A 576,716-nucleotide genomic window follows, 5' to 3' on the forward strand; every position below is an offset into this window, starting at 1 on the left:
CACTTTTCCTGGTCCACGCCATTTATGACTATCTGGTCTTTTATAATAAACTCGATCTCCTGTTGTGAAATTAAAAGAAGATTGTCTGGTTTGTTTTCGAAGTGCTCTCTGAATTCTATCAGAAGACTCACAGGCAATAAATGCTCGTCTTGCAGCATTAAGAGCTGATATATGTTGACCAACTTCCAAGCTTTCAGTTTTTCTTTTCAATGCAGGCAAATCATCCACTAAAACTGATGGAAGATTGATGTTCTGACCAAAAACAAGTTGAGCCGGACTGAATCCTTTAATATTTACCAAGGGATTTTTTGCACTTACAGCCCATGCAATAGAGACTCCCCAATCAGTACGCACATCGTTTCTAATCTTGTGAAGCATATTTGTCAATACTTGGTTATGTCGTTCACAAACTCCGTTACTCCAAAGAGAGTATGCGGGTGAAGTATTGACATTAATATTAAAATTATCACACATGTCCAAACAGTCGTGATTATTGAATTCTCTTCCATTATCAGTAAACACCTTTCGCGGAGATCCAAAAATACTTATCCAATGAAGCATAAACTTGTTTGCAATTATGGATGAGAATTTAGACCTTACAATAACAGCATTGCTAAATCTGGTGAATTCATCGACCATGTGCATGTACCAAAGATTCGATTCTAATTGATGCAAATCAATTGCTACAGATTCATTAAATCTTGATGCTCTTGGTAAACATTTTTTTGCTACTTCTTGTACAATATCAGATAATTTGTCATTCATAATATTTGCGTTTTTAAGCAATCTCTTCATGTTTTCTTCAGACGCATGACCGAATTGTTTATGAAGCTTTTGGATAGCAACTTTCTGATCACTATTTGTCATATCTTTGAGTACAAGTACACTTTCATCAGAAGTCTTGCACATCTTATGTGGTGTTATTTCTATGCAATAATGTCCACTTTCAGTAAATTGAAGATTGACTGGAATACCAAAGATTGTAAACACATCATTTTCCATGTCAAGAATTGTTCCTGCTCGTTTAAGTGATGACTTACTTAGTAGCAAGGGTATATTGTCCTCAACAACTTCTGTTCGAATTTAACAATTTTTTCCAGCAACTCTAGCAGGAATTATTACACTTTGAGTCGACATGACTCTTCTTCCATCACCAAATTTGAATCCTTGGGAAAACTTGACAGTCCTTCTCAGATTTTCAGGTAACCTGGCAATGTAGTTATTCAACCACTTCTGTCCACATACAGTTCTAGTACACGCTGTGTCAAATATTGCTGATCCAACTGTTTCACAAATCAAAGCTTTGCAATCAGAACTTTTTGTCATAAAAACAAAATTAAAACGTCATCTTCTGTTTCTTCGTCACTGAAACTTCCAATTTCAGCTTCTGCCATATTAACTTTGTTTGTGTTATGTGGGCATTTATTAGCCCAATGCATCTTTGAATCACATATGGCACACCTTGAAATCTGTCCAAATTTATTCAAGGGATTTGATGTATTTCTTCTACCTTGGTGCCCTTGAGTAGATTTTCTTTGACGAAAATGTGTCAATTTTGAAACAAAGGCTTCTTCTTTAACGGTAGCAGGTACACTACCATCTGAAGATTTTGTGAAAATCCGTTTCAAAGCTGCAGGAGCTAATTGTCTTTCTGATTGAGATAGATTTGCACTATCTAATATTTTGAATGTTAATATAGCATCAGGTAGTTTCATATCAAATTCGGACATTTTATGATACAGGTGTTCAAATTCTATAATATAGTCTTTCATATCCATATCGAAAGATTTATTGAACGAGTTGAAAACAGTATAAGCATTGTAAGCTTCATTTACTTTATCAGATTTAAAAATTCTGTCCAAACTCTCTAACAAGGTTGTCATACCATCATTGCTATGAAGCTGACCAGCTGTCAACGCAGATGCAGCCTATTCGGCTCTTTGATTTCTTCCAAGAGCAGTTAGGACAACTACAATAGCTTGCTCTTTCTTATCAATAGGTGTGACCACTTTCCACATTTCAACTTTATTTCTCCATGCACTATAAGGTATATCATCTTTAAATATAGGAGGGTTTCGTCTTGTTACTGATGAAGCCATCTCAAAGAGCAGTAACCATCCTCTGCTACCATGAAAAGTTTATTTGCCCTCAAGGCAGATACACATATACAGGTCCTTTATCTAGGCCTGTTACAAACTATGATGCACCATCACCAAAGTAACACCCTCACATCAACATGTAAACAAGTAATAATTACTAAGTAACAACAAGTAATGGCACAATGATTACAAGTGTCTGGAAAAGTAAACAGACCAAAACATTCACAATGAGAATCGGAATATAGAAATCAGGTTCTTATTTTATTGAACTCACTAACAACAGGTTAGCTCATGAGTGTGCAACCGTTAATACAAAAAGGCCAGATAGAAATAACTGGTTGAAACTGCGAGCCACACGATTATTTAACATAGGCTTCTTAGTGGTAGCAAGCACACAATTTAGGTTATTGATCTTATGACATGCGTTGTTCGCTTCGCACCAGCTAGCTGTTAGGATACTGTAACGTCATAGGCATAGATAATAAAATATTGGACTCAGGTATAGGCTCTACAACGCCAAGGGATTGGAATTACTCTCACGTACCAGATTAAACCAATTTAAATAACCGTTTCGCGGGCCGCACACCATTCAAGATTGGCACTTCTCCGCGGCCCGCACAATTTTTCGTTGTGGCCCCGCGGGCAGCAGGTTGAAAAATATAGATTGACTAGATTGTTCGGCCGGGATCCTGTCACGTGTCACTAGTGAATAGTTTGTTTTCAACTCTTTATTCCAGGCGGAGGGGTCCAAATTTAGGAAGTGGTAGATATTTTGTTATTAGTAATAAAAGTATTTGTAACTTATAAAAGTGTGCTATGTATTTGAATGATGATCTACATCAGCACATGAGCCACGTTCTGAATATTCAAATACAATTTTATTCACGATAAGAATTAAAGTATGCTGTCACACCTAAAAAGTAGGGGGGGGAGAGGGGGCGGAATTTTAGGGTGTTCACCCAGTATAGCGAGTGTGGGGAAATCAATGCTTGTGGATGTTGAGCATGGATGCTCAGACAAACACGTTTTCAACTAACGGATCATGTCCATTTCATCATCCAGGTTATGATAAATTTAGTTGACAATGTTAAATCATGAAGATTTCAGTTCTTGCAAAATATAATACTCCCCTCGCTAGCAGTGACGGTTTGTACAGACATTTATTTAGAAAGCCGCAATGGCGGCGCGTCAATAGGGCCAACCGGGGCAATGCCCCGGTTGTTTTTTCGGTTTAATAAAAAAGCTTCGAAAAATACCTTAATATCGGTTGCACAGACTGTCTACACTAGCCATATTCTCCCGACGTGGTTCATTTTTCGCTCGCAAAGCCTTCGCCGAACGTCGACGGGGCGACGCCGATTTTGCCCTTGGTTGCTCATTGTAAATCGTATTCTCTCTTTTATCTTCCACTCGCCGCGTTTGTCTCGTTTGTTTTCTGTTTCTTTTACTAAATCATCGGGGCTAGCCCCGAAATTATGACGACACAATGCCGACGTTTCTTACAACAACGTGTTGACATAATCACGCATTCCTTCTCGTTCGTTGGTTGCTTGAAGAGTTGATAGTTTCCTCGCCTTTGTTTTTGTCGCTTGTTTCGCTATTTGAATCAGTTAAAGACCTTTAGTCCATTTGCTTTCGATTTTCCACATTCCTTTTGAGCTCCTCACTTCTTTCCGGCTTCGCATTTCTTAGCCTTAGACCACATAATGAATAAGGTTGATACACTACTTCGCACTCCGTTTTCGCAGCTGCCGCTGGAACAAAAATTAGAGGTACAACGTCTTGGGCCTTATCAACCAAAAAATTGTTCACTGGAACAATCCCATGACGAAGGAAAGCGTCGGCGTACATTCTGCGCAGAAACTTGGTATAAAAAACACGAATGGTTGTGTTACAGCGAGGACAAAAATGCACTTTTTTGTTCTTATTGCCTACTTTTTGCTACCGCCCGTGACCCACGTTGGTGTAAATTTGGTTTTAGAGATCTTAAACATCTTTCCGAGCGTGCCAGGGATCATCAATCTTTTATGGAGCATCTGGACAATGCAGTAAAATACCGAACATTCGGAAATGTTGATATTGCAGCACAGTTGGATGAAGGACGCGCGGTTTCTATTCGTCGGCACAACCAAAACGTCGAGAAAAACCGCCATGTTTTCGGTCGATTGACAGATGTTTTGAAGTTCATTGGTTGTCACGAGCTGTCCCTCCGTGGGCACGATGAACGGGCTGGCTCTTCTAATAGAGGGGTATTTTTGGATATGGTGGAATACACCGCATCCCTAGATACAGTATTGAGAGATCATCTGGATGCCGCAACTGTTTCGAAAGGGACATCTAAGGATATCCAAAATGATTTGCTCGACTCAATGTATAACATTTATTTACAACATTTGGCTCTGGAAATTGAGAATTGCCAGTTCCTTTCGATTCAATCTGACGAGACAACTGACATCACGTGCGTTTCCCAACTGGCTGTGATTTTTCGGTTTGTGAAAGATGGTAAACCTACCGAGAGATTTCACAGCTTTGTACCAATCGTTGATCGCACGGCTTGCGGGATATCGGCTGTACTGAAAGAAGTGTTACAGCCTTACAACGCGAAGTCAAAATTGATAGCTCAAACTTATGACGGCGCGGCAGTCATGAGTGGGTCGAAACATGGTGTTCAAGTTTATATAAAAGAGGATTTTCCTCATGCGCATTTTTTACATTGTTATGCACACCAATTTAACCTCGTAGTTAAAAATACGTGTCTTGATACCCCTCTCGTCCGTCTATTTTTTGCAAATGTTCCGGGGTTTTCTTCATTTTTTTCCGTTTCGCCGAAGCGCTCTGACCTCCTTCGCCAGATATGTAGCCGCCGTCTCCCAGCTTGTGCACCAACACGTTGGAACTTCCAATCACGCGTGGTGCAGGGCGTGTCCGAAATTAGGTCTGAGCTCATTGAGTGTTTCAATGGCATTCAGAGCTCTCCGGTTTGGGACGAACGCTCTGTGAGGGAGGCGGCAGGTCTAAAGCGTCTGCTAGAAGATGGCGAGTTTTCATTTTTTCTCGCTTTTTCTCCACGATATTCTATCACGTGGATGTATTATACGGCGCATTGCAGTCAAGGCTAATGGATGGAGCGTCTGTGCAGTCGTGTATTTCAGACTTCTGCGATGCTATATCTCGTATCCGGGAAACAATAAAATACGACGACACATGGAGTGCTTCTTTACGCCGCGGGCAAACAACGCAGCGTTTGATTTTGTCTGCAAAGGAATGCTGTGACATTCTGGTGAATCAAATAGGCGATCGTCTGCGCACTGAACACCTTGCCGCGTTCTCTTTGATGAACCCCAAAAATTTTTCAAAATTTGCACGTCAATTTACCATCCATTTGTTGGCTACTGTCTCCAAATTTTACCCCATGATAAACGTGGGTAAATTGGAAAATGAATTGCGATGTATATACACCAATCAAACTTTTTTGAACATCACATCAACTTGCGCGCTCCATGGGTTCCTCATAGATAACACTCTAGTAACTACCTTTGCGGCGTCTGCAAAATTTCTGGACATCATTTTGACGACGCCTATTTCTTCCGCCGACGCAGAGCGAACATTCAGCACGCTGAAGCGTATTAAAACGTATCTCAGAAACACAATGAAGCAAGATAGATTAAATTCTTTGGCTGTTTTATCCATTCACAGAGACGTTATTTCTGGGATGCATGACTTTAATCAGCGCGTTATTGAGCATTTTGCTTCCAAGAAACCGCGGCGTGTTACATATATGTTCAAGCAGTAGAAGTCTAGCAGCATAAGCAACACAATGAAGCAAGATAGATTAAATTCTTTGGCTGTTTTATCCATTCACAGAGACGTTATTTCTGGGATGCATGACTTTAATCAGCGCGTTATTGAGCATTTTGCTTCCAAGAAACCGCGGCGTGTTGCATATATGTTCAAGCAGTAGAAGTCTAGCAGCATATATATCTATGAGTGAGCGACGCATGTCCTTATCTTTGCATTAGCTTTCCTTTCTTCATAGTAACGTTTTAAACCTTATTTTAGGTTTGTCTGCTTTCCCGAAGTTTCTGTTAATATGTCATTGTATTTATCTGGGTAAATATTGCCTTTCCTTTTGAAAGAGGTTTCAAAATAAACTATGTCTATATTTATTAATCCCTTGACTTGGACCGGTTTTAAAGACACTTTCTTATCGTTAAAAATTGTCGCTTTGCCGATTGGTTGTTACCGATGGAATGGTTTTTATACTCATAAAATGATGGGAGAACTTACAGCGCTCATCCTGTCCCCGTAGATGGGGGTGACTTGGTCCCGCAGTAGCTTGCCCCGGTTGTCAAAATGACCACGCGCCGCCACTGCCTGCTATGTCATTTTTTTTCAGCCGAATTGCCAAGATATACATTGAGTGAAATCAAAAAGTGCAAGAAAAAGTGTGAGGGACCACTGCAATGTTGAATCTATTGGATGGTTTCCACCTATTTGAAGAGATGAAATGTACTATTTTGCTGGCGGAGACAATCACTTCTCGAGTGTATTTGATACTATTTCGTTGGTGATATTTAATCACATATTTTATTAAAAGTGATTTTTTTTCGATTGTATTTCATTTCTTCAAGTCGTGGCATGAGAGTTAATTGTGGTTGAGAGTTACTTTGCGGATGTTGTTTAGTTTTACAACTTCTTCTCGTAGTTAAGGTTAGCATCGCTATTGCTGTAAAAATTGGAGACATCCAACCCATTGCTTTTACCAATAGCATTGCAAAGCTTACCTAATTCATGAATTATGTGTGAATGAAATCATATCAAAAGTCTACTTTCCAAATCCGAGTTTAACACCTCATAAATATTTTTGTTTATACAGAGCCAAATTCAGAAAGCATAGCTCAGGATGGTCCAACCCCAGGCCCGCGGGACAAATGTGGCCCGCCGCCTCATCATCTGTGGCCCGCGTCACATTCGGAGAGTAATCAAAAAATCGCATTTCGTGTTGTATCGTAATAAAATTATTCAGAAAGCTTTTTAGACATATTGTTACATCACTAATGTTACTAAATTGACTAGTGGTATTGCTAGCTGAGGCAACTAGCGAAGTTGAATGATGTGCTTTGCAGTATAAATTATTACCTGGCATTTCATCGTTTTGGTCGGCAATATATGCTTACAATATAGGAATCATAGAAAACTAAAAATAGAATGCAGATTCTATTAGCCTGGGATGTATCTGTCTGATAACCATGTGTTTGCACGATAAAAGTGTTTGTTTTAGCACGGGTTACCTATACAATTGTGGCCCGCGAACAATGCAAAAATAATTTTTTGGCCCGAGGAGCCGGCAACCTTGGACCATCCTGGCATAGGTAAAGAGAACACACTTGTAATTCCCGTAGTTGCTTGTACAGAGCCTATTTCAAAACGAGTGTGTGAGCGGAGACCTTCTGTCGGCTTTACCGGACTGTAGCCATTTTCAAGACACCTCTTAGCGACTTACGGTAAGTTGAAAAATCATTTCAGAGAGGAGCTTGTCGCCCGGCACAGCGAATTGGTTGGTACTCTGCATCACGTGCTTCCTCGAGCTATGCGACGCCTGACTGTCCACAGTACGACTCATAATTTCGAATCCCAAAATTATCAGCTGAGTGAATATTGTGGTCGACAGTCAAGCAGTTGACGACAGCTAGTTGCAGCCCAAACCTAATTGCGTTTCAAAATTACACATCTTCGACATTATGAAAGTCATAGTCGCTGGATTGCCAAAACCGGAACAAAAACGTTGAATGAGGCGCTAACAGTACTTGGATACAAGATCTACGAATATTTCGAAAATGCTCATGATTTGGCTGACAAATGGAGAAATATTTCACGAAGGTTGGTTGGTCTACTAATGATTTTAAGCAAATGTACAAGGATGCAGATGTTGTTACTTCTGGGAGGGAATTTACAAAGCATTCCCCGATGCAAAGGTAAGAAGTATGGATTCTAATCTTTTGCTTTTTGACCTGCACTTCCAGCTCAAGCATTTGCGAGTCTGATACATGTTAGTGGGAATATATAGTACATTACTCATGAACGACACTCACAGTCAATGGGTAAGACTTGTCTGCTGACATGTATTGTAGTCAGAAGACTCAGACTCCGGATTTGTGGTTTATTATGAGGCAACTTCACAGTAAAAACATTTAAAACAGAGAACTCGTCCGACCCAGCCGAGCGAAGAAGAGAATGAAGCTCTTTTTTCTCACAACTCGATGGTGGTCGGAATCTCACAGTAACCGGACCCGGATGAAGTATATCCAAATCAATGGTCCTTGCAAAGCACATCGGCAAATATAAAAGACCAACTGAACTGAAATACACGGATAATAAAATCCGTGACAATTGTAGTTTCGCAGCACGTTAATTCTGTGCTATGTGAAAACTTGAAAAAAATAGAAAATATTTTTGTTGGTAGTTTCGATTCTACTGTATAAGAATTGGTAATTTCACAGATAAAAATAAATGCTGTAATGTCTTTTTATCTTATAACTTTTATTTCATCGAATCTTTATGAATACAGAGAGCACCGCCTGATAAACTTCTAGTTTACAAAGTCACGGAAGGTTGGAAACATGAAACAACAATTTTTTTGTCGCGCTGCTAGATATATTTTCAAACTTTCCCAAAGTTAAAAAACAACAACGTAAAATCGCATAAACAAACAACTTTTTTAATAGTTTTTATAAAAAGCATAATTTGTATTTTTCAGATTTAGTCAGATATTGTCATGTTTGTCTTACAGCTTAGCAACGTTAAGATTGATTAGGTACTCTTACTTTTGATCACAGAAATAGGAGTTAGTTTTATGTAAAACTATTAGAAGACTTAAAAGTGTAGTATTTTCGCGAGACACTCTATTTAGAAATTAGCTATTCTAGCAATGTCCGAGAAGTCCGGTTGCTAGTCCAGGTAGAACGAAGTGATAGTTGACTATTCAGTTAATTTTTGACTCGAGGACTACTTTTAACTTCATTTGGTGATATCTATCTAGAAAAATTATTTCCGGACGCAAATAAAGTTTAAAAATAAAATGAATTCTGAGTAATAATAAAACAAAAACGGAAAAATAGAAACAGAAACTCATTACGGTCAATAAATTTATCTAGAATTTTGTTTTATGATAATTTTTATCATAAAAGTTTTCTAGTTGGTTTAAATGAGAAATAACTTTTTAAACTTAAAAATCCCATAATATTTAGAGGTTACTGATAATGGGCCATCATCTATGACAATATTTCCCATTTATATCTCTGTGGTATTGTAGTGTTATTTTGATTGTTAGATTCCAGAACCCGTTATGTTTAAAGAATTTATGCCCAACAAAGTGAAAACACCCATCAAATGGATATTTAAACTAACCAAATCGCAAACAATTTAATACTAATTCATTCATTCAGAAACAAATTAGGTTAAAATAATAAATTTAAACTTTCTTGAACACATCTGAGAAATATAATAATAATGGCATATTGAATAGAAATATAACAAACAAAATTCATGAAATGCATACGCGATAAAGCCCAAAAGATGGCTCAGTAGGCTTACTTTACGGTCCCGATTTAGCCTTGGCAGTCCCGATTTTAGCAATATGTCTCGCCGGTAGACGTAAACGTCCCGGTTATGCAGTATGACAGCCATAAATATATTTTTTAGTTGATATATATTCATATAATTTTGTCAACTGATATATCCGATTCCCCACTGATTTGAAACTCACTTCACTAGTTCAGATATAGAGAGAAATCGACGCAATTGAGAATTATTTGCGGCAAAAACCAATGAAGGAGATTTTACCAAAATGTACAGCTAGTTTTGATGCCCGTAATCTAACCACAATGGTTTGAAAATTGTTAAACTAGTACTAAGTCTCGGTAATCGAATCAAGGTCGGCTTGCCAAATCTGCGCTGTCCCGGTTTTTCCTCCTTCAGATATATGGTAAGCCTACTCATTTGCATAAGTGAACATGATCCCCATAGGTTCAGCTTATAGGATGGAATTAAAATGAATTAATTGTGTGGAGCAAAGGAATACGGAAACATGGACACCGATTTATAAGCTTGTCTCTTTCCAGCATAAATTTTGAATCTTATCCCGAATGCCACGCGTACATTTTACTGGGCTTACCATATAAAACTTAAAACCGAGACAGCGCGGATTTGTCAAACCTTGGTTCTATTCTTAAGCTTAGTCATCAAACTCTATGAAAACAAACACTTTCTTTTCTACATTTTAAATATTTCAATGTTGGATGTTAAATTGACGTAATACCATACAGGGTGTCCATTTTTAAAATTGCAAAGGGTGTTTATCGAAACCATATATTGTTTTGGTTCTCACAGATGTATTGAATGGAGTAAAAATACTTAAACAATTACTCATTAAAAACCAACAAAGCTGGTTAAGATATTTTGAGAACTGACTTCATAATAAAATTGAAATTGTAGAGGGACTTTATGGACAACCAGTATAATAATCACCATCAATATAGTAGTTATCTCTTTCTCACTGAATTAGTGAAGTGAGTTAGAAATCAATGATAAATGGCCTGCCTACATTAACAATAAAAATAAATTTTGTTTTAATATTAAATAGAAAAAATATTTATGACTGCCATATTTAATGATTGGAACATGTAAGTCTGCTGGGCGGAACACCAGGGCAGCTTGGCAAAACCGGAACTGTCCCGGTAAGCCTACATATAACTTCCAACATGCTTATCGTGATCTATGTATTTCTGAGTTGTCAAGGCGGGTGTGTTTTTGGTTTCAAAACTGTTTAACCAGTACGGAAAACATGGTACTCCCGAAGTACACTCCCAAAATTTAGGAAAATTAGAATAAAATTGTGGCCTAACCCTAACCTGGTACACATACTACATTCCGGTGTCCGCCATTTTGTTTCACATACTACGAAGTACCCATTATTTGTAGTTGTCTAACACGCCATCTGTATCGTATGCCCAAGTTAGAGTTTCGATCAAGCTATAAATGTGGACAACAGTCATTTGAAATATTTTTCTTTGAGTGAACATTCGATGTCTTAAGTTAGAAATGATTTTCACAGATTGCTCCGTGATGTGGCCAGGAAGGATAGGTATTGCGAATTCCTACATTGTACGATTGGTTTTGAAAGACACGTACAGCAACAGCTGTTCTCGATGTATAGGGGGGTTTCGGGAAGCTAGCTTCCCATGCTTCATTGAACAGAGACATAACTTGATCATTCACCGAATAAAGTGTGCGGTTCTGTTAAAATAAAATATCTATTTTGAGAAATATATCAATACCAGGTTTGCAATTTGTGAATATATTTAAAATACAGTTGATATAAACTAGTAGGCTAGTTCAATGCACACAAAAAGGAGTTGTAGTTTGATGTTATTTTTGGAGTCGGAGTCAATATTTTTACATTACCCGGAACATATTTAAGTAGAGACGCAAGTGTTGTTTTATATTATTGACCCAACTGAGAATCTCTGACACAAGCAATTCATACAATTTTGGATTCCCTTTTACCTGTAGTTTTCACTTTTAAAATTTACTTGAGAATAAAAGGCGGTTACAATATTTCTCATATTGATTTTGTTGTGAATTCCATATTTTAACGTAAGACCACATTAGCAACGCAATTCTTCAGACTTGATAATATACTGATTCACCTTGTAACTCATTCCAGTACGAACTACAATCCATTTTCGCCCATCAGGAATCATTGGGCGTAAATAATCTTTCAGTAGGTTGAGGTGTGTGACGTCATAAATATTAGCCAGCTTGTTTTTGCAAAGAGATTTGGCAACGCCCAAAGTGACGTTCCTTTTGTCAGTAACAATCACTCGAAAACATTTCGACTTGTAAGAAACGTCGCACTTTTCTGAAAACAGAAAATCACAGTTAACAGAGTTTCAAGGCAGATGTTCAGAAGACAATTACTAAGATGTATCATTTATTTTTGTTTCTTTCCCAAGAAATGTAAAAATCATTTTTTTCCTTATTTTTTGTATGATTTTTGTCTTACTAGTTTGGAAAAGTGAACTTGTGTTGACTTGACCACGTTCTAATACGGCCTTCCAAATAAATATCTGCACAAACCGTCACTGCTAGACAAAGTAATATTATATTCTGTAAGTTTAAATAAGTAATATTTTCTGCACAAGGACAGGAATCTTCCGGATTTAGCATCGACCACCCAGTTTATGACCATGATGATGAAGTGATATGAAACCTAGATGTATAAACTCGTTAGTTAAAACATGCTATATTATAGCATCCCATGTTCAACATTCACCAGTAACACGTGTCATAATTTGGCCAAACAATCCATTCTAGTAAGTTTTCGTTATTTTTTGTTGTTGTGTTTTTTACGGCTTTCATTCGAACAAGGCTATTCTAACCAGCCACTGTTAGGTAGGGATATGCTAAATGTTGAAAGTTCCGGAACCTTGGCATTCCCCTTCATTTTGTAACCGCCTGAGTGAGGTGGTGTAGACGCGGTTTGACCCTGAGACAGGTAAACTGACATGTAGTACTGATCGTGACAGATTTTATGATGCTAGGTAGACAATCGTTTAAGCTTCCTTTTTTTAAATAATAACAAAAAATCTTAGTCTCACCTGTGTTCGCAGTCAAAGTCGACTCCTGAAGCGATTGAGTGGAAGCAATAAAAGTGATCGAGCGAGTTGTGAACACATTTTCAAGAACAGTTGTTGTTGTGACGTCACGAAATTCCGTAGTATTTCTTGATGCAAGGGACGTAACGGCCTTAGTGATGTCATTATCATTTGTAGTGGAAACAAGAGTCGTGTCATCCAGTCCATTCGGAGTTGTTGCGTCAAACTTGGTGACTTGGGTTGAATGAATCTTGTTGCCATGATAAACTTCGGTTGTTATGGTAACTTCATCTATCTGTTTGTCCAGCAACGCATTTTCCAGCGTTTTAGCCAATTTCTCTCTCAATTCTGCGCAAAACCAAAATTTTTAATTTCTACTTTTATATTGCGTATATCGGACTCCAGTTGATAAAATATTGACTCCAACGCCAGTTTTCGAATACAGGCAAAGACAAAATCCTAATCCTAGACTAATGAAATCAGGTTTCCTCAACTATTTATTGTTGGGGTCACTTCCACATGGGTCCATTTATTGCGGTCATCAAAGTTTTTACCAAGTTTAAATAACCAATCAAGTTCTGATTCAGGTAAAAATGAACGTAATACATAAAAAAGCTTCTTTTTTACTATAAATCAATCAAATAAAAAATTACACTCAATGAGTTGATTCGAATGTCGAACCAAATATTAAAAACATTCGAATTACATTTACTAATCAAACAAGAGATTTACGTCGCTATACTAGACGTGCCTTGTCGTGTCTTGGGCTCAAAAAAAAGTGAAGACAAAAGCTTTCGCGCTTACAAGTTGTGTTTTATTTAAAAAATCGAATATCAAAAAAGATTTGAATCTTGAAACCCAGAAATTTGACACAAAGCTGCCCTTAACCAAATTCATGGTATTAAATGAAAGAGCGTGAAAAGTTAACCCTAATCTCACCATGCTCATTCTTTGCCTGAAAAATAAAACAATATAGTTGAGTCAGTTACAAAAGAGTTAATAATCATCAAAAAAAAACATAATATGATCCATAATTACTCACCGTGATCGTTTCCTCATGACGGTATGACGTCATCACAGCACTGCCTCTGAATTCCACTTTCACAGAAATATCGACTGGTAATGGGAGAAAAAACATTTTGAGTTATTTATTTTTTAGGGAAAACAAACAAAATTTTTACAGTGCATAAATGGCGCTGTAACAAAGATGGTCTAGTGCAGTGGTTCCCAAACTTTTTTGGTCTTTTTTGAAATTTGTCAGGTCTCGCGCCCCATCTTAAAAATACCTAGCTAACAATAAGCTACAAGTAACAGATAGTAAAGCAAAGGAATGTTTTATTCAAAAAACACTTTAAAAATACCTGGATGGAATGTAAATAAGGAAAGAAATGTAAAGATCTGGCAAGATCATATCTAACAAATATTTTATTTTCAATCAGCTTCACGCCCCTTCATGGGGCGAGCCCCATCGTTTAAAATCTGTTCTAGTTGGGTAGAAACGGGAAGATTCCTAAACAAGCCGGAAGGCGCCCAGTTGGATCTCCGTCATTGCTTGAGGCTCGCATCATTTCAGTTTACTAACGGATAATAGGAGACACTACTAAAAACGCCAGTTCATTTTGTACGCTGCTTGTTCCGCTGAGTTCATTTCGAACGCTGCGCGTTTCGTAGTCTTACTCGCGTGACTGGTATATTGTGGCTGAAGATATTCTTCACTCAAATCCGTAAGGCTACTCCAGTTTGTGGAGTATCGAGACCAAAGATAACTTATTGAAAAGAGTATTTTGCTATGCGCAAGGTAGAGTTCTTAGAATTTCAATTTTCGACTTGGATGCCGAGAAAACAGCGATACATTGTGAAAATATTGAAAATTGAATAACGATGGGCGCGTTTTTTCGTTGTTGCCATGGAAACGAAACTTTAATCTGGACTTTCCATAAAACGCACATTAAAAGGGTGACAGGATAACACGCGTGTGGAATTTCAACTAGATCGGCCCAGCCGTTAAGACGCCAGAGCTGTCACACAGGCAACCAGACAGAGAGAACGATCGATAATAAGGGTCTCCGCTAAAGGAGCTTTGTTACATGTCAGTCGGTTCTTGCATTACCTTGCTCAGTTCGTGAATCATACAAGAAACAACAAAACAGTTTGCGCAATACTAGAAGAATAATTGATACGGAAACTTGCTTTGTATTGACGAATTGACAAAATCCTGAACACCTGTCTCCGAATATAAAATAAAAATAGGACTCCGAATCCGCGAAAAATTTAAAACAAGATTCCGAATCCGGAGATTTTTATTATACGACTCTGATTCCGGAAATTTCAAAACTAGGATTCGACTCCGAAGAATTCGAAAATATGACTCCGGAGATTTTGAAAATACGACTCCGACTACGGAGATTTTAAGAGACGTCCAGTCATATTTCTTGAGCATTCTGGAGAATAAATTATCAATATTAAAACGAAATCACCTGTTGTGGCGAATCCAATGAACACGAACAACGGCTTCAAAACCTCCATTGCAGATTAATTTTATTCCGAGCACAAAATCCTCCCCAGTGACCGCATGCAATTGTTCTATCAATACTATTTCTACACTTAGTTGATCATTCTATATGAGCAAACATGTATTATGAAATTTATAATCAGACTAACTCCATAACATTGCGGCATAAATGAGCAAAATTAACAAAGGAAGTCCTGGTGACGCTTTCTAATTTCACACTGTCAAAAAGTTTGCAATTTTCAATGTAATTTCCGTGTTAGTCTTTGGCGTGGATTGTCGTCATAAAGCTCGGTTTTTGATGAATTATATATAGCCAAGCATAATTCCATCCAAGTTTGCGTAGGTACTTTATTTCGTCATAGACCCTAATTTGTAAAATGGTGTGACATCATAGGTCATTATAAAGCGCTTCCGCGTGTTGATTGCAACTGGTATAAAATTATCATTGTTATGAGAAATACACGATATGATACATACCACATGTAATATAACAATATAGATACAAGCCGGTAGCCGCCCAGGATCTCTGTTGATTGTTCAGGCTCAAACTTTCGAGATTTTCTATTCACCAATTAGAAAACCGATTGCAATTCTGAGCTCTCAGAGATTAGCAAATGGATGGATTCCAACTAGCTAACTGTGAATCCCCAGAAGACTAAATACATTGTAATTTCTAAGAATAATCATGCAAGCGTTAATGTTTATCTTAATGGTTTTAAGCTGGAAAGAGTAAAAACAGCTTCTTACTTGGGACTTAAAATTGATTGTTGCTTGAACTGAAGAAGTCACATTGAACTACTATCAATAAAGCTAGTACGAGCCGTTGGAACTCTAAGCTACACGGATTGGTCTCACAAAAAACTCTTTTACGCATTTACTAGTCTCTTTTATTCACATATGCTTTATGAAATAATAATATGGGGTTGTTCGGCAAAACAGTATTTGAAAAAGCTCAGTGTACTGCAAAACAGAGCAATTTGCATAATTTCCAATAGCAATTACAACGAACATACAACACAGTACTAATATAAACTTAAACTCAATTTAAATGACTTGTATCGTTAGGAAGTTGCAAAATTGATGTACCATACGAAACAAAACTGTTCTCAAAATGCTTTTATGAATTATTTCCAAAACATAAGTTTAATCCACGATCATGGCAAAATATATTCACAGCACAACTTATTTGTTCCAAGGTCAGACTCTTCGATTTTACAAAAATCCATATTGTTCATTTGCTTATGAAACTTGCTGCTTTCATCAAGTTCTCAACTATTAGTAAATATTTTAAATGACTAAAGAATGTTTTTGTTTTTCCAAATTGAATAAAATTAGATTTCTGATCTGAGATTTACTTAAAGTTGACTGTACTATAATTTTGAAATATGTATCTATCTTTGTCATTCCTTTTAATTCAAATAGGCCCTATTTCAACGATTGTGAGGTAATAGCTAACTTGTTAAATAATCCCTCGCCTTATATTACAATATCTTTGGAACTGTTATATGTAATTCATCAAATAAAAGTTGTAATTAATTAGGGTAAGAATCTATACGCAGCCTTTTTTTTCTCATGACTCCTTTCTCATGTTTTGCCCCAATAGGAATTTTTGTATTTTAGGGTCGGTCGACATAATTGACCTTGTAGTCTTGCCTGCCCTCTCCCGATTATATTCTATAATTGTTTTTTCCCTTTATTGTCGTTTTACATTTGATATATTTGGAAAATAAATCACTATCTCTCCCGCTGTTAATAGGAGGGTAAAACTACTGGGTTTTAACATATTCGATTTTTTTTCCTTCTGTGTTAATTTATGTTCAGTGTGTGTTCTTTAGCTCAATTTCGTTGACAAAATGGTAATTTTATATTTTTTAAAGGCTGGGACTGACCCGATGACCTAACGTTCGCTTCGTTACAGCCTCGTCACAATGCCTTGGAATTAATTTTGAAATGTTGCAGGTAAACTATTTGACATGGTTGACGAAATAAAATACTTCTCAAACAACTGGTTACCTTCCATAGAAAATTGCGAATCTATAACGGCAGCGTGATCAAGTGAGCGGGTTACCAAAACTGGAAACTGCTAGTTCATTCAAGCGCTGCACGTTTCGTAGACATTCTTGCGTGAGTGATATACTGAAGCTAATAAATAAAATGATGTTCACTAAAATCCCTAAGGCTTCCCCAGTTTACGGAGTATCGAACCGGAAGACGACTTGTCCTTAAGAGTATTTATTCTTCTGGGGAAGGTATCGTTCTTGGAATTACAATATTCGTCTTGGTTGACGAGAAAACGGCCATAAATTGTACAAAAATTGGCAATTACAGATCGATCGGCGGTTTTTTCGTTGTTGCCATGGAAACGAAACTTTAATCCGGACTTCCTATGAAACGCACAACACTAAGACAGCATAACCTACATGGAGAATTTCCTACAGATCATTTCAGTCGTTAAAACGCTACAGCTTCGACACACAGACAGAACGACGGAGAATAGGGGGCTCCTAGAGCGAATATCCAACAAGAGAAGGGAGGTCTCCGAAAGCGGATATCCAATATAAATCGTAGGATACTCCAATAGTATGTGAACCAAGAGGGCGGACACCGGAACGTTGTATGTGTACCAGGTTAAGATTAGGCTATAATTTCAGGTACAAATACTACGGGAGTCACTTGCCTAGTCTCCGAACTCGTAATAGAGGTAAAAATAGGGAAATTGGAATCAAACCCTAACTAACTTGGTACGCATACTTAAAGAAATTGATAACGGCACATTATCACTCACCATCAACGAAGTGCTGTCCGAAAACAGTGAAACACAAGCGAGATGACTTCTGGACTTGGACACTAAGCAGTCCTGCCAATAGATGATATCCACATTGCGCGACGTTCCGGATCTTTTGAAAACAATGGAATATAACTGAAAATATACTTCGTTTTCTATACTATACGTACAGCCAACGGCACAATACAACATACCCATTTTCAACAGCCAAGCAAAACGGAAACGTATCATCCGACTTGCAACTGACAGGAGCGAGCTGGACGTTTTTGTTTTTTACCGTCCAGTAGACAAAGTCACGTGACCCGCAAGTCCTCTATAGCAGGGGTGTCAAACTCGTGGGTTTTCAAGGGCCGCATTGCATTTTGGGAATTGTGCAAAGGGCCGCAAACAGCTTTTGATATATTTTGATAATGTATACTTAATAGCATATTCTTAGATATGTGTAGTTTGCGACATATATTGTGATGCAATTAAATAGACGAATAAAGTTTTGTTATTTTCTGAAATTTCAAATGGCATTTACATATTAATTTCTTGGTATTTCACATATATTGCAAGTTTATTTATTACAAAAATCAAATCTTTTTTACAACTATCCAAAACATTTTTGAACAAAGATTTGATAAAAGAATAATACATAATAAAAATGACCTAATCTAAATATATACCCCTAAAATACTAACGAATAAACTCAATGTTTTGAGTTGACGTTTGGCATCTCTTTTGTGCCACCAGCTTACTAACATTGGGCTGAAATGATTTTACAGTACCAACTCTAATTAACGAGGTCACATGATTATCGGTTATACTGGATCGTTGAGAATGTTTGATTAATTTCAGTAATGCAAAAATATAACATTCATCATTTCATGTATAGATCAGTTAACAAATGTAATGACCGACTTTTCGGACCATACATTTCCCGCCACATTGCCTACTAGGCTTGCACGTAATTTACAGATTTACGGAATTGTTTCGAGTTACGGAAGGGAAGTTACGAATTACGTAAAGTCGTAATTATTGGTCGAGCACTTTCGCGATTGAAACGAGCTCTTTTTAAAGCAGTCAATTTCGTCAATTGTGAAAAGTGAAAGTTTAAAAAGTAGAAGGAGTTAGAGAGCTTCGGTATTTGCAGCCGTTTTTCCCACTTTTCTCTCTCTTGCCAATACGTCACCGTGATAATTAATGTCGCTCTTATCGAACAGGAATATGACGACGAAAAAGAAATTGCGTAATGAACCAGCGCAACTTCGTCTTTTCGGCATCGGTAAAGCGATTAAGACGACAGAGAAACAACAATATGACGGGATTTCCCGCGATCCGGTAAAAATCCTTTGCGGACCGTTGACGGTCCGCGGACCGGCGGTTGGGAACCACTGTTTTAGAATACTTAAATCAAATCCAGAATCCTTTTCTATTTTTATAGTTACCCGTATTTAAATAGTGGGATTTCTCCACCACAATGCATGATTAAAATTAAAAAAAAAAGTTAAATTGTAGCCTAAATGTTTAATGTATAACTATCTTTGTGCAGTATTTGATTGAAAATGTCCTGATCATTGTATTATATTTAACCAAGGCAACGAGATTTAAGAATTTCGACGATCGTTTTTTTGTTTTTAACAGTTCAATATTCTCAATTTGACTACTATCAAATATCAAGTATGAGCCAGTGTGTTTATTCAGTGCGAGAACCATTTTCAATTACAAAACCTTGAAGTTCTGTTACCGGTTTTATCGTTTTATATCAGTCCGGACTTGTCCTTGCTCAATATATTTTCCACAATGCCTCGCAATATTTCGGCCAAATATGATTAACTGTCTTTACCAAATGCGCCAATTTATTTTGATTCTTGAAAACCACCGACACTCGACCAAATTTGTGTCAATCTTGGCCGATAGGATCGTCGACTTGAGTTAGAAAAATAAGTTAATTTTTTCGTGAGTGCAAAATAAATGTCACAATATGCATTTTTTGCGATATAACTTTGTATTTTCGGAAAAGCCATATCATATAATTAGACATTTAAATTATGCGCAAATAATTAATGTTTGATCTAAATTTGTTGCAAATAATGTTACAACATTTAGGCCGCGAAATGATTTAATGTAAACTGAAGCATGGTAATCGGAATAACGTCAATAAGTCGGCATCAATAATTATTATAAAATGCTGACTAGGTAGTAAAGTCGAATATTTTTTAAAAACGGTGCTATGACAAGTCTTCGTCGCGAGGCAAGCGCAAGTATAATCAAACGAGAGAATACGCTCGTCGTGGCATTGATAAATTGGAAACCCGACATTTTTTTTAATACGATTCTAAAAAAGTCAACTATCGTTTCATAAATATCCGTATACCAGTGTCGGTAATGATAAAATTGATCGCATAAAATTGGGACGGTTAATTTGCGAAGGTGATAAAGGAAATCAAAGCTAGTACAAAAGATAAAAATCAGAAGAAAATTAATTTGAATTCACTCTTGTCTTAACATCTGTCGCCGGCGTGTAGTATTGCCAGGAATATGAAAACCCAAACTCGATGTCCCAATCGAAAATGAAGTGGATTCAATTGGTTGTTATGATAGGTTTAAATGTGTGAAAAAATATCGCAATTACGGGGTCATTACGTAATCGATTTGGCCGTAATTACGGAATTGATTTTTGTCAATTACGTGCAAGCCTATTGCCTACCATTGGCACCACGTGACATATGACCGCTGGGTTATGATTTATATATATTGATTTTTAGTAACTAGGTACTGTAGTTGTATAATTATAATACTATACAAACACATAAAAATATTCTATTCGAAGTTGATCTTCAAATGTGTCCTATTGACTGCTGAGCTTATTCTGATAATGTCTACCTATATTGTATTCTTTTATTGTGCTGATAGAAATGTGCCAAATTAAACAATGTGCTTTAGAATTTCAATAAATATTGCAACCCCATTTTTTTCGAAAATGCCACTTTTTTCGTGTACTTTGCGTTTCATTTAGTTCCTGAAGTATTTTTTTTTCAACCATTTTTTTTGCTAGCTAGTGTATTCATAATTGGGTCAAATTGAAAACAAACAGAAAAATTAATTTTTTAAAACTACTTTCTGTAAATTGTCTTTTTTTATGTAAATAATCAATTAGATGAAAAAAAAAACAAAATATTACAATTATTGTTAAGCGTTCGAGGGCCGCATTGGAAGTTATCTGGGGCCGCATGAGGCCCGCGGGCCGCATGTTTGACACCCCTGCTCTATAGGACATTGTATTTTCGATTGTGTATGGCGCATGGCTACAGTATATAATTATATTTATGACATAACAATACGCAGCAGTTCTCTCTTTCTCACTCTCATTGAACTAGTGAAGTGAGTTAGGAATCAGCGATAAATGGCCTGCCTCCTTTAACAATTTGTATGATTATTAATGAATAGAAAAAAACATGGTGTTTGGTAAACTGTTCAACAAGTACAAAAAATATCGGTAAAGTAACCGTTGTATACGCATGATTTGTAGTTGTCCTACATATCTACAACGTATGCCGAAGTTGCAGTTTGATTAGCCTAATTATGTGAGCAACAAATACTTTTAAACTGAAGTCATTCGGAAGGCAAAGGAGAACGAAGCCACGATTCAGTTGGGTAAGATTTAACTTGACCTGTCGTTGAAAACAGCTGACCGTCCTATTAAAAAATAACATATTTAGTAGTTTTCACATCAAAGTAAATAAAATTCATTGGTAATCAAAATGCGGTAACAATATTTCTCATATTTTGTTAAGAATTTCATGTTTGTATGTAATGCAACACTAGAAACGCGATTCAGACTTATTATTATACTGATTCACCTTGCAACTCATTCCAGTACGAACTCCAATCCATTCTCGCCCATCAGGAATCATTGGGCGTAAATAATCTTTCAGTAGGTTGAGGTGTGTGACGTTATAAATATTAGCCAGCTTGTTTTTGCAAAGAGATTTGGTGACGCTCAATGTGACGTTCTCTTTGTCATAAACAATCGATCGGAAACATTTTGAATTGTAAGTAACGTCGCACTTTTCTGAAAACAAAAATTACAGTTAACAGAGTTTCAAAGCAGATGTTCAGAAGTCAATTACTAAGATGTGACATTTATTTTGGTTTTTTGTTCTACGTTCATATACGGCTTCCCAGTGGCGCGCGTGGTCATTTTGACAACCGGGGCAAGCTACTGCGGGACCAAGTCACCCCCATCTACGGGGACAGGATGAGCGCTGTAAGTTCTCCCATCATTTTATGAGTATAAAAACCATTCCATCGGTAACAACAAATCGTCAAAAGCGACAATTTTTAACGATAAGAAAGTGTCTTTAAAACCGGTCCAATTCAAGGGATTAATAAATATAGACATAGTTTATTTTGAAACCTCTTTTAAAAGGAAAGGCAATATTTACCCAGATAAATACAATGACATATTAACAGAAACTTCGGGAAAGCAGACAAAACCTAAAATAAGGTTTAAAACGTTACTATGAAGAAAGGAAAGCTAATGCAAAGATAAGGACATGCGTCGCTCACTCATAGATATATATGCTGCTAGACGTCTACTGCTTGAACATATATGCAACACGCCGCGGTTTCTTGGAAGCAAAATGCTCAATCACGCGCTGATTAAAGTCATGCATCCCAAAAACAACGTCTCTGTGAATGGATAAAACAGCCAAGGAATTTAATCTATCTTGCTTCATTGTGTTTCTGAGATACGTTTTAATACGCTTCAGCGTGCTGAATGTTCGCTCTGCGTCGGCGGAAGAAATAGACGTCGTCAAAATGATGTCCAGAAATTTTGCAGACGCCGCAAAGGTAGTTTACTAGAGTGTTATCTATGTTGTGATATTTAAAAAAGTTTGATTGGTGTATATACATCGCAATTCATTTTCCAATTTACCCACGTTTATCATGGGGTAAAATTTGGAGACAGTAGCCAACAAATGGATGGGAAATTGACGTGCAAATTTTGAAAAATTTTTGGGGTTCATCAAAGAGAACGCGGCAAGGTGTTCAGTGCGCAGACGATCGCCTATTTGATTCACCAGAATGTCACAGCATTCCTTTGCAGACAAAATCAAACGCTGCGTTGTTTGCCCGCGGCGTAAAGAAGCACTCCATGTGGCGTCGTATTTTATTGTTTCCCGGATACGAGATACAGCATCGCAGAAGTCTGAAATACACGACAGCACAGACGCTCCATCCATTAGCCTTGACTGCAATGCGCCGTATAATACATCCACGTGATAGAATATTGTGGAGAAAAAAGCGAGAAAAATGAAAACTCACCATCTTCTAGCAGACGCTTTATACCTGCCGCCTCCTTCACAGAGCGTTCGTCCCAAACCGGAGAGCTCTGAATGCCATTGAAACACTCAATGAGCTCAAACCTAATTTCGGACACGGCCTGCACCACGCGTGATTGGAAGTTCCAACGTGTTGGTGCACAAGCTGGGAGACGGCGGCTACATATCTGGCGAAGGAGGTCAGAGCGCTTCGGCGAAACGGAAAAAATGAAGAAAACCCCGAAACATTTGCAAAAAATATACGGACGAGAGGGGTATCAAGACACATATTTTTAATAACGAGGTTAAATTGGTGTGCATAACAATGTAAAAAATGCGCATGAGGAAAATCTTCTTTTATATAAACTTGAACACCATGTTTCGACCCACTCATGACTGCCGCGCCGTCATAAGTTTGAGCTATCAATTTTGACTTCGCGTTGTAAGGCTGTAACACTTCTTTCCACAATTAATGCTGTAGGGTTACGTACTGTTACTGTCGTGCTCATTTGTTAATGTTTATTTCAGTGTTCTGCAGTTACATAAAAGCTTCGATATATTGTTGACCTTGGCTAAAAACAGTCGGTAAGCGATATAATTTGATTGCATGTTGGTTATTTATGCGGCAAATTCATAGTATTTATAGTGTATTTGTTTTCTTTAGAAAACCCCTCTATCTCATTTCTAAATGTATTCGTCATCTGTTTCCGTAATCTATTTGGCTCCATCTGACATCTCGATTATATATTTTGTGCTGAGCTAGTGCTTGATAATTTCACGACACATTACAATTCTCCTGTGTTTAAAGTTGCGTATTGTGGACTTTAGTTTGCTTATCTCAGTTATGAGACGGGATAATTTGGAGAGGATTGTCTGGACCGAACATAGACAAATATTGCTGTATTGGGATAGACTAGAGCACGGTTCAGCGCCCTTCGTCTTTGTGTAGCAAGCAGGGTGCATAAGGTCACACCCCGTCAGGCTTCTACATAAAAAGTTTTCGACTTTCGCCTTTTTGCTGGAGGCAATAAGTTTCGACTTTGCCTTTTTGCTGGATGCGAAAAGTTTTCGACTATTGCCTTTTTGCTGAAGGCAAAAAGTTTTCGACTCATTCATTGTGTCTTGCTGCAAGTTATAAACTATCTTGCAACAATTCGTCGATAAACAACAAGATACTATTCAAAGTTGCAGGATTTTCATTGTTCAAGCTATAATGGAATCCAGGGCAAAGCAGCAGATGGACATTCTGCGATCTGCTTTGCAGGAAAAGTATTTGATAGCTGAACGTTTGATGCTTCAACGTGAAAACGCTGAAAAGTTGTCAGTGGTAAGGCAAGAAGTTGATGAAGTGTTCAGATATTCTCAGACTCCATTGAGAAGAGATGATAATGCTGTTCCAAATAGAACTGGAAATGGTCAAAGCTATAGCCTGTGAATCGTGCGATGGCCCAGGTTTGCCCATTTGCGGCCGAACCAGATGGAATGGCTGGCCGTGAACACCATCACGTTTTCCGGATAAATGAAAGTAGTGTCAATGAGTTAACAGATGTGCAGACTCGTGGATATAGGACACTTCGGGAAAATCGTGAGTCGGTTAATGATTATGTTTATGAATCTGGGCCACAATATTATTCACAGCGGAGAACAAGAGAATCATATCCAGTTATACAGTATCACCATTATCATGAACGAGAAGAATTCATCTTCCAGAAACCTAAGTTACCTGTGTTCAATGGAGATCCTTTGAAGTATATGTCTTTCATAACAAATTTTGACATCCACCTGGCACCGAAACTAGAAACAAATAGCCAGAAGTTTGTGTTTTTGTTGCAATATTGTGAAGAGAGAATTCGTGCACAATTAGAATATTTCACAAAGAAGCCTGAGAATGGATACAAGCTTGTTAGGCAGAGGCTGTTTGAAGAATATGGTCAGCCTCATATTATCGCTGGTGCATGTGAAAAAGTTCTAAAGGAGTTTCCAAGTGTGCGTGATGACAAGCCGAGCAGCTATTGTAAATATCACAAGTAATGGAGCGATGCCTGGGAACGCTAGAACAGGGGTGCACAACACGTGGCACGCGTGCCAAATTTGGCACGCCATGCGCTCCGACGTGGCACGCGTGCCAAATTTGGCACGCCATGCGCTCCGACGTGGCACGCTAACGGTTTTGTGAAAAAAAATAATTAGTTATGACAAACATTGAAATAACACGTTTATATCGAAAGAAACTTGAATGATCATGTTTATCCACACATTGCTAGATCGTTGCCCTCTATTCAAAAGGTAGTTGCTGAAAATTAGTAATTAGACTGGCCTAGAGTAGCGAGCAGATAGGTACCGGTAGGTGAAACGTGACTTTTCCACGCATCGCTGATGGCAATGAGGTGTGTTTATGTCGTAATAATCTATATCGGCATATTCATTTCCACCAAAGCGACTACCGTATGACTTGACTATATTATATTCACTTTGCACTTCGATTTACGTGTTCAAAGTGACTTTTATCCAAGTGAGGACATGCATTGGTAACGTTGTAAGCGCTCGTGTGACGTCACACCAGCCATTTTGTGTCCAGAATTCTATCGCTGTATAAGTGATTTAAATCTGCGATTGTTAAACAGCTGAATAAAAAAAGACGATGCTCAATAATTTGGACCAAATTTTCGCAGCGGCAAAACGAATGAACATTCTTCTGAAAAATTAATTATTCGCAGATGTTTCTCGGATAACTCGGCTCGGCGGTATGGTCAGCATATACGAAGTTAAGGTTAAAATCAACCAAATGAGACCTAAATATTAAACAAAAGATACACATTTTATTATAAAATTTCTGATGTACGTATCGCTACTTGCACAAAACCTATTTCAACAAACTGACAGAACTACAATACGAATTTACTACAGAACTATTTTTGCGGTACATGTCATAATATTAAAATATGCGTCAACAAGGTGTACATTGTCAAAATAATATTAAGAAAATATACTACATGCATGGAATGAAGGATAACGGCGTATATCGAGTTCACAAGAACATCTAATAATCTGGAGTGTATAAAATAATATATTATCTGTTTGACTTGAGCTCTTGCAGCAAGTCTACTAGCACAGTACTTCCCAACCTTTTTACCCTGGCGGACCAATAAAATTAAATTAAATGTGTTGGCGGACCAGCAAAAAATTGAGATAACCGGAACAGAAACATATATATTTCTGAATAACATATATTTGCGTAATCTAATGCAATGTCGGGCACCCAATATATGCTTCTAGGTGTGCAAAAATGCACACCTAAAAAAAACGGAGAAAAACTAACACAGTAACTGGTTGAAAATACGGACAGTTTGATTGCTCGATTATTAAGCGATGGGTATTCGTTATCAAGTAATATCTAAAATTGTTTCAAGTAATTCTGTTTTAAATCTGGACTGTAAAGTTGAATCACAATTTTAATCAAGCTCTTTCGTTGGGTTTATCATATTAATCCCTCTACAGTTGATTGACGCCTTGAACGAATGAATTTACATTACAATGATATAGTCGTTGATGACTTGGCACGAAGCTCAATATCCTACGGTGTCTGCTCAAAATACTGGAAAAGATCTCTGCGGCCCATGCTTTTTTGCGCGTCTCGTGGCCACCTGTAGGGTCGCAAGTTCATACATCACTGGAAAACTATACTGTTTTTGACTGTTTTCTGGTTTAAAAAGAAAGAAATATGCATAACGTATGATATGGATGGGTATATTAATCAGGAAAAGCACGCAGAAGAGCAAAGCACGCGTGCCGTTTTTTAGGTTTCTGAATCTTGCCAGATTTCATAGAGCGCGTTCGCGATGAATCGGAGCCGAAAAAGCAAAAAGTGTGATTGGTCGGCGCCAAGATGTCGCGAAAGACGTCGCAATAGGACGGCGGAAAACAACGAAATTTTCTCGCGGACCGGCGGTTGGGAACCACTGTAACTACCATACCGTTTTCAATAATTTTATTTATCTCCTCTTTCGCGTGAATATTCAACCTCAAATTGAGAAAAGTTTTGACAGCGATATTGTGGCAAGCTGGGAAATATATTTCAAGCAACTTAACTGTCAGAAAAGTAACAGGTGATGAAAGGCATATAATTATGAAATATAGTTTATGCTTCGCGCAAAAATTCGATTGCTTTTTTGGATGGGTGGCATAAATATTGGGTAAAACTATCAATTTTCAAATATTTATCATGTGTGTAAGACCTAAAAAGAGTAAGTAAAGATTGTGGGCATTCATCGGGATTGACACTTTCCATAGAAACAAACAAACAATTTGAACCCCGTGTCTTTATAGGGTTCCCCCGGAAACATCAAGGCTAATTTTTCACTGTTGGATATCGATAAAATTACAATTAAGTTTTATCAACAAGAACGTAGAAGACATGATGGCGTCGCTAGATCACCTAGTAAATATTTTACATTTTCCGACGCAAAAGAATCGAAATATCCTGCCAATAATAAATTGATAAGACCTGCAACGCCAGTCGCGGCGGCTGGTTTTTGAATTTTGTACCTTATAATGTACATGCTTCGATGAAATTCATGAGTTCGCACAATGTGCTAGCCATGAGATCAGATCGTCTACATTCTATAATTTTTGAAGAAACTGTTGCAACAGCTCGTTAAATTAAGAAAAATTTTAACGAGAAAATTTATTTCATCAGTTTCTGGAATGATTAATGTAAAACACAGGCTCCAAACTTTCGGCATCATAAACAGGTATCATAATACCAGTTCAAATAGTACCTGATTTAAACGTATGCACTAGGTTAATGACGTTTCACGCTTGCGAAGGAAAGAGATATGTGTTTTTCATACGGAACGTTAGTACGTTACTACGTAATTGTGTAACGAAGTAATTAGGAAACGTTGTTCTTTAACTCAAGCTGGCGCAGTGGACATGTCAAGAATTGGAGAACATTGAATGAAATAACTTATACAATTTTACTGGTGCACGATAAATTCTATCTAATGTTTAAAGCTATCTTTAACCTCTGCAAATGTGTCGATGTCAACAAATCGAAGTTTTTGTTATTTAATTTAAAAGCTTTTCAAAAAAAATTCACGCTTTTCAATTTTGCCGATTTTTGTATGATAATGGCTACATTTTATCTCCATCTCATAATTAAATTTAGTCTCCTAGATTGTCTCTCAAACAATATAAATCTTATCTGCATATAATATAAGGTTCGTGAGATATGAGGTTTCAAAGTTGCATAACTCACACGGGATGATAAGATAACTATCGCAACTTTCACGAAACCGCACGATACCAGTTTGATTCCACGAGGCAAATAGCACAGAAAAAATAATGAAATTACCCGAATAAAATGCAAACAGTAAAAAATCTTTAAACAAATTGACGAACGAGACCTTCTGACGAAGCTAAAACAAACCGACGCTACCGCGGTACCTCCATTCGCTGGGCACAAAATGACGTACGATATGCACCATTGCACTCGGTGTCTCCACTTGGTTTATCGTCACTTTGCGTGTACCTAGCTCTTAGTTCTATCAGAAGCAGAAACTAGTAGGGTTAGTGGTTGGTTTGACGACATATATTAATTCCATTGTATTCTTGTGTTGCCAGCAGCTTACCATTAGCTTTCTTGACAATACCAATACTAACACCTTAATTCGCACTGATTGCAGCAATGAGCAAAACCATTCGCTGCAAAAGAAAAGGAGATAACTCGTGAATTTAAGGACAAGTGACTTTATCGAATGGAAGCAGAAGCCTTTACGCTTGGTTTGTGGCACAACTCTTTCTATTTCGAAAGCTTTCAATGTGAAAAGACACTATAATGCCCAACATCAACACAAATATGATAAAACTGTCGGAAGACTGAGAGAAAATTTGGTGGCGAAACTAAAAAATGCCCTTGACGCGCAACAGAACGTATATAAAAAGCCCATCGGGGAAAATGAAAACGCCATCGCCGCATCTTATGTTGTAGCAGAAAAGTTGTTCGCTATTCGAGGCCATTCACAGATGGCGAGTTTGCTCGAGAATGCATTCAAGACGTGGCAGAGTTGATAGTTCCTAAGCAAGCACATCTTTTTTAAAAAATCAGCTCTTCGAGGACTACCATTGCTAGAAGAATTGAAGAAATTGGCGAAAATCTAAATGAGCAACTACAATCGAAAGTAGATTCCTTCGAATATTTTTCACTGGCTTTTGATGAAAGCTGTGATATGAGTGATACTGCGCAATTATCAGTTTTTATCCGCACTGTAGCAAAAGACCTATCTGTTTATGAAGATCTTGTCGGACTTATTCCTCTTTATGACACAACACGCGGGGTAGATATAAAAGAAGCTGTGTTAAATGCGATTCACTATAAAATTCCAAATTTACCAAACTAGTTGGATTGACGACAGATGGTGCAGCTTCTATGACTGGAAAAAAAAATGACACGGTGGGGCTATTGAAAAAGTACTTGCAAGAATCTGATTTCACCCAGGATATTATTACTCTTCACTGCTTCATTCAGTCTCTTTGTGCTCAAAGTATAAAGATGACCCATGTTATGGACGTTGTTGTAAAATGTGTGAATGAAATTCTGTCGAAAGAATTCAAGCACCGCCAATTTCGAGCATTCTTGTTGGAGATGAATACACAATACAAAGACTTGGTATATCATTCCCAAGTTCGCTGGTTAAGTCGAGGAAACGTTTTGCAGCGCTTTATTAGTCTTTTTGAAGAAATTAAAATATTTTTACAGGAAAATAGTCCAACACTGAAGACTAAAAGTGGTGCAGATGTTATGACGTTCTTGTGTGACAATACTTGGTTGCTGGATCTTACTTTTTTGGTAGATTCCACACAGCATATCAACAACCTATGTATCAGAATGCAAGGACGTAACCAACTACTTCCGGAGTCATTAAATGCTGTCGATGCTTTTCAAAGTGAACTGGAACTGTTTCAGAAGCAACTATCAACTGGCAACATGATCCAGTTTAAAAGTATGTCTTTGTTTTTGGAAACAAGAGAGCTATGCTCAAATATATGGACACGTAGAGTCACATAATTTTGATGACGTCATAGCGAAAAAAAAAGTAATAGCCTTCTGGAGAAAATTTTTATCTTTAACCACTAAAAATTTCAAAGCAATTGGTCCAGTATTCGAAGAGAAAAGCGACTTTTTAAAAACGTGTCAAGCGGTACTGAGCTAGCAGTCAGGCAGCATCTTACCTGTACACTGTAGGCCATATACGGTAATTGATCACAGAACAATTCTTCCCTTTCAAATTTTATGTTGTTTCCAGTAGACTCTCATCAAAATAAACAAATATAGTAGGCTACAAGTGCTACAACGCTTGCATTACTGCACTGGTAGGACCGTGAAAGAATAAGTTACGGTAATTTCATTGTGGTAAGACACCAGTACCAGTATCGTACTTAGGTACTGAGCTACCAGTACCGGTACCGAACCTGTAGGTCTGATATTCCGTTCCGCATACGATAGGCTATAAAACTTGCATTGCAGCATTAGTAATACCGCGGAAGGAATAAGTCAATTTCACTGCGTTACGGTACCTGTATGGCAACTTACCAGTACCGACCTACAGTAGCTGTAGTACTGAGCAAGACAATCGATCGCGAAACCGCTTGAAATAAGTGTAAAACAGTGTTCCCATGAGTAAAAATAAATACCGCGAAATTTTGTATGAAATATCATATCTCATAGGATTCATATAAAATTTAAGAATAAACAAAAGTAATAGCCTTCTAGCGAAAAAATTAATCTTTAACCACTGAAAATTTCAAAGCAATTGGTCCAGTATTCGAAGAGAAAAGCGACTTTTTAAAAACGTGTCAAAGAACAACAAGAACAAGAACAAGAACAACAACAACATAATATTGAAACGATCGTTATGTCCACTACGTGTCCAAAAAGAAAGGCAGACTTGGTTCCTGACTTTGAGAAGTATGCCGTAATGTGCGGCGACTTTCGTCAAAACTTTTTAAAAAGCTTCCAAGATCTTAATGACCGGAAGCCGCAAATGGACTTATTTCAAAGACCATTTAGTGTGGATGTTAAATATATTGAAGACGCTGACGCTCAACTGGAACTTCTGGATTTAAGGTCAAATCAAGCTTTGCAGGATGTTTTTCAGGAAAATTCATTACTTGAGTTCTACTCTCGCCTTGAAGAAGAGAATTATCCAGTTTTGTTGAGAAATGCAAAAATATGGATTTGTCAATTTGCAAGCACGTACAGTTGTGAACAGGCATTCTCAATCATGAGAATAAACATATCCCAACTACGGACTCGTTTACTAGATGAACATCTAGATCAGGGGTCACCAACCTTTTCGGAGCCGAGGGCTACTTTCTGGGTACAGTTTGAGCCGAGGGCTACCAGTTCAATCCACACTTCCAAAAAGTCAATTTGCTCGATTAAACTTCAATTATTGAGAATTACTGGTATTTAGTAAGATAAAAACACTGATAAACTTGAGAATTCTTCAGAAAATCAAACGATTATCACAACGTAGCAAATAAATCACTATCCATGGCACTTCCATTTTCAAACTGATTGTTTTGAAAAATGTTGATTCATGTTAGCTCGAACCAAACACTGGTCTCGTAAAATAGAATTGCTGTTTGATTTAAAAGGCTAGCTTTTTCTGCCCTTACTGCGCTGACCAATGGATAGTAACAAGATGTGAAATATCTCTCCGCTTTGTCGTTACTATAATCGCCCCGCAAATTAGACATACGTAAGGTGGTAAAGGGGAATTCATCCCCCACTCATCGTGGAAATGGTAGGTTTTCTTTCGTTTTTCAGTCATTTTTCTTCAAAATTAATAACTGTTTTATTGCTGCTCCACAAATCAACGGACAAGAAAAAACGCAGGTTCGTGGAAGTGACATCAGTGTGATGACATAATTGGGAGAGTATTGAATGACCATCACATTACTGTGGTCAAATACTAATCAGAATGATCGTTACAATAATAATTAACATAGTGTCAGTTACCACGTACAGACAAAAGTGCGATTTATACAAGAGTCGTATGACAAAAATTGATTGATGTAGCTTACTTATGAGCGCCGTTATTATGCTTATTTCGGAACAGACATGCGGGCGACTTATATGGTCTTCACGGGCGACTTGGTGCCCTCGGGCAACGGGTTGGAGACCCCTGATCTAGATTCAGTCATGCGCATCGCTATTTCTCCCTTGAAGCCCAACATTTCAAATTTAGTGCATAAAAAACATCTTCAAATCAGCAGTTTTTCAGGACATTAAATTGGTACAATAAATATATATTCGTTATTATGTATTATTATTAAAATTTATTTGATGTGTGTTTTACGGGAGTTTGATTACAATACCAACGGTTGTGCGTGTCACGCAACAAGATTATTTCGAAAAGTTTGGCACGTATCCTCATTCGAGTTGTGCACCCCTGCTCTAGAAGACATTGATGAATTTGCAAATGTAAACACCCTGGACACTATGGGAATGCTGATGGCTAAACTTCCTGAAGATGTTCAGGATGGATGGCCACATGAAGCGCTCAGGATTCAAAGAAAGACTGGTCGTCAGGCAAAATATTGTCACCTGGTCGATTATGTTTGTAATTGGGCTGATGTGAAAAATTCAATGTATGGGAAAAAGCTTAGTGAGATTCGTCCCTAATGAGTCCTGTGAGGAGAAACAGAGCTGCAACCTATAATATTGATGCTGAGGCCAGAAGGGAACTCATTGAACAAAAACGGGATTTGACATGTGTACGTTGTCTTAAACCGCACAATTTGTGGAACTGCCCGGACTTCAAGAGTAAATCGCATGAAGAAAAGGTCAGTCTTTTGAAGGAGCAGAAATTGTGTTTTAAGTGTCTGTCTCCTGGTCACCTGGCTCGTAATTGAAAGAAGCCCAGCCAGTGCAAAGTACATGAATGTAAAGGAAATCGACATCACACGCTGCTTCATAGATTTATTGAAATTCTTGAGAAATCGAAAAGGCCTGAAGAGAAACCCGCTGTATATTCATTGGCGAATTCATCAAAGTTCAAGGGAAAAAGTATCGGGCAAGATGTTTATTTGGGTGTGGTACCGGTCAATGTTCACAATGGTGAAAACACCGCTCAAACATCCGGCATCTACAGTTACTCTGTATAGTGAACGTTTGATGGAATATCTCGAAGTAACAGGAAATACAAGAGATATCACACTACGCACAATTGGACAGAGGCCAATACAATACAAGGGTATATCTGGCAGTTTAGTTGTATCGCCGCTACATGGTGGTGCTGAACATGAAATCACAGATGTGATCTCGGTTGAAAAAATTCCTGCTAAGCCGAATAAAGCGCCCGACCAAAGGTTCCTCAAAATGATGCCGCAACTTCAAGATGTAAGATTGCCTATCTTGGAAGGAGGAACAGTGAATCTTCTAATTGGTGCTGACGATGCGGAACTCTTCTGTTTCCAATATGTTCGAAATGGACCGAGGAAAGCACCTAAGGCAGTGAAGACTGTTCTTGGCTGGTCGCTGTTCGAACCCAGATTTGAGTCGCTATCAGGTATCAGAGAAGTTCATTTTGCATCTGATCATTATGTCAATTTTGTCAAGTGTAATGATTTGGAAACACAAAAGAAAATTGAAACTTTGTCGACAACAGATTTTGGCAATGAAACTTCAGTGCTTGATATTCCAAATTCTCGAGAAGATCAAGCAGTATATGAAATTATGCAGAATTCGGTGAAACATATTGGTGGTCATTTTCAACTTCCTTTGCCATGGAGAACCGGGATGCAGAATCTACCGGATAACAAAGAGATGGCAAAGAAAAGACTTCGTAGCCTCAAAAATAGACTGATGAGAGATTCCGATTTTCATAAAAGGTATGTCGAAGTTATTCAAGGATATATCAAGGCAGAATATGCCAAAATTTTCCATATGCCGAAATTGATACGTCTAATACAGTTTGGTATCTTCCTCATTTTCCTGTCATGAACCAGCATAAGCCGGGAAAGATTCGTGTAGTGTTTGATGCTGCAGCCAAATATGGAAATGTGTCTCTGAATGATTGCTTAATGTCCGGACCAGATTTGGTATCGAATTTTAGGATTTCGCAGGGGACGAGTTGCATTGGTGGCCGATGTGGAAGCAATGTTCCACCAGGTTAGAGTGGCACCTCAGGACACGGATGCACTAAGGTTTTTATGGTGGGATGACGGGGACATTTCAAAGGAACCCGTTCCACATTGTATGCAAGTTCATATATTTGGGGCTGCATCGAGTCCGTCTTGTGCTGCATATTGTTTGAAACAGACGGCGATGAAATTTGGAAATGAACACAAACCTAGAATTTCAGAAATTGTTAATGAAGATTTCTATGTCGATGACTGCTTGACAACTGCTGAATCAGTCGATGAAGGCATAGAGATTGTCAAGAAATTGACACAATTGATGTCAAAAGGTGGATTCAACTTGACTAAATGGCTCACCAATAATGATGAATTACTATCTATGATCCCAGAGGAAAAGAGAGCTAAATGTGTTCAAAATCAGTTCATTGATGGCAATGTCAAAGAAAGAGTTCTTGGTATTCAGTGGAATGTGGCAAATGATGAGTTCGGATTCAAGGTTAATATTGCTGACAAGCCAAATACCAGGGGAGGTATACTTTCAATTGTAGCATCTGTTTTTGACCCACTTGGTATAGCGGCTCCAATAACGCTACTTGCCAAGTTATTGTTGCAAGAACTTTGCAAGCAAAATTTGGGATGGGATCAAGAAATTGCAGATGATGATGCTGTTAAATGACGAAACTGGCTACATCAACTGCAACGCTTAGAACAGGGGAAGATACAGCGATGCTATCAGTCATTTGATTTTGGAAAAGTTGTTTCCTATGAAGTACATCACTTTGCTGATGGATCAGAATTAGCATATGGAGCTGTTTCATATCTACGAATAATCGATGAAAATGGCCAAATTCATGTGGCATTTTTGGTTGGTAAGGCAAGACTTGCTCCATGTTCTCGTGTAACTATACCTAGACTTGAATTAACAGCTGCAGTTCTCGCTGTAAAGTTGAATCTTGTCCTAAGGAAAGAACTGAAGATGAATGGATGCAGTTCAACTTTCTGGACTGATTCCACAGCCGTACTTCAAAGTATAAAAAATTCGAAGAAACGATTCTCCACATTTGTCGCTAATCGTTTAGCAAAAATTGATAGAGATACTGATGTATCACAGTGGCGCCATGTTCCAACGAAGATGAATCCAGCTGATGATGCTTCGCGTGGTCTTAGAGTTGATTCATATTTAAAGTCAGGACAATAGATCAATGGGCCTGAGTTTTTGCATCTCTCTGAAGACAAGTGGCCAAAGATGCCGGACTGTTTTCCTGATCCACCGTCTGAATTTTTTCCAAGGCCAGTTGCTGAAACAAAGTTGGCATTTGTAATAAAGAAAGAGTCTTTTGTCATGGACAGGTTCAGAGGATTCTTTTCTACATTCTACCGTTTGAAGAAAGCAATTTGTTGGCTCATACGATTCAAGAAATATTTGTGTTCTCCCAAGAAGTCAATAGACAAGCTCACTGAATTGCCATCAAGACCGACCGTGCAGGAACTGAGTTATGCTGAAAGAGATATTATTGAATATGTTCAAAGACAAAGATTTCGTGGAGAAATGAAAGGTTAATTGAATGGTAAAGTTATCAGTAAAAGTGATTGCTCTCGCCGGATGTTGAAACTTGGCTTTGTCTCTTGCGACACTATATTACTCACTGATAATAACATGCCTAAACCGCGCATTCCAGCAGTGAAACAGAGCAATGCTGGTAATGTAGGTAATCAGCAAAGCAACTTTTTTCTTGAAGACAGTATCAAGTTACTTGTACAAAAACTGGATGAGATTATGAGATATGTTAAACCGCGCACCAACAATCGCAATTTTGATGGTGTACCACGCAACCCGTGTCCTCGTTGTGGTAAACATGATCATTGGGGCAGGGATTGCAAGGCATGTTTTAATTGCAAGCAGACTGGTCATCTCAAAGGGAATTGTCCACATCTTCAGAATTCCGCTGATCCTGCAACAGCTGCTTCTTCTTAGACCGCAAATTTAAACGTCACTCAGCGGACTTGAGGTCCTCAGTGTCCGCTGAATTATTACTTGATGACGAACCAGAATATAGACCTGAATATTTGTTCCTTGCAATATGACAATAGTTAGCATGCGAAGGTACTTATAAACAATCGACTGTTCAATTTTCTTGTAGATAGTGGTGCTATGACTACTCAGATCGACATTTCCATCTTTAAGGCTATAGGTTGGGAGGAAGCACAATTGGCACCGCTCGAGGAATCTCTTGTTGCAGTGGGTGGACATGATTTATCACCTCTGAGTACATTGGAGGTTGATTTGTCAATTGATTTTGTTTTTGCATCACGACGCACTATGATTGTTGCCAACCTAGGCATGTCTAATGGTATTTTGGGCATGGATTATCTCCGAAAACATGATGGCGTTTTCTACTTATCATCTGGACACATGATGATAGAGGGTCATACAATCAAATTGTTTACTGAAAAGTCTGTACCATGTTGTCGTGTAACTGTTCGAGAAGATATTACGATACCGCCATATTCTAAGGTTGTTATCCCTGCACAACTTAGTCACCCATGGCCGAAAAGCATTGTGTCTGATGTCGCTGCTCTTGTTGAACCGCTGAATTCTTCTTTCCTTGCTGATGGCATTCAACTGATCTCTTCACTGGTGGACCCTGGAAAGTCCATTGTTCCCATTCTGGCGATCAACCAGAAAGGTAGACAACTTAAGATCAGGGCTGGATCTTTGCTTGGTATTGCACACACTCAACTTGTAACACAGATTCAAGTTGACGAATCCGATAATCGGGTTAGAGCTTCTGAATTACCAGAACATCTACATGACATGGTCAATTCCATTGAGGATCTAACCCCGAGTCAACGTGAACAGTTTGTCAATTTGATTTGTGAATTCCATGATGTATTTGTAAGTCCAGATGCTTAACTTGGCCGTACTTCAGCAGTGAATCATAGGATCATCACAACAACACCACAGCCAATTCGGCAGGCTCCTCGCCGAATGGGTTGGACGCGTAGGAAGATAGCCAAAGAAGCTGTTGATATTATGCTGGCTCAGGGTGTCATAGAACCAAGTGATTCCCCATATTCTTCTCCCATTGTCCTAGTTCCTAAAAAGGATGGTTCTACCAGGTTTTGCGTGGATTTCAGATTGCTAAATGACGTCACGTACAAAGATGCATATCCCTTGCCGGGTATTGAGGATATCATTGAGTCCGGTGCACAATGGTTCTCAACCCTTGACCTCGCAAGCGGGTATTGGCAAGTGGAGGTTGACCCTGCAGACCGTGAAAAAACAGCATTCAGCATTCCTGGACGTGGACATTTTCACTTTGTAGTGATGCCATTTTGGTTAGCAAATGCTTCCGCAACATTCGAACGGATGATGGACAATTATCCTCGATGATCTCCTGTGAAATGGGTGTTTCAATTTTCTTGATGATGTTTTGGCTCATGGTAGTGATTTCTCAATGGCACTCTCCAATTGTCGGTAAGGTTTTATAAGACTTCGTCGTGCCGGTTTACGATTGAAGCCCTCGAAATGTAAACTTTTCCGTCGAAGCACCTCCTATTTTGGTTATCTTATTCCGTGTGAAAACGTCAAATTCTGTCAGCGATATTCGCAGTTTTCTAGGCACAGCGAACTACTACCGGAAGTTTGTTCAAGATTACTCAACAATTGCTGGACCTCTTATTCGATTGACCAGGAAGAATATTCCTTTTGTATGGAGTACTGTATGTCAAAAGGAATTTGATACTCTGAAACACTGTCTGACATCAACTCCAATCTTTGTTTTCCTCGAAAATCGGTGAATTCGTATTAGGTACTGATGCCAGTGGTTTTGGAATTGGTGCGGTGTTATCTCAAGTGCAGGACGAGCATGAACGTGTACTTTCTTATGCCAGTGAGACTATGTCCAAGTCTTAACGTAGATACTGTGCTACACATCGAGAATTATTAGCCGTGGTGTGGACTGTTCGTTACTTCAGTCATTTTCTTCTCGGCAGATCGTTCAGAATTCGCACAGATCATGCTGCTCTGAAATGATCGATCAATTTTCGTGAACCTCAAGGAATGTTGTCAAGATGGATATTAACACTTGGCGCTTATGACGTCAAGATTGAACACAGACCTGGCGTGAAACATGGAAATGCGGACGGATTGTCACGCCAAGTTCGCAAATGCAAACGAGAAGATTGTTCTGATTGTGGTACTAATGGAGATGTAATTGTGAGTAATCTTATTGTAAGTGCAATCTCAAAACAGCCCAGTCAATCATCTTCAGACAGTTCCGATTGTAATTGGCTAGATACATACACAGATGAGCGAATTAAATCTGGCAAAGTGAAGATCCGGATCTTTCTGCTGTTTTGAAATGGAAACAACTTACTGCTCAGAAACCTGACATTCAAGAATACATGCCTGAATCAACAGTGACCAAACGCTAAATGTCGCAATGGGATTTGATTTTGGTAGATAATGGACTTCTCTATCGTCGTTGGATTCCTGATTGCAAATTAAAGGAATCGCATATCCAATTGATTGCTCCATCAAATTTGAGGCAGGATTTGTTTCATAAGCTCCATTCTTTACGCACTGCTTGTCATTTGGGTGCGAATCGAACTTTCAAGATTATAAGGCGCAGATTTTATTGGCCCGGTTTCAAAAGGGACACTCTAAAATGGTGCATATTTTGTAAGTCTTGTGCTTCAACAAAGATGCTTTACGGAAGAAGCCAAGGAGATCTCAAACAACTTATATCTGGAGCTCCTATGGAAAGGATTGCCAATGATTTTCTTGGACCATTGCCAGTGACTGAAAATGGCAACAAACACATTTTGGTTCTGTCGGACTATTTTTCTAAACGTATAGAATGTTTTGCTTTACCAAATCAGCGGGCGGACACCACTGCTGATGCATTGGTTACCCAATTCTTTTCAAGAATTGGGGTACCAAGAATTCCTCATTCAGATCAAGGAAGAGACTTTGAATCCAAATTGTTTTCAGAAATGTGCCAATTGTACGGTATTCAAAAGACTCGAACAACTTCATATCATCCACGTTCAGATGGACAAGTTGAACGTTTCAACAGGACTATACAACAAATGTTGAAAGCTTTTGTAAATGAGAATCAAAATGATTGAGACGATAATCTCCCATATCTTTGCATGGCATATCGCTCCACTGTACAGAGTATTCACCGAACAAGGAATTGCTTAGACAATTACAGTTTCTTACCATTTTTATGGATTTTCAATTTTGAAGATAGAAAATTCCTTTGTAATTTCCCATTTGAATAAGGGCGGAGTAATGAGACGACCACGACTCTAACTCTGTTTTATTCTGTATGTCCATATTTATTCTCACCACTTGAGGGAGCAGCTAAGTATTTAACGTTTCCGTAACTAGTCTACTTTCCTAGGTAAATTTCTGTGTGATATCCGTATTTTTATGCGTATTACCATGTATATTACGTGTTTGTCGATAAGATATGATTTGTGCTGTATTTTCAGTGTCATACCAATACTAGTTATTTCTAGGTATGTTTTGCCTGGTTTTTGTATATTTCATTACAGGTCAATAGTTCATGATTGTGACGTCATATACCAATTCCTATTTTGTGTTCCTTATGTATCTATATGGTATCTTGTACTGTATTTTTATTTGTTTATTGTATTTCTTATTGGAGTATTTGGTTGTATTAAGTTCTTACATGTGTATAATTAATCTAGTTAGTTAACCTAGTTACTCTGCTGTATTTGGAACCGCAAGATTTGTGATCGACATCTATTACAACCTCAGTGTCCGATAAGCTGGCAGAAAGAACCTGAGTGGTGATATCCAACCCCGTGCAACTAACTTGTCTCATTATGGCGTCATATGGACGCCATTTTCGATTATTCGGCTCGAGTAGTGTAACGCAAACAAGCCTAATTTTAGTAGTTTCAAATAACTATTGGGGCAGATTTAAATCAGTAGTTATATTCCGAGGGCGCAGAAATCCAATAGGTTGTCTCAATCAGTATCGAACCCAATACGGGGCACTCACATTAGGAACCCACGCCGCTCGGTAACAAACATAATATAGACGCAACGCACGGTTAGTAAAGTTTAATTCGATTTTCCGTAACACTAAAACAAATATATAGACAATGCAAGTCAACACACACACATATAGCCTACGGAAAATCGGGAAAGTAGGCAAAATCTAAAACTATTCAAGACCTGCTGATGCTAGGGCTACCAACCGTCCCGGAATTGACGTCTGGCGTCCCGGTAGTCCGGAATTTACTGACAATCAAGGCGTCCTGATGGCGCAACAAAACCTCCATGTTGATTTTTCCATCAGGATAGTAGACACACACAGTTTCACACTACAACAGGCCTAAATGAACTAAATTTTTCGACAGTAAAGGGGACATCAATTAGGACTGCAGCTAGTAGTATTGATGTCAATGTTACATTAGAAATTCGCCCTTTTTAGACACTCCCAGCTGCATAATTGAATTGTACACGTCTTTACCAATGGCAGTACGACGAGAAAGAGAGATTTTATTATTTTGTCAACCAATAAATACAGTCATCAATAAAATATTACTAACAGTTGAGGTTGTGTGAACTTAACTACCTTTCCTTGCTCTCTATGCCTTTGCGCAGGTGGATCCGTATGCGTATTACGCAAGGATGCTGTAGCAAGGGTTCCATTACATTTGAACCCACACACATTTGAACCCACGACGATTGCACCGGCATACTATTGCACCTATGAAAATTTTTGTTTGTTTACGGATATTTGAACCCATACTAACCCTAACCCATGGGTTTTAGCACCCGCATATAGATTGAACCCGCGAATATACACATGGGTTCAAATGTACGGTCACCTGTAGCAAGAGTGTAAATGACTATTCAATTCAAGGACTTGCTGCACACGAACACAAATATATTTCTGTAACGTTTCGTCTGACCGAGGTCAGACTTCTTTAGACAAGCATTTTACAACTATAACAAGAAACGCAATTGCATGCATATATACCCTCATAGGAATGGTAAACATTTTTATTTAAATCTTTGGTGTTACAGTATGATTCATGAAACCATTCCAAGCAAACCGATAGTTCAGAGCAATTTGGAAATAATTTAATTGCCCAAAAGAAAGGAAATGATACTCATCAAATAACAAAGACATGAGAAATGGACCATTTAATTGATCAAGAATAGCATGTAAATACCTTAATATGAAAGACGTGGAAAGAAAGTGTCATTCGATTGACCAACAATAGAAATTTTAACAATTAAATAACAAAGACATGAAAAAGGGACTATAATTGAAACTCCAGCAGTATGTGTACCAAGTGACGGTTAGGCCCATATTTTATTCCGACCTTCCTCATCTTAGTTCCATCACGAGCTCTGGATCGCTCATGTCAGCCAAGCGATTGTGACTACATATGGGTGAATGATTAAAAACGCAAAAAAATAGCACACCTGTATTATAATGAAAGTTTTATGTTGTTTCCTATCGCAAAAAAAAACGATTAAAGGGAAATCCCTCCTCCAATTTAAAAAAAATCGAAATTAATGCGATTTTTCTTTAGTTTTGCTGTGTAACTGTTCATCAGAAAATAATAATCAGAAGCCGGTTACAAAATGTGTGTTACAGCGTAAATAAATACTAATACGATTACACAGTGTAATTAATGTGGTTCTGGGCGCATGCACCACTCCACTCACTATGCGCAAAGTAGTAATCATCAGATTGCGTCCTCAAAGCAGTCTCACAATTTTGTGCTGTATATGACCCAACATTATGTGTTTCTGACACAACTGGTTTGTCCTGGAGTCGAATGTTTCAATCAAACCTAAAAAGTTAGAGAAATGATTTACAAGACATTCAAACTGGGAATTAGAGATTACTTTGGCATTTACAACTTACTATAGAGCCTATTGTTATTTTGTGAAATTTCATCTCAGTCAATATTTTAGTTAATACAGGTCTTGATGATTTGAATTTTTTGGTGGATTTGGCACATCGAATATTGTCATTCCCTTTTATTTTGATTTTTTTCAATGATCCGTACTCTTCGGATCAAATTGGTATTCTTCAAAATTGAGTCTGAAAAAGGAATGAGTTGTAGGTTACACAATGAACGTACTTTCGAAATAACAAGCGTTCAGCATCCCATTTTTACCACAAAATATAATTAACAGTGACTTAACCAAACACGCATTCAGTTCAGAAATTCATTATTTCCACTAAGCTCCGAATTGTCTACACATATTGCTGCTAATTACTATAAATGGTTGTTACCGCAGTGCTTTAAACAATCGTGACAATGAATCTGATACACTCAATGCACTGAGGACTGCCTTTGCATTACTTTGGAAGATTTGAAAACAGTTTCCCTAACCTGACACCTGAAGCCAGCGTTTAGAAAATATTAGTAATCTAACTTAATTTTTCTGGAATCAGAGCTAACTTAAATGAGTCGAATCGGCAACGTGACATAAATAATTAAATATGATATCATCCTAAAACTGTGTACAACCTATTATTCTTGGTGTTAGTTTGACATTAGGCCATTCGTTTGACTAACCTCACACAAGGAACTGCCTGGGCCAGATTTCCAGCCTCTACGTCGCCTACAATTATTTTCCATGTCCTCCTTCTCTGCATCTGCAGATAGCTTCATTAGTTGCACGGTTTTGCTATTCCCGCTGCGATTGGGAGCCGAACAGCCTATAATTCTATAGCAGAAGGCACCAGCGTAGCCGCGGATCACGCAGAACCGCCGTAACCTAGCAGTCGATGTTGATCGTAAATGGCGGCCAATTTCCATTGTTATGCAACTAAGGTATATATAGGCTTTGGTGATACCAATACCGGTACGCCACAATTGTATGACTTGTGCCTCATGACGCAAAGCCAAATTCGTATCAGTTTGGGACCAAATTCGTCGCACCAATGTATTTTTCATTGGCATGCATTTTGCTGATAATATGTGGAAGACTGTCTTCTGAACTCTATGTTTTCGATTACTACCAAGTGGACTTATTTTAATATACCCGCGAGATAGATGTTTTCAGTACAGCCTTTTTTGTATGTTACGTATAATTCATTGTATATTTAACAACCGTATGTTTGTTTTATGATTATGCAACAGTATATGTAATTTTACATCGTAAAAGCGGTGAAATTACAACACGATGATGTAAGAATACGTATTAATAATTGCTCGTCCAAAATACTGCCAACCAGTCGTATTTTTTTACAAAGAAATGGCTGTAAAATTACAAAATTTTCTACAGTGTGGATAATCCCGGTCCTTCCAAATGACAATAGCCCCTTAAATATCGTTAGATATCAATGACTGCTTGCACAGGGCTTTATTCAGAGCGAAAGTCCCGAACAAGCTTAGTATAATATATATTAAGCTGAACTTTTTACAGGCTAGGCCATTGATGCTGAGGTCAATCATCCGGAAATAGCTGTGACAAAGACAACTCTAACAGTGAGTTGTGTGGTATATTTACTTTTTTTTGTTAACAGCTATCATGCGTCAAAGTGAGAATAAGGTTTAAATATTGTTTATGGTAATTACTCAATAATGAATCAGGCAATGATCACACACACGTGAACTAGAAATATAAGTGAATATGCAACTTTTCCGTTCATTCTTACACAAACTTTTTTTCTATATTTTTGGTTATTCGTCGTATGTCCGAAATATCGCAACGTCATTTGGTACTCCGATTGCAAATTCGATTGGATGACGTATTGAACACGCAAACAATATTTTTGTGGGAAATCTACCTTGTGAAGGAATTACAAGGGAGAATCTAACCCGAATCCCACTATATCACTTTATAGCAGCGGTTATTACCTATTTGGCACTTTACTTAGATTACTAGGTTTACCCCCAATGCACCCAATAAGGTTCATTTACTGGAAAAAGAAATAACAATTATTCATTCAATGTGACGGCTGCCTTTATTTATTGGCATTTAGCTGTTCAATTTATGATTGAGCGCAGTGATTTTCCACACCAGAACCACAGGGGGTGAAAAGCACCCTGAAATTCCAAAAATCCCGGCAAGTGTTGGGTCCTATTTGCCGCAGAATATAACTTAATTCCAATTATGTTAGGTTTTTATAGTATTTTGACTTTCAAATCCTTCCTCCATTTCCCCTGCTATGAAGGGAGCCCAGAGGCACGGACTTTCAATTTCACCTTTTATTTACCCCTGCAATAAAATATTGCTTATAAGCATTTTAAGTCGTAGAAAGTGTGAATCGGGATAAAATTGGCGCGATAATTCTTGCACGATAAAGATTTCTCACAAAAATGTATGGCCACGCCTACTTTATTCGTCTCAAAGCCAATTTAATTTAAAATCATAGTACCAAAATTATGCGGCAATTTTTCGGCTAAATATTTAAAAAAAAATGGGAGTGGGGTGCAGAAAAAGGACTCCTTGCATAACACAGCAATAATCATTAATATTTCTAATTCCCGAGTGTGTGAGCGTTGCGTGGTTCAACAGTACGTAACCGACATAAACACTCTTTTACCTTTATTCCAATTCATTACAGCCCATCGCGTGATAATTATGATCAACAAATTTAAACTATCATCATACGATTTACGTCAATGACCCATTAGATTCCGGGAAACGAGCGTTTGAAACGTTTGCCGTTTTGAAACAACATAACCCTGATATCAGATTTTTCGCAGTCTAAACATTGCAAACAAAATACCAATGCAAGAAATAATCAGAAATCTAACTTGCTTTTGTCTGTTGTTATCAAATCAAATCTCCGCACCAGTTCGTTCATTTCAACCTTTATTCTCCAATTTTCTCTTCACAAATTTCAGGATAAAATCCCCCCCAATAACCCAATTATTGGCCGACGAAACAGGCCTAGGAGAAGGAATTTTAACTTAGCATTGTGCAGATGTCCAAATTGATTGCACTGAGTTCCCATACCTACCTGAGTTCCCTGAGTTGAACTACACAGCAATGCTAATTTCTCATTTATTGCGATGGCCGAGTGGTTAAAGCGTTGTTTCACATTTAGGGTTCAAATTTCATACCCACATTCTAACCCAGGGTGTGATAAATTGGGGAGGCAATGTCGAGCAGGAAAAATTTCGGTGTTTTCGAATAAAGTAACTCTTTACATGCCGTTAGATATCAGTGGTATCTCATACAAAGCCCTCTTCATAGCCATAAGTGTTCCATATATAAAAATAGTAAACAGACGTTCAAATTATTGTTTTTTGAGATTTAGTAGGGAGTTTTGAATCATTTTATTGTCATTGAGTTGTGTGGTAAATTTCCTTTTTTTGTTAACAGCCCTCATGCGTTGGGAGCATGGATTCTAAAAGTGGGAATAAAGTTTAAATAGTGTTTATGGTAATTACTCAATAATGAATCAGGCCATTATCACACACACGGGAACGAGAAACATGAGTATTTATGCAACTTTTCCGTCCATACTCAGACAAACTTTTTTCTATATTTTTGGATATTTGTGGTATGTCAGAAATATCGCAACGCCATCCGGTACCGGTATTTGAAACTTGATTGAATAAGATCGGTGTCATTATTACGTTATTTTCATCGATATTTCCAACGAAAATTTATATTTCACGTGATATAACGAAAACCGTGCAAATTTTCAAAGGAGCAAAATTCAACGTGTTTTATGTCCATGAATCGCGGTATTTCAATGCATTTTTATGTCTGATATGTTAGTTTTTGGTAATGTAATAAGGGCTTTGATTAAAATTATAATCAGAATATCTTACTGATATATTCAGTGAGAAATTTGCGTTGCTCTGTTTGAACAGCAAGTAAATGATTGACGTGAACTTCCGCGATTTTTTTAAACGATATTAATCACCTATAAGCATGAATGTTTTGGAAATGCGATACTTCGAAATCATGGTGTCACCTATGAACAATACAGCGGAAATTTAGTTCAACGATAGCTGGAATTGCACAGGAAGTTTTGATAATATTGTCTGGTTTTCAGCGCCATAAGCTATACTATATCTACACCGGCCTATTTAATAAATGTTATCTAATGCCAGGCCTAGACCAAAGCTCTATACATCATTTGGAAGCCGATATAATTTAATTATCTTAGTTCAACTGTGGCCCAAACATAAGTTCAGCGCACTAACACATGGCCTTGGAATGTTGTGATCAACTGAACAGACATATGCGATTTCTATCGCTTGTCTATCTATGAAATAAACGCATGTAACACAGAATAAGTTCATGTGACATCTGCTACTCTACATTGATATATGGCATCCCAAAATTACCGTATTTTAAGGACCATAGGGTGCCCCGTCAATGAATTGATTAGATTTGGGTTTTGTAAATACATAAGGCGATCCGGGGTTATAAGGCACAACCGGTACTGGTAATGGTTTTGACTAGGCCAGCGGTTATCAACCTTTTTTCTTCCGTGGCCCACTTTCGTTGCTTAAAAATTTTGTGGTCTACTAACTTTCTTATGCAAGGGAAAAACTACAAGAAAACAACTCTTTTTCAAAAAAATAAATACTTACACTTTAATATTTAGAATGAAAAGCAGCAGCATCATTCATTGCTACTACAATAAAAGTTTGACTATAATGACACAAATGAAACTAAACTTTTAAATAATCATAGTAATTTTTAATAGGCTCGTGGCCCACTTGAAAATGTCTCTATGGCCCAGTTGAGAACCAGTGGACAAGGCAATAAGGCATAAAGCACTACCTAAATCAGGGGTCTCCAACACGCATGCGACCCGCCAGCCAATTTTTTGCGGCCCGCGTCATGGTTGGGATTTTTCCACAAAAAACTAAATTAGTACAATGTCAACTTTTAGTAGGTTTTATCGTGCCATTTATCATCAAGAGTCCGGTCCGACAAACTGTAAAAAGTAAAGCAAAATTCCCCCCTGTTGTCCACGTTCATGTTTCATTATATTTTTATTTCATTTCGCATGTTCATTGTGACAAAATAAACGAGTTTTGGTCAGTCCATTGTGTCCGAAAAAGATTTGCGAAGCTAATTGCACATTCAATTTGCATACCTGCGATTTTTGGCAGTTCTTATTTTTGCGAACAGTTTTTTTCGACTATAAAAGTTAGCAAGTCAGTCCTCCGCACACGACTAACGGACGAGTATTTGCATGTTGTCTTGAGACTAGCACGCCAACGCAAAATAAGGCCAAACATCGATACCAAATACCCAGCACAAGTGAATGATGTTTTCATGTCTCGTTTGCTGTAAGATTCAAGTGTAATTTTAACACAATACATTTAGATACCCATTTTTGTACCTCATTTCTCGGTTTGCGGCCCGCGTGGACAATAAATTTCAAAAAGTGGCCCGCGACATGTTTTAAGTTGGAGACCCCTGACCTAAATCCTATATTTGACGTCCGAAATCCTGTATTCGATGTCCGAAATCCTATATTCGATGTCCGAAACCCTATATTAGACGTCCGAAATTCTACATTCGTCATCCGAAATCCTATATTCGATGTCCGAAATCCTATATTAGATGTCCGAAATCTTTTATTGGACGTCCGAAATCATATATATGATGTCCGAACTCCTATATTGAACGTCCAAAATCCTTACGTTAGGGTGAGGGCTAGGAATGCAGATTGCGCTGAAAATTCAAATGTTCAAAACCTATCCATAAATTCCTAATTTTCAGTTAATATAATTATATCTACCCTGACTGAGCCAGCGAAATCCGTTTCGCCAAGAGCCCCGCAATAATTAAAGCCGACAAGACATGTTTGGCCTTTATTTTCTATTATTAGGCTTCCCGCTGCTTGTCAGCAGGGAACCTATTGTATTCCTGTGTTTTATTATTATTTATTTTTATTATTTTTTTTTCAAATTGGTCCTACAAACTTGAAATTCACCTCAAATGTGCAGAAGTTTTCAGCTAGCAATAAAATGCAAATTTTATGCATGACTGACCACGCTTTCACGCTCCAGTGAGCAAAACGCGTTTTCAGTTTTTTTGCGATTTCTCAAAATTGATACATGCTATTGGGTTGCGATTCATAACAATAATTAATGGACATGTTCCGGATACGATATGTCAAGGATACGCATGAGTGACCTCGGAGATACGCTCCAGTGAGCAATATAAGATTTTACATTTTCATCTTCTTCTCGAGAACGACACTATTTAGAGCAGTAGTTCTTAGACTTTTTCGAGCGCGACCCAAATCTCAGTTTTATGAATACTCGCGACCCAATCCTAAACAACGCAAAATGTGTTTTTAATGTTAGTACAGTTTGACTCAAATACAGACAACTATTTATTGGAAACAGTCCATTGACTCAGTGAGATTGATGAAACTGAAATTTCCTTTTCATTATATCTTCAATACACAGCTCCATTTTACTTAACGAAATACGCAAGTTGTCACGGGTATCGAGGCGATTGCGAGCTTAGTTTTGATAACCGCCAGTGCCAAATATCCTCGCTCGCACAAGTGCTTTGTCGCGAATTGTAGCAGAAAAGGCCTCCGCTGTCCGTCGCAAACACGACATCCTGGCTGGCTTTCGGTATCTCTCGCAATATATACAACTTTTTACTCATCAAATGTGCACACCCTGCTTCGTTCGCGGTAAATGGTGCCTCAAGATGAAGTCACATTTTCTCTAGATATTTAATAATCTAATGTCGAGAAGCGAGCTTTTTCATTGCGTCGTCTATTACATTACCAAAAAGACACCCATTTTTAGTTATTTTAATCCACTAAGACGACATTCCACGCGGTCAACACAACGACAAGCGACGTGCATGGTTACCGATACCATAAAAGTAATACACGTGACTGGCATATCAGAATTGTGATGTAACAATGAGCTCAAGACAGTTCTTTCCGTGAATGAAATTTGATATTTCATTATTTTTAAATACCAGAGTTTAGAAGCTAAATTGAAACATTGGGAAAGCTGAAAATTCTTCCTTCTCCTCTTAGATTGCCCTTGCATTGACGACCTTGTCGCGACCCATTTTTAAATCTTCCGCGACCCATGTTTGGGTCGCGACCCATACTTTAAGAACCACTGATTTAGAGACTTGAAATTTACATCACATGCAGATAATAAGTCCCCCATCATAAATTGCAAATTTTATGCATGACTGACCAAGCTTTCACGCTCGAGTGAGCAAAACGCGTTTTCAGTTTTTTTGCGATTTCTCAAAATTGATACATGCAATTGGGTTGAAATTCATAACAATGATTAATGGACATGTTCCGGATTCGATATGTCAAGGATGCGCATGAGTGACCTCGGCGATACGCTCCAGTGAGCAATATAGGATTTTACATTTTCATCTTCTTCTCGAGAACGACACTACTTAGAGACTTGAAATTTACATCACATGCAGATAATAAGTCTCCCATCATAAATTGCAAATTTTATGCATGACTGACCACGCTTTCACGCTCCAGTGAGCAAAACGCGTCTTCAGTTTTTTTACGCGGGAAGCCTGTTAAAGCTGCACGCAGCTCTAGTTTTAAATTAGAATTCATGGTGGCGGTTGATATTGTATCAGAATTTCATCAAATATTACTCTACACAGGCGTGGTAATGACGCCGTCGTTTCATAAAGATAGAAAGAGCAGCATTTACCAAACTATCTTTATGTGACGCAACACGTATTCTAAAATTTAAAAGAGAGAAAACAATTTCTCTTTCTGCTCTAGAGTAGTGAGTAAGCTTGCATAGGATACATTCCGATGCGAATAGACTGAAGCTTCATTCTAGCCTACGCTGTTCGTGAATCGACTTTCATTGAAGCAAAGTTGACGAAATTCTTGGATTCGAAATGAAGATTCCGATTCGCCACAGTTTCATCGGACTAATACTGATGGTGGATGCGTATTTATTGCTTAAAGGTCAGTATAACCGTGCATGCTTTGTTGGACTTGCTTGTTTGTCTGGGTTTTGTTTTTTGTTGGCGCACTATAGAATAATTAATTTTGTTCGGATATTTGATACTTGGTGAGGTAATCCTTACTTTACGTAAAACTTTTGTCTCAGTAAATCAGGCAGAATAATTGAGCTGCTCTAAATGAAGCTGAAAATTGTATGATTGTGATTTTTGTGCTAAAATTCCATAGTGTAAGCGCTGTTTTTTAATCGGCTATTATTAATTGCTGGTTTCACTAAAGCAAAAAATAAAATAAATATTTGAAAACCTCCCAAACGATTTTCAAATATGAAAAATATTGGTTTGTACAAAAGGGTAAATATTTAGAAATTGTATAAAGCAGGGGTGTGCAACCTTTAACACAGGAAGGCCAAATACAAATAACTGGGTGAAACCGCGTTGTTCGCTTTGAACAAGCTGGATGTCACGGGCATAGATAATAAATTGATTGGACTCGGGTATACCATTTGCAACGCAAAAGGATTGGAATTACGCCCGCATGCCAGATTTAATTACCGGTAAATTAAAAATTCATTTCTAGGCTGCACAGTGAACATTCAAATTCAAAATTAGCACTTTTATGCGGGTCGCACAATTTTTCCTTGTGGGCCGCATATGGCCCGCGGGCCGCAGGCTGTACACCCCTGATATAAAGAATCTCCCAAAATCGGCCATTGATATTTAAACAGCATAAACGCTTTATAGTCTTCATAGTATAGAACCCAAAAATCTAACGTAACCGTGAATTGAAACAGTTCTTTTGACATATTTCAAATCTGTTTTCTCGCGTCACTACTGCCATATTTGTATCAGAAGAAATATTTATTTATTGCGGCGTAAGGGAAGCCGGTATGATGGTGTAATTAAATGGCGAACCTCGGTCTCTCGATGAGGACCGACATTTGAATATGAAAAATACAGGTTTTTCATATGCTACGCTTTTTCCTCGAATACCTCGTTTATTGTGTCCCGTATTGCTGTACCGTAAACAGGGTCGGATTTACCAGACAAAGTAAACTAGAGGTTATGAGCAAATCTTAGGGGCCTCGGCATCCAGTTTGGAACTGTTATTCAATTTTAAGCCGTTTTAAATTGTAAAAGATTGTTCTAGAATAAAAACGGTTTAGAATTTCTTAAAGCTAATATTTCTCAAATAAATTCACGTCATAAGTATTCATCGTTTTGAAAATTGAAAACAGTGAAATAATGAATTTGTATACATTTGAGAAACTGTACTTTGGTGCCATGGCGTTTTGTTATGGTCGGAGTTTCTTAATCTACTTAGGCGATTAGCGACGTAATTTGCCACGCAATTTATTTATGACGCCATAATGTTTTTATGACGTCATTATTTAAGAGGAGCCTCACAAACGGCGCAGTCTAGGGCATCTCATTGTATTTAAAACGTTTTTGTTTTTAAACTTAAAAAAATTGCTCATAGATTAGCGGGCGTGATGACTCATTGTTAAAGCATTTGACTCGGATATTCTGGCATCTCGGGGTAAAATCTCCTCCATTTTATGCCCAACTATCTCACCCAGAATGTTGTATACTGAATAAGCAATGCCGATTCAACAAGATTGCCGCTCATCCAAAATATAGCAGCTAATTGCGTATCAGTGGCGGCTCGTTTTTTTTCACTTCTGGACATTTCAGTGTAAATGTCGATATTTTAAATTTAAGTTTAGAAAAACGTTTCAAATGAGGTGATCTTCTCATCGGCTTCTCGCACGTGTAAATAAAATATTATATATATATATATAATGAATACCTATACATAAAGGCCGCAAACTATGAGAATTCAACTTTCCCGAGTTCATTGTTCACCAGAAAAAATTGAAACGCTACTCAGAAACCAGAAATTGAATCGGCTGTATGGATCAGATCTTTAGCCCATGCCCGCACGACCGCTAAACATTATTAGATTCCCCAATGGCGGGCATAATAATTCAAATTTGATTCGACCAATCATTATCGTTAGTGCTTTCGCATGACGTGGGTAGCTGTATGAAATTAAATATGGAATGAGCGAATGCGCGCCATAAGGAAATAGGTCTCGCTATAAAAAAAAGTTTAGTAACATAACTTTCGTTTGTCTGTTATAAATCATTTTAAAATGAACAATTCGCTCGATTTCTAATTTTAATATTTTTCCAACAGGAGAGGAATGCTGGATTCCTATGGTTTGCGATGATCAACTTACTTGGAGTGAACTTACGGTGAGAGCTTTAGTAATAGTTTCATATTGGTGGTATTTCACTTTAATCCATGGGAACACTTTTTCGCGGCGAACACCTGCTAAGCTAAGGCCTTACTTAAGCAATGTTCAGCATTCATGCCCATATATTCAAACATTTTCTTTCTTGTTCTATTTCAGGAGGAACAGTGCACAAAAGAAGAAGAGAAAGCTTTGGAAGGTTTGTGTCCACAATATAATTTCTCTGAAATACGTTTTCTATGTTTTCAATTTTCAATTATTTGCCAAATGATCTGATAGCAAACAATCGTTTAGGTACTCCTGAAGTATGCGAACCAAGATGGCGGACACTTGAACGTAGTATGTGTACCAGGTTAGGGTTATGTTATAATTTTAGGTACAAATACTAGGGTCACTTAGCTAGTCCCAAAACTCGTAATAGAACTAAAATAAGGAAAATTAGAATAAAATTATGGCCTAACCCTAATCTGTTCACATATTAAGTTCCGGTGTTCGCCATCTTGGTACGCATACTTTAGGAGTACCATTGTTTTATTAGCAAATTTCAATCATTTTATATTTTCAATGCGCCCCACTATTAACAATCAAAACATGGCGTATAGTATAGCAATTCCCATCTCACGTTCATATCTTCTGACAAAAAATTCACTGGATACGGATTGTAAAACTGATGGTTCAATTTAAATTCTGTTTTTATTTATGTTTCGCAGTTTTAACGGAACAATTAGACGGGATGAAAAGTGAGCTCAATCAATTAAAAAAGGTGATGGAAACATCAGAGACGAACTCAGTGCCGCCCTCTGTTGTAGGTGTTAAAGAAACGACCACGCCCTCTGTTGTAGGTGTTAGAGAAATGACCACTCCCTGGGGTATGAAAATCTATGTCTTTTGATATCGCATGCACTAAAATAGATAATAAGAAAGTTTCTTTCAGTCATAGTAATCGGTAATAAGGCGAATATACGAAAAGATTGAAAAAGAAGATTTTTGAAATATATTCTCATTGCCATTCAGTGTCTCATTCATACCTTGAAGTAACCAAAACTATAAATATTGCTATGAACTTGTAATATAAACTCACTTTTTCTTCACAAAGGATTCAAAGACGAGAAAACTTCTTCGGGCCGTACTTCAACCGTCCCTGCTACAACCCCGTGGTCAACTAGGGAAGCCTTTCAATCTACTGTGCGCCCACAAACTACAAAAGTCGAACAGAGTACAGGTTGGTGTGCCCTTCTCTTTCTCGTTTTTCACTCCGAACATATTTCTCTCCCAAACGCACCCTCTTTTGAAATGTAGAAAACATAAAAGCATCTTTCTGTGTCATATACACAACTTTAAACGCTTTTCAAAACTTCAAGAATCATGAAAACACAAGTTTTCCGGCGTTCGGCCGGGCCCGCTAGCTGTTTCGATCTAACCTGGCAAATTGAAATTTCAGAACCCCCCTTTTAAACTTACTGCCGACGCCCCTAGCCCACATGACTATCGATGGTCTGACTACGGTCACTACGCCATACAAAAATCCAAGTGACGTAATAAGGACAGCATTTAAAATATACGGACCGTGGCCCTAAATGTGTATACGATCGGCCGAAATCGAGCATAATGCGTCGTATCAAAAGCCATACTCTCTCTTTCGTTTTCTTGTCGTTCAATCATTTCGTAAACCTCGAAATGTGCAAATTAGGCTTCTGTTCATTTTGAGCTCTACGATATGATCAAACCATGAGATCAAAACATTGAAAAAGAAGATTTTTGAAATATATTCTCATTGCCATTCAGTGTCTCATTCATACCTTGAAGTAACCAAAACTATAAATATTGCTATGAACTTGTAATATAAACTCACTTTTTCACAAAGGATTCAAAGACGAGAAAACTTCTTCGGCCCGTATTTTTACCGTCCCTGCTACAACCCCGTGGTCAACTAAGGAATCCTTCCTCTCTACTTTTCACCCACAAACTACAAAAGTCGAACAGAGTACAGGCTGGTGGGGCATTCTCTTTCTGGTTTTTCACTCGGAAAATATTTCTCCCCTAAACGCGTTTTGGTACGCGTCAAATATCTTAATTGGGAATTCCCCAGATCTGAGGTCCAGAATAAGAAAAATTGCGACACTTCCAAGAAAGTAGATCCTTATGCAATAGTAATTGTTTTGTTTAGGGCCTTGTTTGGAGTGAGATTTGAAAACGAATCACAAAAACACTAAATGTGTTTGCTTAATAATAAGATATCAACGTGTTCGCCTAAGATTATTCTTGAAATAATGATTTTCTTCATCCCCGCAAGGCGCCCTAATATATATAGGACAAAACAAAATTGCCTCAAGGTGGCGTCCATAATCTGATCGTTGCCTCGCTTTATGCCATTAGATATTTGCTGTCGTTTCACCTTGTGACTCGAGAAATCGGGGTCTGGTATAGTTTTAGTACCACAAGTACTTCTAGTGGGCGTAGCATAGGGAGGTGGTCCCCCCCCCCCCCCCCCCCCACCGCCTTTTGAAATGTAGAAAATATAACAGCATCTTTCTGTATCATATACACAGCTTTAAACGCTTTTCAAAACCTCAAGACTCATGAAAACACAAGTTTTCCGGCGTTCGGCCGGGCCCGCTAGCTGTTTCGATCCAACCTGACAAATCGAAATTCTCTTTTCCTCTTTCAAACTTTCTGTCTACTCCCCTAGCCCACATGACTATCGATAGTCTGACTACGGTCACTACGCCATACAAAAATCCCAGTGACGTAATAAGGACAGCATTTAAAATATACGGACGGTGGTCCTAAACGTGTATACGATCAGCCGAAATCGAGCAAACTACGTCGTATCAAAAGCCATACTCTCTTTTACGTTTTCTTGTCGTTCAATCATTTCGTAAACCTCGAAATTGTCAAATTAGGCTTTTGTTCATTTTGAGCTCTACGATATGATCAAACCATGAGAATGACTTTGTATACGGCGGTGAAGTTTAGGGCGCGCTCCCGTAATATTTGTTCCAAGATGGCGCACAACCTGTTAACCCTAACCTGGTACACATACTATGTTCGGGTTGTGCGCCATCTTGGTACGAATACTATGGGAGCACCCGTATAGTTTAGTATCACATGCACTTCTAGTTGGCCTGGCTTTATAATTTTTGCATATGTCTTTTATTACCCCCCACCTGACTACGTCACCGAAAAATTGCGTCATTACGACGTCCTAGTAACACAATAAAGCCCTCCAAAGTGTACGAATAGTCGTCCAAACCGCGCAGGCGATCAACCGAAATAGAGCAAAGTATTTTTCTCGTTTTCTCATCACAACGATCTCGATATGAGAGAGATGAGTTAATAGTTCAGTGAATGGCATTATCATCGAATTACGTCATACCTTCCCCTGCCTTCGTAACAAGAGAGAGAAAAGTGAAAAAAACGGTCAAGATTACCAGAATCTCCTGTATATTTTCCCTTTTTCTTTTTTGAGTGACGTATAGATAAGTCAATGGCACTGAACGATATGTGCCAAATGACGTATATATACGTCCTTGGCACTGAAAGTGTTAATGGGCCAAAATGCAATTGGTATTTGTTACTTACAGGAGAAATTTTTATCCATAAAAACTATAGTTGGAGTTTCAGCAGGCACAAGTGGGCCGGATGAAACACTTCAGTGGGCCAGATCCGGCCAGCGGGCATTAATTCGCCCGCGCCTGCTTTGCGATGTCCTAATACGCATACCAACTACTATCATGTTAGCATAGCAGTTTGGGCATTCACAGTTTAACTGTGTCAGCCCTGTTATCCTCCCCTTAACCCAGCACATCAATAATGAAGTAGGAGTAGCCTCCACCTAACCCAGTGTGTCATAAAATAAGTTGGCTAGGTCAAACCTTGAAAATTCGAGTCATTACGGAACATGGTAGCAGTGTGGATGATTGTGAAGAGCTTTGTTTTGAGTGAGAGTCTATAAAATAAATAAATAAGAAGCTTTTTGATAATTTTCTCCGGATTACTAATTCTAATAAATAGAATTTTGTTTTCAGAAAACTGTGGCTTCACCTACAAGACGAAATGTTTCCGAGCGATTGTTTATGACACGAGGAACGTCACATTAAGCGCCGCTGAATCTCTTTGTGGAAACAAGCTGGCTAATATTTATGACGTCACACACCTCAACCTACTGAAAGATTATTTACGCCCAATGATTCCTGATTGGCTGTCATCGATTGGAGTTCATACTGGAATGAGTTACAAGGTGAATCAGAATCAGTATATTATCAAGTCTGAAGAATCGCGTTGCTAATGAGGTCTTACGTGAAAATATGGAATTCACAACAAAATCAATATGAGAAATATTGCGACCGCATTTATTCTCCAATTAAATTTATAAGGTGAAAACTACAGGTAAAAGAGAATCGAAAATTGTATGAATTGTGTCAGCGATTCTCAGTTGGGTCAATAATATAAAACAACACTTCCGTCTCTAGTTAACTATGTTCCGGGTAATGTAAAAAGTATGACTTCGACTCCAACAATAACATCAAACTACAACTTCTTTTTGAGTGCATTTGAATAGCTTACTAGTTTATATCCAATCAACCCTATTTGAAATATATTCACAAATTGTAAATTTGTTTATGTTATATTTCTCAAAATATATACTTTATTTTAACAGAACCGCACACTTTATTCGGTGAATGGTCAAGTTATGACTCTGTCGAATGAAACGTGGGAAGCTGGCTTACCGCTACCCCCCTATGAATTGAAAACAGCTGTTGCTGTACGTGTCTTTCAAAACCAATCGTACCATGGAGGAATTCGAAATGGGTACACTAACTGGCTACGTTACGGAGCCATCTGTGAAAACGATTTCTAACGTGAGACATAGAATGTTCACTCAACGAAAAATAATTCAAATAACTGTTGTCCACATATATAGCCCAATCAAAACTCTAACTCGGGGATACGATACAGATGGAGTTAGGGCCAACTACAAAACACGTGTATGCAACGTTTACTTCACTGATATTTTTGTGTTTTGTACTTGTTGAACAGTTTTAAAACCAAAAAATCTTTCTTTCTCGTCTTTTATAACCTCCTGGTAGCAGTCAGAAATAAATAGATCACGATAGGCATGTTGCAAGTTATATGTAGGCTTGCCGGGACAGTTCCGGTTTTGACAAGCTGCCCTGGTGCCCCGCCCGGTAGACTTAATATTTCTAATCATGCAATATGACAGTCATAAATATTTTTTCATTGAATATCGATACAAAAAATTTTTTGTTAATGAAGGGAGGCCATTTATTACTGATTTTCAATTTACTTCACTAGTTTAGTGAGAGAGAGAGGACTACTATATTGTTACGTCATGATTATTATACAGGGTGTCCATAAAGTCTCTTTACAATTTTAAGATTGTTATCAAGTCAATTCTCAATATATCTTAACCAGATTTGTTGTCTTTTAATCAGTATTTGTTCAAGTTTTTTTACATCATTTAATACGTCTGTGAGGGCCAAAACAGTATATGGTATCGATAAATTCCCTTTGCAATTTAAAAAGAGACTTTATGGACACACTATATGTTATTACGTCAATTAAACATCCAACGTTAAATTATTCAAAATGTATAAAAAAAGTGTTGTTTTCATATGATTTGAATATTACTAAACTTAGGAATCGAACAAAGGACTGTCCAATCCGCACTGTCCGGTTTTTTCTGTTTCATTTATATGATAAGCCATTTATAATTTTAAGTTGAGAAGAAAGAAACTGATATATCCTTTCTCCACGCAATTAATTCAACTGAATTCTCTTCAATAAGCTTATAAGCTGAAACAATGTACTTGTATCCATTTTTTTGGGTTTATCGCATGTGCATTTCATGAATTTTGTTTGTTATATTACTATTCAATATGCTATTTTTATTGTATTCCTTGGATGTGTTTACTTAAAGAAAGTTTAACTAAAAGAATTATAAAGCAGATCTATAGCGAAACAAACAACCTCTACAACCATGAAAACTCTTAATTAATTATTTTAACCTGATTTGTTCCTGAGTGAATGTTAAATAGCTATTTACTAAATAGTTTGCGGGGGCTATTTAAACATAAACTGTGGGATTAGGATTTTGCGCTTGGTTTCTATTTGAGAAAATTTTGAAAGATTTCACTAAGTTTTATTTAACAAATATTAAATGTTGAATAAGATATAAATTGCATTTTGAGTTCTATTATTTTCATTATGCAACTTGATGGGACATTTGAATGGAATACACGAAGTTCTTGTCAGTGATGGGCATAAGTTATTATTGTCTTTTGTGTTTATAATATATATGAAATAAATTGCATTTTGAATTCTATAGTTTTGATCATACAACTTGATGAGACATTTGTATTGAAGGCCTGATGTTACTGTCAGTGATGGGTACAAGTTATTGTTGTCTTCTGGGTTTAGACGACACAAAACTCTTATTAACAATATTTTTGCAATACTTATGCGGCGAAGGGAGCCTTATGTTAACCACACTACGACAGTGAGATTTGCAGCAGGGACTTGGCCAGGAATTTCCAAATTGAGGGGGGGGGGGTTAAATATCTAGTTGTCATAGTCTACTATACCAGCTAGCTAGTGTATGAGGGAATAAAGTGTTTTTAATTTCTTTTTCAAAAGGGGGGGGGGGGGGGGGGTTCAGAGCTCCAACCTCAAAGACTACGCGCCTATATTCCAGCAATCCTATCGCAACTGAATATACTCACGATATTGAAACCTGAAACGTACAAGGTTAATCTTCATTTGAAATGATATGCTGGTTCCTAGCGCTTAGCACGTCCGTTGACCCCGTTTCGGGTTCATATGTTATATGTTCAGAATTAATAACAAGACAAATGCGCCACCCAGTGGACTAGATCAGTTCCTCCCAACCAATGAGATGTTAGGACATACAGTTTTCAATTAAATTGTGACATTATCATTACGTAACAATTATGAAACACTGTCAAAATTAGAATTATGCGTCATTATCAGACTTGATCTGATAATATCCAATATGCAAAATCAAGTTTGGCATTGATAGTAAATTGCACCGGGATACATTGTTTCTTTTCTCATATATTAACATTTCATGGCAAGTTGCACAAAAAAAATGGTCAGTGTGACGCGAACTGACTGAGGTCGGGATGAACTGTACTAGATTGCTCAAGTTCATCCGGCTTTTCCTTTGTTTAATTTGAGGATGATATCGCATTGAGTACTTTACAAATAGACCCTGAACTCTAGAACTTTAAACTACCACGCCAAAATACTTTTAGCCAGCGAGGGGATTTAAAATTTTAGGAACTGTTTTTTTATTCAATCAAACTTGCTAACAACAGGGTTCATCACCTGCACATGTATTTCAGAAAACCGCACCAAAATCATAGCTTTAAAAACAAACCCCCTAAATGTCACCACTGGTTCTAACAGCATTTCAAGCACGCATATAATGTATATGCAGGGTTGCCATATGCAGAAGTTCGTGACGTCACAACAGCAACTGTGCTTGAAAACGTGTTCCCAACTCGATCGATCACTTCTATTGCTTCTACTCAATCGTTCCAGAAGTCCACTGCGACTGCGAAAACAAGTTAGAACAAGATATTTTGTTGTTCTGGTTGTAATTACACTGGATAAGCCCTTACTATAATGTTTGATCAAAATCATTCTGCTAGGTCATGTCAAGATAATATGTAATAAGTCAGATAATATATTTTGATAATGTGCAGTTTACAAGGGTTTCATACGCCACCGATTTGGGTGGGCAATGCCGAACAGTAAAGATACCGTAGTCTAGTCACTGTGTGTGTTTTAGCACGGGTGTGTGCAGTTTACACATATTGGAATTCATACCTTGCGTCCATCCCTACTCCAAATGTGACAATGCCAAATGTGCAATGAGCCGGTATAGAATTTTCTCATCTAAGAAACATTTCATAAACAGTTTCAGAAACAGTTTTACCGCATCCAAATGTCCCATCAAGTTGCATAATGAAAATGATAGAACTCAAAATGCAATTTATATCTTATTCAACATTTAATATTTGCTAAATAAAACATAGTAAATTCTTTCAAAATTTTCTCATATAGAACAGAGTGACCTATCAAAATAGAATAAAAATAGATAAACAAAAGTAGGATGGCTCAATGATAAACTTCAGTCATTTTAAACCAGGGGTGTGCAATTGGCGGCCCGCGGGCCACAGACATTTATTGTGGCCCTTTTCCTTATCAAGCGCAAAATCCTAATCCCACAGTTTATGTTTAAATAGCCCCCCATGTAGATAGAAAATGCTCAATAATTCTTGCTCTTGTCTCTGCATTAAATCTTTCGCAGTTTTGCCCGCTAAAAATTTAAGCTATCCTGGCAATGTCCATGATATTTTACTATTCCATTAATTTCCGTCTCGGGGACTACTTTAAACTTCATTTGGTGATAACGTTCTAGGAAATTATTTCGGTACGTCAAAAAAGTTTAAAAAGATAAAATATTATAAATAATAAAACAATGAGGAAAAATATTACGGTCTAAAATGTTTTAAAAATAATTGAGTTTTCTAGAATTTTGAAGTAACAAACATTATTTAATTTCTTGAAATTACTTTGACATGAAATGAATATTTAAACAAACCAAATCGCAAACTATTTAACAAATAACTATTCATCATTCACTCAGGACCCAATTAGGGTAATATAATAAATTCAGAGTTTTTATGGTTGTAGAGGTTGTTTCTTTCGCTATAGATCTGCTTTCTAATTCTTTTAGTTAAACTTTCTTGAACACATCCAAGGAATACAATGAAAATAGCATATCGAATAGATATATAACAAACAAAATTCATGAAATGCATACCCAATTAAGCCCAAAAGATGGCTCACTTGTAGACTTACTTTACGGTCCCGATTTAGCCTTGGCAGTCCTGATTTTAGCAAGTTGTCTCGCCGTCTTGCCCGAGATACCTAAATTTCCCGGTTATGCAGTATGACAGCCATAAATATACTTTTATTTGATATTGATATAATTTTTCCATCGGATGCAGCCGATTCACCACTGATTTGGACCTCACTTCACTTGTATAGATAGAAAAAGAAACTGAAGCAATTGAGAATTATTTGTGGCAAAAATCAATGAAGGATATTTTAATAAGATTTGCAGCTAATTTTGATGCCTGTAATCAACCCACAATGGTATGAGAAATGTTTAATTATCACTAAGCTTCGGTAAACGAACCAAGGTCACGGCTTGTCGAATTTACACTGTCCCGTTTTTTTGCTTCAGATATATTGTAAGCTTATACTTTCGTATGTTACGCGATAACTCAAATTTTGCATGTGCAATCATCATCATATCTTGGACCAGAAGCCTACTGATTTTGGATGAATTATGTGGTACAATTTTCGAGTTAATAATTAATTAGTGATTGGACACGCGGTGTCGCTATTGAGTCAGAGCGAAAGAATCGAAACCGCAGATCGATAAGTCGGCGGTCCGCGATCGCTATCTAGTTTGTATAAGTGAACATGATTCTAGTCACATCGTTTAAGCTTATAAGCTTATTGAAGAGAATTCAGTTAAATTAATTGCGTGGAGAAAGGGAATATGAAAACATGGTCACTGATTCATCAGCTTGTCTCTTCTCAACATAAATTTTGAATCTTATTCCAAATGTCAAGCGTACATATAACTAGGCTTATCATATATATGAAACGATAACCAGGACAATGCGGATTTGACCAACCTTGGTTCAATTCCATAGGCTTAGTAATATAATCTTCAAATCATATGAAAACAGACCCTTTCCTTTTTTCATTTGAATTGACGCAGTAACATATAGGGTGTCCATAAAGTCCCAAATTTTTTTTAATTGTGAAGGGAATTTATTGATACCATATATTGCTTTGTCCCACACAGATGTATTAAATGAAGTAAAAATACTTGAACAATTACTGATTAAAATACAACAAGTATATATTGAGAATTGACTTCATAAGAAAAATTGAAATTGAAAAGGGACTTTATGGACACCCTGTATAATAATAATGACGTAACAATATAGTAGTTCTCTCTTTCTCACTGAATTTAGTGAAGTGAGTGGCAAATCAGTAATTAATGGACTGCCTTTATTAACAAAAATCAATTTTGTATTGATAATAAATAGAAAAAAATTTAAGACTGCCATATTGCATGATTAGGACATTTAAGTCTACCGGGCGGAACACCTGGTGACTTGTCAAAACCGGAACTGCCCATGTATGCCTACATACAATCTTCTATCATGCCTATCGTTATCTATGTATTTCTATTTGAGCCGATGGCGTTCTAGAAGACAAGACGAAAAGGTTTTAGTTATAAAACTGTTCAATAAATTCGAAAAACTAACGTATTAGTAAAGTAACCATTGCATACACGTGATTTGTAGTTGTCCTACATTATATCCCAGGGCTTCTCAACTAATCTTAAGCAAGATGCTTGAACAAATTTTCAAAGTTACTGGAATTCAGTCTTTCCAAAAATTATATCTGTACATTTTAAACGCGCACTTCCTCAGCTGGCTAATAATTATTCGCTATTCAATATAGAGCCAGTGGCATTGTATGGCGTTATATAGTCATATATAGTTAGATATGATCGATACATGCGATCAAATATTGAATAACCGTTAGAACTATAAATGTCATTTTATAAAAGAAAACGTTCACATATTCAAAGTGAGCCTAAATAAAGAATTAGGTGCGGTCCGAATCAATTAATCGGAAGGTCCGGATTCGGATCGCGGTCCTCTAGTTGAGATTGTCTACTATCTTTAGCCTATGCCCGAGTTGGAGTTTCGATTGAACTAAATATGCGGGCAACAATTACTTTTAAATTTAAGTCATCATTCAGTGTCCAAAGTTACAAATCATCTTCACAGATGACTCCGTGATACGGCCAAGAAGAAGGAACATTACGAATTCCTTCCTCGTATGTTGAGTTACGATAGACATTTACAATAACAGCATTTTGCAAAGGATCGGATCGAGGATAGGAAGCGTTCCATGCAGCAGCTGGCAAAGACACAATTTGATTTTTTGTTGAATAAAGCTGATCGTTCTGTTAAATTATAAAACAGTTATTAAATTTCTCTCTCATATAAAATGATCTTACGGAATAAATTTTAAAACAAAAGTATTGAATTTCCAGTATGAAACTCACTAAAGCGTGACACTATCACGTGATTATTATTATCCGACACACTTCAGTGATTAGCGTAAATGAGAATGAAATACAGTCAATGCGCACAAATTTGGGCTGATATATGGGAATAGGTGTTATTGGAATTGAAACCGGAGTTGGAACGGGAGTCCAATTCAGTTTTTGAGGGACATGAAGACATGATTGATTAGAGACGGAAGTAAAATTATTGAACGAACTGAGGAACGTTAACAGAAGCAATTTTCGTAGTCCGTATTCGAATTTCGATTCGGGAATAGTAATTTGAATGGAACTTCTTAACTGGGGTTTTTACCTCAATATAGGTAAAATTTATTGGTAAATAAAATGCGGTAAAACTGCTTCTCATATTACTTTAGGAGTACCATTGTTTTATTAGCAAATTTCAATCATTTTATATTTTCAATGCGCCCCACTATTAACAATCAAAACATGGCGTATAGTATAGCAATTCCCATCTCACGTTCATATCTTCTGACAAAAAATTCACTGGATACGGATTGTAAAACTGATGGTTCAATTTAAATTCTGTTTTTATTTATGTTTCGCAGTTTTAACGGAACAATTAGACGGGATGAAAAGTGAGCTCAATCAATTAAAAAAGGTGATGGAAACATCAGAGACGAACTCAGTGCCGCCCTCTGTTGTAGGTGTTAAAGAAACGACCACGCCCTCTGTTGTAGGTGTTAGAGAAATGACCACTCCCTGGGGTATGAAAATCTATGTCTTTTGATATCGCATGCACTAAAATAGATAATAAGAAAGTTTCTTTCAGTCATAGTAATCGGTAATAAGGCGAATATACGAAAAGATTGAAAAAGAAGATTTTTGAAATATATTCTCATTGCCATTCAGTGTCTCATTCATACCTTGAAGTAACCAAAACTATAAATATTGCTATGAACTTGTAATATAAACTCACTTTTTCTTCACAAAGGATTCAAAGACGAGAAAACTTCTTCGGGCCGTACTTCAACCGTCCCTGCTACAACCCCGTGGTCAACTAGGGAAGCCTTTCAATCTACTGTGCGCCCACAAACTACAAAAGTCGAACAGAGTACAGGTTGGTGTGCCCTTCTCTTTCTCGTTTTTCACTCCGAACATATTTCTCTCCCAAACGCACCCTCTTTTGAAATGTAGAAAACATAAAAGCATCTTTCTGTGTCATATACACAACTTTAAACGCTTTTCAAAACTTCAAGAATCATGAAAACACAAGTTTTCCGGCGTTCGGCCGGGCCCGCTAGCTGTTTCGATCTAACCTGGCAAATTGAAATTTCAGAACCCCCCTTTTAAACTTACTGCCGACGCCCCTAGCCCACATGACTATCGATGGTCTGACTACGGTCACTACGCCATACAAAAATCCAAGTGACGTAATAAGGACAGCATTTAAAATATACGGACCGTGGCCCTAAATGTGTATACGATCGGCCGAAATCGAGCATAATGCGTCGTATCAAAAGCCATACTCTCTCTTTCGTTTTCTTGTCGTTCAATCATTTCGTAAACCTCGAAATGTGCAAATTAGGCTTCTGTTCATTTTGAGCTCTACGATATGATCAAACCATGAGATCAAAACATTGAAAAAGAAGATTTTTGAAATATATTCTCATTGCCATTCAGTGTCTCATTCATACCTTGAAGTAACCAAAACTATAAATATTGCTATGAACTTGTAATATAAACTCACTTTTTCACAAAGGATTCAAAGACGAGAAAACTTCTTCGGCCCGTATTTTTACCGTCCCTGCTACAACCCCGTGGTCAACTAAGGAATCCTTCCTCTCTACTTTTCACCCACAAACTACAAAAGTCGAACAGAGTACAGGCTGGTGGGGCATTCTCTTTCTGGTTTTTCACTCGGAAAATATTTCTCCCCTAAACGCGTTTTGGTACGCGTCAAATATCTTAATTGGGAATTCCCCAGATCTGAGGTCCAGAATAAGAAAAATTGCGACACTTCCAAGAAAGTAGATCCTTATGCAATAGTAATTGTTTTGTTTAGGGCCTTGTTTGGAGTGAGATTTGAAAACGAATCACAAAAACACTAAATGTGTTTGCTTAATAATAAGATATCAACGTGTTCGCCTAAGATTATTCTTGAAATAATGATTTTCTTCATCCCCGCAAGGCGCCCTAATATATATAGGACAAAACAAAATTGCCTCAAGGTGGCGTCCATAATCTGATCGTTGCCTCGCTTTATGCCATTAGATATTTGCTGTCGTTTCACCTTGTGACTCGAGAAATCGGGGTCTGGTATAGTTTTAGTACCACAAGTACTTCTAGTGGGCGTAGCATAGGGAGGTGGTCCCCCCCCCCCCCCCACCGCCTTTTGAAATGTAGAAAATATAACAGCATCTTTCTGTATCATATACACAGCTTTAAACGCTTTTCAAAACCTCAAGACTCATGAAAACACAAGTTTTCCGGCGTTCGGCCGGGCCCGCTAGCTGTTTCGATCCAACCTGACAAATCGAAATTCTCTTTTCCTCTTTCAAACTTTCTGTCTACTCCCCTAGCCCACATGACTATCGATAGTCTGACTACGGTCACTACGCCATACAAAAATCCCAGTGACGTAATAAGGACAGCATTTAAAATATACGGACGGTGGTCCTAAACGTGTATACGATCAGCCGAAATCGAGCAAACTACGTCGTATCAAAAGCCATACTCTCTTTTACGTTTTCTTGTCGTTCAATCATTTCGTAAACCTCGAAATTGTCAAATTAGGCTTTTGTTCATTTTGAGCTCTACGATATGATCAAACCATGAGAATGACTTTGTATACGGCGGTGAAGTTTAGGGCGCGCTCCCGTAATATTTGTTCCAAGATGGCGCACAACCTGTTAACCCTAACCTGGTACACATACTATGTTCGGGTTGTGCGCCATCTTGGTACGAATACTATGGGAGCACCCGTATAGTTTAGTATCACATGCACTTCTAGTTGGCCTGGCTTTATAATTTTTGCATATGTCTTTTATTACCCCCCACCTGACTACGTCACCGAAAAATTGCGTCATTACGACGTCCTAGTAACACAATAAAGCCCTCCAAAGTGTACGAATAGTCGTCCAAACCGCGCAGGCGATCAACCGAAATAGAGCAAAGTATTTTTCTCGTTTTCTCATCACAACGATCTCGATATGAGAGAGATGAGTTAATAGTTCAGTGAATGGCATTATCATCGAATTACGTCATACCTTCCCCTGCCTTCGTAACAAGAGAGAGAAAAGTGAAAAAAACGGTCAAGATTACCAGAATCTCCTGTATATTTTCCCTTTTTCTTTTTTGAGTGACGTATAGATAAGTCAATGGCACTGAACGATATGTGCCAAATGACGTATATATACGTCCTTGGCACTGAAAGTGTTAATGGGCCAAAATGCAATTGGTATTTGTTACTTACAGGAGAAATTTTTATCCATAAAAACTATAGTTGGAGTTTCAGCAGGCACAAGTGGGCCGGATGAAACACTTCAGTGGGCCAGATCCGGCCAGCGGGCATTAATTCGCCCGCGCCTGCTTTGCGATGTCCTAATACGCATACCAACTACTATCATGTTAGCATAGCAGTTTGGGCATTCACAGTTTAACTGTGTCAGCCCTGTTATCCTCCCCTTAACCCAGCACATCAATAATGAAGTAGGAGTAGCCTCCACCTAACCCAGTGTGTCATAAAATAAGTTGGCTAGGTCAAACCTTGAAAATTCGAGTCATTACGGAACATGGTAGCAGTGTGGATGATTGTGAAGAGCTTTGTTTTGAGTGAGAGTCTATAAAATAAATAAATAAGAAGCTTTTTGATAATTTTCTCCGGATTACTAATTCTAATAAATAGAATTTTGTTTTCAGAAAACTGTGGCTTCACCTACAAGACGAAATGTTTCCGAGCGATTGTTTATGACACGAGGAACGTCACATTAAGCGCCGCTGAATCTCTTTGTGGAAACAAGCTGGCTAATATTTATGACGTCACACACCTCAACCTACTGAAAGATTATTTACGCCCAATGATTCCTGATTGGCTGTCATCGATTGGAGTTCATACTGGAATGAGTTACAAGGTGAATCAGAATCAGTATATTATCAAGTCTGAAGAATCGCGTTGCTAATGAGGTCTTACGTGAAAATATGGAATTCACAACAAAATCAATATGAGAAATATTGCGACCGCATTTATTCTCCAATTAAATTTATAAGGTGAAAACTACAGGTAAAAGAGAATCGAAAATTGTATGAATTGTGTCAGCGATTCTCAGTTGGGTCAATAATATAAAACAACACTTCCGTCTCTAGTTAACTATGTTCCGGGTAATGTAAAAAGTATGACTTCGACTCCAACAATAACATCAAACTACAACTTCTTTTTGAGTGCATTTGAATAGCTTACTAGTTTATATCCAATCAACCCTATTTGAAATATATTCACAAATTGTAAATTTGTTTATGTTATATTTCTCAAAATATATACTTTATTTTAACAGAACCGCACACTTTATTCGGTGAATGGTCAAGTTATGACTCTGTCGAATGAAACGTGGGAAGCTGGCTTACCGCTACCCCCCTATGAATTGAAAACAGCTGTTGCTGTACGTGTCTTTCAAAACCAATCGTACCATGGAGGAATTCGAAATGGGTACACTAACTGGCTACGTTACGGAGCCATCTGTGAAAACGATTTCTAACGTGAGACATAGAATGTTCACTCAACGAAAAATAATTCAAATAACTGTTGTCCACATATATAGCCCAATCAAAACTCTAACTCGGGGATACGATACAGATGGAGTTAGGGCCAACTACAAAACACGTGTATGCAACGTTTACTTCACTGATATTTTTGTGTTTTGTACTTGTTGAACAGTTTTAAAACCAAAAAATCTTTCTTTCTCGTCTTTTATAACCTCCTGGTAGCAGTCAGAAATAAATAGATCACGATAGGCATGTTGCAAGTTATATGTAGGCTTGCCGGGACAGTTCCGGTTTTGACAAGCTGCCCTGGTGCCCCGCCCGGTAGACTTAATATTTCTAATCATGCAATATGACAGTCATAAATATTTTTTCATTGAATATCGATACAAAAAATTTTTTGTTAATGAAGGGAGGCCATTTATTACTGATTTTCAATTTACTTCACTAGTTTAGTGAGAGAGAGAGGACTACTATATTGTTACGTCATGATTATTATACAGGGTGTCCATAAAGTCTCTTTACAATTTTAAGATTGTTATCAAGTCAATTCTCAATATATCTTAACCAGATTTGTTGTCTTTTAATCAGTATTTGTTCAAGTTTTTTTACATCATTTAATACGTCTGTGAGGGCCAAAACAGTATATGGTATCGATAAATTCCCTTTGCAATTTAAAAAGAGACTTTATGGACACACTATATGTTATTACGTCAATTAAACATCCAACGTTAAATTATTCAAAATGTATAAAAAAAGTGTTGTTTTCATATGATTTGAATATTACTAAACTTAGGAATCGAACAAAGGACTGTCCAATCCGCACTGTCCGGTTTTTTCTGTTTCATTTATATGATAAGCCATTTATAATTTTAAGTTGAGAAGAAAGAAACTGATATATCCTTTCTCCACGCAATTAATTCAACTGAATTCTCTTCAATAAGCTTATAAGCTGAAACAATGTACTTGTATCCATTTTTTTGGGTTTATCGCATGTGCATTTCATGAATTTTGTTTGTTATATTACTATTCAATATGCTATTTTTATTGTATTCCTTGGATGTGTTTACTTAAAGAAAGTTTAACTAAAAGAATTATAAAGCAGATCTATAGCGAAACAAACAACCTCTACAACCATGAAAACTCTTAATTAATTATTTTAACCTGATTTGTTCCTGAGTGAATGTTAAATAGCTATTTACTAAATAGTTTGCGGGGGCTATTTAAACATAAACTGTGGGATTAGGATTTTGCGCTTGGTTTCTATTTGAGAAAATTTTGAAAGATTTCACTAAGTTTTATTTAACAAATATTAAATGTTGAATAAGATATAAATTGCATTTTGAGTTCTATTATTTTCATTATGCAACTTGATGGGACATTTGAATGGAATACACGAAGTTCTTGTCAGTGATGGGCATAAGTTATTATTGTCTTTTGTGTTTATAATATATATGAAATAAATTGCATTTTGAGTTCTATAATTTTAATCATACAACTTGATGAGACATTTGTATGGAAGGCATGATGTTACTGTCAGTGATGGGTACAAGTTATTGTTGTCTTCTGGGTTTATACGACACAAAACTCTTTTTAAAAATATTTTCGCATCACTTAGGCGGCGAAGGGAGCCTTATGTTAACCACACTACGACAGTGAGATTTTCAGCAGGGACTTGGGCAGGAATTTCCAAATTGAAGGGGGGGGGGGGGGCGCTTCCTGGTTGTCATAGTCCACCATAGTGTATGATGGAATAAAGTGTTTTTAATTTTTATTTTCAAAAGGGCGGTTCTGAGCCTCAATCCCAAAGGCTACGCGCCTAGATTCCAGCAATCCTATCGCAACTGAATATCCTCACGATATTGAAACCTGAAACGTACAAGGTCAGTCACCGTTTGAAATGATATGCTGGTTCCTAGCGCTTAGCACGTCCGTTGACCCAGTTTCAGGTTTATATATTCAGAATTAATACCCAGACAAATGCGGCACCCAGTGGACTAGATCAGTTCCTCCCAACCAGTGGGAAGTATTTCCAAATGTTAGGACATACAGTTTTCGATTAAATTGTGACATTATCATTACGTAACAATTATGAAACACTGTCAAAATCAGAATTATGCATCGTTATCAGACTCGATCTGATAATATCCAATATGCAAGATCAAGTTTCGCATTAATTGTAAATTGCATGGGGATAAATTGTTTCTTTTCTCATATATTAACATTTCATGGCAAGTTGCACAAAAAAAATGGACAGTGTGACGCGAACTGACTAAGGTCGGGATGAACTGTACTAGATTGCTCAAGTTCATCCGGCTTTACCTTTGTTTATTTTGAGGATGATATTGCATTGAGTACTTTACAAATAGACCCTGAAATCTAGAACTTTAAACTACCACGCCCAAATACTTTTAGCCAGTGAGGGGATTTAAAATTTTAGAAACTAGTTTTTTATTCCATCAAACTTGCTAACAACAGGGTTCATTACCTGCACATGCATTTCAGAAAACCGCGCCAAGATCATAGCTTCAAAAACAAGAACTATTTTGCTGATTATCGTGACATTTCAAGTGTGTTTGTGCAAACCCCCTAAATGTCACCACTGGTTTTAACAGCATTTCAAGTACGCCTATGATATATATGCAGGGCTGCCATAACGTCTTTATTTCTAAGATCTGTCCTTATTTTGAAGATCTCGGACTTTAAAAATATTTTTGTCCTCATTTCTAAGAAATGTTCTAATTTTGAAATGTGTCCTTATATTTATTTTCTTTTAGGAATAGAGGTTTTTATACCTGAAGCCCAGAAATTAAACCTGCCATTCCAAAACCCTAGGGTTTTGGCCAGTAAAGAAATTTAAAATTTTTGGATTGGGTACCCTTTTGCAATGAACTAACTAATAACAGGTTCCATAATGTCACAAAACAATGCCAAAATAATAGCTCCAAAAACAATAACTATTCCGCCGATTATTGCGACATTTCAAGAAAATCGTGCGCCCTCTGAATGTCACCACATTTCAATCATATTTACGCTTTATATCGAAAGTACCGTATATTGTTTTATCATAAGTTAGAGCAGTGCTCCGCAACCTTTTTTAACTTGCAGCACACTTATAAATCTAGCCAAATTCGACGGTACACCACAACAACCGAAAAAAAAACAAAGCGTAACTTTGTTTTATGTTCATATTTCAATGAGAGATTTGTGGTTGTTTTAATGAGCACAATACGTGAAAGAGCAACTCAAAGTTCGCCGTCAACATTTTTATGCAGGATCGTTAATCGTTTTTCACCATTTTACATGATGCCTAAAATAAAATATACTTCTACTCGATATAATATCAAGTACAATATTAAGATTTTTTCTATCGTGAGCTATAAATTCTATGTCGCGATGACATACAAAGCCGCATGTTTACGTAGCACTGTGAGACGACCACGTCTATAACTCTGTTTTATTCTGTATGGCAATATTTATTCTCACCACTTGAGTCACTAGGGAGCAGCTTAGTATCTTTCCTTTTTAGTTGGTTTGTCAGAGTGCCGGCAGTGTGGAATTCCCTCTGTGTATTAGGTTATTATTATAGTTTTTTTATTGCCGTTGATCTGTTTAATTCTTGTCGTAAACTATTAGTAGTACTACAGGTTAACTGTTCTCCCAGTTTGGCACAGCTCTGTTCATTAGTTATCGTGTATTTAACGTTTCCGTAACTAGTCTACTTTCGTAGGTAAATTTCTGTGTGATATCCGTATTTTTAAGCGTTTTACCATGTATATTAGGTGTTTGTCGATAAGATATGAGTTGTGCTGTATTTTCAGTGTCATACCGTTACTAGTTATTTCTAGGTATATTTTGCCTGGTTTTTGTATATTCCCTTACAGGTCAATAGTTCATGATTGTGACGTCATATACCAATTCCTATTTTGTGTTCCTTATGTATCTGTATGGTATCTTGTACTGTATTTTTATTTGTTTATTGTATTTCATTGGAGTATTTAGTTGTATTAAGTTATTAGAGGTGTATAATTATTCTAGTTAGTTAACTTAGTTACTCTGCTGTATTTGGAACCGCAAGAAGATTATTTTGTGATCGATTACAACTTCAGTGTCCGATAAGCTGGCAGAAAGAACCTGAGTGGTGATATCAATTTTGGTACGCCACATATACGAATTTTTGGCGAGCACACGCCAGGATATATTATTCGAAACAGGGACTATTAGGACTAAGCCGATTAGGTAGGCTAGTCTGTGACGAATAATATTTGGAAATATTGGACATTTGAGGTTGCCGAATTTTTTTTAATTGCGGTTGCCCGATATTTAGGAAAAATGGTTAAGAGAATGAATGAATGTAACGGCACCGAAGGAAGCATAAGAGAATAAACTTTTGCATCTGCAAATACAGATATTGATAGCAAAACATCAAGAAATGCAAGAGGAAATGGACAGCCGTTTGCAACTGATAGACAGTCGCATGTAACAGATGGACGGTTGTGTACAACATATTGAAAGTCAACTAGAATCAATTGAACTCCAAAATGCAAAAATGGGCTCGTCTTTTGAGCGGATGTACAACATTCTGCAAGATATTTCTGGCAAGATAGAACCAGGAAAAGCTGCTGATACTGAGGAAACCCAGCCCATGTCACATGACCCATATGTCAGCCTGATCACTTCAACACCAGCAACAGTTGTTCTAAAAGCAGCGCCTGTTCTCAAGCATGGTGAAATTTCTGATTTGGGATCAGAAGATGGACTGCCAGAAGGGAAGAGGAACGCGTTCTATTAGACATTAGAAGTGAAATATTTGAAGAATTGGTCATGTGAGTAACCTTGCACCTACAATTACTTTTTTGAATGATAGTGGTAATGAGGGCACAAATGTCAGAAGGCAACTTCGTACTAGGCCGAAAATGATTACAGTGGCTACACAATCAGTTCCTCCAGTGAGCGTTAGCAGTTTCCTGAATGCCAATGTTAGCCGTAGTGATCTCACTAACACAGCTAATGCTACGATGATGGCAAGGAATGCCATAAAGTCAATGTATTTTGATGGGTCAACAGTCATGTCGTGGCCAAGTTATTTATGCCATTTTGAATTGGTTACCAGTTATAATCAGTGGGATGATGATACTGCAGGATTAGAATTGGCTACTTGCATTACAGGGCAGACTTTCAATGTATTGAAAGATTTACCCGATATCAAACGTACTAGCTATCGTGATATTGTGGCTTATTTTAATCATTATTTCAAACCTGCCGGAAATGTGAGCTTATATCGTACTACATTTCACTGTCGTAGAATTAAACCAAATGAAGCGTCACGGGATTACGGTAATACATTAAAAGAGCTTGTTGTTCTTGCTTACTCAAATCTTGATATTATTGGTCAAGATGTTATTTTGAAATCGCATTTTTTTGCCGGTCTAACTGATGAAAGCATGATCAAGCATGTTACCATGCAACAGCTTGATACTTTTGAAAAGGCTTTGTCTCTTGCGACACTGTATTACTCTGTTGATAATAACCACTCTGAGGGAAAGAACATGCCTAAACCGCGCATTTCAGGAGTGAAACAGAGCAATACTGGTAATGTAGTTAATCAGCAAAGCGACTTATCTCTTGAAGACAGTATCAAGTTACTTGTACAGAAACTGGATTAGATTATGAGATAAGTTAAACCGCGCACCAACATTCGCAATTTTGATGGTGTGCCACGCAACCCGTGTCCGCGTTGTGGTAAACATGATCATTGGGGCAGGGATTGCAAGCAGACTGGTCATCTCAAACGGGATTGTCCACATCTTCAGAATTCCGCTCATCCTGCAACAGCTGCTTCTTCTTCGACCGCAAATTTAAACGTCACTCAGCGAACTTGAGGACCTCAGTGTCCGCTGAATTATTACTTGATGACGGACCAACGAACCAGAATATAGACCTTAATATTTGTTTTGAATATTTGCTTTGTATGGAGTACTGAATGTCAACAGGCTTTTGAAACTTTGAAGCATTGTCTGACATCTGCCCCAATTCTTAGCTTTCCTCGAACAATCGGCGAATTTGTATTGGATACTGAAGCCAGTGGTTTTGAAATTGGTGCAGTGTTATCTCAAGTGCAGGACGAGAATGAACTTGTACTTTCTTATGCTAGCAAGACATGTCCAAGTCTCAACGTAGATACTGTGCTACAAACCGTGAGCTATTAGCCGTGATGTGGGCTGTTCGTCACTTCAGTCATTTTCTTCTCGGGAGACCGTTCAGAATTCGCACAGACGATGCTGCTCTGATATGGTTGATCAATTTTCGTGAATCTCAAGGAATGTTGTCAAGATGGATATATTAACACTTGGTGCTTAAGACTTCAAGATTGAACACAGACCTGGCGTGAAACATGGCAATGCTGACGGATTGTCACGACAAGTTCGCAAATGCAAACGAGAAGATTGTTCTGATTGTGGGATCAATGGTGATGTAATCTTGAGTAATCATATTGTATGTGCAATTTCAAAACAGTCAAGTCAATCATCATCAGACTGTTCCGATTGTAATTGGCTATATACCTACTCAGATGAGCAAATTAAATCTTGGCAAAGTGAAGATCCGGATATTTCTGCTGTTTTGAAATGGAAACAACTTCATGCTCAGAAACCTGACATTCAAGAATACATGCCTGAATCAACAGTGACCAAACGTTTAATGTCGCAGTGGGACTTGATTTTTGTATATAATGGAATTCACTATCATCGTTGGATTCATGATTGTAAATCGGAGGAATCGCATATCCAATTGATTGTTCCATCAAATTTGAGGCAGGATTTGTTTCATAAGCTCCATTCTTTGCGCACTGCAGGTCATCTTGGTGCTAATCGAACTTTCAAATGTATAAGGCGCCTGCAAAATTTCTGGACATCATTTCGACGACGCCTATTTCTTTCGCCGACGCAGAGCGAACATTCAGCACGCTGAAGCGTATTAAAACGTATCTCAGAAACACAATGAAGCAAGATAGATTGAATTCCTTGGCTGTTTTATCCATTCACAGAGACGTTATTTCTGGGATGCATGACTTTAATCAGCGCGTTATTGAGCATTTTGCTTCCAAGAAACCGCGGCGTGTTGCATATATGTTCAAGCAGTAGAAGTCTAGCAGCATATATATCTATGAGTGAGCGACGCATGTCCTTATCTTTGCATTAACTTTCCTTTCTTTATAGTAACGTTTTAAACCTTATTTTAGGTTTTGTCTGCTTTCCCGAAGTTTCTGTTAATATGTCATTGTATTATCTGGGTAAATATTGCCTTTCCTTTTGAAAGAGATTTCAAAATAAACTATGTCTATATTTATTAATCCCTTGAATTAAAGACACTTTCTTATCGTTAAAAATTGTCGCTTTTGCCGATTGGTTGTTACCGATGGAATGGTTTTTATACTCATAAATTGATGGGAGAACTTACAGCGCTCATCCTGTCCCCGTAGATGGGGGTGACTTGGTCCCGCAGTAGCTTGCCCCGGTTGTCAAAATGACCACGCGCCGCCACTGGTGTTATATCACATTGAAGGTATTATATCATGTATTGTCATATTACTGCGCGTTCAACAGTTGCATTTCAAATGCGGAAGCGTTTTGGTGGCCTATGATGTCATACAATCATACACATTAGGATCTATGATGAAATAAGGTATTCACGCAAACTTCGATACATTTATGTCTGGTCATATATGATTCATTAATAAACGGGCTTTATGACGACATTCCACGCCAGAGACTAACACGGAAATTATATTGAAAATTGCAAACTTTTTGACAGTATGAAATTAGAAAACGTCACCAGGACTTCCTTTGTTATTTTTGATCATTTAGGCCGCAATGTTATGGAGTTAGTCTGATTATAAATTTTATAATACATGTTTGCTCATATAAAATGATCAACTAAGTGTAGAAATAGTATTGATAGAACAATTGCATGCAGTCACTGGGGAGGATTTTGTGCTCGGAATAAAATTAATCTGCAATGGAGGTTTTGAAGCTGTTGTTCGTGCTCATTGGATTCGCCACAACAGGTGATTTCGTTTTAATATTGATAATTTATTCTCCAGAATGCTCAAGAAATATGACTGGACGTCTCTTAAAATCTCAGGAGTTGAAATTTTTATTTTTAATTGTCGGAGTCGTATTTTCAAAATCTCCGGAGTCGGAGTCGTATTTTCAAAATCTCCGGAGTCGTATTTTCGAATTCTTCGGAGTCGAATCCTAGTTTTGAAATTTCCGGAATCAGAGTCGTATATTAAAAATCTCCGGATTCGGAATCTTGTTTTAAATTTTCGCGGATTCGGAGTCCTATTTTTATTTTATATTCGGAGACAGGTGTTCAGGATTTTGTCAATTCGTCAATACAAAGCAAGTTTCCGTATCAATTATTCTTCTAGTATTGCGCAAACTGATTTTTTTGTTCTTTCTTGTATGATTCACGAACTGAGCAAGGTAATGCAAGAACCGACTGACATGTAACAAAGCTCCTTTATTGGGTCTCCGCTCTAGGAGACCCTTATTATCGATCGTTCTCTCTGTCTGGTTGCCTGTGTGACAGCTCTGGCGTCTTAACGGCTGGGCCGATCTAGTTGAAATTTCACACGCGTGTTATTCTGTCACCCTAGTAATGTGCGTTTTATGGAAAGTCCAGATTAAAGTTTCGTTTCCATGGCAACAACAAAAAAACGCGCCCATCGTTATTCAATTTCCAATATTTTCACAATGTATCGCTGTTTTCTCGGCATCCTAGTCGAAAATTGAAATTCTAAGAACTCTACCTTGCGCATAGCAAAATACTCTTTTCAATAAGTTATATTTGGTCTCGATACTCCACAAACTGGAGTAGCCTTACGGATTTGTGTGAAGAATATCTTCAGCCACAATATACCAGTCACGCGAGTAAGACTACGAAACGCGCAGCGTTTGAAATGAACTCAGCGGAACAAGCAGCGTACAAATGAACTGGCGTTTTTAGTAGTGTCTCCTATTATCCGTTAGTAAACTGAAATGATGCGAGCCTCAAGCAATGACGGAGATCCAACTGGGCGCCTTCCGGCTTGTTTAGGAATCTTCCCGGTTCAGCATTGCCTACCCAACTAGACCAGATCTCAAATGATGGGGCTCGCCCCATGAAGGGGCGTGAAGCTGATTAAAAATAAAATATTTGTTAGATATGATCTTGCCAGATCTTTACATTTCTTTCCTTATTTACATTTTATCCAGGTATTTTTAAAGTGTTTTATGAATAAAACATTCCTTTGCTTTACTATCTGTTACTTGTAGCTTATTGTTAGCTAGTTATTTTCAAGATAGGGCGCGAGACCTGACAAATTTCAAAAAAGGCTTAAAAAGTTTGAGAACCACTGCACTAGACCATCTTTGTTACAGCGCCATTTATGCAATGTAAAAATTTTGTTTTTTTTCCTTAAAAAATAAATAACTCAGAATGTTTTTTCTCCCATTCCCAGTCGATATCTCTGTGAAAGTGGAATTCAGAGGCAGTGCTGTGGTGACGTCATACCGTCATGAGGAAAAGATCACGGTGAGTAATTATGGATTATATTATGCTTATTTTGATGATTATTAACTCTTTTGTAACTGACTCAACTATATTGTTTTATTTTTCAGGCAAAGAATGAGCATGGTGAGATTTGGGTTAACTTTTCACGCTATTTCATTTAATAACATGAATTTAGTTAAGGCCAACTTCGTGGCAAATTTCTGGGTTTCAGGATTCAAATCTTTTTTAATATTCGATTTTTTAAATAAAACACAACTTGTAAACGCGAAAGCTTTTGTCTTCATTTTTTTTTTTGCGCCCAAGACACGACAAGGCACGTCTAGTATAGTGACGTAAATATTTTGTTTGATTAGTAAATGTAATTCGAATGTTTTTAATATTTGGTTCGACATTCGAATCAACTCATTGAGTGTAATTTTTTATTTGATTGATCTATAGTAAAAAAAGAAGCTTTTTTATGTAGTACGTTCATTTTTACCTGAATCAGAACTTGATTGGTTATTTAAACTTGGTGAAAACTTTGATGACCGCAATAAATGGACCCATGTGAAGTGACCCCAACAATAAATAGTTGAGGAAACCTGATTTCATTAGTCTAGGATTAGGATTTTGTCTTTGCCTGTATTCGAAAACTGGCGTTGGAGTCAATATTTTATCAACTGGAGTTCGATATACGCAATATAAAAGTAGAAATTAAAAATTTTGGTTTTGCGCAGAATTGAGAGAGAAATTGGCTAAAACGCTGGAAAATGCGTTGCTGGACAAACAGATAGATGAAGTCACCATAACAACCGAAGTTTACCATGGCAACAAGGTTCATTCAACCCAAGTCACCAAGTTTGACGCAACAACTCCGAATGGACTGGATGACACGACTCTTGTTTCCACTACAAATGATAATGACATCACTAAGGCCGTTACGTCCCTTGCATCAAGAAATACTACGGAATTTCGTGACGTCACAACAACAACTGTTCTTGAAAATGTGTTCACAACTCGATCGATCACTTCTATTGCTTCCACTCAATCGTTTCAAGAGTCGACTTTGACTGCGAACACAGGTGAGACTAAGATTTTTTGTAATTATTTAAAAAAAGGAAGCTTAAACGATTGTCTACCTAGCATCATAAAATCTGTCACGATCAGTACTACAAGTCAGTTTACCTGTCTCAGGGTCAAACCCCGTCTACACCACCTCACTCAGGCGGTTACAAAATGAGGGGAGAATGCCAAGGTTCCGGTACTTTCAACATATAGCATATCTCTACCTAACAGTGGCTGGTTAGAATAGCCTTGTTCGAATGAAAGCCGTAAAAAACACAATAACAAAAATACCGAAAACTTACTAGAATGGATTGTTTGGCCAAATTATGACACGTGTTACTGGTGAATGTTGAACATGGGATGCTATAAGATAGCATGTTTTAACTAACGAGTTTATACATCTAGATTTCATATCACCTCATCATCATGGTCATAAATTGGGTGGTCGATTTTAAATCCGGAAGACTCCTGTCCTTGTGCAGAACATATTACTTATTTAGACTTACAGAATAGAATATTACTTTGTCTAGCAGTGACGGTTTGTGCAGATATTTATTTGGAAGGCCGTATTAGAACGTGGTCAAGTCAACACAAGTTCACTTTTCCAAACTAGTAAGGCAAAAATTATACAAAAAATAAGGAAAAAAAATGATTTTTACATTACTTGGAAATGAAACAAAAATAAATGAAACATCTTAGCAATTGTCTTCTGAACATCTGCCTTAAAACTCTATTAACTGTGATTTTCTGTTTTCAGAAAAGTGCGACGTTTCTTACAAGTCGAAATGTTTTCGAGTGATTGTTAATGACAAAGCGAACGTCACTTTGGGCGTTGCCAAATCTCTTTGCAAAAACAAGCTGGCTAATATTTATGACGTCACACACCTCAATCTACTGAAAGATTATTTACGCCCAATGATTCCTGATGGGCTGTCATGGATTGTAGTTCGTACTGGAATGAGTTACAAGGTGAATCAGTATATTATCAAGTCTGAAGAATTGCGTTGCTAATGTGGTCGTTACGTTAAAATATGGAATTCACAACAAAATCAATAAGAGAAATCTTGTAACCGCATTTATTCTCCAATAAAATTTAAAAGTGAAAAGTACAGGTAAAAGAGAATCCAAAATTGCATGAATTGCTTGTGTCAGAGATTCTCAGTTGAGTCAATAATATAAAACAACACTTCCGTCTCTACTCAACTATGTTCCGGGTAATGTAAAAATAATGACTCCGACTCCAACAATAACATCAAACTACAATTCCCTTTTGTGTGCTTTGAATTTTAATAGTCTACTAGTTTATATCGAATCAACCATATTTGAAATATATTCACAAATTGCGAACTTGTTTATGTTATGTTTCTCAAAATATATATTTTATTTTAACAGAACCGCACACTTTATTCCGTGAATGATCAAATTATGTCTCTGTACAATGAGGCGTGGGAAGCTAGCTTTCCGCAACACCGCTATACATCGAGAACAGCTGTTGCTTTACGTGTCTTTCAAAACCAATCGTACAATGGAGGAATTCGCAATACCTATCCTTCCTGGCCACATCACGGAGCCATCTGTGAAAATGATTTCTAACGTAAGACATTGAATGTTCACTCAACGAAAAATAATTCAAATAAATGTTGTCCACATATATAACCTAATCAAAACTCTAACTCGGGCATACGATACAGATGGCGTGTTAGACAACTACAAATAATGGGTACTTCGTAGTATGTGAACCAAAATGGCGTACTCCGGACAGTGGTATGTGTACCAGGTTAGGGTTAGGCCACGATTTTATTCCAATTTTCCTTATTTTAGTTATATTACCGAGTTCGGGGACTAGCCAAGTGATTCCCGTAGTATTTGTACCTGAAGTTATGGCCTAACCCTAACCTGATACTACGTTCCGGAGTCCGCCATCTTGGTTCACATACTTCGGGAGTACCAAATACCGTATATGCGACGGTTATTTCATCGATATTCTTGTTTTTCGTACTTGTTAAACAGTTTTGAAACCAAAAACACACTCGCCTTGACTACTTAGAAATACATAGATCACGATAAGCATGTTGGAAGTTATGTGTAGGCTTACCGGGACAGTTCCGGTTTTGCCAAGCTGCCCTGGTGTTCCGTCCAGCAGACTTACATGTTCCAATCATTAAATATGGCAGTCATAAATATTTTTTCTATTTAATATTAAAACAAAATTTATTTTTATTGTTAATGTAGGCAGGCCATTTATCATTGATTTCTAACTCACTTCACTAATTCAGTGCGAAAGAGATAACTACTATATTGATAGTGATTATTATACTGGTTGTCCATAAAGTCCCTTTACAATTTCAATTTTATTATGAAGTCAGTTCTCAAAATATCTTAACCAGCTTTGTTGGTTTTTAATGAGTAATTGTTTAAGTATTTTTACTTCATTCAATACATCTGTGAGGACCAAAATCATATGTGGTTTCGATAAACTCCTTTTGCAATTTTAAAAATGGACACCCTATATGTTATTACATCAATTCAACATCCAGCGTTAAACTATTCAAAATGTAGAAAAGAAAGTGTTTGTTTTTATGTGATTTGATTACAACTAAGATTAGAAATTGAACCAAGGTTTGACAAATCCGTACTGTCCCGGTTTTTAGTTTCATATATATGGTAGGCCTAAGCGTAGTTAAATGTACGCGTGGCATTTGTAATAAGATTCAAAATTTATGCTGAGAAGAGACAAGCTAATAAATCGGTGACCATGTTTCCGTATTACTTTGCTCCACACAATTAATTCATCTTAATTCCATCCTATAAGCTGATCCGATGGGGATCATGTTCACTTATGCAAATGAGTAGGCTTACGATATATCTGGAGTAGGAAAAACCGGGACAGCGCAGATTTGGCAAGCCGACCTTGATTCGATTACCGAGACTTAGTAACAGTTTAACAATTTTCAAACCATTGTGGTTAGATTACGGGCATCAAAACTAGCTGTAAATTTTGTTAAAATCTCCTTCATTGGTTTTTGTCGCAAATAATTCTCAATTGCGTCGATTTCTCTCTATATCTGAACTAGTGAAGTGAGTTTCAAATCAGTGGGGAATCGGATGTATCAGTTGACAAAATTATATGAATATATATCAAATAAAAAATATATTTATGGCTGTCATACTGCATAACCGGGACATTTAGATCTACCGGCGAGACGGCGTGACAACTTGCTAAAATCGGGACTGCCAAGGCTAAATCGGGACCGTAAAGTAAGCCTACAAGTGAGCCATCTTTTGGGCTTAATCGCGTATGCATTTCATTAATTTTGTTTGTTATATTTCTATTCAATATGCCATTATTAATATATTTCTCAGATGTGTTCAAGAAAGTTTAAATTTATTATTTTAACCTAATTTGTTTCTGAATGAATGAATTAGTATTAAATTGTTTGCGATTTGGCTAGTTTATATATCCATTTGATGGGTGTTTTCACTTTGTTGGGCATAAATTCTTTAAACATAACGGGTTCTGGAATCTAACAATCAAAATAACACTATAATACCACAGAGATATAAATGGGAAATATTGTCATAGATGATGGCCCATTATCAGTAACCTCTAAATATTATGGGATTTTTTAGTTTAAAAAGTTATTTCTCATTTAAACCAACTAGAAAACTTTTATGATAAAAATTATCATAAAATAAAATTCTAGAAAACTCAATAATTTTTGAAGCGTCTTTGACCGTAATGAGTGTCTGTTTCTATATTTTGTTTTATTATTACTCAGAATTTCTTTTTTTCTTTTAAACTTTTTTGGCGTCCGGAGATGATTTTCTATAACGTTATAACCAAATGAAGTTAAAAGTTGTTCTCGAGTCGGACATTAACCCTCTTTTTCCGCTGGTTACAATCGACTTTTTGTACCATTTTATAATATGTAATGACTAGTCAACCAAACGTGCCAGGAACACCCCCAATATCTCTTTGAAAAGCTTATTTTCGCGTCTTCCTACTAAAACGCGCCCAGATGACGTACCCGCAAACTGTTCGACCTTACGCCGGTAAGAAGAGAGAAATTTCAAAAAATTTTGAGAGAACATTTCACACTCTCATCGCTCCGATGAACACGTGTTACAAAGAAACAAGATTTAAGCGCTCTGCTCAAAGAGCATTACGTCACCTTTGCAGAAAAACCAGACTCAGCTTCGCAAGCGAAGCGAAACGCGAAATATTCAATGATATGTAAGAGCATGTTCACGATAGTTGTCTGGAATCTTTGTTTGTTTATTATGTGCGCGAAATTGTTTCCCGCTCGTTCAAATGACTTATCTTTGAAGTAATGACAAATACTTTCGTGTATCTCTAAGCTTTGAAATACCTACACAAATAAAATTCACCTAGTAGTAGAATAAAAAATTTACAAAAAAAAAAATGTTGACGGATCAAGCACGGATCATAGTTGGAAGCCTAAAATGATTTTAGTTAGTGCGGGAATACTTCACAAAACATGAACATAAACGTAAAATAGTCCGAAAATAACTATTATTGTCATATTATGACCAAGGATGGTAGTACGAATATATATATCATTAGGAAAAAGAGAGAATCAAATAGTCAACTATTTCTTAGTTATACCTGGACTAGTAGGCTAGCCGGAACTCCCGTACATTGCTAGAATAGCCAAATTCTAAATTGTGTGCCTCGGAAAAATACCACGCCTTCAAGTCTTTAAATTGTTTCACAGAAAATTAGCCCGTATTTATGCAAATCAATCTCAACTTTGCTAAGCTGTACGACAAATAAGACAATATTTGACTAGATCTGAAAAATGCAATTTATGCTTTTTATAAAACCTATTATTTAAAAATTTTTGTTCATGCGATTTTACGTTTTTTTTACGTTTGGGAAGGATTTAAAACAGGGGTGTGAAATACTTTTTGTCGGTGGACCATATAACCAACTTCAGACATTTAGCTGGTTTTCGATGTACACAACGAGTTAAAAAATAGGCGGCAACCAGAACGCCGCAGGGAAAGGCAAGAGAAGAGAATGTGGCTATCGCTTACCCTTCCAGTAATGAAGGAACCGAACAAAACGGCGAAAGATTTAACGCAACGACAAAAGCAAAAAAAAAAACATTATATATTTTTACCCATGAGAGCGCCATTTTTAAACATAAACTGTCGGATTAAGAATTTATTTTTAATAGGAAAAATCTACGGGTTGGGTTGTGGCCCGCGCCCCGTGTTGCACACCCCTGGTTCAAAATGACTGAAATTTATCAATTAGACTACATTCGTTTATCTATTTTTTCTTTTTCGATTGATCACTCTGATCTATTTGTGAAATTTTGAAGGATTTCGCTCTGTTTTATTCAGCAAATATTACATGTTGAATAATCAAAATGATACAAATTGCTTTTTGAGTTCTCTATAATATTTTGGTATACAATTTGACGGAACGTTTGTATGGATGACATGACGTTGCTGTCAGTGATGGGCACGAGTTATTGTTTTCTTTTGGGTTTAGACGTCTTAAAACTGTTAATACTAATATTTTTGCATTACTTGGGCGGCGAAGGAAGCGGATATGAATCAGACTTGATTTGAGGATGATATCGTATTGAATACTTTACAATAAACCCGGAACCTCAGAAATACAAACTACAACGCCAAAATACTAGGGTTTGTGTCAGTAATGGGATTTCATATTTTAGGGTATAAAAATATCGCACCATAGCTTTAAAAAAAGAACTATTTCGCCAATTACTTTTTACTTATGGTTGTTAACCGGAGGATTGCAGCAAACATTTGTAGTTTACTAGATTGCCTAATTTTGAATTGACTTTCAGTTCGATTTCAATATCAAATCACACTGAGTGTTTTATAAATGACGCCTCATCCAGAAGACTTTAATCTGTTACGCAAAATACCAAGGTTTTCCCCGGTGATGAGTGAAAAGTTTATTTGTCCTCAAGGCAGATACACATATACAGGTCCTTTATCCAGGCCTATTACAAGCTATAATGCACCATCACCAAGGTAACACCCTCACATCAACATGTAAACAAGTAATAATTACTAAGTAACAACAAGTAATGGCACAATGATTACAAGTGTCTGGAAAAGTAAACAGACCAAAACATTCACAATGAGAATCGGAATATAGAAATCAGGTTCTTATTTTATTGAACTCACTAACAACAGGTTAGCTCATGAGTGTGCAACCGTTAATACAAAAAGGCCAGATAGAAATAACTGGTTGAAACTGCGAGCCACACGATTATTTAACATAGGCTTCTTAGTGGTAGCAAGCACACAATTTAGGTTATTGATCTTATGACATGCGTTGTTCGCTTCGCACCAGCTAGCTGTTAGGATACTGTAACGTCATAGGCATAGATAATAAAATATTGGACTCAGGTATAGGCTCTACAACGCCAAGGGATTAGAATTACTCTCACGTACCAGATTAAACCAATTTAAATAACCGTTTCGCGGGCCGCACACCATTCAAGATTGGCATTTCTCCGCGGCCCGCACAATTTTTCGTTGTGGCCCCGCGGGCAGCAGGTTGAAAAATATAGATTGACTAGATTGTTCGGCCGGGATCCTGTCACGTGTCACTAGTGAATAGTTTGTTCTTCAACTCTTTATTCCAGGCGGAGGGGTCCAAATTTAGGAAGTGGTAGATATTTTGTTATTAGTAATAAAAGTATTTGTAACTTATAAAAGTGTGCTATGTATTTGAATGATGATCTACATCAGCACATGAGCCACGTTCTGAATATTCAAATACAATTTTATTCACGATAAGAATTAAAGTATGCTGTCACACCTAAAAAGTAGGGGGGGGGGGGAGAGGGGGCGGAATTTTAGGGTGTTCACCCGGTATAGCGAGTGTGGGGAAATCAATGCTTGTGGATGTTGAGCATGGATGCTCAGACAAACACGTTTTCAACTAACGGATCATGTCCATTTCATCCATCCAGGTTATGATAAATTTAGTTGACAATGTTAAATCATGAAGATTTCAGTTCTTGCAAAATATAATATCCCCCTCCCTACCAGTGACGGTTTGTAGAGACATTTATTTAGAAAGCCGCAATGGCGGCGCTTCAATAGGGCCAACCGGGGCAACGCCCCGGTTGTTTTTTCGGTTTAATAAAAAAGCTTCGAAAAATACCTTAATATCGGTTGCACAGACTGTCTACACTAGCCATTTTCTCCCGACATGGTTCATTTTTCGCTTGCAAAGCCTTCGCCGAACGTCGACGGGGCGACGCCGATTTTGCCCTTGGTTGCTCATTGTAAATCGTATTCTCTCTTTTATCTTCCACTCGCCGCGTTTGTCTCGTTTGTTTTCTGTTTCTTTTACTAAATCATCGGGGCTAGCCCCGAAATTATGACGACACAATGCCGACGTTTCTTACAACAACTTGTTGACATATTCACGCATTCCTTCTCGTTCGTTGGTTGCTTGAAGAGTTGATAGTTTCCTCGCCTTTGTTTTTGTCGCTTGTTTCGCTATTTGAATCAGTTAGAGACCTTTAGTCCATTTGCTCTCGATTTTCCACATTCCTTTTGAGCTCCTCACTTCTTTCCGGCTTCGCATTTCTTAGCCTTAGACCACATAATGAATAAGGTTGATACACTACTTCGCACTCCGTTTTCGCAGCTGCCGCTGGAACAAAAATTAGAGGTACAACGTCTTGGGCCTTATCAACCAAAAAATTGTTCACTGGAACAATCCCATGACGAAGGAAAGCGTCGGCGTACATTCTGCGCAGAAACTTGGTATAAAAAACACGAATGGTTGTGTTACAGCGAGGACAAAAATGCACTTTTTTGTTTTTATTGCCTACTTTTTGCTACCGCCCGTGACCCACGTTGGTGTAAATTTGGTTTTAGAGATCTTAAACATCTTTCCGAGCGTGCCAGGGATCATCAATCTTTTATGGAGCATCTGGACAATGCAGTAAAATACCGAACATTCGGAAATGTTGATATTGCAGCACAGTTGGATGAAGGACGCGCGGTTTCTATTCGTCGGCACAACCAAAACGTCGAGAAAAACCGCCATGTTTTCGGTCGATTGATAGATGTTTTGAAGTTCATTGGTTGTCACGAGCTGTCCTTCCGTGGGCACGATGAACGGGCTGGCTCTTCTAATAGAGGGGTATTTTTGGATATGGTGGAATACACCGCATCCCTAGATACAGTATTGAGAGATCATCTTGATGCCGCAACTGTTTCGAAAGGGACATCTAAGGATATCCAAAATGATTTGCTCGACTCAATGTATAACATTTATTTACAACATTTGGCTCTGGAAATTGAGAATTGCCAGTTCCTTTCGATTCAGTCTGACGAGACAACTGACATCACGTGCGTTTCCCAACTGGCTGTGATTTTTCGGTTTGTGAAAGATGGTAAACCTACCGAGAGATTTCACAGCTTTGTACCAATCGTTGATCGCACGGCTTGCGGGATATCGGCTGTACTGAAAGAAGTGTTACAGCCTTACAACGCGAAGTCAAAATTGATAGCTCAAACTTATGACGGCGCGGCAGTCATGAGTGGGTCGAAACATGGTGTTCGAGTTTATATAAAAGAAGATTTTCCTCATGCGCGGGACGAACGCTCTGTGAGGGAGGCGGCAGGTCTAAAGCGTCTGCTAGAAGATGGCGAGTTTTCAATTTTTCTCGCTTTTTCTCCACAATATTCTATCACGTGGATGTATTATACGGCGCATTGCAGTCAAGGCTAATGGATGGAGCGTCTGTGCAGTCGTGTATTTCAGACTTCTGCGATGCTATATCTCGTATCCGGGAAACAATAAAATACGACGACACATGGAGTGCTTCTTTACGCCGCGGGCAAAAACGCAGCGTTTGATTTTGTCTGCAAAGGAATGCTGTGACATTCTGGTGAATCAAATAGGCGATCGTCTGCGCACTGAACACCTTGCCGCGTTCTCTTTGATGAACCCCAAAAATTTTTCAAAATTTGCACGTCAATTTACCATCCATTTGTTGGCTACTGTCTCTAAATTTTACCCCATGATAAACGTGGGTAAATTGGAAAATGAATTGCGATGTATATACACCAATCAAACTTTTTTGAACATCACATCAACTTGCGCGCTCCATGGGTTCCTCATAGATAACACTCTAGTAACTACCTATGCGGCGTCTGCAAAATTTCTGGACATCATTTTGACGACGCCTATTTCTTCCGCCGACGCAGAGCGAACATTCAGCACGCTGAAGCGTATTAAAACGTATCTCAGAAACACAATGAAGCAAGATAGATTAAATTCTTTGGCTGTTTTATCCATTCACAGAGACGTTATTTCTGGGATGCATGACTTTAATCAGCGCGTTATTGAGCATTTTGCTTCCAAGAAACCGCGGCGTGTTGCATATATGTTCAAGCAGTAGAAGTCTAGCAGCATATATATCTATGAGTGAGCGACGCATGTCCTTATCTTTGCATTAGCTTTCCTTTCTTCATAGTAACGTTTTAAACCTTATTTTAGGTTTGTCTGCTTTCCCGAAGTTTCTGTTAATATGTCATTGTATTTATCTGGGTAAATATTGCCTTTCCTTTTGAAAGAGGTTTCAAAATAAACTATGTCTATATTTATTAATCCCTTGACTTGGACCGGTTTTAAAGACACTTTCTTATCGTTAAAAATTGTCGCTTTGCCGATTGGTTGTTACCGATGGAATGGTTTTTATACTCATAAAATGATGGGAGAACTTACAGCGCTCATCCTGTCCCCGTAGATGGGGGTGACTTGGTCCCGCAGTAGCTTGCCCCGGTTGTCAAAATGACCACGCGCCGCCACTGCCTGCTATGTCATTTTTTTTTTCAGCCGAATTGCCAAGATATACATTGAGTGAAATCAAAAAGTGTGAGGGACCACTGCAATGTTGAATCTATTGGATGGTTTCCACCTATTTGAAGAGATGAAATGTACTATTTTGCTGGCGGAGACAATCACTTCTCGAGTGTATTTGATACTATTTCGTTGGTGATATTTAATCACATATTTTATTAAAAGTGATTTTTTTTCGATTGTATTTCATTTCTTCAAGTCGTGGCATGAGAGTTAATTGTGGTTGAGAGTTACTTTGCGGATGTTGTTTAGTTTTACAACTTCTTCTCGTAGTTAAGGTTAGCATCGCTATTGCTGTAAAAATTGGAGACATCCAACCCATTGCTTTTACCAATAGCATTGCAAAGCTTACCTAATTCATGAATTATGTGTGAATGAAATCATATCAAAAGTCTACTTTCCAAATCCGAGTTTAACACCTCATAAATATTTTTGTTTATACAGAGCCCAATTCAGAAAGCATAGCTCAGGATGGTCCAACCCCAGTTCCGCGGGACAAATGTGGCCCGCCGCCTCATCATCTGTGGCCCGCGTCACATTCAGAGAGTAATCAAAAAATGGCATTTCGTGTTGTATCGTAATAAAATTATTCAGAAAGCTTTTTAGACATATTGTTACATCGCTAATGTTACTAAATTGACTAGTGGTATTGCTAGCTGAGGCAACTAGCGAAGTTGAATGATGTGCTTTGCAGTATAAATTATTACCTGGCATTTCATCGTTTTGGTCGGGAATATATGCTTACAATATAGGAATCATAGAAAACTAAAAATAGAATGCAGATTCTATTAGCCTGGGATGTATCTGTCTGATAACCATGTGTTTGCACGATAAAAGTGTTTGTTTTAGCACGGGTTACCTATACAATTGTGGCCCGCGAACAATGCAAAAATAATTTTTTGGCCCGAGGAGCCGGCAACCTTGGACCATCCTGGCATAGGTAAAGAGAACACACTTGTAATTCCCGTAGTTGCTTGTACAGAGCCTATTTCAGAACGAGTGTGTGAGCGGAGACCTTCTGTCGGCTTTACCGGACTGTAGCCATTTTCAAGACACCTCTTAGCGACTTACGGTAAGTTGAAAAATCATTTCAGAGAGGAGCTTGTCGCCCGGCACAGCGAATTGGTTGGTACTCTGCATCACGTGCTTCCTCGAGCTATGCGACGCCTGACTGTCCACAGTACGACTCATAATTTCGAATCCCAAAATTATCAGCTGAGTGAATATTGTGGTCGACAGTCAAGCAGTTGACGACAGCTAGTTGCAGCCCAAACCTAATTGCGTTTCAAAATTACACATCTTCGACATTATGAAAGTCATAGTCGCTGGATTGCCAAAACCGGAACAAAAACGTTGAATGAGGCGCTAACAGTACTTGGATACAAGATCTACGAATATTTCGAAAATGCTCATGATTTGGCTGACAAATGGAGAAAATATTTCACGAAGGTTGGTTGGTCTACTAATGATTTTAAGCAAATGTACAAGGATGCAGATGTTGTTACTTCTGGGAGGGAATTTACAAAGCATTCCCCGATGCAAAGGTAAGAAGTATGGATTCTAATCTTTTGCTTTTTGACCTGCACTTCCAGCTCAAGCATTTGCGAGTCTGATACATGTTAGTGGGAATATATAGTACATTACTCATGAACGACACTCACAGTCAATGGGTAAGACTTGTCTGCGAACATGTATTGTAGTCAGAAGACTCAGACTCCGGATTTGTGGTTTATTATGAGGCAACTTCACAGTAAAAACATTTAAAACAGAGAACTCGTCCGACCCAGCCGAGCGAAGAAGAGAATGAAGCTCTTTTTTCTCACAACTCGATGGTGGTCGGAATCTCACAGTAACCGGACCCGGATGAAGTATATCCAAATCAATGGTCCTTGCAAAGCACATCGGCAAATATAAAAGACCAACTGAACTAAAATACACGGATAATAAAATCCGTGACAATTGTAGTTTCGCAGCACGTTAATTCTGTGCTATGTAAAAACTTGAAAAAAATAGAAAATATTTTTGTTGGTAGTTTCGATTCTACTGTATAAGAATTGGTAATTTCACAGATAAAAATAAATGCTGTAATGTCTTTTTATCTTATAACTTTTATTTCATCGAATCTTTATGAATACAGAGGAGCACCGCCTGATCAACTTCTAGTTTACAAAGTCACGGAAGGTTGGAAACATGAAACAACAATTTTTTTGTCGCACAGCTAGATATATTTTCAAACTTTCCCAAAGTTAAAAAACAACAACGTAAAATCGCATAAACAAACAATTTTTTTAATAGTTTTTATAAAAAGCATAAATTGTATTTTTCAGATTTAGTCAGATATTGTCTTGTTTGTCTTACAGCTTAGCAACGTTAAGATTGATTTGGTACTCTTACTTTTGATCACAGAAATAGGAGTTAGTTTTATGTAAAACTATTAGAAGACTTAAAAGTGTAGTATTTTCGCGAGACACTCTATTTAGAAATTAGCTATTCTAGCAATGTCCGAGAAGTCCGGTTGCTAGTCCAGGTAGAACGAAGTGATAGTTGACTATTCAGTTAATTTTTGACTCGAGGACTACTTTTAACTTCATTTGGTGATATCTATCTAGAAAAATTATTTCCGGACGCAAATAAAGTTTAAAAATAAAATGAATTCTGAGTAATAATAAAACAAAAACGGAAAAATAGAAACAGAAACTCATTACGGTCAATAAATTTATCTAGAATTTTGTTTTATGATAATTTTTATCATAAAAGTTTTCTAGTTGGTTTAAATGAGAAATAACTTTTTAAACTTAAAAATCCCATAATATTTAGAGGTTACTGATAATGGGCCATCATCTATGACAATATTTCCCATTTATATCTCTGTGGTATTGTAGTGTTATTTTGATTGTTAGATTCCAGAACCCGTTATGTTTAAAGAATTTATGCCCAACAAAGTGAAAACACCCATCAAATGGATATTTAAACTAACCAAATCGCAAACAATTTAATACTAATTCATTCATTCAGAAACAAATTAGGTTAAAATAATAAATTTAAACTTTCTTGAACACATCTGAGAAATATAATAATAATGGCATATTGAATAGAAATATAACAAACAAAATTCATGAAATGCATACGCGATAAAGCCCAAAAGATGGCTCAGTAGGCTTACTTTACGGTCCCGATTTAGCCTTGGCAGTCCCGATTTTAGCAATATGTCTCGCCGGTAGACGTAAACGTCCCGGTTATGCAGTATGACAGCCATAAATATATTTTTTAGTTGATATATATACATATAATTTTGTCAACTGATATATCCGATTCCCCACTGATTTGAAACTCACTTCACTAGTTCAGATATAGAGAGAAATCGACGCAATTGAGAATTATTTGCGGCAAAAACCAATGAAGGAGATTTTACCAAAATGTACAGCTAGTTTTGATGCCCGTAATCTAACCACAATGGTTTGAAAATTGTTAAACTAGTACTAAGTCTCGGTAATCGAATCAAGGTCGGCTTGCCAAATCTGCGCTGTCCCGGTTTTTCCTCCTTCAGATATATGGTAAGCCTACTCATTTGCATAAGTGAACATGATCCCCATAGGTTCAGCTTATAGGATGGAATTAAAATGAATTAATTGTGTGGAGCAAAGGAATACGGAAACATGGACACCGATTTATAAGCTTGTCTCTTTCCAGCATAAATTTTGAATCTTATCCCGAATGCCACGCGTACATTTTACTGGGCTTACCATATAAAACTTAAAACCGAGACAGCGCGGATTTGTCAAACCTTGGTTCTATTCTTAAGCTTAGTCATCAAACTCTATGAAAACAAACACTTTCTTTTCTACATTTTAAATATTTCAATGTTGGATGTTAAATTGACGTAATACCATACAGGGTGTCCATTTTTAAAATTGCAAAGGGTGTTTATCGAAACCATATATTGTTTTGGTTCTCACAGATGTATTGAATGGAGTAAAAATACTTAAACAATTACTCATTAAAAACCAACAAAGCTGGTTAAGATATTTTGAGAACTGACTTCATAATAAAATTGAAATTGTAGAGGGACTTTATGGACAACCAGTATAATAATCACCATCAATATAGTAGTTATCTCTTTCTCACTGAATTAGTGAAGTGAGTTAGAAATCAATGATAAATGGCCTGCCTACATTAACAATAAAAATAAATTTTGTTTTAATATTAAATAGAAAAAATATTTATGACTGCCATATTTAATGATTGGAACATGTAAGTCTGCTGGGCGGAACACCAGGGCAGCTTGGCAAAACCGGAACTGTCCCGGTAAGCCTACATATAACTTCCAACATGCTTATCGTGATCTATGTATTTCTGAGTTGTCAAGGCGGGTGTGTTTTTGGTTTCAAAACTGTTTAACCAGTACGGAAAACATGGTACTCCCGAAGTACACTCCCAAAATTTAGGAAAATTAGAATAAAATTGTGGCCTAACCCTAACCTGGTACACATACTACATTCCGGTGTCCGCCATTTTGTTTCACATACTACGAAGTACCCATTATTTGTAGTTGTCTAACACGCCATCTGTATCGTATGCCCAAGTTAGAGTTTCGATCAAGCTATAAATGTGGACAACAGTCATTTGAAATATTTTTCTTTGAGTGAACATTCGATGTCTTAAGTTAGAAATGATTTTCACAGATTGCTCCGTGATGTGGCCAGGAAGGATAGGTATTGCGAATTCCTACATTGTACGATTGGTTTTGAAAGACACGTACAGCAACAGCTGTTCTCGATGTATAGGGGGGTTTCGGGAAGCTAGCTTCCCATGCTTCATTGAACAGAGACATAACTTGATCATTCACCGAATAAAGTGTGCGGTTCTGTTAAAATAAAATATCTATTTTGAGAAATATATCAATACCAGGTTTGCAATTTGTGAATATATTTAAAATACAGTTGATATAAACTAGTAGGCTAGTTCAATGCACACAAAAAGGAGTTGTAGTTTGATGTTATTTTTGGAGTCGGAGTCAATATTTTTACATTACCCGGAACATATTTAAGTAGAGACGCAAGTGTTGTTTTATATTATTGACCCAACTGAGAATCTCTGACACAAGCAATTCATACAATTTTGGATTCCCTTTTACCTGTAGTTTTCACTTTTAAAATTTACTTGAGAATAAAAGGCGGTTACAATATTTCTCATATTGATTTTGTTGTGAATTCCATATTTTAACGTAAGACCACATTAGCAACGCAATTCTTCAGACTTGATAATATACTGATTCACCTTGTAACTCATTCCAGTACGAACTACAATCCATTTTCGCCCATCAGGAATCATTGGGCGTAAATAATCTTTCAGTAGGTTGAGGTGTGTGACGTCATAAATATTAGCCAGCTTGTTTTTGCAAAGAGATTTGGCAACGCCCAAAGTGACGTTCCTTTTGTCAGTAACAATCACTCGAAAACATTTCGACTTGTAAGAAACGTCGCACTTTTCTGAAAACAGAAAATCACAGTTAACAGAGTTTCAAGGCAGATGTTCAGAAGACAATTACTAAGATGTATCATTTATTTTTGTTTCTTTCCCAAGAAATGTAAAAATCATTTTTTTCCTTATTTTTTGTATGATTTTTGTCTTACTAGTTTGGAAAAGTGAACTTGTGTTGACTTGACCACGTTCTAATACGGCCTTCCAAATAAATATCTGCACAAACCGTCACTGCTAGACAAAGTAATATTATATTCTGTAAGTTTAAATAAGTAATATTTTCTGCACAAGGACAGGAATCTTCCGGATTTAGCATCGACCACCCAGTTTATGACCATGATGATGAAGTGATATGAAACCTAGATGTATAAACTCGTTAGTTAAAACATGCTATATTATAGCATCCCATGTTCAACATTCACCAGTAACACGTGTCATAATTTGGCCAAACAATCCATTCTAGTAAGTTTTCGTTATTTTTTGTTGTTGTGTTTTTTACGGCTTTCATTCGAACAAGGCTATTCTAACCAGCCACTGTTAGGTAGGGATATGCTAAATGTTGAAAGTTCCGGAACCTTGGCATTCCCCTTCATTTTGTAACCGCCTGAGTGAGGTGGTGTAGACGCGGTTTGACCCTGAGACAGGTAAACTGACATGTAGTACTGATCGTGACAGATTTTATGATGCTAGGTAGACAATCGTTTAAGCTTCCTTTTTTTAAATAATAACAAAAAATCTTAGTCTCACCTGTGTTCGCAGTCAAAGTCGACTCCTGAAGCGATTGAGTGGAAGCAATAAAAGTGATCGAGCGAGTTGTGAACACATTTTCAAGAACAGTTGTTGTTGTGACGTCACGAAATTCCGTAGTATTTCTTGATGCAAGGGACGTAACGGCCTTAGTGATGTCATTATCATTTGTAGTGGAAACAAGAGTCGTGTCATCCAGTCCATTCGGAGTTGTTGCGTCAAACTTGGTGACTTGGGTTGAATGAATCTTGTTGCCATGATAAACTTCGGTTGTTATGGTAACTTCATCTATCTGTTTGTCCAGCAACGCATTTTCCAGCGTTTTAGCCAATTTCTCTCTCAATTCTGCGCAAAACCAAAATTTTTAATTTCTACTTTTATATTGCGTATATCGGACTCCAGTTGATAAAATATTGACTCCAACGCCAGTTTTCGAATACAGGCAAAGACAAAATCCTAATCCTAGACTAATGAAATCAGGTTTCCTCAACTATTTATTGTTGGGGTCACTTCCACATGGGTCCATTTATTGCGGTCATCAAAGTTTTTACCAAGTTTAAATAACCAATCAAGTTCTGATTCAGGTAAAAATGAACGTAATACATAAAAAAGCTTCTTTTTTACTATAAATCAATCAAATAAAAAATTACACTCAATGAGTTGATTCGAATGTCGAACCAAATATTAAAAACATTCGAATTACATTTACTAATCAAACAAGAGATTTACGTCGCTATACTAGACGTGCCTTGTCGTGTCTTGGGCTCAAAAAAAAGTTAAGACAAAAGCTTTCGCGCTTACAAGTTGTGTTTTATTTAAAAAATCGAATATCAAAAAAGATTTGAATCTTGAAACCCAGAAATTTGACACAAAGCTGCCCTTAACCAAATTCATGGTATTAAATGAAAGAGCGTGAAAAGTTAACCCTAATCTCACCATGCTCATTCTTTGCCTGAAAAATAAAACAATATAGTTGAGTCAGTTACAAAAGAGTTAATAATCATCAAAAAAAACATAATATGATCCATAATTACTCACCGTGATCGTTTCCTCATGACGGTATGACGTCATCACAGCACTGCCTCTGAATTCCACTTTCACAGAAATATCGACTGGTAATGGGAGAAAAAACATTTTGAGTTATTTATTTTTTAGGGAAAACAAACAAAATTTTTACAGTGCATAAATGGCGCTGTAACAAAGATGGTCTAGTGCAGTGGTTCCCAAACTTTTTTGGTCTTTTTTGAAATTTGTCAGGTCTCGCGCCCCATCTTAAAAATACCTAGCTAACAATAAGCTACAAGTAACAGATAGTAAAGCAAAGGAATGTTTTATTCAAAAAACACTTTAAAAATACCTGGATGGAATGTAAATAAGGAAAGAAATGTAAAGATCTGGCAAGATCATATCTAACAAATATTTTATTTTCAATCAGCTTCACGCCCCTTCATGGGGCGAGCCCCATCGTTTAAAATCTGTTCTAGTTGGGTAGAAACGGGAAGATTCCTAAACAAGCCGGAAGGCGCCCAGTTGGATCTCCGTCATTGCTTGAGGCTCGCATCATTTCAGTTTACTAACGGATAATAGGAGACACTACTAAAAACGCCAGTTCATTTTGTACGCTGCTTGTTCCGCTGAGTTCATTTCGAACGCTGCGCGTTTCGTAGTCTTACTCGCGTGACTGGTATATTGTGGCTGAAGATATTCTTCACTCAAATCCGTAAGGCTACTCCAGTTTGTGGAGTATCGAGACCAAAGATAACTTATTGAAAAGAGTATTTTGCTATGCGCAAGGTAGAGTTCTTAGAATTTCAATTTTCGACTTGGATGCCGAGAAAACAGCGATACATTGTGAAAATATTGAAAATTGAATAACGATGGGCGCGTTTTTTCGTTGTTGCCATGGAAACGAAACTTTAATCTGGACTTTCCATAAAACGCACATTAAAAGGGTGACAGGATAACACGCGTGTGGAATTTCAACTAGATCGGCCCAGCCGTTAAGACGCCAGAGCTGTCACACAGGCAACCAGACAGAGAGAACGATCGATAATAAGGGTCTCCGCTAAAGGAGCTTTGTTACATGTCAGTCGGTTCTTGCATTACCTTGCTCAGTTCGTGAATCATACAAGAAACAACAAAACAGTTTGCGCAATACTAGAAGAATAATTGATACGGAAACTTGCTTTGTATTGACGAATTGACAAAATCCTGAACACCTGTCTCCGAATATAAAATAAAAATAGGACTCCGAATCCGCGAAAAATTTAAAACAAGATTCCGAATCCGGAGATTTTTATTATACGACTCTGATTCCGGAAATTTCAAAACTAGGATTCGACTCCGAAGAATTCGAAAATATGACTCCGGAGATTTTGAAAATACGACTCCGACTACGGAGATTTTAAGAGACGTCCAGTCATATTTCTTGAGCATTCTGGAGAATAAATTATCAATATTAAAACGAAATCACCTGTTGTGGCGAATCCAATGAACACGAACAACGGCTTCAAAACCTCCATTGCAGATTAATTTTATTCCGAGCACAAAATCCTCCCCAGTGACCGCATGCAATTGTTCTATCAATACTATTTCTACACTTAGTTGATCATTCTATATGAGCAAACATGTATTATGAAATTTATAATCAGACTAACTCCATAACATTGCGGCATAAATGAGCAAAATTAACAAAGGAAGTCCTGGTGACGCTTTCTAATTTCACACTGTCAAAAAGTTTGCAATTTTCAATGTAATTTCCGTGTTAGTCTTTGGCGTGGATTGTCGTCATAAAGCTCGGTTTTTGATGAATTATATATAGCCAAGCATAATTCCATCCAAGTTTGCGTAGGTACTTTATTTCGTCATAGACCCTAATTTGTAAAATGGTGTGACATCATAGGTCATTATAAAGCGCTTCCGCGTGTTGATTGCAACTGGTATAAAATTATCATTGTTATGAGAAATACACGATATGATACATACCACATGTAATATAACAATATAGATACAAGCCGGTAGCCGCCCAGGATCTCTGTTGATTGTTCAGGCTCAAACTTTCGAGATTTTCTATTCACCAATTAGAAAACCGATTGCAATTCTGAGCTCTCAGAGATTAGCAAATGGATGGATTCCAACTAGCTAACTGTGAATCCCCAGAAGACTAAATACATTGTAATTTCTAAGAATAATCATGCAAGCGTTAATGTTTATCTTAATGGTTTTAAGCTGGAAAGAGTAAAAACAGCTTCTTACTTGGGACTTAAAATTGATTGTTGCTTGAACTGAAGAAGTCACATTGAACTACTATCAATAAAGCTAGTACGAGCCGTTGGAACTCTAAGCTACACGGATTGGTCTCACAAAAAACTCTTTTACGCATTTACTAGTCTCTTTTATTCACATATGCTTTATGAAATAATAATATGGGGTTGTTCGGCAAAACAGTATTTGAAAAAGCTCAGTGTACTGCAAAACAGAGCAATTTGCATAATTTCCAATAGCAATTACAACGAACATACAACACAGTACTAATATAAACTTAAACTCAATTTAAATGACTTGTATCGTTAGGAAGTTGCAAAATTGATGTACCATACGAAACAAAACTGTTCTCAAAATGCTTTTATGAATTATTTCCAAAACATAAGTTTAATCCACGATCATGGCAAAATATATTCACAGCACAACTTATTTGTTCCAAGGTCAGACTCTTCGATTTTACAAAAATCCATATTGTTCATTTGCTTATGAAACTTGCTGCTTTCATCAAGTTCTCAACTATTAGTAAATATTTTAAATGACTAAAGAATGTTTTTGTTTTTCCAAATTGAATAAAATTAGATTTCTGATCTGAGATTTACTTAAAGTTGACTGTACTATAATTTTGAAATATGTATCTATCTTTGTCATTCCTTTTAATTCAAATAGGCCCTATTTCAACGATTGTGAGATAATAGCTAACTTGTTAAATAATCCCTCGCCTTATATTACAATATCTTTGGAACTGTTATATGTAATTCATCAAATAAGAGTTGTAATTAATTAGGGTAAGAATCTATACGCAGCCTTTTTTTTCTCATGATTCCTTTCTCATGTCTTGCCCCAATAGGAATTTTTCTATTTTAGGGGTCGGTCGACATAATTGACCTTGTAGTCTTGCCTGCCCTCTCCCGATTATATTCTATAATTGTTTTTTCCCTTTATTGTCGTTTTACATTTGATATATTTGGAAAATAAATCACTATCTCTCTCGCTGTTAACAGGAGGGAAAGAAACTACTGGGTTTTAACATATTCGATTTTTTTTCCTTCTGTGTTAATTTATGTTCAGTGTGTGTTACTTTAGCTCAATTTCGTTGACAAAATGGTAATTTTATATTTTTTAAATGCTGGGACTGACCCGATGACCTAACGGTCGCTTCGTTACAGCCTCGTCACAATGCCTTGAAATTAATTTTGAAATGTTGCAGGTAAACTATTTGACATGGTTGACGAAATAAAATACTTCTCAAACAACTGGTTACCATCCATAGAAAATTGCGAATCTATAACGGCAGCGTGATCAAGTGAGCGGGTTACCGAAACTGGAAACTGCCAGTTCATTCAAGCGCTGCACGTTTCGTAGACATTCTTGCGTGAGTGATATACTGAAGCTAATAAATAAAATGATGTTCACTAAAATCCCTAAGACTTCCCCAGTTTACGGAGTATCGAGCTGGAAGACGACTTGTCCGTAAGAGTATTTATTCTTCTGTGGAAGGTATCGTTCTTGGAATTCCAATATTCGTCTTGGTTGACGAGAAAACGGCCATAAATTGTACAAAAATTGGCAATTACAGATCGATCGGCGGTTTTTTCGTTGTTGCCATGGAAACGAAACTTTAATCCGGACTTCCTATGAAACGCACAACACTAAGACAGCATAACCTACATAGAGAATTTTCTACAGATCATTCTAGCCGTTAAAACGCTACAGCTTCGACACACAGACAGAACGACTGAGAATAAGGGTCTCCTAGAGCGAATATCCAACAAGAGAAGGAAGGTCTCCGAAAGCCGATATCCAATATAAATCATAGGATACTCCAATAGTATGTGAACCAAGAGGGCGGACACCGGAACGTTGTATGTGTACCAGGTTAGGATTAGGCTATAATTTCAGGTACAAATACTACGGGAGTCACTTGCCTAGTCTCCGAACTCGTAATAGAGCTAAAAATAGGGAAATTGGAATCAAATCCTAACTAACCTGGTACGCATACTCAAAGAAATTGATAACGGCACATTATCACTCACCATCAACGAAGTGCTGTCCGAAAACAGTGAAACACAAGCGAGATTCTGTTTCTTCTTCTAAATCATCGGGGCTAGCCCCGAAATTATGACGACACAATGCCGACGTTTCTTACAACAACGTGTTGACATATTCACGCATTCCTTCTCGTTCGTTGGTTGCTTGAAGAGTTGATAGTTTTCTCGCCTTCGTTTTTGTCGCTTGTTTCGCTATTTGAATCAGTTAGAGACCTTTAGTCCATTTGCTTTCGATTTTCCACATTCCTTTTGAGCTCCTCACTTCTTTCCGGCTTCGCATTTCTAAGCCTTAGACCTCATAATGAATAAGGTTGATGCACTACTTCGCACTCCGTTTTCGCAGCTGCCGCTGGAACAAAAATTAGAGGTACAACGTCTTGGGCCTTATCAACCAAAAAATTGTTCACTGGAACAATCCCATGACGGAGGAAAGCGTCGGCGTACATTCTGCGCAGAAACTTGGTATAAAAAACACGAATGGTTGTGTTACAGCGAGGACAAAAATGCACTTTTTTGTTTTTATTGCCTACTTTTTGCTACCGCCAGTGACTCACGTTGGTGTAAATTTGGTTTTAGAGATCTTAAACAACTTTCCGAGCGTGCCAGGGATCATCAATCTTCTATGGAGCATCTGGACAATGCAGTAAAATACCGAACATTCGGAAATGTTAATATTGCTGCACAGTTGGATGAAGGACGCGCGGTTTCTATTCGTCAGCACAACCAAAACGTCGAGAAAAACCGCCATGTTCTCGGTCGATTGATAGATGTTTTGAAGTTCATTGGTTGTCACGAGCTGTCCCTCCGTGGGCACGATGAACGGGCTGGCTCTTCCAATAGAGGGGTATTTTTGGATATGGTGGAATACACCGCATCCCTAGATACAGTATTGAGAGATCATCTTGATGCTGCAACTGTTTCGAACGGAACATCTAAGGATATCCAAAATGATTTGCTCGACTCAATGTATAAAATTTATTTACAACATTGGCTCTGGAAATTGAGAATTGCCAGTTCCTTTCGATTCAGTCTGACGCGACAACTGACATCACGTGCGTTTCCCAACTGGCTGTGATTTTTCGGTTTGTGAAAGACGGTAAACCTACCGAGAGATTTCACAGCTTTGTACCAATCGTTGATCGCACGGCTTGCGGGATATCGGCTGTATTGAAAGAAGTGTTACAGCCTTACAACGCGAAGTCAAAATTGATAGCTCAAACTTATGACGGCGCGGCAGTCATGAGTGGGTCGAAACATGGTGTTCAAGTTTATATTAAAGAAGATTTTCCTCATGCGCATTTTTTACATTGTTATGCACACCAATTTAACCTCGTTATTAAAAATATGTGTCTTGTTCTCTTTGTCATAAACAATCGATCGGAAACATTTTGAATTGTAAGTAACCTCCCACTATTCTGAAAACAAAAATTACAGTTAACAGAGTTTCAAAGCAGATGTTCAGAAGTCAATTACTAAGATGTGACATTTATTTTGGTTTTTTGTTCTACGTTCATATACGGCTTTCCAGTGGCGCGCGTGGTCATTTTGACAACCGGGGCAAGCTACTGCGGGACCAAGTCACCCCCATCTACGGGGACAGGATGAGCGCTGTAAGTTCTCCCATCATTTTATGAGTATAAAAACCATTCCATCGGTAACAACCAATCGGCAAAAGCGACAATTTTTAACGATAAGAAAGTGTCTTTAAAACCGGTCCAAGTCAAGGGATTAATAAATATAGACATAGTTTATTTTGAAACCTCTTTCAAAAGGAAAGGCAATATTTACCCAGATAAATACAACGACATTTTAACAGAAACTTCGGGAAAGCAGACAAAACCTAAAATAAGGTTTAAAACGTTACTATGAAGAAAGGAAAGTTAATGCAAAGATAAAGACATGCGTCGCTCACTCATAGATATATATGGTGCTAGACTTCTACTGCTTGAACATATATGCAACACGCCGCGGTTTCTTGGAAGCAAAATGCTCAATAACGCGCTGATTAAAGTCATGCATCCCAGAAATAACGTCTCGGTGAATGGATAAAACAGCCAAGGAATTTAATCTATCTGGCTTCATTGTGTTTCTGAGACACGTTTTAATACGCTTCAGCGTGCTGAATGTTCGCTCTGCGTCGGCTGAAGAAATAGGCGTCGTCAAAATGATGTCCAAAAATTTTGCAGATGCCGCAAAGGTAGTTACTAGAGTGTTATCTATGAGGAACCCATAGAGCGCGCAAGTTGATGTGATGTTCAAAAAAGTTTGATTGGTGTATATACATCGCAATTCATTTTCCAATTTACCCACGTTTATCATGGGGTAAAATTTGGAGACAGTAGCCAACAAATGGATGGGAAATTGACGTGCAAATTTTGAAAAATTTTTGGGGTTCATCAAAGAGAAAGCGGCAAGGTGTTTAGTGCGCAGACGATCGCCTATTTGATTCACCAGAATGTCACAGCATTCCTTTGCAGACAAAATCAAACGCTGCGTTGTTTGCCCGCGGCGTAAAGAAGCACTCCATGTGTCGTCATATTTTATTGTTTCCCGGATACGAGATACAGCATCGCAGAAGTCTGAAATACACGACTGCACAGACGCTCCATCCATTAGCCTTGACTGCAATGCGCCGTATAATACATCCATGTGATAAAATATTGTGGAGAAAAAAGCGAGAAAAAATGAAAACTCACCATCTTCTAGCAGACGCTTTAGACCTGCCGCCTCCCTCACAGAGCGTTCGTCCCAAACCGGAGAGCTCTGAATGCCATTGAAACACTCAATGAGCTCAGACCTAATTTCGGACACGCCCTGCACCACGCGTGATTGGAAGTTCCAACGTGTTGGTGCACAAGCTGGGAGACGGCGGCTACATATCTGGCGAAGGAGGTCAGAGCGCTTCGGCGAAACGGAAAAAAAAGAAGAAAACCCCGAAACATTTGCAAAAAATATACGGACGAGAGGGGTATCAAGACACATATTTTTAATAACGAGGTTAAATTGGTGTGCATAACAATGTAAAAAATGCGCATGAGGAAAATCTTCTTTTATATAAACTTGAACACCATGTTTCGACCCACTCATGACTGCCGCGCCGTCATAAGTTTGAGCTATCAATTTTGACTTCGCGTTGTAAGGCTGTAACACTTCTTTCAGTACAGCCGATATCCCGCAAGCCGTGCGATCAACGATTGGTACAAAGCTGTGAAATCTCTCGGTAGGTTTACCATCTTTCACAAACCGAAAAATCACAGCCAGTTGGGAAACGCACGTGATGTCAGTTGTCTCGTCAGACTGAATCGAAAGGAACTGGCAATTCTCAATTTCCAGAGCCAAATGTTGTAAATAAATTTTATACATTGAGTCGAGCAAGTCATTTTGGATATCCTTAGATGTCCCTTTCGAAACAGTTGCGGCATCAAGATGATATCTCAATACTGTATCTAGGGATGCGGTGTATTCCATCATATCCAAAAATACCCCTCTATTAGAAGAGCCAGCGCGTTCATCGTGCCCACGGAGGGACAGCTCGTGACAACCAATGAACTTCAAAACATCTATCAATCGACCGAGAACATGGCGGTTTTTCTCGACGTTTTGGTTGTGCCGACGAATAGAAACCGCGCGTCCTTCATCCAACTGTGCTGCAATATTAACATATCCGAATGTTCGGTATTTTACTGCATTGTCCAGATGCTCCATAGAAGATTGATGATCCCTGGCACGCTCGGAAAGATGTTTAAGATCTCTAAAACCAAATTTACACCAACGTGAGTCACTGGCGGTAGCAAAAAGTAGGCAATAAAAACAAAAAAGTGCATTTTTGTCCTCGCAGTAACACAACCATTCGTGTTTTTTATACCAAGTTTCTGCGCAGAATGTACGCCGACGCTTTCCTCCGTCATGGGATTGTTCCAGTGAACAATTTTTTGGTTGATAAGGCCCAAGACGTTGTACCTCTAATTTTTGTTCCAGCGGCAGCTGCGAAAACGGAGTGCGAAGTAGTGCATCAACCTCATTCATTATGAGGTCTAAGGCTTAGAAATGCGAAGCCGGGAAGAAGTGAGGAGCTCAAAAGGAATGTGGAAAATCGAAAGCAAATGGACTAAAGGTCTCTAACTGATTCAAATAGCGAAACAAGCGACAAAAACGAAGGCGAGAAAACTATCAACTCTTCAAGCAACCAACGAACGAGAAGGAATGCGTGAATATGTCAACACGTTGTTGTAAGAAACGTCGGCATTGTGTCGTCATAATTTCGGGGCTAGCCCCGATGATTTAGAAGAAGAAACAGAAAACAAACGAAACAAACGCGGCGAGTGGAAGATAAAAGAGAGAATACGATATACAATGAGCAACCGAGGCAAAATCGGCGTCGCCTCGTCGACGTTCGGCGAAGGCTTTGCGGGCGAAAAATGAACCATGTCGGGAGAATATGGCTAGTGTAGACAGTCTGTGCAACCGATATTGAGGTATTTTTCGAATATTTTTTATTATACCGAAAAAACAACCGGGGCATTGCCCCGGTTGGCCCTATTGACGCGCCGCCACTGACGTATACTATAGAAAACGAAGTATATTTTCAGTTATATTCCATTGTTTTCAAAAGATCCGGAACGTCGCGCAATGTGGATATCATCTAGGACTGCTTAGTGTCCAAGTCCAGAAGTCATCTCGCTTGTGTTTCACTGTTTTCGGACAGCACTTCGTTGATGGTGAGTGATAATGTGCCGTTATCAATTTCTTTGAGTATGCGTACCAGGTTAGTTAGGGTTTGATTCCAATTTCCCTATTTTTAGCTCTATTACGAGTTCGGAGACTAGGCAAGTGACTCCCGTAGTATTTGTACCTGAAATTATAGCCTAATCCTAACCTGGTACACATACAACGTTCCGGTGTCCGCCCTCTTGGTTCACATACTATTGGAGTATCCTACGATTTATATTGGATATCGGCTTTTGGAGACCTTCCTTCTCTTGTTGGATATTCGCTCTAGGAGACCCTTATTCTCAGTCGTTCTGTCTGTGTGTCGAAGCTGTAGCGTTTTAACGGCTGGAATGATCTGTAGGAAATTCTCCATGTAGGTTATGCTGTCTTAGTGTTGTGCGTTTCATAGGAAGTCCGGATTAAAATTTCGTTTCCATGGCAACAACGAAAAAACCGCCGATAGATCTGTAATTGCCAATTTTTGTACAATTTATGGCCGTTTTCTCGTCAACCAAGACGAATATTGGAATTCCAAGAACGATACCTTCCACAGAAGAATAAATACCCTTACGGACAAGTCGTCTTCCGGCTCGATACTCCGTAAACTGGGGAAGTCTTAGGGATTTTAGTGAACATCATTTTATTTATTAGCTTCAGTATATCACTCACGCAAGAATGTCTACGAAACGTGCAGCGCTTGAATGAACTGGCAGTTTCCAGTTTCGGTAACCCGCTCACTTGATCACGCTGCCGTTATAGATTCGCAATTTTCTATGGATGGTAACCAGTGGTTTGAGAAGTATTTTATTTCGTCAACCATGTCAAATAGTTTACCTGCAACATTTCAAAATTAATTTCAAGGCATTGTGACGAGGCTGTAACGAAGCGACCGTTAGATCATCGGGTCAGTCCCAGCATTTAAGAAATATAAAATTACCATTTTGTCAACGAAATTGAGCTAAAGTAACACACACTGAACATAAATTAACACAGAAGGAAAAAAAATCGAATATGTTAAAACCCAGTAGTTTCTTTCCCTCCTGTTAACAGCGAGAGAGATAGTGATTTATTTTCCAAATATATCAAATGTAAAACGACAATAAAGGGAAAAAACAATTATAGAATATAATCGGGAGAGGGCAGGCAAGACTACAAGGTCAATTATGTCGACCGACCCCTAAAATAGAAAAATTCCTATTGGGGCAAGACATGAGAAAGGAGTCATGAGAAAAAAAAGGCTGCGTATAGATTCTTACCCTAATTAATTACAACTTTTATTTGATGAATTACATATAACAGTTCCAAAGATATTGTAATATAAGGCGAGGGATTATTTAACAAGTTAGCTATTATCTCACAATCGTTGAAATAGGGCCTATTTGAATTAAAAGGAATGACAAAGATAGATACATATTTCAAAATTATAGTACAGTCAACTTTAAGTAAATCTCAGATCAGAAATCTAATTTTATTCAATTTGGAAAAACAAAAACATTCTTTAGTCATTTAAAATATTTCCTGATAGTTGGGAACTCGATGAAAACAGCAAGTTTCATAAGCAAATGTAGTTGATGGATATACATAAGTAAAACTGAGATTAGTGTTTTTCATTATCAGATATTGAACATTAACAAGCAATAACATAGTTTTAATATTCAGTCGACTAAAAATATGTTTAAAATTCTCAGTTACAAGTTATTACATGGCTCGTTAGGTATGCAGTTAGGTGATTCCATCAAAAGCACAGTTACCACATTTCTATGTGTATAGCACGCACTTCTGAGGCATATTATTGCCTATAGCACGCACTTCTGAGGCATATTATTGCCACCAGAATAAGGGGTGCGTTTTGTACATTGGTTTAAAAAATACTAAGGAAAACTATCAATATTTTACGCTAAACGGTCTAATAATATCACATATATTACTCAAGAAAGTTTTTAATTGAAGTTTATTGATATAAGAACACATGCGCTTTATCTACTGCTAAGTCTCATGTACGGAGAATATGGTAAATTTTATGTCATGGGTATTATAGTGAAAAAAAATTGTATTTTAAGCCTGGTTAAAAGGCTTTATTAAATCACTTGCTCAAAAAAATATTATTGGCAAGGAAAAAGAATATCACATGAAAATTTACAAGAAACAGTTATGCATGAGAAAAATAATAAGATGGGCTTAAAAATAATTATAAAATTCCCAATATATGCTTACATCATGTTAGACAAATAGTCGATCAATCATCAGAAGAAGGCAATTTATATGAATAGGTGAAAAAAGCTACATATCACACGTCAAAAAGTATACAGGAAAATCTAATATCATCTTCAATAATTTTCTAGCTATGAAATGATGAATTCAAATCAATTGTAAGGATTTGATAGCATACACTGACATTTGCTCATCATTGTTCCACATATTCTGCTAATAAATGTTGTTTCAATTTGCGATTGAACTATTTTAGGCTTTGCCAGATGGTGTGTGTCACTTGTAGCTATCAATATATTTTTTAAAAAGTTTGCGGCGAAGCATGCATAACTGTAGTCTTTTATTTCCTGACTAATTTCATTCCAAATACCCGGACATTGGAACAATATGGATTTTTGTAAAATCGAAGAGTCTGACCTTGGAACAAATAAGTTGTGCTGTGAATATATTTTGCCATGATCGTGGATGAAACTTATGTTTTGGAAATAATTCATAAAAGCATTTGGAGAACAGTTTTGTTTCGTATGGTACATCAATTTTGCAACTTCATAACGATACAAGTCATTTAAATTGACAAGTTTAAGTTTACATTAGTACTGTGTTGTATGTTCGTTGTAATTGCTATTGGAAATTATGCGAATTGCTCTGTTTTGCAATACACTGAGCTTTTTTAGATGCTGTTTTGCCGAACAACCCCATATTATTATTTCATAAAACATATGTGAATAAAAGAGACTAGTAAATGTGTAAAAGAGTTTTTTGTGAGACCAATCCGTGTAGCTTAGAGTTCCAACGGCTAGTACTAGCTTTTTTGATAGTAGTTCAATGTGACTTCTTCAGTTCAAGCAACAATCAATTTTAAGTCCCAAGTAAGAAGCTGTTTTTACTCTTTCCAGCTTAAAACCATCAAGATATAGATTAACGCTTGCATGATTATTCTTAGAAACAAGAGAGCTATGCTCAAATATATGGACACGTAGAGTCACATAATTTTGATGACGTCATAGCGAAAAAAAAGTAATAGCCTTCTGGAGAAAATTTTTATCTTTAACCACTAAAAATTTCAAAGCAATTGGTCCAGTATTCGAAGAGAAAAGCGACTTTTAAAAACGTGTCAAGCGGTACTGAGTTAGCAGTCAGGCAGCATCTTACCTGTACACTGTAGGCCATATACGGTAATTGATCACAGAACAGTTGTTCCCTTGCAAATTTTATGTTGTTTACACTTTAGGACAGATAATTGATCACAGAACAATTCTTCCCTTTCAAATTTTATGTTGTTTCCAGTAGACTCTCATCAAAATAAACAAATATAGTAGGCTACAAGTGCTACAACGCTTGCATTACTGCACTGGTAGGACCGTGAAAGAATAAGTTACGGTAATTTCATTGTGGTAAGACACCGGTACCGGCACCAGTATCGTACTTACGTACTGAGCTACCAGTACCGGTTAGCAGTCAGCCAGCATCTTACCTGTACATTGTAGGCCATATACGGTACCGTAATTGATCACAGAACAGTTGTTCCCTTGCAAATTTTATGTTGTTTACACTTTAGGACAGATAATTGATCACAGAACAATTCTTCCCTTTCAAATTTTATGTTGTTTCCAGTAGACTCTCGTCAAAATAAACAAATATAGTAGGCTACAAGTGCTACAACGCTTGCATTACTGCACTGGTAGGACCGTGAAAGAATAAGTTACGGTAATTTCATTGTGGTAAGACACCAGTACCAGTATCGTACTTACGTACTGAGCTACCAGTACCGGTACCGAACCTGTAGGTCTGATATTCCGTTCCGCATACGATAGGCTATAAAACTTGCATTGCAGCATTAGTAATACCGCGGAAGGAATAAGTCAATTTCACTGCGTTACGGTACCTGTATGGCAACTTACCAGTACCGACCTACAGTAGCTGTAGTACTGAGCAAGACAATCGATCGCGAAACCGCTTGAAATAAGTGTAAAACAGTGTTCCCATGAGTAAAAATAAATACCGCGAAATTTTGTATGAAATATCATATCTCATAGGATTCATATAAAATTTAAGAATAAACAAAAGTAATAGCCTTCTAGCGAAAAAATTAATCTTTAACCACTGAAAATTTCAAAGCAATTGGTCCAGTATTCGAAGAGAAAAGCGACTTTTTAAAAACGTGTCAAAGAACAACAAGAACAAGAACAACAACAACATAATATTGAAACGATCGTTATGTCCACTACGTGTCCAATTACAATGTATTTAGTCTTCTGGGGATTCACAGTTAGCTAGTTGGAATCCATCCATTTGCTAATCTCTGAGAGCTCAGAATTGCAATCGGTTTTCTAATTGGTGAATAGAAAATCTCGAAAGTTTGAGCCTGAACAATCAACGGAGATCCTGGGCGGCTACCGGCTTGTTGTATCTATATTGTTATATTACATGTGGTCAATGTTCCCTCTAATTTTTTGTAGTATGTGTGCGCAGAAATTTTGGTGTGTGCGCACTTTTTTGGAAATGACTAATATTTGTGCAAAAAAAACAATGAAGAAATTTTGGCGCTTTAACCGGGTAATAAGTGGGCTTATTAAGCTTAATAAGTTTTTTTATAGACTGTAAATGCTTTAGTGAAGGCTATATGTTATCATACATGGAAAATAACAAATGAAATTGATTGTAAAAGATGGTTTTATTTGAATTCAAATAAAGAGTGAAAAAAGAACAAAAGAAAACGAAACAATTGGAGAAATGTTTTTCAAAAAGAAACGTTAGCTCTATCTCGTGTCAGGGGACAATATGCTATAAAGAGTCGAGGACCTATGTTTTACAGTATTTCTTTACTTTCATTGACCAACTTTCTCACGTCTATCCTTATTGCTGACCCATTCTTCATAAACCTTCACCTTGTCTATAACACATCCATCTCGCTGATAAGACTTGATCCTCATTATCATGTCCAAATGCCTTTCTCCCAGTCTGTTCCTTAGCTTGGTTTTGATGGAATTCATCAAACTAAACCCGCGCTCACATTCAACGCTGGATGCAAGAAAAGTCCCACCGATATCTACAAGCTTTGCCAATTCTCTAAACTGTTCATGCTGAAACATAAAGTTTATCAAATCAGCAAAAGTGCTAACAACTCCAGCCTTAATTTTTTCAGCTATTGCGTATTTAAAATCTGTGTATTGATCAATAATTATACTTCGTTCTGGCAAAACAAACTCATATTTAGAACACAGAGCTTTAATTTCGGTGATACCAAAAGTATAGCAAGGGGATTTCAATGCAGCACAATCAAAAGCTACCCAGTCTTGTACCTCTCCTTCTGGGAATCTTTCTATCAGATGATCACATAAAAGCCTTATAAAATCCAGCAGTCCTTCAGAGTCAAAAGTGGCAATTTCTTCTTCCGATATTCTAGCTAACAAATTATCCACTCTTTCACCCCAAAATGTTGTGTCACCAAGATACTTCTGCCGTAGTTTATTTATTTTTGCATGTGCAAAATTCTGTGCATCAATCGGTGTCAATCCTTGTCTTTGGAAAATTTTACACAAAGCAGCTAGTTGCTCAAAAACCGCATTTAAAACTTCCAAAGCTATACGAACTCCATTATTTTTTAATTTTTTAAAACAATATTTAGAAATTGGGTCATTAGATTTCATCTCTTCAAAATATGCAATCAAGCTATCATAGTTTCTAATGATGGCCTGCAGAGCAAAGTGACGTGACAACCATCGAACTTCATTAAGTGGTTTAAAAGCAATCGCTTCGTTTTCACAAGCTGCAGCAATATCTTGAAATTTACAGCGGTTGATTGTAGAACGAGAAAACATGGAATAAATAGTTCGCATTAACGTTTCGATATCTTGCAATAGCTTCACTTCTTTCCATGTATCAGCTATGCCCAAATCTTCCCGATGTGCAACGCAGTGTTGTTGTACTAAATGTGGTATACGCTCTTTGAGCTTCGCCGCCACACTATTTCTTCTACCTAGCATTACTGCTGCACCATCGGATGTAAACATAACCATTTTATCCAGCTCCAGTCTATATTTTTTGTAAAACTCTTCAATTGCAGTGACAATAGATGAAGCATCACACGACTTTAGTTGTATGATTCCACCAAATCTAGTTTTATATTCAAAAGAGACTCTGTATTTAAAATATAAAATCAGACATTTGCTTACGGATATATCTGTACTTCCATCTACAGTTAGAGTGTGAAAATCGGCAGAAGCTATTTCTTCCATTATTTCCTGGCTAATAACTACATCAATAGATTCCAAAAATTCAAAAGCGTAATTTTTGCTTCGCCAACTTTCAGGTATTCGAACATACTTAGCCATGTGGTCGTTGATATCTTGTACAGAAAGTAACGAACTGTTCATCTTTACTGCCAATAGAATGTTGTCAATAAGAATTACAATCTCTTCCTTACATGCACGCTTCCGATTACGTTCCTCTGGGGTTTCACTTAGCATTTTTAATATTCCATGGGCTGGTAATAAAGGGTTCTTGTTTCTGAGCTTTTGTACACCATATAGGTGGGTCTTACTTTTCAAATGCCGTTTTAAAAAGTCAAGCTTACATACATTATTGTACCACTTTTTGCCATTTGAAAATTCACCAGAAACCATGGCATCCTGACAATAAAGACATGTAATAATGCCTTCATTTTCATCATATACAAATACATCACGTAAATATACACGTTGATCATCAGGAGCCGTGGGAGTTGCCGTTATCACTGCTTCATCCAACCAATCTTTTTTGAACGAGTTAGCAGTCCTTTTACGTTTTGGTTCGGCTGACATACAGAGCAGAAAAGTTAGTCTTTACAGCTACAGGATAATACTTTATCAGTATGTTGAGCCATGAAACAAAAAGTAATATTCTGTGAAAATGATTCAGATATGACAGTTTTTTATTGGCTTCGTTGATCTAAGTATTCAATTGAATGAATAGAAAAACATCTCACAGGTTTCTTTAATCAAAGTTGACATTTTGCTTAAAGTAATGCAATGTGTAGAGTACAGCACAATCGCATCAGTTCCCAAAAAGCATAAGCGAGGCTCAGAACTGTTTACTTAGCCTCTTTTAAACGTAAACTGGTTTTTTCTAGCCTATTCTGTTGCAGGGTTCACGGTAACTAACAGCCTAATAAAACTAACCTGGTTGAAAAATGGCTCAATGAGTAACGGACAAATTAACGGATTACAATGTAGCCTACAACCTCAGGCTACTTAACAATACAATTAGTAGTAACAGTTCTGTTAGTAGGCTATCTTAAGCTTATTTCAACTACAGCATAAGTGGACAAACATGCAATAGATACAGCAGCTAGGTTATGGCAGCTATTGATTATGTTACTATAACGGCTCAGAACCATACGATGGCGACGTGCTCGTTAGGGCGACTGGAATAAATAGTTGTACAGGCACTTTATTTTTGATGACGCGGTTCTATCTGAGTTTCTTTCAAAGTCTCGAAATGATTGTCCAAATACGTTTATTGCTGAGTTAAAAGTTGGTGAAATATGAGTCAAATAATGATGAAATAGTTGTCAAACAAAAATCCGGTAAAATACAGTGCTATTACACAGGAGGGACCAATAATAACTATACAAAATAGGAAAAACAGAATTATATGATGTAAATTTCAACGACGCCTAATTAATAATGCTAAAACCCCTCCGATTGAATAGGATACAAATTTATACGTCCTACCTCCAAGCGACTCACGCCGAAAGAGATTCCGCCAATGCCAAAATGGTCAAGGTTCAATGACCCCATGATATCGTTGCCAGTTAAGTTACTATAACAGCGGTCAATGCTTATGATGATGGCCGCTACAGTTACTGCTGGTACCTTCTTCGCACATGATGCCATCTTAACTTTCAAAGAAATGCATCCTTTTAGCAAATCCAATAACAAACTTTCTCAACCTGCCAACCGAGAACATTGATAGATTACATCGAAATACGTCTGTGCGCAGTAAATCTATGCGTGTGCGCGGCCTCTGAAAGCTGTGTGCGCGCGCACACGCGCACACCTTAGAGGGAACACTGCATGTGGTATGTATCATATCGTGTATTTCTCATAACAATGATAATTTTATACCAGTTGCAATCAACACGCGGAAGCGCTTTATAATGACCTATGATGTCACACCATTTTACAAATTAGGGTCTATGACGAAATAAAGTACCTAAGCGAACTTGGATGGAATTATGCTTGGTTATACATAATTCATCAAAAACCGAGCTTTATGAAGCCAATCCACGCCAAAGACTAACACGGAAATTACATTGAAAATTGCAAACTTTTTGACAGTGTGAAATTAGAAAGCGTCACCAGGACTTCCTTTGTTATTTTTGCTCATTTAGGCCGCAATGTTATGGAGTTAGTCTGATTATAAATTTTATATTACATGTTTGCTCATATAAAATGATCAACTAAGTGTAGAAAGAGTATTGATAGAACAATTGCATGCGGTCACTGGGGAGGATTTTGTGCTCGGAATAAAATTAATCTGCAATGGAGGTTTTGAAGCTGTTGTTCATGTTCATTGGATTCGCCACAACAGGTGATTTCGTTTTAATATTGATAATTTATTCTCCAGAATGCTCAAGAAATATGACTGGACGTCTCTTAAAATCTCCGGAGTTGGAATTTTTATTTTTAATTGTCGGAGTCGTATTTTCAAAATCTCCGGAGTCGGAGTCGTATTTTCAAAATCTCCGGAGTCGTATTTTCGAATTCTTCGGAGTCGAAGTCCTAGTTTTGAAATTTCCGGAATCAGAGTCGTATATTAAAAATCTCCGGATTCGGAATCTTGTTTTAAATTTTCGCGGATTCGGAGTCCTATTTTTATTTTATATTCGGAGACAGGTGTTCAGGATTTTGTCAATTCGTCAATACAAACCAAGTTTCCGTATCAATTATTCTTCCAGTATTGCGCAAACTGATTTTTTTTGTTCTTTCTTGTATGATTCACGAACTGAGCAAGGTAATGCAAGAACCGACTGACATGTAACAAAGCTCCTTTATTGGGTCTCCGCTCTAGGAGACCCTTATTATCGATCGTTCTCTCTGTCTGGCTGCCTGTGTGACAGCTCTGGCGTCTTAACGGCTGAGCCGATCTAGTTGAAATTTCACACGCGTCTTATCCTGTCACCCTAGTAATGTGCGTTTTATGGAAAGTCCAGATAAAAGTTTCGTTTCCATGGCAACAACGAAAAAACGCGCCCATTGTTATTCAATTTCCAATATTTTCACAATGTATCGCTGTTTTCTCGGCATCCAAGTCGAAAATTGAAATTCTAAGAACTCTACCTTGCGCATAGCAAAATACTCTTTTCAATAAGTTATCTTTGGTCTCGATACTCCACAAACTGGAGTAGCCTTACGGATTTGAGTGATATCTTCAGACACAATATACCAGTCACGCGAGTAAGACTACGAAACGCGCAGCGTTTGAAATGAACTCAGCGGAACAAGCAGCGTATAAATGAACAGGCGTTTTTAGTAGTGTCTCCTGTTATCCGTTAGTAAACTGAAATGATGCGAGCCTCAAGCAATGATGGAGATCCAACTGGGCGCCTTCCGGCTTGTTTAGGAATCTTCCCGGTTCAGCATTGTCTACCCAACTAGACCAGATCTTAAACGGTGGGGCTCGCCCCATGAAGGGACGTGAAGCTGATTAAAAATAAAATATTTGTTAGATATGATCTTTCCAGATCTTTACATTTCTTTCCTTATTTACATTCCATCCAGGTATTTTTAAAGTGTTTTATGAATAAAACATTCCTTTGCTTTACTATCTGTTACTTGTAGCTTATTGTTAGCTAGTTATTTTTAAGATAGGGCGCGAGACCTGACAAATTTCAAAAAAGACTTAAATAGTTAGAGTACCACTGTACTAGACCATCTTTGTTACAGCGCCATTTATGCAATGTAAAAATTTTGTTTGTTTTCCCTAAAAAATAAATAACTCAGAATGTTTTTTCTCCCATTCCCAGTCGATATCTCTGTGAAAGTGGAATTCAGAGGCAGTGCTGTGATGACGTCATACCGTCATGAAGAAACGATCACGGTGAGTAATTATGGATCATATTATGTTTTTTTTTGATGATTATTAACTCTTTTGTAACTGACTCAACTATATTGTTTTATTTTTCAGGCAAAGAATGAGCATGGTGAGATTTGGGTTAATTTTTCACGCTATTTCATTTAATAACATGAATTTGGTTAAGGGCAACTTTGTGGCAAATTTCTAGGTTTTAGGCTTCAAATTTTTTTTGATATCCGATTTTTTAAATAAAACACAACTTGTAAACGCGAAAGCTTTTGTCTTCATTTTTTTTGCGCCAAAGACACGACAAGGCACGTCTAGTATAGTGACGTAATTCTCTTGTTTGAATAGTAAATGTCATTCAAATGATTTAATATTTGGTTCGACATTCGAATCGACTCATTGAGTGTAATTTTTCATTTGATTGATTTATGGTAAAAAGGAAGCTTTTTTACGTGTTACGTAAATGTTTACCTGAATCAGAACTTGATTGGTTATTTAAACTTGGTAAAAACTTTTATGACCGCAATAAACGGCCCCATGTGAAAGTGACCCCAACAATAAATAGTTGAGAAAACCTGATTTCATTAGTCTAGGATTAGGATTTTGTCTTTGCCTGTATTCGAAAACTGGCGTTGGAGTCAATATTTTATCAACTGGAGTTCGATATACGCAATATAAAAGTATAAATTAAAAATTTTGGTTTTGCGCAGAATTGAGAGAGAAATTGGCTAAAACGCTGGAAAATGCGTTGCTGGACAAACAGATAGATGAAGTCACCATAACAACCGAAGTTTACCATGGCAACAAGGTTCATTCAACCCAAGTCATCAAGTTTGACGCAACAACTCCGAATGGACTGGATGGCACGACTCTTGTTTCCACTACAAATGAGAATGACATCACTAAGGCCGTTACGTCCCTTGCGTCAAGAAATAATACGGAATTTCGTGACGTCACAACAACAACTGTTCTTGAAAATGTGTTCACAACTCGATCGATCACTTCTATTGCTTCCACTCAATCGTTTCAGGAGTCGACTTTGACTGCGAACACAGGTGAGACTAAGATTTTTTGTAATTATTTAAAAAAAAAAGAAGCTCAGACGATTGTCTAACTAGCATCATAAATTCTGTCACGATCAGTACTACAAGTCAGTTTACCTGTCTAAGAGTCAAATCCCGTCTACACCACCTCACTCAGGCGGTTACAAAATGAGGGGGGAATGCCAAGGTTTCGGTACTTTCAACATATAGCATATCCCTACCTAACAGTGGCTGGTTAGAATAGCCTTGTTCGAATGAAAGCCGTAAAAAACACAATAACAAAAATAACGAAAACTTACTAGAATGGATTGTTTGGCCAAATTATGACACGTGTTACTGGTGAATGTTGAACATGGGATGCTATAAGACAACATGTTTTAACTAACGAGTTTATACATCTAGATTTCATATCACCTCATCATCCTGGTTATCATAAATTGGGTGGGCAATGCTAAATCCGGAAGATTCCTGTCCTTGTGCAGAGAATATTACTTATTTGGACAAAATATAATATTCCCTTGTCTAACAGCGACGGTTTGTGCAGATATTTATTTGGAAGGCCGTATTAGAACGTGGTCAAGTCAACACAAGTTAGTTTACTTTTCCAAACTAGTAAGACAAAAATCATACAAAAAAAAGAAAAAAAAATATGATTTTTACATTACTTGGGAAAGAAACAAAAATAAATGATACATCTTAGCAATTGTCTTCTGAACATCTGCCTTGAAACTCTGTTAACTGTAATTTTCTGTTTTCAGAAAAGTGCGACGTTTCTTACAAGTCAAAATGTTTTTGAGTGATTGTTAATGATAAAGGGAACGTCACTTTGGGCGTTGCCAAATCTCTTTGCAAAAACAATCTGGCTAATATTTATGACGTCACACACCTCAACCTACTGAAAGATTACTTACGCACAAAGGTTCTTGATGGGCGTTCAACGATCACAGTTCGTACTGGAATGAGTTACAAGGTGAATCAGTATATTATCAAGTCTGAAGAATTGCGTTGATAATGTGGTCTTACGTTAAAATATGGAATTCACAACAAATTCAATATGAGAAATATTGTAACCGCCTTTTATTCTCCAATAAATTTTAAAAGTGAAAACTACAGGTAAAAGAGAATCGAAAATTGTATGAATGTCAGCGTGTGAGTGTCAGCGATTCTCAGTTGGGTCAATAATATAAAACAAAACTTCCGTCTCTACTCAACTATGTTCTGGGTAATGTAAAAATATTGACTCCGACTCCAACAATAACATCAAACTACAACTCCCTTTTGTGTGCTTTGAATTTTAATAGCCTACTAGTTAATATCGAATCAACCATGTTTGAAATATATTCACAAATTGCGAACTTGTTTATGTTATATTTCTCAAAATATATATTTTATTTTAACAGAACCACACACTTTATTTGGCAAATGGTCAAGTTATGTCTCTGTCACATGAGGCGTGGGAAGCTAGCTTTCCGCAATCCCTCCATGCATCGAGAACAGCTATTGCTGTACGTGTCTTTCAAAACCAATCGTACAATGGAGGAATTCGCAATACCTATCCTTCCTGGCCACACCACGGAGCCATCTGTGAAAATGATTTCTAACGTAAGACATTGAATGTTCAAAATAATTCAAATAACTGTTGTCCACATATATAACCTAATCGAAACTCTAACTCGGCATACGATACAGATGGCGTGTTAGACAACTACACATAATGAGTACTTCGTAGTATGTGAACCAAAATAGCGGACACTGGAACGTAGTATGTGTACCAGGTTAAGGTTAGGCCACGATTTTATTCCAATTTTCCTTATTTTAGTTATATTACGAGTTTGGGGTCTAGCCAAGTGACTCCCGTAGTATTTGTACCTGAAGTTATGGCCTAACCCTAACCTGAAACTACATTCGGGAGTCCGCCATCTTGGTTCACATACTTCGGGAGTACCAAATAAAGTATATGCGACAGTTATTGCATCGATATTCTTGTTTTTCGTACTTGTTAAACAGTTTTGAAACCAAAAACACATCCGCCTTGACAACTCAGAAATACATAGATAACGATAAGCATGTTGGAAGTTATATGCAGGCTTACCGGGACAGTTCCGGTTTTGCCAAGCTGCCCTGGTGTTCCGCCCAGCAGACTTACATGTTCCAATCATTAAATATGGCAGTCATAAATATTTTTTCTATTTAATATTAATACAAAATTTATTTTTATTGTTAATGTAGGCAGGCCATTTATCATTGATTTCCAACTCACTTCACTAATTCATTGATAAAGAGATAACTACTATATTGATGATGATTATTATACTGGGTGTCCATAAAGTCCCTTTACAATTTCAATTTTATTATGAAGTCAGTTCTCAAAATATCCTAACCAGCTTTGTTGGTTTTCAATGAGTAATTGTTTAAATATTTTTACTTCATTCAATACATCTGTGAGGACCAAAACCATATATGGTTTCGATAAACTCCCTTCGCAATTTTAAAAATGGACACCCTATATGGTATTACGTCAATTCAACATCCAACGTTAAACTATTCAAAATGTAGAGAAGAAAGTGTTTGTTTTCATATGATTCGATGACTAAGCTTAGGAATTGAACCAAGGTTTGACAAATCCGCGCTGTCTCGGTTTTTAGTTTTATATACATAGTAAGCCTAGTTAAATGTGCGCGTGGCATTTGGAATAAGATTCAAAATTTATGCTGAGAAGAGACAAGCTAATAAATCGGTGACCATGTTTCCGTATTAAATTGCTCCACACAATTTATTCATCTCAATTCCATCCTATAAGCTGATCCGATGGGGATCATGTTCACTTATGCAAATGAGTAGGCTTACCATATATCTAAAGTAGGAAAAACCGGGACAGCGCAGATTTGGCAAGCCTTGGTTCAATTCTTAAGCTTAGTCATCTTGTTGTGACCTTGATTCGATTACCGAGACTTAGTAACAGTTTAACAATTTTCAAACCATTGTGGTTAGATTAAGGGCATCAAAACTAGCTGTAAACTTTGTTAAAATCTCCTTCATTGGTTTTTGTCGCAAATAATTCTCAATTGCGTCGATTTCTCTCTATATCTGAACTAGTGAAGTGAGTTTTCAAATCAGTGGGAAATCGGATGTATCAGTTGACAAAATTATGAATATATATCAAATAAAAAACATATTTATGGCTGTCATACTGCATAACCGGGACATTTAGGTCTACCGGCGAGACAACTTGCTAAAATCGGGACTGCCAAGGCTGAATCGGGACCGTAAAGTAAGCCTACAGGTGAGCTATCATTTGGGCTTTATCGCGTATGCATTTCATGAATTTTGTTTGGTATATTTCTATACAATATGCCATTATTAATGTAGTTTAAATTTATTATTTTAACCTAATTTGTTCCTGAGTGAATGATGAATGAATTATTATTAAATTGTTTGCGATTTGGCTAGTTTAAATATCCATTTGATGGGTGTTTTCACTTTGTTGGGCATGAATTCTTTGAACATAACGGGTTTGGAATTTGACAATTAAAATAACACTACAATATCACAGAGATATAAAAGGGAAATACTGTCATAGATGATGGCTTATTATCAGTAACCTCTAAATATTATGGGATTTTTAAGTTTAAAAAGTTATTTCTCATTTAAACCAACTAGAAAACTTTTATGATAAAAATTATCATAAAACAAAATTCTAGATAAATTTAATTACTTTGGAAACATTATTGACCGTAATGAGTTTCTGTTTCTATTTTTCCTTTTTTGTTTTATTATTACTCAGAATTCATTTTATTTTCAAACTTTATTTGCGTCCGGAAATAATTTTTCTAGATAGATATCACCAAATGAAGTTAAAAGTAGTCCTCGAGTCAAAAATTTATTAAATAGTCAACTATCACTTCGTTCTACCTGGACTAGCAACCGGAATTCTCGGACATTGCTAGAATAGCTAATTTCTAAATAGAGTGTCTCGCGAAAATACTACACTTTTAAGTCTTCTAATAGTTTTACATAAAACTAACTCCTATTTCTGTGATCAAAAGTAAGAGTACCTAATCAATCTTAACGTTGCTAAGCTGTAAGACAAACAAGACAATATCTGACTAAATCTGAAAAATACAATTTATGCTTTTTATAAAAACTAATAAAAAAATTGTTTGTTTATGCGATTTTACGTTGTTGTTTTTTTACTTTGGGAAAGTTTGAAAATATATCTAGCTGTGCGACAAAAAAATTGTTGTTTCATGTTTCCAACCTTCCGTGACTTTGTAAACTAGAAGTTTATCAGGCGGTGCTCTCTGTATTCATAAAGATTCGATGAAATAAAAGGTATAAGATAAAAAGACATTACAGCATTTATTTTTATCTGTGAAATTACCAATTCTTATACAGTAGAATCGAAACTACCAACAAAAATATTTTCTATTTTTTCTAAGTTTTTACATAGCACAGAATTAACGTGCTGCGAAACTACAATTGTCACGGATTTTATTATCCGTGTATTTTAGTTCAGTTGGTCTTTTATATTTTCCGATGTGCTTTGCAAGGACCATTGATTTGGATATACTTCATCCGGGTCCGGTTACTGTGAGATTCCGACCACCATCGAGTTGTGAGAGAAAAGAGCTACATTCTCTTCTTCGCTCGGCTGGGTCGGACGTGTTCTCTGTTTTAAATGTTTTCACTGTGAAGTTGCCTCATAATAAACCACAAATCCGGAGTCTGAGTCTTCTGACTATAATTCATGTCCGCAGACAAGTCTTACCCATTGACTGTGAGTGTCGTTCATGAGTAATGTACTATATATTCCCACTAACATGTATCAGACTCGCAAATGCTTGAGCTGGAAGTGCAGGTCAAAAAGCAAAAGATTAGAATCCATACTTCTTACCTTTGCATCGGGGAATGCTTTGTAAATTCCCTCCCAGAAGTAACAACATCTGCATCCTTGTACATTTGCTTAAAGTCATTAGTAGACCAACCAACCTTCGTGAAATATTTTCTCCATTTGTCAGCCAAATCATGAGCATTTTCGAAATATTCGTAGATCTTGTATCCAAGTACTGTTAGCGCCTCATTCAACGTTTTTGTTCCGGTTTTGGCAATCCAGCGACTATGACTTTCATAATGTCGAAGATGTGTAATTTTGAAACGCAATTAGGTTTGGGCTGCAACTAGCTGTCGTCAACTGCTTGACTGTCGACCAGAATATTCACTCAGCTGATAATTTTGGGATTCGAAATTATGAGTCGTACTGTGGACAGTCAGGCGTGGCATAGCTCGAGGAAGCACGTGATGCAGAGTACCAACCAATTCGCTGTGCCGGGCAACAAGCTCCTCTCTGAAATGATTTTTCAACTTACCGTAAGTCGCTAAGAGGTGTCTTGAAAATGGCTACAGTCCGGTAAAGCCGACAGAAGATCTCCGCTCACACACTCGTTCTGAAATAGGCTCTGTACAAGCAACTACGGGAATTACAAGTGTGTTCTCTTTACCTATGCCAGGATGGTCCAAGGTTGCCGCCTCCGCGGGCCAAAAAATTATTTTTGCATTGTTCGCGGGCCACAATTGTATAGGTAAACCGTGCTAAAACAAACACTTTTATCGTGCAAACACATGGTTATCAGACAGATACATCCCAGGCTAATAGAATCTGCATTCTATTTTTAGTTTTCTATGATTCCTATATTGTAAGCATATATTCCCGACCAAAACGATGAAATGCCAGGTAATAATTTATACTGCAAAGCCCATCATTCAACTTCGCTAGTTGCCTCAGCTAGCAATACCACTAGTCAATTTAGTAACATTAGTGATGTAACAATATGTCTAAAAAGCTTTCTGATTAATTTTTTTACGATACAACACGAAATGCGATTTTTTGATTACTCTCCGAATGTGACGCGGGCCACAGATGATGAGGCGGCGGGCCACATTTGTCCCGCGGGCCTGGGGTTGGACCATCCTGAGCTATGCTTTCTGAATTAGGCTCTGTATAAACAAAAATATTTATGAGGTGTTAAACTCGGATTTGGAAAGTAGACTTTTGATATGATTTCATCCACACATAATTCATGAACTAGGTAAGCTTTGCATAGGTAAAAGCAATGGGTTGGATGTCTCCAATTTTTACAGCAATAGCGATGCTAACCTTAACTACGAGAAGAAGTTGTAAAACTAAACAACATCCGCAAAGTAACTCAATTAACTCTCATGCCACGACTTGAAGAAATGAAATACAATAAAAAAAAAGCACTTTTAATAAAATATGTGATTAAATATCACCAACGAAATAGTATCAAATACACTCGAGAAGTGATTGTTTTTTCATCTCTTCAAATAGGTGGAAACCATCCAATAGATTCAACATTGCAGTGGTCCCTCGCACTTTTTCTTGCACTTTTTGATTTCACTCACTGTATATCTTGGCAATTCGGCTGAAAAAATGACATAGCAGGCAGTGGCGGCGCGTGGTCATTTTGACAACCGGGGAAAGCTACTGCGGGACCAAGTCACCCCCATCTACGGGGACAGGATGAGCGCTGTAAGTTCTCCCATCATTTTATGAGTATAAAAACCATTCCATCGGTAACAACCAATCGGCAAAGCGACAATTTTTAACGATAAGAAAGTGTCTTTAAAACCGGTCCAAGTCAAGGGATTAATAAATATAGACATAGTTTATTTTGAAACCTCTTTCAAAAGGAAAGGCAATATTTACCCAGATAAATACAATGACATATTAACAGAAACTTCGGGAAAGCAGACAAAACCTAAAATAAGGTTTAAAACGTTACTATGAAGAAAGGAAAGCTAATGCAAAGATAAGGACATGCGTCGCTCACTCATAGATATATATGCTGCTAGACTTCTACTGCTTGAACATATATGCAACACGCCGCGGTTTCTTGGAAGCAAAATGCTCAATAACGCGCTGATTAAAGTCATGCATCCCAGAAATACCGTCTCTGTGAATGGATAAAACAGCCAAAGAATTTAATCTATCTTGCTTCATTGTGTTTCTGAGATACGTTTTAATACGCTTCAGCGTGCTGAATGTTCGCTCTGCGTCGGCGGAAGAAATAGGCGTCGTCAAAATGATGTCCAGAAATTTTGCAGACGCCGCAAAGGTAGTTACTAGAGTGTTATCTATGAGGAACCCATGGAGCGCGCAAGTTGATGTGATGTTCAAAAGAGTTTGATTGGTGTATATATATCGCAATTCATTTTCCAATTTACCCACGTTTATCATGGGGTAAAATTTGGAGACAGTAGCCAACAAATGGATGGTAAATTGACGTGCAAATTTTGAAAAATTTTTGGGGTTCATCAAAGAGAACGCGGCAAGGTGTTCAGTGCGCAGACGATCGCCTATTTGATTCACCAGAATGTCACAGCATTCAGACGCTGCGTTTTTGCCCGCGGCGTAAAGAAGCACTCCATGTGTCGTCGTATTTTATTGTTTCCCGGATACGAGATATAGCATCGCAGAAGTCTGAAACACGACTGCACAGACGCTCCATCCATTAGCCTTGACTGCAATGCGCCGTATAATACATCCACGTGATAGAATATTGTGGAGAAAAAAGCGAGAAAAAATGAAAACTCGCCATCTTCTAGCAGACGCTTTAGACCTGCCGCCTCCCTCACAGAGCGTTCGTCCCAAACCAGAGAGCTCTGAATGCCATTGAAACACTCAATGAGCTCAGACCTAATTTCGGACACGCCCTGCATCACGCGTGATTGGAAGTTCCAACGTGTTGGTGCACAAGCTGGGAGACGGAGGCTACATATCTGGCGAAGGAGGTCAGAGCGCTTCGGCGAAACGGAAAAAAATGAAGAAAACCCCGGAACATTTGCAAAAAATATACGGACGAGAGGGGTATCAAGACACATATTTTTAATAACGAGGTTAAATTGGTGTGCATAACAATGTAAAAAATGCGCATGAGGAAATTCTTCTTTTATATAAACTTGAACACCATGTTTCGACACACTCATGACTGCCGCACCGTCATAAGTTTGAGCTATCAATTTTGACTTCGCGTTGTAAGGCTGTAACACTTCTTTCAGTACAGCCGATATCCCGCAAGCCGTGCGATCAACGATTGGTACAAAGCTGTGAAATCTCTCGGTAGGTTTACCATCTTTCACAAACCGAAAAATCACAGCCAGTTGGGAAACGCACGTGTTGTCAGTTGTCTCGTCAGACTGAATCGAAAGGAACTGGCAATTCTCAATTTCCAGAGCCAAATGTTGTAAATAAATTTTATACATTGAGTCGAGCAAATCATTTCGGATATTCTTAGATGTCCCTTTCGAAACAGATGCTGCATCAAGATGATCTCTCAATACTGTATCTAGGGATGCGGTGTATTCCACCATATCCAAAAATACCCCTCTATTAGAAGAGCCAGCTCGTTCATCGTGCCCACGGAGGGACAGCTCGTGACAACCAATGAACTTCAAAACATCTATCAATCGACCGAGAGCATGGCGGTTTTTCTCGACGTTTTGGTTGTGCCGACAAATAGAAACCGCGCGTCCTTCATCCAACTGTGCTGCAATATTAACATTTCCGAATGTTTGGTATTTTACTGCATTGTCCAGATGCTCCATAGAAGATTGATGATCCCTGGCATGCTCGGAAAGATGTTTAGGATCTCTAAAACCAAATTTACACCAACGTTAGTCACGAGCGGTAGCAAAAAGTAGGCAATAAAAACAAAAATGTGCATTTTTGTCCTCTTTTTTTTATACCAAGTTTCTGCGCAGAATGTACGCCGACGCTTTCCTCCGTCATGGGATTGTTCCAGTGAACAATTTTTTGGATGATAAGGCCCAAGACGTTGTACCTCTAATTTTTGTTCCAGCGGCAGCTGCGAAAACGGAGTGCGAAGTAGTGCATCAACCTTATTCATTATGAGGTCTAAGGCTAAGAAATGCGAAGCCGGAAAGAAGTGAGGAGCTCAAAAGGAATGTGGAAAATCGAAAGCAAATGGACTAAAGGTCTCTAACTGATTCAAATAGCGAAATAAGCGACAAAAACGAAGGCGAGGAAACTATCAACACGTTGTTGTAAGAAATGTCGGCATTGTGTCGTCATAATTTCGAGGCTAGCTCCGATGATTTAGTACAAGAAACAGAAAACAAACGAGACAAACGCGGCGAGTGGAATATAAAAGAGAGAATACGATATACAATGAGCAACCGGGGCAAAATCGGCGTCGCCCCGTCGACGTTCGGCGAAGGCTTTGCGAGCGAAAAATGAACCATGTCGGGAGAATATGGCTAGTGTAGACAGTCTGTGCAACCGATATTGAGGTATTTTTCGAATATTTTTTATTATACCGAATGGCCCTATTGACGCCGCCACTGATAGCAGGTATAAAATGCAAACAAGTAGTTGAGTGAGAAGTCATATTTAAATAAGAACATATATGTTATAACTTGATCTGCTGGGGTAAAATGATTCGATTAGCAAAGTGGTAGATTCATATTGTATTCAATGCTCAGAAAAAGTTAAATTTATTATAGATCCTTTCTGAAGCTTGCAATTATATCATTATTTTTCAAAAAATGAAAATTGTTATATAAAAAGACAAACAACTATGTTTGAATTTATTTGCCTATTCATTGCATAAATATCAACTTAGTGCAAGGAGGCTCACTATATACAGCAATATAAAATGCTCATATTTATAAGCAAGGCTTTGATTTATTAAACAGTTAAGTCCATGTTATTGACATCGAAGAAAGAACACCCATAGGCTACCAGTTTCTCACCTTTACAGAAACTCGTTTATGGTGTTGATACGATGACAGACTTGATAAAGGCCAAATGCGGATGCCCCAGAGGTAAAATGGCAGGATATGTTTTTTCCACTTTCGAACTGAAAAGAATCAGCAGATTGAACATGTATGAAAATGATATAGGCATGAAAAATTCATGACTGTCTACTGCAGTAGCTACTCTTGCAGTTTTGCTAGAGATGTCTTTCCAAAGGCATTTTATTGTAGATTAGGCTAGTCCAAATCTCGCAGTCATCGCAGGGTAACTGAAATTACAATTTTACCAGTCTGCCAGTAGGCTATTGTAGCCTAAATCCTTTTCTGCTTTTCAAGGATTAGGTTAACATTATCAGAATTGTCTGAAATTTTGCTTTTTGGAAAATACAAAAAATCAGAAACTTTTCTGAATTGGTGTATAGTCTACCTCGGTTTAGAACTCCAATAAATAGAATACCGATAACAAAGATTGAACATAAGCAATTAAAAGTAAAATAACAGACTATGGGCTACGGTCGGCCTACAATAGCTCATTGTCTAAATGCAGAGATGTTATAGCTCATCTAGTACGGCAATGCTGTAGTTAACAGTTAACATCCAATTAATGCAAAATTGATTCATAATGACAGATGTGGCATAAATTACCTCACCGTGCAAAAACTGAAGATCTTACTTCCCGGTAGTCTACAGCACCAGTAGTCCAGAGTTTACAACCTACGTAACAGTATTTCTTTCTCCAAACTCTCTGTTTAACAACATTCAGGCGCCATAGTGTAAATTATACAGATTTACACTTTCAAACTAGGCTGCTTCAATTGTTTGAGAGTCGAACCAAGCCAAGCTGCTTCCTAGCGAAACGGGAATCCGCACTAAACAGCCATTTTGGCGGGAAAGTACGTCAGGCTTTGACGGAGTCAGAAATTCAAATTCATAAGTCGCATTTGTTGCGATCTGAGATATTTTTAAAACTTTAAGCAAATAGTTAAATTAAAAAAATATGCAACTCAATTCAAAATTATATTAACCGAAACATTTGCATTGCTTTGGTCCGATAAAAGATACAGCGTAAAACTACAAGATTCACCAGTAGTTGGAGTCGTGACTGCAAGTACTCCTGTCCGTTTGAGAATGAGTGCTGTCAGTTTATTCACCAGTTTACATGATGCCTAAAATAAAATAACCTTCCACTCGATATAATAAGAGGTGAGAAATTGTTAGATCTGCAGCGCCATTAGTGTTTATTTCTTTATTGCTGACACGTATTGCACCTTTTCGTTTGTCAACGTTGCAAACGTCTCATTTCATTACTCGCATTTGATGTGTTTCTTTATTATCTGTAGACCGAGCCGAGAAGGTTTCTGTCTACGGCAATTTGCGTGTTTACATCGTTATTGTATCGCCTCGCGTTAGGGCCGAAATTGTAAATGTGCACAGCTAGTTTGCTGTTGCAATGCGTTACTTCTATGGCGATTTAGCATTATGAAAAGCTGTATCATATTAAATATATTGGGCTAATTATGGTTTCCTTTGTTTCATGCTTATTCAACTTGCTAATAGTTTAAAATTTGCTGCATTGAACTCTGGATTATTGAACTGCAATTTGTGAATCTGTCCTGCGTTTTGATTGTTTTGTGAAATATTCTTGGTGAGTTTTCTTCAGCGGAGAACAAGAGAATCATATCCAGTTATACAGTATCACCATTATCATGGACGAGAAGAATTCTTCTTTCAGAAACCTGAAGTTACCTGTGTTCAATGGAGATCCTTTGAAGTATATGTCTTTCTTAACAAATTTTGACATCCACTGGCACCGAAACTAGAAACAAGCAAACTTGTGTGTTTGTTGCAATATTGTGAAGAGAGAAGTCGTGCACTATTAGAATACTTCACAAAGAAGCCTGAGAATGGATACAAGCTTGTTAGGCAGTGGCTGTTTGAAGAATATGGTCAGCCTCATATTATCGCTGGTGCATGTGAAAAAGTTCTAAAGGAGTTTCCAAGTGTGCGTGATGACAAGCCAGAGCAGCTATTGTAAATATCGCAAGTAATGGAGCGATGCCTGGGAACGCTAGAACAGGGGTGCACAACACGTGGCACGCGTGCCAAATTTGGCACGCCATGCGCTCCGACGTGGCACGCTAACGGTTTTGTGAAAAAAAATAATTAGTTATGACAAACATTGAAATAACACGTTTATATCGAAAGAAACTTGAATGATCACGTTTATCCACACATTGCTAGCTCGTTGCCCTCTATTCAGAAGGTAGTTGCTTCAAATTAGTAATTAGACTGGCCTAGAGTAGCGAGCAGTTAGGTACCGGTAGGTGAAACGTGACTTTTCCACGCATCGCTGATGGCAATGAGGTGTGTTTATGTCGTAATAATCTATATCGGCATATTCATTTCCACCAAAGCGACTACCGTATGACTTGACTATATTATATTCACTTTGCACTTCGATTCACGTGTACCCAAAGTGACTTTTATCCAAGTGAGGACATGCATTGGTAACGTTGTAAGCGCTCGTGTGACGTCACACCAGCCATTTTGTGTCCAGAATTCTATCGCTGTATAAGTGATTTAAATCTGCGATTGTTAAACAGCTGAATAAAAAAAGACGATGCTCAATAATTTGGACCAAACTTTCGCAGCGGCAAAACGAATGAACATTCTTCTGAAAAATTAATTATTCGCAGATGTTTCTCGGATAACTCGGCTCGGCGGTATGGTCAGCATATACGAAGTTAAGGTTAAAATCAACCAAATGAGACCTAAATATTAAACAAAAGATACACATTTTATTATAAAATTTCTGATGTACGTATCGCTACTTGCACAAAACCTATTTCAACAAACTGACAGAACTACAATACAAATTTACTACAGAACTATTTTTGCGGTACATGTCATGATATTAAAATATGCGTTAACAAGGTGTACATTGTCAAAATAATATTAGGAAAATATACTACATGCATGGAATGAAGGATAACGGCGTATATCGAGTTCACAAGAACATCTAATAATCTGGAGTGTATAAAATAATATATTATCTGTTTGACTTGAGCTCTTGCAGCAAGTCTACTAGCACAGTACTTCCCAACCTTTTTACCCTGGCGGACCGATAAAATTAAATTAAATGTGTTGGCGGACCAGCAAAAAATTGAGATAACCGGAACAGAAACATATATATTTCTGAATAACATATATTTGCGTAATATAATGCAATGTCGGGCACCCAATATATGCTTCTAGGTGTGCAAAAATGCACACCTAAAAAAAACGGAGAAAAACTAACACAGTAACTGGTTGAAAATACGGACAACAGTTTGATTGCTCGATTATTAAGCAATGGGTATTCGTTATCAAGTAATATCTAAAATTGTTTCAAGTAATTCTGTTTTAAATCTGGACTGTAAAAATGAATCACAATTTTAATCAAGCTTTTTCGTTGGGTTTATCATATTAATCCCTCTACAGTTGATTGACGCCTTGAACGAATGAATTTACATTACAATGATAAAGTCGTTGATGACTTGGCACGAAGCTCAAAATCCTACGGTGTCTGCTCAAAATACTGAAAAAGATCTCTGCGGCCCATGCTTTTTTGCGCGTCTCGTGGCCACCTGTAGGGTCGCAAGTTCATACATCACTGGAAAACTATACTGTTTTTGACTGTTTTCTGGTTTAAAAAGAGAGAATTATGCATAACGTATGATATGGATGGTTATATTAATCAGGAAAAGCACGTAGAACAGCAAAGCACGCGTGCCGTGTTTTAGGTTTCTGAATCTTGCCAGATTTCATAGAGCGCATTCGCGATGAATCGGAGCCGAAAAAGCGAAAAGTGTGATTGCTCGGCGCCAAGATGTCTCGAAAGACGTCGCAATATGACGGCGGAAAACAACGAAATTTCTCGCGGACCGGCATTGGTCCGCGGACCGGCGGTTGGGAACCACTGTACTACCATACCGTTTTTCAAAAATTTTATTTATCTCCTCTTTCGCGTGAATATTCAACCTCAAATTGAGAAAACGTTTCAAAGTTTTAAAAGCGATATTGTGGTAAGTTGGGAAATATATTTCAAGCAACTTAACTGTCAGAAAAGTAACAGGCGAACATATCTTATGAAAGGCATATAATTATGAAATATAGTTTATGCTTCGCGCAAAAATACGATTGCTTTTTTGGATGGGTGGCATAAATATTGGGTAAAACTATCAATTTTCAAATATTTATCATGTGTGTAAGACTTAAAAAGAGTAAGTAACGATTGTGGGCATTCATCGGGATTGACACTTTCCATAGAAACAAACAAACAATTTGAACCCATTGTCCTCATAGGGTTCCCAGGAAACACCAAGGCTAATTTTTCACTGTTGGATATCGATAAAATTACAATGAAGTTCTATCAACGAGAACGTAGAAGACATGATGGAGTCGCTAGATCACCTAGTAAATATTTTACATTTTCCGACGCAAAAGAATCGAAATATCCTGCCAATAATAAGTTGATAAGACCTGCAACACCAGTCGCGGCGGCTGGTTTTTAAATTTTGTACCTTATAATGTGCATGCTTCGATGAAATTCATGAGGTCGCACAATGTGCTAGCCATGAGATCGTCTACATTCTATAATTTTTGGAGGAACTATTGCAACAGCTCGTTAAATTAAGAAAAATTTTACCGAGAAAATTCATTTCATCAGTTTCTGGAATGATTAATGTAAAACACGGGCTCCAAACTTTCGGCATGGTGTGAACAGATATCATAATACCAGTTCAAATAGTACCTGATTTAAACGTATGCACTAGGTTAATGACGTTTCACACTTGCGAAGGAAAGAGATATGTGTTTTTCATACGGAACGTTGATACGTAATTGTGTAACGAAGTAATTAGGGAACGTTGTTGTTTAACTCAAGCTGGCGCAGTGGTCATGTCAAGAATTGGAGAACATTGAATGAAATAACTTATACAATTTGACTGGTGCACGATAAATTCTATCTAATGTTTAAAGCTATCTTCAACCTCTGCAAATGTGTCGATGTCATATTAGGTTAAAACAAGGACAAATCGAAGTTTTTGTTATTTAATTCAAAAGCTTTCAAAAAAAATCCACGCTTTTCAATTTTGGCGATTTTTGTATGATAATGGCTACATTTTATCTCCATCTCATAATTATATTTAGTCTCCTAGATTGTCTCTCACACAATATAAATCTTATCTGCATATAATAAAAGGTTCGTGAGATATGAGGTTTCAAAGTTGCATAACTCACACGGAATGATAAGATAACTATCGCAACTTTCACGAAACCGCACGATACCAGTTTGATTCCACGAGGCAAATAGCAAAGAAAAAAGATTGAAATTACCCGAATAAAATGCAAACAGTGAAAAATCTTCAAACAAATTGACGAACGAGACCTTCTGACGAAGCTAAAACAAACCGACGCTGCCGCGTTACCTTGATTCGCTGGGCACAAAATGACGTCCGATATGCATCATTGCACTCGGTGTCTCCACTTGGTTTATAGTCACTTTGCGTGTACCTAGCTCTTAGTTCTATCAGAAGCAGAAACTAGTAGGGTTAGTGGTTGGTTTGACGACATATATTAATTCCATTGTATTCTTGTGTTGCCAGCAGCTTACCATTAGCTTTCTTGACGATACCAATACTAACACCTTAATTCGCACTGATTGCAGCAATGAGCAAAACCATTCGCTGCAAAAGAAAAGGAGATGACTCGTGAATTTAAGGACAAGTGATTTTATTGAATGGAAGCAGAAGCCCTTATGCTTGGTTTGTGGCACAACTCTTTCTATTTCGAAAGCCTTCAATGTGAAGAGACACTATAACGCCCAACATCAACACAAATGTGATAAAACTTTCGGACAACTGAGAGAAAATTTGGTGGCGAAACTAAAAAATCTAAATGAGCAACTGCAATCGAAAGTAGATTTCTTCGAATACTTTTCACTGACTTTTGATGAAAGCTGTGATATGAGTGATACTGCGCAATTATCAGTTTTTATCCGCACTGTAGCAAAAGACCTATCTGTTTATGAAGATCTTGTCGGACTTATTCCTCTTTATGACACAACACGCGGGGTAGATATAAAAGAAGCTGTGTTAAATGCGCTTCACTATAAAATTCCAAATTTACCAAACTAGTTGGATTGACGACAGATGGTGCAGCTTCTATGACTGGTAAAAAAAATGGCGCGGTGGCGCTATTGAAAAAGTACTTGCAAGAATCTGATTTCACCCAGGACATTATTACTCTCCACTGCTTCATTCACCAAGAGTCCCTTTGTGCTCAAAGTATAAAGATGACCCATGTTATGGACGTTGTTGTAAAATGTGTGAATGAAATTCTGTCGAAAGGATTAAATCACCGCCAATTTCGAGCATTCTTGTTGGAGAAGAATACACAATACAAAGACTTGGTATATCATTCCCAAGTTCGCTGGTTAAGTCGAGGAAACGTTTTGCAGCGCTTCCTTAGTCTTTTTGAAAAAATTAAAATATTTTTACAGGAAAATAGTCCAACACTGAAGACTAAAAGTGGTGCAGATGTTATGACGTTCTTGTGTGACAATACTTGGTTGCTAGATCTCACTTTTTTGGTAGATTTCACACAGCATATGAACAACCTATGTATCAGAATGCAAGGACGTAACCAACTACTTCCGGAGTCATTAAATGCTGTCGATGCTTTTCAAAGTAAACTGGAACTGTTTCAGAAGCAACAATCAACTGGCAACATAATCCAGTTTAAAAGTATGTCTTTGTTTTTGGAAAAAAGAAAGGCAGACTTGGTTCCTGACTTTGAGAAGTATGCCGTAATGTGCGGCGATCTTCGTCAAAACTTTTTAAAACGCTTTCAAGATCTTAATGACCGGAAGCCGCAAATGGACTTATTTCAAAGACCATTTAGTGTGGATGTTGAATATATTGAAGACGCTGACGCTCAACTGGAACTTCTGGATTTGAGGTAAAATCAAGTTTTGCAGGATGTTTTTCAAGAAAATTCATTACTTGAGTTCTACTCTCGCCTCGAAGAAGAGAATTATCCAGTTTTGTTGAGAAATGCAAAAATATGGATTTGTCAATTTGCAAGCACGTACAGTTGTGAACAGGCATTCTCAATCATGAAAATAAACAAATTCCAGCTACGGACTCGTTTACTAGATGAACATCTAGATTCAGTGATGCGCATCGCTACTTCTCCCTTGAAGCCCAACATTTCAAATTTAGTCCATAAAAAACATCTTCAAATCAGCAGTTTTTCAGGACATTAAATTGGTACAATAAATAGATGGATATTCGTTATTATGTATTAATATTAAAATTTATTTGATGTGTGTTCTACGGGAGTTTGATTACAATACCAACGATTGTGCGTGTCACGCGACAAGATTATTTTAAAAAATTTGGCACGTATCCTCATTTGAGTTGTGCACCCCTGCTCTGGAAGTCATTGATGAATTTGCAAATGTAAACACCCTGGACACTATGGGAATGCTGATGGCTAAACTTCCTGAAGATGTTTAGGATGATGGCCACATGAAGCGCTCAGGATTCAAAGAAAGACTGGTCGTCAGGCAAAATATTGTCATCTGGTTGATTATGTTTGTAATTGGGCTGATGTGAAAAATTTTATGTATGGGAAAAAGCTGAATGAGATTCGTCCTTAATGAGTCCTGTGAGGAGAAACAGAGCTGCAACCTATAATATTGATGCTGAGGCCAGAAGGGAACCCATTGAACAAAAACGGGATTTGACATGTGTATGTTGTCTTAAACCGCACAATTTGTGGAACTGCCCGGACTTCAAGAGTAAATCGAATGAAGAAAAGGTCAGTCTCTTGAAGGAGCAGAAATTGTGTTTCAAGTGTCTGTCTCTTGGTCACCTGGCTCGTAATTGCAAGAAGCCCAGCCGGTGCAAAGTACATGGATGTAAAGGAAATCGACATCACACGCTGCTTCATAGATTTATTGAAATTCTTGAAAAATCGAAAAGGCCAGAAGAGTGACCCGCTGCATATTCATTGGAGAATTCATCAAAGTTCAAGGGAAAAAGTGTCCGGCAAGATGTTTATTTGTGTGTGGTACCGGTCAATGTTCGCAATGGTGAAAAGACATACGCCTTGCTGGATCCGGCATCTACAGTTACTCTGTGTAGTGAACGTTTGATGGAATATCTCGAAGTAACAGGAAATACAAGAGATATCACACTACGCACAATTGGACAGAGGCCAATACAATACAAGGGTATATCTGGCAGTTTAGTTGTATCGCCGCTAGATGGTGGTGCTGAACATGGAATCACAGATGTGATCTCGGTTGAAAAAATTCCTGCTAAGCCTAATAAATCGCCCGACCAAAGGTTCCTCAAAATGATGCCGCAACTTCAAGATGTAAGATTGCCTATCTTGGAAGGAGGAACAGTGAATCTTCTAATTGGTGCTGACAATGCGGAACTCGTCTGTTTCCAAGATGTTCGAAATGGACCGAGGAAAGCACCTAAGGCAGTGAGGACTGTTCTTGGCTGGTCGCTGTTCGGGCCCAGATTTGAGTCGCCATCAGGTATCAGAGAAGTTCATTTTGCATCTGATCATTATGTCAATTTTGTCAAGTGTAATGATTTGGAAACACAAAAGGAAATTGAAACTTTGTCGACAACAGATTTTGGCAATGAAACTTCAGTGCTTGATATTCCAAATTCTCGAGAAGATCGAGCAGTATATGAAATTATGCAGAATTCGGTGAAACATATTGATGGTCATTTTCAACTTCCTTTGCCATGGAGAACATCTACCGGATAACAAAGAGATGTCAAAGAAAAGACTTCGTAGCCTCAAAAATAGACTGATGAGAGATTCCGATTTGCATAAAAGGTATGTCGAAGTTATTCAAGGATATATCAAGGCAGAATATGCCAAAAGAATTCCATATGCCGAAATTGATACGTCTAATACAGTTTGGTATCTTCATCATTTTCCTGTCATGAACCAGAATAAGCCGGGAAAGGTTCGTGTAGTGTTTGATGCTGCAGCCAAATATGGAAATGTGTCTCTGAATGATTGCTTAATGTCCGGACCAGATTTGGTATCGTCACTCCTGGGTTTCCAAGATTTTGCAGGGGACAAGTTGCATTGGTGGCCGATGTGGAAGCAATGTTCCACCAGGTTAGAGTGGCACCTCAGGACACGGGTGCACTAAGGTTTTTATGGTGGGATGACGGGGACATTTTAAAGGAACCTGTTCAACATCGTATGCAAGTTCACATATTTGGGGCTGCATCGAGTCCGTCTTGTGCTGCATTTTGCTTGAAACAGACGGCGATGAAATTTGGAAATAAACACAAACCTAGAATTTCAGAAATTGTTAATGAAGATTTCTATGTCGATGACTGCTTGACAACTGCTGAATCAGTCGATGAAGGCATAGAGACTGTCAGAAAATTGACACAATTGATGTCAAAAGGAGGATTCAACTTGACTAAATGGCTCACCAATAATGATGAATTACTGTCTATGATCCCAAAAGAAAAGAGAGCTAAATGTGTTCAAAATCATGTCATTGATGGCAATGCCAAAGAAAGAGTTCTTGGTATTCAGTGGAATGTGGCAAATGATGAGTTCGGATTCAAGGTTGATATTGCTGACAAACCAAATACCAGGGGAGGTATACTTTCAATTGTAGCATCTGTTTTTGACCCACTTGGTATAGCGGCTCCAATAACGCTACTTGCCAAGTTATTGTTGCAAGAACTTTGCAAGCAAAATGTGGGATGGGATCAAGAAATTGCAGATGATGATGCTGTTAAATGGCGAAACTGGCTACATCAACTGCAAAGCTTAGAACAGGTGAAGATACAGCGATGCTATCAGCCATTTGATTTTGGAAAAGTTGTTTCCTATGAAGTACATCACTTTTCTGATGGATCAGAATTAGCATATGGAGCTGTTTCATATCTACGAATAATCGATAAAAATGGCCAAATTCATGTGGCATTTTTGGATGGAAAGGCAAGACTTGCTCCATGTTCTCGTGCAACTATACCCAGACTTGAATTAACGGCTGCAGTTCTCGCTGTAACGTTAAATCTTGTCCTAAGGAAAGAATTGAAGATGAATGAATGCATTTCAACTTTCTGGACTGATTCCACAGCCGTACTTCAAAGTATAAGAAATTCGAAGAAACAATTCTCCACATTTGTTGCTAATCGTTTAGCAAAAATTGATAGAGATACTGATGTATCACAGTGGCGCCATGTTCCAACGAAGATGAATCCAGCTGGTGATGCTTCGCGTGGTCTTAGAGTTGATTCATAAGTCAGGACGACAGATCAATGGGCCTGAATTTTTGCATCTCTCTGAAGACAAGTGGCCAAAGAGGCCGGACTGTTTTCCTGATCCACCGTCTGAATTTTGTCCAAAGCCAGTTGCAGAAACAAAGTTGGCATTTGTAATAAAGGAAGAGTCTTCTGTCATGGACAGGTTCATAGGATACTTTTCTACATTCTACCGTTTGAAGAAAGCAACTTGTTGGCTCATACGATTCAAGAAATATTTGTGTTCTCTTATGAAGTCAATAGACAAGCTCACTGAATTGCCATCAAGACTAACCGTGCAGGAACTGAGCTATGCTGAAAGAGATATTATTGAATATGTTCAAAGACAAAGCTTTCGTGGAGAAATGAAATGTTTATTGAATGGTAAAGTTATCAGTAAATGTGATTGCTTTCGCCGGATGTTGAAACTTAATCCTGTTCTAGAAGATGGTTTGATTAAAGTAGGAGGACGCTTGGAAAATGCACCAATTATGCATTCATCAAAGCATCCCATCATATTGCCTCATATATCACATCTTACGGATCTAGTCATCAGGGATCATCACAACAAAGTTGGTCATTCGGGTATGGGTCATACAAGGACATCATTAAGAGAAAAGTACTGGATAATCAAAGGTGGAGTTGCAGTAAGAAGGGTCATCGGAAATTGTGTTTCTTGTCGAAAGCGAAATGCCCGCCCTAGAAAGCAATTTATGGCAGATCTACCTTCCTGTCGACTGAAATCAGACGAACCAGTGTTCAGTCATGTTGGTGTTGACCTATTTGGACATTTTCTTGTTCGACAGAGAAGAAGTGATGTGAAAAGATGGGGTTGTGTATTCTCGTGTATGACAACTCGTGCTGTTTACATTGAGGTGGTAAATAGTTTGTCTGCTGATTCTTTCATATCTGCACTCCGACAATTTATTGCTCGAAGGGGTCAGTGTACTTATATATATTGTGACAATGCTGGGAATTTTGTATTGGCAGAGAAAATACTTGAAAATTCCTTGAAGATGTGGAATGATTCTCAAATTCATGGATACTTACGTCAAAAGAGGATAACATGGCATAAATCACCGCCTACAGGTTCAAATCATGGATGTGCATGGGAACGAAAGATTCGGTCAATTCGTCGAATTTTCAATGCTGTTACTCAGGGTCAAACTATGACAGATGAAGTTTTTAGGACCGCCTTGGTCGAGTGTGAATCATGCTTGAACAGTCGTCCAATAATTCCTGTAACATTTGACCCACAGGATAAAGAGCCTTTAACGCCGAATCACTTGTTATTGCTTCGGTCAAATCAAAATATGCCTCCTGGAGTTTTTGACAAGAATGATTGCTATGTTAAACGTCGATGGGCACAATCTCAATAACTTGCAAATGAATTTTGGAGAAGATGGATTCGAGAGTATCTGCCTACGATTATTGAGCGACACAAGTGGTTCCAGAAAGAGAGAAATTTCAAGAAAGAAGATGTTGTCCTGGTGATGGACAATTCTCAATCTCGATCAAAATGGGCTATGGGAAGAATCATAGATGTGTATCCAGACGAGAAGGGACTGATACGAACACTCGAACAGTGCTTGTTAAAACTCGTAATAGCTTGGTAAAGCGTCCCATCACAAAACTCGTTTTTGTTGTTGAAGGCACTATATGACTATTGAGGCTTGGAGATCATATTGTGTGTTTTGAAACTTATTTCCTATGTACATGAATTTGTGGAGGGGAATGTTAGATCTCCAGCGCCAATAGTGTTTATTCCTTTATTGCTGACACGTATTGCATCTTTTCGTTTGTCAACGTTGCAAACGTCTCATTTCATTACTCGCATTTGATGTCTTTCTTTATTATCTGTAGACCGAGCCAAGAAGGTTTCTGTCTACTGCAATTTGCGTGTTTACATCGTTATTGTATCGCCTCACGTTAGGGCCGAAATTGTAAATGTGCACAGCTAGTTTGCTGTTGCAATGCGTTACTTCTATGGCGATTTAGCATTATGAAAAGCTGTATCATATTAATTATAGTGTGCTTATTATGGTTTCCTTTGTTTCATGCTTATGTAACTTGCTAGTAGTTTAAAATTTACTGCATTGAACTCTGGATTATTGAATTGCAATTTGTGAATCTGTCCTGCGTTTTGATTGTTTTGTGAAATATTCTTGGTGAGTTTTCTGTATTTCCTTGCATTTGGCTTGTTATGTAGTAGTCTTATTTGGATGAAATACGGTTGGTATTATATTTATTGCCACAATCAATGCTGTAGGGTTAAGTACTGTTACTGTAGTGCTCATTTGTTAATGTTTATTTCAGTGTTCTGCAGTTACATAAAAGCTTCGATATATTGTTGCCCTTGGCTAAAAACAGTCGGTAAGCGATATAATTTGATTGCATGTTGGTTATTTATGCGGCAAATTCATAGTATTTATGGTGTATTTGTTTTCTTTATAAAACCTCTCTATCTAATCTCTAAATGTATTCGTCATCTGTTTCCGTAATCTATTTGGCTCCATCTGACATCTCGATTATATATTTTGTGCTGAGCAAGATAATTTCACGACACATTACAATTCTCCTGTGTTTAAAGTTGCGTATTGTGGGCTTGTGGACTTTAGTTTGCTTATCTCAGTTATGAGACGGGATAATTTGGAGAGGATTGTCTGGACCGAACATAGACAAATATTGCTGTATTGGGATAGACTAGAGCGTTTAGACTGGAAAACATCGGCGCATGGTTCAGCGCCCTTGGTGTTTGTGTAGCAAGCAGGGTGCATAAGGTCACACCCCGTCAAGCTTCTACAAATATTAAGATTTTTTTTATCGTGAGCTATAAATTCTATGTCGAGATGACATACGAAGCCCCATGTTTACGTAGCACTGTGAGACGACCACGTCTATAACTTTGTTTTATTCTGTATGCCCATATTTATTCTCACCACTTGAGTCACTAGGGAGCAGCTGAGTATCTTGCCTTTTTAGCTGGTTTGTCAGAGTGCCGGCAGTGTGGAATTTCCTCTGTGTATTAGGTTATTATTATTATAGTGTTTTATTGCCGTTAATCTGTGTAATTCTTGTTGTAAACTGTTAGTAGTACTACAGGTTAACTGTTCTCCCAGTTTGGCATAGCTCTGTTGATTAGTTATCGTGTATTTAACGTTTCCGCAACTAGTCTACTTTCGGGACTTGGATATTGTGTATTGAACTGCAGGTCCTTTCTCTTTGTTTACTTTCTACTTCGGATCCGTATGTGGTACTCACCACAAGGATGCTTGAACGAGATAGTATTAGAGTGATAAGTAAAAATAACATGATCTCTTTCAACGAAATAGTAAGTTTATTTGTGAGCTTTCGTTAGATCATGGTCTAACTTCTTCAAACAATACAAGATATAACTGTAAATATAAAGATCACAAGAATTTAATTTATTTTAAAATTAAGTTTTCTATAACTGATTTAGATGCTATGGTAATTTAATCCATATCATCTCCGAACTGTCGGTCTAACTGATGTGGTTGGGTTGAAGTTCATCTATTTGTGTGGTTTCTTTTGTTTGCTTTTGAACCATGTTTGTTTGTGTTGTTGCTGTTTTTTTGATAGTACTGTTTGTCTTTTGGTTGTGTATTTGCGTTGAAGTCCCTCTCCGGTTGAGTTTTATTCTTTTCTATTGATTCCATGTGGTTGCCGAGTCTATATTTTGTTAATCCAGAAATGTTCTTTGTTTTTCCTGTAAAGTTCGTCGTGGGTTAGTGAGCCAATGCCCAGGATATTAAAATCGTCTATATTGTGCCCTTCTCTGTTGAAGTGGTTGGCAACTGGTGTTGGAGTCCCTTTTCGAATATCCCTAAGGTGGTCTGACGTACGAGACTTTAATTTTCTTCCGGTTTCTCCTATGTACTGTTGTTGGCATTTTTTGCAGGTGATTAGGTGAATAACATTTTTTGTGTTGCAGTTGATTCGTTTGAAAATTTGAAACTGTTTCCCGGTCGATGTACTTCTGAATATTGAGATTTCGGATGAATGTTGACAGGTCGTGCATCCTTTTCTGTTGCATATTTCAAATCCTTTTTGTTCGGTTACTTTGTGCTCTACTTTCAATTCTGCTCGTACTAATAAATCCCTTAGTGTTGGACATTTTCTGTAGCCTATAATGGGGGGGGGGGGGGGATATTTTCTGAAGTCGGGCGTCGCGGTGTAGGATGTATTGGTACTTTTGAAATATTTTTCTGATTGGTGGGAGGAGTGGGTGGTACGTCGTGACCAGAGGTGTGTCTGCTTTTCGTTTTGTCGGCTTTTTTGGTTTCAGTATCGTGGTTCTATCCGTATTTCTTGCTCGCTCTATGGCTTTGTTTAACGAGTGCTCGGGTTAATTCCTCTTTTTTAGATGCTGCTTGAGGATGTCACTGTGTTTGTTGAAAAATTCGGTAGTTGAACATATTCTTCTAATTCTTATTGCTAATCCATGGGGTATATTCCGGTGTACATGTCTTGGGTGGCAGGATGACGGTAATAGATATTGGTGGGTGTCTGTTGGTTTGGAGTAGGGTTCCGTTTCTAGTCTATTATAAAATAATGGACCATTGTGTCTAAGAACGGTAATTTGGTTTGGGAATGTACAAATGTGAACTTGATTGATGGGTGGTATGAGTTCGCGAATTTGATAAATTTTTCTAGGTTTTCTAATGTAGAGGTCCAAATTAATTTGCAGTCATCTATAAATCTCAAATAAGTTAAGGGTTTGAATGGTGATTTTCCACCACCCAAAATGTCCAACACTAAGGGATTTATTAGTACGAGCAAAATTGAAAGTAAAGCACAAAGTAACCGAACAAAAAGGATGCACGACCTGTCAACATTCATCCGAAATTTCAATATTCAGAAGTACATCGACCGGGAAACAGTTTCAAATTTTCAATAGAGTCAACTGCAACACAAAAAATGTCATATACCTAATCACCTGCAAAAAATGCCAAAAACAGTACATAGGAGAAACCGGAAGAAAATTAAAGTCTCGTACGTCAGACCACCTTAGGGATATTCGAAAAGGGACTCCAACACCAGTTGCCAACCACTTCAACAGGAGAGGGCACAATATAGACGATTTCAATACCTGGGCATTGACTCACTAACCCACGACGAACTTTACAGGAAAAACAAAGAACATTTCTGGATTAACAAAAAATAGACTCGGCAACCACATGGAATCAATAGAAAAGATTAAAACTCAAACGGAGATGGACTTCAACGCAAATACAAAACCAAAAGACAAACAGTACTATCAAAAAAACAGCAACAACACAAACAAACATGGTTTAAAAGCAAACAAAGGAAACCACACAAATAGATGAACTTCAACCCAACCACATCAGTTAGACCGACAGTTCGGAGATGATATGGATTAAATTACCATAGCATCTAAATCAGTTATAGAAACTTAATTTAAAAAAAAATTAAATTTTTGTGATCTTTATATTCAGTTATATCTTGTATTGTTTGAAGAAGTTAGACCATGATCTATCGAAAGCTCACAAATATACTTACTATTTCGTTGAAAGAGATCATGTTATTTGGGGCTCCCGAAGTATGCGAACCAAGATGGCGGACATCGGAATGTAACATGTGTACTAGGTTAGGGTTAGGCCATAATTTTAGGTATAAATACTACGGGAGGCTCTTGGCTAGTCTTCGAACTGATAATAGGACTAAAATAAAGAAAATTGGAAAGAAATTATCGCCTAACCCTAACCTGTTACCCATGTTACGTTCCGTTGTCCGCCATCTGGGTTCGCATACTTCGGGAGCACCTGTTATTTTTACGTATAAATAGTTGCTCGTCCAAAATGCTGTTGACCGGTCGTATTTTTTACAAAGAAATGGCTGTGAAATTACAAAAATTTTCACAGTGTGGATAATCCCGAGCCTTCCAAATGACAATGGCCCCTTAAATATCGTTAGATATCAATGACTTCTTGCACAGGGCTTTAATCAGAGCGAAAGACCAGAACAAGCTTAGTATAAATAATATATATTAAGCCGAACTTTTTAACCGCCAGGCCATTGATGCTGATGTTAATCATCCGGAAATAGCTGTGACAAAGACAACTCTAACAGTGAGTTGTGTGGTATATTTACCTTTTTTGTTAACAGCTATCATGCGTCAAAGTGAGAATAAAGTTTAAATAGTGTTTATGGTAATTACTCAATAATGAATCAGGCAATGATCACACACACGTGAACTAGAAATATAAGTGAATATGAAACTATTCCGTTCATTCTCACACAAACTTTTTTTTCTATATTTTTGATTATTCGTCGTATGTCCGAAACATCGCAACGTCATTTGGTACCCCGATTGCAAATTCGATTGGATGACGTATTGAACACGCAAACAATATTTTTGTGGGAAATCTACCTTGTGAAGGAATTACAAGGAAGAATCTAACTCGAGTTCCACTATATCACTTTATAGCAGCGGTTATTACCTATTTGGCACTTTACTTAGATTACTAGGTTTACCCCCAATGTACCCAATAGGGGTCATTTACTGGAAAAAGGAATAAAAATTATTCATTATATTCATTTAATGTGATGGCTGCCTTTATTTATTGGCAACTAGCTGTTCAATTTCTGATTGAGCGCAGTGATTTTCCACACCAGTACCATAGGGGGTGAAAAGCCCCCTAAAATTCCAAAAACTCGGACAAGTGTTGGGTCATATTTGCCGCAGAATATAACTTAATTCCAATTATGTTAGATTTTTATAATATTTTGACTTTTGAATCATACTTCTATTTCCCCTGCTATGAAGGGAGCCCAGAGGAACGGACTTTCAATTTCACCTTTTATTTACCCCTGCTACAAAAGATCGCTTATAAGCATTTTAAGTCGTAGAAAGTGTGAATCGGGATGAAATTGACGCGATAATTCCTGCACAAAGAGATTTCTCACAAAAATGTATGGCCACGCCTACTTTATTCGTCACAAAGCCAATTTAATTTAAAATCATAGTACCAAAATTATGCGGCAATTTTTCGGCTAAATATTTAAAAAAAAAATGGGAGTGGGGTGCAGGAATTGGACTCGTTGCATAGCACAGCAATAATCACTAATATTTCTAACTCCCGAGTGTGTGAGCGTTGCGTGGTTCAACAGTACGTAACCGACATAAACACTCTTTTACCTTTATTCCAATTCATTACAGCCCATCGCGTGATAATTATGATTTAAAAAATTTAAAATATTATCATACGATTTACGTCAATAACCCATTAAATTTCAGGAAACGATCGTTTGAAACGTTCGCCTTTTTGAAACAACATAACCCTGATATCAGATCTTTCGCAATCTAAACATTGCAAACAAAATAGCAATGCAAGAAATGATCAGAAATCTAACTTGCTTTTGTCTGTTGTTATCAAATCAAATCTCCGCACCAATTCGTTCATTTCAACCTTTATTCTACAATTTTCTCTTCACAAATTTCAGGATAAAATCCCCCCCAATAACCCAATTATGTCGAGCAGGAAAAGTTTCGGTGTTTTCGAATAATAGTAACTCTTTACATGCCGTTAGATATCAGTGGTATCTCATACAAAGCCCTTTTCATAGCCATAAGTGTCTCATATATAAAAATAGTAAACAGACGGTCAAATTATTGTTTTTTGAGATTTAGTAGGAAGTTTTGAATCGTTTTATCGCCATTGAGTTGTGTGGTCAATTTCCTTTTTTTGTTAACAGCCATCATGCGTTGGGAGCATGGATTCTAAAAGTGGGAATAAAGTTTAATTAGTGTTTATGGTAATTACTCAATAATGAATCAGGCAATGATCACACACACGGGAGCTAGAAACATAAGTGATTATGCAACTTTTCCGTCCATACTCAGACAAACTTTTTTCTATATTTTTGGATATTTGTGGTATGTCAGAAATATCGCAACGCCATCCGGTACCGGTATTTGAATCTTGATTGAATAAGATCGGGGTCATTATTACGTTATTTTCATCGATATTTCCAACGAAAATTTATATTTATAAGAACTATACAATTCCGTTGGAGTTACAAATCACGTGATATAGCGTAAACCGTGCAAATTTTCAAAGGAGCAAAATTCAACGTGTTTTATGTCCATGAATCGCGGTATTTCAATGCATTTTTATGTCTGATATGTTAGTTTTTGGTAATGTAATAAGGGTTTTGATTAAAATTATAATCAGAATATCTCACTGATATATTCAGTGTGTAATTTGCGAAATTTGAACAGGAAGTAAATGATTGACGTGAACTTCCGTGATTTTTTTAAACGATATTAATCACCTATAACAGTGGTTCTTAAAGTATGGGTCGCGGAAGGTTTAAAAATGGGTCGCGACAAGGTCGTCAATGCAAGGGCAATATAAGAGGAGAAGGAAGAATTTTCAGCGTTCCCAATGTTTCAATTTAGCTTCTAAACTCTGGTATTTAAAAATGATGAAATATAAAATTTCATTCACGGAAAGAACTGTCTTGAGCTCATTGTTACATCACAATTCTGATATGCCAGTCACGTGTATTATTTTTATGGTATCGGTAACCATGCACGTCGCTTGTCGTTGTGTTGACCGCGTGGAATGTCGTCTTAGTGTATTAAAATAACCAAAAATGGGTGTCTTTTTGGTAATGTAAATTGTAATAGACGACGGAATGAAAAAGCTCGCTTCTCGACATTAGATTATTCAATATCTAGAGAAAATGTGACTTCATCTCGAGGCACCATTTACCGCGAACGAAGCAGTGTGTGCACATTTGATGAGTAAAAAGTTGTATATTGCGAGATACCGAAGGCCAGCTAGGATGTCGTGTTTGCGACGGACAGCGGACGCCTTTTCTGCTACAATTCGTGGAGCGAGGATATTTGGCACTGACGGTTATCAAAACTAAGCTCGCAATCGCCTCGATACCCGTGACAACTTGCGTATTGCGTTAAGTAAAATAGAGCCGTCAGCTGTGTATTGAAGATATAATGAAAAGGAAATTTCAGTTTCATCAATCTCACCGAGTCAATGGACTGTTTCTAATAAATAGTTGTCTGTATTTGAGTCAAACTGTACTAACATTAAAAACACATTTTGCGTTATTTAGGATTGGGTCGCGAGTATTCATAAAACTCAGATTTGGGTCGCGCTCGAAAAAGTTTAAGAACCACTGACCTATAAGCATGAATGTTTTGGAAATGCGATACTTCGAAATCATGGTGTCACCTATGAACAATACAGCGGAAATTTAGTTCAACGATAGCTGGAATTGCACAGGAAGTTTTGATAATATTGTCTGGTTTTCAGCGCCATATGCTATACCGTACTATATCTACACCGGCCTAATTAATAAATGTTATCTAATGCCAGGCCTAGACCAAAGCTCTATACATCATTTGGAAGCCAATCTAATTCAATTATCGCAGATCAACTGTGGCCCAAACATAAGTTCAGCGCACTAACACATGGCCTTGGAATGTTGTGATCAACTGAACAGACATATGCGACTTATATCGCTTGTCTATCTATGAAATCAACGCATGTAACATCGAATAAGTTCATGTGACATCTGCTACTCTACATTGATGTATGGCATCCCAAAATTACCGTATTTTAAGGAACATAGGGTGCACCGTAAATGAATTGATTAGATTTGGGTTTTGTAACTACATAAGGCGATCCGGGGTTATAACGCACAACAGGTACTGGTTTTGACAAGAACAGTGGTTCTTAACCTTTTTTCTTTTGTGGCCCACTTTCGTCGCTTAAAAATTCTGTGGCTCACTAACTTTCTTATGCAAGGGAAAAACTACAAGAAAACAACTCTTTTTCAAAAAAATAAATACTTACACTTTAATATTTAGAATGAAAAGCAGCAGCATCATTCATTGCTACTACAATAAAAGTTTGACTATAATGACACAAATGAAACTGAACTTTTAAATAATCATAGTAATTTTTAATAGGCTCGTGGCCCACTTGAAAATGTCTCTATGGCCCAGTTGAGAACCAGTGGACAAGGCAATAAGGCATAAAGCACTACCTAAATCAGGGGTCTCCAACACGCATGCGACCCGCCAGCCAATTTTTTGCGGCCCGCGTCATGGTTGGGATTTTTCCACAAAAAACTAAATTAGTACAATGTCAACTTTTAGTAGGTTTTATCGTGCCATTTATCATCAAGAGTCCGGTCCGACAAACTGTAAAAAGTGAAGCAAAATTCCCCCCTGTTGTCCACGTTCATGTTTCATTATATTTTTATTTCATTTCGCATGTTCATTGTGACGAAATAAACGAGTTTCGGTCAGTCCATTGTGCCCGAAAAAGGTTTGCGAAGCTAATTGAACATTCAATTTGCATACCTGCGATTTTTGGCAGTTCTTATTTTTGCGAACAGCTTTTTTCGACCATGAAAGTTAGCAAGTCAGTCCTCCGCACACGACTAACGGACGAGCATTTGCATGTTGTCTTGAGACTAGCACACCAACGCAAAATAAGGCCAAACATCAAGACCAAATAACCAGCACAAGTGAATGAATATGTTTCATGTCTCGTTTGCTGTAAGATTCAAGTGTAATTTTAACACAATACATTTAGATACCCATTTTTGTACCTAATTTCTCGGTTTGCGGCCCGCGTGGACAATAAATTTCAAAAAGTGGCCCGCGACATGTTTTGAGTTGGAGACCCCTGACCTAAATCCTATATTTGACGTCCGAAATCCTATATTCGATGTCCGAAATCCTATATTCGATTTCCGAAATCCTATATTAGACGTCCGAAATTCTATATTAGACGTCCGAAATCCTATATTAGATGTCCGAAATCTTTTATTGGACGTCCGAAATCATATATATGATGTCCGAACTCCTATATTGAACGTCCAAAATCCTTACGTTAGGGTGAGGGCTAGGAATGCAGATTGCGCTGAAAATTCAAATCCTAACCATAAATTCCTAATTTTCAGTTAATATAATTATATCTACCCTGACTGAGCCAGCGAAATCCGTTTCGCCAAGAGCCCCGCAATATTTAAAGCCGACAAGACATGTTTGGCCTTTATTTTCTATTATTTTAAAATAGAATTCATGGTGGCGGTTAATATTGTATCAGAGTTCCATCAAATATTACTCTACACAGGCGTGGTAATGACGCCGTCGTTTCATAAAGATAGAAAGATAAGCATTTACCAAACTATCTTTACGTGACGCAACACGTATTCTAAAATTTAAAAGAGAGAAAACAATTTCTCTTTCTGCTCTAGAGTAGTGAGTAAGCTTGCATAGGATATATTCCGATGCGAATAGACTGAAGCTTCATTCTAGCCTACGCTGTTCGTGAATCGACTTTCATTGAAGCAAAGTTGACGAAATTCTTGGATTCGAAATGAAGATTCCGATTCGCCACAGTTTCATCGGACTAATACTGTTGGTGGAGGCGTATTTATTGATTAAAGGTCAGTATAACCGTGCATGCTTTGTTGGACTTGCTTGTTTGCCTGGGTTTTGTGTTTTGTTGGCGCACTATAGAATAATTAATTTTGTTCGGATATTTGATACTTGATGAGGTAATCCTTACTTTACGTAAAACTTTTGCCTCAGTAAATCAGGCAGAATAATTGAGCTGCTCTAAATGAAGCTGAAAATACAAATACAAATAACTGGGTGAAACCGCGTTGTTCGCTTTGAACAAGCTGGATGTCACGGGCATAGATAATAAATTGATTGGACTCAGGAAGACCATTTGCAACGCAAAGGGATTGGAATTACGCCCACGTGTCATATTTAATTACCGGTAGATTTAAAAATTCATTTTCTGAGCTGCACAGTGAACATTCAAATTCAAAATTAGCACTTCGCCGTGGGTCGCACAATTTTTCCTTGTGGGCCGCATATGGCCCGCGGGCCGCAGGTTGTACACCCCTGATATAAAGAATTTTCCAAAACCGACCATTGATATTTAAACAGCATGAACGCTTTATAGTCTTCATAGTATAGAACCCAAAAATCTAAAGTAACGGTGAAGTGAAACAGTTCTTTTGACTAATTTCAAATCTGTTTTCTCGCGTCACTGCTGCCATATTTGTATCAGAAGAAATATTTATTCATTGCGGCGTAAGGGAAGCCGGTATGATGGTGTAATTGAATGGCGAACCTCGGTCTCTCAATGAGGACCGACATTTGAATATGTAAAATAAAGTTTTTTTATATGCTATGCTTTTTCCTCGAATACCTCGTTTATTGTGTCACGTATTGCTGTACCGTAAACAGGGCCGGATTTACCAGACAATGTAAACTAAAGGTTATGAGCAAATCTTAGGGGCCTCGGCATCCAGTTTGGAACTGTTATTCAGTTTTAAGCCGTTTTAAATTGTAAAAGATTGTTCTAGAATAAAAACGGTTTAGAATTTCATAAAGCTAATATTTATCAAATAAATTCACGTCCCAAGTATTCATCGTTTTGAAAATTAAAAACAGTGAAATAATGAATTTGTATACATTTGAGAAACTGTACTCTGGTGCCATGGCGTTTTGTTATGGTCGGAGTTTCTTAATCTACTTAGGCGATTATCGACGTATTTTGCCGCGCAATTTATTTATGACGTCATAATGTTTTTATGACGTCTTTATTTAAGAGGAGCCTCACAAACGGCGCAGTCTAGGGCATCTCATTGTATTTCAAACGTTTTGGTTTTTAAACTTAAAAAAATCGCTCATAGATTAGCGGGCGTGATGACTCATTGTTAAGGCATTTGACTCGGATATTCTGGCATCTCGGGGTAAAATCTCATCCATTTTATACCCAATCACCTCACCCAGAATGTTGTAAACTGAATAAGCAATGCCGATTCAACAAGATTGCTGCCCATCCAAAATATAGCAGCTAATTACGTATCAGTGGCGGCTCGTTTTTTTTCACTTCTGGACATTTCAGTGTAAATGTCGATATTTTGAACTTAAGTTTAAAAAAACGTTTCAAATGAGGTGATCTTCTCATCGGCTTCTCGCACGTATAAATAAAATAATATATATATATAATAAATACGTATACATAAAGGCCGCAAACTATGAGAATTCAACTTTCCCGAGTTCATTGTTCACCAGAAAAATTGAAACGCTACTCAGAAACCAGAAATTGAATCGGCGGTATGGATCAGATCTTTAGCCCATGCCCGCACGACCGCTAAACATTATTAGATTCCCCAATGGCAGGCATAATAATTCAAATTTGATTTGACCAATCATTATCGTTAGTGCTTTCGCATGACGTGGGTAGCTGTATAAAATTAAATATGGAATGAGCGAATGCGCGCCATAAGGATATAGGTACTGAATTAGTCTCGCTATAAAAAAAACTTTAGTAACATAACTTTCGTTTATCTGTTATAAATCATTTTAAAATGAACAATTCGCTCGATTTCTAATTTTAATATTTTTCCAACAGGAGAGGAATGCTGGATTCCTATGGTTTGCGATGATCAACTTACTTGGAGTGAACTTTCGGTGAGAGCTTTAGTAATAGTTTCATATTGGTGGTATTTCACTTTAATCCATGGGAACACTTTTCGCTGGGAACACCTGCTAAGCTAAGGCCTTACTTTAGCAATGTTCAGCATTCATGCCCATATATTCAAACATTTCTTTCTTGTTCTATTTTAGGAGGAACAGTGCACAAAAGAAGAAGAGAAAGTTCTGGAAGGTTTGTGTCCACAATATAATTTCTCTGAAATACGTTTTCTATGTTTTCAATTTTCAATTATTTGCCAAATGATCTGATAGCAAACAATCGTTTTGGTACTCCTGAAGTATGAGTACCAAGATGGCGGACACTGGAACGTAGTATGTGTACCAGGTTAGGGTTATGTCATAATTTTAGGTACAAATACTAGGGTCACTTAGCTAGTCCCAAAACTCGTAATAGAACTAAAATAGGGAAAATTAGAATAAAATTATGGCCTAACCCTAATCTGTTCACATATTACGTTCCGGTGTTCGCCATCTTGGTACGCATACTTTAGGTGTACCATTGTTTTATTAGCAAATTTCAATCATTTTATATTTTCAATGCGCCCTTATTAACAATCAAAACATGGCGTATAGTATAGCAATTCCCATCTCATGTTCATATCTTCTGACAAAAAATTCACTGGATACGGATTGTAAAACTGATGGCTCAATTTAAATTCTGTTTTTATTCATGTTTTGCAGTTTTAACGGAACGATTAGACGGGATGAAAAGTGAGCTCAATCAATTAAAAAGGTGATGGGAACATCAGAGACGAACTCAGTGCCGCCCTCTGTTGTAGGTGTTAAAGAAACGACCACGCCCTCTGTTGTAGGTGTTAGAGAAACGACCACTCCCTGGGGTATGAAAATCTATGCCTTTTGATATCGCATGCACTAAAATAGATAATAAGAAAGTTCCTTTCAGTCATAGTAATCGGTAATAAGGCGATTATACGAAAACATTGAAAAAGAAGATTTTTGAAATATATTCTCATTGCCATTCAGTGTCTCATTCATACCTTGAAGTAACCAAAACTATAAATATTGTTATGAACTTGTAGTATAAACTCACTTTTTCACAAAGGATTCAAAGACGAAAAAACTTCTTCGGCCCGTATTTCAACCGTCCCTGCTACAACCCCGTGGTCAACTAAGGAATCCTTCCTCTCTACTTTTCACCCACAAACTACAAAAGTCGAACAGAGTACAGGTTGGTGGGGCATTCTCTTTCTGGTTTTTCACTCGGAAAATATTTCTTTCCTAAACGCGTTTTGGTACGCGTCAAATATCTTAATTGGGAATTCCCCAGACCTGAGGTCCAGAATAAGAAAAATTGCGACACTTCCAAGAAAAGTAGATCCTTATGTATAAGTAATTGTTTTGTCTAGCGCCTTGTTTGGAGTGAGATTTGAAAACGAATCACAAAAACACTAAATGTGTTTGGCTTAATTATAAGATATCAACGTGTTCGCTTAAGATTATTATTGAAAAAATGGTTTTCTTTATCCCCGCAAGGCGCCTTAATATATATAGGACGGAACAAAATTGCCTCAAGGTGGCGTCCATCGTCTGATCGCTGCCTCGCTTTATGTCATTAGATAGATGCTGTCGTTTCGCCTTGTGACTCGAGAAATCGGGGTCTGGTATAGTTTTAGTACCACAAGTACTTCTAGTGGGCGTAGCATAGGGAGGCGGTCCCCCCAACCCCTTTTGAAATGTAGTAAATATAAAAGCATCTTTCTGTATCATATACACAGCTTTAAACGCTTTTCAAACCCTCAAGACTCGTGAAAACACAAGTTTTCCGGGCCCGCTAGCTGTTTCGATCCAACTTGGCAAATTGAAATTTCAGAATCCCTCTTTTAAACTCACTGCCTACGTCCCTAGCCCACATGACTATCGATAGTCTGACTACGGTCACTACGCCATACAAAAATCCCAGTGACGTAATAAGGACAGCATTTAACATATACGGACGGTGGTTCCAAACGTGTATACGATCAGCCGAAATCGAGCATAACACGTCGTATCAAAAGCCATACTCTCTCTTTCGTTTTCTTGTCGTTCAATCATTTCGTAAACCTCGAAATTGTCAAATTAGGCTTTTGTTCATTTTTTGAGCTCTACGATATGATCAAACCATGAGAATGACTTTGTATACGGCGGTAAATTTTTTTTTGCAAATTTAATGGTGGTTGATATTGTTTATATCTTTGAATTAAGTTTGAAAACAAATTAAATTTCTGTGTGTAGTTTGGGATATGGTATACCGTATAGAGGGCTCCCGTAATATTTGTTCCAAGATGGCGCACAACCTGCTAACTCCAACCTGGACCAGATACTATGTTCAGGTTGTGCGCCATCTTGGTACGAATACTATGGGAGCACCCGTATAGTTTAGTACCACATGCACTTCTAGTTGGCCTGGCTTAATAATTTTTGCATATGTCATTTCTAAACCCCCCCCCGCTGACTACGTCACCAAGAAATTGCGTGACTACGACGTCCTAGTATCACAATAAAGCCCTCCCAAAGTGTACGAATGGTCGTCCAGACCGCGCAGGCGATCACCCGAAATCGAGCAAGCTATTTCTCTCGTTTTCTCATCGCAACGATCTCGATATGAGAGAGATGAATTGATAGTTCAGTGCATGGCATTATCATTGAATTACGTCATACCTCTCCCCGCCTTCGTAACAAGAGAAAAGTGAAAAAAACGGTCCCGAATACCTGAACATGAACCTCCTCTATATTTACTCTTTTATTTTTGAGTGACGTATAGATAAGTCAATGGCACTGAAAGTGTTAATGGGCTGAATGGGCCAAAATGCAATTGGTATTTGTTACTTGCAAGAGAAATTTTTATCCAAAAAGACTATAGTTGTAGTTTCAGCAGGCACGAATGGGCGAATGAAACACATCAGTGGGCATTAATTCGCCCGCGCCTGCTTTGCGATGTCCTAATACGCATACCAACTACTATCATGTTAGCATAGGTAACATGGTAGCAGTGTGGATGATTGTAAAGAGCTTGGTTTTGAGTGAGAGTCTATAAAACAAATAAATAAAAAACTTCTCGATAATTTTCTTCAGACTACTAATTCTATTATTTGGAATTTTGTTTTCAGAAAAGTGCGACGTTACCTACAATTCGAAATGTTTTCGAGTGATTGTTTATGACAAAGGGAACGTCACCTTGCGCGTCGCCAAATCTCTTTGCAAAAACAAGCTGGCTAATATTTATGACGTCACACACCTCAACCTACTGAAAGATTATTTACGCCCAATGATTCCTGATTGGCTGTCATCGATTAGAGTTCGTACTGGAATGAGTTACAAGGTTAATCAGTATATTATCAAGTCTGAAGAATTGCGTTGCTAATGTGGTCTTACGTTAAAATATGGAATTCACAACAAAATCAATATGAGAAATATTGTAACCGCATTTTATTCTCGAGTAAATTTTGAAAGTGAAAACCACAGGTAAAAGGGAATCGAAAATTGTATGAATTGCTTATGACAGAGATTCTCAGTTGGGTCAATAATATAAAACAACACTTCCGTCTCTACTTAACTATGTTCCGGGTAATGTAAAAATAATGACTCAGACTCCAACAATAACATCAAACTACATTCCCTTTTGTGTGCTTTGAATTTTAATAGCCTACTAGTTTATATCGAATCAACCATATTTGAAATATATTCACAAATTGCAAACTTGTTATTGTTATATTTCTCAAAATATATATTTTATTTTAACAGAACGGCACACTTTATTCGGTGAATGGTCAAGTTATGTCTCTGTCTAATGAGGCGTGGGAAGCTAGCTTTCCGAAACCCCCCTATGAAGTGAGAACAGCTGTTGCTGTACGTGTCTTTCAAAACCAATCGTACAATGGAGGAATTCGCAATACCTATCCTTACTTGCCACTTTACGGAGCCATTTGTGAAAATGATTTCTAACTTAAGACATTGAATGTTCACTCAACGAAAATAATTCAAATAACTGTTGTCCACACATATAGCCCAATCAAAACTCTAACTCGGGGATACGATACAGATGGAGTTTGGAACAACTACAAAACACGTGTATGCAACGTTTACTTCACTGATATTTTTGTGTTTTATACTTGTTGAACAGTTTTAAAACCAAAAAATCTTTCTTTCTCGTCTTTTATAACCTCCTGGTAGCAATCAGAAATAAATAGATCACGATAGGCATGTTGGAAGTTATATGTAGGCTTAGCGGGACAGTTCCGGTTTTGACAAGCTGCCCTGGTGCCCCGCCCGGTGAACTTAATATTCCTAATCATGCAATATGACAGTCATAAATATTTTTTCATTGAATATCGATACAAAAATTTTGTCAATGGAGGGAGGCCATTTATTACTGATTTTCAATTTACTTCTCTAGTTTAGTGAGAGAGAGAGAGGACTACTATATTGTTACGTCATGATTATTATAGAGGGTATCCATAAAGTCTCTTTACAATTTTAAGTTTGTTATCAAGTCAATTCTCAATATATCTTAACCAGATTTGTTGTCTTTTATCAGTATTTGTTCAAGTTTTTTTTACATCATTTAATACGTCTGTGAGGGCCAAAACAGTATATGGTATCGATAAATTCCCTTTGCAATTTAAAAAGAGACTTTATGGACACACTATATGTTATTACGTCAATTTAACATCCAACGTTGAATTATTCAAAATGTAGAAAAGAATGTTGCTTTCATATGATTTGAATATTACTAAGCTTAAGAATCGAACCAAGGACTGTTCAATCCGCACTGTCCCGTTTTTTTTTGTTTCATTTATATGATAAGCCATTTATAATTTCAAGTTGAAAAGAAAGAAACTGATATATCGGTGACCATGTTTCCCTATTCCCTTTCTCCACGCAATTAATTCAACTGAATTCACTTCAATAAGCTTATAAGCTGAAACAATGTACTTGTATCCATTTTTTTGGGCTTTATTGCATATGCATTTCATGAATTTTGTTTGTTTTATTACTATTCAATATGCTATTTTTATTGTATTCCTTGGATGTGTTTAACTAAAGAAAGTTTAACTAAAAGAATTAGAAAGCATATCTAAAGCGAAACAAACAACCTCTACAACCATGAAAACTCTAAATTTATTATTTTAACCTAATTTGTTCCTGAGTGAATGATAAATAGGTATTTATTAAATAGTTTGCGATTCAGTTTGTCTTAATATTCATTTGTTTTTTACTTCAACATTCTAGAAAACTCAATTATTTCCAAAACAATTTAGACCGTAATGAATTACTCTATCAATTTTTCTTTATTGTTTTATTATTTATAATATTTTATTTTTTCAAAATTTTTTGACGTTCGGAAATGATTTTCTAGAACGTTATCACTAAATGAAGTTTAAAGTAGTCCCCGAGACGGAAATTAATGGAATAGTAAAATATCATGGACATTGCCAGAATAGCTTAATTCTTAATTGGGTGTCTCGCGAAAATACCATGCCTTCATGTCTTTAAATCGTTCCACAGAAAATTAGCCTTTATTTAGGCAAATCAATCTTAACTTTGCTAAGCTGTAAGGCCAAAAAGACAATATTTGAGTAGATCTGAAAAATGCAATTCATGCTTCTTATAAAACCTAATATTATATATTGTTTGTTTATGCGACTTTACGTATTTTTTTTTACGTTTGGGAAGGGTTCAAAATAGGGGTGTGCAACCTTTTTTGTCGAGTGGCCATATAATCAACTTCAGGCATCTTGCTGGGCCACAAAAAATTAGTTTTATCATGTACACAACACAATGTATTAAAGCATTAGCGGCAACCAGAGCGCCGCAGGAAAAGCAAAAGAAGAAAATGCGGCTATCGCTTAACATTCCAGTGATAAAGGTACAGGGCAAAACGGCGAAAGATTTAACGCAGAGACAAGAGCAAGAATTATTGAGTATTTTTATCTACATAGGGGGCTATTTAAAAATAGACTGTGAGACTAGGATTTTGCGCTTGATACGGAAAAGGGCCACACTAAATGTCTGTGGCCCGCGGGCCGCCAATTGCACACCCCTGGTTTAAAATGACTGAAGTTTATCATTGAGCCATCCTACTTTTGTTTATCTATTTTTATTCTATTTTGATAGGTCACTCTGTTCTATTTGAGAAAATTTTGAAAGATTTTTCTATGTTTTATTTAGCAAATATTAAATGTTGAATAAGATATAAATTGCATTTTGAGTTCTATCATTTTCATTATGCAACTTGATGGGACATTTGAATGGAATACACGAAGTTCTTGTCAGTGATGGGCATAATTTATTATTGTCTTTTGTGTTTATAATAGATATGAAATAAATTGCATTCTGAGTTCTATAATTTTAATCATCTAACTTGATAAGACATTTGTATGAAAGGCATGATGTTACTGTCAGTGATGAGTACAAGTTATTGTTGTCTTCTGGGTTTAGACGACACAAAACTCTTATTAACAATATTTTCGCAATACTTAGGCGCCGAAGGGAGCCTTATGTTAACCACACTACGACAGTGAGATTTGCAGCAGGGACTTGGCCAGGAATTTCCAAATTGAGGGGGGGGGGGTTAAATATCTAGTTGTCATAGTCTACCATAACAGTTAGCTAGTGTATGAGGGAATAAAGTGTTTTTAATTTCTTTTTCAAAAGGGGGGGGGGGGGGGTTCAGAGCTCCAACCTCAAAGACTACGCGCCTATATTCCAGCAATCCTATCGCAATTGAATATCCTCACGATATTGAAACCTGAAACGTACAAGGTTAATCACCGTTTGAAATGATATGCTGGTTCCTAGCGCTTAGCACGTCCGTTGACCCCGTTTCGAGTTTATATGTTCAGAATTAATACCCAGACAAATGCGCCACCAAGTGGACTAGATCAGTTCCTCCCAACCAGTGAGAAGTATTTCCAAATGTTAGGACATACAGTTTTCGATTAAATTGTGACATTATCATTACGTAACAATTATGAAAGGAGAATATCGGTCAGAGACCGAAGACTTATCGATCGAAAGTTAGGGCGCTCTCACTCCAAAGTGACACCTTGTGTCCCATCACTTATTGATTAATAACTCACTAATTATACGACATAATTCATCCAAAATCAACAAGCTTCTGGTATCACATATGATGAATGCACATGCCAAATCTGGAGCAGATTCAATCTCGCTTTCGTGAGATATCGCGTGCATCCATAACAGACAAACAAACAGACAGACAGAAAAATACCTATCAACATACTTACCGATTAAAATCGATAAGTAACAATGTAAAAATTAGAATTTAGCGTCATTATCAGACTTGATCTGATAATATCCAATATGCAAGATCAAGTTTCACATTAATAGTAAATTGCATGGGGATATATTGTTTCTTTTCTCATATATTAACATTTCATGGATGAACTGTACTAGATTGCTCAAGTTCATTCGGCTTTTCCTTTATTTAATTTGAGGATGATATCGCATTGAGTACTTTACAAATAGACCCTGAACTCTAGAACTTTAAACTACCACGCCAAAATACTTTTAGCCAGTGAGGGGATTTAAAATTTTAGGAACTAGTTTTTTATTCCATCAAACTTGCTAACAACAGGGTTCATTACCTGCACATGCATTTCAGAAAACCGCGCCAAGATCATAGCTTTAAAAACAAGAACTATTTTGCTGATTATCGTGACATTTCAAGTGTGTTTGTGCAAACCCCCTAAATGTCACCACTGGTTTTAACAGCATTTCAAGTACGTCTATGATATATATGCAGGCCTGCCATAACGTCCTTATTTCTAAGATTTGTCCTTTTTTTGAAGATCTCGGTCTTTAAAGATATTTTTGTAATCATTTCTAAGAAATGTCCTTATTTTGAAATGTGTCCTTATATTTATTTTCTTTTAGGAATAGAGGTTTTTATACCTGAACTCCAAAAGTTTAACCCTAGGGTTTTAGCAAGTAAAGAAATTTAAAATATTAGGAACGGGTTCCCTTTCGCAATAAACTGACTAACAACAGGTTCCATAATTTCACAAAACAATGCCAAAATTATAGCTTCAAAATCAATAACTATTTCGCCTATTATCGCGACATTTCAAAAAAGATCGTGCGCCCTCTGAGTGTCACCACATTCCAATCATATTTACGCTTTATATCGCAAGTACCGTATATTGTTTTATCATAAGTTAGAGCATAGGTTCTCAAAGTGCTCCAGGGCTCTGCGAGATAAACCCAGGGGCTCCGCGAGCTATTTTATTACTTTTTAAAATACCGACTTGGCTAATTTAAAACTATTCCTAGAGGCAGTAACAGCTTTAATAAAATTTGACAACAATATAGCCTAGAAATATGGCAAAGTGGCGGAATTAAAAAATGACATTATTTATAAGCAGGAGCGCAGCCAGGATTCTTAAGAGGGAGGAGGTTAAAAATTGGAATCGGAAATTTACGCGTAACATTCTTGGCGATTCAAAAAAAACGGATAACGAGATTTCTGTTGCGTAAAATATTCAATTCATGTCCGATGCGAGCATTTGAAGTATCTTATCGTAATAATTTAATTGTGCTCATCGTTACTCACGTTCGATTCGAGATTACCATTAGGATTACTAAAATGAAAGAATACTATTCTAAAATAACATAAACTGCCAACTACAAATAAATTGGAGTCGTATTTTTGCGATCTTGGGATTTGTTAAACTTGATTTTTTCTTTCGCACTCGATATTATTTTTAAGCAAGATATCGCCGTTTGAAAAATCACAAGGTCTTGGAAAAATACGAACGATTGAAATTTATTTTAGCGCATGCGGCTCCGTCGGTAGTTTCAGAATGGAAAAATGGTACATCGCGCGCATAATTAATTGACTGTGTTTCAATTTCGCAGTTACTACGATGCATAACCGAAGAAAACCTAACATAACACCAAATTTTGTGATTTACAATGTCTATAAAAGCGTTTTTTTCTCACGTGAGTCTGCTGAAACAAAACTTATAGTGCTATCTTCCATTTTGAGTTTGGTTCTAATATTTTAGAATGCCGCTTTTTAATCAAGAAATTTGAATTGCCGATTTACCTCTTTATTAACTATTATTTTTAGCATTTGGTCGGCGATGATTATAATATGGTAACATGTTTTTCACATTGAACTCATTCCCCACGAGAACGAAAAAGCAATTATCGTCGTCATTGTGGAACAATACATGTATATGACGAAGGAAATTTTGATTCAGGGAGAATAAACACCTGCGTAAAGATGTTTGAGGTTTAAGTCTTTTAAGTCTTCCAAAAATGTCAAGAGGGGAAAAGATTCAACCCCTAATTTATTAATATCAATTTTAACATTATTCTGGGGCTCCGTGAATAATAGTCAACCTTTTTAAAGGCTCCGCAACACCAAAAGTTTGAGAACCCCTGAGTTAGAGGTATCAAATAGTATGTTCTCATAGGCGGAAGCGGTTTGATTGCCTATGATGTCATACATTTAACAAATTAAGGTCTATGACGAAATAGAGCACCCAATTAAACTTGAATAGAATTATGCTTGGCCATACATAATTCACCAATAAACGAGCTCAATGACGACATTTCACGCCAAACAATTACACATAAATGCCATTGAAAATTGCAAACTTTTTGATAGTGTGAAATTGAAAAGCGTCAGCAGGTTTTCGTTTGTTAGTTATGCTCATTCGGGCCGCAATGTTATGGAGTTAGTCTGGTTAAAATTTATTTAATACATGTTGCTAATATAAAGTGCTTAACCAAGATTTTAAATAGTATTGGTAGATGTATTTTATGCGCCCACTGGGGAGGACTTTGTGCTTAGATTAAAATCAGTCTGCAATAGAAGCTTTCAAGCTGCTGTTCATGTGCATTGGACTCTCCACGACAGGTGATTTAGTTCAGAATTATTAATTTATTTGACAGAATACTCAAGAAATATGACAGGTCGGTTGGGTTGGATATTTTTAGATCGGAGTCTTATTTTCAAATTCTCTGGATTCTCCTGCAAAAATATTCTGAAAATATTGGCTGGGCATTAGTTGCATTCAGATGGATGTTTTCCGGAGTCGGAGTCATTTTTAACTTTCCGGAGTCGGAGTCTTGATTTCATATACGGGTCGCGGTTGACAAAATATTTTCAATTCGGAGACTGGAGTCCAAGTTTATGTCAATCTGTCAATATAAGTTTTTGTATGAATTATTGGGTACTGCTGAAGTATGCGCACCAAGATGTCGCACAACCTGAACCCTAACCTGGTACACAACCTGATTTCAGGTTGTGCGCTATCTTGGTGCGCATACTTCAGGAGTTCCAATTATTGAGTGGCACGAAACAGACCTATGGTCGTTTGTTATTATTATGTTGCTGTTGTTCTTGTTGTTAGTGTTTTGTATCTTATTGTTATGAAAAAAATCGCTTTCATCTTTAACTGCTGGACCAATTGCTTTGAAATTTTCAGTGGTCAAAAGATTGTATTTTTCTCCAGAAGGCTATTACTTTTTCGTGTCCATATATTCGGTCATAGCTCTATTGTTTTTATACAATACCTATCCACGCATCGAACAAGGCATATCGACTGATAAATATATAACAATATGTGAGAGCAACTGTTATTGGGAATGTTACGCAATGTTCACCCAATTTATTATATCCTGGATGAAGTGAGAGAGTTTGTACCCGATACATTTGGCGGCCTGAGGGATGATGACCCAATAATGGCCGTATACGACTCCGGAGTCGTATTTTCAAAAGCTACGGAGTCGGAGTCGTATCTTCAAAATGTGCAGAGACAGAGTCGTCTTTTCAAAATCTCCGGATCCGGAATCGTATTTTCAAATTCTCCAGAGTCGGAGTTGTATTTTCAAATTTTCCGGAGTCGAAGTTTCATTTTCAAATTTCTTATCCCCGATAAATCCGAGGTGTAAAATCTGCGGTACCAACAAAGTCAAGTATACCGCTTCACCCACTGTGACCAGAACATCTTTGTTATGACGCCTAATAAGCAATGTTAAAAATTAATTTGTTATTCCCGATAAATAAATAACTCAAAATTTCTTTCTTCATTCCCAGTCGATATCTCTGTGAAAGTTCAATTCAGAGGCAGTGTGATGCCGTCATACCGCCATGAGGAAACGATCACGGTGAGTAATTGTGGATCGTATTACGCTTATTTTAATGTTTATTAGCCCTTTTATAACTTAATCAGCTTTATTGTTTTACTTTGCAGGCAAAGAATGAGCATGGTGAGATATGGGTGAACCTTTCACGTTATTTCATTTTATAAACTGAATTAGAGTAGGGGGCAACTTTGTAGACAATTTCTGGGTTTTGTAATTTGAATCTTTTTTGATATTGAACTCGTAAACGCAACAGCCTTTGTTTTCAAATTCGACGTGGCGCGTCCAGTGAAGTGACGTTTTCGCATCCTTGTTTGAATAGTAAATGTAATTCGAATGTTTTAATATAAATATCCACCTTCGAATGAACTCATATGGGTAATTTTTTATTTGATTGATTTTCAGTAGGAAATTAGCTTTTTCATGTATTACGTAAATTTTTACCTCAATCAGAGCTTCCTGAAAACTTTTCTGACCGCAGTAAATTTTCTCATGTGAAAGTGACCCCGACACTAAATGGTTGGGCAAGCCTGATCTAAAGAGTCGAAAGTTAGGTTTTGTTTTTGAAAGCTGTTGTTGGAGTCGATAATTTATCAAACGGAGTCTGATATACCCAACATCAAAGACGAAATTAAAAAATATTGTTCTATTTTGCACAGAATTGAGAGAGAAATTGGCTAAAACTCTGGAAAACGCGTTACTGGATAAGCAGATAGATGAAGTCACCATAACAACCGAAATTTGCCATGGCAACAAGATTCATTCAACCCATGTCACCAAATTTGACGCAACAACTCCAAATGGGCTGGATGAGGCGACTCTTGTTACCACTGCTAAAGATAATGACATCACTAAAGCCGTTACGCCATCTGCAACAAGAAGTACTACAGAAGTTCATGACGTCACAACAACAACTGTGCTTGAAAACGTGTTCACAACTCGATCGATCACTTCGATTGCTTCCACTCAATCGTTCCAGAAGTCGACTTCAATTGTGAAAACAGGTTGGGTTAACATTTTTTGTAATTATTTTATATAAAAATGAATCTTGGAAGATGGTCTCACGAGTATCATGAAAATCGGTTACCATTCAGGACCACACCTCGATATCGAGTTTATCATAACTTTGGTGAATATAAAAATAAAAAAAAAATGATAAAAACAATACTCATTAATAATTGTCTCCTGAACATCTGACTTGAAACTTTGTTGACTGTGATTTTTGTTTTCAGGAAAGTGCGACGTTACTTACAATTCGAAATGTTTTCGAGTGATTGTTTATGACAAGCTCAACGTCACATTAAACGTTGCTAAATCTCTTTGTGAAAACAAACTAGCTAATATTTATGACCTCACACACCTAAATCTGTTGAAGGATTATTTACGCCCATTGATTCCTGATGAACGATCATGGTTCGGAGTTTGTACTGGAATGTCTTACAAGGTGAATCAGAATATTATTATTTAGTCTGAATAGCGTTGCTTTGCTTTTAAAAATATAGAATTCCAGATGAAGTATGAAAAATAGTGTCACCGCATTTTATTTGCCAATAAATTTTAACTCTCTTCAGGTGAAAACTTCGGACGGTAGATAAATTCCATTCAAATTGCGACTCCCGATTCGCAAATTGAATAAATAGCTTTTGTCAGCGTTTTTGGTTCGGTCAATAATTTCAATCAGAACTTTGGTCTCTACTTAACTATTTTACGGGTAGTTTCAATTTTGACTTTGTATGCGACTCCAATACCAGCAAAAACATCAATCTTTCGACTTCATCTCCTTTTTGTGCATTTAATTTGAAAGTGTTAACTATTTAATATATATTCCCAGAAGCCATATTCGTTATTGCTATATTTCTCAAAACCCTAGAAATATATATTTTATTGTAACAGAACGGCACACTTTATTCGGCGAATGATCAAGTTATGTCTCTGTCGAATAGGACGTGGGCAGATAGTTTTCCGAATTCCGATGTTTCGAGAACAACTGTTTCTGTTCGTGTCTATAACGACGCTGGGAAGAATGAAGGAATTTTTAATTATCGCCCTGACTGGCGAAATTTCGGAGCAATCTGTGAAAACGATGAATAATAACTTTGAAAAAATGTGAATAAACTAGAATGACTCTAATCAAAAGTTTAACTTTGGAAACTACTAATCAAGTGTAAAACTGCAAGCCCCAAGAGCTAGTATTGCCTATATTTTGATTTATACCGGTATATATATATATATATTTTGATAGAAATCCCCGCAAATTCGCGCTTGGAAGTTCGCGAAATTTCAAATCTTTCAAATTTGATTCCAAAATGCACACATTTTATTAGGAGTTCACATTTTCCTGGCTGCCTCAAAATGAGAAGCAAATTTCATGCATTTCATGACTGTGCATTTCGAGGTCCTGCTGCACAGTGCAAGAGAGGGTAGGGAGTCTCGCGTAACCGCTCCTGGTAGTTACAAATTTAATATGTTTTACATTTGATACCACTTTTTCTTTATATTTGCTCTATATTTTTCCATGTGTTACACATATGTGAATCTTATAACTTTTTTGGCAAATATTTTTGTCGGAATTAAATTAGTTTACAAGAATATCATTTCGTATTGTGTAGTTTAAAGATCTAAATGAAAACTAGGCATAAGACAACAAAAACGAGTTCGAATCTATGGTTATCTTAGTAGATGAGTTACAAGGACAATCATTATTAAACAATTACTCGACCAACTCGCAATTCTGATTTTGACGATAAACAACAAATAAAACATTTTAATTTTAAGATACGATGCTTACATAACTGTATTCCAAATAGTAATATTACAACTTGAAATCGTGATGAAAATCCGACAGATACTTCACCCAAAACCGATTCGACTCCAGTTACTTCAGCCAAGCATCTGGTTTTGCTAGTCATTCCGGGTTTTGTTTTGCAATTTTAAGCAAGGATTTGCTGTTTTGAATCGTGTAATTCTTGGGTTTTGTGGAAGTCGGACTATGGCTGCGTCGTTGGATATCAAGCTTAAAAGACTTTCCAAGATTTATCACCAAGGGGTATGTTTAAAAACATTAAAATAAATATCTGAATCATTGTTTTTTTTTATTCGGTACCGGTACGGTACCGTAAGTCAGTGAATAGGAACGTGTACGGAACCGCTATCGTACCGGTACCAGTATCAGCACGTTCTGAACCAGTGAACTGAACTTTTGCACACTGTTCTGATTTTTCAATCAATCAATTTTATTTGTTCACTGTGATAGAAACAAAACACAAAACAACAACAAACAAAATACACAGGACCTAGAAGACGGGCATACGATAACTTAATGAAAAAGTTAAAAACGTACAAGTACGTGCCCATCCACCAAAAACAGTCAAAATAACACAATATAAAATCGGGCAATACTTTTTAAATTAAACTTAAAACAGTAAAATGTGAGACGTGTATCTGTAACACAACTGTGCTATTCCTACAAAACTATGGAATAAAAAACACTCGCTGACTTAAAATGGTGATGCTGTAGTTCAATTTCATTGCAAAAATAACACAGCGAAAAAAAATTTTTACTAAAAAAACAAGCTCGGTAAATAGATTGAATGTTCCATAGCAGTCTATGCACAAACTGACAAATCATGAATTGGGTTATCGGCTTCTTCTGTCGTTTTCGATTAGGTCAATTTAAAATCTTTGTCTCCGTTCCAATGCTTCCAACATTATTAATATCGAATTTCCACGAACGACCACCATTCCAACAGGTGCAGTGGTCCCATCTTTTCTGTGCTCTGTTCCATCATCCACAACTAGATTCTTAAAAGGATCTAAACCTTGCAATATACTCGTAACAGATCGTCCACCATTTAACTTTAAATCCAACCTTTTATCCAATAACTTATTTAATTCCGGTGGATGGGCTTTGTTCATGTAGATATAACGTGATACAAATACCAGAATACCGAAACATACAGTGCGTAGCATTTTCTAGTCTTTACAAGCAGAAAGTCCGCATCCGACGACGCCTGGAATCGAAGTGTTTTCGCATGGTACCGTACAGCCGTATGTTTGTTTGTGTTGCCTTGTAATTTGTATGCTGTATCTTTGTTTGGTTATAACTAAAAATCTAAATATAGTTACAATAGGCTGCTTCAGTTCTGTGTGTTTCTCTGTCTTTAGTTAGTTATTGCTGTGTTACCGTACAACATTATGGTCCATATCAAATAACACAAACAAATCATTAAACAGCAAAATAGCACAGTCAGGCAGTAAATATAGTCAAATATCACAGTAAAATACCGGTACTGAAATACCACAATATCAGTAAAATAACAGCTAATATGAATTTAATCTGTAATATCCCAATGTACCCAATACAGCAATAATTGGATAAAAACAGCACATTGCCGGCCCGACCCATGGGACCAAAAAAATTGTTTTTCGTAGCCCATAATTCTACCTCATGGAAATAAAAATCAAAAAAGAAATTCACTATTTTAACAGGAGACTGTCTCTGGTGTAGTCATTGTTCAATCTAAAGATTCTCTTCCCCATCAAGGTATCATGATGTTCGTTGAAGGTGTCGCAACTCTTACACTAAGTTCGAAAAGTGTCGGAAGATTGGAGGCGATGTATAGCTCAGTGAAACCGTTGAATGTATTTTCACATACATTGGAAATTGCAAAACCGGGAAAGTATGTGTTTTTACTGTATTTTATGCAGATGTTCTCTGTGATATAAGTTCAGTCAAGAATAGGGGCTCCCGAAGTATGCGAACCAAGATGGCAGACATTGGAATGTAATATGTGTACTAGGTTAGGGTTAGGCCATAATTTTAGGTATAAATACTACGGGAGGCTCTTGGCTAGTCTTCCAAGTGATAATAGGACTAAAATAAAGAAAATTGGAAAAAAATTATCGCCTAACCCTAACCTGTCACCCATGTTACGTTCCGATGTCCGCCATCTTGGTTCTCATACTTCGGGAGCATCGGTTGGGCACCCCTGGGCTAAAGCGTCGTTTCCTAACCTATGTGGAATTCCTCCCAAAGAGGGATTTAAATGCCTTTGGGGAAGAATTTTACTTTCTTTACTTTACTGTTCGAAGTATTACTAATATCTTTTACTCATTAGTATAAGCGTAATGCATGTATGCATAAATTATAAACTACTAAAAATATACAAAAGCAAGTGTACAAGTTGTGTGAACCGCAAGAAAACTTTTCGTGTAAGATCGAATAGCAGATGCAAATAAAGTTTATGCATGGGGGGGGGGGGGGAATAAGGAGCTTATAAAATAGGTTTAAGGCCGGAATGCGGATTTAAATGCCTTTGGGGAAGAATTTTACTTTCTTTACTTTACTGTTCAAAGTATTACTAATATCTTTTACTCATTAGTATAAGCGTAATGCATGTTTACATAAATTATAAACTACTGAAAATGTACAAAAGCAAGTGTACAAGTTGTGTGAATCGCAAGAAAACTTCTCGTGTAAGATCAAATAGCAGATGCAAATAAAGTTTATGCATGGGGGGGGGGAATAAGGAGCTTATAAAATAGGTTTAAGGCCGGAATGCGTCAATAAAGATCAGAGACCACTGGTCTTATAAATATCATGGGCTACCCAATAGCTAGGATCAGTACACAAATTATCATCGTTTTTTAACTAGGAAGAAATTCTTCACTATGGGGGAATTTTGCCATTGATGGGTAGGAATTTTGCTTGGTATTCACTGTACTAAGTACCTATAGCACCCTTTGAAAGTGCTGCCTTAGTAGACTAGTCAAGTTTACTTTGGGAATGTAATCTTAAAATGTATCTGTAGACATTACAACTCCAGTCCTAATTCCAATAATATAAGGTGGCACTCTATTTTTACTAATATTTAACTATAATTGTTTTTCCATATTTTGTCAGGTTTATGCCTGGAAGAATGGAAATTGCATTTGAATTCCCATTGCAAGCAAAAGGAAATAAAGTTCTTTATGAGACCTACCATGGAGTGTATGTGAACATACAGGTAGGATATGGTTTTTATATTTGTACAGGGGGAGAGAAAGCGAAAAAGGCCAAAAAATCATATTACGAATCACAGTCTCGTGCATGGTACCTGACTTATCATGGAGTGTATGTAAATATACAGGTAGAATTTTGTTTGCATCGTTGAGGGGGAAGGAAAGTCGATAACACTACTTATCCATATGTGGAACCTTGGTAAACCAGTAGCCTGCCTGCCTATTCATGTTGTAAACAAGTATAAATTTTTTGTCCCATAAACTGGAATCTTTTACCTGAGGCTACAGCTCAAGTGGTTCCCAAACTTTTAGTCAAATTATCAGGAAAAAAGCTCAAGCTGCACTTGCACAAAAAAAATTGCTGCCTTCAAATAAAACTCCATTTGGTGATATTTAATGTGTACTTTATGCCTTCTAATACTAATTTATGCTAACTAAAATCACTCATGTTTGCAGTGCGCAGGGGGCATAAGGTTTGGGAACAGCTGTACTACGGAATTGAAACTGTTTTATTTTTCCAGTACAAGATTCAATGCAATATGAAGCGGCCTCTTCTAAACAAAGACTTGTCGAAAGAATGTGAAATATTACTGGAATATAAAACAGGAGAGAACGCAATTACGAAGCCTCTGTCGTTCACTATAACACCGGGATCACTACAGAATATCAAAGATGTAAGAATATTCTGATTTCCTGTTGTGGAATGTTTTGAGTGTGAAGTAGGATTTACATATTTATCTGGAAGGAGAGTAGAACCGATAAGGCGGCTTAATCATATGACCAACGACGGCCTCTCGTTTGATTACCAGTCCATGTCGGGTATGGCATTAGTTAGCCAGTTATTTGTTTTCAGAAGCATGGACTTGATGCTGGAGAATGCCGTAATCGACCAGCGGTTACGTGAACTACCCTATGACAGCGAGGAGTCTAGCAATCTTCTCACACATAATTAACTGCCCCACGGCAGCAAGGAGTTCAGCAATACTCTTGCACATAATTTTCCCCCATAGTATTCCAAATCCCAAAATTTTATACTTTTTCTTTCTTATTTCTAATTATTCAGTTTTTTTAATTTCCACAGAAAACTAAAGTCCCACGTTTCACAGTCAGAGGAAAGCTAGATAGTTCTATGTGCTGCATCACGAAGCCGTTCACAGGAGAAATAGTTGTCGAAAGATCAGAAGCTGTTATCAGATCAATTGAATTGCAACTTCTAAGAGTGGAGACTGTGGGCTCTGCAGAGGGATTTTCTCAAGAAGGTAATTTACTTATTTGAATTGTCATTCAGGGTTCGGTGTCTATATATGACTGGAGAATAGGAAAGATGACCTAGAATGTCATGCTACATCATTGGTTTTCAAGTAGGGGTTCTGCCAACTTCAACAGAGTGCAACCTGTGGGCTCTGCAGAGGGATTTTCACAAGAAGGTTTAAAAATAATTATTATTTTGCGTGTTTATACACTTTCTGCAGTACTCCCGTAGCAGGTGTACCAGGTTAGGGTTAGGCCATCATTTTATTCCAATTTTCCTTATTTTATTTCTATTACATGTTTGGGGACTGTCTGTGTTAGCCAAGTGAATATACCCCCTGTCCATTGGTTTCAGTCCCTTCACACAACTTGATGAAATAGGCGAACAAAACTAGTTACCTTCATATAGGTGCTCATACTTTTGAAGCACCCTTTTTGGTGCGTACAAGGCTATTTACCTCAGCGGAAGGATTTATTCAAATTTGTACGCTTTGAGCCTTACTTAAGATTTCGTTTACTTCCTTGATTCTGTAATTAGTTGTATTTGTTTGTTTTATCAATAATTTTATAACCTGTTACACTGATCATAGCAGTGGCAACTTCTTTGTGAGCCCCTTTTGAAGACTCAACATATGCAGCCCTACACTTCTACTACTTCAATTAAAGTTTGTAGTTTTTCATGCCCTGCCATCAGTTATTTTATGCAGTATGTTTAATAATGAAAGGCCAACAAACAAAATAAAAGAATTATTGCATTACAGTTAAAAAGAATGGCTGTCCAGTGAAGACATTGGGTACTCCCATAGTATGTGTACCAGGTTAGGGTTAAGCTATAATTTTAGTCTGATTTTCCTTATTTTAGTTCCATTACGAGTTCGGTTAGTTACTGCCATATTGGTACACATACTTCTGAAGCGCCATTTTGTTTGTGGCCTCCAGGAAACGACTCCCTTGAGAGGCCAAAAGCTAAGGTTGAGAAACCCTGATTGACAGAGTCGAAATGAACTTATATTTAATAAACTAATACACAATTTCTTTATTTATTGCAGCTACCGAGATCCAGAACATAGAAATTGGCACTGGTGACGTTTGCCACGGTCTTACCATACCAATCTACATGGTGTTCCCCCGGTTATTTGCTTGCCCTACAATAGAGGCAACTAACTTCAAAATTGAGTTTGAAGTGAACATTGTCGTGGTCTTTGAAGATGATCAATTAATTATGGAGAAATTTCCAATTAAACTTACCAGATTTTGAACAGTATGTTTGCGTAGACCTCAAGTTCTTGACATTTCATCGACGGAGCATTCATATCTTTGCTCAGAGATGAGTCATCTTTACTTCTGTTTGAGTGATTGTAATTCACTATTCTATACAGCAGTGGTTCCAAACCTTTTATAGCTTGTGGCACCATTCCGGAGACTTGCAACACTCATGGCCCCGTTTTATATTCTGGTGGTGTTTATAGTGTTATTTTGATTAGGGTTTTCTTATGGTTTTAATCAAGACATGTCCGATGATTCTAATCAATGGAAATTTCACACGCTTGTAACAATTTCAGAATTTACTGTAGCGAGTCTTTAAAATGTGCTTCAGAAAGACTCTAGTAAAGCCCATTACAGGGTCATTCCTGGTCTGGTGTTTGACACATCTCCATTATGACAGTCCCCTTATTGGTCTCAAATTCACTCACAGAGACACTCCCAGGGGATACAAGTCAAGTCAATGCTGTTTTGCGTCAAAATCAGTCCGCTTCATAGTGGGCTTTCCAAAAAAAGCAGTGAAATGTATTAATATGGGTCGCATTTACATTGGGACTTTAACTCTCATCTTCTAGTAAACAACCAATTCTTTTAAGCAGCATTCAACTAAAATCTACTGTCAGTTGAATTGATTCAATTATTGCTCAAGTCCGACTGAGAGAAATGTTTTGGTGCTTTCTCTGGTTACTTATGATTTTCTTTTACTGATTTATCGCAGTAATGTATCAAGTGCAATATTTAAAATAAAATCAGTGTAAACGAATTTTTGTTTATAATTTTGAATGGGGATAGATTTTTATGTACTATTGCGTACACGTGTAGACTGTACCTCCCTGAGGCCAACTAATAGGCGAAATAGGGTTGTAAGTAAGGAGAGTGTCATATTCCTGTGTAGAGTAAACATGTTACTTTGCAGTAGGTGCCATTTACGTAGATACGCCACTGATGGAGTGCGATTTGCGCTTCACACTGGCTAGTGTTCCATTAAAAAAGATTGAACAAATCTAACATGTTCGTGTCGAAGATGTTCCATTACATTTGAACCCACGACAATTGCACCTGCATACTGTTGCACCTATGAAATTTTTTTTGTTTTACTCATGTTTGAACTCATACTAACCCCAACCCATGGGTTTTAGCACCCGCATATAGATTGAACTCGCGGATATAGACATGGGTTCAAATGTACGGTCACCGTCGACGATAGCCGTGAATGTTGGAAGCGCTGGGCCGACTGGCGTCACGATGTGGGAAAATCGACCTTAATCAACTCTTCCCATAGTATGATTTTTTATTTGTTATTATATATTTTATAAATACCGCTTTTGCGCCCTGCTTCGCAAGGGATGCCGGGGTTACTTTCAAAAGCTCCTAAAACAAAAATGATTAAATTGTGTCTGAGCGGCGGCATAAATTGCAATTGTTGCGTCATTGTTAACTTATTGCTGATTTGTAATTGTTGTTAGTTAAACGAGGAAGTCCTCTGGAATGTCATGGCAGACATGGGATTCCCTGTACACATAATCGATTTAATCAGAAACTTGTATAAGTCCCAGAAAGCATCAATAAGGACGACACACGGAATGACAGACTTTTTTGAAATTGGCCAGGGTGTTAGGCAAGGATGCATATTGTCACCCCACCTTTTTAATATATATGCAGAGCAAGTAATGCGTGAAGCACTCGAACATATCCCAACAGGAATCCAAATTGGCGGAAGAGTAATCAACAACTTGAGATACGCTGATGATGTAGTCCTGATTGCACCAAGTATGCAGGAACTACAAGATTTAACCAACAAGGTAAAGGCTGCCAGCGAAACAGCAGGACTCTTTCTCAACGTCAGCAAAACAAAGGTAATGAAAATAACACAGGCACCAAATGATATAAACTTAATTGTGGACAACCAAACTGTTGAAAATGTACAAAATTTCAACTATCTGGGTACAGTTTTTACAAACAAAGTGGATGACACCAAAGAAATAAGACGTCGTATTGCAATGGCGAAGTCAACGATGATTGCGCTGACCAATATTTGGAAAGACAGATCCATTTCACAACGCACAAAAAAACAACTTCTACGAACATTGATATTCTCAATAGCAACATATGGAGCAGAGTGTTGGGTACTCAAGAAAGTCGACAAAAGGAAAATTGCTGCTTTTGAATTGTGGTGCTACCGAAGACTTCTGCGCGTAAGCTGGATGGACAAACGTACAAATGAATGGGTCATGGAGAAGATTGGACCGTGCCAAACACTGCTGGACAACATCAATGACAGGAAATTGCGATTTTTGGGGCATGTCGCCAGAACAGAAGGCCTAACAAAAGACTTGCTCTTTGGTAAAACCCCTGGCAAAAGAAGACGTGGGAGACCAAAAACAAGAATGTCAGACAACGTGAAGGACATCGCAGACATAAGCATGCTTGAGTTACTCAGAATGGCACAAAACCGGAAACAATGGCGGCGATTCGTGAAGAGTGCCACGGCTGGTCAGTGATGACCATCCCGTCAAAGAGAGAGAAACGAGGAAATCGATTCTCGGGGAAACATCCATAAGCGAAGTTTTCAAACCTCTTTTGGAATGGTAGCCTTTACGGTGGCCGCGTATACGAAGCCTTGTCAGGAAGCGGCATAAAGGTTAACGAAAAACGAGTTACAATTTACAGTTTTGAAAAAAAAGACAGGGGTCCGCTAAAATGGCATAATATATAATTTAAATTTGGCCAGTCCGAGTTGGCAAAGTTTAAAAAAATTCCGACATGTGGCGCTGAAGAATCATTTCTAAAACAGGAGGCGATATTGTTGAAACGCGCGCCATACATCCATTAAACAATAACGCAACAAACATTTTGATTCAAAACCACCGCCGCAGAACGAGTAACTATGGAAACGTTTAAATTGTTCTCGATTGTGTGAAAACAATTGAAACAAAGAAGTATTGTAGCGTAATATTCACAAGTGGGATTTAAAGATACCGATGCCGTCTTCGACGCTAAACTGTTGTCTTCGAAGTTACGCTAAGAGCTACTCCTTCAGAAAACGTAAATATCATTAAGTTTTAAGTTATTGGTAGTATTAGGTCCTGAAATTAGTGAACTCATTTTAATGTGTATTTTTGAGGGCTAGGTCGCATGTAGCAATACTTTTCATAAAGTTTTTTCAAAGCAATGATGTCAAATAAAATACGATAAATCACTGATGTAGGGCGTCATAAGCACGCTAGAAGCGTACATTAGCGATACATTAATGGCAGTTGTTCATGGTGCCAGAGCAAATTACTTGGAGGAAAGGAATATTTCACGTTTGCCTATGCTTAGTATAGAGAGAGATTTATTGTTTCGTCCACCAAAAACAAGCAATGCAACAAGAAAAATAGACAAAGCAATTAGCGTAAATGTCATTATTTTTGAATAAATGTAGTAGTTTGATGATAAAACAGGGATTTACGCAACCCCTTATGGGCCTAAAAATAGAACACAGTGTACATTTATCGTGGCATAGAACGTGGAAAGTCAATGTGGTCGATGTTTCCGTAACCCCAAACACTTTTTCTCCTTGTTTTCGTCCGTAACAGTGACCAATTAGTAATAAATCAACGGGCACGTGTATTGTGTAAACCAGTTTGCACGACCAGTTATCAACTCGTAAAAACACTGTAAAAAGATGGGCGCTCCAGAAGTATGTGCACCAAGATGACACACAGCCTGGACCCTAACCTGGTACACGAACCCATACTATGTTCAGGTTGTGCGCCATCTTGGTGCACAGACTGCGGGAGTGCTAAATTTTGTAATGGTAATATATGAGAATCATATTTCTAAAATCATGGGTATCGGTCGGAGAGCTCACTGGCAGCCAGAGCTGTCGTGGCGGGTATCTAGCATTCGGCTTCACTACGTATTTCTTTTTGACGTATTTTGAAGTCGGTATCGGTTTTCAAAAACTAAGGTATTTTCAGCCGCTACGTGACGTTTGTATTTCTGAATGTTTCTTTTATAATTAAATACTGGATATACTAATGCAAGAACAGAATACAAGAAATATTTAGTCAAATGTAGTTGAATTGTCGATAGGAGTCTGACAAAACCTCTCTTACTCGTCAAAGTTGCAAGTACAGAATACATGGGAAAGTCAGAATATATGCCAGAGCTTAGCAATCCGAATAGAATACTAAGTTATCTAATTCGAATCAAGCAGATTTTACTAAACAGTCTCGATCGAATCTCTGGCAGACGGCCGTCTTTTGTCTTGTTCTTCTTGTTGTTCTCATTGCCAATCAGCAACCAAAATAAAAATAAAGTGACGTAAATAATGTAATTGACAAATTAATCACTGGATATAACTACTTGACCAAGTCTGGCGCCAATGGAAATTTACTGACGCGTTATGCACCACCTTTATTCTACGTAGATTAAGTAGATCTTTTCACTTACATTTTTTTGCTCGTATCTTTGAAAAGAGATTGGTCTACCAAGTACTTCTCAGTAAGTGCACGTAATCCGACTGTGAGAAATTCGCATAGGCTGCCCTGCCCATAGGCTTCAGTCTCTTTAAACAACTTGATGTAAAGTAGGCGAACAAAATCAGTTACCTCCACATCGGTACACATACTTCTGGAGCGCCAGAATTTTAATAAGTCGGAATTGTTGATATCTACAATCTAAATCGGCTCGCGTTTGGTGTCATTTATTATACATCCTTCCAGCCCGTTTAAATCTTTGAAATATTTCCTTTCAACAGAAAAGGATTGTCGCTCGTAAATTATAACAACACCACTGTGTAATGAATTAAGATCTTTTGTACAGAGCTCGCGCAAAAAAGCACCACCGCCAATGCTCAAAACGAGAATATCGGTCAGAGACCGAAGACTTATCGATCGAAAGTTAGGGTATCCCCCAAAACAGCGCTCTCACTCCATAGTGACATCTTGTGTCCATCACTAATTAATTAATAACTCGCTAAATATACGACATAATCCATTCAAAATCAATAGGCTTCTGGTCCGACATATGATGAATGCACATGCAAAATCTGGAGCAGATTCAATCTCGCTTTCGTGAGATATCGCGTGCATTTAACAGACAGACAGACAAACAGACAAATACCTATCAACATACTTACCGATTAAAATCGATAAGTAATAAGAAATTGAGTAATTACACAGTTCGAGTTGGGTTTGGAATGCAGATTGCGCTGGAAATACGTGTTTTCAAATAATTTCTAACCCTAACCCTAAACTGGATAATTACTAATTTGTAATTTTAAAACGTGTCGGGGTACGTGCTTTGTACACAAGATTCATGAATCTCTATATATTGTGTAATTTGTGTTTGAACAAAATAGAATTGTCGCTCGTAAATTATCTATAACAATACCGATGTGTTATAGATTGGCCCGACGTCGCCATAAATTATGTGTATCTATCGGAATTACCGCCGGGCCATACATGACAATAGATTCTATTATGTTGGTATTCGGTTCTGTTTAGCTCATGTTAGGTTAGCTTACCAACGAATGCGGATCCTTTGTATAAAGCCCACGCCACTAATGCAAAAATGTGAAATTTGGGAAAATCAACCCCCGCCACGTGTCAAATAACAAATTAGTAGTTATCCAGTTGTGGTTAGGAATGATTTGATTTTCGAGCGCAATCTGCATTCCTAACCCAAACCCTAACTGAATAAATACTAATTTCTTATTTTAAGCGCCGCGGGTGTTTTTTAAATGGGACTTCGTACAAAAGATTCGTTAATTTTACACCCGCGTTGCATAAGGTGTGGAATAATGAATCAGGGCGTGTTAAATGGTAACTTAGTCCATAATGCGTTTATGTAAAGACAGTTACAGTTCCTGACAATGACAGGATTGCTCCATAACTAATTTTTTAATCTGTTTTTTTTTGTTCATGTCTACTGCTAGAATAGGTGAGTTTTTTGCTCAAAGTTCTAATTTTCCCAACGTAAGATGACAGATCAGAATAAATAGTGAGGCATTAATAGTACGCATTGCCAAATTTATCCAATCTATGACCCATTTATTATTGGACGCTCCAGAAGTGTGTGTACCAATATGGAGGTAACTGATTTTGTTCGCCTACTTTACATCAAGTTGTGTAAAGAGACTGAAACCTATGGGCAGGGGGTATATTCACTGGGCTGACACAGACAGTCCCCGAACACGTGATAAAACTAAAATAAGATGAATCGGAAAAAAAAATTATGGCCTAACCCGGAACACACACTACGGGAATACCCACTATTGGGCATTAGACGTATATATACTGGAACAAGTTATATTATTGTCCCGCCTTATAGCCAATCCCAAAAAATACGGGAAATCAGTGGGACCATATCAGGATACTACCAGCGATGTATTGTATTTGCTTCCGCGGTTGCAAATATAAATCATATCAGCATTACTGTGCGCCAAATTAGTCCAACGCTTCCACAAATTATGCGCATTTCCTGATAATGAACGTGCCATGGACAGGCGACATTTGAAAATGTCTACTACCTGATATTGCATTGCCACTAATTTTATGACATATTTTCTTTTTGATTGTTTTTATATTTGTTCACGTTGGGGTAGGTTAGAATATGGGCCGATACCATATCAGAAAATTAGCGGTGGGGTCATAACAATACTTTCCTCGCGAGATATGTACAGAATTATATTTAGATTGAGTTAGGTAATCTAAACTGTTACTAATTGTTATATGATAGCAATACTAATGTGTGATAAATTACCTGAATGCTTCGTTATGAGTTGGAAAAACTTAGCAATGTGTGCGATTCTGATATTTCTCCGTCACCAATGTTCTAACCAGCTTTCATTGGGAGGTTTTGCTCCGCCTTCTAATTTATCAAAACCTAAGATAAAGGAAGAGATTTGGTTTCTGCGAGACTAACTACTCATCCTTCTTCTATGCTTTTGTGCCGGTGGATCCGTATGCATATAATGCAAGGATGCTGTAGCAAGAGTAGAGATAACAATCCCAAGTGATTCAAGAGTCTTGCTGCACACTAACACAAATATATTTCTGTAACGTTTCGTCTGACCAAGGTCAGACTTCTTCAGACATACATAGTTCAACTATCTATAGTTTGTATTTATCGGAATTACGCACGGGCCACACATGGTAACAGATTACATATCTGTTCATAGTTCAACTAACTATAGTTGAACTATGTATGTCTGGAGAAGTCTTAACTTGGTCATACGAAACGTTATAGAAATATATTTGTGTTAGTGTGCAGCAAGACTCTTGAATCATAAATGAAGGGAGATCTACAAATAATTGGTGGGGCGATATCAGGATACTTTTATACGATGTATGTATAGAACAATATACAGTTTGAGTTAGGAAAGCTAATCTGTTACCGATTGTTGACAGAGTCACCAAAGACTAACACACACTTAAGGTTTTGTTAATAGCGACTTAAGAGGATTTCAAGTGGCATGATTTCACAAAGGGTAGAGTATACTTTACAATGCTAAAAATAGTCGGTAAAATTTACGTTTTTAGTGTTGTTATTTGAATTAGAAAATGGGCATCAAATACGTATTGAGTACTGGATGTCGTTAATTAATTAATTATCCAAATGTAATAATAAGTGCAATAGCGGGTTTGCATTCCTATCTTGATTATTATTCACTGATTTCGTTTGTCTGGGTTTATTCTGCCATGCCTATTGTAAAACGAAGAGGCATTTACATACAATTCACATTAATTATACTCATTTTTACTAAATTATAGATAAATAAGGCTTCCATCATGGCTATCCAAGCTTGGGGAAGTTATACTTTGCGATTTAAACTCAATTCTAAGCTTGAACTAGGGATGGAATAACCCATTTTTATCTGATGGATTTTAAATGTTCCAAATCCCCTTAGCAACTTACGTAAGTGCGTATTGACTTTTGGGGTCAGATTGTTTTGTTTTTAGTTTTAGTGTGAGAGATTTAGTAGCAAAATAATTCTCTGTATCAGGAACGTCCAACTCGTTAGCCATGTCCAGTCGATAGTATTTTTTTCATATACCGAAAATACGAAAGTTTACAAACAGTGATTTAAAATAAAAATAATGTATTTGAGCGTGAAGGCAGACGCAATACACCAGAAATGGTTATCGAGAAGCGTCACATATGAGGGAGTTTAACATTGAATTATACAACGATGAAAAAAAAGATGAACGATATTTACTAACCGAAACCGGTCTTTTTAAGTGAGCTTGGACTTAGGTGATCTGGTGTTTCCAGTATCGCTCGTGGTGATGGTATGGAGTCGGCGTTTCAGAAATCAGGATGTACTTTTAAATTTTGATTGTTTTGAATTAATCAGATCCATGAACGTCTATATACCAGGTGGTCGCTAGGTAGGTCAGATGAGATCACGAATAAAATACGGTCATACTTATTACTTTTTCGATAAGTTTTTATTTCAGGTTCTAGTTTTCATTGGGTTGATACCTTTAGGTTATATTTGATTTCTATACATGTTATTACTTATCGATTTTAATCGATAAGTATGTTGATAGGTATTTGTCTGTCTGTCTGTTAGATGCACGCGATTTCTCACGAAAGCGAGATTGAATCTGCTCCAGATTTTGCATGTGCCTTCATCATATCTTGGACCTAAAGCCTATTGGTTTTGGGCGAATTATGTCGTATAATTAGCGAGTTATTGACTAATTAGTGATTGAACACAAGGTGTCAGTATGGAGTAAGAGCGCTGTTTTGGGGTATCCCCTAACTTTCAATCGATAAGTCTTCGGTCTCTGACCGATATTCTCGTTTCTTTTTCGATAAGTTTTTATTTTGTTTCAGGTTCTAGTTTTCTTTAGGTTGTTACCTTTAGGTTATATTTGATTTCTATATATGTAATATTAGATATTAATCCCGAAAGTGTGGAGCTGTCATTGCCCGAAGGAGAGCAATCAATTATGTAATAATTAATCGTATTATATCGTTATAAACGTTTTCAATAATTTCTACTGTATTGGGTTCGGGAGGAGGGCGGAACTTGTTCGTTCGTGAGTAGATAGATATAAACCAATTCTAATTAAAAATTAGAGTTTTAATTGAATCGTGACATTTCGCTACACCCAAAGAGTAGGCTTCTTCTATTGGTCGGCTACTTATTAACGTGAAGTCCGTGATCAAAGGCTCAATCGAAAGCGACAAAATTTTACGTCGCCCTATAGGAAGATTCATTTTTATTGTACGTATATCAGTAGATAGCGATTGACACCTGACTTGAAACAATTCTTGTCTGGGGGAAACGGATTTTAAAACGTGAATTCCAAAAAACGAAAGTTTTATCATTTTTCTTATAGTCTAAGACCACTTTTCGAAATGCTCAGATTTTTTCATTATCAACACAAACATTTTAAGACAGAAATTGATAGAAGTGCAGGACAGAAACCTTGTAACACCCTGAGAGCACTTCCCGTAGTAGTCGGTTTCTTAATATCAAGTCAATGATCAGAGAAGCTTAATCAACGCAACAGATGTCTAAGTGTCCTTGAGACATTGACTTTCAAGTTCGGGATTTATTTTTCGCAGTCAGAGTGAAAATTGCGCGTATCATTAACTAATTACCCCTTCATGAAAAACGAACAATAACAGAATTTGTATGCATTGTGGAGATAATCGATAGTTTCGAAATAGGAATATAGAGAGAACAAGCAAACAGGAGCGTAGCCAGGAATCTGCAAAAGAGAGGGGGGGGGGGGAATTTGTAGGTTAGACCGTGGCAGCAGGTCGGAAACGTGCGTTTTTACTAGTCTACGTCTCAATCTATGAAAAATTGCTATTTATGATACAGAAAAATGCTTTTTCCTACACAAGAAATATGGAATTCCGTGGGCAGGACAGACACAATGTTAAACCCTAAGAGCCTTCCCGTAATGGTAGGTTTTTTAATATCAAGTCAATGATCAGATAACCTAAATAAAAAATGACAAAATCTCACATCAAGGCAACAGATGTAGAAGAGCCCTTGATAGTATACAAGAACATAGATTGAACTTCAAGGTCGGAACTTTATTGTCTTCTAATGGCGAAGGTAGTTAATGAAATTACGTCATGGTACTTGAAAAATGAACTCATCGATAAGATACTGAGATCTTCAGCGAATTGTGTACCAGGTTAGGTTTAGGGCATAAGTTTATTCCTATTTTCCCTATTTTAGTTATATTACGAGTTCGGAGACTATCTGTGTTAGCCAAATGAATATACCCTCTGCCAATAGGTTTTAGTTCTTTTACACATCTTGATTTAAAAATAGGCGAACAAAATTATTTACCTCCATATTGGTACACACACTTCTGGAGGGCCCGTGGTCCAGTTATTGAATCTTTTGTGCAAAGCTCCCGTCACTGATGCAAAAATGTGAGATTAAAGAATAACACCCGCGCCACGTTTAAACCTAATTAGTGATTATCTACTTAAGGTTAGATTTAGGAAGGTTTTGAATTTCCAACGCAATTGGCATTGCTAGCTCTAACTGGATAATTAGGCTACTATTTTTCTTATTTTGAGAGTTGACATGGTATCTTTATCGTGACCTTGTACAAAAGATCCCAATTAATAACTGTCCTTTTCTTTTCTTTTTCGGGTAAAAAAAGGTTAGACGCATTCAAAAATGAAGGATAATCAAATCTGAGCAAATTTACTGGAAACCACTCAAATGCCAAGAGCGAATGTAACAAGTCTAATACCGCTCGTCATTTACGGACACGTATTGCACCGCCATAAACCCATATATTTTTAGTAACCCATGTCATATCAGTGGTACCTCGTAACATTCCCCATATGCCATATAGCATTCACATAACCACTGTCTCCCAATCAATATGGCGTCAGCAGCCCTGCCAGCAACTTCCGGGTTACTTCCTGGTTCAAGGTCATGATATCTCGAAACTTTTTCGGATAAGAGTTTCCTCAATTTTTATCAGACATCCCTGCCAGCAACTTCTGGGTTACTTCCTGGTTCAGGTCATGATATCTCGAAACTTTTTCGAATAAGAGTCCCCTCTTAAAATATGACGAACAACGATCTCTCGAGTGAAAAACGGGGCGAGCGTACTTTTAACTCTTAGCGTATTGCGATGACGTTTCATAAATATTTTCTATGAAATTGGCTTCTTTTTCACAGTTCCTTCATATAGACCAGGGGTCCCCAAACCAGGGGTCGCGACCCCAAATTGGGTGGGAGTGATAAGTAGGTTGGGGTCGCAAACAGATCATGGGGTCGGTGAGTTATGGTCGAGGATGGATGTACAAAACATCTAATATTTGACAAACCATTTTAATTTAGCAGTTTGCACCATGGCTTACTGTAAAACAGGCCCATAGGCATTGCTCTATACTTATGCTATAGAAAATGTAGGTGATTATTGTGACATCACCGTTTGGTTCTGTCTTACTTTACTTAATACCACCACATGACCAATCTCGAAAGCCCAGGTAAAGAAGCTCTAAAGTTCCATGAATATATATGACCTGGGGTCGCACTGAACACTTGAAAGTTGTCTTTGGGGTCGTCCTGAAGAAAGCTTGGGAACCCCTGATATAGACTTACAATAGGCAACAAATATAGCATTATGTTTCATTCTAGCTCTTGGTATTTCTGTCGCAGCCCGTGATATTCTACACACACGAAGTTCGGAGCGAGGGCGCGTGTTGTTGTTTTGAACAAATTCGTTTCTCGCGTGTTTGGAAAATTCGTCGTAGGAAATCTCGCCGCGGGAAATTTCGGCGCACAGGAAAAATCGCAAAAGCATTTTGCTGTAAAACAAGTATTTGAGATTAAAACAGTTAGTTTAATAGGGTTGGGGTATGCTCTTAAAAAAGGGATCTTTTTCAAATAATGCCATTTTTCTTATGGCGATTTTTTCTATGCGGCGAAATTTCCGACGGCGAGATTCCTTGCGGCGAATTTTCCTACATCCGTTTCTCGAGCGTGTCTACAACTGTTAGCGTAATGTGGTAATCTTTTGTAAATTATTGGACACGTTTAGTGGCCATAACGATCGTTTCAAAATTTTGTTGTTATTGTTATTATTGTTATTTGTCTCCGTCTCCATTTTTAAAAAATCGCTTTTCTCTTCGAATACTGGACCAATTGCTTTGATATTTTCAGTGGTTAAAGATAAAATTTTTCTCCAGAAGGCTATTACTTTTTTTTTCGCTATGACGTCATCAAAATTATTGCCACTGGGTGGCGCTACGTGTCCATATATTTGAGCATAGCTCTCTTGTTCACTATATAATTCTATTTATTACTTTCAGTTCCTTCATATAGGCTACAATAGGTAGCATTATAACTCATATTATCATAAATCTACAACTAATGGATATAGCATTCACATAACCACTGCCCTCCAATCAACATGGCGTCTGCAACCCTGCCAGCAACTTCCGGGTCACTTCCTGGTTCGAGGTCAAGTACTAGGTCACGGCACAGGCGCAGTGCAACACTGCCTACTCGACTGCCTTCTATAGTTCCAAAGTCAACGTTGGTAGCTCCGAAGCTGCACGATATCGAGCCGACTAAAAGGTAAGAAATGCGTAAATATCACAAGCATTTCATAGTAATTCCATTTTTCTGTTAAAATAATACGAAACCATAATGTAATAGTCTCGTGCGAATTTTTAATTGGTTTTCCACGACTTCTCTCCAAACGAAGCTCGGCACGGACGCCATTTAATGTCTAATGAGCTACTTTTTGGAGATGACCAAAATTTTTCAGGGTCGCCATTTCGGTACTCCCGTAGCAGGTGATCCAAGATGGCGGACACCGGAACGTAGTATGTGTACCAGATTCCAATTTTCCGCATTTTAGTTTTATTACGAGTTCGGGACTAGCCTAAAATAATGGCCTAACCCTAACCTGATCTGGTCGTATCACTCCTTCCTGCTGTCTATACCAAATTGATTTACTTAATATTATTTTTTTTTTATTATTACGATGACTGTTATTAAATATTGGTTGACGAAAAAATAAATTTCTCTTTCTCTATCTGCACAGGATTGATGTTCTCCATCCTCCCACAGTTCCAAGACGTACAGTATTTCTTGAAACATTCGACTCCCATGACCACATGAGACAGCGATGCCAGTTAATGCAACGACAACAATGGTACAGATATCACGGCGAATGGCAGAAACCATTATATGGAACGCCGGCTGTTCGAGAATCTTATAGGTATAGAAAATGTTACAAATTAGGTAGGAAGTGTGGCAGACCCTTTTATTCATTCCGGCCCGCCTGATGCTGTCTGCCTGCTTTTAGCCAATTATGCATGCCCTACATAGTTGTTGGTATTTCAAAGCTGTATGGTGCAATAGGCTTGTTAGATTATGATCGTAATTTTAAGTTTCAATTTAGTGTCGACAAAGTTTTTTTAACGTCCCCATAACGCTCTCTCAACGTTCTTTTTGTTCTTAGCTTATGCATTCTTGCCAATCTGTTCATAAATGTAAATTTTTACCATTTATTTTAACCTTTTGTAAATTGACTTAATACGACGATTACCCGTGTATTTTTCTCTGATAAGAGCAGTCACTGATACTTAACAATATCTTGGAGTATCTTTATTATTATCAGAAAATATCTATGGACTCCGTTTTCGTCAGAAAAAAAAAATGTCAAAATGCTTTTATCAATCTCTACAAAACACATAAATACTTTGAAATCAGGGTATTAATTAAATCCCGGAAAGATAATACACTTATCATCGTGTAATGGCCACTCCCTTCACAAACCTTTCTGAAGCCCAGCAAAAGTCATAATTTTACTTGAATGCTCAATATTAATATAGGTTCGGGTTCGCGCTCGTTTATTTCAGCAGCAGAAAAACAACAGAATTTTAAAATTGCAAAAAGATTTTGAAATAAATCTCATGTCATGTGATACTTTTGAATTATTAAATTAGTTTGTTATTGGTCATTTCCTTTTAAAGTAATTGGCCGCTGACCCGGAGACTGTCACTATCATTCGCGATTGCAATGAATTTTTGACGTTATTTCTTATGTGTATATTTACATTTTTTAATGTCGTTATACACTTTTGCCTCTTTTGCTGGTGCTTCCTATAGTATGTGTGCCAGGTTAGGGTTGGGTCATAAGTTTAAGCCGATTCTCTTTATTTTAATTCTATTACGAGTTCGGGGACTGTCTGTGTTAGCCAAGTGAATAATATCCCCTTGACATAGGTTTCAGTATCTTCACACACCTTGATGTTAAGTAACCGAACAAAATTTGTTACCTCCATATTGGTAGACATACTCTCTTTTTCTTTTACGATAAAAATTAATATCTGAATCTGTCATAATAATTTCAGGTCAGATATAAGGAGTGTGCTGAAGACACAAATGGAAGATCGACAAACTAGAAGAAAAAGGGATTGGGATAACGCCTTGTATGAAAGTATACAGGTGGGCATCTACCTATAACTATGTATATCTTTGCATATAAGCTGACCCTTTATAACGCAACTAAACGATAAATTTATAACAAAAAAACGCAAAAAGCCGACCTTATACAAATCGTAACACGCCGTAAGCACCTATAACAAAAAATGGCTACAGAAGAGAATTAATGAAAATGACAAGCATTATTGGTATGTTATGTGTAGTGGAACCATACGAGGAAAACTCATTTAGACTGTTTTCTAGGCTTTTATTAACTTAAAGATTACTACTATACTAAAACAAGAAAAAGAACAAGTTACAAGATGTAGCAACCTTGACGCACGCTATCCAAATAAAACCCAACTTTGCCACGCGACTATTAACATTTCAGATTGCTCGGCGATGGTGCCACGTTGGCCACATTAGGTGGCGCTAATTCAATTTCATCACATTATGCGCCGACCCCTTAGTTTGGTAACTCTTTTAAACCTTTTTGGAAAGAATTTTAAACTCAGCTCAAGTGCGAGAATATATAGTTAGTAATAGAGGCCGATTCACAGATTTTTTCTTATCTTACCTCATTGGCTGCTCGACCCAGAGTCGTTCTCAAAGCGGAAGGGTCGAAGCAAATCTTAAAAACTTTCAGTTTTGTCATACATTATCGTATTTTACGGACCACAATGAGCACCGGGTTATAAGGTACACGGTTAAATAATCGCTTTTTGTCCTTACATAAGTTGTATCGGACTATAACCTGGTACTGGTAACTTGGTTTGAGTGTTGGCAATAGAGCACTACCTGATCCATACATCAGCCGAACCGTGTTGTAAGACACACGATCGAGTTTTGAAAATTTAAAAAGAATTTAAAGTGCACCTTATGGTATTCGTACCAAGATGACGCACAACCTGAACAACCCTGACCTGGTACACATACTATGTTTAGGTTGTGCGCCATCTAGGCACTAATACTTTGGAAGCACCCTTATGGTCCGTATAATAGGGTAGTTTGGTTTATTACCTTTCCCCATCCCTGAAATAGCCGAGGCACGGTTACGTCTTCCTTTACTATATATATTCGATCATTCGATGAACACTTTACTAGTTTCTATTCTATTTCTACCAAAACCTAAATCGGTGAACAGGCGAGAGGCAGTGTTTGGCCGCCATATGATTATGCCGTCTTATTGAATATCATTCATTTTACGCAAAGTAAATTTGAAAATCGTATTCCGGTGTCGCTGAATTAATTTTTGAACAATCAACAAATAAAAAGCAAATTCTAGGGTGCTTCCGGACTATTCGTACCAAGATGGCGCACAACCTGAAAATAGTATGTATGTGCGTCATCTTAGGATGAATACTTCCGGAGCGCCAATTCTGAGGCGCTTACCACTCCATGGCAGCTCCTGCCACGAACGAACCGAGGCAGCTCTTGCCATGGCTTTATAGCGCTATTCAGTATTCAGAAATCAGTATTAACGGTATATTCACAAATAAATGTACCCGATTTCAATTAATCATGCGGAATATATCTACTCAAACCCTAAACCTAACTCTAAATCTATCAAAACTGTATCCATAAGAAAAACGTCCCAACTCACCTAATATTTATCACCATAAGGGACAGCCCTGTCTTTACGGCCCACCTGCCGTGGTTACGGCAGCAAAATTTTACCTGCCATTGGTAACGGCAGTTCTTCGTTGGTTTGTGGCAGCTAATAAGTCAGTCGCCATAGGTTTGGCCGTAGCGGTCATGGTATGGAAATACCGCCATGGTTTTGCGGCATCTGCAGACGCCACGGAATACTTAAAACTGCACTTGCCAATTCTTGTACTAGCCCCTGTTTAAGTCCGCATTGTTTACACTATAGATATTGTTCCAATCTGTTTCCAGTAATTTCTAGAACACTAGCTTCTTACGTTTGAGTGGCTTCTTGAGTCTGGTTCGGAGTGATAGAGTGTGATAAAAAAAAAACTCTTTTTTTTTTCAGGCGACAAATCGGGACAGAATGGAGGCAGAAATGGACATGGAGAAACGAAGAAATAAAATGAGACATTTAAATACTTTTACGCGGGAAAATAAAAGAGTGAGTTGTTTGTATTTTGATATGAATTGAGAGTTACTTCTGGAAAGGATATCATTTTTGTAAGGGCTGTAAACTTTTGCCTGGAACTTATGAAGTATTTCACAATGGCTGAAGTGGCGGGTATAAAGTATGTGGCTGGGGTTGTAAGCTTGCCACGTAGTTGCGTTCGGCGCTCTAATCAAACTAAATATTAGGTGAAATGAAATTGAATTTTGGGTACCTATAGTTTAGCGACTTTACGCCGAAAACGCGAGAAAAGTATGCAATTTTTTCAAGCAAAGTTTAACGTATACATGTAAGAGAGAAGCTTTTTTTGTTTCTTACCCTCTACTATTGTCTAGTTCAGTGGTTCTCACGTGGATGGAAAGTAAACATCCAAAATAAAGAAATGTCCAAAATAAGGCAGGCAAAATCTAATCTAACAAAGATTTTCATTCCTAATTAGCTTCACGTTCCTTCAAAAAATTGTCTACATCGCCTTCATGGAGCAAGCCCCTCCGTTTCAGTTGTTAGGATTAAAATATAAACCAATCTAAACCGATTTTAAACTAATTATCAACTTATTCTCAGATTATGGAAGAAAAATGGCAAGAACGAACCAGACTTCGAACAGTTGAGAATAAGAAAGATCTCGAACAATTGCAATACAATCCTATAAATTGGAGCCACACACTCAAATAAGCTACCATTTATGGTGGTCGGATTCATGCGCACGTTTGGACAATTTGAACAAAATCCCCACCGCCAAAGCGTATTCGTTAAAATGCCCGCACACATACATATAAACAAATTTAGTTAAAATGTTCACACGCTACCACACATACACATTAGTTAATATTTATGGCTGATAACTATTGGTGGATATAAGTTCTGATAACTAGAAACATATTTTTGGCCGCTGCATGTTTATAGACACACCCAAAAAAAGTTATATTTTGTGGTTATATACAGCAGGGTGTCCATAAAGTTCCTTTACAATTTCAAATTTATTATGAAGTCAGTTCTCTCAGTATCTTAAACCAGTTTTTTTAAATGTCCAAGTATTTTTACTTCATCTAATACATCTGTGAGGGCCAAAACAATATATGGTATCGATAAATTCTTTTTGCAATTTAAAAAAGTAAAGACTTTATGGATACCATATATTTCGACAATTCAAGTTGTGACTAGAAACTGATCAATTACTCGGAATTAGCTACCCATATAGCTGGAAAAGCTTTGGTGAAGAATTACAAAATTCTACTATTCAGTTAATTTGCAATTTTTTTCATTTCCCAAAGAAAGCACTAAAGAACACACGCTGGAAATAGCCTGCTACGGGAACATTGCCCGCAACACTACCATTCTTTCCATTGTTGTAAAACGATCTGTATGTAGCTTTATAAATGCCAGCACACAGAATATACCTTGGTAATTAATTGATATTCCGTTTTACTTTACGTTTTTTATATGCCAGTATAAATATTGTGGTATAATGATACTAAAAAATTTAAATCCCCCAAAATACTTGCCTCTCAAGCCCTCGTGAAAATTTCCTATATGGAATATTTACTGAATTTAACCCTTACCTATAGCACTATCAAGAGTCCCTGCATTAATAATTTCTATAATGCCAATTTTTTGTCTCGCTGGCGGTTAATCACGAGTGTTCGAGTCATGCTGTTCAGATGACTCGAATTCAACTCGAGTCGAGTCAAAGATTCAAGCAACCACTGGTGATAAATAATCGAAAAGTCCATTTTTGACCATTTTCTGCCAATAATTTATAACTGTGCTTTTTTTACCAAAATTAGACAATTTTTTTAATCTTTGCATCACTGTTGAATTTTTTACTATAATAAAATAGATAAAAATAATGAATTGAAAATTTGAAATTATGTCTGTCTTTAGGTCTATTGAGGTTTGTGTTGTTTTTAAGGGTAAAATTGGGAAAGCGAATTGTCGAAGCAATAGTTTCCCTTGAATGAGGAATGCCCAGTAAGCGCGTAAGTCGTCGACTTGTGTTTATTATGTCTCGCACTTTGTACCTACCTCCCGTCGCTACTACCGATTGAATGGTTTAGTGCAGGGCTACTCAACTGGCGGATCGCGGTCCGAATCCTGACCTTTCGGGTATTCGATTCGGACCTCACCTAATTCTTTATTTTGGATTATTAGCCCCACTTTTGAAGTTTCCTTTTATAAAATCACTTTTATAGATTTAATTATATATAGAAAACACTATAACGCCATAATAAACAATCTTGATTATCTAATAATCATTAGTCGACCGAGGAAGCGCGTGTTTAATGATGTCGAAATATAATTTCTGGAAAGACCGGACCCAATATTTTTAAAGTTTCGTATGCGGATCTTTGGTAAAAATAGTTGAGTAGCCCTGGTTAGTGTACCTATCATATCAGTACAGAAACGCTAATCTGTGCCATGAGTTGAATTTACGTTGGATCATCTACTGGCTTATTCCTCTTCTATGATTTTAAACTGACGGATCTGTATGCGTATAATGCAGGGAAGGGCAAATTATGGCCGCGGGTCGGGTCCGGCCAACCGGTGTGTTTCATCAGGCCCACTTGTGTCTGCTACAATTAAGACTAATGTTTTTATAGAAATCCGCTGACAATTACGTTAATAATGACCCTGATGGTCACATTGTGTTTATTATTATTATATAAACGTTAGCCTGGCTCATAGTTTACAATATTGAGCCGCTAATCACAACCAGCTTTTTATATGGCATTCTATCAGCCCTCTTCAAGGAAGGCTATTTAAATTATAATTGTGAACTATATGCGTCCGTATTCCTAATCCGATTTTTATATTTATTAGACCGCCATGGGAAAGGCCTTTAAAATAGTGGGGCCATATATCTGTCCTAACGGTGCACAACCTGCGCCGTTGTGAAAAAATAATGCCGCCGTCCACACACAAAATTCTACGAAAAAAAAGGAAAAAAAAAGTTCAAAATATAGGATTTGGCGGCTATGCTTTGCAAACTTTTATAGAATGATTTCATTAAAATATTTGACATTTTATTATACTTTTAAAGACAAGAAAATGGAAGTGACCGCCCCTTCCCCGACTTTCGATTTTTTCAAAATTGTGTAACCATTATCCAACCTGCTGCAAAATATCTGCTCAAGAATAGATTCATGGAAAAGAAAAATCTGTTTAAAATGCGAATATTAAACTTCCAAGTAGTCATACATACTTCATATTGGGCAGACTGCACTTCGCATGGGTAAAATACGCGGTTATGACATCATAAAAGCCAAAAATTCAACCCCCTTGGGGCCGTATTGAACACAAATGAATGCGATGTAGCCGCCAATGGCAAAAAGGTTGTGCACCACTGATTTATCCTTATTCGTAACTCGCTTTTTATATGACAGCCCAACTTCTTCAGAGGGAGCCATTGAAAGGGAGATTGCGCCATACTTCAATTTCTATTCCTAACCCGTTTTTATTCGACAGATCAATAGCCTTAAGAGAAGGTCATTTAAAATTTAAGCGGAGGTTGTGACCATTTATCCATTCCTGTTCTTAACCCGCTGCCTATACGACAACCCAATGCCGATTTAAATGGCGATCGTGAAAAATATATGGCCTTCGGAGAAGGCCATTTAAAATTTAAAAGGATATTGTGACCGTATACTCATCCACATATCAAACTACCATTCTTCCCATTGTTGTAAAACAATCTGTATGTAGCTTTATAAATGCCAGCACACAGAATATACCTTGGTAATTAATTGATATTCCGTTCTACTTTACGTTTTTCATATGCCAGTATAAATATTGTGGTATGAAGATACTAGAAAATTTAACCCCCCAAAATACTTGCCTCTCAAGCCCTCGTGAAAATTTCCTATATGGAATATTTACTAAATTTAACCCTTACCTATAGCACTATCAAGAGTCCCTGCATTAATAATTTCTATAATGCCAATTTTTTGTCTCGCTGGCGGTTAATCACGAGTGTTCGAGTCATGCTGTTCAGATGACTCGAATACAACTCGAGTCGAGTCAAAGACTCAAGCAACCACTGGTGATAACTAATCGAAAAGTCCCTTTTTGACCATTTTCTGCCAATAATTTATAACTGTGCTTTTTTTACCAAAATTAGACAATTTTTCTAATTCTTTGCATCACTGTTGAAATTTTTACTATATATAATAAAATAGATAAAAATAAAGAATTGAAAATTTGAAATTATGTCTGTCTTTAGGTCTATTGAGGTTTGTGTTGTTTTTAAGGGTAAAATTGGGAAAGCGAATTGTCGAAGCAATAGTTTCCCTTGAATGAGGAATGCCCAGTAAGCGCGTAAGTCGTCGACTTGTGTTTATTATGTCTCGCACTTTGTACCTACCGCCCGTCGCTACTACCGATTGAATGGTTTAGTGCAGGGCTACTCAACTGACGGACCGCGGTCCGAATCCGGACCTTTCGGGTATTCGATTCGGACCGCGCCTAATTCTTTATTTTGAATTATTAGTCCCACTTTTGAAGTTTTCTTCCATAAAATCACTTTTATAGATTTGAATACTGTATATATGTAAAGAACTATAACGCCATAATAAACAATCTTAATTAGCTAATTTTCCCTAGCCGACCGAGGAAGCGCGTGTTTAAGGATGCCGAAATATAATTTCTGGAAAGACCGAACCCAATATTTTTGAAGTTTCGTATGCGGCTCTTTGGTAAAAATAGTTGAGAAGCCCTGGTTTAGTGTACCTATTATATCAGTACAGAAACGCTAATCTGTGCCATGAGTTGAATTTCCGTTGGATCATCTACTGGCTTATTCCTCTTCTATGACTTTCAGCTGACGGATCTGTATGCGTATAATGTAGGGAAGGGCAAATTACGGCCGCGGTCGGGTCCAGCCCATCGGAGTGTTTCATCTGGCCCGCTTTTGACCACACTACTATTAAGACTATATCCGTCCTTATTTCCAATCCGATTTTTATATGGCAGTCCATTAGCCCTCTTTGGAGAAAGTCATTCAAAGGGTGATGGAAACCGAATATCCATCCCTATTCATAACCTGTTGTCTATATGGCAGATCAATAGACGCTAAAGGGGACGCCATTCAAATAGTTTTTGGCACCGTATATCCACCCTTATTCCTACCCCGCTTTTTATATGACAGCCAACCTCTCCAGAGAGGGCCATTGAAATGAAGATTGGGGCCATACTGCAATTTCTATTCCTAACCAGTTGTATTCGACAGATCAATAGCTTTAAGAGAAGGTCATTTAAAATTTAAGCGAAGGTTGTGACCATTTATCCATCCCTGTTCTTGACCCGCTGTCTATATGCCAACCCAATGCCGATTTAAATAGCGATTGGAAAAAATATATGGCCCTTCGGAGAAGGCCATTTAAAATTTAAGGATATTGTGACCGTATACTCATCTACATATCAAACTTTTCAACGTGTTTTCTCGAGGTTCTTTCACAAAAACCCGGATAACGATTTCGAAATTTTTAGAATGATTGATGAGACTTTTACACTTTTATTACCAAACAGAATCTTTGGTTTAATTTTGACCCAAAACCGCGTCAAACACGATGTTATAGATTTTCCAAACCGCATTGTTTATTTTTGAAATTGGATTCCATTGTCTGATCTTATCCCACTTATGACAAAACAATGGGCAACGCTTACACATTGATATGAACCATTTAAACGAAACAATGGTTCAAAAACAATCGAAAAGGGAGGGTTCCTGGGACGAACTATTCAAAGAACAGCGCACCGAGCATGGCCCTTAGATGGAAACTAACCGAACAAGCTTAGAAAGACCAAAACCTGGCTGAAAAGCCTACCAATATGAGTTTTCATTTGGTACAAAAACGTACAGTATTTCTTGTAATGCATTGTTTAAATCTCTGTAATCTAAGCGTCACAAAGCTTGTTGAAACAAAAAGAAAACATGTCAGGTCGGGACATTGTTTTGTCACAAAACACAGGGCGTCCTCCCCAAGGTGAAACTTTTATTATCATACTCAATGACGTCACAAAAAGTGCCAAGAAAGCGAACGCCTACGGAATATTATTTTGCAATAATTAAGCCCGCCCATAACGACACTGTCTGTTAATGCGATTTTTGTTTTGTTCGATCCATATATTCGACCCAAGTTAGTCGCGATTTTTTTATTAACTGATTTATTTGCTCTGAACAAGTCTTGCAATCATACATAGCACCTGTTCCCAACTGGTGGCCACGTAGCAGTTGGAGGTGGCCACAATGCTTGGCGCGAAACTGATTTTACTCTTCACTTAGCTAGTAAACTCCCCATTTTTCTCTAATTTTTATCGCCTGATAAGGTTATTTCACAGGGTGTTTTCACTTTGTTGATCATGAATATTTGAACAATATGTGATTTGGAATCTCCCAATCAAAATAACACTATTAGTATAACTGGAATGATAAACAGGGGGGCCACGAATGCTAAAAGCCTCCAAAGAAGGGCCGCGACTCCTAAAAGGTTGGGAACCACTGCTATATAGGATAACCGCTGTTCCTCGTTAATATATCAGCGGCGTGTGTTATTGGGATTTTTGTAATAGTGTATTCATAGGTCCCTGGACGAGATGCCACGGATACAAAGTAAGTTATCAATACCATAAAGAAGCGTCGCGAGCACTAACAACTTTTTTGTATTTTGAAGAAAATCCAAGGAGAGATGAGAAGAAGAATCGACCTCTTGGCTTTATTCCTTAGGCCTACATGTTTACAAACTTCGAAAGGCATAAAGTAGACTACACATTGACGATCGCAAAATTGACTTTCATTTAAAAGCAACATTTATTCTTGTGAGTGTGCCTTGAGTTTTTTCTCTGATAATTTGGCGCCGCACGAACAAAAAGTTTGGGAACCGCTGCCTTAATAGGTTTCTTGTTAAAGGTTGTGGCTATAATTACACAGCACAGCGGTTAAAATTAACAGGAAGTATTTCTAGACAGGACACGTCAATAGGACCGTTTTGTCAAATCTCAATAAAGAAAAAAACAAAACAAGATGGCGACGATTTGAAATTTTTGTCTGAACCGATTCGGATAATTTACTATTAGATTCGAAACGCACAGCCCTGCGTATAAAGCTGATTTAACGCACACGTATGACGCCTGCTAGCGGTCGGATTAATAACAATAAAATTACGTAAATGAATCTAACCATCCAAGCCTTCCCTAGGTATAGAAAATATTACATGGAGACGAGCTTTATTTCTGCGAACATTATAAATTGTTGTTGTAAAGGTATGTTGTTGTTGTCTCTAAGTTTGTCATATATTATCTATACGTCCGCGTATTGCTTTGCGCTGCAGGTTAAAATCAAACCTATATCCACTACCTCGCCAAGAGTGTAAAGAAATTTGATGGGTTGCATGGCTTATTGTAATTTTCGATCGCATTGAAGATCATCCTATACGCATAAAAAAACTTAAAATAATAAATTCGTATATTTTAAATTAGGATGTGCAACATTTTTTGTCGGTGACCATATAATCAACTTCAGGCAGCTATCTGCGCCAAACAGAAATGCGGAATGCAGCTATCACTTAGCTCACAGTAAAGAAGGCAAGGACAAAACGGCGAAAGATTTTTCACGCAACGACAAGAGCAAAAAACATTGCTTATTTCTACCCATGTGAGCGCATTTCCAACCATGAACTGTCGGATTAGGATTTTATGCTCGATGGGAAAAATTTGAGTGTTGACAAGGGTCACACCGAATGACTTTAGTAGGCCGTGCTGTGTTCCCCTGTTGCACACCTTTTAGATAAATTTGGAAAATCGTCGATGTTTTATTAGCTTATTTCAAACTCACATCTTTGCAAACATTTCATAGAAATTTTCGTTGTCCAATAACCTTATTTGTCACCATCGGCCTTGTTTGGTCAAGCGGGTCTAGTTACTGTGATACGGCTAATATGTGTAATAAATGCTGAATCATTCTGAATGAACATCAAAAGATCTGACAATTGCCGATTCGAGCATGTTGAAGAGTCGCCATTGAGTGGGAACGGCTAACTTAAAAGTGGAGCCTACAGTTCATACAGATCAGAGATATGTTGCCGGGCTTAAGTGAAAGAGATATGTTAGCTCAGTGTTTTTCTTTCAGAGAAGAATCCATCTATAAGTAAGAATTTTATTGGGATCTTTTGTTCAAATCTCAACTAAATAATTACTAATTTGTTATTTGAAAACGTGGCCTGGGTGTTTTCCTCAAATTCCACAATTTTGTATTTGCGGCGGGTGCTTTTGTACAAAAGATCGTTTTTTTTTACCTTCGGGAGGATTTTTTTGTGCAATATTACTAATATTTCTCACTTATTTAGTATTATTGTATATAAATGCACATATTGTGAACTATACCAAACACCAAAGTGCGGGTTGCACTTATCACAAGCAAATAAAAGACGAATGAACATCGAAGAATAAAGAGTTGCAAATGCATGGGCTGAAATTTCTAATTGTCAAGTTAGACCGTGTCACCTAGCGGGGGTTCAAGAGGCTTGAGGGTTTAAAGAGCGTTTCGCGCTACAAAAAAGTTGCTATGTATGATACATAAAAAAAAAATTCAAAAGGGCTACGCCCGTGGTTTATTCAATCCAACAACTCTTTTGTAATATAGTTTTCCCGCCTGCGTATTTGGGATTAAACATTAATGAATAGTTCGATTACCTATTTATAGACAGCGATCGGTGGTACAAATCGACCACAAAATTTCCATCGGTATTTGCACAGTACACACAAAGGTTTATTTATTTATCAAGCGACCAAGAGCGGGGTAGTAGCAGAGCGTTTGTGGATTTACTGTCCATGCATGGCTCATGTTTTGTTACATTTCGGCAAACGACACGTGTAGACCCGGAAAAATCACTGTTTCTCTCGAGAGGTTAAAGATTTAAAACGAGTTAATATTTTAAGCCGTTAACGTGTTCAGTGATCGCCACGTGTACTGGAAAGCACCGATTTTTAGCATAGATGAGATCATTTATTTTAAAATCCGCAATGGTAAGCGATAATATTTATATTAAAAATTCATATTATAAAAATCAATTTCTAAAAATAAAGTTGATAATATGAGACTTAACATATTCTGCACAGGCATTTCACTTCGTTAGCAGAGACATAGAATAAGTAAGTAAGTTCATTTCGATTTTCCGTTACAACACAACAAGGAAGCAATACATGGCAAAACAAACAAATATGCGGAAAATTAGTAGTAGGCAAACTCTAAAATAGATTTAGGACGTGCTGATGCACTTACCTGAGTTGAATAGATAGAATAGACAGATGGAAGCTAAAAACGATCCGGTACTTCATAATTTGGCTTCACGCTTTCAAAGAGTTGAGTAATGGCTGTAATGCGGCAATGCTTGCTGAGTTTTCATCGTCTGCAACGCGTTATCAGGGCGATAAGGTCGTTGAGTTTATCTCGCCAACGATTATTTTTATTTATTTTTTGATAGTGTGAATCTGTGTGATTACATATGCAGCTATAGATAGGAATAATTATCGGGAATTGCAGCAGCTTGACTGAGCAGTAGTACGGAATGAATTACTAAGGCAGTTGGTTAGATAGATAGATAGTTTATTTTGAATCTCCATACAGCTGTACAGCCATAATCAGATAATAAACACAAATTAGAAATGGAGAATTCTGGAATTCATTGAAAAAACGAAGTGAGAACATCGGTTATTCGGCCAGATATTTTACAATTGAATTCAACGTTGGCACATTCCAGCATTCAGACATTGCAGCATTGTACAGTTGTATGATGCAGTAACAGTGTCTGTATACTTAGCATTCGTTTTCAAATGGCAAACATTTATTGAACAGATTCCAAATTTTAATTTCTTCAAGTTGACAACTTCTGAACTTTGTGCCTGTCTTTTGTAACTTTTAGTTTGGGTATGGTATAGAAGTAGAAGACCATATTTTCAGTTTGTGTGATTGTTTTGGAAAGTTTTTTTGGCAGAATGGGACCAAATTATAAAAAATTCTAAATTTTCGATTGCAGCAGATATACACATATTATATTCCATTACGGTACTGTGTTACTTATTTATCCCGGGCGAGAGAAAGCTGATAAAACGGGGCTTAAACATATGGGGAACCACGACCTATCGTCCAGTTCACACTCTGCCCGCTGTCTGATCATACAAGTATATTAGTTTATATAACCATTGCGATTACACAGTCAAGGATATCTCTCTGCTGGCAAATGAGACACACTTATTTCTGAATGTTTTTATTTTTAGATTTTTCGAGCTACTGTATTCTGGTATTGTATTGGTAGAAAGGAATCCACTGTAGACTAAATCATATTATTAATCATGGGCAAACTGGAACTTGGTTACTGGAACATCAGAGGTTTGGCACAAGCTGCGAGATTGCTGCTGGAATATGGCGGTGTGGAGTATGAAGATAAAAGGTGATTTGATATTTTAGCTTATTTTTACTGAAATGAAGATGACTGTTTGCCACAAGTTTACTAGTTGCCATTCCCTTAAAAATAATATTGCGGGTGCCATGTAATGCGAACAGGACGTTCACAAAAACAAAGTAAACACTATTATAAACAAAATATAATAATGAAAATATTTTAGGAGTCTCCCCCTTCCTCTCCCCCGAGATAAATATGTGAATCCTATCCTAATAACAGTGATTGAATGATTATGCGAAGGACCTGTGCCTAGGGAGCTGATTAGAATCTGGAAACACTAAAAACACTACCAGAAATTGTCTTGCCTATTGATAATTAATAAACTAACGATGACTTACACAGTGCAGTGGTGGGTTGTGAACATGTCCCGACTATTCTGTGTGATTCAAAAGTCTTCTGCTGCACAATAACAATATATTAGAGATCGAAATATGCGCAGCTGAAGAACACTGCTATTATTCTTCGCTGCTCTGGTCTTCGTAGCCCGTAGCCATAACTTCACTCATGAAGTTTTCTTCTTGTTTTTATGAAAAATCGCTTTCCTCTTTAACTACTGGACCAATTCTGTGAGAAATAATTAATGCGAGAGGATTGGTGGATGCTGTCCGGTTACATCTTCTTCCATGATCGAGTCCGTGAATCTGAAAACAAAATAACTGGCTAAATAATCCCATACCCAACGTAAACTGGATGAGAGGCTGTGGTTCGCCATATGATTAGGCCGTATCATGGGCTTTCCTCTTCCTCACGATAATATGTAAATCTTATCCTATCCTAAAATTCATTTTTAATTCACAGATATCAATGTGATATGGAACCACCTTACGGCAGAAGCAAATGGCTGGATGTTAAATTCACTCTCGGACTCGACTTCCCTAACTTGCCTTACATGATAGATGGCGATCTGAAGATTACTGAGAGCTGGGCAATTTACCGTTATATTGCTCGTAAGATTGGGATGACCTTCGACACTCCGAAACAGGAAGCAGAAGCTCACATGCTGGAAGGTGAGTTTCTTATGTTAGTGGGATAGTATTAGGGATGGGCCGGGATTCGGATCCGGACTCGGATTCGAGTCGAATCCAGGCATTTTTTGGACTCGGATTCGATTTCGAGTCCACGTCGTTTTTACCGAGTCTATAATTAATTCTGTTTTTACTAATTTACGCCTATGTTTGTACTTTTACACCTATAAATCTCACTACATACACTAACTAGTTGAAATTAAGGTTAAATAGGTAACAATATCACTCAAACTATCTATTCTTTTGGTATACATGGGGTACACAATAAAATATGTGTTAGCGCAATATTTTTGAGTTTTCGATTTGCGTAAATAAATATGAAACATGGGCAGGATCAGTCCAAGGAGTAATCTCATCAATACCTCTTTTAAATCCAGTTTAGTACGTGCAATCCTTTCTCTAAAAGAGAGCAATGAAAATCATGGAGAGTTTTAGAACGTTTACATGAATTACTAAATTGCAAGCATTGTATTGACGACGAGTGGCATCTCTCTACCATTTGCGCACGCGACATAGTAAATTTAAGGCTAGAAATATCTGGAATTATGGGAAAGCATTGTAGTCAAAAACTTTTTATTTTTCATATTGCCATGTACGAATTTTTAATTAGCCGCCCAAAATTGACGCAAGGAAACTGGAAATCCAGTTCACAGCCAAGGCGCACATTGACCCACGTTTACGTTTATATTGTGGCCGCCAAAAAAGAAGAAAAATATATTTTCAAATTGATTCAACAGCTATCTGCGGAATCATTAGGGAAAAATATGAGCTACAGCTTATGTTTGTGAGCGCGCGATACTGTAGTATGGCCAAAAACGTGTTTTTCTACTTTTATATTGTGACGTCACGGACTCGGAGGATTCGATTCGAGTCCTTGACCTATTACTCGGATTCGTCGAATCTTTGTAATGCCGGACTCGTCCCATCTCTAGATAGTATATCCATGGACTTGATGGTGGAGAAAGCCTTAGTAAGGGACGAACGAGTATTTGAACCACCGTACGACAACATGGGTCACGATCCCCTCGTTAATTCACCCATATTGTTCAAAAAATGTAACTTTTTTATCACACTTACATGGCCCGCCAGTATGGATAAGCAAACATTTTTGGTCCCTGTCCAGTGAACCTTGCTCACCCCTGCTATAACCACCAAGCCTCAATATTCGTAATTTCAATTTTTCACATTTCCCAGGTATCATCAACACTCTTAGGCAAGGATTTACACATGTCTGTTACAATCCTCAATTTGAAGAGAAAAAAGATGGAATGAAGGAATCACAACTTGGGAAACTACAAGGGTTTGAAAAGTTCTTAGAGGGAAAAAAATATCTGACTGGTAAGACTCACTCAGCATCAGCACAGCATCAATCATAAACAATCAACATCAACCCGAACCCTAGGAATTAGATGTTATTTCCCTTGTCCTCTGCCTGACTATTAGATTTTAAAAATCCTCACTCAAAGGAAGACTCAACTGCCATTCAGTAACCCCTGGAAATCATCCCGTGAACCCCTGGGGGTTCCAAACTCCCGATTATAACCCCCTTGCGTAAGAGACTCAATGCATTGTGCTGAATGTTTCAATCAGTTGTTCAAAATCTTTGTTTTGTGACCCCCCCTTCAATAGATGCTCAACATTCCATGGCTCCATGCATTCAAATGAAAAAACTAGTTTTGTATTCAATTTGTTTCTTTTAACTATATTATTTGGATCTGCTTTTCTCAGGGCACAGAAACCAGAGCGAAATTCCCATGTTTTTATCATTATCGGAGTCTGAATCGAAATTTTTTCAAACATGAGCAGAAACCAGACCCGTTTTATGTTGCTCAGAGTTTGGGATGTGTTGCCAGTTTTCCCGACTTCACAACCCTGGCTTCAATGTCGCTCATAGCATTGACTTATTCTTTGAATAACAAAATTTTGATTATGAAAACAGCATTTTTTTGTGGTGTGCTCAAAATTTTGATTAAAAATACTGCAATCTTGTAGAGAATTTTGTGGTGTTTTGCTATTCGATACCTGACCTGGACTGGAAACAGTCATGTTTCCTCACATATTGCCAGTCTGCACTTGTCTGACCACTCAATTATAGTCATTTTGATGCTTGCTACATTATTACTTATCGATTTTAATTTAAGGTATTTGTCTGTCTGTATGTCTGTTTGTCTGTTAGATGCACGCGATATCTCACGAAAGCGAGATTGAATCTGCTTCAGATTTTGCATGTGCATTTATCTTATCTCGGACCAGAAGCCTATTGATTTTGGGCGAATTATGTCGTATAATTAGCGAGGTATTAATTAATTAGTGATGGGACACAAGGTGTCACTATGGAGTGAGAGCGCTGTTTTGGGGGATCCCCTAACTTTCGATCGATAAGTCTTCGGTCTCTGACCGATATTCTCGTTATTGCAGTTAGCGCAACGTTTATTTTACTGTTATTTTTTTTGCAGGAGATAAGATTAGTCACGTTGATTTCGCTTTCTATGAGACACTTGCTCATCACCAAATTATGTTCCCTGATATTTTCTCAAAGTTTTCCAACATCCAATGCTTCTACAAAAGATTTGAGGAAAACGAGAAGATAGCAGCGTACTTGAAATCAAGCCGATTCCAGAAGTTCCCAATCAATAACCCCGTGGCTAAATGGGGAGGAAAATTTCAACAAGATTAATTTGAAAAGCTGGTAACAAATTCGTTGCTTGAATTTCAACTGGAAGTGCATATACCGAATTTCCACATACTTATCACACAATATTCACATTCATTCATTCAGGTTATTTCAACGTTCCAGTTAATAGGTTGTTCAAAATGATTGCCGCTACCCTTTTACAGCTAAAATTACCCCTTTGTTATTAAGAATAGTTAATTATGTGAGTATGATTCTACCTGAAACGAACATGACCTGGTTTTAACCTAATCATATAAAATTATGAGCGCATATTTGTACTTAACCAACAGAGAAGCGATTTTTCTGCCCAGCCGTATTGGAGGGCTATTAAAAAAAACTCTCTTCTAGTGCTAAAATAGGCTTCGTCTTATTTGCCGGGTAGACTTATTAGCCAGAAAATATGGTAGGTGGAATGCTTTAATAACCACTGTTCTCATTCATAAGCATAACATAAGTATTGACTGATTGAATTTCATTTCTTTGATTTTATCTTGATATTTTCAACATTGGTGCTAGCTCTTGGTTTTAGAAATTTATGGTTTTAATACTACCATCTATAATACTACCAGTATGTTCCCCACTGTTAACTTTTTAGTGAGAAGGTGTTTCCAAATTTAGGGGGTGATAGATATTTTGTTATTCACATTTAGAATTAAAGTGGGTGTCACACCTCAATTTCAGGAGGGTGTTTGAAATTTATTTGGGTGTTCACCCCTCATATGGAAATGACTTAATATCACATGTAGTTGAACCATTCGAGGAAAACTCATTTAGACCGTTTTCTAGGCTTTTATTAACTCAAACATTACTGCTACACGAAAACAAGAACAATTTACAAGATGTAGCAATCTTGTCGCACGCTAACCAAATAATACCCTCGCTTTGCCACACAACTATCAACATCTATTGCTACTTTGACAACATTAGGTGGCACTAATCTATCCTCATCACACCACGTACACACAAGGTTCATTTATAGCTAATTCGAAGCAAAAACTTATTGATCAGCTTGCTTAATTTTTTGTTCTCTATCTGTTTTTCGAATTTTTATCAGAAAAAAATATGTTTTAGATTATATCTGACAACCATTTTGATAGTGCTTACCGTATTACCCATATATAAGTATCCTTGTCATAAAACTTTCATGCGCTATTGCTAGCTAACCTTGTTTTGAGATGTTTAGAATTTCACTATTTTAAATACGGTAGTGTAATTCTGCCACTGGCAAACTATGTATAATAGTGGTTCCATTTTATGGCTTGTGGCACCTTTTTGGAGGATTTTAGCACTGATAACTAAAAAAAATTAATCGCTGAATAAAGTATTTTTGGTACTCCTGAAGTATGCACACCAAGATGTCGCACAACCTGAACCCTAATCTTGTACACAACCTGAGTTCAGGTTGTGCGTCATCTTAATGCGCATACTTCAGGAGGTCTGTATTTCTTCATGATTTTCTGCTCTCCCTCTTTTTTAGCTAGAGATACATCAACCTCATAATTATGAGGATTATTTAGTGCTTAATTGTATTTAGAATTTCTCACACTAATTTTATATATGCTTCCTGCGATTTTAAATGATTACTCTAATCTCCAAAAGTTCCCTTGTCAGAGTTCAATTTAGTTTTATCTTCAATTTTTGCAATCAATAATCCTCCATTGTGTTGTTTTAAATTTATGATAGTGCATTGAATAATATGATATGTACCGGAGTTTCAGTTATCCCCTTTCTAGCACATTGATCCATGGCAATTAAAGAAACCTCAAGATAACATCAATCAATCATCTCACAGGGGCGTTACCTATAAGCCCAAACTTGGAATATTCCTCCTGCTAATTACCGTTCATAAATTCGAGTGCTCAATACTAATTTCTGTAATTCTCAGAGTTCTTCGTTGATAGACGTGTAATTTAAGTTCAATTTCGTTTAATATTTCAATTCGTTTATGACCACAAGTTCTTTGTTTTTATATTTGAATAGTCTGGAATTTGGAAAAATTGTTACGCCATCAATTTCAAATTATGCCAAACTGCCAACACAGGCGGAGAAAGCACTAAAATGAGGATTTCGTATAAAAGTATATTCAATTGTGCAAATATTTTGATATAACTAAATTTCAATTCTCCAGGCAAACTTAAAGTGTAATTATTACTAAAGTTACCAGTTCAAGATGTTTCTGTTATTTGATTATTAAGGAACTGCTACTCACTGATCTTGCGTATGCTATCGAACAATTTTTGGGGTGCTATCGAACAATTTTTGGGGTGCTATCGAGCAATTTTTAAAATGCTATCGAGCAATTTTGGCATGTGCTATCGAACAATTTTTGCCTAATACTAGCAGCAATATATAATGAGCAATTGAATGTGGAGGTATTTTTTCTTTGGAAAAAAGAGTGACATTTTAAAAGGTGACAGAACTTGTGAAGGTGTCAATACGATATTTTCTAAGGTTAGAAGAAATTTTTCATCTGAATGTGCTCTGTCGATGCTAAAGACTTTGTGAGTTGAGATATTTTTGTCTGATTCAATTTTTCTCGAACTTCGCTCTGATTGACAGGCTTGGAATATGGTAGGATTTCTATATTTATCCCGGAGGAGAGCAAAGTTGATAATATGGCCTAATCAGATGGCGAACTCCGATTACCAGTCCACGTCGGGTATGGGATTAGTTAGCCAGTTATTATTTGCTCCAGATGAATGAATGCAGGTGACTCAACCTCTTTCCCAATAGGCATGCTGTTTCTAATGACTAGATGTCGTAATTTTTTGAATGCACCAACAAACAAACACCACTATTGAATTAATAATATAAGCATTTTTTTTAAAGATGTAACAACAATGCTGTGACACCATCTCTAAGATAAACACAGAAAGCTGGGGGAAAAACCTAGCCAGAATTCAAAGAAAACCAAATATAATAATAGTCGGGGCTCCCGAAGTATGCGAACCAAGATGGCGGGCATCGGAATGTAATATGTGTACTAGGTTAGGGTTAGGCCATAATTTTAGGTATAAATACTACGGGAGGCTCTTGGCTAGTCTTCGAACTGATAATAGGACTAAAATAAGGAAAATTGGAAAAAAATTATCGCCTAATCCTAACCAGTTACCCATGTTACGTTCCGATGTCCGCCATCTTGGTTCGCATACTTCGGGAGCCCCTAATAGTCTTTTATCAGTTTTTCATAGTCACATTGGCGACAGGAAAGTGGATAACACAGCCTAATCAAAAAGTGTAACAGCATCCCGTTCGGTTAGATTAATTTACCAGTTAATATCTGCTTAGGATGAATGAACGCAATCAGAAAATCAGTCCTAAGATTACATATTCACCTTCAGCGCCTGAAATCAGATAAGTCGGCTTGATCATATGACCAATCACGACCTCTCATTTGTGTTGGTTTCAGATGCATGGACTTGATGTTGTTATAAATATTATCCACGAATTCAATGTTCTCAACCATGATAATCTCATGGAAGGTTATGATGCCAAAGTCTTGAATTGCATTGATTAGAATACTCTAGACCAGGGGTTCTCAAACGGGGTTATTTCACTCAAAAGGGTGATTTGACATTTTTGGGGGGCAATTCAGGCGTTCAATATCTCGACAATTTATCGTTTGATAACGCAGAAACAGTTCCACCCTTCTTACTGAGATTAAATCTGGACATTGTTCTTGTTTTCATGGATTCTCATGTTCTTGTTATTGAATTTGACAAATTGCGCACTGATAATTTTATTTCTATAAAAGGGGTAATTGAGATTATGTTAATTCAATTTAGGGGCGACGATATTATATATTCCACTTCTCCGACAAACACTTTCTAAAAAGAACATTAGCTTCCAACTAAGCTATCGGTTTGGTTTCTGTGGGACTACTAACTACCTATTGGACACGTCAGTGTACATAACGATCGTTTCAATATTATGTTGTTGTTCTTGTTGGTAGTATTCTTTTCTTTCGCCATGAGGAAATCACTTTTCACTTCGAATACTGAACCAATTGCTTTGAAATTTTCAGTGGTTAAAGATTGATTTTTTTGCCAGAAGGATATTACTTTTACTCATGTCAAAAATTTCTGTGGACTTCAAGAGATTCGTTTTTTATGTGTCAGAATATCCAATAGTCTTGCTGCACACCAACACAAATATATTTTTGTAACGTTTGTAACATAATTATGATTTCCACGGACTGCAGCAATTTTTCATAATCAGGAATAGCGATTCCATGATAAAAGAGTCATGCTGCATACTAACACAACTATAAACTTTCAACGTACCAAAATCAGACAAACATTCGATCACTGGATGTTTGTTATGTTATCTCAGAAGTGTCTGAATTCAATATACCTAACCAATAATGTTTGATAAAAAGTTGAAGCACCAAAATTTCTGTTGAAAAATTGTATTTAATTGGCAGTATTAAAATGCAGTATACGCAGATTGTAAAGTTACCAAAACAAAATTGACATAACACCAGCGAAGCTATTAAAGGTCGCAAAGTCTTGTGGGATTATCATTAGGTAACAACAATTATGAAACAATGTAACAAGGAGATAGCGACCAGACATCGCCGACTCACGATCTATCGGCGTGCATTTTAATCACGGCGCAGACGATGTCAAAGTGCCAAGAGGGATATGGACATTGCTTAAAGAGTGATCACGAGATACGATCGAGCGGCCTATAACTTGCGTCTCCAAAATCTCTCGATTTGCAAAACTTATTCTCTTAATTGTTACATTATCATTATGTAACAATTATGAAACAATGTAACAATTAGATTCAAGCGTCATTATCAGTCTTGATCAAATTTCGCATTAATAGTAAATTGCATGGGGATACATTGTTTATTTTCTCATATATTAACAACACATTTTGAGTCGCACACGAAAAATGGCAATAAAAGTGGGTCGCAAACTGAAAAGGCTGGGAAGCACTGATATGAACAAAGTCGACAGGATTTCATCACAATGTTACCCATCTAAAGTGTATTTAAAAGCAGTTTGGAAAAAATTCACGAAAAGAAATTAATTATTGAGTACATAAGATATAATTCAACAAAAATTGATGTTGATGTAAATTTACTCCAAACTAGGAAATGGGAACTCATCTAAAAACAAAATATATTAGTGATAAAGGAGTTTGAATCAATTACTGACTTTCTTATTAAAGATACACATGGACCCACTGGCGCTATACTGATCCTGAACATGAGGTTTTCCCAGTCAAGGAAATTCAATTCCACAAAATAGAAGATGCTATTTATGCAATAGCATATTACCTCATTAAATAAGTTATGCGTAGCTTGGAAAACTATTCGGTGGCGCACAGCCTGATCATGGTATGTGTACCAGATTAGGATTCAGGTTGTGCGCCATCTTGGAGCATATACTACTGGAGTGCCAATAATTCTATGAATAAGGAAATTATTGGGTTCATAGAATCCAGTTAAAATATTTCAATATTTTTGATGCAAATTTATTCCAAGTGTTACTTATTTTGAAGCAAATATATTACTGACAGGGGAGACTCAAAAAACTGCAGACTGGCCTATGAGCCGCCCAGCCGATTTTCAAGAAAAAGCGATTCGCAAAGTGCGTCTTATGGTCCGCGAAATACAGTGAATTGGCTTGATTTTTGACTTCCAGATAGTTTAAGCCAGCTGATGGTCGAAGTCAACAATATCAGTGGAAGAGGCTGAAGTACTGGTTCTCAACCAGTGCGCCATGACCCACTGCTGGGCCGCGGAAAGATTTTAAGGTGAGCCCCAGAACTAATAAAATTGCTAGTTTTCTTTGTATCACTATCCATAATTTTGATTGTAGTACCAATGATTGATGATGCTGTTTCTTGCTACTGAATGGTCATCTTCATTCCAAATATTGAAAGGAAAGTGTTCGTTTTCACAGAAAGATTCTAACTTTTCTTGTAGTTTTTCCCTCGCAATAAAAATTTGAAAGGGCCACGGAAATTTTCTTGCCACAAAAAAAAAGGTTGAGAACCACAGGGCTAGAGTGAATGGGCGCAAAATGTCGATGGATATTCAGTATGGCCAATAATGACTTTGTCAGTTCAATCATATGGCAGTTCGGTGAGACTGCTTCTTTCAAGAAAGTGGTTATAAATAAAATCAATTGACACAAGAATTGAAGTACTCCAATTATTGCCTAAGAAGATTCATAAGAAAATTATATTAAAATAGAAAGAAATTCTATCAGTCAGAATAATCATATTTTAGTTAAAACATGCAAATGCTGGCAGTTCACGCTTCACCGATTTCATTAAAAACTTCTGCCAGTCAGAATAATTGTATATCGGTGTGGGCATGCTATAGCCAGGGTGTAAAAAAAATCATTTTTCTGTATTATTCATAGCTGTTTTCATGGTGCTCCCGAAGTATGCGAACCAAGATGGCGGACATCGGAACGTAACATGGGTTAGGCGATAATTTTTTTACAATTTTCCCTATTTTAGTCCTATTATCAGTTCGACGACTAGCCAAGAGTCTCCCGTAGTATTTATACCTAAAATTATGGCCTAACCCTAACCTAGTCCACATATTACATTCCGATGTCCGCCATCTTGGTTCGCATACTTCGGGAGCCCCGTTTTCATAGCTTGAAACGCATTTTAGGCCTTCAAGACTATTTGAAAACTAACGTTACCCAGTAGCTGTTACTAACTCGAATTACTTGATAATCTGAAAATTCAGACCATGCCATTTCAAATATTCTGCTGCCAGGTCACACTGACCGAAATGTTACTGCAATTTGTACTCGGTAATAAACAAGACCCAATTTCAATCTCTTTGGTTCAATATTCAATTTAGCCATTTAATCTACCTCCATTTGTACTTCATCGTCAGATTTTTTTTCTGTACCACTAGGTGGATCAACTGACGTGCCAATGTCTTTATCTGCATTCTCAGTATTGTCTGTATTTCCTGGTTCAAGGGTCAAAGTTTGAGTTGGGGGAATGTTTTGGTCTACATTAGTTTCTGGCAACCCTGAACTGACAGTTTTTGAGGAGTCATCTTTTTCAGTTTCTGCTGAGTCAGTGATTGATTCACTAGATTCCATTTTTGTTGAGTCGCCGGTAGTCGTTTCTGTTGAGTCATCTTTAGTGACTAGTTCACTGGATTCTATTTTTGCGGAGTCATGTGATTCTGAATCAGCACTTTTACTGTCTTCACCAGCAGTACTCTGAACTTGTTCCAATACCGTATCAGACTTCAATTTTTTGGTGGGGCTTTCTGCGATCTGTGTGTCCGTTATACCTTTGTCCGTTTTGGTGGTACTCTCATCATTAGCATCCTCGATTTTTCGTTTTATGTTCACAGTCTTTGGGGGTGAGGAGGAAATTATGGTTGCAGAGACGTTGGGTTTCTGAAATTTAATAATAATAAACTATAACAGCGGTTCCCAACCTGGGGCCCGTGGCCCATCAAGGGGGCCAAAGTGCAGCTTGCAGGGGAGGCACGAAACTGATTTTTACTTTTCCATTAACAAGAAACTCCCTGTTCCCCATAGTTTAATTGCTTGATAAAGTTATTTCACAGGGTGTTTTCACTTTGTTGAGCATTAACTGTTTTATCCTAATGGGATTTTTTGAATTGACCAGTCAAAACGACACTCTGAATGATAAACAGGGGGCCATGAGTGCTGAAAGCCTCTGGAATAGAGCCACGAGCCATAATAGGTTGAGAACCACTGAATAAGAACTGCCAAATTGTCATCATGCAAGACATGGCAGCCTGCAGAAAAAAGGGACCTCCTGAAGTATGCGCACCAAGATGGCGCACAACCTAAACTCAGGTTGTGTACCAGGTTAGGGTTCAGGTTGTGCGACATCTTGGTGCGCATACTTCAGGAGTACCGAAAAAAGTTCTCACAGCAAGAATAGATGGTAGAAGAGTGAGAGGAAGACCCAGATGTCAGTGGTACGACGATATCGAAAAACGGACTGGCAACCAGCTATACACCAATGTCAAACTGACGTGGGTGTGCATTTAATTTAGGTTCTGACACTATAAAATTAGAAAGCCAATCAAGGCGACTTTTGTACTGCTAAAATGATCAAAGGAAATTTATCTATTAGGCAAAACCCAACTTGATAAAATACATACAATTATTCAATATTCCATATTCAAAAATTATTTTTTAAATTGTATTTAAAATAGTTTAACAACCAAAATATTAATTTTTCGAACCCAATGTATGTTTCTCCGACCCTTGACCCCAGAAAAATTCTCCCCATACTTTACCGTTCAAAAACATTTTGGATGCTTATTCTGAGAGTGTTTTGGAGAGTTGGCACTACGCTCAAAACGCATGCAAAAATTGCAATTGTTACGTCATTGCTGACTTTTTACTAATTGGCCATTGTTATGGTAATAAACAAGGAAATCGATGCTCATGAAACATCCATAGTTGGGTATGCTTTGATTACTGTGATTCTTTTCCAGAGCAGACAAACTGGACATCTTACCTGTGTGTTCTCAGTTTCTTCTGTTACCATTTCAGGTGTTGTTTCAGTTTGTTCAGTCCTTTCCTCAGAAGCGGGGGTTTCAGAAACTGCTGTCTTTGTCTCTGCTGAATAGAATAAGATTTTCATATTCATATTATGAGAGAGGGAGGTCAATAAGTCTTAAACTGTGGTTCTTAATCGATTGGGTGCGACCCACGACTAATAGAAAATTTTTTGAGGAGGCTTGAAGCTAATTAAAAAGAAAAATTTAAATATTTTTCAGATTTGATTTTGTCAGTCTTATTTTGGATATTTACATCTCTTTATTTTGGATATTTACATTCCATCCACATATTTTTAACATGTTTTTTAAATAAAACATACTTTTGATTACTATCTGTTTTCGTAGCCTATAATTGTTAACTAGTTATTCCTGAGTTGAGTCGGGAGACTTCTAAAAAAGGGGCGCGGCCTAAACGATTTGAGAACCACTGGTCATATGGAAAATAAATAAACAAGTCCATGCTTGAAAGAGAAATGAAATTAAATTCATTAGATTCGCTTCGCACTTGAACTACGAATAATTATCTAGATAGCCAGCAACTGATAAGCAAGGATCCAATCATATTTGAAAGAAATGGAATTATTTTACTTTGGCATTGTCCCCATGGGTGTACAACAGGTGGCCCGGCCCGCGAGTCACAACCCGGCCCGTCAGGCCTTTTGTAAGGCCCTTATCAACACTAATATTCTTAAATCTTATGACGATTTGCCCGGTGCATTTATTACTGTAAGGCCAGGGAATAGCAGCATTCTCTTCTTTTGTCCCAGCTGAATGTTTGAAGTTGGTTATATGGCCCACCGACAAAAAATGTTGCACACCCCAAAATCTTCATGCGACCCCATGAGGGGGCGCCACCCCAGTTTGGGAACCACAGACCTATTCTATACATACCATCTTCAATAGTAGACTCTCCTGTTTCTCCAGTAGTGATTTCCAGCTTTGGCAAAGTAACTGCTGTAAAATCTGGAACTCCCGGTATCTTAGGTGGGGTAGTGCTGATTGGTGATGGTGGCAAATTAGACCAATGAGGTTTGAATCTAAAGTTTGAACAGGAAAAAAATAGGCAATTAGCTAAAAAACACGAGTCTAAAACAAAAGTTAAATGTCTAACTAATAGGGCAACCATTGTACCAAACGACATATGAAAGTTTACCCATGAACTAAAAAAAACAGTCAAATTTGGGACAAAAGGATAAAATCTGATATAAATGTAATAGTGAGTGAAAAAATTCACACAGTAATTCGATGGTCACTGGTTCGACCACTAGAAAAGAAGAAGTTCGTCTATATTCAAAATTTGTTCAAAGCAAGCCTCAATGCAATGTAACACTCACTAAATTAAACAATCAAACGAGACATATCTCTGAGCATAGTCACAGGTGAACACACTCACTCACACATTCATTACACCCACCTATCGCTTCCAGGAGTGTATCCATTGCCCGGCATCGAGTCCACACCATTCACCATCATGTTGTTGTCATTGCTATCTGAGAGAGTCCTGTGAAATTGTTTGTTCATTACAAGTAGGGGTGAAAAAAACAATAGAATATTCATAGTCACAATGGTATTGTGGGTAAAATGATAGACAAAGTTGCGTTGGCATCCAAAAATAGTGGTTTTCATATATCAATAAATACAGTTGCTGCTCATTTAAAAATTACCTGAGCACAAAGGCCTATCAATATAATTAATTAAATTTTTGACAAGGTCAAATTTTTATTTTCAAAATTGATTTTTATTTGAAAAAAGGTCTTACCTTGGTAGATTACTCCATGAGCTGACAACCATTAGATTTTTCTCAATTCCTCTCATAAATTTATCACATTTTGTGTAATTCTTCCTCGGTTCTGCAAGAAGTTCACAAAGTCTTTGGATTGTGAAAGGCGGACTGTAAAAGAAAGATTCAACTAATTTTTCCTATCATTTCTCACAGTATTATAAGTTAAATGGGAGCTGGGAAGAGCTGCGGAGTCTGAAAAAAATAATACCAAGCAATGCCATAGAGCCAACAGAAATTTGCTCAAAGTATTGTAACTGATTAAATTTATTTTCATCAGAATGCGACCACTATGGATGTTTCCCCAAGCATCAATCAGCATGCCTCACGAGAACATTTAGATGAGTTGCAATAATTAAAAATCGATACTGCAAATGCTGCGATAGACTATTATAAAATTAGCTATAAGTATCTGTAAGCGGCACGCAGTTTTGCGTTTTAATAAAAATGAGTTTTGAACATGTGAGCCAGTTTGTATGAGCTAATTCCCCAAAACACTCTCGAAATGAGCGTTTAAAATTTTGCAATGGTTAAGTATAGGGAGATTTTTTTGGGGGTCAAGGGTCGAGGAAACTTCCACTGGCCCAAACTATTGAATCAAGAAACATAGTAACACACCTGTCAAACTCTTCCGTCAACTGCAACAATCTTTTTTTCATTTCATCAAAATCATCGTTGGTCGCATTTGCGTTGATTTTCCCAACTTTATAAGGAGCCATATTGTAAAATTCATCTAACACTGACGTCAATTTCTTCATGAAAACTTTCTGTACTTTCTCCCATGGCCCCCTAGTGGAGAAGAATATATTAAACTTCAACAAGGAATACAAAATTTTGCTTATTTGCAAGACAAGAATAATAGCTTAAATAGCTAAGTAATTGTGAAAAATCAAGAACTCCATCAAATTGGTCAAAACTCAGGGATGACCAAAACCGGAAAATGTTCCACATGCATTCTCAATAGCTGGGAAGGATGATTTTTGTAATGTAGCTATTCTAGATATTTTTCACTGATCAAGAATTTAACACACCAAATATTCGATACAATTTGGACATCTTTGAGTATTTGGGTCTAGTATAGTTTAGTACCACAGGTACTTCCAGTGGGCGTAGCATAACGAATTTTGCACATGTTATTCCTAACCCCCACCTGACTATGCAATCCAAAAACTACGTCACTACGACGTCGCCATCACGTCATAGGTCTTGCCAAAGTATAATTACGATCGCCCAAAATGACATCTGCGCCGCCGATAACAAACCCGCTAAAGCCAGCGATCTCTCTCCTATCGTGATCGTTGTGACGAGAAAACAAGAGAGATAGCTTGCTCGATTTCGGGTGCTCGTCTGCGCGTTTTGGACGACCTTTCACGTACTTTGGTGGCCATTATTACGCCACTGTGACGTCGAAATGACGTAATTTTTGGGTGACGTAGTCAGGTAAGGGTTAGGATTGACATATGCAAAAATTGTTGAGCCAGGCCAACTAGAAGTGCATGTGGTACTAAACTATATCAGACCCGAGTATTTTTAGGGCTGTGTTTCTCAAAAAGTGTCAATACCACAAAACTTAACACAGAACCCAGCCAACAACCCAGAAACAAAACTTACAAGATATCTCCGGTCCTTGCAATGTAAGTTATAAACCGATCAAGTTCTTCTGACAGGGGATCTTGTTTTTCTTCATAGCCTAAAAAATAAAATAAAAATGTATGAGAGATAACAATGTCCAGACATCTCCCAAAGGAGGGGTGTCTGATCATATGGAAAATGGTTTCTCTGAAACGGGACAAAGTCACCCGATTTGTATAGTGTGCCGTACTGTAATATCAAGATTTAGAATTCACAGACTCCATCATTGTTTGCCCTACCAATTCTACAATCAGTTTTATTTCTTTTGTTTTTATCAATTATTTTATCGCCTATTATGCTGATTATTGAGTCGAAAAAAACTCATAACGTTACTCATACTTGATAAATGAAATATTGAAAAATACAATTTCAAACAAAAAACTCACCCTCGATGGCCTGAATAAAAATGTTTGTGTCTTCCATTGTTCAAATATTTCACAAAAATCCTATATTCTACAACTTTAATCCATCTTTCGCACTAAACATTCAACAATTACAAACTACTTATTTCAGTCTTTCAGAAAGGACGTCGAGCATTATTCAGATTTATCAATTCGACAAGATTTAGAATTGAGCTAAAATTCTTAATGCCATATTTTTTTTAAATATTTTTGTGTGAGCGAACACATACTTTTCCATCTAAATTCTGTACATTTCAAACCTTACTCGAGGTTTTGTTTGCTCTCCCGATTCTATAATCAGGTATTTTTTTGTCTTCATTTAATATTTTATCGTCTACTGCTGATTATGAATAATACCGGTAAACTTATACCGGTACTTAAATTAAGTAAATAATAAATTCCAATTTACCATTTAGTTTGAAATAATTAAAATTATACTGAACTAAATTTCAATAATTTTTATAATATTATATATTTAACAGAATAATAATTGGTTAACTTTCTAAATCTATTTTCTGAATAAGTATATAGAAACGAGTACGGTACATTTAGTTGGCAATTCGTACGACGACTAGACGTCAACATTATTCTGCTCTCGGTCGCCGAATGTGTTTTCTTTCGCTCAATTAGTTTGAGTTTTTTTATCTGATTGAATATACCATAAATAATCTTCAACCGCATTTTATTAATATAATTTTAATATTAATATTAATTCTTATATACTAATTACCTCATTACTTTTATAAGAATATATAATCCAGTATCAGCTGTTTACACGCTAGGATAATTTTTGTAATCACTGAGGCGCGACAACGAACACCAACAGAAAATTTTACAAAATCGTTGGCGGAAAAACGAAAACCAAGTGAGTTGTAGTAATTTTTTGGACGGGAGTAAATATGGGGGAAGGTATAAGGATTAATTGATGTTCAAAAAAGTTCAAACCAAATTAGAATTAATGTTGACTAATTATTGTTAGTGGTATGTGCTGTTGTATATTTTTATTATTGTTGCAATGCTCATTTCATTGTTTGTGGAAATAAATCTCTCTCTCTCTCTCTGCTCTGTTTTCAGGTTGGCGAAATCTCTCTCACTCTGTTAAATGTAAACCTGTAGTTGCTAATGGAAAACATTTACAAATACAGAAATATTCTTTTTTGCCTTTGTCAGTGTTGGTCTTTTAGTGAACAGCTAACACATGTATTCCACAAGTTTGCTGGATGTGATTAGTTTATTTTTTAAAGCTTTTCCGAATGCCCATATAAATTGTAACAAAAATTGTTGTGATTTATGGTAATGATTAAATAGGGCACAGTATTCTGATTTCAATATGTCCCGACATTTGGTTCAATAAAACAACATTATATTGTCTCTGAAACGAGGACGTCTGTTACGATGACATATTCTTTCTTTGCTAAAAACTCTGAATGCTACAACAGAAAATATTTTTTTAATCTTGTAAACTCGATTATCTTTTTCAAGGAATTCAATAGTAATGTTTTTGAATTGCACTTCCGTTTGGTTTATCTGCAGTGCCGGTTTGTGTTTTGAGGCGATATGGAGCCCCCAGACTTTTTGGGTCTCGTGTAGTTTCGTACCTAACGTACTTCTAGTGGGCGTAGCATAACAATTTTTTGATATGTCAATCCTAACCCCCATCTGACTACGCCATCCAAAAAAATTAAATCACTACGACATCACAATCACGGCATAGAGCTTGCCAAATATACGCACGATCGACCGAAACGGCATTGGCGCCGGCGATAAAAAACTGACTGACGTTATCGGTCTCTCTCCTATTGGAATCGTTGCGACGAGAGAACTGTTCGATTTCGGGTGCTCGTTTGCGCGTCTTGGATGGCAGTTCGTATAGTTTGAAGGGCTCTATTACGTCACTGTGACGTCGTAATGACGTAATTTTTGGATGGTGTAGTCAGGTGGGGGTTAGGATTGATACTTGAAAAAAATTTCATGCTACGCCCACTAGAAGTGTGTTAGGTAAGAAACTACATGAGACCTGACTTTTTCGTAAAGGGGGGCCTCGCACTCACTGTTATAATTAATGTCTTTTTTATGTGGGTTTTTTTTTTTAATAGGAGAATTGTGCTGTAGAGATCTAATTTACTGGAAGGAAAAAAATTTTGAAAGCATTTGAGAGTTTATAGCAAAAAAACAGAATTTTGGTCACGTGATGGCAGAGTGTTTTTTTTATGTGCCCAAATGTCGGGACATATGGGAGTCAGATAACTATAGCCTACTGTCTTCATGGTTTTTTGTTGCAATGATTCTGTTTCTATGTTTTTTTAAGACTGATTCATAAAATTATGTAGCCTATCCCAACATACTGACCTAATAATTTTCATCCAAATTAAAATGCACAAGTTTTTTTTAATTCAACAGGATTGCGTAAATTATTTTTCTATATTGTCCTTTACAGGATAACACATATTAGCAGCACATAATTATGGACACTACAATATGGGAAGGTATGCAGAAGCAACAATTAGATGGTGGATTACTACTGACATCATGTGGTGCTGAACTGCAAGAATTAATGCGGCAAATTGACATCATGGTCCGACATAAGAAAATGGAATGGGAAGGGGAACTAGCAGCTGTACAGGTAACTATTTCTGTATTCTTCGATAAGATAGTAATTTTTTTTTGCTTTCAGCTTCACTCATGCCTTTTGCTTCAAACAAGGCTAGACAAAAGCTGTTATTAAGCCATTTCTAACTAGATCCCAAATAAACACTCTACAAACTCACTTCGCTGTCGGGAGTTATCCAAGCTATAATAAAGGATTGTTGGTAGTAAGCCAAGAAACGTTGAGTTTCAGTGTATTGTTCAAGAATAGAGCAAAATGGTATTGAAAAGCCGCAAAATTGATGTCTGACTGCGATCCCTGGAAAGTGCATTACAAAAAAATATTGAATTTTTTTGGGGGAGGGGGGAGGCATGGCGTATGTTTTTTGAGTATTTATGAGAGTCAAGTGGGAGGCATGAGATTTATCTATACTAAGACTTTTAAACTCGGCCTATATGCAAGGATATAAGGCACTTCGTAAATAATCTCTTCTCACTATTGCAGGACAAACTCGAAGTTCGTGAACAAGAACTCGGTCACACTAAATCTATGTTAAATCAAAAACATCAGGAAGTAGGAATGTTGAAACACAAATTAGATGGGTTTGACGGTAGCCAACGAAACGTGGTAAAACAATACGAATCCCAGTTATCGTATCTTCGCAACGAATTACTACAATTGAAATCGACGTACTCAAAAATGCAGAAACATTATGCAAAACAAGGTGATTATTTAATCAAATAATTTAAAATACTATATAACATTTATTTTACAAAAAATTACTTCGAATTGAGACAGCCATGCTCATACAATTCCTAAGAACACTCCATTACCAGATATTAAGTAATCTATAAAATCAACTAGAAAATAATATCAATAACTTTCAAGTTTATTGATGAAATAACAGGCGACCCAAAAAGATTTTTCATGCAACGCAGTTTTGGGTCGCGACGCAAAGGTTGAGAAACACTGCACTAAGCCATCACACCTACTAATATAACGCAAACAATTTTGTTTTTACCAATTATTCATATCTTCCATTATTTTCCAAATAGAGTATCGACCCTGGCCTTGATCGTAGACTGAAAATATTTGAAATTTCAGATTCGATAGAAGTACTTTATTTTACCTACCCTAGCTGTTATCTTTCAACAGGAAAGATAAGTGAGCGAGAGCACACACTTCAAAAAGAACTTGAAAAAACTCGTGCTGAACTTGACTCAAAAGTTCAACAAGAGACAGAGTTTGTGAAAGAGAAAGGAGCATTTGAAGTTAAACTGCGAGCATTGCAACACCAAATCGAATGCCTAGAAGCACAAAGGAAATCATTTGCTGAAAAGAGTGAGAGAATTCAACAGCAGGTCAGTGCTAGAGAGTGTTCTTAAGCTACAAATATTTTGCGTCCAATTCCAGATGCCAGATTAGTTTTGGACTGCCCTATAGTGATGTCATTTTGTCATTTACACAAAATATGATCAGTTTACATGAAACAAATCTTTTATTGCAGGGACGTAGCCAGGAGTGAGATTTGGGGGTCGGAGCCCTCTACTTTTGAAAAAAGAATTATTTTCTGTATCATACATAACATTTTTTTTGGGGCTCCATATGTATGTGTACTAATTATATTATGTAGCTCACTAATTTTGTTTGCCTACTTTACATCAAGTTGTGTAAAGGAACTGAAATCTATGGGGGAATATTCACTTGGCTAACACAGACAGTCCCCGAACTTGTAATAGAACTAAAATAAGGAAAATCAGAATTATGCTCTCACCTTAACCAGGTACACACGCTACGGGAGTCCCCAAAAATGATCTATCATTAGGATTTTTATAATTTATTTTAATTATACGATTTATTATGTTCAGGTTTATACGTACCAAGCCCGTTTGAAGCGTAGCAATCAAATGATCGAGGAGGTCGAGTCTACGAGTCAAAATCTGGTTAAGAAACTTGAATCCGAACTGATCAATGATAAAGAATTGATCCAAACTCAAGAAAATTTGATCAAAGAATTGCAGAATAAAACAAGAGAACTGGATGATTTAAGGAAGGGAACAGTGAAAGAGAAATACATGTTACAGGTGGGGCATGTCATAGCATTGGTTCCTTTACATTTGAACCCACGTACATTTGAACCCATGACAATTGCACCTGTATGCTATTGCACCTATGGAATTTTTTTTGTTTCATGGATAGTTAAACCCATACTAACCCTAACCCATGGGTTTTAGCACCCGCATATAGATTGAACCCGTGGATATACGCATGGGTTCAAATGTACATGGGTTCAAATGTACGGTCACCCATAGCATTGAGTTGCTTTTCAAAAATATTCACTAATTTCACTAATTTGAGTGACATACAGTGATTTATGACTGTGATATTTTGCTGATTGGGCGGAGCAAGAAAAACGACCAAGAGGAGACATTGGCAGCAGCTAACGGATGTACAGCGTGTTATTCACCCTCGTTTCCAATGCTTGAGTTGATGAATTGTTTAGGACTCTTGTTAGCTTTATGGATGTTACACCAGGCATCGATTGCCTTGTATTGTTTCTGTAACAATCGGATTTTCAAGAGTCTTTGAGGGTCTAAAAAGTGTTTCAAGCAGAATTTTTTTTTTTTAATTTCAGAAGAGGTAAGTTACAATTCTCATCCACCACCCTGTCCCCTGGCTATGCCTTTTATGTCAAATATCTCACAAACGGTAAAATAAATAAGCAATGCAGAACCGAAAGAATTCCAGTTTTTCCAAAAATGATAGCTCTTCACAATTCAGTGACTGCCTATACATAGCCTTATTCAGAGTGAAAGACATGAAGGAGCATTGAATATAAAAATTGTTTATTGAAGATTCAATTTTATCTCTTTTAGGAGGAACTCGATAAAGCGACCTGTCGAGCCAGAGTTTTCGAAGATGAGGGCCGAGAATTAACATCGACTTTAAAAGCAAGAGAATCAGTCATGCGTGACTCTGAAATAGAAATCGCAGAGCTCAAAAATAGAGTTTCAGATCTCGAGAACATGCTCAGAACGAAACAAAAACTCATTGAATCATTGCAGACAAGATCGCCACTAAAAAGTCGAGAGGATGAAATGCAACGTAACGTCGCACATTTGGAATCTCTCGTCTCGACTTACAGGAACTCAGAATCTAGTCTAAGGTATTTCACTATTTCTGTGTTTTGAATACTTTTACTAAGCAGGGAGAGGAAGGTGATGAAATTTACTCTCACTTGAAATTACCAGCTTTTTACACAGTGCAGCTCTTCTTGGCTAATTTATTTCACTCTTTTGCAGTGAGTAGGGCTGGGCATTTTCGAATACCTTTTGATTTCAGAATCGAATCGAATAATTTTTTCGAATCGAATCGAATCTCGAATACTTGAAAATATATAATTGTAAGCGACTTTATTATAGTAATTGGTCCTCTCAAAAATATGAATTACTGAAGACATAGAATAAATCACTCAGATAGATTACTGAGCGTTCACACAGAATAACAAACACGTTTTATCAATAACTCACTACTGAGAATAGTCATATGTTAGGATTCCGTTGAAAAAAAATATGACTCAAATAAAAAAAAAATTGGGGAATTCACCTCGACCATTAGCGGAAAGATAAAAACAAGATGGCGCCTGGCGGCGATTCGAAATTTAGCTCTGAACCGATTCGAATAATTTACTATTCGATTCGAATATTCGATTCGAAATGCCCAGCCCTAGCAGTGAGAATGGGACATTTAACATTTGTCACCAACAAACCCTTATGTACAACCATATAACCACTAGGTCGTCTATGAGTAAGGTGGCAGGGAAAGATATTTAACATGTCACGGCAACATAATTAGGCCAGTGGTTTATTAATTAACCTTTTATCTTTTGTGACTCATTTTCGTTACAAAAAAATTCTGTGGCACAATAACCTTTTTCATGCCAGTGATAAACTACAAAAAACAAAAAATACTTTCTGAAAAAATAGACTTCAATAATTATTAGGAGAAAATTATCACCATGTAACAAAAAACAGCATTGTTCATTGCTACTACCATCAAATTTAACTAATTTATCAACAGCTATAACACTTTTCAATAGGTCTTTGGGCAACCTGATCATTTTTATTTGGCCCACCAGTGCGTCATGGCCCTTGGTTGATAACCGGTACACTAGGCCACCATGCCAATTCTCAATGATTAATAATAAATTTAATATTTAAAAAATAACAATTAATTTGTTGAAGTTTTTCGATTCTCCTTTGGTTTATAGTAATAGATTTTTTATATTCCAAGGGAGGAAAACCGCAACCTACAGAAAGAAGTTGAAAATTCACGACAAGAGATCCATAATTTAACAGATGCTTTGAAAAATACAGAAGAGGCAAAAGTGAGGCAATTTATTAAGAAATTTTACTAACAAGTGAATCTCTTTACACAGTTATGAGCAACAATTGAAATGGCAAGAGCTAGAGAACTATGGTGTTTCATTAAACGTTAGTGAACGTCCATCCAAATCAAATCGTTTTTCATTGGCCATTCAGGCAAACGGGAACAATTAAACAAAGCAAAATTAAAAATAACCACAAAATGATTACTATACTTGTCGGCGACTACTTTGCAGATAACTTGAAACACCTCAAGCCTTGTGTTGTCAGAGAAAGAGCTATAAGGATATGTATTCTACCTAGATAATTTCTGGAAAGATGTTCCATCAATATTCTCTAGGACAGGACTGTTGATCCAGAGAAAAACTTTAACACTCAGACTTACTCTAGACTCTCAGAATAACATAACCCCTTTTTTTGAAACAGCATCTGTAAGCTTTTGTTAGATTGCAGGCTTAATTCTTCAGACAAAACAAGATATAACCTAATCAAACAGCAGATAATCCACACTTTAATAGTATCTCGTTCAAGCATCCTTGTGGCAACTATCCATACGGATCCAGGATAGGAAGTATACAAAAAGAAAGGACTTACAGTTCAATACAAAATATACTTTGTCTCAACTCTAGCTTGATAAATGTGCTGACAAAAATTTCATTCTAATCAATAACTAAACGAGAATATCGGTCAGAGACAGAAGACTTATTGATCGAAAGTTAGGGGATCCCCCAGAACAGCGCTCTTACTCCATAGTGACACCTTGTGTCCCATCACTAATTAATTAATAACTCGCTAATTATACGAAATAATTCATCCAAAATCAATAGGCTCTTGGTCCGACATATGATGAATGCACATGCAAAATCTGGAGCAGAATCAATCTCACTTTTGTGAGGTGAGATATCGCGTGCATCTAACAGACAACCGAACAGACAGGCAAATATCTATCAACATACTTACCAATTAAAATCGATAAGTAATTACAGTAGCAGATAATAAAAACATTGCAAAGTTTATTATGTAAAAATATGCCGAATACAAACTAATATTTTTGTGTTTCTTCCCCCTAAAAAATTTTCTCTACCTGGAGGAGGTCTTTCCTGTTGCGGAATGCTGAGATTGAGGCAATCCTGGGCTTTCTCTTTATTTCATTTGTCACGTTTTCCAGGTCACTAATCTGAACGTCGAAATTCGTCGCTTGCGGAATAAAGTCGAGGAGATGGAAGCGTCACACTCCACTAAGCTTTGCAGTATGAAAGCAGAGGTCACAACCATAGCATCTCATTTGCATAATCGAGACGTAAATATTGCTCAGCTCGGACAAACGTGTGGCGATATGGAAAAGCAGCTACGAGAAGAATGTCAAAGACGAGACCAACTTGCAACGGAGTTACAAATGACTGCGGCTCAATTAGAAAATTTGAGAGATCAGCAGACCGTGACGTCACAAATTGTGAGAGAAAAGAAAGCTACGGATCAGTCGCTCGTTGAAGCGGAAATTGATCTCACATCTTTGAAAGAAAATTACACAAAAGCTGTCGGGAAACTGGAAGAGGAAAATATAATGCTGCAGAAAAAGGTACGATTTTGGTTCTCAGTTTCAAGTCCCATTTTTTTTATGAAAATATTATTTGGCCATGACAGACTAGAGATAAGATCGGGCCCGAAAATTCTAGCCCGGCCCGACCCGGGCCTGTGGGTGTTGGGCCCGATCAGAGCCCGACTAATTAGCTAGATTTGCAGGCCCGAACCCGAAGCAAACCTGAATTTTCATATTTTGTTTAGGAGTTCCTTTATTTCCTCACATAGTTTTAGTATATATTTTTTATAAACATATATTTATTTAAAAAAAAAATTAGCGATTGAATTGGATGGGCTCAGGCTTCAGATCTTAGCTCTATAACAGACTAATAGTTTGATAATTAATTTTGATATCGGATTTACGCTTCAAGAGACCCTTAGTCATTGTGTTTATCTGTAGTTTCTGAAGGGCTTGGCCGATATGGATGAAATTTCTAACATGGTTATGCTTTCACTCTAGTTATCTGCATTTCACCAAAAGTTCAGATTGATGTTATGTTCTGCAAAAAATGCAAATTTGCGTGGATGATAACGATTTACTGAAGTGCGGGCTACCTCGTGTATCAGCAAAGATCCTGGGCGCCTATTGGCTTGTTTATTGATGATATCTACCAACTTCGTACCAAAGTATTCAGTCAATAACATAGATACATATCCCCTTATAGCTTTTAATTAGACCTATTAATTTCTTATTTCAGGTTTCTAGTCTCAAAGACCAAATGCTAGTTAAGGAGCAAATGGGCCAGGATGAATATTCCTCTGCTCTCTCTCATACTAGGGATGTTATCAACGGCATACGAGGGCAGGAGGACGATAGGATTAAGAAGATCTGCGATGATTATGAAAAGAAAATTGAGAGTTTGAATTCTAGGTTAGGAAAATTTGATATTCTAAAATATTTGTTTTATGACTCTTATTCAAGAATTTTGACCCAAACAAGCATCTGCTCATACGTAATGATATGTGAAGTGGTACTATTTCTCGAAAGAACCAAATCTTTCCGTTTGAATCAAGAAATTCTACGAAGATATGAACGGATGATTGAGACTTTACATTCTATGTTTGAAAATTTGATATAAATTCACAAACTTTGCAATAGAATCAGATTTTGCCAATCTCCTATGCCAAGTCTTTTAAAAATAAGATTTCCACCCTTGGGACGACCTTGTTGTTGTCAGTTAAAAAAGCAAATAAAACAAATAATGCTTTCTGATTTCCGCCAGAAATATTAACTTTAAATAAAAAGGATGAAATTCCGGCTCCTGTCACAGATAATTCCAAAATACAACTTAGACAATTAAAACATGCCAAATTCCAACTGCACATCTCTGCGGATCAGTGGTTGCTTGTACAGAGCCTAGTTCAAAGTGAATGTGCTTCTATTCTATCTCTTCTCTTTCTATCTTGTTTTAATGAAGTTCTCTCTTTTACAGGCTGCAAGAGATGTCATCAAAAACTTCTGGCAAGAATCATTCTGTGGTAACTGATGGAGTTCTGAGTGACCCTGCTGATGATAATGTAAGTATATTGGTTAAGAGTGGCAACAGAACAGAATCTCAATCTTAGCACGTATAGATTATTTATGCCACTCCTTTCGCTCTGAGCCCTGTGGCAGTGGTTCTCAACCTGTGGCCCCTACGGGAACTTTTCAAGTGGTACGTGAGCAGCTTTGATTTATTGCAACAGTTAACTTCTAAGTCTAAATTATGCCAGCAACGTTTTCTCTTTATTTTTTATACTGTATGTATTCGCTAAACGGCATTTATAGTGCTACCGGTCTTTGTGTTTACAGATCCAAGTTTATTTGTCAGAGGTTCGCGATAATTCAGTAGTGGCAGTAGTTTTTATCTACTAAAAATTTTGAAATGATCGGTGGTTACGGGAAAAGCCCCAAATGTTTGTCGCAATGACAACAATTTAGCAAATGACCCTATGAATTCAGTTTTTGTCTAAAATGGGTGGGCAAGGTGTTTGGGCCAGGGGCCAAAATTATTTTGCCCACCTAGACTGGCAGGCCGTGTAAGTGTGACGTAAAAAATTTTACATTTTATGAACAATATTTACAGAGTTACAACAGCAAACGTGTAAAACGATAAGCCCCGTGCCAAAACAATTTAATAGCAATCTCAACAAATTCCTAAAGCATCGGGCAGGCCAAACTGAATTACTCAACAGGACAGATTTGACCCGTGGGCCGTAGTTTGCTCATATCAAGTCTAAAACCATTTTATTCATCTTTTTAGATACCCAGTCTTCAAATCAAGATTTCTGCAACATCTAACGGCACAAGTCAACCTAGCACAGTCGTTCCACCATCAGTTTCATCTTCAAAATCTAGCAACAGTGAAGCTGTGAAAGACTTCTTGGAAGAAGTAGGGTCACTGAGGTCACGAACTCCGACCCCTACACGACAATTCTTAAAATCAATTGGAATTGCTCCTTCTACAGTAACCGAAACGTCGCCGAATAATTCAATTTTTTCAACTCATATGGACGATAGTATTGATGAAAGAGAATTGAATGCGATACTTGGTCTACAGCAAGAAGATATTGGCAACAATAATAAAATGTCCAAAAATGACGGTTTACAGGTATTTTTTTCAAACAATCTTGCTTTGATAAACCTTATATTGGAAATAGATAGCTCATGAAAGATTTGATAGCAACCAATTGTTGTTCATAAGAAACAGAATTTTAGGAGCAGTGTTCCCTCTAAGGTGTGCGCGCGCACACAGCTTTCAGAGGCTGCGCACACGCATAGATTTACTGCGCACAGGCATATTTCGATGTAATGTAACAATGTGCTCGGTTGGCAGGTTGAGAAAGTTTGTTGTTGGCCCACTTATTACCCGGTTAGAACGCCAAAATTTCTTCATTGGTTTTTGCACAAATATTAGTCATTTCCAAAAAAGTGCGCACACTAAAATTTCTGCGCACACATACTACAAAAAATTAGAGGGAACATTGTTTAGGAGTATAGGATTTTTCAAATTTGATTTGGGGGAAAGGGAATCCTATGCGATGGTCAACCAAAGCCCCTCGTCCCATTAGGGCCATTACCAATCCGTGTCGGATAGATGTTTGTTTCAGATCTATGGACTTGACGGAGGAAGCTGTTACGGGCCTAACCGCACGAGACTTTCTCCTCGTAATATTTATAGTTAATAGTTTTAATCAGCTTTTACCTTAATTGCTCTTCTAGGATTTCCTGAAAGATGAAGAACTGCGATCCAAAGAATTGGAATCAAGAATTGATAAACACATTGAAAATATGAAAGAGGCGATGGCAGCCACAGTGAACAAATACCTAGCTCCGGTTTAAATTGAGAGAGAGAGAGAGAGAGATGTTGTTTCCACAAGCACTTTCAACATTGAAAAATAGTATAAAACAATATTGAAATTAGTAAATTCTCAAAATTTATCAGATTTTAGTGGCTGCTTGAGCTTGCTTGACCTTCAAAGGTCATCGGCGCTCCTGACAAATTCGTTTTCACAATATAAATATAAAAAATATTGAAAAATAAGAAAATGACTTCGCTGGCATACCTAATGTACAGGGTGTCCATAAAGTCTCATCACAATGTTGGTATAATGTCAGTTCTCAAAATATCTTAATTAACCAGGTTTGTTGTTTTTTAAATTAGTAGTTGTTTAGGTATTTTTACTTCATTTAATACATCTGTGAGGGCCAAAACAATATATGGTATCGATAAACTCCCTTTAGGATTTAAAAATTTTTTAGGAACTCATGGACACCCTATAATACATCCCTTCATGGGATTTTGCCTAAGATTGGGAATCATGCCAACACAACTAAGTGTTGGTAGCCCTTGGTATTACAGTAGGTTTCCAATATGGGAGGCTCAACTTTTAATGCGCACAAAAACTTTAAATGTTCTATAATACTGCAATACTTAATATCTCAATATATCACAGCGTGCATTTGGTAATGCTCACTTCAGGCATTGGTTTATCACCTCTTCTATCCATTCATTCATAAGAACGCTTTACGAAAAAATATTTTTCCATAATTTCTGTTAGTAATTTTTGGGAGGAAATGTGTGAAGAGACTGAGAGAGGTTCTGAAGTTACTTTTTGTCTATTTAAGCTGCTTCCATGTTTTTGAACTTGAAGATTTATTATGCTTTTGTTGCTATGATTTCAAAAACCTATTTACTGGCTTCTATATTTTTCTATTTTGAGATAAATATCTTTATTTATGGATGCCAGTTTTTGTTTTTCTGTTAGTCAGGTGAAGGTATTTAGATCCAGCTCAGAGGATAAAATTTCGGAGCTCCCGAAGTATGTGCACCAAGATGGCGCACAGCCTGAACATAGTATGTGTATTGGGTTAGAGTTCAGGTTGTGCGCCATCTTGGTGCACATACTTCGGGAGCGCCAAAATTTCAGCGAACGGATTTTAGTACTTGGTAGATTCTTATTATGGTTGCCAATAGTTAGTTAGGGGGAAGACCCATCTATACGGTTATTAACATGGTGCTCTTATAGCTTCCAAATTGTATGGATGATTTCCTGACCCGAAAACGGCAAATGTCTGTAATCTTGCATACCTGTCTGGGTGATCTGATAATTTGTTATGAGTGATTATTTCATGAATGTAGAAAGTAGGATATATTGAAAAGACTGGTGATTTATTCCGGATTATAAGCTCAGTGATTGGCGCATCGGGCCAAGAGAGAGATGAGAAGATATCATCGCGCCTTTAATTACCCGGCGTGTGTTTGAATCCTGTGAGGACCAATTATGCGTGAGAGGATAGTTGGACTCCTCATCATCATCATAGGGTGGTTAGTGAAAGTGTTGTTCCATTTTCTCATCATCATAGGGCGGTTAGAAAAAGAGTCGTTCCATGGTTGTTTGCGAGCGCGTTCTTAACACTCAGCACGATGCGCTAGGCGTCGTGTCGTATGGATTCCGATATTTATTTTCGTCATGTATGGGCCAGAGCATCTGTGATTTTATCAGTCTTGCATAGTGTCCGAAAAAACAATGATGAATCAATTAGAATTAATTTATTTCTTGATTTTAATGCAATGGTCCTTTCCCCGACCTTTAACCCCTGGAAAATTCTTCCCATACTTTACCATTACAAAATTATCGGGGCTATTTTAAGAGTGCTTTTGCAAGTTGGCGTCTGTAAAATGGGGTATATGTTTCAAACCATCATTGTGATTTATTGCATACAACAATCTGTTTTTTAAAGGTACCGGTAAAGAATTTCAGGCTAATCTATCACAGCTATATCTACACTAATTTTTCTTACAGCAATTAAATTAAAACTCCTAGAAAGACAGAGTGATCATTGAATTATCTGATTTATATTTAAGTTTCCAAAACACAACTAAAAACTAATGAATAAAGTTCAAAAAAGCGAAAACGATGTAATGTTCACAACCTCGCTTGAAAATCTGTCTGAGTGAAAAAAGTGTCTGAGTGGATGCGAAAAGAAGGCATTGTTACTTCACTTTTTGCATTTTACTGATTGGCCAATGTCACGAAGTAAACAAGGAAGTCGATGCTCGAGGAAAGGTGTCGACTTTGATTGTAGAAATGAAAACTCTACCGACACCTAACGGATGTTTTGATTACCGGCTTATTAGACTGGAACCACCTTACATAATTTGGAGAAAATCCCTCCGTAGTTTTGTAATTTTTTGCGGGTTTTCTTCGTTTTTTCTGAGCGTTATATAAAGAGTTATGTAACATAAGTCACGGAAGAGAGACATTGAATAATAAAATATATGAACGATTTTCAAGAGCACAGAAAGTGGAAATTTACTGAATACTTAGGCTACATATTGAAGCAACGGTTTCGATTTAAAAAACAGCTGTCTCTTCTCAATCTTGCAATACTGCAATATGGGATCTAGAGAAAAATTAATCAAAGAATTTGTGAGCATTACAGGTACGGTTGTATTTGGTATTCTTCTTTGGGCCGACTAGGCACATTTTTACATAACGTTATCGTATTTATTTTGATGGGAATAGCCGATAACACTGTAAGAAGAATGGAAGAAGACAGGCGAACATACTGCAGCACTAACTATGTGCTCTGATTTCAAGAATAGCCCCCACATTAAAATATATCAATTATGACAGTGAGTGCGAACCTCTACCTATTTAACGAGCCATTATATCAGTATATCGACTAAAAACGACAAGTCGGCATTGCGCAATAAACTGAAAGGAGGTGCAATCTAAAAACGTCGCCATCCTGCCATTGACAGAATGGATTTCTCGGAGAAAAAAAATAATAAAATTTACAGAAGGAATTAAAATTTTACAGTAGTAGTTTTCAACAAAAATCGCAATTTGGTCATGTGACGGCCAGCGCACTTTGCGATTGATTTAAATTATTACCGAGACAAGCTTGGTACGATTTGATGCCTGGTGGCGTTCTACTGCTTGGGTCAACTGGTGGATATGGGCCATGCTAACATGGTTAGCTTCACTGTCTGTACTAACTATTAGCGCTCAAAATTTTCTTTTTTTACAGGCACAGACAAAGGAACAGCGAAACATTTTCTCGATGCTTGCTCGGACAATCTTGAAACTGCAGTCGCCATGTTCTTGGATGATAAGACTCCAGGCACAACAGGTAAAATTTGTCGATTTCTATATTGTTTGATGCAGCACAAACACTTTCTTGTCTATGAGTTTAATATTTAGTAGCGTGGTTCCCAATCTTTTATGGCTCGTGACTCTCTTCTAGAGGCTTTCAGCACTCATGGCCCCCTTATTTATTATTCCAATGGTATTTTTAGCAATATTTTGATTGGTAGATTCCAAATCTACTTATGCTCAAACAATTCAACAAAGTGAGTACATCCTGTGAAATAACTTTATCAAGCAATGAAACTAGGAAGAACGGGTGGTTTTATTGTAAAGCAGGGGTCTCAAACTCGCGGCCCGTGGGCCAATTGCGGCCCGCAGGACGATAATTTGCGGCCCCCGCCTTGGTATGAAAGTTTGATGTTAGTGCGGCCCGTAAGTCACTCACCTCAGTTAGAATGATTGATGCATTTAATATATGATCAAGACAAGTAGAGCAAAACAAAATATTTTATAATCTATCCCCCGAAAGGAATATGCGGCACGGTAATCTACTAGTACACTAGGGTATTCGATGGACCTTTGACCCCAAAGAAGATTTTTCTTATACTTTACCATTGCTAATTCTTGGTGCTTATTTTAGAGGTGGCTTTGCGAGTTGAAGCCTATAAACTGGGGTATGTTTCACGTCATCATTTTGATTCAAAACATTCAACAACTTGTTTTTTAACAGTACCGGTAGAGAAGTTTAGCCTAGTCTATCACAGTTATTTCTAGACCTATTTTTGATTACGGCAATTAAGCTACGACGCCCAAGCAATCAGAATGATCATTGAGTTCTTTGATTCATACTTGAATTTCTGAAACACAAGCCAAAACTAACAAATAGCATGCAAAAACGAGGTAATGTTTCAAACATGCCTGAAAGTGTCTGAGCGTCTATTGTTTATTGTTACGTCGCTTTTGCGTCTTGCTGATTAGCCAATGTTACGGAATAAACAAGGAAGTAGATGCTTGGGGAAAGGTCCATCGCGGAATTACTTACATTTATGTTTTTGACATGTTTGCGTATAGAAAAACAGAGGAAAAGATTTAACTTTTTAAGTTTAATGCTTTTATTGTGAAAAAACTGATGCGGCCCCGGACTCACTGAGGCTCCGTCTCGGCGGCCCTCAAGTAAATTGAGTCTGAGACCCCTGTTGTAAAGTGAATGGTAAAATAAGTTATGAACCTAGCATTGTGGCCTCCTTCAACTGCTCTATGGCCCTCTTGAGGGCCCCGGGCCGCTGGTTGGAAATCCCTGAAGGAGTGTCATGTTGAGCATGACGGTATCGTACATATCGAGTGCCATACCCAAACGATGCCCATTCGGTCAGTGGCGTATCTACGTAAAATTGCGCCCATGGCAAAGTTGAAAAATGCGCCCCCTTGATAGTTGGTTAACGATTTATAATGACTGTTATTGAAATGCTATACCTGTGCGTTATTATTCAAGTATAAATGCGAGATTTAGTTGTCTCCAATTTGAAATAATTTATTGAAACCTATACGATCAGAACTTTTCGCTGTTTTTGCGCCCCTGTCTAAGCATCGCCTATGGCATAGGTTCTCAAAGTGCTCCGTACGGAGCCCCAGGGCTCCGAGAGAGAAGCCTAGGGGCTCCGCGAGCTATTTGATTACTTTTCAAAGGACTGACTTGGCTAATTTTGTGACTTTTCAAAGAAGCAATAACAGCTTTGATAAAATTTGACAACAGTATAGCCTCGAAATATGGCAAAGAGGCGGAATTCAAAAATGACAATATTTATAAGCACGTGCGCAGCCAGGATTCTTAAGAGGGAGGGGGGATCAAAGTTGGAATCGGAATTGTTCGCGCAACATTCTTCGCGCTTAAGAAAAAAACTTTTTCAGTGGATAACGAGATTTCTGTTGCGTGAAATATTCAATCCATGACTGATGCGAGCATTTAAAATGTCCTGTCATAATAATTTAATTGTGTTCATCGTTACTCATGTTTGATTCAAGATTACTATGAGGATTACTTAAATAAAAAATTACTATTCTAAAATAACATAAAATACGTGATAAACTATAAATGAATTGGAATCGTATTTTTGCAATCTTGGGATTTTTCAAACTTGATTTGTTCCTTCGCACTCGAGATTATTTTTAAGCAAGATATCGCAGTTACAAAAATCCTGAGGTCGACGTTAAAACTCAATGTTCTGGTGGGGAATTATGAGTTTAATGTAAAAAACATGTTAATTAAAAATATAATCATCGACGAAGTGCTAAAAATAATTAATGAAGAATCAGCGGTGAATATACAATATACAATTGTGCAATACATGACCGATGCGGGCATACTTAAAATGACTTGTTTATTGGGTTAATTGTGTTCAATGTAACCTGTGGTTGTGTCGACTCACCATAAATATCATTACTTCTCAAATTACCATGGCAATCCGCGGATATGAAATGAGAAACAATGAAACAAAGTTAAGTGAACGAAGTTCTTGTGGACTACGGTATATCCTGAACAACGCTGTTATAATGAGATATTAGAAACAAAGTCATATTGCCCACAAAAGAATATATATACCTACTAGCTACTACCGGTGCCAGAAGTTTGATAAGATATTTGTGCCTGTCCCGATCAAATCATAATCGTAATTATGACTACCGATTGCGTGGCAGTGTGGTAGATTATAGCGATTTAGCGAATTCGACAAATTTGAGCCCTTCTTGCAACACTGATATCACCCTCTCGCAGGTCTACCACTCAGGTTCTTTGCAAGATATCACCGTTTAAAAAATCACAAGGTCGGGGCAAAATACGAACGATTGTAATTTGTGTTATTGCATGCGGCTCCGTTGGTAGTTTCAGAATGGATAAAAGGTACTTCGCGCGCACAATTGTGACTGTGTATCGATTTCAGTTACCACGATGAATAACCAAAAAAAAAACCTAACATAACACCAAATATTGCCATTTACAATGTCTAAAAAAGCGTTTTAAATCTGTCGTGAGTCTGCTGTAACAAAACTTATAGTGTTATCTTCCGTTTTGAGTTTTAGTTTTAATATTTCATAATGCCGCTTTTCAATCAAGAAATTTGAGTTGCGGATTCACCACCGATTCTTTATTAATTATTTCTAGCATCTCGTCGCAGATGATTATATTTTAATTAATTTGTTTTTTACATTGAACTCATAATTCCCCACGAGAACAAAAAAGCAATTATTGTCGTCATTGTAGAACAATACATGTATATGCCGAAGGAAATTTTTGATTTAGGGAGAATAAACACCGACGTAAAGATGTTTAAGGTTTGACGTTTCACGCTGACGAAAACAGTCGGCGATTGTAACAAAATGCAGTCGCGCAGCGACCTTTTAAGTCTTACAAAAATACCAAAAGGAAAAAGATTCGACCCCTAATTTATTGATATGTTTGTACTTTCAACTTACCCCTAATTTATTGATATGTTTGTAAAGTACTTTCAACTTACTCATGAATATTAATCGGCAAGTAACAATTTTAAAATTTATTTTAGGGCTCCGTGAATAATAGTCAAGCTCTTCACGGGCTCCGCAACACCAAGAGTTTGAGAACCCCTATGGGCCTACGGGCCTATGGCACGGGGCATGCCTGCCACACCCTAGATACGCCACTGCTTTCGGTCAACAATCTGCCATTATGAGCATTATGATATAGCTCTTCTCCCTAAAAGGGCGAAATCAATTCTTATTCAACTTAGCAATTTTACTTTTTTTTCTCTTTCTCAGAGAATACAGATACGTCAGCTCCAGCCATTCCAGTAGAAGAAGAAATCAGAGCACCAATTCCACAAACTTCAGGTTATTACCACAAATGGTAGTTTAGTTGAGATATAGATATAGAAAATGGTTAAGTTTACCATTTGGACGATGATGATCATTTGCTACTTCTGATGTATTTGATGTTAAATATCTCCTCTAAGAAGTACTGAGTCCATTTTGATTGCTAAAGTATCTAAATTAAAAAAATTAATAAGGTCTTGTCAAAATTTGCTGGGGGCGCTTTTAGAAGCTGAAGCTTAATTGAGAAATGATGATTGCATGCCAGAAATATCCTGATTTATCCAAATTATACCAACTCCTTATTTCCACATTTCCAAGGTGGCACAAAATTGGTCAATTGGCTCGTTTTGGTTGCTTAAATATCTAATCTTTACAAGGTCGTTTTTTATTTATATTTATTAAGTACTGGAGGTAGATCTCGCTCTCATGAAGAACACTGACTCAAAAAAAAAAATTGTATTCACTGTGCACTTGAAAATTCCAGTTTTTCCTAATTATTTTACCTCGTCATCGAGCTATATATCTTTTATATGGTTTTGTTTGGAGAGGAAGACATATAAAAATGTTGAATAAAATGAAACCTAAAAAAAGTTTATAGAACAAAATTTATTTGGCTTCATTCCGGCCTAAAAGAAATTTAAATTGCTAATTTAGGACTGACCCTCGGACCAGGGAAATTTGAAAACTCTTCTCTAATATCAGTCAATCATTATTAAACTCTTGATTCTGCAGCCCTGGTTATCTCTGGTAATAAAATAACTTTTTTTCAGGCGTACTTGTGGATGATCCACACTACATAACTACCTCAAGAGAAAGATGTTTTTCTAGGCGTCGTCCGAGATCGGTGTTTGATGGATTCAGGGATTTTAAAGCAGAAATATGTGAGTTGGCATTCATATTTTTTTTTAGATGCATCTATTTATTTGAGGTGTTGATTTCTGTACATGTATTTTATTATTATTTTATTCAGAATTGCTAGGAATTAGACTGTTTCATTGATTCAGAGATATTTAGATATTTTTTTATTTTAGTTTTGCAAATAAGAGATTTTGTTATATCTTGTGTCAAATCTGACTGACACTTCTGCTGAAATCTTAGGATTTCTAAATCGAATGATTTCTAAATCAAATGATTATTATAAATATGAATTCTTCGTAAAATTCCAATTTCCAATTTCGTAAATTCCAAAGAATTTTAGTGATAATAGTTTTATAATGAATTCTAATTTTACATTCCAGCACAGCAAGAAGCATTATTTTCATCCGATCCAACCACAAATCGACGTTTGAAGCGACTCGAAGATCTCTTCCGCCCTCCACTGGAATTAATGCACAAAGGAACATTAGAAACTGTGAGCCTTTTTCATTTTGAATGAATGCTGGATTGGTATTTTAAATTATATCTTCAAACTTGGCTTTGTGTGAGCATTTATTCTAGTTAGCAACTTATATTATTTTGAGCTGATTACTGGGTAATTACTTTATTATTCTAAATAAGGCCTCATACAAGCAATTATTCTAAAATTTCATCTCTGTGAAATTAAAATTAGGACTTTGACTCTGGGGTATTGAAGAATATGACTGTTTTGGGTCATAGGTAAATATCTGCCTAGATTTTAGAAAGTTGAGCGATCTATCCATTCGCAGTCACAGGTTCATTTTCCCAGTCTGAGTCTCAGAAAATTCCAAGCAAGCTCGAATCCTATGTCAAGTCTAGTAAAAATTTTGGTACTCCCGTAGTGTGTTTACCAGGTTAGGCCATAATTTTATTCTGATTTTCCTTATTTTAGTTCTTTTACGAGTTCGGGGTCTGTCTGTGTTAGCCAAGTGAATATACCCCGGCTCATAAGTTTCTGTGAGTTCCCTTTACACAACTCGATGTAAAGTAGGCGAACAAAATTGGTTACCTCCATATTGGTACACACACTTCTGGAGCGCCAAAGTTTTATTTCATATTGACCTTTGAACTTTATTCCAGGCACGGGAAGCAGGAAGTCACCTACATAAATGGTTGATGGTCAACGTTCAAAATAATCAAGAATTCGCTTGCCAGGTTCTCAACAGGGATGTTTGGAGCAGAACGAATGTTCAGACTTTGATAAAGAAACATTTTATATTTTGGCAGGTAAGAGCGGGATGCTCACTGGTGATTTTTTTTGCTCCACGTTCCAAAAAATTATGATGCTTGTGAGTCTCGTGCGGTATTTTTTATTAGATTTAGTTTGGCAGGTGAGGAAGTACCTTGTACTTTACGCTTAAAGAATTGCAATGCTTAGAGTTAGAAGTCTTGGAGTATTATTGATAGCGTCCTACATCCAGTAGTTCTCAAATGGTGAGGCGTGCCCCACAAGGGTGCATAGACAATTTTTGGGGCTCCCGAAGTATGCGAACCAAGATGGCGGACATCGGAATGTAATATGTGTACTAGGTTAGGGTTAGGCCATAATTTTAGGTATAAATACTACGGGAAGCTCTTGGCTAGTCTTCGAACTGATAATAGGACTAAAATAAGGAAAATTGGAAAAAAACTATCGCCTAACCCTAACCTGTCACCCATGTTACGTTCCGATGTCCGCCATCTTGGTTCGCATACTTCGGGAGCACCCAATTTTTTTAGGGCACCTGAAGCTAATTGAAAATGAAAACATTCGTTAGGACGGCTCAAGAAGTTTAGAACCACTGTCCTATATCTATTGAGCTATTGTCAACTATATTTACTAAGGTCGCTAATAATAGTGGCCTCTACTATTGTGACATGATAAGGGTAATGTCACAGACTTTTATGAGTGATTTTTGAACCGTTTTCCGCTTTTGCTTCGAAAAAGAGTCTAGCGAGTTTTCGGGGTGATTTTATAATAACTCCCTGATACCAATTTCAGATAATCCGGGTGATATTACTAATAATGCAAGGCTTTCACATAGCAAGGCAAGAAGAAAAGATATTTTATTAATGATTGTTTCAGCTGTTTCCACCTCTTCTATACAATTACGATGTTCAAAAGTCTATGGCTGTTTTTATTAGCTCCTCATACCTACTGCCAATTGTATTGGTAATATTGCGGATAACGATGCTTCTTAGGCAAGGGTGGGGTGAACTGGAGTTGATTTCATAACTGTGACTGTGATCCTTTTGCCATGCAGTAATGATTGTTCCAGCTGATTTGCTCTATACAATCATGTTCAAAAGTCTGAGGCTGTTTTTTCTTAGCTCCTGATACCTATTGCCAATTGTATTGGTAATATCACAGATAACAGTATTTCTCTGGCAAGATTGCTGTAGACTGAAGTTGACTTCATAACTGTGATCGCGATTCTTTTGCCATACATTATAATACAGTTCATTCCATTCAACTTTCTGTTGTTTTCAAGGTTTATAGTGACAGCACAGAAGGCGAGAGGTTTACTACGTTTTACCCTGTCACTAGGTGGCCACATGTGTCTATTTTGGACCCGAGAACGGGGGAACAGCTTGCGGTATGGAATGATATTGACAGCAACAACATAGAAGGCAAAGGTATGTTACTATCATATAGAATAACGTTATGTGTGTGTGTTGCCTAGGGCAGGGGTTCCCAAACCGCGGCCCGCGGGCCAAATCCGGCCCGCGTAACAATTTAAAATGGCCCGCCAAGCTTGAGTGAAATAGTGTGCAACAGATTTTGTTTCACCTTTTTGCATTCTAGATAGCGCCAAGTGTTACGCCGTTATCACAGCTTAAGCACGTGTTTATCGTAACAATTTAATTAAAGCGTTATCTCAGTTATTTGTACTGGTATGATGATTACATAGGGCAGTAATTTAGTTATGAACCACAAGAGCTTAGACATGTCACGCACTTTCAGGCGCTACATTCTTCCGGCCCGCGAACATGCCTCCGGTTCAAATTTTGGCCCGTGGCAAATGAAGTTTGGAACCCCTGTCCTAGGGCGTTTGATCCCAAACGTTTTAATATTGTTACTAAATTGAATTACCAAAAGCTCCCTATTCATACAATTAAAGTGGTCATAATGTTATCAATTTTTGGCTGACCAGAAATGGCCTAATAAATTTGCGGTAACTCAGCATTTTAGCCTACAATCTGTGAGGGTAATATTGTTAATATGCCTCTCTGAAGTGTGTGATTATATCACTGACTAGATTTGAAAATTTGCTTCTCCACAGATTAGTCAAAAGTATAGGGATTGCATAAAAATTGCTCTGGATTATCCTCCCCCCCCCAAATTGTCAAATTACCCCCAGTTTGAGAACCACTGGCTTGGGGTAATGTTTCTTAAAATTTCCTGATCAATATCTCCGTTACGAATAGTCTTCAATACTCTTGGAGACGTGGTCTGCTGCTTTAAAAAAAATTCAACCCATCTCCATCAGTACAGTACATTGTATTCCACGGCTTCCCCCTCAAATGTATTTCGTCATATACAATTTATGGCGCTCCGGAAGTATTCATACCAAGATGACGCACAACCTGAAAAACCCTAACCTGGTACACATACTCTATTCAGATTGTGCACCATCTTGGTACGAATACTTCGGGAGCACCCAATTTATTGTAAATCTTATGTCATGAGTGCATTTTAAAAAAAAAATACGGATTACTGAAAGAATAAATGCATTATAGTCAAATCAAAGTCAATTTACTATAATATATTATTGCAGAAAGCCTTTGCCAATGGTCCCTCAGAAAATCATTTTTCTTCCCACTAAGACGACCAATGGCTCAGTTTGTGTAGCCCTGTTTTAAACCAATTTTGTTTTTAATTATAGTTGAAGAGTTCCTTGCTGATCATGGCTCCATTGCTGATGAAGTGGACAGCGGACCTCCAAATAAAAAAGTTAAGGTATGACTGTATACTGATGCATAGATAAGTTTTTATTTGATTGTTGCTATTTTTGTGTGAAATATTGCAAAAATCTTATTGAGATTGGGCTCATTTCACCTTCGTGTTAATTAATCCCAGAGGGTTGAAGCCCCTTTTTGAAATGTTAAAAAAAGAAAATTTTTATGTATGATGCATGCATGGTACCTGTAAAAGTTTTACCCCCGAGAACCTGTCTTTGTGCAAAAGCTTGGAAGAATGTTACCATGATTGTGATTAGGATTGTATACTGATGCATAGATAAGTTTTTGATTTGATTGTTGTTTTACCTGAGCTCTCCGTAAAGCTCTAAGCAGGTATTCACCAATAACTTGATTTGCGAAACAGAATTATTTCAGTTCGATCATACAGCTTCCCTAAAATATTTTTCAGGAGTTTAGAGGGTCGAAAAAGTGTTTCAATCTAAGAAAAATACAATTTATTTTTACATTTTTAAAGGGGGGTTCGACCCTGATCTGAGTGCCTATTTTACATGAGGCGGAAATACTGGGTCTGGCAATAGTTGACCAGTTAACGGTTTGAATTGTCAGTAATAGATACTTCATTTAACATTTTTTTTCCTATTTTCACAGCGCGATCATTCCGTCGTTGATGATACAGAAGACAAGCAATTGGCTGCAGCAATTGCAGCATCTTTGGCAGAAAATAAAGCTCCTGCCACCACCCAATCAGACTCCGACATTGACAATAATGACGATTTCCTAATTTCGAACGAGAGTAGCGACAATGTCAGTGAATTTGACGCTTCTTCCGATGAGGATATTTCTGACATACACAAGGGGGCGACAAAGGGGTCTAAAACAGCCAAAAAATGCAACGAAAATGGCAAAATTTCAATTGAAGACACTGAAATTGATGACGAATATTTTTCTATTAAAAACGGTGAAAAGACTACGAGTGAAAGCAAAAAGTTTTCAGAAAATGGGGCCAAAAACTATAAAAATCGTGAAAATTCGAACGATTTATCAACAAATACTGAAACGTCAAAAATCTCGAAGCAAAAAACATATAAAAAGGTCAATTCAAGGTTAAAGGTTGGGTCAATCGAAAACGGGAAAGACTTGAGTAAACTCACAAATGATATTTACGGTTGCGAAACATCAAATACTTCAAACGTTCCCCAAAATACTAATAACGCAGCAGAGAAATCACAATCGAAAGAAGACAAAACAAATAATTCCGAAGACAAACTTAATGAAATGTGTCGAATTATGGTTCGCTTCCCTGATGGCTCGAGAGAGGAAATCAAACTTGCGTCTGATTTAACTGTCAAGGTAAATTTTTTAAGCTGAGAAAGGGGGGGTAGTCAGGAATTTTCAGTAGTATGGTGCGTATTGGTGGCAGGGTGTACAGAGCTTTGTTCGAAATTGTCATAAAATTTGCTTTGCTTGAAAAAAAACTTCTAAAAATGCACTTAAGATTATTTATACAATGTTTATTGGTATTTTTCACTCTGAACAAGGCCCTGTCTAAGCGTGTGGTGTGTGGGATTTGAATCCGAGATGTGTAATCTGCGATGCCATCACAATTCAGTCTCACGATTTAACCACTCGGCCACCACGCCATCATAAATAGGATTTATGTAACAATTTCACATAACTGATATATTTGACTTTATTATAAAATAATGTTATGTAATGAAATTTAGGTATATTATATAACACAGTTACATAAACTAGAAAATACTTTATACTCGGTGGTTCTCAACCTTTTTTCATTTGTTGCAGAAAAAATCTTTGGCTCATTAATATTCTTATGCAATGGAAAAACTATGAGAAAAACCAAAAATTCATTTCTCAAATATTCTAATATTTTTTACAGTTTTGATGGTAATATTACTCTATGTCCCCCGTGAAAGAGACTAAATTTTTCCCTGGTTGATAAATGCTGGGCCATCGTACCCAGCGCCTAAATTAATGAGAAACAGTAAAAATCTCATATCAATTCCTTATTTCTCCAGGACTTATCATCAGAGTTACGAACACGAGGATACCCACCTGAAGATTACGACGTTGTGACTCATTTTCCACGCAAAAGTATTTTTTCATCTGGGGAAGAGTGTTCTTTAAAAGAAGCCGGATTGTTCCCGCGAGCGGCTGTCTTTGTACAAGAGATTGATAGCTGAGTCTTGTTTCAAAAAGGGGTGCTCCCATAGTATTTGTACCAAGATGGAGCACAACCTGAACATAGTATGTGTACCAGGTTAGAGTTGCTACCGAGATTGGGATTATGATTGCTACTTCCACATTTATGTTAATTTATCTCAGTGGCCATGGGTTGAAGTCCCCCCCTCTTTTGAAATTTTTGAATAAATGATTTTTAAGTATGATGCATAGTGCTTGTACTTGCCTGAATACTTTACGCCCGAAAATTTTTCGTTTTGCAAAATATTTCAAAATTCGTATCAAGATTGTGATTAAGATAAACTGCATTTCAAAAAACGAAATTTATATGGTTGGCAACCCTAACCCAAACGTAACTACTGCTCCCCTTCACCCTGTCTTTGTGTTAGTTCAGGGGTGTGCAAAGTGCGGCCCGCGGGCCAAATGCGGCCCACAAGGGAAATTTGTGCCGCCCGCCGAGGCAACTGGAGAGCAGTTTAAAAAAACGCTAAAAGATACAAAAGCTAAATAAGTTTTGGTTTCAGCGCATCAATTGATTTTGTCTAAATCTAACCTAGAATAGGATTTGACAGCAAATTATTTGGAAACTAATCATGGCGTATTTTACTGAAAACATCTCAACCAAGATAACTATCCACATTTGAAAAAAAAGTCATGGCACTTTTCAGTAACATATTTTTTTCTAAAGTGGGCGTCATATCGATTTGCTAGCACTTCCATAATAACAAAAAGACACCATTTTGTGCCTGCAACTAATAGAAAGCCTGTGTGAAATGTAGGTGCGGCCCGCGGTTTCACCCTGTTATTGATATTTGGCCCACCTGCGAAAAAGGTTGCACAGCTCTGTATTAGTTAATCCCAGAGGCGTACCCATGGGTTGAAAGTCGGACCACTCCCTCGCTTTTTTTAATGCAAAAAAACAAGACATAGTAATTTTTTGTACCTTTAAACGCCGATTATATCCTCAATACTCTTGAAAACCTGTTCGCCCATTTTGCAATGTGAAAAAGTAAATTTTTGTAGGGTACATACAATTTCTCGTAGTTTGAAACACGTTTTAGACACACACGACTCTCGAAAACCGATGTTTTTCAGCCATGAGCTAGACCTGCTAGCTGTTACAGTCTAACTTGGTCGTTACAAATTCAGATCCCCCTCCCCCTTTTGAAAGTTTCTCGTTACGCCCCTGAGAAGATCCATATTCACTGACTGGAATAACTGTAGGAATACTGTAGCAAAAATCGAAACGATTTTATATTGATGAGTTTAATCAATTTTTGCTGCGGGACCCGCCCTGGTCCACCTGTTTACATAGCAAGGCCTGTTTGATGCCAATTGGTAAACAAATTTACAACCAACATTCGCCGGAGTACGGCCGAGATCGCCATGGCGACCAATTTATTCACAATATGATTCCTGTTCTGTTCTTTGAAGAAGCTCGCGGAACGCTGTTTTAGAAATGCTGGGTTTGTGGGTTCATCTGCATTTGCAAATATCTTTCCGCAGACTTTCTCAAATTTTTTTCTGTAATGTTTCAAATAGTCAAAGTCGGAATTCTACAGACAAGCAATTTAGAACAATGATGAGCAATCCTTTACATTACTTCTTAATGCAAATTTTGCAAAATAATGATAAATGATTAGGCTTACCATATGAACATAAAAACGGGACAGTACGAATTAGACAGACCATGCTTGATATCGAGGCTTGTTAATATCAACTCGTATGAATATTAGCAATCACTGGAAAGTGTGCATTTTATTTTTGAATAATTTAGCAACAGTACATCTAACATTAGATGTTAAATTGGTGTATTAAACATGTAAATGTTATGACATAACAATATAGTAGTTCTCTCTCTCTGAACTTGTCAGGTGTGTCGTAAATCAGTGATAACTGGACTGTATAACTTAAATTATATTTATCCCAAACCAGAAATCCGACTTCATAAGCTTATTTGGCTGAAGTTTTATATGTATATCTTATCCAGAACATAACAGTTCATATGCTTACTCTGTCCTTTTTCCAAAATAGACTTCATATCAAGTCCATGCATCTGAAAACAAATAACTGACCAACTAATCCCATACCCACCATGTACCGGTAACAGGATGAGAGGCCATGGTTCGCCATACGATTGAGCCATCCTATCAGCTTTCTTCTCCCTCTAGATCATGGGGGTCCAAACCCAGGCCTCGCGGGTCACATGTGGCCCGCCACTTCATTATTTATGGCCAGCGTCGCATTCGGTGAGGAATCAAAAAATCGCATTGTTGTTTCGTCATGAAATTAACCAAAAAATCTTTTGACATATTGTTGCATCACTAATGTCACTGAATTGACTAGTGTTATGGCTTGATGAGGCAACTAGCGAAGTTCTTGGCACTATTGTGGCCCGCGAACAATGCAAAAGTAATTTTGTGGCCCGCGGAGCTGCCAATCTTGGACCACCCTGCTCTAGATAAATATGTAAATCCTATCCGAAATATGCCCGCCTAGAGTGCCATATTTCAAAGCCCAGAGCATACCATTGAATCCTATTTATCTACGGGCCCTATGGTTTCAATTCAGCTCATTGTGGCTCAAATGCACAGAACCTATGAATTTTGTAGTTAATTTTATGGTCGAGTCTTTAAAAATCATTGAACTTGCTCATCAAATCATATCATAGTGTTTGGTCATATTAGGCCAAGTTTTGTCACTTTCCCACATATAAGCCGACCCCCCAAAAACGACCCTAATACATAAAATTTTTTAAAGTTGCGGTTAACGGTGCCGACCCTACGAATCGTAACACGTTGTACATACCAAATGGTTGCAGATGAAGATGATAACTAGAGTTATGTGTGTACAAGCTGACCCCTTAGTTTGGCAAATTTTTTTGGCTTAGCACTCAGCCTATATGTGGGAACATAGTCTATTTGTATAAGTTAACAAATAGTTTGGCAATTTTCTTTTTTTTTGAGTTTTGCACTGGGCTTAAAAGCCGACAAACAGTTTGGCAAATATTTTTTCTGAGTTTTGCACTCAGCTTATATGCGATGATATATGACTGAGGAATTGTATTTCCAATGATATATTGCAAATGATTTATACTGAATATTTGTTAAAATTGTGTTTCTGTGATGATGTGATAAAGGTGCGGATTCCTAGCAGTTAAAATGAAAGATTCACTATGACGACAGCACATGTTGAAATCTCTCGATAAAATACATGCTTACATAGAGGTAGCCAGAGGCGTAGCCTTCACCCCTCCATATTGTTTTTTAAAATGCAATTTTGTGTCATTTGCAGTGAAACAAAAATTCTTACCCTATTTTCAAAGCCATTTCGATCTATTCTTGAATGATTTACTGAAAACCCAACGTTTCCTGGCTTACTTACTATCAATGAATCCTTCCTCCGAATGAACCAACTAAGATAGATGAAAATGCGCGCTCATATAGCTCGGATAACTTTGACAGTGAAGTAAGTCTGTAGAGAGATTGTTTAAGATATTGTTTGATTTCAGTGGCTGCTTTTATCTGACTTTGATCCGGGCAAAAGGATAGGACAGGATTTACATATTTATCCCGGGGGAGAGGAAAGACGATAAGACGGCTTATCCATATGACGAACCACGGCCTCTCGTCCGGTTACCATTCCAAGTCGGGTATGGGATTAGTTTTACTGTATTGTTTGTTTTCGGAAGCATGGACTTGGTGGTGGAGGAAGCCGTAACCGACCAGCGGTTACGTGAACCACCCAACGACGGCGAGGAGTCCAGCAATCCTCTTGCACATACCCATCCCTGCATGGGATTCGAACCTGCGAACCCACACAGAGAAATTAGAGGTGCGGTGGCGAGCGTATTCCTAACGCTTAGCCCGTTGAGCCACACCGCCGACACGGTTAAGCGTCGTATACGTCATCAATATACAAAAATGCAATATCGCAACGCCAAAAAAAAATAAAAAGGAACAAATTTAGCTTTGAAACACTATGAAAGTTGGCCAATAATGAAAAATGAGATTTAAATACTTTGGAAAAAATTGGCGCCAAACTACCAACATAAACACCATCTATTTCAAATTCATTCAACATTCGCCATTTTGTCTTGACCCATCTCAATGTTATCCTGACTATGAGGCCGCATCATGTAAGACTTATCACATTTCCTCTCCCTGAAATAAGATCTCTGCAGTGGTTATACCCAACGTGAATTGATAACCGAATGGATGGCTGTAGTCTAGGGTTGCCATACCTTCCGGACATGTCCGGAATTTAGGGTTAAATTTTGCGTCCGGGAAGAATTTAAAAAATCCTTAAATGTCCGGAATCCGGAATTTTACTGCATCTGCAATCGTACTGTGCACACTGCTAAAAAAGAACATTGTTATTTCGTACCGTGCGCATGTTGTTTACTACAAGGTCATGAAAAAGTCATGAACTGTCCGGAATTTTGCTTTTTCAAATATGGTGACCCTACTGTAGTCAACCATGTGGGTAAAAGGTCTCATCGAATTCCCCTATTCCGAAACAACATCCTGGTTACTAGGACCTAGTACCTTCAATGAAACAGAACGCAATGTTACATGTATTCCCTTTAATACTCATGAAGTAGATTGACGCATGGCAGTTTCCAACATAAAAATGACGATACAACAACACTGACAACAGACTGGTAAAGTGGACTGTAATTTTAAACGTAAGGTCCAGATTGGGGGAGCTGATAACGGGTACACAGACTTCATGTCATTAGAACAATTTAAGTTTAGTTTGATTTTTAATCGACTTTGGAGTTGTTTAAAAAAATATAATATACAAATAAATTTGTGTTAGTGTGCAGCAAGACTTTTGAATCGAATAGTATGGTCATCTTTATCCTTGCCACAGCATCCTGGTGTAACACGCATACGGATCCACTTCCACAAAGGCATAGAGCAAGAAAAGGTTATTTTTGCGCAACCCCAGCTGGTACAAATACGTGTTGTGAATTTATAGGAGATTCGAGTCACAATAAGGTTTCGGGCTGTGCAAGTGCCGACAGATTACTGTTAAAATTCGTGGGGCGAAAAGTCCGTAAATCTTGGCGAGAGCCGTCAGCCAATTTTTGTAAATCCTCGAGTCTAACTTTTCCTGCCAGTAAAGAAATCAACTTGCGAGAAAATGATAATCACACCGTTTTACTGGGAAAGTGAAACTGCGGAAAACCAAAACTGGTTATCGAAAAGCGATACAGGGTTCTAATATTCAACTTGAAAAATTGAGAATTTCAGAGATCCGAAACTACTGTACACCAGAACGGTGATAAGACGAGAAGAATCATAGAATAACTTGAAATCGGGTGACTTATGGAATGTAGATTTTATAGCAGAAAACATACCGTTACTAGACATCGCCATATGAGAGCCAAATAAGATGATGTCACGTTTCCAGAAATATCAACTTTCAGTACTGTACGGCCAAACCTAAAAATGTTGATAAGTAGCTACGTAGCAAAAATCCAAACTAAAACAGGTTCAGAGCTTTGAAATCCGAACCAATAGATAGCCCCCTGGTCCATAATGGCAAAAATTCTTGAAAATAGGCTACGACATAAGGCATTACCTAAAATCAGAACTAAAACAGATACAGCTTAGGAACCCGGACCAACAGATGGCCCTGTTCCACAATGCAGAAGATAAAACAGACCATTTCAGAACAATGTGACATAGGATACTTTTGTTTTACTGTTGCGAATACATAAAGATTTTACATAAAGTGGGGCGCAGGCGCTCGTAAATAATATTGAAATGAACACATAAATAGCAATATGTACAAAAGATGTGATATCGCCTTAGAGTCGGGGTCTAAACAGAAATCCCAGGGTTTTTATCTTTTCCGACTATCCTTATAGTAATGTGCAGTGGCATGTCCAGGGTGTGAAACTCATCATGGACGGAGCCAGGGTTGAAGGTCGGAGCCACCTTTTAAGTGTGAAAAAAAAGCATTTTCCTGTATCATACATAGCTGTTTTTTGAAGATTGAAACGCTTTTTAAACCCTAGGAACACTTGACAACCCACGTTTTCCGACCGTTAGGTTAGTTGATGCGGTCTGATTGAGAAATTTTAAATTTTAACCCCCACACATCTTCGAAAATTCTTGGCTACGCCGATGGCAGCCATGGACGCCGTTTGATGGCGCAAAAGGTTTTGATCGTAAAATGTTTCAATTGAATAATTTCAAATTGGGAATAACTGGAACTTGTATTTTTACTCAAATAATAATGTACATTTCAATGCCATTCATTATAAATTGTCAATCAAATATCAAAGAGTGCGCAATTTCAAACTTTTCCATTCCATATTACGTAGATTCGCCACTGGAAATGAGACTCCAAATTTTCAAGCGATAAAAGGCTTGCAAATACCATGGCTTTGATTGAAATAATTTTACCATTACCAAAAATATTCCGATCAGGACTATTTGACAAAACCAATTCTGACAGCAAACAATACTGGTTGTGCGTCATTTATTAGCTTAGGTTGAAAATAGACAACTCATTTCAAAAGGTGGAAGGAGATTAGGGTTCCGACCTTCAACACAACCCTCTCACCCTGGCTACGCCATTGAACAGAAAACAAAAAAGAAAAGAAAAAAAAGACAAGCACGAGGGACTGATAAAGGAAATAGTGAAAACCTAATGAAAGTCATATTTTTCGGCCGGTTCTGTTACATGTTATTTTTTTTTAATGCTAACCGGTTCGCTGATCTCATAAAATTCGATGAGACGGTTCTATAGAACCGGTGCGAACCGGCTGAATCCCACCACCACTGATTAGGAGCATACGAATTCACAGGTATCAAAGCATAGAAGGATAAATAGCTTGTTCCACAAAATCCAAGTGATAGCAGAAAGAATATTCATAATTGCCATTTTCAATTGGAATGAAGTTAAACGAGTTTAAATTATTTTGTGTACTACCGTGTTTCCCCGAAAATCAGACCTAGCCTGCGTAAATGAGTAAGTAATAAGTAAATGGATATCGGTCTTAATATTTTGTATATTTGAAAATATCGTAATTCTCTGATTGTAATTTTATTTTTGGGGCTCCCGAAGTATGCGAACCCTGATGGCGGACATCGGAATGTAATATGTGTACTAGGTTAGGGATAGGCCATAATTTTAGGTATAAATACTACGGGAGGCTCTTGGCTAGTCTTCGAACTGATAATAGGACTAAAACAAGGAAAATTGGAAAAAAATTATCGCCTAACCCTAACCTGATACCCATGTTACGTTCCGATGTCCGCCATCTTGGTTCGCATATTTCGGGAGCACCTTATTTTTAATAAATGAAAATGAAAGACATCCCCCAAAAATAATCCATATTGTTATTTTTCGATAGAAAATTGAAATAAGACCCTGTCTTATTTTCGGGGAAACACAGTATTCAACCAATCTTCTCCAAAATAGTCCCGAAACAGTCAGTTAAAACAATGACTAAACGAAACACAATATTTACAAACTACTTTTGAAACATTAGTTTATATAGAAACAGATTTTCTGTAACTTCGATTGATTCTTCAAACTGTGTCCGTGTCTGTGAAAATGTAATAAAAGAGCGTGAACCCGACTTTTTATTTATTACAAGAATGATTGCGGTTGAGATGTACCTGATAGGGCAGGCAGGATAGGATAAGGTTTCTATTTTTAATTCGGATGAGAGAAAAGTCGATAAGATGGCTCGAACGGTTCTAGGAAAATTCGCCGCAGGAAATATCGCCATAGGAATTTCGCCGCATAGGAAAATCGCCTTATTTTAAAAAAAATTATTCGTCATTTAAGAGCATACTCTATAAACCGTTTTAACCACAATTACTTGTTTTACATCAAAATGTTTTTGCGAATTTTCCTATGCGGCGAAATTTCATGTGGAGAGATTTTCTACAGCAAATTTTCCGGATAGGGGATGCGAATTTCGGATCGAATATTTGAATCGAATAGTAAATTATTCGAATCGGTTCATACAAAAATTTCGAATTGCCACCATCTTGATTTTGTTTTCTTTTTTCTATCAGCCAAAGGTCGAGGTGAATTCCACAATTTTTTTAATTTAAGTCATACTTTTACAATGCAGTTGGGAGAGATTCTATGCTTTACGTAATTTAGGTGTATGGACGACCCAATACAAAAAAGTCACATATAATTAATAAAGTGTTCAATTCAAAATGGGTACTCCCGTAGTGTGTGTACCAGGTTAGGCTGATGCCATAATTTTATTCCGATTTCCCTTATTTTAGTTCGTTTATGAGTTCGGGGACTTTTTGTGTAAGCCAAGTGAACATACCCCCTGTTCATAGGTTTCAGTCCCTTTACACAACTTGATGTAAAATAGGTGAACAAAATTAGTTACCTTCATATTGGTATACATACTTCTGAAGCGCCCAAGCAAAATATTCAATTCGATTCTGAAATCATCAGGTAGCCGAAGATACCCAGCCTAATTACCATCTCTCATCAAAGTACTAGTTCATGTCGGGTATGGGACAGTGGCGTAGCAAGACTCTCGTGGGACTCCCCGCAAAAATATTTCGTGGAAATGACCCTAAAAACTCTCGGACATAAGCTAAAACAACGCCTTTTTTATTTCGTCAAAAAGCATAACATGTCGCTATTAAATAGCATGGGTAACCTAAAATTTGCTGTTCATCTTGGTTACTTTAATTTTTCTCATACGTGCTTCCTCTTCTGCCCTTTTTCTGCGTTTTTGTGCGCCACTGAGAGGTTTTGCTTTCGACATCATTCTGACAGCCTTCGTAATTTTGCCGAGGCGATCAAACCACAAGACGCCGAAATTCGACGACTCCCTGGCATTGTTACGTAACAAACAGATTTGAGCAAAACTAACATCAACGTTATAAGATGTGTATAACTGGTTTTGCAATGCAGCTTTTGGTTTTGCGGCTTAAATTTCTAAATTCTAACCGCTTGGGCCCCTTTGCGCTGTGGGCCCTCCCGCGACCCCGAGGGTTGCAGGGGTGGATGCTACGCCACTGGTATGGGATTAGTTAACCAGTTATTTGTTTCAGATTCATGGGCGTAAAAGTATGTAGACAATTATTGGAATTATCTTACAATGTGACATCACAATACTTACAATAACGCTTGATAAACATTTTTGCTCCAGTGTAGAGAATTTTAGCTGTAACAGGAAAATAGGAATTTAATTGGTAAGAATTATTGTTTGATTAAACACAAAAAACAAACACTTCAATTATAACTACAAGCAACATAATATAATCCCAAACATGTCGCCAAGGTACTGAATGACCTCCGGAGACCAGTATGACACTCATCTGGACAAAAGGTAAAGGAGATTAGGAAGGGAACCCCTCCCTTTGAAATGTAAATAAAAATGTATAGTATCTTCATACGCTAACAAGTCAAAAATACTATCGCATTTATTGTTACCAAATATTTTCTTAAGTCCCTGTACATCCAGCGTCTGTAGAAGGATCACATATTTATCTCGGGGGAAAAGAAAGTCTATAGGAAGGCTTAATGAAATGGCGAACTACGGCCTTTCGTCCGATTACCATTCCATGTCGGTGTGGGATTTGTTAGCCAGGTATATGTTTCAGATGCATGGGCTTGATGGTGGACGAGCCGTAGTATCCAACCCAATTAAAATACAACATTGATCAATTAAAATAAACATTATTCATTTTGGTAAGTGTTTAAGTTATTATTAAATACAGAACATATACACAATAACTGTAATTAAACAGAACAAGGGAACATTCATGGATGGGAAAAGCTTTGCTGTTCAACCGCCAATTATCTGGCTAGCCATACTCCTTTGAATATTAGCGGATTGATACTGCTCCTCGTCCAGTTGCCATCGGACATGGGAATAGTTAACCAGTTATTTGTCTGAAATGCATAGACTTGATGGGGAGGAAGCGTAACCAATCAGCGGATACGTGAACCACCCTACGGCGGCGAGGAGTCAAGCAATTCTTTCCCACATACTTATCCCTTGAGATTCGAACCGCTTACCGGTGTCGGTTATAGAAAAGGTTATCTGTTTGCTTATTTCGGATGCATGTACTCGGTCGGATACGGCTTCCTACACTATCAAGTCTATATATCTGAAACAAATCTCTTGTCCTGGTCAACTATTTCCAAACTAAACATTGATGGGAATTGGGGATTCTTCTTCAAAAAGACGAGGTAATCTCTTTTGATAATAGGTATATCTTTTATATTTGTTAGAGAATTCGTACAAAACTCGCCGTCAATAATAGTATTTTTGAAATTCCCCCCAAAAAATTCCCTCTCATTTTTAATTGGATATTATTGGATGACGCCACTCAAAGAACAGATTTTATACTCCGCGAATATCCTTCCCTAGTTAAAGTTGTGTGCTTACTTTTGTCTCACAATTTAAGTATGATTGTTTTCTTGTCCACTGGTTGGAAAAAATAAAGACCAAAGACAATGACTAGAAATACTACGAAACCGTCTTATCGAATTTCCTCTCTCCCGGGATAAATATGAAATCCCTGTTCTAATGTTGAATGTACCATTGAACTCAATCGGTGCTCGGCGATGTGACGCATCATGCTAAGCGTTAGGAATCCGCTCGCCAACGCACCTCCGATTACTCTGCGTGAGTTCGCATGTTCGAATCCTATTCGGGATAGTTATGTGCGAGAAGATTGCTAAACTACTCGCTGCCGCAGGGTGGTTCACGTAACCTCTGGTTGGTTACGGCCTCCTCCACCATGAAGTCCATGCTTTCGAAAACAAATATCTGGCTAACTAATTCCATACCCGACATGAACTGGCAACAGGACGATAGGCTGTGGTTCAACATATGATAAAACCGTCTTATCGGCTTTCCTCGTTCCCTGAATAAATAAGTAACTTCAATCCTATCCTAAATGCTTACTTGGACCTGCAGTTATTCCGTCGACCTTACCAACCGCTGCCATAGTATCAGCGTAACGTTTTCCCGTAAGCTTCACTTTATAGCACGCGTGATTCGTACCACCTGGTGCAAATTTGTACCTGAAAATCCGTCAATAATATTTTTAGGGATAATATAAGACAGTCGTTCCCAACCGGGGCACGTAGCCCACCAAATGGGCCACAAAGCAGTTGGGGGGGGGGGCCATCATGCTAGACGAAAAATTTATTTCCCCTTACAAGAAAAATCGCCCGTTCTCCCTAGTTTCATTGTTTGATAAGATTATTTCACAGGGTATAAATCTGGGTGTTTTTTTCTTGTTGAGCATGAATTGTTTAACATAATGAGATTCGGAATCTACCAATCAAAATAACACTCTGAATACCATTGGACTGATAAACAAAGGAGCATAGGTGGAGAACCCCTGATAAGACGTCAATTCACGCAAGATATATTTTTTCATTTCAAGGGTGTTAAGGGTTAGGGAGGGGGGGGGGGGGGTATTCAAGTTCAATTATATTTAAGTATCAAGGGAGAGGGGAGTAGAAATTTTAGAGGGGACGGCTGGTAGTACTTGATTTGCTATTAGCAATTAAACTATTTGTAAAAATGACTGTCTTATCTACACTGGTTTTTAGGATATTCAAATACAAATATATTTAGTATATTCAAGGTAAGAGGAGGGGGGGGGGGGGGGCAAATTTCAACACAGGGGGGGGGGGGGGGAATTTCAAGACAGGGAGGGGGTATTACGGCTAGTAGTACCTACCACCATCCCCCTCCTCCCTGTAAAGCACAACTCTTCCGTGCCCCTTCGTCCTTGGCGGAAAACTGTGCGCCATCATGTGAACTGAAATCACCGTTCGGTATCTGGAAAAAAATCATTATTGGACACAAAATGGACGCATTATGCTGGCGTTTTGAACATGTACTTTATATGAAGTCATTTTATTTTAGGCTACTCAGGAACATTGTTCGGTAAACAAACGATGTTGTTTTTCGTTTTTATTTGATAAATTATTTGTGGGGCTTCATAAATAATAGGCAATCTCGCCACGGGCTCCGTAACACCAAATGTTTGAGAACCCTGTTCGGTCTATTATCTTAGAATTTTAAAATTTTAAAACGCTTCAGACAAAAATTTTGAATCGCGGCCATCTTGTTTTATATTTCAGCCAACACGAATTCACGTTATGTTTTGGATTAGGATAAGCTTCAAATATTCTGCCACAACCAACTTGCCACATCGCAATTTTTTTGCGACACTCAGGAACTTGCATATTTTAGCACAAAAGATAGAATCTTAACTGTATTTCGGGGATGGTGGGTCTCAGTACTGGTTCCAAAACCTTCAAATTTAATAGATATTTCGTTTGAAGCAGGTTGTAAGTTAGTGTTGAAAAGACTATACCGCGACCCCCATCAAGCCATATTGCGACCCACGGGTGGTGAGCATTTCTAATCGATTATTAAAATACTCGAATCGTCTCACAGCTAAATTTCGAATCGCCGCCATCTTGTTTTTTTTCTACTCCGCCAATGGTCTTTTTTCATTGAGGCCTTATTTTTCAACGCAATTCTGACATATGACTATTTTCTGTAGTTAGTTATTGATAAACCGTGTTTCTTATTGTGAGTGAACGCTCCGCAATCTGTCTCAGTGATGTATTATATGTTTTTAGTAATTTATTTGTTAATGGAACCAATTACAATAAAAAAAAGTCGCATACAATTACATATCTCCCATTGATTCCCAAGTATTCGAGATTCGATTCGATTTGAAAAAAAATATTCGATTCGATTCTGAAATCATCAGGTATTTGAAAACGTTCAGGACTGAGCATTTCGAACTAAATTATTCGAATCGGTTCAGACAAAAATTTCGAATCGCCGCCATCTTCTTTTTTTTTTTTTTCCGCCAACACGGATTCACGTTATGTTTTTGGTTAGGCTTCGAATTTTTTCTATCACGACCCACTCAGCACGAGAAAATTTTTTCCCTCAAGAACTTTAATGTGACCGATGCGCTTGCATTTTTTTTGCACAAAAGATCGAATCTTAGTTCTATTTTGGTGATGGTGTGTCTAATGTACTGATTACAAATCTTTCAAAGTTGATCGATATTTTATAAAAGTTAGTGTTTGGAAAGACTTTACCGCCACCTATATTAAGCCCTATTGCGACCCATGGGGACCGAGGCTCCCATATTAAAGTGAACAAGTTTATACAACGAAGAAGATATGTACCAGTTTGTCAGACTCCTCGGCAATAAAGGAACCGATGCTCAGCTTGTATCCACTGTTTCGGTCTCCAACCTTAAATGATCTAAATACATGGATTAACAAGATTTTTCGCTAGAGAATTTCATGGAAATACCATTGAAAATTGCAAACTTATTGACAGTGTGGAATAGAAAGCGACTCCATGGATCAGTGGTGTATCTACGTAAAAGGGCAAACACGGCAAGTTTAAAAATGCGCCCCCTTGATCGTTGGCTGACAAATTTTTAACGACTGTGTTTTGAGATTGAATACTTGTACGTTTTTATTTGAGTAAAAAAAAGGGTTCCAATTATTCCCAGTTCGAAATGATCCAAAAACCAAAGCTAATATAGGTCATTCACAATTCAGAGCAAGATCATGTAGAATAAAAAGGGTGGTCAGTTGACGCCTACTCGTGGCTTATCGTGCTAAGCGTTAGGAATACGCTCGCCGCCGCACCTCTGATTACTCTGAGTGAGTTGCAGGTTTGAATTCCATGCATCAATGATAATGTGCAAGATGCTTGCTGGACCCCTCGCCACCGTGGGGTGGTTCACGTAACGGCTGGTCGGTATGGATCTCAGTATGCTCTAAGAATGCTAGCTCCTAGTATGTGAAGCAAGATGGCGGACGCCGAAACGTAGTATATGTACCGGGTCAGAGCATTGTTGACTTAACAAGGCAAGGTATCAATGATTAGAGTTAAACCTTAATTTCAGGTGCAAATACTACGGGTGTCACTTGGCTAGTGCTCGAAATAGAACTAAAATAAGGAGTACCTATAAAACTTCAGTGCGTTATATCATCTTCGAGCCGTGTTAGAACGGCGTCCATGACACTCACTGTTCATGTCTCCTAACCCTAACCTAGTACACATACTACCGGAGTGCGGTCGAAACTAGTACCTGTGTCCATTGCGTCTTATGTGCGCATTAGGTATGATAGGTTAGATTTTATTTCTGGCAGTTATACTCGAAAATAGGCTAATGTCAGGAATGCCCAAAACACTTCAGATATTGGAATACATTTGAAAGATATTACCTATCTCAGAGTGGCCCAAGGTTGTCCGCTTCGCGGGCCACCAAATATTATTACATTGTTTGCGGGCCACTATAGTGCTAAGATTAGGTTAACAGTACAATACAAAGCGAACACTTTTATTGTGCATACATACACATTGATCATTATTTGTCATTTATCATGCTAAAACAAACAAAAACCACCGAAAAACTCGCTGATGCCTTTATTGTTAGCATATATTCCCGACCAAGAAGATAGGAAATCAGTTAACAATTTAGACTAGCCGAGCACATCATTCAACTTCGACAGTCATAACATTAGTCAATATTAGTGATGTAACAATATGTCAAACAATTTTTCTGGCTATTTTTAGGACAAAACAACACCTAATGTGGTTTTCCATTACCCTTTAGCAAGACCTCCGTGGGCCACATATAATGGTGCGGGAGGCCACATGTGGCTCGCGGGCCTGAGTTTGGACAACCCTGACCTATATTGTCGCAACTATCCACCACAGGATTCGAACCTGTGAACCCAAGCACGGCAATCAGAGATCCGATCGCAATCGTATTCCTAATGCTTAGCACGATGTACCAATCGTCAGACTAGTGAGAAAAAAAGAACTTTGTGAGACTTACTTATAGGTTTGTACAATGGTTCCAGCTTCAAAATCATTCAATTCGATTCTCAATTTAAAGGTTCCTGTAGACGTCCATCTGTGCATGTTTTCCAGTCCTGTGAAATAAATGTCGCGTAACCTTCGCTATCATTGAGTGACCGAATCAAAATGTAGTGACATAGGAAGGCCACGGCATCTACTTTTGTGCAGTGGTTGCCAAACTGTGGGTCGCGACCCAATTGTGAGCCACCGAGCTTTTTATAGTGAGGCTCCAATAAATTTCAATTATGGCAGTGATACATAAAAAAGGGTACTTCCGAAGTATGTGAGCCAAGATGGCGGATATCGAAACGTAGTACCAGGTTAGAGTTAGGCCATAATTTTATTTCAATTTTCCTTATTTTTGTTCTATTACGAGTTCGAGGACTAGCAAAGTGACTCACGAAGTATTTGTACCTGAAAATATGGCCTAACCCCAACCTGGTACTAAGTTTCGATGTCCGCCATCTTGGTTCACATACTTCGAGAGTACCTCTAAAAGTTCTATAAACCCAACAGTACATAGACACGTTTTTTTTCAAATGATTTTGTTTATATATTGAAAGAACATTACCTTTGTTTCAATTATAGTACGGAATTGCAATTATTCTGTTATGTTTATACTTCCGTATTCGATTATTTTACTGCTTCAATCAAATTGCGCAAGCTAACGACGCGTACCTCTACGCTCGGTTGTTCAATTTTTTGTACCGCTCCTTTATTACGTGGTTAAATTTAAAATTTCCAATAAAATTGTTTTGGCTTTGAGACCTTTTCCATTTTAAATCTAATTCTAATTGGGCTACACTTAAGAAGCTTTCCGGCCACTGTCCTAGTGTTTTAATAAAAGAGCCACATACATTTAAATATCTTCCAAATATTCGTGATTTAATTCGAAAAAAAAAAATATGGTTCGAATCTGAAATCTTCAGGTATTCGTGAATGCACAGCCCTATGAACAATATAATTAATTTTCTTAGAATTGTTCATTACTTATTTTTTAAGACAGGTTTATTTAATGGGTGTTTCTACTGACCTGCCCAAAAATTTTCAGATGTTGTACCATATCCACTAACGTAATCTGAGAATGAGCGATCTGCATGCGATACCATGCTCGAAGCATCTTTAAAAATCATGAGAACCTAAAAACAACGGACCAATTTTAAACCTACTGATGGCTTAACGGTTAAGACGTTAGACATTGCTGTTTGGCATTGAAGATTAAACCTGGAATTCAAATCCCATTCAAGCCACAGTCACCCCTTCTAAACCCAGTCATCTGGGATTCATATTTAGGGTTCAAATCCCATTCAAGCCACAGTCACTTCTTCTAAACCCAATCATATGGTGTTCATATTTAGGGTTCAAATCCAAGCAAACCGTAGTCACTCCTTCTAAACCAGGGGTCTCCAACTAAAAACATGTCGCGGGCCACTTTTCGCGGGCTAGTCTTAGGACAGCATGCAAATTCTCGTCCGTTGGTTATGTGCGGAGGGCTTACTTTCATAGTTGCAAAAAAATGCTCGCAAATATAAGATCTGCCAAACATCGCAGGTATGCCACGTGAATGTGCAATTAGCTTTGCAAACTTTCTCGGGCACAATGGATTGACCGAAACTCGTTTATTTCGTCATAATGAACATGCGGAATGAAATTATTGTATTTATAAATGAATTAACAATTGTTGTATTTATAACATTAACAATAAAATAAAACATGAAGGTGGTGAAGTGAAATAACAGGGGGAAATTTTTGCTCCACTCTCCACAGTTTGTCGAACCGGACTTTTGATGATAAATGACACTATAAAACCCACAAATAGTTGACACCGTACTATTTTAGTTTTTTTTGGAAAAATCCCAACCATGACACGGGCCGCAAAAAAATGCCTGACGGGCCGTATGGGTCCGCGCGCCGCGTGTTGGAGACCCCTGTTCTAAACCTAACCACCCATTCATGTCATATTCACCCTAATCAAGACATAGTCAGCCCATTCAAACCCAAATTTCCCTCGCGTCATAATCACTATTCAGCCCTACATAACTTCGCCACTAGGGCTTGGCATTGCAAACTAAATATTTGAATAGAACAGTAAATATTTCGAATCAGATCAGACAAAAATTTTAAATCGTTTTTTTAATTGAAGCCATATTTTTGCAATGCAACTCTGACATGTGACTCTTTCTTTCTCGCAATTCATTTAAAAAGATGTTGCTTATTGTGTATGGCTACTCAGCGGAATATCTGAGTGATAGATGTAATGCTTTTAGCAATTCAAATGTCTGGAGGGCCCATCAAATTAGAAAGATCCAAATTGCTAAGATGGCGCACAACCTGAACACAATATGTGTACCAACCAGGTTAGGGTTCAGGTTGTGCGCCATCTTGGTGCACATAATACCGGAGCGCCTAAAAAATATTCGATTTGATTCTGAAATCATCAGTAAAGTCAAGTTTATTTTCTCCAACCAGTATATAAAAAAACAATGGAACGACAAAAAAAAAAGAGAAAAGTAAACAGTTTTACTAGGGAAGGGAGGTCGCGGTGAACCATAGTTGGTTATCAAGCAGGCGGCACACATGGTTTATATCTAAATGCCCAGCCCTAGTGCAGATGGTTTCAATAACCGTACTGACTCCCGAACTTACCATCCAGCCAAGGTTTTTCTCACTACAGATTGCTCTTTCCAATTTTCTTCCCAGATTCATATCGTACCATGCGCCATATGTTCCCCTACTGCGACCATTATGATATCGGATTTCTTCACAAGATTCTGGGACATCGTATTCCAAGAGATCTGGAAATATTAATTGTATTTTATTTTGAAGCCACAAGCTAATGTCTTGGCATTGTAGATTACACTTATCGCTTCAAGCCCATGTTTCCAAAAACTGTCTAACTAATCCCATATCTGAAAGCAGTGGTGGAATTCAGCCGGTTCGCACCGGTTCTATAGAACCGTCTCACGGATTTTTTTGAGATCAGCGAACCGGTTAGCATTACCGGTTATCGTCAATGACTTTTTGTAACAGAACCGGCTGAAAAAATATGACTTTTGTGATGGAACTGGCTGACAAAAAATTTGATTCGCACCACCCGCTCGAAAGGAACTGATAACTGGATGAGATGCTATGGTTCGTTATATGATTAAGCAATTTTAAAACTTTTCTTTCTCACGGGATAAATATGTAAATCCTATCCTAAATCCAATGCCTGTCACTTCACCCGGGGTGGAATAAAATATGTGGACGATGTTAAGTCAGAAAAATTAGGGTACCAAGAAAAGAAGGGTGGGTCTTGAAAACTGAAACTCGCGTGCCGCATTCAACTTTAAATAACACTAGTTACTCTATTATTTATATATAAGGCACCTAAGTCTTAAGTGCCCCGTCCTTGCCTGTACGGGCCTGTTTAGGAGCAGCTGGCTTTGACATAAACTTTTGTTTATAATCGTTGTTTGATATATGCTATCATCTTTTAGTGTTAGACCTAATTACAGATGTCTCTTTTCGATAACCAGTAATGGTGTCTTGCACCACCCTTAACTCCGATGGACCATTTTACCAAGTGTATTTTACCAAGTGTATTTGAGTATGGTGGAAATATAAACGACTGATTAATGAAAGTCGTGAATAAGTAACATACAAAATAAAATAGGAACAATGCTCGTCAAAACTATCGTTTTTCCCCGTAAATAAGACTCGGACTTAATTCAAATTTTTTCCGATAAATCACATAAGGGCTTAATTCAGCGGAATGTCTTTTATTTTCATTTATCGAAAACGGGATTACAAATTAGAGATTTACCAAATTCTGAAACAAACTCACCAGAAATGGTGTTCTCGACTGATCGAGGTAAACCTGAAATTAGGATATGAATATTAAAAAGCTTCAAATTGAAAATTACTAGTCTTTGATATGGCCGGAGATTACAGGCAATTCACTGCAAAAAATGTTTTGCCAACTTATTAAGTTAAAGCGATCATGATTATGCCTTTTACGTCTCGGAGGTTTTCACCTTTTATGACGGGGCAGAACCCAGATGAAACATTTTAGGGGTTGGAGGAACCCGTGTGCTATAGTTTAGTTAACTCTCATTGTCTGAATTATATAAACTATAAATATATTTGAAAGCACACCTTTTACAAACAACAAAAAATGATATTTTAAATGTAGCAAGTTTAAAAATCACGTATCCGCTGGTCGGTTACGGCTTCATCGACCATCAAGTTCATGCTCCCGAAAACAATAACTAACTAATCTCATACCCAAAATTTAAGGGTAACCGGCGAGAGGCCGTGGTTCGTAATATATATAAGCCGTCTTATCGGCTTTCCTCTTCCCGGGATAAATACGTGAATGCTATCCTATTCTTCAAGCATTAGTCACCCCTACAAACCTTAGCCACCCCTTCAAGTCGTGGTCACTCCTTCAAGCCTCAGTTACCTATTCAAGCTTTAGTAACCTCTTTAAGAATTAGTCACCTCTCCAAGTCTTAGTCACTCCTTCAAGCCTTAGTTACTTATTTGAGCCTTAGTCAAACATTCGAGCTTCAGTCACCCTTCAAGCCTCAGTCACTCACTCAAGCCTTAGCAACCTCTTCAAGCATTAGTCACACTTTCAAGCCTCAGTCACCCATTTACGCCTTAGTCACCTCTCCAAGTCTTAGTTACTTATTTAAGCCTTATTTACCCTTTAAGCCCCAGTCACCTCTTCAAGCATTGGTCACTCTTTCAAGTCTTAGTCACCGATTCAAGCCTCAGTCACCTCTTCAAGCCCCAGTCACCTCTTCAAGCATTGGTCACCCTTTCAAGTCTTAGTCACCGATTCAAGCCTCAGTCACCTCTTCAAGCCCCAGTCACCTCTTCAAGCATTGGTCACCCTTTCAAGTCTTAGTCACCCATTCAAGCCTCAGTCACCCATTTAAGCATTAGTCACCTCTCCAAGTCTTAGTCACTCCTTCAAGCCTCAGTCACCCTTCAAGCCTCAGTCACTCATTCAAGCTTCAGTCACCCTTCAAGCCTCAGTCACCCTTCAAGCCTCAGTCACTCATTCAAGCCTTAGTAACCTCTTCAAGCATTAGTCACACTTTCAAGCATCAGTCACCCATTTAAGCTTTAGTCACCTCTCCAAGTCTTAGTTACTTATTTAAGCCTTATTTACCCTTCAAGCCTCAGTCACCTCTTCAAGAATTGGTCACTCTTTCAAGTCTTAGTCACCGATTCAAGCTTCAGTCACCTCTTCGAGCCCCAGTCACCTCTTCAAGCATTGGTCACCCTTCAAGCCTCAGTCACTCATTCAAACCTTAGTAACCTCTTCAAGCCTCAGTCACTCATTCAAGCCTTAGTAACCTCTTCAAGCCTCAGTCACCTCTTCAAGCCTCAGTCACCCATTTAAGCCTTAGTCACCTCTCCAAGTCTTAGTTCCTTATTTAAGCCTTATTTACCCTTCAAGCCTCAGTCACCTCTTTAAGCATAAGTAATCTCTCCAATTCTTAGTCACTCCTTCAAGCCTCAGTCACTCATTCAAGCCTTAGTAACCTCTTCAAGCATTAGTCACCCTTTCAAGCCTCAGTCACCCATTTAAGCCTTAGTCACCTCTCCAGGTCTTAGTTATTTATTTGGGCCTTATTCACCCATCAAGCCTTAGTCACCCCTTCAAGCCTCTGTCACCATTCAATCCTTAGTCTCCCTTCAATCCTTAGTCACCCCTTCAAGTCTTAGTCACCCCTTCAAGCCTCAGTCACTCATTTAAGCCTTAGTAACCTCTTCAAGCATTAGTCACCCCTTCAAACCCCAGTCACCTCTTCAAGCATTGGTCACCCTTTCAAGTCTTAGTCACCGATTCAAGCCTCAGTCACCTCTTCAAGCCCCAGTCACCTCTTCAAGCATTGGTCACCCATTCAAGCCTCAGTCACCCATTTAAGCATTAGTCACCTCTCCAAGTCTTAGTCACTCCTTCAAGCCTCAGTCACCCTTCAAGCCTCAGTCACTCATTCAAGCCTTAGTAACCTCTTCAAGCATTAGTCACCTTTTCAAGCCTCAGTCACCCATTTAAGCCTTAGTCACCTCTCCAGGTCTTAGTTATTTATTTGGGCCTTATTCACCCATCGAGCCTTAGTCACTCCTTCAAGCCTCAGTCACCATTCAATCCTTAGTCACCCTTTAATCCTTAGTCACCCTTCAATCCTTAGTCACCCGTTCAAGTCTTAGTCACCCCTTCAAGCCTCAGTCACTCATTTAACCCTTAGTAACCTCTTCAAGCATTAGTCACCTTTTTAAGCCTCAGTCACCCATTCAAGCTTTAGCCACTCCTAAGCCTTAGTCACCTCTTCAAGCATTAGTCACCTCTTCAAGCCATAGTAACCTCTCCAAGTCTTAGTTACTTATTTAAGCCTTATTCACACTTCAAGCCATAGTCATCTATTCAAACCTCAGTCACCTCTTCAAGCATTAGTCACTCCTTCAAGTCTTAGTCACTCCTTCAAGCCTTAGTCACCTCTTCAAGCCTCAGTCATCTCTTCAAGCATTAGTCACGCCTTCAAGTCTTAGTCACTCCTTCAAGCCTTAGTCACCTCTTCAAGCATTAGTCACTCCTTCAAGCATTAGTCACCCCTTTAAGCCTTAGTCATCCCTTTGGGCCTTAGTCACCCCTTCAAGCCTTGATCACCCCTTCAAGCCTTAGTAACCTCTTCAAGCCTTAGTAACAACTCCAAGCACTAGTCACCCCTTCAAGTCTTAGTCACTCCTTCAAGCCTTGTCTGTTCATTTTGTGAACTGTAATACGTCACACTGCAAAACATCACTTCGTGTTGATTGATCGAGGGAATAAGGTATTATCGTGTGGGCTGCGAGCAGGTGTACTTCGAGTATAGAGGTCTGGGTTAAATTCGCAAGCTGAATCTGTTTTAATCTATCTGTTTGGGGATCGAACAGCACATTATATCACTCCGGAATTTAAGGAATAAGACGAACAGGTGAAACATAAAGTAATTTGTAACTTACCAGCGAGAGTTTTGAGCAATGAACTACCATGATCTGTAAATTAATTACGATTTTTAGTATTTGTCTCTTTAAAGAGCATGGTAGACCTATATTGAAAAGCCGAATATCTAACTTTGCCATTATTCTTCTAAGATCTAACAAGGGAATGACAAACATATGATGTGTACCAGATTCGGATTAGGCCATAATTTTATTCCAATTTTCCTGATTTTTGGTGTTTTAAGAGTTCGGGAACTACCCAAGTGACTCTCGTAGTATTTGTACCTGAAATTATTGCCTAACCTCACCTAGTACACATACTCCATTCAGGTGTCCGCCATCTTGATTCACATACGACGGGGGTACCAATTTTACGTCATGGCAACGCTAAAAAAGCAACTGTTTAAAAGCGTCAGTCGTGGAATGTTTAAATGACATTTCAACGTAATTCAATACTGTTAAAAGATGCCAGTCGTTATGTTTTAAGTAGTCTTTCATCTAAACTTCTGTTAATTTTGCGTTATTTTTTTAACACCCTGATTCGATTCTGAAATCATCATGTCTCGGAAATTCCCCAGAAATAGTCTTAAGGATTATTCTTACCGGCTACGTCATTGGTGAATCTTTTGTACTTCGATGCGAAATCTGAAAGAAAAAATATATAGCAATGCTCAGAATCATTGAAACACAAGTTTGATAATTTGGAAAATTTTCCAAACTTTTCAAAATGGTGTGGCAAAAGCCTTAGTCGGCCCTTGAAGCCTTGATAACCCCTTGAAGCCTTTGCCCCCCCTGAAGTCTTAGTCACCCATTAAAGCCATAGTCACCCCTCGAAGCTTTGTTCATCTTTTTAAGGCTTAGTCACTCATTCAAGCATCATTTACCCTTTAAAAAGCCTCACCCCACACCCTATTCACCCCTTTTCTATTGGACACAAAATGAACATATGAATCGTTTTGTTATTATTATGTTGTTGTTTTTGTTGGTCATTTTCTTCTTACCGTTTTGGAAAAATCGCTTTTCTCATTAACTACTGTACCAATTGCTTTGAAATTTTCAGCGCTTAAAGCCTGTTGTTATCGCTAGAAGGCATTTAATTTATTTTAACAATGTATGTGTGCCCTGTGAAATTTATTTTTTTGGTTTCGATGACGTCATCAAATATGGAATAAGAGCGAAACGTTTGTATTATTATTGAAATCATCAAACTAAGTAACAAAATCACATCTGTCGCTCCCTACAACGTATTGGCATGCGGCGGCTGTCCTTTCGGCCCGCCTCAAGATACGCCTCTGGTATCAGTGCTTTATATATTAGTAATCTAACTTACATTCGTAATGGCTCGTCTCTTTCTTGAAGCACCAAATGGCCTTTGTTATAGTTGTATCGTAGCAACATTTTCTTGCTTCGCATGCATCCAATGTTATCTCTTGTGGTCCACATTCAATACGGCGATCCTTATCAATGTCACTACACGCAACTAAAAAGGATAGATAAGCGACAAAGCGTTACGCTTAATTGCATTGGCCTTTCACTTTACACATCCCGAGTTCAAATCCCATACTCTCCAAAGGTGTAATAATTTGGGTGTCAAAGTATTCCACCGAATTGCACCCCTTGTGGGTATAGCTATAGCATCAAATTGCACATATTTCACACTAAAGTCTCGCACTAAGCCGCCATGTAATGCACTAATTACTATTACACTGTGCTGCCAGTGCTTCACAAGTTGTTACGTTTTGTACTAGGTTGCACCAAATGCAACCTTCACTACACATGTTAAAAATACAGACATGACATCGCAATCTCTAAACAGTGCAGTTTCGAAATGTAAATGTCCAAAATAATGCGGGCAATATCAAATCTTTTGATTAGTTTCACGTCCCTTAAAAAATGCCTATCCCCCCCCCCCCCCCCCACCTATTGCGGGGCGCGCCCGGCCGTCCGAGAACCACTGCACTAAAATATTTTCAGATTCTTACCTTCGGAAGGAACAATGATCTTTGACTCGGCAGCTGTAAAAACGAAAGAAATTGTTGCATTTAAGCATTGATGGATGAGTGTTGACTTATTCGAGTATTAAATTACGTAGCATTATAATACAAAACTTGACTTTCAATAGAATGAATGGTGTTATATGTGACGTAACGTGATTACTCAAATGATGAGTAGCGCGACAACTCTTAATTGTTGCGGCGCAATGCATCTCATCTACTCATCTGGCTCTCCAGTCGATATACAGTTGTGTTAACTTGTAGACGTTTGTTTATGATCGCTGTTTTAAGTTGTATTGTTTAAGTTGTGCCGCTGTTCTCAATAAACGGAGTTCAGTTGTATACGAGTTTCTATTCTGAGCAGATAGCAATTAGGAAACGAAACATTATAGTCGACAACAACAGGTAGTGCTTTATTGCATGCACAAAAAACAGTACGATAACACTTTATTTAGGAACAATGCGCCTTATGTATGGACGAAGACCCAATTTAAGGAATTTTATTGTTAGTGCCCTTCTTGGTCAGTAAAATATATAATTATAAATATATATTTGTGTATAGATCAGATAGTTAGGATAAAAAAGGTTAAAGATAAAGATTTACATATTTATCCCGGGGAGAGGAAAGCCGATTTGATGGCCTAACCATATGGCGAACCACGCCTCGCGTCCGGTTACCATTCCATGTCGGGTATGGGATTAGTTAGGTATTTGTTTTTCCGAAGCATGGACTTGATGGTGGAGGCAGTCGTAACCGACCAGCGGTTACGTGAACCACCCAACGGCGGCGAGTAGTCCAGCAATCCTCTCGCACATAACCACCCCGCATGGGATTCGAACCTGCGAACTCACGCAGAGTAATTAGAGGTGCGGTGGCGAGCGTATTCCTAACGCTTAGCACGATGAGCCACACCGCTGCGCCACCGCCTTTATTCTTTCTACCTACTCTCAAAACCAGTACCGGTATTGATTTAAAAAGCATTGCGTCTTATGGACCGGTGCGCCTTATATTTAAATAAAAACCCGTCCTAGGCAATTTATTGAGAGTGCGCATTATGGCTAGTAATATATGATGAATATGCTTTCTTGCCTTTGACGGCTTTGACACTGGTGTCCAACGTATCTGAAAATATTAAAATAAAACAATTATGAGTGTTGAAAAATTACAAACCCAAAAGAATATATTTATTTGTGATTCTAGCCACATAGCAAGATTAGGAACAAATTTTACACTCAAGATAATGAACAACTGTTTGAGTGATGTTTTCTGCCGACATTGAAGTTTATAATCATATTTTTCAACTCCTCGAAGTCGGGTCGAAATTTTTTAACTTGCGAGACGCCATTGTCTAAGGCAGGGATGGCGAACCTTTTTCAATGAATGGGTCCCCTAGAGAATCGGCCTGGTCATGAATGGCTAATCTGTGTCATAATTTGGGATTATGGCTAAATTAAATGTATTTTGGGGGGTCAATAGTATTTAATAGTGGTCTGCATGTGAACAAAACTAATTTCAAAACTCAAAATGTTTGAGCTTACATTATCCATGCTTGATCCGAGTGTTCTTAATTACGGTGACGTCATTATATTTTTTTATGTATAATTTTTATTTTGCAACAAGGTCAATTTTATTTGTATGAGTATTTCAAAGCTTAAAAATGAACAAAGAATCTGTTGTTAGTTGAAAACGAAGTATTTTGAACGCGCGAGCAACGTTCTCCGGCTCATAATAAACAAACAAAGATACCAGACAGCACGCGATCAAATGCTCTTCGATAAAACGAATATCACTTCACTTACAAATCCCACTCTTGTTTTATTTTGAAGATGACGTAAAGCTCTTCCAAAAGACAACTCTTTCTCTCGCATATCAATCACGTGTCGACCACAGCGTTAAAAGTGAGTAACTTTTTCTTGAAATTTTTTGAAATTTCTCTCTTCTTACCGGCGTACGACCGTACACATTTGCGTTACGTAATTTGGGCGCGTTTTAGTGGAAAGCGACAAAAATAAGCTTTTTAAGGACACATCAATGATGTCTTTGGCATTTTTGGTTGATGAAATATTAAAAAAATTATAGAGGGGTGTCAAAATGACCCAGGAACACCAGCGGTCATTAGGTATAAAAAAATTATGAGTGTTGAAAAATTATAAACCTAAAAGAATATATATATTTATTTGTGATTCTAGCCACATAGCAAGTTTAGAAACAAATTTTATACTCAAGATAATGGACAACTGTTTGATTGATGTTTTCTGCCAACATTGAAGTTTATAATCATATTTTTTAACTCCTCGAAGTCAGGTCGAAATTTTTTAACTCGCGAGACGCCATAGTCTAAGGCAGGGATGGCGAACCTTTTTCAATGAATGGGTCAAAAATTATACTTCCGAAACAAATTTTATAAGCTTCTGTTGTTCGTGGTGCAGTTTTGAGCTTTACTAATGCAGGACTTCTATCAGGAATTTTCATGGCACTCGATTTAATGATATTAGGGGGCTCCCGAAGTATGCGAACCAAGATGGCGGACATCGGAATGTAATATGTGTACTAGGTTAGGGTTAGGCCATAATTTTAGGTATAAATACTACGGAAGGCTCTTGGCTAGTCTTCGAACTGATAATAGGACTAAAATGAAGAAAATTGGAAAAAAATTATCGCCTAACCCTAACCTGTTACCCAGGTTACGTTCCGATGTCCGCCATCTTGGTTTGCATACTTCGGGAGCACCGATATTAGAGTACGAAAACACGCATATGAATTACCAAAAACGTTTAAGATGATGCGGCAAATTAATTTACGGTTCCGAAGAGTTTGGAGGAATTTTCACTCTGATAAAGTTCTATTTTTCGATCAGCTTTCAACCACATTAAGGCACTTTTACACTGTCCCATTGGTATTTCAGATTTCTAGACTTTTATTTCAAGTCTGAAAGATTTTGTTCTTTTAATGGCATCGTAGGCGAGAAACTAATAAAATACAAAGTAGCATCTAGTTCTCGCATAACCCCTAAAACAGTCTGCAGATGAATGGTGCTGCAGTCTGGTCATGAATGGCTAATCTGTGTCATAATTTGGGATTATGGCTAAATTAAATGTATTTTGGGGGGTCAATAGTATTTAATAGTGGTCTGCATGTGAACAAAACCAATTTCAAAACTCAAAATGTTTGAGCTTACATTATCCATGCTTGATCCGAGTGTTCTTAATTACGGTGACGTCATTATATTTTTTTATGTATAATTTTTATTTTGCAACAAGGTCAATTTTATTTGTATGAGTATTTCAAAGCTTAAAAATGAACAAAGAATCTGTTGTTAGTTGAAAACGAAGTATTTTGAACGCGCGAGCAACGTTCTCCGGCTCATAATAAACAAACAAAGATACCAGACAGCACGCGATCAAATGCTCTTCGATAAAACGAATATCACTTCACTTACAAATCCCACTCTTGTTTTATTTTGAAGATGTCGTAAAGCTCTTCCAAAAGACAACTCTTTCTCTCGCATATCAATCACGTGTCGACCACAGCGTTAAAAGTGAGTAACTTTTTCTTGAAATTTTTTGAAATTTCTCTCTTCTTACCGGCGTACGACCGTACACATTTGCGTTACGTAATTTGGGCGCGTTTTAGTGGAAAGCGACAAAAATAAGCTTTTTAAGGACACATCAATGATGTCTTTGGCATTTTTGGTTGATGAAATATTAAAAAAATTATAGAGGGGTGTCAAAATGACCCAGGAACACCAGCGGTCATTAGGTATAAAAAAATTATGAGTGTTGAAAAATTATAAACCTAAAAGAATATATATATTTATTTGTGATTCTAGCCACATAGCAAGTTTAGAAACAAATTTTATACTCAAGATAATGGACAACTGTTTGATTGATGTTTTCTGCCAACATTGAAGTTTATAATCATATTTTTTAACTCCTCGAAGTCAGGTCGAAATTTTTTAACTCGCGAGACGCCATAGTCTAAGGCAGGGATGGCGAACCTTTTTCAATGAATGGGTCAAAAATTATACTTCCGAAACAAATTTTATAAGCTTCTGTTGTTCGTGGTGCAGTTTTGAGCTTTACTAATGCAGGACTTCTATCAGGAATTTTCATGGCACTCGATTTAATGATATTAGGGGGCTCCCGAAGTATGCGAACCAAGATGGCGGACATCGGAATGTAATATGTGTACTAGGTTAGGGTTGGGCCATAATTTTAGGTATAAATACTACGGAAGGCTCTTGGCTAGTCTTCGAACTGATAATAGGACTAAAATGAAGAAAATTGGAAAAAAATTATCGCCTAACCCTAACCTGTTACCCAGGTTACGTTCCGATGTCCGCCATCTTGGTTTGCATACTTCGGGAGCACCGATATTAGAGTACGAAAACACGCATATGAATTACCAAAAACGTTTAAGATGATGCGGCAAATTAATTTACGGTTCCGAAGAGTTTGGAGGAATTTTCACTCTGATAAAGTTCTATTTTTCGATCAGCTTTCAACCACATTAAGGCACTTTTACACTGTCCCATTGGTATTTCAGATTTCTAGACTTTTATTTCAAGTCTGAAAGATTTTGTTCTTTTAATGGCATCGTAGGCGAGAAACTAATAAAATACAAAGTAGCATCTAGTTCTCGCATAACCCCTAAAACAGTCTGCAGATGAACTTCCGAAATATACCAGATGTAGCGACAAATGAACATATCAGTTGCATTGTTATGTCATAAACGATGTCAGAGCCAATAGCTGAAAAACGTTTTACAGCGGTGCAGACATGCGTCCAAGATTAGGGATTTTGGAAATTATCTTACCGGTCCGAAAATTACCAATTTGAATATGATCGAACGCGGCCCTGACTGCCCAACTGACGGTACATTATAAAAGTTATAGTTAGTCTAATTTAAGGCCGGTTTTATCAATTTTTATCACTGATATATATGTCACTAATGTTAGCATTTTTATTTTTATTTCATTCGTGCCTTGGCGGGTCACGAATAAAACGCGGTAGGTCACTTTGTGACCCGCGGGTCAGTGGTTCTATGGACTTAAAATTAACTTGGGCAAACTACAGTCTGTGGGCCAAATCCGGGTCATTGAGTAATTCAAACTAGCCCGCCTGACACAACCAAGATAAAACGAAATTTTGATATTTCTGCTAAAAACCAACTCAAGGGATTTGTTGAGATTGCGATTAAATTTAGTTTTACCACGATTCAGGTCTAAACTTTTGGCCGGTAGTTCAAAAATCTTGCCCTTTCATGGTTCAGAGCGTAAAACATGACTATGTTGGATTCGCAGGTGAAAGATCACGAGTTCTACTCCCATGCCCACCACCCTGATCGGGGTGTTAAATATTCAGTCGGCATTTACAAACACCGATATGAACCGGTCTTTCCAGAATAGCAGATTCTTACACATCAGTGAATTCATTTACAGACCTTCTTAGCTCGGAGACGCTAGAACGCCGCATATAAAATTGAACGATAATTAATTGAAAATTGACGTTGAAAAGTCAAAAATACTGCATTACTCAGGAAACACCCCGCGCTTCAAAAGTACAATATTTGGTCACAACGCTGGACGCTGAGTGGAGAGACATTCTCAAAACAAGAGAGCTATGCCCAAATATATGGACACGTAGCGCCACCCAGTGGCAATGATTTTGATGACGTCATAGCGAAAAAAAAAGTAATAGCCTTTTGGAGAAAAACTTTATCTTTAACCACTGAAAATATCAAAGCAATTGGTCCAGTATTCGAAGAGAAAAGCGACTTTTTAAAAACGTGTCAAAGAACAAGAACAAGAACAACAACAACAACAACAACATAATATTGAAACGATCGTTATGTCCACTTCGTGTCCAATAAGTAGGGTAATTTAGTATCTTGTACCACGATTTCTATTCTGTTAAGTTTTCTCTAAATAAACTGTTGAGATAACCACTCAATATCGCAGTTTGATTCTTGATACGCTACCCGTGCAGTGCAGTTAGCACACACGGAGCCACCAACACGGGTTGGATTGGAGTAACCTGTATCTAACTGCTGCTTGATTATTTTCTTTGATTTTGTGTTAGCGCATGAGTAAGAAAATTATGACCCGCGATCCTGACGTGTTTCATTCGGCTCATTAACGAATATAGTTTTTAGGAATATAAATTTCCGTTCAAAATATCAATGGAAATAACGAATCATCAGCTTAAAAAACACTGTAATTCCTCATGCATAATATGCACCTGAACGTATTGTGAAAAACAAGCCACTACAGAGTAGCTACTTCTTAAGTTAACACCTTACCTTTTATTTCGTGGGAAATGTCCGACAACTTCGCTGTAAAGTAGAATTACATTTTTACAGTTAATTCCGAATTAAGGGTTTAGTTGAATGTCATACGTGACGATCGCTGACTTATGATTCTTTGAAAGCGCAATTTTTTTATGGTTTATTTTATATTTGGACGCTATACTATTTTTGGATAGTTTTGCCAAAATTCTTGTTGATAAGACGAATATTTTCGTTGGAGAAAAATCGCTTTTCTGCGCAATTATTAATGGACTGAAATTAATTCTCAAATTTTCGGGATTTATAAATGAATCAAATCGTTAAAACTGTTTCTCTCTTTTTACAAATTTCTATGGGAGCTTTATATGTCATTCAACATTTTTTATTCTAATTCATAGGAACACGTTTTTATAAAACAATTTATGATTTTTTCCATTGGCAAATTCGGTGCTTAGCAACAAGACCTTGGCGTGCTGTCCTTCTTGTCCATATATATGATCATTGTAGTGCGCACCTGGTGTTATATCAACGACCTCGCATAGCATTACTGCACATGAAAACCCTCCTATCCCGCGTGAAGTGCACGTCCCAATTAAATCATTCCAGATGCGTTATATAGTCTATATCAGCGGTTCCCAAACTTTTTAGAGTTGCGACCCACTATTTATTACCACAGCTTATGGCGACCCATTTAACTTTTTAGGACATAACACAGAACACAGCAATGGCTAATCATCGCAAAACTACCGTGTTTCCTCGAAAATTCCTGGCCTGAAAATAAGACCTAATTTGAATTTTAAAAATGATTTTAATTAAATAAATGAATTTTAATGAATTTAAAATGTGTGGAGAGTAAAGGTTCAATGACCTGAGGTAAGGTGAAGATCACACCACTATTCAAGATTGTGTGATGTCACAATTAGGATATTTGTCACCTAATTTTTGTATAGTAAATACAAATAAAAACAATGAATGTCGGTTTTTATATAATGTTTATTCGAAAATCTCGTGATTTTCTACAATGTAATTCTACAACACAAAAGACCTCTTCCAAAAAAACATAGCGTTATACTTCAAAAAAAAAGAAAATCTAAACTCGGTTCAAATTTCGGGGAAACACGGTAAGATGTGCTGTACAGTGTACAAAACTGCTAAGCGTGAAAAAGCCACATGGTCATTCTTTGTGTAGCGAATTTTTGTTTCTTTGAGAAGATCGTAAAAAGGGAACTTTCACAGATTAGAATTTAAATTCAATTTAATTTCTTTTTTTCAAAGATTTACGTATTCGAGTCGCCACCGATTCTAATACCTAGCATAATTAATCAAAGCTTTTCTACATCTTTTCACGACCCACTAAGATTTCTTTTGCGACCCACCAGTGGATCGCGACCCATAGTTTGGGAACCGCTGGTCTATATTAATCGGTTTTCCCGAGTAATATTGTCTAACAAAAACCCAAATATTGTGTGATGTGTGCGACATGTTTTCTTAGGGAGGGGGTGGGGGTGGGAAGGGTGGTATGGTGTTATTCTGAATAGTATCGAAGAAATCACATATGATATCACACATTTGGTTTTAGCGTTTGATAAGACTAACCATATAATCATAGGATTTAAATATAGTCTATAGTTATATTAACTGGAACTGTCTTACTTACTTGAAATCTTCGTTCTACTGTTTTCACCTTCGCCTGAAAAGCATAGATAATCCGTTGATTATTGATTAATCACAATTATTGCAGCACTTTCTAATTAAAACAGATGTGGTTCCCACGGTTGACATTCACAAATAACTCTCATGTCAAAGTTTGTTTTTCAATAAATTTTGGCATGTGGGATTATTCAACTACCTTTAATCTGATAATAGGCGTACCCTGAAGGCTTGAGTTGTCCGTAGAGAATTCTTATGATATTGTCAGATATTGCGTCATTATACAAAAAAATGCACCTCCCTCCCCACCCCATTTTGGGCTGGATACTCTATTTAATTTTGGGAAAAAATCTTCCAGCATGGAAATCTCTTCAACTGATTTCTTTGAGTGTATGCTAGGCAAAGCGTTTGTGTGAAGTTCTGAATAATAATGTGTTTGTGTTTGTTTTTCACTTACTTTCCAGGTGTTGTATAAGTTTCGTCTCAGTTCCTGAAAAAGAATTTGGATTGTTCACTTAGTTAAGATATTTTATGAAGCCTTTTTGAAACCTTCACTTTGAACCATTTCTGTAATATCAGCCACTTGGATCAGATCACATCACTACGAAGTCACAATCACAAAATTTTAGCTTGCCAAAGTAAAGCTATCGCCCGAAATAGCATCTGCGCCGACTATAATGAACCTACTAACGCCAGCGATTGCTCTTATATCGGTATCGTTAGGACGAAAAAAATAGCTTGATTGATTCCGGGTTAATTGTCTGCGCATTTTGAACAAAGATATTTTGGAGGGCTTTATTGCGTCAATGTGACGTCATTCGAAGTATTTTTGACTTAGGAAATATTGCTACGACACCAACATAGCCTGGTTCAAAGCTCTGACCACCTGGCTATCCCGTTTTCAAGATTTTAAATTTGTCGTAATCTACACACTGCTTACCTGTAGTTTGGTTTGTGATATCAAATACTGCACCTGTTAAATGTATCAAAGGATATAAATATTTTGTTAGAATTTCTATGAGTTTTCGAATAAAATAACAAGTTTTACGTCGTTAAAACAGTCAGATATATTTTAGTAAACTCTCGACTACGTGACAAAAAAGAATATTTTACGTCAGGGGTCGGCAACCTAGGGCCGGAGCACTATAATCCGGCCCGCGACGCTTCACTGAATTATAGTAACAAAACATCCGTTTTGACGAATATATTCTTTAGACTTAATTATATTATAACCCAACAATTATATAATTCACAACAAATGGAGGTTTATAAGATGCAATGAGGGGACCTCCAGAAGTATGCACACCAAGATGGCGCACAACCTGAACATAGTATGTGTGTATCGGTTAGGATTCAGGTTGTGCGACATCTTGGTGCGCATACTTCTGGAGTACCCAATGAGGAAATAAATCTATATTCTAGTCGAGAGATGTATCACTGCTTGATTTTTATTATAAAAAGTATCATCCGTTCGTATTTTCAACTTTCTAAAAATATGTGCGGCCACCAATGACTTGCAACCTTAATTTTAGCCCGCGAGCGACAAAAGGTTGGCGACCCCTGTTTTACGTAATCTCAGCTACAGGCATAAATAATTTGACTAATGTTTGAATACAACTTACCGCCAGTCAAGTCCATGATTCTCTTGTCTTGTTCTATCAAATAAAATGAAAGTAATAATCTTCTATCTAAAAATACTGAAAATTGTATCGTAATTAATTGGTCCATTAGTGAATGAAAGAGGCGATATTTTTATAGGATAACAACAAGAAGAAGAAAACAGATACTAGCATGATGACAACATGATAACAAGAGAGCTATGCTCAAATATATGGACACGTAGCGCCACCCAATGGCAATAATTTTGATGACGTCATAGCGAAAAAAAAGTAAGAGCCTTCTGGAGATTTTATCTTTAACCACTGAAAATTTCAAAGCAATTGGTCCAGTATTCGAAGAGAAAAGCGATTTTTTAAAAATGATGGAGACAAATAACAATAACAACATAATATTGAAACGATCGTTATGTCCACTAAACGTGTCCAATAACAAAACGACCCATAGGTCCATTTCGTGTCCGAAAATCGGAACAAGAAGACGAAATGAAATGTGTTAGGTATAAACAAGTGTGGTCTCAAGTTTTAGTTTATTTCGAGCACGTTTAAACTTATTTCGTCATCGTGATGATGTCATCGTTATCATTAGAATGTTGTTTTGTTGCATTCGATGTGCCGTCGTTTTACGTATTGAGTTTCCTATCGCTCTCGCAGCTCAGTATGGCGTTTTGAACAGCATTACTTGTTATAGCAGTTTGGGATTGCATTGCTTTTTATAGCGTTGTGTGTTGAATTAATTCAGCAGTCTCGTTTATAGCTTTCCTTAGACTCAGATTCTCCGACTTTAAACTTCAAATAAAAATCACGCCACAAAAAACGGTGCTCCCGAAGTATGCGAACCAAGATGGCGGACATCGGAACGTAACATGAGTAACAGGTTAGGGCTAGGCGATAATTTTTTTCCAATTTTCCTTTTTTCAGTCCTATTATCAGTTCGAAGACTAGCCAAGAGCCTCCCGTAGTATTCATACCTAAAATTATGGCCTAACCCTAACCTAGTACACATGTTACATTCCGATGTCCACCATCTTGGTTCGCATACTTCGTGAGCCCCCAAAAAACTTATATGGCGGTCAATGGAAATGCCTACTAGAAAATATAAAATTCAAAGTTTTCCTACCTTCCACCATTCTTGTAATCTGCTCTTCCGATGCTGAAATAATTATCATATCGCAGTAAGAAGGTTAATATGGAATCGAATTATTTTGCGAGAACAGGCCATTCAAATCAAGGATAAATTAAATTTGATTTTGTGTTCCAACATTTTTGTTCATGGGATTGATGACAGAATTAGTGTTTGCACATCGTATTTTCGCTGCTCTTGTAGTATGTGCACCAAGATGGCGCACAACCTGATAATTCAAACCTGGTACACATACTATGTTCAGGTTGTGCGCCATCTTGATATACATACTACGGGCACAGTATTTTTCCCAAATTACACCGACTTTTGGCAAATTACTAAATCGTTGCAACTATAAACTACTCACATAAAATATTCCTCAGTGTGCCCTCTTCCATGTCTAAAAAGCAGAATATTGAGGGTATGATTTATAGTTTATACGAATTATATAATCTGATGCATAGAATAAGATTTATATCTTCGGCAGGAGGGTAACACAGGGAATTAGCACTGTGATGTGAATTTCTCTTCTATTTTTTGATATGTTGATTTTGTATCTTTCTGTAACAGGTTTTATCTAGTCCGGCCAGTTGTGTGTATGCTCAAAAAAACGCACATTTATACAAAAACACACATGCTGAAACAAATAGGTTCATACACAAACACACGCAAAGGCACTCACACTGACCATGCGTAATGATAAGACAAATATACACCCCCCGCATACACATATATACACAATGGCCATACGCATACACATGCACACGCTAAAAATGTACACAGACACACGCAAATGCACACAGAGTGACCATGCGCACATTCTGCAAACTTTTACGCGCACACACATAAACACATACACACGCTCACGCATACGAAAAAACAGATGCTAAAATTTTTAAGCATTTATACATTTTACGCACATATACGCACACACAATTGAGCACATACAAACAAACGCACGTACATACAAAAACACACAAGCTAAAACAAATATAAACACACGCAAACAAACGCATACACAATGGCCATGAGCAATTGTTGGGCACTCATACGCACACACACAAACAAACGCGCACACGTACGAAAACACACATGCTAAATCACAAAAATACGCTTACACAAACACAAACACACGCAAATGCACACACAGTGACCATGTGCAGATTTTTCGCACTTATACGCACATAAACATATACAAACAAATGCACACACATACGAAAACACACATGCTAAACATATATATACATACGTAATCAAACGAAAATGCACACACAATGAACAGGCGCAAATTCTGCGCACTTATACAGACACACGCACACACTTGTATAATCAATATTAACTCTTTCCTTACCTTCAATTTTGTTTATGACCTTTACGCTGACATCTTCAAACAAGAAACAACAAATTAAAAATAAAACAGTCTTCAGAGCAAAGTCATCGGTAGGCCAAACTGACAGAGTTTTTATCCTTTAAAAACAGTAGTTTCCCGTGTACCAGGGGGCTCGTACTAAGTTGTATTCATAGTAAACGCCTTTCAAAACATATATCATTCGGTTTTATCGTAGCTTCATGAAGTCCATGCCTACAACATCAGCGAAAATTCGGTAGCCAATGTCAAAGTGTAAAAATTTTGACCTTCCAAAAAGAATTTTATTATCATCTATTTTTTCATTATTGAATTTACGTTTCTTTCTGAGCATAATCATGAACGTATGGAAATGTCCCATAGAAAAGTAACCACAAGATATGCTCGGCAATAAAACTAGCTTGCATGTTAATCTTTTTCTACCAGACACTTCACCCACCTTCAACGTTGTTTATTAGACTTTCCTTCATATCTGTTAAATATTAATGCAATGTGATTTTGCTTAGAAAATCCGAGTGTCTGATGTTATATCCATCGTAACCCAGAACATAGCATAAATCCCATTTCTATAACCATTTCCCCCATAATATATACCCCCAAATTAGAACAGTGCGAGCAGTGTTCCTTCTGTGTGCACACGCGCACACAGCTTTCAGTGGCTGCCCACACGCATAGATTTACTGCGCACAGACGTATTTCGATGTAATGTAACAATGTGCTCGGTTGGCAGGTCGAGAAAGTTTGTTGTTGGCCCACTTATTACCCGGTTAGAACGCCAAAATGTCTTCATTGGTTTTTGCACAAACATTAGTCATTTCCAAAAAAGTGCACACACACCAAAATTTCTGCGCACACATACTACAAAAAATTAGAGGGAACATTGAGTGCGAGTAATGTGGGATAAGTGGGACAAGTGTGGGGATAGTGCGCGATTAGGGACTAGTTTGCTAAAAATGGAGTTTGGGTCAGGTACGGATCTTGTGGGCGAAGTGGGACGGGTTGGTCAAAAACGGTGCTTGGGCCAAGTATGAGCTAGTGAGAAAAGCGGGACGGGTTTTCTTAACGGGAATCTGGGAACATAACACTTTTCAGACAATGGGTAAGTTCGGACTTCCTGAAGTATGCGCACCAAGATGGCACACAACCTGAACTCAGGTTAGGGTTCAGGTTGTGCGACATCTTGGTGCGCATACTTCAGGAGTACCATAAGTTCAATAAACAAAAATGCAATCAAAAGTCTTTAGCAACGTTTCATCCAGACAATATTCAACCCTGACCATTCGTGAGTTACTTCATAACCCTACTATAACAGTATAAATAGACTAAAGACTCGTTACGCATTTTTTTTTTTGAAATACGTTAGAAGCTAATAGCTAATTATGAGAAATAAATTTAAAAATGAAGGAAAAATTATAAAAGGTATTTACGTGCCAATCCGTTTTCTACGTCACCCTGGAATTCTGGAAACGAATGAAAAATTTAAAAGTCTGACACAATATATACGCTTATCAAGTTATGTAAACGGGGTTTTCTTTTTAGGGAGACACAAAAGAAAAAAGTAAGAAGTACAAAACAAGATATATGTTATATAAGTTCATGTCTGGCATGAGATTCCTATTGCATTCGAGATTGGAGAGTTTCTTTGTGCTCCGGAAGTATGTGCACTGAGATGGCGCACAACCTTAACATAGTATGTGTACCAGGTTTGGTTTCAAGTTGTGCGCTATCTTGGTGCACATACTCCGGGAGAACAGTTTTTTATTATATATATATATATATACCAGGGGTGTAAAAACTATTTATCCGTGGCAAAAGCAGAGTCGATGACGCGGCCTAATCAAAATTATCTAATTTTATGGAAGGGCCTCTTTTTGAAGAGAATAAAAGTACGAAATACAAAACAAGATAAGAGTTCTAAAAGTTCATCTCTGGTATGAAATTGCTATTGAATTCGATATTGAAGAGTTTTTTCATATATAGAAAAGCTATTTCACGTGGCAAGAAGAGAGTCGACGATGGTGCCTAATTATATAGTGAATCACGGTCTTTCATCCGATAACCAGTCTACGTTGGGTTTGGAAATGGTTATCCAATACCGCGAACACAAGATTTTCAGCTAGTTGAATATTGGGAGTTTTGACAAGAATTATCTTACCGATAAGAGCAGTTGAGAAATTGGCGTCCTTTTCTGTACGAATAAAGTTGATTGAAAGGTTAGTACAAGAATTATATCGAATATTTTTTTCATTTGAGCTATCGCATGATTGTCACCAGTGGTGAGATTTAGCCGGTTTGCACCGGTTTCATAGAACCGTCTCACGGAATTTTATGAAATCAGTGAACCGGTTAGCATTACTGAAAAAAAACATGACTTTCTGTAACAGAACCGGCTGAAAAATATTACCTTTGTGAAGGAACCAACTGACAAAAAATTCGAATCCCACCACTGATTGTCACCATGTATGTCTATATTGGGGATAGTTGAACCTTAACCGGTGTTAGCAAAACGACTCCTGTAGTATGTGAAACAAGATGGCGGACACCGGAATGTAATATGTGTACCAGGTTAGGGCATAATTTCAAGTGCAAATACTGCGGAAGTCACTTGGCTAGTCCGCGAAATTGTATCAGAACTAAAATAAGGAAAACTGGAATAAAATTATGGCCTATCCCCAATCTGGTACATATACTACGTTCAGGTGTCCGTCATCTTGGTTAGCATACTTCTGGAGCGCCAAACGATGTACTCGTTTTAAATTTATATTCAGAAAACTTCATTAGAGTGTGTATAATATGGTAACGACTAGGGCTGGGCATTTCGAATCGAATATTCGAATCGAATCGAATAGTAAATTATTCGAATTGCTTTAGAGTAAATTTTCGAATCGCCGCCATCTTTTTTTACTCTTTCCGCCAATGGTTGAGGTAAATTTTTCAATTTTTTTTTTTATTGAAGCCATATTTTTTCAACACAATTCTGACTTGTGACTCTCTTCTGTATTGAGGTATTGATGAAAGCGTATTTTTTTATTGTCAGTGATGTATTCTATGTTTTCAGTAATTTATGTGTCTGGAGGACCTAAAATACTAAGAAATTTACATACAATTTCATACCTTCCAAGTATTCGAGATTCGATTCGAAAATAATTATTCGATTCGATTCTGAAATCATCAGGTATTCGAAAATGCCCAGCCCTAGTAACGACATTAAATTTATGCTTTGACTGCCCTGACTCCTACTTAACATAAACTCAAAACAACTAAGCACTTGAGCAGCATTTCAACTTTGAATAAAAATGAAATTGATTTAAAACGATTTGATGTCATTTTCATTTCATTTTTCAACTTCGATAAGATTACAAACTCCTATTTCATAGACGCTTGGCTCCGATACTGTATTTTGACGCCGGAGAACTTGGAAACCGACTCCGTCTACAACAATAAGCATCAAACTGCGATTACGCAGCCTTGCCACAAAGTTGATTGCAACCTATCGTTTATGTTACCTGATAATCCATCAAGCACCGACTTCTCAAGATCTAAACAGTAAAGTAATACAAAAATACTACATTGGAAGATTGGTTGGAGTAGTTTGCGCCTAAATACTAAAATTGACTGAAAGAATACTGAAGCAAGAATCAAAAGTCCATAATTTAGTCTTAAACGTTTGCAAAGTCACGCGCACTTACTTGAAAACTCAGAAAACTCATCTCTGAGCTAGGTTACTAGAGAGCACTAGAGAATAAAAGCTATTGAAACTCAGTAGAATTATTGAGGCGAGATACCCGCTAATAAATCCGATCTACAAGAGAAAACTTTGTTATGACATCACAACTCAGATTTAATATTTTATGTTAATCAAGACTTCTCAATTCCACTCACTGGAAAACAAATATATTCTACTTACACTGCAGTTGTCCTTCAAGAACATTTTCTTGTGCTGCATGGAAAGTTGATGATGAGATTAAAATTATGTATTTATATAGGGTTCTTGGACTGGCTGATAAAACCTTATATTTTGTAACCCCAAACACATTTTCCATTATGTGAATTTGTTGGCAATCCTAATGAGACTCAAATAAGTTGGCGTTTTTTCAGTTGGAATCGTCATACATCCCCAAATCCTACATTTTCTTCTCTTTGCGTCTACTATATACCTAAGGGCCTATGCTAGGGCTTTGGAGTGGCAATCTCTAATAGGAATCAAATACCTTCCTCGATGTACTTGTAATATCAACAATATACCTACCCAAGAAAAGGCCAGTCATATCTTCTCTGATGTCTGCAAAAAATAGAAAAAAATATGGAGTGACAGTGTATGATTTTTGGATATATAGATATATATATATATATCAATTCATAAAACTGGTTCTGAATTTTATTTGACGGAGGCCAGAATTAGAAACGGAAGGATATTATCCGTATGTAATCATAATACCGGTATGTATAGATTAAGTTATCGGCATAATTAAACTGTTACGAGTATACATATGCTTAAACTGTGGTGATGACGTAGCACAAGTGGCGGTATTCAGAATGAAAATAAATAAATACATAAAGTGGTAAACTATTTCAATCAAATTCGACGGGCCATATTGTATAGCTACACGAACCGCAATTTGGAAACCACTGGTTTTTGATATCCTAGAGCTTCCGTGAGTTTATATGTAAAACCGTTAGGTTTTGATACGCAAGTAAAAACTGATCTACAAAGCGTTTGGATGTAGTTGTAAAAACTGTAATTGCATAAATGAAAAGGAAAAAAGAGTTTTTGAAAAACTGTTTGAAGAAATGGATGCTGATAATTTCACTCCTCTGTTACAATGTACAATTTTGTTAATGAGGTTCCATGAAAAACAAAAGTTATATCAGGGGTTCCACAATAACAAAAAGGTTCTGTTCTAGGTAAAGTGACATCAGTGCTAGACACTTACTAACATGTAACGCACCACCAAAATTCCTATTCAGTAGCTCTTGACATTTTAGTTTCGGGTGAAAACACGTTACCTTACTTTTGTCGAATCAAATAAAATCAAAATCATTATTTTATTCAGCGAAGAAGTAAAAAATTAAAAAACAAATCTAATTTATATAAAAAGCAACCAAACAAAAAGTCAAATATTTATAGTGAACAAAAAAACTATACTATACTTGAAATGTGACCATCAATAGACGCATCTTGATCTGAAGAAAATTGCTTTCAGAATAAAACTCTATTTATATTTTCACAAAACCTACATTAGATCATGATCCCCCGAATTCTGGCGGCATTATGACGTCACGTATATATATATTGTGACGGATACTTGGGATATTATGACGTAAAGTATTCATACTATGATAAATACTAGGAATGGTTGGACGTCGAGTTTTGTATTGTGACAATTACTTGGGAAGTAATGACGTCATGTTTTTCATTATGACAAATATCTGAGATATTGTGACGTCACATTTTTGTATTGGGATGAAACTTGTATTGTTACGTCACGTTTTCACATTATGACAAGTAATTTCGATATTATCACGTCACAATTTCGTATTGGGACGATGGCTGAGTTAATTTTTTTTGCTTTTTTACATTTTCTGAATGATATCGGCGGAGCAAAAGGCACGCGTTAGCCTCGTGTTAAGTCATTATACAAAAAAAAGTTAGCTCGATCATCCAAAATAAAATTTGGGCTGGCTACGCTCCAGTAAAAAGTGGACTACTATGTTATGATGTTGCGGAATTGAATTATACTTACTCCTAAAAAGTGCCGATATATCTTTGCCCATCACTGAAAAAAGAATTAAAAATTTTGAGACCGTCTCGTGACATAGAATCTCAAGATAATGAAATACCTTAATAAATAAAATGAAAAATTTGGAAATTGTTATTCTACTCACCATCTAATTTTTTTGAAGTCTCTTTGTGAATTTCTAATCAAAATAAGTAAATGATAATACTGACAAAAAAGTTTCTATAGTTTTCCAATAATTAAGGGCACAAGCGGAAAGATCGCTGATAGACTTTGTTTTGGCGTCGTGTCCATATATCTGAGCATCGCTCAATTGTATTATTGAACGCCGGTTCGTTCCGCAACTAATACGGACACCTTAAATTCTGCTTTGTCAGGAGTGGCAGAGGCATTTTCGCCTTCTCACATCAAATTCACCGCAAATTAAAAACAATAAACTCGGAGAATTGTACATAATAAACCGTCTTACCGTAGGAATTATGCTTGATTTTAGCGGTTTGGTCTGAAAAAAAAAAGAAATCTATATGCATATAGAACCAAATGTGCTTTTCTACAGAAGTTTGAGCTTGGTCGGACAAAAATACACTTAATGTTAGTGCGCAGAAAGGACCTCCAGAAGTATGCGCACCAAGATGGCGCACAACCTGAACAGAGTATGTGTGTACCGGGTAGGATTCAGGTTGTGCGACATCTTGGTGCGCATACTTCTGGAGCACCCGCAGAAAATTGTTTGAATCTCATAGAATGAACCATGAATTGTAATTCGATGCAATCATCATTGTAGCAAGAATATAGCCTTACCTTCGAACTGTTCCTCAATTTGTTCTTCTTGTTCTATAATAAATAAAAAAAACAAATTATGAAGAGAATAATATATCGTACCCTTCGCCAAGTTTTCTATAATATAGATGGGCTACTAGAGAAGATGTTGAAGTGATTTGTATTTCTATTGTCATACATATTGCTGCCTAATTCTTTGTTGTAGTAAGAAGCTGTTACGGTTTTACTGAAATATTTCATATATTCCGTGAAACTGGTCTATTTGTTGTTGTTTTTAAAAGCTCTCGTGCTATCTCCATTTTAAGTTTATTTAAATAAAAGCTGTTGAAAACATTTAAAAAGTACTCACTCTTTACGATCTCACTGACATAATCTCCAGTGTCTGAAAAATGGCAGAAAGTTCCGTGTCAGTAACCATTTGAAAGGGCTTGGTTGTTCATGCTCAGGAGAGCCCAAAGAGTCGTACAAATAGTAACAATATGAAAAATCTTTGGAATTCCTATGGGATACTCAAACCTTGCAGATTCGAATTTCGATCTATTTGTTAATCTCTAGGCGGATGAGACTATTCGGTATCGCTGCTAACAGATGTGGCTCACAAGGAACCGGGAAGTGCCAATTTTCAATGGTGCGTCCTACAAAATGAGTTTGTATTTAAGTTTAATCTGGTACGTACCAGATTAAACTTTTAATCTCTTTGCTTTGCAAAGTCTATACCTGAGTCCAAATTATTATCTATGCCTATGACGTTTTGATGCCCCAATTGCACATCCATTATCAAAGCAATGTAGTTCGGATTTCCGAATTCGGATTTACGTTGTAAAGTCTATACTATACCTGTGTCCAAAATATTATATATGCCTATGACGTTTTGATATCCTAATAGTTAACTTGTGGGAATTGAACAACACATGTAAAAAATCAATACCCAAAATTTTGATGCCTGCAACTAATAAAAAGCCTAGGTTAAATAAAGGAGCGGCCCGAAGTTTCACCGAGTTATTTGTAAATGGCCCTTTTGTATTAAAGACTGCAAACCCATAATCTAAGCAATGGGGTTCGATTTTTTTGGATTCGGATTCCGGCTTGTCCATTTGAATCTTTAGCGACAAATTAAATTTTTTGAAATGACTTTGATTTCAATCAAGTATGATTATTTTTCTAACTTGCTGGCTGGAGTGAACATGGATAGGCGTTGTAGTCAAGACTTCAGGTTTAGAAATCTTGTTCATCAATTAGTCTTGATTAATTTAACCGCCACTAAACCGACCAGTCTCGAATGACATTAATTTTCAAAAATTATTTGAATAAAATTATTTTTATTGTTCAAGTCTGGGGTAGGCAAATTGCAACCCGCGGGTTATATCATGCACCCCAATTGTTATATTGTGTTTCTTTTTATTATTTAAAAGTTAGACTGGTTGTTGTAAATATGATGTTTTTTATACTGAGTTTTGAGGCTTCATCCCAGTAACCAAGTCAATTATCTGCAACTGGTTCACTCAGAAAAGTAACTGCCTATCCATGGCTAAGATTAAATTTTTCGCTAGAAGGCTATAATTTTTATTTATTTCAAATATTCCGGTGAGATATATGGGATTAGTTTTTTTGTGTGCTATGACGTTATCCAAATTTGCGCTACGTGTCCATATATTTGAGCATATATCTCTTGTTCTTGTGCAAAGTCCAGTCTGGGCAAAAATAGGAAGAAAACGGAAGTGACAAAAATTCTTATACTTACTGTTAAACGCTTTGACGACATGATCTTCGTTATCTGCACGGAAATAATGTAAGATTTGATCTATTTATGGAAATTGTTTATATTTAATCAAAATACGACAGATTACAAAAACCTAATAATATTGGAAGAACATTTGTCACCCAAATTGCCAAATTTCGTGTTCCATTCGCCCACGCGTATCACTTGCCTACGTGCCGCAATTGACAACGGGTTTCACTTGCCCCACGTGTTCCACTTGTGTCACTCATTCCACGTGCCCCACTTGCGACGTATCCCAATTGCCCGCGTGTTCCTCTTGTTCCAAGTGTCATATGTGCAGTATGAAATGTATTTCAATTATCTAATAAGCAGTAGAAGACTGGTACGTTTAGGTGTCTTATCATTTGCCTGTATTTACTATGCAAAAACTTTTTTGCGTAAATATGAGATTTTGTTTTTAACTTGTTATGAAACATGAATTCCTTAAAAGCAATTAAGTAAGTCCTATGTGTATTCACGAAAGCAGCGTTTCCTAAACTTTTAGATCGTGTGGCGCCAAATTATCAGGAAATCAAGCACTTACACGATAAAAAATTGTTTTCTTCAAATAAAAATAAATTTTGTGATTGTAACAGAACACTACGTAACAGAAATTAAACGGCATAGAAAAGTAAAATGATTTTGTAAAATAATCAATAATATATTAGTTATCTTCAACACAATTCTGGTAATTTTCAGGGCGCACTAAGAAAATCGCCGCGATTGAGTTTCTCGCAAGATTAGTAGCTTGTTACGAAACCTTTTTATTCAGACCCAACTTTCAATACATAATCAAAGTTTGAAATCGAATGCGCATTTTATTACCTCCACGAAGTCCATCTTCGGGGCGCACTAAGAAAATCTCTGCGGCCCACTAGTGGGCCCCCTTTTGGAACCACCGCACTAGAGTACACTCTATATTTTTCATTAAGTTTCTCGCACGATTAGCAGATTTGTTATTTTTGTTCAGACCTAACTTTCAATACATAATTGGAGTTTTAAAATTAAATACGCATTCTATTACCTCCCATGAAGTCTTTGACATGTTCGGTTTCATCTGTTAAAATAAAAAATTAAGTTAATTAAACGCATTTTCATTTTCACGCGGCGAAATACTTCATTAGACAATATGCCACTAAATTTCTTAAATTACACAGACTGAAATTTCCATAGACGAATTTGCTATGGCGATCCAGTGTTTAATAAAGGTATTAGAATTCATCGCATAACTCAGTCCTAACTATTGGCTAAATATCTAAATATATTTTTGATTATTTTTTTTCCCGAGTTCAGGCTTAAACCAAATCTATATTATCTAAGCTTGGCTTTGAATCAGTAACTAAAACTTACTCATTCAATTTCAGATACCATGCAACCCCATTTTCAATTTTATTACTTTTTTTTACAAAGGGCATCAAAGCTCTAAGTGCTTAGAGCAGGTTGTGTAAGAGGCCGAAAATTTCACCAACCTAAACTGGTTGGCTACGTAATTGTGACATAAAAAATTACATTTTATGAATAATATTTACAGCGTTACAAAAGCCAAAATGGAAAACTATAAGACTCGTGCCAAAACTAAATTTAATCGCAATCTCAACAAATTCCTTGAGCTATTTTTTTTAGCTAAAACAAAAACAAAATTTGGTTTTAATTCAATTGTGGCAGCATCAGACGTGCACAGATGGGAGTACCCAGCGGGCCGTAGTTTGACCATGTCAGGCTTTTGAAAGACATGACCCGGCTGCTGCTGGATCAACCAATTAGTTTTACAATTCTTCACTTACTGTTAATAGAACTCACGACCCGTTCCATGTCTTCGTCAAATTTGTCTTCCATATCTGAAAATTAATAAGAATGATAAACTATTTAAAGTTGAAAATTTTCTTTGGTCTTTTTCGAACAAAATACTGATAGTATGTTGGACTGGTCGGGTTATTTATTGAAAACGTCAACAAGACACATAAAATCAGTGGTACCCAAAGTCGATTGGCTGTGGACCCAATACATTCTTATAAAAAAAATATTTTACCGTTCATTTGCTTCGTTATTTTCTGGTACACATCTGGAAAAAAAATATTGGTAAGTCGGTTATTGGTAGCCGATAACCGTTACGTAAAATATGATTTTACAGGTCTTTCACTAGCGAATTTGGCACTGTTATACTTTATACTGCTTTGGCAACGGTACTTTAAAAATAGAATTTTCTAATAAATTTTTTATATTTTTTCATGGAAATGAATGCAATTTTAAGTTAGTGGAAAATTGATATAAATAAAATAAAAAACTTTTTTACCGTCGATCATCGCTTTGAAAGCTTCATTTTCTTCTAAAAATAAATTAAAGATAGATTTTAGTTCCTATGTAAGCAGGGTTTTTAATCTTGGTTTAATTTAGTGCCAATGATACTCACGGCGCAGTTTCTCTTGCTGGGCTATGAAAAACATAAGTATGCATAAGAAGAGCAATATTATTGTTATTCTGCGGAGGTGGTTGTGGGAATGGATATAAAATCGTACTGGGGCAATCGTCTAGTCGAAAATAAGCGTCTCGCGGGTAGCTAATTCATATGTAATTTTGTTTTAAACAACTTAAGGTACTCCTGGAGTATGCGCACCAAGATGTCGCACAATCTGAACCTTCACCTGGTACACAACCTGAATTCAGGTTGTGCGCCATCTTGGAGCGCATACTTCAGGAGGTCCCAACTTAAGATTGAGGCTTACTAAAATTTTGCTGATGTGTAAAGTGCGATACCGTGCGGATTTTTCTAGAGCTTCATAAACGGTGCGTGTATGTAGTGTAAATTCGCCTTTCGTGTCTTTATATTTGAGCATTATTGTCTTGTATTTCACAACAATGAGATTTCTTTTTAACAACATACAGCCAAACTGGTAAAATATGCTCAACATAGTTTGCTATTCAACAAACATACCTTTAACAAACTCTGGATCCGGTTTTTCGACCTTTCCCTGCAAAAGGAGACAAAATTTATTGTCAGGTAGGCAGTGAATACATCTTACTCACAACTGGTAAATACCTAGCTAACGATAAGCTACAAATCACAGATAGTAAGCGGGAAGTATGTTTTATTCAAAAACACATTGATTGAACACATGGACTGAACATAAATAATGAAATAAATAAAAAGTTTTTAGATAGTCCCGCAGTGTGTGTATCAGGTTAGGGTTAGGCCATAATTTTATTCCGATTTTCCTTATTTTAGTTCTATTACGAGTTCGGGGACTGTCTGTGTTAGCCAACTGAATATACCCCCTGCCCATAGGTTTCAGCGCCAGTTTTTAAAAGGTAATATCTAAAGAACGCGGACAAGATCAAGTTTAACAGATATTTTTATTCTTAATTAGCTTCACGCTCCCTTAAAAAATTGTCTGTGCGTCCCACCGTTTGCACAGAAGTACTGGATATTTTGTACGGAGCCGCCGCCAAAAAAAAAAAAACGCCCGCCAACGTTCAAAATCAGTAATTATCTAGTTTGGGATAGGAATGCAGATTGCGCTCGAAATTCAGAATTTTAAATCATTCTTAACTCCAACTGTATAATTACTAATTTTGGACCTCCTGAAGTATGCGCACCAAGATGGCGTACAACCTGAACTCAGGTTGTGTACCAGGTTAGGGTTCAGGTTATGCGACATCTTGGTGCGCATACTTCGGGAATACCCTAATTTTTTATTTAAAAACGTGACGAGGTGTTTTTCTCAAATACTACATTTTTACATTAGTGGCGTTGGCTTTACACAAAAGATCCTAAATCCTATATTTCTGTGCAAAGGTCAGCTACTACACAGAAGCACTCACCCCCAAGTAAACGAAAACAACAAATACACAGGACACAACAGCTATTGAGAAGATGAAAACCATGAATGCCAATGTTGCTCTCCAACCGATTTCTGTATAGGCAAGGATAGTAATGTTAGAAACTATACCCGCTAGATGTCACTAGAAGACCGTTTTGTAGTTCAAGTACATGTTTTTTTTTTTATTCGGATTTTCCTTCTTTCAGTTCTTTTACGAGTTCGGGGACTGTCTGTGTTAACCAAGTAAATATACAACCTGCCCATGGGCTTCAGTCCCTTTATACAACTTGATGTAAAGTAGGCGAACAAAATTAGTTATCTCCATATTGGTACACGCACTTATGGAGCTCTGTTTTCGTAGCTACAGTACAGGGTTTCTAAAACTGAACCCTGCGCTTATCCTAAAAGCCATTGAGCAGTTTTTTTTAATCCACGAGCAAAAACCTTCACTTCGTATACCATTCGCGATGACCGCATTAATTTAAGGTAAATTGACTTTGGTTTGTTTAATTCTTTGATTGCAATTCATTTAGCAATTTTGTTGGCTTTTTCATTATTAAAGGTAGCGCATAAAATATTTGTTGGAAAACAGTCAAAAAGCAAAACTGGGAATTTCTATTGAAGCGCATGTGGCCACGCGTGATAATGGTCTTTGGAAGAGGGGGCTTGATCGTGAAACGACTTGGTTAGATTAATATTAGTTTTGTCGACTTTCCTCTCTCTTTCGAGATAAATATAAATAAAATAATCCTTTCCTACTTGCGGTAAATTTTCCAAACTTCATTTCCAACTGTTCCATAAAGTTTTTCTTTTCTCTCTTTTTTCTTTCTCTCTCGAATTTTTTCTCTCGTTTTTCCCGCTTCATTTCGGCCAAAGCATCTCGTTTCAATTTTTGGCGGGAAGGTTTGTCTGATAGAATGGACCTGAAAAATGTTATCAAAATTTTAAAATGAAATTACTTTTTGAATTACAGTCGAGGCTTGTTTAGAGTGGAGATGGGAGAAAACGCCTCATGGTCCATTCTTGAAACTGCCAGTGCTATTTGTTGAGTACGATATTTATCATCGTACTTTCGGAAATGTATTTTAATAACGTGGTCATTGTTTTAAACTGCTTGTTTTTTTAATGGAGTTATTCGGGATTTGCAGACATTTTTATAAATTTTTACGCTTTTTTGTTCACAATTTCGCTCTATTCTTGAACGATTTAACGAAATCTCATGTTTCCTGGCACACTATCAGTACCCTTTTCCAAATGACCCGGCCGAGATAAATGAATATACGCGCTTAGAGAGCTTAGATACCTTCGACCGCAAAGTTACTCTGTAGAGCGATTGTTCAAGATATCGTTAAATATCAGTTACTGCTCTTATCTGGCTTTGTTTGTAGCAACAGACACAAGTAATCTGAACAAGTCAAAGAAAACGAATCAGCGAATTAGCGATGGGACAATAGTACCTATGACACTTTCTCCTCATTTTTGCTTCGAGCATAAGGTATGTTAAACTTCTAAAGTTCAAAATATTAATCAAAATAAGCCGGAAAAAATATTTACTTCTGAGAGTCAATCGATCCGACATCTCTCATAATGGCTGAGTCATTTACACGTGCACCTTGTTCTCCTTCGGCAACATCTGAAAATGATCTTTTTTATTTACAGAGTAAAAGTATGGATCGTTTTGCTATTTATTGCTGTTGTTGTTGTTGTAAATCGTTTTTGTTTTTGCAACTACTGGAACAAATAATTTCAAATATTTAGGGCTTAAAGATGGAAGAGTAGGTAGAAGGTTTTCAATTTTTTTACAACTGCTGGGACAACTGTCTGTTAGAAGCGTATTTATCCCACAATTATGAGGGTACAAGACCTAAACCCGCAAAGTTTTAAGTCAAGTCTGAATCCTAGTGAAATCAAAAGTTCGATTCCGAGGTTGAGTAAGTCACTCACTCCCGAGTGACAAGTACTAGGACAAGTGGCTTCTACTTCGAGCCTATGAGTCGAATTTTACCACCTTTAGGACCGGACTATTTGCATAAGGAGTTACAATTTTTGAAAAAAATGAAATATTTCCGGTTCGGTATTACCTACTCAATTTACCACAGTCCCCCCCCCCCCCCCCCCCCCCGCTTAATTTACCACAGTCTGGATAAGGTGCGAGGCATGAGAGTTGAACCAGAGATCTTTATAGCTATGGATTGAAGCCGCAACTTACCAACAGCTCGTTCATTGACATAAACTTCGCCTTCATTTCCCATGTCAACGACCTGATGCCTGGGATTTCCTCTACCTCCTATAAAAATACAGAGGATTTGAACTAACTTGATTTTGTTAAATTATGTTAAAGGAAGATATAGTCGCATAGGCATAAGAAAATAGGTAGAAAAGGGAGTATATACCGTGTTAGGTACTAGTTTTGGCACGAGGCCTATTGGTTGCTGAAAACCTTTGCTGAACATAAAGTAAGTCGTGAGTCGAATCGAGTCTCGAAATATTCAAGTATCAAGTCAAGCTTATTCAAATATTTAGTGGAGCCCAATGTCTTGTCGAGCGACTGTACTTCCTGTCTATATTTCAAGTTTTGTCGCTACTGTTTTTATTTGCAAGGCGAGTTTGAGTTAGAATTGAGTTCTTTCAATACTGCGTAGATATGAGAACCCCACGTTTGAAGTCCCGCAAAAGCCTGTGAAACGGTACCAAAAAAAATTGAAAAATTTGAAATCAAACACGTTTGTGATCTTTTTCATAAAGCCCGCGTCACTAACGCAAAAATGCGAGATTTGATGAGATAACTACTAATTTTAAATTAGTCAAGATTTGGTCAAACGGCTCAGCCATGCACATGGTGAAACATTGTAAACATACGATAAAGCTAGTAAACTTCTTTGTCTTTTCGGAATAAAAAAAAATAATTTAGGGGGGCCGGTAAAAAACGGCGCTCCAGAAGTATGTGTACCAATATTGAGGTAACTGATTTTTTTGCCTACTTTAGAGCAAGTTGTGTAAAGGAACTGAAACCTATGGGCAGGATGTATACTCACTCGGCTAACACAGACAATAGAACTAAAATAAGGAAAAACGGAATAAAATCATGGCATAACCATAACCTGGTACACATACTACGGGAGTACCCAAAAAAAGGCTGAGCAATACTCGTGGTGAAACATTTCGAACCTGCTAGAAAGGTAGTAAACTTCTTCATCTTTCCGGCAAAAAAAAAACATAATTTCTCGGGTTCCGATGAAAAGCTTTTCTTCAAATTTTGTCAAGCAGTCAAGAATATACGCCTAAGTAACACTAGCCTAACTGTGGCCGTAATAGTCGGTCTAGACATCTGAATTATTTTAACAAAATAAAACTTCACTAACCGGTCGGGGCTTGTCTTGGATTCGCCGGATTCTCGTAGACATTTTCTTCCGCCATTATCAATATTTGCGTCGTTGCAAGTTTTCAATTTTTAAAAATTAATACTGTAATGAATAATAATGATAATATACAAAAAAAGCTTCTTTAATTATACAATTGGATAGAAGTTTAACTATTGGGTTTATATTGAACAGGAAAGGTAACGGATCCCCGCAAAACTAAGATGGCTCCCCGCGAACGCTTAAAATAAGAATTTAATAATTATCCAGTTAGGGTTAGGGATAGGAATCAGTGGCGTACCCAAGGGGGTGGTGTTGCGAGTCGACCCCCCACCCCCCTCCCCCCTTTTGAAATGTAAAAAAATAAAATCATTTTTCTGTATCATAAATAGCAATTTTTCGTAGCTTGAAATGCTTTTTAGACCCCAAGACTAATAAAAACACGTGTATTTAGCGTTCCATTCGATCCGCTAGCTCAGGGTGGTCCAAGATTGGCAGCTCCGCGGGCCACAAAATAACTTTTGCATTGTTCGCGGGCCACAATAGTGACAAGAACTTTGCTCGTTTAATTTTGCTAGTTGCCTCAGCAAGTCATAACACTAGTCAATTCAGTGACATTAAGGATGCAACAATATGTCAAAAGTTTTTCGGGTAATTTTATGACGAAACAACACAAAATGCGATTTTTTGATTCCTCTCCGAATGTGACGCGGGCCATAGATAATGAAGCGGCGGGCTACATGTGGCCCGCGGGCCTGGGTTTGGACCACCCTGCGCTAGCTGTTTCGATCTAACTTGGATTTAACTTGGCAAATAAAAATTTCAGACCCCTCCCCCGCCCCCCTTTTTTTGGCTACGCCCCTGTTAGAGATGCAGATTGCACTTGAAATTCACAACTTTAAATCACTCCGAACCCCAACTTGATGATTACAAGCCGGTAATTTGAAACGTACCAGGATGTTTTTCTCTAATCTCACATTTTGCATTACGGGCGGGGGTTTTGTACAAATAATCCCAGCAGGGATTAGAGTCTGGTAGTCAAGATTTTGTTCCGGGCTTGACCATGCCAACTAAAATTTCTAACCGTATAGGTTTGCTATTGCACACGTTAATTACTGCGCAAACGAGTAAATTTTAGTGCCTGCCAACCACTAGAAAGCCTATGTTAAATAAAGGTGCGTCACGCGGTTACACCGAGTTATTTGAATCTGGCCCTCCTGTTTTAAAGGTCGCACACCCCTGCACAGTATTACACATTGCTGGACGAACAATCTCATTTTGTTAGACTATGCGGGATTTGAACTCCAAGTCGCTAACTCATCGCGAAGTCCAAATTACCTGCAATTAATTCCAGATTAGCCTAGATTAGCTCTCAACTAAAATCTCAAACCGCATAAGTTTGCTATTGCACACGTTGATTGCTGCGCAAATGAGTTCCGTGTGCCCACGTAGGCTTGTCGAATTATTTGTAACTATAAAATCGCAGCTAAATTAATTGCATTGTACTGTTTGTAACTTGATTGGTTTTGTAAAAGTAAGCTCATTTTAACTCTGCATTGAGTGTGGATGTGTATTAAGCCCTAGTCAGTAGCCAGTAAATAGTTTTAGGTCATTTTCCCACCATACATGAAATTCACTGAATGAGACAAAATGTAAAAAAAGCAAAAATGGGTGCTCCCGAAGTATGCGAACCAAGATGGCGGACATCGGAACGTAACATGGGTACAGGATAGAGCGCGAGAAACCAATCTTGGTTATCGATCGAGTGGCGATATCCATGATTGAGCTTAACAGTAATAATAGCATAAAAAAGTGAACAATGATTAAAAGGAATATAAGAAAATATATTAGTCGAGGCGACCTGCATTTCCGGGAGACGCCCGATGCACAGAGGAACAAAAAATAACTGTTGAAAACAACACCCAGAACCTTACCTAAGACCGGCATAGTGTTAATTTGAGGACTTTAGCAAGTTTACTATGGCAGATAGAATTTAAATTTATATTTGTACAATAATACCTCTGGGCCGTATATTGTAAAGATTCCAGTTTAAGTTACATTCGGATAGGCTGCCGATATGAAAACGCCAGTTAGGTCTACTATTTTTACAAGTATAGAGGGTCGTAGTATAGAGAGTTGAGGGTCGGACTTTAAAAATGTAAAAAAAAAATTTGTGCCATGCATAGCAATTTTTCAAAGCTTCACGCTTTTTTGACCTTCATGTCTCCACGTTTTCCGGTTTTCCTTCGCACCGGTTACCTTCATATTGGTACACATACTTCTGGAGCGCCATTGCACTGCCCATCTCTTGGTCATGAGCGTATTTATCCTCAGAGACTGTGGAAGTACTTCTAAGTAATTCTACTTGGTTAATAAAACATTTTCTCTAATCATAAAACATAAGTAATCAGATTAAATGCATATTAAAGTCTTATATTTTGCTTCTCTTATATTTTGTCCATGAGCATATTTATCTTTGCTAGTTTTCTCTCCGAATAGGAAGTAGACAAGGAGCAAACTTGATTGACAGTATTTGTAAAATATATCTTGCTGGTTTTAAGTATTCGCACCTGTTACGGTATAACTTGGGAAATATTAATTTCATAATCCCTCTCCCTTGACAATTGCTGTCTACACCCCTGGCAGGAGATAACGTTTGTGTCCAAAATTTGAAACCACTTCGAAACGTTATTGTCACGAAAACTAATATATGTTTATCACTTACAAGTAAATCTTTGTTAACTCACTGTTATTATTATTGATTCTATCACCAAAGTAAAGAACGTAATTTCCCTTTTGAGTTAACATTATCACGGAAACTGATGCTTTAACACTTATATACATGTTTAATAATTAAAACCAAATTCTAATGAATTTACTTATATTTTTATTAGTTCTTCCACAGCCGAATCGAAACGGACTTCGTCATTTTGAGTTAACACTGCCACGGAAACTGATTTGATATCAGCATATGTTTATTAATTACAACTAAATTTCAGTCAACTTACTGATATTTTTATTAGCATTATTATTAACAAATAATACAACGGACTTTGCTCAAATTTGAATTGTCTGGTCATAATGATTCATAGGAAACACTTAAAAGAATCATTTCCTTCGCTTGCTAAAATAAAGGACATACACCTGGTTTGCGACCAAAGTCCTATCGCTTTGATTCATAGTGTTTGCTACAGGTGATGTTGAAGTTGGAGTTTGTCTCCGGAGTCGTAGTAGCGCCGGGGCTTTGCGACCAAAGTTCTAGAATTTTATTGACAAAATTCATGTCAAGCTGTCGGAACTTTACAGATTCAGAAATATATAGATAGATAAAGGGGCGCTCTGGAAGTATTCATACCAAGATGACGCACAACCTGAACACCCTAACCTGGTACACATACTATGTTCAGGTTGTGCGCCATCTTGGTACAAATACTTTGGGAGCACCGTTAAAGGTATAGATGTCGTCGCGATTCCAAGTGGTTAAACGTTTAGACTAAGTTGGCGGCGTAGCCAGGACTTTTCAATAGAGGGCGTTCTGAAAATTCGGATCTCCAAAACCATACACGATTTGCCCGGTGCAAGGCTACCACCACTATTTTTTAGGGGGGAGTGTTTCCAAATTTAGGGGGTGGTGGGTATTTCGTTATTAGTGATAAAACTATTTGTAATTTATAAAAATGTGTTATGTATTTGACTGATCATCTTCATCGGCATATGAGCCACTCTCTGGATATTCAAATACAATTTCATTCAAGTTAAGAATTAAAATATGTTGTCACACCTGAAAATTATTGAAAAACTTTATTCAGGCTATTCTCACACTTAGCAATCCTGCCATCTGGATATTTTGTATAAAGCAACTACCAAAAACATCCACGCCAGCGCTCAGAATAAGGAAATTTGAAACTATCTAGTTAGGTATAGGAATGCAGATTACTCTGGAAGTTCCAATTTTCAAATCAATCCTAGCCCGAACTGGATAATTGTCAGTCGGAGCCAAGAATTTTCAAAGGGCGGGGAATTCTTAAATTTAGAATCACCAATTTAGACCGGTACATAATACAGAATTTTTTTTACATTTTCAAAAAAAAGAAGGGTGGGGGGGGATGGGGGGGGGGGGCATTTTTTAACGCAGATCAATGACATTTTTGGCAATCCGTATCCGATTTTCTGACCTAATTTGAGATATTCTTTCACTCTACAAATCTGTCATTTGGATATATTATACCACTCCTCCGCTAGAAAGACACCCCGACAACGCGCTGGAAATTCAATCTTTCAAATCATTCCTAACCCTAACTGGGGACTTACATATTTGTTAATTAAAAAACGTGGCGTGATTGTTTTTCTCAAATCCTACATCTTTGCATTAATGGCGAGGGCTTTGTACAAAATATCTTGCTATTTTCCAGCATTCCAGTCAATAATTCAAGTACTATAGATTAATTCAGCGATTCTAATTAAATCTTTTTTTATAAGTATTACTTCTTTATGCAGTCCATGTGTGGCTCAATGGCCGATACGCTAAAAAGCTTTGCTAATATTATTGCATAATTTACCTAGACATTCATTACCGTATTCTACATCCGTTCAAAATTAGTCATATTATGAGGTAACAATTTGGTTTTTGGACTTCCTGCGTCCGAAGGTGGGAAGAGCGTAATTTGTAACACTGTTAAGAAAATCGTTATTTTGATAAGCACTTTTGGTATCGTCTAAATGTTAACAAAAAAAGCATATTCCGCTTCAAGCAATTATTAAGTGCATCAGACAGTGCTATTCTATGTTAGTGCACCAGTCCCATACTATTTAAGGTGCTCCCGAAATATTCGTATCAAGATGGCGCACAACCTGGACATCGTATAATTACCAGGTTAGGGTTGTTCAGGATGTGCGTCATCTTGATATTATTGCAGCTCACCCTATGGCACGTGATTCTAAAATAGAAAGAAAACAAGGTGAAATGACTCGCATTAGTCCGAATAGAGATGAATTTATGGCAAGAAATCTGGAAGACTTCACCCGCAGAAGTTGCCACAAAAACAGTCGGAGAGAAATAGTGTTGGATACAAGACAATCGCCACCCGAATAGCCTGCTGCTTGGGAATAGTACTGGTATGTGGTTTCAGACGTCATTTAAATGGACAGCAAGTTATGAATAGCGATGGACATGTGGTCCAATTCGTCATTTTTAGTAGGCTCTTAAGCTCTAATGAAGCAGGGTGGGTGATAGTATAATGTCCCAATTGCCATTTAAATGACCTCTCTCCTAAAGATCTATTGGATTGTTATACAGATAGCAAGTTAGAAATAAGAATGGATATAAGGTACCAATTGCAATTTGAATGATCTTCGCTGTGAAGCCCATTGGGCTGCCATATCGTCAGCAGGTAAGGAAAGCTGTGGGTATATGTTCCGAATCGTAATTTGAAAGGGGGAATTGACTTTGATGGCCGTATGGTCGTATCGCTCAGTCCATCCTCTCAGTCTATACCGAAAACTTTGCGCATGTTATTATTGTGTTGATATGTTTATTATTATTGCAATGCTTGTTGAAATAAAACTCTCTCTCTCTCTCTCAACAGAGGGTAACTGGGCTACCATACCGACAGCAGGTTAGAAATAGCGTTGTGTATGTGGTCCAAATCGCCATTTGATTGACCTTTTTTTATAGGGTTATTGGTTTTCATAGGGATAAATAAATGGCCTCAATCTCAATTTAAATGACTTACCCTGTATATGGGTATTGCTCTATAATATAGACAGCAGGTTAGGAAAAGGGGTGAATATATGGTCCAAATTTGCCGTTTGAATGATCTTCCATGTAGAATGTTATGGAACTGCCATATCTACATCGGGTTAGGGATAGTAGTTGGTATGTGGTTTCAATCGTCATTTGAATGGACAGCAAGCTATGAATATGGATGGATATGTGGTCCAAATTGCAATTATCCTAAGGGACTGTTGAACTTTAGGTAACCGACTGTTGAACAGGTGGTTAGGAATAGAAATTGAAATATAGTCCCGTAGCGCTATTGTGCTGCCATTTATTGGACTATAAGTCAGGAATAGGAGGGAGATATGGTTCCTATCGAATGACCTCCTTTGTAGAGAGCTATTGGGTCGCATAGGGGTGGATATATCATATACGGGCACAATCTACATCTAAAAGACCGTCTATACATAATATAGGCAGTGGGTTAGTAATGAGGGTGTATCTCTCTTAGGGCTATTGGAATGCATAGGGGTGGATATTTGGCCCCAATCTTATTTTAAATGACCTTCTCTATAGAGGGTTAGGTCACAAATTAACCCTTGTAACACAGGTCACATATGTATCCAGCAGTATCATACAGTGCTTCACTTAGCAAGCATAGCTCCTCTCTTGTTTAGTGTCCAGCTCGTGAACCAAATATAAGTCAATTTTACAACTCAATTATCACAGATAATTAGTCTTAAATTAATTACCACCATTGCGAAGCAAGTTGTTGAAATTCCCGATTTTGGCGGATTGACCTATTTTTCCTTCGACGACGACTCAATTCCTGACTTAATAGACCCAGACCCAACAAAGATGGCGGAAAACGTTTACGAAGACCCGGCAAATCCAAAAGTTAAAATCAGTAAGTTATAGTATGTACAAAGTGGACCGTTTTGCTGAATTGTCCCTACTTGGTAAGACGTTTTGTTACTTATCGATCTTAAGATCGGTAAGTATATTGATAGGTATTTGTCTGTATGTCTGTCTGTCTGTGTGTCTGTGTGTGTGTCTGTTAGATGCACGCGATATCTCACGAAAGCGAGATTGAATCTGCTCCAGATTTTGCATGTGCATTCATCTTATCTCGGACCAGAGGCCTATTGATTTTGGGCGAATTATGTCGTATAATTAGCGAGTTATCAATCAATTATTGATATAGTGATCTAGATTTTTGTAAAGCGAGAGAATTTTGAAACCCGCCGAGTGTGTGTGTGCGATGCGCAGTGCGCAAGTTACAAGAGCGGATGAATCGAAACTGCAGTTTCTGTTTTGGGGGATCCCCTAACTATCGATCGATAAGTCTTCGGTTTCCAACCGATATTCTCGTTTTGTTGTTATTGTTGTGGGCTCAGAACTCCTAATACTCAGACCCTCTATCTATTATTGTCTAATTTAGCGATTAGTAATTTCAGAACTCCCCTATTTTTGAAATGCGGATTAACACAAAATAATAACCACTTAACGTATGTATCAGTAACTTCTTAGGTAGAGCGTTCTCAAAGCAAAAGTTATAAAATACGTGTGACAACAACATTTCGGTATTTCAGTTACAAAGACGACTCACGTACCTCTTCAGACGCAGTTTGAGGAGGCCGGCAGTTCAAGAGATCAGGGTGGCAATGTGTATGTTAAGGAGGGCACTACAGGTAAGCTTGTTATTTTATTTACGTACTGAATGTGACACTGAACATCCATACGCAATATACATACAGGTCCAGCTTGGTGTTTATCAAGCCGGCTCCTCGACTTTTCAAAGTGAGCACAAAAATGTTCTCTGTGCCAAGAGCTAGACCTGACTATGTTGACAGCACATAAGATAATATTTAGTTAAGGCCTGATATTGTTGAATTAATATGGGTGCGTGTCGATATAAAACACAAAATTTGTTAAACAACATTTATTTTTACAAAGATTAACTTTTACAAAGTTTTCTTAAAGACATATGTTGTATTACATTCATAGATGCAAAAATATCGGTCAAGTACGTCAGAGAAGTGTCTTAAGGTTAAAGGTTAAGGTCTTAAGGTTTAAGGTTAACTTGTGGGATATCGTTCCAAGCTCTTCTCAATCTCGTTTTCAAATTTTCATTTGTAAATATAAATAGCTGTTTTTATATCGACCACCCTGCATATTTCCCTAAAGATTTTAATTGGCACAGGAATGCCGTCAATACCCAAAATAGGGTGCTCCCGACGTATTCGTACCAAGATGGCGCACAACCGGAACATTGTATTGTACCAGGTTTGGGTTACTCAGGTTGTGCGTAATCTTGGTACAAATACTTTTTGATTGCCCAAAATAGAGCGGTCACTGCTATGTAAAAATCGACAAGGCCTTTATAGTAAGGCTATTATAACATATCGTCACGCTAATAACCGAATTGCGTAAGTCATTTTTAGCAGTTTTGAGAAAAACGTATAAAACTTCCTAATGATATTGTTATGCCATTGAGAGTCAATAATTTGCCATGGTTCAATTTTTTGATCGTAGCCGGATTTAAGTTAATTTGTATGACGCAGTTAAGTGACGTCATAATGGCGCACTGTGACTTACGCAGAAATGTGTCTATGACTTGGGGACATACGCAATTTTGCAACTATACTATATGCACCAGTCCTGAAAACTAAACATTCCAAAAACGAATGTAATTCTTAGTATCTACAATGTCTAATCCCCAAAATAGCTAATCGGTTTCAATTACATTATTTTTTATGTTTAAATATATATATTTCGTCAATATAACACGTTCTGCGCACCCACCGAAATAAGACTAAGATTAAATATAAAGAATAAAACAGCAATGTACCTAATATAAGAGCCAACCAAGGTGAATTGGACTCGGACAGTGAATATCACAAGTGTACGCCTTCCTATACTGTAGTATAAATTCAAATTAATACGCGCTAAGCTAGAATCTGAGATGCAAAAACTCGAAAATCCTTAGCCGAGATTATTTTGCCTTTGTGACGTCACAATAGTCCTGCGGTACCAATGATAATTCTTTATGACGAAACAATTGCACAAATGTGCATGTCATACTAAATCACCATTTTTATGGGTTTTGGAATTCTTAAAATAAAATCTGAGTTAACAGACAGGTGCGCAGCATTACATAAATACCTATTTTATAAAAAACTCAATATCGCCAAAAATGACTTACGCAATTCGGTTATTAGCGTGACGATATGTAGTTAAATTGCTACAACGATGCCAATAATGCCCAAAAAACGCTGTATAAATGGTCATTGATAAGTAATGCGCTTCTACTTTCGACAAACAGAGCCTAAGAGTCGGCTTTTATATTTACAATATTCTCACACTTTGCAAGCATTAAAAGTATACTCTCCACATTTGAAGGCAAAGAACCATCGAATACTAAAGGAAAACAAATATCTGCAAAAGAGGGAGCAAAAAAGAGGAATGATGTGAAAGGGAAAGATTCTGGGTATGAATTTTGCATATAACCAAGTAATGTTTATATAAATAAATAAAGTGTTGAATTTGTTGAGTACCAAAAAATACATCGTTTTTGCAATTCCATGCCCATTTCTAATTTAATTATTTTATATTATTCCGTGTAGTAAAGGTGAAGTATTGCAGTAGAGTCTGCACCACTCTGGATTTCATATTTTTTAGTACATGCGGATACATTTCAAACCAATCATTTTCATACATGTTCGATTTTTGTGAAAGCCCAAAACAGAAGCGTAACCCGGCATTTTAAAGGGTTCTAATTGTCGAGTTAGAGTCCAGGGTTGGGCAACTTCTCTAGTCGTCGGGCCAGATGTGGGAAAATAGAGTTCTCGGCGGGCCACTACTTGAACGCTGCTCGTTCCGCTACGTTCATTTCAAACGCTGCGCGTTTCGTAGTCTTACTCGCGTGACTGGTATATTGTGGCTGAAAGTTAAAAAATATTCTTCACTAAAATCCCTAAGGCTCCTTCAGTTTATGGAGTATCGAGGCCAAAGATAACTTATTGGAAAGAGTGTTTTTCTATGCGGAAGGTAGCATTCTTGGAATTTCAATTTTTGACTTGGTTGGCGAGAAAACGGCGAGAAATTGTGAAAAAAATTAAAATTTTATAACGATCGGCGCGTTTTTCGCTGTTTCCATGAAAACGAAACCTCCATCTACTTTCTATAGAACGCACAATACTAGGGTGACAGGATAACCCACGTGAAAAATTTCATCTTAATTGGTCCAGCCGTTTCAAACAGACAGACAGACAGACAGATACACAGACAAAACGACCGATAATAAGGGTCTCCTAGAGCGGAGATCCAAAAATTAGGCAAAAACACAAAATTTTGCCTTTTTAGACCTAAAGTCTCTGAAGAGCTTTCAAAGCGCCGGGAAAAGCGAGAGAAACAAACGGAAAAGAAGAGAAAAGTAAGAGGAAGGAAATACGAGAGAGAAACGAATACACGAAAGAAGTTGGATTTAAAAGAGAGACAAGAACGAGAGAGGAAGAGAATGTTCGGATCGTTTAGTAAAGGTGACATCTTACGTACTTTGACCTATTTGCGACCACATCGGATGAATATGCGGAAGTGCATTTATGAACGTAAATGTAGTCTATTCTGTATATTGACTATGGTCCACCCGAGCTCGTATTGGATTGAAAGATGGAAGCCTGAGAAATTGCGCGATTGTGTGAATAAGTCAATATTTAGGCAGTGCCTTACCAGAAATAGGTTGGTATTATTAAAAATACAGCTTACGGCTTTTTTAACCATCAAGTCCGTGCTTCCGAAAGCAAATACCTGACCAACTAATCCCATACCCGACTTGGACTGGTAACCGGACGAAAGTCCGTGATCCGCCATAAGATTGAGACATCTCATCTCCTTTTCTCTCCACCAGGATAATTATGTAAATATGTATCTTGTTCAGGGTTCAGTAAAGTGGCATCTTTGTCACGCAATTCACAATGACTTATGTACCTGTTTTCCTGCGAAGGAGCACTTTAAATTTAATATGAAATCAGCTTGAAGCGGGAATATCTGTTGGTGGTCTTATGGCTATTCAATGCAACCTTTAGATGATGTGGGTTGATTGATTTGTCAAAGCCGTACTCAGCAACATTGGCTGTAATATTAAGCTAAAATATTTTTCATTAGATATTATCTAGATAACCAGCATTGGTTACCTGATCTCTTAATTCTTTTGTTTTTAAAGAAACGGGATGGAAAGTGATCTTATCCTTTGTAATCTACGTGTTCCTGGTCTCGGCTGCGATCTGTATTCTGGTCATCTTCATTTACACCTGGGTATTACTTTATTTTATGCCCTACTTTTTTGTCGTCAGTGGTGAATGATTCAGGGTTTTAAGATCTATAGAAGTGAGGCCAAACTAAAAAAAGCCAAACTAAAACTTCCTGAAACTAAGTATTTATGCAAAGCGTTAGACATGTTTACATTGGCGTCCGAGGTTAAATACTTGTACAACATTGTTTGAGGTGGAGGGGTAAAATCGCTTCGTACATAAATCAAACGTATGGTTTCTAGAATTTCCTAATCTTTTACCAAGTAGTGCCCCCGCCACAACTTCCTCTATTATCAAGAAATAAAAACTGCATATCTATTATTATGCCTGCTATGGTCTCATGGGTAAAAGAGAAAGCGTAGTTTTCTATAAGATAAGATCGTCATAAAACTGGGTCTCTGCAAAAATTGCAACAGGAAGAGTGTCCTTCGCAGACAATTTAATAGCAAAAGTACGGATTTTCATATTGGACGAAGGTGACCCAGCAAATAGCGTAAATATTTGAAACGCTGAACCAGGAACATTAAGCTCTAAAATTTCCTATGTCATTATTTCATTTCTTCGCTCCAAACAAGGCTATGCTCTGTCTCAGTCATCTCGAACCCGGGGGCCATGGCTTGTCAGCCGGGTGCTCGCCTTCAACTTTGGTTCCTCCTTGAATTTAAAACATGTTTTCTCTTTTTTTTATTTAGCAAAATGCTCCTCCTAAGGGTAAGTAAACATAAATATTTTACTGCAAGATATGAAAATAAAACAAAATGTTTTTTTCAACTAACAAATCAAATCGTTGCTTGGAATTGCTTTTTGACATATCGACCCACACAAACTCGAGCGCGGGATCAATGCGTGAGGCTCGATTGCGTGATAAATATTTTGTGGTAGTAAAGTATTTACCAGCGAACTTAAAATATTCTAAGTGATTCAAGAGTCTTGCTGCGCAGTGCACACATAGTGTTAGTGTGCAGCAAGACTCTTTCACCCCTTATTATATTTGTCTACACTCTTGCTACAGCATCCTTGCATTTTACGCACACGGATCCACCAGCAATAAAGTATAGAAGAAGGATGAGTAGTTTGTTCCGCAAAACCCAAATCATTAGCAGAATTTAAAATATCTTATATTAACGAATTATAATAATATAAAACATAACAAAATTCCATTTTATTTCTGAAATATGGCAATTCAGCCCCACGCATTGTTGATGAACGTGCCTCTGCACTCGATTCTGAGTGGGCCGAAATGTCCATATACCGATTGGAATAACTCGTAACTGGCCACTGCTCCATTCTTCCTGCAATTTTAATAAATACTTAAAGCTTGTTCAGCTACAGGCTATTTTCATAATATGTTTTCATACTTTTCTGACCTGCATGTTTGGTTCCAAATTTTGCCAAATATGACAAATTACTGCAAAAGACAAATAGTTTTGCAAGTATTAAAACAAATAATAGATCATAAATGTTTATCTATATGTTAAAAATAAAATATCGATACAAATTTATTCTTGCAGAGATAACAGAAAATAGTAAGTCCATTAAGATTTTTTATTTGTAAACTTATTGATACAAATTTCGCGTGTCCCAAGCGTTCAAGTAAAAGTTGAAAAAGTGAATCTCGTTATTCAGGTTTTCCTGAATTTGAAAGAACACACTGATATTCTGAGATATACGCATATGTTTATCCTCGATACACTAGATCAGGGTGGTCCAAACCCAGGCCCGCGGGCCACATGTGGCCCGCCACTTCATCATCTGTGGCCCGCGTCGCATTCGGAGAGGAATCAAAAAATCGCATTTCGTGTTGTTTCGTCATAAAATTAACCAAAAAATCATTGGACATATTGTTGTATCACTAATGTCACTGAATTGACTAGTGTTATGGCTTGCTGAGGCAACTAGTGAAGTTAAACAAGCAAAGTTCTTGGCACTATTGTGGCCTGCGAACAATGCAAAAGTAATTTTTTGCCCCGCGGAGCTGCCAATCTTGGACCACCTTGCACTAGATACAAAATTATCAAAACCCAAGTGTTGGTCCTAACTATGTCGACGAAGCAGATTAAATATTCCTGGTTCACTCAAACATCATGAGCTCTACCTTACCCAGTGTCTCGTTGAATGCATGTCAATGGTTCCCAACTATGTCGTCAAATTCCTACCTTCGTCTGTTTTGAAATTCTTTATTCTCCCCTTAATAGACATAAAAAGTAATTCATTCATCCAAATTTATTGGATACCTAGCTCAGTAGCAAGTACTATGCGCAAGTTGCATCCCCGCTTTTGAACAGTTCAAGTACATAGAATGTGTGTATGAATAAGTGTTATGGTAATACCAAGGAATAAAAGAATATTAGTATTTCCATAGCGAATATAAAGTAGAATTACTCCGCGGTTTTGTAACGATGGCATTGGCATTCCCAAATCGGAAAAATTGGCGCTCCAGAAGTATGTGCACCAAGATGGCGCACAACCTGATAAGCCTAACCTGGTACATATACTATGTTCAGGTTGTGCTCCCCATTGGTGCACATACTTTCGGAGCACCGAAAATTTTACTCCTTCCGTGCCCTTAAATGCATTCACAGATCTTTATTCAGAATGAAGACGTATAAATGCTTCATGCCAAATCAAATAGATTATTACTTTCATTATACGCAATTGGAATTTTTTCTCATTCTTCACAGGACTTGCTGATGAGACAAGAAAGTTGATCCGAGGTAAGGTTCATTTTTGTACAAAGTTGTTACAGGCGGTCTTAGTCATTGACGTAAAATAAACACGCAAGTATTCCTTACTCCATGAGAGTTTGCCTCAAACAAGGTGACTCGCACTCACTAAGAAACGAATGAAACTCATCTCTAATCAAAGTTACGGCCAATCACAAAATCGCCACGAGCCACTGAATCATATAAAATTATGGTGGGGCATTTTGCGCCAGTAATGAACATTCAACCCGAAACATGAGGGAGTTAACGTCATACGATTGGAAAATCAGCTGTACATTAATGAATATAATCCCACACAAAAAGCATTGCCAGCAGAAAGAACTAAGACTGAATTATTTAATTTATTCTCAAATTCATGTTTCTACTTTCAGATGTTTACAAGTCCCTCAAGATTAGAATGGACGGTAAGAAGGCATTTGGATATGAGAGTTGGCGTAGTGGTTATGTCAGCAAAGAACAAATACCTTGAAAAATCAATGATAAAAATAAGGCAGCTCCCGTAGTATGTGCACCAAGATGACGCACAACCTTAATATAGTATGTGTACCAGTATTCAGGTTGTGCACCATCTTGGTACATGTACTTCAGGAGCTCCAAAATAAGATCTCTAATACAGGCGTTCATAAGACATATGAGTATAATATATTAACTCGTATTTACCCTCCAATGTAAGATCATATATCAATAAACAGATAAATCAGTTAAGGTATTCCCGAAGTATGTAAACCAAGATGGCGGACACCGAAACGTAGTACGTATACCAGGTTAAGATTAGGCAGTAATTCCAGGTACAAATACTACGGGAGTCACCTGGCTAGTCCCCGAACTCGTAATAGAACAAAAATAGGGAAAAATGAAATAAAACCATTGCCTAATCCCAACCTGGTACACATACTACGTTCTGGTGTCCACCATCTTGGTTCACATACGTCGGGAGTATCCAGTAAAAATCATGGTCTCTTGAAATTTGAAAAAATGCGATCTTTAACTCAAACCCAATGCCCATAACCCCAGGGCGCGATAAACCAAATAGAGAAAAATTTGTAATTTTATATTGGCTACTTGTATAGAGGAAAACTGTGAAACAAGAATTGCGAATTTTTTTCATTTCAAGTTATTTTCGTTTCAAGCCCAATTTGGGTGCGTACTGTGCTAAAAACAATCGTAATTTTGCAACTGTTCTGCGGTGTTATCACAGTTAAAAAAATCACTCTGTTCCCAAAGTCAAATTTACCACAGTGTTTCTCAAACAGTGGGGATCGCATCTCAAGGGGGCGTAGACAATGTTTTGAGTGGGCGTGAGGCTAATTAAAAATAAAAATAAAATATTCGTTTGATTTTATCCTGCCCGCCGCCTTATTTTGAATATTCACCTTTCATATACGCATTTTCAACGTGTATTTTTAAAATCCTTTTGCCTTACTATCTGTTATTGATAACTTATTGTTAGATAGTTATTTTTGAGGTGGCCCGCAAGACAAATTCAAAAAAGGGGACGTGGCTTAAATAGTGTTAGAACCACTGCTCTACTGGTTTGCGTGGATTTCCACTGTGAGGTAACTGTTTTTCCCAATAAAGTTTCTAAAATCTGGCAACTTGTATTTTATTTATTTTTAAGACCTCGATGACGTTCTCGAAAAAGAAGTCAAAACTATGGCTGGATCGCTCAAAAGTAAGATTTTTAGTTGGCAATTATTTTGTTTGAATGGAGTCCTATATGGGGATTAAGTGAGGGCGCGATTGCATAATGATTAGAAAGCTTTGCTTTTTTTTGCGCGTGACGTTTTCTCTCGATCAGGAGCGTAGACAGAAATGGTTAAAAGAGAGGATTCGACCGTAACAGTTATCGGGTGCAACCGGAGGCTTTTCAGACCGGAAAACATCGGTTTACAAGAGTCTTTGAAAGTTCAAAAAAGCGTTACAAGCTACGAAAAATGCTATGTATAGAAGAGAAAAATGCTTTTTTCTTTTACAATTCACAAGGGGGTCCTCACCCACAATGTTTAATTTTCTTGTTTTTCCCTTGCATGAGGAAGTTAATGCCACAGAATGTTTCGTGCAACATAAGTGGGCCACGGAAGAAAAAGGGTTGAAACCACTGGTTTAAATCATATGCATCCCCAACAGCGCACTCAAGGTGTGATAATTAAACAAAAAACTTTGATTTTTTTTCAAAATAACGCCTCGACTTTGCTTATGCGAAGCCATGTTTGGAGCAGAAAGGCGTGAACAAGCGTCTTACATAAAAAAAATGATATTTTAGTCCGGTGGAAAAATTGAGTACTGTAAAATTGCGACATATGTTCATAAATTTAATCTATTTATTAGACTTTGTACCGGACGTTTAATTAATCTATTTATATCAGTCAATACGGAAATTGACTAATTGTTTATTTTATTGCAGACCATACTAAGGAAATGGAGACAAACATGAAAGGTACGATTACAAACAAATCAAGATTATGTCAAATTTGAAATATTCATGTCAAATGTGTGCAACATATTTGTCGGTGGGTCCTATAACCAATCTCATACATCTAGCTGAGCAGCACAAAAAAATTATACTTTTTTCATGTACACAACAAATAAAAATTCTCACAATGCGAAATTTTATTTATTCAACATTTTAGTGGGTCATTTTACATTTCGACCTATTACATTTACCTATTACATTTCGACCATAGATCGTTAATACCATCTTGTTGTAGCAACCCTTAACTCACTATCAAACTACTGTACTATATGAACTTTTACCCGTGTGTGCACAATTTTAAACATGAGCTGTCGGATTAGGATTCTATGCTTGATGGGGAAAAATATAAGCATTGATAAGAGCTAAATAAAATACTAAAGATAAAATACTAAACGGCTCGGCCGGAGGGTTATTGCAGACCCCTCATGTACATTTTTGAATACTCAATGTAGCATAGTTGTTCTCGGCAGGGGTAACTTTACTCCTGTTGAGTCGGGAAAAACTTACATTGACTCTGACTACCGAATCCGGGTATACAAATTGTCCCAGACTCCAACTACCGCCGCCATTGAATTTCTATTTCAGTGTCATATCAGCTGTTAATGTTTTGTAAATAATTTTGTTTATAAATTTGTATTTTTATTTTTCTTATTTTAGTTATTCAAGAAAAAACACTCAAAGGTCTTAACAGTAAGTCATGTAATGTCTCTGGATGCTACCTTAACTGGAATTGCATATGATATGGTAGTATTTAGATATTTATCCCGGGGGAGAGGAAAGGGCTTAGGCGGGTTAATCATATGATGAACGACGACCTCTCGTCCGGTTACCAGCCCGTGTCGGGTATGGGATTGGTTTTCCAGTTATTTTCTTTAAATGCGCGGACTTGATGGTGAAGGAAGCCGTAATCGACCAGCGTTTACGTGAACCATGACGGCGGCGAGGAGGATTTCAGCAATTCTCTTGCACATAATTATTCTCCACGTGATTCGAACCTGCGAATCCACAGGGTAACCAGAGGTGCGGTGACAAGCGTATTCTTACGCTCAGCACGATGAGTCTTTTTTTTATTCTGGTGTCTTGCTTGATTTGACATGAGTGTTTGCTGAAGAATTTGTGATGAAGTATGCTACGAACCTATTCAAACCAGAATGTGCCAGTTCTAACCAGTCTCAACTAGTTTTAACCGCTTCAAACCAGTAAATATTTGACCATACATACTTTTCAGGCACAAAGGATGTAGTGAAAGATCGAGCTAAGGGTTCGTATGATGAGTCGTTTATTGAGCCTAAACGACAAACCTAGAGAATTGGCTAAAAATAATCGTACACACACTCCGAAGTAAAGAAACTCATCTCCGGAAGAATATACATGAAACATAAAAACCTTGGGTCGCTTGCTGATTTCATTTTATAATAGATTTTATTGTTTATTTTATATTTAGTATCGAAGTGTTGCTCAACAGTAATTGTACAGGATGTCCACAAAGTTCCTTTACAATTTCATTTTTTTTTCATGAAGTCAGTTCTCGATATCCTAACAAGGTTTGTTGTTTTTCAATCAGTAATTTAATACATCTGTGATGGCCAAAACAATATAAGGTATCGATGATTTCCCCCTTAAAAAAAAATATTTTTGAAAAATATTGAGACTTTATGGGCACCCTAAATGGGTTGAATACTATTAGTAGTCGCTGGCACAAAGATTTCTTCGAAGTGCAGGCGTAAAACTTGTGATAACTTTTTCCTCCACAGAGCAAAAGATCAGGTTGGATAAACAATTCAAACGTAAGTATAGAATATATATCTATGTGCAAGTATAAACAGATAATACTTGAAAAATAGTACAGGGATATAGGGCCGGGGCTTCAAAACTTGGAAGACTATGAATAAAAAACGGTTATTTACAGCTAGGCTAACGTTAATAATGGGACATTATTTTCATCAACATTTTTAATAGAAATTTATATTCATAAAACTATAGTCGTAATTTTAGCAAACACAAGTGGTCCGGATGAAACGCTTCGGTGGGCCGGATCTGGCCCGCGGGTGTAATTTGCAGACCCCTGCACATTATATGACTAGTTATTATTATTGCTATTTGCGTATCCCTATCTTATATAAGATAAGGCTGAAAATTTTGTGTTGGGCTTTTACCCAAATTGTCAAAATTAAAATGCGCTCAGTTTAATCATTTCCCAGAGCTGAGCACGTTACAACTACGAACTATTTTAACTAAACATTTAATTTTTTAACTTTGTCTGTGAAAGCCCAGTTATTAGAGTTGGCATGGTCGAACTACGGCCCACAGGCCAAATTCGGTCCGTTGAGAAATTCAATCTGGCCCGCCCGATGCTGCCACAACAAAACTAAAAACAAATTTTGATGTTTTAGCTAAAAAAATAGCTCAAGGAATTTGTTGAGATTGCGATTAAATTTAGTTTTGGTGCAAGTCTTTGTTTGTTTGAGTCTTTGAGGCGATTCCATATTTTCCACTTTTGCTTTTGTAACACTGTAAATATTGTTCATAAATTGTAACTTTTTACGTCACACTCACATGGCCCGCCGGTCTAGATGGGCGAATTTGGCCCTTCGTTCAAAAACTTGCCCATATCTGAACTCTAGTAGTTAGAGCATTGAACTGACGATGTTGGATTAATAGGTTGCAAGTCTTACTTTTCGTGTCATATCAGAATGTTTTTAATTAAATATACACGAATCTGGAACATTCCGACTTTTTTCAAGAGTGGTAACTGTCTTGTAAAAAGTCCTGAAAACGCGCAATTTATTGAACGAAATCTCCAATATTAAATCATTTTAGGTCACACAGAAACTATCAATCTTCATGCTCAAGGTAAGATATAAATATATCTTAAAAAAATAATTAGTTGAATGTTCAATGGGGATATAATATCACTGCATCCTGGTCATTTTCACGCCTTATATTTTGATTTAAGATGTCACAATTTTTTGATCTAATACGCCATGTTTGTATCTTGTCTTTACAATTAGAAAAGATTCGCCACTTCAATCAGCCATATTAGTTATATGAACTTCATGTTCATATATTTCAGAATTGCTCACTTGTTTTTTCAGAACTTCACAAGAAAACTCTAAACAGACTGTCAAGTAAGTTACCTGCCGTTGAGCTTATTTGACGAATTCATCAAATATTTTTAAACGTGAAATGGACATAAAGATAGCTTTGCAAAAATTTTTATTTTTTCGTTGAACAAAAAAACAAAACAGATTCATTACCGAATTTTTTCTTCTAGCGCTGGATAGTGACATGTTGAAACGATTCACTGGTAAGTCTTGTAGAAGCTTGTAGAAGGTATTGTAAATGCTGCAAGGTAGACACACAGTTTTGACACGGGATTATCAGCGATTTGATTGAAACCGTGTTTGTAAAACTTTATTTTTGAGGTGTTGAAACTTTGTCAAAAAGTAATACCTCGACTGAAGATTTGATGAATTTTAAGGGCGTGTGTATACGATTTAAAACAGGGTTGTGTAATTATCTTCTCTCGCCTTTCCGGCCGAATTTTTTTATTTTGTTTTGTGTGGCCCAGCTTACGTGAGAAAAATGTCGCATAACCCTGATGTAAAACGTAAACTCCTAAAATTGAAAAACATAATCTATCATTTATTTTAGGTCACGACGAACTAATATCAGGTAATGCATTATTTCACTTTTTTTCACGAGGTTTGGAGCCTTCCAGCAAAAATGGGAAACGCTCCGTTAGAAAAGTTACAATCGGCAATAAGTGCAACAAAAAAGCGCATTTGAAAAAAAATTGTCCAAATAACAATTTATTCTAGTAATAATAGCTAATAAGCTATAGGAAAGTTACTTTCTGATTTTGCACGTTTTTTTTCTTTTTGTGGTTTTTGACGATTTTTGCATCTTTACGAGATGATTTCAATCAATCATCATTTATTCGTCACCACAATAAAATCATATTACAAGAAAAAAAATATTGCAAACACCAAGGGAAGGTGTGTGAATCCGTTTTTGACAGTTTCAGAACGTTTTAGCAAAATTTTAGTTGTTTATGACAATATTTGGTGGATTTGACATAATTTTGATGTTTTTTTTGTGAACTAGAGTCCTGATTCAGTTATTGAATCGCTTTCGTGAGTGATTTCGAGCAAGAAGATGTATAAATTCACATCCCTATCTTAGGCGCTTTTAATGTAACAAACACTATTTCATCTAAATTCCAGGTCATAGAAAACAAGTGATAACCAAATTTGCTGGTAAGCTTTATCTTGTTATACATATGAGATAGGATATGAATTACATATTTATTCCAAATGAAGGAAAAGCCGATAAAACATAACCATATGGCAAACCACGGCCTCTCGCCCGGTTACCAGTTCATGCTTGGTATGGGATTATTTAGTCAGTTATTTGTACTCAGATGAATGGACGTAATGGTTAAGGAAGCCCTATTAACCGACACAAGTTACGTGAACAACCCTACGGCGGCGAAGAATCCTCTTACACATAATTAATCCCGCATTGGATTCAAACCTGCGAACGCACACAAGGTAACGAGAGTGTGGCGAGCGTATTCCTAACGCCAACCTTCACAGTTCAGAACATTGCATTGCGGTACACATACTCACATTTTAACGTCTTAAATTCTGCAACTCCACGTAGGATATTAGGAAGTTACGTAGAAAGTTATTTGAATTAAACAACGCTTGTTTTTTTCTTCTAAATCACAATGGATATTCTTCAACACAATGGGTTTTCTCACTAATCTGTTGACCTTCTCATGATTGTGTATTTTAGGTGGATTTTTTTTAAATTGTTTCTTTGCAATATTTGCTGCTTTGCTACTTAGCAATAAGGTATCGCTGACTGAACGACTCGCCGAGTCTTTCGCGACCCTTCATCAATTGCTAGATTCAATGTCTTCGGTTTTTTCTTATTTTTATGTGTGTTTATTGTTTCACATTTTTGCACGATGAAAATTAATATCTGAATCTGAATCTTGTAGTAACATGGCCGTGTCGAGAAACACTTCTTTGCTTGCAATTGATTTTCAGTATTGCTTATTAATCTGATTACCTCAATTTTTTACTGCAGCTCATCAAACATCACTAAGTGGATCGATTGACGGTAACTTAATTATGTTAATATTCATAAAATCACGGTCTTGTCACGCCCTCCTAGACATGCCCTCCTAGACACGCCCTCCTAGACACGCCCTCCTTGTAACACGCTCGCTCTAAACACGCTTCCTATATACACGTCACTCTAGACACGCTTTCCCTAGAGAAGCCTCCTTTAGACACTTGTCAAAGTCTTCTGATGCCCGGGACGAGTTTCTGATAATAATGCATCTTATACCCAACTTCAAAAATAATTCGAAGGGATACACGAATTATAGATGTTGTTCTACATGAGAATGAATGAATTAAAGGTCAAATAAGAGTGAAATATTTGTAATATTGTTATTTAAATCTTCAAACTAAACAGCAAACTACCCCCTTAAACGTGCTTCCCGGGGCAGCTGCCTTTATGGTCCCCATCTAGACACGCTCCTGCATAAACTAAAATTGGACCTCCTGAAGTATGTGCACCAAGATGGCGCACAACCTGAACTCAGGTTGTGTACCAGGTTAGGGTCCAGATTATGCGACATCTTGGTGCGCATACTTCGGGAGTACCCTAAATTTGCTAGTTATTCAGGTTCTATATTGAAATTGGTTGCCACGGTTTTCAATTCCACCTCTAGTTGGAAGAATTAACCTCCATTGACACAGAAAAAAGACTCTTTTCTTGATAATAAGATAGGATTTACGGACCTCCTGAAGTATGCGCACCAGGATGGCGCACAACCTAAACTCAGGATGTGTACCAGGTTAGGGTTCAGTGTGCGACATCTTGGTGCGCATACTTCAGGAGCACCGGATTTACATATTTATCCCGGGGAGAGGAAAGCCGGGAAGGCCGTACTAATCATATGACGAACCACGGCCTAATAGCCCATGTCGAGTTTGAGATTGGCTAGCCAGTTATTTTTTTAGTTGCATGACATTATAGAAAACTATAGCACGGAACGACGGTATTTCTACCTTTCTGCTCATAGCGCCTGATCCATGACTAGTCTTGACAGCTTGATATCTCACATTTTGTCATCCTCATTAGAATATGATTTACCTATTTATTCTGGATGAGAGGAAAGTTGATAAGACGGTTTAATCATATGGCGAACCACGGCCTCTCTTCCGGTTACCATTCCATGTCGGGTATGAGATTTGTTAGTTATTTTGTTTTTAGAAGCATGGACTTGATGGTGGAGGAAGCCGTAGATCATTAAACATACATCACGGCGAGACCATTTTAATATTTATGACATTAATAATCATTATCCTATCCCTATCCACGAATGTTGTTCTTATTGTTTTTCACAGATTTACAGAAAATTATAGCCAATGGATTTTCTGGTGAGTAAAGGAAATTTTCTACCTTGAAATTCACGTAAAATTGTGGTTCAAATAGCAATAAACCGTATGAATCCAGATCTTACAGAAATATCAGCTGCAGTAATTATGAGTTAGGACTTCCAATCTTTCATATATTTCTTTGCACTAGTGTATCCGTATGCGCATAAGGCAAGGATGCTGTGACAAGAATCAAACATACCATATTATGCAATTCAAGAGACTTGCTGCACGCTAGCATAAATATATTTCTGTAACGTTTTGTCTGACCAAATTCAGACTTCCTCAGACAATAAGTTTACCACCGTGTGTCACATAACAGTGTTTGCTTTTACACCGCCTTGTGCAGAGTGGAGTGGTAAAACGACTCCAAAAAACATACTATCCTATAAATCCATACATGCTTTTTCAAATGCTAATAATTTCTACAGAAAAAGACGTCGGATTTAAAGACTTGTTTGCGGGTAAGAATAATTTCCAATGATTTGAATAGATAGTGGTGTCAAATTACGATACTGGGTCATCCGCGTCCAATTTTTCTATCCCTCCATTTTATCTCTATTGCCTTACAGGCGAACAATTAATTATCAACTGCCAGTCAACGTGTTTTAGAAACAAGTTGACCCTAATCTGACCTGGTAGCTTTCTTCACATTGGTAGATATATACAGGGTGGCCCAAAATTAGGTATACCGTTATTAAAAGTAGAGTTTAGGTCCAAAAGTAGGTTTCTAGTTCTCATTTAGGCCCTTTCAGAGTTCAAGAATGCTAGCTATATCGTATACAGAAACTGTTTAGTCTCTTAAGTGCTCAAAATGTCCTCCTCCGACATTGCAACATTCTTCACACCTGTCCAAAACACTCTGACACACAGTACGGCACAAATTTCGATCTTTATCCATTTACCGGATTGTGTCATAAATGTAATCTTTTAATTCAATTATTGTTTGGGGATTCTTCTCATACACCTTATTCTTTACAACACCCCCAAAAAAGAAATCCATTGTGTCCATTCTTGCCATGCCCTACGTACAGTCTCAGCATTTTCATACTTCCAATATTTCTTTAATATCAATTTTCTTTGCTCTTCTTTTAAATTATTTGCCATTCACCCTCAAATACAATAAAGATTTACAAAATGTATTACCTTCCAAGCAGCTAGAAAACTAATGTAAAATTCACACTAGATTTATTATCTAACAAAACAAGCAATTTTTGTGGTACTTAACAAGTAACATAAAGTGAACTGCAAGTAGCTTCAAAGCATATAAAATTAATAACTGTATACCTACTTTTGGGCCACCCTTGTATATATAAATCGGGTGGCGGCATTTTTAATTGCCAAGTTAGACCATAACAATCAGCGGGTCCGGCCGGAACATGGGTTTCAAGAGCTTTGAGAGACTGAAAAGTGTTTTGAGCTACGAAAAATGTTTTACCATCATTATATTTATTCTATTCTCTTGTTATTTTTCAGAATTGCATTACAATATACAAAGTGATATGTCAGGTAACGCAAAATAACGGGAAATTTTCGAATTGCAATAAATCTTGAAGATCCCAGATTTTCCCGTTCATTTCATCAAGAAGAATCATCCAAATTAGTAGTTCCCTAACCGCGGCCCGCGGGGCAATTACTCCCTGCGTAACGATTTAATATAGCCCGCCGAATTTTTTAATTTTCCATCTCTTCAAAATTTTGCGATCTTAATACCGTCAATTGTTACGTCATTATCACAGTTTAAGAATGTGTATATTCGTAACAATTCAAATATACGGTATCTTATTTATTCGTATCGGTATCGGTACCTTGCGGGCGTTCCTCTCTTCCGGCTCGCGAATATCCGCTTCTAATTTTGGCCCTCGTTCAATCAAGTTTGGAAAGCACTAAGCATGTGTTTATGTACACTTTATATGAGTAGCAGACACAATCTTATTCATTCAATAACTATTATTGGCATTTTCGAATACTTGATGATTTCAGCATCGAATCGAATATCTTTCGAATCGAATTTCGAATACTTAGGGTATACGTAATTGTATTCGAATTTTTATTGTAATGGGTCATTTCAACTTAAGAATTACTAAAATCACAAAATTCACCACTCATACAATTTGCTGAGTAGACACACACAATAAGAAACATGCTTCATCAATAAACCAGGGAGAGAAGAGGGAGATGTCAGTGTGCATTCAAAAAATATTGCTTCAACAAAAAGATAACAGATTCGCTTCGACCATTGGCTGCAAAAAAACAATATAGCAGCGATTCGAACTATTGTCTGAACTGATTCAAATTGATTTGAATATTCGATTCCAAATGCTCAGTTCTAACTTCTATTTAATTTATCTTGAAGAGTTTATCCTATTGCTCATAAACAAAGAACCCTGTTATTCATCACGCATGATATGAAATGTAAAATTATCCTACAGAACTACTCGACACTGTGAGCATCACTGCCAAAGGTGAGTAAAGTAATACTTACAATAAAAAAAAATTAAAGGTTACGCACACACTTTTTAATTTTAAAGTCATATTAGGACAAAACAATCCGTACTTTGCAACTCCTGTCTTTTTGTTGTAACTTTTTGATTCAAGTGACAAATAAAATAACTCGAACTCTGAGGTCATCACATACATAAAACAAATTCCATTGAGCCTATAGATATTTTTGGAATGAATAAAGTAATATCGCTTTTATCTTCGACGTCGTTACACACAGTATTCGCAAAGTGTCTCTGACTGCTACAATATGTTAGTTATCAGTATGTAGTAGTGAGTGGTATGAATCTGTGATTTCATTGAATTTTGTAAAATCATGCAACCCATGGATATGCTCAAATCCTAAATGGCATTGAGTACTTTAATGGCCGGATGACTAATATAAAACAAAGTGAGAAACCTGCGCTAGTTTGCCATCATCGAGGTTTCGAAATCCTAAAGAATCTCTCTAAAGACTTATTTTGCTGTTAAAGTTATCTAAGCTATACAAGCACAGTTGTTCACCCCCTGACTATGCGTATGTTTCCGACTGGTATAAAAATATAGAAACCCATGTTTGAAATCATTAAGTGTTCCCATTTTGCCGTGTGTAATAGAAAACATATCAAATTCATTTTCAGACGAAGGAGATTACATCATTGAAAAGGTTGAAGGTAGGTCGATATATTTTCATATAAAGCAGTGGTTCCCAAACTGAGGGTAATTGCCCCTAAAGAGAGACGATTTTTATAGGGTAATTCAGACGGTCAGTTTCAACAAATTCTTTTGTATTTCCCTTGCATTTGACTAGGCTGTGTACAAGCTGGACATTCAATGCTTGCATCTAGTCAATGGGCCTAGTCATATAGTCACACAGTTTATTGCATCATGATAAAAATATTTCGAAATACCGATTGTATGTTGAAATGTTGAGTTGAAATTTTGGGGACCATTCATGTTATATTTTATTACTGGGTGTTTTTTGTTTCAGAGTTGGAAGGTGCTATTGCAACTGGCTGGGACAGTGAGTGTATTGAAATAAATAGAAGTCTTTAGAATACGCGAGATGGCGCTAGCAAGCAATTCTAGGGTTAGCCTCTTTGTAGAAATAACATAATAGAAAAATTTCATAATCATAATGCCACCATTTTTCTAATCTAATCGAAAACTGTATGTAACATTTGGAAATACTTCGCGAATATCTTGAATAGCTTCGCGATCCACTGGTTGAAAAGCACCGATCTGAATGTGATTCGTCACCTACTAGCCGTCAGTGATCTTTCAGCTCAGTGACTGACTCCATTTCAGAATCAAACTTGGCTCAAAATTTGAATAACTTCTAATCCGATTCAATGCGGAACTCTTGGTTTAGACTAGAGACTTCTACCTAGCATTCGATATATTTGATAAATTCATTGTGATTGGATCCCATGTTCTCAATCTTTTTAAACTCATGACGTCTTTATTAGAGACAAAGTGTTGTGAAATAGACTCGTCTTATCTGAAAGAATCGTTACTAATCAGTAGTCTATTTTTACACAATACTGAAAGCACACTAGACATAGAAATTACAATAAATAATAAAAAAAGCATTTAAGAAGCCAATATTGGGTATTGAGATTGGCCAGTAAGACATAGTTCAGTAGTTGACTCGTATTTAGACTTAGACTCGCATATGACTTGACTTGATGTGTGACTTGGGATAAAAAACTTTTATCCAAAACTGAATGATTTGCGTCTCTCTAAACAAGGCTTTAGGCAAGCAGTGTTAATGTACGAAATATCAGAATAAAATAGATCCTTTCTACCAATATTAAGTCCATGCATGTGAAAACAAATAACTGAATAACTAATCTTATATTCGAAATATCCCATACCCTGGTAACTAGACGAGAAGCTGTGGTATGCCATATGATTAAACCGTCTTATCGGCTTTCTTCTTCCACCTGTATGTAAAATCTACGTAACTACGTAAAATCCTATCCCATCAAATGCCAAAACAATGTATAAAAATTTATTTTTGCTTCAGCTGAAAGAGATCTTGTAGAAGCAAAGCTTAAAGGTAAAATTCGATTAGTTGTCAATTGCAGACAATGGCTTAAATATATGAATGCATACTTTGCGTAAAGATTTCTAACTTAACTCGGAACATATCTACAAGCGCTATGCTTCAAATCGTCTTTTGTCGGATACGTCGTTAAAATAGTTTACAAACGTATTCTACTTTGTGTCCATTAACTTTATTTTGCTTTTTTCCAGAACAAGATATGACAATTCAGGAATTCTTAGACAGTAAGTATAAATAAACTGTACTGCATTGGTAGTTACTCATATTTTACAAAATATAAGGTACGGCAGCCAGTATATTGCTTAAACAAGACGTAGCCAGGAAGGCCCACTCGATACTTTAGTTAGGCGAACTGGATTATTGTGCGAACAATCGATTTTTAGGTGTTTCCAAATTTAGGGGGTCGTAGAAGTGTTTCTATTAACATTAAATCCATTTGTAAATTAGAATTTGTGTTCTGATTTTGATTGACCATCTGCACTGGTATATATACACTATTTTCTTGATATTCAACAACAGGAATTTTTGAGGTAGAATTCAAGGTGTGGTGTCGCATCTTAAAATTAAAGGGGATATTTGAAATTATAGCGAGGAGGGGTGCGCCGTTATTCTGATTGAAAGGAATCACTGGTCCACATATCATATCATTTGACTTTGCATTTTAGTGGTTAGCACACAATGAAGTGTCTGCAGCAGTGGCGTATCTACGAAAAATGGCGTTGTTTGAATATGCGCCCCCTTGATCGTTAGTTAACAATATTCAATATTGGTTTTTGTTGAAATATGATCATTTTACCTCATCATTTATAAAAAATACGAGTTTCATTTATTTCCAATTTCAATTTAGTTTTTTAAAACTTTTATAATTAAAACTTTTTTGCTCATTTTGTGCCCATATCCAAACGTCGCCCACGGCACGAGCCATCGATGCCACATATACCTTAGATACCTCACCAGTCCGCGGGCCCTAATTTTGTGAGAAAAGACCAAATAGTTCGCTTTCTTCTAGAAATCATAATATTGTTCTAGAACCAATTCTGTAAAACTTTTCACTTCATTTTATGATTATTTCACCCCAGTCTCATAATCTTATTTTTTTTTCATTATAGACGCCATCTATGATATCAACAGCTATACAAAAGGTACAACAGTGAACAGGAAATATCATTCATAAAAGTTTACTATGAAAATTGTAAATATAAATAACATGACAATCAATTATTAAAGTTTCTCATGGAGGTTCGTTGCGTTGAATTTTGTCTGAGTAATTGCCCTATGAGTATTTCTTTTTGCGTGATGTTTATGTGTGTGTCATAGGAAAAGCGATTATCAAAAAGTTGTTCATGCAGTCCCATTTCAATTTTGTGATGAATTAATTTTTCAATATATCTTGACCAGGTTTGTTTTAATTTCAATCTGTGTTTATTCAATGTTTTATCATCATATGTTTAAAGAATTTGCAAAAGCCACTAAACAATATATGTTGTCAAAATTTCTCTTTGCAATTCAAGAAATTTTGAGACTTTTGAATGCCCTGTGATATTAGAAAGATGAGATTTTAAAGTTGGATAATATTCACATATTCAAATATTGAATCAGCCACTAGGCTTCTTTAAATGATATGGGAGCCGCTGCTCGATAACCAGTATTGCTCTTACGCGTCTTCCTTCACCCTGAACTTCGATCTTTTTATAATTTGTATGTCAAGTGTGTATGTTCAGCATGGCGATAAAATAAACTACTGAATACTGATCAAGATAACACATTTTGTTATCACCTTTCAGTGAAAACTCATATGGTCATTTTGCATTGAAGGTAATATTTGAAATAAATTGTTTTTGTTTCCAGAAATAGAAACAAATGTCCTGGAACACATCAGCAGTAAGAAACTCGATTGATTTCTGTTTTATTAAGCCAGGAGAAATATTTATTCGTTGTTACCGTAATTTACTGATATAACATTTGTCTTGTTCTTTAGCAATGGTAAAGGGCAAAAATATGTCCCTAATATACCCTGATCATTTTTTTGTCACGAGGACTGACTTTTTTTCTAAATTATTGTTGTTGAGGTTATTGTCATGAATAAGTCGCTTAAAGACCTACATTTTTTTCGATTTTTATCTTCAGTCTTGTGAGACCAGATATTCTACCTAAAAATACGCTGCTCTGCGATCTTCTCTCTTATGTGTGACTTTCGTGTCGATAAATTTGAGCATTGATCTCTAGTTTGGGAGTATTGTAGGGCAGGGGTACTCAACTATTTTAACCGAAGGTCCGTTTAAAAAACTTCAAAATTACTGGGGTCCGGACATTACAGAATATTTTTCCATTAAATAAACGAAACGTCAAACAATGGCTCGCAAATATAAACACAAATGTCGCATATTGGTACCAGTACGACAAACTGTATAGCTGTGTATTTAAATTGTATCAAAATCATCTGAAAGTATCTAACGATGCTTATGCTTCCAAAACAAACAAGCAGACGCGGTCCAAATTAAATGGTCGAAAGGTCCGGATTCGGACCACGGTCCGCCAGTTGAGTAGCCCTGTTGTAGGGTATTGGGTAAAGATGTCGATTTCACAACCCCTCTCCCTTACGCGGGGGAGGAATATTGGGGAAATTAACTGAATTGACAGGCTTCGAACCTACTGTCTCTATTCTATTATTCTCTCAAATCAGATTTATTTAAAGTTTCTGATACTTGTTTGATTGCCTATTTCAGCTAAAAGTAGAGACTACGAAGAACAGGTTATCTGTGAGTATGCTAAAATATTATTGGGAATCGGGTAAAATTTGATAACTGCATTCATCAGGGTAATATTTTAATCGACCTCGATTCATGAAACTTGGTTGAAAAAATAGATTGGTTCTGACTCTGATTTTCGAGACTGGTTAGGATATTTTAAAATCGAATCCAACTTCGTTTGAAAAATAATAAATATATATCCTTGCGTAGAAGCTAACCTAACGGCACTAAAACGTTGACTTCATGAAAATTCGCATATAAGCCGACCTTACAAATCGTAATACGCCGTACGCACATATCATAGCTACTGAAAATGATAGTTATGTGCATATAAGCGAAATTTTATTCGTTCGAGTGCGACCAGAGTAATGTGCAGATAAGCCGACCCCTTACTCTTTTTTTTGAGTTTCAAACTTGGCTTATATGCAAGAATATACAGTAATTGATGAAATCTTGTTATTTGCAAGTCTACTTTGATAGACCGTCAGGAACGCTTGGTCGACTTTTATTTAGTTTTCGCGGAAGATTTTGACTCCTAATATCATAATCATCATAATCTGGGTCTGGGTCATCTGTGCCTCAAGTGCCTTAAAACCCTGCGTTTTAGCAGGGTTCTTGGTGTTTTTTGAAGGTTTTTCACTGTTTTCAAGCGTTTTAGCAGGGTTATTGGTGTTTTTTGAAGGTTTTTCACTGTTTTCAAGCGTTTTAGCAGGGTTATTGGTGTTTTTTGACGCTGTTTCATTGTTTTTAAGCGTTTTAGCAGAGTTATTGGTGTTTTTTGACGGTTTTTCAAGGTCAATAACTGAGTAAAGTCTCACTGGCAATTGCTTGAGTAAAAATCCGAGTTGTTCAATTTATATGACTTCAGTCATTTCGAGTCAATAATTTCGTAAAGTCTCACTGGCAATTACTTGAGTAAAAATCCGAGTTGTTCAATTTATATGACTTCAGTCATTTCGAGTCAATAACTGAGTAAAGTCTCACTGGCAATTACTTGAGTAAAAATCCGAGTTGTTCAATTTATATGACTTCAGTCATTTCGAGTCACTGAATAACATGACTCGAATCGAGTCAATTATTTTGAACCTCACCAACACTGCATTTTATTTTCAGCCAAGCTCGATGAGACCTCTACCAAACTCCAAGGTAAAGCATTAATAACTCAATTAAAATGAATAGCATTAAATATAGATCTGTATACATCTAAAAGTGTCAGCAAAAAAGAAGAAAAGAAAACCTTCCTCTACCTTCTATTGTGTACTCAACTTTCAATTTAATAGGCATCCGCTATTTATGAGTTAAATATTATGTCAGAATGTCTCTCCAAGTACGCTTTTTCAAGGGAACACATTACTGTATGGAAATTCTGGGCCTTGTTCACAACCTGCCGCTGCATTTCGTGTCAATCATTGTTAGTTCATTAATTAATTCATTAAATAATGTAATTATGGTTAACAGATAAGATAAATTGAGTAGTGTTTTCTAGTGTTTCCCGATTTTAACTGGTCCTGGCGCTAGTCGTTCGCATAATTGCACATTCCGTTCAGCTTATCTGTTACCCGCCATATTAACGACGTTAAGTTTACTTATACTGAAATTTTTCATGTAATTCCGCTGTTTTATTTTTTTTATTTTTTACAGAAGTATCGAACAATCTTACAACGGCGTTAGACGGTAAGTTGATATGTTGATATAGAGCTGCTGATTTAATAGTCAAATTACTGAAAGGGTAAATGGTTATGCAAAATACCACCATTCGTATATATGCATATGACTATGCGATTTAAGAGTCTTGCTGCACACTACACAAATGTATTTCTGTAACGTTCCGTCTGACTAAAATCAGACTTCCTCATACAGTTTACAGCAATGACTAGAAAGTTGTCTGATTTTAGTTAGACAAAACGTTACAGAAATACATATGTGTTAGTGTGTAGCATGACTCAATTGCATATAGAATGGTAATGTTTATTCGTGCTACAGCATCCTTGCAATATACGTATACGGACCCGCCAAGGCAAAAGAAAGAATTGGGAGTTAGTCTCGCGTAACTTCTACTGATAATTGGTATTTGAACCGTTGTATTAAAAATATTCTGTTTATGCTGACTGATTACCCTTCGTTGAATTCTGCTATCTAAATCTTCATGATATTAAAATCAGTTGGCGCTTCATATCAATGGGGATAAGCTCGCTATCGCACCTCTGATTACGCTACGTGGAACTCATGAGAATATTTTTAATCAATCATTGCAAAGAACTGAATAAATCCCGTGTAAATATTATCAAATTGCCAACAAATCCCAGAATTATATATTTTGTTATAGAATACGTCCTCATAACGAGGAGAAGCATTCGAACACCCAGCGCGGAATATCATAGTCCTGATGCATAAACTACGCCAGTTATGAGCACCATTGAAAAAAATGATAGTAATAACCTATCCTAAAGTTGACCAATTTCTGTGTTAATTGCAACAAACACTGCATAACAACCGTTGTTACGACCCAACATTCGAATGCAAATAACAATAAATGAGCATTTTTTGTTGCTATGAATCAAAAAGTAAAAAGCAAGGTAATCGAAGACCACAAAAAAATTTGATCGTCGGCAAGAGAAAGATAATGATTTATTTCCTTATATATATCAATAAAGAACACATGGCAGTAAAAAGAGTAAACTATAGTCATAAAATGTAATCGGACGGGCGGGCAAGACTACATGATCAACGAGGTCGACCGACCCTATACCACGGTTTTCCAACACTGCCTCAAATTCATCAATGTGAATTTTTTTTTTCAGCGGCGGTTTTGAACACTGATGAAATGTATGCCAGTAAGTAGCATTTATTTATCATTAAGATTTCATGTGTATGACTTGCAGTTGACGTTGTAAGTGAACGATTACGGTTCCAAACCCTCTGCTTTCCATCTGGCTCACCAAGAGGATAATAACTTAAAAGCATTTTCCTAATTTTTATGCCTTGCAGTAGGTCAGGGTGCGGCGGGGGTTGGATTTGAGGGTAGAAACCCTTTTTGAAAAGTAGAAAAAAAAAACGTTTTTCTGCAACGTACAAAGCATTTTTTCGCAGTTTGAAACCCCTTTTTGATCTTCATGACGTTTTCCGACTTTCGGGAAAACTCGCTAGCTGTAATTTTCTAACTTGGCATATAGAAATTTAATAACCTTTCCCGTTTTACAACAAAATGCTCTTGCGGTCACTTTTCATGAGCGTTTTTTCTATGCGGCAAATTTTCTTGCGGCGAATTTTTTTAGAACCCAATTACGGATTTCTCGGGTTTCTGACTATTTTTGTTTTTCAGTTGCAAATACAAATTTCAGTGAAGTGGATAAAGCAATCTCAGGTAAGAAAATTTTGAATACTCATTGTGGTTCTTGAGATATGAGATTATAAAGTTGATGCCTTCTGACACGAAAAACAAGCCGGAAAACCAGGGCACAGAGCGTACTCGAACGAGCCGGAAAACCGGCTTGCCATGTTCAAGCGTGAAAATAAATTGAAAAGCTCAAAACTGTTTTGAAACACCATGGTACCAAGAATCATAGATTCTCAAGGTGCTTCATCCGGAGCCCCAGGGCTCCGTGGAGAAACCTGGACGGCGTCGCGAGCCATTCGTTCATTTATCAAAATACTGATTTGGCAAAGTTGCGATATAAACCGTTCAAGATATTTATGAAAAAAAACCTGTATATCACGTTGAATATTAAATTTTAATTAAACTTGTTTAATTAATTTAGTATAGCGCGATGGCCTTGCGCAGGAATGTGTAACCTTTAATGGAGGGCCAAATACAAATAAATGAGTGAAAACAGGGGCAGCACAAACCGCTCTTTAAACAAGCTAGCTAGCACTGTAAAACAAGTAGGTAATTGTGATAAAAACGGTTAGGTTTTTGAAGTACCTTTCCATTAAAAAAATATGAGTTATTTAAATGCTATTGCGGCAATTTTCCATGTTATCACAAGTACTTGTTCTACAGCAAAATGCCCTTGCTGCGATTTTGCATGCGGCGAATTTTCCTATACGACAAAGTCCCTGCGGCGAATTTTCCTATACGACAAAGTCCCTGCGGCGAAATTTTCAGGCTCGGCTCCTTGCATATCGTTATATATCAGGGGCTTCTTGTATAGGGCTTGTTCGGAGCTATGAGCGTGATTGGGCTTTGCGTGAAAATTTTTTACGTATTTACCTTATAAATGTTATTTGTATTGCAGAGAAGAAAAATGCATTGGTGCTTAAAATAACAAGTATGTATTTTTGACGATTCGCTACTGTATATATCTCACTTCAATGCGACCCCAGTCGAACATTTGCTATAACAATCTTCTTCCAACTTCCCCTGTCCTCCATTTCACTGGCAAGATTCTCCCGTGGTATCCCCGTGCCATGTTTAAGTTGATCAATGTATGTACGTCGCTGTCTATCCACGCTTCTTTTCCCATGTTTTGGTTCCCATAGGATCAGTTCATGTACGATTTCTTTCATGTTTCTGTAGCAGTGGCCACTGAATCTAAGGCATCTCTTCTTTATTATGGTTGTGATGCTTGGTAATTTACCGTATAGTGTTTTATTTGGAGTTTTGTTCTGCCATGTTACTTTTAGTACTCTAAGCATTTTTGTGTATGCGCAGTCCAGCTTCGTGCTTGCTGCCTTTGTGAGAGTCCACGTTTTTGATCCATATAGGAGAACATTTTCTACTGCAGCTCTGAAAAATTTTATCTTTAGTTCTGGTTTGTTTCACTGTATATATAATTTATACCAGATTTCTCAAACCTGGTTCTTGTACCCATTCCTCCCCCCAACTTTCTTTCCTTGGGTCACAGGCGGAGATTAATCATTGGTGCTCCCGTAGTATGTGCATCAAGATGACGCACAACCTGAACATAATATGTGTACCAGGTTTAGGTTATCAGGTTGTGCGCATCTTGGTGCATATACTCAAGAAGCGCCGAATTCTTTGCAATGTTCAAGCGTGGAAGTGAAGCTAAACTACGCGCTGTGTTATTCTATCATTGACCTATCACCTATCCTTTGATCTATTTTGTATTTTATTCAGTAGCCAGGGAGTGTATGTGGGTCGAAATTTCCTCATCTTTTGAAATTAAAAAAAGCATTTTTTGTATCATACTGTCATACATATCAATTTTTCGTAGCTTGAAATGTACTTTTGACTCACAAGGCCTATAGAAACCCTCGTTTGGACCTGCTGGCTGTTACGATCTAATTTGGCAATTAGCATTTCAGAACCCTTCCCTCCCTCCTTTGAAAACATCTGGCTACAATTCTGCATTTCGACATCGCAAATCTAGAGTTCAAATTCCATGAACCTTAGCCGGGGTTTGATAAAGTATGCAGAAAATGGCGCACCGGGAAGATTCCGACCCCCGGCCCATAGGTTTCAGTCCCTTTACACAACTTGATGTAAAGTAGGCGAACAAAATCAGTTACCTCTAAATTGGTACACACACTTTTGGAGTGCCATAATAATACCTCCTTACATATTGTTAAATATTATTAGCGGTTTTTATTTTTGCATAGTTCGGATCGAAAGACGTGAATAAGCACCTAGAACAAAAAAACTATCAAGTCCCATGACACACCCCCGTTCTTACAACAAACACCTGTCACGCCCCATGCAACACCCCCGTTTTCACAACAAACACCTGTCACGGCCATTAACACACCCCCGTTCTCTCTGTCACACCCCATTCTCACAACAAACACCCCTGTCACGCCCCATGACACACCCCCGTTCTCACAACAAACACCTGCCTCCCGTTCTCACATTCTTTATTTACATTTTACAGATGCGCTGAATAAAACCTTCTCCGGTAAGCAAATTTTTTTATTTATATTGGGTAGGGAGTTTCATATTTATTTTGCGAGAGGAAAGCCGATAAGACGGTGTAATCACATGGCGAATATGGCCTATTGTCTCGTCACCAGTTTATGTCATGAATGGGGTTTACTAACTTGTTAGTTGTTTTAGATAGATCTGATCAGGGGTCGGATTCAAATGTTTTGTCAGCCGGTTCCATCACAAAAATCATATTCATCGGCCGGTTCTGTTGCATGTTTTTTTAGTAATGCTAACCGGTTCGCTGATCTCATACAATTCCGTGAGACGGTTCTATAGAACCGATGCCTGGATCTGATAGTAGGCGGAGCTGTCACCTCATAAAAAAAAATTTTTACAGCCTTGTTGTCTTATTGCTTAACATTGCTTGAAGCGCTTTTTAGACCCCAAGATTCACGAAAACACATCTTTTTCGGCGTTCGGCCGGACCCACTCGCTGTTTCGATCAAACTTGGCAAATAGAAATTTCAGAACCCCCCCTCCCCCCCCCCCCCCCGTTTGAAAATTTCTGGCTACGACCCTGGCTGTCCCCATCCCCGAACTCACAGGAAAACCAATAATAATGAGGCCTACTGCTATTACTCCAGATTTAGTCAAATACGAAGCGGCTCAGACGTGCGAAGAAACCCGTTTCACAACTGCAGTGACAGATAATCCAGATTCCGATGGTGCTGTATATTCAATGTATTTTCCGAGTTCCCCAAAGACTCCGATTCCGGTATTTTGCAGCCTTAAACACGAAGGATGGATGGTAAGTCAGACGCATAAAATCAAAAATTATTTTTGTGGGGTTACGAGCTTTGATGGGATTTGTGGCGTTATAGAAAAAGGGAAAACTGATAAAAATAAAAAGATAATGATAGGATAGTTTTACATATTTATCCAGGGGAGAGGAAAGCCGATAAGACGGCTTAAACATATGACAGATCAAGGCCTCTAGTCCCGTCACCAGTCCATGTCGGGTATGGGATTAGTTAGTTATTTGTTTTCGGAAGCACGGACTTGATATATTGTTCTCTTTTCACCAAAGTAGCCTTCTCAAGTTCTGATCATTCGAGCTGAAGTGTGTTTCTACAAATTTCAACAAAAAATTTGACTGGGTGTCACGTCTTTTGATAGCCCGGAATCTATATCGACGAGACACAATGAAAACGTATCGAACGCGCCACTCTCAGCCCCTTTGTCCACAAACAAGACACGTGCATAAATCACTTCTTCTTTATATACTTGGCAAAGAACAGCGGTTTTCTTAAATGAATAAAACACAATTGATTAACATAAGTCAAAGCATATAACAACAACAAAAGGCAAATTTCTCACCAAACGTTTTCCGATCCGGAAGGCTAATACAATTACAATATATAACAGATAAATAAACAGTCCACAATACAGACAAATATCTGCGACTCTTTACACGACGAATACGTGATGCAAATGACCGAAAGGAAAACGCTAAACCAGACAATAGATAATAATACTAATTTACGCTACAAACAAAGGGTAATAATGGGTCTACAATGATTGGATGCAAGGCAGAGCACGATGCACTGCATACAGTGGCAAAATATACGATAAACGTACGTTTACAACGTAACACTGGGTAAGAATGCTATTGTGATAAAGGGGAACTGAGTAGATAAAAATATTTGTACTCTATTATTATATTTACTTGAAGATGAAGACACCCTTGAAAGTTTGAGAACCTAACTACTTTGAGAAATATTTGTATATAATTTCATTTACAAGCTTTATCACTCAGGTTATAATGCGACTTGAGAACTCCGACACATCTATATTCAATGCTCCTTACGAAGATTATCTGAAGCCAATGGGAAGCATAGAGCACGGGAACTATTGGATGGGTAATTTATATTTAAATGATATATTTAGAACATTAGTTTGCATAATAAATTGACCAAAATAAAACATTCACATTGGTGGATAAGAAATCCTGTTGCATTAGTGACTGAATTTTCAGTGATTTCTCTCTCATTCTCTCGAAGCAAGTAACTATGCAGGCAATTACTGATATGAAGAAGGATGTTATTTTGCTTGACTTGAATCTTCCCAATTTTATCCAACTCCAAATCTTACCCGAGATCTTAACTCTTGATTATAAATATTTACCAGTATTCATTCTGTTACAGCTTGCTAAACTTAAATTGATTGTTCCTGGTTAGAGTACTCCAAGGATGTAAAATGACTGTCTGGCTTAGTCAGGATATTAATTTTCCAAAGACTTGAATTTTCAGGTTTCATTGAATCCCAGAACTTAAAGTTTTGATATTTTGGACCTCCTAAAGCAGGGGTGTGCAACAGAAGGGCCAGATACGAATAACTGGGTAAAACCGTGGTCAGCAGCATTATTTAACATAGGCTTTCTAGTAGTTACAGGCACACAAATTTTGGTTGTTGATCTTATGACATGTGTTGTTCGTTTGGCACGAGTTCAGGTATCGGCTTTGCAACGCAGAGGAAATGGAATTACTTGCGCGTACTAGATTAAACAAAATTAAGAACTCGCTTCGTGGGCCGCACATTATTGAAAATTGGGACTTGTCTGCAAGCCGCACAACTTTTTCTTGTGGGCTGCATTTGGCCCGCGGGCCACAGGTTGCACACCCCTGTCCTAAAGTATGCGCGCCAAGATGGCGCACAACCTGAACTTAGGTTTCTACCTGGTTAGGGTTCAGGTTATGCGGCATCTAGGTGCGCATACTTCAGGAGTACCTATTTTTTCTAGAGAAAAAACAACATATCGTGTTTCCCGGCTATTAAGACGCTTTCTTGGACCCAATTTCTGAGCATGAGTTAGGGGAGACCGACTTACTTTATTTCACTTTATTTTTCACATGAGTCTTTTCAAACATGATTTGTGTAAACTTTATATCTGATATATTTTATAATGTATTGAACGCCGAAGCGTCTGCCAATCACTTTATTTAATTTACTTTGTACTGCCAGCTGTTTTGTCTTATTCTTTATAAAAATGTAGTCAGTGCCATCTTTTTAAAAAATGCAGGAAATAAAATATTATATTGTTATCAACTCATAATTGTTATCAAGTCATGTTACGATCATTATATTAATTGTTATATAAAATCATAGAAGAATTCGTCACTAACATCATCCAGTTTTTTCGATATTCTCATAATCACCATAAATTTTACAATTATTACAGTAATTTTATATTTATCCCGGTGATAAGAAAGCCGATTGTATAGGTTGTCCATAAATTCTTAAAAAATTTTAAATTTCAAAAGGTAATTTATCGATACAATTATATTGTTTTGGCCCTCACAGATGTATTAATGAAGTTAAAATATTTAAACAATTACTGATTAAAAAACAATAAACCTGCTCATTAAGATATATTAAGAACTGACTTCATAACAAAATTAGAATTGTAAAAGGACTCTATGGACACTTTGTACTACTAAACAAGAGAGAGATTCTCCAATAAATGGACACAAAGTTCACAAATTTCGTGACTATCGCAAATACAACCGCCACGCGGTGCGCAAATTTTGATGACGTAATTGCCCATAAAAAACGAATCCAATAAGACCCACAGAATTGCTTACACTAAGTAAAAGTAATACCCTCCTAGCAACAACAAAAATCTTGAACCACTGAAAATTTGGTTGCAAGGCAATTGATCTAGTAGTTAATGAGAAAATTGATTTTTTACAACAATAATAAGCAAGGCAATACTAACAACATGATAATCAACAACATAACAACGGTGTTGCTCATCGTGCTAAGCGTTAGGATTACGTTCGCCACCGCACCTCTGATTATTCTGAGTAGGTTCGCAGGTTCGAATACCGTACAGAAATGGTTCTGTGCGAGAGGATTGCTCTCTTTGGACTCTTTGTCGCCGTAGAGAGGTTCACGTAACCGCTGGTCGGTTACGGCTTCCTCCACCATCAAGTCCATGCTTTCGAAAACAAATAACCAACTAATTCCATACCCGACATGAAATGGTAACCGGACGGGAAGCCGTGGTCTGCTATATGGTCTTATCGTCTTTCCTCTTCCACGGGATGAATGTGTATATCCTATCCTATATTAATAACGAAGCTCATATATGCACTTCGTTTTCAATAATATATACCGCCTGTTCTGAGTAAAGTGCATGGGATAAGAACCTGAAATCATTACACTAGAGACAACAAATTTGACATGATAGGCAATCTATCCATCACAGGATTCAAACTTAATTTGCGTTGTCATACACAGAATCTGTAGTTTCGCTCTGAACAAGGCTTCAAATATTCTGTCTTTTTAGTGTAACCAGATCGTTCGGGCTCAGGTCAAATGCAATGGAAACTAGTCTTTCAGGGTTGTTATTATTCATATAAGAATTTTATAAAGAATTTACCCATTTTGAGCGCTTAAACAAAATAGTCTATTTGTATAGGGAACCAAAGAAGCAAGAAGTGTTTAAAACTTATATTGGCCTCCCATGTACTTTCCATGCTGCCACAACCAAATTTTAATAATTTAGAGAAAGGATAATTTAATAAAAATTACTCAAGGAATTTGTTGAGGTTGCGATAAAATTTAGCCTGTGCGCGAGGCCTATTGTTTCCCACTTTTTCTTTTGTAACATTGGAAATATTGTTCATAAAATGTAGCTTTTTACCCCGAACTCACATGGCCCGCTAGTCTAAAAGTGGGCACAATTTCTGGTCTCTGGTCCAAATACCTTACCTACCTCAGGTTTAGAATCATCTGAAGAGGGCAACGGATAATTTAAGTTGAGATAAATTTTCTTCTTCTTTTTTACAGGTCTTGAAAACATGCACAGCATCACGCAGTCACAAACATATAAGCTCAGGGTTGAGTTAGTATTGGAAAATGGAGACATTAATATACAAGTATTTGAGTAAGTACATTTGTATAGATAGGGTACAAATAGAGATTTTCACATTTGTTTCAATGCGAGATCAGTCTTCTTTACTCCTGAGTGAGTGCATTTTTATTTGTGATTGATTGTTCAAAACTCCTTTACTTTTCAGTGAGGCCGCTAACTTTGCTCAGAGATGAATCTCTTTTACTTATGAGTGTGCTCCTGTAACTTTGCTCAGAGATGAATCTCTTTTACTTATGAGTGTGTTCCTGTAACTTTTCTCAGAGATGAGTCTCTTATTTCTGTGTGAGTGTCCGTGGCTTTGCTCATAGCTGAGTTTTCTTTACTTTTTGAGTGAGTGCTCATAACTTTGCTCAGAGACGAGTCTCCTTTACTTCTGAGTGAGTGTGCGTGACTTTGCTCAGAGATGAGTCTCCTTTACTTCTGAGTGAGTGTCCGTGACTTTGCTCATAGCTGAGTTTTTTTTAATTTTTCAGTGAGTGCTCATAACTTTGCTCAAAGACGAGTCTCCTATACTTCTGACTGAGTGTGCGTAACTTTGTTCAGAGATGAATCTCTTACTTCTGTGTGAGTGTCCGTGACTATGTCCATAGCTGAGTTTTTTCCTACTTCTGAGTGAATGCTCATAACTTTGCTCAAAGACGAGTCTCCTTTACTTCTGAGTGAGTGTGCGTGACTTTGCTCAGAGATGAGTCTCCTTTACTTCTGAGTGAGTGTGCGTAACTTTGCTCAAAGATGAGTCTCTTACTTTTGTGTGGGTGTTCGTGACTTTGCTCAGAAATGAGTCTCCTTTACTTCTGAGTGAGTGACTGTAACTTTGCTCAGAGATGAGTCTTCTTTACTTCTGAGTGAGGGACCATAACTTTGCTCAGAGATGAATCTCTTTTACTTTTGGGTGAGTTTCTGTAAATTTGCTCAGAGATGAGTCTTCTTTACTTAAGAGTGAGTGGCTGTAACTTTGCTCAGAGATGAGTTTTCTTTACTTCTGAGTAAGTGACTGTAACTTTGCTCAGAGATGAGTCTTCTTCACTGCTGAGTGAGTGCTTGTAACTTTGCTCAGAGATGAATCTCTTACTTTTGTGTGGGTGTTTGTGACTTTGCTCAAAGACGAGTCTCCTTTACTTCTGAGTGAGTGGCCATAACTTTGCTCAGAGATGAGTCTCTTACTTTTGTGTGGGTGTTTGTGACTTTGCTCAAAGACGAGTCTCCTTTACTTCTGAGTGAGTGTGCGTAACTTTGCTCAGAGATGAGTCTCTTTTAATCCTGAGTGAGTGCCCGTAACTTTGCTCAGAGATGAGTCTCTTTTAATCCTGAGTGAGTGCCCGTAACTTTGCTCAGAGATGAGTCTTCTTTACTTCTGAGTGAGGGACCATAACTTTGCTCAGAGATGAATCTCTTTTACTTTTGGGTGAGTTTCTGTAAATTTGCTCAGAGATGAGTCTTCTTTACTTAAGAGTGAGTGGCTGTAACTTTGCTCAGAGATGAGTTTTCTTTACTTCTGAGTAAGTGACTGTAACTTTGCTCAGAGATGAGTCTTCTTCACTGCTGAGTGAGTGCTTGTAACTTTGCTCAGAGATGAATCTCTTTTACTCCTGAATGAGTGCCCGTAACCTTGCTCAGAGATGAGTCTTCTTTACTTCTGAGTGAGTGGCCATAACTTTGCTCAGAGATGAATCTTTTTTATTTCGGAGTGTGTTCCTGTAACTTTGCTCAGAGATGAATCTATTTTACTTCTGAGTGTGTTCCTGTAACTTTGCTCAGAGATGAGTCTTCTTTACTTCTGAGTGAGTGGCCATAACTTTGGTCAGAGATGAGTCTATTAACTTCGGAGTGAGTGTCTGTAACTTTGCTCAGAGATGAGTCTTCTCCCACTTTGCCTGTGAGCGGTTGGCTAATTCAACTCCGATATCAGTTTTATTTATATATTTATTTATGAGTGAGTGCAAGTGACGTTGCTTTGAGCAAATTTAATCAATCAAATAAAAATAAAACATATTTTTTTTTAAGTCTATTCCGAGTTGGATCGGCATCTACAGATTTCAAAGCAAAAGTTGGGCCAAGAAATGCTGGGGAATCAACTGCCGAGGTACTTGTTTACTATATTCTTGCTCATTGGTTTAAGCCGCGTCTAAATTTTAGAAATTTTCTCTCGTCCCGCCTCAAAAATAAGTAGCTAACAGTAAGCTACAAGTAACTAATAGTAGGGCGAAAGTATTTTTTTTCTTCAAAAAACACGTTGAAAATACGTGAATGGAACGTAAATAATGAAATAAATGATAAGTTTTAAAAACAAATACGGCGAGCAAGATCGAATCTAACAAATATTTTTATCATCAATTAGCTTCACGTCTTCTTAAAAATTGTCTACGCCCTCGTGTGGGACACTCCCCTTCGTTTGAGAACCACTGGTTTCAAGTGATACCCGAATCATTGACTTGACTTGACTCAAATGAATGTTATGACTCGTCATCAGCTTTTGACACTTGCTCACAACATAGAGTCCGGTAAATCTGAACTTAACTTTTAGTCCGGGGGCTTCTATCTAGCAGTGTGGCTGAGACCCTGTGCTCATCACTCGTTATAGAACGACGCTTGCTTGCGCGGTCGTAGCGTATCAACGTATAACGGCGCCCGTGGCAAAGTTTAAAAATGCGCTTCCTCGATTGCTGGCCGACTATTTTAACGTCAATTGTTAAATTGAGATACATTATTATTTAGGTAAAAATACGAGTTTTATTTATTTACAATCAGAAATTATTTTAATGAAACATTCTACGATTAAACCTTTTTTTTGCCCCAATGCAAACAGCGCACGTTGCATGAGCCATGGCTGTCATACAATAAGTAGGCCACGGTCCAGAGTTAGATAAGCCATAACTGGACCTAACTCTCGGTTCAGGGGCTTCTGCCCAACAGTGTGTGTTGTTCAGAATCAGTGTTCATCAAACAGGATAATGCTGTGGTGAGAATTGTGAATTTTTTTTATTTCCTTCTTGTACATGAAAAAAATAATTTTGTGTGGCTCAGCTAGAAGTCTGAAGTTGGTTATATAAAAATATGTTGCACACTCCTGGACTAAGTTGTCTAATCGGCAATCATTTCCCTGAGATAAATATAAAAATCCAAGTTATTTAAAGTTATTTATGAAACTAGCTCTAAAGCTTTGAAGGTTTAAACTTCAAATTATTTTTTAACATCGGGATATGGGCCGGGTGTGGCTCAACTCTTAGAGGTGGAAGGTCAACACTTTATTTATACTTTCAAACAAACTGAAATGAACCCAATTTCAACTTTTTAAATGGAGCAAACCCCAATGTAACATTCTAGAGCATTGGCTCTCAGACTGGGGTCCGCGGTCGCTTAAGGGTCCGCGAAGCGACTTTAGGGGGACCGCGAGACAACTTTAACCTCGCACTTTGATTTGAAGTAAAATTTTGATGTCATGCTTTTACGGTGTTTATCCAAAGCACGACAGGCTCTACCGAGGACATTATTACGTAACCAACGTTCTTCTTCTTTAGAGCGTATTGTTCATGGAAGGCGTATGCATCTGATTGTAAATTTTCTCGGAGTAATTTAAACATGCCCGAAGCCCCGACAATAAAAAAATAAATTTAGTTAAAATGATTCGTGTGTGAAACTCGGTTTTGCTGTGATAAGTTCTGGAGGAAAAGATAAACCATAGTGACACCGTACTATCACGATGGCACTAAAAATGCTCATTCCATTTGCAACAACTTACGAATGTGTAGTAGCTTTTCCTACGTTACTCGCTATTGTAACAAAATGTTGAAACAGAATGGACGTGAGACACAATATGAGAGTTATCCAAAACTGAACCCAAGATAGAAGAACTAGTGAGAGCCAAGAAGGCGCACCCATCTCATCATCAAACTATTTTAATGTCATATATATCGTGTTGGCATTTGCTTTCATTTTGTTAGTGGACCGCGAGTCACCAGAAAAATTGCAAGGGGACCGTTATGCATAATTTTTCGAAAAGTTTGAGAACCACTGTTCTAGAGGCTCGAGGAATATTTTTAACCGTTGAATTGTATAAACTATAAAAATATATAAAGTGTCTAGAATTAAAGAGAGTTATATAGAGCTAGCTATATTATATATAGAGAGAGAGTGAAATATATTGAGAACTGACTTCATAACAAAATTGAAGTTGTAAAGGAACTTATATATATACCCTATACATATAACACCCTATATATCAGGGATTCCCAAACCGCGGCCCGCGGGCTAAATACGGCCCGCGTAACGATTTAAAATGGCCCGCCGAGCGTACGTGAAATAGTGTTCAACAGATTTTATTTCTACCTTTTTGCGATCTAGATACCGCTAATTTATGTCATTATCAGAGTTCAAGCACGTGTTTCAATTATATATCAATTATAGGTACCGGTGTTAGGATAACATAGGGCAGTAATTTAGTTATCAGCCATATAGGAAAGCTTAAAGATGTCAGAAATCAAACAAAAACTAGATTCAGAAAACTAACGTTTCTTGGATAAATGGCAGTGTTCGTATTTCTCCATAGAAAAGTATCAAACTTCAGAGATTTGTCTACTTTGCCAACGAACTTTTCCAGTTCTGAAGGAATACAACATTAAGCGCCATTATGAGTCAAACAAACATGTTTCAAAAAAATGTCAAATGAAAGTGAATCCTCTTTTGGGCGCTACATTCTTCCGTCCGCGAACATCTTTCCGATTCTAATAAAGTTTGGTAACCTCTGCTATATATATAGAAGCAAACTCGATACTGACATAACAAAATGATTTTTAAATTGTAGCAAGTATCGGCAAACCTAATTGATTCGATTTTATCAATATGCATGTATTAATAAAAACTCCCGGATATGAATGTGGTACCCTAGGACAGGGCTACTCAACTGGCGGACCGCGGTCCGAATCCGGACCTTTTGAGTGCGAGATTCGGACCGCACCCAATTCTTTATTTTAGATCATAAGCCCCACTTTTGAAATTTCCTTTTATAAGAAATATATATGAAAAGAACTATAACACCATAATAAGCAATTTCGATTAGCTAATAATCATTAGCCGGTCGAGTTAAGGATGCCTAAATATATATTCTGAAAAGACCGGACCCAAATAATTTTGAAGTTCTGTATGCGGATCTTCGGTAAATATAGTTGAGTAGCCCTGCCCCAGGAAGTCGCAGAACGTTGGTTAAAAACTACTGGGATAATTATTATAGTTGTCTAGCCGGTGATTCTTAAACGGTGGCGCGTGTCCCACAAGGGGGCGTAGACTATTCTGAGGGGGCGTGAAGCTAATAAAAATATTTGTTAGATTTGTTGTTCCCCGCCCTGTTTTGGATATTTACATTTCTTTTTTTTTTTTGAATTTTCACGTTCCATCAACGTATTTTCAATGTGTTTTTTGAATAAAACATACTACTTACTCAATATCCGGTATTTGTAGCGTATTTTTAGTTATATAAGGAAAGATTATTAATTTGGACGTACATTTTTATATATATACATAGAAAAAGGCTGATTATTAGTATTGACGAAATTCTCCAGGTAACCATAAGGATGATCCGTAAACTAATTCGGATGATGACGAACCTAAATTTAGTTTAATTGCGGTTCGTATTCCCAGTAATACTAAGCTTAAATTTTGGTACCAGTCATGATTATCCGAGCATTGCCATATAAGAGAAGCTTTCAATTGCCTAATTGGACGTTCGGCAGTCGCGTTGCTACAGTTATTTCTTAGATGGGGAGCGAGACTTGACGACAAAGAAGGCGTGTCTTAAAAAGTTTCAGAGCCATTGAAATAGATTAAGTTCGAAACATTTTTTAAACATTATCACATCTCACTCTTATTTTTTTCTTCATATTTTAGATTGAAATGTATAAACGCATTACGGACATCAATGGAAAAACTTTCTCTACTTACGACAGAGGAACACACCAAGCTTGTGCCGTACTTGGGGGTGCTGGATGGTGGTAAGCGAATATTGTTGTTGAGTTTTTACAGCGTTGGATCAAAATGCCTACTCTTAAAAAACGAACGTCTTGGACGTTTTTATTTTCGTTTTTAGTAGATTTTTGCACGATTTTTTGACAATATTATTCGTTCGTTTAGTAAATTATGCTCGTTTTAGCGAGTCTTTTTATATTCGTTTAGTAAATTTTGCTCGTTTTAGCGAGTCTTTTTCATAGTTTTTAGATGGTTTTAGTGCTTTGTAACCATATAACAAATATACATATTTTCTGTGACCCTGTGTATGACAACCCCAGTAAATGTCAACTGACAAGAATCACTTTCAATTTTCATTTCAACACAGGTATCACACCAGCGGTAGAGCATACTGCCAGGAGGTCAAACTTACCGGGGTATACTACGACTCAGCGGCCGCACATTCAGGAAATAAGGATGGGATAATTGTAGGCGACAGTAAGTAAAATATTTTTATCATAATCACTAGGACAACGGTTCCAGAACTATGGGTCGCGACCCACTGGTGGGTCGCAAGAGGAATCTCAGTGGGTCGTGAAAAGCTTTGATTAATTATATTGGTTATTAGGATCGGTGGCAAAGCAAATTTATAAGCAAATTTCGAAATAAAATGAAACTTTTCAATTTTTTACGTCTAAAACTATCTGAAATTGAAGTTAATGTCAAGTCTATTATGGAAAATAGCAAGAAACAATCTCATCTTTCTCACTAGCTTCACTGAGAAAATTAATTTGTTTCCTCCATCAATGTGTTATTAATTTATTAAAGTTAAATGGGTCGCCATAAGCTGTAGTAAAATATAGTGGGTCCCAACTCTCGGCATCCCACAGTTTCACTAGCCTAGGAAACAACTTGTTTTTACCATCGTCCTTATTACTTATCGATTTTAATCGGTAAATATGTTGATAGGTATTTGTCTGTTTGTCTGTCTGTTTGTCTGTTAGATGCACGCGATATCTCACGAAAGCGAGATTGAATCTGCTCCAGATTTTGCATGTGCATTCATCATATGTCGGACCAGAAGCCTATCGATTGGATGAATTATATCGTATAATTAGCGAGTTATTAATTAATTAGTGATGGGACACAAGGTGTCACTATGGAGTAAGAGCGCTGTTTCGGGGAATCTCCTAACTTTCGATCGATAAGTCTTCGGTCTCTGACCGATATTCTCGTTTTCATTTTGTGGCAATATGGGAGCATTGGTTATAGCGCATGAACAAATTGCGCTCTGTAAGTCGGATCCGACCCACCAGAGTGTTTCGTGTCTGCTGAAATCACGACTATAATTTTTTATAAATATAAATTTCTGTTAAAAATGTCGACGAAAATAACGTTGTAATAACCTAGATTGTTACATTGTGCTTCTTATTATTATATAAACGTTAGCCAAGCTTTTGTAAATAAACTGTTTTTCATTCATAGTTTTTTATATTGAGCTTTGAGCCTCTGGCCCGGTAACCAAGTCTATTATCTGTATCTGGCCCACACAGAAAAATAATTGTCCACCCTTACTATAGCAGAATATCAATATAAAACGTTTTTGAGAAGGTTGATTTTATTTTTATTCTGACAGTTGCAAACTATTATAAGCGTGCTGAGATGGCGATCAAGTATGCATGTGAGTATTGGCGTTTCTTTTCCCGTTCCTTGTGAGATATCTTTTATTTTTGCTTCGAAAAAGGCTTTAGGCAAGAAGACTGTTATACCTATGATGCTAATACTTGTAGAAAATACCAAGGTTACTGGCAAGCGTACCAATATTTTTTTTCCAGATATAGGTGCAAAAAAGAAAAAATAGGTTAGATATGCGTCTTTCAGTGGTCTACTTCATAATAGCTCAGAGATGAGTAAACTATTCGAATTGTTTTAGACGGGGATTTCGAATCGCCACCATCTTTTGTGTTTTTCGTCATGCCCAGGGGTCGATGGGAATCCCCCCAAGTTTTTTTTTTTCATATCTAATTAAAAAAAGGGAATTCTGACGTATGACCCACTTCTTCCGAGTGAGTTTACTCGTGGCACTCATGGCTTTTCGAAAGCGTATTTTAGAGATCTTTTCCGCGAGTTACATATGATGCGACCTTATGTCCAAAAATTGGTACTCCCAAAGTATGGAAACCAAGATGGCGGACACCGGAACGTAGTATGTGTACCAGGTTAGACCATAAATTTATTCCAATTTTCCCTATTTTAGTTCTATTACGAGTTTGGAGACTAGCCAAGTGACTCCAGTTGTATTTGTACCTAAAATTATTGCCTAGCCCTAACCTGGCACATATATACGTTCCAGTGTCCGCCATCTTGGTTCACATACTTCGGGAGTACCCAAAATGTCTAGAAGACCTTGAACTTGAGTGATGTGTCGTCTGGTAGATGGTAAGCACTAATTATAGGTAATTTATTTAATCAATATTTTATTTATTTTTAAGATTCCGACAAACCCTAGGATGATTAACACAACTTTTAGCTGGAATATTGGATATCAACGAAGACGGCTGTAACTTGAAATATTGAAACTCTTTTATTTATTTTTCTCTCACCAGAAGACATATTAACAATTAAGTTACTTTCTTTGCAACTAATTTTTGGAAACACAACAATTCAAATTATATTGGGAGGTAACAGGCTCTAGCAGGCCTTTCTTTACCTGATACTTTTTTTTTTTCTAGTCCAATGGTTCAAAACTTTTAAAGCAGGGCCTTTTTTTAGAATTTGTCAAGACAGATAATAGGCAAAAGGGTGCTCCCGGAGTATGCGAACCAAGATGGCGGACATCGGAACGTAACATGGGTAACAGGTTAGGGTTAGGCGATAATTTTTTTCCAATTTTCCTCATTTTAGTCCTATTATCAGTTCGAAGACTAGCCAAGAGCCTCCCGTAGTATTTATACCTAAAATTAAGGCCTAACCATAACCTAGTACACATATTACATTCATATGTCCGCCATCTTGGTTCGCATACTTCGGGAGCCCCGGCGAAAGTATGTTTATTCAAAAAACACGTTGAATATACGTGGATGAAAATTAAATATCCAAAACAGGGCGAGCGAGTTCAAATCTAACAAATATTTTTATTTTTATGAGCTTCACGCTTCCTCAAAACATCGTCTACCCCTTTACCCCTTGTGGGGAGCGCTCCACCGTTTGAAAACAACTGCTCTATTTTTTTTTACAGAAAAGGTTGATTTACATATATTGTATTTTCCTGGTATAGGCGAATCCAGTAAACCTTCAATGTTCATTAAAGTTATTTTTGTGTTTTGTGTATCTATGGTAACTTAGTGCAATGTCAGTAAAATAAATGTCTATGTATTGTATATATAAACTGTTTCTTATGTTTAAACTCGAGACGAAATTTGGCATTACGTAGAAACGGTAGGCTTCGCGGCATGGCGCATCGTGCTAAGCGTTAGGAATACACTCGCCACCGCACCTCTGATCATCCCGCGTGGGTTCGCAGGTTCGAAACCTATGCAATTCTAACATATAACTCACTTCTTCCAAGTGAGTTATTGATAAAACATGTCACTTACTGAGTGTGGACGCTCAGCGAACTGTCTGAGTGATGGATTACGTGTTTCCATTAATTTATGTTTCTGGAAGACTACTGCTTACAACGTTCAATACTATGACATATCTTCCAAGTATTCGAGATCCGATTTGATTCGAAGATTAAATTCTGAAAAAACAGATATCTAAAAATGCCCAGCCTTGCATGTAGCTTTGCTTAAAGATGAGTCTCTTTTATCTATGAGTGATTCCAACACCATGAACCTACATAGTTTTAGTAAATTCTATAAACTTGACCCTGTCTTACTGAGTTCTAACTCTAACAGGTTTTGCCTGATGTTTTGTTACTTCTTGTCCAATGGTTCTCGAACTTTTCAAACAGTGCTCCTTTTTAGGATTTGTCAAACTCCTCACCCCGCGTTAAAAATAATTGGCTAACAATAAGCTACAAACAACAGATAGTAAAGCGAAAGGGTGCTCCCGAAGTATGCGAACCAAGATGGCGGACATCGGAACGTAACATGGGTAACAGGTTAGGGTTAGGCGATAATTTCTTTCCAATTTTCCTTATTTTAGTCCTATTATCAGTTCGAAGACTAGCCGAGAGCCTCCCGTAGTATTTCTACCTAAAATTATGGCCTAACCCTAACCTAGTACACATATTACATTCCGATGTCCGCCATCTTGGTTCGCATACTTTGGGAGCCCCGGCGAAAGTATATTTTATTCAAAAAACACGTTGAATATTAGCTACGTGGATGGAAATTATTATCCAAAACAAGGCGGGCAAGATCAAATCTAACAAATATTTTCATTTTTAATTAGCTCCCCCCCCCCTTAAAAATATTGTCTACGCCCCCTTGTGGGGTGCATCCCACCGTTTGAGAACCACTGCTCTAGTCATTTACAGAAAAGGTTGGTTCACATACATATATTGTATTTCCCTAATTTGGCAAATCCAATTAAGCCTCCATGTTCAATAAAAAAGCTATTTTTTGTGTTTTTTGTGTATTCTGTAGTAATTTAGTGCAATGTCGGTGAAATAAATGTTCATGCAATATATATATAAACTGTTTTTTACGGTGACCGTACATTTGAACTATGTACATTTGAACCCATGTGTATACCCGCGGGTTCAATCTATATGCGGGTGCTAAAACCCATGGGTTAGGGTTAGTATGGGTTCAAATATCCGTAAAACAAAAAAAATTTCCATAGGTGCAATAGTATGCAGATGCAATTGTCGTGGGTTCAAATGTAGGTGGGTTCAAATGTACACGGGTTCAAATGTAATGGAACCGTTTTTAACGTTTGCACTGAAGACGAGAGCAAACGTAGCATCGTAGTATGAACGTTTATAATGTGTTTTTTGTTGGGGTTACCTTACGTCGATTACCAGTACGGTTAGGCAATGGGGGTAACAAGTTCTTTTAAAGAGTTTGGTATTGACTTTGGACTGTCTTGGCTAACAGGTTATGCCAGGCCTTATTACTTATCGATTTTAATCGGTAAGTATGTTGATAGGTATTTGTCTGTTTGTCTGTCTGTTAGATGCACGCGATATCTCACGAAAACGAGATTGGATCTGCTGCAGATTTTACTTGTGCATTCATCATATCTCGTACCAGAAGCCTATTTATTTTGGGCGAATTATGTCGTATAATTAGCGAGTGATTAAATAATTAGTGATGGAACACAAGGTGTCACTATGGAGTAAGAGCGCTGTTTTTGGAGATCCCCTAATTTTCGATCTATAAGTCTTCGGTCTCTGACCGATATTCTCGTTTAAAGTTATTGGGAATTTAGAAAATGGAAATCGAGCTTTAAAGGGTACAATACTCGAGACTGAAAATTCTATTCGGGAAGAAGAGACAAAAAAATCAGATTTCCCACTATCTTGAAAGTTATTATCAACTTTAATGACTTCGAAAATCTAGCTTTCAAAATAGCTCTAAACTTCAGAGTCTAAAGCGACTTACAAGAGGGCTATAGATAATTTTTGAGGGAACGTGAAGCTATAAATAAAAATAAGAATACTTGTTAGATTTCATCTTGCCTTATTTTGGATATTTACATAACTTCATTTTGGATATTTGCGTTCCTATTCTAAAAAGGGCACACTGGTCTAGCAGTCAGACCAAAGTTTTAACAGAGCAGTAGACAGGCTGATGATGCTGTTCTGTAGACATAATATATACAGTACATACGATTTCAGCCCATTTGAAAAAACTGATTAAAATATCTTCTCAGACAAGACATAATTTGGATTACAAAAACCTCAGCTTGAAAGCTGGGGGATCCCCTAACTTTCGATCGATAAGTCTTCGGTCTCTGACCGATATTCTCGTTATTTCGATTAGACCTTAGTTCACTAATAGTTAAAGGAAACTGTGCAAATTAAACTTAAGATTTATCGTAACCCACAAGGAGGTGCTTGGATATGATAAAACGGGAACTTTGTCTTAGTTTAAAATTCAGTTCAGATTCTCTACTACTTTGTAAAATTTGTCACAGAAAGCTTCACTTTTGGAGCCAAAAAATTAGAACTCTATTTTCAAAAACTACAGTTGTGACAACTTCTAGTCATGTGTGCCGCCCTCGGCGTAATTCATATTAAATTATCAATCTACCAAATAAAAAGTATACTTTAAGTTGGAAGATGGGGTTCCTGATTTGAAACCAAACAAGTGCTCAACTCCGTTGACTATACACTGCAATGCAAAATTTCCATCGAGTTAAGAAATCCCTTGGCATGAATTGTTGTTACACTCAACTCGACGTTAGGAGAGTTAGAAAAAGTAAGCCAAGCTCGAAAACTGCCGGGAACCTTCCAGACTTTCCGTATTGTTTGTATTTTGGTTGAGTTCTAACTACGAAATCTACAATATACTCTAGGCCAGGGGTCGGCAACCTTTTTCCAGTGACGGACCGGTAAAGCCTGACCAAAATTTTGGCGGACCACCTTTATACAAACGAACTAATCTAATAAATTATATGCGTTAGAAAATTTATGTTGACAATACATTCAAAAACAAAGGTGATACTATTCACGTAACGTATTTCTTACATTAAACCCACTTCGATCTTTCGTTTTTGTAATTGCTATTTTAAAAACCCAACCTCACATAAAGATAACAATGGCATTGTACGTTTTCATGTCACCTTTCTGCCGACCGGTAGTGACCTTTCCGCGGACAGGCGATGGGCCGCGCGCGGCCCGGTGGTTGCCGACCACTGCTCTAGGCTTGGAAGTCTGAACCCCAGCTTTTAAACTTACATTAAGTGCCAAAATCCAATTTCAATATGCTACCGATCACACTTTTCAAATATCGATTCAAATCCGCATGTAATGATATGATTGGTCAGATTTTAATAAAGAAAAAAACCTCAATAATCAACAGTGTTTGTCGTAACATGGTGCACAGTGAACCACAAAAATAACACAGAAAAAACATAACACAAACCAAGAAGCATTTTGCATGAGGCAACTAAAGTAATCATCAAGAAACACGAATCACTAAAATGACGATAAAAAAAAATTATAAACCGGAAAATATGGTTTTGTAAATTGTAATACTTTTCAATGAGCCATGTTTACAACAAATCAAGTTTTAGAAGATTGGAAAAATATGAACATGAATGGAAATGATAGAAAAGAACAGAATGAATGAAATCATTTCAATGAAACAATGAAATCAAAAAACTTCCGATTTACAGCTATAACGTCGCAGGGTAAAAAAACTGAAGAATTCGGAACAAAAAATCTAAAGCAGACTAAAATAGATTCTCAGTCTTTCAACGCGAAATAGCTTTTCCAGCGTAAAGTCCCAGATAACAGATCCGTAGAAAAAGTAAAGCATGATTGGAAATCGCACAGGACCCTAACAACAACACGATGAAACGAAACAAAATAAATTTTAAATAGGGTTTGCAAACTGTCATACGATTTAGCTTCTTCAGCATAAGTCTCACTGTTCCATAACAGATTCACGGTACAAGGAACATAGAATAACAGTACAAAACGGGAACAAATTCAATTGAATTGCAGCAATAACATGGCAGGATGAAATAAAACAAGCAAATTTCAAAACAAAAAATTATCATGGGAGCAGAATAGAAGTCTGCAACCTGTTTTATGACATATCTTCTCGAGTCCAAGTCCCTGTCTCTCTCATTACACTCAAATTCATGGCACAAGAAACATGCAACATAGGATGAGCAGAAAAAGTGGAACATGGTTTGCAATGGAATGAATAATAAAATGACTGAATTCAACATCCTCCCGCTCAAAAAAAAACAGTGGAGGACAATAAAAGTAGGACATGATCTGGGAAAGCAATAAAGGTCAGCGGAGCAGAATAACGTGTTGCAACCTGTCGTATGACGTAAAAAAAAGAAGAAAATAGAGAACACAATTGGTAATGGAACCATAGGCATAATAAACAAAAAAATATGAAATATTTGATAAGTAGATAAAAAAAAACATGATTGAAAATTTATTTATCATATTTTCATTCGTCAGTAAATCAGTAAATTCTCCCTGAAAATGCAGTGAATAGCTGAGCCTGGCATCAAAGCAATGTAGTACTTTATAGCAATCAAAGCCCATAGAATCAAGACGTAATATTATGAATTTATGAATATTATCTCCCTTGAAAATGCAGTGAATAGTTGAAATATCATTGTATTATAGCAATTATCACAGCCTCGAGATCACAAACTTAATACTTGCGAAATTAAACCTATGTTTTACACAGGAAACATAATAGAAATTGCTTATTTCATTTTGATTCTGATTTGATACTTTTTGTTATCGTCGACTGGTTTCCATTCTCATCATAGACTCTGATTGGTGAAGTTCCGATTGATGTTACAGCAGGGCCTGCTCTAATTGGTGGAGAAGGAGGCGGAGAATTGAAAGGGGTGGGGCATGTAAGAGTAGATACGTCGTACACTGTAGGCTTGAACATTGATTCTTTCAATTGTTGACGCTTCTTTTTGCTGGATTTCCCAAATAAGTGGTGATCTGTAATAAAGTAGGATTATGAAAGATTAATGTGTAATTGGTGAGACGACCTAACCCAGTTGTAAAAGCTTTGGACTGCAGTAGCATCTATTCTGCTCAAATGAAGCCACGATTCCAAAAACTCACTAATGGCAAACATGCACAGTTTTCTCATTTTGAAGTAATTATTTGGGAAAATAAATGTTACGGTACATAAAAATGATTTTTTTTTTATATTAGTCATTTAATTTTGCGGTCATAAGTATTTGAGCATGTCCAAGGGTCGTGATATTTTACAAAATTTACTTGAACTTGAAAAAAGGTTTGGAACACTGTTCTATAATAAATGATGAATAGTGTCTAACTTGAGTCTCCCCAATGCTGCATTAGGACAATTAATTGGTTGCTATCTTCACAGCTGACCTGGAATGGTGACCATATGAATACACAACCGATGATGTGTCCATGTTGAAGAAGCAAAAAGCAAAACTGGTCACATACATTTCAACCAGTGTACTTTTAGGACCACGAGGTGGCACAAAACGTTTTGAGTTATGAGTTTGAATGTTGTTTACAAATATTAATAATGTATGAATAAATGGGGATTCATAGGCATATCGGAAGAGCTGAAGTCGCGTCGCTGCTGGGAGTTTATCGTTGTCGCTACTGGTGGTGAATAAATATCCATAAGGTCAAAACAATTTGTTACTTACTTTTTCCTTTGATATCTTTCATGAACTGGCAATTCTTATCTTGACAAAACGAATGCGTAGCATGAAATTTTTTCTTCTCCGTAACGCTTCCTTTACCACTAGGTGTCTTGTTGAGTTCAGTAGGGGGTGAGAATAACACATGCCCCAATGTTTCCTCAAAAAGCCCATCACGATCATGTTTTTGTCGTTTAGCACGTCTTCGAATCGCGACAGAGCGTGCGAGAGCGTACGACAGCAATCCGAGTAATGTTAGAATAGATATATTTGCAGCTATCAGCATTATAGGCAGTATCAAACGTTTGGTCGAATTGGATCGGTCTGATTCTTTGTCTGTAAAATTGGGGGACATATTGAGTCTTCAGAATGCCTGGGATTTAATAGAATAATGCAGCATTTCACAAAATGGGCTCTCGAACCCACTGGATGGCCACGGAGAAGTTTTCCGCAGGCCACAAGCAAAGACCTACAATAAATACCATATATGATTGGAGTGTGAAATTAATTTCAAAATCTAGTGATTACACACAATAACAATGCGCTTTCCCAGAAAAGATGAAGGATATAAACGGTGTTCAAAAAGTCTTATAATAAATGAGATAAAAAAATACAACTAATGGTGGCACATCGAGCTAAGCGCTAGGAATACGCTCACCACTGACTGCACCACCATAGGGTGATTTACAAAACCGCTGTTCGGTTACGGCTATCTTCACAACCAAGTCCATGCACTGAAAAAACAGATAACTGGTTAACTATCCCCATACCCTACTGGTAAACTGTCTTATCAGCTTTCCTCTCCCCGGGATAAATATGTGAATCCAATCCTGTGACTTGGTCCAATGAATCAAGCCTCCACTTAAGTCAACATATAATCAATACTCACCCTGTGTTTTCCTAGTCTTTGGTTGATCAGGGTCGTCAACATTAGTTTCTAGAAAAGATTTATGATGAAAGAGTTGGAATGCTGTATGGAATAATTAGGTACAAGAGAATTGCTGATTTCTGCATAATCAAATCCGATTACAGTCGTTTGTGGCTTCCTCGACACTCCACAGTCTAGTAAACTGCTTGACATCTTTTCATACCTAGTTTAGAAAATGGCCGAATGAGAAGCCATACGACTGGGCCATTTTTTAGGTTTTCCTTTCTTGCAATATGAATATGGAAAACATTATTCTCATTCATTAAGCTGAATCAGCGTCGTAGGTGTCGCTGCTCGATGACCTTTCAAGGTCCCTCGCGATTCCTGTCACACATTTGAAATTCGTCACTTTTTTTGTTTGCTTTATATTCTGCTATATTTTCGTGATATAATTAAATTGTGTTGACAAATAAACGATGATTGGTTGAATGATTCTGAACCTCAAATATAACATCAATACTTACCATCCGTTTTTCTCACAACTTGTACTTCGGACTTTATAATTTTGACTTCTAAAAAAATTTAAAAATGACGTTGAAGTTCGAAAAGTGTTACAAATATTATAAACCATTAAAGAAATGTTAAAAGGTACGGTCACCGATTGAAATGTTTGTATTTGCGCACCTTAAATCCAAACGAGGCTATTTTTGGTAATATCCATAAGAAAAATTGTATGTCGCTTGTCTTGCAGTCTTACCAAAAATAGTAAATTTGCATATTCAGTGGATATTTGGCTAGAGTAGTGGTTGCCAATCTTTTATGGCTCGTGGTCACTTTTCGAGGGCTTTTAGTACCCATGGCTGCCATGTTTATCATTTCAGTGGTATTTATAGTGTTATTTTGATTTGTAGATTCCAAATCCCATTATGTCCAAACAATTCATGCTCAACAAAGTAAAATAACCTTATCAAGCAATGAAACCAGGAAGAACGAAGAGTTTTCTTGTCAAGGTAAAATTAAAATCACTTTGTGCCTGGCATTATGGCCCTCTGTGGCCCTTCCGAATGGTCCTGGGCCCCCATTTTGGTAACCGCTGGTCTAGGGCCTTTCTCTACATTACCTTAAACATAGAATATAACCAACTATGAGTTGAAAATTAAATTAGTGTAAATTAGCCTGTCTAAAGTCTTGTTCTGACCTTTCTCCACTTTATTCTTCTTAATCGTTACAGGTTGGATGGCAGTGATAGGTCCGCTACTCATTCTTGTTACTTGAACGTTCCCCGGACGGAAAAAGATTTGATTTTCCCCAAGAGATTCTGTTTCATTGAGTGAAGCACGCTTCTTACGATTTGTTGGACACTGAAAATAAAATGTAAAAAATTGAGAAGAATTGAGAATTGAGAAGAACCACCGTAGGGTGGTTCATGTAACTGCTAGTCACTTACTGCTTCCTCCACCATAATGCATCACCCATGCTTCCGAAACCAAATAGCAGGCTAGCTAATCCCATACCCGACATGGAATGGTAACTGGACGAGACGCCGTGGTTTACCATATGGAGGATCCAAGACTCATCTAACATGGTAAGCTTAGCTCAAGATCTGGCTCCAGCTCCACCAAAGATCTTTTGGACAATCGTTTCGGACTGCTGATACAGCATATCAGATAAAACATCCTTGCAATATATGCATACAGATCCGACAGCACAAAAGCATAGGAGAAGGATGAGTAGTTAGTCCCATGGAAACATAATCGATAGCACAAATACAGTGATACCTCGGTAATCTAACATAATTCGTTTGGGATCGCTGTTCGACTACCGATTTGTTTGAGTAACAAAACTTTTTTTGCAATAAGAAGCAATAGTAATTATTTTGTTTACCCATCGAGTCATTGAGTATCAAGTCGTTTGACTAGGGTACGATTTACATATTTATCCCAGGGAAGAGGAAAGCCAATAAGACGACTTAATTATATGGCAAACCACAGTCTCTCGTTTGGTTACCAGTCCATGTCAAGTATGATATTAGTTGGACATTCTTTGTTTGCATAAGCATGGACTTGATGAATGAGGAAATCGACCAGCGATTACAAAGAATCCAGCAATCCTCTTGTACATAACTATCCCCCACAGGGATTCAAACCTGCGAACCCAGGCAGACTACCTAGGTATCAATATAAATTGGACACTAAAAATAAAACTTACATTTGGTTCGCAGATTCTCTCACAAACGACAATATCACAATCAATGAACAATGAAGCCCCCAATCCATGAAAATGCACCATTTGGAAATAAAAAGTGCTAACGCGAGATACTCCATTATTCAGGATTCCATGTTTGAGATTGATTATGGAAGAACATCTGAAATGTGAAATTTTAATAATATCATTCAAGGAATTAGATTAAAAGCTTCGTTCATTTTTTCTTAAACAGAACTTACTCAACGCACTCACTTAGGAGTGAAAGGGACTCATATCTCTCTAAGTACAGTTGACATTGGTGAGTAATGTATAAGTTTTGTAATATCATTTAGGAATGAGCTAGAAATCTTCATTTTTTTTTTGGTTTTTATTAAATAGAATTTGCTCAATACAATGTCACACTCATACACTGGAAGATTGACCCATTAGCAAATCTACAAAACATCCCTTTACAATTTCAATTTCGTTATTGACTCAGTTCTCAATATATCTTAACCAGGTTTGTTGTTTTTTAATCAGTAACTGTTTAAGTATTTTTATTCCACTTACAGTAATACATCTGAGGGGGCCAAAACAATATATGGTATCGATAAATCTCCTTTTCAATTTAAAAAATTTTATGGACACCCTATATAAATGTGGTGGTCATCAGATGGCCGTGAATACTATTTATGCGAGCCTTCAAGCCGTTCACCACATCAAGGAAGTAATAAATTGGACAAATTGGAAAGATTTCTCGTTCTTTCAAAATATAGCAGTCGCTTACTTAGCAGTGGATGCTATTACAGAACCCTGTTCCGAATGAAAAACATATAAAGCAGGGGTCGGCAACCTTTTGTTGCTCGCGGGCCAAAATTAAGGGTTGCACATATTTTAGAAAGTAGAAAACCAAACGGATGATACTTTTATAATAAAAATCAAGCAGTGATACATCTCTCAAATAGAATATAGATTTATTTCCTCCTTGAATTTCATCTCGAAAAATTCCATTTGAATATTTTCGGCGCCATTGAACCCTTTGCACTTAGCAGTTGCATTTTTTCTTATTAAAATTAAATTATGGCTCAAAAAAAAAGAAAACATATGTTGCCAACCCCTGATATAAAGCAACGAATAAACGAGAATATTGGTCAGAGACTGAAGACTTATCGATTGAAAGTTAGGGGATCCCACAAAACAGCGCTTTACTCCATAGTGACACCTTGTGTCCCATCAGTAATTAATTAATAACTTGCTAATTATACGACATAATTCATCCAAAATCAGTAGGCTTCTGGTCTGACATATGATGAATGCACATGCGAAATCTGGAGCAGATTCAATCTCGCTTTCGTGAGGTATCGCGTGCACCTAACAGACAGACAGACAGACAAACAGACAAATACCTATCAACTTACTTACCGATTAAAATCGATAAGTAAAAAGCCTGTAAAGCCTGCCATTCAGGTCAATGAGGAAAGAGTATGTTCCTACTCACCCATTTACTACAATATCAGTTCTTATCTTTGTTATCTGAGGTGTTGGAGACAGATAACAATGATCAAGATAAATGAATGATTTATCTGGCAACACTCCATCTTTTTCTAGTTCCACTGTCACATACAGCACCTGTGATGAATATTAATTGCATTGTTGAAAAAAGGACTAAACAGGAGATTCCCAAACTTTTTAGGGTGCGCCCCCTTTTTAGAATTTGTCTCGTGCCCCACCTAAAAAATAACTAGTTAACAATAAGCTACAAATAAACAGATATTATGGCAAAAGTATTTTTTTTTGAAAAACATGTAAAAAATATGTGGGTGGAACATAAACATCCAATATGAAGAAATGAAAATATCTAAAATTATGTGGGTAAGATCAAATCTAACAATCATTTACATTTTTTATTTTAAATTAGCTCCAAGCCTCTTCAAAAAGCTAACGACTGTCCAATGCCCCTGTACTGCCGAGCGATCTTTTTTATCTATATTCAAATTCTACGGGAAGTCGTATTTAACCCGAACTTGCAGCCAAGTGAAAGGCAAAGGGCTGTAGCTGCCGTATGATTAGGCCATTTTACCGCTTTTATCCTCTCCTGAAGTAAATACGAAATTCTCATACTTCCCCAATCTCAAATTCCATAGGAACAGACAATGCAGGTTGGGAGTAAGATTTGCTCGGTGGAATTCGCCAAAACTTCATTGAGATCTTAGATTGACCATCTTTCTTGTAGGTTCGATTTTGGAAAGACTGGACACTAAATAAGAAATAGTAATGCATGAAAACGAAAGTAAATAATAAATACAGTTTAGGGTACTCCCGTAGTATGTAAACAGAGATGCAAGACACCGGAATGTAGTATGTGTACCAGGTTAGGGTTAGGCCATAATTTTATTCCAATTTTAGTTTTATTAGGAGTTCGCGGACTGTTTGTGTTAGCCGAGTGAATATACCCCCTGCCCATAGGTTTCAGTCCTGTTACACAACTTGATGAAAAGTAAGTGAACGAAATTAGTTACCTGCATATTAGTACATACATTTTTGGAGCGCGGATACGAACAATATAGTTTATCAAGTGTTATGAATGTTTTTACCAGGGCTACTCGAAGTGTGTTACGAATGTCTATAATGAAGAGGCACTAGTACCACATTTACTTTTGTCGCCGATACCAATCGGATAATACCAAAAAATCGCTGATACCGATATTTCGATATTCAAAAAATCGATAATAAAACACTCTGAATCAGATTGAAATGCTAAATATAACGAAGATATTGGTCAAACATTTAGCCGATATCAATACAAATACAGAGAAATTGGCCGATATTGCGATGCCGATACATCTCTATTCCATACCCAGGTTACTTAAGCTTGACATCGACCTCCTGGAGAACTACAGAACAGTTCTTAGGAGAGCACAAGCAAAGGAATACACTAGGTATCGTTTGCAATGTCTGCATCAATATAAATATAAAGAATATTGACTGTGCTTTGTTGAATTATTTGACTGTAATGTACAGGGTGTCCACAAAGTCCCTTTACAATTTCAATTTTGTTATGAAGTCAGTTCTCAATATATCTTAACCAATTTTGTTGTTTCTTAATCAGTAATTGTTAACTTGATTTTAATTCATTTAAAATGCATCTGTGAAGGCCAAAACAATATATGGTATCGATAAATTCACTTTGCAATTTTAAAATTTTTTCAAGACTTCATGGACACTCTATATTTATTCGCTGGCTTAGGTTTATTTACCTTTTCACTATTTAAACATGACGTATCTAAACTTGTCAAAATTAACTTACACAACCGTAGCATTCTTTTCGAATTGATTAACTTTGAGCGGAAACTTGCATTCAATTTCGTACATCTTGTAAGGAATTATCACAAACGGTAGCTTAGGTAATAACACACTCCACCAGAGAGTGTTTCTATAGATCACAGAAGGTGTCTTTGTGTTGGCGTGGTCGATGGTTTGCACTGTTGAACATGCATTGAAAGGTGGGAGAATAGAGAATCTGAAAAAATTGGAGATGAAGGTATAGATTATTGTAGTTTAAGCAAAAAGACTAGCTAGAAGAGTTGGCGCACTGCACTAAGCACCAATATCAATTATAGGCCTATTTCATTGTTTTATGTTATGCATTATGTATCTGTATATAAATTGTGTACACCATGTTTTCTTTACCCATTTTTTGATGTTTTTTCTCCTTTGTAATTCTATATAGAAGTTTTAAATGCTTGGAAAAAATAAATAAGGATCCTCTCTTCGATTATTAACTTTAACAAGATAGCAGTGCAATGAAAAGCATATTCCAATACTTAGGATAAGATTTACATATTTATCCTGGGGAAGGAAAGTCGATAAGGCGGTTAAAATATACGACAAATCAGGGCCTCTTGTCCGGTTACCAGTCAATGTCGGGTATGGGATTAATTAGCCAGTTATTTGTTTCAAATGCATGGACTTGGTAGAGGAAGCCTCATTTGATCACTGGTTATGTGGACTAGCGCGGCGGTGTGGCTCAACGGGCTAAGCGTTAGGAATACGCTCGCCACCGCACCTCTAATTACTTTGCGTGGGTTCGCAGGTTCGAATCCCATGCAGGGATGGTTATGTGCGAGAGGATTGCTGGACTCCTCGCCGTCATTGGGTGGTTCACATAACCGCTGGTCGGTTACGGCTTCCTCCACCACCAAGTCCATGCTTCCGAAAACAAAACAATACAACTAATCCCATACCCGACTTGGAATGGTAACCGGACGAGAGGCCGTGGTTCACCATATGGATAAGCCGTCTTATCGGCTTTCCTCTCCCCCGGGATAAATATGTAAACTATCCTATCCTAACTACCGTACGTCGACAAGAAGTCCAGCTATACTATTTATTGCACATAATTATTGGTCACAAGATTGAAACCTGCAAACCCACACAGGTTATTCAGGAGTGTTGTGGCGAGTGTATTCCTAACGCTTAGCACGGTGCGCCGACCTTTAAGCATGCATACAATGCATGGATTCATTACATAGAAACTTAAAAGTACTTACTTGTATGACAAAGAACTCTTGTTGGTGAGCTTTAATGTGCAGTTATCTGACATGTCCATGGTCTGGAATAATTAATGTGCGGTTATATAAACAAAAGAAGAAAGGATGTATACCCCGACGCATAGGCATAGCCTGACTGCCTGACAGTGTTCACTATTAGCGCACTTTTTTGCGAAAATTGCGAAGCACTTTCGTAACTTTTTTTAGGGACTGCGAAATAGCACTTTTTTTCCGATTTTGAAGAGAAATAGCACTTTTTTCCGATTTTGATTGGAATAAAAATTCAAAGTTAACAAATATTTTCGAGTATTAAGTTGACAAATAAGTAACATACTGGTACTTTTGTATCTCAATTCTGCATATCATAACGATATTTACCGGAATTCTAACCTATGAGATGCAGACATAGGAGATAAAGCTTTTGCATTAACAGCAAAATTCTTGTTTATAATATGATTATTATACAAGCACACGGATTCCGCTTCTCCCGCAAAAAACGCTCCCGGGGCGTTTCTTTGAACGAGAGTGGTCATGTGACTATCAATGATATCGATGAATTCAAAATGACTATAAAAAATGTTAGTAAAGTGTTTTAGTCACTTTGGATGAATTGTGACCAAACTGCACGATTTTCAAATCAGACAAAACTTTTAGCAGCCTGTCACAGATTTGCAAAATCAACAAATTCACAAAATACCATTGAGTGCCATTTTATTGTAATCACAATGTTGAAAGGAAGTGGCATTTTCCGGAATTTTGCGATATTTACACAACGATTTCTCATTGATATGGGAGGAGGGGTGGGCAAAATTCAATATTTTTTTAAATCGAATATTTTTAAGGAGTACCGAATAAACGTGGTGGAAACATTAAAAAATCGGCAACAAAGCCTTTTTACTGGTTAATTCCGTTGTAATCGCTAATTGTTCTTGTCACCGATCGTTTTGGCGGCGATATCCAGGTTTTGGGTAATCTATATTCCCGCCCTCTCTTTTTTACAAATATGAATTCTTGTGGGTCGGCGGACATCGAAGTTTTATATTTCGGGTTTACCCGTTCGTTCACATCGGCAACAGCTGTTGAAGACATTGAGGACTCAAATTAACATTTGCGCTGGCTTTAATATTACCTATCAAGATTTGTAAATTTACCGTCCCAATTTTATGCGAATGGTAATATTATTGTCCATACCGTGATGCAGATATTTATTAAGACGATAATTAACTTTCTCATGTATTTCTATGGTGATAAACTTCGCAAATCTGAAATTGTGCCAATCCTGAATGTTGATTTGAAATAGTGATTGATTAATTCGGCTATAAAAGCATTTCTGCGTGGTCATAAGATGAGATGACGTTAATGAACAGCACTTCTTTTACAGGATATTTTAAGTATGCGACTTAATGCTAAAAAGATTGGGCTCGAGTGCTTTTTTTTCGAGTGCTTAATAGAGGTCAGGCGCTAATTCTAACTAATTCCCTCAAGTTTCAACGTGTTTTCAACAAAACAATACCCCGGCGATAAATATAGCTAAAATGTTACCGAGCAATTCACAATTTTATTTATGGAATTTGCAAATTCACCAGTTTCTTGACGATTTTGATATTGTCAAGCCCTAATTATTAGTGCAAAAAATACTCCCCTTCTTCCGCGGCGGTTTGACGGGTTCTTTGTTCCATTCTTCAGAAAGTTCTGACACGGGGGATATAGAATACTGAATTCGGAGGGTTGAATCCCTGTCCACTTACTGGTGATTTTCCGTTTTGAAATGCATGAAACATTCTCTATTTTAAATTAAATGACGTTTCGCGGGCTAGAGTTCTCCCCGAAAATGATGTGTTTCAGACGTTAGTTAGACGATAGATAAAACATTAAATTAATAATTTTCGTGACGCCCCGTTTTCGAAAGTACAAAGTTATATCGCAAAAAAATGCGTTATGATACATTTGGAATGAAACATTATTTACGGTGAATTCAGATCACATTTTACTCTCCATGACACCCGGTATCCGAAAATACAGTTGTATCTCGAAAAATGTGTTTTGTTACATTTAAAATAAAACATTTTTGCGATTAATTTAGATCATATTTTGCTTTTCACGACACCCGTTTCCGAAAATACAAGGTTATATCGCGAAAATGTGTTTTGTTACATTTAAAATAAAACATTTTTGCGAATAATTTAGATCATATTTTACTTTTCAGGACACCCGTTTTCGAAAATACAAGGTTATATCGCAAAATGTGTTTTGTTACATTTAATAAAACATTTTTGCAATTAATTTAGATCAAATTTTACCTTTCACGGCAACCCGTTTCCGAAAATACAAAGTTATATCACAAAAAATGCGTTTTGTTACATTTATTTTGCATTCCCAATAAAATACATATTTTCCCTAATTGAGGTCCTCGATGAATCTGTTCCTGTCGTTCAAGCTCAACACACGTTTGGACGAGTGTGGGGTGGTTTTTTGATCGACGATAAATTAAAAAGTTGCCACACGTTATTTGTATAACGATAATAACTGAAATAAAAGTGAATTTGTCTCAAGATGGTATTTTACGATTCCTGCCCACAGAAAATAAACACGCTGACAGGCTTGGTTATAATTGATATTCGTTTAATTTATTTTACACTATTAATAAACCGCCACACCAATTGCGACCATATAAATTGCAGTCGCATCGGTATGGACTGTATGTTTTTGGCGCTCTCAAATTAATAATAATTTTCAACAAAACAATAACGGTCATTAAAGCTGAATTCGTTACCGAATAATTCGCAATTTTATTTACGGAATTTGCAATTTCAAGATCTCACTTGACGATTTTGATGATGTCATGCCCTAATTATTACTGCTTAAATGCCTCAAAATACAACAAATGTAATCATTTTCGACGATAACAGGCGCAACAATTCGTAAACGAGCCGTTATAACGAAATTCGCGATTGATTTTACCTCTCTCTTGTTTACAATTTTAACATCCCGCCGGCCATGTATGGTCGAATAAAATGTTCACATATTCGAAACATGACTTGGCCAAGGATGGAAGGGATCACTAAAGAGCTAATAGAAAGTACATACGCGAGGGTATGATATTAATATCGAGAATATTTGTGAGCATATCACAGGACGGAAATATTTTGCACCCGGCTGTTTGTTGGCAGAACAACGGTACGCTAAAGTTAATTGATCGAATACAGGGAAGTATTTATTTATCATCTCACTTGCGAACATCGAGGTTTTGGCGGAATTGTACGATCATGTTGTCTTTCTTAAATAATAACGTTTTCAATAAATGTTCATTTTACTTTTGCGTCTTTATTATATGTCTGGTTTTAATTTATTTTAAATTCGAAATTGTCCGAAATACTCCAACAGGTGTATAAGTACAATAATAATAGTACTTACCAAAGTACCTACCAGGGAAGTTTAATACACACGATGTGTAAAGGGCGTCGTAACTCCCGTTTATTAATTATAATTTTTTTTACATTCTGCTTAAAAAACAACGGCAGTCATCTCACGTAACTCTTGCGACCAAATCTTTTTTGTTTTGCATGGCATCGTCTTGGCGACGAATTTATTGCCGACTGAATTTTAATTGTGTTTTAGGTTAGTTATTTTCTGTTTGTTGGTTTCTAAACTTTACAAACTTGGGTAGCAATTACTATTAATGTGAGATTTGTGCATATGAACGATTGAATTTCGCGACTGGATGTCCGATATCTGAGAATGCGTAATTCTGTTTCAACATTAATTTCCAGGTTATCAGCGTTCATGTGGTCGAATAAAAATTATTTATCAAATGGATTGGGATTTCGAGACACTCTCAAAATTATTTGGGATCCATTATCATATCATTCGTTTATTTTTTATATTCATGTTTTTCTCAAGAATCACCCTCGTTATATTTAGTGTACCTTCGCAAAAGAAAATTCTTTGATGTCATCGTTCCTATTAGTGTAATTGGAATATATGAAAACCTCGCAAGTGGCGTTGTGATGCGAATATTTGATACTAGGTCAGCAGCATTACAAAGAGTGCTATTTATGAATGCTGAAAGTACATGACATTACTAAACATTTTGCCAATATATGATGTTTTCTGCCCGATTTGAACTAACTCGCACGCAAACCAAGGCATGTGGACATTTAAAAATTACTTGTCTTTGGGTAAGCTCTGAAATAGTATAATATAAATGTAAATGAGAAATTAGGTCACGCTAGCTCACGAAACGGGAGGATTTTCAAAGTGATCTTGTGTAATATTTCGGAGAAAAAAGTTTGAAAGGAAAGTAGGTCAACCTATCTCCTAAAACAGGGGAGTATCCTGCATAATATTTCGGAGGGAACGTAGGTTAACCTATCTTTTAAAACAGCCGGTGGCGACTTTCAAAGTGGTTCAAAATCACAAATTAATAATTATCATATTAGGTTTAGGGATGAATCGAAAAGTTGAATTTCCAGCGCACCTAACCCTAATTAGGTGATTGCTATTTATATTTGGGGGGGGGGGGTTATTTTGCACCCAAACGATCCACCCTGTAACTAATATGGTTTCCAGCCGGCCTCGTGTCTGTTAGATGGAAGGAGTAACAAATGTGAAAGTCTTTGCTGTTTACGGGAGTAAGCAACTGACACTGTGATACATTGCATGAAAGTTTTGTCCGCGGCAGGTGTTAGCAGATGTCATTTCGTTGCCGATGAATTCGCTTGTTTTAAATAAACATGAATTCGCTTAAAGGGAACTCAGTTAACGAAAAGGCTTCTCTTTAATTTATAATATTAACCGGAGGAGCGCTTTTTCGACTATCTATGCCGTTTTGAATGGGTTAAATGAAAGGCTAGGGCACCTAACTTGTTAAAATCGGCAAAAGCACTTTCGCACTTTTTTTTTTGTACTGCGAAGCACTTTCGCACTCATAATTTGCTTAGAGTTAACACTGCTGCCTGATATTTCCAAAAAGAACGTTTCTAAAATTTCGAATTGCCAAGTTATACAATAAAAGCTAGCTAAACGTTTCAAACTGCGAAAAAATGCTTTGTATGAAAAAAACAGATAAATGCTTTATATTACATATCAAGAGGGAGGGGTTCAACCACGCACAAAGTTGAGTACTCAGGACCGGGGATAAAAAAATCCAAATTCATGTATCTGAAACAATTTCTGGAAATGCCCTTTAAATCTGACCAGAAAAGGATGCAAGAGATCATGGTTCGCCACATAACATATCATCTTATAGACTTTCCTCGCTAGGATTGATTCATCATATGACTGAGCTGTCTTACTAGATTTGATATCTCCAATATAGGTATATATTGGTTCTATATTAATCATAACAATTCCATTTACTGCTATTCGAGCCAACTAGCCAATTTCGAATTGCCAAGTTATACCATAAAAGCTAGCGAGTCCGGTCTTGAGGGTCTAAAAAGCGTTTCAAGCTGCGAAAAAGAAAAATGCTTTCCATTACATTCCGAGATGAAGGGTTCCGATACATACAAACCTACGTACTCGAGACTGAGAAAAGAAAATTTCCAAATTCATGTATCTGAAGCAGTGGCGTAGCAAGACTCTCGTGAGCCCCCCCGCAAAAATATTTCGTTGAAATGACCCTAAAAACTCTCGGACATAAGCTAAAACAACGCTTTTTTCATTTCGTCAAAAAGCATAACATGTCGCTATTAAAAGGCAAGGGTAACCTAAAATTTGCCGTTTATCTTGGTTACTTTAATTTTTTTCATATGTGCTTCCTCTTCTGCCCTTTTTCTGCGTTTCTGTGCGTCATTGAGAGGTTTTGCTTTCGACATCATTCTGACAGCCTTCGTAATTTTGCCGGTGCAATCAAACCACAAAACGACGAAAATCGACGACTCCCTGGCATTGTCACGTAACAAAACAATTTGAGCAGAACTAACATCAACGTTATAAGATGTGCATTACTGGTTTTGCAATGCAGCTTTTGGTTTTGCGGCTTAAATTTCTAAATTCTAACCGCTTGGGCCCCTTTGCGCTGTGAGTTCTCACACGACCGCAGGGGGTTGCAGGGGTAGATGCTACGCCACTGATCTGAAGCAATTTCTGGAAATGCCCTATAAATTTGGACAAAAAGGGATTCAAGAGATCATGGTTCGCCACATGATTATATCATCTTATAGGCTTTCCTCTCCAGGATTGATCCGTCATATGACTGAGCTGTCTTACTAGATTTGATCCCTCCAATATAGGTGTATATCAACGGTGGAAAGAACCGCAGCTCATCGGAGTTTGTATAGAGCTCTTCTCGCTGGCAATAATTATATATTATCCAAATTTAACAAGGAGAAACTTTAGTCTAACAGTTTTTTAAATTCTTTAAGCGGTTGAATGATATATTCTTTGCAATATTGTTATCATACGTTTGTGTAAATTTCTTTTCAATTCACTGTAATCCAATATTATTAATTTCAAAAATTATGCATCTCTCACATATTTCTTACTTGCTGCATGCGGCTCTTATACTAAAAAAACCTGGTGTATAATAATTATGAATTAATCATAACAATACCATTTACTGCTATTCAAGCCAACTAGCATCTCAAGTTTTTTTACCTCATTAGGTTGCAGGAACATCAAAAACTTTACAGCAGGATTTTTCTTCAAAGCATTCTTTGCTGGAACGAACTTTTTAAATAGAACTTTGGTGATTGTGATCTCTATCTTGTTTGGTTTGCAATCGAGAATGGAAGCTGCATGCATAAAAAATAGTTTGTCAAAGGAATTTGCTTAGAGCAATGTCACACACGAGGCACAGCACTGAACAAAGACACACACACTAAATCAGGGTCGTCCAGCCAGTGGCCCGCGGGCCACATGTGGCCCGCCGAAGGTTTCCGAGTGGCCCGCGTAGTATTATACGAATCCCAATGTCTTTCACAAACCTGGGCCATTATTGTAACCTCTAATAAAAAAAGTTTTTTCGCGGATGAACCATGTCAAATCCCCCGTTAGATCACTAATTTCTTACAGTAATATGAAAAATTCGCTATGCATTGCTACATCTTCCTCTCACTGAATATTGACACTTGTTGGATAGACGCGGTGTCATACTCGACATTAAATAGGTATGTGTGGTAGGAACTTTTGGCTTGACCTTATCTTCGTATTTTCATTGTTTTTATAATTTTGACGTGAGGTTTTTTTTTGTTTTTTCATTAATCTGTAGTCGGTGTAGTGAAAACTAGAACATAACAATCATGTCAAGTGGTCCGCGCAATCATTCGTAAACTAAATGTGGCCCTTTGGCAAAAATAGTTGGACAACCCTGCACTAAATCAAAGAAAAGGGGGACTAACTCAGAGATAAAAAGGGCCAATCTCTGAACATGGCCTTACACACTCACATAAAAGTGAATAAGATGTACCGGTAATTCTAAGTGCTAAGTTACGGATGACCCCAGAAATGCTAAGTTATTGATTAAGAATGTGAGGGGCTGCGTAATCATCCTTCTTATACCACACCCATGCTCTGGTGGATCAAGATGCAAATATACTGAAGCAAGAATGATAATGATTATTCCAATTATTATGAGCGTCCTTCTGCAAACTAACACAAATGTATTTCTATATTTAGTGGCATATGGGTTGCACAAGTTGCCTGTCATGACATCATAGTGACCTTACCAGGTAATTGCAGAACCTACTTTTTTTTAAAAAATTTTCACCTTATATAATGCAAATCAAAAGAAATTTGGGGGCTCCCGAAGTATGCGAACCAAGATGGCGGACATCGGAACGTAACATGGGTAACAGGTTAGGGTTAGGCGATAATTTCTTTCCAATTTTCCTCATTTTAGTCCTATTATCAGTTCGAAGACTAGCCAAGAGCCTCCCGTAGTATTTATACCTAAAATTATGGCCTAACCCTAACCTAGTACACATATTACATTCCGATGTCCGCCATCTTGGTTCGCATACTTCGGGAGCCCCGAAATTTGTAACCAACAACCAACACCGCTTCAAGAGTCACGCCAAATTTTCAGCATGTGGCCGTGTTTGATCATGCCACACGTTAGGAATACTTTCACCTCTGATTACCCTGTGTGGGTTTGAAGGTTCGAATTTCATGTGGGGATATTTATGTGAATTCTCTGTGCGTGGTTCATTTTTACTTTCTGTGTTCGCAGGTTCAATTATATTTGAAAGGATTGGTAAACACCTCATCACCGTAGGCTGGTTCACGTATCCGTAGTTACAGTGAATGTGGCCAGTTACAGCTTTCTCAACCATCACGTCCATACATATGAAAACAAATAACCGGCTAACTAATCCCATACCCGACATGGACTGGTAACCGGACGAGAGGCAGTGGTTCATCATATGATTAATCCATCTTATCGCCTTTCCTCTCCCCCGGAAGAAATATGTTAATCCTAATAAACCACTATAATTGTATATACCATAGTACTGGTAGATCTTGGCATTCCAGTGACCATCATGACTTCGCTCAAAGATTAGTTCATTCTCAGTAAATGCACAAGACCTTGATTTAAGAATACTTTAACAAGAAGAACGTACCTGGTTTAGGGCATTTCTTCTGAGGTTTGATATCGATGCTTTGCAATTCACATAAGCATTTGTAAGAGCCTGTGAATAGTAAATATAGAAATAGAACTCAAATTTAAAATATAAAAAATTAAACCGGTATTCAACTTGGCATTTTTTCCATTTACTAATACAAGGCTGAAATTTCTAATGATTTGGTTTCTGCGAGACATACTTCTTATCCTTCTTCTATGCTTTTGTGCCAGAGGATCCGTATGCTTATAATGCAAGGATGTAAGTGATAATGTAAGTGATTCAAGAGTCTTGCTGCACACTAACACAAATATATTTCTGTAACATTTCGTCTGACCAAGGTCAGACTAAACCGTGTTTCAAGCTACAAATAATGCTATGTATGATAAAGAAAAATGATTATTATTATTCTTTACATTTAAAAAGGGGGAGGGTTCTGACACGCAAAATCAACCCCTTGGTACGCCCATGTACTAATATCTCAGGATGAACCTGTAGCCTTCGGTATGTTGGAAGTTGCACGTAACTATCGGTACTCTTCACACTTTTAGCTGAGGACCTTTCTTCAAGAAATATGTAAATAAATCTACTAACTCTATGTCATGAGGAAAAGTAAGTCGATTTTCTGGACCAAGATTTTTGGCCTCAGCCTTTTTTTCAATATTTCATTAAATGGTGCTACCGAAGTATGCGAACCAAGATGGCGAACATCGGAACGTAACATGGGTAACAGGTTAGGGTTAGGCGATAATTTTTTTCCAATTTTCCTTATTTTAGTCCTATTATCAGTTCGAAGACTAGCCAAGAGCCTCCCGTAGTATTTACACCTAAAATTATGGCCTAACCCTCACCTAGTACACATATTACATTCCGATGTCCGCCATCTTGGTTCGCATACTTCGGGAGCCCCCATTAAATAACTATTCCCGTGAGACCTTTATTCCTCATACGATTAAAACCCCTATCGACTTTCCCCTCGCCTGAGGTAAACCTGAAAAACTATTTTAGAAATGAAAGGAGTACTCTCGTAGTGTGTGTAACAGGTTAAGGTTAGGCCATAATTTAATTATGATTTTTTTTATTTTAGTTCTATTACGAGTTCGGGGATTGTTTGTGTTAGCAAGTGAATATACCTCCTGCACATACGTTTCAGTTCCTTTAAGCAACTTGATGTAAAATAGGCGAACAAAATTAGTTACCTCCATATTGGTACACATACTTCTGGAATGCCATAAAAGAAGATACTAACTAACCTTCAGTGTTAATACATTTAGCTTCGGGATCACATTGATGTATACCTTCCCTGCATTCATCCAAATCTGAAAATACAAGAGAACAATAGATAAATGGGTAGATTAATTTCCAAATATCAATTAGTACAAATTGAAACAAATTGAAATTGATTAGTACAAATTGACCCCCCCCCCCCCTTTTACTAAAGTGTAAACGAGAATATCGGTCGGAGACCGAAGACTTAACAATCGAAACTGCGGTTTCGATTCATGACTCTATAGTGACACCGCGTGTCCTATCACTAGTTAATCAATAACTCGCTAATTATACGACATAATTCATCCAATATCAATAGGCTTCTGGTCCGAAATATGATGAATGCACATGCAAAATTTGAAACAGATTCAACCTCGCCTTCGTGAGATATCGCGAGCATCTAACAGACAAACAGACAAATACCTATCAACATACTTACCGATCCCCATTTTTCTGTATTATTCATGGCAATTCTTGCAGCTTGAAATGCATCTTAGACCCTCAAGACTCTTAAAAACACAAGTTTTTTGACCTCTGAACCCACTAATTGTTTCCGTCTAATTTGGCAATTGAAATTTTTGAACCCCCAATTCCTGGCTATGCCCATACGCTAGTCCAAGGTGGTTCAAAACCAGACCCGCGGGCCACATGTGGCCCGCCACTTCATTATCTGTGACCTGCGTCGCATTCGGAGAAGAATCAAAAAATTCGCATTTTGTGTTGTTTCGTCATAAAAAATAACCAAAAAATCTTTTGACATATTGTTGCATCTCTAATGTCACTGTTTTGACTATTGTTATGGCTTGCTGAGGCAACTCAGAGCAAAGTTCTTGGCACTATTGTGGCCCGCGAATAATGCAAAAGTAATTTTGTGGCCCGCGGAGCTGCCAATCTTGGACCACCCTGCGCTAAGCCATCGTGTCACCAAAAATATCAATAACTTACCAATGCACTTAAAATCCTTTGAATTCTTATCAGCTATGAATCCAGATTTACATTGACATTTATAGGAACCGAAAAGATTCAAACATTCCTGATTCTTCCCACAAATGTTAGGAGTTAGACACTCATTCTTGTCTGCAAAATGAAGTCATTGTTAGCGAATCATTACTTATCGATTTTGATCGTTAAGTATGTTGATAGGTATTTGTCTGTCTGTTTGTCTGTGTGAATGTCTGTTAGATGCACGCGATATCTCACAAAAGCGAGATTGAATCTGCTTCAGATTTTGCATGTGCATTCATCATATCTCGGACCAAAAGCCTATTGATTTTGGCCAATTAGGTCGTATAATTAGCGAGTTATTAATTAATTAGTGATGGGACACAAGGTGTCACTATGAAGAAAGAGCGCTGTTTTGGGGGATCCCCTAACTTTCGATCGAAAAGTTTTCGGTCTCTGACCAATATTCTCGTCATAGGTGTTAGAGATATACTGCACATTGCCAATTATTACTTTGTATGGTGTCCAACAGTGATAATTATGTGCAAAAGAAAGGTGAACTCCTCGCTTTCGAGGTTGGTTAACTTAACCGCTATTTGTTACGGTGACTAAAGGTTGGCCATTTAAGGTCATGATTTGCTATATGACAAGGCGGTCTTATCAGCTTTCCTCTGTCTCATATCAAATATTAAAAATCCTAAGATTAGTGAATACAGAAATACAGTTTTATATCGAATCAGAAAAGACTTAGCCTAATAAGAAGATTGTTTAATCCAGTGATTCCCAAACTCTGTGTCATGACTTCAAATGAGTCATTTATTAATATCAATTCGTTTCCTAAAAAATTACTTCGGATACACCAAGCTTTGAACTTTGAACTTTGCATCACATGATCGTGTCAGGTTAAATTTATACTGATAGAGAAATACGACAATTAATGGGAATTAATGCAACTATCAATGTTAATTTAACTGACTCGATCATTTTGCGAAAGCATGGCATTCCAGAAGTAATTTTTTAGGAAATGAATTGATATTTTTGCTGCTATTACTGCTTATATGCATAAAATCAAAGTAATTGATTGAATGTGTAAAAATAATAGTATTAAAGCATATATATATATATGGGGCTCCCGAAGTATGCGAACCAAGATGGCGGACATCGGAATGTAATATGTGTACTAGGTTAGGGTTAGGCCATAATTTTAGGTATAAATACTACGAGAGGCTCTTGGCTAGTCTTCGAACTGATAATAGGACAAAAATAAGGACAATTGGCAAAAAAAATTATCGCCTAACCCTAACCTGTTACCCATGTTACGTTCCGATGTCCGCCATCTTGGTTCGCATACTTCAGGAGCACCATATATATATATATATATATGTTATATCAGAATTCAACGTTAATAGAGCAGCGCTCGAGATTATTTATGAAGTTATAATAAATGGCTCAGCGGAGTGGCACATCGTGCTGATCGTTAGGAATACGTTGCCACCGCACCTCTGATTACCCTGCGTAGGTTAAAGAGTTCGAATCTCGTTCGGGGATAATTATGCATAACAGGACTCCTTGCCGCCGTAGGGTGGTTCATGTGAATTACAGCTTCCTCCACCATCAAGTCCATGCATCTGGAACAAGTAACTGACTAACTAATCCAATACCGTACTCGACCTGGTAACCGGACGGAGTCCTTGGTTGGTCATATGATTAGGCCGCCTCATTGGCTTTCCTTACCCCGGGATAAATATGTAAACCCTATCCCAAATACCAAAAGATGTTAGAAGTCAATTTCAAAAAGTAAAATAAGTATAATATTGATACCTTCACAATCCTCATTCTGGTTCTTATAGAATCCTTTCTTACATTGACATGTTCCACTTATGCATGAAGCATATGGATGACAAGGATTTGAGCAGGCTGGAAAACAGACATGTACAATATTAACAACTACCAAACTAGAGATGTTGCTTTTAAACTGAAGAGTAAAGCGGGTGCCATCTATTAGGATCAACAAAGCTAGGGCTGCTGCATACTAAAGCTCCACAGCTTTGAGTGGAACTAAGTTTACCCTAGATTCTGGGTTGTGAACTAAATATTCAATATTAACTAGGCAATAAATGTGGGCGACTATTAAACAAAAGGTACGACTAACTGATAGAATTCATCCTATTTTTCGATGACGGATTGTGTCGATAAATTTTGACAATACCATACCCTGAAACAGGGGTTCTTAACCTTTTTTCTGTTAAGTACCCCCCGAGTCACAAAACAATCAACGGGAACCCCCAATAATCAGACACCAAACAAAGTTGTGATATATTGACTGACAATTTGCTGCAACGACGATTTATAGACCAACTGCTGTAACTAAATTAAATATTCAGGTTATTGCCGTTGTCCTCCACCCAACTAATGTTTTCTTGAAATCTCTCAAGTTTCGATGAGCATATCACTTTCTGCAATGCTCGCAGCACATTGTCTTCTGAGATTTCACAGTTTGGCTGAAAGCTGTGCATTTCACATTGTTGCGTGACAATCACAACAATGCTAAATCAGTGTAAATTTACGCTGAGTTTAAATTGACGTTCATTTTCATATGGTTAGTTACTCAGTTTTCCTCTGTTAAAGGATATTGTAAAAAAAACACAAAAACTCGACTGCCATCCAAGTATCCCTTCTCGTGAACCCCTACCCTAAAAGGTTTTGTTTGTTGGTGTAGTGCTTCAATCTTAAAAATCCACACAGGATTGTGCATACAATATACCCCCGTCTACCCCTGCGCAAGGCCATCATGTCATACAGTAGAAACTACTTGCATAGATGTAACTAGTAAGAACGGAGTATTTTTATAAACTATTCAAACTGTGCAAAAAAAACAGAGTTGTATAAATCACTAGCCAATGCTCTATCAAATATTAGAAACTAAAAGGATACGAAGTTTTTAAACATACCAAGGGGGGGGGGGGGGGGGTTAAGAGCTTCAAAATAGGGACGGAAACAGTGTCACAAAAAAGGTTGGCATGGTTACAGTTCCACCCCGCTTACCTTTGTTAGCACTCCTCTCTTGTATTTCGAGCTGGTCACCATAACCATCAAGATGATCTCTTGAATAGACCAGTTTGTTCCAAGTATTTATAAGAGCGCGAACTGATAGTTTGTCTTGCTCTGGAAGATCTAGGAAAAGAATTAAAGGTTCAACAAGTCATCCATGAGTCTTCGGCCTCAGACACTCACTGCTCCACTCATAGCGTGTGTGAGGTCCTGGACATCTGAGGGCATCACAGATAATGCTTAATCTCTTCGGCAAATACCACTAGTCCTTCCAAGGAGTTAGATGCTGACTGGAAAAACCCTGTAACTATTTAGCATTCCATAGTTTCGCACGTTATTGGAGTCAGGCAAAGACTTGCATTCACATGCAATGCTCATATCCACACCCTGAAAAAGTAAAGCCGATTACATTGCTAAATCATAAGACAAACCATGGCCTCTCGTCCGGTACCAGTCCATGTTAGGTATGAGATTAGTAAGCCAGTTATAACATTTCAGATGCATGAAATTGAAGGTGGATAAAGTCATAACTGACCAGCAGTTACTATATATGAACAACCCTACGACAGTTTGGAGTCCAGCAATATTCACCAAAGGATTTTAACTTGCGAACCAGTGGCAAGCATTGTACAATCAGCTAATACGTATACGACTTCCTCCACTATAAAGTCCATGCATCTGAAACAAAATAACTGGCTAACAAATCCCATACCCGACATGGACTGGTAACCAGACGTGAGGGTCGTGGTCTGCCATATAATTAAGCCGTGTTATCAGCTTTTCACTCCCCCGAGGTAAATATGTTAATCCTATTCTAATTTGACCATGATCACTGGCGGGGCTGCAGAGTTAGCGTTTGGCACGTTTTGAAATTTCTATTGAGTCTAATCATATTTTCGAATTCCCCAATGTGAGTCAGGGTCAAAAAAGTTTTGAATTTTAGAGTCAGAATTTAACAGTAATCGAAATTCTAAACAAAAACAAAGCATACTCAACAGATAATTAAAAAAGTCTTGCATGCTCTTCTGAGGGCAAATCAGGAAGATGGAGTTAAAACTTCTTTCGTTTTTTTTGTACAAAGCCCCTGTAACTATGTGTGAGATTTGAGAAAAACACAATCGCTACATCAAAAATATTAAATTAGTAATTATAAGTCAGGGTTAGAATTAGGGTTAGGAATGGAATTTTTATTGAAATTTCCAGCGCAATTTGAATTACTAACCCTAACTGGATAATCACTGTTTTTTATTTTGAGCGTTGGTGGGAGTGTTTTTTTTTTTTTGGCAGGGGCATTGTATAAAAGATACCTTCTTTTAACCTGGAGTAATAGGGCAGTCGGATTCTGAGAACTTATAACCATATTTTATAACCACCAATGAGAGCTGAAAACATTTCAGAGTAGAAATTCCAAGCTTCTGGTGGTGGTAATCAAAAACTGCCAAAGCACTGTAAAATATAGGGTGTCCATAAAGTTTTTAAAATTGCAAAGGAAATTTAAATATTACCTTATTTTTTGGACAAACGCACACTGTGATAAATTGAGGTATTAAATATTGTTGTAGTATTATAGAAAATTTGATATGTTCGATTGTGCCTTTAAATATTAAATCTCCCATATTGAAACCTACTGGAATAACGAAAGCTACTGACACTTAGCTAGGTTGGCATGTTGGGCTCAAAATCTTATGCAAAATCCCAGAGTGGATGTAATATAGAGTGTCCCTACAGTCCTAAATTCTTTAAAATTGCAAAGGGAATTTATCGATACCATATATTGTTTTGGCATTCACAGATGTATTAAATGGAGTAAAAATACAGATTAAAAAACAACAAACCTGGTTAAGATATATTGATAACTGGCTTCATAGGATAGGATAGGATTTACATAATTATGCCGGGGGAGAGGAAAGCCGATATGACGGCTTAACCATATGGCGAACCACGGCCTCTCGTCCGGTTTACCAGTCCATGTCGGGTATGTGATTAGTTTTAGTTATTTATTTTTTGGGAGCATGGACTTGATTGATGGTGGAGGAAGGCGTAACCGACCAGCTGTACGTGAACCACCCTACGACGGCGAGGCCAATCCACTCGCATATAACTACCCCGCATGGGATTCGAACCTGCAAACCCACGCAGGGTAATCAGAGATGCGGTGGCGAGCAAATTCGTAACGCTTAGCACGATGAGACACTTTATAAACACCCTGTATATTTCAATAAGGCTTGTATGCACCGTATTCTGGTTTCTCAAAGCTAGGAGCCAAAATGAGAAACGTTTTTCTAAGTCAAATTTTTGTAAAATCAAAAGTCAAGAATCAAGCTATAGTTGTTTTCAGATGACTCCGAGTTGAAATTTCCTCAAACGCGACACAGGCCATTTTGCTGATAAGTGAGTTCCCTCCATTATTGAGTGAAATTTGAGACATTTCCTTCCACCCAGTATGTTCCCCAGCTATTCATTTTGAGGTGGTATATACATATATTCAGGGGTTGGTAGATATTTTGTTTTAAGTGATAAAACTAATTATAACTTATAAAAAAGTGTTATATATTTGATTATCTTCACAGGCATATGAGCCACTTTCTGAATATTCAAATACATTTTTATTTACATTAGGAATTGAAGTATGGTAGAATTTCAGGAGTAGTGTAGGGAAATCACTGCTTCCGCCAAATATTCAAATAATCAATAAACAACTCCAGTTCTCACCATCATAGGGTTGAAGGTCATAAACAAATGGATCATCATTCATGAGTTCATTATCAAAATGTGCTGATTCAGCAACTTTTTCATACTCTGTCAATCCATCCACAATTCCTGCAATTTTGTTTTTCACGTTCTCTAGTTCCTCGGGACCGAGAGAGTCTATATCGGCTTCAAACACTCTACCAGGGGGTGCAATGGGGCCAACTTGTTCTATATTGTTGGTGCTGGTAGTAAATTTTATTGAGAACAGTAGCAGAGGGATGAAGAGAAACATTGATGTGAACCTGTTAATATTAGATATAGTTTACAACAGTGGTCTTCAAACTTTTTGAGACACGACCCCATCTACAATATTATTACGTATGAGAAGCACTCGCGACCCCAAGTTATATATATGTATGTTCACCTACAGACACGAAAAAAATATTTATCAAATTAGGAAATTTATTAAAAGAACCCAACAACAACCATATTTAATCAGTGAGGAATGCGACTGCTTCCTTCCAACAGGATCTTGCATTCTTGGCTTAATGTTGTTTAAGCTCTAACGCAAATCGTGTTCTACGTTTAATCGATTTCGGTGTTTTGATTTTAGCAGACTCATAGCACTAAAAGTCAAGCTTTCAAAAAGATTGATCATACGATATTTTTCTTTTATGTTTATCAGCCATTTAATAAATTGTAATTATCAATATGACGGTAGCCTGGAAAATGAGGCTTTGCAGTAAAAGCAACGGCCACTGTACAGAGTACATTTAAGACACAATAACGATTTACTTTAAAATATAAATTACTGTTGTTACACAATAGCCTTATTATAAAAGAAGTCACTCCAATTCGAAATGTCGAAACTTACTAGCCTATGTAGCGTAATTCAACTTAACAGTGCAGACTGCACACTGTTGTGTATTTGTGTCATAGAACGCTGATTTCCACACGGACTAAATTTGTGATTATGATGTCATAATTCATTTATCGTAATTGCTCTTGATATTACCTGTCTGCGTGCTTATTATTCATTCTTTTGTTTGAAGTATCTAGCGTTAAGCCGAGAAGGCACACACATAATAAAAATAATAAAAGAAAAGACAACGATGGGCACTTTGCGACCCCAGAAATATTTAAGGCGACCCCACTTGGGGTCGCGACCCACACTTTGGTGACCACTGGTTTAGAAGATAGATTTATTGATTTGTCAATCAAAACAAAAGTAAATATGAAGGCATACATACAAATAAATATACACTGTTTTATTTTTGGTAAAGACCGGAGGGAGCGATACTACGTCATCCAAAAATCATGTCACAGTGACTTGATAAGGCCTGTTAAAATATACGACAGTCGCACCAAAACAGGCTGACGGACAACTCGACTACACGGACAACTCACCAGAGACTCGACTACCTGGAGGCCTGGTGAGTTGTCCGTCTTTTGGCATTTTTTACAGTGGTGTTTTAGGTCTATAGAAATGCGTTTTGAATTTTTTAGTGCTCATATGTGGAGAAAAATACATAAATATGCTCTAGAAAGCATTTTTATTTGTATATGTGGCTTATTTTGATCATGTTGTATGAATACAAATACAGTCTACAGACGAAATTGGAGTAACGTTAGCGAGGTTAGACTGTTGACTTATAGGACTGTGTTCGTTTAATTTTTTGAACTTTATTGGTATTAAATGTTTTGAATGAGCACTTTTAAATATATTAAAACCTTTATACTTCACAGTAACACTTAAATAACTATGAATGTGAGCTCAGTAGTCTATGGTTTCAGTATTCTAAACTCGTCACGGCAGTCGCCCGACAGGCCGTCAACTCACCAGTCGAGCAACCGCTCTGCGATATCGATGCTCGAGGAGATGACATTGCTTTGCAAAACGCAGACTCAAGAATTGCATAGCATTTACTTAGTGCCGACTGATATTAGTTGTAAGCCAACTCACCAATAAATTCAATCAATTTTATTTCGGTCGCTCTGGTATAAAACAAAACAACAACAAACGAACAAACACAAAAGTGACAAAACGCAGAGGACCTGGAGGACTGACATAACTTTAAGACAAAGTTAAAAACGTGAAAATACATGCCCGTCTTCCAAAAACAGTCAAATAACACAATAAAAAATAAAAATACACGATACAGAATCGGGCAATAACTTCAAATAAATTGATTCAATTATGCAAACACTGATCAGAGGAAGAACAGGGCAAAAATAATGTGTAATTGTGTCACACTCCACACATCTAAAAAATTAGCATATCAGTGATCTAAACATTCCCTGTTGCACCCAAACAAATACCAATAAAGTTCAAAAAATCAAACGAACACAGTCCTATAAGTCAACAGTCTAACTTCTCTAACGTTACTCCAATTTCGTCTGTAGACTGTATTTGTATTCATACAACATGATCAAAATAAGCCACTTATACAAATAAAAATGCTTTCTAGGGCATATATATGTATTTTTTCTCAACATTTGAGCACTAAAAATATCAAAAACGCATTTCTATAGACCTAAAACAACACCGTAGGAAAAGACAAAAGACGGACAACTCACCAGGCCTCTAGGTAGTTGAGTTGTCTCTGGTGAGTTGTCCGTGTAGTCGAGTTGTCCGCCTTCCCCAAAACACGCAAATGATCACTCGAAATTAAGCAAACTATTTCTCTCATTTTCTGGTCGTACTGATCCCAACACATGAGAGATCGCTGGGGTTGATGAGTTTGTTATCGTTGGCACAGATGCCATTTCGGGTGATCGCAGCTACACTTCAGCGAGCTCTATGACGTGGTTGCGACGTCGCAGTGGCGTAAACTTTTAATGACGCAGACAGGTGGGGTTTAGAAATAACATATGCAAAAATGGTTATAGACTACTACACCCACTAGAAGAACTTGTGGTACTACAAGACCCTTATTGGCTGCATACACAGGACATTGTACAGGATGAGGGTGTGAAAAATCATAAAAACAAGTGACTTTACCAACATTCAGCCAGAAATAGTGAAATAAATGAAGTGTGAATTGGCATATTTTTCCAGTAGCCTACTAAACTACCGTGTTACAGTAAATGAACACAAGTAACAACCAGAAAATAATGGTATGCTATAGTCAGATAGTGGTTATCTTTTTAATTTCATTCAATCAATCATTACCAGACTGCCAGAACCGCTGCTCGATCCTGAATACCGGTACCGGTACGGTACCTGTACCGGTACAAGAAAGCCAGGAAACCAGAAACCCAAATACCAGAAAGTCATTAAATAGCATATTAAATCACTTACGCACCTTTCAAAGGGCTTGGCCATGGTGGTTACCTCCTCGCTGCACCAAAAGACTGAAGAAACACGCAAACGCTCGAGTAGCCGTAATCCTAGGTCATGTAAGATCCTGGTAGACAGAAAAGCAGAAGCAATAATTCATAACTCCCGCTTCCCCAATGCACTGCCGCGAGATGGCACTATAGAGTCCGCGAGATGGCAGTATAGATTCCGCGGGAATCTAAATAGATTCCGCGAGATGGCAGTATAGATTCTGCAAGAATCTATATAGATTCCGCGAGATGGCAGGTCTGTGTTAATATCCGAAATTGTATTATGAGACTCCGGTCACGCCAAACCATATGCGGAAAAATATCTCTCCCGTTCTCTTATTCTCCCGTTGGTAGTTGGCTATTTTGGGCTATCTGTGTAGCTTCTGTTATTTTAAGTGTCGAGTCGCTGTTTTAAATAATATTCAATCCGGAATCTTGGGTCTTCTGTTCTAACAACCACAGAAAAAGGGCCAAATTGTGACAATAGTTATAATTACTAGTATTTTGGGATCAGAATTTACATATTTATCCCGGAGGGGAGGAAAGTTGATAAGACGGCTTAATCATATGGCAAATCACAACCTCTCGTCCGATTGCCAGTCCATGTCGGGTATGGGATTAGTTATCCAGTTATTTGTTTTCAGATGCATGGACTTTATGGTTGAGGAAGTCATAACTGACCAGCAGTCAATATCATTCACGGGAGTCGAACCTGCGAACCCACGCATGGTACCACGCTTAGCAGTATGAGCCACTTTGTACAGTCAACAAATAATCAATCCAGAATCCTGGATCTTCTGATCTAACAACCACAGTAAAAATAGTAGACTTTACAATAACAAGAGAGCTATGCTCAAATATATGGACACGTAGAGTCACATAATTTTGATGACGTCATAGCGAAAAAAAAAGTAATAGCCTTCTGGAGAAAATTTTTATCTTTAACCACTGAAAATTTCAAAACAATTGGTCCAGTATTCGAAGAGAAAAGCGACTTTTTAAAAACGTGTCAAAGAAAAACAGCAACAACAACAACATAATATTGAAACGATCGTTATGTCCACTACGTGTCCAACAACAACATAATATTGAAACGATCGTTATGTCCACTACGTGTTCAATTATAATACCAGTACCGTTACGTGCCTGCACTAACCGCAGTCTCGTTATTTGAAAACCTTTTCAAAAGTAATAAATAAATAACATACCAACGCCGTGATTTTTCATTCCACACGCATTAATTGGATAATTAGTAATAAATTCATATTATCGCCTTAGATACAAAATAGGTGTTGTCAAGTCCAACCAAGCGTGAAGTAATTTCGATTTTACCATTGTTACTTAATAAGTGCGGTTTCCTAAGTAGTTTGTTTTGATGAAATATTCCGTGCTTAAACGCCTCATGTGTGTTTTAAAAATATTAAGTCAATTTGACCTGAATTTGACAGTTATTGTCAGAGTGACAAATAGCAGTGCCTAGACATGTTGCAACGACACGGTAATATGTACTTCAGGGGTCGGCAACCTACGGCCCGCGGGCCGAATCCGGCCGATGTTTTGTCGATTATATGTTTTACGCAAAATAATTTACGTTAGACTAAATTATATTATAACGTAACAAGTATATAATTCACAATTACTCGTTTAATTAGCCTATATTTTAATTATAATTTAGACAAATAGCAACAAAACGCAGAAAAGTTGATGCTAATGGTTTAATGGCGCAAAAATATTCAAGTGGTCAGTCTTCGTGCGCTGTTCAAAGTTTAACTTTTGATCTGTGTGATAAAATGTGATTCATCGGTCATTCATTCGGTTTTTAACTTTTTGAAAATATGTGCGGCCCGCCAATGACTTGCAACCTTTAATTTTGGCTCGTGAGCGACAAAAGGTTGCCGACCCCTGATGTACGTGATAACGTTATCAAGAACTTTAATTCCCCAGCTCATAGCTGTTAACCTGAATGTATCGCCTTGAATTGTCTAACTCTAAAGTATCGTGTAAACCGGTAATCTATATCTTAATGCGGTAACAAAAATTCCATATAGCTTGGGTTTAGTCTCGAAGATTGGTCTCATCTATATGCATCTTTTGTACAAAGCCCCCTACAAAACAAAACGCCAACTCTTCAAATACCAACTTTATCAATGATAAAGTTAGGGTAAGGGATGTAGATTGCGTTGGAAAATTAAATTTTTGAATGATTTCTAACCCCAACTGGATATTAACAATTTATTGAGGTTTATTTTTTTTCAAATACTACATGCGTTAGTGGCGGGAGTTCTATAAGACAGGCTTTCTTGAAAAAAAAATAAACCTCAAAAGGGCTAGCGAAATTATCTATTGCAGAGGTGTGCAACAGGCGCTCGCCGGCCACAACCCGGTCCGCCAAGCCATTTAGTGCGGCCATGTTCAACATTCAGATTTACCCCATCAAGCTTTGAGTTCTAATCCGACAGTTTATGTTTTAAAAAGGCGCTCACATGGGTAAAAAATACATATTGTTTTTTTTTTGCGTTTGTCGCTACGTTAAATCTTATGCCATTTGCCCAGTGCCTTTATTACTATAAGGCTAAGCGATAGCCGCATTCTCTTCTATTCCCCGCTAAATTCATGGGGCGGCCTTGCTGGATGTCTGAAGTTGGTTATAAGGCCCGCCGACAAAAAATGTTTTACACCCATGACGTATTGGATATCGCAGTCCCCCATATAAGCTGTATAAATAGCTTCATACAAAAGAGCAATGCTCCAATATACGGACATGGTGTTCAATCACTATAATATGGCCATCGCAGTATAAGCAAAATTTTTATCCAGCGAATTTCCAAACAATTCAGAATCCAGATATTTTTAAAATATCTAACGAAAATTGCCGGCGATTTTTTTCATATTAAAATGACAAAAATTGAAGTAAATCGGTTGATTAGTTAGAAAAACTAATTTTTTCACAACGTCAATGCCAATAATTAACAAAAACGATTCAACAAAATGTCCACGAGTTCCCCTCGTTCATAAAAACGTAATATTATTACTTATCGATTTTAATCTGTAAGTATGTTAATAGGTATTTGTCTGTCTATATGTCTGTCTGTCTGATTGAATCTGCTCCAGATCTTGCATGTGCATTCATCATATCCCGGACCAGAAGCCTATTGATTTTGTGCAAAATATTTCGTATAGTTAGCGAGTTATTATTTAATCAGTGATGGGGCACAAGGTGTGACTAAGGAGTAAGAGCGCTGTTTTGGGATCCCCTAACTTTCGATCGATAAGTCTTCGGTCTCTGACCGATATTCTCGTTTATTCTTTACTGCTCTCGTTGTCCATAAAACCATATTGCAACACAAAAACGAAATTTCGAAATGAAATATTCGAAGAAATGAGAATTGAATTAGTACGTGCTAATTGCTGTGAGAACTTTCAGTGTCTGATTTTCAATGAATTTATAAAAATTGTCTATTGGAACTTGTAGATAATGTGATATTTGAATTACCGCCTTGTTTCCACATTTCAACGCTACCGTTGTCAAATTTTATTAATGCCGTTTTTTGCATCTTAGGAGAGTTACAAAATTAGCCAAGTCAGTATTTTAATAAGTAAACGAATAGCTCGCGGAGCCTCTAAGTTTCTCTTACGAAGCCCCGGGTCTCTGTATAAAGCATTTTAAGAACCTATGGGGCCAAATAATCTTGCGACACCAAAACGAAAATTTGATTGAAATATTCACAGTAATGAGAATTGAACCAGTACGTGCTAATTTGTGTGAGAACTTTCGAAGTCTGGTTTTCTCAATTGACAATATAATCACGAGACGTCTTTGTAATACATGACTCGTAACGTGGTTGCCTTGGAAGTTATAGAAATCATACGCCTACACTCCGAATATGGCACTGAACAAGCAGAACATAAAAATACACAATGATTTGGCAAATAACATTAGAGTTAAATTGATCGTCAAACCGCGGCCTTAGAAGCCAGACGGTATAGAAATTATATGACCACAAATTGAATATACATTCTCGTAGAATGGTTCTACGCTCTGAACATTGCTTTGGGCAAGAAACTGTATGAGTTATAACACTGGGCCCAACTATTCAGGTTCAAACTCCATTCTCATCACCCTACTCGGAGTTTAATACTTTGGGATTCAAAATCGGAAACATCCTAGTCTCCTGAAAAACGTGCGAAACCCGTGAAAAACCTGCAAAAAAACTCGCAAAAACAGTGAAAAACCGTCAGAAACCACCAAAATCCACGCAACAACCGTAAACAACAGTAAAAAAAAGACAAAAAAAATCTTACAAAAACCGTCAAAAAACACCAAAAATCCTGCAGAAACGTTCAACGATTATCCTTTTGTATTATCTTCCTTGTGCGAGGCCCTGCTCGGGTTGAAGGCGTGAACGTACCTCTTGAAACGCAACAACGTTGTCTTAGAAGCCAGACGATATAGAAATCATACGCCTGCACTCCGAACATTGCAATGGACAAGCAAAGCATTGAAAATACACAATGACTTTGCAAATACCATTGGCGTTAAATTGATCGTCACACCACAGCCTTAGAAGCCATACGATATAGAAATTATAAAACCACAAATTGAATATACATTTTGTGAATGAATTTCGCATTTTTTCTGCCAACAAGTCTCTGACCAAGCGATTACTATAAGCTAAGGGTTCTTAAACTTCTGATGTTCCAGAGCCCGTGAAGAGATTGACTGATATTCACGGAGCGCCACAATAAATTATCAAAAATAAACAAAAAAATGTATTGGTATTTACCGACTAACGTTTCTGAGTAAATTAAAATTATTCCATTTAATGACTCGGAGGTATTTGCTGCTTTGTATTTGTAAAATAGTTGAATTGCGAATGTCAAACTATTTTAATGCCGCAATTGCTTCTTTTACCAGTTACAAAATTAGCCAAGTCAGTATTTGAATAAGGAAACGAATAGCTCGCAAGCACAGAGTACTTTTTGAAAACCTATGCTATAAGCCAGGTGTCGGCAACCCTTTGTCGCTCGCGGGCCAAAACTAAGGTTGCAAGTCATTGGCGGGCCGCACATATTTTAAGAAAGTTGAAAAACTGAACGAATGGTACTTTTTATAATAAAAATCAAGCAGTGATACATCTCTCGAATAGAATATAGATTTATTTCCTCATTGCATCTCATAAAATTCCATTTGAATATTTTCAGCGGCATTGAACCCTTTTCACTTAGCATCAACTTTTCTGCGTTTTGTTGCCATTTGCTTAATTATAATTATATTATATGCTCATTAAACGAGTAATTGTGAATTATATAATTGTTAGGTTATAATATAATTTAGTCTAAAGAATATATTCGTCATAACGGATGTTTTATAAGTTAGTGAAGCGTCGCGGGCCCAATTATAGTGCCCCGCGAGCCAGATCTGGCCCGCGGCCCGTAGGTTGCCGACCCCTGCTATAAGCTGTGACCTACGAGGTATAGCTTTGGGCCCAACTACGTTGGTGAAGTATGAAAAATCCTATTTTGACATTAATTCATATTATTTTGATGGGGCTCCCGAAGTATATGAACCAAGATGGCGGACATCGGAATGTAATATGTGTACTAGGTTAGGGTTAGGCCATAATTCTAGGTATAAATACTACGGGAGGCTCTTGGCTAGTCTTCGAACTGATAATAGGACAAAAATAAGGAAAATTGGAAAAAATTTATGGCCTAACCCTAACCTGTTACCCATTCTACGTTCCGATGTCCGCCATCTTGGTTCGCATACTTCGGGAGCACCATTTTGATTATATATTAGAATGTCTCTGCTCGAAAACCATTATTTGTTTCCCGTGGCTTTCCTTTCCCGGTGTGCCTTTTTTCGCAATTTTTGTTGGTTGTAAAATAGAAATTTGATTACGAATATTGACGTATCAACTACAGATAATATTTTGCGATAAGACACTCCTATGTATTAGATGTATTTTGATAAAAACGTTTCATCCCTAAATGTCATCCGTACATGTTCTCCCATGTATGAGAACGAAATCAAAACTTTTGCGGTTTGCAATAAAAACTTATTTCACGCATCGTTTAGAGATAGTTTTCAGCAAATAGGAGCGCTCTACAACCATTATCTCTTTAAATAAACGGATTTGTTTTAATACCTTTCACTCAGTTGAATGTTTTTTCAGATCAATATTCGTTTATTTTAGCCAAAAGGATAGGATTTCGGTTGGGGCAATAACAACTTTTTGCGAAGATTATAATACTTTCTCCTAAGCAATTAAAAAAATGTCTTTGCCTCATTTAATGTAATAAAAAGAGGTCGCTATGGCTCCATTTTTTTTGTCTTCATAGCAGCGTCTGCGTGAGGTAAAAACTATTTGTGAAGATGCTTTTCTCAAATTTAATTCCAGGTGGTCAATGACAATAATCAAATAGACAAAAAAATACCGCGAAATTAGTGGCAGGGCAAATACCAGTGTGACACACCAAATAGGCGGGGTTTCGGTTCATGTTAAAATAATAATAGGTGTTCCTAAGCGTTGTCAAAACCACTGTAGGTCATCAAAACAACTAAAAAAGTCTAGATTTGCCTTTGCGTGCCTCTGTCACAAGCTGAGTGATTCTAAATACTGTTAAAAAAAAACACTGTTTTGAAATTAGTTGTTTTCAAAATTAGGCAATTTAGGAAAGTAGAGGTAAAAAGGCAAGCCAATGAATGAATTGGCACGATCATTGTAAACTATTGCGTGATCATAAATACTGTTGAACAACTCGTAAAATCAGTTGCATTTAAAATTATATAAGAGATTCTTATAAAGCAGAGGCGGGACGATCAGCTGGAAATAACAGAATCGACGAACACGAACTTGATATATCCAGTCAGAAAATGAATGTATCTGTTCTTGGAATGTCGTTGTAGTCAGCGAACCCTCGATTCGACGAATACATTTATTCACTGACCTTAGGGAACATGTTGTTAGTGGTTTAGAACTTGAATTATTGAATCTCGTCGCTTGATAGAACCCCACACAAGAAAGATTTGTTTCATCCTAAATAATACCGGGTGTTCCTTAAGATTAATCAAAACTACTGTGGTTAATTATAACACCCAATCACCTCGCGTTGCGTGCGTCTGTCACAAGTCGCGTGATTATAAATACTGTTCGAAAACACGTGAAATTAGCTGCTTTCAAAATTATGCTATACAGCGGTTAACAATAAAAACTACTCACATCCCGTGCGTCTGTCACAAGTCACAAGCCAATGAGGCCGTTTATTCACATTATTAAGAATAAAAACAAAAAGAGTTGAATGAATTTTTGATTTTCTCCTGAACAAACCAAACAACATCTCTGCCTCATTTAACTCGATAAAAAAAGACGTCGCTATGGCAACAGTGAATTTGTCCTCACGGCACAGCCCACGTAATTTGTGAAATTGTTTCTTAAAAATAAGAAAAGATGCCCATTTGGAGTTACGCAACGTCTTCACGACATATAACCTTGAAATATGGATTAAATTCGCCCAAAGTAGTTGGTCCATGAGAGTTGTAGTGAGCGATTGGGTCCCCATAAGTAACCCAGGGTATACCAAACTGTGTAATCCTGGGTAACAAACTGGGTAATTTGAAATTAGTGGTGGGGAAAATAACAGTGTGGCACTCCAAAAAGGAGGGGTATCGGTTTAGATAATTTAAGGTGTTCCCTAAGCTTTATCAAAACTACTGCGGTAAACCATAAAAACCACTCGTGTCGCTTTGCGTGCGTCTGACACAAGTTACGTGATTCTAAATACTGTAAGAAAAACTCGACAAATCCGAACTGGGAGGATGGCGGCCATTATGAACCAAAACGATAAATATTACCTGGCCCGATAAATACATTCATTTTCTGACATTGAGGAATCTGTTGCTGGCGAGCCATTCTTAAAATATTGAATCTTACCACTTCATAGAACCCCATACAGCAGGGGTTCTCAAACTTTTGGTGTTGCGGAGCCCTTGGAAAGGTTGACTATTATTCACGGAGCCCCAAAATAAATGTTAAAGTTGTTACTTTCAGATTAATATTCCTGAGCAAGTTAAAAGTACTTTACTTAATTTAAATGCTGAACCTTAGGGTTAATACAAGTCATACATAAATCTAAATTTCAAACATAAATTATATATACACTAAAGCTGTAAATTTGACACTTGACAAACATGTTAATAAATAAGGGGTCGAATCTTTTCCCTTTTGACATTTTTGGAAGACTTAAAAGGCCGCTAATAACGTGCGCAATTGCATTTTGTTACAATCGCCGATTTTTTTCGTCAGCATGGCGTGTCTTTGAACCTTTTAACATCTTTACGCCGGTGTTTATTCTCCCTAAATCAAAAATTTCCCTCGGCATATATATACATGTATAGTTACACAATGACGACGTTATTCGCTTTTTTGTTCTCGTGGGGAATTATGAGTTCAATGTGAAAAACATGTTACCATATTATAGTCATCGTTACGAAATGCTAAAAATAATAATTAATAAAGAGATAAATCCGCAACCCAAATTTCTTGATTGAAAAGCGGCATTCTAAAATAATAAGACTAAAACTTAAAATGGAAGATCACAGGTTTGGTTTCAGCGACTAACATACGAAGCAGACTCACCTCAGATTGAAAACGTATTTATAGACATTGTAAATCACAAAAATTGGTGTTATGTTAGGTTTTCATCGTAGTAACTGCGAAATCGAAACAGAGTCAATTGTGCGCGCGATGTACCTTTTCCCCCATTATGAAACTACCGACGGAGCCGCACGCAATCAATTGTGCGCGCTCCGCGATGTACCTTTTTTTTCATTCTGAAACTACTGACGGAGCCGAATGCAATAAAATAAATTTCAATTGTTCGTTAAATGCTCGCATCGGTCATGGATTAAATATTTTACGCAATAGAAATCTCGTTATCCGTTTTTTTTAATCGCGAAGAATTTTGCGCGGAAATTTCCGATTCCAATTTTGAACCACCACCCTCTTAATAATCCTGGCTGCGCTCCTGCTTATAAATAATGTCATTTTTTAATTCCGCCTCTTTGCCATATTTCGAGGCTATTTTGTTGTCAGATTTTATCAAAGCTGTTATTGCTTCTTATTAGAACAGTTACAAAACTAGTCAGTATTTTGAAAAGTAATCCGATAGCTCGCGGAGCCCCTGGGTTTCTCTCGCGGAGCCCTGGGGCTCCGTACGGAGCACTTTGAGAACCTATGCCATACAGCATACAAGAAGGGTTCGTTTCATACTAAAATAAAACCGAGTGTTTCATAAGATTTATCAAAACTACTGCGATTAAGAAAAAACTAATCACATAAGGTCGAGATTTGCTCTGCGTGCTTCTGACACAAGTTGCGTGATTATAAATACTATTAGTAAACACGTAAAATTAGCTGCTTTCAAAATTATGCAATCTAGGTGGGTAATAATAAAAACTAATCCCGTGGCTTTGCGTATACATCTGTTGCTTGATCAAAAATACTCTTAGTAAACACGTGAAATTAGCTGCTGTCAAAATTATGTAATACATGTGGTTATCAATAAAAACTAATCAGGTCGCTTTGCGTGCCCCTGTCACAAGTTGCGTGATTATAAATACTGTTAGAAAACTCGTGAAATTAGTTATTTTTAAAATTAAGAAATACAGGTGGTTAACAATAAAAACAAATCAGGTCGCTTTGCGTGTCCCTGTCACAAGGTGCGTGATTATAAATACTGTTAGAAAACTCGTGAAATTAGTTTCGTTTAAAAGTATACAAGAGATGCGTATAGAGCACTTGAATAGATAGACATGTGTGTATGAAAATTAGTATTCGCAGCGTTTCTCTTTTAAGTCGCAATTTCCATCTCTGAACACCACGTTTGAAACACAGTTTGAAAAACGCTGGGCGAGATATCTGAGTTCTGGAACAGAAATGCTCGACTATAATGGCCATTATACATCGAATGAATACATATCATTCTGAGCATTTGGGCACCGCGGTACAATAAACACTACTTGGCGTGCGTCTGACAAATGTTGCGTGATTATGAATACTGTTGGAAAACTCGTGAAATTTGTTGTTTTCAAAACTATTCAATATAGGAAAGCATCGATAAGGAGCAAACATCTCATTTTTTTCTTGTATAGCTTCATATAAAGACCTAATGAGCAAAATTGCACAACTTGTGAAGTCATGCCATTTCCATTGGCTCATTTTTGTATGAACAAATATCTTGTTCGTGAATATTGTAAGGGTGTCACAAGTTCGGGGTAGCGCTTGATGTAGTAATAGTTTTTTTCATAATAAATTCATACAAATTCGATGTACAAGCAAACACTTTTTGAATATTTTGTGGAGAGCCCCCGTCACTAATGCGAAGATGTGAAATTTGACAAAATACCCCCGCCACTTTTCAAAATAACAAATTGGTAATTTCTAGTTGGGATTAAGATTAGGATTGGCATTACACACCATTTCGTGGTAGCGCTCCTTTATTTTTTCAGCGACTACTTTTTCTACGCTTATTAGACACGGTATGGAACTGAAACAAATCCGTGCACTAAATATAGCCCTTTTGTTCCTCGTTCAAATCGAAAGCTCAATAAAAGGTGACTGACACGGAAGGGTCTCGCATTATCGCGATTAGAATTACTACGGACTGAGCGAGTTTCTGTAATTAGGAATAGCGATTCTTTATGATTCGAGGGCGCTCCAGAAGTGATTGTATCAATATGAAGGTAACTTTTTGTTCGTCTATTTTACAACAAGTTGTGTAAAGGGACGGAAGCCTATGGGCATGGGGTATATTCACTTGGTTAACATAGACCGTCCCCGAACTCGTAATAGGACTAAATTCAGAAAAATCGGATTCAAATTTTGGCTTAACCCTAACCTGATACACACGCTACGTGAGTACCGATTCAACAGTCTTGCTGCATACTGACACAACAAATATTTCTGTAAAGTTTCGTTCGACAATGTCCGACCTCCTCAGACATACATACGTTTACATAATGTTACAAACGTTACAGAAATATATTCGTGTTAGTGTACATCTTGAATAATGAAAAACCAAATTATTTGCGATTGACAGTGCTGTGGGCTGCAACGAATTTAACAGTTAAGAAATAGTGCTGGGTATGTGGTCCTAAGCTCTATTTGAATGGGCCCCATTTGACATTTTGAGAATGGCGGTTTGAACAAGATCACAACTGCTATTTGAATAGCCTCCTCCTATCGCTATTAGAGAATGACCTCTCTAGAGAGCTATCGGGCAATTACAGAAATTACATGACGCTAATAACAAAAACAGGTAAGGGGGGAAGGGGAAGAGGTTATGGGAGAAGGATGTTCTGTGCGTCAACCCTTCAGTCAGTACTGAAGCGATTTCAGTCGCCTTATCATGAATTGGGCCACGACCTCTTGTTGGACTCTCCGCCGTCGTAGGGGGCTTCGTATGACTGCGTAAAGAAGTTATCAAAGATTAACATTTCGAATAGCGAATAAGCACTGTGCGAGGATGTACTTCTGTACTGAGTGCCGATCCAATTACTAAGCATTGTGCTAAATGTTTTAAAAATAGAAGGGAAAAATGCGCCATTCTCCATTTTATAGTCGCGTGAGTCTCTTTTTGGTAATTTGCAGTACTTTATCAGTTTATGAGAACAACAAACACAGGACAAGATTTTTTAAATATTTTTGTATGTCTTCCAAACAGAATTAATCCTTCACTACAAATAATATTAGTTCAAGGTGCCGATTACAGTCAAATCGAGACAATGAAATTCTTCCTGGTCCTATTTGTACTTCAAGTAATATGGACATTTCCTGTATTGGCTACGGACGAGATTAGTAAGTAGATCTTTATTTTATATGCCGTCCAGTATATGCTTATTTTGTTTGTAAAAGCTGAAGAAACACTATAACTGGTCGGGGGGTATATTCACTTAGCTAACAAAGACAGTCCCCGAACTCGTAATAGAAAAAAAAAAAAAAATGGGAATAAAATTATGACCCAACCATAATCTGGTACACGCAATACGGGAGTACCCTATTCAGTAGCTTAAATTATCCAACACGATTTCTAATTTATTCGATGATTTGGGAACCTGCTTTGAACAAACTTTCGACTCTTTTATCAGTTATCTGTCAACATTTAGTTGAGGGCGCTCTTCAATCTCTTATCAGTTATTTATCCATTATAAGCACTCTCCTATCAATACTCTTTCAAATTTCAATTGATAAACTTGCAACTCTGAGGGTTAGGCCATAATTTCAGGTACAAATACCACGAGAGTCACTTGTCTAGTCCTCAATCTTGCAATAGAAATATGGCCTAACACTAATCTGGTACACATACTGAGTTCCGGTGTCCGGCATCTTGGTTCACATAATTCACAAAACCCAAATTTGTCCAATTTGGGCATGGGATTTTAATCGGAAATGGGTTTTCCTGAAGTATTCGCACCAAGATGTCGCACAACCTGAACCCAAACCGGGTACACATCCCGAGTTCAGGCTGTGCGTCATCTTGGTGCGAATACTCCAGGTGGCCCCGGAAATGTATAATCTGCAATGGGTGCTCTCAAAGTATGTACACCAAGATGGCGCACAACCTGAAAATAGTATGTTTACCAGGAAAGGGATCAGGTTGTGCGCCATATTGGTGCACATACTTCTGTAGCGCCCTGCAATGCCAACACAATTAAGGCCAATATGAAACAAATTTTAATTTTTTTTTCAGCATTTTGCACTTGGTTTGATGTTGATGGTAACGAACTCGAAACCATAATTGACTCGCCAAACGTATTTAGGTAAGTACATATATCACGGGTAGGCAATTTGCTACCGTTTTGGGCGCTCCCGAAGTATGTGCACCAAGATGGCGCACAACCTGGTACACATGTTAAGTTAAGTACACCCTAACTTGGTACACATACTATGTTCCGATTGTGCGCCATAATGGTGCACATACTTCGGGAGCTCCTCTTTTCTGTGTCGGCCAGATACAGATAATAGACTTGGTTACTTTTTATCAATATTTTCAACGTAAATTTAATTTCATAAAAAGTATGGTCGTAATAGCAGCAGGTGAAAGTTGGCCTTAAGAAACACTTCGGTTGGCCGTTAGGGTTAGTTATTGATAAAACGCGTTTCTCATTGTCTGAACTCCAGCAATCTGTCTGAGTGATGTATTCTATGTTTTCAGTAATTCATTTGTTGAAAGGACCAATTACAATAAAAAAAAAGACGCCCCCAATTACATAAAAATATATTTAATTCGATCCTGAAATCATCAGGTAATTCGAAAGTTCCCAACCATCCTTACGATAAGTAAAAACCTACTGTTATTTGGAAGCACCGAATCTTTTAAATCAAGCATTGCCTACCCCAGAGCTGCCCAACCCTTTAAGTTTGGGGGCTTAAGCTTGGGCTTAAACCCAAGGTGTGTAACTTGCTATAATTATATTAACTCAGATATTTTTGTAATCCAGACAAGATTCGTCAGATCCAGTCAATCGGCCCGTGTATTGTGAATGTGAACCAGAAGCTGACGGAACTTCAAACGGGGACATGTCGTGCTTTAACCCGGTGAGATAAATTTAAAATCTGGAAAGTATAAAGAAAAATGGCGGATCACGTAGTTTTTTTTATCGCAAATATTTCTTATGAGCCTGCAGCGATATGTTGGCAATAAAGCTGGGTGGTTCACGTAACCGATGGTCAACGATGCTTGTAATAGAACTAAAATAGGGAAAATCGGAATTGATTAAACCGTTTTATCGGCTTTCCTATCCCCGGATAAATATGTAATTCATATTCTAAGTCGAGCCGACGTTGCATTTTTAAAATTACGCATCGGAGATGGTCAAGTCAAAAATGTCAGAATTTATTTTTAATATGAATCATGATATATATTTATATATGATTCACATACTTAGCCCGAGGGAGAGGGCAAGATAAGAAGGCTTAATCCTATGGCGAACCGTGGCCTATCGTTTGGTTGGTTACTAGTCCATGTTGCGTATTGGATTAGTTAGCCACGCAGGGTAATCAGAGGTGCGATGGTGAGCGCCATCTCAACGCTTCGAAGTGAAGTATTATATGTGGACCAGAGGTCTCAAACTCGCGAACGGGTGTGAATTGCGCCCGCGAGTAGATAGTTTATAGCCTCGGCCTTAGTATGAGAGTTTAATGTTAGGGCGTCACTTAGATCAGTTTGCATGATTAACGATTAATACATTTAATATAAGTTATGAGTTATCAAAATTGGAATAAAATTATGTCCTAATCCTAACATGGTACACATACTACGCCCAGCGACCGGAGAAGAGAGAAAAAAGTTTTTTCTGTCACACCGCATGGGTGATCGGAGTCCAAACCTGGTCAAAAATGTCTAAATCAAGGGCCTGCAAAATATTCTTATATATATAGAAAAAATAGGCGCTCCGAGAGTATGTGTACCAAGATGACGTACCACATAAACCCTAACCTGATACACGTACTATGTTCAAGTTGTGGTACACATACTTCGGGAGCACCGAAAAATATATCATAAATAGAAACCCAATTAAAACACGGTCATTGGAGTCCGTGACACTATCTACTCATATATCCTCCGCGTTCTTCGCCGGTCGACCCGTACACATAGCCCTTGTACTGTTTGTCCGCCGATATTTTCAGAAAACTTCGTTTTACGAGATGTTACTGCTACTATTTATCCATATATTTCAACATTATTGTTTCGTTTCAGAGGACAGCTGCATCAGCGGATACAACTAACATCTCTCCGGGAGTCAGTTACAAATCACTCATAAAGTCTGTCAATAAACAGGTGAGAAAACAGCATATTTTCTTGTGTGCCTCATATAAAAAAAGTTTTCGACAATTGGAGACTGGTGGGATTCAGACGGCTCGTACCAATCATTTATTAGAACAGTGATTGCCAACCGGGGTACCGTGGCTCCCCATATGGGGGCCGGGAAGGAAAGAGATCACAATGCTACACGCAAAACTGTTTCAACTTTTTTGTTGACACTCCAGAAATGTATGTACCAATATGGAGGTAACTAGTTTTGTTCGCCTATTTTTCAACAAGTTGTGTAACGGGACTGAAACCTGTGGGCAGGGAGTTAATTCACTTGTATAACACAGACAGTTTCCGAAATCGTAATAGAACAAAAATGAGAAAAATCTGAATCAAATTATGGCCTAACCCTAATCTGTTACACGCACTACGGGAGTACCATATTTTCACCCCATTAGAGGCTTCAACTAAAATCATAGTAACTACCGAGTCTACTTTCGATGTTCACGTGACTGATTTTATTTTTAAATCAGGCGTTTCGGCTGTGTTTTGGCCACGAAATACCGTGGTCTGCAAAAAAAACAGAAGTTACCTCATAAACACGACACATACTGTACTAAACTCTTGCAATGACAATTTAATGAACTCCTAAATAAAATATGAAATTTCGAGTTTGCTGCGGGCTCAGGCCTGCAAATCCAGTTAATTAGTCGAACTCGGTCTGATTCAATACCCACAGGCCTGGGTCTGGCCGGGCTGGAATTTTTGGGCCCAATCTTACCTATATTCTAATTCACAGGTCTGGATACGATGCCAACTTTATGATTGCGATCCTGCTACTGAAACCTGCAAAGCAAATAGACAAAAGATTTTGGACATCGCCAAAGATTTGGGATTCCCTGGCCTCGACACTGACGATATAGAACGTATTTGCACTGCATAGTAGAGAACTGATGGAGTCAAATACCATGTTTCCCCGGATTTCAATTTTCTTTCAACAAATATCACTAGGGCTTATTTATAAAGAGTTATGTATTTTATTTTCATTCTCAAAACAAAATCACAAAGTGGATGATAACGAACTTCTTCCAATCGACTAAATCAAAAAAAAATTGCGCTATCGTCTGAGTCTTTAAAGGAGGGAAATTATATACCACGTTTCCCCAAAAATAAGACATTGTCTTATTTCAATTTTCTTTAAAAAAAAACACTAGGGCTCATTTGGCTAGGTCAAAAAAATTTGCGCTATCGACTGAGTTATATTTTAAAGGAGAGGGTTTATATTAAAATCATTTTTAAAATTCAAGCTAGATCTTATTTTTTTGAAAACACGATTAAAATGACACCAATTCGACATTTCAATTCCAGACTTTTTAATTTTTCAATATATTTTTGCTGTCCATATTAAATTTGTTGAGCAGTGGTCCCCAACCTTTCATGACTCGTGGACCCCTTATTGAGGCTTTCAGCACTCACGGCTCCCCAGTTTATCATTCCAGTGGCACTTGTAGCGTTATTTTGATCAGTAGATTCAAAATCCTATTATGTTCATACAATTCATGCTCAATAAAGAGAAAACACCCTGTAAAATAACCTTATTGAGCAATGAAACTAAGAAGAACGAAGGTTTTAGTAAAAGTAAAATTAGTTTTGCGCCTGGTGGCCACTTCCAACTACCCTGTGGTCCCCTCGGTGGCCCAGGTCCCCAGTTGGAAACATTTGTTGTTGAGGTTGAGAAAATAATCAATTTTTTTCCACAATCAATATATATATCGATTGATATCAAGTTTTCAGCACTTAAAAATGTAAGACATTACTATTACTCTTGTTTTGATTATTTCCATATGAAATCCTGATTATTCATAGATTTTTCTGTATGTTTTAAACTTTGGAACATTTTTTATCTCCTATCGGAACACTATATTCTGTCACAATAAACCTGAGTCATTCGAAACCTATTCCACGCGGATGAATATAAAAGTGGCATAGACAAAACAATTTTAACATTGGCTCATATTTGAACTGTGGCCACCCGAGCAGAAATTTGCAATTTGTTTCGTTTATACTACTTTATTTTATCCGCGTGGGATTTGATTTGAATGACTGAGGTCTATTGGCGCGCCCCCTATCTTCTCAACAAACTTGGTGCTCAGATTAAAAAGGAGGCGCGGCCTTCGTGTTCATATTTGGGCATTGAGCTGACATGCTCAACCATGTTTTATGATTTCATTTCTAACTCCGTGAAATTTGCTGCGCTGTAATTACCCTTCTGTAGATTGTACAATATATTATAATAAATATTTGCCCACTTGTGTAGCCTTCTTCTTCATGAATGCAGAATCGGACTGGAATAGCACACAATTGTAGTGTAGGACAACTGTTTTTATTTTATTTTCACAGACCAAGTCAAGTTTCTTTTTTTTTTTGTATTCACGTAGTATGTGTACCAGGTTAGGGTTAGGCCATAATTTTGTTTCGATTTTCCTTATTTACGTTCTATTACGAGTTCGGGGACTGTTTGCCCTAAGGCTTCCGTTCCTTTACACAACTTGATTTAAAGTAGGCAAACAAAATCGGTTACCCCATATTATTGGCACACATACACACATACTGGATCGCCAAGTCAGGTTTATTGGACACGTAGTGGACATAAACGATCGTTTCAAAATGTTGTTGTTATTGGTATTATTTGTCTCCGTCAACACGTTTTGAAGAAATCGCTTTTCTCTTCGAATACTGGACCAATTGCTTTGAAATTTTTTTCCTGAAGACTATTACTTTGCTATGACGTCATCAAAATTATGTAACTCCACGTGTCCATATATTTGAGCATAGCTCTATTGTTTATCCAACCAGTAAAATCAGTTACATTACAAATTTCATGTTTTGTGATCAGAGTGATGGGGGAGGCTACTTTAGACTACCTAGCCGGCACGCCATAAAAGAATGGGTCCAAACCAGGGGCCCGCGGGCCAGATCCGTCGGCTTTTCATCTGGCCCGCAATAACACGATAAATTGGCAAAAAAAAATTCCATGGAATGTTTCCCCGAACATCGAATTCCTTGTTTATTTCGTAACATTAGCCAAGCAGCAAGATGGAAAAGTGACGTAACAATAGGCCTTTTCGCATCCGCTCGGACACTTTTGTCACTCGGACAGATTTTCAGGCGTTGTTAATATAACTGTAAGAAATGTTTGCATGCATTTTATGGAACCTTGAGTCCTTCACTGTAAGCACCTTAAGTTAGTCACACTTTATGAGTTTACATTGCACATCTTTACTGTGACGTAATAGTCGCTTATTCCCACGCGCTTTACTAGAACTTTCCGGCTTTCTAGAAATTTCCTTGCCACGAGGTAGACGCTTGTTGCGCTTTGCTTATTAGGAAGGATTCTGCGTGACTGCAGATTTTATAGTTTATAGGTTTTACTATTTTTTGTTTATATTACTAAATGATTATCAGGTAGAAATTCTAGAATAGATATGATTATGTTTATCCATAGATTGCCCGATAGTTTGTGAGGATTGCTGTATTTTGTTGTATCGAATATGTCGCTTATTGTTTTTATTTGTATTATAGCATTACTTATGGCTGTTCTTTGAGTCCTTGTCAAAAACAGTCAATTTATCACTAACACTGACACTAATACTGTAATAGACTGTTATCACCGACGTCAACATTAGATGTGTTTAAACAAGATAATAAAGTTTCTTTCAACACAAGTCAACGGGATTGTTGATGTACAGGTTGCAGTGTGTGTTAGTCAGTTGGTGCATAGATTGAAAACATTATTTGGGGACCCAGGGGACAGGACGCGTCTCCAGTTACCCTGTATCTTGGAGTCGCAGTGGGACACATTAGGTACCATTACGGTACCCTACGCGTACTTATCCCACATCGAAATAAATTGACTGATGGCTTTAAATGATGAAATTCTTCAATCTGCTGTGTCTCACACCAGCACAGCATTGGAAATCCAGACACTGGAAACAATTCGACTCGTTCATGATCGAAACATCACTACATTACTTACCAGTCTTGATAGACTGATGAATATTCCAAATAATCGAAAAAATGTAGTTGCTGCAAAAGATAGACTGGATAATGCAGTGGCTACTTGGGAGGAATATTTGAACAATTACATTACTTTGCATTCAGCAACAACAGAATCTGATGTCATGAATATTCAAAACGCTTCACAGTATTTAGCTCGGCTAAATGATATGAAAAATTCATGTAATATGAAATATCGACATTATCAACAAGAATGCCTTGCTAGTGATGAGTCCCAAGCTAGCACAAAAAAATCTAAACATTCGCACTCAAAGACTAGTAGCACCACTTCTTTCACAAAAGCTAGATTACTGGAGCTTGAGGCACCTGAAGAATTAGAAGAAGCCCAGCTGCAACTTAAAATTAATAAAGCGTATTATAAGCAGCAACGTGCCAAAATTCTATCACAATCCAGTAGCACAAAATCGTCAAGAAGTTCATTGATTGAAGTACAAGCTCTTGATGAAACACTGTTTGAACCACCCCCAGCTCTGAATTTGCGAAATTATGTGCCGGAATATCCTTGTAACGTCATGCAACCTTCTGTTCAAGTTTCAACAGGAGGTGGAATAACTGACATTCTTAGCTCAGCAATTGACACTTCTACAGGTATGGCCATTACAATGCCTTCTGCTAGTATTACGGAGCTTACGTTGTGTAATTCGACTCCTGTTATCAGTAGTAGCCAACAGCTTCATAGAATTGGAAATAACATTGGTACCTTACCAGTTGTATCTTCAGCTAGCCACTATAATATTGCACCATTGCAAAATTTGCCTGCTGTGACGCCGGCGTTATCTCACGGAACTGTAAAAAGGAATTTGTTTTATCCCACTGTCGCACCAAGTCACCATGATAACATATTACCCGCATATCCCCCAGTGGGGCCGGCATCTACAGGCACATCATTTTTGTATCCTGCTATTTGTGAACCAACTTTTACCTACCCACAAATTTTCCGCACTGTTGACTTATCCCGAGCCCCTTCGTACCATGCCTACCCGACCCATTATGTCATCAATGACCAGAGAAGACTGTTGGATGCCACCGCCTTCAAGGTCCTATCTTCCTCCTAATCCTGCACTACCACCAGTTATTTCAAGACCTGATCCTCACACTTCAGTACTCCCGGAATATCCATGTCAAAGATTTGATCATAATTATCCCAGCAGGGATGATTTGTATGTTTTGGCAAATTCTATGAAACAAGGCTTCATTCACACTGCCTAAACTTGACCCCATAACCTTTGATGGTGACCCAAAAAGCTATCATGCATTCATGCGTGGATTTGACAACATCATTGGTCATCATGCCTATGAACCTGCGGTGAAATTAGCTCAACTTATACAGATGTGCACTGGTGAGGCCAAGGATGCTATTAAGCATCTTGTAATTGTCGATTCTCCAAGCGAAGGATATCAAGCAGCACGAGACAACTTACTTTATCGATTTGGAAATCGTACACTGGTCATTGACGCTCACATTCGTCAACTGACAGAAGGTCCTAGAATAAGAACGAGTGATACTAAAGCACTGTGTCGACTTGCTTCACAGATGAGAAACTGTTTCATTATTCTGACACAGTGGAAAGCTGAACAAATGCTGGATGCACAAGCTTATCTCAAAGATATATTTCGTCGTTTACCACCAACATTACAAGCAGATTATGTACATGACACTTCTTGGAAGAATCATCCGATTCCTTCATTCACTCATTTATTGGAATTTGTTGAACTGAGAGCCCATCTCAGTAATAATTTGTATGGACGTTTAATGGCAGAAAATGACAACAAGCCCAGGGCGGTATAAAATTTTAAATCTCGCTTTGGAAAAATGTCTGCCTATTCTACAATCAGTTTTTCAACATCACAGAAGAGGAATTCATAACCTGCTTACAGACCAACACATCACAATGGAAGACAACAAGCTCATGGTGCTAGCCAAAAGCACTCACAAACTTTATGTTTATTTTGCAAGAACGATCATCCTTTATATCGTTGCGCAACATTCAAACAATATGACCTGCAACATCGTCGTGATTTCATTCGAGAGAACAATTTATGTTTCAACTGCATGAGATCCGGACACATCGTCAAGGAATGTCCGTCTCAGAAACGTTGCCAAGCTGATGGGTGTACACGGAAGCACCACACACTACTTCAACAGAATGAAATGCCAACCAGGCCACGATCACCTGTGACCGGAAATATACCCACGGACACTAATAGTAAGGTCAATTCAACAAATGTAAGTTCTTGTTTTGCCAATGTTGTCAACTTTTGTGATATTGATTGTTTTGTTAGGCTCATGGTTGTCCCTGTTGAGGTGAAAGTTTGTGATTCGAACCATAGGTCATTGACATATGCCTTCCTAGATTATGGGGCAACTAGATCCTTGTGTTCCACTAAATTAGCTAGGGATTTGGCTCTCAATGGGGAGCCAGAGAGATGTACAATACGGACTGCCACTGGTCCAAAACTTCATGATGGCATGAAAGCTTCATTTACTATTAGGGGTGTCCATGAACCACAGACCGTTGATGTTCACCATGCCTTGACATTTGACTCGATACCTGATGTACGAGATTCGATACCAAACACTGAAGCCACACACCGTTATCCTCACCTACGGGACCTAAATTTTCCCCTATTGGATAAACCGATCGATTTGCTTATTGGGGCTGATGTCCTGGGTCGTTACCCAATTACCGAAACCCGGGTGGGTGCAGCTGGATTCCCCACTGCATTACACACCATCCTAGGTTGGGCCCTTACTGGCCCAGATGTAAGCATAGCAGAGACCAATGCAGAAGTCAATTATTTGAATACTATACAACCAATTGATTGTTATTTTACTGATTTTTCTAGTTTTAATGAACCTATTTGTCATATGTGTGCTCATGATTTTGCTGATGTCAATGCTAACCCATGTATTACTCAGCCATCCCAAGATGATAGAAGGGCACTTGATTTCAAGAACCAAACTGTGACCAAGGTTGATGGTCGGTTTCAAATTGGACTTCCATGGAAGTCAGACACTGTTAGCCTTCCCTATAACCGTAATATCGCTGAGAAGCGACTAATGTATTTGAAACGTAAATTTATTGGGGACCCCGAATTATTTCAGAATTATTGAGATAAAATTGAGGGTTATATTCAGAATGGTTACGCCGAAGTAATCCCATCACATGCACTCACACCCACAAATAAAACATGGTACATTCCACATCATGCCACACACCAATCTAAATTTGGAGTTGTTTTTGACAGTTCTGCTGAGTGTAAAGGAACTTCATTGAATAAAAATTTGCTTTCTGGTCCTGACAACAACAACATGCTAACAGGAGTGCTCATTCGATTCAGGCAAGAATTGACTGCATTTGTTTGTGACATAAAAGAAATGTTCCACAAAATTAAAGTTCCACCTGACGACACAGATGCTCAGCGGTTCCTATGGTGGAAGGACCATAATTTGGATAGTGTTGCTATTGACTTTAAAATGTTGTCCCACAACTTTTGGGAACACTTCATCACCTTCTGTTGCCACATTTGCGCTACACAAAGTAGCCACAGACAATCTGTCGAATGCAGATGAAATGACAGTACGCACAGTTATGCGCAATTTTTATGTCGATGATGGACTGAAATCTGTCGATGATCCATCAGATGCTGTAAGACTAATCAAACAGCTCACTGAATTGTTAGCAACTGGAGGTTTTCACCTCACCAAATTTATGAGCAATGATATCAATGTTCTGCAATCAGTTCCAGAAAGTGACCGTGCTCCTGCAATCAAAGACCTCAATCTTGAAAGTAACTCACTCAGTCGAACCCTAGGTGTTCAGTGGAACATGCACACTGATGAATTTGTAGTATATGTCAACATTGAACCAAAGGCGCTCACTCGAAGAGGCATTCTTTCAATGGTGAGTCAAATCTTCGATCCTTTGGGTTTCGTTCAACCATTTATCTTACCTGCCAAGCGAATTCTACAGGATCTTTGTATCGAAGGATACTCATGGGATGACCCCATTACTGGTTTACTAAAGGACCGTTGGAAAAAATGGATCGATAAATTACATGCATTGAATTGCCTGGCGATCCCTCGATGTTACAAACCACAAGAGTTTAAAAGCAACAACATCCAATTACATTGTTTTTGTGATGCCAGCACATCTGGCTATGGAGCATCAGCTTACTTACTACTTACTGGCGACAAAGGTGAAGTTCATTGTTTCTTTGTCAGGGGAGTCGCTAGAGTAACTCCTAAGCAGCCACTGACTATTCTACGACTGGAACTAATCGCTGCAGTTGTGGCTGCTGAACTTGCCAATTCAATTTTACAAGAACTGGACCATACAGTTGACAGCGTTATATATTGGTCAGATTCTATGTCAGTTATCCAGATGATCAATAATCGTTCTGAACGCTTCAAGACATTTGTGGCCAACAGAATAAACACAATTCATCTCTTGTCAAAACCACATCAATGGCACCATGTCGAATCTAAGCTGAATCCAGCTGACATTGATTCTCGTGGTCTAATGCCAAATAAACTGAACAAGGCCAGTATTTGGTTCAAAGGCCCACAATTTATATGGGGAAGTGAAGATGCATGGACCGTGGTTAACGATGGGATTCATAAAGTCCCATGCGACCCACAATTTGTTTCGGAGATGAAAGTTCATTATACTGAATCTATGGAAAATCTCACAGATTCTTTTCCATTACATGAATTGTTATTACGTTACTCATCATTCGAAAAGCTATGTAGATCTGTTGCATGACTACTACGTTTTCGTACATATGCAACTTGGAAATTCTCACATTCTGACAATTCACCAACTTTGGGATTTTCATCTGTGGAGGAATTAGATTGCGTCACTAAAGAAATTATGAAACTAGTACAACAATCATCCCTCTCAGAGGAGCTCAAATATTTTGAAGATAATACAGGTGCAGACGAGGCACCATCCAATCTACAGAACAAGAAGAAACTCAAAACACAATTTTCGAAAACACTTCTCAAATGCAATCCTTTTGTACAAGACGGAATCCTGCGTGTAGGTGGACGACTTCGAAACTCTGGTTTACCAGTTGATCAGAAGCATCCGATTATTCTTCCACCATACCATCATGTGACAAAGCTGATTATTGGACATTCTGGTACATTACACACACTTGCCTCTGTTCGTGGCAAATATTAGATTTTAAAGGAACAGTCTGCTGTCGCTAAAGGCGTCCGTGACTGTGTCGCTTGCAACAGACGTTCTGCAAAAGTAGGAGAGCAGTGGATGGCAGATCTACCATTTTCTCGTGTTACTGCAGGTAACCCACCATTTTTCTACACTGCAGTTGATCTGTTTGGCCCTGTGAAAGTCAAATTGGGGCAAAGCGAACATAAACGATATGGCTGTATATTTTCATGCATGGCTACAAGGACCATTCATATCGAAGTTGTGGAATCTTTGCATACTTCAGCGTTTTTGCAAGCTTTCTTCAGGTTTACATCCAGATGTGGGAAACCTGCTCATGTTTATTCAGACAATGGATCCAACTTGGTGGCTGGAAGCAAAGCTATTGCAGATGGTATTAACAAATGGTATTCCAAACAGATTGATACATCTCTATCTCAAAAGGGTATACAATGGCATTTTTCGCCTTCTCTTTCTAGTTACCAAAATGGAGTGGTAGAAAGAATGGTACAAGAGGTGAAAAGAATTCTCCGAGCTCTTTTGGATGGCCAGTTTCTCAATGACTACTCATTATGGTCTCTTCTTACAGGAGTGGAGGAAATTCTCAACGATAGACCACTCACACCACTGAGTGATGATCCGAAAAACTTGAATGCCCTTTCTCCCAACTCAATTTTGATTAACAGATTAGAACCTTCTTTACCACCTGATGTGTTCTTTCGAACTGATGAATATAGAAGAGGATACAGACATGTTCAACGATTACTCGATTTATTTTGGCAGCGCGAAGATGCGCACATCCAATTCAACATATGTGCGTGACATAAGGAAGCTTTGTCTACTAGAAGCTGTTTGATACATTTACACACTACATATATAGCAATAGCATCCACACCACACATACACAGTTACACATACATAACATACATTCTCACTATGGGAATATTAGGTGTCTATTTTTGAGGGAGATAATTTTTTGGTTTTACCCACCCTTTTTATTTTTTGGGGTCTTGCATTGACAATTTCGTTATCTTTATTGGTTTGTTACTGTGTTCATCCTTTCAATTGTTTTTGGAAGTCAAGCAAACCTTTCTTGTTTTTGAAAATCATTTTTCTTGTTATCGATATAACATTTCATATATTTTCGGGGCCGGTATGTAAGAAATGTTTGCATGCATTTTATGAATCCTTGAGTCCTTCACTGTAAGCACCTTAAGTTAGTCACACTTTATGAGTTTACATTGCACATCTTTACTGTGACGTAATAGTCACTTATTCCCCCGCGCTTTACGGCCTTCTAGAACTTTCCTTGCCACGAGGTAGACGCTTGTTGCGCTTTGCTTATTAGGGAGGATTCTGCGTGACTGCAGATTTTATAGTTTATAGGTTTTACTATTTTCTGTTTATATTACTAAATGATTATCAGGTAGGATTTCTAGAATAGATATGATTATGTTTATCCATAGATTGCCCGATAGGTTGTGAGGATTGCTGTATTTTGTTGTATCGAATATGTCGCTTATTGTTTTTATTTGTATTATAGCATTACTTATGGCTGTTCTTTGAGTCCTTGTCAAAAATAGTCAATTTATCACTAACACTGACACTGACACTAATACTGTAATAGACTGTTATCACCGACGTCAACATTAGATGTGTTTAAACAAGATAATAAAGTTTCTTTCAACACAAGTCAACGGGATTGTTGGTGTACAGGTTGCAGTGTGTATTAGTCAGTTGGTGCATAGATTGAAGACATTATTTGGGGACCCAAGTGACAGGACGCGTCTCCAGTTACCCTGTATCTTGGAGTCGCAGTGGGACACATTAGGTACCGTACCCTACGCGTACTTATCCCACAATAACAATACCTCTTGCTATTTTGAATACTATTCGTTAGTTTTTGGCTGTGTTCAGAAAATTTAAGTATGAATCAAAAAAGTCAATCATCATTTTGCTTTCTTAGGAATTGGAGTTTAATTGCTGTAATCAAAAACTAGTCTATAAATAGATGGGATTAAATAGGCTAAAATTCTCTACCGGTACGCAACGTTTTCTGTGAAGTATGCATTCGTGGCGCGTGCTTTTGGCAAAACTGTTGCTGTGTACGTTTCTTGTGCTAAAATGAACGTTAGTGCGCTAATAGTACTGCAATCTCTCGCCTAATGCTCCAATTTCACAAGTCACACTAACTTTTGTACTGCTTGCATGCGGATATTCATAGCAGCAGTTTTGCTAACCTCAGGATAGTTGTCTAGAAATCTTGTATATTTGTTTTGCTATGATGTTATGGATCTTTATTCTGCGATATAGAATTTATTATTCAAATCTTCAGAAATGTAGAATTTATATTGTGGAATAAATTGAATATCTTTCCTAACTTTTGTGAATTTCTTGTATTGCATTGACAAAAATATTTATTTAACACAATTTGAGTCATAGCTGTCCCGTGGTCAGGAAAATTTAGTGATCCCTGATCCAAACCATCCCTTGTACCGGTACGATAATCTTCTTGTCTTCGACTGGCCATCAGATACCAACGAATGTGGAACCGCCACACGGTGCGCAATTGTAAATTTTTATGGCGTCATTAAAAAAATTGGAAGTGTAAAACGAATTCCACAGAGCCTACAGTATTTTTGTTTTTTTTTCAGGATTGTTCCGACCAACTTTATGTCTGTTGTACAGAGCCGTAGTCGAAATGGGTGGTGTGATGGAATGCCATATAACAAGTCTTTACTAGTTACTTTACCAATAGGATAGGATTTACATATTTATTCCGGAGGAGAGGAAAACCAATAAGTCGGCTTAACCATATGTCGAACCACGGCCTCTCGTTTGTTACCATTCCATGTCGGGTATGGAATTAGACAGTTATTTGTTTTCGGGACTTGATGGTGGATGAAGCCGCAACCGACCAGAGGTTACGTGAACCATCCTACAAAAGGTACTTTCCCCACTTTAACTATTAAAAAGTTTTTTTTAACAAATTTATTCCTTTTCACAGAGATAATACAGTTTAGCATCGCATCTATGATCGTTGAGTTGCCATTTCAAATGTTCATTCAGCATCCCACACTTTTCCCAACTATCACTAGGTTCGCCTGGTGCCCATGCGATATTCTGTGTCGTCCCTTGTACGCCGTCATTCCAGATCCATTTATTCCTGTCCAAATCATCCAAACCAATCCACAATCCGTATACCGGGAACACCGTAATGGGTTTGAGTAGTTTGTTTATGATAGCACTGGAAGAATAATAAAGTACATGAATATAATCTCTTATCTCTCTCACACATCCACACACACTCTCTCCTCTTATATTCTTTTTATACACAGTCAAAAACGCTCTCTCTTTTATATCTCATGATCTCTTAAACGCATATATACCCACTCTTCTTTATCTCTCTCACACATCATGTCAATTTTCTCACATGTACACTCACTCTCTCTTTTATATCCTTTTTATGCGCACCCACACGCGTTCTCTCCTTTATGTCTCATATTCTCTCAAACGCACGTTTACCCACTCTTCTATATCTCTCATGTTATTCACACTCACTCTATCGCACTTACACGTCTATCTTTTCCTTAGACGTACATCACTCTCTCATAACTCTTTTTAAAAGCACACTCACTCTTTCTCATACAGCCACACGGGAGACTGTACACACTTGCGTTTACTTCTCTCACACGTTCACCCACTCCTATTATCTTTATATCATACCCACTCACTCTCACACATTCACTCACTCCTATTATTCTTATATCATACGCACTCACTGTCACATATCACTCACTCCCATTATTGTCTTACCCCACTCACTCACTCTCACACATTCATTCACTCCAATTATCTTCTTACCACACTCACTCACTCTCACACATTCACTCACTCCTATTATTCTTATATCATACGCACTCACTGTCACATATCACTCACTCCCATTATTGTCTTACCCCACTCACTCACTCTCACACATTCATTCACTCCAATTATCTTCTTACCACACTCACTCACTCTCACACATTCACTCACTCCTATTATTCTTATATCATACGCACTCACTGTCACATATCACTCACTCCCATTATTGTCTTACCCCACTCACTCACTCTCACACATTCATTCACTCCAATTATCTTCTTACCACACTCACTCACTCTCACACATTCACTCACTCCTATTATTCTTATATCATACGCACTCACTGTCACATATCACTCACTCCCATTATTGTCTTACCCCACTCACTCACTCTCACACATTCATTCACTCCAATTATCTTCTTACCACACTCACTCACTCTCACACATTCACTCACTCCTATTATTCTTATATCATACGCACTCACTGTCACATATCACTCACTCCCATTATTGTCTTACCCCACTCACTCACTCTCACACATTCATTCACTCCAATTATCTTCTTACCACACTCACTCACTCTCACACATTTACTCACTCCTAATATTCTTATATCATACGCACTCACTATCACATATCACTCACTCCCATTATTGTCTTATTCCACTCACTTGCTCTCACACATTCATTCACTCCCTTTATTGTCTTACCCCACTCACTCACTCTCACACATTCACTCACTCCTATTATTCTTATATCATACACACTCACTCTAACACATTCACCCACTCCGAATATCTTCTTACCCCACTCACTCACTCTCACACATTCACCCACTCCAATTATCTTCTTACCCCACTCACTCACTCTCACACATTCACCCACTCCAATTATCTTCTTACCACACTCACTCATTCTCACACATTCACCCACTCCAATTATCTTCTTACCCCACTCTCACACATTCACCCACTCCAATTATCTTCTTACCCCACTCACTCACTCTCACACATTCACCCACTCCAATTATCTTCTTACCACACTCACTCATTCTCACACATTCACCCACTCCAATTATCTTCTTACCACACTCACTCACTCTCACACATTCACCCACTCCAATTATCTTCTTACCACACTCACTCACTCTCACACATTCACTCACTCCAATTATCTTCTTACCACACCCACTCACTCTCACACATTCACCCACTCCAATTATCTTCTTACCACACTCACTCACTCTCACACATTCACCCACTCCAATTATCTTCTTACCACACTCACTCACTCTCACACATTCACCCACTCCAATTATCTTCTTACCACACTCACTCACTCTCACACATTCACTCACTCCTATTATCTTCTTACCCCACTCACTCACACATTCACCCACTCCTCTTATCTTCATATCATACACACTCACTCTAACACATTCACCCACTCCGAATATCTTCTTACCCCACTCACTCACTCTCACACATACACTATACACATTCACCCACTCCAAATATCTTCTTATCATACTCACTCACTATATAACACATTCACCCACTCCTATTATCTTTATATCATACACACTCACTCTCACACATTCACCCACTCTTCTTCAAATATCTTCTTATCATACTCACTCACTCTCACACATTCACCCACTCTTCTTCAAATATCTTCTTATCATACTCACTCACACTAACACATTCACCCACTCCTATTATTGTTATATCATACACACTCACACATTCACCCACTCCAATTATCTTCTTACCACACTCACTCACTCTAACACATTCACCCACTCCTATTATCTTTATATCATACTCACTCACACTAACACATTCACCCACTCCTATTATTGTTATATCATACACACTCACTCTCACACATTCACCCACTCCAATTATCTTCTTACCCCACTCACTCACTCTCACACATTCACCCACTCCAATTATCTTCTTACCACACTCACTCACTCTCCCACATTCACCCACTCCTATTATTTTTATATCATACACACTGACTCTCACACATTCACCCACTTCAAATATCTTATTACCACACTCACTCACTCTCACACATTCACCCACTCCTATTATCTTTATATCATACTCACTCACTCTATAACACATTCACCCACTCCTATTATCTTTATATCATACACACTCACTCTCACACATTCACCCACTTCAAATATCTTCTTATCATACTCACTCACTCTAACACATTCACCCACTCCTATCATACACACTCACTCTCACACATTCACTCACTCCAAATATCTTCTTACCACACTCACTCACTCCAACACATTCACTCACTCCTATTATCTTTATATCATACACACTCACTCTCACACATTCACTCACTCCAAATATCTTCTTATCATACTCACTCACTCTAACACATTCACCCACTCCAATTATATCATACACACTCACTCTCACACATTCACTCACTCCAATTATCTTCTTACCACACTCACTCACTCTAACACATTCACCCACTCCTATTATCTTTATATCATACTCACTCACACTAACACATTCACCCACTCCTATTATTGTTATATCATACACACTCACTCTCACACATTCACCCACTCCAATTATCTTCTTACCCCACTCACTCACTCTCACACATTCACCCACTATAATTTTCCTCTTACCACACTCACTCACTCTCCCACATTCACCCACTCCTATTATTTTTATATCATACACACTCACACATTCACTCACTCCAATTATCTTCTTACCACACTCACTCACTCTCACACATTCACCCACTCCTCTTATCTTCATATCATACACACTCACTCTAACACATTCACCCACTCCGAATATCTTCTTACCCCACTCACTCACTCTCACACATACACATACACTATACACATTCACCCACTCCAAATATCTTCTTATCATACTCACTCACTATATAACACATTCACCCACTCCTATTATCTTTATATCATACACACTCACTCTCACACATTCACCCACTCCAATTATCTTCTTACCACACTCACTCACTCTAACACATTCACCCACCCCTATTATCTTTATATCATACTCACTCACACTAACACATTCACCCACTCCTATTATTGTTATATCATACACACTCACTCTCACACATTCACCCACTCCAATTATCTTCTTACCCCACTCACTCACTCTCACACATTCACCCACTCCAATTATCTTCTTACCACACTCACTCACTCACTCACTCTCACACATTCACCCACTCCTATTATCTTTATATCATACACACTCACACACTCCTATTATCTTTATATCATACTCACTCACTCTATAACACATTCACCCACTCCTATTATCTTTATATCATACACACTCACTCTCACACATTCACTCACTCCAAATATCTTCTTATCATACTCACTCACTCTAACACATTCACCCACTCCAATTATATCATACACACTCACTCTCACACATTCACTCACTCCAAATATCTTCTTACCACACTCACTCACTCTAACACATTCACCCACTCCAATTATATCATACACACTCACTCTCACACATTCACTCACTCCAAATATCTTCTTACCACACTCACTCACTCTAACACATTCACCCACTCCTATTATATCATACACACTCACTCTCACACATTCACTCACTCCAAATATCTTCTTACCACACTCACTCACTCCAACACATTCACCCACTCCTATTATCTTTATATCATACACACTCACTCTCACACATTCACTCACTCCAAATATCTTCTTACCACACTCACTCACTCTAACACATTCACCCACTCCTATTATCTTTATATCATACACACTCACTCTCACCCACTCCAAATATCTTCTTATCATACTCACTCACTCTATCACATTCACCCACTCCTATTATATCATACACACTCACTCTCACACATTCACTCACTCCAAATATCTTCTTACCACACTCACTCACTCCAACACATTCACCCACTCCTATTATCTTTATATCATACACACTCACTCTCACCCACTCCAAATATCTTCTTATCATACTCACTCACTCTAACACATTCACCCACTCCTATTATATCATACACACTCACTCTAACACATTCACCCACTCCAATTATCTTTTTACCACACTCACTCACTCTCACACATTCACTCACTCCTATTACTTTCTTATCATACACACTCACTCTCTCTCACACACGCTCTCGTTCCTCTTCATTATCACTCCATCATAAATAACTCACTTTCTAATTCCGTTATTTCTTATTCCCGTTGTAGCCAGCGTTGCACCACGTTTCTTGCAATCTTTTTGAGCTTCTTCGTAGTTAAACTTTATTCAGAAGAACTTTTACTTGTGAGTGGATATATTATACCAACCCTCAGAATCTGGAAAATAAGAGATTGATATACCTAAGAGAGAAATGCTCAAATTTATGGACACGTAACAGCAGATACCACAGTCTACAAATATATTGACACCAAGCGAAGCAGTACTGCAGTAGATTACCTTACCTTTAGCATTACCGATACCGGTAACGTCAAAAAACTTTCGAGTAGCGAGAATTTTTGGTATCAGCCGTCACGCTTGGCGGATTAAAATCCGTATTCCCATAATTAAAAAGTGATACATCGAAATTTTGAATAAAATTTTTAAATCTCATAGGATTCATAGAAATTTTGGGAATAAATAAAAGTCATAGCCTTCCGGCAAAAAAATCAAGTTTAAACACTGAAAACTTCGAAGCAATAGGTCCAGTATTCGAAGAAAAAAGCGATTTTTTATTCATAATGATGACGAATAACAAGAACAACAACATAATAATAAAACGATCCATAGGTCCACTTACGTGTCCAATAAGAGGTGAATATAACTAATACAGGAGAGCAATGCTCAAATATATGAACATGAAAGCCTAAACGAAGTAGTATCAACTATTTTACAGTACCGGTAGTCTGACCCTAAGATCACTGAGATGTGATCATGGAACCACGATCATTGTCCGTTACAGCTTCCTCGACCATCAAGTTCTCCATATGATTAAGCCGCATTCGGAAAACGGAAATTTCATAGTAATTGTCCAGAAGTTGATGAGATAAGCGATTTTTTAAGAACAACAACATAATATCAAAACGATACATAGGTCTGTCTACTTTATGTCCAATCAATAAATTCTATTTATGGGCATATCCACCAAAATATCACCACAATTCAAGCCAACTGTTAAAAATACTGTACCGAATGTCTTATGAAGGTGCTCCTTTAAAGTAAAAATATGAAGTTTGATATTGGCCCTAATGCGACTAAGAGACAAGAGAGCTACGCCCAAATATAGGAACACGTCTGCTCGCAATACAGTACGGTTTACCGTACCGTCAGATCACAGTCTACAAATATATTAACACCAAGAGAAGCAGTACAGTAGGACACAAAATGGTGTTCGATGTCCTCAGAACGTTTAATGACGTCATAGCAAACAAAAACAAATCTCACAGAAATATTTAAAATGAATAAAAGTAATAGCCTTCTGGGGAAAAATTTCATCTTTAACCCCTAAAAATTTCAAAGCAATCGGTCCAGTGATCAAAGAGAAAAGTGGTTTTTTAATACTTCTACTAGGTGTCCAAAAAGGGTCAAAGAACAACAAGAACAAGAACAACATAACAACAAAACGATCGTTATGTCCTCTAAACGTGTCCAATAAAAATATTGTCTTCTTCAAATTATGTCAGTTATGCCCAACAGCAGCCCAATCACCTTCAGAAAATTTCTAGCACTCATGGTCTCCGTTTATCATTCCAGTAGTATTTATAGCGTTATTTTGATTGCTAGATTCCAAAAGCCCATTATATTCAAACAATTCAAGCAGAAAAAGTGAAAAACCCTCATGTGAAATAACCACAGCAGGCAATAAAAGGAAGTTTTTTCCCATCTCTACTGGCGGACAATGTGAGGGTGACGTAAAACTTAATTTTATGAACAATATTTAAAGTGTTACAAAAGCAAATGAAGAAAACAATAGGCTTCGTGTAGAAACTAAATTTAATCGAAATTTCAACAAATACATCGGGATATTTTTAACTGAAATAACAACATTTGGTTTTAGTGTGGTTGTGGCAACATCAGGCGTGCCAGATTAAATTACCCAACGAGCCGGATTTGGCCCGCGAGCAGTAGTTTGCCCATGTCAGAGCTAGGCCATCGCGGCCGCAAACAACGGTTACCTGAATATATTTCTGTAATATTTATCGTGGTGAAAGCAGCAGTTGTCTGGTCTTTCTCCTCCTCTGGGGTTTGTTTTTTTCGCGTCACGATCACAGCCACAGAGATTGCCATAAGCATCGCGAGAATTATCGCTCCAAGTAACATCATTGGTCCTTTACGATCCATTATTTTATGAAATAATTCAAGTGAAATCAAGCTGCTTTATTTTCTATTGTTAACGGTACATTATTATTAAATCTTGAATAGTGAAGTATAAACTTAATTGAGCTCGAAATGGACCTATGGATCGTTTTGTCATTATGTTGTTGTTCGTGGTATTTTTCGTCTTATCACTATGAATAAAATCGATTTTCTCATCAACTACTGACCAATTGCTACGAAATGTTCAGTGGGTAAAGATTGTATTTTTTGCTAGAAGACTAATATTTCATTTATTTCAAAATTTGTTGTGGCTACCAGAGATTTTTTCTTTGTGCCTTTACGTCATCAAAAAAATAAATATCTTGGTGGCGGTCCTACTTTCGCGTAAGTAAAATCAGCTGCTCAGCTGCGATACAGTACCGGCTACTGTAGCAGATTGCATACCCGCACCATTTCGTGTCGATATATTCGAGCATAGCTCTCTTGTCATATCTATATATCGCAGGTTTTGTCTGCTCACTCAATTCTGTAACCAACTCAGATTTACTATAAGTTCTACCAACGTTTCTAATTTTTATACAGACAGGGCAATGAACTTAAAATGCGGAATATGTTATCACCATTAAAGCGAAACTAATATCGTTTGCTTCGTAAAGGTCGGGCATGTCCTTACTATCAATTTGTGCATTAGTCTGTGTAATGAGGCAAGATGAGACCGAGTTCCGCAGTTTTCACATTAATTAACGTCCTTGTGAATAACGCGCTTGTTTTCGACTTGGTTTATTTATTTGTTTCACATTATTTAATCTTTGTAGAATTCTTGGTTCTCCTATAACAGGGCTACTCAACTATTTTCACCAAAGGTCCGTTTACAAAACTTTAAAATTACTGGGGTCCGGACATTTCAGAAAATTTATTTCATTTAATAAACGAAACTTCAAATACATTAATAATTAAATACAAGAGCAATGAATGAATCAAAAATATGGGTACACATGTCGCACATCTATTCCAGTACGGCAATGGGTGGATGTTTCCCCGAGCATCGTTTTCGCTGTTTATTTACGTAACAAGGATCAATCAGCAAATTGTCAACGATGACGTACAATTAAATTTTTTGAAGCCGCTCAGATACTTCGTTCGCTCAGACATATATTCAAGCATGGCTCTAAACAAGCCATGTTTTTGGATTCGCGTGTTATTCGTTAGTTTTTGGTTGTGTTTCTGAAAATTAGTTGTAAATGAAGTATTGTAATTGTCGATATGTCTTCCGACAAGCTTTAGTTTAGTTACAATAATCAAAAATAAGTCCCGGGAAAGCTTCGATAGACTATGCTCAAATGAGCGTGTAAGCGGTACGTGGTTGTATATTTTAATAAAATTAATGGTTTCGATCATGTAAATCAGTTTGTAATTGTTAACTCTCTGAAACACTCGCGAAATACGTATCCAACATTTTGCAATAGTAAAGAATAGGGTGAATTTTTCTGGGGTCAAAAGTCGGGGAAACATCCTATGGATCTTTCCATCCTGTGTATGTAAATAGTATCAAAATCATCTGAAACTATATACCTGTTGGAATGGTGGTCGTTCGTGGAAATTTGATATATATTAATGTTGGAAGCATTGGGACGGATACAATAATTTTAAATTGAACTAATCGAAAACGACAAAAGAACCCGATACCCCAATCAATGTTTGTACATTTTTGCATTGAAATTGAACTACAGCATCACCATTTTACGCCAACGAGTGTTTTTTATTCCATATTTTTGTAGGGAAAGCACTGTTGTAAAACACATACCATAGTCATGCATTCCATTCTATCAAAATGTATTTATTAATTGGAACCCACCGAATGTTTATGCTACACAAGTTTGACGCCCGAACGATACTCGTTCGTGTTTTGTCTTTTTAATTTTGAATATATGTTTGTGTGTTGAATGTTGGTAAACTGGCGCATGTATATTTACATGTATTATACCTTTATGAAGGTTTTGCCAGTTTCCTCGATTATCCCAATCTTATGTGTGTTCATTGCTTGTGTTTTGTGTATATTTTTTTGCGGGGAAATCAAAATATACTCATACTTATAAAACGATGCTTGTGCTACCGAAATAAACAATCAGACGCGGTCCAAACTGCACGGTCGAAAGGTCCGGATTCGGACCGCGGTCCGCCAGTTGAGTAGCCCTGTCCTATAGTATGCCAACCAGAATGGCGGGAATCGGAACGTAGTATGTTCACCAGGATATGGTTAGGCCATAATTTTATTCCAATTTTTCATATTTTAGTTCTATGGACTAGCCAAATGACTCTTATAGTATTTGTACCTGGAATTATGGCCAAACGCTAACCTGGTACACATACCACGTTCCGGTGTTCTCCATCTTGAATCGCATACTACAGAATACCGAATTTTTATTATGTTGAATGAGATTTGCTAATTTCTTGCTATTAACTCTTGACTTTGTCTCATTCAAGCATCATTGCCACACAACAAACAGATAATGTACTGAGATTGAACGAAGTTTGTCAATCGACTCAACCTATCTCCGATTTTTGCTTTGTTTTTGTATTTTGTACCACGTGACAAAGCACGGCACAGAAAGATGCGTCTGAAATGCAAAAGAAGTTGTTTCTAATTTCATATAAATATAAAAAGGATATGATGGACTAGGATTTGAACCCGGAACCTCTCGCACCCTAAGCGAGAATCATACCCCTAGACCAGGGGTCGGCGAACTGCGGCCCGCGAAAGGTATTTTTTGCGGCTCTAGAATGACTTTCAATTCATAAAACAAAAATTGATTAAATGCATTGTATCCACATGAATTTATGCGGTAACAAGTGCCACTGTACGTCGCTTGTTTCATAGCAAGTGGTGTCAGTTGTAGGTCGTTCAAGTACTGTGTACTTACATCGTTGGTTGTAGTTATAAGTTAGGTTTAATATGATTTTTAAAATTTGAAAATGTCTGGGAAACTGAGGAAAGTTTGCAACAAGGGTCAAACATCCCAAAGTGCTTGAAAGGAAAAAAAAATTTTATTCTCGCGCATTTCAAAATCAGTCTGATGATATTTCAGGCAAGCATCGCAGTTATTAAGGTATTTAATATTAAACGAGTCATTGGAAAACCGCGGACTGCGCCGCTGCTCATCTGTGCGACAGTGTAAAACGTGAAGTGTGCACGTTCGAAAGCACATATTGCTGTGAGCAGCTCTATCTAAAAGGTATTACACTAAGAATAAATTTTGTAATCGCTTGTCAGATCGTCAATTGGACGACGTACTGCGGGTGCCGCTTTGGCCAGGACACCGAAACAACATTATTCTTCACACTGTTAATAAGTAAATAAAAGCATGTATTGTTTGATAAAATATATAGAAAAGCAATATACACGTCTCATTGTGGCAGCCTTTTAACACAGCAATAGAAGGTGCGAGTTTGCCATAATTTGAAGTTAATTGTAGCGATTGTTCATCGGTGGAAATTATTGCGGCCCGCACGCTACCGAGAAAGTGGATATGTGGCCCGCAAGAACATAAAGTTTGCCGACCACTGCTCTGGACCAAGAAGCCACACACGGCGTTTCTAGATCACCTCGAGTACAAAGGGCTTTTTCTGTAATCTATGTTGACCAGCTCGTCCTGTATTTTAACCAGGAAACCCCCGCACCCAAAGCAATAATTAATGTACACCTGCAAAAACACACCTGGGTGGGACTCAAACCCACAATCCTAGACTCGGGAGGCTAATGCGAAAGAACTGGGCAGTAACAGCGAGGCAACTCTCTTATAACAGCAATGCCACTGTTACGCACGAACTCAACTCGGTAATTATTGTATATATATGTCACCCTATTACTGGTTTTTATACTACCAAGTCTCCCTAATAAGGTCGTTGCGTACATATATGGATTTATATATACGTCCCCCTATCACTGGTTTTTATACTACTAAGTCTCCCTAATAATGTCGTTGCGTACATATATAAATGTATATATGCGTCCCCTTATTGCTGGTTTTTATGCGACCAAGTCTCTTTAATAACATCGTTGCATGCATATATGAATACGTCCCCTTATCAGTGATTTTTATATTACCAAGTTTTCCTAATAGATTCGTGGCATACATGGGGGCTTCCGAAGTATGCGAACCAAGATGGCGGACATCGGAATGTAATATGTGTACTAGGTTAGGGTTAGGCCATAATTTTAGGTATAAATACTACGGAAGGCTCTTGGCTAGTCTTCGAACTGATAATAGGACTAAAATAGGGAAAATTGGAAGAAAATTATCGCCTAACCCTAACCTGTTATCCATGTTACGTTCCGATGTCCGCCATCTTGGTTCGCATACTTCGGGAGCACCTATAAATGTATATATACGTCCCCCCATTACTTGTTTTCAGGTTACCAAGTCTCACTAATAACGTCGTTGCATACATATAAAAATGTATACATATGTTCCCCTATTACTGGCTTTTAACAGTTGAGTCTCCATAATAAATTCGTTCAATAGATGTATATATGCGTCCCCCTATTACTCGTTTTTATACTACCAAGTCTCCCTAATAATTTCATTGCATACATATATAAATATATATATACGTCTCCTATTGCTGTTTTTTATACTACCAAGTCTCCCTAATAACGTCGTTGCATACATATAAAAATGTATACATATGTTCTCCTATTACTGGCTTTTAACAATTGAGTCTCCATAATAAATTCGTTCAATAGATGTATATGTGCGTCCCCCTATTACTCGTTTTTATACGACCAAGTCTTCCTAATAATTTCATTGCATACATATATAAATATATATATACGTCTCCTATTGCTGTTTTTTATACTACCAAGTCTCCCTAATAACGACGTTGCATACATATATAAATGTGAAAATACGTCCACATACTACTGGTTTTCAACAGTTGAGTCTTCATAATAAATTTGTTGAATAGATGTATATATGCGTCCCCCTATTACTTGTTTTTATACGACCAAGTCTCCCTAATAAGCTCGTTGCATACATAAAAAAATATATATATTCGTTCCCCTATTACTGCTTTTTATACTACTATGTCTCGCTTATAACGTCGTTGCATACATATATAAATGCATATATACGTCCCAGTACTAATGGTTTTGGTACTCCTGTAGTATGTAAACCAAGATGGCGGACACCGGAACGTAGTATATCAGGTTAGGGCTAGGTCATAATTTCAGGTACAAATACTTTGGGAGTCACTTGGCACATATACTAACCTGGTACACATACTACGTTCTGGTTCCCGCCATATTGGTTCACATACTTCTAGATCGCCCTGGTTTTTATACTACTAAGTCTCCAAAATAATGTGGTCGCAAACATATAAAAATGTATATATACGTCACCTTATTACTGTTTTTATACTATTAATTCTACCTAATAACGTCTATACTCACCACTCCGCATTTATAATTTCATTTTACCAACCCCAACTATCCACACAAATCACAAATTATAAAATTTTTCATATTTTTTTGTTTATTTTTTCTAAAACCTTCACCGGAGTCTTTTTGACAGGCAGTATGTGTCCCTTCGTGGTGATTTACCGAATATGACGTAATATCTTTCGTCTTTGCGTCTCTGTCTCCAGATGACGTCATAGCTTCACCTCCTTTTTCTATATAAAAATAAAATTATTTATTAAATTCGATCTTGTCCGCCTCATTTCGGAAATTTATATTTCTTTATTTAGAGATTGCGATTCTAACCACATATTTCTTTGATAAAACCTACTTTCGCCTTACTATCTGTTATTTGTAATTTATCGTTAACTGGGTATTTTTGTGGTGGGGTGACAAATTAAAAAACAAATTATTGACAAATTATAAAAAACGGGCGCGTCATAAAAAGTTTGAGAACCACTGGATAAGAAATTAAGTAGATTTTTGTTAAATAAAATATAAATTAACATTTTGTACTCCACTAGTGTTGCATCTTTTAATAATAGCTTGTTTAACATTATCGGTCCATTACCTTTGTTGTGTTATTTGAATCAATTTGCTTTTCATCAAACCCGCTAGGTGTCTTCAAATCAATTTTTCCGTATTGTTTTGTCAAGTCTGTCTATAATTTTACTTATATGAAAACGAAACAAAAAAAGTCTGTGTACCCCCTCTTCCGCTTCAATGTAGCATAAGTAACTCGAGACATCGTCGAGTATACTGTTGAAAACGAGGAGATAAATCAACTCAATTTCAATGTAAATTAATATTGGCTGTGTTCGGCATTGCAAGCAAATTTACATGCCTGTTGATAGTTTAACATTTCCTCCGCAATTTAAGTCGGATATGAACTATTGCGGTGCAAAACAGAGGAATAGGGTGTGCGTGTGGGTAGGCATAGGGATAATAACCTCCTTTCGGCTCCCAGTAATACTATAAAAATATTTATTCAATTTTAGTTCTAATAGTCGTTTAGGACTTTCTTTCCGATAACCCCAGACGATCCCATACCCAACCTAGTGACTATAAAACAATCTGTCTAATAGCTTATACTCCCGACAAATAATTATATGAAAGCTATATTATTCAATTTTAGGGAACACTAAGATTGCTTGATCCTTTGCTATGACTATGGACAGAAGATCTGGTAAGGTACTGGAAGCTGAACCAAAAATTTTTCGAAATCTGGTGACGCAGCTATGGTCAGACTTGTTCCAAGCAAACCAATGTGTGTCGAAGCGTTCAAGAATTATCCTCCGCTTGGTCGTTTCGCTGTCCGCGACATGCGACAGATTGTTGCTGTTGGAGTCAAGGAAACTACCAAAAAGGCCGGGAATATGAAAAAAACCAAGGCAGCAGCTAAGGCCAATAAAAAACAGGAGCAAAGTAGTGACTGGAAGCATCTGGCGCCCATCAACAGCTTAAACCTAAAAAAGACTATGTTATTCAATTTTGGGAACACTAAGATTGCTTGATCCTTTGCTGTTGAAAGCCAGTTTATGTGACAACTAGTCTTGATAGGATTCACAAATTTATCCCGGAGGGAAGAAAGCTGATATGTTTTCGGAAAGTATGGTGCACATATGGTACACATTGGTAGCTGTATTATAATCTTCCATATTGGAAAAAATATTTATCCCGGACAAAAAAAAAATGAACGCTCGCCCTGGAGGCATCTCTGGTCTAAAACAACTTTTGTTCACTTTGGCTGATCCAACACGAGCCCGCCTAATGAAGCGGCATTTTTTATAGCGATACAATGCGCATTTCGCTTGATCAAGGCTCGCACAATCGGCCACTGCTAGGTTACATAGTTCAGAACAGTGGTTCTCAACCCTTTTTCTTCCGTGGTCCACTACCGTTGCGTAAATAATTCTGTGGCTCACAAACTTACTTATGTGAGGAAAACTACAGAAAAATAAAAAATGAAGTTTCGTGAAAATAGACACTTTTACTTTAATAATTAAATAAGAATTACCACTCAGTTGCAAAAATAGCATCATCATTAATTGCTACTACGATCAAAGTTTAACTAAGTTATCAAATACTCAGCCAATTTTATTAGGCATGTGGCTCACCCAAGAAGGTGCTGTTGCGACAAAATATAAAATTTAAAACGAATACTCACAAAAACCTTTCTTTCGTCGTCAAAGTCTTTGAATGAATGTAAAATAAATTTACAAAAACAAACGCTAAAACATCTCTATGACGTCATAGTAAATTTACGAAAACCGACCAAATAGGTGAAATTCTACATTTTAAAATTAGTTTTATTTTGCAAATTTAGTTTTTAAACTCGGACACTAAGTAGATTTTCTGTCATCTATTTCAGAAAGCGAGTATTCATCTATCGTTACTGGAAAATATATATAGTACACATACAATATAATAAATTTCACAAAAGTAATTTTTCATTTGTATTTTCATGATTCTGCGAATATTGGTTTTCTGCGCTGACAAAAATTAAGAGCTAAAAACGATAGAGACCACGAACTCTTATTTACAGATGAAACGCATAATGTTTCCGGATAGGGGATTTAATAAAACTTCATCCGTAATGACTGTGCCGCGACTTTTTCATCTCGTTGTTAGTGTGCCGCAAGCTGAAAAAGTTTGGGAACCCCTGGTTCAGACAGTAATAGCGGGAATTATCGGTCGAATCCTGGTCGGAGTTGTGGTATTTGAGGGCCTCGACAAATTGCAGTCGTGTAAGTTCAGTTCTAACAATCTGATAAAAATTGCTATTATTTCTCAGCTATGCCCACCACCTTAATTAGCTGAAAGAAAATGGGTAACCGGCGCTGGGCAAAATCATGAAATGTGATGTGAAATTTTTGTCTACACGCTGCAGCTTAAATTAACTTTCTACGAACAGGGGTCAAGGTTATACAAGCCACCAAAGTACGATTCTCGGAAGACGAATCTGCTATCGAACGACCAGTGCGCCAATAGCAGACCACCGATTTGAAGCCTCCAATAGTAGGTGGTCGATCTGGTGGTCATAAGTAGTTGGGAAGACTACCGGTACAAGGGTGGGGGGGGGGGGGGGGGGGATTAGGTAAATATTTAATAAAATGAGCTAAGTAGTCTAAACAAAAAGGCTAAACCCATCACTCTGATCAATAAACGTTTTTTTTTCTTTTTTGAAAACTTTCATACAACTGTTTCTTACTAGTTGGAAAAAATAAACTTGACTTAGTGTGTAGAAATAAAAATCATGCACAAGACTAATAAATAATGAAAGAAAAACTAAATGTTGATACTTTTCCAGAATTCATGATCAACAACCTGCTGAATTATTAGTCGTTGGTCTTTATCTTTCTGTGTCATTCTTGTGATCAAATCAAAGGCCAAGTGAGGGTTAGGAATCAGTAAATCACTTGGATCCATAGCTACTCTAAAACCTAAGATTGGCCCATGGACAATCAGTTTATTAGACCACAATTTATACAAGATTTTCCCCAAAAAAATAATATCAATTTGAAAGCTGGGATTATAAAAGAAAAAAGTTGAAAAATAATTCTGAAAACAAATTTTCACATTTTGCATGTCAAGTGAAAACGCAATATCGGTTTCAAATATTCCATAAGAAATATTATGTTTATGCAAATGTTGTAGACCACTAACTAACTGTTTTGCATGTATGAGAGCAAGTCTAGGATCAAAAGGAATTTTGTTTTTCTTTCTCTCTTCATAATAATCATCAAGAGTTTGGAACTGGCATCTTTCAGTAGCAACTAAAAATTGACTTGTTTCATTCAAACGTTCACTAGCAATAACAGAAAGTACGTTTGGATGAGGTGGAAGTTGCTGAAGAGCTTTTAGTTCGTGTAGAAAGTCTTCTAGTTTGTTGTGAACTTCAGTCCACGAATAATACACCGATATTGCTAAAGGTTCTGTAACTAAATTTGGAAGTTTCCGTTGACCTTCGTAAACTGTGAAATTCAAACTCTCATAAACCACATTGTCTTTATACCACAAGATGTCATCTGTGAGTTGTATGCGATCTGGAAATGTCACATTTAAAAAATTAATTTGAATTAAAAAACAATTTATAATAAACCTTGTGGGTCAAATGACAGTTTTAAGCATGGTCACGGTATAAAGTTCAAAACACTTTTAGTGTGGCACAATATGTCATAATATTCAGAAAAAATTGAAGAAATACGAATGCCAAGCACTAATACCTATAGTTTGCAATGCCACTATATTTTGAAAATTAAAGCCATGCACTCATTGTTTTATGTTAAAAATGTAGTATCCGTATTAGGTATTTAAACAAATCGAATGAGCAAATCAAATAATTGCGGTGTGTGTGCAGGCACTTTGAAACCAATACTTAATTATGAGGATGAGATCAAACCCAAATAATTAACTGTCGGTAGACGAAATAACAGAATAAATTTCTCCACAGATTTGTTTTTGATGGTGCACGAACATTTACGGTAATACGCAAATTCATGAATTAAACTTTACTGAATTCAAATTTTTTCAACTAATATAATGAAATTCAGATAACCGATAAAGCTTTTTGAGTCAAATTCGAACGCAACAAGAAGTTATTATGCTTCAATACAAGGAATGTTGAAGTCAACTTTCTTACTCTTTGAGGTCAAAGCTGCCTTTCTATTCTTTTCTTTGGCTTCGAGATATTTTGCAAAGTGGAAATTATTAACAAGCTTTGATAATGAAGTTGCAACTTGTGAAGAATGACTGAAATTAGATTGATTAGTTTTTGTAGAAAAAGTTATTTGATTGTTACGAATAAGTTTTATTACCTATTGCTATGGTCCATCCCTGCATGCTAACAGCCATGTTAGATACACCAATGAGAATATATATTCATAACAACATGCTTCATCAAGGATAGGTGTGACCAGGATTCTTATTTTGAAATTATGTTTATTTTAGATTTGGTATTGCCTCATTCGAAAAAATACTTCTGCAGTGGGAACTATTCTTGGTAAATCTAAAATATATTGTTCACGAAAAATATTTGTGAGACAGGCACAATTTGTAAAACAATTACAAAACATGACTGGCTCAATAGACAAGGGTTCTATTTGCTACCGCGAAAACAAAATATGGGTCGATTTCCTACGACCTATATATACCCTTGTTTGATAATTCGCAAGCTAGAAACCAAGTTTATTGGAATGTGTAAATAGGAACATTCGAGCAGAACGAACAAATTGCTGACTTCTCAATGCTGTATAGGGGTCATGTATCATGCAACCACCGGTCGTTCATGGCTTCCTCCACTATAAAGCCCATGCATCTGAAACAAATAAATGGTTAACTAATCCCATACCCGACATGGACTGCTAACTGAACGAGAGGCAGTGGTATGCCATATGATTAAGCCGTTTATCGACTTACCTCTCCCCCGTGATAAAAATCATAACTCAGCATTTTTGCAAAAGCAAGTTGGAAACATTTATGAAGGAAGACTGCAAATGAGTAATAATCAAATAATACAGCAAAATAAATACACAAACCTTTTAGTTTTCTTTTTCGTTAGCAAATCTGATTTGAAAGTTCCATTTTTAAAATGTGGAAGCAAAAGTTCGTCATGGATGCTTGTTTGAGACCTGCCAGGTGCAAATTCTTCCTGTAGATCTCGGAATAGTAAACCTGAACAGAAAGTTTTCTTTGATGAGTGTTTAATTTCAGTTAGCAATAGGGCAATATCTCAAAAACCCCTTACTATAAGAAAACGTTTCCAAACATAAAAAAAAATAATATAACTGAAAGGTTGGGAACCACATCTATAAGTTATTGAGGGAAAAATGAAATGGAAAAAATATAGCAAACTTCACGACGCGCAGATTAGAAATAGCAGTTAAATTACAATGTATATGTCAATGGCCGGATACCCAGCACATCTAGTTGACCAACTATCAAAATACCCATGTATTTACATTTCAATCAATTTTGCTTACCTTTTACATTCGATGGAGCCATGTATTTATGAGAGAGAACCTCGTTTATTATTGGACGTTTACGAGGAAAAAACTGCAGCATCCATTCCAGTAAATCTTTTGCAACTTCTGCATCTGGAACTAAAAGTCCATCCAGGTTCAGGTTTTTATGGTTTTTCATGAAATGATTCCATAGATCCTTTTCGTCACCAAAGGGATGTTTACCGTTACTCCATACATAGTAAACAATGACAGCTAGTGAATATATGTCAGTTTTTTGAGAAGTTGGAAATCCAGGCACAAATGATTCAGGGGGTCTGTAACCGTCAGTACCGAGACCTTTTCTGGTGTAAACTGTTTGTGTCTTGGACTCGATGACTTCACTTATGCCAAAATCACCTATTTTGACAACTTTTTGATCCAAGGATAAAAACACATTATCAGGCTTAAGATCTTTGTGCACCACAAGTTTATCATGAATGTATAAAATTCCAGCAAATAACTGTTTTGCAAAATCAAGTGCAAGTTCAGGATCAAATTGGATTTCGGCTTTCTTTCGATTTTCCACAAAACCTCTCAAGTTATCTTGGTTACATTTGTCCATTGCAATGTACATATATTTCATTGGACCTTGTTGGTATTCGTCTGAATGAATCACAGAGACTACATGAGTGTGAGGGTTCAGAAGGTAAAGAATTTTTGCCTCTTCCACACTTTGTTTGTTGTATTGAACAAATTTTATTGCAATCGGACGAGTTCCATAAGTTGCACTTGATATTTGTCCTTCATATACGTCACCATGGTTTGAAATTTTCTTGTTCCGAAACATTAAAATAGCTTCGGATAGATTGATCGATTCTGTAGTATGAGAATAAATATAGAAAATCAAAATGTTTTAAAGTATTTATGATATAAAATAAGTTATTGCCAAAAAGGCGAATCAGGTAAAATCTGAGAGATTTAAAATATTTTCAGATGCTGGCTACTCCTTAACCTCACTAACCAAGTAGCTGGAAGCAATACTGATCAATAGGTTGCTGGTTTAAAAGAAAACACGACAATCAACATAAATTAAAATACAGGACATCGGTTAAAATACAGGACATCAGAGGCTCGGTGGTGTAGTGCATTGTGCTAATCGTTAGGAATATGTTTGCCACCGCATCCATGATTCCCCTGCGGGGGTTTGAATTCCGTTGGGTATAATTATGTACGAGAAGATTGCTGGACTCTTAGCCGCAGTGGTTGGTTCACGTAAACGCTGGTCGGTTACCAGGTTACCCATTTCTCCTCCATCAAGTCCATGCATTTGAAATTAAATATTTGACTACTAATCCCATGCCCATCATGGGCTGGTAACCGGACGAGAGGCTGTTGTTGGCCACACGATTAAGTCGTCTTATTAACTTTCGTTTCCCGGGGGTAAATGTGTAAATTTTGAACAAACCAACCTTCACTATCTTTGGCTTCAGGTTCTTTGTTTTCCTCCATTTCCATTTTCAATTCTACAGTTTGGTCAGTTCATGCCAAGATAAATTAAACCAAACTATTGAATGAAAATACGTTGAATGAAACAATCAAACCAAAACCTAAAACATCATTAGCCGTATTTGAAAATAAGAAATAAATATATAGGGTTCATTCCTTAGAATCAAATTGAGATATAGGCAGTGCTATACATATTCCCAACGGGCTCTATTCATTAACTTTTTTTCTTCCTTTTATAACTTCCCTCCCCCCTATAAAGCTCTGATTAATTGTGCCTTGTTCTATGCTATAACTCAAAACGCTAAACCTAAATATTTTCTTATAAAAGCTTACTTGCAACATACTGTATGCATTTTTTGATTATTTATGTCGAAACTTCATAAATTGATGCCTGGTTGTATAGTTCCTTTTTGGGAGCAAAAATTAAAAAAATATCTTCCAAAAGTATTATTCCTCACCTATAATTTTAACAGTAAAACGATAGAACAGTTATAACGGTAGAATATTTAGGGAAAACGCTTCGCATTTGCTATTGTATGTTTGAATGGTTTATCAAGGCTTTGGATGAAAACTAAGATGCCAAAATTAACTGTTAACTGAACTAAGACCATTTTTCAAACTCATTATAGAACTAAAATGAGGAAAATTGGAATAAAATCATGGCCTAACCCTAACCTGGTACACGTACTACGTTCTGGTGTCTACTATCTTGGTTCACATACTTCGATAGTACCTAAACGTTTCATCTTAATTAATGCGCCCAAATTCCTTTTCAATATCGAGTCTCGATGCAAATAGAGAGACAATCAACGCAAAATCATCGCCAACGCTCAGCAAAGCAATAGCTTCTCGCGTTCTCAAAGTTATGGCCTCAAAGTTCTATTCTATTTTCAACGTGGAAACTATATATTGCAAATAACTAGCTACTCTTAAAAGCGACTCCGCAAAAATAATTAGATTATATTTGAGATTTTTCTGAAATTGAAGTCAATTGTAAAAGTGAGACACGTTCGACAAAACTCACCTTGAAAATTCATAGATTTACGGGGTGTCCACGAAGTATTAATTAAAATATTTCAAGTTTGAAAAGGTATTTATCGATACCATACGTACTTGTTCGACCGCTACAAGTTTATTAAACGAAGTGAAAAGCTTGGATAAACACTGATTAAACAAACGAGGTTCAGATATATTAAGAAAAGACCTCATAATGAAATTAAAAAGGGAATTTTCGGACACCATGTATAATATGATAGACCGCAAGATTTTGAATTTTGGAAAAGACTTGTAAACTGTATTTTTTTCCTGGTGACTTACTTTACTACATCCTAAATATTTCCAACTACTTCTGATTATCATAATTGTAAGCACCGATGTGACGCTCACTATTCCACACTATATTTTTACCGGCAATACATTATGAGTTATGAAAGGATTTACGTGCGACCCTAAATACGCGGCTCTGTAGCTGCCAGCGATTGAATGACCTATTTTGAAAAGGAGGTTGTAACTCGATCGTCTAGTCAGAATTAATTAGTGAATTTACTGTGATTTTAGTGTGATATCGATACCAGAATACCGAGTAATGGTTGTGTTCCAGAAGAGCGCAGGACAACGATGCTCCGTTTACACCATTGATATCCTAATCGAGCATAATTTTGTAGTCGTTGGTCTTCAAATTTATCCCGGAACAAGACCGCACTATCTGATGAAAATTACTGGTATATACAATGTTTCAATACATCGTACCGATTGTTTGTAGAGCGCTATTGTGTTTACAAAAAAACACGGCGTCTTTTTGTTACGGATATTGTTTTTAGCGAAGACGTAGAACGCTTTATTAGAAAAGTGCAATGCTATACTAGAGCCCTGGCTGTATTAAACTGACAAGCCCATCTGCCTGTCTGATGTAGGGTTTAGTTTTTTATTCATCGATTCAAAACAAAACATCTTGTTTTAAATCAAGTTTTTAAAGACAATTTTACTTCTTCGAGTTCCACTCTTTTCACGGAGCTTTATCGCCAATTTAGTACCTACACCAAAGTAGCTGGATTTTAACAAGTATGTTTATCCGAGATATCAGGGAGACGCCTTAAGCAAAAAATACAAATAAAATCATGAAACATAGCTCACGGGCATACTACAATCCAAAAACAGTTGGATCAGGCACATCGCATAAAGTCGGCGTAAATAGTTCAAATACAACAATGGAGTACACACATAGATCGACCGCAACCTAGGTAGGTTTAAATCAGGGCCGGATTTAGACGACAAAGCTATGCTAATTGTGAGGCCTTTCTGAAATGGACGTATTGTCGGCCATAGGCCTCGGAAAGATTCTTCCTATACTTTATCATTGCAAGTTTTCAAAGCTGTCTTCGAGATTGTTTTGGGGAACTGGCGCTTACAAACTGACAAATGTTACATAACAAGTGCGTTTTTAATTGGGTGAATTGCTAAATTTTAGCTACAGGCATAAATCATCATGGTTCCAGAAAACCCGACATCATAATACTCGTTTTTAGTGAGAACTGGCATAGTAAAAATTATACAAAATATTGCGTTTCAATAAAAATACATTATTACGGATTAAATTAGTATACTTTGTTTTTAAGGTTGAAGGAATATATAGTCATATACTGGCATATTGCTCCCGAATAGCGAATCTCGATGCCAACTGGGGGGATGGCTAGTTTTATTTAAACAACTCACACTAATCGCATATATTCGACATATCTTTGGATTCGCGTTTCCGAAAGTTACGATTTCATTTCGAAGTGATATATTATTCTCAACGTAGAAACTACGTAACGCAAATAAATTGCTAATCTTATAAAGCGACTCAACACATAAATTGTTAGGAATATTTTTAAAATTTTTCTGAAATGAAGGTCTATGGTGGCCCATCGTTGTCACGCGTAAAATTGGAAAAAAAATTTAAAAATAAAATAAAAAACTGAAAATAAAAGTGAAATAAAAAAAATAGTGGTGAAAAAACATAAAAAAAATAAAACAAAAATGAAAAAGAAATAAAAACGAAATGAAAAAAAAGCAAAAAAAAAAAGTAAAAAAAAAAAAATTTGAATTAAAAGAAAATAAAAAGGTTGACAACGATGGTCCGCCTCGTGTCCCATCGTTGTCACCCGTTTTTAATTTGAGAAAATTTGCTGCTGCTTGGGACCAACGTTGTCAGGAATAATCCTACGCGCACAAACGGTGTTCCATGGGGTTCTAACTCACTTCGAATTTCCTTGAGCAATATTCAATATGAAAATCTTTTATAAATTCTCCATGCTACAAGTGCAACTACAAGTAATATAATTATAATAATGATAAGAGAATATAGAATTGGATACGAAAATTCGGAAAATTTGTTTTTACGTGTAGAAGGTAATTGAATTGGATTATGCTGCTTAACTGCTAGGTTGTCCGGACACACGTGTGATGCCGGTACCATCTGACCAAAGGTGTTATAGTCTCTTTGCGCCCGACCGTATCAATGAAACGAATGGGAGATACGGATAGTCTGGTAGAATATAGACTACTGAAACACTCTCTGCGCCTGCCCCATACCGTACAGCCATAACATACCGGTCCAGACTAATGATCCATCCCTTGATTCACTATATTCTACAAGACTATCTGTATCTCCCATTCGTTTCATGAGTGATTGCATGGGTACCGTTACGGTCAGACGCAAAGCGACTATAACCCCTTTGGTCAGACGGTAGAGGCATCGCACGAGTGTCCGGACAACTGAGCAGTTAAGCAGCATTCTCTAATTCAATTACCTTCTACACGTAAAAACAAATTTTCCGAATTTCGTATTCAATTCTATATTCTTTTAACATTATTATAAATATATTACTTCTGGTTGAGCTTGTAGCATGGAAAATTTATAAAACATTTTCATATTTAATTTATTGGATATTGCTCAAGAAAATCAATAGTGAGTTAGAAACCCAGGGAACACATTTGTGCGCGGATGATTATTCCTGACAACGTTGGTCCCAAGCAGCAGCAAATTTTCTCAAATTAAAAACGCGAGACAACGATGGTCCGCCTCGTGGCAACCTTTTTATTTTCTTTTTATTCGAGTTTTTTTTTTTACCTTTTTTTTTCCATTTTTTATTCGAGTTTTTTTTTTTACCTTTTTTTTTCCATTTTTTTTTTTCATTTTTGTTTTTAATTTTTTTTTCATGTTTTTCCCCCCTATTTTTTTATTTTGCTTCTAGTTTCGGTGTTTTTTTATTTTTTTTTTTATTTTTTTTTTCAATTTTACGCGTGACAACGATGGGCCACCATAGAGGTCAATTCTAAAAGAGCTAATTACATTCGACAAAACTCAACAAATTTTGTTAGGACTACACTGTATTTTCTTCCGGATGTGTTACTTAACTAAATCTTACTATTTCCCATTACTTCTGATTTCTACAATGGTAAGCAGCGATATTACCAGTGTTTACCCGACACTGTGTTTCCTGAGGATGGTTGTTTATGCGTTATGAAAGGAATTACATACAAACCTAAAAACATGGCTCAGCTTTCAAAGATCGAAGATGGGGGTCGTAACTCGACCTTCCGTTCAAAATAAATTGTTAAATTTACTGTGATTGTAGTGTGATATTGATACCAGAATAACATGTATTCAAAAAAGTTCCATCAATTCTTTGATGCGATGTACAACGATGCCTTGTTTACAGGATTCATACCCTAATCGAGAATAATTTTTTAATTGTTTGGGATTTCAATTTACCTTGAAAGAAGACCGCACTGTCTGATGAAAATTACGGGTGGGTGCAAGCAATGTTTCATCACCTCATACCGATCCTTTTATTGCGCTATTGTGTATAAAAAAATATCACGGTATCTTTTCGTTATGAGTATTATTTTAGCGAAGACGCAGAACGTCTATATGAGAAAAGTGTTTATGAACTGAAGCTTGTCTATTGCAATCGGCGTAATACAGAACCACACTTATAAAAATTGTTTATTATTTTCGGTCAATCGATAGGTGAATTTGGCTCAGACGAAGTTATCAGACTAGCAGAAATTGTTTTTCGGATGGCCATTTATACTTTTGCTCAGAACTAAGTCATAGAAGATTCTCTCGACCCGGTCAATTTGCCAGTGTATTGTGAATGTGGACCAAAAACTGCCGGGAATTCAAACCGGGGAATGTCATGCATGCTTCAACCCGGTGAGATAAATTCAAAATCTCGCTAGTGTAAAGAAAAATGGCGGCTCTCGTAGTTGTATTATCACCACCATTGCTTGTGCGTCTGTAGAGATATGTTGATAGTGTGGTGTTTCACAGGCTTGTCTTCCATGGTACATATTTTTCTGTCCCACAACATCCCATGGCAATTTATGCCTGTACCATTCCATGGGATTCCCACTGGAATACGATTCAATAAAAATTGGTAAATTTAGGTTTAGCGTCTGCTAAAGAGGACTACATGTACTAAGAGACATGCAACACAAGAAAATTTATTGACTTGGGTAATTTTAATTCATAACTATTATACACGTGTCTATCAGCCCCTTCACAAAGTACATTGTTAATGCTGAATATATTTTGGTCTTTATAACTAGCAAGAGAGTTTTGCTCAAATATATGGACACGAAATCCATAACCAAATGTTTTACCATCATTTTCCCCAAAATCGTACAATATTTCGTGTCCCACATGTCCCATGGGAAATACAAATGTGAGCTGTTTCATCCCATGGACAAACCTGGTGTTTCACCATCAAGTCCATGCTTCCGAAAATAAATAACTAGCTAACTAATCCCATACTCGACATGAACCCATAGGCTTTTCTCTTCTCCAGGATAAATATGTAAATTTAATCCTGAGTCGGGCCAATGTTGCATATTTAAATTACGCATCGGAGGTGGTCGATTAAAAAATGTTGGAATTTATTTTGAATATGATTTATGAATATGAGTCCGACTCCGAACAAGAAAAACTATGACTCCTATTTAGCTCCTGTTAACAAATCTAATTTTGACATATTTTAGTGCTCACTACAGCAGAAACATCAAAAACATGCTGTGTTGATGTATTTTATGTTCATTACACACACTACAAACATCTGAAACATTTAAAAATATTCATTATTATATTTCCCAAACTCACGTTTAAACATTGTTAAGTTTATTTTGAATTGCTGAAATTTACATTGCTGAAACTAAAACCACATGGGGAGTGACCATGTATTATAGTGTTCACTACAACTGATCTGAACATTGCAAAGTTTGCCGTATTACGTATGCTAGCACACACTCATTACTATGTTCAATAAAACATCAAAATTATATTGTAAGATCAAATAGCACCTCAGTATAATCAGGTTGACTGCCAGGCGCCAGCACATCAAAACACTATGAAAACAAAGTAGCGCCGCATCTATAACTATGTGGCATTCATGCGTTATCTGAATATAATCAGGCATCATATAAAAAATTAGTTATAGTCCTTATTTCCGGAATAATTAAGTTTTATTTGAAAATTTGAGTAATTTTAAGCTCCACAGTATGATTGAAAAATGCATTTATCCAATTACCGAAAACTAGGAAAAAGGGGCAACCAACCAAAACTTTACACATTTTCTAATTCAAACTGAATATCTAGGCGCTGTCTTTTGAACATGACTCAATTTAGAGCATATTTGATTACCATATGCTAAAACAATTTTTACCAAAGCTTGGGAATAATGGTTTGCTTGAGGCTGGCCACCCCATGAATTCAGTGTTCACTTCAATCACATTTAAACATTGCAAAGTCTGTATAGAACAACTAATGCCACAATTACATTCAATTATTTAACATTATTCTTCGTCAAAAGCATGTTTCCTCTGATCGTTATACAGTTATCAGGTTATAGTGTTCAACATAACAGTGAACAGTCTTGGTTATACGATACCGGTGCCGTGCATTTCTTTGTCTTGGATTCACAAATGGTATCAGCCTAACGAGGCACGATTGTGTTTTAATATTTATGTACTCGTGATTGACTCCGGGCAACAGAGAATATTCTCACTCCTGATCCGATCCTGTTTACTGAAAACACTGCCGGAGTCCTGTTTTTCGGAGTCCTGAATCTTGTTTGGGCTTCCTGCATCAGCAGATACGACTAACATCTCTCCGCAAGTCAGTTACTGATTGCTCGAATCAAAAGTCAATGCACATGGGTGTAAAATTTGTTTCATAAAGAGAAAATTTGCGCCAACCCGTCCTAGGAATGTCGTGGTTTAGGAGAGGGTGTAGGGAAATCACTGAGCAATTTCATTATCGTTTTAGATCATGCATCCTCTAAAGATATATACATTTCGACTTTTCACAGGGTGTATTAGATTACATATGAGAATATTTTCCCTTAACTATTATTCTTAATTAATATCTCAAGAGGACCACAAAGCGGTCAGGGAGGAGCCACAATGAAAAACGCAGAGTTGATTTAATTTCTCTCTTTACAAGAAAACCTCCAGTTCTTCATAGTTTCATTGTGTGGTAGGGTTATTTCCACAGGGTATTTCCACTCACCCCTTAAACCAGAGGCGTCCAACATGGTGGGTCAAATGCGGCCCACAAAAAAAAAATCGGGCGGCCCGCGGAAGAGTGCCAATTTTGAATAGTAAGCGGCCGGCGAAATGAGTTTTTAGTTTAGTTTAATATGGTATGCGTACGAGTAAATTCTTTCCCGTTGCGTTGCAAAGCCTCAATCTGAGCTATTAACTATGCCCATGATGTTACAATGCCCCGACAGCTAGCTAGTGCGAAGCGAACGACGCATGTTAAGATTGGTAACCCAAATTTTTGTGCTAAATAAATGTTAAATAAAGGTTCGTCGATTATTTGTATCTTGCCCTCCTGTGTTAAAGGTTGTACACCGGCTGGTTTAAATTATTTAAACAATAAAACTATTGCACAAAGGTTCACAAATTATTTGGAATGTTGCACCCAGTATGCTCCCCAGATTTTCATTTTAGGGGGAGGATGGTGTTTCCCAGTTTAGGGGAGTAAAACTATTTGTAACTTCTATGTGTTTGACTGACCATCTGCACTGTTATATATGCCACTTACCAAATATTCAAATACAATTATATTCGAGTTAAAATCATTGAAGTGCCCGGCCACTTCTAGATTAAGGTGTGTCACTAATTTTAATTTTAGAGGTGGAAAGTGTTTCTAGAGGAGTGTTTAGGGAAATAACTAAAAAGGCTGAAACCTCTGTGCGAAACTCAGACCGGGTCCACATATATTAACTGAAATTAATTCTAATTTAAAGGTCTGGATACGATGCCAACTTTATGATTGCGATCCGGCTACTGAAACCTGCAAAGCAAATGGACAAAAGATTTTGGACATCGCCAAGAATTTGGGATTCCCTGACCTGACCACTGAGGATATAAGACCTGTTTGAACTGCATAGTAGAGAACTGATAGAGTCAAATACCATGTTTCCCCGAAAATAAGACAGTGTCCTTTTTCAATTTTTTCTCAAAAAATATCACTAGAGCTTATTTATAAAGGGTTATATATTTTATTTTCATTCTCAAAACAAAAACACAAAGTTGAGAATAACCAGTTTCTTGCTATCGACTAGGTCAAAAAAAAATTGCGCTATCTTAAAGGAGGAAGTTTATATACCACGTTTCCCCGAAAATAAGACATTGTCTTATTTCAATTTTTTTTAAATAATACCACTAGAGCTTATTTATGGGGTGATTCCTTCCATTTTCATTTGTCAAAACAAAATTACGAAGTGGATGATCACAAACTTCTTGCAATCAACTAGGTCAAAAAGATTTGCGTTATCACAAAAAAGGGAGTTATATACCACGTTTCCCCGAAAATAAGACCATGTCTTATTTCAATTTATTTAAAAAAAAAATACCGCTAGGGCTTATTTGGAATGATTTCTTTCAATTTCATTTATCAAAACAAAATTACAAAGTGGAGAATACCGCATTTCTTGCTATCGACTAGGTCCAAAAAAAATCCGCTATCTACTGAGTCTTATTTTAAAAGAAGGGCTTCTATTAAAATCATTTTTGAAATTTAAGCTTGATCTTAGTTTTGGAAAAACACGGTTAAGATGAACCCAATTCAACATTTCAATTCCAGACTTTTTAATTTTTGCTGTCAATCTTATTGTTGTTGAGCAGTGGTTCCCAACCTTCCATACCTCGTAGCGCCCCTACGGAGGATTTTGGCACTGTTTTACAATTTATCATTCCATTGGTGGTATTTTGATCAGTAGATTCCAAATCCAATTATGTTCAAACAATTCATGCTCAACAAAGTGAAAACACACTGTAAAATAATCTTATTAATTGGGCAATGGAACTATGAAGAACGGGGAGTTTTATAGTGGAAGTAAAATCAGTTTTGCCCCTGGAATGTTGGCTACCTTCAACTGTGCTATGGCCTCATTGGTGGGCCATTTGCCCACATTTTTTCTCCACAATCAATATACCAATTGATATCAAGCTTTCAGCACTCAAAGATGTATTGCACTACTATTACTTTTGATTTACTTTATGAAGTGTTTGTTATTCGCACAAATATTGCTGATATTTTTAAACTTTGAAACACTTTTTATTCCATATGAGAACACTATATTCTGCCACAATTGGTCCCCTATCTTTTCAGCGAACTTGGTGCTCTTGGTGGCTTTTGCGTCCATATTTTGCCTTAGCCCTCTCGGTTACACATTTTCTTAATAAAATTTGAATTTGTTGAGATTGCGAATAAATTTAGTTTTGCCACGAGGCTTATTGTTTTTCCTTTTGTAACACTGTAAATATTGTCCATAAAATGAAATTTTTCACGACACACTTACATGGCCCGCCAGTCTAGATGGGCAAAATCTTTGCCTGTCCTTCAAAAATCGTGCCTTACCCTGATATACACCCCTCTGGATACTTCGCGCACTTCATTAGGTAACTAGTAAACCTGGTATGTTAATTCTAGATGATTTTTTCATCCATCTTATGGTATTGGACACGTAATAGGACTTATGGATCGTTTTTAATATTATATTTTTGTTGTTTTTCATTTTGTTTTTTGTCACAGAAAAAAACGCGTTGTTCTGTGATTACAGGACCAATTACTTTGAAATGTTCAGTGCTCGAAAATCAAATTTTTCGTTAGAATGCTGTTACTTTTTTTTATTCCAAATATACCGGTGAGCTGCATGGGATTAGTTTTTCTGTGTGCTATGATGTAATCCGAATTTGCCACAAGGCGACGCTACGTGTCCATATATTTGAGCATGGCTCTCTTGTTTTATTTCTAACTCTGTCTAAAATACTGAGCCATGAAACTTGCTGCGCTGTAATTACCCTTCTGTAGATTGTATAATATATGAATTATAAATATATACCCACTTGTCTTTCTCCATGAATGCAGAATTGGACTAAAATAGCACACAATTGTAGTGTAGGACAACTGTTTTTTCATTTTATTTCTACAGACCAAGTCGAGTTTTTTTTTTTTGGTATTCACGTAGTATGTGTACCAGGTTTGGGTTAGGCCATAATTTCATTTCGATTTTTCTTATTTACGTTCTATTACGAGTTTGGGGACTGTTTGCCCATAGGTTTCAGTTCCTTCACACAACTTGATGTAAAGTAGGCAAACAAAATTAGTTACCTCCATATTAGTGTCATACATACTTCTGGAGCGCCAAGTCAAGTTTATTTTTCCAACCAGTAAAATCGGTTATATTACAAATTTCGAGTTTCGTGATCAGAGTGATGGGGGCAGCTACTTTAGACTACTTAGCCGGCACGCCATAAATGAATGGGGCCAAACCAGGGTCCCGCGGGCCAGACCCGTCGGCTTTTCATCTGGCCCGCAATAACACGATAAAATGGTGAATTTTTTTTCAATGGGATGTTTCCCCGAGCATCGAATTCCTTGTTTATTTCGTAACATTGGCCAATCAGCAAGATGAACAAAAAGAAACATAACAATAGGGCTTTTCGCATCAGCTCAGTCACTTTTGTCATTGAGACATATTTTTAGTCGTGGTTGTAAACAATACCTCGTTTTCGCTAATTTGAATGCTATTTGTTAGTTATTCATTGTGTTTAGAAAATTTAAGTATGGATCAAAAAAGTCAATCATCATTTTGCCTTCCTAGGAGTAGGAGTTTAATTGCTGTAATCAAAAACTAGTCCATAAATAGATGTGATTAACCCTGCTAAAACGCTTAATTTGAAATCAGTGGAAAACCGTCTAAAAACACCAATAACCCAACTAAAACGCCCAAAAACAGTGAAAAACCGTCTAAAATCATTAATAACCCTGCTAAAACGCTTAACATCATTGAAAAACCGTCTAAAAACACCAATAACCCTGCTAAAACGCTTAAAAACAGTGAAAAACTGTCTAAAAACACAAATAACCCTGCTAAAACGCTTAAAATTAATGAAAAACCGTCTAAAAACATCAATAACCCTGCTAAAACGCCCAAAAATAATGAAAAACCGTATAAAATCACCAATAACCCTGCTAAAACGCTTAATTGAAAACAGTGAAAAACCGTTTAAATCACCAATAACCCTGCTAAAACGCTTAATTTAAAATCAGTGAAAAACCGTCTAAAAACACCAATAACCCAGCTAAAACGCCCAAAAACAGTGAAAAACCGTCTAAAATCAATAATAACCCTGCTAAAACGCTTAACATCATTGAAAAACCGTCTAAAAACACCAATAACCCTGCTAAAACGCTTAAAAACAGTGAAAAACTGTCTAAAAACACCAATAACCCTGCTAAAACGCTGAAAATTAGTGAAAAACCGTCTAAAAACATCAATAACCCTGCTAGAACCCCCAAAAACAGTGAAAAACCATCTTAAATCACCAATAACCCTGCTAAAACGCCCAATTAAATAGGTTAAAATTATCTACCAGTACGCAACGTTTTCTGTATGTACTCGTGGCGTGTGCTTTTGGCAAAACTGTTGCTGTGTACGTTTCTTGTGCTAAAATGAACGTTGAACGTGCATTTTGCGCTAATAGTACTGCAATCCCTCGCCTTGTGACTCAATTTTTACAAGTCACACTAACTTTTGTACTGCTTACATGCGGATATTCATGGCAGCAGTTTTGCTAACAGCGAACCTCGGATAGTTGTCTAGAAATCTTGTATATTTGTTTTGCTATGATGTTATGGATCTTTATTCTGCGATATAGAATTTATTATTCAAATCTTCAGAAATGTAGAATTTATATTGTGGAATAAATTGAATATCTTTCCTAACTTTTGTGAATTTCTTGTATTGCATTGACAAAAATATTTATTTAACACAATTTGAGTCATAGCTGTCCCGTGATTAGGAAAATTTAGTGATCCCTGATCCAAACCATCCCTTGTACCGGTACGATAATCTTCTTGTCTTCGACTGGCCATCAGATACCAACGAATGTGGAACCGCCACACGGTGCGCAATTGTAAATTTTTATGGCGTCATTAAAAAAATTGGAAGTGTAAAACGAATTCCACAGAGCCTACAGTATTTTTGTTTTTTTTCAGGATTGTTCCGACCAACTTTATGTCTGTTGTACAGAGCCGTAGTGGAATGGGTGGTGTGATGGAATGCCATATAACAAGTCTTTACTAGTTACTTTACCACTAGGATAGGATTTACATATTTATTCCGGAGAAGAGGAAAACCGATAAGTCGGCTTAACCATATGTCGAACCACGGCCTCTCGTTTGTTACCATTCCATGTCGGGTAGGGAATTAGCTAAGTATTTGTTTTCGGGACTTGATGGTGGATGAAGCCGCAACCGACCAGAGGTTACGTGAACCATCCTACAAAAGGTACTTTCCCCACTTTAACTATTAAAAAGTTTTTTTTAACAAATTTATTCCTTCTCACAGAGGTAATACAATTTAGCATCGCATTTATGATCGTTGAGTTGCCATTTCAAATGTTCATTCAGCATCCCACACTTTTCCCAACTATCACTAGGTTCGCCTGGTGCCCATGCGATATTCTGTGTCGTCCCTTGTACGCCGTCATTCCAGATCCATTTATTCCTGTCCAAATCATCCAAACCAATCCACAATCCGTATACCGGGAACACCGTAATGGGTTTGAGTAGTTTGTTTATGATAGCACTGGAAGAATAATAAAGTACATGAATATAATCTCTTATCTCTCTCACACATCCACACATACTCTCTCCTCTTATATTCTTTTTATACACAGTCAAAAACGCTCTCTCTTTTATATCTCATAATCTCTTAAACGCATATATACCCACTCTTCTTTATCTCTTTCACACATACCCTCAATATTCTCAGATGTACACTCATTCTCTTCTCTTATATCCTTTTTGTACGCAATCACGCTCGCTTTCTCTTACGTATCTCATTCTCTCAAACACACGTTTACCCACCCTTCTAAATCTCTCTTGTTATTCACACTCACTCTCTCGCACTCACACATCTATATTTTCCTTAGACGTACATCATTCATTACTCTTTTAAAAAAACACTCACTCTTTCTCATACAGCCACAAGGAAGACTGTACACTCACGCTTGCGTTTACTTCTCTCACACGTTCACCCACTCCTATTATCTTTATATCATACCCACTCACCCTCACACATTCACCCACTCCAATTATCTTTATATCATACACACTCACTCTCACATATCACTCACTCCCATTATTGTCTTACCCCACTCACTCACTCTCACACATTCATTCACTCCAATTATCTTCTTACCACACTCACTCACTCTCACACATTCACCCACTCCAAATATCTTTTTACCACACTCACTCACTCTCACACATTCACTCACTCCAAATATCTTTTTACCACACTCACTCACTCTCACACATTCACTCACTCCAAATATCTTTTTACCACACTCACTCACTCTCACACATTCACTCACTCCAATTATCTTCTTACCACACTCTCACACATTCACTCACTCCTGTTATCTTCTTATAATACACACTGACTCTCTCTCACACACGCTCTCCTTCCTCTTCATTATCCCTCCATCATAAATACCTCACTTTCTAATTCCGTTATTTCTTATCCCCGTTGTAGCCTCTCTCACACGTTCACCCACTCCTATTATCTTTATATCATACCCACTCACTCTCACATATCACGCACTCCCATTATTGTCTTACCCCACTCACTCACTCTCACACATTCACCCACTCCTATTATCTTCTTAACACACTCACTCACTCTCACACATTCACTCAATCCAAATATCTTCTTAACACACTCACTCACTCTAACACATTCACTCTCTCCTATTATCTTTATATCATACACACTCACTCTCACACATTCACCCACTCTTCTTCAAATATCATCTTATCATACTCACTCACTCTAACACATTCACCCACTCCTATTATTGTTATATCATACTCACTCACTCTCACACATTTATTCACTCCTATTATTCTTATATCATACGCACTCACTCTCACACATTCACTCACTCCAAATATCTTCTTACCACACTCACTCACTCTCACACATTCACCCACTCCAATTATCTTCTTACCACACTCACTCACTCTAACACATTCACCCACTCCTATTATTCTCATATCATACGCACTCACTCTCACATATCACTCACTGCCATTATTGTCTTACCCCACTCACTCACTCTCACACATTCACCCACTCCAAATATCTTCTTACCCCACTCACTCACTCTCACATATCACTCACTCCCATTATTGTCTTACCACACTCACTCACTCTCACACATTTACTCACTCCTATTATTGTCTTACCACACTCACTCACTCTCACACATTCACCCACTCCAAATATCTTCTTACCCCACTCACTCACTCTCACATATCACTCACTCCCATTATTGTCTTACCACACTCACTCACACTCACACATTTACTCACTCCTATTATCTTCTTACCACACTCACTCACTCTCTCTCACACACGCTCTCATTCCTCTTCATTATCACTCCATCATAAATAACCCACTTTCCAATTCCGTTATTTCTTATTCCCGTTGTAGCCAGCGTTGCACCACGTTTCTTGCAATCTTTTTGAGCTTCTTCGTAGTTAAACTTAATTCTGAAGAACTTGTACTTGTAAGTGGATATATTATACCAACCCTTAGAATCTGAAAAATAAGAGATTGATATACCTAATACAAGAGAGAAATGCTCAAATTTATGGACACGTAACGTTAATATAACAATACATCTTTTTTGCTATTTTGAATACTATTCGTTAGCTTTTGGCTGTGTTCAGAAAATTTAAGTATGAATCAAAAAAGTCAATCATCATTTTGCTTTCTTAGGAGTTGGAGTTTAATTGCTGTAATCAAAAACTAGTTTATGAATAGATGTGATTAAATAGGCTAAAATTCGCTATCGGTACGCAATGTGTTCTGTGAAGTATGCACTCGTGGCGCGTGCTTTTGGAAAAACTGTTGCTGTGTACGTTTCTTGTGCTAAAATAAACGTCGAACGTGCATTTTTTGCTAATATTACTGGAATCCCTCGCCTAATGCTCCAATTTCACAAGTTACACTAACTTTTGTACTGCTTGCATCCGGATATTCATGGCAGCAGTTTTGCTAACCTCAAGATAGTTGTCTTGAAATCTTGTATATTTGTTTTGCTATGATGCTATTGATCTATATTCTACGATATAGAATTTATTATTCAAATCTTCAGAAATGTAGAATTTATATTGTGGAATAAATTGAATATCTTTCCTAACTTTTGTGAATTTCTTGTATTGCATTGACAAAAATATTTATTTAACACAATTTGAGTCATTCCTGTCCCGTGGTCAGGAAAATTTAGTGATTCCTGATCCAAACCATCCCTTGTACCGGTATGATAATCTTCTTGTCTTCGACTGGCCATCAGATCACAACGAATGCGGAACCGACACACGGTGCGCAATTGTAAATTTTTATGACGTCATTAAAAAATTGAAAGTGTGAACCGAATTCCATAGAGCCTACAGTATTTTTGTTTTTTTTCAGGATTGTTCCGACCAACTTTATGTCTGTTGTACAGAGCCGTAGTCGGAATGGGTGGTGGGATGAAATGCCATATAACAAGTCTTTACTAGTTACTTTACCAATAGGATAGGATTTACATATTTATTCCGGAGGAGAGGAAAGCCGATAAGTCGGCTCAACCATATGTCGAACCACGGCCTCTCGTTAGTTACCATTCCATGTCGGGTATGGAATTAGTTAGTTATTTGTTTTCGGGAGCATGGACTTGATGGTGGATGAAGCCGCAACCGACCAGAGGTTACGTGAACCATCCTACAAAAGGTACTTTCCCCACTTTAATTAATAAAAAGTTTTTTTTAACAATTTTATTCCTTTTCACAGAGATAATACAGTTTAGCATCGCATCTATGATCGTTGAGTTGCCATTTCAAATGTTCATTCAGCATCCCACACTTTTCCCAACTATCACTAGGTTCGCCTGGTGCCCATGCGATATTCTGTGTCGTCCCTTGTACGCCGTCATTCCAGATCCATTTATTCCTGTCCAAATCATCCAAACCAATCCACAATCCGTATACCGGGAACACCGTAATGGGTTTGAGTAGTTTGTTTATGATAGCACTGGAAGAATAATAAAGTACATGAATACAATCTCCTATCTCTCTCACACATCCACACATACTCTCTCCTCTTATATTCTTTTTATACACAGTCAAAAACGCTCTCTATTTTATATCTCATGATCTCTTAAACGCATATATACCCACTCTTCTTTATCTCTCTCACACACCATGTCAATTTTCTCACATGTACACTCACTCTCTCTTTTATATCCTTTTTATGCGCACCCACACGCGTTTCTCTCCTTTATGTCTCATATTCTCTCAAACGCACATTTACCCACTCTTCTTTATCTCTCTCACACATACCCTCAATATTCTCAGATGTACACTCATTCTCTTCTCTTATATCCTTTTTGTACGCAATCACGCTTTCTCTTCCGTATCTCATTCTCTCAAACGCACGTTTACCCACCCTTCTATGTCTCTCTTGTTATTCACACTCACTCTCTCGCACTTACACGTCTATCTTTTCCTTAGACGTACATCACTCTCTCATAACTCTTTTTAAAAGCACACTCACTCTTTCTCATACAGCCACACGGGAGACTGTACACGCTTGCGTTTACTTCTCTCACACATTCACTCACTCCTATTATTCTTATATCATACGCACTCACTCTCACACATTTACTCACTCTTATTATTCTTATATCATACGCACTCACTCTCACATATCACTCACTCCCATTATTGTCTTACCCCACTCACTCACTCTCACACATTCACCCACTCCAATTATCTTCTTACCACACTCACTCACTCTCACACATTTACTAACTCCTAATATTCTTATATCATACGCACTCACTGTCACATATCACTCACTCCTATTATCTTCTTATCATACACACTCACTCACTATAACACATTCATTCACTCCTATTATCCTCTTATCATACACACTCACTCACTCTAACACATTCATTCACTCCTATTATCTTCTTATCATACACACTCACTCACTCTAACACATTCATTCACTCCTATTATCTTCTTATCATACACACTCACTCACTCTAACACATTCATTCACTCCTATTATCTACTTATCATACTCACTCACTCTCACACATTCACTCACTCCTATTATCTTCTTATCATACACACTCACTCACTCTAACACATTCACTCACTCCCATTATTGTCTTACCACACTCACTCACTCTCACACATTCACTCACTCCTATTATCTTCTTATCATACACACTCACTCACTCTAACACATTCACTCACTCCCATTATTGTCTTACCACACTCACTCACTCTAACACATTCACTCACTCCCATTATTGTCTTACCACACTCACACATTCACCCACTCCAATTATCTTCTTACCACACTCACTCACTCTCACACATTTACTCACTCCTAATATTCTTATATCATACGCACTCACTGTCACATATCACTCACTCCTATTATCTTCTTATCATACACACTCACTCACTATAACACATTCATTCACTCCTATTATCTTCTTATCATACATACTCACTCACTCTAACACATTCATTCACTCCTATTATCTTCTTATCATACACACTCACTCACTCTAACACATTCATTCACTCCTATTATCTTCTTATCATACACACTCACTCACTCTAACACATTCATTCACTCCTATTATCTACTTATCATACTCACTCACTCTCACACATTCACTCACTCCTATTATCTTCTTATCATACACACTCACTCACTCTAACACATTCACTCACTCCCATTATTGTCTTACCACACTCACTCACTCTCACACATTCACTCACTCCTATTATCTTCTTATCATACACACTCACTCACTCTAACACATTCACTCACTCCCATTATTGTCTTACCACACTCACTCACTCTCACACATTCACTCACTCCAATTATCTTCTTACCACACTCACTCACTCTCTCTCACACACGCTCTCCTTCCTCTTCATTATCACTCCATCATAAATAACTCACTCTCTAATTCCGTTATTTCTTATTCCCGTTGTAGCCAGCGTTGCAACACGTTTCTTGCAATCTTTTTGAGCTTCTTCGTAGTTAAACTTAATTCTGAAGAACTTGTACTTGTAAGTGGATATATTATACCAACCCTTAGAATCTGAAAAATAAGAGATTGATATACCTAATACAAGAGAGAAATGCTCAAATTTGTGGACAGGTAACAGCAGATATCACAGTCTACAAATATATTGACACCAAACAAAACAGTAATGCAGTAGATTACCTTACCTTTAGCATTACCGATACCGGTAACGTCAAAAAACTTTCGAGTAGCGAGAATTTTTGGTATCAGCCGACACGTTTGGCGGATTAAAATCCGTATTCCCATAATTAAAAAGTGATACAGCGAAATTTTGAATAAATTTTTTAAATCTCATAGGATTCATAGAAATTTTAGGAATAAATAAAAGTCATAGCCTTCTGGCAAAAAAATCAAGTTTAAACACTGAAAACTTCAAAGCAATAGGTCCAGTATTCGAAGAAAAAAGCGATTTTTTATTCATAATGATGACGAATAACAGGAACAACAACATAATATTAAAACGATCCATAGGTCCGATTACGTGTCCAATAAGAGGTGAATATAACTAATACAGGAGAGCAATGCTCAAATATATGAACATGAAAGCCTAAACGAAGTAGTATCAACCATTCTACAGTACCGGTAGTCTGACCCTAAGATCACTGAGATGTGATCATGGAACCACGATCATTGTCCGTTACAGCTTCCTCCACCATCAAGTTCGCCATAAGAATAAGCCGCATTCGGAAATCGGAAATTTCATAGTAATTTGTCCAGAAGTTGAAGAGATAAGCGATTTTTTAAGAACAACAACATAATATCAAAACGATACATAGGTCTGTCTACTTTATGTTCAATCAATAAATTCTATTTATGGGCATGTCCACCAAAATTTCACCACAATTCAAGCCAACTGTTAAGAATACTGTACCGAATGTCCTATGAAGGTGCTCCTTTACCGTACCGTCAGATCACAGTCTACAAATATATTCACACCAAGCGAATCAGTACAGTAGGACACAAAATGGCGTCCGATGTCCTCAGAACGCTTATTGACGTCATAGCAAACAAAAACAAATCTCACAGAAATATTTAAAATGAATAAAAGTAATAGCCTTCTGGGGAAAATTTCATCTTTAACCACTAAAAATGTCAAAGCAATCGGTCCAGTGATCAAAGAGAAAAGCGGTTTTTTAATACTTCCACCAGGTGTCCAAAAAGGGTCAAAGAACGACAAGAACAAGAACAACATAACAACAAAACGATCGTTACGTCCACTAAACGTGTCCAATAAAATATCGTCTTCTTCAAATTATGTCAGTTATGCCCAACAGCAGCCCAACCACCTTCAGGAAGTTTCTAGCACTCGTGGTCAAGGTCTCCGTTTATCATTCCAGTAGTATTTATAGCGTTATTTTGATTGCTAGATTCCAAAGCCCATTATATTCAAACAATTCATGCAGAAAAGGTGAATGACCCTCCTGTGAAATAACCACAGCAAGCAATAAAAAGAAGTGTTACAAATGCAAATGGAGAAAACGATAAGCCTCGTGTAGAAACTAAATTTAATCGCAATTTCAACCAATACCTCGAGATATTTTTACCTGATTTAACAACATTTGGTTTTAGTATGGTTGTGGCAACTTCAGGCGTGCCAGATTGAATTACCCAACGAGCCGGATTTGGCCCGCGGGTAGTAGTTTGCCCATGTCAGAGCTAGGTCATCGCGGCCGCAAACAACGGTTACCTGAATATATTTCTGTAATATTTATCGTGGTGAAAGCAGCAGTTGTCTGGTCTTTCTCCTCCTCTGGGGTTTCTTTTTTTCGCGTCACGATCACAGCCACAGAGATTGCCATAAGCATCGCGAGAATTATCGCTCCAAGTAACATCATTGGTCCTTTACGATCCATTATTTTATGAAATAATTCAAGTGAAAACAACCTGCTTTATTTTCTATTGTTAACGGTACATTATTATTGAATCTTGAATAGTGGAGTATAAACTTAATTGAGCTCGAAATGGACCTATGGATCGTTTTGTCATTATGTTGTTGTTCGTGGTAGTTTTCGTCTTATCACTATGAATAAAATCGATTTTCTCATCAACTACTGACCAATTGCTTCAAAATGTTCAGTGGTTAAAGATTGTATTTTTTGCTAGAAGACTAATATTTTATTTATTGCAAAATTTATGGTGGCTACCAGAGATTTTTTCTTCGTGCCTTTATGTCATAAAAAAAATTCCTGGTGGCGGTTCTACTTTCTCGTAAGTAAAATCAGCTGCTCAACTGCGATACAGTACCGGCTACTGTAGCAGATTGCATACCCGCACCATTCGTGTCGATATATTCGAGCATAGCTCTCTTGTCCTATCTATATATCGCAGGTTTTGTCTGCTCACTTAATTCTGCAACCAACTCAAATTTACTATAAGTTCTACCAACGTTTCTAATTTTTATACAGACAGGGCAATGAACTTAAAATGCGGAATATGTTATCACCATTAAAGTGAAACTAATATAGTTTGCTTCGTAAAGGTTGGACATGTCCTTACTATCAATTTGTGCATTAGTCTGTGTAATGAGGCAAGATGAAATCGAGTTCCGCAGTTTTCACATTTATTAACGTCCTTATTAATAACGCGCTTGTTTTCGACTTGGTTTATTAATTTGTTTAACATTATTTAATATTTGTAGAATTTTTGGTTCTCCTATAGTATGCCAACCAGAATGGCGGACATCGAAACGTAGTATGTTCACCAGGATAGGGTTAGGCCATAATTTTTTTTCCAATTTTTCATATTTTAGTTCTATGGACTAGCCAAGTGACTTATAGTATTTGTACCTGGAATTATGGCCAAACGCTAACATGGTACACATGCTACGTTCCGGTGTTCTCCATCTTGATTCGCAAACTACAGAATACCGAATTTGTATTATGTTGAATGAGATTTTGCTCATTTCTTGCTATTAACTCTTGAATTCGTCTCATTCAAGCATCATTGTCACACAACAAACAGATCAGGTACTGAGATTGAACGAAGTTTGTCAACCGACTCAACCTATCTCCGATTTTTGCTTTGTTTTTGTACTTTGTACCACGTGACAAAGCACGGCACAGAAAGATGCGTCTGGAATGCAAACGAAGTTGTTTCTTATTTCATATAAATATAAAAAGAATCTGATGGACTCGGATTTGAACCACCCTAAGCGAGAACCATACCCCTAGACCAGGGGTCGACAAACTGCGGCCCGCGAAAGGTATTTTTTGCGGCTTCAGAATGACTTTCAATTCCTAAAACAAAAATTGATTAAATGCATTGTATCAAAATAAATTTATGCGGTGACAAGTGCCACTGTACGTCGCTTGTTTCATAGCAAGTGGTGTCAGTTGTAGGTCGTTTAGGTACTGTGTACTTACATCGTTGGTTGTAGTTATAAGTTAGGTTTAATATGATTTTTAAAATTTGAAAATGTCTGGGAAACTGAGGAAAGTCCGCAACGAGGGTCAAACATCCCAAAGTGCTTGAAAGTAATTTATTTTTTATTCTCGCGCATTTCAAAACCAGTCTAATGATATTTCAGGCAAGCATCGCAGTTATTAAGGAATTTAATATTAAACGAGTCATTGGAAAACCGCGGGCTGCGGCGCTGCTCATCTGTGCAACAGTGTAAAACGTGAAGTGTGCACGTTCGAAAGCACATATTGCTGTGAGCAGCTCTATCTAAAAGGTATTACACTAAGATTAAATTTCGTAATCGCTTGTAAGATCGTCAATTGGACGATGTACTGCGGGTGCCGCTTTGGCCAGGACACCGAAACAACATTATCCTTCACACTGTTAATAAGTAAATAAAAGCATGTATTGTTTGATAAAATATATAGAAAAGACAATATACACGTCTCATTGTGGCAGCCTTTTAACACAGCAATAGAAGGTGCGAGTTCGCCATAATTTCAAGTTAATTGTAGAGATCGGCGGAAATTATTGCGGCCCGCACGCTACCGAGAAAGTGGATATGTGGCCCGCAAGAACATAAAGTTTGCCGACCACTGCCCTGGACCAACAAGCCACACACGGCGTTTCTAGATCACCTCGAGTACAAATGGCTTTTTCTGTAATCTATGTTGACCAGCTCGTCCTGTATTTCAACCAGGAAACTCCCGCACCCAAAGCAATATTTAATGTACACCTGCAAAAACACACCCTGGAGGGACTCAAACCCACAATCCCAGACTCGGGAGGCTAACGCGTAAAAACTGGGCAGTAACAGCGAGGCAACTTCATTATAACAGCAATGCCACTGTTACGCACGAAATCAAGTCGGTAACTAATGTATATATATGTCCCCATATTACTGGTTTTTATACAACCAAGTCTCCCTAATAACGTCGTTGCATACATATATAGATTTCTATATACGTCCCCCTATTACTGGTTTTTATACGACCAAGTCTCCCTAATAACGTTGTTGCATACATATATAGATTTCTATATACGTCCCCCTATTACTGGTTTTTATACGACCAAGTCTCTCTAATAACGTCGTTGCATACATATATGGATTTCCATATACGTCCCCCTATTACTGGTTTTTATACGACCAAGTCTCCCTAATAACGTCGTTGCATATATATAAATGTATATATACGTCCCCCTATTACTGGTTTTTATACAACCAAGTCTCCCTAATAACGTTGTTGCATACATATATGGATTTCTATATACGTCCCCCCCTATTACTGGTTTTTATACGACCAAGTCTCCTTAATAACGTCGTTGCATATATATAAATGTATATATACGTCCCCCTATTACTGGTTTTTATACAACCAAGTCTCTCTAATAACGTCGTTGCATACATACATGGATTTCTATATACGTCCCCCTATTACTGGTTTTTATACGACCAAGTCTCCGTAATACCGTCGTTGCATACATATATAGATGTATATATACGTCCCCCTATTATTGGTTTTTATAATGCCAAGTCTCCCTAATAACATCTTTGCATACATATATAGGGGCTCCCGAAGTATGCGAACCAAGATGGCGGGCATCGAAATGTAATATGTGTACTAGGTTAGGGTTAGGCCATAATTTTAGGTATAAATACTACGGGAAGCTCTTGGCTAGTCTTCGAACTGATAATAGGACTAAAATAAGGAAAATTGGAAAGAAATTATTGCCTAACCCTAACCTGTTACCCATGTTACGTTCCGATGTCCGCCATCTTGGTTCGCATACTTCGGGAGCACCCATATATAAATGTATATATACGTTCCCCTAATATTGGTTTTTATAATGCCAAGTCTCCCTAATAACATCTTTGCATACATATATAAATGTATATATACGTCCCCCTATTACTGGCTTTTATAATGCCAAATCTCTCTAATAACGTCTTTGCATACATACATAAATGTATATATATGTCACCCTATTACTGGTTTTTATAATGCCAAATCTCACTAATAACGTCTTGCATACATATATAAATGTATATATTCGTCCCCGTACTAATGGTTTTGGTACTCCTGTAGTATGTAAACCAAGATGGCGGACACCGGAACGTAGTATATCAGGTTAGGGCTAGTCTAATAAAATATTTATTAGATTCGATCTTGTCCGCCTCATTTCGGATATTTACATTTCTTTATTTATTTTATTACTTTTGCCTTACTATCTGTTATTTGTAATTTATCGTTAGCTAGGGCGCGGCGGAGTGGCTCAACGGGCTAAGCGTTAGGAATACGCTCGCCACCGCACCTCTAATTACTCTGCGTGGGTTCGCAGGTTCGAATCCCATGCAGGGATAGTTATGTGCGAGGGGATTGCTGGACTCCTCGCCGTCGTTGGGTGGTTCACGTAACCGCTGGTCGGTTACTGCTTCCTCCACCACCAAGTCCATGCTACCGAAAACAAACGATACAGTAAAACTAATCCCATACCCGACTTGGAATGGTAACCGGACGAGAGGCCGTGGTTCGCCATATGGATAAGCCGTCTTATCGGCTTTCCTCTCCCCGGGATAAATATGTAAAATCCTATCCTATCCTAGTTATTTTTGTGGTGAGGCGATAGACAAATTGGAAAAACCGAGCGCTTCATAAAAAGTTTGAGAACCACTGGATAGGAAATTAAGTAGATTTTTGTTAAATAAAATATAAATTGACATTTTGTACTCCACTAGTGTTGCATCTTTTAATAATAGCTTGTTTAACATAATCAGTCCATTACCTTTGTTGTGTTATTTTGATCAATTTCCTTTTCATCAAACCCGCTAGGTGTCTTCAAATCAATTTTTCCGTATTGTTTTGTCAAGTCTGTGTACCCGCTCTTCCGCTTCAATTCGTCGAGACATCGTCTAGTATACTGTTGAAAACGAGGAAATTGAACAACTCAATTTTAATGTCAATTAATAATGGCTGTGTTTGGCATTGCTTTGGCTTTTGGCATTGCAAGCAAATATTCATAACTGTTGATAGTTTAACATGAACTATTGCGGTGCAAAACAGATTGGAATAAGGATAATAACCTCCTTTCGGCTCACAGTAATACTATAAAAATATTTATTCAATTGTAGTTCTAATAGTCGTTTAGGACTTTCTTTCCAATAACCCCAGACGATCCCATATCCAACCTAGTGACTATAGAATAATCTGTCTAATAGGTTATGCTCACATCATCTAATTATATGAAGACTATGTTATTCAATTTTGGGAACACTAAGATTGCTTGATCCTTTGCTGTTGAAAGCCAATTTATGTAACAACTAGTTTGATGGGATTCACAAATTTATCCGGCAGGAGAGAAAGCTGATATGTTTTCGGAAAGTATGGTGCACATATGGTACACATTGGTAGCTGTATTATAATCTTCCATATTGGAAAAAATGTTTATCCCGGACAAATAAAAAATGAACGCTCGCCCTGGAGGCATCTCTGGTCTAAAACAACTTTTGTTCACTTTGGCTGATCAAACACGAGCCCGCCTAATGAAGCGACATTTTTTATAGCGATACAATGCGCATTTCGATTGATCGAGGCTCGCACAATCGGCCACTGCTAGGTAACATAGTTTAGAACAGTGGTTCTCAACCCTTTTTCTTCCGTGGCTCTCTACCGTTGCGTAAATAATTCTGCGGCTCACAAACTTACTTATGTAACGAAAAAACTAAAAATAAAAAATGAAGTTTCGTAAAAATAAACACATCTACTTTATTAATGAAATAAGAAATATCACTCAGTTGCAAAAACACCATCATCATTAATTGCTACTACGATCAAAGTTTAATTAAGTTATCAAATACTCAGCCATTTTTATTAGGCATGTGGCTCACCCAAGAAGGTGCTGTTGCGACAAAATATAAAATTTAAAACAAATACTCACAAAAACCTTTCTTTCGTCGTCAAAGTCTTTGAATGAATGTAAGATAAATTTACAAAAACAAACGCTAAAACATCTCTAAGACGTCATAGTAAATTTACAAAAAATATCAAATAGGTGAAATACTGGATTTTAAAATTACTTTTATTTTGCAAATTTTGTGATTAAACTTCGACACTAAGTAGATTATCTGTCATCTATTTCAAAAAGCAAGTATTCATCGTTCGTCACTAGAAAATATATATAGTACACATACAATATAATATATTTCACAGATGTAATTTTTTATTCGCATTTTCATGATTCTGCAAATATTAGTTTTCTGCACTGCGACTTTTTCCTCTTGTTGTTAGAGTGAAAAAAATGGGTAAACGCCGGTGGGAAAATTTACGAAATGTGATGTGAAATTTTTGTCTACACGCTGCAGCTTAAATTAACTTTCTACGAACAGGGGTCAAGGTTATACAAGCCACCAAAGTACGATTCTCGGAAGACGAATCTGCTATCGAACGACCAGTGTGCCAATAGCAGACCACCGATTTGAAGCCTCCAATAGTAGGTGGTCGATCTGGTGGCCATAAGTAGTTGGGAAGACCACCGGTACAAGGGGTGGTTTGGATGATTAGGTAAATATTTATTAAAATGAGCTAAGTAGTCTAAACAAAAAAGACTAAACCCAGCACTCTGATCAAAAAATGTTTTTTTTTTAACTGATTTTTACTAGTTGAAAAAAGAAACATGACTTAGTCTGTAGAAATAAAATAAAAAACATGCACAAGACAAATAAATAATGAAAAGAAAAACTAAATGTTGATACTTTTCCAGAATTCATGATCAACTACATGCTGAATTGTTAGTCGTTGGTCTTCATCATCGTGTATCATTCTTGTGATCAAATCAAAGGCCAAGTCAGGGTTAGGAATCAGTAAAGCACTTGGATCCATAGGTACTGTAGAATCTAAGATTATTTCCTCACGGTCAATCAGTTTATTAGACCACAATTTATACAAGGTGTGACCCAAGAATAAAATATCATTTTTAAAGCTTGAATTATATATGGGAGAAAATGGAAAATAATTCTGAACACAAATTTTCACATTTTGCATGTCAAGTGAAAACAGAATATCGGTTTCTAATATTCCATGAGTAGTATTATGTTTATGCAGATGTTGTAGACCACTAACTAACTGTTTTGCATGTACGAGAGCAAGTCTAGGATCAAAAGAAATTTTGTTTTTCTTTCTCTCTTCATAATAATCATCAACAGTTTGGAACTGGCATCTTTCAGTAGCAATAAAAAGTCCACTTGTTCCCCTCAAACGACCACTAGCAATAACAGAGATTAGGTTTGGATGAGGTGGAAGTTGCTGATAAGCTTCTAGTTTGTGAAAAAAGCCTTCAGTCAACGGAGAAAACACCCATATTGCTAAAGGTTCTGTCACTGAATTTGGAAGTTTCCGTTGACCTTCGTAAACTGTAAAATTCAGACCCCCATTAACCACATTGGTTTTATACCACAAGATGCCATCAGTGAGTTGTATGCAATCTGGAAATGTCACATTTTAAAAATTAATTTGAATTATAATAAACCTTGTGGGTCAAATGACAATTTTAAGCAAGATCACGGTAAGTATAAAGTTCAAAACACTTTTAGTTTGGCACAATATGTCATAAAATTTAGAAAAAATAGAAGAAATACGAATGCCAAGCACTAATACCTTTAGTTTGCAATGCCACTATATTTTGAAAATTAAAGCCATGCACTCATTGTTTTATGTTAAAAATGTAGTATCCGTATTAGGTGTTCAAATAAATCGAATGAGCGAATCAAATAATTGCGGTGTATGTGCAGGCACTTTGGAACCAATACTCAATTACGAAGAAAAGCTCAAACCCAACTAATTAACCGTCGGTAGACCAAATGACTTAATACACTTTTTCACAGATTTGGTTTTGGTGGTGCACGAACATGTACGGTAATACGCAAATTCATGAATTAAACTTTACTGAATTCAAATTTATTCAAATTATACAATGTAACTCTTAACCGATAGAGTTTTTTGAGTTAAATTCAAATTCAAAAAAAAAAAAGGTTAATATGCTTCAATACAAGGAATGTTGAAATCAACTTTACTTACTTTTTGAGTTCAAAGCTGCCTTTCTATTCCTTTCTTTGGCTTCAAGGTATTTTGCAAAGTGGAAATTATTAACAAGCTTTGATAATGATGTTGCAACTTGTGAAGAATGACTGAAATGAGATTGATTAGTTTTTGTAGGAAAAGCTATTTGATTGTTACGAATAAGTTTTATTACCTATTGCTATGGTCCATTCCTGTATGATAACAGCCATGTTAGATACACCAATGAGAATATATATTCATAACAACTTGCTTAATCAAGGATAAGTGTGACCAGGATTCTTATTTTGAAATTATGTTTATTTTACATTTGGTATTGCCTCATTCGAAAAAATACTTCTGCAGTGGGAACTATTCTTGGTAAATCTAAAATATATTGTTCACGAAAAATATTTGTGAGACAGGCACAATTTGTAAAACAACTACAAAACATGACTGGCTCAATAGACAAAGGTTCTATTTGCTACCGCGCAAATAAAATATGGGTCGATTTTCTACGACGTATATATACCCTTGTTTGATAATTCGCAAGCTAGAAACCAAGTTTATTGGAATGTGTAAATAGGAACATTCAAGTAGAACGAACAAATTGCTGACTTCTCAATGCTGTATAGGGGTCATGTCATGTAACATGTAACCACCGGTCGGTCATGGCTTCCTCCACTATAAAGCCCATGCATCTGAAACAAATAAATGGTTAACTAATCCCATACCCGACATGGTCTGCTGACTGAACGAGAGGCAGTGGTATGCCATATGATTAAGCCGTTTTTTGACTTATCTCTACCCCGTGATAAAAATTATAACTCAGCCTTTTTGCAAAAGCAAATTGGGAACATTTATGAAGGAAGACTGCAAATGAGTAATAATCAAATAATACAGCAAAGTAAATGCACAAACCTTTTAGTTTTCTTTTTTGTTGGCAAATCTGATTTGAAAGTTCCATTTTTAAAATGTGGAAGCAAAAGTTCATCATGGATGCTTGTTTGAGACCTGCCAGGTGCAAATTCTTCCTGTAAATCTCGGAATAGTGAACCTGAACAGAAAGTTTTCTCTGATAAGTGTTTAATTTCAGTTAGCAATAGGGCAATATCTCAAAAACCCCTTACTATAAGAAAACGTTTCTAAACGCGGAAAAAAATAAAATAACAAAAAGGTTGGGAACCACAGCTATAAGTTAAAATAAAATGAAAAAAATATAGCAAACTTCACGACGCGCAGATTAGAAATAGCAGTTAAATTACAATGTATATGTCAATGGCCCGATCCCCAGCACATCTAGTTGACCATCAAAATACACATGTATTTACATTTCAATCAATTCTTTTTACCTTTTACATTCGGTGGAGCCATATATTTATGAGAGAGAACCTCCTGTATTATTGGACGTTTACGAGGAACAAACTGCAGCATCCATTCCAGTAAATCTTTTGCAACTTCTGCATCTGGAACTAAAAGTCCATCCAGGTTCAGGTTTTTATGGTTTTTCATGAAATGATTCCATAGATCCCTTTCGTCACCAAAGGGATGTTTACCGTCACTCCATATATAGTAAACAATGACAGCCAGTGAATATATGTCAGTTTTTTGGGAAGTTGGAAATCCAGGCACAAATGATTCAGGGGGTCTGTAACCGTCAGTACCGAGACCTTTTCGGGTGTAAACTGTTTGTGTCTTTGACTCGATGACTTCACTTATGCCAAAATCACCAATTTTGACTACTTATTGATCCAGGGATAAAAATACATTGTCGGCCTTAAGATCTTTGTGCACCACAAGTTTATCATGAATGTATAAAATTCCAGCAAATAACTGTTTTGCAAAATCAAGTGCAAGTTCAGGATCAAATGGGATTTTGGCTTTCTTTCGATTTTCCACAAAACCTCTCAAGTTATCTTGGTTACATTTGTCCATAGCAATGTACATATACTTCATTGGACCTTGTTGGTATTCGTCTGAATGTATCACGGAGACTACATGAGTGTGAGGGTTCAGTCGGTAAAGAATTTTTGCCTCTTCCACACTTTGTTTGTTGTATTGAACAAATTTTATTGCAATCGGACGAGTTCCATAAGTTGCACTCGATATTTGTCCTTCATATACGTCACCATGGTTCGAAATTTTTCTATCTCGAAACAGCAAAATAGAATCGGAGAGTTTGATCGAATCTGATATGTGAGAATTAATATAGAAAATGAAAACTATTTAAAATATTCATGATATAAAATAAACTATTGACAAGAAGATATGAACCAGGTAAAATTTGGAAAATTTAAAATATTGCCAAATGCTGGCTGCTACTCAACCTCACTAAACAAGTAGCTGGAAGTATCCAATAGTGATCGAAAGATTGCTGGTTCAAGACTAAACAAGGTAATTGCAAGCAAGAAAGAAAAATAAAAACAAACCTTCACTATCTCCAGCTTCAGGTTCTTTATTTTTCTCCATTTTACTTTAGATTAAATTCGTTAATTTCACAATATGGTCCTTTCAAACCAGAATAAATTAAACCGAACTATTGAATAAAATAGGTTTAAGAAATGAGTCAAAACAAAACGTAAAACATCATTAGCCGTATTAGATAGAATTAATGGATATGATCGGTTCAAAACTGACATTTGCACTTCAATGAAATGAAACTTCATATTCAGACATACTCAGTGTTTCATAGATTCACAAGGCATTCATAAAGTAATTCTCATAGAATTCAGTTTCTAACCCTTTCATTGATGGGCTAAGCTAAGATTAATTCTAAAATCACTGAGACCTCACAACCTGAAATCGCATACCGAAGTGATACCAATCACCAGTCTAAATATTTATGAGAAATAGTTACTTGTGATATTCTATGCAGCTTGTGATATTAAATAAACTCATCTCTGCTTGTCTACCTCACAATCGGAGCGAAAATTTGAAACATCCCGTGAAAAATGTAGAATTTTGATAAAAATCGCTTCGTTTTCTTCTTTATTGCAAATGTGCCTGTTAATTATAATATGAACGGTTGACCAATTGACCATTCGCTATCCAAATTTGCATTTGCCATTCCGTAAACAATCAGTGCGGTGAATTTGCGTTATCAATATTGAAATAATGTTATATTAGTCCAGCGAAGAGTGAAGAATAGAATCTCATTCGTATGTTTTATCTCGGAGCGCGGTTCCAGTCCAACATATAGAGCCGTGGTTCTCAAACTTTTTTTGTTCGCGGCACATCAAGAAAATAAAAAATATAATTCGCGGGACACTTGTAAAAAAACAAAAAAATTCAAAAATTTGCTGTAAACAAATTATTATGCAAATTCTTTCTTTAATTTCAGTCAAGCAGAGTTCATAGCGTCATGAAGATGCAAATGTATAGATTATTTTGATAGCTTTTGCACCGATGGTTAAATAGAATTTGTAAACAGATAAGGTGTCTCAAAATAGTCGTGTCCCACTTGTCCAACTTAGACAAATTTTTTATGTTGTGAGTATAAATAGTAGTTATAATACTTTATTCAAGCGTAGTTCACCTATCCTTCAACGCCAATTGACGTCTTGTTTACAAATACATATCACATAACAATACAGTTAAAACGTGCCAATCACCCTCACCACAACGACAATGCAATTATATTATCTGTCTATTTGATAATTCGTACTCGAGACTCAAAGCTTGCCCGCGTGCTTATGTGTAATACGAAAAGCTTATTTTCTATAATCCCAAAAAGCTTTGCGGCGCACCCGAGAATCTTTCACGGCATACTAGTGTGTCGCGCACACAGTTTGAGAAACGCTGAGATTGAATAATATACTGAACGATAGCATGGTATCACACATATACTAATTATTTAGCTTAATACCTAAAATATATTAACTCTTACTCACCAATCGTATTAGGGCCATATTTTTATAAGCGCTTAAGTGCTCTCCCGGCATTATGGGGTTTCAATAAATCAAGTCAATATGCTATATAGTCAGAGTTGCCATACCGTGCTAATTTCTAAGATTTGTGCTTATTTTTGAGTCGCGTGCTTATTTGGTCTTAGAAACGTGGACGAACAGTACTTGTTTTGCGTACAAAGATTGCGTGGAAACGAGGGACGAAGTTTTTCTGTCAACGGTGGGGTTTGCGGTATTTCCAGGCAAACTGTGACAGTGACACACACAATAGTTGCTGCTAGTTTTTAGCAATACTGTTTTTAGGGACTAGAATTAGTGATAGACATTTAGAAAATTTTGATTTGATCTAGTGTGTCACCCAGTGTTGCATCAAAAGTTATTTGTAAATATTTTGTATAATAGGACGACTTGAGTCCACGAGTTGTCGCAGTGTTCGCTCGCTATTAAAGTATAATCTGTATAAATAATGTGGTTCATCAGCCACCCGTTCAGTTTTTAACTTTCTTGAAAAAATGTGTGCGCCCCGCCAAGATTCGTAACACTTGGCCCGGGAGCGACAAAAGTTGCCGACGCTTGTCTTAGAGATTGCGTGTGGCAGCGACTCCGTGTCTTTCCATAGCTTTTTGCAATTTTGGAGATGCGTACAACCATGTTCGAAGCGACTTCTAATGATAAAAACTGGGAGACTCGTGTATGATCTCCTTTTCATTCTTATTCTGCGTTTCTGCCGTTGTTAAGACCCCTCCCCTTGAAAAATACCATTTTGACGCCCGTGCTTATTTTTGGCTCTGGGTAGATAGCAACCCTGTATATAGTATAGGTCAGGGCTACTCAACTATTTTTGTCGAAGAATCGCATACAAAACTTCAAAAATATTTGGGTCCGATCTTTCCAGAAATTATATTTCGCATCCTTAAACACGCACTTCCTCGGCCGACTAATGATTATTAGCTAATCAAGGTTGTTCATTATGGCGTTATAGTTCTTTTCATATATATTTAAATCTATAAAAGTGATTTTATAAAAGGAAACTTCAAAAGTGGGGCTAATGATTCAAAATAAAGAATTAGAACGGTCCGAATCGAATACCCGAAAGGTCCGGATTCGGACCGCGGTCCGCCAGTTGAGTAGCCCTGGTATAGGTGATATACAAAGCGATAGCATAGTATCACCCATATACTAATTATTTTACTTCAACACATTTGTGAAGAATAATACCATGCTTATTTTATAAAGAATTTTATAGTTTTTCTCAGAACCGACCCCCAGAAAAGCAAAAATTTGGGTACCCTCGTAGTATGTGTACCAGGTTAGGGTTGGGCCATAATTTTATACCGATTTTTCTTATTTTATGAGTTCGGGGACTTTTTGTGTTAGCCAAGTGAATATACCCCCTGTTTAAAAAATTCAGTCCTTTTGAACAGCTTGATGTAAAACAGGCGAACGAAATTAATTACTTCCATATTGGTACACACCCTTATGGAGCGCCCATTATTGTCGTATAAGTTCGGAAATCTGTTATTTAAAATTTGTATACAGCGAATGATGTAGTGGTATATCATCACACATTATGGTTTATCAGTGGTGTACAGTACCGCAAGTTTTTTATGAGACTGCTTATACATGGCCCTGTTCGGAGCGGAAGACACGTATACGCGTCGGATTACGTCTCATTGAAAACAAAATTACCTTCTGCCAGGAAATAAAATTTTAGGCTGCCTACGCTCTTGCCTGAAGAGAAGTAGTTTTTGATTTATTCTGGCTTATTAGAATATAATAAAGGGTGACCGTACATTTGAACCCACGTACATTTGAACCATGTACATTTAAACCCAAGTGTATACCCGCGGGTTCAATCTATATGCGGGTGCTAAAACTTAGGGTTAGGGTTAGTATGGGTTCAAATATCCGCAAAACAAAAAAAAATGTCATAGGTGCAATAGTATGCGGGTGCAATTGTCGTGGGTTCAAATGTACACGGGTTCAAATGTAATGGAACCATAATAAAGATATCACCTAACCTAACTGGAGATAAATTTCGAAATATACTTCCAGGAAATACGCATACGATCTTGGAAATTCCCTTAGTCATAGATTAATCATATTATATAACTTTCATATCCTTAACTATTACTAAACGACCTCACCAACAAATGTAGTTACTCACTGGCCAGTCCAGTGATAGTCGCAAACGGCCGACCCAGATTTTATTACAATCGCTTCCTAAGATATTTTTCTGTCTGAAAGTTGCGTTTTTTTTTCTCAATGTGGAAATTATATATTACAAATACCTGTACAAATACTAAATTACAAATACGAATATTTGAACGATTCTGCTCAAATTCATCTCGAATGAAACGTAATGTTTTCAAATTTCTTGAAAAATGGAAATAACTAACAAAATGCTAAAAACGTTCGACTAGCTTCAGCTTGCAATTTCCGTTACTTACTCATTATAAACAACATAATGAGTTATAACAAGGCATCTTATAAGAGACCTCGCTGTATTTCTTTCCTGTTGTAAATATTGCCGATTTATTCATGAGAAAATTTGCTATATTTCCACTACTTCTGACATTTACACAAGAATGAAGCGATATTACGCCACAAAATATTTTTTAATAATAGTTGCTTTCGTGTTATGGAAGGATTTACGTGCGAACCCAAATGTACGGCTCAGTAGATTGTAACGGTTGAATGAATTTCATAGAAAAGGAGTCCTAACACGATAGTTTGGGTAAGGCACACACTGGTAAATTTACTGTGATTGTAGTGTGATATCAATACTAATATACCAAGTAATGGTGAAGTTTCAGCTATGCTTTGATGCGATGAACTATTATGTCTCGTATACGGGATCCATATAACATGAATAATAATTATATCCACTCCATATTCCACTGTTGACCCATTATGTTGCTTTACGTGTAGATTTAAAGTTATACCCTTAATTCAATATGCTATATAGTATAGGACGATAGATAATATACTAAGCGAAAGCATAGTATGACACATATATATACATATATATACTAATTATTTGACTTCAACACATTTGCGATTAATAGTAACATGCATATTTTATAAAGAATGTTACAAATTTGGGTACCCCCGTAGTGCGTGTACAAGATTAAGGTTAGGCCATAATTTTATACCGATTTTCCTCATTTTAGTTCTATTACGAGTTCGGGGACTGTCTGTGTTAGCCAAGTCAACATACCCCCCGCTCAAAAGTTTCAGTCCCTTTGAACAACTTGATGTAAAATAGGCGAACAAAATTAAGTATTTACATATTGGTACAAATACTTCTGGAGCCCATTATTGTCGTATAAGTTCGCAAATCCGTTGTTTAAAATTTGTAAACAGAGTTTTAAGTTTAGTTAATCTGGTGCGGACAAGCAATTCCAATCTCTTTGCGTGCGTCGCAAAGCATATACCAGTACCTGAGTGCCACTGTTATATTAGCAAAACTAGCCAACAAAATCCTGTTGCAAAATACACAATGTTATAAAAACGTATTTCTCACTGAACTCGTTTAGGGTCGACGTGACAATAAATTTGAATATCAGTTTCCTTTAGAAATTTATGCGTTTTACCTCAACATTTCTGCAAGGATCAATGCCGTAAGATCAATACCGAAAATAAACAATTTTTTGTGCATGCAACCTACGAAATCAATTCGCTACGGAAACCCTTCGTAGAAAATTCCGTAAGCCAGGAACGCATTTTACCGGTAAATGCCCTGATCCTTCCCAAGACTCTCCACAAGACTCGCACATAATAATTGTGTGAATTATAATAATGGTCAAAACCCGTAACAAATACGTGTTAGAATTAGATTACTGCATAATAAATAGAAAAGGTACTCATGAAAAGAAGAAGGAACAGAGCAATACCGAATAACATCTAGCATCGGCATGTTTGTATACATTGGTGTTGGCCGACTAGGCTAGGCTAAACGAAAACGCGGAGAGTAGGAAGAGGGTGGTCGGAGGAGATGGCACACGTTGACAGCTAATAGAGAACGTAAAGTACGAAAATGAGCACACCCATACATGACAATCAAATTTATTCTTTCATTTTTTATTCCATTTATATTCATTGTACCCGCGGAAAACAAACGGGCCAATGGGATGGCAAATAATTTATTAAATCAAAACGTGGACGGCGGCGCTATGATATGTGCGCCATATTAGGTATCTTTTTAACACGAAAAACGATATTCGAAGGTCGCGATATTCGAATACTAAATTCGAATTTGACATCGCTTTTTCAAGCACTGCATTAAATTGACCTAAAATAAACAAATATCTCTACACGCGTTTAAGGGAACCTTACGTTAGCTGAAGCAATATTTTTACAAAAAGGATTATTGTAAGTTCAATTTTTCGTATCCATAGCCTTTCGTAGGTCGAGTTTCTGGGTGCGGCCCCGCCCAGTTAGTTTTATCTGGCCCTCTTATAATGAAGGTTGGACACTCCTGGTGTACAGTACCGCAAGTTTTTTATGAAGTATTCAGAGACTGCTTATACATAGCCCTGTTCGGAGCGAAAGACACGTATATGCGTCGGATTACGTCTCATTGAAAACAAAATTGCCTTCCGCCATGGAATAAAATTTTGGGCTGCCTGCCTGTTTTTGTTTTATTCTGGCTTATTAGAGAGTAATAAAGATTCACTTAACCTAAACGGTGATAACTTTTGAAATATACTTCCAGGGAATACGCATAAGATCTCGGAAATTCCCTTAGTAAAGAATAATTCTTTCTGTAACTTTCATATCCTTAACTAATATACCAAACGACCTCATTCAGTTCCCAGTTCAGTTATAGTCGCAAACGGTCGACAGAGATTTTGTTTCACGGGTACTCCCGTAGTATGTGTACCAGGTTAGTGTTAGACCTTATTTTATTCCGATTTCCCTTATTTTAGTTATATTACGAGTTTGGGGACTGTCTGTGTTAGTTAAGTAAATATACCGCTTGCCCGTATGCTTCCGTCCCTTTACACAACTTGTGGTGAAGTAGGCGAACAAAATTAGTTACCTCCATATTGGTACACATACTTCTGAGGCGCCGTTTCGCTCGTTCCGAAGATATTGTCCTGTCTGAAATTTGCGTTTTATTCACAATATGGAAATTATATATTACAAATAACTACGTTTGTTTGGACGATTTTGCACAACTTCATTTGGAATGAAATGGAATTTATTCAAATTTCTTTGAACATGGAAATACCTTTTCAAAATGCTCGACTAACTTCGACTTGTAATTTCCTTTACTTACTAATTATACAACACGATAACTCATAACAAGGCATCTTAAAAGTGACCTCGCCGTATTTCTTATCTGTTGTAAATATTGCCGATTTTTTTATGAGTATATTTTCTATATTTCTACGGCTTCTTACATTTACACGAGAATGAAGCGATATTACGGCACAAAATATTTTCTAATAATAGTTGTTTTTTGCGTTAGGAAAGAATTTACGTGCAAATCTAAATTTACGGCTCAGTAGATTCCAACGATAAAATGAACCTCATAGAAAACGGGGGTCGTAATTCGATCGTCTGGGTAAAACAAATTGGTAAATTTACTGTGATTGTAGTGTGATATCGACACTAGGATATCTAGTAATAATAAAGTTTCAGCAATGCTTTGAGGCGATGAACTATTATGTCTCGTATACGGGATCCATATAACATGAAGAATAATTATATCAACCCTATATTCCACTGTTGACCCATTATGTTGCTTTACATGTAGATTTAAAGTTATATCTTTAAGTCAATATGCTATATAGTATAGGTCAGGGGTGGCGAACCACTGACCCGCGGGTCACAAAGTGACCCACCGCGTTTTATTCGTGATCCGCCAAGGCACGAATAAAATAAGAAAAATGCTAACATATCAGTGATAAAAAATATTAAAATTGGCCTTAAATTAATCTAACAATACCTAAACTATTATAATGTACCGTCAGTTGGGCAGTCAGGGCTGCGATCGCGTATATTCAAATTGTTAATTTCCGATATGATAATATTCAAAACCCCTAATCTTGGACGCATGTCTGCACCGTTGTGTGCCGTTATTCAGCTATTGGCTCTGACATCGTTTATGACATAACAATCCAATTGATGTTCATTTCTCGCAACGTCTTGTCTCTTCAGAAGTGCATCTGCAGACTGTTTTAGGGGGTTGTACGAGAACTAGATGCCATTTTGCATTTTATTAGTTTCTCGCCTACAATGCCGTTGAGAATACAAAATCTTCCAGACTTGAAATAAAAACCTAGAAATCTGAAATAACAATGGGGCAGTGTAAAAGTGCTTTTAATATGGGTAAAGCTGATAAAAAAATATAGCACTATCAGAGTGGAATTCCCTTCAAACTCTTTGGAACCGTAAAATAATTTGCCACATCATCCTAAACGTAATTCATATGTGTGTTTTCGTACCCTTAATCGAGTGCCATAAAAAGTTCCTGATAAAGTGCTGTAAAATAAAGCACTAAACTACACCAACATTAACAGAACCGTTGTATTACGATTTGTTTCAGATGTTTCTTATAGATACAAACATTGATTAAATATCTGTGACCCACTCTCTTCTGTTCCGCGATAAAAATATGATTTTTGACCCAAATGAACAAATCTCACTACACGCGTTTATTAATTAAGTTTTCGGCCTTTCGTATGTAGAAAATCTTACGTTAGCCGAAGCAATATTTTTATTTAATAATTAGGAAATTTCGCAAGTTGCATTTCTCGTATCCAGACCTTTCGTAGGTCGAGTTTCTAGGTGCGGCGCGCGGCATCACTCAGTTACTTGTATCTGGCCCTCCTATAATAAAGGTTGCACACTCCTGGTGTACCGTACCGCAAGTTATTCATGACGTATTTAGAGACTGCTTATACATGGCCCTGTTCGGAGCAAAAGGTCCGTGTACGCGTCGGTTTACGTCTCATTGAAAACAACAATTGCTTTCCGCCATGGAATAAAATTTTATGCTGATTATGCCCTTGCTGAAAACAAGCAGTTTTTGATTTATTCTGGCTTGTTAAAATGTCTAATGATATCACCTAACCTAACTGGGGTTCAATTTTGAAATATACGTCCAGAGTATACGCACACGCCTTCGAAATTCCCTTAATCATGGGTTAATGATATCCATAATTTTCATATCCTTAACTATTTCCAATCGACCTACCTAACAAATCTAGTATTCACTGCCCAGTCCAGTGATAGTCGCATACCGCCGACCCAGATTTTGTTTCGCGAGTACTCACGTAGTATGTGTAACAGGTTAGGGTTAGGCCATAATTTTATTCCGATTTTCTTTATTTTAGCTCTAATACGAGTTCGGGGGCTGTCTGTGTTAGCCAAGTGAACATACTTTTACCACTAGTACTTCTGGAGCGCTCATTATTGTCGTATAAGTTCGCAAATCCGTTGTTTAAAATTTGTAAACAGCGAATGAAGTAGTATATCACCACACATTATTGATTAATGGTAAAAACGTTCGACTAACTTCAGATTGTAATTTCCGTTACCTATTAATTAAACAACGTTATAAGTTATGACAATCTTAAAAGAGACCTCGCCTTATTTCTTTCCTGTTGTAAATATTGCTGATTTATTCATGAGAAAATCTTATATATTTCCACTACTTCTGATATTTACACGAGAATGAAGTGATATTACGACACAAAATATTTTCTAATAATAGTTGTTTTCGCTTCATGGAAGGATTTACGTGCAAATATAAATTTATGGCTCAGTAGATTCCAACGATTGAATGAACTGCAGAGAAAACCGGTCGTAATTTGAACGTCTGGGTTAAACAAATTGGTAAATTCACTGTGATTGTAGTGTGGGATTACCAAGATGAGTGAAATTAAGATCTCAATTCTTCATAGAATTTTCACTCCTCCATCAACAAGGCACCGTTTCTCATACATTTTAACCACTGTCAACTCAGCTAAAACCCAAAAATGACAAATTAAACTGAGTTACTGCAAAATGTCGCATTGTTTCTTGTTCTGAGTAAAAGTGCAAACGTTTTATGAACGTTTTTATTTTTGTGAAAAAGTGTGTAAAATGAAATAACCAGTATGAAATTTTAGACGTGGACCATACTTCGCTGTCGTTTAATTGTGAATTAAATAGCCACATATACTTATTTATAGCATTGTTTGGGATGACAATTCAAAACACCTAATTGAATAAATGGATGACTAGTCTTTACCTATGTTTTTTTATGACGTTCCTTGGCACGCGATTTTCTTCTCTGAGTCGCACTAGGGAAATATCACAGTTCAAATTTTTTTACCCCATATGACATTCGGCAAAATTTCTTTAACATACGGCTGGAATTTTATTTAATAGATTTCTTGGACTCAAAGTAGGCATATGTATCGTTTTGTTATTATGTTGTTGTTCTGGGAAAGGGGCCGAAATCTGTCGCATTTTACTTATGGATAAAGTGTGGTTCTATACCTTACTCATCAGTTCTGTATTCCCATAATATTAAACTCATATCTGCTTGCCTATCACCTTGTTCTCACAGGTGATGGAACGAACTTTATTAGAGAGGTTGCCACTCTTCTTTGAATTGAATATTGTCTAAATAAGGAGTCATAAGTGTAGTATCCTAACTTAAAACCTGTTATAGAAATAGAATTTTCAGTAGAAATATTTTATTTTGGGGAATTATACCCGGTTCCACTTTCGTATGCGATATCATGATCATAAAACCACTATGGTACGTGATGTTCCTTGCTTAAAGTGATCTCAATCTCATAAAAAACTTCCTATACAATTCAGTTCCTAACCCTGCCATCGCTGGGTTAGGGTTAGGTTATTACAAAAATCACTCGGATCTCAAAACCTATGAGATCGCATACCAAAGTGAAACCAATATAACCCACATACTTCGAATGGCGCTCCCGTAGTATGTTCGCCAAGATGACGCACAACCTGATAACCCCTACATGGTACACATACTATGTTCAGGTTGTGCGCCATCTAAGTGCACATACAACGGGAGCACCCTTCGAACTTATGCGCCACTAAATCACTTTGGTATCAATATTTTCCGCCACTAGAAACATTATATGAATCATCAACTGTTAAATAATGCGAATAAAATTTGCTCATCATTGCCGACAATAATATTATTAAAAAACATATTATGAATAATAATAAATCATAAACAGTTAGGAATTGGCGTTGTATTGTGAAAGATAATCAATATGTCAAAATTTTTAAAGACAATGATAAATATCAGAATGATTACTATTATCATAATATTGATTTGCAAAAACAGTCAATAATAATGAATCAACAGAAAGTTCAGAATTGATTGAGAGTTCACAAACGTAATAAATGTTCAATTTAAAAAAACGCATTTGTGAACTTATACAACAACAAGGGTGCTTCGTAAGTATGTGTACCAATATGGAGGTAATTAATTTTGTTCCCCTACACTACATCAAGTTGTATGAAGGTATTAAAACCTACGGGCAAGAGATATATTCACTTGGCTAACACAGATAGTCCCCGAAACATGATTAAAATAAGAAAAATCGGATTAAAATTATGGCCTAACCCCAACCTGGTACACATACTACGTACCCAATAACGATATTCCTAAAATATTTAGATATCAAAGATGCAAAAAGAAACGTTCATTTAGATCAAATTAGTTCAAAAGCAATTCATTTGTTCCCACCCTGGCACTGCACTTTGTTGCAGCTAAAATGGTTGGGAGATGAATTGTCAGAGTAATCTCATGATTACTGAGGCTCAAACCTGATTTGAACTGATTGACCTTGGTTCGCCATACAATTACGGTAAATTATCAGCTTTCTTCCTTCTCTCGGATAAATATCAGATTCCTGTCCAATATCAAATAAAGATTTGAATTATGTGATAAAGTTATAAAAACAGCTGCTTGCCATAAAATATCGGAACCGGAAAATCAGTATTAACATCTTTAGTTAGTCATATCGGTTACAGCTGATGTGAGATTTTAAAATAAATTTTGCACACAAAAACAGCTTTTATAAGTATCATATAAGTATTTAAAGTATGGTTACTGAATTAAAAAGATATGAAAATAATTACACAGATTTAAATATAAAAATTCTAAAATCACGACAATTTGATGAAGCATGAATGAATTTAAAGATAAATTGAGTGTAAAAAAATGGTGCCCGGGAAAAAGGTTCAAAAGTTGGACGGTGTAAAAATAAATCATCGAAATTGTATAAATTGGGTATTGTGTACTTATTTATGGAATCAGAGTTTTTTTACGAATGTTTAGAACAGGGGTGTGCAACAGGTGGCCCGCGATCTACAACCTGGCCCGCCAAGACATTTGGTGTGGCCCTAGTCAACACTCAGATATTTTCCCATCAAGCTTTTTTTGCCGTTTTGCTCAGTGCCGGTATAACTGTATGCTACAGCCCATTATCTTATCCTGCCTTTCCCGCGGCGCTGTGTACATAAAATGATTTTCTCGTGTAGGCCAGCAACATGACTGAAGTTGATTATATGGCCCACCGACAGAAATGCTGACAAATTTGACAATCAAGATTATCTATATTTATTTCGCAGCCCAAGCAGTGTAAGTTGAAAAATTGTAGACGGTTGGCATAGACAACCATAATTTATTTAATATATTAGAATGTTGTGTACGAACAACTGAAAAAGTTAAATGTTGATACTTTTCCAGAATTCATGATCAACAACCTGCTGAATTGTTAGTCGTTGGTCTTCATCATCGTGCATCATTCTTGTGATCAAATCATGGGCCAAGTGAGGGTTAGGAATCAGTAAATCAATGAGATCAATCTGTTCATTAGACCACAATTTATGCAAGATGTTCCCCAATATTAAAATATCATTTTTAAAGCTGGGATTATTTAAAAAAAAATTAAATAATAAGTCTGGAAACAAATTTTCACATTTTGCATGTCAAGTGAAAACACAATACTCGGCTCCAAATATCCATGATAACGTTTTGTTAAGTCTGTGTACCCCCTCTTCCGCTTCTATGAAGAATAAGTAATGTTGATATCTGTTCGAGACATCGCCGAGTATACTGTTGAAAATGAGGAGATAAATTAACTCAATTTTAATGTCAATTAATATTGGCTGCGTTCGGCATTGCAAGCAAATTTACATAACTAATGATAGTTTACCATTTCCTCCGCAATTTAAGTCGAGTATGAACTATTGCGGTGCAAAACAGGAATAGGGTGTGTGTGTGAGTAGGAATAGGGATAATAATATCCTTTCGGCTCCCAGTAATACTATAAACATAATTATACAATTTTAGTTCTAATAGTCGTTTAGGACTTTCTTTCCGATAACCCCAGACAATCCCATACTCAACCTAGTGATATATCTTATGCTCCCGACAAATAATTATATGAAGACTATGTTATTCAATTTTAGGGAACACTAAGATGCTTGATCTAAGATTGCTTGATCCTTTGCTATGACTATGGTCAGAAGATCTGGTAAGATACTGGGAGCTCAATCAAAAATATTTAAAATCTGGTGACGCAGCTATGGTCAGACTTGTTCCAAGCAAACCAATGTGTGTCGAAGCGTTCAAGAATTATCCTCCGCTTGGTCGTTTCGCTGTCCGCGACATGCGACAGACAGTTGCTGTTGGAGTCATCAGGGAAACTACCAAAAAGGCCGGGAATGTGAAAAAAACCAAGGCAGCAGCTAAGGCCAATAAAAAAACAGGAGCAAAGTAGTGACTGGAAGCATCTGGCGCCCATCAACAGCTTAAACCTAAAAAAGACTATGTTATTCAATTTTGGGAACACTAAGATTGCTTGATCCTTTGCTGTTGAAAGCCAGTTTATGTGACAACTAGTCTTGATAGGATTCACAAATTTGTCCCGGAGGGAAGAAAGCTGATATGTTTTCGGAAAGTATGGTGCACATATGGTACACATTGGTAGCTGTATTATAATCTTCCATATTAGAAAAAATATTTATCCCGGATAAAAAAAAAATTAACGCTTGCCCTGGAGGCATCTCTGGTCTAAAACAACTTTTGTTCACTTTGGCTGATCCAACACGAGCCCGCCTAATGAAGCGACATTTTTTATAGCGATACAATGCGCATTTCGATTGATCGAGGCTCGCACAATCGGCCACTGCTAGGTAACATAGTTTAGAACAGTGGTTCTCAACCCTTTTTCTTCCGTGGCTCACTACCGTTGCGTAAATAATTCTGTGGCTCACAAACTTACTTATGTGAGGAAAACTACAGAAAAATAAAAAATGAAGTTTCGTGAAGATAGACACTTCTACTTTATTAATGAAATAAGAATTACCACTCAGTTGCAAAAACACCATCATCATTAATTGCTACTACGATCAAAGTTTAACTAAGTTATCAAATACTCAGCCAATTTTATTAGGCATGTGGCTCATCCAAGAAGGTGCTGTTGCGATAAAATTTAAAACAAATACTCACAAAAACCTTTCTTTCGTCGTCAAAGTCTTTGAATGAATGTAAAATAAATTTACAAAAACAAACGCTTAAAGATCTCTATGACGTCATAGTAATTTACAAAAAAGGACCGAATAGGTGAAATTCTGGATTTTAAAATTACTTTTATTTTGCAAATTTTTTTATTAAACTTCGACACTAAGTAGATTTTCTGTCATCTATTTCAAAAAGCGAATATTCATCGATTGTTACTAGGAAATATATATAGTACACATACAATATAATATATTTCACAGATGTAATTTTTTATTTGCATTTTCATGATTCTGCAAATATTAGTTTTCTGCACTGCGACTTTTTCATCTTGTTGCTAGAGTGAAAAAAAATGAGTAAACGCCGGTGGGAAAATTTACGAAATATGATGTGAAATTTTTGTTTACACGCTGCAGCTTAAATTAACTTTTTACGAACAGGGGTCAAGGTTATACAAGCCATCAAAGTACGATTCTCGGAAGACGAATCTGCTATCGAACGACCAGTGCGCCGATAGCAGACCACCGATTTGAAGCCTCCAATAGTAGGTGGTCGATCTGGTGGCCTAAGTAGTTGGGAAAATTACCGGTACAAGGGGTGGTTTGGATGATCAGGTAAATATTCAATAAAATGAGCTAAGTAGTCTAAACAAAAAGGCTAAACCCATCACTCTGATCAATAAACGTTTTTTTTTTTAAAACTTTCATACAACTGTTTCTTACTAGTTGGAAAAAATAAACTTGACTTAATCTGTGGAAATAAAAAAAAATATGCACAAGACAAATAAATAATGAAAAGAAAAACTAAATGTTGATACTTTTCCAGAATTCATGATCAACAACCTGCTGAATTGTTAGTCGTTGGTCTTCATCATCGTGTGTCATTCTTGTGAGCAAATCAAAGGCCAAGTGAGGGTTAGGAATCAGTAAATCACTGGGATCCATAGCTACTATAGAACCTAAGATTAGCCCTTGGTCATTCAGTTTATTAGACCACAATTTATACAAGGTGTTTCCCAAAGTTAAAATATCATCTTGAAAGCCGGGATTATATATTAAAAAAGTTGAAAAATGAGTATGAAAAGAAATTTTCACATTTTGCATGTCAAGTGAAAACAGAATATCGGTTTCTAATATTACATGAGCAATATTATGTTTATGCAGATGTTGTAGACCACTAACTAACTGTTTTGCATGTATGAGAGCAAGTCTAGGATCAAAAGAAATTTTGTTTTTCTTTCTCTCTTTATAATAATCATAAAGAGTTTGGAACTGGCATCTTTCAGTAGCAACAAAACGTTCACTTGTTTTCCTCAAACGACCACTAGCAATAACAGAGAGTAAGTTTGGGTGAGGTGGAAGTTGCTGAAAAGCTTCTAGTTTGTGAAGAAAGTCTTCATTCCACGAAGAATACACCCATATTGCTAAAGGTTCTGTAACTGAATTTGGAAGTTGCCGTTGACCTTCGTAAACTGTGAAATCCAATCCTTTTTCCAATACTATATGAACCACATTGTCTTTATACCACAAGGTGTCATCAGTGAGTTGTATTCGATCTGGAAATGTCACATTAAAAAAATAAATTTGAATTGAAAAACAATTTATAATAAACCTTGTGGGTCAAATGACAATTCAAAGCATGGTCCCGGTAGTATAAAGTTCAAAACACTTTTAGTTTGGCACAATATGTCATAATATTTGGAAAAAAATTGAAGAAATACGAATGCCAAGCACTAATACCTTTAGTTTGCAATGCCACTATATTTTGAAAATTGAAGCCATGCGCTCATTGTTTTATGGTCAAAATGTAGTATCCGTATTAGGTGTTCAAATAAACCGAATAAGCGAATTAAATAATTGCGGTGTATGTGCAGGCACTTCGGAACCAATACTTAATTATGATGAGCTCAAACCCATATAATTACCTGTCGGTAGACGAAAAGGCAGAATACATTTTTCCACAGATTTGTTTTTGATGGTGCACGAACATTTACGGTGATACGCAAATTCATGAATTAAACTTTACTAAATTCAAATTTTTTCAAATTATACAATGAAACTCTTAACCGATAGAGTTATTTGAGTTAAATTCAAATGCAAAAAAAAAGTTAATATTCTTCAATACAAGGAATGTTGAAATCAACCTTTCTCACTTTTTGAGTTCAGAGCTGCCTTTCTATTCTTTTCTTTGGCTTCAAGATATTTTGCGAAGTGGAAATTATTAACAAGCTTTGATAATGAAGTTGCAACTTGTGAAAAATGACTGAAATTAGATTGATTAGTTTTTGTACGAAAAGTTATTTGATTGTTACGAATAAGTTTTATTACCTATTGGTATGGTCCATCCCTACATGATAACAGCCATGTTAGATACACAAACGAAAATATATATTCATACCAACATGCTTAATCAAGGATAAGTGTGACCAGGATTCTTATTTTGAAGCTATGTTTATTTTAGATTTGGTATTGCCTCATTCGAACAAATACTTCTGCAGTGGGAACTATTCTTCGTAAATCTAAAATATATTGTTCACGGAAAATATTTGTGAGACAGCCACAATTTGTGAAACAATTACAAAACATGGCTGGCTCAATAGACAAGGGTTGTATTTGCTACCGCGAAAATAAAATATGGGTCGATTTCCTACGACCTATATATACCCTTGTTTGATAATTTGCAAGCTAGAAACCAAGTTTATTGGAATGTGTAAATGGGAACATTCGAGTAGAACGAACAAATTGCTGACTTCTCAATGCTGTATATAGGGGTCATGTAGCATGTAACCACCGGTCGGTCACGGCTTCCTCTACTATAAAGCCCATGCATCTGAAACAAATAAATGGTTAACTAATCCCATACCCGACATGGACTGCTAACTGAACGAGAGGCAGTGGTATGCAATATGATTAAGCCGTTTATCGACTTACCTCTCCTCGTTGATAAAAATTATAACTCAGCCTTTTTGCAAAAGCAAGTTGGGAACATTTATGAAGGAAAACTGCAAATGAGTAATAATCAAATAATACAGCAAAATAAATACACAAACCTTTCAGTTTTCTTTTTTGTTGGCAAATCTGATTTGAAAGTTCCATTTTTAAAATGTGGAAGCAAAAGTTCGTCATGGATGCTTGTTTGAGAGCTGCCAGATGCAGATTCTTCCTGTAGATCTCGGAATAGTAAACCTGAACAGAAAGTTTTCTTTGATAAGTGTTTAATTTCAGTTAGCAATAGGGCAATATCTCAAAAAACCTACTATGAGAAAACATTTCCAAACAGGAAAAAAAAATAATATAACAAAAAGGTTGGGAACCACAGCTATAAGTTATTGAGGAAAAAATAAAATAAAAAAAATATAGCAAACTTCACGACGCGCAGATTAGAAATAGTAGGTAAATTACAATGTATATGTCAATGGCCCGATCCCCAGCACATCTAGTTGACCAACCATCAAAATACACATGTATCTACATTTCAATCAATTTTTCTTACCTTTTACATTCGGTGGAGCCATATATTTATGAGAGAGAACCTCGTTTATCATTGGACGTTTACGAGGAACAAACTGCAGCATCCATTCCAGTAAATCTTTTGCAACTTCTGCATCTGGGACTAAAAGTCCAGTCAGGTTCAGGTTTTTATGGTTTTTCATGAAATGATTCCAAAGATCCCTTTCGTCACCAAAGGGGTGTTTACCGTCACTCCATACATAGTAAACAATGACAGCCAGTGAATATATGTCAGATTTTTGGGAAGTTGGAAATCCAGGCACAAATGATTCAGGAGGTCTGTAACCGTCAGTACCGAGACCTTTTCGGGTGTAAACTGTTTGTGTCTTTGACTCGATGACTTCACTTATGCCAAAATCACCAATTTTGACAACTTTTTGATCCAGGGATAAAAATACATTGTCGGCCTTAAGATCTTTGTGCACCACAAGTTTATCATGAATGTATAAAATTCCAGCAAATAACTGTTTTGCAAAATCAAGTGCAAGCTCAGGATCAAATGGGATTTCGGCTTTCTTTCGATTTTCCACAAAACCTCTCAAGTTATCTTGGTTACATTTGTCCATTGCAATGTACATATATTTCATTGGACCTTGTTGGTATTCATCTGATTGAATCACAGAGACTACATGAGTGTGAGGGTTCAGTCGGTAAAGAATTTTTGCCTCTTCCACACTTTGTTTGTTGTATTCAACAAATTTTATTGCAATCGGACGAGTTCCATAAGTTGCACTCGATATTTGTCCTTCATATACGTCACCATGGTTCGAAATTTTTTTATCTCGAAACAGCAAAATAGAATCGGAGAGTTTGATCGTATCTGAAATGTGAGAATAAATATAGAAAATAAAAATGATTTAAAATATTTTGGATATAAATTAAATTATTGCCAAAGAGGCGGATCGGATAAAATTCGAGATATTCAAAATATTGCCAGATGCTGGCTACTTCTTAACCTCACTTATCAAGTAGCTGGGAGATCCCAATATCGATTTAAAACGGGGAAATTGCAAGCAATAAATGAAAATACAAACCAACCTTCACTATCTTCAGATTCATTATTTCCATCCATTTACAGATTTTTCTCAGATTTGACAATTCAAACCAAACGAAATTAAACCAAACTACTAGAAGATAATTTTTTTTTAGGAAATAAGTCAAAAAAGTTAAAATTTCACTAGCCGTCTTAGAAATATGAGAAAGTTATGTTTGGTAAAAAACTGCCTTTTTTCTACAAATTCAAATAGTTTTTTATAATTCCATGCTGGACTCGGTTGACTTTGTTCATGTTCCTGCTCTATTTTCTCGGCCTTGTTCTGAGCTATAAGAAAGTGCGTAATAAATTGGTCAGTGCCCCTTTCATCGCTAAACCTGCATATTCCACTCATGTCTGCTTCTTTTTCCAGAGCAAAAGTCTAAACACCTCATGAAGAATATTTCCAATTGCCTGTTTTGAAATATATTTTAAAAAAAATAGGCCGGTAAGCTCTGGAAACCAATTTTACAACGAGACGAGCAATATCGCGATCCTATTTTCGTCATATTATTCAGAAAGCAGCGATATTACGCGTTTCATGTTGCATAACGACTGTAATTATGCGTCACAGTAGGATTTACTTATGAACCTAAATATACAACCCGGTATCTCAAAATAAACATCAGCGAAGAGGAGAAGTTATAGATTAAACTTTTGGGCAAAACAAATTGGTAAATTTACTGCGATTGTAGTGTGATAAAAATGCATGGTTGTTTGTCGTGGGTATTGTTTCGAGCGAATTCGTGGAACGCTTTATGACTCTTTGCGAAAAAAATGTATTGCTATACTACGACCCTCGCTATTTTTATTTAATTTTTACGGGTCCGTATGCCTGTCTATTGCTTTGCTGTGGTAAGACATGAAATAAGTGTGGTTCGACATTTCATCTATGGCTACAGTCGATGCGTTACTAAAAATGTATTGTACTGTTTCTCATGTTTTTATTAATTTTATATTAATATGGTTACCCCCCCATCCTTGTAAAATTGTTTTATTATCCTTAATTCATCTCCACGAGTCAATATACAAGATTGATTGACCATTCCCACCTTTTCGTCAAATATATCTAATTGCACAGGAATAGCTATAAGTGTAATGAATACGTGTTGTAAATATAGATTTCCATAACCAACTAATTCGAAAAATTATTTCCACAAAATCAAACTTATGTCTTACGATGCTTCTGTCAACGTCAGACAAATAAATAGGATATTCTTATGGTTTATGTTAATTCGAGCTGTACCATTACGACGAGCAGTATTGCTGGCGTATTTTCGTCATGTGGATCAGAGCTTCCCAAACTGGAGGCCGCACAACACGATGGGAAGGGAGTGTGTTGCGCACACAACAAAATTTTGGGGTCGCGTAGAGCAGGGGTGTCAAACTTGCCGCCCGCGGGCCGCATGCGTCTCCAGAAAGCTTCCAAAGCGGCCCTCTAACGCTTAACAATATTTGTAGTATTTTGTACGTTTTTTTTTATTATCTAAATGTAATACATTTTTCTAACCTTTTGAAGTGAAATTGATTATTCACTCAAATAACGACAATTTACTGAAAGTAGATTTGGAAAATTAAAGTTTTTTTGTTTTCGATTTGACCCAATTATGAATACACCTCAAGCTAGCAAAAGAATACTTGAAAAAAAATTCAGGATTCTAATGAAACGCAAAGTACATGAAGAAGATGGAATTTTTGAAGAAAAATGGGAGTTACAATATTCCTGCATTTCTCAAAATTCTAAAGCACATTGTTTAATTTCTCAGATTTCCGTCAGTATAAGGAAAAAATCAATATAAGTAGACATTATCAAAATAAGCTTACATATCGATATGGCAAATTCAAAGAAAATTCGAACTGAAAATTGTTATGTGTTTGTAACATATTATTATAATTATATAACTACCTAGTTACTAAAAATAACTAAAAAGGTTCTACTAAAACGGTTCTATGTCACGTAAAGGTAGGAAATGTCTGGTCTGGTCTGGAACTCAGTCATTTGTTTGATTTACTGATCTATACATGAAATGATAAACGTAATATTTTTGCATTACTGAAATTAATCGAACATTCTCAACGATCCAGATTAACTGATGAATATGTGACATTATTAATTAGAGTTGGTACTGTAAAATCATTCAAGCCTGATATTAGTAAGCTGGTGGCACAAAAGAGTTGCCAAACGTCATTACATATAAAATAAAACACACATTGAGTTTATCTGTAGTACTCTTGTAAATTTTAGGTCTATATATTAACCGTAGATTAAGTCATTTTCCGTATATGTATTATTATTCTTTCCTTATCAAAACTTTGTTCAAAAATTTTATGGATAGTTGTACATGAAAATTTATGATTTTTTGTAATAAATAATGTAAATTAAAATAATAGTAAAATGCAAAATTATTATGTAAAGGGCATTTGAAATTTAAGAAAATGATAAATCTTCATTCGGCTGTTTAATTGCATCACAATATATGTCACGAACTACACCTATCTGAAAATATGCTTCAAGTATACTTTATCACAATTCCCAAAATGCAATGCGGCCCTCGGAAACCCACGAGTTTGACACCCTTGGCGTAGAGTGAACCAATTCAACACAAAGTACTACATCTATTTTACTTTTTTAGACTTTTGATTTGAAACACAATTATTAAAATTAGTGCAAAACATAGAATCAGATAAGCGATAAGGTTGCACAACAATGCTGATTACTCATCGATCTTGATCGGTTAGTATGTTGATAGGCATTTGTCTGTTTGGCTCTCTGTCTGTCTGTTAGATACACGCGATATCTCACGAATAAGAGATTGAATCTGCTCCAAATTTTGCGTGTGCATTCATCATAGCTCGGATCATAGCCTATTGATTTTGGATGAATTATGTCGTATAGTTAGCGAGTTATTAATTAATAAGTGATGGTACACGCGGTGTCGCTACTGAGTCGAAGCTAAGGATACACGCCTCTAGATCGATAAGTCGGAGGTCTCTGATCACTATCTCGTTTAACAGGGTTCGTAGGTTCCTCAATTTCCTCTATTTTCAGATTTCCCTCAAATGTGTTTATTCTACAGCTCGATCAATTCAAGCCAAGATAAATGAAACCAAACTATTGAAAAACATTTCATTAAGAAATAAGTCAAAACAAAAAGTTGAAATTTTACTAGTCGTCTTAGAAACGATGGAACGATATAAAAGGTTAAAAACTGAATTTCGCTTTACATATTTAGATAGGGGTTATGTAAATTCAATATGTGCTCAAATCATTAAGTTCCTGTTCTCGCTTCCATGTCCCAGCCTTGTTCAGAGCAATAATACAGATCGTAATAAATTGGTCAGTGCCCCTTCCATCGCTAAATCTGCATATTCTACTCATTTCTTCTTCTTTGTTCAGAGCAATAGTCTAAAACACCTCGTGAAGAGTATTTCCAATTTTGCTTTTTTTTAAATAAATTTTAACATAAGCTGTTAGGCTCTAGGTAACAATTTATTACTTATTAGTTATGCAACACGAGAGGACGCAGATATGCATTTTTAAAGAAACTTCACTGTATTTCAATCCTGGTGTAAATATATTCGATTACTTATAGCAAAATCCCATGTCCCCCATTGCTCCTGACAATAACACTAGTAAGCAGCGATATTACGCGTGTTTACTCCTCAATATGTTTCATAACGACTGTAATTATGCGTTTCCGTAGGATTGACGTACGAACCTAAATAAATAGCCCAGTATCTTAGAATAAACATCAGCGGAGTGGAGAAGTCATAGATTAAACTTTTGGGCAGAACAAATTGGTAAATTCACTGTGATTTTAGTGTGATATAGTTACCAGAATACCAAGAGATGGTAAAGTACCAGCAACATTGCTTTGTATGTTGAATGAAAAAGAATTAGTTTAAATAATCATATTCCTAATTGAGGAAATTTTGAAATATCTCAAGCATTCAATTTACCTTGAAACAACAAGACCGTATTATGAGGTAGAAATGACTGGCGTGTACAGACAACGTATCAGTGCTTCGTACCGATCGTTTGTTGAGCGCTTATGAGGTAATAATGCAAATAAAAAATAACCTCGCGTTTGTTTGTACTGGGCGTTGTTTTGAGCCAATACGTAGAACGCTTCATGACTCCTTACTAGAAAAATGTATTGCTGTACTGCGACCCTCGTTATTTTTTAAATTTACGGACCCATATGCCTGTCCATAACCTTGCTATGAGAAGACATGAAATAAATGTGGTTTTACATTCCCCCTATCGCTGCAGTCGAAGCGTTACTAAAAATGTATTGTACTGTGTCTCATATTTATAATAATTTTATAGGAATTCATCTGCTTTTCCACATCCTTATTCGAAGCAAACTCACCCTAGTAAAACTGTTTTATTATTCTTGATTCATCTCCACGAGTGAATGAAGAAATGAAGAAATTTAGTAAAGCTATCTGATATCGCCATTATTAGAATTGTTCATTACCAACTTGGGTGAAACTTAGGAGGTAAATTAAATATACAAGCTAGGTTGACCATTTCCATTTCTTCGCCAAATATATCTAATTGAACAGGGAAAGCTATAAGTGCAATGAATATGTGTAGTGAAAAAAGATTTCCCCAACCAACGAATTCGATGCTTCTGTCAAAGTTCGAAAAACAAATAAGATTTTCCTGATGGTTGATTATTCAAGCTATACCGAAGATATTGCAGGCGTATATGACGTCACCGAAAACTTTCATTAAATCTTTTACGCTGATATTACAGGGTTAGAAATGTGAACAACATTACCCAGTGTCTAATGAAAGGAGAACCATTTATTTCATTTACCGCAAAATAGATTTCATTTATTTTTATTAAATTCCTATCCTAATACACATAATATGTTCAGGTTGTGCGCCATCTTGGTGCACATACTTCGGGGGCACCAAAGCAGATACAGGTTTAGTATAAACACGAGAAATGTAGTATGTACCACATTTATACTGGTATACGTATCATTTCGAAAATAGAAAATGGCGAATAGTAAAACCAAATATTTGCAATGATAAAGTATATAAAGAATACAGAGGGGCCTCACAATGGGCATAGTTCAATAAAGAATAAAAAACCTGAATAAAAACAGGCTGTTTTGTTTTAAATTATTACAAAAACAAAATCCTACATAAGACAGGCAGATGGGCTTGTAAATTTAAAATAGGGAGGGCTCTAATATAACAGTCTAACATAACTTTTCTCATGAAGCGCTGAAAACAATACCCATAACTAAAGGACGCCGTGTTATTTTAATACACAATAGCGCTCTACAAACAAACGATCGGTACGAGGTGTTGAAACATTGTTTGTAACCACCAATAATTGTCATCAAATAGTGCGGTCTTGTACCGGAATAAACTTAATTAAAGGCCAAACAACCCAAAATTAATTATCGATTAAGATATGAATGCTGTATATAAGGCATCGTTGTCCTGCGCATCAAATCTTTTCTGGAACATAACTATTACTTGGCATCATGGCATCGATATCACACTACAATCACAGTTAATTTAACAATTTATTTTGCACGGAAGGTCGAGTTACGACCCCCCTCTTCGATATGGTGTATTCAAGCTTTGAAAGCTGAGCCATGTTTTAAGGTTCGTATGTAATTCCTTTCATAACGCATAAACAATCATCCTCAGGAAACACAGAGTGGAGTAAACACTCGTGATATCGCTGCTTACTAGTGTATAAATAGTCTTGGATATAAGAAATAGTAAAAATAGCGATGGCTGTAACATAGCATTACACTTTTCCCATAAAGCGTTCTACATCTTCGCTAAAAACAATACCCATAACAAAATGACGTTGTGTTATTTTTTATACACAATAGCGCTCTACAAACAATCGGTACGACGTATTGAAACATTGTTTGTACACATCAGTTTCTTTCATCAGATAATACGGTTTGTTTTTAAGGTAAATCAAAGGCTTAAACAATTCTAAAATTATCCTCGAATAGGGTATGAATTCTGTAAACAAAGCATCGTTGTATATCACATTAAACCTTCGCTGGAACTTAATCATTACTTGATATCCTGGTATCGATATCACACGACAATCACAGTAAATTCACTAATTAATTCTGACCAGACGATCGAGTTTCAACCTCCTTTCCAATATAGTTCATTCAAGCGCTGGCACCTCCAGAGCTGCGTATTTAGGTTCGCACGTAATTCCTTTCATAACCAGTAACGTATTGTCCTTAAAATATAGTGTGGAATAGCGAGCGTCATATCGGTGCTTACTATAATGATAATCAGAAATAGTGGGAAATAGTAGAATTTAGAGAAGTAAGACACCAGAAAAGCAACAGAGTGTACAAGTCTTTTCCAAAATGCATTGTTGTTTTGTTGTAAAGAGTTTCTAAAAATTCCCTCTTTAATTTTATTATGAGGTTTTTCTCAATATATCTAAACGAGGTCTGTTTTATTTTGATCAGTGTTTATCTAAATGTTTCACTTTAATCAATACACATGTAGCGGCAGAAAAACAATATATGGTATCGATGAATTTCTTTTCCGACTTTGAAATATTTTAATACTTCATGGACATCATATATAACTATAATTAATAAAATTCTCAAGCAGAGTTTTGTCAAACGTGTCACACTCTTACAAATGACAGCAGAAAATTCCCAATAAGTATTCTAATTTCTAGAGTAGCTAGTTATTTGCAATATATATTTTCCAAGTTGACAATAAAATGTCACTCCAGGGCCATAGCTTCGAGAACGCGATAAGCTATTGCTTTGCTGAGCGTTGGTGATGGGTTTGCGTTGATTGTCTCTCCATTGGCATCGAGACTCGCTAATTAGTCGCATTGAAATGAAATTTAGGAGCAGTAAGATGGAAAGTTCATCTACACGACTCTTATAAATCTGATTTAGCTTTAACTACGGAAGTTTCCAGAAATTAAAAGAATTTCCAATAGAGCGTTTCATAACTCCCTGACATATATTTGAAACTTATTTCTCGGTTAATATTACGTAGGATAAATATATTTACTTTGGCCGGTACTCCCGAAGTATTTGTACCAAGTTGGCGCACAACCTGAACATAGTATGTGTATCAGGTTAGGGTTGTTCAGGTTTTACGTCATCTTGGTACAAATATACCCGGAGCGCCGTTTGGCCGAGGTTTAAGTCATTCTATTAATTCAGAATAAATAAAACTTCATCATAATAATTGCACAGCCAATACCGATACCCATAGAAAAGTGTAAGTAAAAAGTTTTGCTTGTATAGGGTCTTGTTTTGAGAGAAAATCGAACATATAATTACAAGTAGTTCCGTTGCAAGAATATACGGTTGGATACGAAATGGTCAATTGGTTAAATGATCTTAGTTTAATTACCAGTTAATTTTTGCATCTAAGTTTTATTCAAAGTAGTGACAATCCATTCAAACATACAATAGCGAAGGCGAAGCGTTTTTCCTAATAATTCAACCGTTATTACTTATCGATTTTAACCGGTAAGTATGTTGAAAGGTATTTGTCTGTCTGTTTGTCCGTCCGTTTGTCTGTTAGATGCACACGATATCTCACAAAAGTGAGATTGGATCTGCTGCAGATTTTGCAAGTGCATTCATCATATCTCGGACGAGTAGCCAGTAGTCAGAGCGAAGGATAAAGACCGCTAGATCGTATCTCGTTATTAATCTTTAAGCATTGTCCTTATCTCTCTTGTTACTTTGACGTCGTCGCGATGCGCAAGTTTTCTTCAAGAAATTTTCCACGCTATTGAGTCAGAGTCAGTAAAACACTGTCTATATCTCGATCCGATGCTAAGGAATGAACCATATATATTCAATTCTCAATTTTAAATACTGCTAATGATGTTTTAGGTTTTCGTTTGATTTCGTGATTCAACGTATTTTTATTCAGTAGGTTGGTTCCATTTATCTTGCCATGAACTGACCCAACTGTAGAATTAACAAATCTTAAGAGAAATCTGAAAATGGAGGAAAACGAAGAACCTGCAGCCGAAGATGGTGAAGGTTGGTTTGTTTAAAATTTACATATTTATCCGTGGGAAACAAAAAGTGATAAGGCGGGTCAATCAAATGGCCAATACCAGCCTCTCGTCCGGTTACCAGACCATGATGAGCATGGGATTAGTAGCCAATGATTGAGCCACTTGATGGTGGAGGAATCGGTAACCTGGTAACCGACCAGCCTTTACGTGAATCACCCACTGCGGCTAAGAGTCCAGCAATCTTCTCGTACATAATTATCCCACAGGGAATTCGAATCCACGCAGGGTAATCATAGGTGCGGTGGCGAGCGTATTCCTAACGCTTGGCACAATGCACTACACCGTCGAGCCTTTATGTCCTGTATTTTAATTTCTTCCAATTGTATTGTTTGGTTTTAAATAAGCAACCTTTCGATCAGTATTGGGTGCTTCCAGCTACTTGGTTAATGAGGTTAAGGAGCAGCCAGCATCTGAAATATTTTAAATCTCTCAGATTTTACCTGGTTCGCCTTTTTGGCAATAACTTATTTTATATATATCATGAATAATTTGAAACATTTTGATTTTGTATTTTTATTCTCACTTTACAGAATCGATCAATCTATCCGAATCTATTTTAATGTTTCGGAACAAGAAAATTTCAAACCATGGTGACGTATATGAAGGACAAATATCGAGTGCAACTTATGGAACTCGCCCGATTGCAATAAAATTTGTCCAATACAACAAACAAAGTGTGGAAGAGGCAAAAATTCTTCTCTTACTGAACCCTCACACTCATGTAGTCTCTGTGATTCATTCAGATGAATACCAACAAGGTCCAATGAAGTATATGTACATTGCAATGGACAAATGTAACCAAGATAACTTGAGAGGTTTTGTGGAAAATCGAAAGAAAGCCGAAATCCCATTCGATCCTGAACTTGCGCTTGATTTTGCAAAACAGTTATTTGCTGGAATTTTATACATCCATGATAAACTTGTGGTGCACAAAGACCTCAAGCCAGATAATGTATTTTTATCCCTGGATCAAAAAGTTGTCAAAATTGGTGATTTTGGCATAAGTGAAGTCATCGAGTCCAAGACTCAAACAGTTTACACTAAAAAAGGCCTCGGTACTGACGGTTACAGACCCCCTGAATCATTTGTGCCAGGATTTCCAACTTCCCAAAAAACTGACATATATTCACTAGCTGTCATTGTTTACTATGTATGGAGTGACGGTAAACATCCCTTTGGCAATGAAAATGATCTATGGAATCATTTCATGAAAAACCATAAAAACCTGAACCTGGATGGACTTTTGGTTCCAGAAGCAGAAGTTGCAAAAGATTTATTGGAATGGATGCTGCAGTTTGTTCCTCGTAAACGTCCAATGATAAACGAGGTTCTTTCTCATAAATATATGGCTCCACTGAATGTAAAAGGTAAGAAAAATTGATTGAAATGCAAATACATGTGTATTTTGATGGTTGGTCAACTAGATGTGGTGGGGATTGGGCCATTGACATATACTTTGTAATTTAACTGCTATTTCTATGCTTCGCGTCGTGAAGTTTGCTATATTTTTTTTCATTTCATTTTTCCCTCAATAACTTATAGCTGTGGTTCCCAACCTTTTTGTTATATTATTTTTTTTTCCCGTTTGGAAACGTTTTCTCATAGTAGTTTTTTTTTGAGATATTGCCCTATTGCTAACTGAAATTAAACACTTATCAAAGAAAACTCGCTGTTCAGGTTTACTATTCCGAGATCTACAGGAAGAATCTGCACCTGGCGAGTCTCAAACAAGCGTCAAAGACGAACTTTTGCTTCCACATTTTAAAAATGGAACTTTCAAATCAGATTTGCCAACAAAAAAGAAAACTAAAAGGTTTGTGTATTTATTTTGCTGTATTATTTGATTGTTACTCATTTGCAGTCTTCCTTCATAAATGTTCCCAACTTGCTTTTAAAAAGGATGAGTTATAATTTTTATCACGGGGGAGAGGTAAATCGATAAACGGCTTAATCATATGGCATATCACTGCTTCTCGTTTAGTTAGCAGTCCATGTCGGGTATGGGATTAGTTAACCATTTATTTGTTTCAGATGCATGGGCTTTATAGTGGAGGAAGCCATGACCGACCGGTGGTTGCATGTTACATGACCCCTATACAGCATTGAGAAGTCAGCAATTTGTTCGTTCTACTCGAATGTTCCTATTTACACATTCCAATAAACTTGGTTTCTAGCTTGCGAATTATCAAACAAGGGTATATATAGGTCGTAGGAAATCGATCCATATTTTGTTTTGGAGGGAGCAAATAGAACCCTTGTCTATTGAGCCAGTCATGTTTTGTAACTGTTTCACAAATTGTGGCTGTCTCACAAATATTTTTCGTGAACAATTTATTTTAGATTTACCAAGAAAAGTTCCCACTGCAGAAGTATATTTTCGAATGAGGCAATACCAAATCTAAAATAAACATAATTTCAAAATAAGAATCCTGGTCACGCTTATCCTTGATTAAACATGTTGGTATGAATATATATTTTCGTTTGTGTATCTAACATGGCTGTTATCATGTAGGGATGGACCATACCAATAGATAATAAAACTTATTCGTAACAATCAAATACCTTTTCCTACAAAAACTAATCAATCTAATTTCAGTCATTTTTCACAAGTTGCAACTTCATTATCAAAGCTTGTTAATAATTTCCACTTTGCAAAATATCTTGAAGCCAAAAAAAAGAATAGAAAGGCAGCTCTGAACTCAAAAAGTAAGAAAGATTTATTTCAACATTCCTTGTATTGAAACATATTAACTTTTTTTTTTGCATCTGAATTCAACTCAAAAAAATCGATCGGTTAAGAGTTCCATTGTATGAATTGAAAAAATTTGATTTCCGTAAAGTTTAATTCATGAATTTGCGTATTACCGTAAATGTTCGTGCACCATCAAAAACAAATCTGTGAAAAAGTGTAATATGTCATTTCGTCTACCGACAGTTAATTAGTTGAGTTTGAGCTCATCTTCATAATTGAGTATTGGTTCCAAAGTCCCTGCACATAGACCGCAATTATTTGATTCGCTAATTCAATTTATTTGAAAACCTAATACGGATACTACATTTTTAACATAAAACAATGAGTGCATGGCTTTAATTTTCAAAATATAGTGACATTGCAAACTAAAGGTATTAGTGCTTGGCATTCGTATTTCTTCAATTTTTTCTAAATATTATGACATATTGTGCCAAACTAAAAGTGTTTTGAACTTTATAATTACCGTGATCTTGCTTAAAAATGTCATTTGACCCACAAGGTTTATTATAAATTGTTTTTTAATTCAAATTAATTTTTTAAATGTGACATTTCCAGATCGCGTACAACTCACTGATGACATCTTGTGGTATAAAGACAATGTGGTTCATAAAGAATTGGGTTTCACAGTTTACGAAGGTCAGCGGAAACTTCCAAATTCAGTTACAGAACCTTTAGCAATATGGGTGTATTCTTCGTGGACTGAAGTCCATCTTCACAAACTAGAAGCTCTTCAGCAAGTTCCACCTCATCCAAACGTAATCTCTATTATTGCTAGTGGTCGTTTGAGAGAAACAAGTGGACTTTTTGTTGCTACTGAAAGATGCCAGTTCCAAACTCTCGATGATTATTATGAAGAGAGAAAGAAAAAGAAAATTTCTTTTGATCCTAGACTTGCTCTCCTACATGCAAAACAGTTAGTAAGTGGTCTACAACATCTGCATAAACATAATATTTCTCATGGAATATTTGAAACCAATATTTTGTTTTCACTTGACATGCAAAATGTGAAAATTTGTTTTCAGACTTATTTTTTAATTTTTTTTATAAATAATCCCAGCTTTAAAAAGGATATTTTATTATTGGGAAACATCTTGTATAAATTGTGGTCTAATGAACAGATTGATCCCATTGATTTACTGATTCCTAACCCTCACTTGGCCTTTGATTTGATCACAAAAATGACACACGATGATGAAGACCAACGACTAACAATTCAGCAGGTTGTTGATCATGAATTCTGGAAAAGTATCAACATTTAATTTTTTCAGTTGTTCGTACACAACATTCTAATATATTAAATAAATTTGGGTTGTCTATCCCAACCGTCTTTTTCAACTTACACTGCTTAGGCTGCGAAATAAATATGGATAATCTTGATTGTCAAATTTGTCAGCTTTTCTGGCGGTGGAAAAAATCATTTCATGTACACAGCGCCGCAGGAAAGACAGGATAAGATAGGCTAATGGGCTGTAGCATACAGTTATACCGGCACTGGGAAAAACGGCAAAAAAAAACTTGATGGGAAAATATCTGAGTGTTGATTAGGGCTAAAAGGTTTGGCGTGTCAGGTTGTAGATCGCGGGGCATCTGTTGCACACCCCTGTTCTAAACATTTGTAAAAAGTTTCTGATTTCATCAATAAGTACACAATACCTAATTTATACAATTTCGATGATTTATTTTTACACTGTCCAACTTATGAACCTTTTGCCCGGGCACCATTTTTTTATACTCAATCTATCTTTCAATTCGTTCGTGCTCCATCAAATTGTCGTGATTTAAGAATTTTTACTTTTAAATCTGTGTAAATATTTTCATATTTTTTAAATTCAGTAACTACACTTTATATAATTAAATGATGCTTATGGAAGCTGAAAACAAATAACTATCTACTTCGATTTTGCCAATTTTGTGTTCAAAATTTATTTTTTAAACGCACATCAGATGTCCCAATGTGACTAACTAAAGATGTTAATACTGATTTTCGGGTTCCGATCTTTATGGCAAGCAGCTGTTTTATAGCTTGATCAAATAATTCAAATCCTAATTTGTTATTGGACAGGAATCTGATATTTATCTGAGAGAAGGAAGAAAGCTGATAATTTATCCTAATTGTGTGGCGAATTGTGGTCAACCAGTCCAAATCAGGTTCCATGTTTGAGCCTCAGAATTCATGAGAATATTCTGTCAATTCACCTCCCACTGATTTCGGAACTCCCGTAATATGTGAACCAAGATGAAGGACACCGGAGCGTAGTATGCGTGCCAGTGCAGGGTTAAGCCATAATGTCATTCCAATTTTGCCTGTTTTAATTCTATTAGGATTTCGGGAAATAGCCAAGTGAATCCCGTGGTATTTTGCCTGAAATTATGGTCTAACCTCAACCTGGTACTGTCTGTCTTTGCAAATCATTATTATGACAATACTAATCATTCTGAAATTTATTATTGTCTTTAAAAATTTTGACATATTGATTATCTTTCACAATACAAAGCCAGCCAGGCGAAATTGAAAAAAAAGGGGATTAGTGCCGTTGAGAAACAAAATAATTCGATTTTTTTCAGAATCCTTCTCAGTTTCAACCACTGATTAAACCCCTGGTTAGGGTATATTGAGAACTGACTTCATAACAAAATCGAAATTGCAAAGGGAATTTATGGACCCCTGTATATAAACACGAATGTTATATAAAAATGTTTCTAAGAACGAAAATGAAATATAAAGTAACTGAATAAAATATCGAGCCTGAAGGATTCAAGGAAAAATCGGTATAATAATGGCTGTTGAAATAAAAAATTGAATGTGTGTGTACTTCTGGTCCCAGAGTAATAATACTTGATTCCCATACTTCGACTCCGATCGGCAAAGACACTGGATTAATCTGAATTGATCTCTGGATAACAGTAACAGTTAAACGTTGTTCAAGGAAAAATTAAAAGTTTCACCTGAATTTCACTCGGTGGGAACTTGTCTTTGAACACTGGAGGAGCCAGAACTCTGAAGATAATTTTTATGGCCACGTCATCTTTAATTTATGTCGAGTATGTACGACGAACTTTACTGTATGAACCTTCCCCTGTTTGAAAGAGAAAAGATGACGGATTTTCATCACACTCACTACAGAAGTATATGATATATAAGTTGTAAGAAGCTACCATAGTTTGAACAAATCGGAACATTTCTTGGTTTAGTTCGGTCTCCTTTACTTCTGAATGTAGCTCCGAGCAATTTCTCATAAAAAAGAAAATATATATTGCTGTGGAATGTACTTACCAATGATACCTCGCAGATAATATCCCGGTTTAACTAAGATCTCATTTTCTTTCATTTTAAAGTTGATTTTTATTATTCATTTTTAGGGTTGCAGTTTGCAGAGAAAATTTTGACATTTTCATTTTTACTTTTCATTACAAATTAGCAAAATAAAAGTAAATTTAAAATGCAGAATTTTACTTATTTAGCCATTTTTGTAAATTTACTATAACGTCATAGAGAAGTTTTAACGTTTGTTTTTGTAAATTGATTTTACATCAATTTGAAGACTTTGACAACGAAGGACAAGCCCCGGTGAGTACTGGTTTAATTATATATTTTTTTACGCGACAGCGCGTTCTCGTTGGGCAACGTGAACTAGCGCTCAAAGCGTTGAATATACTATGGCGGTGATAAATACCAATTCGGACCGAAAAGATACCGAGTTATCGGAAAGAAAGTCCTAAACGACCATTAGAACTAAAATCGAATTAATATTTTTATAGTATCACTAGGAGCCGAGGAGGTTATTAATCCTTATTCCTCTTACACACACAGAACAACCCGCGCAATTCGTTTTGCGTCGCAATAGCTCATGTCCGACTTGGATTGTGGAAAAAATGTTAAAATATTAAGTTATACAATTTTAGGTGCGCGAAGATTGCTTAATTCCTTGCTATAGCCAGTTTACGTAACAACTAGTCTGAATAGGGTTTGCATAGTTATCCCGGGGAGAGAAAGCCGATGAAACGGCCTGTCGGGTATGGGATTATTTAACCAGTTATTTGTTTTCGGAAACATGGAATAATCGATAAAGACTTTGTGTTCAAAATTTATTTTTTAAATGCACATCAGATGTCCCAATGTGACTAACTAAAGATGTTAATACTGATTTTCCGGTTCCGATCTTTATGGCAAGCAGCTGTTTTATAGCTTGATCAAATAATTCAAATCCTAATTTGTTATTGGACAGGAATCTGATATTTATCTGAGAGAAGGGAGAAAGCTGATAATTTATCCTAATTGTGTGGCGAATTGTGGTCAACCAGTCCAAATCAGGTTCCATGTTTGAGCCTCAGAATTCATGAGAATATTCTGTCAATTCACCTCCCACTGATTTCGGAACTCCCGTAATATGTGAACCAAGATGAAGGACACCGGAGCGTAGTATGCGTGCCAGGGCAGGGCTAAGCCATAATGTCATTCCAATTTTGCCTGTTTTAATTCTATTAGGATTTCGGGAAATAGCCAAGTGAATCCCGTGGTATTTTGCCTGAAATTATGGTCTAACCTCAACCTGGTACTGTCTGTCTTTGCAAATCATTATTATGACAATACTAATCATTCTGAAATTTATTATTGTCTTTAAAAATTTTGACATATTGATTATCTTTCACAATACAAAGCCAGCCAGGCGAAATTGAAAAAAAAGGGGATTAGTGCCGTTGAGAAACAAAATAATTCGATTTTTTTCAGAATCCTTCTCAGTTTCAACCACTGATTAAACCCCTGGTTAGGGTATATTGAGAACTGACTTCATAACAAAATCGAAATTGCAAAGGGAATTTATGGACCCCTGTATATAAACACGAATGTTATATAAAAGTGTTTCTAAGAACGAAAATGAAATATGAAGAAACTGAATCAAATATCGAGCCCAAAGGATTCAGGGAAAAATCGGTATATAAGAGCCGTTGAAAAAAATTGAATGTGTGTGTACTTTTGGTCCCAGAGTAAAACTTGATTCCCATACGTCGACTCCGATCGGCAAAGACTATAACTTGATCTGAATTGATCTCTGAATAGCAGTAACAGTCAAACGGTGTTCAAGGAAAAAATAAAAGTTCCACCTGAATTTCTCTAGGTAGGAACACTGGAGGAGCCAGACCTCGGACGATAATTTTTATGGCCACGTCATCTTTAATTTATGTCGAGTAAGCACGACGAACTTTACTGTATGAGCCTTCCTCTGTTTGAAAAAGAAAAGATGACGGATTTTCATCACACTCACTACAGAAGTCTATGATATATAAGTTGTAAGAAGCTACCATAGTTTGGACAGATCGGAACATTTTTTGGTTTAGTTCGGTCTCCTTTACTTCTGAATGTAGCTCCGACCAATTTCTCATAAAAAAAACAATATTGCTGTAGAATGTACTTACCAATGATACCTCGCAGATAATATCCCGGTTTAATTAAGATCTCATTTTCTTTCATTTCAAAGTTGCAGTTTGCAGAGAAAGATTTGACATTTCCATTTTTACTTTTCATTACAAATTAGCAAAAAAAAAGAATTTTAAATGCATAATTTCACCTATTTGGCCATTTTTGTAAATTTATTATGACGTCATAGAGAAGTTTTAGCGTTTGTTTTTGTGAATTGATTTTACATTAATTTGAAAACTTTGACAACGAAGGACAAGCTCCTGTGAGTACTGGTTTAATTATATATTTTTTTTTACGCGACAGCGCGTGCTCATTGGGCAACGTGAACTAGCGCTTAATTAAAGCGTTGAATATACTATGGCGGTGATAAATACCAATTCGGACGAAAAGATACCGAGTTATCGGGAAGAAAATCCTAAACGACCATTAGAACTAAAATTGAATAAATATTTTTATAGTATCACTAGGAGCCGAGGAGGTTAATATCCTTATTCCTCAGTCCTACACACACATAACAACTCGCGCAATTCGTTTTGCGTCGCAATAGCTCATGTCCGACTTGGATTGTGGAAAAAATGTTAAAATATCAAGTTATACGATTTTAGGTGCGCGATGATTGCTTAATTCCTTTCTTGCTATAGCCAGTTTACGTAAAAACTAGTCTGGATAGGATTTACATATTTATCCCTGGGAGAGAAAGCCGATGAGACGGCCTGTCGGATATGGGATTATTACTTATCGATTTTTATCGGTAAGTAAGTTGATAGGTATTTGTCTGTCTGTCTGCTAGATGCACGCGATATCTCACGAAAGCGAGGTTGAATCTGCTTCAAATTTTGCATGTGCATTCATCATAGCTCGGATCAGAAGCCTTATGATTTTCGATGAATTATATAATAATTACCCTAACCTTCGATCGTTAAATCTTCGGTCTCCGATCGAAATTCTCGTTTAACCAGTTATTTGTTTTCGGAATCATGGAGTAATCGTTGAAGACTGCCTCCACTACCCGATTCTAGGCATCGATCAGCTCTCAGCCATACCTATGGTACACATTGGCAACTGTAGTATAATCTTCCATATTCGAAAAAATATTTATTCCTGGATAAAAAAAAAATCAACGCCCGCCCTGGAGGCGTCTCTTGTCTAAAACAACTTTTGTTCACTTGATTACCTTGGCTAATCCAACACGATCCCGCCCAATAAAGCGACATTTTTTATGGCGACCATATTATGCGTCTTTCGCTCGATCAAGATTCGCACAATCGTCCACTGCTAGGACCAGTTTAGAACAGTGGTTCTCAACTCTTTTTCTTTCGTGGCTCAACTGTGTAACGCAAAAAATTCTGGGGCTCACAAACTTACTTATGCGAGGAAAAAACTACAGAAAAAAAAAATGAAGTTTTGTGAAGATAGACACTTCCACTTCAATATTTAAATAAGAATCACCACTCAGTTGCAAAATAAGCATCATCATTAATTCCTACTACGATCAAAGTTTAACAATTCATCAAATACTCAGCTATTTTTATTAGGCATCTTGCTCACCCAAGAACGCGCTGTCGCGACAAAATATAAAATATAAAACCAGTACTCACAGAAGCTTTTTCTTCGTCGTCAAAGTCTTTGAATAAATGTTAAATAAATTCACAAAAACAAACGCTAAAACATTTCTATGACGTCATAGTAAATTTACAAAAAAAGACCAAATAGGTGAAATTCTAGATTTTAAATTTACCTTTATTTTGCCAATTTAATACAAAAAGTAAAAATGAAAATGTCAAACCCTTCTATGCGAACTGCAACCCTAAAAATGGAAGAAAACGAGATCCTAATCAAACGGGATATTATCTACGGGTTATTATTGGTAAGTACATTCTGTTACTTTATTGTTTATACTTTCATTTATTCCAGAGAACTTGATCGAAATTAAGTGCGCTAACAGGCGATCATTAGTAAGGATGCTAAGTATGACTACTTGCGAGTATTCGATTCTTATCCGATTTCTAAATTTTCAATTCCGATTCTCGATTCCTCGACATATCATACCGAGAAAACATACCCACCTAGGCAATACCATATAAAATCAAACAAGAGTAAATACAAGGAGCAAAAGAAGGCCAAAACAAAGTAGTATCAGTATCCAATCTGTCACAGGAGACAAAATCGCACAAAAACAGAATCCCTCAGAAACCACAGAGATTCTAGAAATAAATGGACGTAAAAACCTACTAGCGAAATATATTTATATATATGCAGTGAAGTTTGCGGCGTCGTAAAAAGTCAACATAGCAGTAAAGCAGTTTGTACATATATGTTAAGGAATTGCCACAAAACGTTACACATTGTTAGCAATCCAAGTTTTACCCTCGAGAATCGATTCCAATACATTAGAATCGATTCTAGTTGATTCCCCGAAGAATCGATTCTGTATCCAAATCCGGACTCAATTCTGCCATCTCCAATCTCTAGGTAAAAGTATAGACTCAAATCCCAGTGTAAGTTTAGATCAGGGTTTCCCAGACTGTGTGCCCCGGCACACCAGTGTACCCCCAATGCCCTGAAAGTGTGCCGTGTATTCTCAGAAGTTTTTTGCACAATAATCAACATGAACTTTATTATATAACAATCAGTATTTGGGGTAGTTTGCAAGCTGACAATGCAAGCTGACTGTGAAGAAAATTTGAGTTCGAAAACTTTCATATTCGTTGATACAAAAATTGTCAAATAAAAATATTTGTAGCCCAGACAAGTAGTCATAGATACTTGAGCGGCTATTAATTTTGGAAGGATTGCAATTTTCATAATTCCACTTTGTTCATGTTTATAATCTTTCACATTTCCCTCTGAACTATATATAACGATATAGAGAGAGAGTTTTTACTTTTACCACAAATTTTGTTATTAAACTTCGACACTAAGTAGATTTTCTGTCATCTATTTCAAAACGCGAGTATTCAGCCTTCGTTACTAGGAAATATATATAGTACACATACAATATAATTTATTTCATAGATGTAACTTTTCAATTCAAAACGATAAAGACCACGAACTCTTATTTACAGATGAAACGCATAATGTTTCCGGATAGGGGATTTAATAAAACTTCATCTGTAATGAGTGTGCCGCGCCTTTTTCATCTCGTTGTTAGTGTGCCGCAAGCTGAAAAAGTTTGGGAACACCTGGTTCAGACAGTAATAGCGGGAATTATCGGTCGAATCCTGGTCGGAGTTGTGGTATTTGAGGGCCTCGTCAAATTGCAGTCGTGTAAGTTAAATTCTAACAATCTGATAAAAATTGCTATTTTGCTAACGACCAGTGGGCGACCACCGATTTCAAGCCTCCAATAGTAAGCGGTCGATCTGGTGGCCATAAGTAGTTGGGAAGACTATCGGGGTGGTTTGGATGATCAGTTAAATATTCAATAAAATGACCTAAGTAGTTTAAACCAATGGTTCCCAAAATTTTTGTACCATCGCCGCCCTACAGTAGTTTGTACAACTTCATCGCCCCCCGGCACTGCAAAAAAAATTGTAAGTCTGAAACGAATATATTACAGACCAAATACGGAGACAAATCATAGTTTATACATAGTGTTTTTGATTGAGATGGATGAGCTTGGTGTTCTTCAGCGAGTTTATTATTATATCTAAAATTACCCCGTTTACTAATGGAAAGGCGATTTAGTTGTTTCGATAGCAATAGTGTCACGGCTGAAAACCCCTTTTTCACCATATCAGAGGTCGGAAATGAAAGAATCCAGAGTTTTACCTTCTCAAAAACCGCCGTGTACTCTTTCCTTATAGCATTTAACTCCCTAAATTCACCCCGTTTCACATTAAAAAAATGAAAACAAAATTAATTTTTTAAAACTTATAATAATGATTTAGGTACATCTCATTTATCCCTACAGCCTGATGACCTTCACCGAAATACATGTAATATAACGGTCTTCGGTAAAATCCATCCCCCATTCCTCATCCTACCACGTCCTCCAGTCAGATCACCAGTCCATAGAATTAATCAGCCATTTGTTTTGGATTCGTGGACTTGGATGGCTCAGGGGTCGGCAAATTTCAAGTCGCTCGCGGGACAAAATTTAGGGTTGCTATTCTTTTGCGGATCGCATATATTTTTTGAATGTTGAAAACAGAACATCGTGCAAAAACTGCGACAATTCGTGAACTCCACTCAGTCGTCCTATTAAATAATTATTACAATGAAATTTAATGTGACGCCAAGATTGGAAGATTTTCTGAATGAGCATCACTAATCCTAGTTCTTTGCTTGTTCTTTGTAATCATCATTTTCAAAAATATTTGTTCGCACAAATTTGTACTTCCGAACATCAAAGTGAATATTTTTGCATGGTTTGTGAAATTTTAATAAAGATTTTTTTTTTTGAAGAAGAAGATACATTCTTAAAAAAAATTAAGCAGTGATGAATCTCTCGAATAAAATATGAATTTGATTTCCTTATTGCAGTGCAATAACATCAACTTTTCTGCGTGTTTCCAATTGTCTAATTATAATTAAATTGTAGGCTCGTTGAGCGAAGAGCTGTTCAATATAGTTTTTAGGATATAATAAAATTTAGTTTAAACGTGTCTCACGATAAATTCTGTTACGTAAAAAAATAAATGAAATTTAATCCTCGAGCGTAGATAATAAATAAGATTAATTCATCGTTAAAACCGCCGTTTGGATGTTTACCAGCAAGATGCAAAAATAAACGTAACAATGCCCCCTTTCGCATCCGCTCAGACACATTCCTCACTCAGACAGACTTTCAGGCGTGGTCGTGAACATTACCTAATTTTCGCGATTTTGAATTATATTCTTTAGTTTTTAGTTGTTTTTCGGAAATTTAAATAAAAAAAAGTCAATGTGACACCTTGTTCCCTGGGAGTTTCAGTTTATTTACAGTAATCAAAAATTAGTGTAGAAATAGCTGTGATAGACTGGGCTAAATTTTTTTATCGGTACTTTGAAAAAGCAGATTGTTGAATGGTATGAATCAGATGTTAGTTTGAAACAAATACTTCATTTTATAGGCAACAACTCGCGAAACCACTCTTAAATAAACACTGAACATTTTAGAATGGTAAAGTATGGGAAAAATTGTCGGGGTCAAAGGTCGGGAAAAGATCTATTCAGTGAAGCGTCCCGGGCCAGATTACTACAGATTTCCCGACCACTGGGATAGGCAAACCACCGTACCTTACTGCGAAAACGATTCCAGCAATCTTTCCGCGTGTGACATCGCCCACGTGATTTAAATCTACGACAGCACGCAGAGTACAGTAATCAAGTGCACGATTCGCCGACCAAAAACAGGTTTCGCGAAATCGCCTCCCTATCGCCCCCTTCGACTTTTTCGCCAAACCACCCCCCCCCCCCAAGCCCCCCCCCCCCCCCCCCCCCCCTATTATATTGTTTTCGCCCACCGGGGGGCGATTTTTTTTCAAAACTTATATACAACTGTTTCTTACTAGTTGGAAAAAATAAACTTGACTTTGTCTGTAGAAATAATAAAAAACATGCACAAGACAAATAAATATTGAAAAGAAAAACTAAATGTTGATACTTTTCCAGAATTCATGATCAACAACATGCTGAATTGTTAGTCGTTGGTCTTTATCTTTGTGTGTCATTCTTGTGATCAAATCAAAGGCCAAGTGAGGGTTAGGAATCAGTAACGCACTTGAAACAATAGCTACAGTAGAATCTAAGATTAGCCCTTGGTCAATCAGTTTATTAGACCACAAATTATACAAGATTTTCCCCAAAAAAAAAATATCATTTTGAAAGCTGGGATTATAGTACCCAAATATTGAAAAATAATTCTGAAAACAAATTTTCACATTTTGCATGTCAAGTGAAAACAGAATACCGGTTTCAATTATCCCATGAGCAATATTGTGTTTATGCAAATGTTGTAGACCACTAACTAACTGTTTTGCATGTATGAGAGCAAGTCTAGGATCAAAAGAAATTTTGTTTTTCTTTCTCTCTTCATAATAATCATCGAGAGTTTGCAACTGGCATCTTTCAGTAGCAACAAAAAGTCCACTTGTTTCCCTCAAACGACCACTAGCAATAACAGAGATTACGTTTGTATGAGGTGGAAGTTGCTGATAAGCTTCTAGTTTGTGAAAAAAGCCTTCAGTCCACGAAGAATACACCCATATTGCTGAAGGTTCTGTAACTGAATTTGGAAGTTTCCGTTGACCTTCGTAAACTGTGAAATCCACTCCTTTATGAACCACATTGTCTTTATACCACAAGATGTCATCAGTGAGTTGTATGCGATCTGGAAATGTCACATTTAAAAAAATAATTTGAATTAAAAAACAATTTATAATAAACCTTATGGGTCAAATGACAATTTTAAGCATGGTCACGGTATAAAGTTCAAAACACTTTTAGTTTGGCTTAATATGTCATAATATTTAGAAAAAATTGAAGAAATACGAATGCCAAGCACTAATACCTTTAGTTTGCAATGCCACAATATTTTGAAAATTAAAGCCATGCACTCGTTGTTTTATGTTAAAAATGTAGTATCCGTATTAGGTGTTCAAATAAATCGAATGAGCGAATCAAATAATTGCGATGTATGTGCAGGCACATTGGAACCAATACTTAATTATGAAGATGAGCTCAAACCCAATTAATTAACTGTCGGTAGACGAAATGACATAATACACTTTTTCACAGATTTGTTTTTGATGGTGCACGAACATTTACGGTAATACGCAAATTCATGAATTAAACTTTACTGAATTCAAATTTTTTCAAATTATACAATGAAACTCTTAACCGATAGAGTTTTTTGAGTCAAATTCGAATGCAAAAAAAAAGTTAATATGCTTCAATACAAGGAATATTGAAATAAACCTTTCTTACTTTTTGAGTTCAGAGCTGCCTTTCTATTTTTTTCTTTGGCTTCAAGATATTTTGCAAAGTGGAAATTGTTAACAAGCTTTGATATTGATGTTGCAACTTGTGAAGAATGACTGAAATTAGATTGATTAGTTTTTGTAGGAAAAGTTATTTGATTGTTAATAAGTTTTAATAACCTATTGCTACGGTCCATCCTTGCATGATAACAGCCATGTTACATATGCCAACGAGAATATATATTCATAACAACATGCTTAATCAAGGATAAGTGTGACCAGGATTTTCATTTTAAATTTATGTTTATTTTAGATTTGGTATTGCCTCATTCGAAAAAATACTTCTGCAGTGGGAACTATTCTTGGGAAATCTATAATATATTGTTCACGAAAAATATTTGTGAGACAGCCACAATTTGTGAAACAATTACAAAACATGGCTGGCTCAATAGACAAGGGTTCTATTTGCTACCGCGAAAATAAAATATGGGTCGATTTCCTACGACCTATATATACCCTTGTTTGATAATTCGCAAGCTAGAAACCAAGTTTATTGGAATGTGTAAATAGGAACATTCGAGTAGAACGAACAAAATTGCTGACTTCTCAATGCTGTATAGGGGTCATGTAACATGTAACCACCGGTCGGTCATGGCTTCCTCCACTATAAAGCCCATGCATCTGAAACAAATAAATGGTGAACTAATCCCATACCCGACATGGACTGCTAACTGAACGAGAGGCAGTGGTATGCCAAATGATTAAGCCGTTTATCGACTTACCTCTCCTCGTTGATAAAAAATTATAACTCAGCCTTTTTGCGAAAGCAAGTTGGGAACATTTATGAAGGAAAACTGCAAATGAGTAATAATCAAATATTACAGCAAAATAAATACACAAACCTTTTAGTTTTCTTTTTTGTTGGCAAATCTGATTTGAAAGTTCCATTTTTAAAATGTGGAAGCAAAAGTTTGTCTTTGATGCTTGTTTGAGACTCGCCAGGTGCAGATTCTTCCTGTAGATCTCGGAATAGTAAACCTTAACACAAAGTTTTCTTTGATGAGTGTTTAATTTCCGTTAGCAATAGGGCAATATCTCTAAAACCCCTTACTATAAGAAAACGTTTCCAAACACAGGGAAAAAAATATAACTAAAAGGTTGGGAACCACAGCTATAAGTTAAAATAAAATGAAAAAAAAATATAGCAAACTTCACGACGCGCATATTAGAAATAGCAGTTAAATTACAATGTATATGTCAATGGCCCGATCCCCAGCACATCTAGTTGACCAACCATCAAAATACCTATGTATTTACATTTCAATCAATTCTTTTTACCTTTTACATTCGGTGGAGCCATGTACTTATGAGAGAGAACCTCGTTTATCATTGGACGTTTACGAGGAACAAACTGCAGCATCCATTCCAGTAAATCTTTTGCAACTTCTTTTTCTGGAACTAAAAGTCCACCCAGGTCCAGGTTTTTATGGTTTTTCATTAAATGATTCCATAGATCCCTTTCGTCTCCAAAGGGATGTTTACCGTCACTCCATACATAGTAAACAATGACAGCCAGTGAATATATGTCTGTTTTTTGAGAAGTTGGAAATCCAGGCACAAATGATTCAGGGGGTCTGTAACCGTCAGTACCGAGACCTTTCCTGGTGTAAATTGTTTGAGTCTTTGACTCTATAACTTCACTTATGCCAAAATCACCAATTTTGACAACCTCTTGATCCAAGGATAAGAACACATTATCAGGCTTAAGATCTTTGTGTACCACAAGTTTATCATGAATGTATAAAATTCCAGCAAATAACTGTTTTGCAAAATCAAGTGCAAGTTCAGGATCGAATGGGATTTCGGCTTTCTTTCGATTTTCCACAAAACCTCTCAAGTTGTCTTGGTTACATTTGTCCATTGCAATGTACATATATTTCATTGGACCTTGTTGGTATTCATCTGAATGAATCACAGAGACTACATGAGTGTGAGGGTTCAGTCGGTAAAGAATTTTTGCCTCTTCCACACTTTGTTTGTTGTATTGAACAAATTTTATTGCAATCGGACGAGTTCCATAAGTTGCACTCGATATTTTTCCTTCATAAACGTCACCATGGTTCGAAATTTTTTTATCTCGAAACAGCAAAATAGAATCGGAGAGTTTGATCGTATCTGAAATGTCAGAATAAATATAGAAAATAAAAATGATTTAAAATATTTTGGATATAAATTAAATTATTGCCAAAGAGGCGAATCAGATAAAATTCGAGATATTCAAAATATTGCCAGATGCTGGCTACTTCTTAACCTCACTTATCAAGTAGCTGGGAGATCCCATTATCGATTTAAAACGGGGAAATTGCAAGCAATAAATGAAAATACAAACCAACCTTCACTATCTCAATATGTTACACATTGTCTATGTCAATACGTTACACATTGTTAGCAATCCAAGTTTTACCCTCGAGAATCGATTCCAATACATTAGAATCGATTCTAGTTGATTCCCCGAAGAATCGATTCTGTATCCAAATCCGGACTCAATTCTGCCATCTCCAATCTCTAGGTAAAAGTATAGACTCAAATCCCAGTGTAAGTTTAGATCAGGGTTTCCCAGACTGTGTGCCCCGGCACACCAGTGTACCCCCAATGCCCTGAAAGTGTGCCGTGTATTCTCAGAAGTTTTTTGCACAATAATCAACATGAACTTTATTATATAACAATCAGTATTTGGGGTAGTTTGCAAGCTGACAATGCAAGCTGACTGTGAAGAAAATTTGAGTTCGAAAACTTTCATATTCGTTGATACAAAAATTGTCAAATAAAAATATTTGTAGCCCAGACAAGTAGTCATAGATACTTGAGCGGCTATTAATTTTGGAAGGATTGCAATTTTCATAATTCCACTTTGTTCATGTTTATAATCTTTCACATTTCCCTCTGAACTATATATAACGATATAGAGAGAGAGTTTTTACTTTTACCACAAATTTTGTTATTAAACTTCGACACTAAGTAGATTTTCTGTCATCTATTTCAAAACGCGAGTATTCAGCCTTCGTTACTAGGAAATATATATAGTACACATACAATATAATTTATTTCATAGATGTAACTTTTCAATTCAAAACGATAAAGACCACGAACTCTTATTTACAGATGAAACGCATAATGTTTCCGGATAGGGGATTTAATAAAACTTCATCTGTAATGAGTGTGCCGCGCCTTTTTCATCTCGTTGTTAGTGTGCCGCAAGCTGAAAAAGTTTGGGAACACCTGGTTCAGACAGTAATAGCGGGAATTATCGGTCGAATCCTGGTCGGAGTTGTGGTATTTGAGGGCCTCGTCAAATTGCAGTCGTGTAAGTTAAATTCTAACAATCTGATAAAAATTGCTATTTTGCTAACGACCAGTGGGCGACCACCGATTTCAAGCCTCCAATAGTAAGCGGTCGATCTGGTGGCCATAAGTAGTTGGGAAGACTATCGGGGTGGTTTGGATGATCAGTTAAATATTCAATAAAATGACCTAAGTAGTTTAAACCAATGGTTCCCAAAATTTTTGTACCATCGCCGCCCTACAGTAGTTTGTACAACTTCATCGCCCCCCGGCACTGCAAAAAAAATTGTAAGTCTGAAACGAATATATTACAGACCAAATACGGAGACAAATCATAGTTTATACATAGTGTTTTTGATTGAGATGGATGAGCTTGGTGTTCTTCAGCGAGTTTATTATTATATCTAAAATTACCCCGTTTACTAATGGAAAGGCGATTTAGTTGTTTCGATAGCAATAGTGTCACGGCTGAAAACCCCTTTTTCACCATATCAGAGGTCGGAAATGAAAGAATCCAGAGTTTTACCTTCTCAAAAACCGCCGTGTACTCTTTCCTTATAGCATTTAACTCCCTAAATTCACCCCGTTTCACATTAAAAAAATGAAAACAAAATTAATTTTTTAAAACTTATAATAATGATTTAGGTACATCTCATTTATCCCTACAGCCTGATGACCTTCACCGAAATACATGTAATATAACGGTCTTCGGTAAAATCCATCCCCCATTCCTCATCCTACCACGTCCTCCAGTCAGATCACCAGTCCATAGAATTAATCAGCCATTTGTTTTGGATTCGTGGACTTGGATGGCTCAGGGGTCGGCAAATTTCAAGTCGCTCGCGGGACAAAATTTAGGGTTGCTATTCTTTTGCGGATCGCATATATTTTTTGAATGTTGAAAACAGAACATCGTGCAAAAACTGCGACAATTCGTGAACTCCACTCAGTCGTCCTATTAAATAATTATTACAATGAAATTTAATGTGACGCCAAGATTGGAAGATTTTCTGAATGAGCATCACTAATCCTAGTTCTTTGCTTGTTCTTTGTAATCATCATTTTCAAAAATATTTGTTCGCACAAATTTGTACTTCCGAACATCAAAGTGAATATTTTTGCATGGTTTGTGAAATTTTAATAAAGATTTTTTTTTTTGAAGAAGAAGATACATTCTTAAAAAAAATTAAGCAGTGATGAATCTCTCGAATAAAATATGAATTTGATTTCCTTATTGCAGTGCAATAACATCAACTTTTCTGCGTGTTTCCAATTGTCTAATTATAATTAAATTGTAGGCTCGTTGAGCGAAGAGCTGTTCAATATAGTTTTTAGGATATAATAAAATTTAGTTTAAACGTGTCTCACGATAAATTCTGTTACGTAAAAAAATAAATGAAATTTAATCCTCGAGCGTAGATAATAAATAAGATTAATTCATCGTTAAAACCGCCGTTTGGATGTTTACCAGCAAGATGCAAAAATAAACGTAACAATGCCCCCTTTCGCATCCGCTCAGACACATTCCTCACTCAGACAGACTTTCAGGCGTGGTCGTGAACATTACCTAATTTTCGCGATTTTGAATTATATTCTTTAGTTTTTAGTTGTTTTTCGGAAATTTAAATAAAAAAAAGTCAATGTGACACCTTGTTCCCTGGGAGTTTCAGTTTATTTACAGTAATCAAAAATTAGTGTAGAAATAGCTGTGATAGACTGGGCTAAATTTTTTTATCGGTACTTTGAAAAAGCAGATTGTTGAATGGTATGAATCAGATGTTAGTTTGAAACAAATACTTCATTTTATAGGCAACAACTCGCGAAACCACTCTTAAATAAACACTGAACATTTTAGAATGGTAAAGTATGGGAAAAATTGTCGGGGTCAAAGGTCGGGAAAAGATCTATTCAGTGAAGCGTCCCGGGCCAGATTACTACAGATTTCCCGACCACTGGGATAGGCAAACCACCGTACCTTACTGCGAAAACGATTCCAGCAATCTTTCCGCGTGTGACATCGCCCACGTGATTTAAATCTACGACAGCACGCAGAGTACAGTAATCAAGTGCACGATTCGCCGACCAAAAACAGGTTTCGCGAAATCGCCTCCCTATCGCCCCCTTCGACTTTTTCGCCAAACCACCCCCCCCCCCAAGCCCCCCCCCCCCCCCCCCCCCCCCCCCCCCCTATTATATTGTTTTCGCCCACCGGGGGGCGATTTTTTTTCAAAACATGCACAAGACAAATAAATATTGAAAAGAAAAACTAAATGTTGATACTTTTCCAGAATTCATGATCAACAACATGCTGAATTGTTAGTCGTTGGTCTTTATCTTTGTGTGTCATTCTTGTGATCAAATCAAAGGCCAAGTGAGGGTTAGGAATCAGTAACGCACTTGAAACAATAGCTACAGTAGAATCTAAGATTAGCCCTTGGTCAATCAGTTTATTAGACCACAAATTATACAAGATTTTCCCCAAAAAAAAAATATCATTTTGAAAGCTGGGATTATAGTACCCAAATATTGAAAAATAATTCTGAAAACAAATTTTCACATTTTGCATGTCAAGTGAAAACAGAATACCGGTTTCAATTATCCCATGAGCAATATTGTGTTTATGCAAATGTTGTAGACCACTAACTAACTGTTTTGCATGTATGAGAGCAAGTCTAGGATCAAAAGAAATTTTGTTTTTCTTTCTCTCTTCATAATAATCATCGAGAGTTTGCAACTGGCATCTTTCAGTAGCAACAAAAAGTCCACTTGTTTCCCTCAAACGACCACTAGCAATAACAGAGATTACGTTTGTATGAGGTGGAAGTTGCTGATAAGCTTCTAGTTTGTGAAAAAAGCCTTCAGTCCACGAAGAATACACCCATATTGCTGAAGGTTCTGTAACTGAATTTGGAAGTTTCCGTTGACCTTCGTAAACTGTGAAATCCACTCCTTTATGAACCACATTGTCTTTATACCACAAGATGTCATCAGTGAGTTGTATGCGATCTGGAAATGTCACATTTAAAAAAATAATTTGAATTAAAAAACAATTTATAATAAACCTTATGGGTCAAATGACAATTTTAAGCATGGTCACGGTATAAAGTTCAAAACACTTTTAGTTTGGCTTAATATGTCATAATATTTAGAAAAAATTGAAGAAATACGAATGCCAAGCACTAATACCTTTAGTTTGCAATGCCACAATATTTTGAAAATTAAAGCCATGCACTCGTTGTTTTATGTTAAAAATGTAGTATCCGTATTAGGTGTTCAAATAAATCGAATGAGCGAATCAAATAATTGCGATGTATGTGCAGGCACATTGGAACCAATACTTAATTATGAAGATGAGCTCAAACCCAATTAATTAACTGTCGGTAGACGAAATGACATAATACACTTTTTCACAGATTTGTTTTTGATGGTGCACGAACATTTACGGTAATACGCAAATTCATGAATTAAACTTTACTGAATTCAAATTTTTTCAAATTATACAATGAAACTCTTAACCGATAGAGTTTTTTGAGTCAAATTCGAATGCAAAAAAAAAGTTAATATGCTTCAATACAAGGAATGTTGAAATAAACCTTTCTTACTTTTTGAGTTCAGAGCTGCCTTTCTATTTTTTTCTTTGGCTTCAAGATATTTTGCAAAGTGGAAATTGTTAACAAGCTTTGATATTGATGTTGCAACTTGTGAAGAATGACTGAAATTAGATTGATTAGTTTTTGTAGGAAAAGTTATTTGATTGTTAATAAGTTTTAATAACCTATTGCTACGGTCCATCCTTGCATGATAACAGCCATGTTACATATGCCAACGAGAATATATATTCATAACAACATGCTTAATCAAGGATAAGTGTGACCAGGATTTTCATTTTAAATTTATGTTTATTTTAGATTTGGTATTGCCTCATTCGAAAAAATACTTCTGCAGTGGGAACTATTCTTGGGAAATCTATAATATATTGTTCACGAAAAATATTTGTGAGACAGCCACAATTTGTGAAACAATTACAAAACATGGCTGGCTCAATAGACAAGGGTTCTATTTGCTACCGCGAAAATAAAATATGGGTCGATTTCCTACGACCTATATATACCCTTGTTTGATAATTCGCAAGCTAGAAACCAAGTTTATTGGAATGTGTAAATAGGAACATTCGAGTAGAACGAACAAAATTGCTGACTTCTCAATGCTGTATAGGGGTCATGTAACATGTAACCACCGGTCGGTCATGGCTTCCTCCACTATAAAGCCCATGCATCTGAAACAAATAAATGGTGAACTAATCCCATACCCGACATGGACTGCTAACTGAACGAGAGGCAGTGGTATGCCAAATGATTAAGCCGTTTATCGACTTACCTCTCCTCGTTGATAAAAAATTATAACTCAGCCTTTTTGCGAAAGCAAGTTGGGAACATTTATGAAGGAAAACTGCAAATGAGTAATAATCAAATATTACAGCAAAATAAATACACAAACCTTTTAGTTTTCTTTTTTGTTGGCAAATCTGATTTGAAAGTTCCATTTTTAAAATGTGGAAGCAAAAGTTTGTCTTTGATGCTTGTTTGAGACTCGCCAGGTGCAGATTCTTCCTGTAGATCTCGGAATAGTAAACCTTAACACAAAGTTTTCTTTGATGAGTGTTTAATTTCCGTTAGCAATAGGGCAATATCTCTAAAACCCCTTACTATAAGAAAACGTTTCCAAACACAGGGAAAAAAATATAACTAAAAGGTTGGGAACCACAGCTATAAGTTAAAATAAAATGAAAAAAAAATATAGCAAACTTCACGACGCGCATATTAGAAATAGCAGTTAAATTACAATGTATATGTCAATGGCCCGATCCCCAGCACATCTAGTTGACCAACCATCAAAATACCTATGTATTTACATTTCAATCAATTCTTTTTACCTTTTACATTCGGTGGAGCCATGTACTTATGAGAGAGAACCTCGTTTATCATTGGACGTTTACGAGGAACAAACTGCAGCATCCATTCCAGTAAATCTTTTGCAACTTCTTTTTCTGGAACTAAAAGTCCACCCAGGTCCAGGTTTTTATGGTTTTTCATTAAATGATTCCATAGATCCCTTTCGTCTCCAAAGGGATGTTTACCGTCACTCCATACATAGTAAACAATGACAGCCAGTGAATATATGTCTGTTTTTTGAGAAGTTGGAAATCCAGGCACAAATGATTCAGGGGGTCTGTAACCGTCAGTACCGAGACCTTTCCTGGTGTAAATTGTTTGAGTCTTTGACTCTATGACTTCACTTATGCCAAAATCACCAATTTTGACAACCTCTTGATCCAAGGATAAGAACACATTATCAGGCTTAAGATCTTTGTGTACCACAAGTTTATCATGAATGTATAAAATTCCAGCAAATAACTGTTTTGCAAAATCAAGTGCAAGTTCAGGATCGAATGGGATTTCGGCTTTCTTTCGATTTTCCACAAAACCTCTCAAGTTGTCTTGGTTACATTTGTCCATTGCAATGTACATATATTTCATTGGACCTTGTTGGTATTCATCTGAATGAATCACAGAGACTACATGAGTGTGAGGGTTCAGTCGGTAAAGAATTTTTGCCTCTTCCACACTTTGTTTGTTGTATTGAACAAATTTTATTGCAATCGGACGAGTTCCATAAGTTGCACTCGATATTTTTCCTTCATAAACGTCACCATGGTTCGAAATTTTTTTATCTCGAAACAGCAAAATAGAATCGGAGAGTTTGATCGTATCTGAAATGTCAGAATAAATATAGAAAATAAAAATGATTTAAAATATTTTGGATATAAATTAAATTATTGCCAAAGAGGCGAATCAGATAAAATTCGAGATATTCAAAATATTGCCAGATGCTGGCTACTTCTTAACCTCACTTATCAAGTAGCTGGGAGATCCCATTATCGATTTAAAACGGGGAAATTGCAAGCAATAAATGAAAATACAAACCAACCTTCACTATCTTCAGATTCATTATTTTCATCCATTTACAGATTTTTCTCAGATTTGACAATTCAGACCAAAATAAATTAAACCAAACTACTAGAAACAATTTTTTTTAAGAAATAAGTCAAAACAGTTGAACTTTTACTAGCCGTCTCAGAAATATGGGAAAGTTATGTTTGGTACAAAAACTGCCTTTTTTTCTACAAATTCAGATGGTGTTATATAATTTCATGATGGACTCGGTTGACTGTGTTCATGTTCTTGCTCTATTTTGTCGGCCTTGTTTTGAGCTATAAGAAAGTGCGTTAGCAACTGGTCAGTACGCATTCCATCGCTAAATCTACATATTCTACTCATGTCTGCTTCTTTGTTCGGAGCAATATCTAAACACCTCATAAAGAATATTTCCAAGACAATTTCACCAACGAGACGAGCAATATTGCGATCCTATTTTCGTCATATCACTCAGGGCTCCTCAAATTTGGGGCCGCGGTTGGAGGGGAGTGTGTTGGGCGCACTACAAATTTTAAAGGACGCGAAGAGTGCACCAATTCAACACAAAGTACTATATCTATTGTACTTTTTTAGACTTTTGATTTGAAACATAAATATTAAAATTAGTGCCAAACATACATCTCACTATTTCGAGAGAATACATAGGATCAGAGAAGAGGCGCGCTTGCATAACAATGCTGATTTAACAGGGGTCGCGGGTTCTTAATTTTCTTTCATTTTCAGATTTCTCTCAAACTTGTTAATCCCACAGCTTGGTTAATTCAAACCAAGATAAAGCAAACTATTAAAAAACATTTTATTAAGAAATAATTCAAAACAAAATTTTAAATTTGACCAGCCGCCTTTAAAAACGAGGTTTTGGTTCAAAACTGATTTTTGATTTACAATAGTGTTATGTTAATTTATAATGTTATCGATTCATTGAGTTCTTGTTTTCGCTGCCTTAGCTCGGCCTTGTTCTGAGCTATAATATAAAGGACGTTATGAAAAAAAAATTGGCCAGTGCTTCTTGCATAACTAATCTACATATTTACGCCCATGACTGCTTGTCTAATGCCTTATTCTGTGCGAATCTGGTGGATCAAATCTTATCAAAAGTTTATAAACTCGTGTCTGCCCAGCCCTGCAGCCATGCGTTTTCAAGGAGACCTCGCTGTATCGATTTCCTGTTTTAAAGATTTCTAAATATCCTTGGCAAAATATTTTGCTCACCTTAACTCTTGACTTTCACTCTAGAAAGCAACGATATTACGCGTGTTTACTCCATAATATGTTTCATAACGACTGTAATTATGCGTTACGGTAGAATTTACGTATGAAACTAAATACACAGCCCAGTATCTCAGAATAAACATCAGCGGAGAGGAGAAGTTATAGATTAAACTTTCGGTCAAAATTACTGGTTAATTTACTGTGATTGTAGTGTGATATAGTTACCAGGGTACCAAAGTGATGGTGAAGTTCCAGCAGCATTGCTTTGTATGTCCGATGAAAATGAATTAGTTTGAATGATCATATTCTATTTGAGGAAATTTTGAAACTTTTTTAAGCATTCAATTTACCTCAAAACAACAAGACCGTATTATGTGATAGAAATTACTGGCGTATACAGACAACGTATCAGTGCTTCGTACCGATCGTTTGTTGAGCGCTAATGAGATAATAATGCAAATAGAAAGTAACCTCGCGTTTGTTTGTCTTGGGTGTTGTTTTAATAGAATATGTAGAACGCTTTATGACTCTTTATGGAAGACGTGTGATGCTATACTACAGCCCTCGCTATTTTTTAATTTACACGCTCACGCCCACTTGTCTATTGCTTGGCTGCAAGAAGACTTGAAATGAATGTGGTTCTACATTTCACCTATGGCTACAGTCGAAGCGTTGCTATAAGTGTCTTGTACTGTTTCTTAAGTTTATATTAATTAAATAGGCCTATATCTGCTTTTCCACATCTTTATTCGGAGCAAAAATGTGGATACTCCGCTTGTAAAACTGTTTTAATATTCTTGATTCATCTCCACGATCCCGCTATTTATAAAAAAAAATTAGTAAAGCTGATCTGATATCGCCATTATTTGAATTGTTCAATACCAACTTGGGTGAAACTTAGCAGTTGAAATTAAATATACAAGATAGATTGACCATTTCCATCTCTTCGCCAAATATATCTAATTGAACAGAGAAAGCTATAAGTGCAATGAATATGTGTAGTAAAAAAAGATTTCCTCAACCAACGATTTCGAAAAATTATTTTAACAAAATCAATCATATGCCTTACTATACTTCCGTCAAAGTTCGAAAAACAATTAAGATATTCCTGATGGTTGATTATTCAAGCTATACCGAAGATATTGCAGGCGTATATGACGTCACCGAAAAGTTTTATTAAATATTGTACGCTGATATTACAGGGTTAGAAATGTAAACAACATTACCCAGTGTCCAATGAAGGGAGAACCATTTGTTTTATTTACCGCAAAATAGATTTCATTTAATTTTATCAAATCCCTAACCTAATACACATAATATGTTCAGGTTGTGCGCCATCTTGGTGCACATACTTCGGGGTACCAAAGCAGATATAGGTTTAGTATAAACACGAGAAATGTAGTATGTACCACATTTATACTGGTATACGTATCATTTCGAAAATAGAAAATGGCGAATAGTAAAACCAAATATCTGCAATGATAAAGTATAGAAAGAATACAGAGGGGCCTCACAATAAATTAATACAAAAACGAAATCTTACATAAGACAGGCAGATGGGCTTGTAAATTTAAAATAGGGAGGGCTCTAATATAACAGTATACTTTTCTCATGGAGCGCAAAAAACAATACCCATAACAAAAGGACGCCGTGTTGTTTTAATACACAATAGCGCTCTACAAACGATCGGTACGAGGTGTTGAAACATTGTTTGTACCGACCAATAATTGTCATCAAATAGTGTGGTCTTGTACCAGAATAAACTTAAAGGCCAAACAACCCAAAAATCATTTTCGATTAGGGTATGAATGCTGTATATAAGGCATCGTTGTCCTGCGCATCAAACCTTTTCTGGAACATAACTATTACTTGGCATCCTGGCATCGATATCACACTACAATCACAGTAAATTTAACAATTTATTTTGCACGGAAGGTCGAGTTACGACCCCCCTCTTCGATATGGTTTATTCAAGCTTTGAAAGCTGAGCCATGTTTTAAGGTTTGTATGTAATTCCTTTCATAACGCATAAACAACCATCCTCAGGAAACACAGTGTGGAGTAAACACTCGTGATATCGCTGCTTACTATTGTATAAATAGTCTTGGAAATAGTAAAAATAGCGATGGCTGTAACATAGCATTACACTTTTCCCATAAAGCGTTCTACATCTTCGCTAAAAACAATACCCATAACAAAATGACGTTGTGTTATTTTTTATACACAATAGCGCTCTACAAACAATCGGTACGACGTATTGAAACATTGTTTGTACACATCAGTTTCTTTCATCAGATAATACGGTCTTGTTTTCAAGGTAAATCAAAGGCTTAAACAATTCTAAAATTATCCTCGAATAGGGTATGAATTCTGTAAACAAAGCATCGTTGTATATCACATTAAACCTTCGCTGGAACTTAATCATTACTTGATATCCTGGTATCGATATCACACGACAATCACAGTAAATTCACTAATTAATTCTGACCAGACGATCGAGTTTCAACCTCTTTTTTTTTTTTTTCAATTTGAAAAAAATAAAAAAATAAAAAAAGTTTCAACCTCCTTTCCAATATAGTTCATTCAAGCGCTGGCACCTACAGAGTCGTGTATTTAGGGTCGCACGTAATTCCTTTCATAGCCAGTAACGTATTGTCGTTAAAATATAGTGTGGAATAGCGAGCGTCGTATCGGTGCTTACTATTATGACAATCAGAAGTAGTGGGAAATAGTAGAATTTAGAGAAGTAAGACACCAGAAAAGCAACAGAGTGTACAAGTCTTTTCCAAAATGCATTGTTGTTTTGTTGTAAAGAGTTTCTAAAAATTCCCTCTTTAATTTCATTATGAGGTTTTTCTCAATATATCTAAACGAGGTCTGTTTTATTTTGATCAGTGTTTATCTAAATTTTTCACTTTAATCAATACACATGTAGCGGCAGAAAAACAATATATGGTATCGATGAATTCCTTTTCAGACTTTGAAATATTTTAATACTTATGGACATCATGTATAACTATAATTAATAAAATTCTCAAGCAGAGTTTTGTCAAACGTGTCACACTCTTACAAATGACAACAGAAAATTCCCAATAGGTATTCTAATTTCTAGAGTAGCTAGTTATTTGCATTATATAGTTTCCAAGTTGAAAACAAAATGTCACTCCAGGGCCATAGCTTGGCGAACGCGAGCAACTAGAGCTTTGCTGAGTGTTGGCGATGAGTTTGAGTTGATTGTCTTTCCATTGGCATCGAGACTCGCTAATTAGTCGCATTGGAATGAAATTTAGGAGCAGTAAGATGGAAAGTTTATCCACCCGACTCTCATAAATCTGATTTAAGGTTTACTACGGAAGTTCCCAGGATTTCCAATAGGGCGTTTCATAACTCTCTGACATATATTTAAAACTTATTCCTCGGTTAATATAACTTAAGATAAATATATTTACTTTGGCCGGTACTCCCGAAGTATTTCTACCAAGTTGGCGCACAATCTGAACATAGTATGTGTATCAGGTTAGGGTTGTTCAGGTTTTACGTCATCTTGGCACGAATACACCCGGAGCGCCCTTTGGCCAAGGTTCAAGTCATTCTATTACTTCAGAATAGAAAGTAAAAAGTTTTGCTTGTATAGGGTCTTGTTTTGAGAGAATATCGAACATATAATTACAAGTAGTTTCGTTGCAAGAATATACGGTTGGATACGAAATGGTCAATTGGTTAAATGATGTTAGTCTAATTACCAGTTAAGTTTTGCATCTAAGTTTTATTCAAAGTAGTGACAATCCATTCAAACATACAATAGCGAGGGCGAAGCGTTTTTCCTAATAATTCAACCGTTATTACTTATCGATTTTAATCGGTAAGTATGTTGAAAGGTATTTGTCTGTTTGTCCGTCCGTTTGTCTGTTAGATGCACACGATATCTCACAAAAGTGAGATTGGATCCGCTGCAGATTTTGTAAGTGCATTCATCATATCTCGGACCAGTAGTCAGAGCGAAGGATAAACACCGCTAGATCGTATCTCGTTATTAATCTTTAAGCATTGTCCATATCTCTCTTGTAACTTTGACGTCGTCGCGATGCGCAAGTTTTCTTCACACGATATCTCACAAAAGTGAGATTGGATCTGCTGCAGATTTTGTAAGTGCATTCATCATATCTCGGACCAGTAGTCAGAGCGAAGGATAAACACCGCTAGATCGTATCTCGTTATTAATCTTTAAGCATTGTCCATATCTCTCTTGTAACTTTGACGTCGTCGCGATGCGCAAGTTTTCTTCAAGAAATTTTCCACGCTATTGAGTCAGAGTCAGTAAAACACTGTCTATATCTCGATCCGATTCTAAGGAATGAACCATATATATTCAATTCTCAATTTTAAATACTGCTAATGATGTTTTAGGTTTTCGTTTGATTTCGTGATTCAACGTATTTTTATTCAGTAGGTTGGTTCCATTTATCTTGGCATGAACTGACCCAACTGTAGAATTAACAAATCTTAAGAGAAATCTGAAAATGGAGGAAAACGAAGAACCTGCAGCCGAAGATGGTGAAGGTTGGTTTGTTTAAAATTTACATATTTATCCGTGGGAAACAAAAAGTGATAAGGCGGGTCAATCATATGGCCAATACCAGCCTCTCGTCCGGTTACCAGACCATGATGGGCATGGGATTAGTAGCCAATGATTGAGCCACTTGATGGTGGAGGAATCGGTAACCTGGTAACCGACCAGCCTTTACGTGAATCACCCACTGCGGCTAAGAGTCCAGCAATCTTCTCGTACATAATTATCCCACAGGGAATTCGAATCCACGCAGGGTAATCATAGGTGCGGTGGCGAGCGTATTCCTAACGCTTGGCACAATGCACTACACCGTCGAGCCTTTATGTCCTGTATTTTAATTTCTTCCAATTGTATTGTTTGGTTTTAAATAAGCAACCTTTCGATCAGTATTGGGTGCTTCCAGCTACTTGGTTAATGAGGTTAAGGAGCAGCCAGCATCTGAAATATTTTAAATCTCTCAGATTTTACCTGGTTCGCCTTTTTGGCAATAACTTATTTTATATATATCATGAATAATTTGAAACATTTTGATTTTCTATTTTTATTCTCACTTTACAGAATCGATCAATCTATCCGAATCTATTTTAATGTTTCGGAACAAGAAAATTTCAAACCATGGTGACGTATATGAAAGACAAATATCGAGTGCAACTTATGGAACTCGCCCGATTGCAATAAAATTTGTCCAATACAACAAACAAAGTGTGGAAGAGGCAAAAATTCTTCTCTTACTGAACCCTCACACTCATGTAGTCTCTGTGATTCATTCAGATGAATACCAACAAGGTCCAATGAAATATATGTACATTGCAATGGACAAATGTAACCAAGATAACTTGAGAGGTTTTATGGAAAATCGAAAGAAAGCCAAAATCCCATTTGATCCTGAACTTGCGCTTGATTTTGCAAAACAGTTATTTGCTGGAATTTTATACATCCATGATAAACTTGTGGTGCACAAAGACCTCAAGCCTGATAATGTATTTTTATCCCCGGATCAAAAAGTTGTCAAAATTGGTGATTTTGGCATAAGTGAAGTCATCGAGTCCAAGACACAAACAGTTTACACCAGAAAAGGTCTCGGTACTGACGGTTACAGACCCCCTGAATCATTTGTGCCTGGATTTCCAACTTCCCAAAAAACAGACATATATTCACTGGCTGTCATTGTTTACTATGTATGGAGTGACGGTAAACATCCCTTTGGCGATGAAAATGATCTATGGAATCATTTCATGAAAAACCATAAAAACCTGAACCTGGATGGACTTTTGGTTCCAGAAGCAGAAGTTGCAAAAGATTTACTGGAATGGATGCTGCAGTTTGTTCCTCGTAAACGTCCAATGATAAACGAGGTTCTCTCTCATAAATATATGGCTCCACTGAATGTAAAAGGTGAGAAAAATTGATTGAAATGTAGATACATGTGTATTTTGATGGTTGGTCAACTAGATGTGCTGGGGATTGGGCCATTGACATATACATTGTAATTTAAATGCTATTTCTATGCTTCGCGTCGTGAAGTTTGCTATATTTTTTTTCATTTCATTTTTCCCTCAATAACTTATAGCTGTGGTTCCCAACCTTTTTGTTATATTATTTTTTTTTCCCCGTTTGGAAACGTTTTCTCATAGTAGTTTTTTTTTTGAGATATTGCCCTATTGCTAACTGAAATTAAACACTTATCAAAGAAAACTTGCTGTTCAGGTTTACTATTCCGAGATCTACAGGAAGAATCTGCACCTGGCAAGTCTCAAACAAGCGTCAAAGACAAACTTTTGCTTCCACATTTTAAAAATGGAACTTTCAAATCAGATTTGCCAACAAAAAAGAAAACTAAAAGGTTTGTGCATATATTTTGCTGTATTATTTGATTGTTACTCATTTGCAGTCTTCCTTCATAAATGTTCCCAACTTGCTTTTAAAAAGGATGAGTTATAATTTTTATCACGGGGGAGAGGTAAATCGATAAACGGCTTAATCATATGGCATACCACTGCCTCTCGTTCAGTTAGCAGTCCATGTCGGGTATGGGATTCGTTAACCATTTATTTGTTTCAGATGCATGGGCTTTATAGTGGAGGAAGCCATGACCGACCGGTGGTTGCATGTTACATGACCCCTATACAGCATTGAGAAGTCAGCAATTTGTTCGTTCTACTCGAATGTTCCTATTTACACATTCCAATAAACTTGGTTTCTAGCTTGCGAATTATCAAACAAGGGTATATATAGGTCGTAGGAAATCGATCCATATTTTGTTTTCGCGGTAGCAAATAGAACCCTTGTCTATTGAGCCAGTCGTGTTTTGTAACTGTTTCACAAATTGTGGCTGTCTCACAAATATTTTTCGTGAACAATTTATTTTAGATTTACCAAGAAAAGCTCCCACTTCAGAAGTATATTTTCGAATGAGGCAATACCAAATCTAAAATAAACATAATTTCAAAATAAGAATCCTGGTCACACTTATCCTTGATTAAACATGTTGGTATGAATATATATTTTCGTTTGTGTATCTAACATGGCTGTTATCATGTAGGGATGGACCATACCAATAAATAATAAAACTTATTCGTAACAATCAAATACCTTTTCGTACAAAAACTAATCAATCTAATTTCAGTCATTCTTCACAAGTTGCAACTTCATTATCAAAGCTTGTTAATAATTTCCACTTTGCAAAATATCTTGAAGCCAAAGAAAAGAATAGAAAGGCAGCTCTGAACTCAAAAAGTAAGAAAGGTTGATTTCAACATTCCTTGTATTGAAGCATATTAACTTTATTTTTTGCATTTGAATTTAACTCAAAAAAATCTATCGGTTAAGAGTTTCATTGCATAATTCGAAAAAATTTGAATTTCGTAAAATTTAATTCATGAATTTGCGTATTACCGTAATTGTTCGTGCACCATCAAAAACAAATCTGTGAAAAAGTGTATTATGTCATTTCGTCTACCGACAGTTAATTAGTTGAGTTTGAGCTCATCTTCATAATTGAGTATTGGTTCCAACGTCCCTGCACATACACCGCAATTATTTGATTCGCTCATTCAATTTATTTGAAAACCCAATACGGATACTACATTTTTAACATAAAACAATGAGTGCATGGCTTCAATTTTCAAAATATAGTGACATTGCAAACTAAAGGTATTAGTGCTTGGCATTCGTATTTCTTCAATTTTTTCTAAATATTATGACATATTGTGCCAAACTAAAAGTGTTTCGAACTTTATACTTACCGTGATCTTGCTTAAAAATGTCATTTGACCACAAGGTTTATTATAAATTGTTTTTTAATTCAAATTAATTTTTTAAATGTGACATTTCCAGATCGCGTACAACTCACTGATGACATCTTGTGGTATAAAGACAATGTGGTTCATAAAGAATTGGGTTTCACAGTTTACGAAGGTCAGCGGAAACTTCCAAATTCAGTTACAGAACCTTTAGCAATATGGGTGTATTCTTCGTGGACTGAAGTCCATCTTCACAAACTAGAAGCTCTTCAGCAAGTTCCACCTCATCCAAACGTAATCTCTATTATTGCTAGTGGTCGTTTGAGAGAAACAAGTGGATTTTTTGTTGCTACTGAAAGATGCCAGTTCCAAACTCTCGATGATTATTATGAAGAGAGAAAGAAAAACAAAATTTCTTTTGATCCTAGACTTGCTCTCGTACATGCAAAACAGTTAGTTAGTGGTCTGCAACATCTGCATAAACATAATATTTCTCATGTAATGTTTGAATCCAACATTTTGTTTTCACTTGATATGCAAAATGTAAAAATTTGTTTTAATAAATATTTTTCATTTTTTCTCATATATAATCCCAGCTTTCAAAAAGATATTATTTTTTTGGGGAACACCTTATATAAATTGTGGTCTAATAAACTGATTGACCAAGGGCTAATCCTAGATTCTACAGTAGCTATGGATCCAAGTGCTTTACTGATTCCTAACCCTCACTTGGCCTGTGATTTGATCACAAAAATGACACACAATGATGAAGACCAACGACCAACAATTCAGCAGGTTGTTGATCATGAATTCTGGAAAAGTATTAACATTTAATTTTTTTCAGTTGTTTGTACACAACATTCTAATATATTAAATAAATTATGGTTGTCTATGCCAACCGTCTACAATTTACACTGCTTGGGCTGCGAAATAAATATAGATAATCTTGATTGTCAAATTTGTCAGCATTTCTGTCGGTGGTCCATATAATCAACTTCAGTCATGTAGCTGGCCTACAAAAAAAATAATTTCATATACACAGCGCCGCGGGAAAGGCAGGATAAGATGATGGGCTGTAGCATACAGCTATACCGGCACTGGGCAAAACGGCAAAAAAAGCTTGATGGGAAAATATCTGAGTATCGATTGGGGCCACACTAAATGGCGTGGCGTGTCAGGTTGTAGCTCGCGGGCCACCTGTTGCACACCACTGTTTTAAACATTTGTAAAAAGTTTTTTTTAATCCTTTCAATAAGTACACAATACCTAATTTATAGAATTTCGATGATTTATTTTTACACTGTCTAACTTTTGAACCTTTTTCCCGGGCATCATTTTTTTTATACTCAATCTAAAATTTAGATTCATTCATGCTTCATCAAATTGTCGTGATTTTAGAATTTTTACATTCAAATCTGTGTAAATATTTTCATATCTTTTTAATTCAGTAACCAAACTTTATATAATTATGTGATACTTATGGAAGCTTTTGCCAATTTTGTGTGCAAAATTTATTTTTTTAAATCTCACATCAGCTGTCCCAATGTGACTAACTAAAGATGTTAACACTGACTTTCCGGTTCCGATATTTTATGGCAAGCAGCTGTTTTATAGCTTGATCACATAATTCGAATCTTTATTTGTTATTGGACAGGAATCTGATATTTTTCTGAGAGAAGGAAGAAAGCTGATAATTTATCATAATTGTTTGGCGAACCAAGGTCAATCAGTCCAAATCAGGTTCCATGTTTGAGCCTCAGTAATCATGAGGTTATTCTGACAATTCACCTCCCACTGATTTCGGAACTCCCGTAATATGTGAACCAAGATGGCGGACACCGGAGCGTAGTACGTGTGCCAGGGCAGGGTTAGGCCATAATGTCATTCCAATTTTGCTTATTTTAATTCTATTACGAGTTCGGGAACTAGCCAAGTGAATCCCGTAGTATTTTACCTGAAATTATGGCCTAATTTCAACCTGGTGCGCATACTACGTTCTGGTGTCCGCCTTCGGGAGCAGCCTGATTTCTGGTGCAACAAAGTGCAGTGCCAGGGTGGAAACAATGAATTGTTTTGAACTCATTTAATCTAAATAAACGTTTCCGTGTGTATCCCTGATATATAAATATTTTAATAATACCATTATTAGGTATACCCGTAATATGTGTACCAGGGCAGGGTAAGGCAAAAATTTTATTCCAATTTTCCTTGTTTTAGTTCTATTACGAGTTAGGGGAGTTTCTGTGGTAGCCAAGTGAATATACCCCCTGTCCATGAGTTTCAGTCTCTTCACACAACTTGCTGTAAAATAGGCAAACAAAATTGGTTACCTCCACATTGGTACACACACTTCTGGAGCTATTATTGTCGTATAAGTTCTCGAATCCGTTGTTTAAAATAGAACACTTATTACGATTGTAATAAGTAATAACTCTCAGTCAATTCTAAACTTTCTGTCGACCCATTATTATTGTCTGTCTTTGCAAATCATTATTATGACAATACTGATCATTCTGAAGTTTATTATTGTCTTGAAAAATCTCGACATATTGATTATCTTTCACAATACAAAGCCAACCATTCGAAATTGGAAAAAAGGGATTAGTGCCGTTGAGAAACAAAATAATTCGATTTTTTTCAGAATCCGGCTCAGTTTCAACCACTGATTAAATAAACCCCTGGTTAGGGTATATTGAGAACTGACTTCATAACAAAATCGAAATTGCAAAGGGACTTTATGGACCCCTGTATATAAACACGAATGTTATATAAAAGTGTTTCTAAGAATGAAAAAGAAATAGAAAAAGATACTGAATAAAATATCGAGCCCGAAGGATTCAAGGAAAAACCGGTATAATAATGGCTGTTGAAATAAAAAATGGAATGTGTGTGTACTTTTGGTCCCAGAGTAATACTTTATTCCCATACGTCGACTCCGATCGGCAAAGACTATAACTCTATCTGAATAACAGTAACAGTCAAACGGTGTTCAATGAAAAAATAAAACTTCCGCCTGAATTTCTCTTGGTAGGAACTTGTCTCTGAACACTGACTAATTTTCATCACACTCACTACAGCGGTCTATGATATATAAGTTACCATAGTTTGAACAGATCGGAACATTTTTTTGTTTAGTTCGGTCTCCTTTACTTCTGAATGTAGCTCCGAGCAATTTCTCATAAAAAAAAAAAAAATATTGCTGTGGAATGTACTTACCAATGATACCTCGCAGATAATGCCCTCGTTTAATTAAAATCTCATTTTCTTCCATTTTTAGGGTTGCAGTTTGCAGAGAAAACTTTGACATTTTCATTTTTACTTTTCATTACAAATTAGCAAAATAAAAGTAAATTTAAAATGCAGAATTTCACCTATTTAGCCATTTTTGTAAATTTACTATGACGTCATAGAGAAGCTTTAGCGTTTGTTGTTGTAAATTGATTTTACATTAATTTGAAGACTTTGATAACGAAGGACAAGCTCCTGTGAGTACTGGTTTAATTTTATATTTTTTTTACGTGAAAGACGTTCTCGTTGGGCAACGTGAACTAGCGCTTAAAGCTAATTTTTTTACTATGGCTATGAATTTACTATGGCGGTGATAAATACCAATTCGGACCGGAAAGATACCGAGTTATCGGAAAGAAAGTTCTAAACGACCATTAGAACTAAAATTGAATAAATATTTTTTTATAGTATCACTAGGAGCCGAGGAGGTTATTAATCTTTATTCCTCTTACACACACAGAACAACCCGCGCAATTCGTTTTGCGTCGCAATAGCTCCGACTTGGATTGTGGAAAAATGTTAAAATATTAAGTTATACAATTTTAGGTGCGCGTAGATTGCTTAATTCCTTGTTATAGCCACTTCACGTAACAACTAGTCTGGATAGGATTTGCATGTTTATCCCGGGGAGAGAAAGCCGATGAGACGGCCTGTCGGGTATGGGATTATTTAACCAGTTATTTGTTTTCGGAAACATGGAGTAATCGATAAAGACTCCCCCCACCACCCGATTTTAGGCATCGATCAGCTCTCAGTCATACCTATGGTCTACATTGGTAGCGGTATTATATTCTTCCATATTGGAAAAAATATTTATCCCGGACAAAAAAAAAATTAACGCTCGCCCTGGAGGCATCTCTGGTCTAAACAACTTTTGTTCACTTTGGCTAATCCAACACGAGCCCGCCTAATGGAGCGGCATTTTTTATAGCGATACAATGCGCATTTCGCTTGATCAGGGCTTGCACAATCGGCCACTGCTAGGTAACACAGTTTAGAACAGTGGTTCTCATCCCTTTTTCATCCGTGGCTCACTACCGTTGCGTAAATAATTCTGTGGCTCATAAAACCTTTTTATGTAACGAAAAAACTAAATAAAAAAAATTTCGTAAAAATAGACAATTCTACTTTATTAATGAAATAGGAAATACCACTCAGTTGCAAAAACACCATCATCATTAATTGCTACTACGATCAAAGTTTAACTAAGTTATCAAATACTCAGCCAATTTTATTAGGCATGTGGCTCACCCAAGAAGGTGCTGTCGCGACAAAATATAAAACCAATACTCACGAAAACTTTCCTTTCGTCATCAAAGTCTTTGAATGGTTGTAAAATAAATTTACAAAAACAAACGCTAAAACATCTCTATGCCGTCATAGTAAATTTACAAAAAAAGACCAAATAGGTGAAATTCTTGATTTTAAAATTACTTTTATTTTGCAAATTTTTTATTAAACTTCGACACTAAGTAGATTTTCTGTCATCTATTTCAAAAAGCGAGTATTCATTAATCGTTATCAGGAAATATATATAGTACACATACAATATAATATATTTCATAGATGTAACTTTTCAATTGCATTTTCATGATTCTGCAAATATAGTTTTCTGCACTGACAAAAATTAAGAGCTAAAAACGATAGAGACCACGAACTCTTATTTACAGATGAAACGCATAATGTTTCCGGATAAGGGATTTAATAAAACTTCATTTGTAATGAGTGTGCCGCGACTTTTTCATCTCGTTGTTAGTGTGCCGCAAGCTGAAAAAGTTTGGGAACACCTGGTTCAAACAGTAATAGCGGGACTTAACGGTCGAATCCTGGTCGGAGTTGTGGTATTTGAGGGCCTCGTCAAATTGCAGTCGTGTAAGTTCAATTCTAACAATCTGATAATAATTGCTATTTTTTCTCAGCTATGTCCACCACCCTTAAAAAGGTGAAGGAAAATGGGTAACCGCCGGTGGGCAAAATCATGAAATGTGATGTGAAATTTTTGTCTACACGCTGCAGCTTAAATTAACTTTCTACGAACAGGGGTTAAGGTTATACAAGCCACCAAAGTACGATTCTCGGAAGACGAATCTGCTATCGAACGACCAGTGCGCGACCACCGATTTCAAGCCTCCAATAGTGGTCGATCTGGTGGCCATAAGTTTGTTGGGAAGACCACCGGTACAAGGGGTGGTTTGGATGATTAGGTAAATATTTAATAAAATGAGCTAAGTAGTCTAAACAAAAAAGGCTAAACCCATCGTTCTGATCAAAAAATGTTTTTTTTTTAAACTTTCATACAACTGATTTTTACTAGTTGGAAAAAAAAAAACTTGACTTAGGCTGTAGAAATAAAAAAAAAACATGCACAAGACAAATAAATAATAAAAAGAAAAACTAAATGTTGATACTTTTCCAGAATTCATGATCAACTACATGCTGAATTGTTAGTCGTTGGTCTTCATCATCGTGCATCATTCTTGTGATCAAATCAAAGGCCAAGTCAGGGTTAGGAATCAGTAAAGCACTTGGATCCATAGGTACTGTAAAATCTAAGATTTGCCCACGGTCAATCAGTTTATTAGACCACAATTTAAACAAGGTTTGACCCAAGAATAAAATATCATTTTTAAAGCTGGAATTATATATGAAAGAAAATGAAAAATAATTCTGAAAACAAATTTTCACATTTTGCATGTCAAGTGAAAACAGAATATCGGTTTCTAATATTCCATGAGTAGTATTATGTTTATGCAGATGTTGTAGACCACTAACTAACTGTTTTGCATGTACAAGAGCAAGTCTAGGATCAAAAGAAATTTTTTCTTTCTCTCTTCATAATAATCATCGAGAGTTTGCAACTGGCATCTTTCAGTAGCAACAAAAAGTCCACTTGTTCCCCTCAAACGACCACTAGCAATAACAGAGATTAGGTTTGGATGAGGTGGAAGTTGCTGATAAGCTTCCAGTTTGTGAAAAAAGCCTTCAGTCAACGAAGAAAACACCCATATTGCTAAAGGTTCTGTCACTGAATTTGAGAGTTTCCGTTGACCTTCGTAAACTGTAAAATTTAGACCCCCATTAACCACATTGGTTTTATACCACAAGATGCCATCAGTGAGTTGTATGCAATCTGGAAATGTCACATTTTAAAAATTAATTTGAATTATAATAAACCTTGTGGGTCAAATGACAATTTTGAGCAAGATCACGGTAAGTATAAAGTTCAAAACACTTTTAGTTTGGCACAATATGTCATAAAATTTAGAAAAAATAGAAGAAATACGAATGCCAAGCACTAATACCTTTAGTTTGCAATGCCACTATATTTTGAAAATTAAAGCCATGCACTCATTGTTTTATGTTAAAAATGTAGTATCCGTATTAGGTATTTAAACAAATCGAAAGAGCAAATCAAATAATTGCGGTATATGTGCATGCACTTTGAAACCAATACTTAATTATGAGGATGAGCTCAAACCCAATTAATTAACTGTCGGTAGACCAAATGACATAATACACTTTTTCACAGATTTGTTTTTGGTGGTGCACGAACATTTACGGTAATACGCAAATTCATGAATTAAACTTTACTGAATTCAAATTTATTCAAATTATACAATGTAACTCTTAACCGATAGAGTTTTTTGAGTTAAATTCAAATTTAAAAAAAAAATTGGTATGTTTCAATACAAGGAATGTTGAAGTCAACTTTCTTACTCTTTGAGGTCAAAGCTGCCTTTCTATTCCTTTCTTTGGCTTCAAGGTATTTTGCAAAGTGGAAATTATTAACAAGCATTGATAATGATGTTGCAACTTGTGAAGAATGACTGAAATTAGATTGATTAGTTTTTGTAGGAAAAGTTATTTGATTGTTACGAATAAGTTTTATTACCTATTACTATGGTCCATCCTTGCATGATAACAGCCATGTTAGATACACCAATGAGAATATATATTCATAACAACATGCTTAATCAAGGATAAGTGTGACCAGGATTCTCATTTTAAATTTATGTTTATTTTAGATTTGGTATTGCCTCATTCGAAAAATACTTCTGCAGTGGGAACTATTCTTGGTAAATCTAAAATATATTGTTCACGAAAAATATTTGTGAGACAGCCACAATTTGTAAAACAATTACAAAACATGGCTGGCTCAATAGACGAGGGTTCTATTTGCTACCGCGAAAACAAAATATGGGTCGATTTCCTACGACCTATATATACCCTTGTTTGATAATTCGCAAGCTAGAAAACCAAGTTTATTGGAATGTGTAAATAGGAACATTCGAGTACAACGAACAAATTGCTGACTTCTCAATGCTGTATAGGGGTCATGTAACATGTTACCACCGGTCGGTCATGGCTTCCTCCACTATAAAGCCCATGCATCTGAAACAAATAAATGGTTAACTAATCCCATACCCCACATGGACTGCTGACTGAACGAGAGGCAGTGGTATGCCATATGATTAAGCCGTTTATCGACTTACCTCTCCCCCGTGATAAAAATTATAACTTATCCTTTTTCAAAAGCAAGTTGGGAACATTTATGAGGGAAGACTGCAAATGAGTAATAATCAAATAATACAGCAAAATAAATACACAAACCTTTTAGTTTTCTTTTTTGTTGGCAAATCTGATTTGAAAGTTCCATTTTTAAAATGTGGAAGCAAAAATTCGTCATGGATGCTTGTTTGAGACCTGCCAGGTGCAAATTCTTCTTGTAGATCTCGGAATAGTAAACCTTAACACAAAGTTTTCTTTGATGAGTGTTTAATTTCCGTTAGCAATAGGGAAATATCTCTAAAACCCCTTACTATAAGAAAACGTTTCCAAACACAGGAAAAAAAAATATAACTAAAAGGTTGGGAACCACAGCTATAAGTTAAAATAAAATGAAAAAACAAATATAGCAAACTTCACGACGCGCAGATTAGAAATAGCAGTTAAATTACAATGTATATGTCAATGGCCCGATCCCCAGCACATCTAGTTGACCATCAAAATACCCATGTATTTACATTTCAATCAATTCTTTTTACCTTTTACATTCGGTGGAGCCATGTATTTATGAGAGAGAACCTCGTTTATCATTGGACGTTTACGAGGAACAAACTGCAGCATCCATTCCAGTAAATCTTTTGCAACTTCTGCTTCTGGAACCAAAAGTCCATCTAGGTCCAGGTTTTTATGGATTTTCATGAAATGATTCCATAGATCCCTTTCGTCACCAAAGGGATGTTTACCGTCACTCCATATATAGTAAACAATGACAGCCAGTGAATATATGTCTGTTTTTTGAGAAGTTGGAAATCCAGGCACAAATGATTCAGGGGGTCTGTAACCGTCAGTACCGAGACCTTTTCGGGTGTAAACTGTTTGTGTCTTTGACTCGATGACTTCACTTATGCCAAAATCACCAATTTTGACAACTTTTTGATCCAGGGATAAAAATACATTGTCGGCCTTAAGATCTTTGTGCACCACAAGTTTATCATGGATGTATAAAATTCCAGCAAATAACTGTTTTGCAAAATTAAGTGCAAGTTCAGGATCGAATGGGATATCGGCTTTCTTTCGATTTTCCACAAAACCTCTCAAGTTGTCTTGGTTACATTTGTCCATTGCAATGTACATATATTTCATTGGACCTTGTTGGTATTCATCTGAATGAATCACAGAGACTACATGAGTGTGAGGGTTCAGTCGGTAAAGAATTTTTGCCTCTTCCACACTTTGTTTGTTGTATTGAACAAATTTTATCGCAATCGGACGAGTTCCATAAGTTGTACTCGATATTTCTCCTTCATATACATCACCATGGTTCGAAATTTTTTTATCTCGAAACAGCAAAATAGAATCGGAGAGTTGAATCGAATCTAGAAAGCAACAAAAAAACATCCAAGGAAACAAGCAATATTTGATAAGATTTACAGACTTTTTGGCCCGAAGACGTTTTGACCAGGATGTGTCATCAGAGAGTTTGTGTTATGAATTGAAAATATTAATATACAAATACAACCTGACTGAAAACATACTCATAATTTGAAATATCTTACGCCAACTGGTAGTCCGAAATATCTCGGAGCCAGTATAGCTTTGATATAGGATATATTGTATATACAGCTTTGTTCGTTTGATTGACCAAGACAGATCTTGATTGCTAGTTTCATATTTATTCCAAAATCATGAAGTAGATACTTGGATAAAAGATAATGAATCTCAAGGTATCGCTTAATTCAAAATGTTTGAAACCTGATAAGATTACTGTTCAACAGATCAAACATTCTATTCATGCTCATTGCTTATCCCATTTATGTTATATTTCAGACTAAAGCAGATAATCAGTCACCTGTACTCCTTAAGCTGCTTTCCGTACATCTGATCTTATCTGGTGGTTCATCGCCGCTTTCCTCGATTCCATGCTTTGTTGCTTCACCAAGGCTTTCCATGAACCCAATTGGATCCGCCCACCCGCAGTTCACACCATGTGGCTTTTTTGCCGCACAAGTTATAAAATTTAATATTTTAAACACAACGAGTCTGTGTGTTTCTTCAATTTCTTTATTTAATCTATATATATTCATAGGGATAGAAACATTCCGCGGCGGTGTGGCTCAACGGGCTAAGCGTTAGGAATACGCTCGCCACCGCACCTCTAACTACTCTGCGTGGGTTCGCAGGTTCGAATCCCATGCAGGGATGGTTATGTGCGAGAGGATTGCTGGACTCCTCGCCGTCGTTGGGTGGTTCACGTAACCGCTGGTCGGTTACGGCTTCCTCCACCACCAAGTCCATGCTTCCGAAAAACAAACAATACAGTAAAACTAATCCCATACCCGACTTGGAATGGTAACCGGACGAGAGGCCGTGGTTCGCCATATGGATAATCCGTCTTATCGGCTTTCCTCTCCCCCGGGATAAATATGTAAATTCTATCCTATCCTATATCATCGTTCCGTCATGATTTGAGCGGTAAAGTTAAATTACCAATAAACATTTTTATTTTATGTTAACATGAGAAAGTGAAAAATAAATTTAAACAGAAAAATACAAATCCAATATCAATATTTCAAAAAGCGATCAATGTTTGTAGTTAGAATCCCCCTATTTGTTTATATATACCATTTATTTATTCATACATACGAGGCTCATGATGGCCAAAACCTAGGCCCACGACCCAGAGATGGTAAAGACAAAAATCCTATTTGGTGTTGTTTCGTCATAAAAATACCCAGAAAATCTTGTCATTTTGTTACATCACTAATGCCACTGAATTTACTAGTGTTATGTCTATCGAAGTTGAATGATGTGCTTGGCTAGTCTAAATCGTTAAATGGCTTTCTTTATTTTCGGCCGTGATAATATGCTAACAAAATAGGCATCATAGAAAACTAATAATCGAATGAGGAATCTTAGCCCATGTTGGCTATGCCTGAAAACTAAATATCAATGTTATGGCCTAACAATATAATTCCTGCCGTGTAAAATCTTACATTAAATGCAGATATAGTAAGATATGTAGTATAGTAGTATAAGTAAAAGGGTTTGTTTTGTATTGCACTGCTTACCTATTTTTGGCCCTCGAACAATACAAAATTAATAGTGTAGACCATAGGTTCTCAAAATGCTCCGTACGGAGCCCCAGGGCCCCGTGAGAGAAACCCAGGGGCTCCGCGAGCTATTCGATTACTTTTCAAAATACTGACTAATTTTGTAACTGTTCAAAGAAACAATAACAGCTTTGATAAAATCTGACAACAATATAGCATCAAAATATGGCAAAAAGGCGGAATTATGACATTATTTATAAGCAGGAGCACAGCCAGGATTCTTAAGGTTCAAAATTGGAATTGGAAATTTCCGCGCAACATTCGCGATTGAAAAAACGGATAACGAGATTTCTGTTGCGTAAAATATTCAATCCATGACCGACGCGAGCATTTAACGTGTCTCGTCGTTATAATGTAATTGTGCTCATCGTTTCTCACGTTTGATTCGAGATTACTATTAGGATTACTAAAATGAAAGAATACTCTTCTAAAGTAACATAAAATACGTGATGAACTGCCAACTATAAATAAATTGGAGTAGTATTTTTGCGATCTTGGGATTTGTCAAACTTGATTTGTTCTTTCGCACTTGAGATTATTTTTAAGCAAGATATCACCTTTTAAAAAATCACAAAGTCTGGGCAAAATACGAACAATTGAAATTTATTTTATTGCATTCGGCTTCGTCGGTAGTTTCTGAATGAATAAAAGGTACATCGCGGATCGCGCGCACAATTGATTGCGTGCAGCTCCGTCGGTAGTTTCAAAATGGGAAAGAAGGTACATCGCGCGCACAATTGACAGTGTTTGATTTCGCAGTTACTACGATGAAAACCTAACATAACACCAAATTTTGTGATTTACAGTGTCTATAAAAGCGTTTTCAATCTAAGGTGAGTCTGCTGAAACCAAACGTGTGATCTCCCATTTTAAGTTTTAATATTTTAGAATGCCTATTTTCAATCAATAAATTTGAGTTGCGGATTTACCTCTTTATTAATTATTATTTTAGCATTTCGTCGTCGATGACTATAAAATGTTAACATATTTTTTACATTGAACTCTTAATTCCCCACGAGAACAACATAAAAGCAATTAACGTCGTCATTGTGTAACAATACATGTGTATGCCGAGGGAAATTTTTGATTTAGGGAGAATAAACACCGCGTAATGATGTTTAAACTTTAAAGGTTCAAAAACACGCCATGCTGAGGAAAAAAGTCGGCGATTGTAACAAAATGCAATCGCGCACATTATTAGCTGCCTTTTAAGTCTTCCAAAAATCTCAAAAGGGAAAAGATTCGACCCCTAATTTATTAGTATATTTGTCAAGTGTCAAATTTACAGCTTTAGTAATATAATTAATTTTAAAATTTAGATTTATTTATGACTTGTATTAACCCTATTAAAAAAGGATCAGCATTTAAATTGAGTAAAGTACTTTTACCTTGCTCAGGAACATTAATCTGAAAGTAACAATTTTAACATTTATTTTGGGGCTCCGTGAATAATAGTCAACATTTTCAAGGGCTCCGCAACACCAAAAGTTTGAGAACCCCTGGTGTAGACAACCTTGGACCACCCTGATCTAGCTTAGCAAGTTTCCTGTTCAGATTAAAATTTTTAGTTTTAAATAAACACGCTTCGCCTAAAGCAGTAATTCTCAAACCTTTGGCGATAGTATCCTTCATTCAATAAAAAAAAAAAAAAACTTGAAAATACGTGGATGGAACGTAATCAATAAAATAAATGTAAATATTCAGAATAAGTCGTACAAGATCAAATCTAAAAAATATTTTCATTCTTCATTAGCTTCACCCCATCAAAAAATTCTCAGCGATCCCCTTGCGGGGAGTGTCCCACCGCTTGATAACCACTGCCCTAAAGTATTGTAGATTTGAATCATTCAACACTACATTGAATATCACTTGGAAAAATTAACTGTGCCTGTTAACTACACTAGGATCTAAACTAGCTGGCTTAATCATGTTGCCAGATACACAATGTTATAAACCCTGTTTCTAACTCAATTCGTTTTAAGTTGTCGAGACAATAAATCTGAATAGCAGTTTTCTTCAGAAATTTATTTGTTTTGAATCACCATTTTTCCAACGTCCCATTACAATATCGTAAGATTAACAACAAAACGAAACAATTTTTAGTGCCTGCATCTACTAGAAAGGTTATCTAAAAAATAAAGGTGCGGCCCGCAGCTTCACCCAGTTACTTGTATCTGGCTCTCTTGTAATAAAGGTTTCACACCCCTGTACTAAACGATAGCAAAATATCACACATATACTAATTATTTTACTTCAACACATTTGCGAAGAATAGTATCAGACTTATTTTATAAAGAATTTCATAAATTTCACCCAGAACAGGCACTCACACAAGCGGACATTTGTATAAATCGACTGGTGTAGTATATCACCTCACATTACGGTTTATCAGTCGTGTACACTGTACAGTACCGCAAGTTTTTCATGAAGTATTCAGAGACTGCTAATATATGGCCCTGTTCGGAAAATGAAAAAAAAAATTGCACACAAAAAAAAAATTGCCCCCCCACCCAAATAAAAAATCCTGTGGCTGCCTACGCTCTTGCTGGAATCAAGCAGTTTTTAATTTATTCTGGCTTATTAGAATGTCTAATGACATCACCTAACCCAACCCGGATAAATCTCGAAATATACCTCCAGGGAAAACGCATACACTCTTGACTCCCTTAGTCATAAATTAATCATATCTATAACTTTCATATCCTTAACTATTACTAAACAACCTAACTAACAAATGTAGTTACTCACTGCCCAGTGATAGTCGCAAACGTTCGACCTACATTTTGTTTCGCGGGTACTCAGTAGTATGTGTACCAGGGTTAGCGTTAGGCAATACTTTTATTCCGATTTTCTTTATTTGGTTCTATTAGGAGTTTGGGGACTATCTGTGTTAGCCAAATAAATATAGCCCTGCACGTAGGATTCCGTCCCGTTACACAACTTGATGTAAAATAGGCGAACAAAATTAGTTTACTTCAATATTGGTACACATACTTCTGTAGCGCCGCTTTGCGCATTTCGAAAATATTGTCCTGTCTAACTGCGCTTTAATAAATGACTGCGCTTCTATTAATTAAACGATTTCGCTCAAATCAATTTGGAATGAAGCAGAATATTTCCAAATTTCTCTAATAATGAAAATACCTTTTTGAAAATGCTAAAAAAGACAAGCTAAGTAAACATATCCACTGCCCATAGGTTTTAGTCCCTTTACACATCTTGAGGTAAAATAGGCGAACAAAATTAGTCACTTCCATATGGATACACATACTTCTGGGGCGCTCATTATTTTCGTATAAGTTCGCAAATTCGTTGTTTTTATTTGCATACAGCGAATAATGTAGGATAAAACCACACATTATGGTTTATCAGTGGTGTACAGTACCGCAAGTTTTTCATGAAGTATTCAGAGACTACTTAGACATGGTCCTGTTTGGAGCGAAGGGTCCGTGTACGCGTCGGATTACATCTCATTGAAAACAAAAATTGCCTTCCGCCATTAAAAATATTTTTAGGCTACTAACGCTCTTGCTGAAAATAAGCAGTTTTATATTTTAATGTTTCATCACTACTTTGGATGTCAATTAGATGTCACGTGGAAGCCAAAATAAAATGTGCCTGTTAACGACACTAGGAACGGATGACCATTCCCTATCCAAATTTGCATTCACCGTCTCCAAATTTAATTAGTTCAGTAAATTTGCGTTATGAATATTGAAATAACGTAACTGATATTACATATAGCGAAGAGAGTAGAGTGAAATCTCATTTCTACGTTTGATCTCAGAGCACGCCTCCAGAAAAGCATATAGAGTAATATACTGAACGATAGCATGGTACAATGCATATAATATTTATTTTACTTCAACGAAGAATAGTATCAGACTTCTTTAGGGAACAATATTATAAAATTCGCCCAAAACAGGCCCTCATACAAGTGGACATTTGTATACAGCGACTGGTGTAGTATATCAGCCCACCTTATGATTTATCAGTGGATGTAAAGTACCGCATGTTTTTTAAGAAGTATTCAGTGGCTACATGGCTCTGTTCGAAAAAAAAACGTCTCGTTGAAAAAAAAACGTTGATAAATTTTGGAATATTCTTCCAGGGAATACCGGTACGCATACGCTCATGGAAATTTCCTTAGTCCTAGATTAATCATATATATAAGTTAAACTATTGCCAAACGACCTGCATAACAAATGTAGTTACTCGCTGCCCAGTACAGTGATAGTCGCAAACGATCGACCCAGATTTTGTTTGGCGCGTTCCGAAGATATTGTCCTGTCTAATAGTTGCGTTTCATTCTCAATTTGGAAATTATACATTATAAATAATTATGCTTATTTGAACGATTTCGCTCAAATTCATTTTGAATGAAATGGAATATTAGCAAATTTCTTCGAAAATGTTAAAAACGTTCTACTAACTTGTAACTACCGGTACTAACTTGTACTAGCTTGTAATTTCTGTTACCCACTAATTATAACAACACGATGAGTCATGACAATGTATCTTAAAAGATTTCTTACGCCTTATTTCTTACCTGTTGTAAATATTGGCGATTTATTCATGAGAAAAATTTCTATTTTTCCACTACTTCTGACATTCACACGAGAATGAAGCGATATTACGACACAAAATATTTACTAATACCGGTAATAGTTGTTTTCGCGTTATGAAAGGAATAACGTGCGAATCTAAATTCACGCCTCAGTAAATTCCAACGATAGAATGAACTTCAGCGATAAGGGGTCGCGTAATACGATCATCTGGGTAAAACAACGTGTTAAATTTAACGTGAATGCAGTGTGATATCGATACTAGGATACCAAGTAATGGTGAAGTTCTATCAGTACTTTGAGGCGATGAACGATAATGTTCTGTATACGGGATCCATATAATATGAACGACCTACTCGTAATCTTTGCAATCAGTCCAGTGAATTTGCGTTATCAATGGAGAAATTAGATAAGTTTTACATATAGCTAGAGTGTAGAAAAAAACTTCATTCCTAAGTTTTATGTCGGAACGCGGACCCAGTCAAGCATATGCAGGGGTGGGCAAGGTTTTTGAACCAGGGGCCAAATATCTTGCCCACCTAGTCTGGCGGGCCATGTAAGTGTTACGTAAAAAGTTACATTTTATGAACGATATTCAGTGTTACGAAGCAAAGGTGCACTCTGCCAATTCCACCCCCCTCCATTGGGGTGTAGTGATAAATTTTCCGCCCTATTTCGTTGCATAATTTTATATACACCGTGTTAATGCGCTCACAGGGTGTGTTACCAAACATTTTCTCCACTAAACTTGGTGGAAATGCATGAACGCATCATGTCACGTGATATCGAGGTGACTTGACTTATCACTCTGCCGAGGCTTCGATGAAACTCTGTGCATAACAGACTGTCTGCGGTATAAATAACTCCAATTTTCAATAGATAGAATACGTGGGTGGGCACAGTTTGTGTTGAACTTGTCTCAAGCTACAATATGTGAAAAACTTACATTGTGTGGAGAGGTCTGGAGTTTTAAGCTTGCTGTTACAGGTAAGATTTCGAATTATTAGTTACTTATACTTATTAAGTTGATGCTGATAAACAAACGCGAAATTATATTACCAGTACGGTACCCTAATCGGGAGGCGGACAACTCACCAGAGACAACTCGACTACCTAGAGGCCTGGTGAGTTGTCCGTCTTCTGGCATTTTTTACGGTGGTGTTTTAGGTCTATAGAAATAAGCTTTTGATATTTTTATTGCTTAAATCTTGAGAAAAATACATAAATATGCTCTAGAAAGCATTTTTTTTGTATAAGTGGCTTATTTTGATCATGTTGTATGAATACAAATACAGTCTACAGACGAAATTGGAGTAACGTTAGCGAAGTTACTAACTTCAAGTTAGACTGTTGACTTATAAGACCGTCTAATACCGTCTTTGCATACATATACAAATATATATACGTCCCCCTATTACTGGTTTTTATACAAACAAGTCTCCCTAATACCGTCTTTGCATACATATAAAAATATATATACGTCCCCCTATTACTGGTTTTTATACAAACAAGTCTCCCTAATACCGTCTTTGCATACATATACAAATATATATACGTCCCCCTATTACTGGTTTTTATACAAACAAGTCTCACTAATACCGTCTTTCCATACATATACAAATATATATACATCCCCCTATCACTGGTTTTTAACAGTTGTGTCTCCATAATAAATTCGTTGAGTATATGTATATATGCTTTCCCCTATTACTTGTTTTTAGACGACCAAGTCTCCCTAATACCGTCTTTGCATACATATACAAATATATATACATTCCCCTATTACTGGTTTTTATACAAACAAGTCTACCTAATACCGTCTTTGCATACATATACAAATATATATACGTCCCCCTATTACTGGTTTTTATACAAACAAGTCTCCCTAATACCGTCTTTGCATACATATACAAATATATATACGTCCCCCTATTACTGGTTTTTATACAAACAAGTCTCACTAATACCGTCTTTCCATACATATACAAATATATATACATCCCCCTATCACTGGTTTTTAACAGTTGTGTCTCCATAATAAATTCGTTGAGTATATGTATATATGTTTTCCCCTATTACTTGTTTTTAGACGACCAAGTCTCCCTAATAAGCTCGTTGCATACAAAAAGAAATATATATACGTCACCTTATTACTGGTTTTATACTATTAATTCTACCTAATAACGTCTATACTCACCACTCCGCATGTACGATTCCATTCTACCAACCCCAACTATCCACACAAATCACAAATTATAAAATTTTTCATTTTTTTATTTGTATTTTCTCTAAAACCTTCACCGGAGTTTTTTTGACAGGTAGTAGGTGTCCCTTCGTGGTGATGTACCGAATATGACGTAATATAGCTTCACCTCCTTTATTTAAATATAAATAAAAATATTTATTAGATTCGATCTTGTCCGCCTCATTTCGGATATTTACATTTCTTTATTTAGGGATTGCGATTCTATCCACGTATTTCTTTAATACAACATACTTTCGCCTTACTATCTGTTATTTGTAATTTATCGTTAGCTGGTTATTTTTGTGGTGGGGCGAGAGACAAATTATAAAAAACCGGCGCGTCATAAAAAGTTTGAGAACCACTGGATAAGAAATTAAGTAGATTTTTGTTGAATAAAATATAAATTGACATTTCGAACTCCACTAGTGTTGCATCTTTTAATAATAGCTTGCTGAAGATAATCGGTTCATTACCTTCGTTGTGTTATTTTGATCAATTTCCTTTTCATCTAACCCGTTAGGTGTCTTCAAATAAATTTTTCAGTACTGTTTTGTTAAGTCTGTGTACCCCCTCTTCCGCTTCAATGGAGCATAAGTCATATTAATATCTGTTCGAGACATCGTCGAGTATACTGTTGAAAACAAGCAGATAAATAAACTCAATTTTAATGTCAAATAATATTGGCTGTGTTCGGCATTGCAAGCAAATTTACATAACTGTTGATAGTTTAACATTTCCTCCGCAATTTAAGTCGGGTATGATCTATTGCGGTGCAAAACAGAGGAATAGGGTGTGCGTGTGGGTAGGAATAGGGATAATAACCTCCTTTCGGCTCCCAGTAACACTATAAAAATATTTATTCAATTTTAGTTCTAATAGTCGTTTAGGACTTTCTTTCCGATAACCCCAGACGATCCCATACCCAACCTAGTGACTATAAAACAATCTGTCTAATAGCTTATACCCCCGACAAATAATTATATGAAAGCTATATTATTCAATTTTAGGGAACACTAAGATTGCTTGATCCTTCGCTATGACTATGAACAGAAGATCTGGTAAGGTACTGGAAGCTGAACCAAAAAATTTTCGAAATCTGGTGACGCAGCTATGGTCAGACTTGTTTCAAGCAAACCAATGTTTGTCGAAGCGTTCAAGAATTATCCTCCGCTTGGTCGTTTCGCTTTCCGCGACATGCGACAGACTGTTGCTGTTGGAGTCATCAACGAAACTACCAAAAAGGCCGGGAATGGGAAAAAAACCAAGGCAGCAGCTAAGGCCAATAAAAAAAACAGGAGCAAAGTAGTGACTGGAAGCATCTGGCGCCCATCAACAGCTTAAACCTAAAAAAGACTATGTTATTCAATTTTGGGAACACTAAGATTGCTTGATCCTTTGCTGTTGTAAGCCAGTTTATGTAACAACTAGTCTTGATGGGATCCACGAATTTATCCCCGAGGGAAGAAAGCTGATATGTTTTCGGAAAGTATGGTGCACATATGTTACACATTGGTAGCTGTATTATAATCTTCCATATTGGAAAAAAAATGAACGCTCCCCCTGGTGGCATCTCTGGTCTAAATCAACTTTTGTTTACTTTGGCTGATCAAACACGAGCCCGCCTAATGAAGCGACATTTTTTATAGCGATACAATGCGCATTTCGATTGATCAAGGCTCGCACAATCCGCCACTGCTAGGTAACATAGTTTAAAACAGTGGTTCTCAACCCTTTCTCTTCCGTGGCTCACTACCAATGCGTAAATAATTCTGTGGCTCATAAACCTTTTTATGTAACGAAAAAACTGAAGAAAAATAAAAAATTAGGTTTTGTAAAAATAGACACTTCTACTTTATTAATGAAATGAGAATCATCACTCAGTTGCAAGATAGGCATCATCATTAATTGCTACTACGATCAAAATTTAACTAAGTTATCAAATACTCAGCCAATAATATAAAATTTAAAACAAATACTCACGGAAACCTTTCTTTCGTCGTCAAAGTCTTTGAATGAATGTAAAAATAAATTTACAAAAACAAACGCTTAAAGATCTCTATGACGTCATAGTAAATTTCCAAAAAAAGACCGAATAGGTGAAATTCTGGATTTTAAAATTACTTTTATTTTGCAAATTTTGTTATTAAACTTCGACACTAAGTAGATTTTCTGTCATCTATTTCAAAAAGCGAGTATTCATCGATCGTTACTAGGAAATATATATAGTACACATACAATATAATATATTTCACAGATGTAATTTTTTATTTGCATTTTCACGATTCTGCAAATATTAGTTTTCTGCACTGCGACATTTTCGTCTTGTTGTTACAGTGAAAAAAAAGGGGTAAACGCCGGTAAGAAAATTTATGAAATGTGATGTGAAATTTTTGTCTACACGCTGCAGCTTAAATTAACTTTCTACGAACGGGGGTTAAGGTTATACAAGCCACCAAAGTACGATTCTCGGAAGACGAATCTGCTTTCGAACGACCAGTGCGCGACCACCGATTTCAAGCCTCCAATAGTAGGTGGTCGATCTGGTGGTCATAAGTAGTTGGGAAGACTACCGGTACAAGGGGGGGTTGGGAATTTGATTGGGTAAATATTCAATAAAATGAGCTAAGTAGTCTAAACAAAAAAGACTAAACCCAGCACTCTGATCAAAAAACGTTTTTTTTTTGAAAACTTCCATACAACTGTTTCTTACTAGTTGGAAAAAATAAACTTGACTTAGTCTGTAGAAATAAAAATCATGCACAAGACAAATAAATAATGAAAAAAAAAACTAAATGTTGATACTTTTCCAGAATTCATGATCAACAACCTGCTGAATTGTTAGTCGTTGGTCTTCATCATCGTGTGTCATTCTTGTGATCAAATCAAAGGCCAAGTGAGGGTTAGGAATCAGTAAAGCACTTGGATCCATAGCTACTGTAGAATCTGAGATTCGCCAAAGGTCAAACAGTTTATTAGACCATAATTTATACAAGATGTGACCCAAAGATGAAATATCATTTTGAAAGCTGGGATTAGAGGAGACAATAGTTGAAAAATAAATATGCGAACAAATTTTCACATTTTGCATGTCAAGTGAAAACAGAATACCGATTTTAAATATCCAATGAGCAGTATTATGTTTATGCAGATGTTGTAGACCACCAACTAACTGTTTCGCATGTATTAGAGCAAGTCTAGGATCAAAGGGGATTTTGTTTTTCTTTCTCTCTTCATAATATTCATCAAGAGTTTGAAACTGGCATCTTTCAGTAGCAACAAAAAATCCACTTGTTTCCCCCAAACGACCATAAGCAATAACAGAAAGTACGTTTGGATGAAGTGGAAGTTGCTGAAGAGCTTCTAGTTTGTGCAGAACGCCTTCATTCCGCAAAATAGACACCCATATTGCTAAGGGTTCTGTAACTGAATTTGGAAGTTTCCGTTGACCTTCGTAAACTATGGAACCCAATTTTTTATGAACCACATTGTCTTTATACCACAAGATGTCATCAGTGAGTTGTATGCAATCTGGAAATGTCACATTTAAAAAATTAATTTGAATTAAAAAACAATTTATATTAAACCTTGTGGGTCAAATTACAATTTTAAGCATGGTCACGGTAAGTATAATGTTCAAAACACTTTTAGTTTGGCTTAATATGTCATAATATTCAGAAAAAAATTGAAGAAATACGAATGCCAAGCACTAATACCTTTAGTTTGCAATGCCACTATATGTTGAAAATTAAAGCCATGCGCTCATTGTTTTATGTTAAAAATGTAGTATCCGTATCAGGTGTTAAAATAAATCGAATGAACGAATCAAATAATTGCGGTGTATGTGCAGGCACTTTGGAACCAATACTTAATTATGAGGATGAGCTCAAACCCAATTAATTCACTGTCGGTAGACGAAATGGCATAATACACTTTTTTACAGATTTGTTTTTGATAGTGCACGAACATTTACGGTAATACGCAAATTCATGAATTAAACTTTACTGAATTCAAATTTTTTCAAATTATACAATGAAACTCTTAACCGATAGAGTTTTTTGAGTCAAATTCGAATGCAAAAAAAAAGTTAATATGTTTCAATACAAGGAATGTTGAAATAAACCTTTCTTACTTTTTAAGTTCAGAGCTGCCTTTCTATTCTTTTCTTTGGCTTCAAGATATTTTGCAAAGTGGAAATTGTTAACAAGCTTTGATAATGAAGTTGCAACTTGTGAAGAATGACTGAAATTAGATTGATTAGTTTTTGTAGGAAAAGTTATTTGATTGTTAATAAGTTTTAATAACCTATTGCTACGGTCCATCCTTGCATGATAACAGCCATGTTACATATGCCAACGAGAATATATATTCATAACAACATGCTTAATCAAGGATAAGTGTGACCAGGATTCTCATTTCAAATTTATGTTTATTTTAGATTTGGTATTGCCTCATTCGAAAAAATACTTCTGCAGTGGGAACTATTCTTGGTAAATCTAAAATATAATGTTCACGGAAAATATTTGTGAGACAGCCACAATTTGTGAAACAATTACAAATCATGGCTGGCTCAATAGACAAGGGTTCTATTTGCTACCGCGAAAATAAAATATGGGTCGATTTCCTACGACCTATATATACCCTTGTTTGATAATTCGCACGCTAGAAACCAAGTTTATTGGAATGTGTAAATAGGAACATTCGAGAAGAACGAACGAATTGCTGACTTCTCAATGCTGTATAGGGGTCATGTAACATGTAACCACCGGTCGGTCATGGCTTTCTCCACTATAAATCCCATGCATCTGAAACAAATAAATGGTTAACTAATCCCATACCCGACATGGACTGCTAACTGAACGAGAGGCAGTGGTATGCCATATGATTAAGCCGTTTTTCGACTCACCTCTACCCCGTGATAAAAATTATAACTCAGCCTTTCTGAAAAACCAAGTTGGGAACATTTATGAAGGAAGGCTGCAAATGAGTAATATTCAAATAATACAGCAAAATAAATACACAAACCTTTTAGTTTTCTTTTTTGTTGGCAAATCTGATTTGAAAGTTCCATTTTTAAAATGTGGAAGCAAAAGTTCGTCATGGATGCTTGTTTGAGACCTGCCAGGTGCAGATTCTTCCTGTAGATCTCGGAATAGTAAACCTGAACAGAAAGTTTTCTTTGATGAGTGTTTAATTTCAGTTGGCAATAGGGCAATATCTCAAAAACCCCTTACTATAAGAAAACGTTTCCAAACAAGGAAAAAAAATAATATAACTGAAAGATTGGGAACCACAGCTATAAGTTATTGAGGGAAAAATAAAATGAAAAAAATATAGCAAACTTAACGACGCGCAGATTAGAAATAGCAGTTAAATTACAATGTATATGTCAATGGCCCGATCTCCAGCACATCTGGTTGACCAACCGTCAAATTACACATGTATTTACATTTCAATCAATTTTTCTCACCTTTTACATTCGGTGGAGCCATGTATTTATGAGAGAGAACCTCGTTTATTATTGGACGTTTACGAGGAAAAAACTGCAGCATCCATTCCAGTAAATCTTTTGCAACTTCTGCATCTGGAACTAAAAGTCCATCCAGGTTCAGGTTTTTATGGTTTTTCATGAAATGATTCCATAGATCCTTTTCGTCACCAAAGGGATGTTTACCGTCACTCCATATATAGTAAACAATGACAGCTAGTGAATATATGTCTGTTTTTTGAGAAGTTGGAAATCCAGGCACAAATGATTCAGGGGGTCTGTAACCGTCAGTACCGAGACCTTTTCTGGTGTAAACTGTTTGTGTCTTTGACTCTATGACTTCACTTATGCCATAATCACCAATTTTGACAACTTTTTGATCCAGGGATAAAATACATTATCAGGTTTAAGATCTTTATGCACCACGAGTTTATCATGAATGTATAAAGTTCCAGCAAATAACTGTTTTGCAAAATCAAGCGCAAGTTCAGGATCGAATGTGATTTCGGCTTTCTTTCGATTTTCTACAAAACCTCTCAAGTTATTTTGGTTACATTTGTCCATTGCAATGTACATATACTTCATTGGACCTTGTTGGTATTCGTCTGAATGTATCACAGAGACTACATGGGTGTGTGGGTTCAGAAGGAGAAGAATTTTTGCTTCTTCCACACTTTGTTCGTTGTATTCAACAAATTTTATTGCAATCGGACGAGTTCCATAAGTTGCACTCGATATTTCTTTCATATACGTCACCATGGTTTGAAATTTTCTTGTTCCGAAACATTAAAATAGATTCGGATAGATTGATCGATTCTGTAAAAAGAGAATAAATATAGAAAATCAAAATGTTTTAATGTATTTATGATATAAAATAAGTTATTGCCAAAAAGGCGAATCAGGTAAAATCTGAGAGATTTAAAATATTTTCAGATGCTGGCTACTCCTTAACCTCACTAACCAAGTAGCTGGAAGCAATACTGATCAATAGGTTGCTGGTTTAAAACCAAACACGACAATTATAACAGAAATTAAAATACAGGACATAAAGGCTCGACGGTGTAGTGCATTGTGCTAAGCGTTAGGAATAGGCGTTAGGAATATGCGTTATATATACGTTAGGTAAATTTTAAACAAACCAACCTTCACTATCTTCAGCTTCAAGTTCTTCGTTTTCCTCCATTTTCAGATTTCTTTTGAGATTTGTTAATTCTACATTTTGGTCAGTTCATGCCAAGCTAATTAAACCAAACTTTTGAATGAAAATACGTTGAATGAACCAATCAAACTAAAACCTAAAACAGCACTAGCCGTATTTGAAAATAAGAAATGCATATATATGGTTCATTCCTTAGAATCGGATTGAGATATAGACAGTGTTTTACAGATTCACAACGGGCTCTATTCATTAACTTTTTCTCTTCCCTTTATAAGTTCTTTCCCCATAAAAAGATTTGATTGGTTTTGCCTTGTTCTCAGCAATAATATACTATTAATTAATTTAATTAATTTTTCCTAGAAAATATTATTTGTAACGCTGTATGCATCTCATAGTTAGTTAAATCAAAAGTATATAACTTATGTCTGCTTGTATGTTGGGAGCAAAAATTTGAAAAATATAGTCAAAAAGTATTATTCTTCACCTATCATTTTGGGTCGTTATAACGGTAAAATAACGGTAGAATTATTAGGAAAAACGCTTCGCCTTCGCTATTGTATGTTTGAATGATTCATCACTAATTTGGATAAATCCTAAATGCGAAAATTAACTGGTAATTAAACTAAGATCATTTAACCAATTGACCATTTCGTATCCAACCGTATATTCTTGTAACGAAACTACTTCCAATTATATGTTCGATTTTCTCTCAAAACAAGACCCTATACAAGCAAATCTTTTTACTTAAACTTTTCTATGGGTATCGTTATTGGCTGTGCAATTAATATGATGAATTTTTATTTATTCTTAATAGAATGACTTAAACCATGGCTAAAGGGCGCTCCGTTTGTATTCGTACCAAGATGACGTAAAACCTGAACAACCCTAACCTGATACACATACTATGTTCAGGCTGTGCGCCATCTTGGTACGAATACTTCGGGAGCACCGGCAAAGTAAATATATTTATCCTAAGTTATATTAACCGAGGAATAAGTTTTAAATATATGTCAGCGAGTTATGAAACGCTCTATTGGCAACCCTTGTAATTTCTGGGAATTTCCGTAGTTAAAGCTAAGTCAGATTTATAAGAGTCGTGTAGATAAACTTTTCATCTTAATGCTCCTAAATTTCACTTCAATGCGACTAATTAGCGAGTCTCGGTGCCAATGGAGAGACAATCAACGCAAACCCATCGCCAACGCTCAGCAAAGCCATAGCTTCTCGCGTTCTCGAAGCTATGGCCCTGAAGTGACATTTTATTGTCAACGTGGAAACTACATATTGCAAATAACTAGCTACTCTTAAAAGCGACTCCACAAAAATAATGAGAATATATTTGAGATTTTCCTGATATTGAAGTCAATTCTAAAAATGCGACACGTTCGACAAATTCACCTTGAAAAATTCATTAAATATAGTTGTACATGATGTCCATGAGGTATTAAAATATTTCATGTCTGAAAAGGTATTTATCCATACCATACATAGTTTGTCGGCCTCTACAGTTGTATTGAATGAAGTAATAATCTTAGATAAACACGGATTAAACTAAAACAGACCTTGTTTAGATATATTGAGAAAAAACCTCATAATGAAATTAAATAGGGAATTTTTAGAAACTTTATATAACATGATATGCTACAACAATACAACAATGCATTTTGGAAAAGACTTGTACACTCTATTGCTTTCATGGTGTCTTACTTCACTAATCCTACAATTTCCCACTACTTCTGATTATCAAAATAGTAAGCACCGACATGCTTCCATAAGTAGTTGGGAAGTCTATCGGTACAAGGGGTGGTTTGGATGATTATGTAGATATTTAACAAAATGAGCTAAGTAGTCTAAACCAGTAGTTCCCAAAATTTTTGTACCATCGCCCCCCTACAGTAGTTTATACAACTTCATTGCCCCCCGGCACTGCAAAATAAATTGAAAGTCTGAAACGAATATATTACAGACCAAATACGGAGACAAATCATAGTTTTATAGTGTTTTTGATGGAGATGAATGAGCTTGGTTTTCTTTAGCAAGTTTCTTATTATATCTAAAATTACCTCGTTTTACTGATGGAAAGGCGATTTAGTTGTTTTGATAGCAATAGTGTCACGGCTGAAAACCCCCTTTTCACCATATCAGAGGTCGGAAATGAAAGAATCCAGGATTCTACCTTCTCAAAAACCGCCGTGTACTCTTGCCTTATAGAATTTAACTCTCTAAATTCACCCCGTTTCACATTAAAATAATGAATTCAAAATTAATTTTTCAAAACTTATAATAATGATTTAGGTACATCTTATTTATCCCTACAGCCTGATGATCTTCACCGAAATACATGATATATAACGGTCTTCGGTAAAATCCATCCCCCATTCCGTCCTCCAGTCCTATCACCAGTTCATAGAATTAATCAGCCATTTGTTTTGGATTTGTGGACTTGGATGGCTCCGTGGTCGGCAAATTTTAAGTCGCTCGCGGGACAAAATTTAGAGTTGCTTTTCTTTTGCGGATCGCATATATTTTTTGAATGTTAAAAACGGAACATCGTGCAAAAACTGCGACAATTCGTGAACTCCACTCAGTCGTTTTATTAAAAAATTATTACAATGACATTTAATGTGACGCCAAGATTGGAAGATTTTCTGAATGAGCATCACTAATCCTAGTTCTTTGCTTGTTCTTTGTAATGTCCATTTTCAAAAACAATTGTTCGCACAAATTTGTACTTCCGAACATCAAAGTGAATATTTTTGCATGGTTTGTGAAATTTTAATAAAGATTTTTTTTTTGAAGAAGAAGATACATTCTTAAAAAAAATTAAGCAGTGATGAATCTCTCGAATAAAATATGAATTTGATTTCCCTATTGCAGTGCAATAACATCAACTTTTCTGCGTGTTTCCAATTGTCTAATTATAATTAAATTGTAGGCTCGTTGAGCGAACAGCTGTTCAATATAGTTTTTAGGATATAATAAAATTTAGTTTAAACGTGTCCCACGATAAATTCTGTTACGTAAAAAAATAAATGAAATTTAATCCTCGAGCGTAGATAATAAATAAGATTAATTCATCGTTAAAACCGCCCTTTGGATGTTTACCAGCAAGATGCAAAAATAAACGTAACAATGCCCCCTTTCGCATCCGCTCAGACACATTCCTCACTAAGACAGACTTTCAGGCGTGGTCGTGAACATTACCTAATTTTCGCGATTTTGAATTATATTCTTTAGTTTTTAGTTGTTTTTCGGAAATTTAAATAAAAAAAAAGTCAATGTGACATCTTGTTCTCTGGGAGTTTCAGTTTATTTACAGTAATCAAAAATTAGTGTAGAAATAGCTGTGATAGACTGGGCTAAATTTTTTTATCGGTACTTTTAAAAAGCAGATTGTTGAATGGTATGAATCAGATGTTAGTTTGAAACAAATACTTCATTTTATAGGCAACAACTCGCGAAACCACTCTTAAATAAACACTGAACATTTTAGAATGGTAAAGTATGGGAAAAATTGTCGGGGTCAAAGGTCGGGAAAAGATCTATTCAGTGAAGCGTCCCGGGCCAGATTACTACAGATTTCCCGACCACTGGGATAGACAAACCACCGTACCTTACTGCGAAGACGAGTCCAGCAATCCTTCCGCGTGTGACATCGCCCACGTGATTTAAATCTACGAAAGCACGCAGAGTACAGTAATCAAGTGCACGATGCGCCGACCAAAAACAGGTTTTGCGAAATCGCCTCCCTATCGCCCCCTTCGACTTTTTTGGAACAACCCCCCCCCCCCCCTCTGTGTCGTTGTCGTCCACCGGGGGGCAATATCGCCCACTCTGCGAATCACTGGTCTAAACAAAAGTGGCTAAACCCATCACTCTGATCAAATAACGTTTTTTTTTTCAAAACTTTTATACAACTGTTTCTTACTAGTTGGAAAAAATAAACTTGACTTAGTCTGTAGAAACAAAAAAATATGCACAAGACAAACAAATAATGAAAAGAAATTTAAATGTTGATACTTTTCCAGAATTCATGATCAACAACCTGCTGAATTGTTGGTCGTTGGTCTTCATCATCGTTTGTCATTCTTGTGAGCAAATCACTGGCCAAGTGAGGGTTAGGAATCAGTAAAGCACTTGAATCAATAGCTACAGTAGAATCGAAGATTAGCCCTTGGTCAATCAGTTTATTAGACCACAATTCATACAAGATGTAACCCACGGAAATAATATCATCTTTAAAGCTGTGATTATAGGAGACAAAAGTTGAAAAATAAAAATGCGAACAAATTTTCACATTTTGCATGTCAAGTGAAAACAGAATACAGATTTTAAATATCCAATGAGCAGTATTATGTTTATGCAGATGTTGTAGACCACTAACTAACTGTTTTGCATGTATGAGAGCAAGTCTAGGATCAAAAGGAATTTTGTTTTTCTTTCTCTCTTTATAATAATCATCAAGAGTTTGGAACTGGCATCTTTCAGTAGCAATAAAACGTTCCCTTGTTTCCTTCAAACGACCATAAGCAATAACAGAGATTACGTTTGGATGAAGTGGAAGTTGCTGAAGAGCTTCTAAGTTGTTAAGAAAGTCTTTATCCCAAATACACACCCATATTGCTAAAGGTTTTGTAACTGAATTTGGAAGTTGTTGTTGACCTTCGTAAACTGTGAAATCCAATCCTTCATGAACCACATTGTCTTTATACCACAAAATGTCATCAGTGAGTTGTATGCGATCTGGAAATGTCACATTTAAAAAATTTATTTGAAATAAAAAACAATTTATAATAAATCTTGTGTGTCAAATGACAATTTTAATCATGGTCACGGTAAGTATACAGTTCAAAACACTCTTAGTTTGGCACAATATGTCATAATATTTAGAAAAAATTGAAGAAATACAAATGTCAAGCACTAATAGCTTTAGTTTGCAATGTCACCGTTGCGTTAATTGTGGTTTATGTGCAGGAACTTTGGAGTTTTCTGAGTTAAATTCAAATGCAAAAAAAAAATTAATACGCTTCAATACAAGGAATAATGAAATAAACCTTTCTTACTTTTTGAGTTCAGAGCTGCCTTTCTATTCTTTTCTTTGGCTTCAAGGTATTTTGCAAAGTGGAAATTATTAACAAGCTTTGATAATGAAGTTGCAACTTGTGAAGAATGACTGAAATTAGATTGATTAGTATTTGTAGAAAAAGTTATTTGATTGTTACGAATACGTTTTATTACCTATTGCTATGGCCCATCCCTCCATGATAACAGCCATGTTAGATACATTAATAAGAATATATATATCCGTAACAACATGTTTAATCAAGGATAAGTGTGACCAGGATTCTTATTTTGAATTTATGTTTATTTTAGATTTGGTAATGTCTCATTTGAAAAAATACTTCTGCAGTGGGAACTATTCTTGGTAAATCTATAATATATTGTTCACGAAAAATATCTGTGAGACAGCCACAATTTGTGAAACAATTACAAAACATGGCTGGCTCAATAGACAAGGGTTCTATTTGCTACCGCGAAAAAAAATATGGGTCGATTTCCTACGACGTATATATACCCTTGTTTGATAATTCGCAAGCTAGAAACCAAGTTTATTGGAATGTGTAAATAAGAACATTCGAGTAGAACGAACAAATTGCTGACTTCTCAATGCTGTATAGGGGTCATGTAACATGTAACCACCGGTCGGTCATGGCTTTCTCCACTAAAAAGCCCATGCATCTGAAACAAATAAATGGTTAACTAATCCCATACCCGACATGGACTGCTAACTGAACGAGAGGCAGTGGTATGCCATATGATTAAGCCGTTTTTCGACTTACTTCTCCTCGTTGATAAAAATTATAACTCAGCCTTTTTGCAAAAGCAAGTTGGGAACATTTATGAAGAAAGACTGCAAACGAGTAATATTCAAATAATACAGCAAAATAAATACACAAACCTTTTAGTTTTCTTTTTTGTTGGCAAATCTGATTTGAAAGTTCCATTTTTAAAATGTGGAAGCAAAAATTCATCATGGATGCTTGTTTGAGACCTGCCAGGTGCAGATTCTTCCTGTAGATCTCGGAATAGTAAACCTGAACAGAAAGTTTCCTTTGATAAGTGTTTAATTTCAGTTAGCAATAGGGCAATATCTCAAAAACCCCTTACTATAAGAAAACGTTTCCAAACGGGGAAAAAAATAATATAAGAAAAAGGTTGGAAACCACAGCTATAAGTTATTGAGGGAAAAATGAAATGAAAAAAAAATATAGCAAACTTCACGACGCGCAGATTAGAAATAGCAGTTAAATTACAATGTATATGTTAATGGCCCGATCCCCAGCACATCTAGTTGACCATCAAAATACCCATGTATTTACATTTCAATCAATTTTTCTTACCTTTTACATTCGGTGGAGCCATATATTTATGAGAGAGAACCTCGTTTATTATTGGACGTTTACGAGGAACAAACTGCAGCATCCATTCCAGTAAATCTTTTGCAACTTCTTTGTCTGGAACTAAAAGTCCATCCAGGTTCAGGTTTTTGTGATTTTTCATGAAATGATTCCATAGATCCCTTTCGTCACCAAAGGGATGTTTACCGTCACTCCATACATAGTAAACAATGACAGCCAGTGAATATATGTCAGTTTTTTGAGAAGTTGGAAATCCAGGCACAAATGATTCAGGGGGTCTGTAACCGTCAGTACCGAGACCTTTTCTGGTGAAAATTGTTTGAGTCTTTGACTCTATGACTTCACTTATGCCAAAATCACCAATTTTGACAACTTTTTGATCCAGGGATAAAAACACATTATCAGGCTTAAGATCTTTGTGCACCACAAGTTTATCATGAATGTATAAAATTCCAGCAAATAACTGTTTTGCAAAATCAAGTGCAAGTTCAGGATCGAATGGGATTTCGGCTTTCTTTCGATTTTCCACAAAACCTCTCAAGTTGTCTTGGTTACATTTGTCCATTGCAATGTACATATATTTCATTGGACCTTGTTGGTATTCATCTGAATGTATCACAGAGACTACATGAGTGTGAGGGTTCAGTCGATAAAGAATTTTTGCCTCTTCCACACTTTGTTTGTTGTATTGAACAAATTTTATCGCAATCGGACGAATTCCATAAGTTGCACTCGATATTTGTCCTTCATATACATCACCATGGTTTGAAATTTTTCTATCTCGAAACAGCAAAATAGAATCGGAGAGTTTGGTCGAGTCTGAAAAGGGAGAATAAAATAGAAAATAAAAAGATTTAATATATTTATGATATAAAATAAATTATTGCCAAGCAGATCACTAACCAAGTAGCACCCAATAGTGATCGAAAGGTTGCTTGTTCAAAACTACACGAGGCAATTGGGAGCAAGAAATAAAAATACAAACCAACCTTCACTATCTTCAGATTCACTTTCTTTATTTTCCTCCATTTTCATACTTTTCTCATATTTGACAATTCCAACCAAAGTAAATTAAACTAAATTAAATTTAACTACTAGGAGAAAAAAGGTTAAAATTTCACTAGCCGTCATACAAAAGACGGAATGATATGTTTGGTTAAAAGTGACTTTTGCTATACATATTTAGATGATGTTATATAATTTCATGATGGGCGCGGTTTTCTGTGTTCATGTTCCTCCCTTATCCCAGCCTTGTTCTAAGCCAGCGTTCCCCAACCTTTTTTGGTCGCGGACTATTTTCTCACCGGCGAAAACCTTTGCGGACTCAACGTGCGTTTTTTACAACCGTACTCTGTGTGAAGAAGTAATAAAACGAAATACAACAGAATTTTAACGAATTTCAAAATGGGAAAATGGATTCGCCGCAATTGCGCGTTTGTTAAAAGAGCCGACTTTTTTTAGTGTATGAATGGCCATTTCTGTCGCACAATATTCAATCTATGACAACAACGAGAATTTAAAATGTGTTTCTATTTTAATTTAATTATGTTCATGGTCACTCGCGGTTGCGTCTACTTATGACAAGATGAAAGCATTACTTCTTTAAAATGCCACGGCAATCTGCGAACATATTAATATGAGAATATATTGCCCGATTATATTTAGCTTTGATAAATATTTTTTTGCGATCTTGCGTATCTGTAATCGCCGTTAGACACCTACCAGAAAAAAAATTATTCCTCATTATTCGAGCTCGCGAGAAACACCACTCGGGTAATATCCACGCTTGTGCCGGCCGACTCGTGTTTTCATCGATGTGAGTTGTGTAATCCAATCGTTTGATTAAGCGACGCGCAAGTGACCTGTCGCGTCACCTGTTACCAAATTTTCGAATAGTAAATTGCTATTTTAATAGTTTGTATGTATTTGAATATAAGCCCAGCCCTACTCAGTAACCAGTAATTATTGACTCGATTAAACTTGAATAAACTTGGTTTTTATGTTTGATGTAAATCCCAACGTAACTTGGCTGATGGTTAAGTTTACCAAAAACGTTTGCGACCCGCAGTGAATTTATGGCTCGCTGCGGACTCATTTAAACGCTCCGCGGACTTATTTGAGACCGCGGACTCGGGTTGGGAAACACAGTTCTAATCAACTCATGTTCGCTTCTTTGTTCGTCGCAAAACACCTCATGAAGAATATTCCAATATTGCCTGTTTTAAAATAAGATTTGAAGTAAGCTGTTAGGCTATGAGTAACAACTTTTATCACTTATTAGTTATGCAACACGAAAGGGCACAACCATAAATTTTTTGCTCCTGGAATTCACTCTAGAGAGCAGCGATATTACACGCGTTTTTTCCACAGTATGTTCCGTAACGACTGTAATTATGCGTTACGGTAGGATTTACGTACGAACGTAAGTACACAGCCCAGTATCTCAGAATAAACATACGCGGAGAGGAGAAGTTATAGATTAAACTTTGGGCAAAACAAATCGGTAAATTTACTGTAATTGTGCGGAATCGATACCAGGATACCAAGTGATGGTAAAGTTTCAGCAACCTTGCTTTGTATGTCGGATGAAAATGAATTAGTTTGAATAATCAGATCTTAATTAAGAATAACTTTTCAATTGTTTTTCATTTTACTTTGCAAAAAGACCGTATTATGTGATGAAAATTATTAGTGTGAACAAATATTGTTTAAGTGTTTTGCAACAAGTTTTATAGGTCGCAAAAAGTGCACCAATTCTACTCAGAGTACTATAACTATTCTAGTTTTATAGACTTGAGATTCGAAACACAATTATTAAAACTAATGCAAAACATAAATCTCACGATTTAGAAAGAATACATAGGATCAGAGAAGCGGCGCTCTTGCATAACAATGCTGATTTAACAGGGGTCGCAGGTTTTTTATTTTCCCGCATTTTCAGATTTCTCTCAAATTTTATAATTCTACAGTTTGGCCAGTTCAAACCGGAATATTTCAAAACAAAAGTTGAAATTTTACTAGCCGTCTAAAAAAGGAGAAGCGATATAAAAGGTTCAAAACTGACAGGTTTAGATGGGGGTTATATAAACTCAAAGTTTAAAATGTGCTTGATTCATTGAGTTCCTGTTCTCGCTGCCTTTTCTCAGCCATGTTCACTGATATAAATCGTGTTAGAAAACAAATTGGGCCATCACATTGCTAAATCCACATATTTACTCCTCTGACTTCTTGTCTAATGCCATATTCCATGGAAATTATGTGGAATATATGTAATTTTAATATATAGTTGCACGTCTTAGTTAGGTTAATAAAAAGTTAACTCGTGTCTGTCTTCCTAGTTGCTGATCGGGGAATAAGTCTAAAAAACTCATGGAAAATATTCATAATTTTCCATGCTCTTAGGCTCTAAAAACTTAGCTTACAAATTTTAATTTTAATCGATACACGTGATGGTAAACATTGCTTTGTATATCGGGGAAAATGAGTATAGTCTGAATAATCGGCTATTCGGAAGTTTGTGTAACAAGAAGGCGGGCACCGTAACGTACTAAGTGTACCAGGTTAGTGCATACTTTTATTTCAATTTTTCTTATTTTTGTTCTATTACGAGTTCGGGGACTAGCCAAGTGCCTCCTGTAGTATTTGTACCTGAAGTTATGGCCTAGCTAGCCTTAATACGTTGCACTGTCCGCCATCTTGGTCCACATACTTCTGGAGTATCGAAGAGTCATTGTTTTTCAATTTTCTTTGCGAAACGACCGTGTAATGGGAAGAAAATTATTGGTGTGAACATAAATCGTTTTAGTGTTTCGCAACCAATTTTATAGGTTGAAAAGAGTGCACCATTTTCATACAAAGTACTATTTCTATTCTACTTTTATGGACATTAAATTAGTGCAAAACATAAATCTCAATCTCACGATTTCAAGAAAATACATATATTCAAAGTAGCGACGCGCCTGCATAACAATGCTGATTTAACAGGGGTCGCGGGTTCTTTAGTTTCCTCCATTTTCAGATTTCTCTCAAATTTATCAAAACAAAAGTTGAAATTTCAATACATGTCTTTAAAAAGTAGGAACGATATGAAAGGTTGAACCAGAATTTTGCTCTACAGGTATATATATAAATTCATAATTCATAATGTTATCAATTCATTGAGTTCCTCTTCCTGCTCCTTTACGTCGGCATTGCCAAGCTATAACAAAGCGCTTAGTAAATTTGTCCTTGCTACTTCCATCGCTAAATCTACATATTCCACTCATGTCTGCTACTTTGTTCACAGCAAAAGTCTAAAACACCTCATGAAGAATATTTCCAATATTGCCTGATTTGAAATAAATTTTAAAATAATAACTTAGACTCTAGAAAACTTAGCTTACAAAATTTTATTACTTATAAACCAGGGGTGGGCACACCGCGGCTCGCCAGACTTTTTGTGCGGCTCTTCTCACTAACATAAATTATTATCCAAATTTTAACTAAGAGAAAAACTTTAACGTAAACTCTTTTAATTTAATAAAAGTCGTAAAGAAGTTTTCGTCAATAATTAGGACAAATTATGTTTTAGTACGAAAATCGCTGTAGCGTTGAATTTAAGTCAGTCGAGTCAGCAAATCTTTCGTCACAATGGTCAATGTTTATTGATGCGTCGGCGATATTGCAGCTTGATTGCGGTTAGTTAGTCTAAGCTAAGTTACTGTGCGATGTGTCCAAAATTTAAAAAAAAACGAAAGTACGAAGATGAAAACATAGTTGCCTTGTTTATCTATTTATTAGTATTAGATTCTTGTGTGAATTTCTTTTCTGTTCATAGTATTTCGATAATATTAATAAATTCACAAATTCTGCGGCTCTTTTAAAGTTCTGACTTGCAGCATGCGGCTCTTATACTAAAAAATTGTGCCCAACCCTGTTATAAACTATACCGCATGAGAGGTAAATACCGACTGTAATTATGCGTTACGGTTGGATTTACGTATGAACTAAAATACTTAGACCAGTATCTCAGAATAAACATCAGCGAAGAGGAGAAGTTATAGATTAAACTTTCTGGCAAAACAAATTGGTAAATTCACTGTGATTTTAGTGTGATATAGTTACCAGAATACCAAGTGATGGTAAAGTACCAGCAACATTGCTTTGTATGTCGAATGAAAATGAATTAGTCTAAATAATCATATCCCTAATTGAGGAAATTTTGAAATATCTCAATTATTCAATTTACCTCAAAACAACAAGACCGAATTATGTGGTGAGGTTTCAAACAGGCGTGTACAGACATTGTATCAGTGCTTCGTACCGATCGTTTGTTTAGCGCTTATGAGGTAATGATTCAAATAAAAAGTAACCTTGCGTTTTGTTTGTCTTGGTTGTTGATTTAATAGAATATGTAGAACTCTTTATGATTCTTAATGGAAGACGTGTGATGCTATACTACAGCCCTCGATATTTTTTAATTTACACGCTCACGCCCACTTGTCTATTGCTTGGCTGTAAGAAGACTTGAAATAAATGTGGTTCTACATTTTACCGATGGCTACAGTCGAAGCGTTGCTATAGGTGTATTGTACTATTTCTTATGTTTATATTAAATAAATAGGCCTATATCTGCTTTTCCACATCTTTATTCGGAGAAAAATGTTGATACCCCGTTTGCAAAACTGTTTTATTATTCGTGATTCATCTCCAAGATCCCGCTACTTTTAAAAAAAAAAATTAGTAAAGCTAAATGATATCGCCATTATTAGAGTGGTTCATTACCAACTTAGCTCAGGGTGAAACTTAGCAGTTGAAATTAAATATACAAGATAGGTCGACCATTTCCATCTCTTCGCCAAATATATCTAATTGAACAGGGAAAACTAAAGCGTAAAAAATACGTGTTGTAAATATAGATTTCATTAACCAACAAATTCAAAAAATATTCCCACACTGGGGGGGGAGGGGTCGATACCGCATGGAGGGTACGGGTGAAACAAGTTTTAGGGGTTGCAAAGAGTGCAACAATTTAACACAAAGTACCGTATATATTCTACTTTTTTATACTTTAGATTTGAAACACTAAACACGTATAAATGTATATATACGTCTCTCTGTTAGTGTTTTTATACTACTAAATCTCCTTATTATTTTCGTTGCATATATATATATATATATATATATATATATATATATATCAATGTGTAAATACCCTATACGCACTCTATTATTGGCTTTTATACTACTAAGTCTTCCTAATAACGTCGTTGCGTACATATATAAATGTATATATACTTCCCTCTATTAATGGCTTTTATACTACAAAGTCTCCCTAATAAGTTTGCTGCATATATATATTTATATATGTATATATGAGTTCCCTTATTACTAGTTTTTATAATACTAAGTCTCCCTAATAAGTTTGTTGCATACATTTATAAATGTATATATGCGTCCCCTTATCACTGGTTTTATACTACCAAGTCTTCCTAATAAGTTTGTTGCATACATATATAAATGTATACATACGTCCCCCTATAACTGGCTTTTGTACTACCAAGTCTCCCTAATAAGTTTGTTGCATACATATATATATGTATATATGCGTCCCCTTATCACTAGTTTTTATACTACCGAGTCTTCATAATAAGTTTGTTGCATACTTATATAAATGTTTATATGCGTCCCCCTATTACTGGTTTTCATAACACTAAGTCTCCCTAATAAATTTGTTGCATACATTTATAAATGTATATATACGTCCCGTTATTACTGTTTTTTAGACTATCAAGTCTCCCTAATAAGTTTGTTGCATACATATATAAATGTATACATACGCCCCTATTACTGGTTTTTATATTACTAAGTCTCCCTAATAACGTCGTTGCATACATATATAAATGTATATATACGTCCCTCTATAACTGGTTTTTATACTACTATGTCTCCCTAATAACGTCGTCGCATACATATATAAATGTATATATACGTCCCTCTATAACTGGTTTTTATACTACTATGTCTCCCTAATAACGTCGTTGCATACATATATAAATGCATATATACGCCCCCCTATTACTGGTTTTTATACTACTTGGAAATATAAAAAAAAAACATGCACAAGACAAATAAATAATGAAAAGAAAAACTAAATGTTGATACTTTTCCAGAATTCATGATCAATAACCTGCTGAATTGTTATTAGTTGGTCTTCATCATCGTGTGTCATTCTTGTGAGCAAATCATTGGCCAAGTGAAGGTTAGGAATAAGTAGAGTACTGGGATCAAAAGCAAGCGAAAAGGAATAATAAAAAACACGAATTTCCCGTTGATTGGACCATAATTTATACAAGTTATACCCTAAGGTAATAATATCACTTATACTGAGATTATATCCATAGGAGTAATATGGTATAAAATAGTTCTGAAAACTAAATTTCACATTTTGCATGTCATGTGAAAAAAGAAAACTCCCCTCCATTTCCCCATGAACAATATTATATTTATGAAGATGTTGTAGACCACTAACTAATTGTTTTGCATGTACGAGAGCAAGTCTAGGATCAAAAGGAATATTGTTTTTTTCCCTCTCTTTATAATATTCATGAAGAGTCTGGAACTGGCATCTTTCAGTAGCAATAAAATGTTGACTTGTTCCATTCACACGACCACTAGTCATAACAGAGATTAGGTTTGGATGAGGTGGAAGTTGCTGAAGAGCTTCTAGTTTGTAAAGAAAGTCTGCATCCCACGAAGAAAACACCCATATTGCTAAAGGTTCTGTCTCTGAATTCGGAAGTTTCCGTTGACCTTCGTAAACTGTGAAATCCGAAAATTCATAAACCACATTGTCTTTATACCACAAGATATCATCAGTGAGATGTATGCGATCTAAAATGTCATATTTTTAGAAGAAAATTAAACACAAAACTTGATCTGAAGGAGAAAATAGTTAAGTGATTTACAAAATAAATATTACTGTAGTTTAAATCTGGACTTTTCAAACTAGGGGTCAACGTGAGAGCGCAAAATTGGGGTCGTGGCAAAACTTTTCCGACACTACCTCATGTTAAAACCAAAATATTGATCAAAGATGAAACCAGTACGAAGACCAAGATAAGATATTTTGTGCAAGAATCCGTCTCTTAAAGGTATTGTCAATTTTAGTACTTTTAAAATATTTTCTGTATTATTTAATTTTGCTTTTTTTTATTTTAGTTACTGCGAGTCGAGAAAAAATTTGCCAATGCCAAGTCGCAGTTAACTGGCGTTATATTTTTGCACAGACTTGGTTTTGATGGTACATGATGGCAGAATTATTTATTCAAAAAAATTTTGAGCAAACATAACATCATTTCTTATCCAAGATAGTTTTTTTGTGGTAAATCGGATACAAAACACCCGGAAATTAAATGTTAAGTAAAAATACAAGCATTGTTAAAATAAACTTATCTTACCTACGGAGGTCGAAGCTGCCTTCCTATTCTTTGCTTGTTCTTTAAGATATTTTACAAAGTGGAAATTATTAACGAGCTTTGATAATGAAGTTGCAACTTGTGAAGAATGACTGAAATTATGATTGGCTAGTTTTAGTTGAAAAAATTATTTGACTACCACAGCCAATAATAATATTCTATTCATCTATTGCTAAGGTTAATTCCTGCATGATATTAGTCATGTTAAACACACCAATAAAAAACATTTATAGCCTCCTGCTCAATCTAGGACAGGAAAATTATGTTATTTTGCAGTTTGTTTTAGATTAACAGTCGCCTTAGTCAATAAAAATACTCCTGGGAATTAATCTTGGTAATTTTAAAATAAAATATATTGTCCACAAAAAATATTTGTAAGATATAATAAATCAATATACAGGCTAAGTATACAAACATTTTAGTTTTCTTTCTTGTTGACAAATCTGATTTAAAAGTTCCATTCTCAAAATGTGGAAGCAAAAGTTTATCATGGCTGCTCGTTAGAGAGCTGCCAGGTGTAGATTCTTCCTGTAGATCTCGGAATAGTAAACCTGAACAGAGAGTTTTCTTTGATAAGTGTTAACTTTCAGTTAGCAATCACAATATCTCAAATAATATTTTTTCCTACCTTTTACATTTGTTGGAGCCATATATTTATGAGAGAGAACCTCGTTTATTATTGGACGTTTACGAGGAACAAACTGCAGCATCCATTCCAGTAAATCTTTTGCAACTTCTTTATCTGGAACTAAAAGTCCGTCCAGGTTCAGGTTTTTATGGTTTTTCATGAAATGATTCCATAGATCCCTTTCGTCACCAAAGGGATGTTTACCGTCACTCCATACATAGTAAACAATGACAGCCAGTGAATATATGTCAGTTTTTTGTGAAGTTGGAAATCCAGGCACAAATGATTCAGGGGGTCTGTAACCGTCAGTACCGAGACCTTTTCTGGTGTAAACTGTTTGAGTCTTTGACTCGATGACTTCACTTATGCCAAAATCACCAATTTTGACAACTTTTTGATCCAGGGATAAAAACACATTATCAGGCTTAAGATCTTTGTGCACCACAAGTTTATCATGAATGTATAAAATTCCAGCAAATAACTGTTTTGCAAAATCAAGTGCAAGTTCAGGATCGAATGGGATTTCGGTTTTCTTTCGATTTTCAACAAAACCTCTCAAGTTGTCTTGGTTACATTTGTCCATTGCAATGTACATATATTTCATTGGACCTTGTTGGTATTCATCTGAATGAATCACAGAGACTACATGAGTGCTAGGGTTCAGTCGGTAAAGAATTTTTGCCTCTTCCACACTTTGTTTGTTGTATTGAACTAATTTTATCGCAATCGGACGAGTTCCATAAATTGCACTCGATATTTCTCCTTCATATACATCGCCATGGTTCGAAATTTTTTTATCTTGAAACAGCAAAATAGAATCGGAAAGTTTGATCGAATCTGAAAAAACAAAATTTGATAAGGTTTACAGATTTCCGCCCAACAGACCATTTGACCACAATGTGGCATTAAAGAGTTTAAGACTGTGATATTTAAGTTATGAGTTTAAAGTATTAATATACAAATAGGAGAAAATGATTGTTTAATTTCTTTTAACATCAAATTAAAGCATAGTTATATCAAATTAGACTTGCAATATTATTTTTATATTCATAGGTTCATCAAAAATAAATATAAACTAAGTACGCCACTATCACATCTATCATCAGTTTGTAAGATCTTAATAAAGTTATAACTCGTTCCTCACCAGACATAGTAGGTCTTACCTGTATTCGTTAAGTTGGTTTCCGTACATCTGATCTTAGCTGGTGGTTCATCACCACTTTCCTCGATTGCATGCTTTGTTGTTCCACCAAGGCTTTCCATAACAGTTCACATGTGTGGCTTCGTTACCGCACAAGTTATAGAAATTTTAAATGCGTTGAACCAATACCATTAACAGTATTTTTTTTTGTTTTTCTTTATACCCAATGAGATATATTACGATCGAAATGAAAGTTAATGTTAGCATAAAATAGCAATGCTTAATACATGCATTTTCAAAGAAACTTCACTGTATTTCATTCCTTGTGCAAATATTTTCGATTAAAGCAAAATCTTATGTCCTCAATTGCTCCTGACACCCACGACTGCTTGTCTAATGCCATATTCTGTGCAAAACGTGTGGAATTTATGTAGTTTGGTTATACACGTCTTAGTTTGGTTTATCAAAAGGTCATAAACTCGTGCCTGCCTCCTTACGTTGCACCTAAATACACACTAAGTACCTTCTAGCGCTTGACTAAACAGTAGCGAAGAGAATGAATTGCTCAAACTTTTGGACAAAACAAGATGGTGAATTTACTGTGATTGTAGTGTGATATCGACACTAGAATACCAAGTAATGGTGAAGTTCCGAAGATGAAAATGAATATGGTCTGAATGATCATATCCTAATTAAGAATAACTTTTTAATTGTTTTTCAATTTACTTTACAAAAAGACCTTATTATGTGATGAAAATTATTGGGGTGAACAAACATCGTTTAAGTGTTTCGCAAATATTTTATAGGTCGCACAGAATGTACCAATTTCACACAAAGTACTATAATTATTCTACTTGTCTAGACTTAAGAATCTAAACACAAACATTAAAACTAGTGAAAAAAATAAACCCAACGATTTCAAAAAATAGATTGGATTATGTAACGGCGCGCTTGCATAACCATGCTGACTTAACAGGAGTCGCGGGTTGTTTACTTCGCTCCATTTTCAGATTTCACTCAAATTTGTTAATTCTACAGCTTGTTCAATTCAAACCAAGTTAAATGGAAAACAAACTACTTGAAGAAGAAATTCAAAACAAGAGTCAAAACTGACTTTTGCTGTACAGGTTTAGGTAAGGATTTTATAAATTCACAATTCCTAATGTGCTCGATTCATTACGTTTCTGGTTTCGCTCGCTTTTCTTGTCCTTGTTCTAAATCTGAGCTATAATAAAGCGCGTAATAAATTGGTCAGTGCCCCTTCTATCGCTAAACCTGCATATTCTACTCATGTCTGATTCTCTGTTCAGAGCAAAAGTCGAAAACACCTCATTGAGGATATTATGAAATTGCTTAAGCATTCAATTTACCTGAAAACAACATGACCGTATTATGTGGTAGAAATTACTGGCGTGTACAGGCAACGTATCAGTGGTTTGTACCGAGTGTTTGTTGAGCTCCAATGAGGTAATAATGCAAATAAAAAATAACCTCGCGTTTGTTTGTCTTGGGTGTTGTTTTGAGCAAATACGTGGAACGCTTTATTACTATTTATGGGAGACGTGTAAGCCCTCGCTATTTTCGAATTTACGATCCCATCTATTTGTCATTTGCCATGCTGTGAGAAGACATGAAATAAATGTGGTTCTACATTTCAACTATAGCTACAGTCGAAGCATTGTTATAAGTGTATTATTGTACTCTTTCTCGTGTTTATATAATCTTTTTTCAGGCCAATATCTGCTTTTCCTCATCCTTATTGGGAGCAAAATGTGGAACCCCCCTTGTAAAACTGTTTTGTATTCTTGGTTCATCCCCGCGAGCTGCCATTTATGGAGAAATTTAGTACAGCTATCTGATATCGCCATTATTTAATTCGTTCATTACTAACTTAGGTGAAACTTAGCAGTTCAAATTTAATATACAAGATCGGTTAAACATTCCCATCTTTGCGCCAAATATATCTAATTGAACAGAAAAGCTGTAAGTGGCATGAATATGTGTTGTGAATAAAAAATTCTTTAGTTTTAACCAACGAAATCAAATAAATATTTCCACAAAATCAATCTTTTGCCTTGCGATGCTTCCGTCTAAGTCCGACAAAAAAATAAAATTTTTCTGCTTGTTATTCACCTTAATTCAAGCTATACCGAGATCAAGCGACGAGAAATATTGCGGGCGTATATGAATTCCCCCGAAATCTGTCACTGAATCTTTTACGCTGATATTACCAGGCTAGTATACAACATTACCCAGTGTCTAACTTAGGAAGAACTTTTTGTTTTATTTTCCAAAAAATAGATTTTTGTTAATTTGATAATTCATTAAATACAATTCAGGGGTGGCCAACCTTTCACATACCATGCGCCACGTTTTAAACATAATGTTTCAGATGCGCCGTAAATCTCTTGTATTCCAACGCCTAATGTCCGCTCCTTGTTGAAATTGTATAAATTTATAATACACACACATATATACACACGTATATGTAGTTTTTACAATTTACAACTCCACATGAATAGAAATTAAGCAAGGAAGTATAATAAATAAAACTGATCAATTTTATTTAAGTACCGCCTTTATGAGACTTTTGCTGCTGTTTTACTTTCGAAGTTTTTTTATTCTTGGAGTTAAGTTTGTTACTGAGAGGAGCAGTGCATTCTTCAAATTTCAAATCTGTAAGTCTTGACCTCGCTTTGCTTTTAATTAGTTTCATGGCAGAAAAATGTTTTTTCACATCTATATGTCGTTCCGAAACGACATATAAAACCCTGGGCAAATTTTCTCAGTTCTGGAAAATTTTCACGGGGTAACGATTGCCAGGACTTGATCATGTCAGATGCACTTGGGACTGAAGAAAGCTCATCAAATTTAATTTTCAATGATGGATGAGTTTTCAAGTCAATTAGTTCCAATTGTATATTGCTTGGCATCTTCATTATGGTTAGTTCACTAAGTGAAAATGGGTTTATGTTACTTATGTTACTGCCCCCACCCGGCCAAGGGTAGAGTACTCTACCCTCGGTTTCAATTGGCCTTTGCTAATCAGCTGTTTGGCCTAGCGTCGCGTGATTTTACTCCAGGCTTTTTCGAGATTAGTACTTGCGTCACAGCAAGCGATTTTACGCTTTGCTTTTGTTGACAACGGTCATTTGAAGTTTGGATGAAAAAGGTGGTATTTAGGGGTCATTTTCAGCATGTTGTGGGTTGATTTATAATAAATTTTTTAGGCTTTGGCAATTCAACTGGTTGTTCAATGGTTATTGGGAGATATTTGGGAAGTCTGGGCAGTGGAAAATCCATGTTTCAAGCTGATAAATGACGATTTTCTATTTTCTCCAGAAGTTCTGAACTTTTTACTTCAGTAGGGAAAAAATAGTGAATTTTACTAATTTTTGCTAAAACTCCAGAATGAATGTCATAAAGTCCGTCCAAAAGCTAACGTCGATAATCGCCTGTTGTTTCTAATTCCAACAAGCCGTAAGTGGGCGACGTGGAGTAAGGAGAATAGATTTTAGGTACAATCAAAAGTCACCATGTAAATCGCAAAAAAACGGCTTGGCGTGGAGAAGCCAAGTGCAATTAACAATTTTGGCATGAAAAGGGTTAAAGATGCAATGCGCCACCTCTAATCATGCAATGCGCCACGTTTGGCGCATGCGCCATAGGTTGGCCACCCCTGAAATACATGCTTAGTTCATCCACGACTCGAACTTATTTAAATTCCTAATGCAGGGATCGGATTCGAATCACTGCAACCTAAAATAACTAAGTTTTTGAGTCGCTTGTAATCTCAACGCACGAACAATCTGTTATAACAACGGAATTTTTATTTTTTGCCATTATTTTGAACCATCGAAGACAATGTCTCTTGCATTCATTTGAACACTTGGGGGCTTATCAGACCGGCTATTTCCACACCACTACGCAAAATGAAGATGGTTGGAATCTCTGTATCGCCATATCCTGGAATTTGAGCAGACATTATATGACTGAGGAACTAATTAAGCAATATCTCTCATGTTTAGGTGTTTCTACGTTTTATCATATTTTGTTGAAAGGTAGGTTTTTTGATGATGAAAACGAGCGTTTCATTGTCTACATTGCCACATAGCGTTGTCAGTAAAAATTTTACCACGCTGTGGCTTTTGTCCAATCCTAAATATAGTTAAGGTCTTGCCTTATTTGTTATTTTTCAAAAGTCTGACACAAATATTAGTTTGAAAAAAATTCCCGAACTTTCAGACTTTCTCAAAGAATTATAGTTCCCAAATATTCTGGCATACTTTCAACGGATGTCAGTCCCTAATTCTTTTGGCATGCTTTAGCATTTTCTAGTGCTCAAGTCGGAATCTTCTTAGGATGTAAATTTCACGTATGCTCATTATATACTGTCAACGTTAATCACTGTTGGATTTATTTATTACTGTTAGAATTAAAATCACGGGTGTCGCTGCTCGATAACCAGTAATGTTGTACCACGTCTCCCTTCACTCTGAATTAATATTTTTCTTCTTTTTATGTATTGTTTATTCGTGAAGTGTACTTTAGTATGGTGGAAAAATAAATTACTGTTTGATTGCTTGCCACTGCACCCCTGATTACCCTGCGTGGATTCACAGGTTCGAGTCCTGTGGGCGATAATTATGCGCGAGAGCTTCCTCCACCGTAAAGTTCATGCATCTGAAAGAAATAATAAGTGGCTAACCAATCCCATACTCAACATGGACTGATACCCGGACCAGAGTCCGTGGTTCACCATGTGAATATTCGATCTCAACGACTTTCCTGTCCCCCAGGATGAATATGTAAATCCTATCCGGCGCTACAGTTGTTACCAAGAATGTGGAAACTTGAGTCGAAAATCACTGAAGTTGGAGATCAAAATTTGCAACGTCTTATCATTTAAGATAAAGTTTTAGTGAAAATGTAAAACCGACAATAAATTAATACCAAATTTTCAATAGAAGCGTCTTCCTCGACACAGAATAAATTGGTAATATCCCATCCTATCCTGAATGATGCATGCTAACCAACATTTTCAACCGAAACTAAATAAACGAAACGTCAATGCTTGTGACGAGTTCATGTGTCGAAATAACCTTTTTCATCTTTAAACGAAAACGTTTTTTTATCGAAATGAATGATGGTAATTTTCCAACAGTAGATATCGCTGAAGAGTATGATTAGTTTAAAGTGCCCAGAGGTGGGTTCGAATTCCTATTGGGACACAAGTCAGTCTACTGTTAAATCAATAATGTAACTGTTATAAAGCAAGAAGAATAGGTAAATATAGTAAGAATCGAGCAAAACAGTCAGGGTGAGGAGCAAAGAAACAGCGAGTAGTAATAAGTGAGTCCGTGGGCGAAAAGCAGGCGAGGATCGCAAGAATCGAGCAAGTGGCTTTATAGATATGGTCAACAATGAGGCAATAAATAGGATTAATAAGTAGGCAAATGGCATGCAGGAGACGAGGCAAGCAGCAGACGACGCAGGTGGCATAGCCAAATCGATATAAGGGCTAAAACAATGGGGTAAAAAATAATGAGTGAGCCGATTGCATGGTAGGTAGGGCAAGCGAGGTGGCAAGCAGTGCTCTCTTACACAAAATGAAGGAGTGTCATGTAGGGAGTTACAGGGGCGATATCAGAGTAATGGCAAAGAAAAAGTGAGTCTCGTGTAACAGGAGGAATACAGCGTGAATAGTCCGGAGAGCAGCGAGCAACGAGAGTCGGCAATGGTCGTAGGAATCAAGCATAACACTCAAGAAGAACTAGCCAATTGACACCTGACAGAACGAAAAGGATATATAACGTATATACGTGGCTTTTATACTACTAAGTCTCCAAAATAATGTCGCTGAAAGCATACATAAATGTATATATATGTCCCCCTATTCCTGGTTTTTATACTACTGAGTCTTCCTAATAACGTCGCTGCAAACATATATGGATATATAAATACGTCCCTCTATTCCTGGTTTTATTACTACTGAGTCTTCCTAATTACGTCGTTGCATACACTTATAAATGTATATATATATATGTCCTCCTATTCTTTATCCGGATTTATTTTCTCACGGAAAAATGTAAAAATTCGACTAACAAACTTTTTCACTGCTCTTTACGTAGGAATGACATTTCAAAAACAAGACGTCATAGATTACATTGTATAAACAAACAACTAATTTAAAAGGAGGAGAGGTAATGACGTTATCAGGAGACAGAGACGCAAAGACCAAAGATATTACGTCATATTCGGAACATCACCACGAAGAGACACATACTGCCTGCCAAAAGGTTTTAGAAAAAATACAAAAAAAATATGAAAATTTAGATAATTCGTGTTTGGTATGTAGTTGGGATTCTTGGATCCTGGATCCTCCAGACACATAAATTACTGAAAACATAAAATCCATCACTCAGAAAATTGTAGAATTCACCTCGACCGTTAGTACTTGCATACCCCTGCCGTATATCGTTAGCTAGCTGCGGTGCAAGTTACGCAATTACTGAGGTTGTCTAACTAAAATTAATCTTAAACAAAATACAAGAACGAGTTTACTTATTTACACGTCATTCAACACCCGCCCCATACCCTCCTCCCTGGATACCCCACTGGACTCAACTAATTTATTTTTTAGGCTCATAAAATCCAAAAACGACGTTATTAGGGAGACGTATATATATATATATATTCGAATATATATGCAACGAGTTTATTAGGGAGACGTTGTGGTATAAAAAACAGTAATAGGGGGACGTATATATACATTTATATATGTTTGCAACGACGTTATTAGGGAGACGTATATATATATATATATACGTCTCCTATTACTGGTTTTTATACGACCAAGTCTCCCTAATAACGTCTTTGCATACATATATAAATATTCGCCCCCCTATTACTGCTTTTTATACTACTATGTCTCGTTTATAACGTCGTTGCATACATATATAAATGCATATATACGTGGCAAGATGGCGGACACCGGAACGTAGTATATCAGGTTAGGGCTAGGTCATAATTTCAGGTACAAATACTTTGGGAGTCACTTAGCACACATACTAACCTGGTACACATACTACGTTCTGGTTCCCGCCATATTGGTTCACATACTTCTAGATCGCCCTGGTTTTTATACTACTAAGTCTCCAAAATAATATGGTCGCAAAAATATAAAAATGTATATATACGTCACCTTATCACTGGTTTTACACTATTAATTCTACCTAATAACGTCTATACTTACCACTCCGCATGTACGATTCCATTCTACCAACCCCAACTATCCACACAAATCACAAATTATAAAATTTTTCATATTTTTTTGTGTATTTTTTCTAAAACCTCACCGGAGTCTTTTTGACAGGCAGTATGTGTGCCTTCGTGGTGATGCTCCGAATATGACGTAATATCTTTCGTCTTTGCGTCTCTGTCTCCAGATGACGTCATAGCTTCACCTCCTTTTTCTATATAAAAATAAAATTATTTATTAAATTCGATCTTGTCCGCCTCATTTCGGAAATTTATATTTCTTTATTTAGAGATTGCGATTCTAACCACATATTTCTTTGATAAAACCTACTTTCGCCTTACTATCTGTTATTTGTAATTTATCGTTAACTGGGTATTTTTGTGGTGGGGTGACAAATTAAAAAACAAATTATTGACAAATTATAAAAAACGGGCGCGTCATAAAAAGTTTGAGAACCACTGGATAAGAAATTAAATAGATTTTTGTTAAATAAAATATAAATTAACATTTTGTACTCCACTAGTGTTGCATCTTTTAATAATAGCTTGTTTAACATTATCGGTCCATTACCTTTGTTGTGTTATTTGAATCAATTTCCTTTTCATCAAACCCGCTAGGTGTCTTCAAATAAATTTTTCCGTATTGTTTTGTCAAGTCTGTCTATAATTTTACTTATATGAAAACGAAACAAAAAAAGTCTGTGTACCCCCTCTTCCGCTTCAATGTAGCATAAGTAACTCGAGACATCGTCGAGTATACTGTTGAAAACGAGGAGATAAATCAACTCAATTTCAATGTAAAATAATATTGGCTGTGTTCGGCATTGCAAGCAAATTTACATAACTGTTGTTTAACATTTCCTCCGCAATCTAAGTCGGGTATGAACTACTGCGGTGCAAAACAGATTGCGCGGGATTGTTCGTGTCGGTAGGAATAGGGATAATAACCTCCTTTCGGCTCCCAGTAATACTATAAAAATATTTATTCAATTTTAGTTCTAATAGTCGTTTAGGATTTTCTTTCCGATAACCCCAGACGATCCCATACCCCGCCTAGTGACTATAGAATAATCTGTCTAATAGCTTATACTCCCGACAAATAATTATATGAAGACTATGTTATTCAATTTTAGGGAACACTAAGATTGCTTGATCCTTTGCTATAACTATGGACAGAAGATCTGGTAAGGTACTGGAAGCTGAACCAAAAAATTTTTGAAATCTGGTGACGCAGTTATGGTCAGACTTGTTCCAAGCAAACCAATGTGTGTCGAAGCGTTCAAGAATTATCCTTCGCTTGGTCGTTTTGCTGTCCACGACATGCGACAGCCTGTTGCTGTTGGAGTCATCAAGAAAAGTACCAAAAAGTCCGGGAGTGTGAAAGAAACCAAGGCAGCAGCTAAGGCCAATAAAACCAACAGGAGCAAAGTAGTGACTGGAAGCATCTGGCACCCATCAACAGCTTAAACCTAAAAAAGACTATGTTATTCAATTTTGGGAACAATAAGATTGCTTGATCCTTTGCTGTTGAAAGCCAGTTTATGTAACAACTAGTCTTGATAGGATTCACAAATTTATCCCGGAGGGAAGAAAGCTGATATATTTTCGGAAAGTATGGTGCACATATGGTACACATTGGTAGCTGTATTATAATCTTCCATATTGGAAAAAATATTTATTCCAGACAAAAAAAAAAAATAAACGCTCGCCCTGGAAGCATCTCTGGTCTAAAACAACTTTTGTTCACTTTGGCTGATCAAACACGAGCCCGCCTAATGAAGCGGCATTTTTCATAGCGATACAATGCGCATTTCGCTTGATCAAGACTCGCACAATCGGCCACTGCTAGGTAACATAATTTAGAACAGTGGTTCTCAACCCTTTTTCTTCCGTGGCTCACTACCGTTGCGTAAATAATTCTGTGGCTCATAAACCTTTTTATATCAGGAAAACTACAGAAAAATAAAAAATGAAGTTTCGTGTTAATAATGTCTTGGTTATATGTTAAGTTCTACACCCAAGCTATTATAGAATAAGGGTTCAACTGAATACGCTTACACTTCTTTATTACACCAGCATAACACACAACATAAGATGTTTACAGCAACAGAACATACTAGCGAGTGACGCAACTGCGACACGTTAGCACAAGACAGATAGAACAATCAATTATTAGGGACGTTACTCGACAAGGCATTATTAGCCATCATCAACATCCCTCTTTGTTTAAGATAAATTTCATAAATTATTTTCGAATTCAGAATAGGAAATATTCACCTTTACCTATTACACAATTCATGACCACTACAATTAAGACACATAAATGAGCAATAATATTTAACACTCAAAATCAAGTTTTAGTCACTACTGAGTCACATAGTCTTTCATCCAAATAGGAGGTTTACGATTTCGACGAGGTCTGGTTGGAACATCATTCGAAATCAGAGGTCGAGAATTGTCATTGGCAACCGGAAGGTTGTTCGGCTTATAGTCAGACAAGAATGGAATACTTGGTTCATATTTTTCGATATTACAACTTTCATCAGGACGGATATGAACACGATTTCGTCTGTATGTAACACCATTCTTCGATTTGACAATGTAAGATCGTGTAGCAATTCGTTTCACAATAGTTCCTCTATTCCATCCCTTCCGTTCTGGATGTTGAAAATATACAACTTCGCCTAACTCAAGTTCTCGCATTGGTCTTGTAGATTTGTCATAACTCTTCTTAACGCTGTGCTTTCGGCGCAGGCGTTTCGAATCGTAATTTTCGTTTGGTTTCATAATTGTCGGTATAATCGATCTGGTTGATCGACAAAATAGCATCTTTGACGGACTGCTGTTCAAATCTTGACGCGGCGTATTTCTTATTTCTAGAAGAGCTAGAAATTGATCTTCATTCGTGTTTGCAGTCCTTTTCAACATATTCTTGAAAATTTTTACGGACGATTCAGCTTTTCCATTCGCTTGTTGATGTCCAGGTGAAGAGGTAACATGCTGAATTCTCCAATCTCTCATGAATTTCTCGAATTCCGACGAGTTGAGATTTCTCCCACAATCTGAGATTAACATCTTTGGAATACCATGTCGAGCAAAATGTCGTTTCAGACATATGATGATTTGATTCGTAGTTGTCGTCGTCATCACATCAACTTCAAAGAAACTTGAAAAATAATCAACCGTGATTAGATAATTTTTCCCTTTATACTCACATAAATCAATTCCAACTTTTTCCCAAGGAACACTTCCTTCGTTGTGTTGCAATAATGGTTCTTTCTGATTATTTGGTTTCGTCTGCTGACAAGAAAAACAATTGTTAGCAATTTGCTCAATCTCTTTGGACATACCAATCCAAAAAACAGTTTCACGAGCACGGCGCATCATACTTGCATAACCTAAATGAGAAAAATGAAGTTGTTGCTTTATTTCGTTACGCATAGATTTTGGGATCCATATCCGTTCACCCTTCAAAATAATATCATCTTGATAACTCAATGTATCTCTTATTGAAAAATATGGTTTTACACAGTCAGGTAAGTCATACTTATGCTCGGGCCATCCATGTTTTATATATCTCAGCAACTTCATCGATTCATCATCTTTCATCATAGCTTGCTTTACATCTTCAATTCTTTCATCTGGAATTTGCTCTAAAGCGTCTACTTTCAAAATATGTGGAAAATGTTTGGAATTTTCGATAAAATTTCTGCTGAGGGTATCAGCAATTAATAAGGATTTTCCAGGCATATATTTGAATTGGATATTATATCTGTTCAATCGCATCATAAGAGTTTGTAAACGTCGGGGCGCTTGACTTAATGGTTTGCTCAAAATTGTTTCAAGAGGTTTATGATCGTTGTGAATTATAACTTTGCGACCATAGGTATATTGATTAAATCGTTCAAGTCCAAATACAACAGATAAAGTTTCTTTTTCAATCTGAGCCCAATTTCTTTCAGATTTTGACAAACCACGGGATGCATATTCGATAGGCTTCTCATTCTGCATTAAAACAGCACCAAGACCATCTTTGCTGCTATCAACTTGTAGAACTAGGTCAAGGTTAGGGTCGTAATAAGCTAATACGGGCGATTTCGTAATTTTACGTTTGACCAATTGAAAAGCTTTCTCACACTTTTCGTCCCATAGCCATTTAACATTCTTTCTAGTGAGATTTCGAATTGGCTCTAGATCACTGGCAAGATTAGGCAAAAATCTGGATAAATATTGAATCATGCCACAAAATCGTTTCACATCACTGACATCTTTTAACGATGACATTTTCACTATGGCCTCTGTCTTAGCAGGATCTGGCTCTATCCCACTTGTTGTAATCTTATGGCCCATAAAAGTTATTTCTTCTTTCCTAATTCTTGCTTTGGTATCATTTAATTTAATGTTTTTAGTTCGGCACCTGATTTGGAGATTTCTTGTGTTCTCTCTCAAATCCGCTTCCGCTTCAGATTTCGTGTCTCCACATCCAATTACTATGATGTCATCTGCAATCGTTATAACACCTTTCAATCTGAACAATGCTTCATTTAAACGTTTCTGAAATATTTCGCTGCTCACATTCAAACCAAATGGGAGTCTAGCCCATCTGTAACGAGAAAAAGGTGTGATCATTGTCGTTAACTTACTCGCTTCTTCATCTAATATCACGTGCCAATATGCTTCTTTTACATCAAACTTGGTAAACACTTTTGCATTGCGTAGCTTATGCAATACATCATCAAGAACAGGTAATCTGTAGTGTTCTCGTTTCAACGCGGCATTTAAAGGTTGAGGGTCAATACATATTCGAAGCTTTTTGTTAGGTTTCTCAGTCACAGCCATTTGACTAACCCAATCGGTAGGTTCATCCACCGGTATTAAGATTCCCCTTTTCACCAGGTTATCTAATTCTAATTTAACTCTATCTTGGAGAGCTATTGGGATTTTTCTACAAGGTAAAACTCTAGGTTGAAAATCGGGATCAACTTTTAATTTCGCTATTCCCAAGTTTCCCAAAGTTTGCGGTAGGTCAACATTTGCAATAAATTTATCGCTGTTTATTGTAATCAAACCCATTTCTTGTATTGTCATTAACCCCAAAAGACAGTTGAAATTATTCTTGACAACAGTAAATCTTACCTCTGCGACTTCATCATCTCGAGGATTTTTTACCTTTAAAATTGCCTCACCAAGTGGTTTCATTTTCGTTTTATTCCACATCACAAGATTGTCAGTAGTTGGTCTAATTTGGTCTTTCCGCACATATTTCTCGCATATTGTGTTGACATCTGCAGCACTATCAATTTGAAATCTGACTTCATAATTGTTGACTTCCATCAGAGCAGTAATTCTTGAACTGTTGACGTTATTTATATTCTGGACACGCTGATGACCTTCAAGCGTTTCTTCATTTTGGTCATGTTCCTTCATTTGTCGAACATAGCTTGCGTTTCTACACTTCACTCGGAAATGATTTCTACCATTGCACGAATGACAAGTTTTTCCGTAAGCAGGACAAAAGGATATCCCGAAGTTGTGTCTGCGTCCACAAAATTTACATTCTTGGTATGCATTTGGAATACGCTTGTTTTTCGAAGCTCTGTTCGTATTTCGGTATTGTCTATTTTTAGTCGACAAAATTCGTTGCTCGCTTTCTGAAGTTGCACGGATCTCAGTCGCTTGCTTTTCTGACATTTCATATGTTTGGCAAATCTTTATGGCTTTTGATATATTGAGATCAGTCTCCCGCAGCAGAATTTCTTGTAATTTACCGCTTACTGAAAATACGATTTTATCTCTGATCATTCGGTCTTTGTTTTCGAAATTACAGGAATCGGCTTTACTACGGAGTTCAACGAGAAATGTATCAAAATTGTCTTTGTACTGTATATTGAAAAAGCGAAAAGTCTCCATCACCTCATTCTTCCGAGGATTACAGTGTTCAGCCATTTGCTGTAGTAGAACTTTAGGGTCATTTTCGTCCTCTGTATCACTGTATACAAAGTGTTCGGCAGCTTCAATCATTTGAGCACCTGCGCAATATAAGATTATTGCCTTCTGTTCTTCCTTTGACTTGCTAGTAGAACCGCTGGCTAGCATAAAAATATCAATCTGTCTCTTCCATTTCTTAAATGTTTCTGATAAATTTTCATCATGCAGATCAAGAGTCGACGGTAAGCGAATTTCAGATACCGCTGCCACCATGTTAATAATGTCTTGGTTATATGTTAAGTTCTACACCCAAGCTATTATAGAATAAGGGTTCAACTGAATACGCTTACACTTCTTTATTACACCAGCATAACACACAACATAAGATGTTTACAGCAACAGAACATACTAGCGAGTGACGCAACTGCGACACGTTAGCACAAGACAGATAGAACAATCAATTATTAGGGACGTTACTCGACAAGGCATTATTAGCCATCATCAACATTTCGTGAAGATAGAAACTTCTACTTTATTAATGAAATAAGAATTACTACTCAGTTGCAAAATAAGCATCATCATCAATTGATACTACGATCAAAGTTTAACCAAATCATCAAATCCTCAGCTATTTTCATTAAGCATGTGGCTCACCCAAGAACGCGCTGTCGCGAAAAAATATAAAATTTAAAACCAGTACTCACAGAAGCTTTTCCTTCGTCGTCAAAGTCTTTGAATGAATCTAAAATAAATTTACAAAAACAAACGCTAAAACATCTCTAGGACGTCATAGTAAATTTACGAAAACAGATCAAATACGTGAAATTCTAGATTTTAAAATTACTTTTATTTTGCAAATTTTGTTATTAAACTTCGACACTAAGTAGATTTTCTGTCATCAATTTCAATATTTCAAAAAGCGAGTATTCATCGGTCATTACTGGGAAATATATATAATACACATACAATATTTTTTTTATAGATGTAACTTTTCAATTGCATTTTCATGATTCTGCAAATATTAGTTTTCTGCACTGACAAAAATTAAGAGCTAAAAACGATAGAGACCACGAACTCTTATTTACAGATGAAACGCATAATGTTTCCGGATAGGGGATTTAATAAAACTTCATTTGTAATGAGTGTGCCGCGACTTTTTCATCTCGTTGTTAGTGTGCCGCAAGCTGAAAAAGTTTGGGAACACCTGGTTCAAACAGTAATAGCGGGACTTAACGGTCGAATCCTGGTCGGAGTTGTGGTATTTGAGGGCCTCGTCAAATTGCAGTCGTGTAAGTTCAATTCTAACAATCTGATAATAATTGCTATTTTTTCTCAGCTATGTCCACCACCCTTAAATAGGTGAAGGGAAATGGGTAACCGCCGGTGGGCAAAATCATGAAACGTGATGTGAAATTTTTGTCTACACGCTGCAGCTCAAATTAACTTTCTACAAACTGGGGTTAAGGTTATACAAGCCACCAAAGTACGATTCTCGGAAGACGAATCTGCTATCGAACGACCAGTGCGCGACCACCGATTTCAAGCCTCCAATAGTAGGTGGTCGATCTGGTGGCCATAAGTAGTTGGGAAGACTACCGGTACAAGGGGTGGTTTGGATGATTAGGTAAATATTTAATAAAATGAGCTAAGTAGTCTAAACCAGTGGTTCCCAAACTTTTTGTACCATCGCCCCCCTACAGTAGTTTATACAACTTCATCGCCCCCCGGCACTGCAAAAAAAATTTGAACGTCTGAAACGAATATATTACAGACCGAATACGGAGACAAATCATAGTTTATAGTGTTTTTGATTGAGATGGATGAGCTTGGTGTTCTTCGGCAAGTTTCTTATTATATTTAAAATTACCCCGTTTTACTGATGGAAAGGCGATTTAGTTGTTTTGATAGCAATACTGTCACGGCTGAAAATTCTTTTTTCACCATATCAGAGGTCGGAAATGAAAGAATCCAGGATTCTACCTGGAAAACCGCCGTGTACTCTTGCCTTATAGCATTTAACTCCCTAAATTTACACCGTTTCACATTAAAATAATGAAAACAAAATTAATTTTTCAAAACCTATAATAATGATTTAGGTACATCTCATTTATCCCTACAGCCTGATGACCGTCACCGAAAAATATGATATATAACGGTCTTCGGTAAAATCCATGCCCCATTCCTCATCCTACCACGTCCTCCAGTCCGATCACCAGTCCATAGAATTAATCAGCCATTTGTTTTGGATTTGTGAACTTGGATGGCTCAGGGGTCGGCAAATTTAAGTCGCTCGCTGGACAAAATTTAGGGTTGCTATTCTTTTGCGGATCGCATATATTTTTTGAATGTTAAAAACGGAACATCGTGCAAAAACTGCGACAATTCGTGAACTCCACTCAGTCGTCTTATTAAATAATTATTACAATGAAATTTAATGTGACGCCAAGATTGGAAGATTTTCTGAATGAGCATCACTTAATAGTTCTTTGCTTGTTCTTTGTAATGTTCATTTTCAAAAATAATTGTTCGCACAAATATATACTTCCAAATATCGGAGTGAATATTTTTGCATGGTTTGTGAAATTTTGATAAAGATTTTCTTTAAGAAGATACATTCTTAAAAAAAATTAAGCAGTGATGGGTCTCTCGAATAGAATATGAATTTGATTTCCTTATTGCATTGCAATAACATCAACTTTTCTGCGTGTTTTCAATTGTCTAATTATAATTAAATTGCAGGCTCGTTGTGCGAGTAGCTGTTCAATATAGTTTTTAGGATATAATAAAATTTAGTCTAAACGTGTCTCACGATAAATTCTGTTACTTAAAAAAAATGTAATTTAATCCTCGAGCGTAGATAATAAATAAGATTAATTCATCGTTGAAACCGCCGTTTGGATGTTTACCAGAAAGATGCAAAAATAAACGTAACAATGCCCCCTTTCGCATCCGCTCAGACACATTCCTCACTCAGACAGACTTTCAGGCGTGGTCGTGAACATTACCTAATTTTTGCGATTTTGAATTATATTCGTTAGTTTTAAGTTGTTTTTCGGAAATTTAAATAAAATAAGTCAATGTGACACCTTGTCATCCTAGGAGTTTCAGTTTAATTACAGTAATCAAAAATTAGTGTAGAAATAGCTGTGATAGACTGGGCTAAAATTCTTTATCGGTACTTTGAAAAAGCAGATTGTTGAATGGTATGAATCAGAATGTTAGTTTGAAACAAATACTTCATTTTATAGGCAACAACTCGCGAAACCACTCTTAAATAAACACTGAACATTTTAGAATGGTAAAGTAGGGGAAAAATTGTCGGGGTCAAAGGTCGGGAAAAGATCTATTCAGTGAAGCGTCCCGGGCCAGATCACTACAGATTTCCCGATCACTTGGTTACGCAAACCACCGTACCTTACTGCGAAGACGAGTCCAGCAATCCTTCCGCGTGTGACATCGCCCACGTGATTTAAATCTACGAAAGCACGCAGAGTACGATGCACGATGAGCCGACCAAAAACAGGTTTCGCGAAATCGCCTCCCTATCACCCCCTTCGACATTTTCGCCCCCCTCTGTATCGTTTTTGCCCACCGGGGGGAGGGGGGGCGATATCGCCCACTCTGGGAATCACTGGTCTAAACAAAAGTGGCTAAACCCATCACTCTGATCAAAAAACTTTTTTTTTTCAAAACTTTTATACGACTGTTTCTTACTAGTTGGAAAAAATAAACTTGACTTAGTGTGTAGAAATAAAAAAAACATGCACAAGACAAATAAATAATGCAAAGAAAAACTAAATGTTGATACTTTTCCAGAATTTATGATCAACAACCTGCTGAATTGTTAGTCGTTGGTCTTCATCATCGTGTGTCATTCTTGTGAGCAAATCAAAGGCCAAGTGAGGGTTAGGAATCAGTAAAGCACTTGGATCCATAGCTACTGTAGAATCTAAGATTAGCTTTCGGTCAATCAGTTTATTAGACCACAATTTATACAAGGTGTGACACAAGGATAAAATATCATCTTTAAAGCTGGAATTATATATTAAAATACCTAAAAAATAGGTCTTGAAACAAATTTTCACATTTTGCATGTCAAGTGAAAACAAAATATTCGGCAACAAATATCCATGAACAATATTATATTTATGCAAATGTTGTAAAGCACTAACTAACTGTTTTGCATGTATGAGAGCAAGTCTAGGATCAAAAAGAATTTTGTTTTTCGTTCTCTCTTTATAATAATTATCAAGAGTTTGGAACTGGCATCTTTCAGTAGCAACAAAAGTTTGACTTGTTTCATTCAAACGACCACTAGCAATAACAGAGATTACGTTTGAATGAGGTGGAAGTTGCTGAAGAGCTTTTAGTTCGTGTAGAAAGTTTTCATTCCGCAAAGAACACACCCATATTGCTAAGGGTTCTGTAACTGAATTTGGAAGTTTCCGTTGACCTTCGTAAACTGTGAAATTTAAACTCTCATAAACCACATTGTCTTTAGACCACAAGATGTCATCAGTGAGTTGTATGCGATCTGGAAATGTCACATTTAAAAAATTAATTTGAATTAAAAAACAATTTATAATAAACCTTGTGGGTCAAATGACAATTTTAAGCATGGTTACGGTAAGTATAAAGTTCAAACACTTTTAGTTTGGCTCAATATGTCATATTATTTAGAAAAAATTGAAGAAATACGAATGCCAAGCACAAATACCTTTAGTTTGCAATGCCACTATATTTTGAAAATTAAAGCCATGCACTCATTGTTTTATGTTAAAAATGTAGTATCCGTATTAGGTGTTCAAATAAATCGAATAAGCGAATAATTGGACGCAAATAATTGCGGTGTATGTGCAACACTTTGGAATCAATACTTAATTATGAGGATGAGCTCAAACCCAAATAATTAACTGTCGGTAGACGAAATAACAGAATACATTTTTCCACAGATTTGTTCTTGATCGTACACGAACATTTACGATAATACGCAAATTCATTAAATAAACTTTACTGAGATTTTTTCAACTAATATAATGAAATTCCGATAACCGATAAAGCTTTTTGAGTCAAAAAAAGGTTATTATGCTTCAATACAAGGAATGTTGAAATCAACTTTTCTTACTTTTTGAGGTCAAAGCTGCCTTTCTATTCTTTTCCTTGGCTTCAAGATATTTTGCAAAGTGGAAATTATTAACAAGCTCTGATAATGAAGTTGCAACTTGTGAAGAATGACTGAAATTAGATTGATTAGTTTTTGTAGGAAAATTAATTTGATTGTTACGAATAAGTTTTATTACCTATTGCTATGGTCCATCCTTGCATGATAACAGCCATGTTAGATACACCAATGAGAATATATATTCATAACAACATGCTTCATCAAGGATAGGTGGGACCAGAATTCTTATTTTGAAATTATGTTTATTTTAGATTTGGTATTGCCTCATTCGAAAAAATACTTCTGCAGTGGGAACTATTCTTGGTAAATCTAAAATATATTGTTCACGAAAAATATTTGTGAGACAGGCACAATTTGTAAAACAATTACAAAACATGGCTGGCTCAATAGACAAGGGTTCTATTTGCTACCGCGAAAATAAAATATGGGTCGATTTCCTACGACCTATATATACCCTTGTTTGATAATTCGCACGCTACGTTTATTGGAATATGTAAATAGGAACATTCAAGTACGACGGACAAATTGCTGACTTCTCAATGCTGTATAGGGGTCATGTAACATGTAACCACCGGTCGGTCATGGCTTCCTCCACTATAAAGCCCATGCATCTGAAACAAATAAATGATTAACTAATCCCAAACCTTTTAGTTTTCTTTTTTGTTGCCAAATCTGATTTGAAAGTTCCATTTTTAAAATGTGGAAGCAAAAGTTCATCATGGATGCTTGTTTGAGACCTGCCAGGTGCAAATTCTTCCTGTAGATCTCGGAATAGTAAACCTGAACAGAAAGTTTCCTTGATAAGTGTTTAATTTCAGTTAGCAATAGGGCAATATCTCAAAAACCCCTTACTATAAGAAAACGTTTTCAAATAGGGAATAAAAATAATATAACGAAAAGGTTGGGAACCACAGCTATAAGTTATTGAGGAAAAAATAAAATGAAAAAAATATCGCGAACTTCACGACGCGCAGATTAGAAATAGCAGTTAAATTACAATGTATATGTCAATGGCCCGATCCCCAGCACATCTAGTTGACCAACCATCACAATACACATGTATTTGCATTTCAATCAATTTTTCTTACCTTTTACATTCGGTGGAGCCATATATTTATGAGAGAGAACCTCGTTTATTATTGGACGTTTACGAGGAACAAACTGCAGAATCCATTCCAGTAAATCTTTTGCAACTTCTTTGTCTGGAACTAAAAGTCCGTCCAGATTCAGGTTTTTATGATTTTTCATGAAATGATTCCATAGATCCCTTTCGTCACCAAAGGGATGTTTACCGTCACTCCATACATAGTAAACAATGACAGCCAGTGAATATATGTCAGTTTTTTGGGAAGTTGGAAATCCAGGCACAAATGATTCAGGGGGTCTGTAACCGTCAGTACCGAGATCTTTTCTGGTGTAAATTGTTTGAGTCTTTGACTCTATGACTTCACTTATGCCAAAATCACCAATTTTGACAACTTTTTGATCCAGGGATAAAAACACATTATCAGGCTTAAGATCTTTGTGCACCACAAGTTTATCATGAATGTATAAAATTCCAGCAAATAACTGTTTTGCAAAATCAAGTGCAAGTTCAGGATCGAATGGGATTTCGGCTTTCTTTCGATTTTCCACAAAACCTCTCAAGTTGTCTTGGTTACATTTGTCCATTGCAATGTACATATATTTCATTGGACCTTGTTGGTATTCATCTGAATGTATCACAGAGACTACATGTGTGTGAGGGTTCAGTCGATAAAGAATTTTTGCCTCTTCCACACTTTGTTTGTTGTATTGAACAAATTTTATCGCAATCGGACGAATTCCATAAGTTGCACTCGATATTTGTCCTTCATATACATCACCATGGTTTGAAATTTTTCTATCTCGAAACAGCAAAATAGAATCGGAGAGTTTGGTCGAGTCTGAAAAGGGAGAATAAAATAGAAAATAAAAAGATTTAATATATTTATGATATAAAATAAATTATTGCCAAGCAGATCACTAACCAAGTATCACCCAATAGTGATCGAAAGGTTGCTTGTTTAAAACTACACGAGGCAATTGGAAGCAAGAAATAAAAATACAAACCAACCTTCACTATCTTCAGATTCACTTTCTTTATTATCCTCCATTTTCAGACTTTTCTCATATTTGACAATTCCAACCAAAGTAAATTAAACTAAATTAAATTTAACTACTAGGAGAAAAAAGGTTAAAATTTCACTAGCCGTCATACAAAAGACGGAATGATATGTTTGGTTAAAAGTGACTTTTGCTATACATATTTAGATGATGTTACATAATTTCATGATGGGCGCGGTTTTCTGTGTTCATGTTCCTCCCTTATCCCAGCCTTGTTCTAAGCCAGCGTTCCCCAACCTTTTTTGGTCGCGGACTATTTTCTCACCGGCGAAAACCTTTGCGGACTCAACGTGCGTTTTTTACAACCGTACTCTGTGTGAAGAAGTAATAAAACGAAATACAACAGAATTTTAACGAATTTCAAAATGGGAAAATGGATTCGCCGCAATTGCGCGTTTGTTAAAAGAGCCGACTTTTTTTAGTGTATGAATGGCCATTTCTGTCGCACAATATTCAATCTATGACAACAACGAGAATTTAAAATGTGTTTCTATTTAATTTAATTATGTTCATGGTCACTCGCGGTTGCGTCTACTTATGACAAGATGAAAGCATTACTTCTTTAAAATGCCACGGCAATCTGCGAACATATTAATATGAGAATATAATGCCCGATTGTATTTGGCTTTGATGAATATTTTTTTGCGATCTTGCGTATCTGTTATCGCCGTTAGACTCCTACCAGAAAAAAAATTATTCCTCATTATTCGAGCTCGCGAGAAACACCACTCGGGTAATATCCACGCTTGTGCCGACCGACTCGTGTTTTCATCGATAATTCGCAAGTGAGTTGTGAAATTCAATCGTTTGATTAAGCGACGCGCAAGTGACCTGTCGCGTCACCTGTTACCAAATTTTCGAATAGTAAATTGCTATTTTAATAGTTTGTATGTATTTGAATATAAGCCCAGCCCTACTCAGTAGCCAGTAATTATTGACTCGATTAAACTTGAATAAACTTGGTTTTTATGTTTGATGTAAATCCCAACGTAACTTGGCTGATGGTTAAGTTTACCAAAAACGTTTGCGACCCGCAGTGAATTTATGGCTCGCTGCGGACTCATTTAAACGCTCCGCGGACTTATTTGAGACCGCGGACTCGGGTTGGGAAACACAGTTCTAAGCTATAACATAGCGCGTAATAAGTTTGACCCGTGTTCCTTCCATCGCTAAACCTACATATTCAACTCATGTTCGCTTCTTTGTTCGTCGCAAAACACCTCATGAAGAATATTCCAATATTGCCTGTTTTAAAATAGGTTTTGAAGTAAGCTGTTAGGCTATGAGTAACAACTTTTATCACTTATTAGTTATGCAACACGAAAGGGCACAACCATAAATTTTTTGCTCCTGGAATTCACTCTAGAGAGCAGCGATATTACACGTGTTTTTTCCACAGTATGTTCCGTAACGACTGTAATTATTCGTTACGGTAGGATTTACGTACGAACGTAAGTACACAGCCCAGTATCTCAGAATAAACATACGCGGAGAGGAGAAGTTATAGATTGAACTTTGGGCAAAACAAATCGGTAAATTCACTGTAATTGTGTGGAATCGATACCAGGATACCAAGTGATGGTGAAGTTCCAGCAACCTTGCTTAGTATGTCGGATGAAAATGAATTAGTTTGAATAATCAGATCTTAATTAAGAATAACTTTTCAATTGTTTTTCAATTTACTTTGCAAAAAGACCGTATTATGTGATGAAAATTATTGGTGTGAACAAATATTGTTTAAGTGTTTTGCAACAAGTTTTATAGGTCGCAAAAAGTGCACCAATTCTACTCAGAGTACTATAACTATTCTAGTTTTATAGACTTGAGATTCGAAACACAATTATTAAAACTAATGCAAAACATAAATCTCACGATTTAGAAAGAATACATAGGATCAGAGAAGCGGCGCTCTCGCATAACAATGCGGATTTAACAGAGGTCGCAGGTTTTTTATTGTCCGGCATTTTCAGATTTCTCTCAAATTTTATAATTCTACAGTTTGGCCAGTTCAAACCGGAATATTTCAAAACAAAAGTTGAAATTTTACTAGCCGTCTAAAAAAGGAGAAGCGATATAAAAAGTTTAAAACTGACAGGTTTAGATGGGGGTTATATAAACTCAAAGTTTAAAATGTGCTTGATCCATTGAGTTCCTGTTCTCGCTGCCTTTTCTCAGCCATGTTCACTGATATAAATCGTGTTAGAAAACAAATTGGGTCATCACATTGCTAAATCTACATATTTACTCCTCTGACTTCCTGTCTAATGCCATATTCCATGGAAATTATGTGGAATATATGTAATTTTAATATATAGTTACACGTCTTAGTTAGGTTAATAAAAAGTTAACTCGTGTCTGTCTTCCTAGTTGCTGATCGGGGAATAAGTCTAAAAAACTCATGAAAAATATTCCCAATTTTCCATGCTCTTAGGCTCTCAAAACTTAGCTTACAAATTTTAATTTTAATCGATACAATTGATGGTAAACATTGCTTTGTATATCGGGGAAAATGTGTATAGTCTGAATAATCGGCTATTCGGAAGTTTGTGTAACAAGAAGGCGGGCACCGTAACGTACTAAGTGTACCAGGTTAGTGCATACTTTTATTTCAATTTTTCTTATTTTTGTTCTATTACGAGTTCGGGGACTAGCCAAGTGCCTCCTGTAGTATTTGTACCTGAAGTTATGGCCTAGCTAGCCTTAATACGTTGCACTGTCCGCCATCTTGGTCCACATACTTCTGGAGTATCGAAGAGTCATTGTTTTTCAATTTTCTTTGCGAAACGACCGTGTAATGGGAAAAAAATTATTGGTATGAACATAAATCGTTTTAGTGTTTCGCAACCAATTTTATAGGTTGAAAAGAGTGCACCATTTTCATACAAAGTACTATTTCTATTCTACTTTAATGGACATTAAATTAGTGCAAAACATAAATCTCAATCTCACGATTTCAAGAGAATACATATGATCAAAGTAGCGACGCGCCTGCATAACAATGCTGATTTAACAGGGGTCGCGGGTTCTTTAGTTTCCTCCATTTTCAGATTTCTCTCAAATTTATCAAAACAAAAGTTGAAATTTCAATACATGTCTTTAAAAAGTAGGAACGATATGAAAGGTTGAACCAGAATTTTGCTCTACAGGTATATATATAAATTCATAATTCATAATGTTATCAATTCATTGAGTTCCTCTTCCTGCTCCTTTACGTCGGCATTGCCAAGCTATAACAAAGCGCTTAGTAAATTTGTCCTTGCTACTTCCATCGCTAAACCTACATATTCCACTCATGTCTGCTACTTTGTTCACAGCAAAAGTCTAAAACACCTCATGAAGAATATTTCCAATATTGCCTGATTTGAAATAAATTTTAAAATAATAACTTAGACTCTAGAAAACTTAGCTTACAAAATTTTATTACTTATAAACCAGGTGTGGGCACACCGCGGCTCGCCAGACTTTTTGTGCGGCTCTTCTCACTAACATAAATTATTATCCAAATTTTAACTAAGAGAAAAACTTTAACGTAAACTCTTTTAATTTAATAAAAGTCGTAAAGAAGTTTTCGTCAATAATTAGGACAAATTATGTTTTAGTACGAAAATCGCTGTAGCGTTGAATTTAAGTCAGTCGAGT

General features: G+C 36.9%; 30 protein-coding genes, 1 long non-coding RNA gene and 1 pseudogene across 40 annotated transcripts; 18 read left to right on the forward strand and 14 right to left on the reverse strand.

Moving 5' to 3' along the window:
• Positions 1 to 8,427: 8,427 nt before the first annotated feature.
• On the reverse strand, positions 8,428 to 97,913 carry LOC144427375 (uncharacterized). The gene is made up of 9 exons (XM_078116524.1): positions 97,814 to 97,913; positions 96,379 to 96,452; positions 96,277 to 96,292; positions 95,341 to 95,685; positions 13,797 to 13,870; positions 13,694 to 13,709; positions 12,758 to 13,102; positions 11,807 to 12,018; positions 8,428 to 11,393 (listed from the first exon to the last, which is right to left on the reverse strand). The coding sequence occupies exons 1-9, from the start codon at positions 97,860 to 97,862 to the stop codon at positions 11,193 to 11,195; spliced, it is 1,332 nt and encodes a 443-aa protein (XP_077972650.1). The 5' UTR covers positions 97,863 to 97,913; the 3' UTR covers positions 8,428 to 11,192.
• LOC144427313 (uncharacterized) lies at positions 50,305 to 58,945 on the forward strand. 4 transcript variants are annotated; one of them, XM_078116319.1, is made up of 8 exons: positions 50,305 to 50,434; positions 52,630 to 52,688; positions 52,847 to 52,886; positions 53,398 to 53,556; positions 53,784 to 53,909; positions 54,552 to 54,677; positions 56,716 to 56,927; positions 57,348 to 58,945. In XM_078116319.1, the coding sequence occupies exons 1-8, from the start codon at positions 50,365 to 50,367 to the stop codon at positions 57,546 to 57,548; spliced, it is 993 nt and encodes a 330-aa protein (XP_077972445.1). In that variant the 5' UTR covers positions 50,305 to 50,364; the 3' UTR covers positions 57,549 to 58,945. The 4 variants fall into 4 exon arrangements, with proteins under 4 accessions (XP_077972445.1, XP_077972446.1, XP_077972448.1 ...); XM_078116320.1 differs by having other exon boundaries at positions 52,856 to 52,886; XM_078116322.1 differs by lacking the exon at positions 54,552 to 54,677.
• LOC144427323 (uncharacterized) lies at positions 64,467 to 70,019 on the forward strand. Of its 3 annotated transcripts, XM_078116359.1 has the most exons (5): positions 64,467 to 64,627; positions 64,855 to 64,980; positions 65,623 to 65,748; positions 67,782 to 67,993; positions 68,414 to 70,019. In XM_078116359.1, the coding sequence occupies exons 1-5, from the start codon at positions 64,492 to 64,494 to the stop codon at positions 68,612 to 68,614; spliced, it is 801 nt and encodes a 266-aa protein (XP_077972485.1). In that variant the 5' UTR covers positions 64,467 to 64,491; the 3' UTR covers positions 68,615 to 70,019. The 3 variants fall into 3 exon arrangements, with proteins under 3 accessions (XP_077972485.1, XP_077972487.1, XP_077972486.1); XM_078116361.1 differs by lacking the exon at positions 65,623 to 65,748; XM_078116360.1 differs by lacking the exon at positions 64,855 to 64,980.
• LOC120340075 (uncharacterized) lies at positions 76,592 to 80,909 on the forward strand. Its single transcript, XM_078116615.1, has 6 exons — positions 76,592 to 76,683; positions 78,121 to 78,194; positions 78,281 to 78,296; positions 78,890 to 79,234; positions 79,975 to 80,186; positions 80,610 to 80,909. The coding sequence occupies exons 1-6, from the start codon at positions 76,635 to 76,637 to the stop codon at positions 80,808 to 80,810; spliced, it is 897 nt and encodes a 298-aa protein (XP_077972741.1). The 5' UTR covers positions 76,592 to 76,634; the 3' UTR covers positions 80,811 to 80,909.
• Positions 97,914 to 110,398: 12,485 nt separating the features above from the next.
• On the reverse strand, positions 110,399 to 112,372 carry LOC120340944 (zinc finger protein 862-like). The gene has a single exon (XM_078116098.1). The coding sequence runs from the start codon at positions 112,370 to 112,372 to the stop codon at positions 110,399 to 110,401; it is 1,974 nt and encodes a 657-aa protein (XP_077972224.1).
• Positions 112,373 to 113,983: 1,611 nt separating this feature from the next.
• LOC144427330 (uncharacterized) lies at positions 113,984 to 121,076 on the forward strand. The gene is made up of 6 exons (XM_078116386.1): positions 113,984 to 114,143; positions 115,579 to 115,652; positions 115,740 to 115,755; positions 116,345 to 116,689; positions 117,436 to 117,647; positions 118,078 to 121,076. Exons 1-5 carry the CDS (start codon positions 114,095 to 114,097, stop codon positions 117,471 to 117,473), a joined length of 522 nt encoding a protein of 173 aa, XP_077972512.1. The 5' UTR covers positions 113,984 to 114,094; the 3' UTR covers positions 117,474 to 117,647; positions 118,078 to 121,076.
• Positions 121,077 to 127,758: 6,682 nt separating this feature from the next.
• LOC144427218 (uncharacterized) lies at positions 127,759 to 139,924 on the forward strand. The gene is made up of 2 exons (XR_013477820.1): positions 127,759 to 128,114; positions 139,129 to 139,924. It is a non-coding gene; the product is annotated as an uncharacterized LOC144427218 (long non-coding RNA).
• Positions 139,925 to 150,271: 10,347 nt separating this feature from the next.
• LOC120339797 (uncharacterized) lies at positions 150,272 to 164,044 on the forward strand. Of its 2 annotated transcripts, XM_078116072.1 has the most exons (9): positions 150,272 to 150,328; positions 150,485 to 150,524; positions 151,034 to 151,191; positions 151,416 to 151,541; positions 161,421 to 161,491; positions 161,578 to 161,593; positions 162,127 to 162,471; positions 162,700 to 162,911; positions 163,361 to 164,044. In XM_078116072.1, the coding sequence occupies exons 3-9, from the start codon at positions 151,089 to 151,091 to the stop codon at positions 163,556 to 163,558; spliced, it is 1,071 nt and encodes a 356-aa protein (XP_077972198.1). In that variant the 5' UTR covers positions 150,272 to 150,328; positions 150,485 to 150,524; positions 151,034 to 151,088; the 3' UTR covers positions 163,559 to 164,044. The 2 variants fall into 2 exon arrangements, with proteins under 2 accessions (XP_077972198.1, XP_077972199.1); XM_078116073.1 differs by lacking the exons at positions 150,272 to 150,328; positions 150,485 to 150,524; positions 151,034 to 151,191; positions 151,416 to 151,541 and adding an exon at positions 158,170 to 160,238.
• Positions 164,045 to 164,192: 148 nt separating this feature from the next.
• On the forward strand, positions 164,193 to 170,744 carry LOC120339803 (vacuolar protein sorting-associated protein 26C-like). The gene is made up of 6 exons (XM_039408009.2): positions 164,193 to 164,513; positions 165,956 to 166,146; positions 167,370 to 167,472; positions 167,989 to 168,141; positions 168,549 to 168,726; positions 169,768 to 170,744. Exons 1-6 carry the CDS (start codon positions 164,457 to 164,459, stop codon positions 169,974 to 169,976), a joined length of 891 nt encoding a protein of 296 aa, XP_039263943.2. The 5' UTR covers positions 164,193 to 164,456; the 3' UTR covers positions 169,977 to 170,744.
• Positions 170,745 to 182,279: 11,535 nt separating this feature from the next.
• Positions 182,280 to 188,347, forward strand: LOC120339807 (uncharacterized). The gene is made up of 5 exons (XM_039408014.2): positions 182,280 to 182,546; positions 183,019 to 183,195; positions 184,333 to 184,426; positions 186,396 to 186,491; positions 187,062 to 188,347. Exons 1-5 carry the CDS (start codon positions 182,380 to 182,382, stop codon positions 187,170 to 187,172), a joined length of 645 nt encoding a protein of 214 aa, XP_039263948.1. The 5' UTR covers positions 182,280 to 182,379; the 3' UTR covers positions 187,173 to 188,347.
• An 8,424-nt stretch (positions 188,348 to 196,771) lies between these two features.
• LOC120339806 (glutathione S-transferase Mu 2-like) lies at positions 196,772 to 203,015 on the forward strand. 2 transcript variants are annotated; one of them, XM_078116188.1, is made up of 5 exons: positions 196,772 to 196,939; positions 197,750 to 197,958; positions 199,171 to 199,314; positions 200,433 to 200,665; positions 200,756 to 203,015. In XM_078116188.1, the coding sequence occupies exons 1-4, from the start codon at positions 196,842 to 196,844 to the stop codon at positions 200,651 to 200,653; spliced, it is 672 nt and encodes a 223-aa protein (XP_077972314.1). In that variant the 5' UTR covers positions 196,772 to 196,841; the 3' UTR covers positions 200,654 to 200,665; positions 200,756 to 203,015. The 2 variants fall into 2 exon arrangements, with proteins under 2 accessions (XP_077972314.1, XP_077972313.1); XM_078116187.1 differs by having other exon boundaries at positions 200,433 to 203,015.
• A 2,027-nt stretch (positions 203,016 to 205,042) lies between these two features.
• On the reverse strand, positions 205,043 to 213,133 carry LOC120339798 (uncharacterized). 2 transcript variants are annotated; one of them, XM_078115905.1, is made up of 8 exons: positions 212,985 to 213,133; positions 212,578 to 212,656; positions 211,585 to 211,755; positions 210,946 to 211,077; positions 210,601 to 210,687; positions 210,078 to 210,223; positions 209,144 to 209,244; positions 205,043 to 208,041 (listed from the first exon to the last, which is right to left on the reverse strand). In XM_078115905.1, exons 1-8 carry the CDS (start codon positions 213,019 to 213,021, stop codon positions 207,490 to 207,492), a joined length of 1,305 nt encoding a protein of 434 aa, XP_077972031.1. In that variant the 5' UTR covers positions 213,022 to 213,133; the 3' UTR covers positions 205,043 to 207,489. The 2 variants fall into 2 exon arrangements, with proteins under 2 accessions (XP_077972031.1, XP_077972030.1); XM_078115904.1 differs by having other exon boundaries at positions 209,144 to 209,247.
• A 611-nt stretch (positions 213,134 to 213,744) lies between these two features.
• On the forward strand, positions 213,745 to 225,781 carry LOC120339786 (centrosomal protein of 63 kDa-like). The gene is made up of 12 exons (XM_039407989.2): positions 213,745 to 213,864; positions 215,437 to 215,622; positions 216,091 to 216,310; positions 216,742 to 216,947; positions 217,455 to 217,670; positions 218,463 to 218,752; positions 219,880 to 219,973; positions 221,140 to 221,550; positions 222,251 to 222,423; positions 222,986 to 223,070; positions 223,796 to 224,143; positions 224,755 to 225,781. The coding sequence occupies exons 2-12, from the start codon at positions 215,464 to 215,466 to the stop codon at positions 224,872 to 224,874; spliced, it is 2,322 nt and encodes a 773-aa protein (XP_039263923.2). The 5' UTR covers positions 213,745 to 213,864; positions 215,437 to 215,463; the 3' UTR covers positions 224,875 to 225,781.
• Positions 225,782 to 227,165: 1,384 nt separating this feature from the next.
• Positions 227,166 to 242,084, forward strand: LOC120339794 (UBX domain-containing protein 7-like). The gene is made up of 10 exons (XM_039407998.2): positions 227,166 to 227,478; positions 228,070 to 228,171; positions 231,915 to 231,986; positions 232,739 to 232,849; positions 233,207 to 233,319; positions 233,946 to 234,092; positions 235,337 to 235,481; positions 236,732 to 236,805; positions 237,417 to 238,118; positions 238,805 to 242,084. The coding sequence occupies exons 1-10, from the start codon at positions 227,433 to 227,435 to the stop codon at positions 238,967 to 238,969; spliced, it is 1,677 nt and encodes a 558-aa protein (XP_039263932.2). The 5' UTR covers positions 227,166 to 227,432; the 3' UTR covers positions 238,970 to 242,084.
• A 4,146-nt stretch (positions 242,085 to 246,230) lies between these two features.
• LOC120340073 (uncharacterized) lies at positions 246,231 to 290,425 on the reverse strand. The gene is made up of 46 exons (XM_078116099.1): positions 290,322 to 290,425; positions 289,169 to 289,246; positions 288,514 to 288,592; positions 287,719 to 287,882; positions 286,961 to 287,052; positions 286,074 to 286,110; positions 285,552 to 285,572; positions 285,435 to 285,467; positions 285,171 to 285,203; positions 284,926 to 284,979; positions 284,166 to 284,198; positions 283,124 to 283,156; positions 281,732 to 281,764; positions 281,404 to 281,436; positions 281,072 to 281,104; positions 280,751 to 280,783; positions 280,609 to 280,641; positions 280,016 to 280,048; positions 279,114 to 279,146; positions 278,772 to 278,804; positions 278,371 to 278,403; positions 277,020 to 277,052; positions 276,292 to 276,324; positions 275,304 to 275,336; positions 274,850 to 274,882; positions 273,866 to 273,898; positions 273,496 to 273,528; positions 272,382 to 272,414; positions 271,700 to 271,732; positions 271,217 to 271,249; positions 270,767 to 270,799; positions 269,125 to 269,157; positions 263,914 to 263,946; positions 262,812 to 262,844; positions 262,160 to 262,309; positions 261,433 to 261,474; positions 260,851 to 260,883; positions 257,675 to 257,707; positions 256,495 to 256,643; positions 254,882 to 254,987; positions 253,826 to 253,922; positions 252,153 to 252,231; positions 250,676 to 250,776; positions 249,889 to 250,007; positions 248,092 to 248,136; positions 246,231 to 246,534 (listed from the first exon to the last, which is right to left on the reverse strand). The coding sequence occupies exons 1-46, from the start codon at positions 290,374 to 290,376 to the stop codon at positions 246,518 to 246,520; spliced, it is 2,409 nt and encodes an 802-aa protein (XP_077972225.1). The 5' UTR covers positions 290,377 to 290,425; the 3' UTR covers positions 246,231 to 246,517.
• Positions 274,362 to 274,740, reverse strand: LOC144427209 (uncharacterized; the record flags this gene model as incomplete). Its single annotated transcript, XM_078116059.1, has 2 exons — positions 274,362 to 274,479; positions 274,673 to 274,740. Coding segments are annotated over 2 exons (186 nt in total), but the record flags the coding sequence as incomplete, so codon positions are not given.
• A 6,342-nt stretch (positions 290,426 to 296,767) lies between the features above and the next one.
• On the forward strand, positions 296,768 to 341,624 carry LOC120340070 (uncharacterized). Of its 2 annotated transcripts, XM_078116391.1 has the most exons (45): positions 296,768 to 296,941; positions 297,627 to 297,725; positions 299,437 to 299,524; positions 300,400 to 300,575; positions 301,259 to 301,350; positions 302,039 to 302,057; positions 302,858 to 302,872; positions 304,028 to 304,060; positions 304,441 to 304,473; positions 305,688 to 305,741; positions 306,474 to 306,506; positions 307,200 to 307,232; positions 307,771 to 307,803; positions 308,297 to 308,329; positions 309,363 to 309,395; positions 309,638 to 309,670; positions 309,817 to 309,849; positions 310,197 to 310,217; positions 310,769 to 310,801; positions 311,640 to 311,672; positions 312,971 to 313,003; positions 313,432 to 313,464; positions 314,477 to 314,509; positions 315,433 to 315,465; positions 316,123 to 316,155; positions 316,473 to 316,505; positions 317,511 to 317,543; positions 317,741 to 317,773; positions 318,659 to 318,691; positions 319,398 to 319,430; positions 320,276 to 320,308; positions 321,413 to 321,445; positions 321,941 to 321,973; positions 323,101 to 323,133; positions 323,622 to 323,663; positions 324,535 to 324,567; positions 326,128 to 326,151; positions 326,765 to 326,928; positions 327,937 to 328,039; positions 330,972 to 331,068; positions 333,061 to 333,139; positions 336,937 to 337,040; positions 337,382 to 337,491; positions 338,630 to 338,674; positions 339,486 to 341,623. In XM_078116391.1, the coding sequence occupies exons 1-45, from the start codon at positions 296,893 to 296,895 to the stop codon at positions 339,500 to 339,502; spliced, it is 2,256 nt and encodes a 751-aa protein (XP_077972517.1). In that variant the 5' UTR covers positions 296,768 to 296,892; the 3' UTR covers positions 339,503 to 341,623. The 2 variants fall into 2 exon arrangements, with proteins under 2 accessions (XP_077972517.1, XP_077972518.1); XM_078116392.1 differs by lacking the exon at positions 302,858 to 302,872 and having other exon boundaries at positions 339,486 to 341,624.
• A 2,292-nt stretch (positions 341,625 to 343,916) lies between these two features.
• Positions 343,917 to 373,850, reverse strand: LOC120340068 (uncharacterized). Its single transcript, XM_078116388.1, has 18 exons — positions 373,700 to 373,850; positions 370,416 to 370,696; positions 367,698 to 367,826; positions 366,474 to 366,569; positions 364,656 to 364,787; positions 363,695 to 363,760; positions 362,442 to 362,510; positions 360,478 to 360,614; positions 353,881 to 353,942; positions 352,638 to 352,850; positions 351,452 to 351,587; positions 350,829 to 350,959; positions 349,355 to 349,511; positions 348,345 to 348,507; positions 347,671 to 347,718; positions 347,168 to 347,215; positions 346,285 to 346,614; positions 343,917 to 345,592 (listed from the first exon to the last, which is right to left on the reverse strand). Exons 1-18 carry the CDS (start codon positions 373,717 to 373,719, stop codon positions 345,348 to 345,350), a joined length of 2,463 nt encoding a protein of 820 aa, XP_077972514.1. The 5' UTR covers positions 373,720 to 373,850; the 3' UTR covers positions 343,917 to 345,347.
• Positions 373,851 to 385,427: 11,577 nt separating this feature from the next.
• LOC120339814 (uncharacterized) lies at positions 385,428 to 390,852 on the forward strand. Its single transcript, XM_039408022.2, has 5 exons — positions 385,428 to 385,582; positions 386,475 to 386,544; positions 387,226 to 387,322; positions 388,485 to 388,565; positions 389,338 to 390,852. The coding sequence occupies exons 1-5, from the start codon at positions 385,510 to 385,512 to the stop codon at positions 389,479 to 389,481; spliced, it is 465 nt and encodes a 154-aa protein (XP_039263956.2). The 5' UTR covers positions 385,428 to 385,509; the 3' UTR covers positions 389,482 to 390,852.
• Positions 390,853 to 393,873: 3,021 nt separating this feature from the next.
• LOC144427227 (uncharacterized) lies at positions 393,874 to 395,730 on the forward strand. Its single transcript, XM_078116100.1, has 2 exons — positions 393,874 to 394,398; positions 394,573 to 395,730. Exons 1-2 carry the CDS (start codon positions 393,874 to 393,876, stop codon positions 395,728 to 395,730), a joined length of 1,683 nt encoding a protein of 560 aa, XP_077972226.1.
• A 301-nt stretch (positions 395,731 to 396,031) lies between these two features.
• Positions 396,032 to 397,381, forward strand: LOC144427228 (uncharacterized). Its single transcript, XM_078116101.1, has one exon. The coding sequence runs from the start codon at positions 396,032 to 396,034 to the stop codon at positions 397,379 to 397,381; it is 1,350 nt and encodes a 449-aa protein (XP_077972227.1).
• A 108-nt stretch (positions 397,382 to 397,489) lies between these two features.
• Positions 397,490 to 398,611, forward strand: LOC144427229 (uncharacterized). Its single transcript, XM_078116102.1, has 2 exons — positions 397,490 to 397,732; positions 397,802 to 398,611. Exons 1-2 carry the CDS (start codon positions 397,490 to 397,492, stop codon positions 398,609 to 398,611), a joined length of 1,053 nt encoding a protein of 350 aa, XP_077972228.1.
• An 18,149-nt stretch (positions 398,612 to 416,760) lies between these two features.
• On the reverse strand, positions 416,761 to 421,007 carry LOC144427230 (uncharacterized). Its single transcript, XM_078116103.1, has 5 exons — positions 420,884 to 421,007; positions 419,454 to 420,290; positions 419,010 to 419,145; positions 418,115 to 418,224; positions 416,761 to 417,518 (listed from the first exon to the last, which is right to left on the reverse strand). Exons 1-5 carry the CDS (start codon positions 420,927 to 420,929, stop codon positions 416,761 to 416,763), a joined length of 1,887 nt encoding a protein of 628 aa, XP_077972229.1. The 5' UTR covers positions 420,930 to 421,007.
• A 25,758-nt stretch (positions 421,008 to 446,765) lies between these two features.
• On the reverse strand, positions 446,766 to 451,662 carry LOC144427355 (uncharacterized). The gene is made up of 5 exons (XM_078116455.1): positions 451,525 to 451,662; positions 450,448 to 451,284; positions 450,017 to 450,152; positions 449,117 to 449,226; positions 446,766 to 448,524 (listed from the first exon to the last, which is right to left on the reverse strand). The coding sequence occupies exons 2-5, from the start codon at positions 450,605 to 450,607 to the stop codon at positions 447,782 to 447,784; spliced, it is 1,149 nt and encodes a 382-aa protein (XP_077972581.1). The 5' UTR covers positions 450,608 to 451,284; positions 451,525 to 451,662; the 3' UTR covers positions 446,766 to 447,781.
• LOC144427231 (interferon-induced, double-stranded RNA-activated protein kinase-like) lies at positions 450,839 to 451,564 on the reverse strand. The gene is made up of 2 exons (XM_078116104.1): positions 451,525 to 451,564; positions 450,839 to 451,284 (listed from the first exon to the last, which is right to left on the reverse strand). Exons 1-2 carry the CDS (start codon positions 451,562 to 451,564, stop codon positions 450,839 to 450,841), a joined length of 486 nt encoding a protein of 161 aa, XP_077972230.1.
• A 12,315-nt stretch (positions 451,663 to 463,977) lies between the features above and the next one.
• On the reverse strand, positions 463,978 to 470,092 carry LOC144427232 (serine/threonine-protein kinase/endoribonuclease IRE1-like). The gene is made up of 6 exons (XM_078116105.1): positions 470,059 to 470,092; positions 469,004 to 469,840; positions 468,561 to 468,696; positions 467,664 to 467,773; positions 466,697 to 467,066; positions 463,978 to 464,104 (listed from the first exon to the last, which is right to left on the reverse strand). Exons 1-6 carry the CDS (start codon positions 470,090 to 470,092, stop codon positions 463,978 to 463,980), a joined length of 1,614 nt encoding a protein of 537 aa, XP_077972231.1.
• A 30,015-nt stretch (positions 470,093 to 500,107) lies between these two features.
• Positions 500,108 to 502,627, reverse strand: LOC144427210 (serine/threonine-protein kinase/endoribonuclease IRE1-like). The gene is made up of 4 exons (XM_078116060.1): positions 502,529 to 502,627; positions 501,474 to 502,310; positions 501,038 to 501,173; positions 500,108 to 500,252 (listed from the first exon to the last, which is right to left on the reverse strand). Exons 1-4 carry the CDS (start codon positions 502,560 to 502,562, stop codon positions 500,108 to 500,110), a joined length of 1,152 nt encoding a protein of 383 aa, XP_077972186.1. The 5' UTR covers positions 502,563 to 502,627.
• A 5,641-nt stretch (positions 502,628 to 508,268) lies between these two features.
• On the forward strand, positions 508,269 to 517,331 carry LOC144427212 (serine/threonine-protein kinase Nek5-like). Its single transcript, XM_078116062.1, has 6 exons — positions 508,269 to 508,308; positions 508,877 to 509,713; positions 510,026 to 510,161; positions 510,945 to 511,054; positions 511,655 to 512,012; positions 517,265 to 517,331. The coding sequence occupies exons 1-6, from the start codon at positions 508,269 to 508,271 to the stop codon at positions 517,329 to 517,331; spliced, it is 1,548 nt and encodes a 515-aa protein (XP_077972188.1).
• A 2,067-nt stretch (positions 517,332 to 519,398) lies between these two features.
• LOC144427233 (serine/threonine-protein kinase Nek5-like) lies at positions 519,399 to 521,399 on the reverse strand. The gene is made up of 4 exons (XM_078116106.1): positions 521,204 to 521,399; positions 519,894 to 520,730; positions 519,460 to 519,595; positions 519,399 to 519,411 (listed from the first exon to the last, which is right to left on the reverse strand). The coding sequence occupies exons 1-4, from the start codon at positions 521,301 to 521,303 to the stop codon at positions 519,399 to 519,401; spliced, it is 1,086 nt and encodes a 361-aa protein (XP_077972232.1). The 5' UTR covers positions 521,304 to 521,399.
• Positions 521,400 to 549,381: 27,982 nt separating this feature from the next.
• LOC120340063 (uncharacterized) lies at positions 549,382 to 554,160 on the reverse strand. Its single transcript, XM_078116420.1, has 5 exons — positions 552,585 to 554,160; positions 551,422 to 552,258; positions 551,209 to 551,344; positions 550,776 to 550,885; positions 549,382 to 550,209 (listed from the first exon to the last, which is right to left on the reverse strand). Exons 1-5 carry the CDS (start codon positions 552,682 to 552,684, stop codon positions 549,467 to 549,469), a joined length of 1,926 nt encoding a protein of 641 aa, XP_077972546.1. The 5' UTR covers positions 552,685 to 554,160; the 3' UTR covers positions 549,382 to 549,466.
• Positions 554,161 to 560,990: 6,830 nt separating this feature from the next.
• LOC144427234 (elongation factor 1-alpha 1 pseudogene) lies at positions 560,991 to 561,289 on the forward strand (annotated as a pseudogene).
• Positions 561,290 to 572,006: 10,717 nt separating this feature from the next.
• On the reverse strand, positions 572,007 to 573,130 carry LOC144427235 (interferon-induced, double-stranded RNA-activated protein kinase-like). Its single transcript, XM_078116107.1, has 2 exons — positions 573,028 to 573,130; positions 572,007 to 572,857 (listed from the first exon to the last, which is right to left on the reverse strand). Exons 1-2 carry the CDS (start codon positions 573,065 to 573,067, stop codon positions 572,007 to 572,009), a joined length of 891 nt encoding a protein of 296 aa, XP_077972233.1. The 5' UTR covers positions 573,068 to 573,130.
• Positions 573,131 to 576,716: the final 3,586 nt, after the last annotated feature.

The sequence above is a fragment of the Styela clava genome, chromosome 9, assembly GCF_964204865.1.
Source record: "Styela clava chromosome 9, kaStyClav1.hap1.2, whole genome shotgun sequence".
Lineage (NCBI taxonomy): Eukaryota > Metazoa > Chordata > Ascidiacea > Stolidobranchia > Styelidae > Styela > Styela clava.

Bases quoted from the DNA above. Each gene is read 5' to 3' on its own strand.
- LOC144427313 (XM_078116319.1), top strand. From the start codon at position 50,365: ATGAAGATTCCGATTCGCCACAGTTTCATCGGACTAATACTGATGGTG. The intron at 52,887-53,397 runs GTTTGTGTCCAC...TATGTTTCGCAG, and splicing joins AGAAGAGAAAGCTTTGGAAG to TTTTAACGGAACAATTAGAC. The intron at 54,678-56,715 runs GCTGGTGGGGCA...TTTTGTTTTCAG, and splicing joins AAAAGTCGAACAGAGTACAG to AAAACTGTGGCTTCACCTAC.
- LOC144427323 (XM_078116359.1), top strand. From the start codon at position 64,492: ATGAAAAGTGAGCTCAATCAATTAAAAAAGGTGATGGAAACATCAGAG. The intron at 64,981-65,622 runs GTTGGTGTGCCC...TTTTTCACAAAG, and splicing joins AAAAGTCGAACAGAGTACAG to GATTCAAAGACGAGAAAACT. The intron at 65,749-67,781 runs GCTGGTGGGGCA...TTTTGTTTTCAG, and splicing joins AAAAGTCGAACAGAGTACAG to AAAACTGTGGCTTCACCTAC.
- LOC120340075 (XM_078116615.1), top strand. From the start codon at position 76,635: ATGGAGGTTTTGAAGCTGTTGTTCGTGCTCATTGGATTCGCCACAACA. The intron at 76,684-78,120 runs GTGATTTCGTTT...TCCCATTCCCAG, and splicing joins CATTGGATTCGCCACAACAG to TCGATATCTCTGTGAAAGTG. The intron at 80,187-80,609 runs GTGAATCAGTAT...TTATTTTAACAG, and splicing joins GTACTGGAATGAGTTACAAG to AACCGCACACTTTATTCCGT.
- LOC144427375 (XM_078116524.1), bottom strand. From the start codon at position 97,862: ATGGAGGTTTTGAAGCCGTTGTTCGTGTTCATTGGATTCGCCACAACA. The intron at 96,453-97,813 runs GTGATTTCGTTT...TCCCATTACCAG, and splicing joins CATTGGATTCGCCACAACAG to TCGATATTTCTGTGAAAGTG. The intron at 13,871-95,340 runs GTGAGACTAAGA...TCCCATTACCAG, and splicing joins GACTTTGACTGCGAACACAG to TCGATATTTCTGTGAAAGTG.
- LOC120340944 (XM_078116098.1), bottom strand. From the start codon at position 112,372: ATGTCAGCCGAACCAAAACGTAAAAGGACTGCTAACTCGTTCAAAAAA.
- LOC144427330 (XM_078116386.1), top strand. From the start codon at position 114,095: ATGGAGGTTTTGAAGCTGTTGTTCATGTTCATTGGATTCGCCACAACA. The intron at 114,144-115,578 runs GTGATTTCGTTT...TCCCATTCCCAG, and splicing joins CATTGGATTCGCCACAACAG to TCGATATCTCTGTGAAAGTG. The intron at 116,690-117,435 runs GTGAGACTAAGA...TTCTGTTTTCAG, and splicing joins GACTTTGACTGCGAACACAG to AAAAGTGCGACGTTTCTTAC.
- LOC120339797 (XM_078116072.1), top strand. From the start codon at position 151,089: ATGGGAACATCAGAGACGAACTCAGTGCCGCCCTCTGTTGTAGGTGTT. The intron at 151,542-161,420 runs GTTGGTGGGGCA...CTTCATTCCCAG, and splicing joins AAAAGTCGAACAGAGTACAG to TCGATATCTCTGTGAAAGTT. The intron at 162,472-162,699 runs GTTGGGTTAACA...TTTTGTTTTCAG, and splicing joins GACTTCAATTGTGAAAACAG to GAAAGTGCGACGTTACTTAC.
- LOC120339803 (XM_039408009.2), top strand. From the start codon at position 164,457: ATGGCTGCGTCGTTGGATATCAAGCTTAAAAGACTTTCCAAGATTTAT. The intron at 166,147-167,369 runs GTATGTGTTTTT...ATATTTTGTCAG, and splicing joins GAAATTGCAAAACCGGGAAA to GTTTATGCCTGGAAGAATGG. The intron at 168,142-168,548 runs GTAAGAATATTC...TAATTTCCACAG, and splicing joins CACTACAGAATATCAAAGAT to AAAACTAAAGTCCCACGTTT.
- LOC120339807 (XM_039408014.2), top strand. From the start codon at position 182,380: ATGGCGTCTGCAACCCTGCCAGCAACTTCCGGGTCACTTCCTGGTTCG. The intron at 182,547-183,018 runs GTAAGAAATGCG...CTATCTGCACAG, and splicing joins GATATCGAGCCGACTAAAAG to GATTGATGTTCTCCATCCTC. The intron at 183,196-184,332 runs GTATAGAAAATG...TAATAATTTCAG, and splicing joins GCTGTTCGAGAATCTTATAG to GTCAGATATAAGGAGTGTGC.
- LOC120339806 (XM_078116187.1), top strand. From the start codon at position 196,842: ATGGGCAAACTGGAACTTGGTTACTGGAACATCAGAGGTTTGGCACAA. The intron at 196,940-197,749 runs GTGATTTGATAT...TTTAATTCACAG, and splicing joins GTGGAGTATGAAGATAAAAG to ATATCAATGTGATATGGAAC. The intron at 197,959-199,170 runs GTGAGTTTCTTA...CACATTTCCCAG, and splicing joins AGAAGCTCACATGCTGGAAG to GTATCATCAACACTCTTAGG.
- LOC120339798 (XM_078115904.1), bottom strand. From the start codon at position 213,021: ATGGAAGACACAAACATTTTTATTCAGGCCATCGAGG. The intron at 209,248-210,077 runs GTATGTATAGAA...TATTCTATTCAG, and splicing joins AGAGTCTACTATTGAAGATG to CAGAGACAAAGACAGCAGTT. The intron at 208,042-209,143 runs GTAAGATGTCCA...ATTAAATTTCAG, and splicing joins AAGAAACTGAGAACACACAG to AAACCCAACGTCTCTGCAAC.
- LOC120339786 (XM_039407989.2), top strand. From the start codon at position 215,464: ATGGACACTACAATATGGGAAGGTATGCAGAAGCAACAATTAGATGGT. The intron at 221,551-222,250 runs GTACGATTTTGG...TTCTTATTTCAG, and splicing joins ATATAATGCTGCAGAAAAAG to GTTTCTAGTCTCAAAGACCA. The intron at 224,144-224,754 runs GTATTTTTTTCA...TTGCTCTTCTAG, and splicing joins CCAAAAATGACGGTTTACAG to GATTTCCTGAAAGATGAAGA.
- LOC120339794 (XM_039407998.2), top strand. From the start codon at position 227,433: ATGGGATCTAGAGAAAAATTAATCAAAGAATTTGTGAGCATTACAG. The intron at 227,479-228,069 runs GTACGGTTGTAT...CTTTTTTTACAG, and splicing joins AGAATTTGTGAGCATTACAG to GCACAGACAAAGGAACAGCG. The intron at 234,093-235,336 runs GTAAGAGCGGGA...GTTGTTTTCAAG, and splicing joins AACATTTTATATTTTGGCAG to GTTTATAGTGACAGCACAGA.
- LOC120340073 (XM_078116099.1), bottom strand. From the start codon at position 290,376: ATGGCGGAAGAAAATGTCTACGAGAATCCGGCGAATCCAAGACAAGCC. The intron at 277,053-278,370 runs GTAACATAAACG...TTATTCGTACAG, and splicing joins GGTGCTTGATGGATTATCAG to AAAAGGACGCCAATTTCTCA. The intron at 271,250-271,699 runs GTAAGCAGTGTG...ATTCTTTTTCAG, and splicing joins TATCACAAACCAAACTACAG to GAACTGAGACGAAACTTATA.
- LOC120340070 (XM_078116391.1), top strand. From the start codon at position 296,893: ATGGCGGAAAACGTTTACGAAGACCCGGCAAATCCAAAAGTTAAAATC. The intron at 323,134-323,621 runs GTAAGTAGCATT...TTTGTTTTTCAG, and splicing joins CACTGATGAAATGTATGCCA to TTGCAAATACAAATTTCAGT. The intron at 333,140-336,936 runs GTACTTGTTTAC...TTCATATTTTAG, and splicing joins CTGGGGAATCAACTGCCGAG to ATTGAAATGTATAAACGCAT.
- LOC120340068 (XM_078116388.1), bottom strand. From the start codon at position 373,719: ATGGCCAAGCCCTTTGAAAG. The intron at 364,788-366,473 runs GTATCAATATTA...TTCATTTTGCAG, and splicing joins CCAGAATGAGGATTGTGAAG to ACAAGAATGAGTGTCTAACT. The intron at 346,615-347,167 runs GTGAGTATTGAT...CCAATTTTACAG, and splicing joins AAAGACTAGGAAAACACAGG to ACAAAGAATCAGACCGATCC.
- LOC120339814 (XM_039408022.2), top strand. From the start codon at position 385,510: ATGAAATTCTTCCTGGTCCTATTTGTACTTCAAGTAATATGGACATTT. The intron at 385,583-386,474 runs GTAAGTAGATCT...TTTTTTTTTCAG, and splicing joins ATTGGCTACGGACGAGATTA to CATTTTGCACTTGGTTTGAT. The intron at 388,566-389,337 runs GTGAGAAAACAG...TCTAATTCACAG, and splicing joins TAAAGTCTGTCAATAAACAG to GTCTGGATACGATGCCAACT.
- LOC144427227 (XM_078116100.1), top strand. From the start codon at position 393,874: ATGCGTGGATTTGACAACATCATTGGTCATCATGCCTATGAACCTGCG. The intron at 394,399-394,572 runs GTATAAAATTTT...TTATTTTGCAAG, and splicing joins ATGACAACAAGCCCAGGGCG to AACGATCATCCTTTATATCG.
- LOC144427228 (XM_078116101.1), top strand. From the start codon at position 396,032: ATGCTCAGCGGTTCCTATGGTGGAAGGACCATAATTTGGATAGTGTTG.
- LOC144427229 (XM_078116102.1), top strand. From the start codon at position 397,490: ATGAAACTAGTACAACAATCATCCCTCTCAGAGGAGCTCAAATATTTT. The intron at 397,733-397,801 runs GTGACAAAGCTG...GGCAAATATTAG, and splicing joins TTCTTCCACCATACCATCAT to ATTTTAAAGGAACAGTCTGC.
- LOC144427230 (XM_078116103.1), bottom strand. From the start codon at position 420,929: ATGGAAATGGAGGAAAACAAAGAACCTGAAGCCAAAGATAGTGAAG. The intron at 420,291-420,883 runs GTTGGTTTGTTC...CTCATACTACAG, and splicing joins TGAAGCCAAAGATAGTGAAG to AATCGATCAATCTATCCGAA. The intron at 418,225-419,009 runs GTTTGTGTATTT...ATCTAATTTCAG, and splicing joins ACGAAAAAGAAAACTAAAAG to TCATTCTTCACAAGTTGCAA.
- LOC144427355 (XM_078116455.1), bottom strand. From the start codon at position 450,607: ATGAAAAACCATAAAAACCTGAACCTGGATGGACTTTTAGTTCCAGAT. The intron at 450,153-450,447 runs GTAAAAAGAATT...CTTTCTGTTCAG, and splicing joins GGCTCCACCGAATGTAAAAG to GTTCACTATTCCGAGATTTA. The intron at 449,227-450,016 runs GTTTGTGCATTT...ATCTCATTTCAG, and splicing joins ACAAAAAAGAAAACTAAAAG to TCATTCTTCACAAGTTGCAA.
- LOC144427231 (XM_078116104.1), bottom strand. From the start codon at position 451,564: ATGGAGAAAAATAAAGAACCTGAAGCTGGAGATAGTGAAG. The intron at 451,285-451,524 runs GTTTGTTTTTAT...CTCACATATCAG, and splicing joins TGAAGCTGGAGATAGTGAAG to ATTCGATCAAACTCTCCGAT.
- LOC144427232 (XM_078116105.1), bottom strand. From the start codon at position 470,092: ATGGATGGAAATAATGAATCTGAAGATAGTGAAG. The intron at 468,697-469,003 runs GTAAGAAAAATT...CTTTCTGTTCAG, and splicing joins GGCTCCACCGAATGTAAAAG to GTTTACTATTCCGAGATCTA. The intron at 467,774-468,560 runs GTTTGTGTATTT...ATCTAATTTCAG, and splicing joins ACAAAAAAGAAAACTGAAAG to TCATTTTTCACAAGTTGCAA.
- LOC144427210 (XM_078116060.1), bottom strand. From the start codon at position 502,562: ATGGATGAAAATAATGAATCTGAAGATAGTGAAG. The intron at 502,311-502,528 runs GTTGGTTTGTAT...CTGACATTTCAG, and splicing joins TGAATCTGAAGATAGTGAAG to ATACGATCAAACTCTCCGAT. The intron at 500,253-501,037 runs GTTTGTGTATTT...ATCTAATTTCAG, and splicing joins ACAAAAAAGAAAACTAAAAG to TCATTCTTCACAAGTTGCAA.
- LOC144427212 (XM_078116062.1), top strand. From the start codon at position 508,269: ATGGAGGAAAACGAAGAACCTGCAGCCGAAGATGGTGAAG. The intron at 510,162-510,944 runs GTTTGTGCATAT...ATCTAATTTCAG, and splicing joins ACAAAAAAGAAAACTAAAAG to TCATTCTTCACAAGTTGCAA. The intron at 512,013-517,264 runs GTTAGTTAGTGG...ATACTTTTCCAG, and splicing joins GCTCTCGTACATGCAAAACA to AATTCATGATCAACTACATG.
- LOC144427233 (XM_078116106.1), bottom strand. From the start codon at position 521,303: ATGGAAAGCCTTGGTGAAGCAACAAAGCATGGAATCGAGGAAAGCGGC. The intron at 520,731-521,203 runs GTGACTGATTAT...GTTGCTTTCTAG, and splicing joins AAGCAGCTTAAGGAGTACAG to ATTCGATTCAACTCTCCGAT. The intron at 519,596-519,893 runs GTAAAAAGAATT...CTTTGTGTTAAG, and splicing joins GGCTCCACCGAATGTAAAAG to GTTTACTATTCCGAGATCTA.
- LOC120340063 (XM_078116420.1), bottom strand. From the start codon at position 552,684: ATGGAAAGCCTTGGTGGAACAACAAAGCATGCAATCGAGGAAAGTGGT. The intron at 552,259-552,584 runs GTAAGACCTACT...TTGTTTTTTCAG, and splicing joins AACCAACTTAACGAATACAG to ATTCGATCAAACTTTCCGAT. The intron at 550,210-550,775 runs GTAAGATAAGTT...ATGACATTTTAG, and splicing joins GGCAGCTTCGACCTCCGTAG to ATCGCATACATCTCACTGAT.
- LOC144427235 (XM_078116107.1), bottom strand. From the start codon at position 573,067: ATGGAGGATAATAAAGAAAGTGAATCTGAAGATAGTGAAG. The intron at 572,858-573,027 runs GTTGGTTTGTAT...CTCCCTTTTCAG, and splicing joins TGAATCTGAAGATAGTGAAG to ACTCGACCAAACTCTCCGAT.